This window comes from Neovison vison, chromosome 2, assembly GCF_020171115.1.
Source record: "Neovison vison isolate M4711 chromosome 2, ASM_NN_V1, whole genome shotgun sequence".
Lineage (NCBI taxonomy): Eukaryota > Metazoa > Chordata > Mammalia > Carnivora > Mustelidae > Neogale > Neogale vison.
Window position 1 is genome coordinate 73,295,153 of NC_058092.1, and position 576,716 is coordinate 73,871,868.

The window sequence follows — 576,716 nt, forward strand, 5'->3', positions numbered from 1 at the left end:
CTGCTCACTGACAATGCACTTGATTACCCAAGAGCTCTGATGGAGATGTACAATGAAATTAATGTTGTTTTCATACCTTCCAACACAATATCTGCAGCCCATGGACTGAGAAATCATTTTGACTTTCAAGTATTACTATTTAAGAAATATATATCTTAAGGCTATACCTGCATCTGATGAATCTGGGCAAAGTAAATTGAAAACCTCTGGAGTGGATTCACCATTTTAGATGCCATTAAGAACACTGGTGGAATGCCTGGCTGGCTCAGTACATAGAACATAATCTCAGGATTGTGAGTTTGAGCCCCATGTTGGATGTAGAGTTTAGTAAAAAATAAACAAACAAATGAAAAACACAAAGAAACAAAAAAATTTGCAACTCATGAAAAGTGGTCAAAATATCAACATTCACAGGAATTTGGAAGAAGTGGATTCCAACTCTCATGGATGACTTTGAGGGACTCAAAGTGGAGGAAGTAACTACAGATGTGGTAGAAACAGCAAGAGAACCAGAAGTAGAAGTGGGGCCTGAAGATGTGACTGAACTGTTGCAGTCTTGTGGATTAAGCATTGCTTCTTATGGATAAGCATAGAAAGTGATTTCTTGAGATGGAAACTACTGGTGAACATATTGTAAAGACTGTTGAAATGACAAAAAAGGATTTAGAATATTACATAAACTTAGTTGATAAAATAGAGGCGGGGTTTGAGAGAACTGACTCCAATTTTGAAAGATGCTTTATTGTGGGTAAAATGCTATCCAACAGCATTGCATACCAGAGAGAAATCATTCGTGAAAGGAAGAATGGATCAATGTGTCAAAATTCCTTGTTGTTTTATTTTAAGAAATTATCACAATCACCCCAAATCTTCAGCAACCACCACCCTGATCAATCAATAGCCATTGACATCAAGGCAAGGCCTTCCACCTCAAAAAAGATTACGACTCACTGACAGCTCAGATGATGGTTAGCATTTTTTAGCAATATTTTAAATTAAAGTATGTACATGGTTTTTCAGACATCATTCTATTGCACACTTAACAGACTGTAATATAGTATACACATAACTTTCATATGCCCTGGGAAATCCAAGAATTCATTTGAATTTATTGGGATATTCACTTTATTGCAGTGATCTGGAACTGAACCTGAAATATCTCCAAGGAATGGCTGTAATATGTTTCCCCAGATGAGACTGCTTGTTCTCCCCAGTTATAAAAATCTAGTCTTCTGGATTGGAAAAGAATATTTTAATATGAGAAATATGTGAGACTCTGGTTTTTGCACCGGAATTTTCACCGTTTATTTCTAACAGTCTTCCACAGATGGAGGACTTGACAGATGATGAGTTGGCCTCCTTACCAGGGAAAATTATGTGTCCTCAAAAGTACAGCATAGAAGGGGCGCCTGGGTGGCTCAGTGGGTTGGGCCACTGCCTTCGGCTCAGGTCATGATCTCAGGGTTCTGGGATCGAGTCCCGCATCGGGCTCTCTGCTCAGCAGGGAGCCTGCTTCCTCCTCTCTCTGCCTGCCTCTCTGCCTACTTGTGATCTCTCTCTGCCAAATAAATAAATAAAATCTTTAAAAAAAAAAAAGTACAGCATAGGGCTTGTAAATATTGTTTGGGAAGCAGAACAGGGTTTCTGCTTCGTTCTGACACCTATTAGCTGTGGACTTTGAACAAGGTATTAAGTTTCAATTTCTCATTTTTAAATGAAAAAACATGTATTCATAGGGTTATCATGATTATTAAATAGTTGACAGATTCAAAGAATGTCACATAGTGCTTGGTACATAGTAAATGCTTAGTAAATATTACTTTGAAAAGTTTAGAGGTATGATGCTCTATCATAGGTTCTGTTCACCAGAAAGATCCTGAGACAAGGATTTGGGTACAAGTGATTTACTAAGGAAATTCTTGAAGGAAAAAAAAGTAAGGGAGTAGGAGAAGCAGGACAGGGAAAGAATAAATCAAGCAGCTGTGCTGATTGAAGGTAAAGTCCAGTGGAAGTGGTTTCAGGCTGATCCCACAGGGACCTTTAGTGTATACGTTACACTCTGGAATTTGTTTCAATCTGAAGCAGAGACACTGAGATTTTCATCTCTGCATCTGTTATTCACTGACTAAGGACCACCTGGGAGAATATAAGCTATCTCTGGTTGTCTGCACAAATGGACAAAGCAACTCCAGTAGCCTGATGACCCTTCTCCAGAGAAGAGTTGTCTCAGTGTGGGCAACTGAAAGCAAAAGCATCCTGATGCAGGGGGGAAGGAGTATTCAGGAACAGTAAAAGGAATATGAGGGCATTGGGAGAGAGTCCTGAGTATCTACCACCATACCCCAAGCTGTAACCAACCAGGCAAAATGTCATCACCTCTATGTCTTTCACTCTCCTAGTTATGTAAACGTGGACAATTTATTTAACATCTTCGATCTCTGTTTCACCATTTATAGAAGGAGAATGACAATACTATCTCAAAAGTGATTATGAAAATTATTTCACCAAAAACCATAAGAACCTAGGAATAAACCTAACCAAAGGGGTGGAAAGACCTATACTGTGAAAACTATAAAACACCAATGAAAGCAATTGGAGATGACACAGAGAAATGTGAAAACATTCCATGCTCACGGTTTGGAAGATCAAACATTGTTAAAATGTCTATACTGCCCAAAGCAATCCACATTTAATGTAATCCCTATCAAAATACCAACTGTATTTTTCACAGAGCTAGAACAATACTAAAATGTGTATGAAGCCACATAAAACCTCAAATAGCCAAAGCAAACTTGAAAAAGAAAAGCAAAGCTGGAGGCATTACAGTTTCAGACTTCAAGTTATATTACAAAGCTGTAGTTACTGGCACAAAAATAGACACATAGATCAATAGGACAGAATAGAAAACCCAGAACTGAACCCACAACTATATGGTCAATTAATCTTTGATAAAGCAGGAAAGAACATCCAATTAGAAAAAGACAGTCTCTTCAACAAATGGTGTTGGGAAAACTAGATGGCAACATGTAAGAATGAAGCCGGACCACTTTCTTACACCAAACAGGAAAACAAATTCAAAATGGATTAGAGACCTAAATGTGAGATCTGAAACCATAAAAATCCTAGAGGAGAACACAGGCAAAGAACACTACTTCTTTGACATTAGCCATAACAACTTCTTTCTAGATGTCTCCTGAGGTAAGGAAAACAAAAGCAAAAGTAAACTATTGGGATTTCATCAAAATAAAAACCTTCTGCACAGTGAAGGAAACAATCAGCAAAACTAAAAGGCAGCCTTTGGAATGGGAGAAGATTTTTAAAAATTACATATCAGATAAAGAGCTGGAAGCCAAAATCTATAAAGAACTTATCAAACTCAACACCCAAAAAATAAATAAGCCAGTTAAGAAATGGGCAGAAGGTATGAACAGATATTTGTCCAAAGAAGATAAACAGGTGGCAAATAGACAAATGAAAAAAATCCTCAACATCACCCATCATCATGGAAATACAAATCAAAAGACAGAGATACCACCTCATACCTGTCAGAATAGCTAAAATTAACACAGGAAACAACAGTTGTTGGAGAGGATGTGGAAAAAGGGGAATCCTCCTACACTGTTTCTGGAAGTACAAACTGGTCCAGCCACTCTGGAAAACAGTATGAAAGTTTCTCAAAAAATTAAAAATACAACTACTCACAATCCTGCAGTTGTACTAGTATGTATTTACCCAAAGAATATAAAAATACTAATTCAAAGGGATATATGCACCATGATGTTTATAGCAGCATTATCTACAATAGCCAAATTATGGAAAGAACCCAATGTCTATCAACTGATGAAAGGATAAAGAAAATGTGGTATGTATATACAATGGAATGTTACTGAGCAATAAAAAAGAATGAAATCTTGTCATCTGCAACAACATGGATGGAGCTAGAATGTATTATGTCAAGTGAAGTAAGTTAGAGAAAGATAAATACCATATGATTTCACTCATACATGGAATTTAAGAAACAAAACAAACTAGCAAAGGGGGAAAAAAAAAGCAGAGAGGTAGGCAAACTAAGAAACAGACTCTCAACTATAGAAAACAAATTGATGGCTGCCAAAAGGGAGGTGGGTGAGGAAATGGGTTAAAGAGGTGATGGGGATTAAGGAGTGTATTTGTTGTGATGAACACCAGGATTGCATGGAAGTACTGAATTGCTGTATTGTACACCTGAAACCAATACTACACTGTATGTTAACTGAAATTTTGATAAAAAAAACTTCACAAAATTTAATGTAAATTAATGAAAATCAAATAAAAAATTTTAAATAAACCAATTCTCAAAAAGTAGCGGAGTATCTGAGCTAGAATGGGTACAGAACAAACATTAATTCTCCCTAATCTTAGAGATTCACTCTATATAAGAAGAATGGATTATAAAGATCACTTTGAACACATGAATTTGTAAGTACTTCCTCGTGGCATAAAATTCTCTGGACAAATTTTCTGTTGAAAGCAATTTTGTTCAAAGGACTTTTTCCTTACGGCTGTTTCAATTCTTCTGATTACATGAAGAGAAATTCTTCAATTTAGGATTCTATTTTATAAATATTTCTATAATATTCCACTAACCTTACAACTTCTAAAAAGAAAGGGGTGCCTTGGGCTCAGATTACAGCTAGTTAACAAATAGCAGAAGCAGCAGCCGGGAAGAGTAAGGAGGGGCTGGCTCAGTCTTGGTGAGCAGGGAGACATTAGAAGAGGTCATACTGGGCTAAAAGCTAGATGTCCCTGGTTTGAGCTTTGCCACTTACCTTCCTAGGACATGTGATGTCCTCTAAAACATCAGTGGTTCCACTACATGGTCTGTCATGTATCTTCCAGCACCAAAATTCTAATACATGGATATTCAAATTTCAAGTCCTAAATCCTGAAATCTGGAGGACTTCCTATGTATAAAATGTAGAGAAGTTCAGAGAAGGGAAATGACAGGCTGGATTAAGGTAGTAGAATTCAAGCTAGATATTGAAGAATAAGCAAGAACTAGAAAAATAAGTATAGTTTAGGGCATAATAGTGGAAAGAAAAAATAATTTTTCATAAAATATGAAACCTTTTTGATTAGAGGGAAAGGTTTATTATAGGTAGTATTAGGAAATAAAACTATAAGTTATAAATTGACCAGACTGTGGTATATTCTGAGCAGCAAGGACAGAACTGTGTCAATATAAGATAATGATAAGTTCTTGAAGAATTAGAGAAAGGGGTTCCTGGCTAGCTCAGTTGGTGAAACATGGAGGCTCATGAGTTCAAGCACCATGTTGGCTTGAACTCACATTATTGTTGGCTAAGAAATCTGTAAGAAAGCTTCCAAATTCCCTGGTTATGAGATGAACAATCCTTAAAAATTGAGGTGTTTATACCATTCGATTGATATTGTAAAGCAATCAGTTGAATGGGGCATAGTTCCCAAAAGGGAGAGAAAATGGAATCATCTCCATCTGTACATCCCCATGGAAAGAATGTGTAGGAAAGCAGACTTCCCTTGATTTGTAAGACTATATAGCTGTTTACAACCATAAATACATCTCCTTATGGGTTTGGATATGCACATTTGGGAGTAGGGGCAGGAAGTTTAAGTATCACTTCGTGGAACGGAAAAAAATGTATCTGGAGTTCTAGGAATTTAACAATCCTGGAAGGAAAGAGTGAGAAGCAGAGAGTGATAGAAGGAAAGGGAGAGCTAGGCACTAGTTAGAAAAAACATATGAGATCCCCTTAATGGAGGCGTGTCACCAAAACATAAAAGAACATGTGATTTCACATTGTTCCCCACTTAATGTTTTGGGCTTTAAAGTAAAAAGCAAAAACAAAAAACAGTCATTTCCCTTTCAGAGACTGGAACTGTTTTGGAAATAGACATAGGAGTCAGACAGGTCACCAAAATATTGACTGTATCAGTGGTGAAGTTGGACTAATAAATATGACTTGACCTGAAGCCACAATTGGGATTTCTAATGCTTCTCTCCAAGTCTAGAACTCAGATACTTCCTCTGCCATCCCCCAAAACAGTAGCAAACACAGCCTGCAAAGTTACCTGACTAGGTGTGGAGAGAATCACAAACTCACATAAAATGAACACTTGTCATAAGGCAAGAGACTGGTTTCCAGATCTGGCTCCAGAAGGCAGGAATGAATCCAGACCCATGTGTGCTTAGCACAAAAAATTTAGAATAGAATATATATACTGTGGACTGGCAGATCCAAAGGAGAAGGAGGAAGAAATACCATTCCACCCAGGAAATAAAAAATGAAATCATAGACCATATGCCTGTCTCAATGTAACAATCCAAATCCTCTTCCCATAAGGAAAAAAAATGCTATTATTCTCTTAGGATGTGATTGACTCATAATTTAAATATCCCATATGAAGAAACCTCTGTCACCGTTGTGATCAGAAATCTCTTTCCCTGGATAACTCAGAGTTGTTCAGTGAAATTCCCAGAAAAGAGGAAAATCTAGGATGGGATGTTAAAAAGAAAGAAAGAACATCCAATTAGTATCCCATTTTCTTAACTTGACATTCAACCTGTGAGGAATACAAGGAATTTCTATCATTGACAAATTTAATGTGGGAAAAGAGAAATCTGTTTCTTTTATTGCTTTTTGGAAACAGTGTTACTCATTCAAATGTGAATACACCTTGGCTTAACACAGCCAATAAAATGTGTGTCAGAGATGGAATGAAACTAGGATAGAAAATTATTAACACAGTAAAGGTAAATTCTCCTGAGATCCTAAATGCACAGCCAAACAATTAATACTGCATAACAGAAAATGTTATCCACTGGAATCAATTATTATTCAAATTTCACCAACTATTTTCCTTCTGGGGCTAAGATCTACAAAAACTGTATTTCGAAGTTTAGTATAGGCTTTTTGTATATATTAAATGTTTTATACAGAAACAATGCATAGTAATTATATTTACCAAAAAAATTACCAATTTTGCAGTATTGCTCTATCAACCTAGAGATCTTACAAAAAAGTGAAATAAAAATTAATACCACCAAATCTGAAATTACTATATGATAATTAAGGACATGGGGAAGATTCAAGCAAAAAAGCACCAGCATTATTGGCCCACATATCCCCAATCTGGTGTATAATCAAAGAGGAAATTAAATTTAAAAGCTATGTAATAATAAATGTCAACTATATCAATGAAATAAAATAGGCTATCTACAATGGAGTATGTTATGTTAAAACTGTGGGAAACAAACAAACAAACTTGTGAGACACAGCCAAAATAATATCCAATGTACTTGTTGTAGTATTTATTCGTAAACAACAATAAAATAAAAATAAATTAGCCTACAATCAACATAAGAGGCTAGAAAAATAATTGCATTATAAATCTAAAAATAATGGAAGCAATGACTAATAATAAAAGGAGTTAATGAAATAATGAGCATTATCACCAATAATAATCAAAAACAGCAAAAATAGTTTTGAAATGTATAATTTCTGGGGCTAGCAAAGGTATAGGGAGAAAACTTTGTCTTACGTTATATAATCCCTCAAATAGAAACATAAATATCTCTAACTGTTCACCAATGAGGGAACTCTTAAATGACAGTTAATCCATATTAAAAAATTATATTATTTAAAAGAACAAAAAAATAAAAATGGTAATAGATAATTAAAAGAATGAGCTAATTCTACATGACCTACTATACACTAGGTTTCCTAACTTCATCCATGCACAAATCATCTTTAGGATTGCTGTCATGTTCATATATCCACTCTACAATTTTCTTAACATGTTTAAATATTTCTAAATACATGTTTACATTTCCTAAATATATGTTTAAATCTTAATATATGTTTCTTTTGAAAAAAGAAAAACAACCCTGCTTTTCTAACAGTAGTATCTGTGAAATCATATGTTAGTCAACGGCTACATTTTTTCAAAATTCCTTGTCCCAGCAACAGATAAGCAAACCCAACCCTTTTGAATGCCCTACGTGAGCCTGTCTGCTTGAGCAGGATTTGGTTTAGACCAATTTAGCAAAGTCCTTTCTGATTTGTGACCAGTCAGCTTCTGCAGAATGTCTATTCAGTCTGAGTTGATGGAGACAGTGGCCCTTGAGAGTGGACCAGCCAAATGAAAATCTGTAAGGGCAGACTAGCAATAAGCAGAAACTGCTATGAGACACCAGAGCAGCCCCCTACCTTCCTTTTTATGAAGAGTATTATAAATTCTGTAAGGGATATAGATGGAAAATAAGTCAAGGGCATATATTTATCTCTAATTCCATGGGGGTCCTTTTTCAGGACCCATGAAGCATCATTCCTTTCTGTGCCAGTAGGGACAAGTAGAGGGGGACTGTTACAAATACTCATCTATTTTCATGGAGCTGCATGTGCCCAGGTCTTATAGGGAGATTTTCCCAATTCCTCTGGCAAAGATGAAGCACCTTTCTTTTAATCTAACTCCCATTTTTATTGAGGGAGTAATAGCACCTCCTCAAATATCACACAAATGCCAATGGAGATCTGAGTCCCTCAGGTTTCTCCAACTTTCAAAGGTTTTGGACAAACTTCTGTTTAGCCTTGTGATATGTCATTATTTGGGGTGAAAATGATAACCATTTACTAATTCAGTGAGTCCATCAGTCAATAACAATTTTCTGAGCACAAACTCTACAGGATGGGTGTATACTTTGTTTATTTGAAGCCCCCAAGATAGAATTCAGGGAGAGGTAGAGGGCAATAGAAGAGAGGTCAGCAAGGGAACCAGGACAAGACTGCCTCAGATATATTTCTTAATGCTCAGCCCCTACCAACTCCAAATAATCACATTTCCATGGAGTTGCCAGTATAACAGCTCCATACTGTATCTTGTACAACATATTAGTTTCATAAATGTAAACTTATCTCATAATATTCCTGAGAAAATAGAGTGATGGTGTAGGATACTGCCTAAAAGGACAAAGTCTAGGCACATGTGATAAAATGCCTCTTGTAAGGCTGTTACTTGTTCAGAATGCAACATATTTACCCTCCTCCTGAAACTCTTAATTTAAATATATTTTCTGGTCTTCTATTTCCAGTTCTCTTTGGGTTTCTGATGAGTACTGGTTCTTTTGTTTTAGAATTAGACATTATTTTATCCATCAGTACAGTTCCTAAGCTGACCCCCTTTCTCCCCTTTTTAAAAAAATCTTATATTACTTGTGTTGTGAAACCATATTGCTTTACCATGAAGTAATTAAAACCATGGGCTTCAGGGTAAGAATGCTGCATTCAGATCCTGACTCTGCCATTTACTAGCTAAGTGATCTTGGTAAGTTACTGAAACTGTGTGCCGCAGTTTCCCCACACATAAAATGAAGATAATATTCATACTGGGTGGCTCAGTGGGTTAAAGCCTCTGCCTTCATGATCCCATGGTCCTGGGATTGAGCCCCACATCAGGCTCTCTGCCCAGCAGGGAGCCTGCTTCCTCTTCTCTCTCTGCCTGCCTCTCTGCCTACTTGTGATCTCTCTGTCAAATAAATAAATTTAAAAAAAGATAATATTTATACTTAAGAGAGTTACAGTGAAGATTGAGAGAATCTCTGCCTTAGTAAGCACTAAGTAAATGTTAACTATCAAAATTACTCACTTTGCTTCAATAATAACTAGCATATACCATACTTTTTTTTTAAGTGGGTGCAAGGCAAGATTTATTAAAGGCACTCTCCCTCGAAATTTCAGGGCTCAGGAGAAGGGGAGCCCAGAAAGTTGCGCTGAGTGGAGGTGGGCACCCACAGGCGAAGTTCCTTGACTCCGGAGAGGGAAGTGTGGGAAGTCGCAGTTCCACACTCTTTTGATATACTTGCCTAAAAACACTCTATTCATTCTTTATGAACAGGATTTTTAAAAATTTAATTTAATAACTATCAAATCTTCCTTAATTTGTCAGTCTTTAAATTTTTAAGTTAGGGTGTGCCTGGGTGGCTGAGTTAGTTGGCAACCAACTCTTGATTTTGGCTCAGGTCATGATCTGGAGGGTCCTGGGATTGAGTCCTTCCTTGGGCTCCATGATCAATGGGGAGTCTGCTTGAGGATTCTTTCCCTTCTCCCTCTGGCCTGCTTGCATTCTCTCTCTCCCTCTCTCTCCCCCAGACATCCTTAAATTTTAAAATAAAATAAAATAAAATAAAATAAATTTTAGGTTAGGTTTCAAGGCCACCTTACCTCATTTGGTGTTATTTACACTTAATAATCTTATATTCTCTTCCATTAATTATACCCTTGGTGAATAATCTAAATATTTATTAATTCTCTCTGTAAAATAGAGTAACAACATTCCCATTATTCTTTCTATCCATTTAATTAGAAAATTTTATTGATTTTCACACTGTACTGTATAGAAAATACAGTCTTCCTATATGCAGAAAATGAACCAGAAACAGAAAGTACAGAAAATATGTTTCATGAGGAAAATGGGCAGTTTTTTACAAAAAGATCTGATCTCAGGATGCCTGGGTGGCTCAGCTGGTTAAGCATCTGCCTTTGGCTCAGGTCATGATCCCAGGGTCCTGGGTTCCAGGCAGCCTTGGGCTCCCTTCTCAGCGGGGAGCATGCCTCTCCCTCTGTCTGCTGCTCCCTGTACTTGTGCACACTCACTCTCTCTCTCTCTCTCCGACAAATAAATAAATAAAATCTTTTTAAAAAATCAGATCTCTGCGTTAGGTCACTTTTACAGTAATATGCAATAAAATGACTGTGTAAACTGAAGTCAAACATTTTGCTACATATTATAACATTGGCCTTTACATGAGAGAGAAACAAAGTGAAAGAAAAGCCTTTGAACAAACCAACTTTGGGGCCAGGAACTCCTTGGCAGGAACAATGGGGTTCTTAAGTTTTGTCTTCCTCTTAGTCCTATACCTGCTGCAGGAGTCCAATACTTCCCTCATTCAGCTGAGGGAAGGCTATGAAGGCATTATCTTTGCTACAGACCCTCGAGTGCTGGAAGATGGAAAAATAATTGAACAGATAAAGGTAAGAAAGAAATAGGGTTTCTATTTGAATTGTGGAGAAGGAAAAACGTTGTTAATAATTATGGAAACATCTGAAGGCTGCAAGAAGCTTAAAAGCAGCATGGTACAGTAAAAATAATGTTGGAATGACAGAGGAAATTGGAAGTTCAAGGTCGGGTTCTATCCTGTTTGACAAGGCACAGAGCCTCCCTGATCCTCAGTTTCTTCATCTGTATTCAATGAGCAATTGAATTCATCTGTTCCTTGAACACTGATTTAATGAATACTTAGGACATGGCAGGGAGATGAAAGAGTGACTTAATTCCTTGCCCTAATTAATTATTTGCTCTCATGCAGTACACATTCTTTTTATATAATATAGGTAATAAAAACATGCAAAATATAGCATGTCAGATGGTAGTACGTTGCCATGGAGAAAGTAAATCAGCAAAGGGGAATAGGCAGTGCTGGTGGGGCTGGGTGGGAGGTTAATGTGGGTTACTGTTTCATGTATGGCAGTCAGGAAAGGACTCATTGTTGATGGTGATATCTGAGTGGCAATCTGAGATGAGTAAGGGAAGAACCCACTGAAAACCTGGAAGAAGGAACAGTAGGTGCAGTAAGCATGCTTGATGTGACCAGCAGGAGATGATGGCAAAAAAGAAGGATGGGGAGAGCTGAACATGGGAGACACAGGAGGCCCAGACCACTGGAAAGACTTGGGCTTTTCTTCTTCTGGGTGCCATGAGAATCCATGGAAGGATTCTGGGAAGAGGAGGGGTATGCTCTTTCATGCATTTTCTGGTATTACTCTGACTGCAGTGTTGAAGAAATTCTGTAAAGGGCTTCTACTTATCATTCATCCTGTATGGTTCTATTACAGCACAGAGGTGTGGAGGGACACCAGGTAGGAAGTTACTGTAGGTGAGAAGTGGTGGTGACCAGGAATAGGGATATTGTGCTAGAGATCATTAAAGTGGTATTATTCTGAACATATTCTGAGGGTATATCATAGACAGATTTGCTGATGGTTTAGCAAATGCTGATGGTTTAGCATGGGGGAGAGAAGGGAAAAATAGAACTCAAGGAAGACTTCAAGGGTTTTGGCTTGAACATTAAGAAGGATGGAATTATCATCAGTTGAAAAGGTGAAGACTGTAAATGGGAAAAAAATAGCAGGTGGGAGATCAGGACTTTTATGAAGCATCTTGAATTTGAGATGCTTATTAGACATCCATATAGATGGAGATAGGAATCTGAATTCAAGGGGGAAATGTGGGTGGAGATAAAAATTGGGGGGTCATCAGTGTGTAGAATGAGATTTAAAGCCATGAGACTAAATGAGTACATTAGGAAGTGCAGATGGAGAAGGGAAAGTCTTCAAGACTACACCAAAGAATTTGATTTCTAAAGTTTCTTCTAATTATAGCTTTTCACGTAATAAAGAGATTGGTGTTACAGTCACGCAAATTAGCTCTGCCTGTCCCTAATATCAACAGTTACTAATTCCTTACATTCAATTCCTCCACTAGTGTATCCTTAGGCTCACTGATTTAGCCTTTTGTGTGTGTGTTGCTACCCATCAGAAGCTGATGGGCTTGACCTGGGTCGTGAGCAGGTGACTCTATGGCTGCCACTTATTACTTACTCTGAATAAACTCTTGAAGCATAGTGGTATTCATTTATTGATAACTTCTGAATTCCAGGGAAATATAAAGATTTCTTTACTGAAGAGCACAGGCTTGAATAGCAGTTAATTTAACTGATTCTGAATGATGGCTTCTTAGTATTCAGGAATAATCAGTCAGTTTCAAACTTTTCTGAGCATTGAAATCAGTATTTGAAAGAATTATTTATAGGGAGAAAAAGCTTATTAAAATGTCTTCTACTGAACACCACAAGTAAAAGTTCAATTATTAGTAGTTAGACATGCCTCTGGATTACACAATGTTTCCTGACATTTTTCCCAACCCTCTACAGAGTCTTTGCATTTATATTATGAGGCAACCTTGTGAAAATCTCTCATCCACATTATACAGAAGAGAAAACTGGTAGTTGGAGAAGTAAATAATTTTTCTAAGGTTACATTAAGTAGCACACGATTACATCTGAGATCCAATCCATAGGCTTTGAAGGCTGACCAATCTGGGCTTGAGTTCTGGCTTATATAAGGTAACAAAAACTACTCCTTTTTCTAACTGTGAACCAACTTGAGGACAATAACTTACTTTGGGGATATTATCTGACCATAGTAAGATTCATGCTGAACTTATAACTCATGATCTGAGATGTCAGTTGTCAATTTTCCTTATTCCTTTTATTCATGTGTCTTTTTGGTTTAAAAGTACTTATTTTTTTGAAATATAGTAATATAATAATACTAATGATCTTTGATCTGATTAGGATATTATAGGAATTCTGAGAAGGAATTTTGAAAGAATATTATAGAAATTTTGCTCAGAAAGCCTGTGAGAACAATTATTAGGCACCCTACCATGCCTAAGGGATCATAGTCATCTGACACAGGGGTCTGTAAAATCCCTCAATGACTTGAGAATATACCACTACCCAAGGCAGTTGCACAGAGCTAAGGATACTACAAAGTAAATGTAATCCCTTGGAGTTATGCAATGCACAACCCACACAACTGTATACAGCAACCTACTTTTCCAGTCTGTACCACAACTCAAATCACCATATATATTTTTTATCTCATAGAAGAATAGATAACAATTGCTCCAAGGAAAATGTGACAACTGGCTGATATCTAAATATTCCAAAACAAAAAATGAGGAAAGGCATTCTTAAGGAACAGGTAAAGAATTGATTCATCCACTTTAGGTCAGTGATGAAGTAATTCCCAATCTACTTCAGCAGATCTCTGAAGCCCCTTTCTTTTCTTTTTTTTTTTTTTAAAGATTTTATTTATTTATTTGTCAGAGAGAGAGCGAGCACAGGCAGACAGAGAGGCAGGCAGAGGCAGAGGGAGAAGCAGGCTCCCTGCCGAGCAAGGAGCCTGATGTGGGACTCGATCCCAGGACGCTGGGATCACGACCTGAGCCGAAGGCAGCTGCTCAACCAACTGAGCCACCCAGGCGTCCCTGAAGCCCCTTTCTTAACTCTTAGCTTTCCTAACTCCAATTCTTTGGACCTTTAGTTCTCGGCACTCTGGCTTCTGACTGATCCCATGGCTCTGAACCCAATCAGTTTGCTGATAAATATGAGTCAGCATACTGGACTCTCTTCAAGAGAACAAGACAGAGAGCCCTGGAGTTCCTGAGGAACAATAATTCTACTGTGGGCTTGTGTCAGGTCAGGAAGCATCATGGAGGAGAAGAGCCCATCCTGAAGGAAACAACACTGTTATGGGATATTGCCATCAAGACGAAGAGTTTGATATTGTCATCCAGCACCCTGGATCCCTCTGTTATTTGGTGGTTTTGATTATGTAGAATAGATCACCATTAAGAACATTCATCCATGTATTTCCCCTACTATCTCCCTTATCAATCATTACACTTTGGGGTTCAGGATACTGAAGAGTATAAAGTGATATTTTCAGCTGCTCTAAAAAGCTCTGTATCTCCTATGAATTTTTCTATCACTCTACCCCCCAGCCCCAAATCCAGCTGCCTGTCCTGGAGAGTAAGAGTATAATGAAAAATCTCTTATGTCCCTTCTCTACAGACTGTTTCAGCTTGCATCAGCTAAGGCTGCTCTCTATTAAGACTTATTAATGGTAATGATACCAACCAGTTTTTTGACTGCCTATGTGTAGGGTACTATATAACTCATTTCATGTTATGTTCACGTTAAAGAAAGGTTGTAATAGTCCATTTAAAAGATAAAGAAACTAGCCTCAGAGTGTTAAACTGGCCAAACTCTATTACCCAGGAGTTGCTAATGCCAATATTAGAACCAAATAGATGACTCTATAGTCTAGGCCTTTGTAGGGGTAGTTGGGTGGCTTAGTCAAGTAAGTATCTGACTCCTGATTTTAACTCAGGTCATGATCTCAGGGTGGTGAGGTTGAGCTCTGTGAGGGGGTCCATGCTGGTCATGGAGCCTGCTTAAGATTCTCACTCTCCCTGTCTCTTTGTCCCTCCAACCCCCAATGCTCACACACATGCACTCTCACTCTCTCTAAAAAGGAAAAAAAATTCTATGTCACTTTACATCATTTTTCTTAACATCAAACAAAAGCATTTGCCTTTTGTGAAGGGTTATAGAAAAATCAAAGCCTTTAATGTATAAGATTAAGATGTATTTTTGGACTGACAGTTAACAGAGTGGGAACTGTAGCAGAGATCCTGCTCACTTGTCAGATGCTTTAACTATCCACTCTTAAATTGGGAAATGTCTGTAATAAAGCCCTATTCATTTAATCCACTGTTACTTGGCCATCTCGTGTATTTTTTCCTTTTATAATAGGATATGATGACTACAGCTTCTACCTACCTCTTTGAAGCCACAGAAAAAAGATTTTTTTTCAAAAATGTATCAATACTAATTCCTAACAACTGGAAGGAAAACCCACAATACAAGAAAGAGGCCAAAACATGAAAGCTACAAACACGTAAGAGGCAAAACGCTTCTCTTAAAAAATTATATTTTCTGATGATCCCCAGTTTTGCAGTACGTTGACTGGTTTAGAGTTAAATGTTTTAGAACATTTAACCAAATGTTTCTATTTCTGATGTTTTAAAAATATTTTTAAACATTTTCAGGCTGATGTATTAGTTGCACCACCTACCTTCCCAGGTAGAGATGAACCATATACATCTACTTCACAGCTTGTGAAGAAAAAGGAGAATACATTCATTTCAACCCTGACTTCATCCTTGGGAAAAAAACAAAATGAATATGGACCATCAGGTAGGAATTTGCAAAATACATGCTTTGCAAATGATTCTAACATGCAACTTTGAATCCACGTTAAGCTTACAGGCCTTGGAGTCAGAGTCTCTAGGTTCAAATCCTGACTTATCAATTGTGTGTGACCTTGGGCAAATGACCTATTTTCTCTGTTCTTACCTCCTATAAGACAGTAAATAGAATGTTTCCTGCCTTGTGGAATTGTTGTAAACACTGAGTTAGATGATCTATATAACTGTAGTCAGAACAATGTCTATAGAAATTTGAACACAGGACAACAATACATTTTTTAAGGCTTACTTTTTAGATTTAAATTTTTTAGTTCTCCACAGCTGGATATTAATCAGTCACCAGCTGCTTCCATGGAAGACAAATGTAAGGCGAGCTAGAAAGAGTCAGGATGCCAGTTCTTGGCCAAAAGAAAAGACTCACAGGCTGTTAGTTGCTGATATTATCATTCAGCCTATTTGGTTTAGCCAGATGAACTGTCTGTAAGTGATCACTCTAACCTAGAAAAATGACAATTTCATCTAGTTCAATCTAAAAGTTAAAATTATTGGTTCACATGAGAGACTATAGACTCTGAAAAACAATCTGAGGGGTTTGAAGTGGCGGGGGGGTGGGAGGTTGGGGTACCAGGTGGTGGGTATTATAGAGGGCACAGCTTGCATGGAGCACTGGGTGTGGTGAAAAAATAATGAATACTGTTTTTCTGAAAATAAATAAATTGGAAAAAAAAATTATTGGTTCAAATGCACTAAAGCATATTGATACAAATCATTGTTAAAGGAAGGTTCAACTCACATGTAACATTCAGAGGAAACCTTCCTAAATCCTAAAATCTCCTTCTCCCATTACCTTTCAATGAGCACATAGTAAGTCTCTTGTCTCTGTCAAATGTTCAGCTAGCCCTGGTCCTTACTGTCACCTGGACCTGTTCCCCACCCTAACTTACAAGCTCTATCATCCTATCCCACCTCAATCTTATCTGTCCCTCAAACTTGAGCGTGATCATGTCTGTTCTCCTTGGCACCTCTAATCCTTTGCACCTTTCTAATTTATAGGCTCTTTCCTAGCTGGTATATCCAGCAAAATCAGTCATTTCAACTATAAGTGTAAATACCTCAATTCCCTCACCATTCATATCCTTATGTTTCATTCAACTTGCCAAATCCTCTGTACGGAGTTTCTGGCCAGTTTCCTTTGGCTCCTGTTAATGAATTTCCAAGACTGTGAAAGAAAATTATAAAACTAATGCCATTATTATATAAATAGGTTTTCCAAGCTCAGGGAAGCTCTCAAATCTACCCAACAATATTTGAACTTACTTATTCTTGGGTCCCTTTCTCATTCCCCTTAGCAGCTATTTTCAAACTTCTGTTTTTCTCAAGGTCTATAAGTACTCTTGGGGCGCCTGGTGGCTCAGTCGGTTAAGCCCCTGCCTTCGGCTCAGGTCCTGGTGTCAGGGTCCTGGGATCAAGAAGGGAGCCTTCTTCTCCCTCTTCCTCTGCCTGCCTCTCTGCCTACTTGTGATCTCTCTCTGTGTCAAATAAATAAATAAAATCTTAAAAAAAAAAAAAAGCTCTACAACTACTCTTTCCAATCCCATCGGCAGATGCCTTGATTGAGAAAACAGAGCCCTATAGTCAAGCAAATTAACATATCTCCTCACATAGTTACGTATCTTTTCCATTTTATTTTATCTTATCTTCTTTTATTTTATTTTATGTTTGTGATGAAAGAACCTGAATCTACTCTCTTAATAAACTAAAGTGGGCACAGGAGGCAGGGCAACCTGCCATGCACCAAATCCCTGTTGCAGTCACTGATATGAGGGCTTTCTCCTCCCATACTGAGAGTTACAATTTCAAACTTATTAATCTGGTTCCATTTGCCTAGAAAACCTAAAACCTAAATATAATTTTTTACTGAAAACTTTCTTAAAATATTTGAGGAACAATTTTGTCACTTGAATTATGGTCATTTATTTGAAATGTTTTTCTACAGATAGACTGTCCATGAGTGGGCCCATCTCCACTGGGGAGTGTTTGATGAATACAATGAAGATGCACCTTTCTACAGTGCTAAGTCAAAAAAAAAAAAAAATCGAAGCAACAAGGCATAACCATTTAAATTTTCTTAATTACTTTAAGTTATAACTTCTTAATTTCCTTAGGTTGATTTCTTTTCAATGCCAATCATTCTTTTTTTTAATCCCATTGCAGATAATAGATGTGATGTCACCAAAGAGTGCTTTTCTGGGTTTCCTTCTTCTGTTTTTTTTTTTTCTTTCTTTATTTTTCTCTCCTTCTTTTTTTGAAAATATACCTTACTATAACTACTTATCTATTTAAAATACACATAACTTCAAGAGCCTTTGGTAGCCAATTTGGCATATTTTTATACCTCTCTACCATAGCTGCCAGAACTCATGTATGCTGAAATTGTATTCTGTATAAGGGGTTGTATAGTATATGCCAAGTCAAAATTATTTATACTACATAAGAACAAAAAAATGGCTAATAAATAGTAGTAAATGCACACTAAATTAAAAATCAATCTTCAAAGGGGCAGATAAGGATTTCTTGGGATTTGTAAAGTTCATTTAAAAATACTGATCTAAAAATATCATGGTTAATCATAGATGAGCCTCTTAGCTCTGAGATCAAGAGAGAAAAATGATTTTTGATAGTTGGTTTAAATTAAATACCATCAGCTTAATCAATCTTAGATGCCCTGTTGGGTCTGCGGACTTATCAGAAAAAGTATAAACTGAAAGATACTTGAGTTCATTGAAGGCCATTCATCTGCTCTATTGTTCCACCAGTTTTAGCACATGTATTTAAGAAGTATTACATTGATTACATTTGTTTATATCATATTCCCCCTAAATGTCTAGTCTCTGCTATAGAATAGTCATCATGGTTGTTAACACAGATATCATTATGTTCAATGAGTTCTGGGACAATAGAAGCATACACATATTTAGGAGACTCCCTAAATGACTGAATGAAATCTAGTAATTGCTTCTTAAATTTGAACTGGAAACACATTGAAAAGATGGGATACATTCACATTCCAGCATATATGTCATAAGCACTACAACCTGCGGCCAAATCCATGCAATAGCACTTATGTCAAAAATGTCCCTATCAGTAAAGACTACTGTCTTGGGCAGTACCTCAATCTTTCCTTTAAGCCACATTTCACTTTGGATCAAAATATCCCTGAAAAACCAAAACACTTGTAGCTATGTCATATCATATTCGTTTGGAGATAACTTCTTTGAAAAGAATTCTACAAAGAACTTCAAGCTGAGGTAGTACCAAGAGTAAATGTTTTCACAAGTTGCCCCTTCCAGGTGCCAACAGTGCATTTATCATCACAAGGCCTCCAGAAGAGAAGTTTGGAAAAGGGGAGTCTCCAACCATTATTATTAACAGGACAGCAGCAGCTTTAATCACAACAGGAAACTCAGCCTTTGCATATACTAGACATCCCACTTAAAATTTCTTTCTGCAATTTCCTGAAAAACAGAAAATTGCTCTGGTAGGAACACTTAAGTGTTGCTGTCAAAAATAGGATGTGTATGGTACATAAATAAGAAGAAAGGTCTTGATATACAGGTCATTATTAAAAACCTTGATAGAAAGACTACTTAAGATTTTCAAAAATTTTAATTGTTAGGTTGCCTCAAAGACTGATTGTTATATATTTTCAGATGTTCCACAGGCATTACTGGTATAAACAGAGTTTATAAGTGTCACGGAAACAGTTGTACAATTAGAGCATGCAGGATTGATTCTGAGACAAAACTGTATGAAAAAGATTGTCAATTCTTCCCTGATAAAGAACAAACTGAAAAGGCATCCATAATGTTCATGCAAGGTATTAATTCTGTAAATATGCCAACTGTAATTTAACAGCACATATTTATATTCAAAGGACATGTTATCATCTTTATAAAATATTTGTGCAGGTTACCTGATAAATTAGACATATTAATAATAGAGTTCTTTAAATATTAACTGGCCTATGGAAAGCACAACTACTGTTAGCTAACTAGTGTTAGCTAGCTACTGTTAGTTATTATTACAATTATTCAAAATCTGTTACTATTATATGATTGCTTAAACAAATCTTATTTCATTAAATAAATGATATATTTACCAAACATATTTTTTGTTTTTCAGATTTGTTATTGAATCTTAAATGCATTGTATATAAAAAGTTTCTTTCACTTTATTAACCTTATAGGTTGTTGAATTCTGTAATAAAGAAAACCATAGCAGAGGAGCTCCAAGCCTACAAAACAAAATGTGCAGTTCCAGAAGTACATGGGAGGTGATCAGCAATTGTGAGGTTTTAAAAACACATCATCTTTGGTGGCACCACCCCTCCACCTGTCTTCTCACTGCTGAAGATCAGAGAAAGAATTGTGTGCTTAGAGAGAATTGTGTGTTCTAAGTTGCCTAAGTACTATCACCTCCTACAATGATGATCTCAAGATGGGCAGTGAATATTGTAAATGACGAAGTGTGGCAATAGAGTTAAAAAGTCCTAACCCAAGATCCAGCTCCAGAAAATGGAGAGTTTATTGAGAGGCACTTTTAGACCCTTTAGTGAAGCCTTAGGATCAGAACTAAAGATTTTTAACATGGACATGCTTTCTACTGGAAATACTTAATAGACATGAGGAGAGAGTGTATTAGGGCCCCTGAACTCCATTCCAAGTCAAGGAACAAGATCAACCAGGAGAATTGTTAATATGGCTTTATCCTATTTGCATAATCTATATAAATGACCTCTTTATACCCAAAGACACAGACAAAAAGCATCACTATAATGAAGATACAGTCAGATTCAGCCATTCATTCCTTCTTCTATCATTCAGTGAATGGAAGGCTCTGTGCAGGGGCTCTAGGAATAGAACTCATATCCTTAAAGAGTTCAGAGTTGAAAATTTTCTCTCTCTTCCCCATTATCTGGTTAACTCATACATATTGGGCTCTAGGCTGGACTAATGGTCCTTTTGCCGGTTGCCCACAATGACCTGTGCAAACCTTTATTACCATATATTATATTGAAATTACACATTTCTCTTCCACTAGATTAGGAACTCCTCTAGGACTTGAAGCAAAACCTTTATTCCATATATTATATTGAAATTACACATTTCTCTCCCACTAGATTAGGAACTCCTCTAGGACTTGAAGCAGTGTTCTCTTCATCTTTGCATTCCTTTTGCCTGAAACAGAGTTTATCATGTATAAGCACTCAGTAAATAATTGCTGAAATGGACTACAAATGAGTGGACATATGTGATAAGGTACCCTGAAGGATGGCACATTTGAGGCAGAACAGAGCGTGCTAAGGATCAAGAGAAATGTCTTCTAACAAAAGGGGCCTGGGTGGTTACTGAAAAGCACAGAAGATGATACAGTTTAATGAAATAATCCACAATAGCAGAGTTTCAGAAAGAGCATCAGAATGCTGGGAACCTATCCATAGATTTGTTCTAGGAAGTGTTGCTGGGGAGAGAGGAAGCTCCTTATTGGGAAAAGATGAGCAACCTCCTTCGGACAAGATACGGGTAGAGATAAGTTTAAGGCTAAAACAAAGGGGTAGAGAGAAAGCCCTCAAAGATGGAGATGTAAGAGCAGTTTTTCATGATGACTTTGTTCTAGGTAGTTCAGAGGGAAATTTGGATTGTGTTGGGGGTGGGGGGTACCACAGATCAGTTGGTGATGAGGGACTGAAAAAGACAAACGCATGAAAGGGCTTACATCCTGGGCATTCACCTAGGAAAGAGGGATGTGAGTTTTAAAGAGTTCTTTGGTAATTAATTCCAATTAATTCCATTTAATCCATTGGTAGGGAAGTGGTGAGGAGAGGTTAGGAGCAGAAGAGGAAATGGGGGGAGAGAGGTACTGACACTCTCAGATTGCAGCTGGAGTAAGTTTCATCTTTTGGGAAGTCCCCAAGTGGAAGGGGGATTTCAGTCTCTAGATGGAGTCCTTGATAGTCTGGTTTGATACTGTGGGATCTGGGGAGCGTTTTCATCTTGACACAAATGGAACAGAGGATCCCAGGAGTTATTAGGCAGTCTCTAAGGTGTGAGTCACCACCCCCCAATTCCAACCCAACCCCCCCCATCCTCCACCTCTAATTTGGGTGCTTAGCAGCCAAGAATACCTTAGTTAAAGCCTATGTTCCTTACTATGCCATAAGTGTTCCCTAATATGTATAACTATATTTTTCAGTTTTATCAATTGAAAGAAAATTGTGTTCTTTAATAACACTAATTACTACTGGTAAAAAATTAACAACAAATATTATTCACTCATTTTACATAATCTGCTATTATTTCCCAAATGAAAACGCTTTGGTTGTTTTTCTTGATCTTTTTTATTCAGGGTTTTAATCGCCTGAATCGAATGAATCAAGCAACAAAACATTTCCTGCTGCAGACCATTGAAAATAGATCCTGGGTGGGAATGGTGCACTTTGATAGTACTGCCAACATTAAAAGAAATCTAATCCAAATAATAAGCAGCAAGGAAAGAAACAACTTCTTGGAGAGCTTAACTACAGAAGCTAATGGAGGAACTTCCATCTGTGCTGGAATTAGATCAACATTTCAGGTGCAAACCATATTGCAAATGTAGTTTGTTCTTTTTTTAAAAAATAAGGTTTAGTTTGCATATAATACCTTACTAGTTTCATAGTGATTTGATATTTTTATACATTATAAAATGAAAAGTCTAGTTAACTACTTGTTACTATACAAAATTATTACAGTATTAGTAGCCGTATTCCGTATGCTGTACATTATATCTCCATCACTTATCTATTTTATGACTTAAAGTTTGTACCTCATAATCCATTCACCTAGATTCTTTTTTATTTAAATTCTATTAGCCAGTGTATAATATGTCATTAATTTTTGATATAATGTTCAATGATTCATCAGTTGTATGTAACACCCAGTGCTCATCATATCAAGAACTCTCCTTAATGTCCATCAGCCAGTTACTCCATCCCCCCACCCACCTCCCCTTCCACAACCTTCAGTTTGTTTCCTGGATTCAAGGGTCTCACTGTTTGTTTCCCTCTCTGTTCCCTTCTGCATCCCAATGCTCATAGCAGCAATGTCCATAATAGCCAAACTGTAGTTTCTTCTTTTTTTATGATTAGGACATTTTTATGTTAAACGCTGCCACACGTACATACTGCCTAATTTTAACATGACTAATACAAAGAAGCACAGGACTAAGCTTATAGAAAAAAACTATTGAATGATTTTTTTAATGGATCAGTAAATCAATGAATAAACTGATGGGTAAATAAATGACTATTAAAATGCCACTAGAGTATAAACCAAATCAAGTCAGGGCTTGTTTTGTTACCACAAAGTAGTTGGTATTCAATAAATATTAAATAAATATGTATGTTTGGGCAGCAAAACTTGACAACTCCTAAGACAATGAAGTGAGTTATATGGTATGATTCCACTTTGGGCCAATCTTCATTTCAGTTTCTATGACACTCAGCTGGGGAAAACTGAAGTTTATCAAAGCAGATGTAGCAGGGGCTGTTAGTCATGATTAGGGTCAAGAATACTGGTCAGAACATGAATTTTAACATCAGAGTACTGGCTCTACCACCTACTACTATGTGATCTTAGGCAAAGTTTGCAATCTCTTTGGACTCCCAGTGACTTATCTATAAAATATAAGAAAACACGAATGCCTATTTCATAGTACTATTATGAAGATTAAATAAAATGCTGTATTTATGTATACAGAAAAATATTATATAGTAAATATATGTTTCACAAATGTCATAATAATGACAATGGTCATGTATATTTGGATAAAAATAAGATTCATAATTATATTCATATATATTTATATATATATATTCATTATATATTCATAAATATATATTTCACTCAGACATGTAGGGGAGTGTGATGGGAATGCTGTATAAATGCAATAAATGTATAAAGCATTTTCTATCTTTTAGTCTGATTTTAATGTATGTCAGAGCATATTTCACATATATTACAATATATAAAAGCCATTGTTCACCTAAAAACATGCAAAAATTATGATGAGTCTGGTCACTTTGTTCCCTGACACCAGCTTTATTAGGAATATCTAAATTCACTCTTTTATTTTTTTATTTATTTAAATTCAATTAATTAGCATATAATATATTATTTGTTTCAGAAGTACAGGTCTATGATTCATCAGTTTTATATAATACTCAGTGCTCATTATCCAAACCCTCTTCTGAAAATCTACACACACCTCCACTCCAAGTTCATGAAAGCCACTGATAATCTGTCATTTGTTTATAACCAAGAATAAATTCTTTTTATCCTCTCTTATAGGCACCCAGATTCAGCACTCTGAGTTTCAGACTATTTGGCTTTATAAGAAATGGGTTCAAGCCACAAATAGAACTCAATTTCAATAAATAAAATTAATGTATTCTCTGAGCACCACTAATATTCTTAGTTTTGTGCTCATTACTACTAGAGGTAAAATAAAAGTTATATAACAAGATTCCTAATCTTGACCTGTTTAGAACTTTCCATATCTTTTCTTTATAAACATACTAAAGGTTCCCTAATTTGAAATCATTAACCTTTTTTAAAAGTAGAGCTGGAGGGTATTAAGATGGTGGGTATTGAGGAGGGCACATATTGCATGGAGCACTGGGTGTGGTGCAAAAACAATGAATACTGTTATGCTGAAAAGAAATTTAAAAAAAAAAGTAGAGGTGGAGTTTTAAGGCACCTAGCTGTATATGCAATAAATTTTATACACTAAAGTCTTGTTAGAGTGTAGTCTGGTCAGAGAAAGCAGAGAACTATTTAATGCTACATTCTGCAGTTATATTTTTGGTATCTGATTGACCTGAGTCCTCAGACTGAAATGTCATTGTCATTTAACCTGCACCCACATAACTTCATTTGAGCAAACATCCCCTGCAGCAGACAGACAGAAAATAAAATCATGTTTAAGTTCTCCTAAAAGTTGTTGATTGTAGATTCTATTATTTAAAACAGATGCTATCTCTTCTTTTCTGCACACTTTTATTTTCTCCGCACATTTTTTCTAGTATCCTGTAAGTCTTTTGGTCTAGGAACACCAATAGTTATGCTCTGATTATATCTGCAGGTAATTAGAGAAGTATACCCTCAAATAGATGGATCTGAAATTGTCTTGCTGACTGATGGGGAGGATAACTCTGCAAAGAACTGTACTGATGAAGTGAAACAAAGTGGGGCTATCATTCATTTGATTGCTTTGGGACCATCTGCTGATCAAGCCATCATAGAGATGAGTGCTATAACAGGTGAAATATGACCCATATATATAAGTCCTTTGATAGCAATGCATAAGTGTAAAGGCTTATAATGATTTCTCTCAAGCTCTTGCCCTGTAGGTGCTCTGCAAGACCTTGGAACCAGGGTCAAACCAGACCTGATCTCTGTTCACAAGGTGCTCACAGTCCAGCTGGCTGGAGAGACATATAAAACTACTAATCAAATAGCATAATCAGATAACATTCCTTCATGACAGGAGAAATATATAGAAATAAGGCACTATGTGAGCAGAGGAACCATAAATTCTCCCAGGTTTGTACAGAGAGAAAGAAGGAATGAAAGATGAGGTGACTTCTGAGCTGGGCCTTGAACAAGGTGTTTACTTTTTCTGGAGACAGGAGGAGTGAGAGAAGATGATCAGGTCATGAGCAAAAAAATCATGTTGGGTGATAGTGGAGAGATAGTGGGAAATCCATGAAACCAGGGCATAGGCTTTGGGATGGGGGTAGGGGCCAGATGGAAAAAATCTAAATAACAACAAAATTTCCTGATGAACTGCAGGGTAGATGTTATCTTGGGTACAGAGACTGAATGAAAATGGACCACATGTTTTCAGTGCCTTCTTAAACGTAGTAGAATAAACAAAATTTATAACATTGTGAATATTAATTATTGTTTTGGGTTGACTTTTTTTTTTTAAGATTTTATTTATTTATTTATTTATTTATTCCAATTTATTTATTTTCAGAAAAACATTATTCATTATTTTTTCACCACACCCAGTGCTCCATGCAGTCCGTGCCCTCTATAATACCCACCACCTGGTACCCCAACCTCCCACCCCCCACCACTTCAAACCCCTCAGATTGTTTTTCAGAGTCCATAGTCTCTCATGGTTCACCTCCCCTTCCAATTTACCCAAATTCCCTTCTCCTCTCTAACGCCCATTGTCCTCCATGCTATTTGTTATGCTCCACAAATAAGTGAAACCATATGATAATTGACTCTCTCTGTTTGACTTATTTCACTCAGCATAATCTCTTCCAGTCCCGTCCATGTTGCTACAAAAGTTGGGTATTCGTCCTTTCTGATGGAGGCATAATACTCCATAGTGTATATGGACCACATCTTCCTTATCCATTCATCCGTTGAAGGGCATCTTGGTTCTTTCCATAGTTTGGCGACCATGGCCATTGCTGCTATAAACATTGGGGTACAGATGGCCCTTCTTTTCACGACATCTGTGTCTTTGGGGTAAATACCCAGGAGTGCAATTGCAGGGTCATAGGGAAGCTCTATTTTTAATTTCTTGAGGAATCTCCACACTGTTCTCCAAAGAGGCTGCACCAACTTGCATTCCCACCAACAGTGTAAGAGGGTTCCCCTTTCTCCACATCCTCTCCAACACATGTTGTTTCCTGTTTTGTTAATTTTGGCCATTCTAACTGGTGTAAGGTGATGTCACTAACAATGAAAATACAGAAAGGGAAATTAGAGAATCGATTCCATTTACTATAGCACCAAGAACCATAAGATACCTGGGAATAAACCTAACCAAAGAGGTAAAGGATCTATACTTGAGGAACTACAGAACACTCATGAAAGAAATTGAAGAAGACACAAATAGATGGAAGACCATTCCATGCTCTTGGATCGGAAGAATAAACATTGTTAAAATGTCTATATTGCCTAGAGCAATCTATACTTTTAATGCCATTCCGATCAAAATTCCACCGGCATTCTTCAAAGAGCTGGAGCAAATAATCCTAAAATTTGTATGGAATCAGAAGAGACCCCAAATCGCTAAGGAAATGTTGAAAAACAAAAATAAAGCTGGCGGCATCACGTTACCTGATTTCAAGCTTTATTACAAAGCTGTGATCACCAAGACAGCATGGTACTGGCATAAAAACAGACACATAGACCAGTGGAACAGATTAGAGAGCCCAGATATGGACCCTCAACTCTATGGTCAATTAATCTTCGACAAAACAGGAAAAAATATACAGTGGAAAAAAGACAGTCTCTTCAATAAATGGTGCTGGGAAAACTCGACAGCTATATGTAGAAGAATGAAACTCGACCATTCTCTTACACCATACACAAAGATAAACTCAAAATGGATAAAAGACCTCAACGTGAGAAAGGAATCCATCAGAATCCTAGAGGAGAACATAGGCAGTAATCTCTTTGATATCAGCCACAGCAACTTCTTTCAAGTTCCAAAGGCAAAGGAAACAAAAGCGAAAATAAACTTTTAGGACTTCATCAAAATCAAAAGCTTCTGTACAGCAAAGGAAACAGTCAAAAAAACAAAGAGGCAACCCACGGAATGGGAGAAGATATTTGCAAATGACAGTACAGACAAAAGGTTGATATCCAGGATCTATAATGAACTCCTCAAACTCAACACACACGAAACAGGCAAACACATCAAAAAATGGGCAGAAGATATGAACAGACACTTCTCCAATCAAGACATACAAATGGCTATCAGACACATGAAAAAATGTTCATCATCATTAGCCCTCAGGGAGATTCAAATTAAAACCACATTGAGAGATCACTGACTTTTTATTTTATTCATCTCTCTTCTGAACTCTACTTCTTTTCTCATTTGTGTTTCAACAATACCACCATTTTCTATTTAGATTAAAAAATTTTGACAACTTCCTTCTTCATTCACATCTCATGTAAAATGTCAACACAGCCTGTTTCCTTCAAAATATTTTTATAAAATTATTTCTATCAATATGCATTCCTACCAAGTGTGTATCATGTAATTTCACCTTCCAGTTCACCAAGTCACTTTCCACATTACAACTTGCCAGGATCACCAAAACAAATCTATTTTCCTCTATTCTCCAACAATGAAGAGTAAGAAGGTATAAGATTCAGAGTTAAGACAATATGTACAGATCGGTTTGGAAGTTGGGTTTGCAGCCTCACCCTGGAAGTAGTTTAAAAATTGCTCTGAGATCTAGCTTGGCAGTGTATGGAGAATAAACTGAAAGAGAATAAAGTTCATTTCTGAAGGTTTCAGTCTGGATGACTGAGAAAACACTGATAAAATTGACATGTAAACAGGGAGAAGTGATTTTGAGGCTAATATTTTCGGCTCTATTTTAACCTTGGGTTTTGAGTGGATGGTGGGACATTAAAATGGAATACTCCAAAGGGGTTTTAAAAGTAAGAGCGAAATATGGGATATCATCCAGAAAGGAGGCACATGCATGCAGAATACACTCAAAGTTTCAAGAATGGCTTTCTAAATGATGTGGAAAGGGCAGAAATTTCTGTTCCCCTCACCTGAAACGCCTATAGGTCCTTAAGTAGAGAAATAACAAAAATAAAACAAATTTTTGAAATGTTAACCTGGATTTGTGTAAATGATATATAGGTCTTCGGAGAGAATAGTGAGAATAGTTAGAGGTATGTTGCAATAATCTGAGTAGATGGGAACCTGAATTTGGAAGGTGGCAGCTAAAATATAGAGAAAACGCTGCATATCACTCTTTACTCAGTCATTTCCCCCTAGTACTACCATGTAGCCAAAGCCTTCCAACTTTCTTAGACTTTCCTCATGGGGTACCTGAAAAAGTTACTCAATTCAGATGTAACTTGATAATACTTGGTCCACTCAAACACATGCTCACTTCACATAGGACTGAGATTTTTGTCATTACAATGATGTCTCAGTGGTAGAATTCACTCTCTTCTATCATCACTGGTGTGAAAATATTTTTGTTTAAGACTGGTTTAGAATAGAAAAGACACTTCCCATCATTCCTAAAATGACACACTTAGGGAAAGCACCTTCTTGGTCACTGGACAGACTTGGCTTTCGTTGATGAAGAGCCACCCACAAAGACTTGAAAAACTTTCTTCAAAGCTCCTCTCAGAGAACATCCTATCTTTCACATCTCTTTACAGGATTCCAATCCTCACAGTTTGTCCCCTTTCCACTCTTGTTGGACATGTTTATTGTCTGATGCTACTCATTTCATTCATTTGTGAAAATTATTCAAGATTTCACATCAGGAGAAAAATCCATGATTCCTTGTCTCATTATTTGCTGGTCCTGATTGTCTCTCTTGAGGCCCCTCTCTACTGTATCTTTACTCAAATACTCTAGCCACCACAATAAGTATTTTTTTATAGTTCATCATTTAGATGGATAAAACTGAGGATAAAACACACACACACACACACACACATGCACGCACGCATGTGCACACACCTATACCCTACAGCTAATTCTTCTCTGAGGCTGTAGCACTATTCACTGCTAAAGACTTGAGTGGGTGTTTGCCAAGACAATGCAAAAAAATAATAGGGCCATATCTCCAACTCTAAAACCCATTCTCCTGCTTTAAAGCTTTTTTTATACCCTATCCTTTCCTGAGACTCTGTATTTCACACTATCTGACTGTCACATCCCAGTCAGCTTTCAGAGAGATCACAAGCCTAAAGCAGGATGCACTATATAAGCTTGTTCTCAGGCCAGAAATTAAAAACTTCATGAAAAATGAAAACAGAATAAAATTGCACTCTTCTTCAGTCATTATTTTTTATGAGACTGACGCGCTACCTACTGCGCTAATGAGGCACCTTCAGTCATTAATTTTTAAAATATATTTAAACAGCTTGAAAGTACAGGATTAACACTCAACAATAATCCTTGGATGAATGGCACTGTAATAATTGATAGCACTGTGGGAAAGGACACATTCTCATCACATGGACCAGACAGGCTCCTGTTATTTCTCTCTGGGATCCCAATGGAACACCAATGAGAAATTTCACAGGGGATGCAGTTCCCAAAATGGCCTGTCTCAGTATTCCAGGAATTGCAGAGGTAAGCAGTTAGCTTTTAGGCTTCCTCCCACATTTGTTTTATGGTGAAGATAAATGTTTTATGGTGAAAATAAATATGCTGAAAATACATTGTTTACTATAACAACTATAGGTGTCAATATTTGTATCATCTTCAAAATTATAATAAAATAGAATGTAATTCCTATGCCTATGTGGTCTCCAAAATTATGATAGCAGGAAAAAGGAAGAAAGAATGTATACATTAGGGGAAAACAGAATGAAAACAAATTAGGTAGGCTAAGAACTTTAAAGAGGCAATGAAAGGAGAATCTGTGCAAGTTGGTGTTTAGATAGCTATAGAGTCATTCCTTATTACCATCACCAGATCATAGGATCTATGGACAGTGAGGTCAAAGAATAAGGCCAAGATCAAGGTAAACTTTCCCAAACTTATTTTTCCCAGCTGAGATTTCCCAATGTTTGGACATCATGCATGACAATAGCCAGGATGCCCTGTCAAAACTGCCTCAGTTCTCCTCCTTTACCCTCAAAATTCTCGAAAACCTGTGTATTCAGTAACATGCTTATACAATTTATTTCAGAGTTGGATAGTGAAAACACAGAAAAGCCTGATTTTGACTACTTACTATATTTCTCCTGAATTTTTAGGTGGGTGTTTGGATTTACAGTCTTCAACCCAAAGCATACCCAGAAACATGAGCTATTACAGTAAATTCTCAGGCAGCCAATTCTTCTGTGCCTCCAGTCACAGTGAATGCTAAAATGAACAAAGACACAAACAGTTTTCCCAGCCCAGTGATTGTCTATGCAGAAGTTCTACAAGGGAATGTGCCAGTTCTTGGAGCCAATGTGACTGCTTCTATTGAATCAAATAATGGAAAAACAGAAGTTTTGGAACTTTTGGATAACGGTGCAGGTAATTCACAGTTTTTTATGAATAAGTCTGTAATTTCATAACTCAGGATATGTTATGGGTCCCTGCAGCAGTATGGGGCAGTAGGACAGACACCAGAAGAATTGATGTAAATAATGGATGAACAGGAGGACCAGCAGGAAATTCTGTCCACATAAAACCTATGAAGTACACAGCAAGTGTCCTACATATAGTAAGCACTCAATAAATGTTATTTCTGTCAGTATTATTTTGTCACCTGTACAACCAATGTCTGTTATCAGTCAGGAAGGTCTGATTCAGGAAGTTGAGAACAGCAAGAATTCCGAACAAGAATTTCTTAGGCACAAATCACTAAGAAAGCCCAGGCGGAGTGAGTGAAACACAAGCAAGCAGATGGCGTTAAGTGATAGAACTTGAACCCCTGGCAGAGAAGGGGGAAACAGGTAAGAGTAATTCCCAGCAGCTGGAAAAAAGTACAACATGTAGTCTCGGGAACTTAGGCCCAAGGACAGGTAGAACCACCAAAACAGATGCAGATATCTCTAGAGCATCAGATACCAGGTCCGAAAAGCAGAAAACAAGACACAAAGTTGGCCATGCTCTGTTTCCCTGTTCTGTATAGGTGAACAGTACCTTTTTCCCAGACTCTGGATTGTTCTGGGAACTGATCCTTCTTTTGAGAGGGCAGTGAGCAAGGAAATTACCATACTGATAACCTTCTGAGTTGTCAGAATTTTCTATCAGTATCTTTTGCAATGTAATTAATTCAGTCAATTTATAATCCTATCATCAACTAGCATATGCCCTGTGAAAAATTTAGAATGTAAAAATGTTCTTTGGTGCATCTATGTGCCATCATCTGGGATAATAATATTTTCCTCAACTATTTCCTGAGTTTTCCTCTTTTCCCAACCCCTGACATACTACATTAAAACTTGAGCTGCATCTTGTTTCATTTCTCAAGGTTTCACCAGATGGCTACTGGTATGCCTTTACCTAAGAAAGTGTTGGTGATAAAAAATGACTTGGAGCAGAAGTTCTCAAAGTTTAGCCTGCAAAGGAATCACCTGAAGGGCTTGTTATAACACAGAATGCTATGCCCTTCCCTCGAAGATCTAAGTAATTTGCATTCCTAATATGATCAAGAGGCATGCAGGTAGTGCTTGTCTAAGGATCCCATTTCAAGAACTGCTGTCTTAGAGGGTTGAACCTCCAAGAAAGGTGTTTGCAATTTGATGAATAACTCTACTATTGCTGATACCAAGAAATATACTTATGATACAATATTCCTTAGCTCACCTAAATGTTTATTCTAATAATAAATGGGGGTTTTCCATCACCAGACCAGGGAGTTAATGGATCATAGAGCAAGAGGTAAGGATATAAAAACAAAACAAAACAAAACAAAAAGTAGCTGAAGTCAAAGTAAGTCATTTTGAGGTGACTATGGTAAGAATTATATCCTACGCAGATGCTTTTTCTTAGTGGGGATCCTTTTGATTTGAACAGGAGATGAGATAATTGTGTGTTTAGGTAAGAGCTGCAAGAAAACCATTTGGCTAAAATATGTAAAAAGAGTACTATAATAGTCTGCATAGAAGCTGATAAAGTGAAGGTATTTACTACACATATATAAGTACCTGATTTATATATATATGCATATATACAACAAAAATGTATATCAATTTAATAAGATACTGGTTGGTAAAGCATAATGGAAATATTCCCTAATGAGTCAACCACAAAATAGCCTGATTGAGAGGATGTGCTTATAAAGTCCATATGTTTGGCTTAGAAAATGCACAATTTTTCTTTTTCTTTACAATAGTACTTTATTCCTTCATTTCTATAACAATGTGCCGATTCTTTCAAGAATTATGGGGTGTTCTCCAGATATTTTATAGCTTATTCAGAAAACGGCAGATATAACTTTAAAGTATGGGCTCACAGAGGGACAAATGTGACTGCACAATACTTACGGCATCCACTGACTAGAGCTGCACATATACCAGGTTGGGTAGTGGATGGTAAATAATGATATCTGATATCTGGCTTGAATAATTGTGAGTTAACATGATTAAAGCTTCGAAAATTTTACAACTCAAAGTATAGTTTTTCTCATTTCTGAAATGAAGTTCTCAGTCATACTGTGTTTGCCTCCGAAATAACCTAAGCTTTGGTATAGGGTCTGGCATCTAGCAAACACTCAATAAATGTCAGCCATTATGTATTAGTTTGGAGCACCAAACCAACATCAACAACATATATCAAATTTCTAACTCAAGATGAAGAAAAACAGGTTAATGTGTGTAAAAACAGGTTATGTACCTAAATACACGCTTGTGGCAGAATTTATTTTTCGGGTTACATAGATACCTGATTCAGTTTATAAAGATACTAAATAAGTAAATATTTATTTTGAATGTTTTTAGTAAGTCAAAAGCAAAAATGTGTAGAGTAAGATGATGACTATTTGGATTAAGAATGCATTCTTTGGGGACGCCTGGGTGGCTCAGTTGGTTAAGCAGCTGCCTTTGGCTCAGGTCATGATCCCAGCATCCTGGGATCGAGTCCCGCATCGGGCTCCTTGCTCGGCAGGGAGCCTGCTTTTCCCTCTGCCTCTGCCTGCCACTCTGTCTGCCTGTGCTCACTCTCTCCCCCTCTCTCTCTGACAAACAAATAAATAAAATCTTTAAAAAAAAAAAAAAAAGAATGCATTCTTTGTTAGCTTTCCTTCAGCTTGTCCCTTATCTTATAACCTTTAGGGGTTCTCTGTTGGCAATCGGAATATAACTTGAAGTATTATTCCTTAGACTTGTAGCAGGGAGGAAGAGAGAAGCCTGGCACAAATGGTTTAAAGGGAAACAGTAAAAATTTCCCCAAGTTTACTGCTAGCTTGAAGATAATTTGAGAAATAAAGTAATTGTTTTTTAAAGGACATATATTGAATTATATAACACTATTCCCATTCAGTGCAGCCTTAATTCTTTTTTTTTTATTTTTAAAGATTTTATTTATTTTTCAGAGAGAGAGAGGGAGAGAGAGTGAGCACAGGCAGACAGAAACAGAGGGAGAAGCAGGCTCCCTGCTGAGCAAGGAGCCTGATGCGGGACTCGATCCCAGGACGCTGGGATCATGACCTGAGCTGAAGGCAGCTGCTTAACCAACTGAGCCACCCAGGCGTCCCTCAGTGCAGCCTTAATTCTAAAGTGATTTGTTATCCAATTATATCCCACAATATCCTGGTCAGGATGCTAAAGAAAAAATTCTGCCACCAATTGGATGTTTATGACTCTGTCACCAAACTTAGTAAAATGTGACTGTGTATATTTCATATTTCACTACATATGAAAAAAGGGGAGGAGCCGGGAAATGTAGAATGAGGAATTTAATTCATTTAGTTCTAAAAATACTAGTATAGACTTGCTCATTAAATACTGCAAATTTTTAACACAGGAAAAATTGAAGGGAACCCACCAAGAGTTGAAATTGATGAGGATACTCAAACAGCCGTGGAGAGTTTCACTAGAACAGCATCTGGAGGTGCATTTGTGATTGCAAATGTTTCAAAACTTCCCTTGCCTGACCTGTACCCACCAAGTCAAATCATGGACGTTGAGGCCACCTTTGAGGGGGATGAGATCAGTCTAACATGGACAGCTCCAGGAGATAATTTTGATGTTGGAAAAAGTAAGGATGAAATGACATGTAGTGTTGATTAAGTGAAAGGTGCTCATGGCAAAAGCAAGGGTATAAGCGTAGATGGGAGGAGAAGAATTTTTAATTAACTGCTCAGTGAAGTATTAATTTTATAATCTGATATTTTCAAATCAATCAAACATGACACATTATAAAGTGTCTTCTTTTGAACAAAGAAGATAGCATTTAGGAGTTTAAAAATCAATTAAGCTTTCACTGAAAAATTAGTAAGACTTTGGCCATGAGTATAAGCTTTGCACAGCTAAACATTTTTGAGGAGAATGGATAAAAAAGAATTTAACATGATATTCTCCAGTTTCTAAGCTATACCTAATTTTTTTTTTCTTAGCTGAACAGTGTATCATAAAAATAAGTGGAAGTATCCTGGACCTAAGAGACAATTTTGATAATGCTCTCCAAGTAAACACTACTGATCTGTTACCAAACGAGGCCAACTCCAAAGAAACCTTTGCATTTAAACCAGGAAATATCTCAGAAGAAAATACAACTCACATATTTATTGCCATTCAAAGTGTGGATAAAAGCAATTCGAGATCAAAATTATCCAACATTGCACAAGTAGCTTTACTTATTCCTCAAGCAGAACCTGGTCCTGATGAAAGTCATCCTAATTCCGGAATTAGCATTTCTTCTTTGGTGTTATTAGTGGTTGGATCTGTAGCAGTTGTCAGTATTATTGTAAGTGCCACCATTTGTATCATACACAAGAAAAAATTTTCAAGAAGACCTAGAACAGGATTTTTAAAAATATCAACAAAAAACTGAATTTCTAAGTTCATTCTTGTGACCATGAATTCATAAAAATAATTTTAAGAGTTCTAGAAGGGATACTTTGATTAAATATAAATGTCCAGGGGTACTTGGAAAATTGATAAGTTAATATTAAAGTTCAAACGTTTTATTTATTTATTTGTCATAAAGAATTATGAATAAAGATTTTTTATATTGATATAATATTCATGTTGATTATCTGATACAAAAGTTATCTAGAACAATAATTCAAGAAGAATAAATAAATTCAAGAACAATAAATTCTGTCAAGAAGTTAAAATTATCTATTTCAGAGTCAAAATTCAAGTGTAGGAGAGTAAGTGAATAATACATGAATAATACATGAGAAAAAATAAAGTAAATAATACGTGAGAAAAAATAAATTTGGTCTTGGTACTTTTATGTTTAAACTGATATTATTGCTTTCACCTAAAGTCTCCACTTATATATTAATATATATACAACATGAATAAGTTCATGTTTACTATAATTCATTGACATGGAAAATACTAGTAAATAAAAATCAATAACCATCTGTCAAACCACAGTTTTTCCTGATTTCAGCTCAATACAATCATTCATATATATATATATATATATATATCTTTTCAGTTAAAAAGCCATTCCTCCCTGTGTACTTTTTCTTTTATTATAGGAAAGAATTACTGAAGGTACTATCTTCTGCCCTTGCTTTCAGATAAAGAAAGAAAACTAAAAAATTTAAAATATAACATTTTAATTATTACTCCAATTATAGCCTAAAAGTTACACCAAAGTAATAAATGAGATTAATTAAATTAAATCAATTAAAGAGAGAATGTAGATTGGGAAGAGCATTAAAGTTCACATTATAATCCATGGCCAAATCTGCCAGAGACCATAATGATACAAACAACATGGGACATAAAGCACCTACTCTCTTACATAGGAATTCTTTCAGCACGGTGGAAAGCCATAGTTATAAGCTTTATGGAGAAAAGGTAGGAAAGGGATAAGTATAAGACATCTGGCCTTTTACCAAGCAGGGAATAAAAGCCTAAAATTCTATGTTGGCAATAGAAATAATATGTGACAACCAGACATTCCCTGTGTCCTCTCTACCCACCCCCCTGCTCTAGAACCAAAGCCCACCAACCAGGTTATTATCCTCCCTGATGTTCCAGCATAAAAGCTATGCTTAGGAAGGTCTCAGTAGGGCACTCTCAGGTCAGACTTCCAGGTTAAATCCTAGTTTAGTTTTATTTTCAGATCTATATCAGTCACTAATTGTTGAATTAGTAAGAATCAGACAAATAACTTAATGGTTACATTGTTAGAGTTAGTATAGGCTATATAATTAAAAGGGCCTAATGAAAAAGAGAAAATAAGGGATCCCTGTCAAAATCAAAAAGAATTTCAAGATGGCAATGGCAAAGCATTGAATGAGACCTATTCTCTGTGCAAATGCCCAGGTCTCTTGCCCATGAAGCCAATCCTGGTTGTAGTTTAGAATCAACTGGTGATAGTATATATAACATGGGATCTCTGCATGGGCTTTTTTTTAATGGCCCCATGGCATCATTCATAGTCTAATAGTTGATCTAGTTAATCACCAAAGAAAGTATCAGGTTTGGAAAAGGAACCTCAGGGCTATTGCCTTTCATGGGGAATCTAACTACAGAAAATAAATCTAAATTTTCCTAGTAAATGAAAAGAGACAGTGCTACATGGAGAAGGAAAACCTCTATACCAACCTCAGAGAATCAAGTAACTGTAGGATTCCTGAATGGAAAAAAAGATTCACACCAGGAGCCACCCAACTGGCTGCTGCCCCTAGAGACAGGCAGTGGGCAGTGTCACAAGTTAAATACTGAGGGGTGGTATACATTCACAATCATAGCTGCTCAACCGGGACTGGGAGAAATACCTTCTGATGCACTTGTTCATACTATTTGTGGTGGCCAGTGTTTCAGGCCAAAATGATCTAATAAAGTATGTATACATGGTGGGGCCCAAACACAGTGTGTGATGAACATGTATTGTGACACCAGCATAAAATGGGTCTAGGAAGAGCACAGCTCAAAGTAACAGTGAAGTGAGCCAGGCCTACTGTAGGCCAAACAGAAAAGTTTGTACCTAATCATAAAAATGGTTTCTAAAGATCCACAATTCCTATTATCACCATTGTTATTATCTCCTATTCTTGTTCCTATTCTTATTCTTATACCACAACATGGGCTTAGGTAGTTATCTCCTACTTTGAATCTTGGTTGTCCCAGTGACTTGCTTTAACTAACAGAATATAGCAGAAATGATAAAAGCTTCCGCTTGTGTGTTCCTGGGAACCCTGAGCTTCCATATACAAACTTCAGCTATGGTGATGAAGAGACCACTGAAGAGGTTCTGAGACTATATGGAGAAAGAAGAGGCCAAAATCCCTACTTCCTGGTCTAACCGCAAGATGGTTCAATCTGCATTCACCAGACTAGAAGCATGACCAACAAAGGAAACTCCCTTTTAAACCCAGTCAACAAAAAGACATGGAGAAAATAAAATGGATGTTGTTTTAAGCCACTGAGTTTTCAAATGGTTCAGTGCTATGAGTCAAACCTCTACACAATTCCATCCATAGTCACCAAACTCCAAGTTAAGACCAGCAGAAGAGCCACCTAGCTTAGTCCAGTCAACCCAGAGAAACATGAAAATAGTAAAATGGTTGTTTTAAGCCACTAAGCTTTGGGATAGTTGGTCCACAGTAATAAAAAACTGAAACAATGATGGTATTAAGAGTTCCATCAGGGAAACAGATCCACTATGTATATTACAAAGTAGGAAATTTATTAAAGGAGTCAAGCTGAGGAAGTAAAGAACTGAAAAAGAAGTTGGAGGTTCCAGGAAAAAAAAAAGTTACTGCCAAGCTTCCCTGTAGCACTAGAACTGGAGTAGGACTGTGAATGAGTCTCATATAAGAAAACCATTGTCTCTGCATAGCCACCACCTCTGTGGATTTGCTGCTGAGTGTCTTGTGGTGGTCCTGGCATCACTACAGTCTGCAAGGCCAGGATTCAGGAAGAAGACTTGGAGGATGCCAGCCCACCTCCTTCTTACTGCCTCTTACTGCCTCACATTCAGACAAGTATGGATGGCTGCTGCTTTACTTCTGCCTTCCAAATTTCAAGTGAATGTCCCTTTTGACCAACTTTCACCTCAAATCACGCAGTTTCTAGGAAATGTAATGTAGTTTCTCCAAATTGCCTCAGAAAGACCACATCAAATATGAAGAATGTAACAGTGACAATTGTGGAACAGCAAGGAATTTCCTTATATGGAGGTGTGTGGAACCTCCCCTAGACTAAAAATAAATTATTTACAAATAATTTAGTGGTAAATCTCAGGAAACCACATAAATTAAGAGATGGTAATCCTCTCATATCAGTACTGCTGAACCACTTGATGAGCAGAGCTCTAGATGTTGCTAAGACTAAAGAAATGGGCAAGAAAGAAAATGTAGAAAAGAGAGGTCTTCCAATGGAATTATCTTCATGCACTAAGTATTTCATGCATGTTTGGTATATTAAAGAATGTAGTTTCTTTTTTTTTTTTAAGATTTTATTTCTTTACTTGAGAGAGAAAGAAAGAGAGAGAAAGCACAAGATGTGGGAGAGTCAGAGGGAGAAGCAGATTCCCGCCAAGCAGGGAGTCTGATGTGGGACTTGATTCCAGGACTCCAGGTTCATGACTTGAGCTGAAGGCAGTTGCCCAACCAACTGAGCCACCCAGGCGCCCAAGAATGTAGTTTCTTACTGACTGAGGGGAATTATAGAAGATGACTGGTTTTAATTTATTTGGGATCTCCCATGCCAAAAAATTGCATAGTGAGAAGAGCCTTACACAACCCACCTAAGAACCTGCTAGAGACTGGCTTTTGAGCACCCACTACCCTGAGTGATACCTGAAACCACACAACAGCAGGGCTAACCGCTGTTAGAGACACTAGTTTCTCCTATTCCTCCTCCCCAAGACTCAAGTAGAATGTACCTAGGAAAAGGGAGACACAGTTAATTGAGACTGAGGCCATATACCCCTTTCTCCCACTATTTCAAGTCACTAAAGATAAGTCTGAATTAGAGAAGAGAAAGAAGAGAGCTACAGCTCAAATAAAAGACACAAGTTTTAATATCAACAGGATTTGGGTCTTAACCATAAAACTAGGACTGTCTGAAAACCAAAATTGACAATACTAATAGAATTGGGTTATGATTTCAGTAAGAGAATTTGCTACCCAAAAAGATAGGGGACCTCAGTAAAGCACAGCTCAGTATAGCTACTGGAATACATCATTTTTTTCATGTTTATATTCCAATGAGTTAATATTGCTCAATAAATGGATTTCACAATAATAGACCACATTCAACAATATCGCTAAACAAATTTATGGTGACAAACCAACTGATACATAGAACAATTCCCTAGACACTAAACTCCTACTACCTTTTCACTTTATTCCCTCTTGTAAACAAAAACAAAAACAAACACTTGTGTTTACCTCCCCATCTATTCTTCCTTCTGTAGGTAAAGGTCCAGTCATTTTCCATGCTGGACATCTTGGCAAGTCTTTGTCTTCATCTTTAGTCAGCCCTTTAATTCTGGTGCCCAGCATGGGTCCTTCTTTTGGACTGGTCTCATTTCCCTCAGTTTCTGTTTCTGTTTCCATAGAATCCTAAACCTTATCTAGGACCACCACTTATACAACACTAAAGGGATCCATTTGAATCATACCTTACGTGAATGGCACTTCTGGAGTTTCACAAAACACAGTCTCTATTTCCTTAAGTGGTAATCCTACCTTTAAAGCTGTCATATGAAAAAATAAGTATTCTTTGTAAATAACTTTATATTGTTCCATGAACCAGAAAGTTATCTTAAAGCCTAAGCACCTATAATAACATTCTAATAAAATACCTTTTCAAATGATGACATGAACCTAGAGCCATCACTTATTTCATAATTTGAAGCTCTGGCTAAGCTTGAAACTAACAACTATGAAAATCTTTTGCTTTTCTCTAAATAGGCATGCTGTCTCAAATGGATTTAGAAACTTAATCAGCCAGCTTACTTCACAGAGGAAATCATTGTTTTCCAGATTCCAGAGAGCCTAATGTCAGGGCAGAGTACTATTGAAAAAAATCCCTTTGAGTTTCCTGTTCCTCATCCACTCTCTGTCCCATCACCATGAACATCACAAACAAACACACATACACACACACACACACACACACACACACACACTCAATTCTGAGCCAACCTGAAGAAATTGGGTAGTTTAGGGAATTATTTGGATATAAATTTATCACTTTTGGTCAGGAAACAAAATAAATTCTATAAAACAGAGTTTATTTTCCTCACTCAAACCTCCTTCTAAATTTCTTTTCTCAAGAGAGAAAAATATCTTACTGCCCAGTCATTCATATCAGAGACCAGGAAACCATCTCCTGATCCTCCAGTTTCCTCACACTTTATATCCAGTTAGTCAATGAGTCTGATCAGTGATCTCTCTTTAACTTTAATCTCTCCCTGCATCACCTTCAGTGAGGTGGCCTCAGTTCAGCACCCATCATCATCTCCTGGATAAAGATGGTCCCTACCTGATCTCTCTGTCTTCAATCTACCCACAACACATCTACCACACTGCCCCCAAAGTAATCAGAGAAAGACTATACTAGCTCCTGAACTGCTTTCACAATAAAGCCTAAAAACCATGAAGGCAGAGACTATGTCTATTTATAATCACTCAAAGAGAAAGGACCACTTCCTTTGTGTAATACTCTCCACTCTTCATATAGTATTCTAACTCCCAAATATATTTACTTGGTTACTTAACTGACAGAAGCCCTACTTTAGCCCCCTTAACTATATTGTGAGCTCTCTGAAGAACAGAACAATGTCCTCAGGAGAAGGAATAAAAGAGGAGAGAGGGAAGGATAAAGTGCTGAATATGCAAATGCACATACAAATACAGAAACTTTCCCTTTATTACATTTCATATCCAATCTGTCACCAATTCCCGTCAATTCTGAATATCTCAAAAAGTTGTCCACATGTCTTCATCCCTTAATTCATTCCCCCAGCAGCTGTCACCTGGATTCTTATATAACCCTTTTCTGTTTTGTACGTCCCAAAAGCATTGAGTCATGTTGGTGGTAAGGAAGAAAAGGACAAAATACAGTCCAAACTCAGCTCCCAAGATCAAGTTGAGGGAACACTATTTGATCATTTGCCTGCCAAGAGAGAGCACATTTTTATAATGCATACAAGTTTTTTTTTTCTAATTAACACAAGACATATGTGCTAGGAATGTGGCCCTGTTTCCAACCATTCTTCACCCTACTATCAGAGTCTTTCTAAAGTATAAAATATAAATACTTTCTAAAGTATAAAATCCTGTCACTCTCCTTTGTTCTTGGTGTAAAGTTCAAGCCCAATGATATGACTGAATGCCTTCCATGTTCCACCTTTTGCTCACCACTCCCATCTCAGATCTCACACTTTCTCACATTGTATATACTGGCCTCCATCTATCCTTTCTCTATATATTACAGTATCTATCAACCCCAGGCTATGAAGTCCTTTTCATTCTCCTGTAAAGTCCCCTCTCTACCACCTCTCCAATTCCACATCCTACAGTCACAAGGATAACTCATGGCCATACTTCAGGTCTTAGACCTGGTGTCACTCCCCTTAGAAGCAGTCCCCAACTTCTCTAATCCCCCTTTTGATTGGGTTCAGTTCCCTCACATCACCTTATCCTCACCCTTGGCATAACATTTAACCCTCTGTGTGTTAACTGACAATTTACTTGTCCTTATTTCCCCTCCAGAAGGTGAGCTTCTTGAGGGCAGAAGACAGTCTCTTATCACCATTATATCCCCAATGACTATCACCATGCTCAATAAAAAAAAAGCATAGGGGCATCTGTGCAGCCCAGTTGGCTAAGCATTGAACTCTTGATATCAGCTCAGGTCACGATCTCAGGGTCCTGAGGTTGAGCCCTGCATTGGGCTCTTTACTGAGCATATAGACTGCTTAGGATTCTCCCTCTCCCTCTCCCTTTGCCCCTCCCCACAAACCCCATGCATGCTCACTCTCTCTCTCTCTCTTTCAAAGAAAAAAGAAAGCATAGAATTTGTCTTCTCCAGACTACCAGTAGTAATAAATCCATCTCAGAGCTAACAAAAATACCACTAAAAGAAACCAGTTGCTACCTTATTGTATGGGCTTAAACCATAGGAAGACAACATTATACCCTTAGACAGGAATATTGAGTCACCCAACTAATGACGAAAAACTATCTTGAACTATATCCTTATTGTTACTGCAATAACAAATTTAATTTAACATTTCCTCCTAAGTAATCTTCCATCTAGCCTTCAGCCTCTATTTAGTTTGATTCAAATTTTATGTGAATTTATTTCTGCCTAATCCTCCAATACTAATCCCTTCTGTAACCATGTTTACACTTGTTCAGGGCTTTACTTTAGTCCTTTAAATCTATTTTAAAGATATCAAGGCCAGGCTCATTCAAAAGCAACTAAAAACTGATTTCACACTTGAGAAATGCAAGTCCCTCCTTACTCTGCTGTCAGCCTGTCACTCTGTAGAGATTCCTAGAAAAATAAAAATAGAAATACCATGTGATCCAGTAATTCCATTTCTATGTATCTATGCAAAGAAAACAAAAACTCTAATTTAAAAAGATACATGCACTCCTATATTTATTGTAGCATCATTTACAGTAGCCAAAATATGGAAGCAACCTAAATGTCCACTGATAGATGAATGGATAAAGAAGATGTGATACACTCACACACGTGCACACACATATACACATATATACAATGAAATGTTATTCAGTCATTAAAAATAATGAAATTTTGCCATTTGCAACAACATGGGATGAACCTACAAGATATTATACTAAATGAAATAAGTCAGAATAAGACATATACCATATGGTTTCAGTAATTGTGGAATCAAAACCAAAACAAATGAACAAACAAAAACCCAAAAAGATTCAGAAATACAGGGAACAGACTGGTGGTTCCCAGAGGGAGGACAGGTAGAAGAATGAGAAAAATAGGAAAATAGGAAAAGGTGATTAAGAAGTACAAACTTCCAGTTTTAAAATAAATAATTCAGAGAGATGAAAATTACAACATAGAGAATATAGTTAATAATATTGTAATAATTTTCTATGGTGATAGTAACTACATTTATGGTAACTAGTAAGAATCCAGTAATGCTTATAATGCATATAAATGTTAAATTATCATGTTTTACTCCTGAAACTAATATAATATTGCATGTCAACTATATTTCAAGAAAAACTTTAGCATACACATTTGTAGATATATAAATATAAGTACATATATACATAACTATTTGAATTAGTAGACACAGAATATAGACTAAGAATGCTTAAAATATTTTTTTAAGTTTAAAGAAATAAAAGGGAGACTTAAAACACATCATCAAAAGCAATCGGATTTTTTTTCAAAGATTTTATTTATTTATTTGAGAGAGAGCATGAGGAGGGGGAGAGAGAGAGAGAGAGAAGCAGACTCCCCTCTGAGCAGGGAGCCCAATGCAAAGCTCAATTCCAGGACCCCAGGATCATGACCTGAGCCAAAGGCAAATGCTTAACCAACTGAGCCACCCGGGTGCCCCACAAGCACATTTTTTTAAGTACCAAAGAGTAAGCCTATAAATAATTTTTTAATTGTAACAAAATTTTAAAACTTCAATGAACAGATCTAAACAGTTTCAAACAACAACCAAAATTTTTGGCCTAAAAGTTAAATTAGAAGAAAATATCCAGGTGAGCAGTTCAGGAAGACAAAAGAATGGGGATTTTGAGAAGTTAAAAGACATAGAAGATAGAGGGAATAATACTAAAACACATTTAGGTCCCTCCAGAAGGGGAGTAGAGGGAGATGAAGCAGAAATAAGATGGAAGAAAATAATGAATGCTAAATGTACAGAACTGATTAAAGAGCCAATTGAAATACTGAAGACCTCAACTCCAAAAATCCCAGGCAAGATAATGTTTAAAAGTCTAATCCTAATCACATCACAGTGACAGTGGCAGAACACTGAAGAGAGAGATAGTAGAAGGCTCTCAAAAATAACAATTAGACTGACAGATGACTTCTCAACAGCAAAGATGGAAGCAAGAGGTAAGTTGAACATTTGTTTTCCTTAAGCAGACAGAATTGTCAAGCTGGAATTCTATACACAGGAAGCATACTTTTAAGAATGAGTAAAAAGTAAGGACATTTCAGGTAAATAAGAATTGAGAGAAAGATCATTACTAAGAACATGTCTTAGAGTAAGGAAATAACCCTAGTTAGAAGATCTGAGAGACAAAAAGAAATGAAGAGCAAAGTTAGCCAAAATGTGAGTAAATATAAACAATTACTGATTATTTATAAATAAAAATAAAGTATTGTGGTTTTAAATATATAGAATTAAGATATATGAAAATGATAATATAAATTGGGAGTGGGGTTTGAAATTCAAGTTTTCTAAGGTCCTTGTTTAATTGGAACAAAAGATAATTTTAGTAACTTTAGAGTTTAAGACAAACATTCATGTTAAAATTTCTAGAAAAAAAAATAGAGCATATAACTTCTAAACTATTAGAGGAGAAAAAAATGGCAAGGGAACTGTCTGACAGTCTTGAGCCCAGTAAGGTTCACCACAAGGAATACTGCTTCTGTACGATTTATTTGTATACAGAACAATTGACTTTACAGAGAAAATTTGCTCTATGGCTGACACTTTGGGCCTTAAACTCAAGTAAAATATCTGCTATGCATGGATAATTAAATTATTGAGTAGATATCAGAAAATAACTGTGTTCCAGCACAAATATATCACTACTATGTCAAAAACTACTCAGACCACGTGGCCTCTCAACAGTGAGGTCTCTTCATTAATCAAGAGCTATCCCTAACTTCTTAAACCCACTGTATGTAATAGACTGGTGCTATTGGGAACCCCACTGAATATCCTAAAAAATAATGCTTCCTATTTGAATTGCATGTAGTATATGATCTCATTCAATTTCCATGGAAACTCTTAGAGGTAGATGTTAATTTATGCTATAAATGAGGAGATACATGCTATAGAAGTTGAAACAATTTGTACAGAGTAAACTAGTTGGATATGTAGATTTCAAACACTAGTCTCCTGGCTGCCTATAAAACTCTAAAATATTCCCAAGTCAAGTGGCAAACTTAACTAAATTTCTCCAAAAGTAGTTTAATCACAATGCTTTACAAAATATTTAACTTTCAAGATGCTTATTTTCTATACCATAAATTGTCTTCCTAACCCATCTTGCCTATATTTTACTGTTTGTATTTAATATGTGTTTATGTATACCCTTCAAACTACCCAAATAATTTCATTTCAAGGAAGTAGCAAATATCGACTCCTGACAAATAACTATGAAGAAATGATTCAGTGGTTCAATACTGGGTCCTTCCCTTGGTTATCATCTTCTTTCAAAATTTTTAAACTTCTTTTAAACTTTTTTTAAAACTTCTCCTCATGTCATCCATAAGTATATCCACAAATACAACAACAACAACAAAAAATTTTTTTCCTGGCTTTTAAGGAATGAATGATTAAAATGCAAGCTAAGTGTGGCTTCTTAGAAACTATTTACTATTTGTTAACCTTTTTGAGTAATGAAAAGATAGCACTAAAACAAAATATTTGTTAACTGGTAATTAAATTTTAAGTGATACTGGTTTTACTGAAATTTTAGAAATAAGTAATTTTTAAACCTCCACTGACTTAGAAATCATATCACAAAGCAAGAAACTGATTCTCTGCTAAATAAATATCAATTGGTATATCTTATATTTTGAATGGCATTAGCTCTGCATAATTTTTTAATACCACACATTGGTAATTTGAAAAATATTGGTTCAGTGAGACATACAAATCTTCCAAATGTCGATATATTTTGTTATTCAATACCAAAAACTCACATTAATTAATACCACCACCAAATTCATCAGATAAGTCCTTAAGTATAGAAAAGCGGTCAAATTTGCTATAACACAAGGTTTCTAAAATTCTAATTTTTAAAAGCTTAAACTTTATCATTGGCAACAAATGCTATTGGTTGGTTATCTTCCCCCATGATGACATTTTTTAAAACAGACTGCAAAATATCTAAGTCTGAAAAACCATAGTTCATCAGTTTTGTTTTTTTCAAGTAAAAATGGTTCTTGCAAAAATGACTAGTTCAGCACGTACCTTTCACCCAGGTGTTTTTTCTCAAGTACAAATATCATAATTTGCTATGCAGCAAAAGTGTTATTTCATCACAAAGAATATAAAAAGGATGTGTATTCAGGATTAGAGATTTTAATAAAGTTAATTTTTATTGCTTCATCAATTCCGTTCTTAAGGAAAACAGACATCGTTTTATTTTCATTTATTTTAATTTTGTGGAGGGGTGGGGAAGAAGAAGAGGGAAAGAGAGAATCCCAAGCAGACTTCCCAGTGAACATGCAGCCCCATGACCCCAAGATCATGACCAAAGCTGAAATCAGGAGTCAGATGTCTAATCAACTGAGCCACCAGGTCATTGTTTTATGCTGCAAGTGTTTGGCAGTGAAGAACTCAAATGAGTATAAGTATAGTTTAATCTCACTGTTTACATTTGTGCTAAGGTCCCAACAGTTTTATCCTCTATATGTTTTGCATCACCATTAAATGTGAACACATTGTAAAGTAACAATAACTTCTTACTATCATTATCAAAAGTTTGACCATTCAGATCCTCTGACAGGGTCTTGGAGACATTTAGGGGTCTGTAAACCATACTTGAGAACCATGGATTTAGATCACCCTGAATTTACCCTTCAGGTTGAGATAGGAGTTACCTTTATGTCAGTCACATGAGAGGTGAAGATATCTGAACAAAACTAAAGTTCTATTAGCAAGGAGGAAAGGGTAAATGGATATCAAATCACCCTTCAGGGTATGCTATAGCAATATAGGAGTTAACAAAGTTGATTTATGATAATGTTAAATACAAAAATCACAATAATAAATTGCATAATAATCAGAGTATACTCTGAATTAAAATAATGTTCAATGTTGTAGGAAGAGCAATGAAAAAAATTAATAAAAATAATTACAGTGCCCAGAAGGTTCACTAGATCAGAAACATCTTGAAGATAATATGGATCATAACTCAATCTTATATACCTCTGCCTAGCAGAGAACATGACACATAGCAAATGTCAATTGAGTTTGTTGAATAAATGAATGAATGAGTAAATTAACAAACAGATTAATCAGTTAAAAGAATGAAGAGAATATTCATAAATGCTGAGCATTAATATCAGTAGCAAAGAGAATGATGATCCAAAAGGGATGACATGGAAGAAGGAGGAAAGAAAAAGAGGAACTAAAAAAGAAAATTCTAAGGGAGTACCTACACAGAAATTAAGCTGCAAATTGACTGTATTCTTCTATTTCACATTTGTGTAACAGTTCATTAATCCCAGCATAATCTCTATAGGGATTAACTGTGACATCTAAGAATGACTGTACTGGAGCATGAGTGGTTATATGGGTTAGGATAGTTCAAAAATCTCTGAATTAGTAACTCTAAGTTTTCATGATAAACAGCCAAAAGAAAATTCTATTATTTAATCTAAAATTAAAACAAGATAAAAATTCTATTGATTTATACAAATTAATCATAGCAATTCACATTCTCTTAAATCTTCTACTGTCAATCTCTAGAGTATAATAGAAACAAGAAAACTACTTTCACAATAATTTTCAAGGTTAACACTCACTGACTTACCTTTTTAAGAAGGAGTAAAAGCCATATATATACTTTAAAAACATAGATTCTGAAACTGAATGACCTGAGTTCAAATTCCAAATTTGCTCCTTCCTGGAAGTGTGATCTAGAGAAAACTAATAAATTTCTCCATGCCTTAGTTTCCTGAAGAATGATACACCCTAAAGACTTTTCTGATTTCCCTTCATTGTATAAAATCTATTCCCCAACTTCTGGCTCCCTAGCACTGTATCTGTATCCCTCTTATGGAACTTTACTACCTTGTATTTCAGTCTTTTTTATTCGAATCCAATTCATGCCAATGAGTCTGCAAGTTTTCTGGACATACTGCTTGTGTTTTACTCATTTTGTAGCCTTTAAAGAGCACAGCACTAAGCCTGGCACAAGGAAGCACTCATGTAAGTATTTTTTAATATTAATTTATAGGGACAATGAAAATAAAGGAATATTAATTGAGGGCCTATTTTATACTAGCACCTGTACACATAAGAGCTTTTACACATGTTATTTCATTTACCCTCAAAACATTCCTTCCAGAGAGAGCTATTACTATCTGCATTTTATAATTTAGAGAATTTAGAATGAGAGGAGTTAAACTAACTAACTAAATAAATCTATCTCTTTCCTCCAATGAGGAAATGTATATTGGGAGTTAGGGGAGGTATTCTATGTATACTAATAAAAACAAATGCAATACAGTTTATATAAGTGATTCAAATGAGGACAAAAGGAAGGAGCCTAATGTGGATAATTTAAGATTTTATGGGTGAGACCATACCTAAGTGGGACTAAAAGCAAAGAAAATCATCAATAGTTGGAGATGGCCAAAGAACATTACAATGAGCTCACAGTTTCGCTTCTGACAATTCCTGATCTAGTCTTTTTGCAGTAGGTTCAGAGACTATTCCCAGTTAAACACTGGAAGACTATATTTAAAATTTTACAAAAGAAGCCAATGAAAATATAGAATGGAAAAAATTTATAGCAAGCTTTGTATTCATAATATAATATATAATGTTTAATAATAATGGGTAATACTTAGTGAGTGCTCATCAGGTGCCAGAAGTCTTGTATGAAGTCCTTTCCAAAGAGCCATACACCTGTTATTAAGAATCATGTAACTGTTAGTGACCAAGGCAAGGGTTAGCTTTAGATTCACCTGACTCTAAAGCCAGCTCACAAGGCTATGTGTAGAACTATTTTAAGCTAAGGGACATTGGCAGATTTGTGTTCAGTCCAAAAAAAAAATCTTAATCAAAGCATATTAAGTTTCACCTGGGTGGCTCAGTTGGTTAAGTGTCTTCCCACAGCTTAGGTCATGATGTCAGGGTCCTGGGATTGAGCGCTATTTCGGGCTCCCTGCTCAGGGAGAGTCTGTTTCTCCCTCAGCCTATCTGTCCCCTACCCATTCATGTTCACTCTCTCTCTTAAATAAAAATCTTTTTAAAAATTTTAAAGCATATTTAGTTTTCAAGTAATATAAGATTTATAGTATTTAATGGTATTTGAAAACTGAAATACACAAGTAGTTATCACAAAAGGTAATCAAAAAAACCATTTTCTTCTTTTTTTTTCCAATTTATTTATTTTCAGAAAAACAGTATTCATTATTTTTTCACCACACCCAGTGCTCCATGCAAGCCGTGTCCTCTATAATACCCACCACCTGGTACCCCAACCTCCCACCCCCCCACCACTTCAAACCCCTCAGACTGTTTTTCAGAGTCCATAGTCTCTCATGGTTCACCTCCCCTTCCAATTTACCCAAATTCCCTTCTCCTCTCTAACGCCCCTTGTCCTCCATGCTATTGGTTATGCTCCACAAATAAGTGAAACCATATGATAATTGACTCTCTGCTTGACTTATTTCACTCAGCATAATCTCTTCCAGTCCCGTCCATGTTGCTAAAAAAAGTTGGGTATTCATCCTTTCTTCTTGATCCACAGTTGTCCCTGACGACTATACTTGTATAACTCCCACCTAAAGAAAGTCTTTGACCCTAATTCATTGCCACTCCCAATCCAGTTCCTTCATTTGCCTTTTGTTTTGCTTTGTTTTTTTAAACACACTTGTTTCATCTGCTCTTTCCTAGTGCTTTTTATTTTAGTGCTTCATCCTTCCATAAAATGCTTTTCTATGAAAAGTTCCCAGGACTGGACAATCTCTTGACAGTGATGATGATGACCATTACTAACCACCATGATGAGGATGACAACTACACAATCTAAAGAATTACTCAGCTCAATGAGAACTTAAGACCTCAACTGTCTTAGAAAGTATGATAAATGTGTTCAGCATAATCCCCATTGCTATTTAACAACTTAAATCTTTAGAATAAGGAAGTGAGATAAGGAAGTTCATCAAAATACTTTAGTAATTCATGTTTATTTATGCAAATATTTTAGTTCTGATTCAAATTCCTGAGTTAAGGAGATACATAAATACTCTCCTTGCATTTCTAAAAGGTTTATTGTAATGTGCAATAATGGTACTCACTTTGTATTCTATTCTGTTTCTAGCTTTACATCTCTTGCCTGGAGTGAAAAACTCAATGGTACATTTGAATAACAATGGATATGATGGCATTGTCATTGCAATTAACCCTAGGGTACCAGAAGATGAAAAACTCATTCAAAACATAAAGGTAAGGGAGAAAATTTTATTACGAACTTATTTTTATTCCAATAAGTATTTTCCATCCCTGTTGCCAAGGCACATATACATGCTCATACAGTAACAACTTTCTAGAACTGTTTTTACAGTATTCATCATTTATATAGTATGTATCTAAACTGTAAAGATTAATATCTGCTTAGTTTGATTTCTCATATATTTATAGTAGTAGTCATTCCCCTAATAAATTATTAAGAGGCAAAACTACAATGTTTCTTCGACTTACTAAGCTAACAGAAAGACCTTAGACCTACTGAAGAATTCTTTTTTTTAAGATTTTATTTATTTATTTGAGACAGAGAATGAATGGAAAGAGCACAAGCAGGAGGAGAAGCAGGCAGAGGGAGAGGGAGAAGCAAGCTTTCCACTGAGCAGGGAGCCCAATGCAGGGCTTTATCCCAGGACACTGGGATCCTGACCTGAGTTAAACCTGAGCTAAAGACAGAACTTAACACACGGAGCCACCGAGGCACCCCCTACTGGAGAATTCTTTTCAAATTTACCTTTGTAAAGTTATTTTTGTAATGTTTATATAGCTAACCCATACTTAAGCCTTAGATTTCACTGTACATTTTTTTAGTTGTTCATATTTGTTCAACTCTGAAAAATTAACAACAAGCTCTGATATATTTGATTTTAAAGAAAATATTGCATATTTTTGAAGTTGATTTACTTCTTAATTTTATTTGGGTTAGTCAGAATAACAGAAACACTTTATATATATAGCATTTTAATATATTCTATCTTCTCTGATCTTCTCAATATCTCTATGAGGTAAATTATTACCCTTGTTGCATAAGTGAGAGAAGCTAATAATTTATACAGTCTTAAAATAAGTGGTAAAACTGGAATGTGAAGGCAATGAGACAAACATATTTTTATTTTCATTACTGCTTGGTAAAAATTTGCCTTTTCTGAACATACTCCATATGAAAAAGTAACTCAAACCTAGCAAAGTGGTATTTTTTTCAATTAAAAATATAAAATCTACAAAACTTTAAACTCTCAGCCCATTTATAAACACCTCTGTTTAATTAAACAACTTGCCAACAAACTCCCATTCTTAATTACCTTTATATATCATCCAGAACTCATTCCCCTCTCCAACCCAAAATACTGAATACAGGTCTGGATAGGTTAAAAAAAAAATACGGTTGATTTTTGGGCATATGAAAATGAACAGTTTGCAGACTAAAGAGACAGAGTAAAATTCAACTTATTTTTCAGTTAGGCTTTGCTAAAATATTGGGGGAAAGGGAGCTTAGATATGCTTCTTCTTGTTCACGTGTACAATTTCATGCTCATTTCATCGTGAAATTGTTACCATATTTTGTCAGGAAATGGTAACTGAAGCTTCGACTTACCTGTTTCATGCCACCCAATGAAGAGTTTATTTCAGGAATGTAAGCATTTTAATTCCACTGACCTGGAAGTCAAAATCTGAGTACTTAATGCCAAAACAAGAATCATATGACCAGGTAGGGTATTTTATCTAGCTCCTACACTGCTTTTTTCTTCCTATGCTTCCTAAAAATTAATACTCATAATTTAAAAAAAATTCCTAGCCACTACTTCAGTAATTAAATTGGTAATATTAGTTATCTTAATTTAGATAAAAGAAATCCTTGTTTCCATCACTTGTGATGTTTTGGTTTATTCTTCTGCTTTTTAGGCAGATGTCATAGTTGCCAATCCTTACCTAAAATTTGGAGATGATCCCTATACACTTCAATATGGACAATGTGGGGAAAAGGGACAATATATACATTTTACTCCAAACTTCTTATTGACTAATAATTTGCCCATCTATGGGTCCCGAGGTAGGGATATCTATTTTATACTTCTATTTTTATTTCCATGGAAACAAATATGACACAGTAATTAATAGTATTTTTAATGATTTTTAAGAGAAGTACTGATTAATATCTTTATCTAGAAATATAGTAGTTATGTTCAATATAATTATATTTCTTTGTGTGTTTAATAATAATTTAATAAAAAATAATACGTTAAAAATAAGTAATAAATACTAACCCATTTCAACATTTTTGACCTAATAAAAGATATCAATTTCTAAAGTTCTTTGACTTAATTAAGCTAAGGATCTGGGGCAGGGAGACATAAAATACATGGACACTGTATTAAAATATAGTAAATATAAATTTGTAAGTGGCAGTATTCTCTCATAGGCAGAGTGTTTGTCCATGAGTGGGCCCACCTCCGATGGGGAATATTTGATGAGTATAATGTGGACCGGCCATTCTATATTTCCAGACGGAACACTATCGAAGCAACAAGGTAACATTATATTGAACAAATTTATTTTCAAAAGTTTTCACTTATTATTTTTAAATTTTCACTTATTAATTTTAAATTTTCTATACTAGGCAAACAAAAGCTGTCTTAGTGGTTGAATGTTCAGAGTTAATTGCAATATCTAACCAGACCCACTATGTATATGTCCAAATATTTCTGGGGATGCTACCTTGGAATCAAGATCAACCTGGAACTGGGATTCATTTCAGTATTCATAGGGATTGTACTAAAATATGTTATTCTCAGAGAAGAAAGGAAAAAGCTGTAGCCTAAACCATAAGATACCTGAGAACTGGAATTCATTCCTATCATATCCTTATTTCATTTTATTTATTTAGTTTCCCCAACGTTTTATTCCATTTGATTCCACTTTTTAAGGTGAATCTATTCCAGTGAAATCAATGAAAGTACTAGAGCTCCATGTTAAATATATTTATTCTTCATTTAAGCTTAAGCTTAAAAAAAGTATTTTTCATAAGAATAAGTGAGTAAATGATTTTTGAAATATAAATATTTTATATTATATATTACATATAATATATAAATATTTTATTATTATATTCCTTAAATATGAATATAATTCTGGGTAGATTTAGACATGTCCTATTAATAAATGGGTGATATTTAAATATGGAGTATTTAAAGAGTATTAAAGAAAAATAGAAATCAGTGTAATTGGAAACAGGTCTTTGGGATAAAAAAACATGTTAAAGGGCGCCTGGGTGGCTCAGTGGGTTAGGCCGCTGCCTTCGGCTCAGGTCGTGATCTCAGGGTCCTGGGATCGAGGCCCGCATCGGGCTCTCTGCTCAGCGGGGAGCCTGCTTCCTCCTCTCTCTCTGCCTGCCTCTCTGCCTGCTTGTGATCTCGCTCTGTCAAATAAATAAATAAAATCTTTAAAAAACAAAAACAAAAACAAAACAAAACAAAAAAAAAACATGTTAAAGAGGCGTGAGAGAAATACAGGTCTCCCCATGTTCTCCATGTTGTTTGCTTTTTCCCTACTGAGCTGCTGGAGTATCATGCAGACAGGGCTCTCACCCTGTGCAACTCCTCCCCCACCACCTCCCTTATCCAAATAATGCTTGTTCATTCTTCCAGACTCAGTTTAAATGTTTGGTCCCCAAGTGTCTTTTTCTTCTCCCTCTATTTGGTGTAAGATCTGAGACTGTCCCCAAAGCAATACACATGGCCTTCTCTCACACAGAGCAGTAGTTATCTGTGTAATTTTATTACCCACACTAGACTTTAAGATCCTTGAAGACTTTTTTTTGTTTTTTAATCCCCTAGACTTCAGCCTGGCACAGAGTGAAGTAACAGCTAAACAAAGAATAGATCAAGTAACAAATTTTTGATAAATGAATATGAATATGTTTTCTTATTAATCATAAAAAGAGATATATTGGTAAAAAACAATTATCTAAAATAACATTTAATGATCTCCTACTGTGTGACAGGCACTTTGTTTGAGGCAGTGTAAGTTTAATTTTCAGGCTTTCCCTGGAGCTAACCCTCTTGGAATATATGACTCACTATCTCCTCTAATCCTTTCAATACTAAAAAAATTTAAGTGGGTTAATATCGTGACACTTAATATTAATGCAGAATAAAAGTAAATCCAATAAATAAGAAATCTTTAAAATCTTTTACCCATAACTACAGCCCCCATTCCTTGCCTGGGACTTGACAACTATCTTACTTATACAGACTAAAGAGTTTGTTTGAATGTACAAGCATTTCCATGCAATGTTTATTTTTACTTTGTCCTTTGATCTAGCTCATTGTTTTTTTCAAAATGTAAATTGTAAAATGCTATCAACACAAACCACACATGGTTTTGTATGGATGGTATACACACATATGTGTATATACATTTATATCTACATACCAGTATGTATGTGTTTGTATCACATACACATAAATTTAAGAGGGTTTTAAGCATTATGCTGACTCTCTCATCCCCACTAGGAAGCAATCCTCCATATCTCTTAACTCATTTTATCTTTACAACATCCCTAAACCTTAGGAATTATCTTTAATTCAAGGTCACAAGGATAATAGATTAATTTATTACATTAGTGAGCAATAATGTTAATAACTATAAACTGGCACGATTGTTCTTATTGACATCAACTGTAAATAAAGGCAGGACTGTGACTAATTCTGTCAAAATTAAGTATTTGCCCATGATCTGTAGATCATTAAGGGAAAGATTGTAGAATGTGAGTCTTTTATCACGATTTCTGGTCTTCATAAATAAATATAATTTAATTCTTTCATCATAGATGTTCAACTCATATTACTGGCATTAATGTGGTTTTCAAGGAATGTCAGGGAGGCAGCTGTATAACAAGGCCATGCAGGCGTGACTCACAGACAGGACTGTATGAAGCAAAATGTACATTTATCCCAGAAAAATCCCAGGCTGCAAAGGACTCCATAATGTTTATGCAAAGTCTCAATTCCGTAAGTACCTTCTTTTTCTAGTTTCACAAAGGAACACTTCAGGAAAAATTAATTAGGGAAGCTGTATTTTCTACTATGAAATTATGTATACCAAAGGACATGAAGGAGATTACTCAAACGATTAACTAAAAGCCATTTTCCAGCCTGTGTCAGGGTGTGCCTGGTAAAGTTTCCACCTTTTTTTTATAAACCAGTTTCTTTTCTTCAGAAGTAGAACTGTACCTTTTCACTGATGTCACATAATTTCTTAAAACAACATCTCTTCCCTCATTTGACTTCTGTGGATTTGTGTAGTTCTAAAACTACAACCTTACTTATAATTCTCTCTTCTAAGTGTTAATCATACTACTTTTCCAAAGTAATTCATTCTATAGCTTTGGAAAAGTACTGACATTCTAGACTTTGTAGTACCTTCACACTAAAGTATATCAGGCTATTGCAAAGTGATACTGTGAAAATGTGCATGGCTCTGTTTCTACATAACAAACTTAAGGGAAAAGTTCACAATTACTAGTCTCATCAATTATAAAATAATAACACAATAATTCAAGTTTTAAAGCTAATGTTTGGCCTGAAATATCTGGTTTCAATGTATAAAGTTGAATGATAAGAACAGATGTCTTGGAGTCAGAAGACTTGATCTCAAACCCAGTCTGTCATTTTCAGCTATGTCTTTACAAGCAAACTTGCAAAGTTCTCTTGAAAATTTAGTTATCTCATCCCATAAATGGGACTTATAATACATCACAGGTTATTATTGTTAGGTTCACAAGAGGTAGTATGAGTAAAGCATGATCACAGTGCTTAGCACAAGGTGAGCACAAAGTAAACTTCCAAGTTTTAGTTTTTAAAATGTATAAAATATCTGGATAATAGTTAATTATCTCTTTCCCTGGATAAGCCCAATCTTAATTAATGTAAACATATTGTAATTAGTATATGTGCTGCCGAAGCGAGCACAAACATATTGTAATTAACTAATGAAGGTTTCTAAGCATGCAAAAATATTTTAAATATGAAAGTCATCAGAAAACAATCAAAATAAAGTATACTACCTCTAGATAGTAAGACTAACTTATTTAAAAGAAGCAATATTCCATATACCAAATCACTTAGCAACAAATATTTCTTTGGGTAGAAGTTTATAAATGCCTATTATTTCCAATAAAATTTAAACCTGCTTTAGAACTTAAGGCATTAATGATGAAGAACTTGAATCAAAATATAGACTTAATATTTGCTGAAACTCTTAAAAGAACCTAATTAGATATTTAAGTAGAAGTTGTTTACCAGTCTGAAAAAGGTCCCTTCTAGAAATAGTTGAAACATGAGTCAAGAAAGTTCACTTTAGTTTGAAGTGGCGGGGGGGTGGGAGGTTGGGATACCAGGTGGTGGGTATTATAGAGGGCACGGCTTGCATGGAGCACTGGGTGTGGTGAAAAAATAATGAATAATGTTTTTCTGAAAATAAATAAATTGAAAAAAAAAAAAGAAAGTTCACTTTAACCTGCTAAATCTGGATCAGAATTCAGCATCCAAGTAGGTACCAGATCATGTCACACGAGAGGATAATTGGAATATGTATTGCCTATACCAAGCTATAAGTCCCAAAAGCATCTCACTGTCAGGAAATACCTCATGCTGCCTCCTGAGAGATAAATAATAATGAAGAAGATCACATAACTGAGATATGGATAGAACTAATTACATAAGCCATGTCTCAGAGATAAATACTGAACATCTTGTCCAGAATAACACTAACTTCTAATTATCAAAACACAGATTAAATAAATTGCATAGTATTTGTACTACCAGGGCATCAGCTCACCAAAGGGAGATATGGCCTGAAATACTGAATGTTCAATTCCATAATTTCATTCCCTTCAATTTCATTATTTCCACTTCATGCTCAGCTGGAAATACAGAAATAATTAAAGATAAATGTTCTTGACAGACTCAGTGAGAAAGTGCAGAAATAAGAAAATATATATATGAATTCAAAGTACAAAGAGGTATAAACCAAGTGCTATGGGAGTACAGCAAATATCTCCACCTGGAGGTCAGAAAATTGTTTCTAAAGAGATAAAAAAAATTACATCTGAAAAGGAATGAGTGTGAACTTACCAAAGCAGGAATAGGAAGGGCAATTTTAAGTTAAAAAAAAAAAAGTTTATAAAAACAAAGAGTGGGGAAAGGTGCAGGGATGCCACACACGATTGTACAAGTTGAGCACTGCCCAAATTATCTGCATCATGGTCACTAAAAATTTTAACATTTATTAGAACAACTTTCAGGTAAATAGCAGTAAAAAAAAAAAAAAACAACTTGAGAACAGGTCACCTTTTTCTAATTTGTGCAAGATTTCCTATCTCTTTTTCCATTTGAGTTAGCAAAGACCCTTGTGAAGATTTCTAGCATACTCTAAGAACAAGAAAAAAATCAGTGTGGTATAAGCAGATGATGGTCAGAGCAAGGAGCAGGAAACAAGACTGAAAGAACAAACTTACCTACAAAGCTAAGGTGTTTGGATTTTATCTTAACAGCTTCAGACTGGTGACATGATCAGTTTAATTCTTTCAGGAAGATAACTGTACCAACAGTGAGAAGGATGAAGGAACGAGATGACAGAAAGCAGAGAATCTAGTTAGAAGGCTACAGCAATAGGCAGATCAGAGACCTGAAGTCTCTGAATAAAGGCAGTGGCAGGGGACAAGGGACCAGATTTGATGCATATTTCATATCAGCAAGACTTATCAATCACCACTTTGATCGAAACTGTCTTTTTCTCCCATGCAATGAACCCCTTCTGGGATATGTCAATCGTTCTGAAGTTAATGTAAATCATCCATGTTAGAAGGAAAACAAAATCTTAAAACTTAAATGAAAGGTATTCAAATTTAATAATTTAGTTCTAAATCTGAGCTTACATCTAGAGATTGTACTGGGAGGGCATTTTTAAACATGCAATGCCATTTATAAAAATATTTCTCAGGGTGCCTGGGTGGCTCTGTCAATTAAGCATCCAACTCTTGATTTCAGGTTAGGTCATGATCTCAGAGTCCGAGGAGGGAGCCCCAGCTGGGCTCTGTGCTCAGCAGGGAGTCTGCTTGAGGATTCTCTCTCTCCCTCTGTCACCCCCATCCCCATGCAGATGGGAGCATGCACATGCTCTCTCTCTAATAATAAATAAATCTTTAAAAAAGATTTTTCTAATAAACAGAAGCTTACTGCAAGATGGATTTCTTCTTGAATGCTGTATGAGTTTATGGGAGCATTTTCCCAAGTTACTAAGTTTTCAAAACTTGGAGAATTTTCATGAGTTCTGTAATAAAGAAACATTTGGCAGAATTGCTAGGTACAGCTCACCATTTGCAACTAAAAGAGCACCAACACATTTTCTCATTTTCTCCCTACATTTTCATTACTGTCTCAGGAGTATTATTTTATTTCAGAGTTCACTAGAGCCAAAAATAATCCAGCTTGCTAAAATATCTGTGTTCTGGGGAGCCTGGGTGGCTCAGTAGGTTAAGCATCTGTCTTCAGCTCAGGTCATGGTGTCACCGTCCTGGAATCAAGCTCGCTGTGGGACTGAGCCCACTGCCCTCTGCCTCTCCACCCTATTTGTGTGTGTGCTCTCTCTCTCAAATAATAGATAAATAGATAGATAGATAAACAGATAGATAAAATATCTTTCCTCAATTCTTTGGTCAACTATAAAGATATAAAAAAAAACACTTAGGCAATTAAAGAAGGTCATTTTCTTTATCCCACTTTTTTTTTTTATGGTTCTTTCTAGTTTATTGTGTTTATCCCACTTTTAAAGGACAGCTAGAAACCCAGTCCCTCTTCCACTAAACTTAATTCAAGTTTGAGTCACCCAAGAGTCCAGAAGGGAAAATAAGAAATTAAGTTAAGCAGTTGTACCAGCTACATGCTCCCCCCAACTGCCATGATCTCACTATATCTAAGAGAATCATCAAAAAACTTTCCAGTGGGGCACCTGGGTGGCTCAGTGGGTTAAGCTGCTGCCTTCGGCTCAGGTCATGATCTCAGAGTCCTGGGATCGAGTCCTGCATCAGGCTTTCTGCTCAGCAGGGAACCTGCTTCCCTCTATCTCTCTCTCTGCCTGCCTCTCTGTCTACTTGTGATCTCTTTCTGTCAAATAAATAAATAAAATCTTAAAAAAAAAAAAAAAACTTTCCAGTGATGGTTTCGCCTTGCTTCCTCTCTACTGAGATATATAAAATGGATGTGAGATTGTTACATTATGAAATAATTTTTAATTATCAGGAGATAAAATCTGTGGAGGATGTATGTGGCAGCCAGCTACATATTCGGAAAAGAAAGTAATGCTTACCAATTATTGAAATAGTGTCTTCTAATTGATTTTTTCCAGGTAAAGGAATTTTGTACAGCAAAAACTCACAATACAGAAGCTCCAAACCTACAAAACAAAATGTGTAGTAGCAGAAGTACATGGGATGTAATTATGGACTCTGACGATTTTCAGAATGCATCTCCCATGGAAGGAACAGATCAACCACCCGATCCTACATTTTCATTGTTAAAGGCCAAACAGCGAGTTGTCTGGTACTTGATAAGTCTGGGAGCATGAGTTCGGTAAGACATTTGTTAGCTTCCTTAAATTAAGTAGTTAATTACTAGAAATATAATTTAATCTTGGGTTTAATTCTATTAAGCTAACTAAAACATAAATTTATTACTCTAATAACTTTTAGTACAATGATTCTATATGGACAAATACTGGAAGAAAATACACTAAAAAATAATTGTTATATGAAGATGATTGGACTACGGATTATGTTTATTCTTTAACTTTTAATTCTAACAAATTAAAAATACTATAACTAAACAAAAAAAGTATCCATAATTCCACCATTGAGCATATTATTCCAATCTTTTTTGTGTATTTGTCTTTCCTTCTCAAAAATGTGATTAAATTTTGTATGATACTTTATAGTATTATTTATTTTACTTACCATACCATAAATACTCTCTATGGAAAAAAATGATTTCATGATATAATTTTTAATGATCATATGCACATACCCTAATTTAGTCAGCTTCCTGTTATTGAACATTTTAGAGTTTTCAACTTTTTATAAAAATTATGCTGCAATAAACATTTTTGTATACATTTTAAAATTATTTTCTTAGCAGAAATTCCTGAATATAAAACTGTTCAATAAAAAGGCGTAGATTTTTAAGGCTTTATTAAGTATAACATATAATATAATGTATATTAAGTATATTAAGTATAACATAAAGTATAATGATTTTTCAATTTTTTCTTTAATTTTTTTTAATGAAATAAGGGGGCCAAACTTTTTCCTTCAAATTGTCCATTTAGCCTAATGATATCTATTCTTTTCTTTAAAAAAATTTTTTTTTATTAACATATAATGTATTATTAGCCCCAGGGGTACAGGTCTGTGAATCAACAGGTTTACACACTTCACACCACTCACCATAGCACATACCTTCCCTAGTGTTCATAACCCAACCACCCTCTCCCTACCTACCCCCTTCCCCCCAGGAACCCTCAGTTTGTTTTGTATGATTAAGAGTCTCTTATGGTTTGTCTCCCTCCTGATCCCATCTTGGTTTCATTTATTCTATTCCTACCCCCTAAACCCCCATGTTGCCTCTCAGCTTCCTCGTATCAGGGAGACTATATGATAATTGTCTTTCTCTGATTGACTTATTTCGCTAAGCATAATACCCTCTAGTTCCATCCAAATCATTGCAAACGGCAAGATTTCATTTCTTTTGACGGCTGGATAGTATTCCATTGTGTGTGTGTGTGTGTGTGTGTATCGCACATCTTCTTTATCCATTCATCTGTTGATGTGCATCTAGGTTCTTTCCATAGTTTGGCTATTGTGGACATTGCTGCTATAAACATTCAGGTGCACGTGCCCCTTCGGATCACTACATTTGTATCTTTAGGGTAAATACCCAGTAGTGTGATTTCTGGGTTGTAGGGTAGTTCTATTTTCAACTTTTTGAGGACACTCCATGCTGTTTTCCAGAGTGGTTGCACCAGCTTACATTCCCACCAACAGTGTAGGAGAGTTCAAGGGGGCCAAACTTTAAAATATAGTAATCAATTACTATCAAGATCTCTGGCCCATGAACAACTTTGTTTTTCACCAATCTGTCAAGATTTAAGGAGACTCAGGAAATATTCAGACATCTTTTTCTTACAGGAAGACCGTCTCTTTAGAATGAATCAAGCAGCAGAACTATACTTGATTCAAATTATTGAAAAGGGATCTTTGGTTGGGATGGTCACATTTGAAAGTTTTGCTACAACCCAAAACTACCTAACAGAAATAACTGGTGATAATGCTTATGAAAAGATCACTGCAAACCTGCCTCAAGAAGCTAGTGGTGGAACTTCAATTTGCAGTGGTCTCAGAGCAGGATTCCAGGTAAAATAAAAATTTTTTCTAAATAGCATTTGCCACTTACCATTGCTTTTATTTTTACCCCACTGTCTTTGAACAAGAGTCATGAATTCATAGGTCCGTTATCTAAATAGTATATTTTTTAAAGACTCCCCTACTGTCTGTTGTTTACAGCTGGGTAGTCTCTCTGGGTGTGGTTATTCCACCAATGTGCTCTTGAGGTACTGAGTCGCACTGGAGAATGGTTAAGAAAGGGAAGAAAAATCCAATGTGCACATAATCGCTGCAATTTTATTGAGGAGTTTACCATTTCTTTATCACTCACAACATCTGAACTACTATTAGCAAACAACGATGCTGCTGAGGGGACTGTGGAAGAGGGAAATTATCACTAGTTCTATGTTATAAAGACAACTCTAGTTCATCAAGTTAAATTGACAATTAAAAACCACAAAGATAGGGACGCCTGGGTGGCTCAGTTGGTTAAGCGGCTGCCTTCGGCTCCGGTTGTGATCCCAGCATCCTGGGATCGAGTCCCACATCGGGCTCCATGCTCGGCAGGGAGCCTGCTTCTCCCTCTGTCTCTGCCTGCCATTCTGTCTGCCTATGCTCACTCTCTCTCCCTCTCTCTCTCTGACAAATAAATAAAATCTTTAAAAAAAAAACAAAACAAAAAAACCACAAAGATAGTTCCCTAAGCAGTTTAGTACCAAACCTAAGACACACAGGTAGAAGTTTAATGAAATAAAAATTGTGAAATAAAATATTGGGAGCAACTTTACAGCACTATATTAGTCTGCCTTACAGTATGCAACTGAATTTCTTCCAACCTAAGATAGCCTTTGTTTAAGCCTATTTATTGTCATTAAGTTACAAAAAACAAAAAAACTGCTTTCCTTCACTGACCCTCCCATTGCTCCGGCTAAAAAAGTAGAGATTATTAACTTTTTCCAGGCCACTAATTAATATCATCTCTTAGCTTTCTAGTTGAGTCATTTTTCATAATGCATATTGGTTTAAGGAGGTACACAGGCTCTGGATTCCGGCAAACCTGGGATTCTGGCTCTGTTATTTATTAGTTAAATGACTTTGGGTAAGTTATCAACTCAGGAAGTCTTAGTTTAGCCAACTAAGGGAATGTGGAAAACAACAGTACCTTTCTCATTTAATTATGACAATTATGTAAGATAAGAAAGTGTTCAAAAAGGACTGCTATTATTATAATAAACATAATTCTTATATTATTTTTATTTATGTTTATTATGATTATGTTTATTATTATTATAAACATAATTCTTATACAGGTCTATTCACTTCTAAAATATGATGGTATTATACCTTGGGAATGTGTCTTATTGTTTGAAAATATTGGTTTGTATATTTTTCTTAATATATTTTGATATATACCTATGGATATTTTGACCACAGAGTCTATTATTGAACAGATTATGTTAAGTCACATTCAAGGTTATAAATACCTCTTCACTACTTTTAAAATGAAACCATAGCAATATATAGCATTTTACTTACATAATCATTATAATAGCTAAAATTTATTGATCATATTCTACATTATTGCCTATGTTAAATACATGTATGATCTTACTTATCCTTACCATTACTTTTTTAATAAGGTATTATTATTATGCCCATTTTTCACATAGGGAAACTAAAGTTCAGAGTAATTAAATACCATTCTTAAGATCATATAGTCAGTAACCAGCAAATCTAGGTAGGATTCAAAACCTGGTCTTTCTTATTCCAAAATCCAAAAAGCTAATCACTACACTGTAGTATTTATATAACTCTATTATATATAGTGAGGGTGGGGAACTAAATGCTAGATATTCTGTTTAGCAAATTGTACAGGGAGAATTTATTCTCAATTTGTATGACTAAAGATTTTTAGCCAATAGTCCTGATAGAAGTCAGAAAAAGACAAAAAAATTATAATACTTGATAAATTTATGAAATTCCTACTTTATGGCAGGTCAATGTTTTTTCCAGGAAATCATCAGATTCTTCAGTGATCAAATAGAATACATAAAAAGGCACATCATTTAACTTTGCATACATGCCTTTAGTCATGACTTTGCAAATGTTGTCTAGTATGCTGCCAAAATAGCGTGGGTCAGGGGCGCCTGGATGGCTCAGTGGGTTAAAGCCTCTGCCTTTGGCTCAGGTCATACATAGTCCCAGGGTCCTGGGATGGAGTCCCAGATGGGGCTCTCTGCTCAGCAGCAGGGAGCCTTCTCCCCCCCACCCTTGTCTGCCTCTGCCTACTTATAATCTCTGTCTGTCAAATAAATAAATAAAATCTTAAAAAAAAACAAAAAACAGCCTGGGTCATTTGCTTCTACCTCAAGCATCTCCTGGAATAATAATAATAACTTACACTGAGGCACCTGGGTGGCTCAGTCAGTTAAGCATCTGCCTTCATGATCCTGGAATCCTGGGATCAAGACCTGCATCCGGCTCCCTGCACAGCAGGGAGTCTGTTTCTCCCTCTCCCTCTACTGCTCCTTCTGCTTGTGTTCTCTCTCTCTCTCTCTCTCTCTCTGTCAAATAAATAAATAAAATATTTTTTAAAATAATAATAATAAATAACATTCACTTAGCACTTACTATTTGCTAGGCATTGTTCTAAGAGTTTTATTTTCCTCTCTTGGGTAGCTTGAATATATTTGAAAAGTTTAGAAGCACTGTTTGAAAAACGGTTTTGAAGCACTCTTTGAAAAACTGCAAGACTATTGTACATTACACTCATTTCTATGCCAGCACAGCCTGTAATGACAGTGCAAAGTTTCCTTTTGCTTACTCTGATGCATAGGCCTAAAGACTTCTCCAAGACTAAAGAGTATACTTATTTTTATTTTAAATTTATTGAGATATGATATTCTGTACTAATAATCTGATTTTTCACTACCAGGCAATTATCCACAGCAACCAGAGTACTTCTGGTTCTGAAATCATATTACTAACAGATGGAGAAGATGATGAAATAAGCTCATGCTTTGAGGAGGTAAAGGAAAGTGGTGCAGTCATCCACACCATTGCTCTGGGACCCTCTGCTGCCAAAGAACTAGAGACCCTGTCAAATATGACAGGTAAACCTTTGGAATATAGTTTGAATAGAAAATATATTTTCAGTCTCTCCCATTAACTACATCTCCCATTAACTACCTCTCACATTAAACTACAACACTGCTCATAAATTTCCTATCCTAAAATTTAATTGTTGACCCTTCCTTGTCCTTGCCCTTCAAATTAATCTTTCCTCTTCCCCACCTCCAACTCTCTTCACTTCTATCTATACCAGCTTCTTCTAATATTAGTCAATATTATCTGTCTTCATTCATTTCTCACCACTTTCTACCAATACCGCCAAATTGAAACTTCTTTCTCCATGGCTACCAACGATTTCCTCAACTGCAATTCCAAAGTTCTTGCTCATATTTGTCCTGTTCAGTCCTACAGTCGATATTCAGATAGCCCTAATTCATAGAAGAAAAAATGGAAACCTACAGAGTACAAATGATTTGCCTAAGGCTGTAGTTAAAGTCCTGATTACCAGTTCCTGTCCCCAGCAATCCATCCTTTTCCATTGCTATTTTTTTTTTAAGAGACAGACATCATGTGTGTGCATGTGACCATGAGGTAGGGGGACAGAGAGAGAGGGAGAGAGAGAATCCTAAGCAGGCTCCATGCCCAGCGGCAGAGCCCATGGAGGGGCTGGATCTTACAACCCTGAGATCATGACCTGAGTCAAAATCAAAAGTTAGATGCCTAACTGACTGAGCTACCCAGGCGTCCCCATCCTTTTCCATTCCTTACTCCTGTGTAATTTCTTTGTTAACTCCTATGTTATTTATTTTCTCACTTAATTTTTACTTAATTCTAAACTATTCTCTAAATTCTCTAAATTGTTTTGGTATACCTTAGACAGAACTAAAACTAAGCAACTGGTTCAAAATTGTCTTAAATTTCATTTTTGTAACACCATTTAGTGGTTAGATCAGCTTTACTAATGTGGCAGGCCCTTATTCTAATGACTGATATAAAAACAATAATATTTGGGGGTGCCTGGGTGGCTCAGTGGGTTAAAGCCTCTGCCTTCAGCTCGGGTCATGATCCCGGGGTCCTGGGATCAAGCCCCGCATCAGGCTCTCTGCTCAGCAGGGAGCCTGCTTCCTCCTCTCTCCCTGTCTGCCTCTCTGCCTACTTGTGTTCTCTGTCTTTCAAATAAATAAATAAAATCTTTAAAAAAAAATTAAAAATTAAAAACACAATAATATTTGGCAAGTTCTTTAGATTTCTTCATATTTATATTGATAAAAGCAGAAGAACAAGTATGAGTTTCCAATTAAAATTAGTATTATGAAAGTAAATACAATTCCATTTTAGGAGGACATCGTTTTTATGCCAATAAAGACATAAATGGCCTTACTGATGCTTTCAGTAGAATTTCATCTAGAAGTGGCAGCATCACTCAGCAGGCTATTCAGGTTGGTATCTCAGAAAAATTATTTGCCTTTCACATTTGTAATAAATGTCCATTATCCTAAATAGACATTTCTTTCTCTAACAAATAACTATTTTGCCTGAAAATTATTTCCTACTAAAAGACATTCTTACTGAATTTCCTTTTCTTTGACACTTGTCATCTTTTCTTCTGATTTGTCCACTATTTATATTTATATATTTATAATTATTATATATTCATATATATATATATAATATTTATATATTTATATGTTTATATATAGAAATATATAACATTTATATAACTATAATTATAATTATAATTATTTTATAAATATAAAATATATTTATAATTATATTTATATATTATATTTATATTATAAATATAAATATAATATATAATTATAATTATATAAATATATACTTATATATTACATATATTATAAGTATATATTTATATATTTATAATTATAAATGCTTTTATTTGCAAAATTCTTCAAAATAATTCTTATTTCACTGAAATCTTAGACATAAATTTAGAATTACTCTAAACTGACAAAGCTTTGAAATTTTATTAACTATAATTACAAATTGGTTCTCTCTGTTCTTTTTTTTATTTATGTAACAGTTAGAAAGTAAAGCCTTAAGTATTACAGGAAAGAAATGGATAAATGGTACAGTACCTGTGGATAGTACAATTGGAAATGACACTTTCTTTGTTGTCACATGGACAATACAAAAGCCAGAAATTCTTCTCCAAGATCCAAAAGGAACAAAATATGAAACTTCAGATTTCAAAGTAGATAAACTAAATGTTCGGTCTGCCCGTCTTCAAATACCAGGTATTGCAGAGGTAAGAATATTCTTTTATTTTCTCCATGATTTATTAATCAACTTCGAGGGGAAAAAATGAAGACAACATCCACTACACTGTCAATATTAAAGTGGCAACAATCATCTGTCACAAAAAAGAAGCTAAGAGCTGTCTGAGTGGTGTCAGTTAAATGTCCAACTCTTGGTTTCAGCTCAGGAAGTGATTTTGGGATCCTGAGATGGAGCTCTGTGTCAGGCTTTGTGCTCAGTGTGGAGTCTGTTTAAGACTCTCTCCCTCTGCCTTTCCCTTTGATCCTCCTTGCATTATCATCCCACCCTACTCCACCCCCTCTCTCACTCTCATTCTCTCTCAAAATAAATAAATCTTAAAAAAAAAAAGCCAAGTAGAATAGAAATTTATATCCATATTATTTATTAGCTTATAAAATTTGAGTACTAAAAATCATTACTGGGGCGCCTGGGTGGCTCATCGGGTTAAGGCCTCTGCCTTCGGCTCAGGTCATGATTCCAGGGGTCCTGGGATGGAGCCCCACATCGGGCTCCCCTCAGCAGGAAGCCTGCTTCCTCCTCTGTCTCTGCCTGCCTCTCTGCCTACCTGTGATCTCTGTCAAATAAATTTAAAAAAATTTTTTTAAATAATTAACTATTACTCTGCTTAAATTTCTAAATAATTTTGTATTCCAAACAAGAATAGGAAAGTATTACAAAAACTCTCAAATAGATATGTTGGATTTTCAGACAGGTACTTGGACTTATAGCCTTCTAAATAAACATGCCAACTCTCAAATGCTAACGGTGACAATGACTACTCGAGCAAGAAGTCCCACCACGCTGCCAGTAATTGCAACTGCTCACATGAGCCAAAGTACAACACATTATCCTAGCCCAATGATTGTTTACGCACAAGTCAGTCAAGGGTTTTTGCCTGTTCTGGGAATCAACGTAACAGCCACTATAGAAACTGAAGATGGACACCGAGTAATACTGGAGCTCTGGGACAATGGTGCTGGTAATAAGAATCTGCATCAACTTCCACTGAAGCTAAAATCCTACTACAGTCACATAACTTAGAAATCAATATTTCCTATGTATGAGAATGAATCAATTTTTAAGTAAATGAAATTTGATTTTTATGTTTTTAATACTTTCTACTCTGCTCTCTGAACTACACAAAGATATAAGCACATTTATCTTTAAATTTTACGAGTAATTTTACTTTCCTCATGGAAATTAAATATAATTTTTTCCCATTTTCATTAGTGTAAGTGTTTTGCCTATGCTTCTTCCATTTTGCATATGCTTTTACTTTATTTTGTTAAGATTTCTATATGAAATAATAATAGCTAATGTTAATTGAATGTTTACCAAGAATTACTTTTCCAGGGTAAAAGGTTAGCAAGTAGCCAGGCCAGGCTCTGAACCCAAGCAGTCTGATACCGGGTTTTATGTACTTAAACCACTGTGCTATACTCACTCCCAAAATGATTACCAAAACTAGTGCTCATGAACAGTGCTTAGGACTGTCACTGTTACTCCGCTGAATGGCTAATTATTATGTTATAATATCTAGGTGCTGATACTGTGAAGAATGATGGTGTCTATTCAAGATATTTTACAGAATACCATGGAAATGGTAGATACAGTTTAAAAGTACATGCCCAGGCGAGAAACAATATGGCCAGACTAAGTTTAAAACAACAACAGAACAAAGCTCTGTATATGCCAGGCTATGTTGAAAATGGTAAGTAGCATTAAGATAGAAATGTGTCATCTGTTTACATAAGTTACATGTGGTAAGCACTGAAAATATTATGTATTATGGAAAATGTAAGTATACAGTTGTATACTTATATCTGTTTATTTAAATATCTGTGTATTTGTGTATCTGTGTATTTAAAAGCCATATTCATGTTAAAAGACCTAGCACAGGATGATGCTTCCAACGTGTTTTGTTTACATCTCCCTCAGTTCATTTACACTGAAAAAAAAAATCACTGAGGTGCCTGGAGGCGCTCAGTGGGTTACGCTCAGTCGGTTAAGCATCTGTCTTTGGCTCAGGTCTTGGGTTCTGGGATCAAGCTCCACATCAGGGTCCCTACTTCTCCCTCTCCCTCTTCCTGTCACTCCCCCTGCTTGTGCTCTCTCTCTCTCTCCCTCTGTCAAATGAATAAATAAAATCTTAAAAAAAGAAAATCCTGAGCACCTCTCTATGTGGCAAGCATTGTGCTAGGTGCTATAACTAAAAAAAACAAGACATAGCCTTGTCCTCAAAGAATTTACAGTCAAGTAATAAAGACAGATATGTTAAGAGATAGTTCTAACATCGCATAATGTCTCATCAGTTTTAAAATGATACCAATAAAACAAGCGTTTTTTCTCTAAAAGCTATTTTTCACTGTCTACAATCATTCAATAATAACCCATTTATAGCTGCAAGATGAGATTATAAGATAAAGAATAGACATAGCATTATGAAAAGTCACAGAATTACCTTTTTTATAGGTAAAATTATACTAAACCCACCCAGGCCTGAAGTCAAAGATGATGACATATCAGAAGCTAAAGTAGAAGATTTCAGCAGACTAACCTCTGGAGGATCATTTACTGTATCAGGAGCTCCTCCTGCTGGTAGTCATACTCATGTGTTCCCACCTGGCAAAATCACAGACCTTGAAGCTAAGGTTAAAGAAGATCACATTCAACTTTCATGGACCGCCCCTGGCAATGTCCTTGATAAAGGAAAAGGTAAGTTTTATATTGTGTTTTAAAATATATAAAAAGAGGGGTGCCTGGGTGGCTCAGTCCGTTAAGCGGCTGCCTTTGGCCGGGGTCATGATCCCAGACTCTTGGAATCAAACCCCACATCGGATTCCCTGCTCAGCAGAGAGCCTGCTTCTCACTCTCCTTCTGCCTGCCACTCTGCCTACTTGTGCTATCTGTCTATCTCTCTGTCAAATAAATGAATAAAATCTTTAAAAGAAGAGTGATTTTTAAAATTTTAAATAAGTAAATAATATATATATTCATATATACATACACGCACACACACACATATATATATATAAAAGAAATCCCTTTGGCTTTCATTTGCTAGGAATTGTCTAATGTTCTACTTATAAAAAACACGTATGGAGTGTTTACTCTGAGCCGTTACTCACCTACTTTTAGATGCAGAAATTGAAGTTCCAAGAGATAATGAAAGGCAGATACAGGTAGTCAGACAGGAAAAGAAGGAACAAAATAATGTGTTCAAAGTGAAGAAAGCAAAGTTTCAGAATAAAATATCTAAATTAAAATAAAAGCTAGGTGATAAACAGATAGATATATAGAACCATCTAAATGGAATGCAGGGTGTGTGTGAAGAGTAGTAAAATAGATTGATAAGGCTTATTACTAAAAAACTAAAATGTTAAGGCAGAGGCTCTGAATTTTTTTTTAAAACCACTAAATCAATGTTATTCACCATACACTTAAAACACTTGCAACATTTCATGAAAAAATAGTCTTTACTTCAAAAAAAGACATTTGATGTTTTATTCATGGCATTTCAGAATGTTAGAATATATTTTTATATTGACAGCTCTAGTAGACCTCTAAAAGCATTTTGGAATAAAAAAAATTATGTCAGCATCTCCCTTTCTTTTCTTGACAAAGTAACAGTTATAATAATAACATATTTCAAACATTTAAGTCCCAGACATTCTGCTATAATACTTTTCATGCATTATCATATCTAATTATCACCACTCAAGTAGTAGGCATTCAATAAATATTTGTTGAATGAATTGAATGACTGACTCTCCGTTTTATAGATAAGAAAATTGAAGGTAAAAAGGTGAAACATATTTTTCTTTGTTACACAGCTAGAAAGTGTAGAATTAAGGTACGAATCAAAATCTGCCTAAGTTCTTAAGCACATTTTAATTAGTACACATCTTAACCTCTCTGCTTTCTTTTGCCCTCTGTCCTTATCCCTGTCTCCCACACTACTGATCTCCCACTCCCCACTCCTATTACTCCCTCTCAGCTTAATGAGAAATAATACAGTTGTGGGGAACTGAATGTCTTTCCTATACTTGAATGCTATTATGTTCCTTGTTCTAAAAGTAGATTCAGATTTTTGTATTTCTATTTCTTAAAAAAAAATCTAGATTTCATTTTTTAGTATTGTATGATTTTGAATTAATTTTGTGGTTAGATAACTAGATTAAAAACTACTTATATATTTGTTCTTAAAAGAAAGAAGATGGAATAACCAGATAAAATCTACATCTATGATTTTCATGTCTAAATCCTACTGTGCATTTCTGAAGGGCCCTAAGTGTAAGACAATATAAGACAATATAAGGCATCCTACTGATTTTAATATACATGAAGTATCTATTGTCTTTCAGCCAAGAGCTACATTATAAGAATAAGTATGTGTTTCCTGGATCTCCGAGAAGATTTTGACAATGCTGCTTTAGTAAACACTACTAGTCTGATACCTAAGGAGGCTGGCTCAATAGAAAATTTTGAATTTAAACCAGAACATTTTAAAATAGAAAATGGCACCAAATTCTATATTGCAATTCAAGCCATCCATGGAGCTAACCTAACCTCAGAGGTTTCTAACATTGCACAAGCAACCAAGTTTATTCCTCCGCAGGAATCCAGTGCCCCTGCTCTGGGTACCAAGATTTTTGCAACCAGTTTGGCAATCTGGGGATTAGCTACGATTTTATCTACTTTAAACTAGGAAATATATTAGAAATAATATTTAAAAAAGAAAGAATATTCAATTTATATATACTTGATTAACATTTATTTAGAATTTAACTTGCTACACTTGTCTATATCAAAACATTTGTACATTTGTAAATGTACAAAGTTGTAAATTTCCTAACTACTTGAGTTCATTAGTATTAATTAATGAGCTAATAAGTTGCTAAATGTAAATCATAATGAATATAATATTTCCTATCTTTGAAAAATCCATTTATTAACTCAATAAAAAAAATAATGCATATTTGTACTTGAGGGTGTCTTAAGAAACATTTTCAGAGTGTGCTACAAATTCATTTGGTATATTAAAAAATCAGAATTCATCTAAGCCATTAGAAAAATATTTATATATCCACAACAAACATTTTATGGTAGAATTATTTAGGTTTCATTCTTGCTTATAAATACTTCATGTTTATATAAACTATAACCAGAATGGACAATAAAGATCATTTATCAATGAGAAAGCTCTAAAATAGTAAGGAGGTCAAGTGTGTTTTTTATTTTTGATTAACAGTGGTATATCAAAGTTTTGACCCTGGCTATGAAATGATCATTAGACAGCAAGAATACTTTTTTGTATGTAATGTGAATATCACAATAAAATCCTAATTATAATATGAGACATTATATTATAAGGTCCTAAGAGTATCATCAACATGATGCCCATCGGAGTACAGCTTTTTTTTTTAATTGCTGCATCCTCAGTTTCTAGAATAGTACTTGACACAAGTGGATATCCTATAGATATTTATTAAATTTATTAAATTAATAAAATAGGGAGTACAGGGGAATGGGCAAAATGGATAAAGTGGAGTGGGAGGTACAGGCTTCCAGGTATGGAGTAAGTCACAGGAATAAAAGGCACAGCATAGAGGGGAAAAAAAGAGAAAGATCAATAAATATTTTCAGACCTTCAAAGAAATCCAAATTTGGCCTGTGACTTCAAAAATATCCACAAAGTATGAAGTGCACATGGTATTGTGAGGACTTGATATAATGAAAACTAACGACTTAATAATGGTGATCTGAATCAACATAAAGCCTTTCAGGAACTTTATTACATCAATCAAATTTGTAGCTCTCTAATAAAACAGAAATTCAGCTATTAATATGTAATAGTGTGATTTATTTTTTTCTGAGAAAGACAGAGTATTATACTAGAAGAAAATACTTTGTGGATAGGCAGAAAGGTTTTTTTAAAACTCTTTTTGGTTACGGAAAGTTGAAGGTTACTTTAGGTGTCCATCCCTAAAGGAACAGATAAATACATGTAATGGATACAGAATCTGAAATATTATACAATACTTAAAAATAATATAGTAGATGCACATACAGCAATAAAATAGCTCTTAAACATATAGTGCTGCATGAAAAGAGTTGAAACCATACAATCTATAAGATAATACCATTTTTATAAATAAACACGAAGACATACACAAAAAACATTTTATTTTATCAGGATATATTATAAACACCTTAAAGGAAAAGCCTTTGGGGGTAGGAGAAATGGAATAGGGTTGTGGGTAGTGAAAAAAAATAAGTAAAATGACATAATGGAGGAGCAATTCATCAATGATGATAGGGTATCCTCAATTAAGGAGAATTATTAATTGAATTCTATACTTAAGTTCCAAATGAAATGAAGAAACTCATAATAATAAAATAGTAAAACTCATAATAATAATAACAAAAAAGAAACCTTGTCAAAGAAATTCATCATGTTAATGGATTAAAGGGAAAAAAATTCTGAATATCTCCATAGAAGCAGAAAAGGCATTTGATATATTCCACCACCCATTCATGAGTTTTAAAAAAAACTTAGAGACTCACAGACCAGTAGCATGGGGAAAGGACTTTAGTGCAGCCCCCAGACAGGATTCAGGAGCTGTGGGAGCATGCCATGTGAACCAAGGCCACTCGAGGTTTTAGAAGCACAAAGGGCAGAGACATGTCCTGGCCCTGGGGTCGACCATTAGGAGAGTTGCTGTGGGCGCACGTTACCATGGAAGGCTGTGGTTTTTAGCAGCACAGACAGAAACTAAGACTGTGTATCCTGGAAAGCTCAGTGAAGAGCAGACTAAGTTTCTCTACTCGGGGTCAGAGGTTTGGGTGCAGTCATTTCTGCTCTCTCAGAAGAGATGGAAGTGATGCAGAAAGCCACCAGAGAATAGATACTCAAAAGAACAGCTTCCAGTAAGCCCCCACCTCCCCTCCGACAGAAGGCCTAAGCAGGGTTGCATGATTAACAGTGCAGCAGGCCTCTCCCCTAGAAGATAAGCAGGAAGAACAAGAGGACAAGAACCCAAAGGTCCCTATAAGATGAGTGCATCTTGGGCTTGATCAATACTTTGGACTCTGTACATTCCTCAACCACCCCTCAAAAGAATGACTAAGAGGAGGAATCCCTAACAAAGAAAAAAATCAGAGACTATGGCCTCTGCCACAGACCTAATGGATATGGATATAAACAAGATTTCAGAGATAGACTTCAGAGTAGCAATTATGAAGTCAGTATCTAGGCTTGGGGAAAATATTAGCAATAACATGGAATCTCTAAGGGCAGAAATGAGATCTCATCAGGCCAAATTTTAAATGCTATGAATGAGATGCAGTCTAAACTGGATACCCTGACAGCCAGCGTAAATGAGGCAGAAGGACAAATTTGTGAGTTAGAAGATGACAGAAAAGAAGGAAGCTGAGGAGGCCTGGGATAAACAGCTAGAAGCCCAAGGGATCTGACTGAGAAAGATTAATGATGCCATGAAACATTCCACTATCAAATTACTGGGATCACTGAGGGACTAGTGGGTGGGGGGAGGAATTAGATTTATTTGAGCAAATCATAGCTGAAAACTTTCCTAATCTGGGGAGGAAACAAGCATTTGTGTCCAAGAGGCAGAGAGGCCCCCTCCCAAGATCAACAAGAACAGACCAACCATTAGACTTATAGTAAAACTTGCAAATCTTAGAACCAAGGAAACAATCCTGAAAGTGCCAGGGGAAAGAGATTCCTTACACACAGAGGGCGGAACATCAGAATAATGTCAGACCTGTCCACAGAGACCTGGTAAGACAGAAAGGACTCGCATAATATATTCAGGGTACTAAATGAGAAAAACATGTAGCCAAGGATACTTTATCCAGCAAGGCTGCCATTCAGAATGGATGGAGAGACAAGGAGCTTCCAGAATCATCAGAAACTGAAAGAATATGTGACCACCAAGCTGGCCCTCCAGGAAATATTAAGGGGTTTCTATAAAAGAAGAAAGACCCAAGAGTAATATAGACCAGTAATTTACAGAGACACTCTATAGAAATAGAGGCTTCACAGGCAACATGATGGCACTAAAATCATATCATTCAATAGTCACTCTCAACATCACAGCCTAAATGCTCCATGAAATGGCACAAGGTTGCAGATTGGATAAAAAGATATGACCCATCCACATGCTGTCTACAAGAGACTCATTTTGAACCTAAAGATACATCCAGACTGAAAGTGAGGGGATGGAAAACCATTTTTCATGGCAATGAACCTCAAAAGAAAGCTGGGGTAGCAATCTATCCAATGAGAAGATCTAACAATTATAAATATCTATGCCCCCAACATGGGAACAGCCAACTACATAAGCCAACTGTTAACCAAAATAAAGAATCATATTGACAATAATACTTTAATAGTAGGAGACCTCAATACCCCACTATCAGCAATAGACAGATCATCTAAGCAGAAAATCAATGAAGAAACAAGAGCATTGAATGACACATTGGACCAGATGGGCTTCACAGATATATACAAAACATTCCACCCTAAAACAACAGAATATCATTATTCTTGAATGCACACAGAGCTTTCTCCGGAATAGACCACATACTCAGTCACAAATCAGGTCTCAACCAATACCAAAAGACTGAGATTATTCCCTGCATATTTTTATACCATGATGCTTTGAAATTAAAACTCAATCACAAAAAAAATTTTGGAAGGAATTCAAACACTGGAAGTTAAAGACTATCCTGCTAAATAATGTTTAGGTCAACCAGGAAATTCAAGAAGAACTTAAACAATTCATGGAAACCAATGAGAACAAAAACACATTGATCCAAAACCTATGGGATACTGCAAAGGCAGTTCTAAGGGGGAAATACATAGCCTCTCTCAAAAAAGGCTATGTAGAAAAATCCCGAATGTACAAGCTAACCTTACACCTAAAGGAACTAGAGAAAGAAGTGTAAATTAAACCTAAATGAAGCAGAAGAGAATAATAAAGACCAAAGAAGAGATCAATGAAATAGAAACCAAAAGAACAGTAGAGCAGAGCAATGAAACTAGAAGTTGGTTCTTTGAAAGAATTAGTAAGATCAATAAACCTCTGGCCAGACTAATACAAAAGAAAAGAGAAATGACCCAAATTAATAAAATTAAGAATGAAAGGGGAGAGAACACAACTAACAGCAAGTAAATAGAAACAATTATTAGAAATTATTATCAGCAATTATATGCCAATAAATTAAGCCACCCAGAAGAAATGGATGCCTTCCTAGAAACTTATAAACTACCAAGACTGAAACAGGAAGAAACTGACAATTTGAATATACCAATAAGCAGTAATGAAATTGAAGCAGTAATCAAAAATCTCCCAAAAAACAAGAGTCCAGGGCCCGATGGTTTCCAGGGAATTCTATCAAACATTTAAAGAAGAAATAATACCTATTCTTCAGAAGCTATTTCAAAAAATAGAAACAGAAGGAAAACTTCCAAATTTGTTCTATGAGGCCAGAATTATCTTGATCCCAAAACCAGGCAAAGACCCCATCAAAAAGGAGAGTTACAGACCAATAACCCTGATGAATATAGATGCCAAAATACTCAACCAGATCCTAGTCAGTAGGATCCAACAGCACATTAAAAGGATTTTCCATCATGATCAGGTGGGATTCATTCTGAGATGTAAAGGTGGTTCAACATTCGCAAAACAATCAATGTGATAGAACACATTAATAAGAGAAAAGACAAGAACCATATGATCCTCTCAACTGCTGCAGAAAAACCATTTTCCACAATACAGCATCCTTTCCTGATTAAATCTCTTCAGAGTGTAGGGATAGAGGGAACATTCCTCAATTTCATAAAAACCATCATAAAAGCCCACAGTGAATATCATTCTCAACAGGGAAAAACCGAGAGCTTTCCCTTAAGGTCAGGAACATGACAAGGACGCCCACTGTCTGCTCTTGCCACTATTGTTCAACACAGTACTTGAAGTCCTAACATCAGTAATCAGATAACAAAAAGAAAGAAAATACACTCAGACTGGCAAAGAAGAAGTCAAACTATCTCTCTTCGCAGATAACATGATACTTTATGTGGAAAACCCAAAAGACCCCACCCCCAAATTACTAGAACTCATATAGCAATTCAGTAATGTGGCAGGATACAAAATTAATGCACAGAAATTGTTTTTCTATACACTAACACAGTAACTGTAGAAGGAGAAGTTACAGAATTGATTACATTTATAATAGCACCAAAAACCATAAGATACCTAGGAATAAACTTAACCAAAGAGGTAAAGGATCTATACTCTAGGAACTACAGAACACTTGTGAAAGAAACTGAGGAAGACATAAAAAGATGGAAAAATATTCCATGCTCACGGATTGGAAGAATAAACCCTGTTAAAATATCTATGCTTCCCAGAGCAATCTATACTTTCAACGCCATCCCTATTAAAAGACCATGGCATTTTTCAAAGAGCTGGAACATACAATCCAAAAATTTATATGGAACCAGAAAAGACCCCAAATCACCAAGGAAATGTTGAAAAAAAAAAATCTGGGGGTATCACGTTGCCTGATTTCATGCTATATTACAAAGCTGTGATCATCAAGACAGCATGGTATCGGCACAAAAAGAGACACATAGATCTGTGGAGCAGAACAGAGTTTGCTAGAAATGGACCCTCAACTCTATAGTCAACTAATCTTAGACAAATCAGGAAAAAATGTCCAATGAAAAAAAGACTCTTCAATAAATGGTGCTGGGAAAATTAGACAGTTATATACAAAAGAATGAAACTCAACCATTCTCTTACACCTCAACAAAGAAAAACTCGAATGAAAGACCTCAATGTGAGACAGGAATCCATCAAAATCCTAGAGGAGAACATAGGCAGTAATCTCTTGGACACTGGCCATAGCAACTTCCTTCAAGACATGCCTCAAAGGGAAGGGAAACAAAAGAAAAAATGAACTTGTGGGACTTCATTAAGATCAAAAGCTTCTGCACAGCAAAGGAAACAGTCAATAAAACAAAAAGGCAACCCACAGAATGGGAGAAGATATTTGCAAATGACACTACAGATTAAGGGCTGGTATCCAAGATCTATAAAGAATTGCTCAAATTCAACACCCAAAAAACAAATTATCAAGTCAAAAAATGGGCAGAAGACATGAACAGACATTTCTCCAAAGAAGACATACAAATGGCTAAGAGACTCATAAAAAAATGTTCAACATCATTAGTCATCAGGGAAATTCAAATCAAAACAACATTAAGATACCACCTTACACCAGTTAGAATGACAAAAATTAACAAGGCAAAGGGGCACCTGGGTGGCTCAGTTGTTAAGCATCTGCCTATGGCTCAGGTCATTATCCCAGAGTCCTGGGATCAAGCCCCACATCTGGCTCCCTGCTCAGTGGTAAGCCTGCTTAACAACAAATGTTGGCAAGGATGTGGAAAGAGAGGAACCCTCTTACACTGTTGGTGGAAATGCAAGATGGTACAGCCACTTTGGAAAATCGTATGGAGGTTCCTCGAAAAATTAAAAATAGAGCTACCCTATGATCCAGCAATTGCACTACTGCATATTTACCCAAAAGATACAGATGTAGTGAAAAGAAGGGGCCCATGTACCCCAACATTCATAGCAGCAACGTCCACAACAGCCAAACTGTAGAAGGAGCCGAGATGTCCTTCAATACACGAATGGATAAAGAAGATGTGTCATATATACAGTGTAATATTTTTCAGCCATCACCATTTGCATTGACATGGATGGAACTGGAAGGGATTATGCTAAGTGAAATAAGTCAAGCAGAGAAAGACAATTATCATATGGTTTCAGTCATATGTGGAACATAAGCAATAGCATGGAGGACATTAAGGGAAGGAAGGGAAAACTGAAGCGGGGGAAATCAGAGGGGGGCGGCGATGAACCATGAGAGACTGTGGACTCCAGGAAACAATCTAAGGGTTTCAAAGGGGAGTGGGGGAGGGGGATTTAAAAAAAAAAAAAACTTGAACTGTTTTTTTTGTTGTTGTTTTTTAAGTTATGTTAGTCACCATACAGTACATCATTAGTTTTGATGTAGTGTTCCAGGATTTACTGTTTAGGTATAACAACCAGTGCTCCATGCAATACATGCCCTCCTTTTTTTTTTTTTTTTTTTAATTTATTTATTTATTTGACAGAGAGTGAGAGAGAGCACAAGCAGGCAGAGCAGCAGGCAAAGGGAGAGGGAGAAGCAGGCACCCCGCCAAGCAAGGAGCCCGACATGGGGCTCAATCCCAGGACCCTGGGATCATGACCTGAGCCGAAGGCAGTTGCCCAACCAACTGAGCCACCCAGGCACTCCAATACATGCCCTCCTTAATACCAGTAGGGGACTAGACACCAGGGTCACCCATCGCCCTACTCCCCTCCCCTCTAAAACCCTCAGTTTGTTTCTCAGAGTCTACAGTCTCTCATGGTTTGTCTCCCCCTCCAATTTCCCCTTATGAAAGGAACTTTAAGAAGTATCTAAACAATTCCATACCAAGCATCATGATTTTTAGGAAATAACAAAGGCATTCCTATTAACATCAGGAATGCACCAAGACACCTGCTAGCATTGTTCCTAGTCAATATTATGCTAGAGGAACTAATCAATTTAAAAAGACAATATAATGATTAAGTGTGACAATATAATGATTATTATACATACCATAAGTGACAAAATTGTCATTATTGGAAAACCATAATCCTCTTCATAGAAAATCCTGAGAGATGCAACCCAAACTATATGAATATGAGAATTCAATGTATGAAATTCAATAATGTTCCTATTTTAAGCAAACAAATTGGAAATAGTAATTTTTAAATTCTCATTTACCATATGAACAGAACTACAAAATGCCTAAGGTAAAATAAACTATAAAATGCTTAAGGTAAAAAATCTAACCAAAAATGCAGAAGACTGTTACACAGAAAACTATAACACTTTACTAAAGATAATTTTTAAAGATCAGACTAAATGAAGAGACACATCACATCCATGAAAGAAAATACTCAAGAGTTTAGTTCTTTGTATTTTGATTATATATTAATTTAAGATAGCTTAATTAAAAAAACAACTTAAAGACATCAGAGTTTATGATAGTAGGAAGCAGATATTTTCAGGCTCAAAAAAAGGGGGTGGGGCAGAAAAATATCAACAATTCGACAATTAAAAAATGGCCAAAGGATATGAACAATTAATTCATTGAAAAGGAAAGTTAAAAGGCCAACCTCTGAATCTGGAAGGTAATTAGAGAAGTACAGATTTTAAAAGAACAACAAGATAATACCATTTCCACCCAGTAATATTTTTTGATGAAAATGGGAGGAAATAGAGATTTTTCTGATGACAGCAATCTGGCTATATTTGGTAAAGTTAAAAAAGAAAGTACACACTTACAGGAGATATCCTAAAGAAACTCTTATATTGATGTTCCAGGATACATGAAGACATTCATTACAGCATGGTTTTTAACAGTGAAACCAGGGAACAATCTAAGTGTTCAGCAGTAGGGGACTAGACAATTAAAATGTAGTGTATTCATGAGATGGGCCTATATAACAGCTAAAAAAATAAATTACATCTATTTCTAAATTATACGGGAGAGATTTCAGATATAAAATGAGTAAGGAAAATTGCAAATGATAGGTATAATATGGTATTATATAAATAAATTAAAATCACACAATGTATGCTATATTTGTTGGTAAGCATAGATAAGTAAAAGTATTTTAAAAATTGTTTAGGTAGAAGATACACTGAACTCTTCATAGAGGAAGCTTCAGCAGAATTAGAAAAGTGAATTGAACTGGGGGTGTTAGTTTTAGTTCCCTAAGGCTTAAGCTTAAACAGTAATGTGTTTTAGAAACCCCTTTAAGAAAAATCTAAAATATGATAAAAAATTAATAATGTTTAATTCTACATCAGAGGAATACTATACTCTTTTTTTGTATTTTCCTGAATTTTAAAAATGTTTTAGAGTGTAAAATAAAAATCTATTTCATTCCACCCCCATTAAATAAATTTATGAATATTTTTAAAATACAAAGTTGAATTAAGGACAGGAGTCTGTGTGATGACACACCTTGATCCAGCTCTGGGTATGAGAACATACCATTCAGTAAAAATGAGGGAAACAGTCTACAACATGACAGTCTACAAACCAAGATAGGTATATACTTTCTTTGGTAGAAAATGGAAACTGCAGTGATGCCTGGGTGGCTCAGTCAGTGAAGCCACTGCCTTCAGCTCAGGTCATGATCCCAGCGTCCTGGGATCAAATCCCGTATCAGGCTCCTTGCTCAGCAGAGAGCCTGCTTCTCTCTCTGCCTCTGCCTGCCACTCTGCCCACTAGTGTGCATGCGCTCACTCTCTCTCTCTCTCTCTCTCCATGACAAATAAATAAATAAATAAAATCTTTTTAAAAAAATGGAAACTGCAGATGCTTAATTTGTAATATGGTTTGAGCTGTACTTTTAGGAGTATTCATCTTTCAAACTTGTATAAACGAGGTGAAATGGAAAGATGATTTAGAAAGCTATTAATGAGAAACTTAAGCAAGCAGTAATAAATTAGTATTAATAAATGGTAAGTAGTAATAAACATAGAAAGAAAATAGTGAATCTCATTTCTCCCTCTACTTCTTTTATTATCACATTCAGCCACTAAATGTACTTGAAAAATGTTGACTAACTACAAGATACACATTAAAAAAAAAATCATATATTTGAGAAAGAGAGCATGCACACAAGAGGGGTAGGGAGAGGGAGAGAAAGACTCCCCATTAAGCATGGAGCACAACACAGGACTTGATCTCATGACCCTGAGATCATGACCTGAGCCGAAATCAAGAATTGCCTGGTTAACCAACTGAACCACCCACCAGCCCTGCAAGATATACAATCTTAATTCTTACTCCTCAATGGAAATTATTCTTAATAATTTTGAAAGTTAAATAATTAATCTTTGCATGCAAATTATTAATAAATTTTAAGTAATTTAGGCATAACTTTGATACTGCTATTTTACTAGACATTGCTAACTAAATTCATCTACTTCTATCAAAATATGAGGGATTATTTTTACCCATAATATTCACAAAATTGGGGGCACCCGGGTGGCTCAGTGGGTTAAGCCTCTGCCTTCGGTTCAGGTCATGATCTCAGGGTCCTGGAATCGAGCCCCACATCGGGCCCTCTGCTCGGCAGGGAGCCTGCTTCCCCCTCTCTCTCTGTCTGCCTCTCTGACTACTTGTGATCTCTCTCTCTCTCTCTGTCAAATAAATAAATTAATTAAATCTTTTTAAAAATCCACAAAATTAATATCTATTGTTCTCAGATTGAAATATTTATAACAAAAGTAATTAAAAATTGTAATTTATTGAACTATAACTTATTACATGGCAAATAGTGACACTTTCATATATTTTCCTGTTTACCCTTTACTTTAGCACTGTAAAGCAGGCATTATATTATATCCCCAATTAACTGATAGGGGAACTAAGATTCAAAGATATGAAATAACCTTCCCAAGATTAGACTAAAACTAAATGTTGATACTGAGCTGCAAACCAAGGTGTGTCTAATTTCAAATCTATGCTCTGTCCACTATGTAATCTCTTCCTAATCCTAATCTCTTCCACTAAACAACATTTATTTGTCACATAAACTAAATCTTGAGTTCCAAGTGGCAATGACTGTTGGCAAGTACCCAGTGTTAACACATCTTTATTTTTATAAACAAGTAATGATGATATATTATGCCATCTCTTAGAGTTTTTAAGAACAGCTACTTAACCTATTCAAACTCAAGTTCTTGAAATGGCATTGATAATACTTTTTATATCACAAGATTGGTTTTATTAACCGAAATACTTTTAGTTACTGACCTAAATTGTTAATCAAGATTAAATGAGATAAAACACATAAGTATTTAGTAAAGTATCTGGCATGTAGTTAGTGCTAAATAAATACTATAAGCTACTATTATCTTATTGTTATGTTTTATAAATACTTTACTAATGATAGAGGTCAATCCTTTGATACAGAACCCAAAGTCAGAAGAGGAGCAAGATGGTGGAGAAGTAGGAGACATAAATTTCATCTGGTCCCAGGAATTCAACTAGATTGTTATCAAACTATTCCAAACACCTACAAACGCAACAGATCTAATGAAGAATAGAAGCAATTCTAGGAACAGAAGAGTGACCACTTTCTGGAACATAGGATGTGCAGGGAAGTGAATCCGAGACAATATACAAGAAGATAGACTGGTGGGGAGAGGGGTTGGCTCCCGGCAAGTGGTAGAACAGTGGAGCACAAAATCAGAACTTTTAGAAGTCTACTCCACTGAGGGATGCTGCTCCAGAGGCTAAGTGGGGGTGGAATCATTGCTGGGTCAGTGTGGTTTCAAGACCCTCAGGGGTCACAGAAAGACTGGGTGCCTAAGTGTGGCAGAGCTCTCAGGTATCAGAGCAGGGAAACCAGCTGCAAAGATGGAACTGAAGAGTGCACTCTCAGCTCAGGGTTGCCATAAACAATGATCTGAAGCAAAGTCAGGCCACTACACTTTCAGCACAGACGTCACAAGTGGCAGATCCAGGACACCCCTCCCTCCGCTTCCTCTACTAGGAGGAATGACATGGGAGCATGCTATAGAAATCTGCTGGGTGTGGAGACTCCAAAAGGAGCCCTGTGCCAGAGATAAAAATGCTTGGTCACAGGCAAGGTGAGCTCGGACAGTGGCCAGAGACCAGGGAGACAGGAATAACTGACTGCTTTTCACTGAGGGCTCACTGAAAAAGGGGGCCCCCCTGAGCTCTGGGCTCCTCCAAGGAGGGAGACTAGGAGGCTGCCATCTTCATTTTCATCCTCCAAAGCTGTAGGGAAAGCTTTCAGGGAACAAAAGCTACCAAGGGTAAACCCAAGAAGATTACTTAGCCTAGCCCTGGGCAAGGGCAGTGCAATTCTGCCTCAGGCAAAGATATCTGAGATTCACTGCAACAGACCCCTCCCCTATTATATCAGCCAGAACATCCAGCCAAGAACAAGTTTACTGATCAATGAAACTGCAAAACACCAATTCTAGAGGAATACAGCACATAGAATTCATGGCTTTCCCCCCCATCATTCTTTAGTCTTTCCAAGTTAAATTTTTAAAATTTATATTATTATTTTCTTTTTCTATTTTTAAAATTTTTGCTCCTTCCATTTTAACCCACTTTAACTATTTTATCTTATCAATACCTTTTTTAAAATCCTTTTAAATTTATCTTTAAGTTTATTTGACAGAGGAAGAGAGAGAGATCACAAGCAGGTAGAGAGAGAGAGGGGGAAGCAGGCTCCCCGCGGAGCAGAGAGCCCGATGCGGGGCTCAATCCCAGGACCCTGAGATCATGACCTGAGCCGAAGGCAGAGGTTTAACCCACTGAGCCACCCAGGTGCCCCTTAATTTTCATTTTTATACTCATTTCTATCCCTTCATTGTATTTAACCTTATTTTTTTATATACCTGTGAGATTTTCCTTCTTTAAAATTTTGGGATACAGTTTCTTCAACAGACCAAAATATATCCTAAATTGAGCATATGGTTTTGTTCTAGTCTCCAGCCTGATCTCATTCTGTCCTTTTTTTTTTCTTTTTTCAACCAACTGCTTAACTTATTAATTCCTTTTTTAAAACCTTTTCAATTTTCACCTTTACAGTCATATTCTATCCCTTCATTGTGTTAACCCATATATATATATATATACATATATATATATATATGTTTTCTTTCTTTAAAATTTTGGAAGGCAGTCTCTTTTAACAGACCAAAATACACCCAAAATCAAGTTCATGGATCTGTTCTATTCACCAGCCTAATCATTCCCCCCTGCCCCCAGATTTGGGTCTCTTCTGATTTGGTTAGTGCATATCTTTCCACGGTCATTGTTACCCTTCTAGTATTTTGTTCTCTCATTCTTTTCTTCTTCTCTGGACAAAATGACAAGGCAGACAAATTCACTTTTTAAAAAAAGAACAATAAGCAGTACCAACTGCTAGGGACCTAATCAATATGGACATTAGTAAGATGTCAGAACTAGAGTTCAGAATGACGATTATAAAGATGCTAGCTGGGGCATGAAAAAAGCATAGAAGATACTAGGGAATCCCTTTCTGGAGAAATAAAAGAACTAAAAACCAAGTTGAAATCAAAAAAGCTATTAATGATGTACAATCAAAAATGGAGGCTCATACTGCTAGGATAAATGAGGCAGAAGAGAGAATTATTGATATAGAAGACTAAATGATGGAGAATAAAGAAGCTGAGAAAAAGAGAGATAAATAACTACTGGATCACAAAGGGAGAATTTGAGACATAAGAGATACCATAAGATGAAATAATATTAGAATAATTGGGATCCCTGAAAAGGAAGAAAGAGAGAGAAGGGCAGAATGTATACTGGAGAAAATTATACCAGAGAACTGCCCTAATTTAGGGAAGGAAACAGGCACCAAAATCCAGGAGGCACCAAGAATGCCCCTAAAAATCAATAAAAAGAGTTCAATACCCCATCATCTAATAGTAGAACTTACAAGAGACAAAGAGAAAATCCTGAAAGCACTCAGGAAAAGAGGTCTATAATCTACAATGGTAGAAATACTAGACTGGCAGAAGATCTATCCACAAAGACCTGGCAGGCCAGAAAGAACTGGTATTATATATTCAGAGCACTAAATGAGAAAAATATGCAGCCAAGAATACTATACTCAGCTAGGTTGTCATAGAAAATAGAAGCAGAAATAAAAAGTTTCCAGGACAAACAAAAACTAAAAGAATTTGCAAACACCAAACCAGCCCGACAGGAAATATTGCAAGGAGTCCTCTAAGCAAAGAGGACTCATTTTATGAGGCCAGCATTACCTTGATCCCAAAACCAGACAAAGACCCCATCAAAAAGGAGAATTACAGACCAACATCCTTGATGAACACGAATGCAAAAATTCTCACCAAAGTACTTGCCAATAGGATCCAACAATACATTAAAAGGATTATTCACCATGACCAAGTGGGATCTATTCCTGGGCTGCATGCTTAATTCAACCTCTGCAAATCAATCAATGTGATACAATACATTAATAAAAGAAAGAACAAGAACCATACAATACTCTCAATAGATGCTGAAAAAACATTTGTCAAAGTACAGCATCTTTTCTTGATCAAAAACCCTCACAGTGTGGGGATAGAGGGTACATACCTCAATATCGTCAAAGCCATCTATGAAAAATCCACAGCGAATATCATTCTCAATAGGGAAAAGCTCTCAGCTTTTCCCCATAGTCAGGGTCATGGCAGAGTTGTCCACTATCACTACTGCTATTCAACATAGTACTTGAAGTCCTAACCTCAGCAGTCAGAAAACAAAAAGAAATAAAAGGCATCAGAATCAGCAAAGAAGAAGTCAAACTCTCACTCTTTGTAGATGATATGATACTTTATGTGGAAAACCCAAAAGACTTCACTCCAGAACTGCTAGGACTTATATAGGAATTCAGTAAAGTATCAGGATATAAAATCAATGCACAGAAATCAGTTGCATTTCTATAAACCAACAATATGACAGAAGAAAGAGAAACTAAGGAGTCAATCCCACTTACAATTGCACCCAAAACCATAAGATACCTAGAAATAAACCTAACCAAAGAGGCAAAGAATCTATACTCAGAAAACTATACAGTAGTCATGAAAGAAATTGAGGAAGACACAAAGAAATAGAAAAACGTTCCATGCTCATGGATTGGAAGAACAAATACCATGGAAATGTCTATGCTACCTAGAGCAATCTACACATTTAATGCAATCCCTATCAAAATACCATTAACTTCTTTCAAATATATGGAAAAATAATCTAAAATGTATATGGAACCAGAAAAGACCCCACATAGCCAGAGGAATGTTGAAAAAGAAAACCAAAGTTGGTGGCATCACAATTTCAGATTTCAATTCTATTACAAAGCTGTAATCATAAAGACAGTATGGCACTGGCACAAAAACAGACACATAGATCAATGGAACAGAATAGAGAGTCCAGGAATGGACCTTGAATCTTTGGTCAACTAATCTTTGACAAAGCAGGGAAGAATGTCCAATGGAAAAAAGACAGTCTCTTCAATAAATGGTGTTGGGAAAATTGGACAGCCACATGCAGAAGAATGAAACTGGACCATTTCCTTACACCACACACAAAAACAGACTCAAAGTGGATGAAAGGCCTCAATGTGAGACAGGAATCCATCAAAATCTTTGAGAAGAACAGAGGCAGCAACCTCTTAGATCTCAGCCACAGCTGCTTCTTCCTAGAAACATCACCAAAGGCAAGGGAAACAAGGGCAAAAATGAACTATTGGGACTTCAACAAGATCAAAAGCTTTTGCACGGCAAAGCAAAGAATCAACAAAACCAAAAGACAACTGACAGAATGGGAGAAGATATTCGCATAAGACATATCAGATAAAGGGCTAGTATCCAAGATGTATAAAGAACTTATCAAACTCAACACCCAAATAACAAAGAATCCAATCAAGAAACGGGCAGAAGACATGAACAGACATTTCTGCAAAAACACCAAAATGGCCAAAAGACACATGAAAAAGTGCTCCACGTCACTCAGCATCAGGGAAATACAAATCAAAACTACAGTGAGGGACACTGAGGTGGCTCAGTGGGTTAAGCCTCTGCCTTTGGCTCAGGTCATGATCTCAGGATCCTGGGATCGAGCCCCACATTGGGCTCTCTGCTCAGCAGGGAGCTTGTTTCCCTTCCTCTCTCTCTCTCTGCCTGCCTCTCTGTCTACTTGTGATCTCTGTCTGTCAAATAAATAAATAAAATCTTAAAAAAAAAAAAACCACACAGTGAGATACTACCTCACAACAGTCTGAATGGCTAAAATTAGCAAGTCAGGAAGCAACAGATGCTGGCAAGGATGTGGAGAAAGGGGAACCCTCCTACACTGTTGGTGGGAAGGCAATCTGGTGTGCCACTCTGGAAAACAGTATGGAGGTTCCTCAAAATTTGAAAATAGAGCTACCCTACTACCCGGCAATAGCACTACTGGGTAATTACCCTAAAGATACAAATGTAGTGATCCAAAGGAACACATGCATCCAAATGTTTATATGTTTATAGCTGCAATGTCCACAATAGCCAAACTATGGAAAAACCTAGATGTCCATCAACAGATGAATGGATAAAGAAGAAGTGATGTGTGTATATATATATATATATATACACACACAATGGAATACTGTGCAGCCATCAAAAAAAAAAAAAGAAATCTTGCCATTTGCAACGATGTGGATGGAACTAGAGGGTATTATGCTTAGCTAAATAAGTCAATCAGAGAAAGACAATTATCATATGATCTCCCTGATATGAGGAAGTTGAGAAGCAATGTCGAGGGGGTTGGGGTTAGGAAAGGAAAAAATGAAACAAGATGGGATCGGGAGGGAGACAAACCATAAGAGACTCTTAATTTCACAAAACAAACTGAGAGTTGCTGGGGGCAGGAGGATAGGGAGAGAGTGGTTGGGTTATGGACATTGGGAAGAGTTTGTGCTATGGTGAGTGCTGTGAAGTGTGTAAACCTGTCGATTCACAGACCTGTACCCCTAGGGCTAATATTACATTATATGTTAAAAAAAATTAAAAATTAAAAAAAAAGAAGTGGTATACACACACACACACACACACACACACACACACACACGCGGTGGAATACTATGCAACCATCAAAAATCTCAAAATCTTGCCATTTGCAGTGATGGCAAGATGGAACTAGAGGGTATTATGGAACTAGGGGGTATTATGCTAAGCAATATAAGTCATTCAGAGAAAGATAATTATCATATGATCTCACTGATATGAGGAATTTGATAAACAAAAAAGAGGATCGCAGGGGAAGGGAGGGAAAAATGAAACAAGATGAAACCAGATAGGGAGACAAACCATAAGAGATACCTAATGTCAGGAATCAAACTGAGGTTTGCTGGAGGAGAGAGGGGCGGGAGGGATGGAGTGGCTGGTGATGGACACTGGGGAGGGTATGTGCTATGTTGAGCTCTATGACTTGTGAAAGACTGAAGAATCACAGAACTGTACCCCTGAAACATATAATAAACTATATGTTAATAAAAAAGGGGGGGAAGTACACAAACCTCTATAACCTTCTATAGCATAGGAGAATTACATTCTTGGTACTCAATATACAATCATGGAGCTTTAACAAGCTCAATTTCAAAGGTATCTATAAAAACATTCTCTCTCTTCATTAAATTGAAAATATAGGAATCATCTAACAGCTCAACTGAACACTGGAATCATACATGGTACTTTAATTTTATAGCAATTAATCTTTTAGGCTAGCCTGACATCTGTGGAATGATTGTAGCCATCCCAAATATTTAAAATACATACCTTGAAAAAAAAAAACCTAACAATATTCCTCTAAAGACCAATATGTGATGTAAATAGTTCAAATAAAAAAGGGAAATCAACTTGAGCATTGCCTTATTGCCAGACACTGTTACTAAATGCTGTCTGATATCTTATCTCATTCATTTGTTCAAAACAAGTATTTAGTGCCTGCTACATTCTAGGCATTTATTATACAGAATTTTTTAAAAATTGATATGATCCTTGTCCTTTTGGAATCCATAGGCTAGTCAGGAATAAGATATTAAACAAATCATTATATAAAGCATTAAAATCATAAATTGTGTTTAGAGCTATGATAGACTTCAGAAAAAAATCCTTAACTTAGTAGGAAGTTCAGGAAAGTCCTCTTTGAGGAAATGATATGTAAGCCAACTTCTAAGGTAGCAATGGGGATTTGAGACAGAAATAATATCATGTGTCAAGGTCCTGGGGTAGGAGAAGATATGCTGCCAAATGAGAAAGAAGGGCAGTGTGACTATAGTTGTAAGGGAAAAATATAGTATCAGATCAACTTAGAAAGGTCTATGGGGCCAAAGCAAGCAGGCCTTATGAAAGAGCAGGCCGAGTTAAGGATTCACAATTTATCATTTTATCATATATAATGGAAGCCATCTGAAGTATTTAAAAATAGGGAGCAATATGTGATGAGAAAGGAGGTTTTAAAAAAACACTGGCGGGGGCACCTGGGTGGCTCAGTGGGTTAAGCCGCTGCCTTCGGCTCAGGTCATGATCTCAGGGTCCTGGGATCGAGTCCCGCATCAGGCTCTCTGCTCAGCAGGAAGCCTGCTTCCTCCTCTCTCTCTCTGCCTGCCTCTCTGCCTACTTGTGATCTCTCTGTCAAATAAATAAATAAAATCTTTAAAAAAAAAAAAAAAACACTGGCAGGATGACTGGGTGCTCCGACAATTAAGTGTCCACCTTCAGCTCAGGTCATGATTGCAGGGTCCCAGGATCAAGTCCTGCATCAAGCCCTGCATGGAGCTCCCTCAGGGAGTCTGCTTTTCCCTCTCCCCCATCTCCTCCCTCTCTCCCTTGTGCTCTCTCCCTCTCTCTTGCTCTCTCTTGAAATAAATAAAAAAATAAATAAAATCTTAAAAATAAAACACATTCTGGCTCCAATGGGAAAATGAAATGGAAGGAGATGAATATGAATGTAGGAAGAACAATTAGAACGAACTGGGAGAGAATTTCTTTTTTTTTTTTTTTAAAGATTTTATTTTATTTATTTGAGAGAGAGAGACAGTGAGAGAGAGCATGAGCGAGGAGAAGGTCAGAGGGAGAAGCAGACTCCCCATGGAGCTGGGAGCCTGATGTGGGACTCGATCCCGGGACTCCAGGATCACGCCCTGAGCCGGAGGCAGTCATTTAACCAACTGCGCCACCCAGGCGTCCCTGGGAGAGAATTTCAATAGTCCAAATGATAGATGGTTTGGGCTCAGTCTACAGTGGTTGCTATCAAGATGTATTTTAAAAGTAGATTCAGATCTGGGTGACGAATTGGCAATTGGAAAGGAGCCAGTGGTGAGGAAATACTCCATATTTCCACCTGGAACTATTGAGGAGAGAAACAGCAAAGAAAGAACAGATTTGAGAGTAAGACCAATCCTTTATTACCAAAGAATAACTTAGGGACATTTATCTACAAACAAAAATTTTTTTTTTTTAAAGATTTTTTATTTATTTTATTTGACAGACAGAGATCACAAGTAGACAGAGAGGCAGGCAGAGAGAGAGGGAGGAGGAAGCAGGCTCCTTGCTGAGCAGAGAACCCGATGCGGGGCTCGATCCCAGGACCCTGGGATCATGACCTGGGCCGAAGGCAGAGGCTTTAACCCACTGAGCCACCCAGGCGCCCCTACAAACAAAATTTTTGACATAGAGGGAGACAGTCATTTTATTGTTGTCAAGGAAAAAACAAAGAACCATACTCATGAGGGGGGAAAAACGCAGACAGTTTAGGAAGACCAAGTTTTGTCTGCACATCTTTAGAAGTAAACTAATTAGCTAGCAGCAAGAGATCTGTCTAGGCAGTCTGTGCTTGTGAAGACTGCCCAAGCATAACACAGGAAAGAGTTCCAGTAGTGTTAGATTTTCCCCAAACACTGGGAGTTTGCCGTGGAGCACAAGTGGCAGGTTGTCAGAGGGCAATGTCTGCTAAGGCCCTTCCCCTTGCTTTAGATGAGCTAGGCCTGCACCACCTCCCCCATCAGTATTTCTCAACTCCCTCCTTTTGGTCAAAACAAACTTCAAAAGATGCAAATTTCACCAAGAGGGTTTCAGTTCCTTTTTTGGCTTAATATTATTAGCTGTATGTCAACTCAAGATACTGGATGTGAGGGGAGCCTTGGTGGCTCAGTCGTTAAGCATCCGCCTTTTGGCTCAGGTCATGATCCCAGGGTCCTGGGGTCGAGTCCCTCATCAGGCACCCTGCTCAGTGGGGAGCCTGTTTCTCCCTCTCCCTCTGCTGCTTGTGTTCTCTCTCACTCTAATAAATAAAATCTTTTTTTTTAAAAGATTTTTTTAAATTTATTTATTTGACAGAGAGATCACAAGCAGATGGAGAGGCAGGCAGAGAGGGAGATAGAGGGAAGCAGGCTCCCTGCTGAGCAGAGAGCCCGATGTGGGACTCGATCCCAGGACCCCGAGATCATGACCTGAGCCGAAGGCAGTGGCTTACCCCACTGAGCCACCCAGGCGCCCTAATAAATAAAATCTTAAAAAATATATATATACTGGATATGAAACAACAATTTAGATTTCCAGATTTGACCTTATTGATTTGGCTGAATAGATAAGCCAGGGGAAAAAAATCGTGCAGAATCTATAGGACAGGCTACAGATTTTCTTCTTATTCTAAGACTATTAAGAAACCATTAAAGACTTGCAATCAAGACAAAAGCTCAATTAGAACCTGAATTTTTTAAAAATAGAAAATTTTATGATATTTATAAGATACTTGGAAAGTTGGTCATTGGGTATTTGCTAATATTAAAGAATTATAGTTAGCTTTGTTTTATGTACAATAATGGTTTTATGGTTATGTTTTACCAAAAAAAAAGAGTGATTATCTTTTAAAGATTTACATGTTGATGAACAGATACTGCTCAAAAGAAGACAAATAGCTAACAGACACATGAAAAAATGTTCATCATCATTAGCCATCAGGGAAATCCAAATCAAAACAACACTGAGATACCAACTTACACCAGTTAGAAGGGCAAAAATTAACAAAGCAGGAAACATCAAGGGTTGGAGAGGTTGTGGAGAAAAGGGAACCCTATTAGTGGGAATGCAAGTTGGTGCAGCCACTTTGGAAAATAGTGTGGAGGTTCCTCAAAAAATTAAATATAGAGCTACCCGATGATCCAGCAATTGCACTACTGGATATTTACCCCAAATATACAGATTTAGTGAAAAGAAGGGTCATCTGTACCCCAACGTTCATAGCAGCAACATCCACAATCACTAAACTGTGGAAAGAGCCAAGATGCCCTTCAACAGACAAATGGATAAAGAAGATGTGGTCTGTATACCCAGAATATTACTCATCCATCAGAAAGGATGAAAACCCAACTTTCCCATTAACGTGGATGGGACTGGAGGAGATTATGCTAAGTGAAATAAGTCAAATAGAGAAAGTAAATTATATGGTTTTACTTATTTGTGGAACATAAGCAATAGCATGGAGGACATTAGAAGAGGAAGGGAAAACTGAAGGGGGAGAAATTGGAGTGGGAGATGAACCATGAGAGACTATGGACTCTGGGAAACAAACTGAGGGTTTAAGAGGGGAGGGGGTTAGGGGATGGGTAAATCTAGCGATGGGTATTAAGGAGGGCACGGAATGCACGGAGCACTGTGTGTTATACGCAAGCAATGAATCATGGAACAGTACATCAAAAACTAATGATCTCCTGTATGGTGACTAACATAACATAATAATAAAAATAAATAATAAATTAAAATATTTACATATTAAAATATTAATGGATGAAATGAAAATAAAATTGGGACTCATCTCTGTACAGATTGATATATATGAATGGAGGCAGTTATCTGTGGTATAAAGTGAGAAGAGTAAAGGAATAAGGATGATGACTTCGAGAAACTTCACCTATTAAAAGCCAGAGAGATGAGGATGAGCAAAGAAACTGGAGAGTACCTACTGAAGAAGTAGAAGGGAAATCAGAGGAGTATTAGGTCATGGAAGCCAAAGGAGGAGAGGTTAGAAGAGGCAAATAATGCACATAAAGTGCCTGGAATATGGTAAATACTCACTGAACACTGCATTTATTTTGATGGTGAATGAGAAAGAAGTGGTATGGAATGCTGAGTAATGGTAAAAGAACAAGACAAAGAAATCACTGGTGATCTTTAGGAGAGTAATTCTTGTTGGGTGGTTAGGGAGGAGCTACATTTCGAGAGGTTTCAGAGGTAAATAGGACATACAGATATTGAGACAATAATTGGAGATAATTCTTTTAAGATGTTTAGCAGACATGGAAAGAGATAAATAAGGCAGTGGTTGGAATAACATTCTAAGAGTGAATTAGAGGCCGTATTTGGTTTTGTGGCAATTTGGGAGGAGTTCAAAGATAGGAGAGACTTAAACATGTTTAAATGCTAGTAGGGAACTTGTAGAAAGGGAGAGAGCAAAAATAATATGAAAGACAAGGGATAAACATATGAGTCCTTAAAAGGTAGGAAAGGTGGGATCCAGACACAGAGAGAAAGGACTGATCTTCAGTGGGCAGAAGGACATCTCCTCTATTTTTAACTGGAGAGAAGGAGAAAGGGTAGGAGCAGATGCAGGCAGGCTGGAAAGGATGTCTCCATTCTCCCTTCCCTAGAAAAACAATTCTCTGGAGCATAATCAGTGGCCTCTTAGAACACAAAACTGTGGAATTTCCTGGTCTCATTTTCTGGATATTTGATACTGTATATTTCTGGATATTTGATATTATATATAAAAATATTTTAATATTTGATATTGTAGATCATTCTCTTTCTTAAAACTCTCTCCTGCTTTTTAAAGTATATTTCAAATAGGCCAAAAAAAAGCCTAAAAATAATAAAATGAGGGGTGCCTGGGTGGTTCAGTCAGTTAACTCTTGATTTCGGCTCAGCTCATGATCTCAGGGTCATAAGACTGAGCCCCATTGTTGGGCTCCACACTGCTAAGCCTAAGATTTTCCGTCTCCCTCTGCCCCTACCCCACTCAAGCTGTCTCGCTTTCTCTCTCTCTCTTAAAAAAAACCCCATAGGGGAGCTTGGGTGGCTCAGTGGGTTAAAGCCTCTGCCTTCTGCTCAGGTCATGATCCCAGGATCCTGGGATCGAGTCCTGCATGGGGCTCTCTGCTCGGCAGAGAGCCTCCTTCTCTGTCTCTCTCTGCCTGCCTCTCTGCCTACTTGTGATCTCTGTCAAATAAATAAATAAAATCTTTTTTTAAAAAAACCATAAAACCCCCCACAAAAAAATAATAAGAATGTAATGACTGTCCATATATAGTAGCTTAAGAAATACAAATCAAACTCCCAATTCTATTCTCTTCCCTTTTCCCACAGATAATCACTGTTTTTTTCCAAAGATTTTATTTATTTATTTGAAAGACAGTGCATGCTTGAAAGAGCATTAATGGGGGAGGGGGGCCAAGGGAGAAGGAGAAGCAGGCTCCCCATTTAGCAGAGAGCCTAATGTAGGACTTAATCCCAGAACCCAAGGATCATGACTTGAGCCAAAGGCAGACACCGACCCACCCAGGCACCTCAATATCACTATTTTGATCTAGGTCTTCCTCGCTCCTGTGCTTGTTTTTATGCTTTTACCACTTACTGTCTGCATATGTATCATATGTACACAATATATATGAATACATCTTTAAACAATGTATAGCATTGACATGACTATTTTAGTCTTTCAGTGACAGTCGGGGAGAGGTAAATTTTCTCAGCCTTTGTCTGAGAAGTGTCACTAATTTGACACTTATAAATGATGGTTTAGTTGCATCTCAAATTATAAATTTATCGGTTTTTCCTCAGCTCGTTGAAGATACTGTTTTTTTAAAATTTTATTTATTTATTTTACAGAGAGAGAGAGAGAGAGAGGTCACAAGTAGGCAGAGAGGCAGGCAGAGAGAGAGGGGGAAGCAGGCTTCCCGCCGAGCAGAGAGCCCGACGCGGGGCTCGATCCCAGGACCCTAAGATCATGACCTGAGCTGAAGGCAGAGGCCCAAACCACTGAGCCACCAGGTGCCCCGAAGATACTGTTTAATAAAAAATAAAAACAAAAACAAAAACAAAAAAACAACAAAAAAATGAAGATACAGTTTAATTAACTTCTGGCTTCCACTACTATTCTTGGGAAAATTTGTTGCTGCTCTGTTGCTAATCTAATAGTTATTTTTTCATAGGTAATCTGCCTTTTATATGATTCCTTTCCATGTTTTATCTTTGCTGCACTTCAATTCACTGCAACATGCCTAGGGTGTGCTTCTTTTTATTTATTCAGCTTAAGACTCCTGATTATTGACTTTGAGACATTGTTTCATCAGTTCTGGGAAATTATCAACCATTATTTCATCAAATTTCTCTCTCTCCTTTTTATCTTGCTTTCTGGAAATGTTGTTGGATAATAACTTTCTCACTCCATCTATTAATATCTCTACACCTGTATCCACTAAGCTATTACTCAATTCATAAAATTTTTATTTTAAATGTATTTTAAATTTCTTGATGTTCTATTTTTTTTAAAATCTGTCCTTATTTTCCCACACTCTTACTATTTTCTTTAGGTTTTAATCTTCCTTTCATTCTCGCTCTGGGTATCTCTGGATGGAAACCTTATCTATCACATCTATGCAAATGATTCCAGAGTCTGTATCTTCAACCCAGTGTTCTTTCCCAAGGTTTAATCATATACTTTTAGTATTTCTTTTTTTCTTTCTTTCTTTTTCTTTTCTTTTTTTGTAAGAGAAGAGAAAGAGCACATACAAGCAGGGGGAGCAGTAGGCTGAGGAAGAAGCAGACTCACCACTGAACAAGTCCTATGTGGAACTCAATCCCAGGACCCTAGGATCATGACCTGAGCCAAAGGCAGACACAACTGACTGAGCTACCCAGGTATCCCTAATTACATATTCTAATTGCCTTTTAGACATTATTAGATATCTCATGTCTCACTCATGCTGTGAAATTTACCGGACTACTTCATATGTAGTGAAGTGTCCCTTCTGTGATTTTCCATAGCACTTCTCTGTTCTTTTCAGTTAATACTTGGCAATACACAGCCTCACCATGTAGGTCTTCTTTGTATGTGAATAAAACCAGATCATATGCCTCCAGAGAACAAGGATCATGTCTTGTACTTCTTAGCAAGACTTCTGTAATCCCTAACTCCACTGACCAATTGAATGCCTTCAAAGTCAGACTTTCTTATATTTGACTTTCCATAATATTTTGTGTGGTGTTCTTTGACAAAAGGAACAATATTTTATTGATTGGTATCCACCAAATTTATCATAGGGGTTGTTCATAATAGGTGTTTGCTAGTTCATCTGTTTGGTAAGCAACAGGTGAGTGGGTCCTTTTGAAATTTTCCTTGACAGCTTAAGAATTTAAACTTATACCACTTTGATAATAGTGTCTCCTTCCTCCCATACCTCAAAGCATGAGTTAATAACTGATATGTACCTTTCAGGACAGGAAGTTTATTACTAGTGTGAGTCACATTAACCTAAATTACAATAATGTGGGCCAACTTGTTATTGCACTCTTCCTTTTTTACCTTCATCCCAAGTCATAAAGTAATATCACTAAAGTACAAAATAAAATGAAAATTAGGCCCTATTTTATAATGGAATAAGTATTCAATCCTTCCAACGAAAACATGGGCATAAAGGGCAAGATATTTCTACAAATACTTTGAAAGAAAGTAACATTGCCAGTAACCTAGCACTTTTATTGAGGATTAAAGGGTGTGGTGAACTAAATTATTCCAAGATCCTAAACATAGCAGGAAAGAAATTATGTCATTTTAATATGAGGGAAAGTTTTAGCTTGTTTGCGAATATCTATGGCAAGTCATGTGGACTGCATCAAGATTTTTTGTTTGAAATGTAATGCAGATTTAATTATTATATTAATTCTTAACCATGAAATACCAACAAAATTAACTAGATTCCTTGTTCTCACATAATAAATTTTTTAGAATTGACTAGAATTTTGTTTTTTCTCCCCCCCCAACCTTTTATACAATGAATACCTTTCTGTTGTAAAACACTAGAGCAGTTTTTAAGTATATAAGATTAAAAGTAAAACTACCCCCTTATCCTCCCAGGTGCTTCCCACTCTTTGTCTCTTTTTCTATGTGTACCATTCTCTACATATGTAGGTGTATGAATAAATAAATGGAATCACACTGTAAGTACATTATATGATTTGGGAATTTTCCCGTAAGAATACAGCTCAGAGATTTTTTCCATTTTAGTACACTTGTCTCCATGATTCTTCTAACTGTATAGTGTTCCTCATTATGACACATTACAAGTCATAAAACCAATTCCTTACAGATTAACATTTAAGTTCTTTCCAACTTTTTAGTATTAAAAACAGTATTGCATTATGCTAAGTGAAATAAGTCAGTCAGAGAAAAACAAATATCATATGATTTCACTCATGTGGAATTTAGGGAAAAAAAACAGATGGACATAAAGAAGGGGGAAAAAAGAGAGAAAAGGGAAGCAAATCATAAGATACTCTTAACTATAAAGAACAAACAGGGTCGATGGAGGGAAGGAGGTAGAGGATGGGCTAAATGGATGATGGGTATTAAAGAGGGCACTCGTTATGATGAGCCTTGGTCCTTACATATAAATGATGAATCACTTCATTCTACTCCTGGAACCAATATTACACTATATGTTAACTAACCAGAATTTAAATAAAAATTTGGGGGAAAAAACAGTATTGCAAAATAATATTTGTATGCTTATCTCTGTATAAACATGTCTTTGGATAGATTCCTATTAAGTAGAATTTCTGATTCAAAGTGTTTAATATTGTTAATTTTGAAAAACATGCAAATTACCATTTCAAATTTCTTTATCAGTGTATACTTCCTCCAACAGTATATGAGAGTACTTGTTTTCCTACAATATCCAATAACACTGGACATTAAAGGTGATTCTCTGCTTAACTCCTGGCTGAAAAGTAAAAATAATAAAAGCTATATAAGGTTATAGGGTGACAAAGGAAAAGCAAAAAAAAAAAAAAAATGGGTTCCCATTATCTCACTTTTAATGTAATAATTTAAATTTTAAATTAATTAAATTTAATTAAAATTTAAAATTAAATTTTAATAATTTAAGATAATGTCTAAGGTTGAAACAGATAGTTTTTTTAAAAGAAGGAAAAAAAAGAAAACTCACACAAAATGACTCTAATGACTCCAAGAGGGATCTTTAAGGACCTAATATCTCTCATGTAGAAGAAATAAATGAGGTTTAGCTATTCGTTTTTTTTTTTTACTTTTTATTTATTTGAGAGAGAGAGAGAGAGCCAAACAGAGAGAGTACAAATAGGGTGGGGAGGGAGAGAGAGAAGAAATAGACTCCCCACTGAGCAAGGAGTCCGATGTAGGGCAAGATCCCAGGACCACAGGATCATGACCTGAGCCAAAGGCAGATACTTAACCAACTGAGATATCCAGGTGCCCCTGCCAATGAATATTTCTAATGAGTAGGGATATTTATAAAATCAATAAAATTACTAAAATCAAAAAAGTAGAAATATGAAACATTATACATGCACACACACAGATGCACAGATTGAAAATCCAAGCAGTAAAGAAAGATACAAAATGAAAACCTCAAACCCTTCTCACTCCTTGCCCCACTGTACCTTCCCTACAAAGATAACCACTATAGTCTCTTTATATTTTTATTTAAAAGAAGTTATGCATATACAATGTACTTATATAAAAACAGCACACGTATTCCTTTTTTATTTACACAGAAGGACTCAAATTGTTGTGCACCTTGTTTGTTTGTTTGTTTGTTTGTTTGTTTGTCTTAAACACACCTTGGAGATCTTTCCACAGATACACATGTCCACTGCAGGTCCTTGCTGCCCTACTCACACAGTGTTCTCAATATTCCATGAAGAAAAAATTCCAATAGACCAACCAGAGTAAAAGGCAAGGGTGCATGGAAGCTGCCAACCACTTAAAGTTACTGAAAAGGATGACAAAAGGAAATGGTAATCCATAGTTCCTCTTCCTTTCAGTCTTTCCTCACTCATCAGGAAGCCAAAGATAGAGAGTAATGGTAGAATGTGCATATGTCAAGAAACAAAATTTCAGAAATTAAGTTATATTTGTGCAGCATTCCCATTATTTTGGTAAGAATGAAATACAGTTCATACAGACCAGGAAATACAAATTGTATTTTGTAAATTGTCATTTCTTTAATTATGTATACATATTAAATGCTTTTAAATTTGCATTTTTAAACTGGCATTGCACAATATGAAAATGTAGGGTAAATTCATGCTAACAATTTAAATTTTTAGTTTTTCTTTGTTTAGAATGAAACAAATGAAACTTTTGAAAGTTGAGAAAGAGACCATGGAAGAAAGGAAAAATTTTCTTATTTTAGTACCTTTTAATGGCACGTTCCTCCTGCTTCTTGAACAAGGGGCTTCATAGTTTCATTTTGCACTGAGCTCTTCAAGTTTTGTTGCTGACTCTGTTTATTATTCTAAACTGAAAGGAAGTTGCAGTGTAGTAGAAAGAGCACAAGACACTTTCAGTTCTTGCCCTTCAGTAGCACGGCTGATATTGATAATTGTTTGTTCTATAACTATTCTCACCTTCTTCCTTGCCAAGAGCTTTGCTGTTTTGTTCAGGATAATAATGAACCTTGTTAAATATTAATATTTTTAAATAGGGCACATTACATTTACAAATTCTACTGTAACAAGGAAACAAATGACCCAGGTCTGGCCAATGACATGTAGGTAAAAGTTTACTAGATGGAAGCTTGTGAAAAGGAATTTTCTTGATTTAAAAAAAGAAAGAAAGAAAGAAAGAAAACAAAACAGCCTCACTTGACAAGTACCTTCTGCCTCACCTTTCTTTCCTTTTTCCTGCCTTCAAGATATATGTAATGCCTAGAAATACAGAAGCCAACTCATTAAAAGAGGATGAAAGTTACACGCTAAGAATAGCAAAATAGAAACACAAAAAGCTGCCTGCCCTTCAGCTTCTTAGTAAGTGATAAAATAAATCCCTATTTGGGTAAATCGCTGTACCAGATCTCTGTTAACTGAGCTGATCACAATCAATCTCTAATACCAGCAGACTAGGTAACATGAAAACTCTTCCACTACACATACTGGGTGAAATGAAAAAAAAAATGCTTTTAATACATGCTTGAGCTTACAAAAAATGAAGGGAAATACTTAAGTGGCAGAAATAAAAAAGGAACTGAATACCAGAGCCTGGAGCACACAATATTACCGTGTTTTGAGCAGGGAGAAGATGGGTGAGGAAGGTGCTGGAATATTTAAACCCATATAGTAACCAAAGATAAGATTTTGAGCCATTGCTGAAAGCAGAAATTAGAAACTACAAGCCCTTCTTCCTACTGTCTCACTACATACATAAATTAAGGCCTGGTAAGTTCTGCACCCTCAGTGAAAAAATAAATTAGAAAAAATTCACCCTATAGCAACCCTTAGCAAGAGGACAAAGAAACTTTTCTTTCATGGCATGAACTCTTAAAAGAGTGGAAAATGGTCTCCCAATAGTATTTGTAATCATGATACATGCTTCAGCTGGTTAGCATTTCATTTATTTATTTGAGAGAGAGAGACAGTGAGAGAGAGCATGAGCGAGGAGAAGGTCAGAGAGCGAAGCAGACTCCCCATGGAGCTGGGAGCCTGATGTGGGACTTGATCCCGGGACTCCAGGATCACGCCCTGAGCCGAAGGCAGTCGTCCAACCAACTGAGCCACCCAGGCGTCCCGCTGGTTAGCATTTCAAATTTACAATATCTAAATAATCTTGGAACTTCTAAGTCCAGAAAGAAATTCATATAAAAATTGGTGTCTGGCCAGTGATAACCATAAAGATCTGTCATAGAAACAACATTCTTTTTTTAAAAAAACATTAAAAACAAATGGCCAAACTATGGAAAGAACCAAGATGCCCTTCAACGGACGAATGGATAAGGAAGATGTGGTCCATATACATGATGGAGTATTATGCCTCCATCAGAAAGGATGAATACCCAACTTTTGTAGCAACATGGACGGGACTGGAAGAGATTATGCTGAGTGAAATAGGTCAGGCAGAGAGAGTCAATTATCATATGGTTTCACTTATTTGTGGAGCATAACAAATATCATGGAGGACAAGGGGTGTTAGAGAGGAGAAGGGTGTTGGGGTAAATTGGAAGGGGAGGTGAATCATGAGAGACTATGGACTCTGAAAAACAATCTGAGGGGTTTGAAGTGGCGGTGGGGTGGGGGGTTGGGGTACCAGGTGGTGGGTATTATAGAGGGCACGGATTGCATGGAGCACTGGGTGTGGTGAAAAAATAATGAATACTGTTTTTCTGAAAATAAATAAATTAATTTAAAAAAATTAATTTTTTCAATACAGAAAAGGAATCATCAGTCTAAAAGCAGTGAGGAAACAGACATGACAAAGAACAGTATTAGATTCCTAATCACGAAAGGATGCATCTGTATATCATTTATGTAGTTTAAAATATAAACTAGTATCATTTATTGTTCCATATACAATCAGTGAAAATACAAGACACAATCAATATTAATCAAGCCAACTTAACAGTGATTAACTCTTCAGAAAGAAAGAGGTAGGGATAGAGTGTCAAAGAGAAAAAGAAAAAGATGAAGAACGGATCCAGATTCAAGGAGGATGGAGTACCATGGCAACTGGGTGCAACACCTGATCTTCACTTGGATGTTTTGCTATAAAGACATTATTGGAATAACTGGCAAAGCTTGAAAGAGCTTTCTAGCAAAGGATATACAGAAGTTTTTTGTACTACTCTTGCAATTTTGTATTGGCTTGAAATTGTTTCAATATAAAACAATTATTTTTTAAAAAATAAGAAGATGGGTTTCAGTTCAACATGGTGATGAAGATTCCTAACTCACCTCTTTCCACAATCATACCAAATAATTTCCTCTGAAAAAAACCTAAATGCTGGCTGAGCAACAACTACCCTTTGAGGAAACAAGAAAAAAAGCCACAACAAAGCAGGTAGAAGAGGCTTGTACACAATCTTGCCATAAACTGCCATAAGCCTCAGTTGAAGTGTGGAGACTTATAATCAGGAGGGAATTTCAAAACCTGGAGCTTGTCCTTGAGAAGCAAAGGGTTTAAACCCATATCCAACCTTCCAAGTCTTAAGATCTGCACCTAAGGGATGAGCCCCCAAAACATGCAGCTTTGAAAACCAATGGGGTTCACACTACAAGACTGTAGCAATCTAAGAAACAGCTCTCATAGGGCTCACATGCTTGGACTCACCCACACCAGGGCCCAGCTTAGAAGCAGCTGATAGCTCTTAGACTTTAAGCGAGAAAGGCTCACCTACTTATATGAAAGTATTGGCCCGAGGCGCAGACATCTAATCTGAAACATACATATAAGAGCCTGCTAAAACCTTCTCTGGGGACAGAAACTGGGACTTCATTGTCACATTCTCCCACTGCCTTTCCTAGCCAACAGGCACAATCTCTTTCTTTTTTCTTACTCTGGTAGGTGCCATCTTTATACTCTTTCTCTCGCTTCCTAGAGCTGATAAGCACCATCACATTATCTTGCCATACACCAGCACAGCAGTAACTCCCAAAAGGTAGTTTTTACAGATGTCTAGCACCCTTATTTGTGCAGCTACCAACCCAGGGGATGATCCTTGATTGCCTGGCTCTGGAGCCCAAGGGAGCTTGCATTCATGGCTCTCATGGGACTATAACAATCAGAGAGAGAGTTCTTGGCAGGATACCACCCTAGGGCACTACATATTCAACAGACTGAAGCACATCCCCAGTCTTCCTATGAAAGAGGTTTATTTGCTTATCCTAGAGTTTCAGCCTGAAGGACAGGTATGGCATACACCTAGGGCCTATGGAGCTAATCTCACAGAACAAAGCCAATGGATGCTATCTTTGCACTCTCCCTCTACCTTGCTACAACTTGTCAGCATCTCCGGGTGGGGGAGGGGCAGGGGAGAGACAAACAAAAACAAAACAACAACAAAACCCACCTTATTTTTTTTTTCCTCATTCAAGTTATTTTATTTCTGTCCATGGGAATACCATTCTTCTATACTCTTCGATCCTTTAATCTCTTTATAAAACTATAATCTAAGGCTATTGTTTTCCCCTCCTAGAAGTGCCTTGTGGGTTTGAATTTTCTGCTTCATTCCTACTGCCACAACCTGATACCCCAGCTTACCCTGTCTTCCTGCCCTTTGAATTCTCTTATCCATCCTTCCTGTTCACCACATGGACTGATCTTCCCAAAATAAAATTTTTACCAAGTCTTTCCATTTGAGAAATCCGTGAAAGTACCCCAAGGCCCACAATGTAAAAATCTACCTGGTCTGAAAGGACTCCTTAATCCAACCCCCAGTGACCAACAGTCTCTACTTGTGCCTTCTACTCTCATTAGGCTGTTCCCTTCTTCACTCTTCCCCAGGTCTTCCGGTGACACTCCATCATGGAACATCTGCTCTTCTGTCCACAACCAAACCCTACCCTTCAAGGACTCACTTCTTCTTTGGTCTTGAACCAAGCCCACCCATACAGATTCATGGCTGCTTACAAACAGAAAGGACTACAAAAAGCCTCTGGTCAGGGAGCCTTGGTTCTACTTCTGTTTCTGACATTAACCACTCTGATGACTTAGGGCATGTTTCTTTTTTTTTTCCTTGTAAATTTGTTTTGTTTTGGCTTTTTTTTTTTTATTTCTTTTCAGTGTAACAGAATTCATTGTTTTTGCACCACACCCAGTGCTCCATGCAATACGTGCCCTCCTTAATATCTACCACCTGGCTTCCCCAACCTCCCACCCCCCTCCCCTTCAAAACCCTCAGATTGTTTTTCACAGTCCATAGTCTTTCATGGTAAAACCCACCTTATATACTTGTCTGGAGTGCTGATTTTTGTGACTAATACCCAGAGGACACCTCCAGATGGACTGGCTCTGGTGAACTGCAGGGCTTATGTTTGCAATCCCAAAGGACTTATGTACATGTGTATACTTTAATAGCTGCTGCCAAAAGGTCTATATGCCAATCAGCCTGAACCTAGGTGCCGATTGAGATCCTCCCCTTGGGGACACTGAAAGGTTTTCACAAACCCTCAGCTACTGGAAGGTATTAAAAATATAATGGCTGCTTAGACAATTACAAAGGTTTGAGAGACAACCAAGAGCTAGGGCTAGGTTGAATGACAATGTTCATCTCTTACACAAGGCCACTACTTCAGACTGGGAGAGGTGGATGTTTCATCTAACATGGAGAAACTAAGAGAATCAAGTAAAATGAAGAAATAAAGAGATATATTCCAAACTAAAGAACAAGGTAAAACCTCAGGAAAAAAACCTTAATGAAGCAGGAATAAGTAATTTATCTGACAAAGCATTCAAAGTAATGGTTATAAAGATGATCACCAAACTTGGGAGAATGAATGAACACAGTGAGAACTTCAACAAAGAGACAGAAAGTCCAAACAAAAGTCACAGAGCTTAACACTACAATAACTGAACTGAAAAATAGACTAGTAGGTTTCAAAAGCAGGCTAGATGAAGGAAGAGAAAGGCTCAGTTAATCTAAGGACAGTGGATTTCATCCACCCAGAATAGCACAAAGAAAATATAAGGAAGGAAAAAAAAGGAAGAGAGCTTATGGGGCTTATGGAACAACAACAAATAGACTAACATCCTCATTATAGGGAAGAGAAAAAAGAGAGAAAAGAGTGAAAAATTATTTGAAGAAATAATAACTGAAAACTTCTTCAATCTGGACAACTAATCAGACACCCAGATCCAGGAAGCCCAGAAAGTCCCAAATAAGACAAATCCAGGAGACCCACACTAACAAACATTATAATTAAAATGTCAAAAGTCAAACATAATGAGAGAATCTTAAACCCACAAAAGAAAAACAACTTGTTATGTACAAGAGAACCCCTCATACAACTACAAGCAGATTTTGTTGTTGTTGTTGTTGTTGTTAAAAACTTTGCAGGTCAGAAGGAAGTGACATGATTCAAAGTACTAAAAGGAAAAAACTTCCAACCATGAATACATGAATAGTTATCATTCAGAACTGAAGAAGAGATAAAGAGTTTCCTAGACAAGCAAAAGCTTAAAAAGTTCATCATCATTAAACTGGCTTTACATAAAACGGCAGATGGGCTTCTTCAAGTTGAAAAGAAAAGGTGCTAATTAGTAACAAGAAAACATATGTAAGACTTCATCTCACAGGAAAGGTAAATATATAGTAAAGGTAATAGATTAAATATGTATAAAACTAGTATGAAGGTTAAAAGGGAAAAGTAAAAATAACTATAATTATAATAATTAGTTAAGTGATACACAGGATAAGAAGATGTAAAATGTGGGGCGCCTGGGTGGCTCAGTGGGTTAAGGCCTCTGCCTTCGGCTCAGGTCATGTTCCCAGGGTCCTGGGATTGAGCCCCGCATCAGGTTCTCTGCTCAGCAGGGAGCCTGCTTCCTTCTCTTTCTCTGCCTACTTGTGATCTCTGTCAAATAAATAAATAAAAGTCTTTAAAAAAGAAGATGTAAAATGTGACATCAAATATATAAAACAAGGGGATAGGGAAGTGGAGTAAAAATATAGGGCTTTAGAATGCAATCATACTTAAGTTGTTATCAACTTAAAATAGACTGCTGTAGATACAGGTTGTTATATGTAAGCCTCATGTAATCCCAAAGGAAAATCCTATAATAGATACACAAAAGATAAAGGAATCTAAGCATGCCATCAAACCAGTAAGAGAGCAGCAAGAAAAAAGGAACAGAAGGGAACTACAAAAGAAAACAGTTAACAAATTAAGTACTTATAATAATAAGTCATAAGTCATAAGTACGTAACTATCAATAATTACTTTAAATGTAAATGAACTAAATTCTCCAACTATAAGACATAGAATAAATGGGTGAGAAAACAAGACCCATTTTATATGCTGCCTATAAGACTTCAGATATAAAGACACATACAGATTGGAAGTGAAAGAATGAAAAGGGAATTCTATGCAAATGAAAACCAAAAATCAAACAAAGTGGGATAGCTACATTTATATCAGACAAACTAGATTTGAAAATAAAGACTCTAATACGAGACAAAGGGCATTACATAATGACAAAGGGGTCAATCCAACAAGGGAATTAAATACTTATAAATACTTTATGCATCCTGTATAGGAGCACCTAAATAAATGAACCAAACACTAATAGGCTTAAAAGGAGAAACAGACACCAATACAATATAGTGGGGTTTTATTACCCCCATTTACATCAGTGGATAGATAATCCAAACAGAAAATCAGTAAGAAATATTGGCCTTAAAGGACACATTAGACCAGATGGACTTAACAGATTTATATAGAATATACAAAAGCAACAGAATATATGTACTTCTCAAATAGACATGGAACATTCTCCAGGAAGAATATATATTAGGCCAAAAAATAAGTCTTAGTAAGTTTATGAAGATTGAAATTATATCAAGTATCTTTTCTGAACACGTTCCCTAAAACTAAAAATCATTTACAAAAGAATAGCCAAAGCAACCTTGATAAGGAAGAATAAAGCTTGAGTTATGCTGATTTCAAACTATATTATAAAGCTATAGTACTCAAAACAGTATAGTACTGTCAAAATACAAACACATAGATCAACATAACAGAATAGATGGCTTAGAAATAAACCCACACATATATGGTCTATTAATTTATGACAAAGAAGTCAGGAACAATGGGGAAAGGGTAGTCTTTCCGATAAATGGTGATAGTAAATTTGGACAACCACATACAACAGAATGAAATTGGACCACTATATTACAGCACACACAAAATTAACTCAAGTGGAGTAAAGATTTATATATAAGACCTGAAACCATAAAACTCCTAGAAGAAAACATAGGCAGTAAACTCTTTGACATAGACCTTGGCAATGATTTTTTTTAACCTGACATCAAAAGCAACAAAAGCAAAAATAAACAAGTGGGACTATATCAGACTAAAAGTCTTTTGCATAGCAAGGAAAACATCAACAAAATGTAAAGGCAACCTACTGAATGGGAAAAAATATTTGCAAGTCATATGTCTGATAAGGGGTTAATATCCAAAATATATAAAGAACTCATACAATTCAACAGCAAAAAAAAGAAAAACAAGAAAAAAATCCAATTAAAAAATGGACAGGAAATCTGAGTAGACATTTTTCTAAAGAAAATATCCAGATGGCCAACAAGCACATAAAAAGATGTTCATTAATCATCAGGGAGATGCAAATCAAAACCACTTCACACCTGTTAGAATGGCTATTTTCAGAAGTCAGGAAATAACAAGTGTTGGTGAAGATGTGGAGGAAAGAGAACCATTATGTACTACTGATGCAAATGTAAATTTGTGCAGCTACTCTGGAATACAGTATGGAGATTCTTCAAAAAATTTTTAAAAAACTACTATATGATATAGCAATTTTACCCCTGGGTATCTACCTGAAAAAACTGAAAGCACTAACTCAAAAAGATTTCTGCACCCCCATATTCCTTTATAGTATTATTTACAATAGCCAAGATATGGAAATAACCTAAGTGTCCATTAGTGGATGAGTGAATAAAGAAAATATATGTGGCCCATATACACAGTGGAATATTATTCAGCCATAAAGAGAATCTTGCCATTTGTGACAACATGGATGGACTTAGTATGCTAAATGACATAAGTCAGACAGAGAAAACAAATACCATATGATATCACTTATCTGTGAAATCTAAAACGATAACAACAAACCCAAGTTTACAGATACAGAGAACTGACTGGCAGTTGCCAGAGGGGGCTGGGGGAAGAAATGGGTGAAAGGGGCCAAAAGTTACAACTTCAAGTTATAAAACGAACAAGTAATGGGGATCTAATGTACAACACAGTGACTATAGTCAAAAATACTATATTGCCCATTTGAAAGTTGCAAAGACAATAGATTTTAGAAGTTCACACCACAAGAAAAAAAATTTGTAACCGATTCAACACAGTGAATCATTACGTTGTACACTTAAAACTACTACAATGTGGTATGTCAATTATACCTCAATTAAAAAAAAAGGGAAATAAAGATGAGAAATATTCAGCAAAATAAAATTAGCAGGACTTGATCGATTGCATGTGAGAAATAAGAGTAAATAATCATAAGGGACTCATATTTTTAGCTTAGGTGACTTGGTGCATATAATTCAGTTTACCATTACAGGAAACCCAAGAAGAAAAAAAACTTTTAAGAAACGAGGGGCACATGAGGGGTTCAGTTGGCAAGCATCTGCCTTTGGCTCAGGTCATGACCCTGAGACCCTGGGATCAAGCCCCATGTCAGTACCCTGCTCAGCAGGTGAGCTTGCTTTTCCCTCTCCTGCTGCCCCTGTTCATGCACTCTCTCACTCACTCAAATAAATAAATAAAATCTTAAAAAAAAAAAAAAGACAAAAAGAAAAGCAAACTAAACAGACTCAGCACTGGAAATATTCAATCTGTCATTGCACATTTAGATTGGAGAGGAGGGGCCACAAAAGAACTGTATACATCTGGATTTGATTACTTTATTCATTTAACTAGTTGAGAATCCACTACGTTGCCAGGAATGTAGACCATAAACCTATAAGAATGAATAAGAAATGGCTGCTGCCCTTGAGGGACTCAATCCAGTAAGAGAAAAGGAATCTGCCTACAAGTGTAGGCTAGAAACGAGGGAGGAAGTTTTCAGAGGATGATGGGTTCATTCTCAACCTAGGGCACACATCAGAATCACCTGGAAGGCTTCTAAACATCCCAGTGCCTTGTCCACACTCTGGGCATGGGGTTGAGGCAGGAGTTGTTGCTTAAACTCTCCAGGTGATGCCAATGCACAGCCAAGATTAAGAAAGCAGTACCTTGGCTCAGAAGAGAACACATGGGATACCTCTTCCTTTGAAGCATTTGGCAATAACAATGGGTGTGCAGGGTGGTGGAAAGAACAAAATGTGGGAATAAGGGAATTTGATTAAAGGAGCTCTGGCCAAATAGATATAGATATATATATATATATATATATATATATATATATATATATATGATATATAATTTCTCTGTAAAGAAAAAGTATCAAAGGCTGAAAATAAGATCATATGAGATTAAAGCAGGCATCTTAACAGGAATGGCAAAGTTTTACAGTAGAGTCTGCAGAGAGTATGAAAAGGAATTAGTCAGAAAGAAGTAAAAGCATTTCTAGGCAATTATAAAGGTTCAGTGAAAATGGGCAATCATACATTGGTAGTAGCATCCATTTACAAGGTTGTGCAATTTTCCCTAAAAATGTTTGGCAGTTTGAGAGCATGAACAGAGAAAATATTCATTTGGGAATGTAGGTTGACAGGTCAGAAGGATAGAGGGAACTAAGAGTGCTAGTGAGAGTTAAAAAATCTATAGAACAGAAATGAGGCATGGCCTGCAGACTTTGAGGATGGTAAGAACACTAAATGAACAAAGGAATGAGGGAGATCAAATGAGAAGGAATTTGGGTCAAAATGAGATTTCTAAATTAAGAATTTCAAGATAGCATAGTACAGGTTGAGTTATAGCAACAGAATCTTAATTGGTCTTCCTATCTGTCTTTGCCTTTCCCCAGTTCATTATCCACACTACCCAAAACATGTTCTAAATTAAAAGTCTGATCATCTCTCCCCACCCTCAAACTTCAGTCTTCCAGATGAATTCAATAAAAACCCAGCCAGAAGACTTAATTATCACCTCTATTCTCCTGTTAGCTAATACCCCATTCCTCTCATTCTCCCCAATCTTTTTTAAATTTTTAAAGATTTGTTTATTTGAGAGAGACAGAGAGAGAGAATGATAGTGCACACACATATGAGTAGAGGCAGTAGGAACAGAGGGAGAGAGAATTCTAAGCGAACTCCCCGCTAATGGTGGAGCCTGACACAGGGCAGGGCTTGATCTCAGGACCCGGAGTCAAAACCGTGAGTCCCATGCTCAACCAGCTGAGCCAACCAGGCGCCCCCCTCGCCCAATCTTATACAGACTTTTATGGTTATAGTTTTCACATTGTGTTTTACTTTACAAAAGTGTCTCCCCCACTAGATTCTGAGTTCCTTGAAAGTTGGAACCAAGTTTTCATCATCTTTTAATCCATATTTCAACAGCCTTCCTAATATATTCGACTCTGGCATTTCTTGTTTGCTTACCTTTAATGATGGTTTCTTCGGAGAAACTCTTACCTTTTCAAATTTTTATTTAAATTCTAGTTAGTTAATATATAGTGTAATATTGATTTCAGAAGTAGAATTTAGTGATTCATCATTTACATATAATACCCAGTGTTCATCATAACAAGTGCCCTCCTTAATACTCATCACCCATTTAGCCCATCCCCTACCAACCTCCCCCATCAACTCTCACTTTGGATTCCATCATTAAGAATCTCTTATGGGGGCACCTGGGTGGCTCAGTGGGTTAAAGCCTCTGCCTTCGGCTCAGGTCATGGTCCCAGGGTTCTGGGATCGAGCCCCACATCGGGCTCTCTGTTTGGAGGGGAGCCTGCTTCCTCCCCTCTCTCTCTCTGCCTGCCTCTCTGCCTACTTGTGATCTCTGTCTGTCAAATAAATAAATAAAATATTAAAAAAAAAAAGAATCTCTTATGAATTGCTTCCCTCTCTTTCTTCTTTTTCTTCCCACATGTTCATCTGTTTCTTAAATTCCCCATGTTAAGTTTCTTAAATCCCACATATGGTATTTGTCTTTCTCTGACTGACTTATTTAGCATAGCATAACACACTCTAACTCCATCCACATCATTGCAAATGGCAAGATGTCATTCTTTTGAAGGCTGTGTAATATTCCACCATATATATATGGTAAGATATATATATAAAATCACATCATCTTCATCCATTCATCAGTCAATTGGACATCTGGGCTCTTATCATAGTTTAGTTATTACTGATAATGCTGCTATAAACATCAGGGTGGGAGGCACCTGGGTGGCTCTTGGTTTCAGCTTGGGTCATGATTTCAGGGTTGTGAGACTGAGCCCCACATTGGGCTCAGGGCTCAGTGTGGAGTCTGCTTGTCCCTCTCCCTCCCCCCTTTTCCCCTCCCCCCACCACTGGTGTGCAATCTCTCTCTCTCTCTCTCTCTCCTCTTTGGATAAATAAACAAAATCTTCCCCCCAAAATCAGGGTACATGTACCCCTTCCAATCTGTATTTTTAATCCTTTGGGTAAATACTAGTAGTGCAATTTCTGGGTCATATGGTAGTTTTTAACTTTTTAAGGAACCTCCATACCATTTTCCAGACTGGTTGCACCAGTTTGCATTCCCACCAACAGTACAAGAAGGTGGGGACAACTCTTTGGACTACTTGCCCATTTTTGTGGAGGTTTATTTAGTTAAAACTGGATTGATAATATCATCTACAAATACACTTAACCAGCCACATTCTATTATGTTACCATATGCTGATGCATTAGAGGAAAATTACTAATTTCAACTCTTCCAAGTTGTGAATTCCCATTCTTCCCTTAGGATACCCCATTTATTATCTGTAACATGTGTCTAAATGAAAAATGCAAAGTAAGAACACCAGTGTCAATTCATGTATTTAAAAAAATTAATGAAACAAATTTTTCCTGTTTGTAGATAAAATATAAATTAAATTTCTAATATTTTTCTGCACTCCAGTGGGTCATATTGCACACCAATGAAGTACATCTACCACCACTTTAGGTGTCATTGGTCTAGACATGAGGTAATGAACACCTTGTCAGACACTAGCAAAAAAAAAAATTAAGATGCATATCATACTATCTACAATACTATTTTTATAAAGGTTTTGTTTATTTTTTTAAGCTAAAAATTTGGGGGAAGATTTCAGGTATTCAGCACTTTGTATGATCTTAGAAATACCACTTTCATAATACCTTGTACTGGAATAAGAATTTAGTTTCGGGGACAGAGAAAGAAAGCATTAAAAAGGTGATCTAGAACACTTACAGGAAGATCAAACCTCCAAATTAGAATTCAGGTTACTGGGTACAGGATGGAAGTGAACATTTTAAAGTACTCTGAATTCCTCCTTGATATTTCATCACACTTTACTTTATTCAACTTCTGTCTTACCAGATTAGTTATAAAATCCCATGAGAGCAAGGGCTGTTCTTTTTGCCTGTCATATCCCTAGCCACAAGAATAATACCACGTGGCACACAGTAGATGTCCAAAAAATATTTACTGAATGAATGCATAAAAGAATGAAGTGGTATAATTGAAGTCATGATTAAGAAACTAACTAATAAAAGAAAAGAGAACCCAAAAAAGTGCTAAACATTGAACATAAGGAATACCTACAGTAAAGCCATCAGAAGTACCAGCAGAAGAGAATGGACAAGCCCAAAAGAGGGAAAACCAGGAAATAATAAGGACCTATAAAAGGCTGTGTCTTTGGGAAGGCAGTGAGTGGAGTCACTGTGGAAGTCTGAGAAAAAGCTGATGAGTTTATCAAGAAGTTAACTGGCAACCTCAAGAATGCTATTTAGGTGTAGTTATAGCAATGGAAGTCAACTGCATTGAAACAGGGAGGAGATGGATAATAAGGGAACAGAGGTGATACACGAGTCTTATGAATTGTCAGTGAAACAAGAGAAACAGTATTACAGCTCTAAAGGGCTCAACAGGAAGAAGTTAAGTTTTTTTTTTTCCAAATTAGGAAAATCTACGTTTTTGAGAAAGACGATTTGGAGTTTTTTCTATTAATGGTGGACACAGTTTTGTGATCCTAAAATGGAATGGACATAGATTATGGCAAACACACTTATTGTGAAGACAGATGTCTGGAAAGAGAAAATGCTTTTTTACATGAAAATCTAAAATGAACAATAAATGAAAAACAAGGTTTCTGATTACATATTTCCTGTTTATATATCTCTGGGAAAATAAGTTGAGATGAAAGATACATGGGGTAGTTTTGGTCCTGGAGACTCATTCTTCTGGAGTTACTTTAGAAAGAAGTGATTATTTCTGTCACCATCACAAAAAAAAAAAATTAAAAACACAAACATTTATACATATCTGCTGTTCTTCATGTCTTTAGGAACTAATCTTTCCGTCTTTAACAACAGGTACTGCTTCTGTGACTGCTTCAGTAAAACACTAAAGCACAAACATGAGCTCATTTCATTGCCTGCTGGGCCTGCATTTTCCCAGCCCTAAAATAACAAAAGGACCCAGCGACAAAAAAATAACATGGAGTGTTTTCTTATTCTCGAAATACTGTCTCTCCCTCTGCACTACTGCCCGTTTTAAACTTCATTCAAGCATAGGTTGGTATCATGAAATGTGCTTAGGAAGTTACTTGGAATCATGGGCTCTTGAACAGATTTCACATCATATTCTCATTTGTTACTACAGTTCCCCAGGCTGAGTGTTAAGGGTTAAAGTTATTCTACCTCACTCACCATTTTATACTTGAGTCTTCCACCTGGCACTTTGTGTCCCCCGTCCCTGCACATTTCACAGAGTAGGCGTCTAGTGCTGCTCCCGCAGTCCAGCGTGTGCCCGCTGCCTTAAGACGGTCACGAAGTCCCTGCAGCAGCAAATAGTTAACAGCGCTTCAGGACGGGGTGGAGAAATCCCCGAAGGTTGTCAGACAACCCAACTGAGAGCTCCTTGAGGCCGGGGACCGTCTTGTTCAGCAAGGTATTTCAGCACCTGATTCAGTCCTGGTACACAGAAGATTCTCAATAATGCTGCCGAACACACTCGGTGGGGACTCTAAATTCAACCGTTTTCTAATAGCAAACGTTCGCCGAGGGCCACCAGGCGTGCGGGACCAGCAGGGCGCGGTCGCTAGAAGACGACAGGGTAGCTGTTGGTTCTAATTTCACAGATGGTGTGATTCTATACTACAATTTTCAGATTTCCTCTTAACACAAAAAGGGGGATTTGGGTTGTCTCTGCTTTTAGTTTTCAGGGGCTTAAATGCAAACCGAGATTCCCTTCTCCGGGCTAACAGTACCCTCCCTCTTGTGCGGGCATCGGAGCTTCCGGCGCGCCCCGGCCCGCGACTGCGCCGCGGCGATCCAGAAGGGGTCGCTGTTCCCGCGATAACCTCGGGAAAGGCTCCACCCCGCAGCCAGCGCCGGCTTCCTCCGTCCGAGACCCCGCCCCACACGGCGGATTACCAGTCCGTCAGTGTCCTGCACGCCCATCGTCGCTAGTGCCGGCGCTAACGCCCCACTGCCGGCGGAGCAGGCCCTGCGTCTCGGCCGCCGCCGCCGTCCGGGCGCGCGGCCCGCCCCGAGGCGCTCGTTCTCTCTCATCGCCCCACCCTCTCGCTTCCCCTTCACGGAAACGACAGCTGCGGCGGCGGGGCTGGCGCCGCCTCCCTCCACCTACCACGTCTGCCCCCGCCACTCTCGCCCGGCGCCCCAGCCCGGCCGCGGCGCCTCCCCGCTAGGTCAGCCGGCAGCTCCGCCCGGCTGCCGCCCAGGATGAACATCATGGACTTCAACGTGAAGAAGCTGGCGGCCGACGCGGGCACCTTCCTCAGTCGTGCAGTGCAGGTACCGCGGTGTGGGGGGAAGGGGCGGCGGCGCCCGAGAGCGAGGCCAAGGGGGCCGCCAGAGGCGGCGGCGCTCTCCGCACCCGGCCTCACCGACTGGCTGGCAGGCCTGCGGCAGATGGCCTGGCTGATGGGCGCGGCCTGGTGCCCCTCCGGGTCCGGCGGCCGTTTTCTGCCCCCCTCCGGTTCAACCGCCGTGGCTCCGGAAGCGAGACGGGGTGGAGACGGGGCCGGGACCGTCCCCCGCCCCTGAAGGACATCCAGAGTTCGGCCCCGGGCCGAGACACAGCACCGCCCTCCTTTCTGGCCCCACGACGACGGTGCTGGTGTGGCCGCCCTCCCGGGGCTGGCGAGGGCCCTGAAGACGGACCCTTCGGGCACCACCCCCACCCTTTCCTTTCGTCTCCCTCACTCTCCCCGCCGAGTCCAAGAAGGAAGTTTCCTTTTCCTGCCCCTGAACCCAAAGAGCTGCCAAGACAGTTCCCTCCAGCCCTCTCTCTCCCTGGGGAAGGACGGTCGCTGGGCTTAGGCGGTCCGCGGGTGAAATGGAGATTGCCAGTTGGCGTACGTACTCCGCCAAGGCCTTGGGAAGTCTGGAGTTTGGGGGTTCCCACTCATTCTCAAAATGGGAAGCACCGGCTGTAGGACATGGGGAGGGGGAGGGGGAGACTCGTCTTACGCATGTTAGAGTTTTGTGTTTCAGATACACTTTAAGGGGGGAAATTTGGCGCTCTCGCGGCTTTCCGCAAAGAAGTATCAGTCTAGGGAACTTGGACAGTTTTCCATAGTCATCACCCACATTATGCCAACTCAGTTAAATCTATGAACAGATGTAAATTTCACAACATGAGTTATAAACAATCTGGTGTTTGTTAATGGCATAGTCACGGTAGCAACAACATTCTCTTTTGTAAAGAGAAAACACAAATAGTTTTCTAATATGCATACCATACTGATACTGAAATGTAAATCAGTTGTCCTGCCTTTACTACTTTGTCTCCTTTACCCCAGTTTTACTGATGTGATTGATCTTAACATTGCACTGCTCTTGGCAAAAGAATGGTAGAACTAGTGCAAGGTAATAGCTGCCTATATTGTGAAAAAACTGTCAAACATTTGCAAGGCACTTGACAGATTACCTACTATCCTTTCTGTAATTTTGCCAGATAGATGTTACTAACGCCTTTTATATATGAGGAAGTAGCCTTAGAAAGGTTAAGAAGCTTGATTAACTTGCATGGCTAGTAAATGGCCAAGTGCTCTCTCTAATCTACTAATTCGTTTCAAGTTACTTCTCTCTTCCAGGATAGGCATTGCAGATAGAATGTTACAGGCTAGAGAGACCTTAAAGATCATCTGGTACTACAGTCTGAGCATTTCAACAATACTTAAACAGACAACACTTAAGGCATGGGAAATTCCTTCTGAGTCTTGATTTCTCAGTTCCAAAATCTGCATAGTAATAAGCTAGCTGCCTTAACCCTCAGCTCCCTATTCTCCATGAAATTATAAACTATATTTTAAAGATGAATGAACTATGTAGTTAAAATAATTTCTTGATTTAAATTAACCTACTTTTAATAGCTCAAAGACGGGGAGGTGCTGGGGCGCCTGGGTGGCTCAGTGGGTTAAGCCGCTGCCTTCGGCTCAGGTCATGATCTCAGAGTCCTGGGATCGAGTCCCGCATCGGGCTCTCTGCTCAGCAGGGAGCCTGCTTCCCTCTCTCTCTCTCTGCCTGCCTCTCTGTCTACTTGTGATTTCTCTCTGTCAAATAAATAAATAAAATCTTTAAAAAAAAAAAAAAAAAAGACGGGGAGGTGCAAAAAGAATGAGTGGCTGAAGGTCTGAAATGAATTTGATTTGTGAGACTTAATGTTAACTGAAAAGAGGCCTTTGGTGTTTATTGCTGATTCCTAATGATTTTGTTTGCGGAGTGGAGATTTGACATTATGACACTTTTAAAGACGGGTATGTTTTCAGGTACATAATGCACAGTGCTTAAATGGAACAGACACGTGTCCTGGAATTTGATTTAAATTGTCGATAGACTTGATATAAAAAATCTAGCAAAGTTCTCAAAAGATGTACTTCCTAGGTGAATTTTAATTACTTGTTGGTTCAGATTATTTATTTATTTATTTATTTTAAAGATTTTACTTATTTATTTGACAGATCACAAGTAAGCAGAGAGGCAGGCAGAGGGAGCGAGAGGAGGAAGCAGGCTCCCTGCTGAGCAGAGCCCAATATGGGGCTCCATCCCAGGACCCTGGGATCATGACCTGAGCTGAAGGCAGAGGCTTTAACTCACTGAGCCACCCAGGCGCCCCTGTTTCAAATTTCTTAAAGTCTCTCCTAATGTGTTGAGCTATCAAATGATTTTCAGTATTAAATACTTTCATGCCTACTTCATGTCTGCCTTACACTATTTTGGACACTGGTGACAGAGCAGTGAATAAAATTAACAAAACATCTGCCCTCCTGGAGCTTATAATCTAACAGTAAATATATCAGGTGAAGGAGAGGTGATAAGTTAATGGCGGGGATGGCAGTTTTTGCCATGTTGTATAGGCATAATAATCATGGCAAGCCTTTTCAATAGGATCAAATTCCAAGAGACCTCAAGGAAGTGACAGTTCCAGTTTTTTGGAGGAAAAGCAATTTAGGCAGAAGGAAAAAGTATGAAGACTGAGGTTCTGGGGTACCTGGGACATTGGTTAGGGAGCTATAGCCATAGGATGGGCAAAAAGTGATAAAACTTAGGTGAGGGTGATAGCAGAGAAGGTTCAGAATCTATTCAGTATTCCTTCCCAGATTGGCTCTAGGTTAGAAAGAAAGATGAGTTAAGGGTGTCTATACAGTTTTGGCTTGAGCCATTTACTGAGAAGGAAAAAATTTCAGCAGAAACAGACTCCTCAATATGTCTTTTTGTATTAAATCTGTTAAAAATAGATTCTGAAATATTTATGTATGAACTATATCATGTCTGAAGATTGCTTCAAAATATTCCAGAAGATGGGACGCCTGGGTGGCTCAGTGGGTTAAGCCACTGCCTTTGGCTCAGGTCATGATCTCAGGGTCCTGGGATCGAGTCCCACATCCAGCTCTCTGCTCGGCAGGGAGCCTGCTTCCCTCTCTCTCTCTCTTTGCCTGCCTCTCTGTCTACTTGTGATCTCTCTCTCTGTCAAATAAATAAATAAAATATTTTAAAAATAAATAAATAAATAAATAAATAAAATAAAATATTCCAGAAGAGAGAAAAGTTGAAACATTGACAGAATGTTGACAGTTACAAAGCTAAGTTTTAATATACTATTAAAATTTAGAATGTTTGACATTTTGCACAGTACTTTTTTTTTATTACATAAGGAAAAATATTCATTCGAAAACATAACATGTGAAATTTGGAATGTTGTGTGGTAACTTTCAGCAAAAACACTGCGTTGTCATTTTAGTACTTAGTTGATAACTGAACTCCCAGTCAGATTGCATTGACATCAGTTTAGTGTCAGGTGGCAAGTTTCATGCTAAGAATAGGTAAGAGCTATGCCAGTTACTCATTATAAGCAATAAGAACAGTAGGAATGGAATTCAGCTTTCACATTTCTAAGTAATAATTTCTGTTCAAATTATACCTTAAGGAATAGGCCATTCTTTGAGTGACCAACTGCCATATCTTTTTTCATTTTACTTAAAAATTTTTAGGTTAACAAGTAAACATTCCCTGTTTTAAAAAAAAACTATTAAACATACAAATGGGTTTTACCACTCTACTCTCACTCATAAAATATGTTCATATGTCTTGCAACTTTGAAAGAATGTTGAGGTAAAAATGTATAATCAATAGGAATATTCATTCCTTAACAGTATGTTTGGGTGCTTTTGTTATTCTTAACTCCCTCAAAATAAAAAAATACAAAAGCATCAGGTAATTTGACCTCCAAAAATTGTTACTTTATTAGTATCTTAAAAGCTATTTATTCTTACTGTCTTTTTGGTAGACTCCTTAGTTGAGCAGCCTTCTCTTTTCTCTCACTCATATATAAATACTGTATTCCTATCAAATTATTTTTTAATTCCCCAAATACTTTGTACTTTTCTAACTCTAGACTTTATGTTCATACAGTTAAACTCATTGTGAACACCCTCCACCCCCTCCCTCTTTGTGTATTCTTTCCTTCCCTCAAGATAAATCTTAAAGTCCATCTCAGACCACAAGAGCTTGATGTGAACTCCTGTGTCATTTTTTAATTCTGTACGATCATGTGGCATGATCTAATAAGTGTTATGTAAGGTCCCTTGGAGCTATGAAATTCTGTTACTCTCTGGCTTTCACATCTTTATTAAGTTTGTATGTCCTGAGGAATCAAGTGTTTCTTATTCCCCTCTCACAGTATCCAGCATTGTTTTTTAAAATTTTTTTTATCATTTTAGCCAAGCAGCGTATCCATATGCAAAGTTTACTCTTTGAATCATTTAACATGTTAAATGATCTTGTTATTTTTATTAGTATTTTTCTAACATATCTGCTGAACTTGGAGTTGATTAATGCCAGTCTGAAATATTAAACTGTTTAATTCAGTCTGTATTTATTGAGTACCTCCTAGGTGCTTAGCACTGAAGTACAAAGATGAATGAGATCTATTTGATGCCCTCAAAAACTTCATTGCCCCAGTTGTCATAATTGTTTTTTTCTTTGTAGTAAATATCCATTTTTTGAAGTATTGTTCTGTTACTTCATTTGATAAATGTTCCAAGTGGACACATTTTTATTTCAGAATTGATACTGAAGCAAAACTTTTGCTCACCATCTTTAAAATAAGACCATATACTTCCCTCCCCCCAATATTTTCAATTTTAATTACTTAGAGGAGTTTCATTTTAATTTTCTAACATTTCCTTTGACCTAACTACTGAAGTTATACTATGAACTTCATGAATGCCAGCTATTTTCTGAGGAGGAAAAAAAGTCTTTAAAATTTAGTTGCAAGCTTGGCTTTCATCTCTGATTTAATTTAACAAGTAATGGTGTGTCTAACCTGGAGAGTTAAAGATGAATACAATGCTGTCCTCAACTAACTCCTCTATTAGATCGTATCTGGATGGATTTCCAAATTGCTAAACATTGGTCCAAGCCCTTTTGAAATCCTGTTTCCTTTATGGAATTTAAACTATAACAACTTTACATGTCTCTTAAATTCTAATAAAACTTGACACATTCAAAGTCCATACATTTTCTTGTTATGTAAAAACTTTGCGTATTTGCTGTTACCCAAAACATCATATCCTTTGGTATTATTGGTGTTAATTTAGTGAACTACTAGATAAAAGATGGTTAACCTGATGTTAAAATAATGACCCCTGTGCTTAGAACAGTATTTCCCAGTCTTAACTGCACTTAAAATTACGTGAGGAATCTTTACAGAATACACCCCAGTCTAGTTAAAGTGGAATCCTTGGGATTGGATTTGACATCTTTGTTTTTGAAAGCTTCCCCAGGTAATTCCGAAGAGCAGACAAAAATGAGAATAAGTTGAGAAGGACCTACTTTACAGTTTACTAACACATTATAATTAAAATTCGTGTTATACATTTTTTTCCCCAAGAGGTTTAGATAACTTTTAAAATATTACTTTACCCATGAATTGAGGATAAGAGTTCATACTAAGTAGTTGCCTTTCATCACAAAGCCTTTTTACCTGTTGTCCTTTTCTCTTTGTGGTAAAGCATGGTATGGAATCCAGGCTCCGTGTTTCATACTGTAGGCTATATGGCCATCCTGTAATAAAGGATCACTGTGCTTGGCATAATGTGGCTGACTCATAGTCCTTTCCTTAAAGCAATGTTTACAGAAAATGTATAAAGAGAGGGGATTAAGCTTTCTGTTCTTATGTCATTTTGCTGTATTACTAATGAAATAATTATGAGAGAACTGTACATCAAATAATATCTAGGAGAACATTGGGTTTGGATTTCTGTGATATATTCTGACTTTCATTGTAGGTTGTTTTCACAAAGGTTTTTATTAAAACTACTAAAAATTCATTAAAATGCTTAAAATCAACTATAGTTTTTAACAGCTGGTAGGAGACTACAAATAGTAATGATTTTAGACTTAGATTTTTAGTATTTGGGAAAAGGATTTTTTTTTTTTTTAAGAAAGAACGGGTCTTTTATCTTTCTCAGAAGCAAACTGTTATTATCATTTTATGTTTCTTAAGATCATAAAATCCTTGATGGCAAGAACCATATCATGTGCTGATTATATATCTCACATACAATAGAAGAAAATATATATGCCACAAGTATTTTGATTAACAATATAAACCTAAATTTAGTTGATATAACTCATCATTTTCTATAGTAGATGCTTTCTTAAAATGTATTAGAGGAAAATGTATTAAATGATACTATATTGCTAATATGTCATACTTTCTGGTTAATGATGGAAAAAAATCCTTAAACCCCTACAATAAAATCATGGGAGATAATATGTCTTTTACAAGACATATTGTATATGTCTTTTTACATATTACATATTAACATATTACATTTTTTTACAATTACAAGACATATTGTATATGTCTTGTAATGAATTATTTTAATGTAATTTTTATGAAATTATAAATATATAATATATAAATATATAAAATCTATTTTCATGTAATTAAATACATATTTAATAAAATTTAAATGTATGATTTCAGCTTAAATATATGATAACATTAGTAGTGTTTTTCTGTACCCCTGCCTTTTTTTATTCATTCCAGATAGGATTAAAGTTACCCTTAATTTGATGGTTATTGAATACATGTAGGAAGCCGAGGTGGGCTGTAAGATCCAGCTGACCAGAGCAAAGACACAGGGGGCTAGGAAGAACTGAAATATATTTGTATAATGGTAGTAGAAAATATTAATATCTTAAAATCAGCAAATATTTACTGGAAGTCTTATAGTGTAATGAGACTATGGTTGAATAAACATGTGAAATTAAAACATGACACTGACACCTTAGGCAAAATGTTTATCAATAAAGTTTTGATTCTTACCTATATATTATATTGATTCTTACCTGTATATTAAAAAGGGTTTTTTTGGAATATTTGATATAAAATGTACAGCTTATATATGGCATTTTCTTTTTTTTTTTTTTAAGATTTTGTTTATTTATTTGACAGAGAGAGAGATCACAAGTAGGCAGAGAGAGGTGGGGAGGAAGCAGGCTCCCTGCTGAGCAGAGAGCCTGATGTGGGGCTCGATGCCAGGACCCTGAGATCATGACCTGAGCTGAAGGCAGAGGCTTAACCCACTGAGCCACCTATATGCCCCTATGTGGCATTTTCTAATTTATACTAAGCCCTGACACTGTTAAAAACACAAAGTTTAAAAAAAAAAAAGTCTTTATAAATGATCTTACTGAGAAAAGAAAATGTTAAAGACAAAAGATAAAACAAGAACATATGTAACATACTGGAATTCAAAGCACAGAGTTAGGTAGAGTAAAAGAATAGCAACTGTTTTTACTCCCAGAAAATGCAAGTAAATATCAGACTTTATTACTGGTACTTAACAAACTGCTCACATGGGCTTTCCTACAGAACTGCTATTTTCTAAACTGGTTTTCTATAATCAAACTTTACCTCACTCATACTTAGTCATTCCTTATATTTTTCGGTTTTGTTTTTTACCCTTCTGAGCTAAAATATTAAAAACCTGCTTACCGTGTTTATAGGATCTTACATTCTAAGTCAGTTTACTTTATTTCTTGCTCAGACTCATACAAAAAACTGCTTGTTGCAAATACTGAGCTTTGCAGTTATACTTTCACACTCTGTCTTTTCACTTAAAAAGCAAAGTATTTAATGAAAGATACTGTAAAGTAGTATAATGAGAATCATAAATGAGAAACTAAATAATTAAAGGAATCTTCTGACCTAAAGTTTGAAATATTTTATTTTCCAAATAATTAGCTTTCTAGTTGTTGGTTCTCTGAAATATTATTGGGAGAAAATTTTCCCTGAAACCTAACTTGTGTTAGATAAACTTACTGATGAACTACTGTTTATATATTGCTATTTATACATTTTTAAGTAAGTTCTAGCCTGTACCTCTAATTCCATTGTTTCTAAACGATGTGTTAGATAAAGTTAAACGTGATTTTATGTACTGAAGAAAATAGGCCTGTAAGTTTATATTATTTATATAATAGTTTTCATTTAGCTCTCCTGTAAACAGCAACCATGTCTTCTAGTTCTTAGGAGAGTGCCTTGCACAAAAACTGACCTACCTAATACTGATTTTTAAATTATGAGTCTGTGAATTGTTTTAATTCATTCTTGGTTGTTAAATGTAAGTTAAGGACTTCTATTTAAAAAAAGTAGGATGTATAAAGATGGTGCTAATGATTCTTCTAGAAATGCAACTGGAAGATAAATCATCAGAGAACTTTATGCGCTGCCCTTAGAATCCCTCATTTCTTAGCGTTCACTCTCACGCCAATTGTTACCTGCTCAGAGAAGGTGTCTGTCTAACCACCTACATCTCACACTCAAACTCCTCTTCCCCATGTCTAAGCCAAGATTGCATATCCCTCTCCCCCTGAAGCCTTCACTGATTCTCCTGTTTCCTTCCCTCCCTGCAGATTGAATTCTTCCTTCCTTTATATTCAAAGTCATTAATTCATTCAGTTAATTGTTCAGTCACTCACTCAAGAAATAATAGGACCACCTGTGTCAGTCCTCTGTCCACTGTCTTTTTATCTTTGTATCCTTATTATCAAATTGTTTGTTGTCTGCCCTCCTAAGAGCAGAAACCTGTCTGTTTTTTCTGGCTGCTGAAACCCTTGTGCTTAGAATAATGCCTGGCACACATGAAGATGCTTGATAAATATTTGTTGAAGGAATCAATCAAATAAATAGATATACTTTCTTTTTAAGGTGCTAAGTTAAGAATTTTTTCTACTGGTAGATCATCCTTTATAGGTGATGTTCACCTGGGTAAATTACCCTTTTTTTTTTTCCCCCTTCTGTTCCTTGCTTTATCTGAGAGATAATCTATTTAACCATTAGAGGTAGACTTTGAACATGTGGAATTCTAACCTATCCCTCTGTAGAAGGTCTATAGCCTCAAATCTTCAGGGATCTGTAGAGAATACCATAGTTCTCTCTTAAAAGTGAAATTGCAGGGGCACCTGGGTGGCTCAGTGGGTTCAAGTGAAATTGCAGTAGTTATCCAACTGACCTTGGCATCAGGGTTTTGATCTTTTGCCCAATGCATCTCCTGTTCCTCTCCTTGGTTACAGTACACTGCAAGATTGTGGGCTTAGGCAATAGCTTTGGAAGTGATATTCTCCGTTCCACCCACCGGTTGAGGGCTTGGCTACAGGCCAGTCTTGAAAAGACCTAAGGCTTTACAAAAGCTATTGAAGCATTTATTTCTAGTCCCTGAACAAGACCTTCAATGAGGGCTTGTAACCAGACTCTAAGAATAACATTCTAGAGGACTTTTTAACTAAAAATATTAACTGGTAATCATAAAGTATTAGGCTAATAAGAAGGATGCTGAAAGAAACATAATAAAACTCAGAAAAATGGAGCAGCAGAAGATATTTTATGAAATGAAAGGGGAGAAAAAAACAAGGTATATATTATATTCTTTCAGCCAGAAATGAGTCATGGCTAATGAGTGTAGAATTAGTGTTAGTGATATGCCTCTGTTAAAATGGGAGAAAGCCACCTATTCTAGAGGTATTTAATTAAAAGTCTTCAAAAGTCTCCATAAAATTTACATCGTAGTCTTTTTATCTCTTTGCTTGTGTATGGGCAATGCTGCCTTCCCTCAAAAACCAACACACTCAAGGTAATAAAAATTGATAACGCTGAGTATATTTAACTACGTATTATGATCTTTAAAAAAATGCTCTTCCATAGTAGAAATAGTGTATGTTCCAGAAGTTAGTTTGTGAATCAATTGTTGGAACATATCCTGAAGAAACAATTTGAATGATAGTTTCCCAAAACATCCCATAAAAGCCTATCTAACTAGGTGTGATTAAAGTGCCATTAATATAAAGCCGTATTAAACATAAGCAGCCCTTTTTAAATTCAAAATAATAATTACCAGGCACTGAAGAAAGTGATTTACATACGTACTCTTCCTTAATTCTCAAGGTACTGTACATTATGTATCATCTCTCTTTAATGATAGAAGATACCTAAGGAAAAAATACTCAAAAGCCTGTTTAGGTCACAAAATTAGTAGTGCAGCCAGGATTTGAATTTAGTACTGACTGACTTAAAGTTCTTACTACTTACCACTATACTAACCTACTTTATATGTAAGAAATATTTGTATACTTTATATACCAGGCTGCATATAGATTTTCTAGAGTTTACCCTATCCTTTCTAGCAGATGTAACCTTAAGAGAAGGTCAGGGTAAGTGCTGTAAAAAAGGTACAGATAAATTTGCATAGGGGCAAAAAAAAGCATTCGGTGCAATGGTTTACATTTATTTGTATGTTCAAGACTGTCTGGGTTTGACTTATTAATTATTGATATAGGTTCCTAAAATGTATTTGAGGTATATTTAATTTTTTTTTTTTAATTAATAACAGTTCACAGAAGAAAAGCTTGGCCAGGCAGAGAAGACAGAATTGGATGCTCACTTAGAGAACCTTCTTAGCAAAGCTGAATGTACCAAAATATGGACAGAAAAAATAATGAAACAAACTGAAGTGTTATTGCAGCCAAATCCAAGTAAGAAACTTTTTACCTTTGTCTACCATATTGACTAATCTGATTAAAGGATACCGTTAGGTTTTTTTAATGTTAAAAAAAAAACTAAACAGGTTTTGATGGCTCTTGAAAACAGTCTTTGGTTTATGGCTTTCAGGTGTATGGGTTGTGTGTGTGTGCGCGCACGCGTCCTTTTGGTGAAGAAGAGGGTGATAAACACCTTTGTGTACCCTCTAACAGATTCACTGCTTGGGTTTTCCATGTCTTTATAGAATCTTTTTGAAAATTTAAGGGAATGAATTTTGGTTTTGAGAGAGAGAAAGAGAAATACAAGTACCCCACACACACATACCTTGAGGAAGAGGGAAAGAGAATCCTAAACTCAGTGTGGATCCAAGGTGGGGCTTGATCTCAAAAACTAAGATCATGACATGAGCCAAAGTCGAGGATCAGGAGAGTCAGCATCAGGAGAGTCAGCACCTAATGGACTGAGCCACCCAGGCACCCTAGGAGTGGCTTTTAATTTTAAGAGTCAGGAAGGGCTATGGCAATAAATCAATCTTCCTTTCATAGGGGGGGATAATTGTCCCTAAATAATTAAGGGAAAATTATATGGAAACTTACATAGTTACCAATTATTTATGTTAAGTTTGATGTTTTTACATAAATTATTACATTTGATTTTCAGACAACTGTAAGGTTTTTCAGATCACCCATCTCAATAATTTATCAAATAAGGTACATGATTGTTTATTAATTGCAAATCATAAGTTAGCATTTTATACAGTGTAGAATAGCTAATTAGAAGTGGGAACGGAACTAGAATCTGGTGCATCAAAATCCAGTCTTTTCACTCTGAGCTTTACACATCAAAACTGAAGAACAAGGGCATGCTTTCGTTCCCATTTTCCCCAGTGTTGTGACCATGTTGTGAAATGCCATAAGCTCATTTTTAGATACTAAAGTTCCAAGCTTTAATCTTTGCTGCTATCCTATGAACCTAAACAAAACATGAGTAATTCTGTACCATTTTAATTAAATCATGGTAATCTTTTGAAATAGGCCTTCTACACTTTTGAGTGAGGCCTATTATCTTTGGGCACCATGTGGTATTTCTTACTCATTTAAGGCTGCTTAAATTATGTACCAGAGCACCTTAAAAAAGTAGTAGACATGGAGTGGCGGGGTGGCTCAGTCCTTAAGTGTCTGCCTTCGTCTCAGGTCATGATCCCAGCATCCTGGGATCAAACCCCACATTGGGCTCCCTGCTCTGTGGGAAGCCAGTTTCTCTCTCTCTCACTCCCCTTGTTTGTGTCCCTCTCTCACTGTTTCTCTCTCTCTCTGTCTGTCAAATAAATAAATAATCTAAAAAAAAAAAAGTAGTAGACATTTTTCTGTATGTTCCTTGCTCTGTCCAGAGTTCTTCACATAAGTAGTCTGTTCTACATATTTTTCTGAGTGGCAGACAAACTCATACACAACTGGTAAATGGGAATTTCATTAGTACAAAGTTACAGCAGCTCATATAATACAGTTTTACATTAGTGTTTAAGTCTAAAGTAGTAAACAAATTTAGATTTTTGTTTGTTTGTTTGTTCTCTGATTATAAAGTTACGTAGATTATGATTGGTCAGGCCCAAACCTCTTTTACATGCAAGTCCTGTAATTTTTAGGGTATAATTTTCTACAACCTAGGGTTTTTCAAAAATATCTATCGCATTATAGCAGTATTGCCCACATATTCTTTTAAAATTTATGAATTTTTTAAAATATTTTATTTTAAAATTATGGTCTGTTGATGTCCTATTGAAATGAACATTTACTTAACATATGCCAAATTGTTTTACTAACTGAATGAAGTCAACATAGGATTCAACTTTAAACTTTTGACCAAATAAATAGAAATGCACCAAAGCTACGAATGACTCTCTTAGTCAGAAAATGAAATTCTGAAATGTAGTTAGCATCTTCTAAATGGTTCTGTTTTGAACTGAACCAATTTAGTTTGAACCAATTTAAAGGTTTTTAAAGTCCTGCTTAAGAACTTCTGATGCTGCTCCAGAGTCTACCACAAAAACAAGTATTATTCCAGTAGCCTATTTTATGTATTATAATTAATGCTTATGCTGACTCCTCAAGTGTTTCTATTACTGGTTCAATTCACTTTTTAAGTTTTCGGTGCACTGTGTAAAACTTGCACTTGTGGAGGAATTATCTGAGATGCTTAAAAGGAACCTTTTTTTTTTTTTAGCTTCTCTTTGGATGATAAATTGGATTTATAGTTAATCATTACTTCTGGAAACTGACCTTTTTCTCATTTGTCTCTGTCATACCTATTAGGCAGGTGTGCAGGTGTGAATATTTTGTATATTACACTAACCAAGCATTTATTCAGATTTTACTGATTTTTTTTTCCTTTCCAGGTATACTAGCATTCTGCTATTTCTTTTAACCTATCTCATATTTTGACCTCGTTTTTAATGGCAAAAACTTTTGAGTGAATACATGCTGAGAGATATCTATATATCTTGTACTTTAAATAAAATTAAGCCATGACTTCATATTACTGATGTCGGTCTGTGACTGTTCCAAACCTAGGTTGTTCTATTCCTTAATTTCCCATGCCTATATTTAGACTCTAGGAAGGAGAGAGAGCATGTGAGCAAGCAAAGCATGATAAAGGTATGACTCTTTGGTTCTAATAGACACTTTATATCCAAATTTTCATAGCTAGAAATCCCTGGTTTTGAAATTGAAATGAACATACATTCAAAGTTAAAAATCAGACTGTACAAAGAGGCAAAGGCAACTTCATTAGACATTAGGTGAACAACGCTTTTAGAATCTCATAGAATATTCATCATATGATAGTTTTACTTTAAGTAAATATTTTTGTGCCAAAATACTTTATCAGCTTTCTAAAGTATAAGTTTCATAGAGCTATATAATATTCTAGTATAAAAATTAAAAGTTAATATGAAGATATGTACTTAAAAGTGCTAACGTCATCTTATTTTACAGGGTGATAAATGGTAGTAGGTAAAAAAAATTTTAAATAGTTTTGCTTTTTGAAATCATTGATAATTTTAAACCTTTCTCCTAGATGCCAGGATAGAAGAATTTGTTTATGAGAAACTGGATAGAAAAGCTCCAAGTCGTATAAACAACCCAGAACTTTTGGGACAATATATGATTGATGCAGGGACTGAGTTTGGCCCAGGAACAGCGTATGGTAAGCAAAAGGCAAAAAGATCTGCTAAAAACTAGCTTTACTTATAGATTTTTACTACTTAGAAACATCCTGAACATTTATCTAATATTAGTAGAATCAATTTTAACTTCAAATTCTTTGTTTACATTTTGGATAAAGTGAGAAATACAGGTGCCCAGCAAATATGAATAGTTCAATTTAATATTTAATATATTTAAGTATCTATTACTCTGAGAATTCACGTTTATCACTTTACATCTATAAAGTTAAATGAATTCTTCGCTTGTACTCCCATCGACTCTTGCAACCTCTGTTATAGTACTTCTTTTGATGTATTATAAACTCTGTTTACATATGTCTCCTAGGTGATTTTAAGTTTTCTTGAGGTTTTATTTATTTTTATAATAAAATGTCTGGCACATAGTGTTTGAACACACCACTAGTGCTTTCATTACATGATAATGTCAGTACCACAAACATGTTAACAGTGGTTATCTTTGGATGTTTGGATTATATTTCATTCTATTTTCTTCATGCAGTTCAAATTTTCTATAATCATGTTTTACAGTTATGTTTATTAGTTGCTTTGTTAGTTGCTGTGCTGACTTTTTAAATGTATAACTCTAAAGCTTGTTATCCCTCAAATCTAATTTTCTCAGAATATAAGACTATTTCAAATTTCTATAGCTTCTTTTCCTATTGTTCATGGCAAATAATTCTCTTTATTAAGACTTCTACAGGAAATTGGTCCTTATGTGGGTATGAAATGTAGGTAAATTAAATGATTTTCTACATATTGTACTGATTTATAAAATAGTTCATAAATTCTGGAACAAAATGAACATAAAGTTTTAATAGTTACCTTTATGTCAGAAGGTAATAACCTAAATACTGTAAAATGCATGGCATTAATCCATTGAATAACTGTTAAATGTACAATTGAAACTTTTACATCGTGGCCTTCAAAAGATACTTCTTTGAGAAGTCTGAAAATTCTTAAAATTTCTATAGTTTTATTTCTAAATTTTAACTATTAATTTTAGGAAAATTTTACACATTAAACAGGTTTTTTTGTGCCTGCTGGTACAGAAGCAATTAGATCCTGCAGGTCATAAAGGTACATGAAAGACACCTAGCCCTTTCCTTCACCAAGCTGAAGGCCTAGTGGAGCATGAACATTCAAAAGGCTTCTCAGTTTTTTCCTTTTTTAATATGCTTAATCTGTTTTCACTTGTAGTAATTCTATTGACTATAACTTGATTATTGGAATTAGGCTTTGGGAATCTAATTGTAATTGATAAGAGCTAACAATGGAGTATTTCTGGCATTGGGCTCTACACTATACAGTAAATATATTATTTCTATAAGTCTTCACTTATATCCTGCTTATAATATAAATTGTTATCTCCATTTTTAAGACAAGAAAACCAAGTCTTAGATTACATAATTTATCAGTGATCATCAGCTAGTAATTCAAAGAGAGATCTGTACCCAGACATGGAGCTTTTAATGACTATGTTATTTTATCTTCCTTGCCAATCAGATCTAATCTCATCCTAACATGGAAGATTTAAGATCCACACAATTGAAGCTTTTAGAGGTAGAACTGGAAGTAGAACTTTGGTCTTGTTGTCCCCTTTTTGCTCTATTTTGCATTGAACTTGTCCTATTTAAACTTTAAGGTATATGTGTTGGAAAATATGGATTTTTCTTTAACTTAAGATACAAATATATAATATCATTTAAAGATGCTTGAGACCCATGCATATTATAGAAATAATAGACAAATTTTAACTTGATCTATTAAGGAAAATATTTTTTTTAAGCATAATGCTTTTTTAAATGTGTCTCCACTGTTTGAGCTGTTATCATAAATATTTTAAATGATTTATCCTCTTTTGTTCCATAGGTTGAATTGGTACATTTAACTATGATATGATAAGGACTTCATGAACATCTGTCATTTTCATTTAGATATTTATAATCTTAAATTTACTTTCAAAATAAAACTAGTGACAGCTAGTTCTCTTGGATTTTTTTAAGTAAACAAGTGATAACTAACTTTAAAGCAGATCAGATTGCTGATTTTATTTTCTGAAATTACCAGAAGATGGTAAAAAAACAAAACAAAACACTTTTTTCCTTTGCAGGTAATGCCCTTATTAAATGTGGAGAAACACAAAAACGAATTGGAACAGCAGACAGAGAGCTGATTCAAACATCAGCTTTAAATTTTCTCACTCCTTTAAGAAACTTTATAGAAGGAGATTACAAAACAATTGCTGTGAGTTGGAAAATGTTCCCTTTTTTTGTAGTAAAATAATTTATATATATTACGACAGTTTTAATGAATAATTTGCCCTCCTACTGACTGTGTAGATGTAGCAGATTAGAAAATTTAATTAATCTAGCTAGGTACATATTCAGTGGGATGCAAAGCTAACCAAAATGAACTATTGAAAATATATATGTCATCTTTGTGTCGCTGCAGTGTTACTGAGATTATATCAGCAGTTGTTCATTACCAGCACTAAAATTTGTAGAGAAGTTCCTGGAATGATTATAAAAATATGGCACAAAATATCTCCATAGTATAGCCATGTTGGTTTTTCATTTAAACTGGGAGCCAAAAACCTAGTTACTATACTTCTGGCTGTTGAGCTTTCTGTTGTTTGCATCCCTAGAAGTCTGTTATCTTCTCTTCACACAGCTGTGTGTTATTGCTGAAGAAATAAATAATAGCCTTCCTAAGCCCAATACTACTTTTTGGTTTGTTTTTCCAGCAATGCTAGGTGGATTTTTTTTTTTTCCTAAGATTTTTGCAAGATTGTTCTTTATTGTGAATACTACTTTAAACTTTAATTTGCAGATTCCTTATTATAAAATATTCTAGAAACTCAGTATGTTTACAATGAATTTGTCTCTGGGTATAAAGTATTTTGCCTGAGAACAGAGGAAAAACCACCAAGTTGAAATATGATTTAAAGGATCTTAGATTGTCAGTAGGATGAAATGTGATACATGAAATCTGAGAATTAATAAAGCAAGCAGTGAATTTTTATAAACTTGCCTATTATGTTGAAGTTGCCATGAGGAATTCCAAGATACCTTACTACTGTTTATTCAGTATTCAGTCTATAAATTTGAAATTTCCTTTGGAGTAGCAGAGTTGCTTTCAGTGCTATGGCACATTAAGGGAGCCTGCCCAGTCCTTAATGTAGATCACTTGGGGTGTCAAGGAACTTTAACCTAGGCCCGTACCTCCTTTACCATAGGTACTTCCTAGATAATCTCTTTGAAACAGTTCATCAATCTGGCCATTACTGATATTTTGGGTAGAATAGTTCTTTGTTGTAGGAGCTGTACTGCACTATAGGATATTTAGAAGCATCCTAGCTTCTGCCTAGTAACATCTCCCGCCCCCTAGTTGTGACAACCAAGAAGATAGAGCAAAACATTCCCTAAATGGCAAAACTGCAAAATATTAAAATTGGCATTCCTTTGTGCCATCACCTGCAATCTTTCCCAGATTTCCTGGGCATCTAGAGTGTCTCCATTATTTTAAAATTGAAAACCATAAGAAAAAAGAGTCAAGCGTCACTTCAGAGCCAATTTTGTAATCATTGATCTTTGTTTATCAGATTATTCATGTATTTAATGGAGAATGATACTTTAAATGTACATGCTCGTACTGGATTTTAACATCACTAGCCTTTATTTTTTTCTTTCCTATATTTATAGAAAGAGAGGAAACTATTACAAAATAAAAGACTCGATTTGGATGCTGCAAAAACCAGACTAAAAAAGGCAAAAGCTGCAGAAACTAGAGCTTCAGTAAGTAGTGTTTTTTCATAGAAAAACGTCTTAGGTTGATAAATTTAAAATGTGTAAAATATTTTACTCCTATACCATGCAAACTACGGTCTGTTACTAAGACTATAATATGACTTTAGGGTATTGTTTTGTGTTTAAACAAACTTATCAGAACTTAATACATCCAAATCAGTGCAAAGCAGTCATATCCACAGGCAGTATTGTTTCAGTGATACACCTGTTGCTAAAAAATAAAAGTTATAAGAGCTCCTAAAGCTCTGTCATGTTCTTTAAATATCCTCAGTGATGATGGCAAATACTTTTTTGGAGATAGGTTTATTATATTTGAAATAGAAAAACAGTAATTAAGATGAGAATGAACCAAGTTTGAGATTGCTCATGTGTGACCTAAAAATTAAACTTTACTTCCTTTCCATATGTGAGTCAAACTGACTAAAGGCATTGTCACCAAGAATGGTTCCAAAACAATTCAAATAGTTGCAGCATGGACACATAGGTGACTATTTTGAAGAGAAGGAAACCCATTTGAATACATAACTTCTGGTATATTTTTCATAAAATCAACCTCAGAATAATCTTTTTAAATGGGAGTTGGTTAAATATTAAATATAATAATATAATGATTTACATTTATGTATTTATAAGTTTCTTAAAGGTTTTATTTATAAACTTATTTGATCTGTTATTTATACAGTTTATATTTTCATTTATATTTTCATTCCAAAGATTGAAGACATTGATCAAATAGTACAATATAAACAAGTCTGAATTTATTAGAGGAGGCTAACAAGTTAATTCTTAATTTATACTAAGGGATATATTTTGTCAAGAAGCTTCTTGAATATATTTATTTCTTGATATATTTTTGTCAAGAAGCCTTCTGTTCCCAACTCACTACCACTGTCATCAAGAATCATTGCCTTAAGGAACATACGCCACAGTGCTGGTGGAAGACAACTTTGGCTCCCTTGTTTGGGAAAAGAGAGGTTCAGACTTGTTTCACAGTGAAATTTTAAACTGGTAAAATTGGCATTGGACAGTGATGTCTTGTGAAAGTACCCTAACACTTTATATGAGCAGAATAAATTGCTTATAGAAATATTTTCTTCTAAACAGCCTTTTGGAGATTCTGTATTAGTCACTGCTGGAGGAGAGCTTGCTTTGACAAGACATTAAATCCAAATTCTCTGGCTATTTCACCTCAGGATTTATCATGATGTCATCATCAAGAACACCCTAACTTCCCAAAACACACTTTCCACAGAATCAGAACTTTAAAAATGAACACTATGGGTGGCAAGGTACTCTAAATTAAAATTAGTTTTAGTTGCTAATGGTAGATTTATGTGTAAAATAGAAATTGATTTTTAAGATACTAATTTCATTATCAGGAAAAATGTTAAGATAAATAAGAATCATTTGGAAAAAAGTCAAAATCTCTTCATTCAAAATGCCTGTATGTGCCCAAAAATGACTGTGGAATGAGAATACTGTCATCAAGTATCAGTACAAAATTTTCTTTAACAAGCACTATTACGGAATAATATAATCTTTTTTACCTAGAAAAGTTCCAGAAAATTTATAGATTTAACACCTTATAAGGTCCTTTGGTTATTCTAAATTATTTTACAATTACCATTTACCATTTACCATATGAAAATATGTAAGAATCAGTAGTAGACAAATTTTGAAAGATCCTTTTGATATATCCAGATCTTTTCTTGACAGTTTTTTTGTGCTAAGTATTGTTGAGGACAAATTTTTTCCATGAGAATTTACATTTAAAATAAAAATGAAAGATTATACAAGTGACTTTATTGAACAATTTCATTTATACACAGCTTTTCTAGAATTTATATATTGCATAAAACAAATTTAACTATAGCCAAATATTTAAAATATTAGTTTAGGCAGAAATTCACATTTTCTGATTATAATTGTGTTCTTTACCCCTAAATAACCAACCCATTTTTCTTCAAACTTTATAGCAGTAGGTCTGAAATACTTTAGAAAGGAATAGTTCTCTTATTTTATTATTACATAAAGCCTCGAGACATGCCTATTATTTTGTGACCTTTGGTGGGGGGGGGTTCTGTATTTCTTTTCTGTTTATTTGAAGAATACAGAAAAATAGAAACCACTAGGAGTTGTGTTTGCTTTTTTCTTCTTTGACACATTTCCTCGTTCCTAGTTGGCAGCTTGAAGAGCTTACTCTAGTCTCAGAATTTCTTTGAATTCACTCCATAAATTGTCTTGGATTGTTTAGTGAGTGGTTATTTCTCTGCAAGTAAAGTTTGGGACCTGTGTGTATTGGCACTTTTTTTTTCTTTAACTTGTTTACTAGTTTCTGGTGACTTCTTTAAAGTCTATATTTATCAAATGCTTATTTTGTACAAGGCACTTTGCTGAGAAATTCAGAGATAAATGCAAAATCTCTACTGCCCTCAGTTCACAATCTAGTATACTAGATTGAATTTTTTGATGATTTAACCCTGTCAGTAAAATATTTATGCCTGTATCCAGTATTACTATTTTATTAGCTTGTATTTTATTAGTTAGCATGTTGTAGAATGGTAAGGCAACATCAAAGGCATTTCTCAAAAATATACCAATTGAACAGAAAGAAAACCTACTTGAAAGTTTCACAATGAACGAAAACACAATTTTGAAAATTGTATAAAATTTGTCAAAGAAGCAAAGACAAAATTTCCGCATTTAAATTATGAGGAACTGACATTCATTAACCCTCCTTTAGTCTTATATAAATTTTTAAAAATTATTTTAGACTTTTGTTAATGAGAAGAAAAAAATCATCTGGTTTCCAAGTTCTCTCTCATATTTAGAGGTTTAGACCTCAGTTTTGGGTATACAAATGTGGAAAATACATCTTCACAATACACAGTATTGTGAGTGTCCCTCTGCCCACTTGAGCATTTCCACAGATGTCTAAATATTTAATCTGTAAATTGAGCACCATCATATAACTTAACCTTAATGTACACATACAAGAATTTAAAACTTATTAAAAATACAAGGATTGACATACCTTACATATTTCTTCAGGGTATGCCAAGACCTGGCTGAGAGGCTGATTGAGAGAGAACATGGTTGAAGGCATCATACATTCATAAAATAGAAATGATCTTTGATTAGGGAAGTTGTGGATAGTCAGAAGGGCTTTCATAGGTGAAAATTTAATAAAAATTGTAGGTAACTGGCAGTTTTTAAAGTGATGCATTTTTCCTAAATGATTCTAATTTAAAATAAGCATCAATCAAGCATCATGTTTTTTGTCTTTAAAAATCTGAGTCTTTTGGAAAAGTTGAATAGGCACCACAATGTGAAATACCATAGAACAACATAGTTTTCTTTTTAAGTAGAAAACCATTTTATCAGCTTTCTTAATACTTGTTTGTGTGTTCTTTATTGTGAAGAAGTAACTTGTTTCACGGTGTTCATTGGTATAATGTGTTCTTTGTCTCTTACCTATGCACTTAAGCAACTTAACTCAGCTCGCCTTGAAGGAGATAACAATATGGTAAATTTCTCTTACATGCTCAACTTCCTGCATGTAAAATGGCTGAAGGTTTGTTGGCCTACTGTGTTTTCTACATCTTGAGTAAAGTGCCTTCTCTTGCTATTATCTGCATGTAAAAGTCTAAAGTAGTCAAAGCCATGAATTCCTTAGTCCAACAAAAATTACAGACAATATTAGCTAAAGTAATATTGGAACTTGAAGAAAAGAAATTTAGTGTTCTAATTGCCAACTATGTTAGCTATGCCAAATTCAGATTTTAGAAAATAAATTTATATATAAATAGATAGTGCCTTTTATTCTAGTGAAAGACATTAATTTAACTGGCACTTTGTATTTTCACTTTTGGCAAAGAAAACAAAATTTACTTAGAGAAAAGTGTAAAGTTTATAGATTGACTTTGTTTTTCATTATCTTTGATGTTTACCTTAATATTCACCCAAACTCTACATAGAATTAATTGCTTCTGCAGTTTCATGCCAAGACATACTCACCCCCCATATTGCTGTAGTAGCAAGGCCAGTTCCCTATTTGGTACTAATTTACTTAAGAAAGCTGCAGAACAGTGATAGCTTTGGGCAAGAATCAGAAATGAGAATTGTTCTGTAGTACCCAATATATATATTGAGCTTGATTTGAGGAAGTTTTTGAGATGTTAGCAATTTTTAATTTTTAACAAAATAGAAATATGTAAAATCTGAATATAGCCCAAAAGCTCATAAACATTAGCCAATAAAGATGTATACATGTAGTGTTTGGCATTATACTCCTAGATACATTACATTCATAGAAGTGGTATAGAATCTGCAGTACAGCTATAATAAATTCACAGTTAATTGATTTTATTCCATTAGCATTGAGCTAAAAGGGGGAAAATTCATGTAATAGGAAAGTTTATATACAGAATACTTAAAATGCATTTTTGTTGTTCTAAACTACTCTAATTATTGAAGCGTTGGCTAAATTAAGGCTTTCCTTAGATAGCAAGAGAATGCATTCATTCATTTCCATTGTCCTAGCTGTAGGTGAATGAAAATGTGTGAGCTATTTCAGTCATTGGTAACTTCAAATATAAATCATGTGTTTCATTTTAGGTAAGAATATCCTAAACAATTAACAAGACTTTGGTTCACTTATTAGGCATCTGTTTTGCTACTGATGTCATCTACTTATAATAAGATGTGTTTAATTCTGGTCATTTTAAATTCATTATATCTCAAGTTTATTGTGCCCCTCTGGTGGCTATATTAATGTCTGCTTATCCCTGCTTTATTTTAGTTTGCTAAAATTCTAGAATTTTAGACCTAAATGAGAAATTAAAAATTGTTTAGTCCAAACCTTTCATTTTACAGATGAGAGAACTACAACTAAGATATTCCCAGTTTTAGAAAACTATTACTTAGTAACTTATAAAATTAGTATAAGATTCAAAAACTAATAGTATTGATACATATGAAGGCATACTTTCACAGTACATTAAGCTGTACTGATTTAGTTACTACTATGTTAATGTGATTCTGAAGAAGGAGAGTATACCCTTGAATTTAAAAAATTACATTTTTCTATACTAAGTTGTAGAAAATGTTAAATTCAACTTTCTTTCATGCTCTATTTTTCTCTAATTTTTAATGCTGGCTAGATTTGGGCAGAGGAAGTGACAAAAGTAAGTAAATTATTAAACTACAGAATTATGAAACAGTTGTTGTTCATTCAGTAAATATTTATTGGACAGCAGCCATGGGGCCAGTCATAGTCTTTGCTACTATATCTTATAAAATCTGGAAATTATCATAGAAGAGTCAGAACTGTTTGGCTAATAGTAGCTCCACAAAGCAATGGAACAATGTTACAGAGATGTGTTTTGCACATGCTCTGATACAGTGTTACATTAAGTAGTAATCTTGCCAGGAGACAGTTTAAGTACTTGGTTTACTTACATGACAATTATGTAAAATACAGTTTATACCATGTTATTCAGTGATTGAATATGTATATTCAGTGATTGAATATGTGTATTGTATGTCACACAAATGAATTTCTTAGATAACTAAAGCTTGTTCTCTTCTGTACCACAGCTAAGTCTTCTGTCACTTTAGTTGAAAAGATTTGTAAAATAATATTTTACTGCTCCATTAAATACAGGATAGCATATATTTAATTTTACTTATAGTTAGGGTATGAATGTACATTATTGTACCATGTAACAATTAGATCTGTTGTTTGTTTTTGAAGTATGTTGTCTCCTCCCTCAGTGTTCAGACTGTCACTTAGAAGCTGTCCATGTGGCTGCTACTAGTAGTCCCTCTTTCTGTGTTACCATTTCTAATCTTTCCTAGGATGAGATGTAAAGTAGTTAAGCAAGAATTTAAGGAATAAATTATGACATTAGTGTAGATTTGTTTCAAATGCTATTTGAAGTCTTAAGCATTTTTTTTATTTACTCCTCATGTTTGTGCCTACCAAAATTTGACCTCCAGATGAGGACAGTACTTAAGATTGAGGGCTTAAGATTGAGGACAGTACTTAAGATTGATAATTGTGGACCCTGACTTTTTCTTTCCTTCTCCCCACCCCAATGTTAACTCTTTATTTTCTGATTTTGTAGGATTACCACCTATATGGTCTATTCTGTGCATAGGTTGTGGGGAGTTTGATTCTATGAATTGGAAATCCAGTGTGAAGTAGTTGACTCCCATTCTCATCCCCCTTTGTAGAATCCATTTATCAACTTAGTTATAGTTTTCCCTTGGCCTTTGATTTTTTTCCTGAACCTCTAGCTTGAAAGAGGACAGAGTAGCGTGGAAGAGAATATAGATTGAACAATAAAACCAGGGTCTCTTCCTCTCTGATTAGCATGTAGATACACCAAAACATTTCTGATTCTTCAGTCTCTGTAAGTTCAGGAAATATGTGATATTATGGGAAGAAGCTCATGAAACAAATATTTACATTTTGAATGTAAAACTGAAGAATATATCAAAATAGATTTGGGAAGATTTTTTTCTTCTGTACTTCTCACTTCTGCCATTTTTATAATTTTAAAACTTCATATTCCTTGAATATTTTAAGATTTAGGCCTATAGAAAAAAAAATAGGTGACAGAAAAAGATTGTCACAGCAAATGCCTCAAAAGCATGACCAAAATTTCTAACTTACAGTGACTCAGACCTGATATCACAGATAAACAAATTCTTGCCCTTTTCCCACGTTACAGCTTCAAAGAATTCTTGCTTCCCTAACCCAACTTCTCCTGTCATATACTCTGGCAGGAGAAGGTATCTTTCCTAGAACTCTATGTCTTAACTATAAAATTAAGTCAGGAAATGAGATCTTCTGGAGGACAGAATAAAAATAAAAATTCATTCTTTCTTTAAACCCTTTTTATCTGTCTTCCTAATATGGCTCATTCTCTTCCTAAGTAAATTGACTATGCCAAACCTATTTCAGTTACCTCTGCCTCTCAGATTAGTTATGATCATTATGTGTGTCAAAAGTAGAGATGGTTTGGGAGATTAGACTACGGCCACCCCAGGCATACACTGAAACTTGTTCAGGAAGTGAGATTCATTTCCTTCCTGTCATTTGCCTTTTCTAATACAAAGTATGTTGTGCAAAGGTTGACTTCCTAGGCTTTGTAATACAGTGCCTTTCTTCATAATTAAATTATTTATATTTTGCTCAAACACGGAAGACTGATGCCTTATACTTTCTGAGATCATTTTATAACTTTTTCCACCTCATGCTCAAACTTCCCAGTCACTTAATATGTTACCTAGTTCACTTCCTTATACCTTATACAGAAATAAAGCCATTTCGAAGATTTTTCTGCCATTTCTCCTAATGGTCATTAAATCAAATTGTACTTTCATAGAGACCCAAATGGAACTAGTCTTGTTTACTTTTAAAGTTCATTTATTTTTGGTTTACTATGGTTACTTCTACTAATCAAAACTTTTTCCTATTCAACCAAGCAGAAGAGTAAATAAAGCATATCTAACCCTGAAGTGATTGGTTTTCCTTAACACTTTACTTAGGAAGATCATTGATTCTTTGCTTCTCCTGGGACTTGATTTTCTACTTCGTACTATCTTCTAGATGACGCATACTTCAGCCTTGCATTCTGGTTTCAGTCAAGTAAAATTTAATCTTGAATTGTTGAGTAATTCAAACTTATATTCATAAATCCAATCTAGTGGTCATTTCTAATCACCTCTCCCAGATCTGTTGCCAGTGGGATGAGAATGACTATAGCAACTGATGATTTGTTTTGCTGCTACTTCCTTTTTGACTGCTTCACTAGATTAACTGTTGCCACCAAAAGGTGAAGGAGAGGGAGATGCGGTGTGCAAGGAAAATGCTTAGACCTAATTTTTATACTTACTACAGTCTTAGAAATATTTTAATTACTTGGATGTGGGGGGAGCTATTTATTCTGGAGAGGTAGAAGAAGATATAGCATTATTAATGACATTATCATCAGTGATGATTCCATGTGTGGGATAAGCTATTTTGCACAAGTGTGAGATTTTATTTTTCTCTTCCTCACTTACCACCAACCAAGCTAAAGGTTTAAGATTTTTTTTGCCAGTATCTATCATTTTTAGGTCCCGTTGATTTTTTAGTGAACTATTTTTTCCCAGCACTGAACCTATATCAGAGGGCCAAAGCTAGTGGTAGTGGTGTGCTATTATATACACCTTTTTCCAAACTGAGGTCAATGACTTCACTTGGTAGCTTGAAACGAGCTGTGGTTGGAGTATTTGTACCATGAAAATCAGCACAGTAGAACTTACTCACCCCACTCCCAGCACACCACTGATTAAAGGTGTGCCCCATAACTTGCAGAAAAACCCTAGCATATCTTGTATATAATAATGATACTTAAGGCACATTTTATATAAAGTTTGAAAAGAAAACTGAAAAAGTCATTTATACAAGAAAGAGTCCTTTGAAAGAAGCTTAGAACTGTGTGCCTAGAAGCAATATGTTTGGTAACTAAACAGAAGAGGTTAAAATCCTATGTCTTCACTTTGAAGTTTTTTCATTTGAGATTAAAGACATTTTTAAAAAAAATAAAATTAAATTTTAAAAAAGTATTATATGTTGAATTTGTCTTACGAAGAAGCCAAAAAAATAAAAAGAAATAAAAAAAATAAAGACTATCTTTAACTTCAAAGTAAAGTAGCTCTAGTGATAATTGAGAATTTTTTTTAACAATTTTTTTTAAGGATTTTATTTATTTGAGACAGATACAGAGAAAGCATGAGCAGGGGGAAAGGCAGAGGGAGAGGGAGAAGCACACTCCCTGCTGAGCCAGGAGCCAGACGTGGACTATGCTGGGATCATGACCTGAGTTAAAGGCAGACACTTACTATCTGTGCCACCCAGGAGAATTTTTTAAATATTATTTTATACATATAAACCAAGATTCTTAAAATGTCATGACAGCATATTGACTGTCTCATGGTAGTGTTTCTAGGCTTTTATGTATATGCCATTAAGCTTTGACATTAATAGATTCTTTTGAGTGAAGTACTGGTAGGGAATTGGATAATGTAGAAAAGCTAAGGTATCGAAAACAGGGACATTTAAACACAGCAGAGTCGGGGAATTGCCAGCTTCTCATTTAGGGTTTACTTGGGGGATTTTTAAACTCCCTAAACAAGTGTACATAAAATGGACTAAGTCCTCAAATAAAATTCTAAAACTGTGTTCCAATTTAAGTCTGAACAGGAATTGAGAATAACTCAAAGTGAATTTGATCGTCAAGCAGAGATTACAAGACTTCTGCTAGAGGGAATCAGCAGTACGCATGTGAGTGTTTATTCACTGGGAATTCATTTGAAACAGAAGACTTTGATGGTCCCAAGGCACTGTGAGGGGGGAAAACTGAAGTTCAAAACTTTTTCAGTCATTTATCAAGGAAATTTAAATTGCAGTGCTTTCCAAGATATTTAAAGAAATATTTAAAATTTTTGTTTACACCTCATCACCTAGTTCTCCCACTATCATCAAATCCATTTGTTGAGTTTTGTTAGCGCCATAATTTGTTCTTACACTATTAACTGAGGTCAGCCTTGATAAGCATGGTAGTAAAATGCTAGATACTGGTATTTTCCCTGAGTATGTGTGCTCTCCTTACCCCTTGGAATTTAACACGTTTAAGTAGATTATAGATCTAAGAGGTAACTGTAACTTTCCTTTACAGGCCCATCATCTCCGCTGTCTGAATGACTTTGTGGAAGCCCAGATGACTTACTATGCACAATGTTACCAGTACATGTTAGACCTCCAGAAACAACTGGGAAGGTTGTAATTTCCTTTTCACACATGAAACTCCTGATAAGAAATTCAGATTTTTGTATATGAACTAATAATGGAGGTGAAGAATAGAAGAATTTTTTTTTAAATAGAAGAATTAAAGGCTTTATTAGCTTACTTAAAATCAGTTTTGTTTTATTTTGTTTTAAGGAAAGTAATTGTCAGACTCGTGAGATAACAAAAACATTGTGTGCTCTTCTGGCACCCAAAAACTTAACAGGGATGAGAACATAGTTTAGGTGAATACTTTTTTAGTGCTATGTAGAGAAAACTTAAGTGTTTGAAGTATACTTCTCTCTTAAAATACCTTCCAGTTAGTTGAGGGAGATTACATTGACACTTACTTGCCCTTAGAGATAAACTAATTTATACTTACTCATTATTTACCTGTCCACTATTTAAAAAAAAAAAAAAAGTTTTAGAATAGTCTATAAGACCTCAAGCCCATGATGTAATTACTAAAAATTATATTTTAATATACTTTAAAGCAAAATGATAGCACAAAACACACATAGCTTGGTCAGTCATTCACCAGATGTTTATCGAATACCTGTCATATACCAGGCACTATTCTCTAGGATTACATCAGCAAACAACAGGCAAAATTGCTTTCCATTATGGAGCTCACGTTGTAAGGAGACACTAGAAATAAAGCGATGCATAGGACAAACATGGTCTCTGCTAGGTCTAGATAGAAATACCTCGGTATTTAAAGTCTAGGTAGAAGTAAAAGGCCATTGGCAGATAGGCAGTAAGTGGAAAGTAGAAGTGCAGGTTTCTGTGAAGGACCTCTAGCTGTGACTCAGGTGGGTTTGACAAAATTTCACAGATGAAATTATTCTATTGGGAATAATCTAGATAAAAGTAGCCGGGACACATTTTCCAGACAAAGGAAGAACAACATATATGGAATGGCCAGAGAAAAGAGATAGTGGCAAGTTGAGGGAACTGACGGTAGTTTATTCTGGTTGGAGCATACATAGTGTTTGAGTTAAGAATGGAATGGTTGATAAGGCTACAAGAGTGAAGCAGGGTCATATCACCAATGCTTTGTAAAGTAAGTAGTGATAAGGAGTTTGAGACTTATATAGTGAGGAGCCATTAAGGCAAGGGAGTGATATAATATTTAAGGAGAAATATAAAGAGAAATTATTTTCAAGGAATAAGTTTTTTTAAAAATCACTTTGGTGTTCCTTTCTGCATATTAATCCTTTAAAACTAGACCTAGAACAAAATTAGGCACATCCACAAAACCAATTTTAGACCTAAAGATTAATTGTAGCCAGATACCACTGGTTATTCCAATAAAATTTATAGAAGATTCATACTTCTGTATATTTGAAGTTTGTTAATGGTATTTAGTATCTGAAAGCAGAATACTACTTTATCTCCACTTCATTACAACTATTTTAAGCCCAGGAAAGCTTAGTACTTCCTTTTCACTTTCCTGTTACTTTGGGAGTGCAGCAAAGGGATTGCTGTTGTTACCATTCATACCTGTACTCCATTTAAAGCCACACAAATGCTTGGAAGTCTGCCATTCAAACAAAATGCTAGTATTGCACTTCTGGATAAGCTCAAACATTACAGACTGAAATGGGTACTGTTGTTCTAGGGAAGAAGTCTGGCTTATCTCGCTACCCGCAAAGAATTAGATTACTGGTAAAGACCAATGATAGAGTGTGGGGGGACTTTTTAAATCTTTAATGTTGCAAGTTATGCTTTTTAAGAGAGTATATAGAAATCCTCAAATGCAGTATTGGCCAAATCATCCAGTTACACTCTAATTCAGAAGCTATTTCTGCAGAGTAGAGCCAGGTTGTCATGTTAATGGTTATAGTAGTGTTGGTAGTAGTAGTAGTCGTAACTGGCAGTCACTTCGGAAGGGCTCCAGTTGTCCTCAGGCACTCCTCTGGACACCTCATATGTAATGTGATAGTCCTCATACCAGTAAGGGTAGGTATTGGTATCTGCATTTTACAGATGAGGAAACAGAAGTCACAAAATTTGTAAATGTATTTTATTTTTAAATAATCAGAAGGTTTTAATATATCAAGCTACAGTGGCAAAAAGTCTGTAGTTTTTAAAATATATCAGTAAAAGTTCTTAGAAAGTAAAAATGGTCTTTCAGGGTTTTGTTGTTTGGTTGGGGTTTTTTGTTTTTGTTTTTACCATTAATTCCTCAAAATTGACATAGGTAGACCTCAGTGGTAAACGAAGGCTAATTATACTAGTAAATTTGAAAGTAAAATTCCATGGTTAGAGACTTTCAAAACCCCACATACGTGGGGAATGAGAGCTTATTTTTTTTTTTAATCTTCAGAAATATATATATTTAGTCACAGCTGAGTTCCTCAGTTCACTGAGGAAGATATGCTAGGAAAGGTGTTCCTAACTTCAGAGTAAAATCTGAATTAGAAATTAGGATTTCTTGTCATTAGAACCCTGTTAATTTGACAGAGAAATATTTGCTTTAATTTTTTAAAAATGCATTATTTCAGTCAGGAAGGATACAATGTAAACAAAACAGACTAAATCTCTATCTTCACTGAACCTACATTCTGTTTTGGGGCAGAGGGAAGTAGAAAATCAATAGGTATGTGATTTGCATAGTGTATTAGAAGGTGATAAATACTGTGGAGAAAAATAAGCAGGGAAATACTTCTTGATTACGAGTAGAGGCTTACACTAGTTAGGGAAGACAGACTTGAAAGAGGAAGCAAAGCAGGCAGGCAGGCATCTGAGAGAAAGTGCTCCAGGAGAGTGTATAGTAAGTAGAAAAGCCCTGCAGCAGGAAAATAGCTGTGATGTTCAGGCAGCAGTAAGGAGGGCTTGGCTGGAGATGAATTGAGGAAACAGGAAGCTGGGAGAGAGAAGGCTTTGGCCTTTACTCAGACATGAGGAGCCTTTGGAGAGTTTTACTCTGACCTTTGTTAGGATTGTTCTTGCTCCTCTGTTAAAGGTAAATGTTAGGGGGCATGTGTGGAAGCTAACAGACCTGTTAGAACTTACCATCTAGTCAGGAGATGATGGTGGCTTGGATCAGGGTGATTGTGGTAGATGTGGTAGAAGCAGTCAAACCCTGGGTGTATTTTAAAGGTAGAACCACAGGATTTGCTGAAAGACTTCATTTATATGGGGCTTAGAGAGTCCAGATTACTGCAGGTGCTTGGCCTGAACAACGAAAAGAATGGAGCTGTAGTTCGTTAAAATAGGGAAAGCCACGAGAGGAGCAAGTTGGGGTAGTGTATTACCCCAGGTTTATACCAGAAGCCCAGTTTTAGACATCTGAAATTTGAAATGCCTATCAGACATCTAAGTGGAGATATGGAGATATGGAGATACCCAGTTGTAGGACATACAGCTTTTGAGTTTGGGGGATAAATTAGATAAATTAGAGGTAGAAAGTAGAGAGTGGTCAGCCTATCAAGGGTATTTAAATCTGAGACCAAATGAAAGCCTAGCTCTAAGTATAGGTAGAGAAAAGAAGATGGCTAAGGGTTGAGCCTTGAAGCACTCCCAACACAGCTTAAGGAAGCAGTGGAGTGGAGTAACAGGTAAGATGTAAACCAAGAGTGTGACCTGGAAGAAGGTGGAGGGAAGGGATCCACTCTGATCACTAGATAGGCCAGGTGAAATGAGTTATTAATAGACTGCTGGATTTAGAACAACAAAGTCATTGCTGTCCTCGACAAGAGTAGTTCTAGTGGAACAGTGGAGGCAAAAGCTTGTCTATAATGTAAAAGAACAGGAGAGGGACTGTGATGTTGAATTTAGATAAGTCTTTCAGAGGCATTCTAGTGTAAAGAGGAACAGAAAAATGAAGCAGTAGCTCTAGGAGAAAGTGTGTCTAGCAGATTCTTATTTTTTAAGATAGAAATTAGCATATTTGTAAGCTGATGAGAATGATACAGTACATGGAGAAATAAGATAGCATGGGAAAGAAAAGGAAGATTGCTAGTGTGATGTCCTTGAGAGGAAAAAGAAAGTGAGATTTTTGTGGAGAGGTGAAGAAATTAACCATAGAAGTGTAGACAGCTCATCTATAGTAAGAGGACAGATGATCACAAACGCCTAGATGTTTTGTGATTGTTCTTTTTCTACTCAGTTCAAAAGGAAACAACTCACTGACTGATTATAAAGGTTAGGGGATAATTGCTAGAATTTAACTACTTTCTTTATGCTGCTGGCTGACTGTGATTTCCAGATGGCACAGTGGTCATAAAGAGAAGGAAATTGGATTTTATGGAGAGATAAATTTCACCCACCTTACTTATTAAGATTTAAATATGAATTTTCAACCTTAGAAATGGGTGAGAATGAATATAGGCCAGCCATTTTATGCTGTTTTCCATTTAGTATTGGAGAAACATTGAATGAAATTTTAATTATCTTTAAATTTTAAGATATATTTATAGCACATCAATAACAGAGATTTTACTAATTTCTAATAAAACTTTTATTTTTACCCCCTAAAAAACAGAAGACAGAATGAATTTGTGAAATTTGCCCTATTCTCAATTTGAGTCTTCAATATGATAATTACTAGTCGTAGCATAGTATTTGAATGCCCATGTCGTCACCTGTCTGTATGCCCATTAAGGAATGATATTTTTTCTTCTTAGTATCTTCAGCTTGTGGTAGTGGTTCTGGACATGTGAATGCTCCTTAATATTTGTCATTTGAATAAGTAGAAAAATGTGATTGGATCAGTTTTATAAAAAAGAGTATGGCTGTTGAAATATTTCTCAAAGAATTAACTTGAGAAAAATTTCACTCTTTTGATAGTATCTAATATAGAAGTAGTTTTTCATTGTGTTTAACAACTCTTAAAGTCAGGAAAAGATTAATAAAACATACTAGTGAAAGTTTTTTGGAAGTGTTTTAAGGATAAACAATTTTTTCAGGAAAAAAATGGCATTAAAGAAAACTTTATAATTGTGAAGAGAGCTTTGAAAAAAAAAAAAAAACTTTGAAGGACTTATATTTGGAAAACACCTGAATTTTCTATCGTATAACTGGCCCGAAAGGCATAAGTTAGATAGCAACCTTTGTCATGAAAATATTACTGACATCCGTAAATCTTTATCCAGTGGAAGTTGGTAGAAAATAAACACTGCCACCAAGTGGTGGTATTCAGAAGCTCTAGTAACTGGTCTATTGGACATTTTCTTTTCAACAGTTTTCCATCCAGTTACTGTAACAACAATCAAACTTCTGTGGCACCCGTGCCATCTGCTTCATCAAATGTGATTGGTTCTTCTGCCTTGTCTTCAACAAGTGGCCTAGTAATTGCCTCTCCTACCAACCTCATTGACCTTAAGGAGTGCAGTGGCAGCAGGAAGGCCAGGGTTCTGTATGATTATGATGCTGCAAACAGTAGTGAATTATCACTTCTGGCAGATGAGGTGAGTAATATATGGGTATAGGAAAACCTGTATCATAGATTGACGTATTTTCTAGTATTATAGTAAAGTGTAAATTCCTCATTAATTTTTTGGGAATAGTTTATCATGAAGACTTTCATAGATTTAAGATGGTTATATTAGCATTTTATTAAAAAAATTTACTATTCTTTAACAAAATAGAACATCACAGAAATATTTAAAGCTATTAACTGTTAAGTAACTAGAAGATTTCTAAAACTACCTCTAATAAAATCCTTTATCTTTTACCAAAATTGAGGAAAATGTTTAAAGAACTTTAGTAATGAACAAACAGATTACAAATCTGATTACTCTTCTATTTTCTTATTTTGTAACATAGTTAATAACTGGAAACATTTTATTTTGTAGGTGATCACTGTGTTCAGTGTCGTTGGAATGGATTCAGACTGGCTAATGGGGGAAAGGGGAAATCAGAAGGGCAGGGTGCCAATTACCTACTTAGAACTGCTCAATTAAATAGGTGGACTATGGAAAGATTACCCATCATGACACCAGTATTTATATACAATTAACTCTAAATAAAGCAGGTTTAAGTATCTTCCATGTTAATGTTCTTAGGAGACTGAAAAGAAAATACCAGCCACCAGAAGCCAGCCTTTCTGCCAATAAAATTGCATGGTACATATTTCATTACAGAATTTATGTTAGTGCTTTCATGCCAAGAATGTTTTCTTACAAAATTCTCTTTCTACTGAGGTTTCACTAATAAGCAGCTTCTACTTTTGAGCTCCAACTTAAAGCAGAAGAACTGTTTTCTACTGAATTTTTCATTAATGGCAAGCTTTTTCTTTTATGTAAAATAAATTTATTGTGAATTGATATCAGTGACTCATTTATTAGGTATAATTAATAACCAAAGAATAACACTAAAATTTGTTTTAAGCTGTTGTTTTAAAAAGAGCTCTAGGATATAATCCTCTTTTGTGGAAAATAGATTATTTCTGAATGTTTCCATAAACAGAAATGCAATTATACCGTGTTTACCTTGTTTTCCAACAGAAATTGAATTATTTCAATACTGTATCTCAGTGGTTAGGGGTTTTGGGGGTTTTATTAAACACTACGAAATGATTTCTTCTAAAGTTAAGAAAAACTAGTCCTTGAAAAACATTATTACTCTGGTATATTTTCAGCTAAGGTTCTAAAACATCTGGATCAAGTTCAATTCGCTAAACAATGTTTTTTTAAGATTGTTCAGTTGGAACAATGTAATGCATAATCAGAATCAGATATGTTTAGAACATACTTTAGTAAAGAGAATTTGTTCTTATGGAACAACAGTCCTTATCAAAATATAGATTAGTGCAACTACACCCATCATAGAAAAATTGTATACAAACAATACATTTTTGGTTACTCTAAGCCTACTAATTTCGAATGTTTATTAATGAACTTAGGTTATCTTGATCAGGATCTCTGGTTATGAAACACACTAATGAAATCATTGGTGCCACCCTTGCAGTCAAAAAATTGCTATTTGGACCATAGCTGTTAATCAGATTGTTTCCATGTTAGGACTTCTGCATTCATTTTCATTCATTCATTGTTGAGGGCCAGGCACTATACTGATCTGCTGAGCTGCACAGTCCTTCCCCGGCATACCTTAAAGACCAGTGGAGAATACAGAAAATAAAATAGTAAATAATAAATAATAAACAGTTGCCATATAACAGAATCCATGTCATGATAGAAGAAATACAGGGTACTGTGTTTGGGAACTTTGGGAGTCACCTAAATCAGATTTGGGGAGTAGGAGATGGTTTGGAGAGGAAGTGTTCCAGGCAGAGGGAAAAAGATGTGCAGGGCCTGGAGGAAAGAGAATGTAGCATATTCTGACAATTACAAGTAGTATTTCAGTCTGGCTTACACACGAAGTGCAAAAGTGTAGTTGATTTCCTCAGAGAATGTTAATGTATTGAAATATTTTTTGGTACTTTAAAAAATGATGAACGTTTAACACAAAAAAGGTATTTTTAAATGTGTTTAAGAGCTCCTAGTAAGAGCTTTGTAAACATGTTGATAATAATTTAGTTCACAGTCCAAACTTCAAACAGTAGTTGTTACCCTCTTATTTCTGTGCTGAGACACATTCCTCTGCAATTTTTTAATTGTACAAATACACTTTGATTCACACTGTGAATCACCATACTCAACCCTAAAAGCTGTTCAAGCTGTTTAATTAGCTATAGCTCCAGGTGAGTGAGTGAGCTGCTTATTTTCCTAGAAAGGAAGTTCCAGAGCCAGCCTGGAGTACTGTTTTTCATGTGATATGAGTTCAGGTTTAGGTTTTAAAAGATCATACAAAAAATCCAGGTCAACTCAAACAGCAACTATAAATTAGGCTTATGGGAAGTTGAGTAGTAAAGTAGGGGAAAGTATGGGAACTGGAGTGAAATGGCCACAGGTTCAAATCCAATCTTCCTCACATCCTGTTCTCTTTGAGCTTGGACTCCCAACACTGTATCAACTGTTGTTTCCTCATTAGTAAAATAGGGATAATAATTAATGCCACCTAAGGTTACTATGAGGATTCTGTAGCAAATGTTAACTTGTTTGGTAAGTCATTTTTAGGGAAAGGTTTAACACACAGTAGAAACATTCTGTAAATACCAGTTTCCCTTCATTAACCCCTATAGCTTCCTGGCCTTACTTATGACTGTGTACCAGAGATACCTTTTATACCCACGCTCTATTCTACTCATCGACCCTGTCCTCCACCCCACTTAAAAAGGAGACCTAGATCTAGGTTTAACCTCACTGCAGCCAGCATAAGTTTTTTATCAGAACCTTCTGTTTTCCATCAAATGAATGTTGATTATAACCCTATGTGCAGTAGCCTTCAATAATACTAAGATTCGAATGCTTCTTGTGCCTTTGTCTACCACAAATCCACCATAATACGTGGACTTGTTCTTATGTTTGTTGCTTTTTACTTTAAAGGAGTTTTGTTGGGGGGGGGGTTAGCTTGGTTTTTTTGTGGTTTTTTTTTTTTATTTTAGTTTTGACTTCTGAAGTCATGGATTTAATTTTTACTCAGGTAAAAGCCCATAAAGGTTCTTAGGCATGGAAGAAAAGCTTGGGAAGGCTAGTAACATGGTGCAATTTTAAATGACTTAAATAAGCTCTGTGCCCCTGAGCTTAACCTAAAAGTTTAGTAACATGTGAAGGATGTACAAATGAATGAAATAATAAACTTGGAAATAATTATAGGCACTTTTGTAGACAGACAAAAATGATTGGATTGTTTCTACATTTGTTGTCAAAATAATTTAACATCAGAGGTCATGGTGTTAACTTGTTTTTTATGGTGCTAGTCAGAAAAATTCATATTGTAGGACATTAGGTCCCAGAAATGGGAATGTGCCTCATTCTGAGTAACAGGAGAGCTAAGAGACCTGAGGCTGGGGTCACCAGTGGCTGAGAGGCATCCTCATAGTCTGCCGTTCTCCACCAGAACAAAGGAACAGACTGTGAACGGAGGAGCTGGTGTGGGAGGGCATTTCTGAGATACACTGTGGGAAAGATGACAGAGTGCAGGACAGGAATCAACAGCTTTGTTTACCCAGAGAGGCCCAGCTTACCTCCATGCGTTGACTGGATTCCTCAAAAAATCTCTTCCCTACCTCCCGAGTGCTTGAAATTTTGAAATATCTTTTCTAGTATGTAGCACTTAAGGCCTGAATAAGGAGCTATAATAGCTAGCTAGCTTTGCCTCAACCTCTCCTCCAGATGACTAAGTGGCCCCTACCTTGTGGTGAGACTCTAAAGGGGAGAAGGGAGTTGTGCCCTTTCTCCCACATTATCCTAATTAGAAAGTCTGTTCAGTAGGGCAGTGGTTCTCTGTGTTGAGACCCCAGGAAAGGCAGCATCAACATCACGTAGGGACTTGTTTCAAATGCTAATTCATATTTCCAAGTACTTTCTACCTTTATTTGTACTGAATTTTTTGTCTTAAGGCTATAGAACTAGTCTTAGTTCTTCCATGTAACATTGTAAAAATAGTTAAAGACAAAAACTGTCTTCTGATCTTTACTGTATTCTAACACTGTCATAATTATATAGTTCTATAATTTATTTGATTAGTATGTATCTGTCAGTCTAGAATACAGGCACCCTGAGGTAGAGGTTATAATTTTTTTTATCACAATTAAATTTCCAACTCTTAGTACAAGACTTAGCACATTGTATGTACTCAGTAAATATTTGTCAAATGAAAGGGGAGGAATGCAATTCCTAAGCCTTATCCAAGATCTACTGAATCTGTTTTTACAAGTTTGAGAACCACTTCAGTAGAAAATAAAAACTTGCCTTCCACCTTCAGGTACTACCTGACATCACTGGAGAAATCCTCCCTGGCTTCCTCACCGTCACCCAACACTGCTCTCTCAAGTGTAGAGGCACCTTGCTGGGCTGTATTATGAGTGCTCGTGATGGAATAAGGGTATGCTTAGGGTATGCAAAGGAAATAGTTATTGGAATGCCAGGACTTGGTTGATGTGGTGGGTTTCTTAGGAATGGATTCTGTAGTCTGAAGAAGGGGTAAACACTACGACCATGCACGTCTCCACTTAACACAGTGACAATTTGACATTAAAGCATCCTGGCAAACCATGAATGAGGTTTCAGATTAACGTTTACATCCTTGTGCCTCAGGTTGCTAAGCTCTTTCATTTCTACTTCACAGGAGACTTTTTAAGAATTGTTAAGGCTTTTTTTTTTTTTTTTTAAATAATACAAGTCGTAGATGTGTTGGTAAAAAGGAAAAAAAAATGAAAATTTAATTTAAAGAAAAATCACCTATAATCCCACCATCTGGGAGAACTGTGATTGAGATGTATAGCCTTCCAGAGTCTTCTGTGCATTTATACATTTTTTTAAATGGAATCAAGTTGTACATACTGTTTTGTAACTTTTTTTCACTTGACAATACCACAACTATCCTGCTGTGTCAAATACATTTCTACATCTTTTTTAATGGCTGCATGGTATGCCATCATATGTGCCACATTTTATTAAACTATTGTTGATTTTTAGGTTTCCAGTTTTTCACTAATAAACTGCTTTAAAGAACTTTATGTTGCTAAATCTTTTGTGTGTTCTTAATATTTCCTTAAGATGAATGCTTGGAAATGGAATTGCTAGTGGAGAGGATATGCCAGTTTTTTTAAAAAAGCTTTTGTTATTGAGAGTTTGCCCCCTGGAAAACTTACAGTTTACAATTCTATCAGTAGTATGTTTAAAAAAAAAAAAAATACTGTTTCTTTTTTGAAGGGCTTCCAACCCAACATTCTTAGGGCCTTCAGTTTAAAAATAAAGTGCAAGAGGAAGATAAAGAGATCCTACAAAATTAAAACAAGATCAGTCTTGAGTTATTCCTGCATGACATTTACTGTTCTACCTTATCTTGGGTGTTTTGTGATCCTTTGGGAATGTTTGTCTTGCCAGCTTTCTGACTTTTGCTGAAATGGTAGGAGAACAATCTTAAGTAGACCGGAATCTTGTGATAACTCTGATACATGGTTCTTACTGGTTTTAGAGAGTATGCCATCATAGGGGAAGTAGAAACTTGGGAAGGTAAGCAGAACACTGATCTCCCTCTTGGTTTCCTGGTTCTGTGTCCATTAACCTCTTTGAGCCTGTTCGCTCAACTCTAGGATGAGAATAATACAAACCTCCTTTGTAGGACTGAAAAGATTACCATGTTATGGACAAAGTGGCTGGCACCTAATAGACAATTTATTAGGATTTCTGGTTGAGTGTGTTAGAGCCGTTATTAACCTCTATAGAGTAAATATCACTGCCATTACCAAATCTTCCCGGAATCTGTCATAATAAATGGATTTGGCCTGGTATATCCTACTATACCTTCAAAATCTGGTTCATTAAAGCTGCCTAATTTTTCCACACTCAGGTGTTCAAGTATCTAACCAGATAAAACTCCCAGACAAGGTGTATAACAGTGTATAACAGATTTCAACTGCTGTGCTTTTATGGCCATCTATCAAAGTGGTAATCATATTATTCTAAAGTACTGAGCTGGACATGCCAACCACGCCAAACCTCTCCTTCTACCTGAAACTAACCCACACTTGTCTGTGAGAAGCTGGCACAGAAGGCTCAGCTCAAGAAAAGTAAAGGCAATTAGCGAAGTCCCAATAGCATCTCCAGAACTAGAGACCAGAATTGATCCCTAACGAAAGAACTTTATCTAGACATGTATCTGAACTCTGAAAGTTGCTCAGCAGTATTTCCAAAAGTTAGGTATCTCAGGGTTAACAACTAGTAATAGCAAAGCCCCAGAAACCAACTCGTCACATTTGGACGAACCCCCAGGAAGTTTGAATTAGCCTCTGGCTTGTTGATTATAACTGGGAGCCACTCAGCCAATAAAAAGTGAGTAGTAAGAGAACTGAAGAGGGATGTAAAGAAGGAAGCCTAGGGGCCTAAGGCTTCAGGTTTGTTTGTGAGAACAAAGCAGATATTAAATAATTATGAGGCCAAAGACAATGAGCTATTATTGCAAGCAACTTTTTGGAAGCCTGATGCACCAGGGTACAGTGCAAATGTTTCTGCCTAGTCCCATGTTGTAGTGATGTTATCTGAAACTCAAGCCGTGGTAAGTAGTCCCCAGCAACCACATACCCTGATGGCTGCTTGCCTTCTGTGTGGTTTCCTCCATTCAACCTGTCTGAAGACCCTCATTTGTTAAGAGCAAGTCCAGAGGCTCCCGACTCTACAAAGATATTCTGGACTCCTTTAGGCAGAATTAATTACCCACGTGTATACGTGTGACTCAACTATGGCATTTATTGCTTTGAATTAAAATTACTTGCTAAACTGGCTGAGCTCAAGGACAGGGATTCTGTGTCCCCTAACACCTAGACACCTGAAGCTGAGTTTCAGCAATCCCCATACCTGCTTCCAGTATTCTAGTTTCTACAAAAGATGTACTAATGGTTCAGACTTAGTGCTATTATGTGTGTCTTTGCCCTAAGAAGCATTGCTCCTTTTGCACATCAATATCATAGAAAATGCATGTCTACTTTTCTTTGAGAATAAATTGCAGAACTGATCGTCTTTATTATTTCCAGTTGACTCTAGTTCACTTTATTTTACATTATTTTTTTTAAAGATTTGATTTATTTATTTGACAGAGAGAGACCACAAATAGGCAGAGAGGCAGGCAGAGAAAGAGGGGGAAGCAGGCTCCCGCCGAGCAGAGTCTGATGTGTGGCTTGATCCCAGGACCCTGAGATCATGACCTGAGCCCAAGACAGAGGCTTAACCCACTGAGCCACCCAGGCGCCCCCGGTATTTTTTATTTTTATTTTTATTTTATTTATTTGAGAAAGGGAGAGAGCATAAGCAGGGGTAAGACCAAAGGCAGAGGGAGAAACAGACTCCCCGCTGAGCAGGGAGCCTGTTGCAGGGCTCCTACCTATGACCCCAGGATCATGACTGGAGCTGAAGGCAGACACTTAACTGACTGAACCACCCAGGTGCCCCTGTAGTTCACCTTAAACAACGCTCATCACTAATTTGTATTTTGCAAAACCATAATTTATTAGGGAATGGAGGTATGGCTGGTTAGATCTATACTTGAAGTTAAATTTAGGGTTAGTCATCTCAAGTCAAGATTGAGCTATTTATGTCATTAACTTTTCCATGTAAAAGTTCTTTGTAAAATGGGTTAACTTTCCTTCCTGTCTCTTCTCTTCTACCTCTTTTTAATCCTACCTTTCTTTTTTAATCCTACCTTTCTGTGCATACTCCTCCTTCCTTCTTTCAAAAAGATTAGATGGTTAGGAGAATGTATACCACATAACAGAGAAAAGGTAACGGACAAAAGAAAAATGACTGAATAGGGGCACCTGGGTGGCTCAGTCAGTCAGTTGAGCATCTGACTCTTGATTTCAGCTCTGGTCACGATCTCAGGGTTCTGGGAATCAAGCTCTGTGACTGGCTCCTGCTCAGCACAGAGTCTGCTTGAGAGTCTCTCCTTCTCCCTCTGCAACCCTACTCATGCTCTCTCTCTCTCTCTCTTTTTTTCTCGCTAGCTACAATAAATAATCTTTTAAAAAAGGAAAGAAAAATGATTAAATTTTTTAAAAAGTATGATAGATTATGCTCAATCGCTGTTCCTGAGTGGCAAATCTGACTCAGATTTTAGCAGCCAAGGAAAAGAAGGAAGCAAGATCAAACTTCAAATCGACCATTCACCGATAGAAATACACTGTGCTCAGAAAGCCAACGACGTGACACCAAAGACAACAGAGTTAAATAAAGAGGCCAGAGCTCTTGCCCTGATTCTGGAATTACATGTTATGGGACTGCTATATTGCAGTTTTCATCAACCTGGGAGTAATTTTTAATGAGCACAAAGTGATTCATTTAACTCCCTGAAATGCAACAACTCTGAGCCCTCCCCTGTCAAGGATTCCCCGTCCCTACATATTTCTAGCCCTCTCTAGGGACACTGAATGTCCACAGACTGATCTTCTTTCTAGCTGCTAGTGCAGAAGGGATTCAGGGACCCCCCCACTCCGGCCTCATTCCAGGGTAGCTTGGGCACTCTATGCGCCTCACACCCCATTCCAGTTGCCTCAAAAACTATGGCCGCAGCCAGGGTGGCAGCGGTCTAGCGGGCCATAAATTGGTAAAGCTGGAAGGTCACCATTGGCTTCTGGTGTAACATTCTACAGAATCGAGTAGGGAATGATGTTTTAATTAATTTAATTTCACTGGAGGCAATGAAGTTGTTCGTCATGACGCAAAGTCTTGCTGTTACATGATAGAGCTTTTCCCCTCACCTCTACAGCTCATGGGGGCCCATTACCTCGGCAACACACGGTGACAGGGATCTTACCCAGACACTTGTGCTTCTCGCTAACCCCTAATCCACTCCCTTCTTCAGTGCTATCTACAGTCCCCATACAGTTCCATCTACAGGGAACAGTCCCCTGTTCCCTCAGACAGAGGTAGAAATCAGAGCACAATGGCCTGATAAGCCATCTCTTCCTCCTTATGCTCAGCTGAGGACCTCTCAAAGCAACCTCCCTGAGTTCAAGCATTATTTCAGTTTATACACACAATTCTTTCAGGAGCAAGCCCAGACGAGGATGGTGGAGGAAGACAAATTCCACTACTCTACACTTTGTGGTGTCCACCTGGAATCAAGGGTCCTCTTCACCCATAGCATTTGGATGGTTAGGGGGGGCATGGAGGGGCTGCTCCCCAGTCTACAGGCATACCTTCTTGATACCTTCTTGGGTTGTACTTTGTTTTATTGTTCTTCACAGGTATTGCATTTTTTACAAATTGCAGCTTTGTGGAAATCCTACATCGAACAAATCTGTCCGTGCCAACAGCATTTACTCCCATCTTGTCTCCGCATCATAGTCTGCTAAGTCTTGCAAGAGTTCAAACTTTTTCATTGTTATTGTATTTGTTATGGTGATCTGCAATCAGTGACTTTTTTTTTTTTACTTTTGATAAAATGTTTTTATTTGAGTGTAGTTGACACACAATGTTGTATTAGTTTCAGGTGCACAACATAGTGATGCGGCAAGTATATATGTTATAATGGGCTCACCGCAATGTAGCTGCCCTCTGTCCCCAGACAACACTATTCTGGTAACACTGACTCCATTCCCAAGGCTGTACCTTTTATTCCCGTGGCTTCCTCGTTCCATAACTGGATGCCTGTACCTCCCACTCCCCTTCACCCATTTTGCTTGTCCCACCATCACCTTCTTTGGTAACTGTCAAGTTGTGATCAGTGACCTCTGATGTTACTATTATAACTGTTTTGGGGCACCACAAAGTGCACGATTATAAAATGGGGAACTTAATTAGTAAATGTTGTGTCTGTTCTGACTTCTCTACCAACAAGACATTTTCCTGTCTTTTTCCCTCTCCTCAGACCTCCCTGTTTCCTTGAGACACAACCAGTACTGAAATTAGATCGGTTAATAACCCTACAGAGGCCTCTAAGTGTTCAAGTGAAAGGCAGAGTCTCACTTTAAATCAAAAGCCAGAAATGATCAAGCTTAATGGGGAAGGCATTGGTTGAAACCCAAGGTAGCTTAAAGCTAGGCCTCTTGTGCCAAGCAGCTAGCCAAGTTGTAAATGCAAAGGATAAGTTCTTGAAGGAAATTAAAAGTGCTACTCCAGAGGACACATAAATGTTAAAAAATAAAACAGCCTTCTTGCTAATATGGAGAAAGTTGTAGTGATCTAGAAGGAAGATCAAACCATCCTCTTAAGCCAAAACCTAATCCAGAGAAAAACCCTAAGCCTCTTCAATTCTGTGAAGGCTGAGAGAAGTGGGGAAGCTGCAGGAGAAAAGTTGGAAGCTGGGGCACCTGCGTGGCTCAGCTGGTTAAACGTCTGCCTTTGGCTCAGGTCACAGTTCAGGGTCCTGGGTGGAGCCCTACGTCGAGCCCCATGCCGGGGCTCCATACTCAATGGGTGTCTGCTTCTCCCTTTCTCTCTGCCCCTCCTTCTGCTTGCGCTCACACATACTCTCTCTCAAATAAATAAAAAGAAAGAAAGGTAAGAAAAGTTAGAAGCTCACAGAGGTTGGTTCATGAAGTTGAAGGAAAGCTTTCTCCATAACACAGAGCACTAGGTGAAGGGCAAATGCTGATGTGGAAGCTACTACAAGTTCTCCAGAAGATCCAGCTGCAAGAATTCATGAAGGTGCCTACACTCAACAACAGATTTTCAATGTAGATGAAACTGACTTCTATTGGAAGAAGATGTCGTCTAGGACGTCCTTAGCTAGAGAGGAGAAATCAATGCCTGGGTTTGGAGTTCAAAGACCTGGCTGACTCTGTTGTTAGGGGCTAATGCAGCTGGTGACTTTAAGTTGAAGCCAAGGCTCATTTATCATTCTGAAAATCCTAGGGCCCTTCAGAATTATGCTAAATCTACTCTGCTTGTGTTCTAGAAATGGAACAACAAAGCCTGGATGACAGTACATCTGTTTACCACACAGTCTACTGAATGTTCTGCGCCCACTGTTGAGAACTACTGCTCAGAAAGGGGGAAAAAAAAAAAAAGATTCCTTTCAAGATAGTTCTGCTCATTGACAATGCACCTGGTCATTCAAGAGCTCTGATGCCGATATACAATGAGAGTAATGTTTTCATGCTTGCTAACACAACATCCATTCTGTAACCCATGGGTCAGGGAGTCATTTCAGCTTTCAAGTCTTATCACTTAAGAAATATATTTTATAAGGCCATCCCTGGCACAGATATTGATTCCTCTGATGGATCAGGGAAAACTCCTGGGAAAGATCCACCACTCTAGATACCACTAATAACATTCGTGAATCATGGGGAGAGGTCACAATATCAACATGAACAGGAGTCTGGAAGAAGTTGATATCAGCCCTCCATGGATGACTTGGAGGGCTCAGGAATCCAGCGGAGGCCAGAAGATCAGATGTGGTGGAAATAGCCAGAGGACTAGAAGCAGCAGAGGAGCCTGAACATGTGAGTGGATGGCTACAGTCTTCTCATCAAACTTTCATGAATGAGGGGGTGGCCGGGTGGCTCAGATGGTTAAGCATCTGCCTTCAGCTGAGGTCATGATCCCAGAGTCCTGGAATCGAACCCCACATCGGGCTCCCTGCTCAGTAGAGAGTCTGGTTCTCTCCCTGCCTGCTGCTCCCCCTGCCTGTTCTTAGTTCTCTCTAAAATAAATAAAATCTTAAAAAAAAAAAATTTTTTTTTTCATGGATGAGGAGTTGCTTCATAGGGATGAGCATTGCACCATCTCAGTAGTTTCCCAAGATGGAATCTACTCCTGGTGTAGATGCTGTGAAGATTGTTGACAGCAAAGGATTTTGAATGTTACACTCGTTGATTAAGCAGCAACAGCACTTAAGAGGACAGACTCCAATTTTGAAACAAGTTCTACTGGGTTAAAATGCTATCAAGCTGCACCACATGCCACAGAAAAGTTGTTCTTGAAAAGAGGGGTCAATCAACGTGGCACACTCATTGTTACCTAATTTTAAGAAATTACCCAACCACCCCAACATTCAGCAACTGCCACCCGGATCAGTCAGCAGCCGTCAACAACAAGGCAAGACCAGCAACAAGATTATGACTTATTGAAAGATCAAGTGACGGTTAGCTTTTTTTTAGCAATAAAGGTAATTAATTAAGGTAAGTACATTTTGAAGACATAAGCTATGGCACATTTAATAAGCTACATTATACTGGAAACATAACTTTTACATGCACTGGGAAACTAAACAAAATCATTTAACCAAACCTCCAGTATGTCCAAAGTGTGCCTGTATTTGAACCTCAGTATTGGGAGCAATAGAGTCCTCTCTCTATCCTATTGCTAAGCTATAAAATGTCACTATTACTATTCTTCCCAGACAGTATGTCTTCTTGCAAAAACACCTAGCACAGAAATTAAGACTACATGTAGACTTTGGGATTAAAGAAATAAATTTTCAAATCCCATCCCTGCCAATTATTAGCTGTGAATAGAGCAGGTTAGGTAACCTCAATTCCTGTTTCTCCAGCTGTAAAGTTTGAAGTACCTATGTCGTAGGTGTGTGGCAAGCAGCAGTTCTCAAAACATGGTCCCCAGACCAGGGGCATCTGCATCACTTAGGAATGTATTAGAAATGCAAATTCTCAGACTCCAACTGAATCAGAAACAATTTGTGTTTTAACAAGCCCTCAGGTGATTTAGTGCATGCTGGAGTTGGAGAACCACTAATTATGAGGATTAAAAAAACAGTGCATGAGAAGACTTGACTCAGTAATTGGCACATGGTAAATAACAATTTCTATTATTTTTATAACGGTTATTATGTTATCACTAACAGAATTTCTAAAATAATGAATGAACTACACTCGCTTCAAGCCAAGTTCATATATATTTTTTCATTACCAAGCTTTTCATATGAGTTCAGCTGCTAAACATTTGAAGCTAAGTTCTTGGATGAAAATACGGAGTACATATCCCTATACGTTAACCAATTGTGTAGAAAATGACTTGAGGGGCGTCTGGGTGGCTGTCATTAAGCATCTGCCTTCAACTCAGGTCATAATCTCAGGGTCCTGGGATCGAGCCCCACATCGGGCTCCTGCCTTCAGCTTCTTTCTCCCCCACTCCCCCTATTTGTGTTCCCTCCCTCTTGCTGTCTCTCTCTGTCAAACAAATAAACAAAATCTTAAAAAAAAAAAAAGAAGAAGAAAAGAAAGAAAGAAAAATGAGTTGAATTTTTTGCTACCCAAAATTAACCAACTGGAAGTATAGAAAGTCAGTCTATCTCTGCAAAAAGGATCAGTTGGAGAAAGGGTCAAGATTTTTCTTGGAAAACAGTCCAACGTGTACTTACATAAATAGAAAACAGAGGCACTGAAGCTCCAGTGTTCTTAATCGTAGAATATACCCATAATCATTTTGACCTGAAATTTTTGAAAGCATATGTTGTCAATTGCATGTTGTGGAAATGAAATAATTTCAATGATGCGATCATAAAATGGCTAACTTTATTCCATGTAACATCCTGATGAACGTCTCAAGATACATGTTTCATAATGCAGCCCTGAGAAACTAAATTAATTTACCTTCCACTTAGGGTGTGTGGAGATAAACCAATTACATATTGCAGGAGACTAAAATACTTGTGGTTTTAGAAGAGTTCATCCTAAGTCATTCCTTCTGAGAGCATTTAGATAGCAAGTCCAGTAAAAATTAAATTCGTGGTTATGTACCCTTCAGGCAAATTATTCATTTAACCTGGCAGACCCACAGGTTTCTTATCTGTAAAAGGAAAAGATTGAGCCTGGTGATCTCTATCATCCTTCTAGCTCTTGCGTCCTAAGACGCAAACTTATTCATGTTTTAGTAGTAACTGATGCTAAACTCCAAATTATTAATTAATTTAAACAGAAACTAACTTAAATAGATTGTTCTATGGTAGGTAATCAACGGGAATGTTTTATTTATATTTAAATTTTTTTAAGATTTTCTTTTTTTATTTGACAGAGAGAGACAGTGAGAGAGGGAACAAAAGCCAGGGGACTGGGAGAAGGGGAAGCAGTCTCCTTGCTGAGTAGGGAGCCTGACTCGGGGCTCTATCCCACGATACTGCTCTGGAATCATGACCTGAGCTAAAGGTAGACGCCCAATGACTGAGCCATCCAAAAACTCCTATATTTAGTTTTAGAGAACAAAACTCTTCAGTGTGAATTTTCTAGAAAAGATCGAATGACAATTTGTGAGAGATTCCTTTGGAAATCCCTCTTTACTTGGATTGACAGAGCCTAACCTTCACCTCAGAGGGAAAGAACTCACTTTGTCCTCAGGCTTTCTAAAGTGTTCTTTTCTTTTTTAAGATTTTATTTATTTATTTGACACAGAGAGAAATCCAGACAGAGAGCACAAGCAGTGGGAGCGGCACAGGCAGAGGGAGAAGCAGGCTCTCTGCTGAGCAGGGAGCCCAATACAGGACTCCTTCCCATGACCCTGGGATCATGACCTGAGCTGAAGGCAGATGCTTAATGAATAAGCCACCCAGGCACCCTTATAAAGGGTTTTAATGAGCAAATATGAACAGTGGTACTAACAGTCTTTGTTGGGCATTATTGAGTTTTTACATTGCTTTGAAAAATATTGCTAATATTTACTGAGCAATGTATACACAATGACTTCTTTAAATCTGGCAAGAAAATATTCTTGACTCCATTTTAGACAAGGAAACAAAGTTCAGAGAGACACAGAGTCAGATAGTGACAGAGCTGACCTCATTCCTGTCTGCCACCTGAAAGCCCATATTCTTAATCAGTGTGTAACACGGACACCAGTTTTGTTCTGTTCTTTAAATGTGTCTCAAAAATGGTCAATATCTTATTATTTCCTGCATTACCCCTAGGTTGGTAACTTCTTGGGGGCAGAAAAAAAAAAATGTTCTTAACATGAAGTAGCTATAAATTACTGCTTAAACAACTCAAGAAATACCTACAAAGTTCATTGAGCCAAGTGGGGATCGTTCATTAAACCCCACACCTGAAAGTGCAAAGAAATCAGCCTTGGCTTAAATCAGGGGTTCTCAAAGTGCAGTCCTTGGAATCTGTGGGGGTTGAAATCTAGCCTTCTTGTGTTTGTGTCAACAAGCTCTCCAGGTGTTTCTGATGCACATGTTTAAGAACCACTTATTTAAATAAACCAAAAGGACTAAACCTTCTTTCTGTCTTTTACTTTATTTTTTTAAAAGATTTTATTTATTATTTGACAGACAGAGATCACAAGTAGGCAGAGAGGCAGGCGGGGGGGGCGGTGCGGGGGGAGCAGGCTCCCTGCTGAGCAGAGTGCCCGATGTGGGGCTCGATCCCAGGACCCTGGGATTATGACCTGAGCCAAAGGCAGAGGCTTTAACCCACTGAGCCACCCAAGCACCCCTGTCTTTCACTTTAAAGACCTGAGAAACAATAAAAAGGAGTAATGACAGTCCCCAAAATATTATTCCAAGCAATTAAACTAAGCTGAAATGTAATACCATTTTACTGATTCTACCAATTAAAGAGGCCATTACTAATGAGTAATTTGATGAGGAAGTGAAAACGCTCAGAGCATTATCTTGCCAGGAACAGAGGAAAGAGTCCACAGGTTATGAGTTTATTCCAGGGGGTGCCTGGGTCGGAGCTCAGTTGGTTAAGCATCTGACTCCTGATTTAGGCTCAGGTTATGATCTCAGGGTCTTGAGAACAAGCCCCATGTGGGGCTCTGCGCTGGGTGTGGAGCCTGCTTGAGATCCTCTCTTGCCCTCTGCCCCTCCCCCCACCGCATGTACGTGCATAGTGACAAATCTGTCAAGATAGGGTGTGTGGTAGCAAATCAATATCGTCCTTATTATCGTTTCTAGCCAGAGTCTCAGTTTCCACTGAGGGGTTAGATGCCCTATTTGGCAGGACAAGAGCATACCATTAAAAAAACAAAGAACAAACAAAAAAACAGGTATCATTCATGGGCATTTATAAGACGCCAGTCATGGTATGGTGTGCTTTACACACATCCTCTAATTTCACTCCCGAAACAACACTGTGAGATAGAGATTGTTGCCCTCACGGGGCAGATGAGAGAACCGAAGCTTCGACAGAGAAGGTAAGTGTGACCTTGCTCCGTGGACTTCAACGTCCTGAGTCTACAGAGACCATACGTTCCCTAAGCTGTATCTCCTTCCTCTCTCTCCCTCTCTGACCCTCATCCCTCCCATTCCTTTCCTCCCCAGACTGTCAGGCACCGGAGCCAGTGCTCCAGGTCTTCCTTCTCAGCCCATTTCTACTTTACTCCTCACCCCCAGCATGATGCCTGTTGTGGCCCATTTCTGCAAACCCTAGCCCTCCAGCTCCCAGACAGCTGGCCTGGGAGGCTGCTGAGACTCAGGAGTTCTAAGGAGCTCAGGGGAAAGGAATGCCTCCTGGGAGGGGAGAGGAGGAGGAGAAGGAGGCATGACTGAATAGATTATGGGAAACTGTCAACAGGGATCCCGAATAGAAAGACACTAAGCAACTAGCAAAGGGAACAACTAAAAATATGATTGGTCAATATGGAAATCGTGGAAAATGTCAAAAGTTCAGAAATATCAGGGGTAAAACCAACAAATCACTGAAGCAACAGCAAAAGTTTATCGTGCCCACACAACCAAAAGGCAATTTGCAAACCAGGAGCATACAAACCAAAACGTGAGATGAGGCTGGGACACAGATGATTATAAAGCAGCATGTATAGTGAGAAAGAAGGGACTTCTTTCTTAACAGTGACCAGTTATACTATCAGAATTTTCTTAAATGATAGGGAATTGGCCAGTGGTCTCTCCTCTCTTACTAAGCTTGGACACAATTTAAGTTTTGTTTATGATTTTCAGAGGCATAACCAAGAAAGAACCCAGGTCAAGTTTGTCTTGCAAGTAAACTAAATTAAGCTTTGCTTATAGAACTGAACTGGTTTTGTCTTCTCGGGGAATTTTCAAGGCTGTTTTTCATTTTATTTTCTGGCTTTGGTTTTAATAGAAGATGGTCATTTTATAAGTACCTTACTGTATCTGCTTCACTATAATATAGCAAAACAACTAGTATATGAATTCTTAAATGGGTTATATCAGCTTTGTGTATTGCTTTGCAACACACGTGCAAAACACATTAGGGTTTGCTGAGCACATGGCACAGTAGTCTGCTTACCACCCAAAAGTTAGAGGAGTCACTGGTCATATCCATATTTTCCTAGATTAGAGAACATATATCCACCAACAGTGTGGACATTCAAATGCAATAATGCAAAAAAAAAAAAAATTCCCCTTAGATTAGTAATGGACAAATATTGGTTTTGACCCAGAAACTTGCTAAGCCCTTAGCCAGCCATGTGTTGACCTTAGAAACCCGAGTGGCTGGGGTGGAGAGATCTTCTGCCTGTGATCACTCGCTTCATTTCTGTCAGCTTCACATCACTGATATGATACAGGAACCACAGCCAAGAGCAGGTCGTGGGCAGGGATTCCTTTGCTGGTCTCCACTACCCGCTTCCCAGCTTCTTCTCTCCCAAAAGTCCTATCAACAGAGACCTTGCAACTTAAGAAAAAAGCAAAACAGTAATAGTTGCAATGATTTAAGTGCTTCCTGCATGCCAGGTTCTGTGTTAAAAGTGATTTGCACCCATTATCTCATTCTAACAACCGGTGAGGTAGGTACCACTCTTATCTCTGTTTTACAAAAAGGGAAATAAAGGCTTTTAAATCACCCCGCTGATAGGGTGCCAGAACCTGGGATTTGACCCAAGGCTCCCTAATTCCAAAAGCCTTGCTCTCATTTCTACACTAAGGGTCCCCCCAATGAACTATTACACCATTAAGCCTAAGCAATGTTTAAAATGTTTAAAATGAATAAGCAGACACTTATTCTCTGGCCGAGATAGAGTGCAGCTTCTCAATGCAGCGAAACATACTAGTCAACCGCAGTTTGACGGGGACTGCCCAGTGGGTACTATTCCAGGAAATGATTTTGCTTTCCTCTTGCCTCTGAACCCATTGCCTACTGTTTTAGTACCTCCAGCCGGTTGGGAGAGCTTTAAGATTGCTTAAAGCAATCTGGGACCCTTCCTAGCTTCCTTCATGCCTCTTCTCCAGTCTATTAGCTCATCTCGGTAAGTGAGCTTTCCCAAGGGCCTTTTGAAAGTTGGTTGCTCAAAACTCACAGTGCATTTATATGTAATACATGGTGACAAGTCTCCCAAGTCAGCGCACCAAAATGCATTTAACCTATAACGTGCCTGAAATAGTATTAATATTTAGAGCAGCCCAGAACAATGTAAGTTTGCTGAACACCTCTAAATTCATCTGAGCCCAGGGTTTTTCATGCCTCTTTAGTCTTAGGACAGTGACAACTGTAGTGGGAAATAATAAGAGCTAGCATTTTTTGAGCATTTGTCAACTGCTTGAACCTACAAGCATTTGACCTTCACGTTAGCTCTAGACAGTAAATATGATTATTAGCCTCAAGAAACGGAGGCACAGGGAACCTAAATGACTTCCCAAAGTCACAGAGGGGATAAGCAATAGAGGCAGGAATGGAGCCCAGAAGTCCAGATCTCAAATCGCTGTGACTAACAAGTGTGCTGCATTACCTCAGCAGGGCTTGTTTCTGTGTGAAAGTTGAGGAGGAAGCCCACAGAGGCTCCACCATGCGGGCGGCGGCCATGATGTGGGTGGGATGTTGCACAAGCAAGCGAGTGGGGAGGCCCGGGAAGGGAGCCCTGGGGAATCCTCCACCAAGGGAGGAAGAGTGTTCTATCCACACAGGCTTCCGTCCTTCAGGGACAGGAGGGTGTCCCTGAGGAGAGATGAGGAGCTGGAGAACAGGTTTGTCTTTTCTGCAGCTTCTCTTGCTGCCCTGGGCCACGGTGTTGGGCAAGTTGGCTACTGCTCTGGAAAATAAACACAGTAACAGTTCTCACCTCTAGGGTCTTTGTGGGGATTAAACGGAACAATTCACCAGAAATAACTCTGCGCCCTGCGTGGCACCCACTTAACTGAAAATGTCTTCGTCTAATTATAACTATTATCATCACAGCACCGTGCCATTTGACTCTGAAAAAAGCCAACACCCACTGGAAAGTCCTTCGCAACACACATCGCTGAGACCAGCTTGAAGGGAAGGAGGTTTTGCCTTGAAACTGTGGTGTTGTGCTGACTGGCAGCTCTGGGCCCACCCTCCCTTGCCTCAGTTAATGAGGGCCATAATTCCAGTCTCCTTTCCCAGCAAACCTCTGACCGGCACCACCACCAAGAGGCATAATGAATTGGCATGAGTCCCTCCTCTTTATTTCTGCTTCTGTTGCTCTCAGAGGTTAGGGCTAAGAAGCTGTGAGATGGAGGAGGGCTGGTTGGCAGGAGAAAGAAAGCAGCCAAGCCAAGTGGGCCCGGAATAATCAGGCTTGAGAACAGGCCATAATTTACTCCAGAATGGCCTCTAATGGTGATGGGGGGGTGGGATGAGAACAGAGAAGGGAAAACAGATGCCTCTTGAAGTTTTTCATCAAAAATCTAATGAACCATACTTTATGAATGCAGTGGTGTTTTACGATCTACTCTGCAGTTCTTTCAAATGTCCAGGGCCAGCTCCCTGTGCTTTTTGCATCCACTGCTGAGAGAGCTGTTATCTTTTGCCTCTGCTAGTGGTATTCTTTGATTGGCCAGAAAAAAAAAAAAAAAAGGAAAGAAAAAAGAAAAGCTATGATGACATGATGAATGTGTCCTAAGCTTAACATTTGGTGTTGCCATCTCATTATATATTAGTTGAAGAGGCTTTTGGAAGGCACAACAGAGACATTATATGTAAATCAATAACGGTTTTTTCTTTTGTATTCAAATCATGAATACTGACTAGCTAATTTTCATGGCATCTCTATAAGATAAGTGAGTTTTATTATCCTGTTCCAATTCAATTCTTCTTCAGGGTTTTAATCAGCCTAGGCAATTTTATTTTAATTTATCTACATGAAATGATTTTTGCCAGCACCCTACATTTTCATCAGATCTTCTTGTCATAGACGGATACAGCTGGTACAGACGGTTAAATGCTACAGAATGGGGCAGACTGATGAGGAAGGAAAATCAAACAATGCATCAGCGTGAAGCACCATAAATGTCTGGAGGGGCCAGGAGAGGGGGCATGACCCACCTGGAAGTGTCAGGAAGAAAAGTCTAGTCGGTGTCCATACATGGACAAAGTTATTAGTGTCAATGAAAAGGGGGACCCCAGGCAATAGTCATAATAGGCGAGGAAAAGGACATTTGACAGATGCAGAGGATAGTCTCAAAAAGTGAGTGTACCGCTTTCCCTCTCTTCATGGATGCTCCACTGATGCTGGGCTTGGTCATGTGACCTGCTTTGTTCATTGAGATGTGGAAGGCACATAAATAGCAGCTTGTCATGTCTTTGCCTAGTTGGGCTTGCTTCTTGGGCTTCTGCCAGCACCATGAGAAGACCCTACCCTGCTAGCACTAGTTCATACAGGATGAGAGACCTGTGGAGCAGCCCTGGACCACATGTACAGCTGTAAGCAGGCCCAGGCAAATACATATGTGTTGGGCATATTCTATATAGCATGTCCTTTGGGCTTCAAAACCTTCACTAGTGCTGTCTCCTAAGCCTTACCCTTCACTGTTTCTTCCATTTGAGGGTTATTGCCACTCATCCCCCACCAAGTCTGAACTTAAATGTCACTTTTTCAGAGACCCTGCCCCAACCCTGTTGTCCATCAAAATTATGTCCCTCTGTTAATTCTTTCTAAACACACCTGGTTCTTTTCCTTCATTGACCTTACCACAATTTGTTTAATGCTTGTCCTCCCACTAGATTACACTCCATGAGAGTGAGGAGCATATCTTATACATCTTGTAGTTCTAGCACAGTCCTTAGTGTATAGTAAGTACTTAGTAAATATTTGTAGAATGAAGTGTGCCCAAGCACTTAACTGGGGCACAAAGTTGTAACTACTACAGTGATGGACCCAGAGCCCTTCTTTCAGAGCTAACCATCAGACATTACACAGTAGTAGGCTAGAACTACTTAATCCTTTTCTGCCTCTGGTCTTTACTGACCCGAGAGATTGAGGCAAAATGTCTGATTAGCTATTGCTGTGTAACAAATTATATCAAAATTTAGTGGCTTCAAAGAACAATTATTTAGGGGTGACTGGGTGACTCAGTCAGTTAAATATCTGCATCTGTTGTGATCTCAGGGGCCTGAGATTGAGCCCCACATCTGGCTTTCTGCTCAGTGGGAAGCCTGCTTCTCCCTCTGCCCCACCACACTGTTCATGCTTTCTCTCTCTTTCTCAAATAAATAAAATCTTTTTAAAAAAATAAAATAAAGGGGCGCCTGGGTGTCTCAGTGGGTTAAAGCCTCTGCCTTCGGCTCAGGTCATGATCCCAGGGTCCTGGGATCAAGCCCCGCATCAGGCTCTCTGCTCGGCAGGGAGCCTGCTTCCCTTCTTCTCTCTCTGCCTACTTGTGGTCTCTGCCAAATGAATGAATAAAATCTTTAAAAATAAAAAAATAAATAAAATAAAGTAAAAGAACAATTATTTACTATCTCTCAAGGTTCCTATAGGTCAGGGATTTGGGAAGACCCTGGCTGGGCAGCTCTCATTCAGGGCCTTTCATGGGGCTGCAGTCAGATGGTGGCTGGAGAAGCCAGAACTGGCCAGGTATCTTTCTCTGTTCATGGTCAAGGACCACTTCCTATGGTATGTCTGGACTTCCTCAGAGCATGGTGGCTTCAGAGTAGTTAGACCATTTCCATGGAGGCTCAATACCCTAGTGCAAGTTTTCCAGTAAGCAAGTAGAAGATACATCACATATTTTTTTAGTAGTGGTTTAAAAAAAATGTAAGATTTTCCATGTTAACATTTTTGAATGTACAGTCTAGTAATATATATTCATGTTATTGTTCACCAATCTCTGGAACATTATCATCTTGTAAAACTGAAATTCCACACTCATTAAATAACTCCTTATTTCCCCCCTTCCCTAGCCTCTGGCAACCACTAGTCTACTTTCTATTCCTATGAATTTGACTACTCTAGGAACCCCTTGCAAATGGAATTATAAAGCTTTGTTTGTTGTGATTGGCTTGTTTCACTTAGCATATGTCTTCATATGTTGTAGCATGTGTCAGAATTTCCTTTCTTTTTAAGGCTGACTAATGCTCCATTGTATGTATATGCAACCTTCTGTTGATCTGTTTAGTAGTTGACAGACACTTTGGTTGCTACCACCTCCCGGCTATTGCAGATAATGCTGATATGAACATGAGTGTGCAAATATCTCTTTGAGCCCCTGCTTGCTCCATTACGTTCAGTGGCTTAGCCTCAGAATTTTAATAACATCACTTATTCCAATGTCATAAACCCACCCAGATTCAGAAGAGCATTGTATCCACCTATGATGGGAGGAGTTTAAAAGTCACATTATAAGAAGAACATATAGAACAGGAGATCTTGTTCCAGCCATCTTTGGAAAATACAACCTGTCTTATTAGGCTCCAGCTAGAAATAGAGGGAAGGGGTAGGAAGGACAAGGGAGCAGTCTTCAACTGTGGAAAGAGAAAGGTTGTAAGGGTTGGCCCGCAGACATGTATCACACCAATTAAGGCCATGCTGGCAACTAGCCTTCATCCTATAGAAAATGGTACTCCACCAACTTCTGTCTCCTTAGCCTATTTTTTTTCTTCTTTAGAGCGCCTACCTTCCCCTCAGTACTTAACTGTATAATTGTTTATTATATGTCCTTCTCCAACAAAATGTAAATTTCAAAAGGACAGGGATTTTATCTTTTTTTTTTTTTGCTGATTTACACTAGGTCTAGCATGGTGATTGACACATGACAGACACTCAATAAAATTTTATTGAATGAATGATTGGATTAAAGAAAGAGGAAAATGGAACTGAGTTCTGTATTTTAATGTTGATTCAGGGTTGTCTAGTATAGACATCTAAATTCCAATCTCATTCCATACCACCTGGGTAGCCTTCAAGGAGCTATTTAAGAAAGAGAGGAGATGGATTCTAAGGTGGCCAATACTAAAATTCATAATAAGTATAATCATGGCAAATAGAAGGTTGGGGTCAAATGATAGAATATTGATTAAGGGGCTCCTCAAAACTTGTGTGGTCCACCTCCCACATCCAGCAGAGGAGGAAGTGAGGCCCAGAGATGTGAAGGGTTCTGCCCAAAATCACAGAGTGCCAAGATTAAAACTCTGGAGCCCAGCCCCTTGACTCATCCTAAACTCTAAATAATTAGTCAGAACTCAGTGCTGCAGGTGATGAAAGCCTATCTTCAGAGCAACATATCCTCTAAGCTACAGCTGCAGCAGTCATGGGCAGTTTCACCTCAAGTATATCCGTGCCTTCCTCTGTTCTTCCCTTTCAAGGGTTTCTCTAAAAACACAGGTGCCCACTCAGCCCACACACACAGGTTCTCTAGGAAGAGAGAATAGTTAAAGCCCCCAGAGGCAAATTTCAGCCAAAGGGAAATGGGAGCCATTGGACAGATGCCCCAACCTCCAACCTCCTTTCTGGTGGACAGAAAATTCTGGAAGCCATTCTGTAGTCCTCAGTGATCCCTGCAGAGTTCAGCCTCTGTAGTCAAACCCAGTGACTTTGATAAAGTATTAGATTGACTTTCCTTCTCCCTGTGTACTTTCCATGTTTTTTCAGGGAATTATTTGGAATCATTTCCCAAAAAGCTAGATTCCTATCTAAATTCTTGACTTGGGTTCTGCTTTTGGAGAAACTTAAATTAAGAGATTGAGTATTAGTAATATAGAAAAAAAACTGAATATGCCTTATTTATTCAGAGATTGGTCGTTTAATCTCTACCTGCTGAAGGCAGGGATTAAATGAGATAAAATATAAATAGTGTCTCCCTGAGTCCCTAACCATGGTAGATGCTTCCTCAAGGTTACTATATTTTATCTAGTCTAAGACATACCTTCTCTTTAACATTTAGCATTTCTAAAGACAAAATATTTCTTAAAATCAATGAAATCTTACAGCTATAATTAGGAGCACTTTTTCTTTCTTAGAGCTACATACATATTGGGTTCATCTTGGATTCATCATTTTAAAGACTGTGGAATTTGGTAGTTCTCTCTCGGTTTCTTCTCATGGAATCTGGAAACTAAATGACAAAATGCAAAGAAAGCTCGTGCAGCAGAGCAGGTCAAGAGAGGCATATTCCTCCAACACCCGATGAACCTAAATGCTCACAGCCAAAAGGGAAGGAGACAGGGAGGATCCGAAGGTCTTCCAGATGGATGCTAGAACTTTCAGCTCATAAAATTGGACTACATTTCATTCATCTAAACCCCTGAGCATTTGCTCAAGGTGGAGGCCTGGTAAATATTTATTCATAGAAATAGAGTGGGATGCCAAGGTGACCTCTCCTACCTGTCCTGGAAGCACGCCTAAGAGGGGGTAGGTAGGGCTAAGAGGGGCACCTTTGGAATTTCAGCAACACTAAAGTACTGGTCCAACTGAAGAGGGCGAGCCAGCTCTGCAGAGTGCTTTGTCACACCTGGGAGGGCTCTCCCTTGACTGGGTACACCCTGGGGGCTGCATACCCTCCCCGGGGTAGATAGTTTGTATCTACTTCCTGACCTGCCAACTTGCTTTCACTTCCTGTGGCTGTGCAGCCTCCCGGTACATAGCTCTCACTGCTTTCTCTTTCTCCTCCTGGCAAGCAGGCTTTCCCCCTCAGAGGCCTGACTCCCACAGCACTTCATAACGTGGCCTTTCCCTCCTTTTCTGTCCATCCAAATAGAGCCATCCTGGGTTCCATCTCTTTAGGCTCACACCACTCTCCAACAAACCAGATAGATGCCTTTGGCTTTCGGGGTTGGTAGAATGATTTAAATCTTAGCAGGGACTTTATGTAGTTCAAGTCTACAATGACGAACATGTGCCAAGGACTCCACAATGAACTCACAGGTGTACTGTGGCACATTTTAAATGTTGGAGGGAAACAGAGAGACATTATGCCAGACTCTGCATGAACTAGTACAGATTAAGCTATTTGGTGTTTACTACTTCATAAATAGAACTGTTAGCTATTTCTTTGACCTAGGAGAGCCATGAAAAAAATAAATGTACCATGAACTGAGAAAGTCCAGGAACTTCTGTCCTCGGCTAAAGGAGAAGTTAAGGGTAGCATCTGGAGCTCCTTAGCAAGCTCTGGAGGAAAGTATTGGTGAGGATAAGTATGACTTCAGGAACCCAAAATCACAGCATGTCGATGGGTGCCTACTCTTCTAGTGGCTCAAGGTGCCCAGCCTTGTTGACAGATTCCTGGTCATAACCTAAGTGACATCTGACTCCTGTACTTCAGCCCCCTAAAAGTGCAGCCTAACCATGGCTCCATGGACAAAGAGAATGTGCTTAGGGATTATGAGGTTTAGTGGGCAGAGATGGGAAGAGCCTGCCCTTTTAGCCCTCCTGGTTGGTGGAAATGACAAGAGCAAAAACCAGCTACATCCTGGATCCATTTCCAGATGGGCTGGCTTTCCTATATCGTGTTAAATGTCCTCCCCTTCCCTTCTACTATCCAAATTCCTTCCCCCTTTTTTAAGACCCATGCAGACAGCATGCATATGATTCATACACATATACAGTGTAGGTGTGTGTAAGCTCCATGGAGCTTCATGAAGCAGGGACTTTGTTTAGTTCACTGCTGGATAACAAGTGCTTATTAGAGTACCTAACACATAGTAGACATGCAATAAATATATTGAATAAATGAACTGTGAGTCTATGAGAGAATTATTGCTCCATCATCCACTGTATGAACTAACCTGCCTCCCATGCATCACCAATGGCACTAGCTATGTACTAATCGTAGAATGAGAAAACATTTGCTAAAACAGTCACTCAAATCACTGTGTGCGGTGGTTCAAAAGAGGAACCCTGGTTGAGAAAGGCTGAGTTCATGAGGGAATGAATGGATCAAAAGTCCTACTTCTGCCATGTTACCTTCTTTGGCCATCCCATTTTAGGGCCAATTAATGGTCGGTTAATACAACAAATAGAACTTGATTTCCACACAGATTTGTTGGCTCTCCCTGCAACTATTAAGTACATCTTGGGTTGGAAATGGTTAAAAGTAAAAGGCTCCTGCTTAATGACTGCTATGCACTTAGGAGAGGGATGCTCAGCCATCCCTGTAAGGTGACTTCTGGGACCCTGGAGTTAATGGCTCTGTAAGCATATCCAGCCTTTTAAAGGTTTCACAAAAGGGCACGCACAATTGAGGCTGCAGTTCTGAGTACTGTCTGGTCCTGATAAGGCTGGATGGGAATGCCCTCTTCTATCCTTTCCCCAAATCAAATGCTCTTTGAGAGCTGGCCAAGCATTTGAGACCAACCAAGCAGTACTAAGTGCATTATCTTGTCTAAGCAAAGCATGAGAAATAAATTAAGATCCTTGCTGACCTCACCAGCCTAAAAAAAAAAAAAAGAAGAAGAAGAAGAAGAAATTCTGCTTTTACCTAATGTCTGGTCATTGCCCTAAAGAGAATCTTCTTCCTCCCCTTAAATTGCAGTTAGGCTAAAGAGATTTGGTCTTTTCTGCAGTAAGTCCCACTGTACAAGGACACTTCTGTTTCGCCTTTCTCTGGTCATTTCTCAACCAATCACTAGCAAAGGGAATGGGATTATCATAACTGGCTTAGATCTGAAGGATCTATCCCAGGAGCTGGGGATGCATTCCAGAAGTCAGAGAGGGAAAGAGTAGATACCTGAAAAGCAAATCCACGTTTCCTTTCTGAGTTGCGTACTCAGGAATGGGTACTGAGTATGCAACCTGTAGTGTCCATTGTAAAGGATTTCATAAGTAGGACAGATTTTAGGATAAAAATACTTTAAGTACTAAATAAAGGAAAGAAACAAATTATTTTGCTAGGGTTGCACTTTCAGATGTTCTCGTCAGCTGCAACAATCCAATGGTTAAAGGAAAAAACATTTTTAAACTAGTTATTTCCTTGACGTGTTGCTTTTTAACTACTGCATGTCGCCTGTGTGTGAGGTACATATATCAGATTTCATCTACCTGAGCACATAATGAAAATTCATAACAACTAAGTGATTATGCAGCAAGCCGGAAGTGCACAGTTATGGACAAAGCACAGTACTGGTCAGAAGAGAAAGGACTCCCTTCCAGCTGAAGACTTGGGAGAACTAGCACAGTCCCTGCTACACAGGACTATATGTATTGGGTCTCTTTTCCTATCTTATCCTTTTTCACCTTCCTTTTGGATTTCATTTCTTTATTATTTTATTCATTTTTTAAATGTTTATTAAGATCATATCACTTGAGAGGAGATGTGCTGGGTCCTGGGGTGATAAAGACCTATAAGATATAATCCATGTTACTGAAGAATTCACAGAATAATCATGGAGGAGACCAAAATGTAAACAAACAATTGTCCTCCTGATGGGAGACATCTTACCACAGAAGGAGTGAAATAATTTTATGGGAATCCAGAAGAGCAATATACCCTGCTTAGAAAAGTTAAGGGACTAACATTGAGTAAACCCTGCTTTGTTCATGTGGCATAAAGTCCTTCATGGGGTTTTGAAAACCTTTTCCAACCTGCCCTACTTTTCATTCACCTGTCCAATCTACTCTCTTCTACTCCCCAGCAAGACAGATATTTAATCTTTTCAGGCTGAGACAGGTGGCCCAAGTTTTTGTCCCTGCCATTCCATTGGCTCCTGTCTTAAAGGGACTCTGGTCATATTATCCTCCTGCCACTGGACACATTTGGTACAACCTCAAAGTCCTTGCATGTGCTGTCAGCATTGAACAAATGACCAGATATCATTTTCTGCCTTTCACATGGAGCCATCCTAGTGAACCCCCAACCCAGTCCCACTTCAGCAAAACTGTTCAGATTGTTTCAGCTTGACCTAGACCCTGCTGAATCCCCAGCTGTCTTCAAATTTTCTTGCATCTTCACTTACAAAAGAAATGAACTATGTACACCCTACCTGATTTTGAACTGCCATGGGGAAGTGTTCATCACATGTTTAATTTCCAACGTATTCTATCATATTCTATGATGTCTACGGGCTCTGAATCTGTTTTTTGTCAGAATCTTGGAGCTGCATACTTAATTCATTTAATTTATAGACAACATCTATCATATAAATTAGTAAACCCACTTCTCATTGTCAAATGAATGATCCCAATCAGAACCACTTTCTGTCAGAAAAAGATCTACTTTATTTTGCAGTTCAAATAAGTTCCATGTTGATGCTTACCCCTGTGACAACCATCTCACTTTTGAATTTTAACTAGAAGATGGGTGGATGGTTGGATGGATGGATGGATGGATGGATGGATAGATAAGCAAGCCCTCTGCTTGCGAAGAGTTTGTCTCTTGGATGAAATAAGGGACTTCTTTCTCCCCTCAATATTTCCTGCTGGCACTCACAGGACTCCCCTCAGAAACAAGGTATCCTGAAATTGTCTCCTTGTTTGGTGCCCTGGTGCAATATACATTCATAAGACTTAAGCTGGGTAAGAGATTTGTTTTTCATTTGTAAGAAGGAAATTTAAAATAAGAGGTGACAAGGTGCCTGGGTCGCTCCGTTAGTTAAGCATTGACTCTTGACTTTGGCTCATATCATGATCTCAAGGTTGTGAGATCGAGACCCTCATCAGGCACCCTGCTCAGCAGGGAATCTGCTTCAGATTCTTGGATTCTCTCTCTCCCTCTCCCTCTGCCTCTCTCCACCACTTACTCACACATTCTCTCCCTCTTCTCTCTCAAATAAATAAATAAGTCTAAAAAACATAAAAAATAAAATAAACTAGGAGGGAAGAGGAATCAGCAGAACAATTTCACAGATCAATTTTAGAAAAAAGTTCAGTTGGAAATTGAAGATCCAGAATTGCTTCACTTAAAATTAATTTGAGGGCCCCATGGAAACTCACTCATCCTCATCCCATGGGTGGCATTTCCTGGGCTATACATTGTCATCTTAAAGTCCTATAATGAGACCCAAAACACATGGGCTTTCTTGCATTAGAGAATTAAGCTTGCCAGCTTTCTGATCCACATTTTGGTTTTCAGAAACCCTCTCTGGATCATACACTCAGGCCTCTCAGTTTCCTGTTGCCCATTAACTGGGACTTATTTTCATTTTCTTTCCTGAACAGAGGTCTAAATTTCCTGAATGAAAAACTTATTTTAGCTTCTCTTCTCCTTCTGTCTGAAAAGAAAATCTTGACTGGGACATCTCCTTCTTGGTTGAAAGTTATCGGGGAAATCACATTGGAAATTTAAGGGTGGGTTTGTGAATGTAGAAGTTGAATTTGGAGTCGGGTGGTCTTACTTATGAATGATGGTCAAATAACTCAAGAATTTGAAGTTACTTGCTGCAGCTGTGGAAAAGCTTGAGCAACTTCCCCTGCCCCAACACATGCCACACACCCCTCTGTAGTGACAGGAATATTTATGGGGAAATATGCTTCTTGTCCCAGGGTGATTTTCAGTCTTCCATTTTGTGAAGGTTTCCTACTAGACTTTTTAGAAAGTGGAAAAAGCTATATTCGCTACAGGCAACGATAGTGGGACCGTCCACTGAGTTCAATTCGGTTCAGTTCAGTCACGTTAATTACACTCTGCGCACCTACTAAATTAATGAGAGAGACAGGATTTCTACCCTCAGGGAGCTCAGATTATAGGTGAGGCTGAGGTTCATACATACAATTGCAGTTAACAATGGCTGCTATCCGACCCATCTTCCCAAGGACTGAAAAATTCCCAAAAACATAAAAGTGGTTTTCAGGAGACGTTGGGAGTGGATCACTTGGTGCTTCTCTCTGGATGTTGCCTGGTTGTTGCCAGGCTCTGCCCACCCGAACCAGTGTCTGACTGGACTTCTCCTTTCAAGAACGAATCCCTCTGTGAAGAACATCATGGTTGCCTCTCAGTGTTGCTTCATGCCGTTTTCCTGGCAAACTAATCTCTAAACTAATCTATCCTAATAACAAGGAACTATTTCTTTACCATTCCTTAAACCAAATCCAGATTTTTCATCTTGTTCTACTATATATTGTGAGTTAAGTATTCTATATGAATTCTGAAGCATTTTCTCTTCTGTGAGGGCTTGAGAAAGCAGCTCTGGGATATGGTTCCAGAGATTCTGGGATAAGCAAGCACTCCTGGACCTAGGTTTTGATATAATGACAGTCACTTTGGTTTTCAGTGCCCTGTGAGCTAGCTGATAAGAAGGTTGCTATCTTTCCAACTAGGGACACTTGGCTGTCTTCTGAAGTAGAGGAAGGTTTAAGGAAGTGAAATCCTCTTATTTTAAGAACCTACTCAGGAACTGAATCAAAACACCATTTGGCAATACTTCCATGCATGACTCTCTAACAAAAAAGTTTTGAAGAAAAACAAGTGAATCATTTGTATTTTCCATATAGACAATTTAAAAAAAAAAAAACCTGGAGTCATAGTGCAAAGAGTAGAATACAAGTATTTATGATCCTGGATATCACATATAGAACAAGATTAGTACTGAGGGCAGGAGGGGATATTTCTACCTGGAAGGTCTGAAACATCAAATAAATGAGCCAGAACTTGGGCCTTCATTCTGGCTCCCTTCTCCACCCTCACCCTCTGCCAATGCATCAAATATTTCAGGGTAAATTTGATTTAGTTCAAGCAAAGTGGAAAAAATCAGGGGAAAGATATCTCCTGGCAAAGATCTTAACCTTCTACCAGAAGAACAGTCTGAAAGCAAAAATGGGATTTTCCCTCATTTCTTGAGAATAAACGTGTATCTATGGGAAGAAAAAAATGAAAACGTTCTCTTAACCAGCACAGCAGCTGAGAAAGAGCCAGGTGCAAGCTTTGGCAACAAGACAAGCTCTCTTTCTCTCCTTCTTTACCTCCATCCTTTTCCAGTGCCTGTATCCCATCTTTTACCCAAACGCTTTCCCCCTCTGTCCCCTTAAAAATCACCCAAAACACTGACTTTGCTTAATGCCTAAAGGATAAGAGCAGATGTGTCTTCTTCATACATTTTTGGTTTGGATCAAACTGACTCTTCTGAACTCTCCTTTCTAAAATCCCCCACACTAATCCTTTGCCATCCGTCCCCCTCCTCTCCTTTCTTCCCCGAAGCACGCTAATTAGTCCACCAGTGAAGGAGGATTTGACCTAGCTCTCTCCAACAGATCTCTGACCGTGTTATGCCCCTGCTTCCTGATTGGACATGCCCGCAGAAATCAGTGCAAGGCAACTTCTGTGGGAGCAGCTGCTGAGGCTGTTCCCCTGGCCCCCGTGCCCATCACCCCTCCTCCAAAGAGGGTATTTATCTGTCGTCACATCTTGGGCAATATTTCAGAAGCTTACTCATCCTGCTGCTCAATTCCCCCACCCCTACCCCTTTGCCCCCACACAAGACATTAGGAGAGAAACATGAGATTTTATTTTATCCTAATTGAACAATAACCCTTATTTCATCTCAAGGAAGATAAATGGGCTGTCCAACTTCACTCCTCACTTTATCTGTAATGAGGCTTCTCTCTCAACTGTTTACTAAAGTATTAAAAAGCACTTTGCAGCACCTGCTAGTATATTCCATCAAAGAGGGTCAATGAAACAGATGAAGACATTTGAGAAAGTCAGAGAGATACGGTGTCTTTATGAAACTTCAGATTCCAGACATCTTATAAAGAACTGCTTCCCCCTCATGAATTCAGTGGCCCAAAAAAAAAAAAACCCTTTTCTTCTTGGCAACAAAGTGGTTTCTATCGGGCAGGACAGCACTTGGCAGGTTTTTCCCAGGGTCAGAGCAAGGTGGATAACTGATTGCAGCCATTAATGTCCAGGTGGTAAGAAATTGCCTAAATTTCAAGAGCCTAATAAATCATTAGCTTTTCTATACTGAATGCCCATTTGTGGACCCTTCCCTTACCCACGGTGATAAAACACACGTCTACTCAGGCTCTATCTCCACGTGTTCTTTGAAGAGATGGGCCCTTTCAGGTGTCGATTGCTGGTGAGCATGGGGGATTGGGAGCCCAGAGGACAGAGCCTGCTAGGGTTTTGACGCTGAATTCTGTATGACTTTCCACAAGTAACCAAACTGCCTTGCTCCATAATTTCTTCCCTTACAAAATAAGAGGCAACATGTTCCACTAATAAGTATCCTGGTACAGGTAATGAAAAACCATCTGTTTGAGATTTGGGGGTAAGAATTAAGTGGTGGTATTTGATCGTGTTACAGCCACAGTCCTGTTCGAAGGCGGCGTTCAATAATTTGGGGACCTACTGTGCCTGTATGTGGGGACCTACTGTGCTGTGCATGTATGTAGACATGGAAATGTACAAAGTGGAATAAAAGGCACAGCGGTATCAGTCAAGTGTCTGCTCCTCCTCCAAGACCCACCAATGTCCCTTCCTGACTGCCTCCTCAAGTATCTGACGCAAACTATTGATTCCATAGCAGATCAAGCCTTTGTCGCCTTGTACTGTCATCTGCCTTCGTAGTCTCCCCTGCTAGACCGTTAGCTTCAAAAAGAAAAGACTGTGTCCTATTCATTTCTTTGGCCCGTGTCTCTAGTGTAGCTCCTGCAGGTGCAATGTTTGTGCGTAAGTAAGTGGATGGAGTGAATAAATGGGTATCAAACACAGATCCTAAGTTCTAGAAGAGAAGTTTTGTGCTATGGTGGGGAAAGCCAGAAGGCCAAGGTGCAAATCACCAACCTGTCATTCTATAAAAGTCAGACTTGGGGCTCTCTGAGCCTCAGTGCCCACATCTGAGAAATAGGCATAGGAATACTGAAACAAAACATGGTTATGGTGGGCCTTAAGTGAGATAACAGAGGTAAAACACTACTAAATAGTTTCACTCTCTGATCCTGTGACCCTTTTCTCTAAGCAGTTGGAACACAGCACTGGAGTTCAAAGGAGAGACGTAGATGCAACAGTAATTTCTAGGTGATCGAAGAAGTAAGAGTTTGTAAACCATCCATGTGACAAATTCTCAAGGCATCTTTACCTTTTTTCTCTTTTGGAAGTAGAAAAACGATGTTCCAGTTACCCATCAGGTACAATAAGCCATCATAACTGACCTTTAAATAGGAGTGCAATTCAGATGCGGTTTTCCACAGAGTTGCAATATAGTCACACAGTAATTTAATTTCCATTTTTCAGGTATAAAAACTACTGTGCTACAAAGTCAATATCCAAAATCACCTAATTGGTAAGAAGCCAAGGGACTGACTCTGATCTGTTTGACTCCTGCCACCTTGTTCTTCCCATAACGCTACCCACATTACTATTCACTCAACAAATATTTATTGGGCCCTGATGATGACAGGCCCACGGCTGAGTGCCAGAAATACTAGTGAACAAGCTATAGAGCTTTCACTGAAACAGGGGAGACATACAGTAAACAACTACTTGGAATTGCTCTGTGCGCTAAGAAGAACAATTACTACATAGTAATTAAAAGTTTAGGCTCAGAACCAGATATCTGTGATTGGATTCATCCCAGCCATGTGACCTTAGGGAAGTTAGCTAGCTTTTCATTTTCTTGATTTCTGTATCATAAAATGTGGGGGCACCTGGTTGTCTCAGTGGGTTAAAGCCTCTGCCTTCGGCTCGGGTCATGATCCCCTCTCTCTCTGCCTGCCTCTCTGCCTACTTGTGATCTCTGTCTGTCAAATAAATAAAATCTTTTAAAAAATGCGGATGACAGTATTGCTATCAATGTCAGAGGCTTTGAGGACTAAATGAATTTATACATATTAAGTGCTCATACTTTGTGCCTAATATATATTAGCTGTGATCACAGAGAGCTCTGAAAGAAAGGGGATCTTAGCCTACAGGATGGTGTGGGGTAGGGGTCTGTGAAGATTAAGAAAAATGTCCTCAAATAAATGAAGTTTAATAGGAGGCCCGAAGGATGAGTAGGAGTAAGGCTTGTAGGGCTGAATGACAAGAGAGGGAGAGAGTAGAGTGGGATGAGCAGGGGTCAGGAGAGAGGAGGGCCGACAAAGGGAACAGCGCATACATTGGCTTCATCAGACAGTAACTGAGCCAACAGTTGCCATATCTCATGATTGGCCCCATTCCCAGAACTTACTAAAATATTTGTCAGGGTAAATGGTAGGGAGTTTATTGGGGAAAGAAAATGTAAGGCTTTTAGCTCTTGCCAAATCAGTCAGTCAATTCCTTTCTCTCTCTCTCCGTCTCTCTCTCTACCTATCTCAACAACACATAATGGAATGAGCACCAAACTCCAAAGGAAGCACTGGGCTGATGCTCTGGCTTAACCTCCTACATGTGACTCTGGCCATCCTGCCTCCTCTCAGGGCCTCAGATTTCTTCTCTATGAAAAAGTGGCCACAACAATTCTTATGTCAAGTGCTGTGGATTCATTTTAATACGATATTAAAATTATGTGAACCTACTCAGGTTGAACTCCCAGCTTTTGTATTGTGTGGCATAGAGTAGGCTGCTAATCACTCTGACCTTCAGTTTTCTCATCTGTACAGTGAGGTGGTAAAAATATCTTGATGAAACTGGTTCAGCCACTCTGGAAAACAATATGGAGGTTCCTCAAAGGTTAAAAATGGAACTACCCTATGACCCAGCAGTTGCTCTCCTAGGTATTTACCCAAAGAACATAAAAATACTGATTAGAAAGGATAGAAGCATTATCAATAATAGCCTATATATCAATATATATCACATCTTCTTTATCCATTCATCAGTCGATGGACACTTGTGCTCTTTCCATAGTTTGACTATTGTTGAATAATGGAATATTACTCAGCCATAAAAAAAGAATGAAATCTTGCCATTTGCAATGACATGGATGAAGCTAGGAGCTAGAGAGTATTACACTAAGCAAAATAAGTCGGTCAGAGAAATATAAATACTATGTGATTTCACTCATATGTGGAATTTAAGAAATAAAACAAATGAGCAAAGGGGAAAAGAGAGAGAAACAAACCAAGAAACAGACTCTTAACTATAGAGATCACCCTGATGGTTAGCAGAGGGGAGGAGGGGGGATGGGTGAAGTAGGTGATGGAGATTAAGGAGGGCACTTGTGTGATGAGCACTGGGTAATGCATGGAAGTGCTGAATCACTATATTGTACATCTGAGGCTAATAGAACATGATACGTTAACTAACTGGAATTTAAATAAAAACATTTAAGAAAAGAATATCTTGAGGTTGGTTAAGCATCCAGCTCTTGGTTTCAGCTCAGGTAGTGATCTCATGGTCGTGAGATTGAGCCCTGTGTCAGACCTCATGCTCACCACAGAGTCTACTTGAGATTCTCTCTTCCTCTCCCTCTGTTGCTCCTATCTGCACTCTCTCTCTCTCTCTGAAATAAATAAATAAATCCTTTTAAAAAAAAGCATATCTTGATGAGAGAAAATATGTCTCATAGAGTTTTCAATAAGGTTTTTCTCCTCACTTTTTATTTTGAAAAATAAATCTATGAAAAGTTTCAAGAAAAGCTCGATAACCTTTATATAGATTCATCAACAGTTAACATTTTGTTACATATTTGCTCATTCTGTAGGTGTGTGTACTATAGACATCATGCATTTCCCCCTTAAATATTTAGCATCGCCTAACAAGCATCTCTTTCTACATACCCACCATGTCATTACCAACCTAAGACATTTACTATTGATTTTAAATAAGTAGTACATATCCAAATATCCTCAATTATCCTCAAAATGATTTTTATGACTTTCTTTTAAAAATTCAGAACCTAATCAAGTTTCATGTGTTGTACTATCATATCTGTTGCTGCCCGACCCCCATAAACTAGAATACTCTCTCTGCTTTTTTGAGGGTGGAGGAGAACTTTTATGACATTAACAGTTTTGACATACGCATGCTAGTTGTCTTCAGATTGTTCCTGGATCTGTTTGACTAATTCCTCATGTTTAGACTCAGGGCCAACATTTTTAGCAAAAATACCATGTAGGTTATGGAGTGACATAGCAAGATGGCAGACCTTGTTCCCCTAGAAAGACACTGACATAGGGGCGCCTGAGTGGCTCCATCAGTTAAGTGTCCGCCTTCGGCTCAGGTCATGATCCTAGGGTCCAGGAACCTGCTTCTCCCTCTGTCCCTCCCCCTGCTCTGCTCTCTCTCTCTCATATAAATAAATAAAATCTTTAAAAAAGAGAGAGAGAGAGAGAAACTGGCTTAACAACAACATAATCAAAAAGCCTTATGAGAACTCCAGAAATCAGTTGGGAAGTCATGGTACCCAAGGCAAATTCAAAGCCAAGAACAGATACATTGAAATGAGCAAGAAAGTCTGTTACATTTGAACCAAATCAACAGGTATAGGGATGATGAACTCACTCAACTTTTGTTTATCTGGGGAGCTTCCTTGTATATGATGAGTTGCTTTTTCAAGAAGACAAAACTGTCCTTCAGAAATGAAGGGGAAGGGTGCAGTGGACTGAGCACTCAACTCTTGGTTTTGGTGCAGGTGGTAATCTTGTGAGTCATGGAATCAAGCCTTTGTTGGGCTCTGTGCTGGGGGAGGGGGAGTCTCCTTGAAGATTTTCTCCCTCTGCTGCACCCACAGCTCATGTTCCCCCTTTCTCTCTCTTCCCTCTCAAATAAATGAATAAATCTTTTTTAAAAATGAAGGGAAGGAGTGTCTGGATGGTTCAGTCAGTTAAGCATCTGACTCTTGATTTCAGCTCAGGTCATGAATTCAGGGTCATGAGATGGAACCCTGCCTCGGGCTCTGTGCTGGGCATATAGACTGCCTAGGATTCTCTCTTCCCTCTGCCTCTCTCCCCCACCCCCACAAATGAAGGGGAGATTAAAACTTTCCCAGAGAAAGAAAAGCTGAAGGGATTCATCATCACTAGACTAGCTTCTGCAAGAATTGCTAAAGGGAGTCCTTCAAGTTGCAACACTAATGCATATGAAATTATAAGGACATAAAGCTCTCTATAAAGGTGAATACACAGACAAATAAGGTATATTATAATACCTTAATGGTGGGCCATAAATAATGTGCAATTCAGGTATGGAATCTAAAAGATAAAAGCATGTAAATAACTCTACCTATAAAACTATGTTAATTGATTCAAATTATAAAAAGATGATCAGTTTACGCTATTATTGGTAATTCACTGTTCATTTGTCTTGTGTTGGAGATAAGGTGACTTCATGCACGCAACGAACAGTGCAGCAGCAGCCAAGACTCTATAAAGGACAAATGTTATGATGATAATGATTTGAAGGTGTCCCTTGGTGAAGTTCCTCACTTACTTACTTCCATGAGTATGGTATAGGCTCCTCAGAAGGATTAAGCATGATCTTGCGGTCATATATATCAAAGTCTCTAGTTTTTAGCCTACCCATGACCACTAAGAGGCTCTGAATCATTCTGGTAACCAGAGAGTAAAGATAACTGAGCTATCTTCGGAGCTGGTCTGACCACTTGACTATGGAGATAATTTAACTCGCATGCCTTGGGTTCCTTGGATGCTGACTGAGTTTTTACATGAAGCAATCAGTCTTTCTTAACCATGTAAATTTAGAATCAAAACCTCATCAGGGCTAGGTTAGGAGATTCTTCATCCCCTGTCAGCAAAGGTATATCAAGAACCAGCTAAACACTGGTACTAGGATGACAGTCCCTAACCTCTGGGGCTCCCAGTCTCCTGAGGGAGACAGACTTCTCACAGGGCACTCCCAGTGGAGCAGGAGTGCTAAAGGCAGCTCCCGCACAAGAGAGCAGGGCCTGAGGGACACGGGCAGGGCGCAGGTGCACAAGAACTCACCGCCCCTCCCAGGCTCAGCACTGTGCTCATATTTGTCCTTATACTCCCCCTCTAAGATGATTTCCTTAAGTAGGGAAAAGACTTAAATAAACAAGACACAGATGAAGACCTCTCATGGAGAGAAAAGAGTCCCGTTATGGAAGTGCCCTAAGGAAGTGTCAGTAGAGGATGGGGAAGAAGAGCCCAGACCTTGAAGTCAAAACTCTCTGGTGTCCTTCTCACTTAACCTCCCAGAGCCTCAGCTTCCTCAACGGTAAAGGAGACAGCACCAGGCCCTCCCTCACAGGTGTGTCAGGAGTTTACATGAGATACTGTGAGAAAACTCTAGCAAGCATATGCACTGGCTATTAACCATTATTTTTATTATTGAAGTCTTGGCATGGTCCTTTATCTAAATTGTAAATAATTTAAAATAGTAAGGCTCTGGGGGCACCTAGGTGGCTTCATTGGTTAAGCCTCTGACTTCAGCTTAGGTCATGATCTTGGGGTATTGGGATCAAGCCCCATGTCAGGCTCTATGCTCAGTGGGAAGTCTGCTTCTCCCTCTGTCCCTCCCCCTACTCGTGCTCTCTCTGTCTCTCTCAAATAAATAGGTAAAATCTTAAAAAAAAGTAAGGCTCTGGCTTCCTTTGGAGACATCTAGAGAATTTCTGATGCTAAAATGAACAGTGGGCCAATGTCTGTGTAAAGAGCCATGGCTCATTCCTTCCCCAGTGGTAGATCTGGAATCTTTTTTCTTTCTGATTCATGGGTGATTTGGGCCTAATTTTCTGGCCCTTATTATCCCCTGCAGATGAAGACAAATCTGCTCTTCCCACAGCCCCAGAAACTTAGCTTGGTGGCTTTATCCTTTCTTGGAGCTGTGTTAAGATTGTGCTAAAAATAGCACCACCACACCTTTCTGTTTCAGTCCATGTTTCCTTCCGGTACTGAAATTCTTATTTATCAAATTTCGCTTGAAATAAGTAGTATGCCCTGGAACCTGGATCTTCTGTAGCTATTTGATTGTTTTCATAACGAAACTTGAGCGGAAAGGACTTGCTAGACCACATTTAAAAATCAAGTCATACAAAGTGATGAGAAAAATAATAAGATGAAAAACCAGACTATCTAGTATTTTATCTTATTGTCATCTTACAAAAGGTAATGGGAATAAATGGAAGGTGGTAACTTTCAGGTTAAAGAAAAATATAAAGAAAAAAGGAATGTTTAAGGATACATATTTCATATGTAAGTATGAAATAGACATTAAAGAGTTTGATAAATACGTGGGGTAAAAACAATTAAAACTGCATGGAAGAATATGAGAATATTAGAGAAAAAATAAAAATTTAAGAATATTGGAAAACTAGGTAGATAGTTTTATAAAAATAAATTGTTTTAATCGCTTCTCAGCCTTTTGGCTAAGATCAAGTGTAAAAATAAATTGTTATTAAAACAAAAACTTCCTACATTAAATCTGATACTGAAGAATGACTTCTCTTTAGAGCATTCCAGGAGGAAATAAATAACAAATTATTTTTGAATTAGCAATTGTGGAAGATTGTATTTCTATTTTGGTTTCAAGTATGATGTTTTCAAAATCAGGAAAACAGTCAAAATTTGGATTACTCAGCTAAAAGACTGTGTAATTTTTTTTAAGATTTTATTTATTTATTTGACAGAGAGAAAGAGATCACAAGTAGGCAGAGAGGCAGGAAGAGGGGGTGGGGAAGCAGGCTCCGTGCTGATCAGAGAGCCCAATGTGGAGCTCGATCCCAGGACCCTGAGATCATGACCTGAGCCGAAGGCAGTGACTTAACCCTCTGAGCCACCCAGATGTCCCTAATAGTTTTTTTTTAATCTAAAATTAGGGGGGCACCCAGGTGGCTCAGTGGGTTAAGTATCTGCCTTCTGCTCAGGTTATGATCCCAGGGTCCTGGGATGGAGCCCCACATCATGTTCCTGCTCAGCAGGGAGCTGGCCTCACCCCTTCCCTCTCCCTCTATGTGTACTCTCTCTCTCAAATAAATAAATATTTTAAAAATAAAATAAAACAAAATCTAAAATTAGGAATGAACTCTGAAGACAGAAAAATGTGTTAAACCTAACACCAACTTAAGAAAAATCTCACTACACTAAAAAAGAACAATTAAAAAACTTAATAAAAATCAAGTCATAAATTTGAGAAGGCACTTAAAATTATATCAAGTCCATTACATTACCTATGTAGTGTTCTAACCTTTCAGAAATAATAGCACCAGAAAATTGGGTAAATGGGACTTCATCAAAATTAAGAATTTCTGCTCTAAGAACTGTTGAGAGTGGGAAGACAAGATACAGACTGACAGGAAATATTTGCATAGTAGATCTGATAGAAGACTTATAACCAGAATACATAATTACTTTCTTTTTTTTTTTTAAGACTTTAAGTAATCTCTATACCCAACATGGGGCTTGAACTCACAACCGTGAGATGAAGAGCCCCATGCTCCACCCCCTGAGCCAGCCAAGCACCCTTTTAAAGTACTTTCAAAAAAATAATAAGAAAACAAATATCCTAATCAAAAAATGACAGAAGAGGGCACCTGGGTGGCTCAGTTGGTTGGGCAACTGCCTTCAGCTCAGGTCATGATCCTGGAGTCCTGGGATTGAGTACTGCATCGGGCTCCCGGGTCCATGGGGAGTCTGCTTCTCTCTCTGACCTTCTCCCCTCTCATGCTCTCTCTCTCTCAAATAAATAAATAAAATCTTTTCAAAAAGTGACAAAAGATTTAAACAGACATTTCACCAAAAATATATACAAATAGCAAACACAGGAAAAGATGCCCATCATCACTAGTCACTGGGAAAATGCCAACTCTAACCATAATGTAATACTACTATGTATCTACCAGAATGTTCACCGTTAGAAAGACTGACCATACCAACTATCAGTGAGGGTGTGGAAGAACTGGAGCCCTCAAACACTGCTGGTGGGAAGGTAAAATAATGCAACCCCTTTGGAAAGGAGTCTGGCAGTTTCTTTAAAAGCTAAATGTACTCTTACTATATGAGGGTATTTACTCAAGATAAAGTGTATGTCCATATTCAGACTTGTATGTAAATGTTCATAGTAGCTTTGTTTTTCTAAAAGATTTTATTTTATTTTTTATTTGAGAGAGAGAGAGAGCAGGAGCTAGGGAGGGGGCAGGGGGAAAAGCAGACTCCCTGCTGAGCAGGGAGCCAGACTTGGGACTCTGGGACCGGCGGAAGGCAGACATGTAACTGACTGAGCCACCAGGCATCCCAGTAGCTTTATTTGTAATAATCTGAAACTGGAAACAACCAAATGTCTATCAGTAGACAAACTGACAGATTGTGGTGTAGCCACAAATAGGATACGACTCTACAGAAAAAGGAAGTCCAAAATAATCTTTAGTGACAGAAAGCAGATGAGGTCACCTGGGCGTGGGGAATGGCCAGTCATGGAAAGGAGAGCTTCCAGAGAGGAAAATTCTGGGGGTCATGATCCTGATTGTGGTAATGGATATGCCAAAATTATCAAATTGTACACTTTAACCATGGTCAGTTTATGCCCATTATACCCCAGTAAAGCTGTTCTCTAAAAAGAAAAATTTTCGGAGGGCTTATACTATTTCTATTAAAGAAAGGGCTTCACTGTGTTTTCCTTAATACTCAACCTTTTTACCTAATATATAATGTACTATGCACCTTAAGCAGAAATCAACCACTCCCCTTGTTCTCTTCTTATTGTGCAGATATTGCCGTCCATAGTCAATAACCAGACTGTAGAGATCCGCTGGCTCTGGCTCTCAGAATGTATCTCAACAGCTGCTAGTGGGCGGGGACCACTTAAGCCCTTGGGCAACTGCTCAGACAGCTGAGGGAAGCTGGGGGCTGGGGTTTGGTTCAGGAGTTGGGGAGAATGGGGGACAGGAGAGGGGCACACACCTGCCGCAGGATCCTGGGTCAAAACACAGCCCCCACTTGTGGTCAGATAGAGATGACTTATGCACCTCAGTAAGAAGGCAGAAAACTCATCTTTGATGGCAGTTCAGCTCCTCCTCTTTCCGGTCTGATTGACCTCTTGGACTTTATAACCTTTTTGTGGGAAGCCCTTGTATTTATGTCTGCCATTCTCTCAAACTTACTCACAGACAAGTGCTGGTTAGCAAGCCTGTCCCTTTGTTCCTTCAAGTCAGAGAAAGAGGATCTTTGACCTCTGTTTCTAAGCAGTGTAAACAAAGACCTTCTTGGCTGCCAGTAAGCTCAAAGTGCTCATTAAGCAAGAAGTTTTCTGGCCAGTGGTTGAAATGACATCATGCTTCCTCCTGGAATCCAACTAGAGATAAAAATCAGGTCATTCAATTTACAACGAGAAAATTCTCCCTTCTCCTGCCAGCATTTGGGGGTTGCTGGCTTTTAAAGAGATCAAGGAAGAGAAGAGCCTGTTTGAACTCAGGCTTTGAGAATGTCTCCTGAACTACTTCCACTTAATTCCTGATAATATGCAAAAGTTTTCCACTATAAATTGCCTGGTGTCAGAGAGCAGAGGGTGCTCCTCGTTGATCTTTCCTGAGTTTTCAAATTGAGTGTTTAACCAGACTCGGCGGTGAGCAGGGGGTTTTCATTAGCTGATAATGGGACAATCCTTCAGGGCTCTCTAACAAAGTACAGTGGGAGGCAGAAATTCATTATCTTCACCTTTTTACATCACTGATCGCAATTTGACATGGGGGAGAAGAATACATTGTGATCTTGAAGAAATCCATTCAGATTCCTTTTAAGATTAATCCTAAAAAGTACAATTTTCAGAGGATGCTGATGTATGTCCTGTGATATTTCTTTACTTTTTAGACCACTATGAAGATCTTACTGGCTCTTACTGGATCTATTGAACTTGCGTCCAATCTAGCAGATAGAAATTTAAAAAGATATATGGATCCCCATGTTTATTGCAGCATTACTTAGAACAGCCAAGATACGAAAGCAGCCCAAGTTTCATCTAATGATTCATCACTAGATGAATGGATAAGGAAGATGTGGTATCTGCATATAATGTGATATTACTCGGCCATAAAAAAGAAGTTTATTTGGGCAAAAATGGATTTGCACTGGGCAGCACCAAACCCGAAGTGGTTAGGAGTACTCCACAGATCGGAGCTGGGGGAAAGACTTTTACAGAGAAGAGGTAGAAACTAAGAGAAGGAATTATTTGATTGGCTCTAGCTTAAGTAGTTGCATTATTTGGAAAAGCGTAGTTGGTTATTTGTGATTGGTTGTCTTTAGTTTTGTATCTGAGTTTTGAAGCATTGTAGGCTTAGGTTTTGGTTTGCTTACATGGGCCATTAAAGTGTTAGAACCTCTGTCTAGGGCTACCTGGGTGGCTCAGTTGGTTAAGTGTCTGCCTTTGGTTCAGGTCATGATCCCAGGGTCCTGGAATGGAACCCTATATCATGCTCCCTGCTGTGGGGGATGGTCTGCTTCTTCCTTCTCCCTCTGCCCCTCCTCCCTGTTTTTGTTCTCTCTCTCAAATAAATAAATAAAATCTTAAAAAAATAAAAGGGGGGGGGGGTGCCTGCGTGGCTCAGTGGGTTGGGCCTCTGCCTTTGGCTCCTGTCATGATCTCAGGGTCATTGGATCGAGTCCCGAGTCAGGCTCTCTGCTCACCACGGAGCCTACTTCCCTTCCTCTCTTTCTCTGCCAGCCTCTCTCTGCCTGCTTGTGATCTCTGTCTGTCAAATAAATAAATAAAATCTTAAAAAAAAAAACAAAACCTCAGTCTAATGACCTTCTTGTTTAATTAGAATGAATCATTAACCCTATTATCATTGTGAGTGATGTTGGTGCTTAATCCCATAAGGAAACTGCAAGAAACATTATAAAATACATATGACAGAATTATTCCAACCAAGGAGGGCCAAGCTTGGGTATTTACACACCATTTCCTATCGGTCATTTATTGAGGGCTATTCCTGGGTAGTATTAATTCTCCAGTATGTCCTGCCTCCTAAATGGCAGTTTGCCTCAGTTCTAGAGAAAGTTCTCAGGCATGAAGAGTTAGACAACAGGCAGTTGGAAATCTTGGAGTTCACTGCAGTTGTGGAGACCAAGGCCTTGGGCAGGGCACTGGAGGACTTTTTCCTTTTTTTTTTTTTTTTTTTAAGCATTTCCACTTATCAAAAGAAATAATGTCATCCTCAAGGTAATAGAACATAAGATAAATGCACCAACTTCCTCCTAAAACAAAGGATGGCAAAATATGCCAGATATGGCAAAATATCCAGATTTGAATCTCTTCATCAAAGGAATTTTCCTCAAGATTAGTCACATTCCAAGTATTCAGAGCACAATGCTGTTGATTTTCTAAAAGAAACATCTATTCCCAAACCACTGAGGGTTTTCATGTAGTGCATTTGCCATCAGAAGTAAATTCAACTGCATAAAATGGTAGATGATTTTTTTTGTACCATGAATGGAAATTTCTGATCAAAAATTTCATTATCATTTTTTTACAGAGTATATTCAGCATTTCCCATAATTAAACAAAGACCTTTAGAAAGTATTGTCCCAAGTTACTTTTAAAAATACAGTGTGGCTTTTAAAAAAAATCTAACAAATATCATTCACCTTAAAAAAAAGGCTTCCAATACTACTTCTAGTTTTATAAAAAGAAACCTCCTATCTTCTCTGATTGGTAAAAAAATGCCCTTGTGAGCTTGGAAACTGTACTGTGGTCCTGTTCAGCTGTGCTACTCTGAGGCTTTTGGAAAGTCCACAATGAGGCCAGCTGGCAAGGTAATGTGTCCTATGGACCCAGAGAGTTAGCCAAAATACCCCCCCACTCAAGTGACGTGGAAACAATATTATAAATACTTAAATCCTTGCCCAGTATGTTTTTGTTTCCTTAACACCAGATTGTCTGGTTCAAACACCAGGCCTCCAGCCTATGACTAGAAAATGAGATTTCTTTACAGTTCTGCCAAATTACACAGGCACACAGACAAACAGACACAAACACACACACACACACACACACACACACACACAGAAGCAGGAACTCAGCTCTTCCCCTGAAGTCCCTCCCCTCTCTCCCAGGTATTTCTAAAAGGGGGTCCCACGTGGTCCATGAAACTTTCTATCAGCTGTGTCACCCACAGCAGCCACCATGTGCTTTTCCTGCTTGGATCCCACACTATTTCCTGTGAACAGCTGTCCTCTGGCCTCCATCCCCCTCCCAAGCCTCCCAGAGACTCTCTGGAAAATAATTCTATTTCTTTCAATCAAGAGAGCCCTTGGGAAGGAGATCTCTACCATCCATCCATCTTTCTTCCTCCTTCACTTGCCCCTCTGCCTTCTCCTCCTCCTTATCCTCTTCTCCTCTTCTTCTCATCCAGTTGCCTGGTAACTATTCCAGACCCTTCATCAAAGTTGTAGCCTCCTCAAGGGCAAAGTCTGTTTCATGCATTGTCATCCTATTCCAAGTAGAGCGTTGGATATTTCATAGGTATTCAAAACCTGCTTTTTGAATGATGGTAATAGCTATACTTACTGTACATTGTATACCCTAAGAGATAATTACTGTTTCATGTCCATTTTGGAGAAGAGAAGATTAAGGTGCAGAAAAGTTAAGTTACTAGCCCATGATCACACAGGTAGTAAGCTGGAAGTCAAGTCTATACAATCTGGCTCCAGGGACCATGCTGTCTGTTATTGGGTCCAAGGCCTCACCACAGTTACCAGAAATAAGGCAGGAAGGAGACGGAACACCGCCCCTGTTCTTCAGTAGCTTACAGAATTAATTTCAGTCTTTCTTGTGGTTTTTCATGTTTTGGGTGATATCCACTTCCTACTTTATCTTATACAGTCACATTTAATATCTCTTATATTCCCCTCCAAATCGTTCTGTTTATCCTATAAATATCTCCTCTCCCCAATCATATTGGAAGCTCTATGAGGGCAGGGACTGAGATTTATACTTCTTTTAGTGCCCTGGCTTTGATCAAAACAATTTCATTTACAAATAAGAGGAAACCCAACTAAAACAGGCTACACAAGCAAGGGGTTTCATTGATTCATAACACTGAAGACCCAGAGGTAGGTCTGACTTCAGATAAGTCTTGATTCAAGACAACAATGTCACCAAGGTCCCTGTGTCTTTCCTTTCCCCATGTCTGCCTTTCTTCTTAAAGATGGCTTTTATGATGGTCTCCAATATCTGCCAGTAGCAACTAGGACTTTTTGCTTCCTGAGTCATATGTAGCAGAGAAGAGAAACCATTTCTTTTAAACATCCTAGAAAATTCTTGTCATTTAATATACAGAGACATGCCCAGTAAAGACTGAATTAATCATAGGGGTGTGTGTGTGTGTGTGTGTGTGTGTGTGTGACAGAAAGAGAGAGAGATAAGCTAACTGTTATAGCCCAGTTCTCCCACTGGCTCACACAGAATGGACTCCCAGAATCTTATGGGGTGTCCAAACCACACTCGGGGGTGTTGCGAAGAGAAAGGAAGGGAATGGAGCCGTAGCACTTCGCTCCCTTGCTCTTTACAGAATCTCAAGATTAAAAGGGACTTTGAAAGTTGACCAATACAACCTCAACTATGATGCTTCTACTTCTGAAAATAGTCCTTTTGTTTGACAAGTTGGCCATTTAGAATACAGATATCTGATTCTAGTTGCTGATGGTAGACCTACCCCCTGATCCAAGTTCATTTGGGACAAATCTAATTTCTTTTCTTCATAACAACACTTTTTGCATTTGAAGACTACTATTCTGCTTTCCTTCAGCTGTTCCAGATGGCAAGGTTTTATGTTCCCTCACCACCTGCTTGCTCTGCTCAGAAGTCCTTAAGAAGCCCTGGTGCTAGGAATACAGGACCTTCTATTGGAAGGAGCTTCATCTGCCCTCCCCGCCCCCAGCTCCGGGCCCTGCTCTTGCTGGCAGCAGAGAGAGTTCTTTCTCAATGCTGTGGCCCATGAGATGCTCCCCGGGGTTGCTGATGTCCTGACTAAAACATGTCAGGGCTGTAAGTGTTAAGCTTTCAGAAGTGTATCTGTAGCTATTCTTCGGCTCTAACTCGGGCTTTTTTTTGTTCACTAGAGGCAAGGGAAAATGTGACCGCAGCTCTCTCTTTAGTTGGTGTCTGGAATGAAGAGATATGCCTAGCTGTTAGAAAGAGTACTCAGAGGAAAGAAATCCACTTGTGGCTTCAGGAGCAACTTGCAGAGGGCATGAGGGTAAACACACTGCTTAGGTACGTAAGCCCTACCAGGTCCTCAGTTTTTCTCAAAACTGCTTCCCTCCCATGAGCTTTCCCTTGGCTACGGTCAGAGAGAACGGGGGCAAGTGAACATATAGATATGAGTGAAGGTAGTGCAGGAAAAGTAACAGGTCACCTGGAGAAGGGACAGCTGTGCTTTGTACCTGGGGCTACTGGGACTTGCCAGTGAAATTCTGCTGCTGGATGCTGAAATTCTTTTGGATTCCAAAGTGGGCAAGGAGAGGAGAACGGGGCCTTTATCAGATGAAAGGAGATAGCAGAGAAGGTTTGTTTTGTCTGAAGCATCCTCATTCCTTACTTGCTTTTTAAAAACTGAAATATAACTGTTGAAGACAAGAACCGGGTTCTAGCTTAAAAACTGGGTGACTGGGGTGCATGGGTGGCTCATTCGGTTAAGTGGCTGCCTTCAGCTCAGGTCATGATCCCAGCATCCTGGGATCAAGCCCCGCATCGGGCTCCCTACACAGCAGGAAGCCTGCTTTTCCCTCTCCCTCTGCCTGCCACTCCCCCTGCTTCTGCTCTCTCTCTCTCCCTGTCAAATAAATAAATAAAATATTTTTGTTAAAAAAGGGGGGAACATCCTAGGTGAGATCCCCATTGGAAAAAAAAAATGGTTGACAGCAGGCAGGATTCCTCTCGTTTCACAGCCTGGAAAGCAATGGAATATCGCCTTGCCTCTTGGTGCCAACATAATGTGCTTACACTGGTTTTTTTGGAGGGGACTCTGAAGAATAGTGTACCAGTCAGCCTGCTGTTCGGGACTCAGAGGACTCATAACCCAAACTGATTCATCCTGAAGCAAATGATGACAGGGCTCTGGATGGAGTCCGGCCATCTAGGAAGGACTTGTGCCCAGAGGTAGGCCCCTAATTCTAATTTTCTAATTAGAAAATTTTCTAATTCTCTTTACAAACCCTGTAAGCTGTCTGAAGGGAAGGGGCTAGTAGTTATTGAGCACTCCCTATGGACCAGGCATAGGGCTTGGTACTGTTACGTCCATCATCTCTCTTTGAGAACACCTCTGTGAGATATTTCCTCTTACCCAGTTTCACAGAAGAGAACATTTTAAGTGGTTCACAGGATTTTTACCCAGTCCCCAGGGCCTATGTACTCTACCAGCAGGATGGTCCCATATTTTTAATATTCTCTTCAGCATCTCTTAGGTATGGAGTAATACTCAGTCATTATTTATTAACTACACATGTACCTGCCTATTTGAAAATTCTGAGTTGTAGTTAAGAGTTTTTTATAAATGGAAGATGGTACAAAATAATCTTTGTAATATCTAAGGATGTCTTAGAACTCATTTCACATTATTTCCTTGCCTGTGTAAGTTTTTATTTATATCTGTGAGTTCTACCAACCTAGTCTGTATCCAGTACCATAGAGGAAGATAACAAACCTGGATGACTTCCATCCTCCATCTCTGCATTTTCTTATGCCTTTATTCTAATTGTTCTTTGGAGTAGTAGAAATGGCTCTCAACTATCCTACCCTAAAGATGAAGGATGGACAGTAACTTCACCACAAGGCCAACACACTATAGTAGACTGTGTGTGTGTGTGTGTGTGCGCACACACGCGCGCACGCGCATGCGCACACATATGTGTGCGTACACACGTGTAGGCGCATGTGTGTATATGTAGTGTACAAGTCAGAAAGCAGTTACTATTGGCCATGCTAGGGTTTTCACCTTAACCTTTACCTGTGAGGTAGGTACTGTTGCCCAATGTAACAGTTGTAGAACCCAATGCTCAGAAGATTTTAACTTATTTAAGGTCCCCTAGCTAGGAAGAGGCCATGCTGACTCAGACCCACACCTGCCTGATTGCCAAGGCTTGCTCTTAACCGCTGTTTATATGGCTATCTCATTTCCCACAAGTAGGGGTCATCAGTTCCTCCGGATGAAAGATATTGGGAGGGGGCGCCTGGGTGGCTCAGTGAGTTAAAGCTGCTGCCTTCAGCTCAGGTCATGATCCCAGGGTCCTGGGATCAAGCCCCTCATCGGGCTCTCTGCTCAGCGGGGAACCTGCTTCCCCCTCTCTCTCTGCCTGCCTCTCTGCCTACTTGTGATCTCTGTCTGTCAAATAAATAAATAAAATCTTAAAAAGAAAAAGATATTGGGAGGAGTCAAAGATGTAAGTAAAATACAACAAATAGAAGAGGTTGACAGAGAGCATATTTAAAACTAAGAGTGTAGGAAAACACTTCCCATGTGTAAAACTATAAAATTACCTTCTGAATATTAAGCCTTGTATGAATAGTTTTGTGAAACCAGTGACTGATAGAAAACACATTAACATGGAGAACAGGCAGCAAATTAATAATCTGCATTTTAAAGAGGCACTTTTTTTCTGACGGATCAGAACTGTTTTATAAATTTTTAAGAAATGTTAATAGGTGTCTGACATGAACGATTAAAGGGGAACTATTTAGGATTACAAAATGAATTAAAGCTTTAAAATGTCTCTACACAATTATGAGTAGAAGCAAAACTGCTAAAATTGGAATAATGAATTGGGAAATTGCCACTTCAAAAAAGAAAAAGAAAGATCTGACAGCTCTCTGTCTGCAAATAAAACACTCTTAAGTGGGATGAGCCTGGAAGGTGTGGAGTTTAAACCTTACCAGGAGGCACTGATAGAAAACGGAGCCCAAGCCTCCTAACAGGCACCAGGGCTTGTGCAAAGGATCAGGGAGACAGCACCTTGACCCGCTACTGTGGGCTCCTCTTTCTCCTCTGCTGGGTCCTCAGCCTTTCTCTTCCCTCTAGAAGCGCACTTTCTGTTGAGAGCATTCACTGCTTTTCACAGGCACGATGACGCCATCATATACATAATACTGTTTTCCAGAATTGCCACCTCATAGATGTAGTGCTTGTGGAATCATAGTTCACCTCAGAAAAGTACTCATCGTGGAACTAATCTATAATAACTTCATCTTCAGAGAACATGAAGCGAGCTTGGGAAAATGGTTATAGCACATGGTGTCTCTTCTCTTCATTTTCTTCAACTGTAGGTAACTATACAGTGTAGAAATGTCACTGACACCAGGAACTTCATTCTGCAATGTAGCACAGAAGGGAAAAAAAAAGTCCCAACACTCCATGCTTCTTGGGGAAACATCTTAGAATCGTTTACTTTCTGCCTTTGGAAGGAATACAGGAGTTCACCTGCAGCTCTGAACTCGTGAGGAGGAACAAATATGGCAGCTATTCCTTAAATGCCACTATTTTTCTTTCCCCAAGTGGTTATTTTTCATGGAGGTGAATTTAATAAAATAATTGTTAGAGAAAGAAACTGAGGTACTCACACAACCAACAGTCTTAAGGAGTCTTTGGGAACTGAAGAGTTTTCAATTTCATTCTAGTAAAAGAAATGTGACAATGAAGAGGAGAATGAAAACTCTCTTAACTGATGACCTCTTATTGTCCTTTCCCAGATATGTCTCTAAAGACAGACCTTGTCTGAATTTGGGTGGATAGTTTGATCAAGTATGAGCCATCTATAGACTGCGAAGCCATTAAACATCAAGATGTGGAGCGGTCGTTTTCATGTTTTTTTACAGCAGCTCTGTGTACCCCCCTCAAAATCTCATGCAGAACGCTAAATGATAGTGGAAATTAAAGGGAACAGCACTGGTGTGGCCCAAGTGACAGACCTGGAACACTGTCCATGCGTTCTCTTGGGTGCTGTGAACTAGAGGCATCCATATTCCAAGGAGCTCTCTTGGGCAATTAGACAATCATATTATACATCAAAGTGTGATTAACAGTTATCTAAGGAAAGTGAGATGAAAGGTGATTTCCTTTATTTCATTTTTTTGTGTCTTTTTTTACATTTTCACGAAGTGTAATTTTATTTTAAAAAATAACACTTAATTTTTAAAAATACATGTACAAGGAAAGTATGAAACAAGGTATGAAACAAGGAAGTATAGAACTTGGGGTTTTGACTCTTAGTGGGGGACCAGGAAGTGACAAAATAAAGGTTTCATTTTCATCGCTTTTGGGCCACTTGAGAATGAAGAATGCTAGAGAGAGAGAAGCTTGATCTTCCTGTGTTCAAAGGCTCACGTTTTCTCTTCCTTTATCTGGAGATGTCAGTGGTAAATAGACGTTTACTTTGACTCTGGCCCAGATGCCCTGCCATGACCGCGTCCGCTCTCCTGCTCTTTAACATCCAGGCCTAAGTCTGACTTCATGCTGGGAACACCAGAGATTTCGTTCCTTAGCCTTATAGGCACCAAAGATGTTCATGTTGGGGATTGGGTTGTGAACTGCCAGCAGCTGTGTCCACCTGAAGTCTGTTCTGCCCTTTCTTGGGTTAAGACATAGCCTCTGACACTGTGCCAACCCCTTTGTTCAATCAGAACTGTCTCATCTCTGTGCCCTTTCCTGGGCAGGTTCCCCCTCGTCCTGATTTCCTAGCCACCCCAGCCAGACCACATCTACCGCGTGATGTGATTTAGGTGGACAGTAAGCTCCAAGAATCGGTAGAATGGTGGGGTCATCCCACCAGCATATAACCCAGGACTTCCAAGAGCACCAGCTCTGAGTCAAGCAGTCAGACAAAAAGCCCTGGTCTGCTGTTTCCCTGATGCGTGGCCTCTGCAAAGTGAGCCACACTTTGAATAACAGTGTTCTAGAAACACCAGCGTCTATGGAGATCGCTGATCATTCAGCGTGGACACGTGGGGAGTGATGAAAGCTGACGCCGGAGGGACAGGCAGAAGACGCTGCTAGTCAGGGTGAAGACACTGAAGACAGTGGGCGGCCAAAGAGGAGTCATGGGCCGGGGAGTGGTAAGATCAGAGGAGAATTTCCTCGGGATCAGCCTGGTTTCACTGTAAAGAGCAGATCAGAGGAGGTCAAGCCCAGCAAGGGGAGAGAGAGACCAGCAAGGAGGGTTTCAGCAATCTGACGGAGACAGTGGGGTTCAGGTAGAGCCAGTGGCCAGATGTGGACAGACACCAACACATTTAGGGGAAGGTCTGGGAGGACCTGATGGCTATCTGGGTGTCTTGGGTAGCCGCTAATGCTGGTCCCGAGATTGGAACCACAGAGAAGTGAAACACAGCTGGGCATAGGGCAACGCATAGGGCAACACATCTCCATGGAGATGGTGTCTCTCTCTCTCTTTTTTTTTTTTCCAATTTATTTATTTTCAGAAAAACAGTATTCATTATTTTTGGTGTCTCTCTTTCTGGTGAGTCTGGCTGCCTTGCAAGACTGAGACTAAATAGCTAGATTACACTTTATATGTGTGTGATAGAATTACTGAGGTGGGGAGAAGTATCCCCATCCTATAAGACTGGAAAACCATGAATTAGATCAAATGAAGCAGGGGCACCTGGCTGGCTCAGTCGGTAGAGCCTGTGACTCTCGATCTCAGTGTTATGAGTTCCAGCCCCATGCTGGACATAGAGTCTACTTAAAAAATAAATTAATTAATTTTAAAAAATGAAACAATTTTTGTTACAGAAAACTTCTCAGAATCCTTAATAGTTTAGGGCCCTTGATGCCCTAAACTGAAAATACAGTGTACCGTATTTACCAAATTTATTTGATTCCCTCTCTCACATATGACCTATATCTATAGCTCCTATAATGGTGTTTCTAGAACACTGTTATTCAAAGTGTGGCTCACGCACCAGCCCTAGTTCCCAATGTTAATGTCCATAAGTACGGAAATCAAGACAATTTAGAAACTTAACGGCAATTATTTGACTTTGATCTAATAATTAAAATATCTGGGCTTGTATTTTGTACGTCTGCTTTTTAAATCTCATTTTTCTAGTTATGAGTTTGTTTTTTTAAGAGCCCAACATGGGACTTGAACTCACAGCCCCAAGACTGAGACCTAAGCTGAGATCAAGAGTCAGATGCTTAACTGACTAAGCTACACAGGCACCCCTCTAATGATGCATTTTTATTGTATTTTACAAAATTATCAGCAAAGAATGCAAAGGGGGAAAAAAAACCCTAGCCTTTCGCCACAGACAGTTGAGAAGCACCATATCAGAGGACACTGGGAAACACTCCAGCTCAGTGATGGTCAAACTCAGCTGCCCGTTTTAATCTCCTCAGAAGCTTTAAAAAGATATGGATCCCATCCCAAGAGACTACAGTGTGATTCACCTGGGCACTGGGGGTTTAGAAAGATCCCTAGGTGATTCGAATGTGTGTCAAGGGAGAGAACTACTGTGCAGGGAAAGTGTATGCTCCCTGATGTTTCTGGTTTCATCCTCACACACCTCGACAAGGACGAAGGGTGGGGATGGTGATTCTCAGCGCTGGCTGCACCCAGGAACCGCAGGGCCACTTATGAATGAACTTGGGCCTAAACTCCACCTAAACCAGTTAAATCAGAATTAGTTGCGGTGGTTCCTGGACACTGGGATTTTAATAAAAATGATTCTAGGCCCCCAGAGTTAAGAACCCCTGCGCTAGGAAGTCCGGTTGCAAATGAGACAGTTAAAAGTGGGGAGGTCAGTTCATGGCTTTCCCCAGGGGCTGGGTCAGAGGTAGCCCTCGGGATTTCTAACCCTTTACTTTTCCTGGTCTACACGGCCAGGCAAGCCATACCGTAGCAGGGGACACTTGGAGGGTGGCGGTGGGGTTTACCGCAGAGACCAGGAGAGACTGAGTTTTTGCCCTCAGCTCCCTCCCACTCCTCGCTGATGCGTCTTCTGGGAGACAGCACCGCTTCTGTTCCTTTTCCACTGAAACAGCGTGACCCCTGAGAGGCAGTTTGTCTGAAAGAGGGAAGAAAGTATGTCTCTTTATGCCTAAAGTTGTAGCGCTTTGTGCTGAGCAACAGCTTCCAGCCCTGGCGACAGCTGTGTTTCAGTCTGTTCCCTCCCTTCCTGCCATGCCCGCTGAGAGAGTCCAGCTGTTTCTTTCCATCAGTCACTGAAAAGGACGCCTGTTCTCTGGGGAAGCTCGAATGCATTAGGACTTTGTGGCAGAGAGGAAACAAAGAGCGGAGAAGGGAGGCTCTGTAGAGCTAAGACTGTCTTTGACGTTGACTGGCAGAAGCTGGGGACAAATAATTTACAGTTCTTTATAAAAATGCTTGTAGGAGAATGATGGGACGGGCCAGGCATAAAGGAATGCGCCCAGTGTGTTGGCACAATGCTAGGTATGACAGTAGTTACTTCTCATAACGGAACTCTGGAAGCCTCCATTGTCTTGCCTGCGCTACCAAGAGCAATTCACCAAATGCTGCGTGACAATGATTTTTGAAATTGTCTTAAAATACTACTTTGCACTGAAATACTTGTTTTAAAAAAAATCTTTTTGAAATAACATTAGACTCCAAAACCAAAGAAATGTTTAATAACAATTAAGGCTCAATAAATAATAAAGGTTTCTAGTTAAAAAAGGTCACACATGATTTGGGCTACGTAGACACTGGTAACTGTATGAATGGTGAACCCTTGGCTGCGTTATAAACTGTTCAGTGGTTACAATGTTGCTCTTATTGTTTTCCATGACCTAATCATTTAGTTTAAAATATGTTGAGTGCCTACTATTTGCTAGACCATGTGCTAGGCCTTGGGGATTCAATCCACAGTGAGCAAGGTGCCCATGGCCATTGTCTCCACGGAGTTTAAATTTTAATGGAGAAAATAATGTTAAACAAACAATTACAATAGTGGTAAAGAGGACAAGTCTATTAAAGATGTACATGACTATCTTCTCCTCTTTCCTTTCTTCCCTTAAAAAAAAATTGAGAGGCAGGGTCAGGGGTCTTGGGGGTTAGGGAGGAAAAAAATGAAACAAGATGGGATCGGAAGGGAGATAAACCATAAGAGACTCTTAATCTCAGGAAACAAATTGAGGGTTGCAGAGGTAAGGGGTGGGTAGGGAGAGGGTGGGTGGGTTATGGACATTGGGGAGGGTATGTGCTGTGGTGAGTACTGTGAAGTGTGTAAGCCTGATGACTCACAGACCTGTACCTCTGGGGCCAATAATACACTATATGTTAATTTTTTAAAAAGGAAAAAAAAAATCCTTGCACATGCCTTTCTTTTTTCCTTTCTCCCCCAAAAGGAGATTGGGGAGTTGCAAATAGGGTAGACAGGCCAAACGGCGGAGACAGGCCTGAGCAGGGATGGTGTCTGCACGAAATGGGGAGCACACTCCAGTGGGGTGAGAAGATCCACTACATACAGGAAGATTGAGCAGGAAGGCAGCATAAATATGCAAAGAAGAAAACCTAAAATGAATCCCATGGTGGTAAATTAGAATCGTAGACATCATTGTGAACTCTCGGTTTTTGCTCTATGCAGGTAGATAGAAATAGAGAAATGTAAGCGTGTATTTCCTAGCCCTCCACCTGAAAAAACTTGGAAGCAGTGATAGCCCAGCAACAAGGAGCACACTGCCCTAGCAGTACTGCCCAGATCTTGGTTTCTGAGCATCTCTCCCCACTAGAAGGAATCAGGGCTCCTTAGAGAAATGGCTGATTCCAGAGTAGGAGGAAAGAAATGACAAGAGGAGCTGGGACTATCAGAAAGTTAAGGAAGAGCTCAAAGAATGACAGGGAATGTGAAAAGGACATAAAAGTCAACTTCAAAAGGCTCCCACTGGCCAAATCCGGGATAATTCAAATGTCAGAATAAATACTGATAATAATGGATTCTAATCTATGAAACAAAAGAAGGAACCTAAGAAGTCCACACTGATATAAATATGGAAATGAATGGATAAATCTATGGAGAGAAAAGAAAGCTTCCCCTTACAGTAGAAAGCCAAATAATGTCGAAAGAATGACAGAATGAGAACATCATAGTATCAGTAATAACTATAGTAATAATCAGGCAAGAAACATCAGTGGATGCTAAAACTCCTGGGTGAAAGTGGGATAAGTAACAGAAGTTTCCAGAGTCTCAAAATCTCTCTGCACAAAATATTGATTAATTGCCACCATAGACAGCCTAACAGCCCCTCAAAGACATCCACATATTATCCCAGAACCTGTGAGCACGTTTTCTTACATGGTGGAAGGTACTTAGCAGCTGTGATTAAGTTAATGATCTTGACATGGGGAGTTTAATCCAAGTGGTCCCAATGGAACCACAACTACCCTTATAAGCGAAAGGGAGCTGGAAAAGGGAGGCAGAGAAAGAGATGTAAGAGAAGGAGCAGGGCTTGGAGTCAGAGAAAGATTTGAAGATGGGAGGTAGGCGCATGAGCCAAGGAATGCAGATAGCCTGTAGAAGTTGGAAAAGCAAGGAAACAGATCCTCTCCTCAAGCCTTCATTGGTAATACAGCCCTGCAGATACTCTGATTTTAGATCCGGGAAACCCATCGGACTTGTGACCTCCAGAACGGTAAGATAACAGATTTATGGTAATTTGTTGCAGAAGCAGTAGAATTATAGATTAAAAATGCAATTAGAAATTATAAATACAATTAGAAAAAAGAGTAATTTCACAGTAGAGAAATCTGGCAGATACTCTTTTTTTTTTTTTTAAAGATTTTTATTTATTTATTGGACAGAGAGAGAGATCACAAGTAGGCAGAGAGGCAGGCAGAGAGAGAGGAGGAAGCAGGCTCCTCACTGAGCAGAGGGCCCAATGTGGGGCTCAATCCCAGCACCATGGGATCATGACCTGAGCCGAAGGCAGAGGCTTAACCCACTGAGCCACCCAGGCGCCCCCTGGCAGATACTCTTAATGAAAATGATCGAAATTAACACCATCAGAAACTGACAAATAGGGCGCCTGGGTGGCTCAATGGGTTAAGCCTCTGCCTTCAGCTCAGGTCATGATCTCAGGGTCCTGGGGTCAAGCCCCACATCGGGGCTCTCTGCTCAGGAGGGAGCCTGCTCCCCCCTCCACCGCCTGCCTCTCTGCCTACTTGTGATCTCTCTATCAAATAAGTAAAAATCTTAAAAAAAAAAAAAAAAAGAAAGAAAGAAAGAAAAAGAAACCGACAAATAGACCGTGTGTTCTGACAGTTAAGATACAATGAAAAGGCACATAGCATGTGTGATATTTTAGCCCCAAATCCATAAACCGGGTTTTATCCTGAGACAGCATCAGACAAATGCCAAATTGAAGGACAGTTTGTAAGAATGACTGGCATGTGATTTATTTAAAAATGCCAAGGTTATGGGAGTCCTAATGGACCTTCAAGGAAAAAATGAAGAACTTTCCAGATTGGAGGATACTGGAAAAACATGACAAAGGGAGCAACCTGTGATTCTGGGTTGACTCCATTGCTATAGTTGGGAGTTGGGAAACAGTTAGGAAAACTTGAGTGGGGTCTCTAGGAGAAGGATATAGGGGATGACTTTTACTATCCTGATAACCTTTCCAGTGGAATTGTTGACCGAAAAAAAAATTCATAGATGATTATGTTGGCAATCCAAGTCTTGAGCAAGTCATTCGTATGGATGGAAGAACGTCGTCGGGGAGGTTGGTGGGGGATGGGAGGGCGGGGTAAAGGGAGTGAAACACCTGGCCCCAGACACAATGGCACAGTTGTAGGACTGGAGGAAGATTAGTTTAGGGATAATGATCTGAGCGGTCCTGCCTTCATCTGTGAGATGAAGTGAAAATTCACCTCTGTGTACCTGGGGGGAAATCTGCTGCCAGCCATGTTTGCCTGAGCACTTCAGGGGGAACAGAGGCCTGCTAGGCCTGGTGGATCTGCTCACGCTGTCCCTGGGGCGGCCCCTTGAAGATCCCTTAGGAGGCAGGGCTGTTTGTGCTGAGAAACAGCTGGAGCTTCCTTCAGAAACTCGAAAAACATCAGTGTGATCCTTCTAACTGAATTTGGTCTCTCACTGTCTCTCTCTCTCAAATAAATAAATAAATAAAATTTAAAAAAAAAAAAATCTTGAATTTGGCCAGCAGATGGCAGCAGGCAATTCAGGCAGAAAAAACCAGAGCCCTTTGGAACGCGGAGGTCCGATAGGGCCGGCTTCAAAGTCAGCCAGGAGAGGGCAAAGGCCCGGCTGGCTCATTGAGTTGTTGGCGGTCTTTGAATTAAAGGGCTCCTGCCAGACAAAACCTCAGGCAGTCCAACCTCACTCTCTGGAAATAATGGGGGAAAGAGGAGGAGGACCAGAGAAAGTCTTCATTGTGTTTTTAAAGAAAGAAGCTTTTATTTTTTCCTCATAATGCAAAAGAGAAAAAAGAGAAGCCCTCATTGAACAGACCCTGAATTAGATGCCTTGAGGGTCCCAAACCTTAAAAAGAAAGAGTTGGTCTTACAAGTCTTGGGGCCTACAGCAGCATCACAGATTTAGATAATAATAAAAATAGGGCCGCAATTCATTTATCTGTACAACAGGGAAGGGGGAGAGTTGAGAATTAGGTGAATGAATATATAGAGTGTTTAGAACAGTGATAGATACATGGAAAGCATGCAATAGAAATTAGCCGCAAATATTATTTACTGAGCACTTACTGTGGGTCAGGCATGGAGCTAAGTGTCTTATATGTATCCTTCCTACCTTACATTCCTTCATTCCTTATGTATCGCATCCTCCATTCCTTACAATAGTCTTGTATATTATCTCAATCTTTTTTTTTTTTTTTTTTTTAAATTCAAGCTTAGAAAACTTAAGTCATTTGCTGGTGGCTCAGTTGGTTGAGAGTCAGACTCTTGATTTTTGGCTCAGGTCATGATCTCATGGGTCCTGGGATCGAGCCCTGTGCAGGGAGTCTGCTTGAAGATTCTCTCCCTCTGGCCCTCCCCTCACTTGTACACACATGTTCTCCCTTTCTCTAATAGATAAATAAACTGTTAAAAAAAAAAAAGAGAGAAGAAAAGCAAGCTTAAGTCATTTGCTTAAATTCATTCAAGCATTTACTGACTGCCTCCTAGGGAACGAGGACAGGTGTGGTCCCTGCCGTCCTGGAACTTACCGTATAGCTGGGGTCATGGAGTGACTTCAGGAGCAAAATCAGATTTGAACTTCTGTCTGATTCTAAAGCCTTGCTTCTATGACCCTCTGTAAGAAACAGCTGACATTTACTGAATGCCTGTTCTGTGGCAGGAACGTTCCATGTTCTCATACTGACCCAGGTGGGAATTATGCTCATCAGCATTTTACAAATAAGGAAATATTACATGAGTTGACCAGTGGCCGTGCTGTTAAGGAATAGTCAAGTGCCTTATGTATTTGAAGCCCATGTTCTTCTTTCCTTGGCAACATACTCTAGAGGTTTCCTAGGGTCAGAATGGATCTGTACCAGCATCACCTCATTCTGTCCAAAAGCTACATCAATTACAATAGTGATAGATCATGAGACCAGAGAGATATCTCTACGGTTGAGAATCCTCTGAGATCATCAGACTTAGCACTTTGCACATATTGGTGAGACTGCTTTGTTGTTAGCATAATGGGTTCAGAATCAAAGGTCCAAGATGGAGGTTTTGCTTTCTCTTTCATGAGCTCTATGACTTTAAGCAAGTCATTTAACCTTCCTGGGACTCCCATGTCCTTGTTCATGAATTGTGACTAATGTGTACTGCATTGGTAACTAAAGATGCAATGAGATCATTTGTATGAAAGTGCTTTGTACACCCTGAAGGAAAATCTAAGAATTATGTTTATCCTTGCAAAAATTCTTGCTATGGAATCTGGTCCAAAACCTGGTATTCAAAATCTTTTGTACTCTGGTTTCAAATTATCTTTCCAGTCTTGTCACTTTCCTTTCTTCTACATGTAGACTTAGAAATCCCAAGTAATTAAAAAATAATTAAAAATTTAATGGAAAAAAATCCCAATTAAAACTGGCTTAGGAAATAAAGGGATTCTGTTGATGAATGTAATAATTGATTGGTTAATGGCATAAATAAGGACTACTTCCGCTTCAGCCATACAGTGGAGACCAGTTTGTCTGTCTGTCTAAAAGATGTCTTTCCTCTATCCTGGCTTCCTTCTTAGATTTTCCCCTCAGTGTCACAAACTAGCTACAGTAGCTTCTGCCTCCCCATCCTCTTAACTTCAAATCCAGTGAAAAGAAAACTCTCAGAGTTGAAATCTCACTAGATCTCTGCCACATTCAAATAGAATTCCGGCACCTAATTCTCATTGGTTCAATAATAGGTATGTAAGCTGATTTATACCAATCACTTTTGCTAGTGAGCTGGACGAGCTGATTAACTGAGACCAAGCAAGGCCCACCTTTGAAACTTAAGGTTGTCTGTCTCATATAACCTGTCTCCCATCTAATCAGATAACACCAGAGAGGGTTATTCTCAAAGTACAATATGCAGTATAATTATATACTAAAAGAAGAACCACAACTAGATGAATAGTTGTGGTTGTTGAGTGGTAAAAATAATAGATGTCTCCCACATGGGCATTACAGTCAATAGAACTATTTATAGTGTCTGAAGCACATTCTGTAATTTCCTGCTAGTGAGCTTATGGTCCTGCTCTTTTCTTGATCTGGAACACTTCTCTCCCTCTTTGAATCTCTATCAACCAATCCTCCCTGGTCCTACAATTCAGATACTTTCTCCTTAGTGTTGTCCTTTCTCTGAGCATAATGCTTCTCACAATTCTATTCCTCCCACTGAGCCACCCAGGTCTAAAGATTTTTTAAAAATTTATTTGACAGAGAGCACTAGTAGGCAGAGAGGCAGGCAGAGAAAGGGAGAGAGGGGGAAGCAGACTCCCCGCCGAAGCAGAGAGCCCGATGTAGGACTTGATCCCAGGACCCTGGGATCATGACCTGAGCTGAAGGCAGTGGCTTAACCCACTGAGTCACCCAGGCACCCATATTCCTCCATTATTTTACATTATTTTAAATTCTTTATGTATTTGTCTTAATCCAACTAACCCTAAAATTTTATACTGAATTCCTTACTTAATGAAAAAGGCTCTGATAATCTGCAGAGGAAGGAATTACCATATTTAGAAATTCCAATCAGTTGTGAAGATGAATATTTTAATGAATTAAAATCTAAATCAGTAGAATCAAAATGAATGAGAATTCTTTTTAGAAACCTACTATATTTTAACAGCAAAATTTATTTTCAGAGTAACTAAAGTTATCCAGGCACATTTTCATTGCATTCCTTATTGAAAGATTGATCCTGAGCTGTCTTTGATGCTGCAGGATATCTCTACAAGTCTGAAAGTGAGTCACAAATATGAGAGGTAAATTTTGTCTTTCCCTCTGTAAAATCCTTGACATTTGTGCTGAACCTATATCTCCAGAGCCAATCCAAATGCCTAGAATACAGATACTCCATAATGTTTGTTAAATGGAGGCATAAAGAAATATAAGCAATAACACTTTGGGGAAAGCATGTGGCTACTCTTTTCAATATTTGGAAAGAAATCCCCAGATGTCCATTTTTTTCCCTATCTTTTGCCTAGTTTTGTTTAAAAAAAAAATTCTGGGTCATCTGGGTGGCTCAGTGGGTTAAGCCTCTGCCTTCGGCTCAGGTCATGATCTCAGGGTTCTGCTCAACAGGGAGCCTGCTTTCCCCTCTCTCTGCCTGTCTGCCTACTTGTGATTTCTCTCTCTGTCAAATAAATAAATAAATAAATAAATAAATAAAATCTTTAAAAAAAAATTCTGATAGAGGGGTTTCGAGGCAAAAGCTGATAAAGACTGGTAGAACTAAAAGAACTATTCATTGTCAAGTGTGCCTGGCATTTTAGCAGACATTTAAGTGGTATGGGAATGGATATGGAGTAGGTGAACCTAATTTTACTACGCATAGAATCATGGATTAGCTTATACAGTCAGGGTTCTGATGGCCCATCCAAAATGGACAAAGGAGGAATATTTAAAGAAGGGACTATTTACAAAGTATGGACATAGACACATTTTCATTGCAATTAGGTTCCCAGGGATGGTGATGTACCCCAGAACTAGCAACAACAGTGAGTCATTACCACCTCTAGACTATATGGGGCTTGTGAATGTCGCATTCACCCAAACCTGGAAAGGACCATCCGGCAGGAGCCATACTCGTCAAACTCCGCCTCTGACAATTAACACCCCAACTTCTATCTCCTTCTATCCTTTGTTTTTCTGGCACTTTCTTTCATTGGCCCAACCCAGTAGGAGGGCAGAGGACAGAGAACCTGTTGATGGAGTCTGTACAGGGGAGCCTCCCAGGAGAAAAACAAAGAGGATATTCGCAAGAACAAGCAGAGAATATTGGTAAAGATCTTGGAGCTCTACTGGTCTCACAGTTTGTTTGTTTGTTTGTTTGTTTTCAAAAGAAACCTTTCTTATTTGTGTATTAAACTTAAGAAAAAGCCTGATAGGCAGTAATGGAAATGATGTTATGGAAGGAGGATGGAGGGAGCCATCTGTTGGGTATCCCCTCGCCCACTATGGCATACTCTTAGGCACTGCCAAGCAAGCCCTTCTTCTCTGTAGTCCATAGTTCTATGTAGTTCTAGTAGTTGAAACTATTTATTACAGATGAGAAAACAGAGATCCCCAAACTTTAGTAAGTAACGTGTTAAGTCTCCAAGTGACTTAGTGGCAGAGCTGTACACAAGAATTCAGGCCTCCTGGTCCCCAATTCCATACTCAAGTATTATTTAGGCACTGAGGGTATGGCAGGGGTTTCTCAGAAATGTGAGGCTCTACCAGGCTGGTGAGGGAAGTCAGCACAAGTCAACATCAGAGTTAGAGAAATCTAGATTCCAGTTCTGCTGCTGGGACTTTCAGGACAAGTTGTGATTAAACCTCTTCTCCTTAGTTGTTTCGTTAGTAAAATGGAAATTAAAAAAAAAACCAAACTAATTTTTAGAGCTGTTGGGAAGATAAATGAGATAATGTTTATTAAGTGCTTGAATACTGTTTGGTGCTGGGACGTCATCAGTAACAACTGGTTGTTATTACTGGTAATTTCTTAAGTGTCTATGAAATCATATAAAGGTCTCATTGGCAGGACTTGAGAAATGTCCAAGATCAGAATGCGCCCAACCATGAACTGGACGGAGAAGTTTAGTAATGGGCATTTGTAGGTTTTGCCTTCCTAGCATCCTTTCCCTTGGACAGCCTCTCCCTTGTTTTCAGCCCCTGTGGCTTGCCGTGGATGACCCAACCCCAATACCTAGGCTTCTGGTTGTAACCCAGGCCTAAGCCAATCAGTGTAAATTCATCCTCTTCACCACAGGCATAACCCAAGGGTGGGAAACTCCCCAAGCTGTCAATTGAGAGTAAATTCAAGGACTTTTCCAAGTTACTGGAGTTGTTGGGAACACATATGAAGTCCAAAAGTGAAACCATTTCCAACAACCGTCATAGCCAAGAATCCTAAATGACATGATTTGAGCCCCAAAGCCAGAGGCTGGCAAACTTTTCCTAGAAATGACTACATAGTAAATATGTTAGGTTTTGCAGGCTGTCAGGTCTCTCTTGCAAGTACTCAATGCTGCTGTTGTAGTTTGAAAGCAGCCATAGAAAATATGTCTGAGAACAAGCATGGCTGTATGTTAATACAACTTTACTTACAAAAACAGACAATGGGCTATAGTTCACCAATTCCCGCCCTATGGCCAAGCCTAAAGTTGGATAACACTGGGGCTTCTCAGTTAGGTTAGCCACTAAGTTCCCTTTTTGGCTTAGGCTAGTTTGAGTCAGATCTGTAGCAATCCAAAGGAAAAAGTCCTGATAAAACTTCAATTTGATCAAATATGACCATAATTAACCTTGAACATCACAGATTGATTGCCTCATGGTAGAGAAATAGGTCATTTTTGTCACTGAGAAGAAACTTCTGGGGGGGAAAATTCCCTTTCTAAGTACATTTTGCTGTTGCTAGTGGCTTAGGGCCACATGCATGTCACTGCCTCCAAAGTTGATTTTTTTTTTTTTAGATCTATTTATTTATTTATTTGACTGACAAAGATCACAAATAGGCAGAAAGGCAGGCAGAGAGAAAGGAGGAAGCAGGCTCCTGGCTGAGCAGAGATCCTGATGAGGGGCTTGATCCCAGGACCCTGGGATCATGACCCGAGCTGAAGGCAGAGGCTTTAACCCGCTGAGCCACCCAGGCACCCCCTGAAGTTGAATTTTAACTAGTATTTATCTCCTTGTCCCCAAAGAGGAACAAGTACCCCCTTGTGGCTTTGCCTTAGAGCACGCAGTCCACAAGAGATCAAAATCCTCCTCTGAATGATTCTAGAGGGTATCTGTCTTCCACAAATGCTAGTAACCCCACAGAAGTGTTCTTGGTCTATGTGACACAGAGGTGAGGTGGTGGTGTGTGGTGGGGGACAACTGGATCTTTAGAAAAGACCTAAATGTTCCTGTCAAGGAAATTCCTCGCATGTCCTAGGAAATGACTCTCCTATAAGGAGGATCTTATGTTCTTTGGAACAGGACTGCTTGTTCTGTCCTTTCTGACCAAGTTTCTTGCAGTTGCTCAGACTTTGCTGGAATGAAGCTGACTTCTTGAAAGCTGAACTGCAGTCTTGATCCTCAAATATAAGGAAAGTTCCTCCTGCACGTTACAGGTACTATGAATATCTCCTTACCAAGTTCCAGTGTTCACTGAGCAACCTAATGTGTTAGGAGCAGCAAAAAACATAACAGACCACAGCCTTACCTGAAAACTGAAGGGATATCCCCAGTGTGGGATAGCTTCAAACACTGAATTGTACAGAGCAAACTTGAAATGCCATCCCCCTATAGAGAAGGAGATGGTCTTAGGTCAGCGGGCTGCTATCACAAAATACCATAGACTGGGGGGCTTAATAAATCACACACATGAAATCGTCACCATTCTGGAGGCTGGGAAGTTCAAGACCAAGGCACCAGCAGATTCGGTGTCTGATGAATGCTTGCTTCTTCATTCACAAATAACCATCTTCTTGCCATGTCCTCACAGAGTTGGCTCTATGGGCCCTATGGCCCTTTCATAGGGGCACAAATTTTATTCATGAGGATTCTACTTCTATGACCTAAACATCTCTGGAAGTCTTCATACCTTAATACCATTACACTGAGGGCTAGGATTTTAACATAGGAGATTTTATTTTATTTTATTGTTTATTTTTTAAAAAATATTTTATTTATTTATTTGACAGAGAGAAAGAGGGAAGCAGGCTCCTCGTTGAGCAGAGAGCCCGATGTGGGACTCAATCCCAGGTTCCTGAGATCATGACCTGAGCCGAAAGCAGAGGCTTAACCCACTGAGCCACCCAGGCGCCCCTATTTTATTTTATGTATGTATTTGACAGAGACACAGTGAGAGAGGGAACACAAGCAGGGGAAGGGGGAGAGGGAGAAGCAGGCTTCCTGCTAAGCAGGCAGCCCAATGCCAGGACCCAGAGATCATGATCCAAGCCGAAGGAAGATGCTTAATGACTGAGCCAGCCAGTTGCCCCTAACCTGGGTCCTCTTTTATTTCAAACCAAATTTCACTTATTTGGAAAGTTGAAAAATGAGGACCAGTGTTCTTGAGCCCAACTACACTGGCCTTGCTGAGCTGGTGACAACACCTTGTGGAAAATCCGCAGGATCTTTTTATTCTCTGGTCTGTGGAGTAATTCCTCTGGTGTTCATGCAGCAGCTTCAGCAAACATGAACGCTGGGCGAGACTACGTCATTTCAAGAACTCTTGCAAAATGTTCTATTTTTTCAAATGTCTCGGTGTGTAGGAGAGAAAGCACCTTCGGAGGTAGGATTGTCATTCAGATTCTTCTTTGAAACAAATTTTCTCATAGAAAATTGAACTTAAGGGAACAAAGATGTTAAACACACATTTGTAATGCTAAGCCCAGGGGAATAGAATCTTCTAACACTGCACAGGCAGAGCATAAAAAAACTCCTATTTCTGGGTAGAGAAGGTGAATTCTTTCCTTGTTATGAACGATGATGTTCCTTCCTGAGTTCCGCCCGAGTGACAGATGTAAGTGAACTCTGGGTGGGTGACACAGATGATGGGACCTCAGGGTGCATGGGGTTGACACTTCTATCTTACAGAAATAGAAAGGGCCCTTTGGAAAACCTTTAAGATACAAATAATGTCACTGTCACTTAGTAAAATGTTTGTGTCACGTCAAACAAATTTAAGGGCATCTCTAGGAAAGTCTATTTTATAGATTAAAAGTAAATCCAGTTGGGCAATTTACCCAAAGCCCTTAAACTCAAAGTCCGGAATGATTATTGTTTAATTTTTCAGGGGTTATGGTGTCTACAGAATGCCCTATAAATGGGTCCTTCCCACAGAATACTGGACGGGGAGACTGGGGTCCTGAGAAGAGCTGTCATTAAATAGCTGTACAATCTAATGCAGTCCATGACAGGGTTTTTGGCTAAGATGGTGTTTAAGAAACTTTCAGTTATGGGTGCCCTTCTATGGAGTATGTGTTTTCTCTTGGCCAGAGTTCTTATCCCTCCCTAGTAATTCTATCTGAACTGTGTGTAAGTTTACCTGCCCGGCCTGGCCCCTGCTACCATTTGAATTTTGGACACCAGCCAGAGTGGACAATGGAGGGATATCTGTAGGGTGGGCAGAGGAGAAGAACCAACAAAGGATAGAAGAGAACTAGGAAAAGTGTGCTGATAGCCAAAGGTGTTCCAAGACCGAAGAGAAATTGGCATAGAAAGATCAAGTAGAATGAGAACAGAGATTAGCAATCAGGAATCCTGTGAAAGGTGGGACATAGACTTGGTTAGAATTGGGTTAATCGAGGCATGGAATTGAACTCGTTCTAATAGCTAGTGGAGCTTTGACTAAACACAAATCATGAATCAGACTTGGACTCAGACCTTCTCACTGATAGGCAGCAGTCAGCACCTGGCTTATGGTTTCTAGAAGAAAGTAATTTCTCATCGATGAATCTTAGCTACAATGTCATACTGACTCTGAGGCTGATGGAAGGACCTTAACTAAGGTCACTGGAGAATATAAAAGAGCTGCCAAGTAAAAAACAGGTTAATTTCTTAGCACAAGGAAGCAGAGGTCTTTTAGAAGCCACTAATGCATTTTACATGATTGCTTAATTTCAGGAAATCCTGACTCACTGCCCCTATAGAGTAAATAGCAAAGGCTGGTCTCAATTTACAATTCTATAAACCAGCTTTGAATAGAGCAGAGATTATTCTTGGCAGAAATATGTCTGTTCTGGGCCTATTTTAATTTGAAAATGTTTTGGTATGTGTATGTTTTATTTTCTTTGAGAAAAGGCTTTATTTGGGATGTTCTGGATATAGTTAAGACTCCATGGGCTGGTAAGCCCTCCAGGCGTAACTTCTGAATGGAAAATGGGAATATCATTATCAAATCTATATAATCAGACACATGTGCCCTTGATAAATGGCTCAGGTGAAGTCTGATTAAAGAAAAAGAAGTTAGAACTAGTCAGCTAAACTTGTATTGAGTAATACAAGAAACAATGCTACTAATGTCACTGAAAATTAAACCACGTTCTTATTTAATCTTCATGGTAGTGCAGAATGTTCACAGTAGCTATCCTTAACCCTATTTCACAGAGGAGAATAACATGAAAAATAATTAGATAATGTACCCAAATTTACAGAGGAAGTTAGTGAAGATACATGGTTAGACTCCAAATAGGATGATCAATGTAACTCTAGATATGTCCTCTATCCACTATTTCTTCTACTTTCCTCAGCAACCATTCCAAACCTTTTAAAACATATCCATTGTGTATTTTGGTCTTTCTCAAATCCTGATGAACGTGTTTGGCCTCCCATGTCACTGAGAAAGCAGAGGTCCCTAAACTTTCCATATTGTCTTCCTACCATGTTATCTACGCTCTGGCTTGTTCTTCTCACTTGTCTTCCAGGCTTTCCCTTCTGATTGAAGCCAAACCTTTCCACACGTTCTCTCTTTACCTCTCCTTCACAGGCATATTCCCCTCTGCTTGTAAATGCACTCAGGTTTCTCTCACACTAAAATAGAACACAACAAATCATCCTTGAAGCTCCAATCCAATCTAGTTCTCTCTTGTCTCATTCAAGTTTCTCCCCAAATTTTTCCTCCTTCCCACCTCCCAATTTCTAAATTCCATTCTTTCCTTACCTGCCTGGAAATCAGGTTGTTGGCAGTATTTTGGGCTGAATTGTGTTCTCCCTTCCCAATTTATATGTCGAAGTCTTAATCCTCAGTACCTCAAGATGTCATGAGAGCATGGAAGAGACAAAGTTCTTACGTACCCAGCAATTGAGAAAAGTCAGCATGAGGCCAAATATTAAAAGAGAGGGCAGAGGGACCACTTTCATAATTGACTAGCACCAAGGAATGTGAAACTGAAGCAGATTTGTAGTCCAAGCCAAGGGAAGTCACAGGGAGGGCACACAAAAGTCAAAGACCAATGTGGGGAGGAAAAAAAAGGGAGTAAGGAAATCTCCAGTTGTCTATACTGTTTATTTTAATTTATAAATATATCAACATAAATAAAAATATAAAGTCTTCTTTTTGTTCCCCCCATTGGATATTCTTTCCTGCTTTGTTGAGGACTAGTTGACCATAGAGTTGAAGGTCCATTTCTGGGGTCTCTATTCTGTTTCATTGATCTATGTGTCTGTTTTTGTGCCAGTACCATGCTGTCTTGATGACTACAGCTTTGTAATAGAGTTTGAAGTTGGAATTGTGATGCCTCCAGTTTAGGTTTTCTCTTTCAACATTCCTCTGGCTAGTAGGGGTCTTTTCTGGTTCCATACAAATTTCAGAATTGTTTGTTCCAGCTATGTGAAAAATGCTGGTGTTATTTTGATAGGGATTGCATTGAATGTGTAGATTGCTGTGGGTAGCACAGAAACTTTAACAATATTTGTTTTTCCAATCCATGAGCATGGAATATTTTTCCATTTCTTTGTGTCTTCCTCAATTTCTTTCAGAAGTGTTCAGTAGTTTTCAGAGTACATAACTTTTACTTCTTTGGTTAGGCTTATTACGTAGGTATCTTATGGTTTTTGGTGCAATTGTAAACTGGATTGATTCCTTGGTTTCTCTTTTATGCTATTTCATTGTTAGAGTATAGAACGACCACAGGCATCTGTGCATTGGTTTTATATCCTGTGACTTTGCTGAATTCCTGTATTAGTTCTAGCAATTTTTTGGTGGAGTCTTTTGGGTTTTCTACACGGAGTATCATGTCTGAAGAGTGAAAGCTTGACTTCTTTGCTGATTTGGATGCATTTTACTTCTTTCTGTTGTCTGATTGCTGAGGCTGACTTCTATACTGAACAACAATGACTGTGGATGTCCCTGCCATGTTCCTCACCTTAGGAGAAAAACCCGTTTTTCCCTGTTGAGGATGATATTCACTGCGGGGTTCTTGTATATATGGCTTTGATGATGTTGAGGTATTTTCCCTCTATTCCTACATTGTGAAGGGTCTTAAGAAAGGATACTGTATCTTGTCAAATGCTTTTTCTGCATCTATCGAGAGGATCTTACGGTTCTTATCCTTTCTTTTATTAATCTAATGTATCACACTGATTGCTTTCCGGATGTTGAACCAGCCTGGTAGCCCAGGTGTAAATCCCACTTGGTTGTGGTGAATAATCCTTTAATGTACTGTTGGATTCTGTTAGCTAGTATCTTATTGAGAATATTTGTAACTATGTTCAGCAGGGATATTGATCTGGAATTCTCCTTTTTAGTGGGGTTTTTGTCTGGTTTTGGGATCAAGGTAATGCTGGCCTCATAAAATGAGTTTGGAAGTTTTCCTTCCATTTCTATTTTATTTTGGAATGGTTTCAGAAGAATAAGTATTAATTCTTCTCTAAATGTTTGGTAGAATTCCCCCTGGGAAGGCATCGAGACTTGGGCTCTGGTTTGTTGGGAGATTTTTGATTTCTGCTTTAATTTCTTTGCTAGTTATGGGTCTGTTCAGGTTTTCTATTTCTTCCTATTTCAGTTTTGGTAGTCTGTTTTTAGGAATTTATCTATTTCTTCCAGATTGCCTTAAGTTAGTTGGCATATAATTGCTCCTAATGTTCTTTTATAATTATTTGTATTTCTTTGGTATTGGTTGTGATCTCTCCTTTTTTAATTCATAGTTTTATTTATTTGGGTGCTTTCTCTTTTCTTTTTGGGAAGTCTAGCTAGGGATTTAATCCATCTTGTTAATTCTTTCAAAGTACCAGCTCCTGGTTTTGTTTATCTGTTATTCTGATTTCTGTATCATTGATTTCTGCTCTAATTTTTATTTCTCTTCTCCTGTTGGATTTAGACTTTATTTTTCCAGCTCCTTTAGATGTAAGGTTGGGTTGTGTATTTGGACTTTTTTTGTGTCTTGAGGAAGGCCTGTATTGCTATATATCTCCCTCTTAAGACCACCTTTGCTGCATCCTAAAGGTTCTGAACTGTTGTGTTTTCATTTTCATTTGCTTCCATATATTTTTAAAAATTTTCCTTAATTTCCTGGTTGACCCATTCATTCTTTGGTAGGATATTCTTTAACCTCCATGTATTTGTGGTTCTTCTAATTTTTTTCTTGTGATTGACTTCAAGTGTCAAAGCATTATGGTTTGAAAATATACCTGGTTTGATCTCAATCTTTTTGTCCTGATTTGTGACTCAGTATGCATCTATTTGGAGAGTGTTCCAAGTGCACTCAAATAATGTATACTCTGCTGCATTAGGATGAAATGCTCTGAATATATGGTAAGTCCATCTGTTCTAGTATGTCATTCAAAGCCCTTTATTGATCTTCTGCTTAGGTCATCTGTCCATTGCTGGGAGTGGTGTGTTGAAGTTCCCTACTATTATTGTGTAATCATGAGTTTCTCTAATTTTGTTATTAATTGACATATATCGGCTGCTCCCAAGTTAGGGACATAAATATTTACAATTGTTTGTTAGATCTTCCTGTTAGACCCCCTTTATTATGATATACTGTCTTTCCTCATCTCTTATTACATTCTTTGGTCTTATTACATCCTAGTATCTGATATAAGGATGGCTACTCCAGTTTTCTTTTGATGTCCATTAGCATGATAAATGGTTTTCCACCCCTTCACTTTCAATCTGGAGGTGCCTTTGGGTCTAAAATGAGTCTCCTGTAAGCAGCTTATTGATGGGTCTTACCTTTTTATCCATTATGATACCCTATATCTTTTGACTGGAGCATTTAGTCCATAAATATTCAGAGTAACTATTGAAAGATATGAATTGAGTGCCATTGTGTTAACTATACAAAAATATGTATTATATATAAATATATAATATATATTTTATATAAAAGCTTATATGTACATAAAATTATATATTTAAATGTGTAAATATATAAAATATGAATATATATTTATTCATATATATATTTATAAAATATAATGAAAGAAAACAAAATAAAATATAAAGTATATATAAAAATAACTTAAAAGTGAAAGAGGAATTCAAAAATAAATCACTAAAAACAATAATAATAAGACTAAAGAATAAAAATACCAAGACTGCTATATACGGTTTTCACCATGAGCTCAAGCTTTGCAGAACTCTATGATCAGTAAACATGGTATGAGCGAGTTGTTTGTGCTGGTCATCTGGGGAGGGATCTGTCGTGGTTTCTCAGGTGGAATTGCCCTAGTGGAAATATGGTTCCAGTGCACAGGGGAGGCAGGCCTTGGTGTAAGTGGCTCCAAGCTCCACTAGGTGGTGCTGTTTTGCTCCCTGAAGTCTCCAGCGATGATGGGTGGGCATGGTGGCACCCCACTCTCTCTGTGCTGAAAATTTGTGCCCCTACCCTCCACTCTTCAGCGAGCCCTCACAGATCAATCACTCTTGTCTCTCTGGTTTCTGTCAGAACTCTGTTCACCTTGCCCGTTTCCCAGTGTTTTTATCTAGGGTACATGACTGAGCTTTGTGACTGCTTGACCCCTTGGATATAGTGGAAGTGACACCATGTCATATTTGGGCTCAGGCCCTAAGAAATGGGCAGTTTCCACTTCTGCTTGTTTTTGTGTCCTCAGCACAATGTGAGGAAGCTGAAGCTGCCTAATGGAAAGGAATTGCCAGCCAGGGCCAGTTTCCCAGCTGTATGACTGATCATCTTGGAAGTGGATCCTCTTGTCCCAGATGATGGTGGGTGGAGCAGAAATGAGCTGTCCTCACTGAACCCTACCCAAAGCATATATTTGTGAGCAAATCAGTTATGGTTTTAACCCATTAATTTTTTGGAGTGGTTTGTTATGCAGTAAAAGAAACTAGACTAAGATGTTTGGCTGGGATCTGGACTGGGCTTTTGGGGTAAGATCTAGCTAACACCAGGTGGATAGGCAAGGGGTAGAGATGGACAGATATCATTCCATATGGGAAAGAACGAAGAGTTCTGTATTGTTGGACTAAGATGCAGAGAGAAAATATGTGGATTTAAAGGAGACGAGTTTGTCAGGAAAAGACAAATCAGATCATTAAGTCTGGCATAGCTGTGCCTGGATGGCTCAGTCGGTTAAGCATCTGACTCTTGGTTTTGGCTTGGGTCATGATCTTAGGATCTTGAGACTGAGCTCTATTTCAGGCTCTGCAATAGACATGGAGTCTGTGAAATTCTCCTTCTCCCTCTGCCCCTCCCCCTACTCATGTGCATATGTTCTCTAAATCTTAAAAAAAAAAGAAGTCTGGGCTGTAGATGAGAATCCAGACGTTCAAGCCAGGCAAGAATGGAAACACAATTCAGGCCAAGAGATTTAATTTCAAAATCTTGAATGGCAAACAGAATAGTTAGGCCTTCATGATGTGAAAGATTATGAAACAGGAACCAGGGACTTAGAGGTCAAAGGTCTGCGTATAGGAGGAGGTCAAACCAATCCCACGAACTCTAGTACTAGTTACTATAGAGGTGGTGAAAGAAAAGACCATCTTAGATGTTGAGTCAAACAGTTTCAAGACTGGAGCTCCACCAGCTATCAAAGGAAGTAGAACTGAGATTAGTGTTTAAAGATGGCAAGGAAGAATGCCTGAGTGGGGTGTGAAGAATCACTTTCTGTTAGTTCACATAAGCAGTGAATATTTTAATCCACTTAGCATCTATACAAATGAATATTAGACTCATAAAATTTAACATTTATGCTTAGGCTTGTCTTTTTTTGTCCTAAAAGCAAGTTGAAGAGTAATTTTTTTAAAAAGATTTTATTTATTTATTTGACAGATCACAAGTAGGCAGAGAGGCAGGCAGAGAGGGAGGGAGGCAGGCTCCCCACTGAGCAGAGAGCCCGATGCGGGGCTCGATCCCAGGATGCTGAGATCATAACCTGAGCCGAAGGCAGAGGCCCAATCCACTGAGCCACCCAGGAACCCCAAGTTGAAGAGTAACTTAAAAAAAATTTTTAAGGGGGGGAAGGGGAAGAGAGAGAATCTTAACCATGCTCTCTGCCCAGTGTGGAGCCTGACACAGGGCTTGATTTCACAATCCTGACATCAAGACCTGAGCCAAAATCAAAGAGTAGGACCCTTAACTGACTGAGCCGTCCAGACACTCTGGAGGAATAGTTTTAAAAAGGAAGTAATATACAGAGGTTCCTGAAGAGATTATTAGTACTTAGCGAGAGCACAGATAAGGTATTTGTTTACACAGACATAAATGGATATTGGTTGGTTGTTCATGACCTCTAGAGTTGACCATACTGGATTTTATGTTGCCCCTGCTCAAGGTTTTATTCTAAAAGCAACTTAGAATACAGCTGAATTCTTAGGATGACATGTATTAAATCTTCCCAGCCTACCTTCACAACTTCATTTCCTACTACCCTTTCCCCTGCGTTACTAGTTTCCAGATACACTGGCCTTCTGACAGGTATGTGAAGTTTCTAGACTTCCTTCTAAAGTCAGTATCTTTGCACATGTTCTCCCTTCTTACTGGAAGGCACGTTAATTCACACTTCACCTGGATAGCTTCTGTTCGTATTTTAGGCCTCAGTTTAAATACCATATTCTTCAGAGATCTCTAAATTCATTAGTTCCCTTTGTAATTCCCTTCTAGTAACTTTTTCATAATTTTTACCATAATTGCTCTATTTGTGCTTTAATTGTTGGCTTTCACTAGAATGTGACTTCTATGAGACATGGGGACATTAGGCATATATATATAATTTATTTTTTTAGAGGAGTATGTGTGTGAGATGGAGCAGGATGGGGTAGGGTGGGTTAGGTAGAAGGAGAGGGAGACAATCTTAAGCAGGCTCCACGCTAATGCAGAGCCTGCCTTGGGGCTCAGTCTCATGACTCTGAGATCATGACCTGAGCCGAAATCAAGAGTCCAATGCTTAGGGGCGCCTGGGTAGCTCAGTGGGTTAAAGCCTCTGCCTTTGGCTCAGGTCATGGTCTTGGGGTCCCCTGCTCAGCTGGGGGCCTGCTTCTTCCTCACTCCCTGCTTGCCTCTCTACTTGTCATCTCTATCAAATAAATAAAATCTTCAGTTAAAAAAATAAAAAGTCCGATGCTTAACCAACTGGGTGGGTGCCCTGGGGACATTAGTTTTTTTTTAATAACTGAGATTGGAGAAGAGGAAAAGGAAATCCAGTAAGGTGACTGTAGGCAGAAGAGGCAGGTAAAATGGAGAGAATAAAACAGAGCATATAAAGAATTAAACAATTGCAGTCTGAGGACCAGTTAATGGAGGACAAAGTATTTAACACATTTTTAGTAGCCCGTGATGAGTACTCCTATTAATGAGCTATCAGGAAATTTAGGATGTACAGAAATTGGAATCCTGTACATGACTGGTAATGTAAAATGATGTAGCCATTTTGGAAAAGTTTGGCTGTGCCTCTGTGAGTTAAACATAGATAGTATGACTCAGCATTTCCCTTCCAAGTAACAGATCTTAGAGAAATGAAAATATTTCTACAGTCTTGTACCTGAATATATACAGTTGCATTATCTGCAACAGCCCCAAAGTGGAAACAACCCGAGTGATAGTGATGATGGTTGCAAGGCCCTGAATATACTAAAAACACACTGAATTGCATACTTCACGTGGGTTTTAAATGTGAATTGTATCTCAAAAACAAAAATGTAAAGTTATATAATCCATTCTCAGTGCTCACAGTCATTCTATGAAGTTGCAGCACACTGAACTTACAACAGACCATTGCTCTCAGGGGACATATAGGCAGGGTGAAGTTCCTGGAAGCCTCTGGTCACAAAATTTTCGTCAACCTATCTATAGTCTTGTTTTATGTGTTTCTATTTAAAGACCCTTTAATGCATATTGTTCATTTATAATCACTGAACTCATGGCCCACAAGCCATGCCTCAACAAAACTTCACTAAATGCATTTTTTCTGTAAAGTGCATCCTAGCCTTGTTGCTCTTATTAGGAACACTGGACAGCATTTTAGCTCTATACTTGGGGGTCATTTTAAAAGGCTAAATCACCAACATAAAGCACAAAAATGCAAAAAACTAATTAGACTATGAAAGGATACTTATTTACAGCAGGAGAGCTCAAGCAAGGCAGGGTCCCCATTTGACTTTGAGCTGGGAATGTGCTGCACTGAGCGACTCAAGTGTTTTGTTCTGCGCCCATTCACGAACTTCAAAAGTACCCATCATTACAACTGTGGGGTAATAGATAACTTTAACAAGTAGGTGTATTTGTAAATATGGAATTCATGAATAAGAAGTATAGCTTAGTCCTTCTACCAAAAATTTTTTTTTTTTAGGGCTAAACACTCTCTTCATAATGCTACAGATATAAAAGCTGTAGCTGTAATATTTCAGGAGGGGCTAACAGGGAAGAAATAGTTACAGAGGCTGCAGACAATTATTCTTAATAACTGCCTCTGCATTTCTAAATAACCATGTCTCATGTTACTGATTTCTGACAAAGGGGCAGTTTGAAGGTAAAATGTCTGCCAAAAGTCTACTCTGAATTTCTGATCACAAATGCAGGCCTTTTCCTAGAGCAAATCCTCTGTCACCACAGAATATAATTAAAAGGCATTTTACTTTTCAAGTAAAAAATACTTACCTAGTTGTGCTCGTATCTGGAATCCGTACTCCTCCTTCCCATGTATTTGCTTTCTCATATAAGGGAGGGCCAATTTTAACTTCCAAAGTTTTGCAGTATTTGCTTTCACAAGTGGTTGTGTTTTTTTTTTTTTAAATTTTATTATCTTTATTTTTAGACTGGCTTTTAAGCTTCAAATCCTCTTAAAACAGGAAATGTCAGTATTTGTTCATCGTTCCTTTTAGGAGGCTTCTGCCAAATTCAGGAATTTACAGATAAATTAACTGTTTTAAGTTATAAGTAACATTTTGGCAGGGGGAACAAATTTATAAATATCAAGTATTACATATCCCATATTTGTGAACCAGAGTAAGTTTAATCAAATTTCAGAATTGGCCTACAAAATGGCACTTTCTGGATCAGTATTTCTCTCTCATTTGTCTTTTTTTTTTTTTAAGAGGTTTGAGCTGTTCTTTGATTAGAACTGGTAAAAAATAGTTGGAATTGATGGATTAATCTGAGCCTCCCAATTAAAATAGTAGAGCTTGGTGGATAAATGGTTATTCATCAACTCAAAACTTCAAGCTCTATGATACTATGGGGTTCTTTAGCCTCTTTGCTCTCTCATAATAACTTCAATATAATAACTTGAATAGAGTTTTAAGCTTTTCTTTTTTTTTTTTTTTAAACCAATGCCAGCACTCATTTAACTGGCTCTTCCTGCCCAGACAGCAGTCCAATTAGTTTCCTGTGCCAATCCCAGTTTTGAAGTTTCATCCCTTCTATCCTACTGTTCATCTGTAGGTGGTGGCACCTCCTCCCACTGTTTTTCCTACTGTCCCTGACGGGCTTATCCTCCCTCTTGTTCTTAAGTAATAATGGCCACTGGGGATTAGTGCCTCACCATCCAGGGTCTTGTACTATCAAAATGATGGCTCTCCCATTACTCTAAATGACCAAAAATAGATCCTAGTCTGTTTGCCAGGACTTCTCATTGTATTTTATTTTGATTAACCAACTTGCCTAGGGTTTACTCTCTTCATGGCTTTACAAATGTACTTAATTTAAAATAGGAGATAATACAAAATGCTAGCAATAGTAACCAAACTCTTAAAAATATTCTATAAAAACATTTCATGGTAGCATCTTTAAAGATTTCCAAATATCCTTCATTGACAGCTTAATTCTTACTTTTTTATTTTTAAAGTTTCTAGATTAAAAGAGTTTATCCTGAGATTAAGCTGACGTAAGATTAGACCAATATGATAAGAGGTTTAAATGTCCTAAATTCATTTGGATGAATGTTGTTCTTTGTGAACCACCAGACAAAAGGTCAAGCAAGAAAAATCATTTTTAATAGCTCATAAAAATTCTGCATTTTAAAAGCTATTCCTTAAAGGAGATATCAATAAAAAATGCATTCAGGGATAAAAGCACTTTGAGAAACTGCTAGACAACTATAAAGCAATATTAGTTACAATAAGTTTGAAACACTGTAGCCATCTTAACATTCTGGATAAAACAGGGCTTCTATGAAAAAATAAAAACACACTGAGAAATGCAGCATTTTTAAACATGAGAGGACAAATCAGAATTTCAAACTCGATTTTTTGGGAAACTTTATTTATATTTTGATCTTAAAAGAACATTTTTTATTTTTCTGTAAGAGTGGGAAGCACAAAAATTTGCTAAATATCAGATCCACACAAACCCTCCTGAAGGTTTTCTGTGTAGCCTTCATTAATGCAAATCTCTGAATGTTTCACTCTTACTGTAGATCTTGAATCTGTTTTACAATAATGAAGCCATAAAGTTTTACCGCAGCACATTCATTATGAACTGTAACATTTCTATTAAAAGGACAGCCGGAAGAATGAGAAGCAGGCAATCTGTTGAGGCTCAGTGGCTCTTACTTGCTTTGTAGTTCTTGCTGGTGCTTTCAGAGAGCACACAGCACATGCATGGGGCACAGTAGGCATCTCCCTTATTAACCTCCCTAATCTAAAAATCTGTTGTTCATAAAACTGGACAAATTACAAACTATCATTTGCATAATTAGCCAACTCTGTTATGAAGCATTTTGTCAGTGGTACCAACAAATGTGGAAGGAAGGCAATGTATGAGAACTGGGTTTTGTTAAGTTTGCCGACTCCTCAGATACCGCGGGCTACGCTACCACTTCCACTGTTAATGAGATGTTTAATGCCTCACAGAAAGTGATCAAAGGAAGGAAGCAAAACTAAAATATTCTCTAGGTACTGTAATATTTCATCTGATAAAGTAACAAAAGGATAGGACAAAATTGAAGCAAGATTTATATGCGTTCCAACTTTTCACTCAGGAATTCTTCTACACTGTCTGTGTTCCATTTGAGGATGCTTAATTCTTCAGCAATGTTCCCGTTGTCATCCAAAAGCTTTAATACAGGATCGGAACCACGAACATACTACAAAAAGAAGGACATGATTTTTATCTGCTTAGAAAAGCCTTCTCAGCCTCAAGCAAAAGCCCAACAATTCAATCCAGGTTTAGCCAGTTTAAGAGTAATTTAAAAAAGGCTTCTAGATTATAATAGGTGTTACAGGATTTCAAAAAAGGAGAACTAAGTAATTACATTTACCTCTAAAAAGAAACACCTGTTGGTATCGAGACTGTCTGAAATTTAAGGTGATTGAATGTAAACAAATATTTATTTTATACACAACACTCAAAGTCCACATGAGCTTAAAACCTTGAGAAGACAAGTTTAGGATGAGAATGACTGTGCAAGACCACTGCTGGAATAGGCATGCACCAAATTATCAACATTTATACTGAGTTTTGAATTTTCCTTAAGATACATTTTTTTAATTTGTATTTGTAATTAGTTTGTAAGTAGGTTAGACTCTAAAACTTGAGACCCATTAGTTGACCCTAGTAATATCTGACAGGACTGAGCAATTCTAACAGTGACCAACATGATCACTAACAGTGACAAACACGATCCCAATTCATTAAGAAATCAATCAATCTTCAATGCTAACTTAAGTAGAACCACATAACCCAAAAGGCAGCAGTGATGATGAAGGGAGCTTAGAATTTCTTTCAGCAATTTATGCTTCAGTTCTCTAGTTTGTGAACTCTAGCATTTGGTATACTCTCCACCCATTTGCAATGAATACCATTACTACTTAACTATTTTTGATTAGATTATCTATAAGCTATTTTGAAAGATGTGACTGTTCAAAAACTCATTTTAGTCCACAAAAGATAAAAATTTATGTAGAATGTAGCTGTAAAAATCCTCAACAAAACATTATCAAACCTACTAATGCATGAAGGAATTATATACCATGACTAATTTGGATTTATTCCAGGTCTACAAGCCTGGTATAACATTTAAAAATTAATGAATACATCCCCACCAATAGGCTAAGTAAGAAAAATATTGTATCAACAGATGGAGAAAAAGCATCCTGTCATATGCTTCAAGGTGGCTGAATCATGAGGACATCATACTAAGTGAAATAAAGCAGCCATGATAGGATGAATACTGCATGATTCAACTCCTATGAAGTTCTAAAATAGTGGAAATCACAGAAACAAAGCAAAAGAGCTGGGAGGAGGAGAGGGGGAATTAGTGTTTAATGGGTATAGAGTTTGTTCTGCAAGATGAGGAAATTTCAGATCTGCTGCCCAATGGTGAAAAAAAGAAAAAAATATATATGTATATATATGTAACAGCACTGAACTGTATGTTAAAGAATAGTTTCAAAGGTAAATTTAATATTATCACAATTAAAAATTGAAAAAGTGGGCTAAAGAGCTGAACAGATACCCGAAATAAGATCTACAGATGGCAAACAGGCTTATGAAAAGATGCTCAATTAGGGAATGCAAAATAAAACGATTTAATACCATGTACTTATTACAATGGCTAAAATGCCAAGCACTGAAAATATTTAATGCTAGTTGAGGATGGGGAAGCATAGAAACTCTCGTAACTAGTGGGAATACAACATAATACTGCCAATTTAGAAGACAGTTCGAGAATTTCTTAAAGAGCTAAACAATTTTACTATATGATCTAGCAACTGTGCTTCTGGGTAATGAGTAGGTTGAAACCTTATGCCTACACAAAAATGTGTATGGCAGCTTTACTTATAATTGCCAAAGACTGGAAGTGACCAAGATGTCCTTCCATTGGTGAATATGAAAACCATGGTACAACAGAATATTTGTATTATTTATTTCTTATTTTTATTTTTTTTGAATATTCATATTATTTAGTGTTACCAAGAAATAAGCTAAAAGGAAGATATGGAAAGAACCTTAATTGCATACTGCTAAGTTCAAGAAACCATTTGAAAAGGCTACATGCTGTATGATTTCAACCATATGACCTTCTGCAAAAGGTAAACTACAGGGAGTTAAGATCAGTGGTTGCCAGGGGTTAGGAGGAGTGGGTGAGGCAGGAAGAAGTATGAACAGGTAGAGCACAGGAAATTTTTAGGGCAATGAAACTATTCTGTAAGATACTGTAATGGTATATACACTGTATTATATACATTTGGCAAAACTAGAACTATGCCATACAAAAAATTCCAATGCTAATTATGGAATTTAGTTAAAAATGCATCCATATTGGTTTATCAGTTGTACCACATAAGTTCAAGATGTTAATAAGGGAAATGGAGTGGCAAGATACAATGAGGGAGGGGTATATATGGGAACAGCGTACTTTTGGATCAATTTTTCTGTATACCTAAAGTTACTCTAAGGTATTAAAAAAAATACTGGAAAAAAGGAATTCCAATAAAATCCTCTTACCTTGATTTGTAGTCCTCTGAATAGTTTGGGTTTATCACTCCTGACAAAAGCTTAAGAAAAAATTCCAATTATTCACTTCCAAACTCAAGCTAGCTAAAAGATTAATATAAAATGTACAAATACATTCAATAAAACATCAGATCCTATAATCAAAAAACTAAGGAAATTCAAACATATAAATAAATGGAAAGGCATTTCATACTATTCAATGAGAAGAGTTAAGTATTTTAAGATGTTAATTGTTTCAAACTTAATCCAAATCCCAAATTCTAATGGGATTCTGCGGGCCTGGTAGTAAAGCTCTGTGACAAGAGTAAATAATGTAAGAAGTCTGGGTAGTATTTTAGAAAAAGTGAAATATTGGAGGAGAATTTGTTCCACTGTTAATAGATGATGTGATACTGGAATAGAAAAAACTGGTTAGGAAATCAAGAGAGACTCAGTATCTGTCATTGTTTAATATGGTAAAACTATCAAAGGGAAGAAAAGAATGATGTGTGCGCGTGTGTGTGGGTCTGGGGTGTATGTATGAATTATTTAACACACTGGAGAAAACTTGTCAAACTAGTTGGGAAAAATAGGATACAGGTACCTATTTTTCTATCTTGTATCTAAATGAGTTCCAGATGGATTAAGATTTTCAATTCATTCAACAAATATTTACTGCAGACTGAACCGTATGCCAGACAAGAGAGATAAAACTATACAAAACAAGATTCTTGCTCTTACGAAGCTTACAGTCCCGCGAGGAAGAAAGATACTAAACCAGTAATCACACTAATAATTTCAGCTGTGAGAAGTATTACAGAGAAGGTAACATACACAACTTCAATATGGAATATAAAATTCTTCTTCCTCACTATGACCATAGAGTAAATGCTTTATTGATATGCCTATTCAAAAATGAAAACTTCAGGACAGTTAGACACCACTAGAAACAAAATTAAAAGTAAAAATTAAAAGTATAAATGAGGGACCCCTGGGTGACTCAGTTTGTTAAGCAGCTGCCTTCGACTCAGGTCATGATCCCAGCCTTCTGGGATTGAGTCCCACATCGGGCTCCTTGCTCAGCGGGGAGCCTGCTTCTCCCTCTGCCTCTGCCTGCCACTCTATCTGCCTGTGCTCACTCTGTCAAATAAATAAATAAAATCTTAAAAAAAAAATAAAAGTATAAATGATACACTAGGGAAAGTCTCTAACAATGTCTAACAATGTATCAAAGTGCTCATAAATTATTAAATACACAGTAGGTGGACAAATGGACTAAGGACAGGAGGATGTAATGTACAGATATACAAGTAGTCAATAAACATTTAAAATGTTCATTAAAAACCAAATGTCAAAACAATGAGGTATCCTCACTCAGAGTGCCCAAAATTAAAAAGAATATTTAAGGTTAGAGAGGGGATGGAGAGAGGGATTTTCTTGGGGGTTATTTGCGGGAGAAGTATAGACACATTTCCAGAGAGGTGTTTAGCAAAATGAACCCAAAGTCTTAAAATGTACATATTCTTTAAATCTGAAAGTTCCCTGTTGGGTATTTCTTTATTCTGAGGAAATAACTCTAAAATATAATGCAAAGCTATATAAGGTCCTATTAACCACATCTAGAAATTTGGAAAAAATCTAAGTCTGTAAGAAGCTACAGGTAAAATAAGTTAATGTGAACCACACCACAGAATGCATCTAATCATTACAAATTAACCTGTTGGCCTTTTTCAAAGTGCTGGAACAAACAATCCTAAAATTTTTAGTTTATTTTAAGATTTCATTAAAATTTTATGGAACCAGAAAAGACTGAATTGCCAAGGAAATATTGAAAACAAAACAAAACAAAACAAAACTGGGGGCATCACACTGCCTGATTTCAAGCTTTACTACAAAGCTGTGATCACCAAGACCGCATTGTACTGGCACAAAAACAAACACATAGACCAGTGGAACAGAGTAGAGAGCCCAGATATGGACCCTTAACTCTATGGTCAATTTTAGTATATGTGCTGCCGAAGCGAGCACTAACTCTATGGTCAAATATTCTCCGACAAAGCAGGAAAAAATATCTAGTGGAAAAAAGACAGTTTCTTCAATAAATGGTGCTGGGAAAACTGGACAGCTATGTATAGAAGAATGAAACCTGACCATTCTCTTACACCATACATAAAGACAAACTCAAAATGGATGAAAGATCTCAACATGAAACAGGAATCCATCAAAATCCTGGAGGAGTACATAGGCAGTAACCTCTTCAACACTGGCCACAGCAACTTCCTTCAAGACATGGCTCCAACAGCAAAGGAAACAAAAGCGAAAATGAACTTTTGGGACTTCTTCAAGATAAAAAGCTTCTACACAGCAAAGGAAATAGTCAATGAAACAAAGAGGCAACCCATGGAATGGGAGAAGATATTTGCAAATGACACTACAGACAAAGGGCTGATACCCAAGTCTTTAAAGAACTTCTCAAACTCAACACCCAAAAAACAGATAATCATGTCAAAATATGGGCAGAAGACATGAACAGACACTTCTCCAATGAAGACATGCAAATGGCTAGCAGACACATGAAAAAATGTTCATCATCATTAGCCATCATGGAAATTCAAGTCAAAATCACATTGAGATACCACCTTACACCAGTTAGAATGGCAAAGATTAACAAGGCAGAAAACAACAAATGTTGGAGAGGATGTGGAGAAAAGGGAACCCTCTTAAACTGTTGATGGGAAATGCAAGTTGGTACAACCACTTTGGGCAACAGTGAGGAGATTTCTCAAAAAATTAAAAACAGATCTACCCTGTGACCCAGCAATTGCACTACTGGGTATCTACCCCAAAGATACAGATGTAGTGAAATGAAGGGTCACCTGTACTCCAGTGTTCATATAGCAGCAATATCCACAACAGCTGATCTGTGGAAAGAGCCGAGATGCCCTTCAACAGAGGAAGGGGATAAAGAAGATGTGGTCCATATATACAGTGGAATATTACTCAGCCATCAGAAAGAATGAATAGCCAACTTTTGCATCAACCTGGATGTGACTGGAGGAGATTATGCTGAGTGACATAAATCAAGCAGAGAAAGTGAATTATCATATGGTTTCACTTATTTGTAGAACATAAGGAATAACATGGAGGATAGGAGGAGAAGGAAAGGAAAAGTGGAGGGGGGAAATCGGAGGGGGAGATAAACCACAAGAGCCTGTGGATTGAGAAATAAACAGGGTTTTAGAGGGGAGGGAAGGAGGGGGATGGGTGAGCCTCGTGATGGGCATTAAGGAAGGGACATACTGCATAGAGCACTGGATGTTGGACATAAACAATGAATCTTGGAACACTGCATCAAAAACATGATGTATTTTATGGTGACTAACACAATAAAAAAAATTATCCTATTTAGTGACATAGAAGCAAACTCATATATAAAAAGCAAGTTTCAGGGGCGCCTGGGTGGCTCAGTGGGTTAAGCCGCTGCCTTCGGCTCAGGTCACGATCTCAGGGTACTGGGATGGAGCCCCGCATGGGGCTCTCTGCTCAGCGGGGAGCCTGCTTCCTCCTCTCTCTCTGCCTGCCTCTCTGCTCTCTGCCTGCTTGTGATCTCTGTCAAATAAATAAATAAAATCTTAAAAAAAAAAAAAAAAGCAAGTCTGAGATCAGTTTGTTTCTTCTGCTTGTCACAAAAAAATTTAAACATATTTATTCATAAATCTTAAAAAAATTAGGGACGCCTGGGTGGCGCAGTTGGTTGGACGACTGCCTTCGGCTCAGGGCGTGATCCTGGAGTCCCGGGATCGAGTCCCACATCAGGCTCCCAGCTCCATGGGGAGTCTGCTTCGCTCTCTGACCTTCTCCTCGCTCATGCTCTCTCTCACTGTCTCTCTCAAATAAATAAATAAATAAAATCTTAAAAAAAAAAAAATCTTAAAAAAATTAAACTAGCAAATATAAAATATATGGCACAATACATATAACCTTTAAAAATGTTTATTACTTTAATAGAGGACTATATCTGGAGTGCAGGGTTTGGGGAAGTTTCATTTTTTTAAAAAGTTTTAAAAAGATTTTGTTAGTTTGACAGAGCATAAGCAGGGAGAGCAGGAGAGGGAGAAAGAGAGGGAGAAGTAGGCTCTCTGCTGGGCAGGCAAGCCCGATATGGGGCTTGATCCGAGGACCCAGGGATCATGACCTGAGCTGAAGGCAGATATTTAACTGACTGAGCCACCCACATGCCTCTTGGGAAAGTTTTAAATCAATGTTCTCCCTTTTTTGGACTGTTGATCTATATTTTACCATTCCCCCCCCCCAGCAATGATCACATAAAACTGTTCAAATTAAATCTAGAACACATTTTTCTAAAATACAAGTAGGTTATTTCATATAAATACTTTATACTTCTTAGATTTTATGGTGACATGAGAACTTATTTCTTAAACTTACCATTAACTAGCAATAGCATTATAGATATGTTTCATTATGAAGGTCTCTACTCTTTGTTTTATTGTCCTAAATGCAAGTAGTTTTTCTTTTTAAGAACTTGTTGGAAGAGACTCAGATATCCTATCTATACTTCCCCTATAGAATTTAGTTCAAAATAAAGCTGATTGTTAGTCTGTTTATTAGAATTTCTTCTTTATTAATTCCATCCTTTAGAATTTGTCCAAATACTCTGCAGACTCCTGAATCCCAAAGCAAAAAATGATCTCATGGTATCCTGTTGCATTTTACACCATCCCTTTGGTAAATGATATTATGCACACCTGTGCAAAACACTGGTTAATACTAACTGTGTTGTCTACTGCATAAGAAAAATCTCTAGGGGAAAAGGATTGTTCTTATATCTTTTTTGAATCCATTAATAGAGGCTAGCACATTTAATAATATTCATTCATTTGAAAGATTTTTTAATAGGCTGAAATGAATAAATTTAATATGAGTCACTAATGACTATTTTCATCATTCTTTGCTCTGCTAAGTATAGATCTACAAAGCCTCCTAATCTTGAATGGGGGGGATATCTGCTAAATACCCTGTAGTAGCAAATCACATTTTATAAGTGGTGAATTAATTTTTTAACAGATACTTGGGTGCTTTTATGTACACATGGCAGTAGGATAGGCTATACAAGAATATAACACTTGCAAAAAGATGCACAATAACTCTTCTAGTTTACTTCCTGCTGTTTTAAAAAAGCTCAATAACATCAGTTTGAAGATTCCTAAAGAAATCCATGTCACTGGGACGCCTGGGTGGCTCAGTCCAGTTAAGCATATGTATTCAGCCCAGGTCATGACCCCAGGGTCCTTGGATGGAATCCCAAAAGTGGCGCGGGAGAGCAGTCCCTGCCCAGCAGGGAGCCTGCCTTTCCTTCTGCCAGCCACTCCCCCTGCTCGTGCTATCTCTCTGATAAGTAAATAAATAAAATCTTAAAAAACCAAAAAACAAAACAGCCACTGCATTTCCAGAAAATGTTCTTATGCCAACTTATTTGGTAGTTATAAAGGCAGTTTTGTGAATAGTACTTTAAAGTGATCAAATACACAGAAGTGATTATAAAACACATGAAATGGTTCAGCTTTTCACTCTGGATTCTTTTAAGTAGGTCACTTGCACAGCTCCCTTAGAGATCAGCATAGTTTTGCTATATGTATTACTCAGAAACCTATAGAACTCTTCTAATTCAGACTCTTCAAAGTAACTATAAACAAAAAAAAAAAAAAAAAAAAAAAAGGATCTTCCTAGTTCCAGAAAAAGGGTAAAACTGGGGATGACAAGATAATAGGGAGCATATGGCTTAGGATTAAAGAAAAATGTTTAAATTAATTTATTTTCAAAATAAGTGAAAATATAAATGAAAAAGACAATACACTTGGCTAGATGTAATGATACACCTTTGATCACATCAGGAGTCAGTCATACAATGTATTCCACTGGTTTTAAGACTTAATTTCATTGTAAGGGGTTACAGAATTATGGTTAAGACTGTGAACTATTATATAAAATTATAAAGAATGACAGATGTTTTCCTGTTGATAAAAATAACCATTCGAATCATCACATATTCTAAATAAAAATGTCCTATATCATACCCAGAAACAATACAAAGAGAATGGCCAACAACAGCAGACAACAGAACTGAATTCTCAACTATGCTTAAGCAAGCTTCTGGGTACCTAAGTATCTCTAAAATAAAAAAATTTACTATTATATACACACCATCTAGAGTGTAGCATTATGAGTCATTTGGGTCTTCCCAAGATGACAATTTAAAAGCACTTGAAAACATTCAAGAGAAAAGCAACTTAAATAACTGAAATAATCTGAGGAGACTGGAGGTACAATGAAGACAAATGAAAAATTTAACTTCTTAGTACAGAAAGATAAAGTCAGGAAAAGAATGTTTGAAGACTATATAGGATATATTAACCAATATAAACACAGGCTTTTAGCTGGATTATCCTTGAATTAGATAAATTTTGTAAATCCATTTATCCATTCAATAAATATTTGAATTCCTCTTAATATGAGGTACAGTATTAGATTCTGGGTATATATATATGTGTGTGTGCATATATAGATGTATATATATATATATATATCCCCCCCCCCGTATATTAATGACACAAAAAAATTGTGGAATTTAAGAGTTCCTAGTTTGGAAGAGGAAAAAGACCAATAAAGCAAATAAAAACATTATAATATTATGTGGAGCTGTGGAATATAAAGTGCTAAAGGCCACAAAAAACGTTTAGACTAAATTTTTAAAGAGTAGCAGTTTGCCACATGAACTGGAAGAGGCATAAGCCAGGAGGAACATGCAATATACGCAAAGCCTTAGAGGTCAGAGCTCAGAGACATGCAGATAGTTGTGCATGTGAACTAGAGGTGTGAACAACAATCAAGAAAAGCATGTTGTGCTGGGTCTTGTATCGTGAAGCTACTGAATTTGTCATTTATTCTGTATGTGATGGGGAGGGCCACAAGTACATCTATTAGAAAAGTTCTTTTTGGTAGTTGTGTAGAGGATGCAACAGAAGAAAGAAAAGGGAACAAAGATACCTGGACCAGGTAACAAGTAACTAATCTTTCTGGAGAAAGATGCCAAAGGCTTGATTAAAATCAGAGAAGGCCAAGGGAATAAGATTTGAAAGTTCTTAATAAGGAAGGGAAGAAATACCATTTGGTGACTAACTTGGTACAAAGTGTGAAATAAAGTGCTTGGTCATATTGTCATTTGTGAAAAGAGGAAAGAAGATGGTATTCTTTTGGAAGAGAAGAGTATAAATTCAGTTTTTCGATATGCTGGGTTTAAGGCCTCTCTACCAGAAATGTGGGCCACAGCCTAGAGGATTACGAGAAATGCAGAATCTCAGAATGCACTCCAAGTTTACAGAATTTACAATTAACAAGATTTTCAGATGATTCATATGTACACAGGCTTAAGGTATCTATAAGACCATACAAACAAACATGTCTGCTTACAGTCAGAAATGTGCTTTCTAACAACAGAAAGCTGTGACCTACAGATATTGGTTAAGAGTGTCATCAGGTAAATACTGTAATTGGAACAGAGGGGATGGGACATTCAAGAGAGTAATAAAAGAAGAAAATATAAAGACAGACCCTGACTAAAACTAACATTTGAAAGGTGGGTGGTAGAGGAGATGCCAGGAAAGGAGAATGAAAATCTTGTTAGATGTAGGAAAAACTAGGAGGTAACAAATTCACAGAAGTAAAGGGAAGAGAGTTTCAAATGCTAGAGTTGAGTAAGATTTAACCATCAGGAGGTAAACTGATAGAAACAGGAGCCAAAATATCATAGGTAGAAGAATGGCTGGCAGCAAATAAAATTCTGCTTATTATAAGAAGTCAGGCTGCAGTTCTAACTGATATTCTGATCTGAGCTATTTTTATTTTTTATAGACGGCAGATAAAGGAATGCAGAAATCCCTGATTGTTACTAATGGAAATTTATTACCTAAAGAGAGAGTATGTTACAAAAACAGTACCCTCCAAGTAATACCTCGGTACTAAAATAGTGCTTGACACACAGTAAGCACTCAATAATTCACAGAATTACTGAATGGTTTACTCTGCATTTGTTGGTGCTATGCACATACTAAGTGCTTTAAGTGTGTTATTTAATCCTCAAAACAATCTTATAAGGTGGGTTTTTATTGATTTTAAACCATCTATTACCCATTTTATAAATGAGAAAAACTGATGAAGTGAATACTCATGAATGATACTACTTACAGGAAAACTCATGATCCTAAAGGGATTACTACTGGCATAAGAAGTTGGTATGAGAAGTGAAATCACAGTCGGTATTAAGAAGTAAAAACTGAAAAAAAAAGGTCCTACATTACTTAAAAATTTTTTTCTGCCTTCAAAGGTATATGTTTCTAATAAGGAATTGGCAAAATATAGTCTGAGGTCCATAATCTAGGCTGCTGCTTTGGGAAGTACAGTTTTACTGGAACAAAGCTACACATTTAAATATTGTCTAAGGCTGCTTCTATACTACAGAAGCAGAGTTCAATAGTTGTAGCATAGACCTCTGTTGCCTATCAAGCTGAAAAATTTGATCTAGCATTTCACACAAAGTGTGTGATATTTACATAATTAGGGGGAAAAATTTTTTTGAGACACACACATATACTTAACATTGTAAGACTCATGCTTAAGAAGGAATTGTCATCTATTATTTTTCATGCTACTACAAATGATAAAACATTAGGTCCACAGGGCCACTGAAAGTGACTCCTGGCCTGGAGAAGGGGAAAGATAACCCCTCAACCCAGCATGACTGCAGTTGATGAAGCTGATCTTCTTAGCTGGTTGAACAGGGAGGAAGCCCTGCTCTTCCTTATTCCTGCAGCTGTGGCAGAAAGGCTAAGTGTGGACAACTAGGATGACTGCTGGTCCACCCACCAATGAGCCCACACCAGCCACAGGTGAGCCTCTCAACAGCATGGGGAGCAAACCCGGCCCAGTGTGCCCACAGAAGGTAAAGTGGGTGACTGCAATCAGCTGCACTGAAGGCAATCACAGCTCAACCACAATAGAAGGTCACAACAGCCCATAGAGGGGATACCCCTGGAGCATGCGATGCTGGTGAAAAAAATGAACTATGCTCTAGGGCACCACAAGACCACTTCCTCAGAAGGTAACTGCATTTTTTTTTTTTTTTTAAAGATTTCATTTATTTGTCAGAGAGAAAGAGAGAGAGAGTAGGTGCACACACAAGCAGGGGGAAGGAGAAGCAGGCTCCTCTGTGGAGCAGGGAGCCCAATGTGGGACTCAATCTCAGTACCTGGGATCATGACCTGAGCCAAAGGCAGATGCTTAACTGACCGAGACACCCAGCTGTCCCACAGTGTAACTACTTTCAAGACCAAAAGTTGTAGTTGACGTACTACACACAAACACAGAGTAAGACAAAATGAAGAGCGAGGCATCTGTCCCAGATGAAAGAACATGACAAAAATCACAGTAAAAGAGTTAAATAAAACAGATAAGCAATATGCCTGATGAAACTTTAAACTAACAGTCAAAGATACTCAGTGGATTTGAGAAGAGGAGATGAACACAGTGACAACTTCAACAAAAAGAAAATACAAAGAAGAACCAGTCAGAATTGAAGAGTTCATTAACTAAAATGAAAAATACACTAGAAGGAATCAACAGCAGATGATGGAATGCAGAAGAATGGATCAGCAATCCAGAAGACAAGGTAACAGAAAGTAACCAAGCCAAATGTCAAAGAGAATAAAAAATGAGAATAGGTTATGAAAAATATGGAACATCCTCCACTGTAAAACATTCATATTACGGGGATGCCAGAAAGAGAAGAGGAAAAACAAGGGATCAGAAAACTTATTTTAAAAAAAATGGCTGAAGATTTCCCTAACCCGAGGGAAGGAAACAAACATTCAGATCCAGGAAGCATGCAGAACCCCTAAAAAGATAACTCAAAGGAGGTCCACAACAAGACACATAATTATAATCAATGATTAAAGACAAAAAGAGAATCTTAAAAGCAAAGCAAGAGAAAACAGTTATAATCAGGGAAACCCCATTTTTCACCAGAAACTTTGAGTCCAGAAGGGAGTGGCATGATAAATTCAAAGTGCTACAAGGTAACAACCTTCGAGCAAGAATACTCAAGTGAGGTTATGGTTACGAACAGGAGAAAAAAAAAAAGTTCCAGACAAAAGTTAAAGGAGTTCTTCACCAATTAAGCAGAAAGAAAAGGCCATAATGAGAAGAAAATTAGGAAAAGGAAAAATTCTCAAAGGTAAAGGTGGTAGATTAAGCCAATATGGAGACTGAAACACAAAAAGTAGCAAAATCAATTATACCTACAAAAATGAGTCAAGGGATACACAAAATAAAAAGATGTAAAATATGAAATCATACACATAAAAGTGGCCATCGACTTTATATAGACTGTTATACACACAGAATGTTATATATGAACCAAATAATAACCAAAAAGAAACCTACGATATACACAAAAACTAAAAAGGGATCCAAGAATGTTTAAGAAAGCCATCAAAACGAAAGAGAACAAGACAGAGAACTACAAAAACAACCACAAAGCAATTAACAAAACGACAATAAGGACACACCTACGAATATTTAATTAAATGTAAATGGTATATGGGGCGCCTGGTGCAGTGGGTTAAGTGTCTGTCAGTCTCTCTCTCTTCTTTTTTGCTTTTATTTATTTGAAAAAGAGAGAGAGAGAGAGAGAGAAGTTGAAGTGGAGGGTCAGAGGGAGAAGCAGACTCTCTGCTGAGCAGGGAGCCTGATGTGGGACTCTACCCTGGGACTCCAGGATCATGACCTGAGCCAAAGGGAGTCGCTTAAGCAACTGACCCACCCAGGCGCCCAAGTGTCTGTCTCTTGATTTAGGCTCAGGTCATGATCTCAGAGTCCTGAGATCAAGCCCTGCTTAAATTCTCTTTCTCCCTCTGCCCTCCCTACGTATGCCTGCACTAGCATTCTCTCTTTTTCTCTTAAAAAAAAAAAAAAAAAAAAAAAGGAATGGACCAAATGCTCCAATCAAAAGACAGAGGGTGACTGAATGGGTAAACAACAAAAAGAGACCGATCTGTATCTTGTTTACAAGAGACTTGCTTCAGACTTAGACGCATACAGAGTGAAAAATGAAGGTATGGGTATAGATATTCCTTGCAAATGGAAGAGAAATAAAAAGATTGGTAGGAATACTTTTATCAAAGACTATAGCAAGAGACAAAGAAAGGCATTACAGAATGATAAAGTGGCCACTTCAACAAGAGGATTTAACAATTATAAATATCTCTGTACCCAAAATAGTATCACTTAAATACACATAAAGCAATTATAAAAGGTATAAAGTAAGAAATTAGCAATAATACAATAGTAAGTGACTTAAACACCCCACTTACATCAGTGGATAGACATTGTGGATAGAAAATCAACAAGGAAAAAAGTAGCTTTGAATGACACATTAGAAGAGACAGAACAGGTATAAACAGAATATTCCATCCAAAAACTGCTGAATATACGTTCAAGTGCACATGGTACATTCTCCACGGCAGATCCTATCTTAGACCACAAAAGAAGTCTAAATAATTTTAGAAGTCTGAAATCATGTATCTTTTCTGATCATAAAGGTATGAAACAAAAAATTACAAGAAAAAAACTCGAAAAGCAAAAACACATGAAGGTTAAAAAAACACACTACTGAACACCAATGGGTCAGCAACAACAACCACAAAAATCAAAGAGAAAATAAAAATATATATGAAGAGAAATAAAAATGAAAACACAATGGTCCAAAAATCTTTGGGATGCAGCAAAAGCAGTTCCGAGAGGGAAATTTATTGAGATACATGCCTACCTCAAACAAGAAAAACCTCACCTTACATCTAAAGGAACTAGAGAAAGAACAAACAAAGCCAGTAAAAAAAGAGGGAAATGATAAAGATTAGAGTGGAGGGGCATCTGCATTTGGCTTGGGTCATGATCCTGGCTGAGGTCCTGGGATCAAATCCCACATCGGCCCCTTGCTCAGCAGGGAGTCTGCTTCTCCCTCTCCTTTTGCCCCTCTCCTCTGCTCATGTGCATACTCTCTCTTTTAAATAAATAAATAAAATCTTAAAAAAAAGAGTGGAAATAAATGAAAGAGCAACTAAAAACTAAAATAGCAACAACAACAACAACAAAAAAATAGAGAAGTTCAGTATCAATTTGAATTTCCACCAACATTACTCCAGAGCTGGTACTCTGAAAAGAGGAAGACTCATCAAGAAAAAGAGGGCTCAGTTCAGTATTTGCAAATCATTGTGATACACATTAATAAGAGGAAGCATACAAACCATATCATCATCTCAATGGATGTATAAAAGGCATCTGACAAATTCTACCTTTGCTTATAATACAATCTTAAAATGAGTTTGGGCTAGGAGGGAATACACCTTGACATAATAAAGGCCATATATGAAAAACCCACAGCTAACATCACACTCAATGGTCAAACACTGAAACATTTTCCTCTAGGATCAGGAACAAGATAAGGACGTCCACACTTACTCAACACACTACTGGAAATCCTAGCTGCAGAGGAGTAATCATGACTAAATTTGTAAAGAAGTAAAACTGTTACCATTTGCAGATGACTAGATATTTTATATAGAAAACATTAAAGACCACCAAAACTGATTAGAACAGATACATTCAGCAGTTTCAGATACAAAATTAATACACAGAAATTGGTTTGATTTCTATACACTAATAATGAAGTAGCAGAAAGAGAAATTAAGAGAACAATTCTATTTAAACTGTACCAAAAAGAATAAAATACCTACAAATAATTAAAACACCAGTATTCTGAAAACTATGGGACACTAATGAAAGAAACTGAACATGACAATAACAATGGAAAGATATTCTGTGCTCATGAACCGGAGGAATTACTATTATTTTTAAGATTTTATTTGAGGGGTGGAGAGAGAGAGAGAACATGACTGGAGGGAAGGACAGAGGGACAGTGAGAAGCAGACTCTGTTGAGCAGGGAGCCAGATGCCAGGCTAGATCCCAGGAACCCGAGATCATGATCCCAGTCAAGGAAGATACTTAACTGACTACACCACCCAGGTGCCCTGGAACAATTACTATTGTTAAAAAAGTCCACACTAGGGGCACCTGAGTGGCTCAGTGGGTTAAGCCTCTGCCTTCAGCTCAGGTCATGATCTAAGGGTCCTGGGATGGAGTCCCGCACCAGGCTCTCTGCTCAGCGGGGAGCCTGCTTCCCCCTCTCTCTCTGCCTGCTTCTTTGCCTACCTGTGATCTCTCTCTCTGTGCAATAAATAAATAAAATCTTAAAAAAATAGTCCATACTACCCAAAACAATCTAAAGATTCAGTGAATTTCCTATCAAATACCAATAGCATTTTTCACAGAACAAGAACAGATAATCCAGGGAGGAGTCAAGATGGCGGAGAAGTAGCAGGCTGAGACTACTTCAAGCTAGCAGGAGATCAGCTAGATAGCTTATCTAAAGATTGCAAACAACTCCAAATCCATCAGCAGATCGAAGAGAAGAAGAACAGCAATTATAGAAACAGAAAAACCACCACTTTCTGAAAGGTAGGACCGGCGAAGAAGTGAATCCAAAGCGACGGGAAGATAGACCCTGGGGGGAGGGGCCGGCTCCCGGCAAGCAGCTGAGCAATGGAGCAACGGAGCACAAAATCGGGACTTTTAAAAGTCTGTTCCGCTGAGGGACATCGCTCCAGAGGCTAAACGGGGGTGAAGCCCACATGGGGTCAGCGTGACCTCAGGTCCCACAGGGTCACAGAAGGAACGAGGGTGTCTGAGTGTCGCAGAGCTTACAGGTATTAGAACGGGAGAGCCGGCTACAGAGACAGAGCCGACAGTGAGCTCACAGCTCGGGGTTACCTTGAACCAGGAGGCTCGGTGAGCTCGGAGCACGGCGGATGTCAGGCAGATGGGAGTTACTGGGCGCTGTTCTCTGAGGGCACACTGAGGAGTGGGGGCCCGGGCTCTCGACTCCTCCGGGCCGGAGACCAGGAGGCCGCCATTTGTATTCCCGTCCTCCAGAACTCTGTGGAAAGGGCTCAGGGAACAAAAGCTCCTGAAAGCAAACCCCAGCGGATTACTCAGCCCGGCCCCTGGTAAGGGCGGTGCAATTCCGCCTGGGGCAAAGACACTTGAGAATCACTACAACAGGCCCCTCCCCCAGAAGATCAACAAGAAATCCAGCCAAGACCAAGTTCACCTACTAAGGAGTACAGTTTCAATACCAAGGAAAGCAGCAGAATTCTAGAGGAGGAGAAAGCAAAGCACGGAACTCATGGCTTTCTCCCTATGATTCTGTAGTCTTGCAGTTAATTTAATTTTTTTTCTTTTTCATTTTTTTTCTCTTCTTCTGCTAAAATTTTTTTTTAACTTTCACCCTTTTCTTTTTAAACGTTTTTTAACTAGTTTAACTAATATATATGTTTTTTCTTTTTTATACTTTTCTTTATTCGTTTTCTTTTTTAAATTCTTTTCTTTCTTTTCTTTTCTTTTTTTTCTTCCTTTCTTTCTGAACCTCTTTTTATCCCCTTCCTCCCCACTCATGATTCGGGATCTCTTCTGATGTGGTTAAAGGATATTTTCCTGGGGTTGTTGCCCCCTTTTAGTATTTTACTTGCTCCTTCATATACTCTTATCTGGACAAAATGACAAGGCGGAAAAATTCACCACAAAAAAAAGAACAAGAGGCAGTAACAAAGGCTAGGGACCTAATCAATACAGATATTGGTAATATGTCAGATCTAGAGTTCAGAATGACAATTCTCAAGGTTCTAGTTGGGCTCGAAAAAGGCATGGAAGATATTAGAGAAACCCTCTCGGGATATATAAAAGCCCTTTCTGGAGAAATAAAAGAACTAAAATCTAACCAAGTTGAAATAAAAAAAGCTATTATTGAGGTGCAATCAAAAATGGAGGCTCTCACTGCTAGGATAAATGAGGCAGAAGAAAGAATTAGCGATACAGAAGACCAAATGACAGAGAATAAAGAAGCTGAGCAAAAGAGGGACAAACAGCTACTGGACCACGAGGGGAGAATTCCAGAGATAAGTGACACCATAAGATGAAACAACATTAGAATAATTAGGATTCCAGAAGAAGAAGAGAGAGGGGAGCAGAAGGTATACTGGAGAGAATCATTGGGGAGAATTTCCCCAATATGGCAAAGGGAACAAGCATCAAAATTCAGGAGGTACAGAGAATGCCCCTCAAAATCAATAAGAATAGGCCCACACCCTGTCACCTAATAGTAAAATTTACAAGTCTTAGTGACAAAGAGAAAATCCTGAAAGCAGCCCAGGAAAAGAAGTCTGTAACATACAATGGTAAAAATATTAGATTGGCAGCAGACTTATCCACAGAGACCTGGCAGGCCAGAAAGAGCTGGCATGAAATATTCAGAGCACTAAACAAGAAAAACATGCAGCCAAGAATACTATATCCAGCTAGGCTATCACTGAAAATAGAAGGAGAGATTAAAAGCTTCCAGGACAAACAAAAACTGAAAGAATTTGCAAACACCAAACCAGCTCTACAGGAAATATTGAAAGGGGTCCTCTAAGCAAAGAGAGAGCCTACAAGTGGTAGATCAGAAAGGAACAGAGACAATATACAGTAACAGTCACCTTACAGGCAATACAATGGCACTAAATTCATATCTCTCAATAGTTACTCTGAATGTTAATGGGCTAAATGCCCCAATCAAAAGACACGGGGTATCTATATGTTGCCTACAAGAAACTCATTTTAAGCCCGAAGACACCTCCAGATTTAAAGTGAGGGGGTGGAAAAGAATTTACCATGCTAATGGACATCAGAAGAAAGCATGAGTGGCAATCCTTATATCAGATCAATTAGATTTTAAGCCAAAGACTATAATAAGAGATGAGGAAGGACACTGTATCATACTCAAAGGGTCTGTCCAACAAGAAGATCTAACAATTTTAAATATCTATGCCCCCAACGTGGGAGCAGCCAACTATATAAACCAATTAATAACAAAATCAAAGAAAGACATCAACAATAATATAATAATAGTAGGGGACTTTAACACTCCCCTCACTGAAATGGACAGATCATCCAAGCAAAAGATAAACAAGGAGATAAAGGCCTTAAATGACACAGTGGACCAGATGGACATCACAGATATATTCAGAACATTTCATTCCAAAGCAATAGAATACACATTCTTCTCTAGTGCACATGGAACATTCTCCAGAATAGATCACATCCTCAGTCCTAAATCAGGTCTCAATCGGTATCAAAAGATTCCCTGCATATTTTCAGACCACAGTGCTCTGAAGCTAGAACTCAACCACAAGAGGAAGTTTGGAAAGAACCCAAATACATGGAGACTAAACATCACCCTTCTAAGGAATGAATGGGTCAACCAGGAAATTAAAGAAGAATTGAAAAAAATCATGGAAACAAATGATAATGAAAACACAACGGTTCAAAATCTGTGGGACACAACAAAGGCAGTCCCGAGAGGAAAATATATAGTGGTATAAGCCTTTCTCAAGAAACAGGAAAGGTCTCAGGTATACAACCTAACCCTACACCTAAAGGAACTGGAGAAAGAACAAGAAAGAAACCCTAAACCCAGCAGGAGAAATCATAAAGATCAGAGCAGAAATCAATAAAATAGAAACCAAAAAAACAATAGAATAAATCAAGGAAACTAGGAGCTGGTTCTTTGAAAGAATTAATAAAATTGATAAACCCCTGGCCAGACTTAACAAAAAGAAAAGAGAAAGGACCCAAATAAATAAAATCATGAATGAAAGAGGAGAGATCACAACTAACACCAAAGAAATACAAACAATTATAAGAACATACTATGAGCAACTCTATGCCAACAAATTTGACAATCTGGAAGAAATGGATGCATTCCTAGAAATATATAAACTACCACAACTGAACCAGGAAGAAATAGAAAGCCTGAACAGACCCATAACCAGTAAGGAGATTGAAACAGTCATTAAAAATCTCCAAACAAACAAAAGCCCAGGGCCAGATGGCTTCCCGGGGAAATTCTACCAAACATTTAAAGAAGAACTAATTCCTTTTCTCCTGAAACTGTTCCAAAAAATAGAAATGGAAGGAAAACTTCCAAACTCATTTTATGAGGCCAGCATCACCTTGATCCCAAAACCAGACAAGGATCCCATCAAAAAAGAGAGCTATAGACCAATATTCTTGATAAACACAGATGTGAAAATTCTCACCAAAATACTAGCCAATAGGATTCAACAGTACATTAAAAGGATTATTCACCACGACCAAGTGGGATTTATTCCAGGGCTGCAAGGCTGGTTCAACATCCGCAAATCAATCAATGTGATACAACACATCAATAAAAGAAAGAACAAGAACCATATGATACTCTCAATAGATGCTGAAAAAGCATTTGACAAAGTACAGCATCCCTTCCTGATCAAAACTCTTCAAAGTGTAGGGATAGAGGGCACATACCTCAATATTATCAAAGCCATTTATGAAAAACCCACCGCAAATATCATTCTCAATGGAGAAAAACTGAAAGCTTTTCCGCTAAGGTCAGGAACAACGGCAGGGATGTCCATTATCACCACTGCTATTCAACATCGTACTAGAAGTCCTAGCCTCAGCAATCAGACAACAAAAGGAAATTAAAGGTATCCAAATCGGCAAAGAAGAAGTTAAATTATCACTTTTCGCAGATGATATGATACTATATGTGGAAAACCCAAAAGACTCCACTCCAAAACTGCTAGAACTTGTACAGGAATTCAGTAAAGTGTCAGGATATAAAATCAATGCACAGAAATCAGTTGCATTTCTCTACACCAACAACAAGACAGAAGAAAGAGAAATTAAGGAGTCAATCCCATTTACAATTGCACCCAAAACCATAAGATACCTAGGAATAAACCTAACCAAAGAAGCACAGAATCTATACTCAGAAAACTATAAAGTACTCATGAAAGAAACTGAGGAAGACACAAAGAAATGGAAAAATGTTCCATGCTCCTGGATTGGAAGAATAAATATTGTGAAAATGTCTATGCTACCTAAAGCAATCTACACATTTAATGCAATTCCTATCAAAGTACCATCCATCTTTTTCAAAGAAATGGAACAAATAATCCTAAAATTTATATGGAACCAGAAAAGACCTCGAATAGCCAAAGGAATATTGAAAAAGAAAGCCAAAGTTGGTGGCCATCACAATTCTGAACTTCAAGCTCTATTACAAAGCTGTCATCATCAAGACAGCATGGTACTGGCACAAAAACAGACACATAGATCAATGGAACAGAATAGAAAGCCCAGAAATAGACCCTCAACTCTATGGTCAACTAATCTTCGACAAAGCAGGAAAGAATGTCCAATGGAAAAAGGACATTTATCTTCAATAAATGGTGTTGGGAAAACTGGACAGCAACATGCAGAAAAATGAAATTGGACCATTTCCTTACACCACACACGAAAATAGACTCAAAATGGATTAAGGACCTCAATGTGAGAAAGGAATCCATCAAAATCCTTGAGGAGAACACAGGCAGCAACCTCTTCGACCTCAGCCGCAGCAACATCTTCCTAGCATCATCACCAAAGGCAAGGGAAGCAAGGGCAAAAATGAACTATTGGGATTTTATCAAGATCAAAAGCTTTTGCACAGCAAAGGAAACAGTTACAAAACCAAAAGACAACTGACAGAATGGGAGAAAATATTTGTAAACAACATATCAGATAAAGGACTAGTGTCCAAAATCTATAAAGAACTTAGCAAATTCAACACCCAAAGAACAAATAATCCAATCAAGAAATGGGCAGAGGACATGAACAGACATTTTGGCAAAGAAGACATCCAGATGGCCAACAGACACATGAAAAAGTGCTCCATATCACTCGGCATCAGGGAAATACAAATCAAAACCACAATGAGCTATCACCTCATACCAGTCAGAATGGCTAAAATTAACAAGTCAGGAAATGACAGATGCTGGCGAGGATGCGGAGAAAGGGGAACCCTCCTACACTGTTGGTGGGAATGCAAGCTGGTGCAGCCACTCTGGAAAACAGCATGGAGGTTCCTCAAAATGTCGAAAATAGAACTGCCCTATGACCCAGCAATTGCACTACTGGGTATTTACCCTAAAGATACAAACGTAGTGATCCGAAGGGGCACGTGCATCCGAATGTTTATAGTAGCAATGTCCACAATAGCCAAACTATGGAAAGAACCTAGATGTCCATCAACAGATGAATGCATAAAGATGTGGTATATATACACAATGGAATACTATGCAGCCATCAAAAGAAATGAAATCTTGCCATTTGCGACAACGTGGATAGAACTAGAGCGTATCATGCTTAGCAAAATAAGTCAATCGGAGAAAGACAACTATCATATGATCTCCCTGATATGAGGAAGTGGTGATGCAACATGGGGGCTTAAGGGGGTAGGAGAAGAATAAATGAAACAAGATGGGATTGGGAGGGAGATAAACCATAAGTGACTCTTAATCTCACAAAACAAACTGAGGGTTCCTGGGGGGAGGGGGGTTATGGACATTGGGGAGGGTATGTGCTTTGGTGAAGTCTGTGAAGTGTGTAAACCTGGCAATTCACAGACCTGTACCCCTGGGGATAAAAATATATTATATGTTTATAAAACAAAACAAAACAAAACAAAACAAACAGATAATCCTAAAATTTTTACGGAAATGTAAAAGACCTTCAATATCCAAAGCAATCTTAAGAAAAAGCTAGAGGTAACACAATCCCAGATTTCAAGATATACTACCAAAGCTGCAGTAATCAAAACAGTATTGTATGAGCACAAAAGCAGACACAGAGGTCAGGAATAGGATAGAGCCCAGAAATAAAACCCATGCTTAAATCGTCAATTAATCTATAACACAATATACAAAAGGAAAAAGATAGTAACGTCAATAAATGGTTTTGGGAAAACTGGACAGGCATATGCAAAAGAATTAAGCTGGACCAGTTTCTAACACCATTCACAAAAATAAACTCAAAATGGATTAAAGACCTAAATGTGAGACCTAAAATCATTAAACTCCTAAAAGAAAACACTGGTTATAATCTCTCCATTATTGGCCTTAGCAACATTTTATGGAAATCTCTCCTCAGGTAAAGAAAAAAATATAAACTGTTGGGACTACACCAAAAACAAAAAGCCTCTACACAGTCCAGAAAACCATCAACAAAACAAAAAGGCAACCTCGTGAACAGAAGATATGCAAATAACACACGTGAGAATATACAACTCAACAGCAAAAACCTAACAATCTGGTTAATAACTGGGCAGAGGACCTAAATAGACATTTTTCCAAAGAAGACATATGTGTGGCCAACACACACATGAAAAGATGCTATATCACTGATCACCGGATTAATGCAAATCAAATACACAAAGGGATCACTTCACACCAATCAGAATGACTAATATGAAAAAGACAAAAAATAAAAAGTGTTGGCTATCATGTGAAGAAAAGGAAACCCTCATGTGCTGCTGATGGGAAAACAGTACGGAGGTTCCTCAAAAAAATTAAATAGAAAAACCTTATGATCCACTTATTCCACTACAGAGTTTTCAAAGAAACGAAAACACTAACTTGAAAAGATACACTTACCGTCTATGTTTCCTGAAGCATTACTTACAAAAGCCTAGATGTGGAAGCTACCCAAGTGTCCATCAATAGATGAATGGATATACCATACCAGGAAGGTTCTGGTCCAAGACAGCAACTCAGGAAGACCCTGAACTCACCTTCTCCACAGACACAAACTTAGACCTATTTATGGAGCAAGTCCTCCTGAAGAAATGAGGGCTGAATGAACAGCTTCTTACAACAAAAGAGAGAGAGTGCATAGAGAATGGCAGGAGAGAGACAGTGAGACTGCGGTGGAGAGGGACAGTACTGAAGGTGAGCAGATTCTGTGAGCAGATTTGTCTGTCCTGTGGCAGAGGCTGTTACACTGACCCCTAGCCCACTGAGCCCTGGGTGCTTCTGGGGCACAGAAAAAAAGCTGAGGTTTAAAAGAGCTTATAGGGGGCGCCTGGGTGGCTTAGTGGGTTAAAGCCTCTGTCTTCAGCTCGGTCATGATCTCAGGATCCTGGGATTGAGCCCCACATCGGGCTCTCTGCTCAGCAGGGACCCTGCTTCCCTCTCTCTCTCTGCCTGCTTCTCTACTTGTGATCTCCCCCTGTCAGATAAATAAAAATCTTTAAAAGAGCTTATAGAACACAAAGGAACAAGTCCCAGAACCTTGCCAAATAATGAGGAAGCTGCTGGAACTCTCTCAGTCAAAAGAGCAGGTGAAGGGGTGCCTGGGTGGCTCAGTGGGTTAAGGGTTAAGTGGTTAAGGTGGGTTAAGGCCTCTGCCTTCGGCTTGGGTCATGATCCCAGGGTCCTGGGATTGAGCTCCACATCGGGCTCTCTGCTGAGCAGGAAGCCTGCTTCTTCCTCTCTCTCTCTCTGCCTACTTGTGATCTCTGTCAAATAAATAAAATCTTAAAAAAAAAAAAAGCAGGTGAATACTATGATTTACATTCTCCCTCCACTGTGACAGTATAATCAAGATCAGGGCCCCCAGATCACATTAGCCCCAGACATAGTGGGGCATGGATGGGGTGGGGGGGTGTTTATAAGTTCAAGGAGAATTTAAAGATCCAGCACTAGAACTCTGCTAGATGGGGGGACAGCTGCTGGAACTCTCTCCAGGTTGCAGGGGCTGGTGAGAAACATGGTTCACCACGTTCTCCGTACCTTGATAACATGGATGGGAGGAGGGTCCAGGTACCCTAACCAGCATGTTGCTTCCTGGGTCCCCAGCCCACATCAACCCCAACCACTCCACCAAGCAGTTTCAGCACAGTCCACACCAGGACACCCCCCGGGTCAGATCCAGCAGTTGTGCCAATGTGACATGAACAAAAAGCGCTCTGGAACACTCCAGCTCCACACCTCTTTGGCTCCTAAGAGTTTCCTAGGACACCCCTGGCACAGAGATTACTGGGACCTCCTGGTTCTCACCTGGTTCGGGTCCAGAAACCCCCAGCCCATGCTGGCCCAGTTCTAGTACCCTGCCAGGACACTTGCTGCACTGAGCATTCTGTGATACCCTGACCCCACCCATTTCAGCTTCAGCTGTCCCACCAGGTGCTTTCTGCCTGAAGAGCCCTGGGGCAGCCGCAGCCCATATCTACTGTAGCTTTAGCTGTCCTCTCAGGGCACCCTGGGCACAGAGAGCTCCAGGATCACCTTGGCCCATACCTACTTCAGCTACAGATGTTCTACCAAAATGCCCCCTACAAAGAATACCTTAGGACCTCCCCCAGGCCCATCCCCCACCTTAAATCAAGCTGCCTTGCCAGGGTGCTTTCTGGAGAGCCCCAGGATACCCCAGCACACACTTGATCAGCTTCACAGTCTACCCAGGGGACAATCATACACAAGACCATTCCTCCAAGTTTAGAAGTGGCTGTTCTGCCTAATTCACAGAAACAAGCACTTTAGAAAGTAAAGCAGATTGGAGAGATGGAAGAATATGCTACCAAAGCAAAAATAAGAAAGAACCTCAGGAAAAGAACTAAATGAACATAGATAAGCAATGGTCTGATAAAGAATTGAAAAAAAGTAATGATCATAAAGATGCTTACTGGACTGAAGCAAGTAAAAGAACTAAGGGAGGACTTCAACAAAGAGAAAACATAAAGAACTATTAGAGTTGAAGAATACAAGAAATGAAATGAAAAATAACTGAGGAAATCAACAGTAAGTTAGCAGATGCAGAACAATGGAGCACTGATCTCGAAGACAGGCTATGGAATGCTTACTCGTTAAGCATCTGCCTTCTGCTCAAGTCATGATCTCAGGGTCTTGGTATCGATCCCTGCTTAGCAGGAAGCCCGCTTCTCCCTCTTCCACCCCCTCTGCTTATGTTCCCTCTCTCACTGTGTCTCTGTCAAATAAATAAAATCTTCACGATGGGGTTCCTCGGTGGCTCAGTGGGTTAAAGCCTCTGCCTTTGGCTCAGGTCATGATCCTGGGGTCCTGGGACTGAGCCCCTCATCAGGCTCTCTGCTCAGCAGGGAGCCTGCTTTCCCCCTCTCTGTCTCTGCCTGCCTCTCTGCCTACTTGTGATCTCTGTCAAATAAATAAATAAAATCTTAAAAAAAAAAAAAGGTATGGTTGGGGTGATGGACAAAATGGATGAATGGGAGTGAAAGATAAGGGCTTCTAGTTATGGAATGAGTAAGTCATAGGGAAGGCAGTCAATGGTATTATAATAGCATGTGTGACAACTCACCCATAGTGAATAGAGCATAAAGTACAGACTTGTCCAATTACTACAACTTACACAAATTATACCTGAAATTGATGTAAAATTGTGTGTCAGCTGTATTTTAATAAAAAACAAAGTGTGGAATACACAATGGCATATTACTCAGCTACAGAAAAGAATGAGATCCTTCCATTTATGACAACATGGATGGGTCTAGAGTGATTAAGCTAAGTGAAATAAGCCAGACAGAGAAAGACAAATACCGTATCATTTCACATATATGTGCAATCTAAAAAATAAGTGAAATAACCAAAAAATGAACAGATTCTTAAATACAGAGAACTGGTGATTGCCATAGAGGAAGTGGATGGAGGGGATTGATGATTAAGAGATACCAGTTTCCAGTTATAAAATAAATTCTAAGTCACAAAGATAAAAATAATATAGTCAATAATATTGTAATACCATTGTATAGTATCAGATGATGTTTACACTTAATGTCATTAGCACTGTGATATATATATATATATATATATATATATAAATCAGTATGCTGTACACAGGAAACACTGTATGTCAGTTATTCCTCAATAATTAAAAATACGAAGGATTATAAGAAAGTATTCAGGGGCACCTGGGTGGCTCAGTGGGTTAAAGCCTTTGCCTTCGGCTCAGGTCATGATCCCAGGGTCCTGGGATCGAGTCCTGTGTCGGGCTCTCTGCTCAGCAGGGAGCCTGCTTCCTCCTCTCTCTGCCTGCCTCTCTGCTTACTTGTGATCTCTGTCTGTCAAATAAATAAATAAATCTTAAAAAAAAAAAAAGAAAGTATTCATACTTAACACAACCAAAACATGGAAATTAGAAGAATCTTAGGAGCTAAGCCTAGAATTGGCTTTGGAATATAATCTGGGACTTTTTTTTCCACAAACATTGAGTGTTAAGTTCAATAAAATGTTTCAAAATTTGATTCTCTCTTCTGGTATTATTTAACATTAATTTACTTTTCTGTTTTATGACATGTCTGTTTTAATTAGGTGAATTTTAAAAATTACAATTATTGTTAAGATAAAGTATAATGAAAGTTATGATAATCCCAGAGGCTACTGAATATTGATGACAAAAGACCATAATGCAATGATGACATGAAAATTAGCTTGGTATTTGTAATTACTGTAAAAAGTGACATCTGTCCTTCATGCCCTATTCCAGATTATCTATAAGATAGTGAGTCAGAGGGGAACCTGGGTGGCTCAGCAGGTTAAAGCCTCTGCCTTCGGCTCAGGTCATGATCCCAAGTCCTGGGATCGAGCCCCACAATCGGGCTCTCTGCTCAGCAGGGAGCCTGCTTCCCCCGCCCCCTCTCTCTCTGCCTGCCTCTCTGCCTACTTGTGATCTCTGTCTGGCAAATAAATAAAATCTTAAAAAAAAAAAAAAAAAAAAAAGATAGTGAGTCAGAAAGTGGGAATATAATAATGGTTATACTTAAAATATACCACCATCTCATGGACACTGAAACACTGGAATTATACATAATTGTACTGAATATGGATACACATTACAGAAATAATCACTTCCATTAAAAAAAAACTTGTGTATTAAATATTTATACACAGAATTAAAATCCAACTGCTTTCAAAAGGAAAAGACAGTATGACTACATGTATCCTAAGTATGACAATTTAACTACATATAAGAAATATATAGAATTAAATTCCACTACAAGGATTGATAAACTCCACTCAAGCTTTTAAAGACTGAACTTCTGACTGTAGAAATTACTACCAAAGACATGATAAAATCTGCTATCACAAATAAGGCTAACTGTGGTAGTATCAAAGCTATTCTTAACCTAATGAAAATCTAAGTCACAGAAGATTATTAGTAAAACAAGTCAATAAATGTGAATAATATAATTAAAAAGCAATTTCTACGATGATCAAACTATCATTTAGAGAAGTGATATAAAAACCAAAACCAACTATGGTACAATTCTGAGTGCGCTGAAGGGAAAAAAAAAACCAGCATGAGGAATTTTTCCCTAAGCAGTAGATACATTCTGTCCTATAGGAGAATGTGTTTATTCTGACAAAGAATGCATTTAATTAGATGTGTATCTGCTTTGGGCCTCATATAATATGTCCCCAAGCCAAACTATTATTCTATTACATTTCTGTCCCCAAAAGAGCAATATATTATTATAAAATAATTCTAGGTCAGCAATAAAGGGCATGTGTGAACACAGGTAATTTAAAAGATACTAAGTCCAAAAAATTCCCTTGCCATTAAGTAAACAAGGTGAGAAGCTGTGAGAAAGTGAGCAGAAATAAAAACAAGGTGTATAAACCAAGCACTTACATATTTCAGTTACAAATGAAACAAACAAAGTACTTCATTACCTTTATACAATTTCAGTTTTATAAAACTGATTTTTAAATGACATGCCAGGACAGAATAGAAAATTCTTAGTTCAAGTCTTTCTGGAGATGCAAAGTTCCATTACTATTTGATGTCAACCAAAAGGATACATTTTCACAATTATCCTTTCAAATGTTTTTCCTTAAAATTTCCTGTGAGGATGTACATGGATGACTGCTTTTCTTCTGTACCTCAAGTTCTATGGTAATTCTCTTAACGATTTGTCGCTTTGTACAGGTCTATTCTCACTTACTCCAACTGTTCCTTATGAGCATTTTATATAAATCAACTTACATTTAAGATACATTAGAATGGTATGTTATTTAAAGGGATTACATTTATATCTGGTAAAACAAAGGCTCCTGTAAATTTACACTTAAGTAAAGGAAAGGCTCTCCTAAGAATATAACCACTTCATCATGTGTTGTATCACACATTATGCCTACTTAAAATAACCTTATTTTCAACGATTACTATAAAACTCTACCTCCAGAAAACAGAACGTGGAAAAAATACATATACTGTTGAGAAAGTATAATCCTAAAAATTCTTATTCTTGGGAATATGTAATGAAAGTATTCTTGTAAAATACTGATTTTAAATTAAAGTGAGAATTTACTGGAGAAAATTTTACATACCTTGGACTTGAGGGAACCTCCCCAATTTTCATCCACAGACTTCAAGAATAGCTCCTGCATAAAGCTGCAAAAGGAAAAACAAGAATTTAAAAAACTGGTATAATTTTAAGATTTTATTTTGGGAAGGGTAAAAGAAAGTATGAGTGGGGGCGGGAAGGCAGAGAGGAAGGGTGAGAGTCTTTCAAGCACACTTCACACTGGAAGCCTGATAGCACGGCTCAGTCTCAACAACCCTGAGATCATGACCAGAGCCCAAAATCAAGAGTTGGAAGCTTAAACAACTGAGCCACTCAGGTACCCCTGTTGTAATTTTAAAAATGTAGTTATTTCAGTTAAAATAAATATTAAACAGATAGAATCAAATGTTCAGAGCTGAAGAGAACTATGTAGTTCCATTCTGATAGAAGAGGAAATGAGGCCCATGGATGTTAAATGATTGAGGAATTTAAGCCCTACTTAGTAAGAGACTGAAGGAGATGTCATTAGAAAGAATTTTTGTTAAAGATCTGAGAGAGACAGAGAGGAAGAGAGACTGTGCACACCTCTGTGTAAGTGTGTGTGTGTGTGTGGAGGGCGGGGGAGAGGCCCGAGGTGGGGCTCTATCTCACACACCATGAGATCATGACATCAGGACCTGAGCCACCCACGCACCCCTCATTAGAAAGAATTTCAATGCAAATATTTTCCCTTAATGAATTCACTTAAAGTGAATTAAATGATAAATATTGCTTTTCTAGCTATATAGGACCTGCACAATTTACAGTAAAAGCTCATTATAAAAAAACTATAATGCAAAAATTTTATTACAATGAATTCAGCTGAAATGGATTCAATGGTATACATCACTTTTTTTCAGCTGTAGAGCCTGACCATTCTTTTTGTAGTGACATGGGGATGCTAGGGCTCTAAGAGAAGGCAGGCTATTATAAAAACATACTATATCCATTTTATTTATTGTTAGTCTTTACACTTTTTATTGTGGGTCTAAAAGCTGAAGATGGATTTTACTTTTAAGTTCTAAAATAGCATAAATATCCCATGTATTATGCAGGATGATTATTTTAAATACTTCGGAAAATATAAAAAAGTACAGAGTAGAAATTAGAAATTTACTTTATTTCCATTTATACCCAAGAGATAATTTTTTTAAAAATCAGTTTGGAGATTCTGACCTAGATCAATAGTTCCTAAATTTTTGAGGGCCACTGATACTTTTGAGAATCTGATGAACTTTTGCTTTGAGGCTCTTCACTGACTCTCTGAAACCACTAATGAACTTCAAATTAAGAACTCTGATGATCTCCAAAGATTCTCTGCAGCATTAACAATTTAATATTAGGGGGATCTAATTTTATGCAGTAAGCTGCTTTTTAGTTACTCTTGTTGGACAAGCCCACAGAATATCTTTAAAAAATCAGGTCATATTACCAATAAGATCATGAAAAGATGTTCAACATCACTAATCATTAGGAAAAAAGCAAATCAGAATCACAATGAGCTACCAACCATTTCACACTAGATAGGAGGGCTATGATTAAAAACAACAACACAGAAAACCAGTGGTGGTGAAGATGTGGAAAAATCAAAACCCTTGGGCACTGCTGCTGGTAAGGTAAAATAGTACAGGCACTACAGAAAGTAAAAAGGCGGTTCCTTAAAAAATTAAACATAGAATTATATGATTCAGCAATCCTACTTCTAGCCAGAAATTAGAGGCAACCCAAATATCTATTGGCCAATGAATGGATAAACAAATGTGGTATATACATATAATGAAATATTGTCTTAAAGAGAAAATTATGACACATGCTATAACATGCATGAATCTTGCAGACAGGAAATAAAACAATTACAAAAGGATAAATATTACATGATTCCACTTTTATGAGGTATTTAGAGCAGTCAAGGTGAGAGATAGAAAGTAAAACGGTGGTTGCCAGGGGCTGGGAGAAGGAAGAAGAGGAACATTATATATTGAGAATGGAGTTTCAGTTTAGAAAGATGAAAAAGTTCTGGAAGGCCATGGACACTTAAAAATAGTTAAAATGGTGAATTTATGCTATATATATATTACCAGAATTAAGAAAGTTAAAAAAGCAGTAAGGCCATATTATTAGATTTAGCTTTTATTTGTAAGTCTGTGATCCCCTGGAAACTAAGTGGAGATTCCATGACCTTAGATAACAGCATTTTTCTACAAAACTGTTTCCCAATATTCTCCATAACATGACATGTGGAAAATGGTTAACAACTTTATGAAGCTTAGAACTGGAGATGACTAGCTTGGTGGGCCCTGTGCATCCCAGTCCCTATTTGGCTGTTGCAAGGACTGAAGGAGTCTATATCCCAGCAGACTTCTAAGGCATTCATGGAAAGCACATCTCTGTACAATAAAACAAATGGTTAAAAATACTAGAAACATGGTCAATGAACAGGCAGCTCAGATGTGACTTTGTCCAGAAAAAATTTTGTTGATTTCCTATCCTGCAGGTACTTTCTGCAGAATTCCAGTTTTTTCTTTCTTTCTTCTTAAAGATTTTATTTGACAGAAAGAGCATGCGCACACACTCACAAAAGCAGGGGAAGCAGCACAGGGAGAGGGAGAAGCAGGCTCTCTGCTGAGCACAGCCAGATGTGGGGCTTAATTCCCAGGATCCCTGGATCATGACCTGAGCTGAAGGCAGACACTTAACTGACAGAGCCACCCAGGCACCCCAGAATTCTATTCTTATAATGTGCTGTAAATATTCTGTAACTTAACTATGGAAAGGAAATGTCTTATTTATCATAACTATCCCCAGAACTAGACACAAAGCTTCTCACTGTATGTGTGTTGGAGAGAATTACTCATTTAACAGAATTAAATACCATTTTTTTTAAAAAAAGATTTTATTTATTTATTTGACAGACGGAGATCACAAGCAGGCAGAGAAGCAGGCCCAGAGAGAGGAGGAAGCAGGCTCCCTGCTGAGCAGAGAGCCCGATGTGGTGCTTGATCCCAGGACCCTGGGATCATGACCTGAGCCGAAAGCAGAGGCTTTAACCCACTGAGCCAACCAGGCACACCCGAATACCTCTTTTTTTGTTACATAACTTTAAAAATATTTCAAGTTCCTTTGACATACTTGTAGAGTTCATTGTACTAGTTTCAGTGTAGGGTAAACAAAAAGAAAATTTATCTTAGAGCTGCCTAACATTATTAATAACAAATTCTAAAAGAATTAGTTAATTTTTAAAAATGATTTTATCTATTTAACATAAAGAAAGTAAGCAAGTGAGCACAAGCAGGGGGAGCAACAGGCAGAGGGAGAGGGAAAAGCTCCCTGCTGAACAGAGCCCAACCAGAGAGCCCAACATGGGGCTCAACCCCAGGACTCTGGGATCATGACCCGAGCTGAAGGCAGATGCTCAACTGACTAAGTCATCCAGGTTCCCCTAAAGGTATTAATTTGTGATGACAGTTGGCATTTCACTTATGAATTTGTGGTGTTCATAGAAAAACACTGGTTTTTCATGTTGAGTAAGTAATTTTACTACAAATTCCGATAAATTTTCAGTGACATAATCATAAGCATCTTTGGCATTACACAAATTCAGGTAACTTATAATAGGAATTCTCTAGGGCATAAAGGATTAAAGGATTTAAAAAGGTTAAACTTGTAATTCCTTGACTTTCCCCCTTAGCATTCGGACTTTAAAGTAATATCACTGGCATAGAAAAAATGCTGACCTTCCACATTTGTGGATAGCTACCCAATGAAAGAGAAATAAAAAAAGTGATGTAACTTTTATAGAACAAGCTAATTTTTAAAATACCAAGTTGGTAGGCCTCTTTTTTGTAGGCCTCAAGAAGCTCATTTGTACAATCTATCTCTAGACTCTAGGAGGTACTTATTCCATTATATTATAATAACCCAAATAACTTAAATGAAAATACATGGATAACTTTAGAAAAATATAAAAATGACATGCAAAGCTGCATTTTTCCCTTGGGAGTCCACACCTATTTCCCTATATAAGTTACGATTAATAGGTTTTCATAAACTTTCTAAACAATTCTCCTGATGAGAAGCAAAAATATCAAACTACTTCAGCTCTGTAACTAATCTGCCTTATTAGTAACATGACTTTTGAATCCCCTAATTTCCACCTCATTTAAACTGGTGTTTAAAACTGAAGTATAATTAACATAGTGTTATATCAGTTTCAGGTGTACAGTATAGTGATTCAGTTCTACACATTACTCAATGCTCATCAAGATAAGTGTGTACTTTTTTTTTTTTTAAAGATTTTATTTATTTATTTGTCAGAGAGAGATCACAAGTAGACAGAGAGGCAGGCAGAGAGAGAGAGAGGGAAGCAGGCTCCCCGCTGAGCAGAGAGCCCAATGAGGGACTCGATCCCAGGACCCTGAAGTTATGACCTGAGCTGAAGGCAGCGGCTTAACCCACTGAGCAACCCAGGCGCCTAAGTGTGTACTTTTAATCCCCTTTATTTCAGCCATCCCCCCTACCCACCTCCACCCTCTGACAGCCACCAGTTTATTCTCTGTATTTGAGTCTTTTTGTTGTTGTTGTTCATTTTCTTTCTTAAATTCCATAAGTGAAATAATAGAGTACTTGTCTTTCTCTAACTTATCCCACTTAATATTATATTCTCTAGATCCATCTATGTTGTAGCAAGAGACAAGATTTCATTTTTTATGGTTAATACTCCACTGTATGTGTGTGTGCACTTGTGCATGCGTGTGCATACATACACATCTTTATCCATTCACCTACTGATGGATACTTGGGTTGCTTTCATATCTGAGCTATTGTAGATAATGCTACAATAAACATGGGGTGCATAACTCTCTTTAAGTCAGCATTTTCATTTTCTTTGGGTAAATAACCAGTAGTGGAATTACTGGATCATATAGTAATTTTATTTTTAAAGTTTGGGGAGAGGGGTGTCTGGATGGCTCAGTCGTTAAGCCTCTGCCTTCAGGTCAGGTCATGATCCCAGGGTCCTGGTATCAAGCCCTGCATCAGACTCCCTGATCCGTGGTGAGCCTACTTCTCCCTCTCCCGATCTTGCTGTACTCCTTCTCTTGCTGTCTTTCTGTCAAATAAATAAATAAAATCTTAAAATAAAGTTTGGGGGGAAACGTTATACTGTTTTCCGTGGTGGCTATATCAATTTGTATTTCCACCAACATTTCTTCATATACTTGCCAACACTTGTTATTTCCAACAAGAGGGTATAAAAATTTCAAGTATCTATGTACCCAATACAGGAGCACCCAAGTCCATAAAGCAATTATTAATAGAAGTTTAACATAACAGAAGTTTAACATAAAGAAGTTTACAGTAACACAGTAATAGAAAGGAACTTTAGCACCCCACTTACATCAATGTAGAGATCATCCAGAGAGAAAATCAACAAGGAAACAGTTGCTACAAATGACACATTAGACCACATGGGCCTAACAGATGTATTCGGAACATTCCATCCAAATAGGAATACTTCTTTTTAAAGATTTTATTTGAGAGAGAGTGCATGTACAATGAGGAGGGACAGAGGGAGAAGGAGAGGGAATTCCAAGCAGATTCTTTAACAAGAGCTGAACAATAATATGTGGGGTTGATTCCCACAACCTCAAGATCACTACCTGGGCCAAAATCAAGAGTCAGATGCTTAACCAACAACGGAGCCATCCAGGAGCCAAGTGCACGTGGAACACTCTCCCCAAAAGATCACGTTAGGCCACAAACAAAAAGACTGAAATCATATCATGCACCTTTTCTGACCCACAACTGTATGAAAAACACTCAAGAAAAGATATGGAAAGAACACAAATACACAGAGGCTAAATAACATGCTACTAAACTATGAATGGGTCTACTGAGAAATCAAAGAAGATATCAAAAGATACATGGAGACAAATGAAAACACGATCCAAAATTTGGGGGATATGGCAAAAATTGTTATAAGAGCAAAGACTACAGCAATATAGGCCTACCTCAAGAAACAAGAAAAATCTCAAACAACCTAACCTTAAACCTAAAGGAGACAGAAAAAGAAGAAACAAAGCCCAAAGTCAGTAGGAAGGAAGAAATAATACAGATTAGAGTAGAAATAAATACATGGAGACTAAAAACACAATAGGACAGATCACTGACACCATGAGCTGGTTCTTAGAACAGATGAACAAAGTGGATAATAAATATTTAGCCAGACTCACCCAAAGACAGAGAGAGAGAGAGAGAGGTTTCTCAAAATCAGAAATGAAGGAGAAATAACACAATAGACATACAAAGGTTTATAGAAGATTATTACGAAAAATTGTATAACAAATTGGACAATCAAGAAATGGATAAATTTCTAGAAATATATAATCTTTCAAAACTGAATCAGTAAGAAATACAAAATTTGAACAGCCCAATTACTAGCCATGAAACTGAATCAGTATTCAAAAAATTCCCAATGAACAAGTCCAGGACCAGATGGCTTTACAGATGTATTCTATCAAACATTCAAAGAATTAATACTTGGGGGAGGAGCAAGATGGCAGAATAAGAGACCTAATTATCATAGGGTCCCAGGAGTTCAGCTAGATACTTATCAAACCATTCTGAACACTTACAAACTCAACAGGAGATCGAAGAGAAGAGCAGCAATTCTAGGAACAGAAAATCAACCACTTTCTGGAAGGTAGGACTTTTGGAAAAGTGAATCTGAGGCAATATTCAGGAAGACAGACTGTGAAAGGAGAGGCCAGCTCCCACCAAGCAGTAGAGCAGTGGAGCACAAAATTGAAAATTTTTTTTTTAAAGATTTGATTTATTTATTTGACAGAGATATATCACAAGTAGGCAGAGAGGCAGGCAGAGAGAGAGGGGAGGGGAAGCGGACTCCCCACTGAGCAGCCAGCTTGATGCGGGGTTCAATCCCAGGACCCTGAGATCACGACCTGAGCCAAAGGCAGAGGCTTAATCCACCGAGCCACCCAGGTGCCCCCAAATTTAAACTTTTAAAAGTCTGCTCCACTGAGGGAAGTCACCCTAGAGGCTAAGGAGGGGGTGGAGTCTTCATGGGGACAGTGTTGTCTCAGGACCACAGGGTCACAGAAAGACCAGGGGTGTCTGAGTGTGTCAGAGTTCCCAGGTATCAGAGCGGGGAAGCCGACTACACAGACGGAGCTGAGGAGGGGGCTCTCAGCTTGGGGTCTACCTTAAACCGTGATCCAAGGCAAAGTCGGGCCACTGCTCTTTGAGCAGGGACTCCACAAGTGGCAGTTTGGGGAGAACCCCTCCTTCTACCTCTGGAAGAGCAGTGGGGGAGCCTGCTGCAGAAATCTACTGGGTTTGGAGACTCCAAACAGGGCCGTGCCAGAGACAAAAACTCTTGGTCACAGGCCGGGTGAGCGTGGAGTGCAGCCAGAGACCAGGGAGATAGGAGGGATTGACTGCTTTTCTGAGGGTGCCCTGAGGAGTGGGGCCCTGACTCTTGGCTCCTATGGGGTTGGAGATTGGGAGGGCCACCATTTTCATTCCCGTTCTCCAAAGGCATATGGAAAGCTTTCAGGGAATAAAAGCTCCCGAGAGTGAACCTGAGCATATTACTTAGCCTGGTCCCTAGCAAGGGCGGTCTAATTCCACCTTGGGCAAAAACATTTAGGAATCACTTTAACAGACCCCTCCCCCAGAAGATCAGCAAGAACATCCAGCCAAGACCAAATTCACCAATCAATGAGAACTGCAAAACTTCAGAGCTATGGGAGTATAGCACACAGAATTCATGGCTTTTCTCCCCATGATTCTTTTGTCTTTTAAAGTTAAATTAAAAAACTTTTTTTCTTACTCTATTTAAAAAAATTTTTCCTATTTTAACGTTTTTAAACTACCTTATCAATATCTTTTAAAAAATCTTTTAAAATTTTCATTTTTATAGTCATATTCTATCCCTTCATTGTATTTAACCTTATTTTTTCTATACATATACGTTTACTTTCTTTAAAATTTTGGGATACAGATTTTTTCTAACAGATCAAAATATACCCTAAATCAAGCACATGGTTTTGTTCTAGTTTCTAGCCTGATCACATTCTTTCCTTTTTTTTTTTTTCCTTTATTCAACCAACTTCTTATCAATTCCTTTTTAAGAATCTTTTTAAATTTTCACCTTTACAATGATATTCCATCCCTTCATCATGTTTACCCTTATTTTTGTATATATTTAAGTTTTTCTTTCTTTAAAATTTTGGTCTGTTCTTCTAACAGACCAAAGTACGCCCAAAATCAAGTGTGTGCCTCTATTCACCAGTCTAACATAATATATATATGTGTGTGTGTGTGTGTGTGTGTGTGTGTAAATTCCTCCCTTCTTTCTTCTCTGCCTGGTTTCGGGTATCTTTCCATTTGGTTAGTGTATATTTTTCTGGGGTTGTTGCTACTCTTTTATTATATTCTCTCCTTTATCTATTCTTATCTGGATAAAATGATAAGAAGGAAAAATTCACTACCAAAAAAGAACAAGAGGCAGTACCAATGGCTAGGGACCTAATCAATATGGACATTAGTAAGATGTCAGAACTAGTCAGAATGACGATTACCAAGGTGCTAGCTGGGCTTGAAAAGAGTATAGAAGATACTAGACAATCTCTTTCTGGAGAAATAAAAAAACTAAAATCTAACCAAGTTGAAATAAAAAAAAAGCTATTAATGACGTATAATAAAAAATGGAGGCTCTTACTGCTAGGATAAATGAGACAGAAGAGAGAATTAGTGATATAGAAGACCAAATGACGGAGAATAAAGAAGCCAAGCAAAAGAGAGATAAACAACTACACGACCGTGAGGGGAGAATTTGAGAGATAAGTGATACCATAAGACGAAGCAATATTAGAATAATTGGGATCCTAGAAGAAGAAAGAAAGAGAGAGGGGCAAAAGGTATATTGGAGCAAATTATACTAGAGAATTGCCCTAATATGGCAGAGGGAATCCAGGAGGCACAGAGAACCCCCCTCAGAATCATCAGTAATCAATCATCTAATAGTAAATAGAATCAATAGAATCAATCATCTAATAGTAAAACTTAAAAGACTTAGTGACAAAGAGAAAATCCTGAAAGCAGCCTGGCACAAGAGGTCTGTAACATACAACAGCAGAAATATTTGACTGGCAGTAGACCTATCCACAGAGACCTGGCAGGCCAGAAAGAACTGGCATGATATATTCAGAGCACTAAGTTAGAAAAATATGCAGCCAAGAATACTATATCCTGCTAGGCTGTCATTGAAAATAGAAGGAGAGATAAAAAGCTTCCAGGACAAACAAAAGTTAAAAGAATTTGCAAAGACCAAAAAGCCCTACAGGAAATATTGAAAGGGATCCTCTAAGCAAAGAGAGAGCCTAAAAGTAACATAGACCAAAAAAAAAAAACCAAAGACAATATACAGTAACAGCTAACAGGCAATACAGTGGCACTAAATTCGTATCGTTCAATAGTTACCCTGAATGTAAATGGGCTAAATGCCTCAACCAGAAGACATGGGGTATCAGAATGGATAAAAAAACAAAACCCATCGATATGCTGTCTGCAAGAAACTCATTTTAGACCCAATGACACCTCCAGATTTAAAGTGAGGGGTTGGAAAACTATTTACCATGCCTACGGACATCAAAAGAAGGCTGGGGTAGCAATCCTTGTATCAGATTAAGTAGATTTTAAGCCAAAGACTATAATAAGAGATGAGGAAGGACATTATATCACACTTAAAGGATCTGTCCAACAAGAAGATCTAACAATTTTAAATACCTATGCCCCTAACACGGGAGAAGCCAATTATATAAACCTGTTAATAACAAAATCAAAAAAACACATGGACAATAATACAATAATAGTAGGGAACTTTAACACCCCCCCCAAAGTGGACAGATCAACTAAGCAAAGATCAACAAAGAAATAAAGGCTTTAAATGACACATTGTTCCAGATGGACATCACAGTTATATTCAGAACATTCCATCCCAAAGCAACAGAATACACATTTTTCTCTAGTGCACATGAACCATTCTCCAGAATAGTTCATATCCTGGGTCACAGATCAGGTCTCAACCAGTACCAAAAGACCGGGATCATTCCCTGCATATTTTCAGACCACAATGCTCTGAAATCCAAACTCAACCAAAAGAGAAAAGTTGAAATGAACTCAAATACATAGAACCTGAAGAGCATCCTACCACAGAATGAATGGGTCATCCAAGAAACTAAAGAATTAAAAAAAATTCATAGAAACAAATGAAAATGAGAACACAACTGTTCAAAATCTGTGGGACACAGCAAAGGCAGACCTGAGAGGAAAATATATAGCAATACAAGTCTTTCTCAAGAAACAAGAAAGGTCTCAAATACACAACCTAACTCTACACCTAGTAGAGCTTGAGAAAGAACAGCAAAGATAGCCTAAACCCAGGTGACGAGAAATAATAAAGATCAGAGCAGAAATCAATGAAATAGAAACCAAAAGAACAGGAGAACTGATCAATGAAACTAGGAGCCAGTTCTCTGAAAGAATTAATAAAACTGATAAGCCCCTGGTCAGATTTATCAAAAAGAAAAGAGAAAGGACCCAAATTAGTAAATCATGAATGAAAGAGGAGAGATCACAGCCAACATCAAAGAAATACAAACAATTGTGTGTGTGTGTGTTTTTTTTTTAAAGATCTTATTTATTTATTTGACAGAGATCACAAGTAGGCAGAGAGGCAGGAGAGAGAAGGGGAAAGCAGGCTCCCTACTGAGCAGAGAGCCCAGGACCTCGGGATCATGACCTGGCAGAGGCTTTAATCCACTGAGCCACCCAGGCACCCCTAGTAGTAAAGCTTTTGTCAAGATTTCACTTCCAGTCACTGAAGCAGCAGGTAACTGGTTTATCTGCTGACACCTCCACACACTTTGACTAATGGCATTCTTGCAAAGGCACAATGAATGAACATGGAGGATTAGGGAAATGAGTTCAACTTTACTATTTTAGCAAATGAAGCTGGTAAATATAATTCTCTAATATTATATCCTTGAGATTATAGTATTTTTAGGTACTTTCTAATGAACTCTGAAAAAACAAAGCAATGACTATATCTAAGGAAGCTAAGGATAAAGCTTATTCTACTACACTATAAAATGATATTTATTTTTGTATCTTTAGTTTCTGCCTTAAGATTGAGAAAGCTACAAAACAAGCAAGGAAACATCTACCTTAATTTAAATTAAGTTCTGAGAAAGTAAGAGAACGCTGGGGGAATCTTTCACTAAGATACAATTACTGTTCCATTGAAAAGCTCATTGAAAATGTATTAAAGTACAACAAAATGAAACAAAAACCAAGAAATAAAAAAATTTTTTTTTACATCACTACATTCTAAATTAAATTACACTATTCTAACTACAAAATCTGAGGGAAAACAGGGGTGCCTGGGTGGCTCAGTGGGTTAAAGCCTCTGCCTTCAGCTCAGGTCATGATCCCAGGGTCCTGGGATCGAGCCCCACATCAGGCTCTCTGCTAGGCAGGGAGCCCGCTTCCCTTCCTCTCTCTGCCTCTCTCTGCCTACTTGTGATCTCTCTGTCAAATAAATAAATAAAATCTTTAAAAAAAAATATGAGGGAAAACAGAACAAAGTTTCTTCCAGTATTGTGATGAATAACAGAATTTGTTCACGTACCTGAAACAAAGAGACCTTCATAATCAAGAATTAGGACTATAATGATTAGACTTTCACCTGAAAACAAACACACCCATAGATACACCCCCTTCCCTATTAATAGTTACTGGTATGAATAATCCAGGGTCATCACCTGGGAACAATGCATTTAATTCTACTGATATTTAGGAAATATAATAGAATGAAAAGAAATAACCAGACACAACACCACCACATTTCCTGAGGTCAAAACAGCCACAGAATTGGTAAAAATGATCCTGAGCTTGAGTATCTTTTTTTTTCCTAAAGATTTTTTTCTATTAATCTGACAGAGAAAGAGAGAGAAAGAGAGACATCCCAAGGAAGCACAGTGGCAGGTAAAGGGAGAGGGAAAAGCAGGCTCCCTCCTGAGCAAAGATCCAATGTGGGACTTGACCCCAGAGCCCTAACATAAGGCAGAGGCTGAGCTGACTGAGCCACCTAGGTGCCCCCCTCAGCTTAAATACCTTAGTAAATAGTTTTTTCGTTTGTTTGTTTTTTAAAATTTTACTTATTTATTTGACAGAGAGAGACACATAAGAGAGAGCACAAGGAGGGGGAGTGGGAGAGGAGAAGGAGGCTTCCCACTGAGCAGGGAGCCTAATGTGGGGCTCGATTCTAGGACCCTGGGATCACGACCTGAGCCGAAGGCAGACACTTAACGAATGAGTCACCCAGGCACCCCTAGTTAGTAGTTTTAAAATAAAACCAACTAGCCCCTTGGTAAAAATATTTTAGAAAATGGCAAAGTAGTACTTAATAAAGATTTCATTGTCTTTCTGCTCCTAAATGTTTGAAAAATACAGCCATTTTCCTCTTAACTTGAAGAACTGAGATCCAGACAAAAGTACAGTTCAACACCCAAATATTCAATAGTCTCCAAAAATACCACAGGGATGCTATTATATAGCAGCAAAGGCTGCTTTTTAAAAGAGAATTCAATTGTTAGTGTTATTACCATACCAATATTGAACATCATTATTTGTCACAAAAATGGGCAATTATGATCATCTTTAAGCAATGCTGCAAATATCTGAAATAAAAAACAAAACAACTGGCACAAATTACATTATGGTTGCTCTCTATTAAAACTAAAGGTAATCACCTCATATATACTAAGATACAAAAATAAAATTATAATAACCCAAAAGCCTAAATATCTTAAATACTAAGAGTGCCAATATGAAAGTAGAAGAAAAGACACCAGGCTGTTGCACACATTTTGATTTTTTGCCCACTTTTTTGACAAGCACACTATCAAGTTTAGAACTCATTACAGTACCCACATGAGCTTTTAACACTTTTCTTCAAAAGGAAAACAGAAAACACAGTTTCTACCTATGGGGTATGCTTTTATGAAAAGTTTTCCTCCTTACTGCCCCTTCTCCCATCCCCCACCATTGCACGAAGGGGCTACCTTGTAACTAGTTGAAGTCTACTGTAGCCTTCTTTCATTGAGGCTACCAGTTTCTCAAGGCATCTTTACTCACCCTTCCAACCCAGTTAATCGATAGATCCTGAAGGTTTTATTGCCTAAATCTTTTCAGATCTGTCCCTTCTCCATTTTTACTACCAATATGTTGGCTTAAGCCCTTTATCTTGCCTCTGGAAAACAGCAATGTAGGTTATTTTTCTGGCAACAGTATTCCCCTCTGTCCTACCAACTATCCTTCAAACTGATGACAAAATCCATTGAAATACAAATCTGATGCCAGTTGTTTATAATCTTTTATTTTTGTCCCCTGCCTACAGGATAGAGTCCAAACTTCTTTTCAAGACATACAGGCACTACTCTTCCTAACCAGCATCATCTATCATCATAACCAAGCTATTTGATTTATCTAAGGCGGCCATCTTTTTCACAACTTTGCCTTTTCAGTAAAGTTTCCTTTTGCCAGAGAGGACTTTCTCCTAATAATTTTCCAAGTTAGCATAAACAGCAACTTCTGGATAAGCAAGTGGTGGTATTTACCTCAACTGTCAAAAGGTAGTATGTCCTTCCTTCTGTGTGCTATCATGGCACCTGAGTATATTTTACACCATACTTCTTGCTTAATTCTTTAAAGAAACCAATGCATCTGGAAATAACAAAGAAGCTATACAGAAGGGTACAGAAGTAAAACTTTTCCTCTGCCCCCCACCTGCACTCAGTAACTTTTTAACTATTTTTAGTTCTTCTGTTGGTCACTTTTATAGTGATTAATGTGGTTTTATCTATAGTTCTGAATACATCAACTTTAAGAGAATATATAGACCTTGTCCTCTTTCCAACTTCTATTTATTTTATTTCTAACTCTTTAGATGGGCACCTTCCTAATATTGGATATTATGTTTTAGCCTAATAAAATATCCTGCCAACTGCATTCTACTTCCATGCCTATTTCTTCTACTTGACCCCTTGAGGACAGTGACTACTGTCTTACTTTGACATTCTCCAAGCCTACACCAAGAAGAAATATTTATTTTTTATTATTTTTTGAAGGGCTTTTTTTTTAAAATTATTTATTGAACAGAGAAATAAAGAGCACAAGTAGGCAGAGCGGTGAGCAGAGGGAGAGGGAGAAGCAGGCTCTCTGCTCAGCGGAGAGCCTGATGCGCAGCTCGATCCCAGGACCCTGCAATCATGACCTGAGCCAAAGGCAGCCGCTTAAATGACTGAGCCACCTAGGTGCCCCAAGAAGAAATATTTAGTGTATAAACAAAGTTTATTTTGACTCTGAGATAGGTATGTCTAGGAAATACAATTGTAAGGCAGCCTGGTAACAGAACATGAATTACTTTAATGGTTTATTTCCTTTTAAAATATTGTAATCTGCAAATGTGATTAAAATGTTTTTATATGCTTGACTCTTGATCCTAATTTATAAATACCAAAAAAACTGATTTTTTAAAATTAAAGACAGATGAAATGCTAAAAAATACTAAAATATTAAAAATAATAAAAAAATAAAAAAATACTAAAAAATTACTAAATACTAAAAAATACTAAAATACTAAAAATACTAAAAAATTAAATATTTCAGTTCAATAATTATACAAAATGTTTAAAACTTGTGTTACATAAATATGATACATATATTTATAACCATTTACTAGCTGATGACTTTAGGTAAGATCTCTATGTCTGAGACTCAATTAGAAAATGGGGATAATAATGGTACTTATTGCAGAGTTGTGAAGATTATATAAATTAATTCAGATAACGGACTTGCAACAGCACCCTTCATCTAGTAACAAATGTTAGTGGCTATTATGAAGTAAATATTTGTGTTGGTATGCAAGCCTTAGCAATTCTTTCAGTAAATTAGAACTGCTGCCAAACATTATTCACATCTTTTAAAAAAGCTCGTTAGTGACTAATGTTTTTATATTATAATTAGAATAATCTGTTTAAGATTTATATTTGTTTCCTTTGAAGAAATCAGTTCATGTATTGATGCTACAGACACACTACAAAAATGAAGCTATTTTAAGCAACTGTGAAATTTCTTTAGTGACTACAATTTCACGCACAGTTGGCTTAACCTCCATTTCATCCTTCTATATGTTTCACACACCAGTAGCATCTCTACCCGTAGCAGATAGGTTAAAGCTTAAAACATGCCACTTTCTTGAATAATGTTGCTTAAGCTGTCTTCTAAATTACTCTGAAACTGGCTACAGATTTTCCATGTAAATTGAATAGAACTAAATGTTTTGATGTTCTTTTACCTGAATTATGAAATACTATGTGACTTATTTAAGAATGTCTGCGCCTTAAATAAGCCAAATTTGTTAATATATCCTCAAAAACACCAAGTAATGGGAGTCATTAATGTCTACTGTATACTGAAAAATAAAGATTAAGTAATTTAAAATAAAAACTAGTGATGGAATTGTGTTAACTAGAAATGCAAAAGAGACCTTCGAAAAGCCAGTCTGGTATTTTATATTTAACTCATTCGTTTTCTTCCAGTAAGCCTGTGAAATAGGTATTCACATTTTCAAGATGAGAGACAGAATAGAGGTAAAAACTTGAGACTCTAGAATGCCTGGGTGGCTCAGTTGGTTATGAGTCTGCCTTTGGCTCAGGTCATGATCCCAGGGTGCTGGAACTGAGTCCTGCTTTAGGCTCCCTGCTCAGTATGGGGGCCTGCTTCTTCCTCTCCTTCTGCCCATCCCACCCAATCGTGTTCTATTTCAAATAAATAAAATCTTCAAAAAAATGAAGTAAAAATAAAAACTTGGGAATCTGGAGTCAAAAAGACTTGAGATGAAGCCAGGTTATGGCACCTAATTGCTTAGGTAACTTTGGATAGATAACACCCTAGTTTCCTCTTCTGTTAAACAGGGATAGTAGTATTACATTATAGTTGTTGTAAGGATTAAATAATGTAGGTTAGATACTTTAGCATATAACCAAGGTACGATAAACACTCAAAGGTGAGCCAGTTAATTACTTAACAAAAATGAAGATTCCAAAGTAATTTGCTAACTCAAAGTCACAAAATTAGTAGCTAAGATAATAACTAAACTCTTTCAAAAACTTCAATAAACAGGGAAAAGGGGATAAACTTCTAATAAACTAAACCTATATTAATATTTCCTCTCTACTGTCTCTGGCTTGCTAGGAATGCACGTAAATGTGAAGGAAGAAAACGGGAATGCTACTATATGCTATACAAAGTGGACCAATTAGCATTAGTCTAATTCCAGTCAAGTAATGGAGTGGTAAGTGGAAGGGATCTAACTATAGTCTTAAAATTATTTTATGCACTATTTAGGTCCACTCATTCAAATTTAGTGTAATACAATCATTACCAAAGATAAGTATTTTTTACTTTTTAATATTATCTTAGTATATTTTTAAGTGAAAATAAAAGCACTCTATCAAATGTCTGAGCTGTTGACCTATTTTCCAGAACCAGTAATGGTATAATTTGGTGATCTGTAGTCTAGGCTTCTACTTGTATCCTGTAAATGAGACCAAGATGTTCCAAAATTCAAATAAAAGAAATTTTAAAAGTCACTTTAAAGCTTTTCTCCTCCAAAATTTTCTTAACCTTTGAAATCTTTACCATGTATTAGTTTACAAAGATAAGCAGCAGAGGTATGTTAGTAGGAAAATAACTGCAATTAGTTTGATAACTTGCTTTTTTTCACAAAGTGATCATTTCTATATTACAAATATAATTTGATTTACTTTGTTATTTCTGCTTTCAAAGAATATCATAGCCTTAAACTGATGTGTCATCTGAAACTTTGAAAACCAGTAATATATTTTATTCTAAACTTACTTTATAAATTTATTTTATTTTTTTAAAGGATTTTATTTAATTTGATTTTATTTAAATAGGAATTTAATTTTTAATTGATTTTATTTAAATAGGAATTTAAATTTTCAGGAATTTGACAGAGAGAGAGAGAACAAGCACAAGTAGGGGGAGCAGCAGAGACAGAGGGAGAAGCAGGCTCCCTGTTGAGCACAGAGCCCTATACAGCCCTTGATCCCAGGGTCCTGGGATCATGACCTGAGCCCAAGGCAGATGCTTAAACAACTGAGCAACCCAAGCACCCCCTAAATTGACTTTAAAAAAAGGGTCTCATTCAATTTCTGGAATAGGTTTGTCAGAAGAAAAAACTCCACTTTATCAATTTTTTTGAGAGAGAGAGGGGACATGTGAGTGGGAGTGGGTGGGAAGGGCAGAGGGAGAAAGAATTTTAAACAGGCTCCATGCCCAGCATGAGTTCAATGAGGGGCTCAGTCTCCTGACCCTGAGATCATGACCTGAGCCCAAATCAAGAGTCAGATGCTTAACCGATGAGCCACCCAAGTGCCCTGGTTTTGAAATCTTTTTTTTTTTAGTAAAATCTTTTCTCTCCAAATGCAATTTTCATATGCATTTTAAACTGATCAGAGTGCTACATATTTTTAAAATTCATTTTTGTAGTATTTTTCTTTATAATATGTTAATCAGCAGGACTAAAAAATTTGAAATCAGGGTTATGTCTGGCATAATTTATTTCTGTATTTTGTTCCACATAAACAAGTAGTTGTGAATGGTGAAAAAGTTTTCATACTACTAATTCTGTTACCATATTTCTTCTTGTTCTTGATTCAAAAGAACAGCTCAAAAGTGGAGTAACAGAAAATTTTGTTCCAAATTTTTAAGACGGGGGAGTATAATAGTTCATGTTGTATCTCTTACCTATTTTTTTAAAATCCACTTTGCCAAGAGCAATTATTATTATTATGCTATTCTTGGGTCCTCTAAATTTTTCGTTTTTAATCAGTAAATCAGATACTACCACCAGCCCCAACTATTCACCTAGGATTTATTATACGCCAGGAACTATCTAAGCAGTGTACACACATTAACTCGTTTAATCCTCATAACCACCCTATGAGATGTTAACTTTATTATCTCCAATTTATAAGTAAGGAAAAAGACACAGAGTGATAAAGTAATTTGTCCAAGATTGTCAGCTGAGTAAAGACTATTTTTTAAAAAAAGATTTTATTTATTCATTTGAAAGAGAGCAAGCAAGCACATGAGCAAGGGGGAGAGAGCAGAGGGAGAAGCAGAGTCCCGACTGCGCCTGAAGCCCGACGTGGGGCTATATACCAGGACTATGACCTGAGCCAAAGGAAGCCTCTTAACCATCTGAACCACAGGAGCCCCAAGACTTTCTGAACCTAGTTTGGTTCCAGAGCCAAATAGTTTGGCTCCTAACCACTACTCTAAATTCTCTCCTTACACAATCAAGAATCAATAAACAACAAATTAAGCTGAAATCACTTGCTTTTGGGTTCATATTTTTGACTAATTCAGCTAACTCAATTTTTTTTCTCTCCGAAGGTATGCTGGTTTCAGCATTAGCCAATCTTCAGGAAGATAACTCACAGATAAGGTAGGTGTAAATGCAAAAGAACAGGAAGTACTGAAAACCAACTAAATAACTGATAATTATTTAATTAAATAATAAATTAAAATGTTTCAAAAGAAAAAGGGAAGCAGTGGGACTATAAGGATCTTGATGAACTAAGGTCTTAAAGAGAACAGGTGCCATCTAAGGAAACAGGGACAAACAATGAAGGAAAAATACAAAAATCCTATAATAACTATGTCCAGAAGAAGCTGAAATCATTGAGATATGAAAACCTTAAATGAATGAGAGGAAGAAAGCACAAGTTGCCTTAATCAAGTTCAAATACACAGAACTGCTAAGATTATAAAAAGATGAGAAAAACACCCATCTATTGAAATACTATAATCTTATAAATTTCAGATAACAGAAGTTAAAAAAATTCTTAATAGAAAAAAATTTGATTTATGCTTCTCCTCAGGAAAATTCCAGGAAACTTTTAATCTGATAGTGGTGTACTGTTTGAAAAAATACCTATTAAGGTTATAGCAGTCAGACCTCGATTTCAAAATCTGTGCTAAAAAATTAATTAATGTCTCTTTTTAGATTTGGGATGCTTGCAGTATCTTTATAAATAAAATATACAAATGAGAGATCGACAGTTAGATGAACAGTTATAACAAGGGTTATTCATCAGTAACTGCCAACATAAAGACAAATCTTTTTATATTCAGCATAAGTGAAATATATGGACACATATACATATATATTTTTTAATTACCTTTTCTATGTCTACCAGTAGTTGATCAAGTTACCCTCTGGCCTACAAACTTCCACTGGCTCCCATTCCCTCAAGAGAAAGTCCAGACCTCTTAGCATAGCTTGTAAGATTCACGATGTCCTGGTTCCTGCTTGTATTTCTGGACTCGTCCCTTGCCACTTTGCACTCTTGGTCTATCTCCCATATCCAGAGATGCCATTTCGATTCCCATTTCTTCTACTCACCTGGGTGCATTTTCTATCAATTCTCAACCTAGATCTTACCTCTCCTAAGCTTTGTTCTCTTTACTCCTAGCACACCACACCACACCTATCCCTCTAGCCTTACTTGCTTGCTTACCAGTCTATCTCCCCACTAGACTGACTGTAAGCTCCTTGAGGGTAGGGACTGACCTTCAGTTTTTTTTTTTTTTTTTTGGTTTAAGATAGATAGATTGATTGATTGAGCAGGGGGAGAAGGAGAGAGGGAGAGAGAAAATCTTAAGCCAACTCTGGAATGAGCGTGGAACCCGATTCAGGGCTTGATCTCAAGACCTAGATCATGACCTGAGATAAAATCAAGAGTTGGATGCTTAGCCGACTGAGCCACCCAGGTGCCCGATGCCCTTCAATTTTTGTATCAGCAATGCCTAGGTTGATGCCTGGTATATAAAAAGCACTTGGTAAATGTTTAATGGAAAAAAAAAAATCACCGTTTCCAACTTATTCTTAGTAAAAACAGCCTCACTCAAGGACAAAAACTTATGAAATACTATATGCAAAGGCCAGGGATTCAGAAAGACACCATCCTAGACTTCAAAGAGCATAATTTTATGGAATAAGAAAAAAAAGCAAAATAATAGATACAATATGGTGAAGGTAAGTGCATATCAAGGTCTCTTCAGTGCTTTAAGAATACAGACTTGTAGATAACATAACCTGGGAGTCCTATGGTAAGAGAGGTAAGGGAGCTGAAATTAGGGAAACCTTCCCAAAAGGGTAGACACTTGACACTTGAGCTAAATCTTTAAAAAGACAGATCAAATGGTAGCTATTTACTCTAGTCACAGTAGGGTATGGGTAGGAGGGGAGAGTAACACTTATCTATGGGATTGCTTACCTAGAATCTGCTCTTCAGTGCTTCATCTCTCTGTACGCCAGTGCAACATTGCACATAGCTGCTGTGGCAGCCAATGGGCCTTGTATTATTCTCTATCTTGGCCAACAACTGGTTAGTGATCTAACCTGAGCTAGTAACAATCCCTGCCTAAAATATTTCAAAAATATCAATGAGAAAGAATTAATCCTTTTCTCATGGGAAAAGCTAAAAGATACAACATTTGGGAACTGGCAGTTACTATGTTGTCCCACCACAAGGAAAAAGTCAGTCAGTAGTGGAAAAAAAATTTTCCTTTCCTTTCCATCTTAAGATTTTATATATTAAGCTGAAGTTACTCATGCTATATATATAAAATACTAACTGTATAAAAGTAGTACCAAGATTTTAATATTTAAAGTCAAGTATTTTTTCTTTCATTAGCTTACCTTATTCCTTCCAATTACAAATCAGTACGCTCTTTACAATTAAGCCAATATCCTAATGTATATAAATGGTATCTAGATACATAGTTATGAAGTAGTAAATTAACTTATCAAAAATTCTCATTCTAGCTAGTATTTGTGATGCTTACTAGTAGGTCCTATATGAACAGAATGGGTAGGAGAGAAGGAGACCCAATAAAAATAATGGAGTATGTATTTACGGAATAAGAGATTTAAAAGACATTTTCTGCTCTTAAGATTTTTTTTTAAAGCAAATTTTAAGCTTCTGGCTATCAAAGACTAACTTCAGCCTGTTAAGTGAGTAAGCATTACTAAAAATGATTAGCCTCATCTCTGGAAAAGCTTATAAACTATATCACTAAGAACCAAAGTGAATGATACTGGTTACACTTCTTTTTTTTTAAGATTTTATTTATTTATTTCACAGAAGAGAGATCACAAGTAGGCAGAGAGGCAAGCAGAGAGAGAGGGAGGAAGCAGGCTCCCTGCTGAGCAGAGAGCCTGATGCAGGGCTCGATCCCAGGATCCTGAGATCATGACCTGAGCTGAAGGCAGAGGCTTAACCCACTGAGCCACCCAGGTGCCCCACACTTCTTAATTATATATAAATTGCTAAAAAATTCCTGTATATAAAGTAATTTTCTCTTCTAAAGAATTTATATTTACAATGATTTACACAGACACATACACACAGAGACATGTTTAAGTGCTTTTAATGTTTTTAATGTAAGGTACTAATCTATGCAGATTTTTACTTTTATTAAACTAAGAGTAAATTAAACTATGATTTCAAAATTAAGCCTTAAGTCAGGGTTGAGATAGACAAAAATATTGCATATGTTACATATGCTCATGTACCAGTAGTCTAGACAGCAGTGCTACACACATTAAATCAAGTCTCACTTTTATACTTGAATGTGGTTTGCATCTAAATGGAGGCTTGTCCAACATGCCATACTCTGTATGCCCAGCAATACTTCTAAGGGTTTCTGACATGTTTTGGTTCTACCATTTATTGATTTTGTACAACACTGTGCTAGCAAATGCTTAATGAAAAGTAAGCACATTGTAGAGATGAGAGGAAAGGTGTAAAGAAAAAACAATGGATACAGCATAAAAGTTATGTTAGGATACAGGCTCACTTGTACTTACAATTACTTCAGCTTGTAATTAGTTAGGCATATATTAACTGGTGGAGTATTTGCTGATGATTATTGCCGAGCTGTAAGTGCCAAGGATACCACACAGAGCTCAATTAATAATTAAAAGTGAACGGGAATATAATTTGAGAAGCATGTGATTTAAGATTGGTTGTACTAAAAGTATAACATAAAAATGGTATGCTATGAAGGATTACTGAGAAAGGGTAGGAAGTAAAAAAAAAAGCTTTTATATGCACCTGGTTTATAATTTAGGAGTATTTGATACCACTTAAAGGAGAGAGCTTCTCAATTTAGCCTAATTATAAGACAAGGAGTGTGATAAACACTGTTTATTATTATAAAACTCCCCTTGTTATTAAATTCTTTTAAGTTTGGTGTCTCAGGAAATAATCATTGTTGATTAAGTAGTATGGACCATAGAATAACAGCATTATGATTAGAAGATGACATACAGTGGAGCATAACCAATAGCATGGAGGACAAGGGGCATTAGAGAGGAGTAGGGAATTTGGGTAAATTGGAAGGGGAGGTGAACCATGAGAGACTATGGACTCTGAAAAACAGTCTGAGGGGTTTGAAGTGGCGGGGGGGGGGGGGTGGGAGGTTGGGGTACCAGGTGGTGGGTATTATAGAGGGCACAGCTTGCATGGAGCACTGGGTGTGGTGAAAAAATAATGAATACTGTTTTTCTGAAAATAAATAAATTGGGAAAAAAAAAAAAAGAAGATGACATACAGATTCCTCTGGCAATTTGTCCCACATGAATATGTCTAAATAAATAAATAAATAAATTCATGCCCCGCCCCCGCCAAAATCAAGAGGGAAGGGTCTTACTAAATTAGTTAAGTCATACATCTTAAATCTATTTAAAATCAAGTTTTAAAAACTTGTTTAGATAACCTTACATGCAATGAAGACTAATTCATAGAAATTTTTTTTTAAAAAGATTTATTTCTTTGACAGAGTGCGAGTGAGAGAGCACAAACAGGGGGACTGGGAGAGGGGGAAGCAGGCTCCCCACTGAGTTGGGAGCCCAATGCAGGGCTTGATCCCAAGACCCCAGGATTATGACCTGAGTCAAAGGCAGACGCTTAACTGACTGAGCCACCCAGCCACCCCTAAAAATCTTCTAAATGTGAAAATGTATCAACAGTATATGTGAACCAAGAAAACGAAAAAACACGGAAGACTTAGGAGCCATCCTGGGACAGGAGGAATTTCAGGTTCATAACTGAGGAACTGAATATTAAATTTTGGTTAAATATTAACACTTTTAAAGGTTTGCTTCTTCTTTCTTTTTTTTTTAAAGATTTTATTTATTTATTTGACAGACAGAGATCACAAGTAGGCAGAGGCAGGCAATGAGTGACAGGAGGAATCAGGCTCCCCACTGAGCAGAGAGCCCGATGCGGGACTCAATCCCAGGACCCTGGGACCATGACCTGAGCCGAAGGCAGAGGCTTTAACCCAATGAGTCACCCAGACGGCCCTGCTTACTTTTTTAGAACGGTAAAACGATACTTGGTGTTATAAATAAACCTTACTACCTAGCAAGAATACAATTACAGAAAGCTTTACAGACTGTTAACACCTTGAAACAGAATTCAGTATGTACAAGTGAAAGAGAATGTGAAAAGGAAACCTAACAGAGATGCTAACTCTTTTTCTCATTCCAAACACAGGGGACTCACTGATTCAATTTTATCTGGCTTATATAAATGATCTTTTCAGGCTACTTCTTCATTTTAAAATGTATAGGGGCTTTTATGAAAAAATTTAAGAACTGAGTAAGTTAACTATTAATTTGAACAATGGGACAAAATAGTAGATTTTATTGGATAGTCAGAACTACCTATCCTTAGCTGTTTTCATGTGTTAAAGATGAGATTAGCTGTCTATTAATATTAGTAACAGCCATGTAAGTTAACAGACCATATTCTTTGTTAACTAGATAAAAAGTTTATTTATCACCTAGAATTATGTGCCAGGTAGTAGGTGCTATACTTTCCTTTTTTTTTTAAAAAAGATTTTATTTATTTATCTGGCAGAGAGAGAGAGAGAGAGGGAGAACATGCACGCATGAAAGAGAAAGCACAAGAGGGGTGAGGGGCAAAGGGAGAAGTAGACTCCCCCATGAGGAGGGAGCCTGATGCAGTGCTTGATCCCAGGACCCCTGGGATCATGACCTGAGCTGAAGGCAGATGCTTACCCTACTGAACCACCCAGGCACTGTAGGTGCTACACTTTCATCTCAAATTTCACTGTAAGACTGAGTTCTTATTACAAATGAATAGAAACATCTTCATGTGGCCAGAAGGATCCAAGCATGCTATAGTAATTTTGTAACCCCTCTGCTAAACCATGGTAGAATGGGGTCCTGGTATATAAACCCTAACTTTTCCTAGTTGCTTTAATTGGTCTAGTGGCCCAGAAAGAAATCAGTTGACTTTCTAAAACTACAAAATGCAAAAGCTAGGGATTTTATATTTAAGTTGATTAGGCAATTTAACATTTCACCATATCTTAACCACACCAACTAATGGAAGAGAGATACTAGAAAACAATACCTTTTTAGTTTCAAATTGTGCTTCTTCCTGACAGCATCCTCTACAGTCAGGATCCAACTGAAGCAGGTTAAACTGTCCAAGAAGATCACAAGAGCTGCAGAGCAAGTTGCTGGAGAAGCCCAACTCTCTGCAAGCCTCTGATGAAAACTCTGCCCCAAACGCAGACACCTGAAAATAAACAAAATGAGAAATAAAACATTATTCTATATTTATATTGGAAAACAATAATTCGTACATAAAACAGATTGAGGTAAGATGAATGAAATGACTTATGCAACCAATCAGAACAATCAGCAAAAGCAGGCTTTGAAAAATATCTGTTCTCTTCCCTTATCCATTCTCTCATGCATATCTCAGTGAATACAGTATACCTTCATTTAAGGTCAATCCCTCTACCTGTGGTTTGGAGCTTATCTTCTGCACTTCCATAGGGATTTAATTGGTAAAACTCAATTCTTCAGCCCATTCAAACCTTACGGTTTTAATTGCTCTCTCCACGTTCTGTCATCTCTGGATTGTTACTATAGTCTAGCTTCCGACCCTACCACTCAACTAAACTTGCCAAAAATCACTAAATAAAAAGGTATTCAAAAGGCTCCAGCTGTTCTTCCCATTGCCTGTCCTCCTTCTTAAGTGCTGTTTCCCATTTCTATTTCTGGCTCTCTGTGCTTTACATATTTTCTATAGATGACTGCATCTTCCCCAAGGCTTCAAATACCCACTTACTGAGAACTCCTGAGTCTTTTACTTGAGTGTCAAACTTCCAAAGCCAACAGTCTAACTGACCTCATTTATATTATATGTTCCATTGGCATAGCAAATTCAAGATCTCTGACACTGAAACTTACCTTTTCTGCTTAAATCTATTCCTCCCAATGTACTTAATAACTTAGTAAAATGGCGCTATTTTCCCGGACCATCTAGTTGCCCAGGCCAGCCATCCTAGATTCTATATTTTCTGCCATTCTTATAAACAATTAATTAACAAGCCTTGACAATTCCGTTTCTTAAAGAGCTTTCAAATCATTGCTTGCCTCAGTGGCTTAAAAGGTCATTGCCAGTCCTACCTTTATTTACTTCTCCAATCCCATTCTACTTTTCAACTATAATGAACTCCTGGAAGAATAAAATTCCTATTCATACATTTGCTCATACTTTTCCTACATCTAAGGCTCCTTTTCACCTTCTTAATTTCAACTTATTTCCAAGAACCTGATCAGTATCAGTCTTCAGTAAGCCCTCTGGGGCAGTGGGGGGTGGAGAGTCAGATCCTAATTTTTAGCCATAGTGCTTTTCAGAGAAATAGATTTGTGCACAGTTCTAAGACAGCATCACTCATCACACTACTATGTAAATGTAGAGTTGATTCCCTAGTACTGCGAAATCTTTTGACGCCAAACATTAAACTATTAATTACTCTTTTTTAAAGCATCTGTCCTAATTCTCATGCGTGCTGAACAAATGAACTGGTGAAAACTACAGCCTCAAGTAGGGGGAATTTCAGATTGTTTGAATGGAATTGGCTGATCGTTTAGATCAAACTTTATGTAGAGGGCCAGATAGTAAGTATGCTAGGCTTTGGTGGCTAAATGGTTTTTTGGTTTTTTTTTTTATGCAAACTTTATGTAGAGGGCCAGATAGTAAGTATGCTAGGCTTTGGTGGCTAAATGGTTTTTTGGTTTTTTTTTTTATGCAAACTTTATGTAGAGGGCCAGATAGTAAGTATGCTAGACTTTGGTGGCTAAATGGTTTTTTTTTTTTTTTTTAAATTTTTTTTTTCAGTGTTCCAAAATTCATTGTTTATGCACACACCCAATGCTCCATGCAATACGTGCTCTCCATAATACCCACCACCAGGCTCACCCCACCCCCACCACCCCACCCCCCAAATCCTCAGTTCTGTTGCAAATACTCAACTCAGGTACAAAGCACAAAAGCAGCACAGACAAAAGTAAGGGAGTGGGTGTCTTCCAATAAAACTTCACATAAATAGGGCCAGCTGGACTTGGCCCACCAGTAATAGTTTGTCAAACCTTCTTCAGGATGAACAAGGTAGATAAAAACCCAAGGGCATTTGCCAATGTAAAAAACCAAGGAGTTCTGGCATACTCTCCCAAAATGTTGATTATCCCATTGGTCTTGTGCCAGCCAGTCAATACCCTAATTTGATACCTTACACATCTTTCATTTTACCTCAGTAATAATGTGGAATGTATGTAATATTCAAAATAGATCGCAGCCCTGTGGGAGGCACTGAAGACACATGCTTCTGTACTAGTACTTTGATTAATTTCTTGATTAGTAAAGTGGTATGCTTGACCTATTTCACAGGTTAATTTGTATTTTCCACAGATGGCCACACCAATATATATATATCACCCCACGTGGTGTTCTTACAATGTGACTGGCACTCTTTTTTTTTTTTTTTAAAGATTTTATTTATGTATTTGACAGACAGAGATCACAAGTAGGCAGAGAGGCAAGCAGAGAGAGAGAGGAGAAAGCAGGCTCCCCGCTGAGCAGAGATCCTGATGCGGGGCTCGAACCCAGGACCCCGAGATCATGACCTGAGCCAAGGCAAAGGCTCAACCCACTGAGCCACCCAGGTGCCCCTGACTGGCACTCTTCTACTGAGAAGTTTATTTTCCCTTCCCTTGAATCTGGGCAGGGGCTTGTGACTGATTCTGACCAACAGAGTACAAAAGAAGGAATACTCTGTGGTTTTTGAGGGTAGGTCATAAAAAAAGGAAACAGCCTCTGCGTGGTCAGTACTCCTACACACTGTCTTTGCCTCTCCCAGAATACTCAACTTTGGAATTTAGCCACCATGCTGTAAGGTAACCTAAATCAGAGGGACGACATGGAGAATCCCATGTAGAGAGCAACTGAAGCCCCCAGCTGACAACCATCATTAATTAGACGTATGAATAAAGAACTTCATAATTCAGACCTTTTATCAGAGACGCCATGGAACACATAACTCACCCTGCTGTGACCTGTCTGAATTGCAGACCCACAGAATCTAAAAGCAAAATAATTGTTTTATACCAATAAAGTTTATGGTGATTTGTTTTTCAACCATGGTTAACAAAGGCAATAAAAGTGAAATCATTTTGAAACCATGAACTTGTTAATAAATATAAGAAATTGTTATTGCCAAAGCACATTTTACAAAACAAAAATTTCAAGTGAATGATCATGCAGTCATTTAATTGGTGTTATTATGGCATTTACTGTGCACCTACGGACAGGTGTCATATATATGCAAAATGTGTTTTTGGAGTCTGATGACATCTTGATTCAAATGCTAGCACGCAGCAATCTTACTTCTGAAATTCTGAATAGGAATAACTGTGATTTATCTAGCAGTTTTGAAGATTAAAGGAGAAAAAGTGAATGAAGCATCTAGTTTTCTACCCAGGACATAGTGGGTCCCAGACAGATGTTTGCATTATTCACTTTCTAGTACTCTTAAAAACCCTCTTAAGAAATACAAAACACTACTTATGTTTTAATTATTAGACATGGAATAGAAGAGAAGTGTAGTAGAGATACAAGGTTTACTTGAGTTTCATGAGTGAATTACTTCTTTCTAGCTCTTCTACCATTAGTTTTACAGACTCAAGGCTTTGTTTTTTGGGGGAGAGGAGAGGCAGAGATGGGGTGGCCAGAGAATCTCAAGCAGGCTCGATGCCCAGCACAAGCCCAACATGGGGCTCTATCTCACAACCCTGAAATCATGACCTGAACTGAAATCAAGAGTAAGATGCTTAACCAACTGAGCCACCCAGGTGCCCTGCTCTGAGGGATTTTAGTGAACAAATACGTATGAGGCACAATATGAAAAAAAAGAAACTAAAATAAGGTCTCTGTATTCCCTTTAGCTATATTCTTGGCATAGGAGCAGGGGGAGTGGAGGGATACAAACACACAAGGTATGGTACTGTTAAAATTGTGTATCTGTGTAATAGAGTATAAGAAATGATGACAGAATATGCAAGGGAGAGAGTATATCTGAATCTGCATATCTGGAGATGGTATGTAAATTAAGCTTTGCCTTTTAACTAAACACTTTAGGCCTGGTTGAGGAAGAACATGGTATGTGAGACAGGCTTAAAAAAAAAAAAAAGACCCCAATTCTTCACCTTATCTTTTGGCTCTTACAGCAGCGTTAAGTTCTGGGACTTAAGCCTGGCTCAACAAATAAGTATCAAGTGAAACAGGCCTTGTTAAGGAATGTTTAGGAGAACAGACTTCACCTTAAAATCAACAGGGAACCACTGAAGAATTATAATAAAAGTTTGAAAAAGATGACTGTGGATGCACTGTAGAGCTTGGATTAGAAAGGAAGAAAATGAAATATGGAACCCAGTTTAAGGAAACTGTTGGGGGAATTCCAGGCAAGCAAAAATGGTGGTCAGAATTTAGGTAGTGCCTGTGGATATAGAATTAAGTGGACTGGCTTGGAGATTTTCAAGGGTTTAATGACTAATTGGATTCAGAGAGTGAAAAAGAATTTAAAAAAGACTACTTGCTGGCTTGGGCAACTGGGAAACTTACAAAGCCAACCATTTAAGTTCTGACAGTTAGAAGAGTGAACTAGTAGGCTATTAATGCTAATGAGAGATATTGTGGCCCAAATGAGGGATTAACATTAAGTGCATGGATCTGAGTGATATTTAGGAAGTAAAAGAAAAAGAGTTGGCAATTGCCTGATGTAAGGTATATAAAAAAATGTCAAAGATGATACCCAACTTTTTGACTTATGTGTATGGTCATGGTAGTAGATTATTTAATGGCCATAAATCCCTCCTATCCTGGTATGTAATTTCTTTGCCAAGTTTGTCACTCCTCCTGTGCAAAGATGGAGTCTATTTCTCCATCCCTGAAATCTAGACCAGTCCTATGATTTACTTTGACAAGTATTGTGAGGTGGAAGTAACATATGTGATTTTCAAGGCTAGCCTTCAGGAGGCACTGCAGCCTTTTTGCTTTTCAGGAGCACTATTCTGAGACTGCCATAAAAAGAAGCTGGGCTGGAGGATGAGAGGTCACACAGAGGAGAACCAAGTCACCCTTGCTGACAGCACCAACTAAGAATGAAGCCATCTTGGACCTTTCAGTTCAGCCGTCCTACTAGCTGAACACAACTACATTACACGAGCCAGAGGAAAACAGGAACTCTACGGCAGTCCCACAAAATTATGAGAAATTGTTATTTTAAGCCAACAAAATTTGGGGTGGTTACACAACACTGATAATTAAAGACAGAGAAATCAGAAGTCAACGTGATATGTTATTCCTTACCTTTGCATGGTGGTAGACTCTAATTATCTAAGACTGGCAAAACAAGAACAACAAAAATTCTCCAGTAGAAAGTTTAGAGAAGGGTCTTTTGGTAATTTCCAAGGGGGCACCAAATGCCTGAATAACAAAGTACTATGATGCTAATTAGAGAAGTTAAAAATCCACCTGTAAGGTATGGTTGCAAAACAGGCAGGAACTTCAAACTCTTTGAGGAAAGAAAAGCATGGGCTGTTTATGGAAGTCTTTGGTAGAGGCATTAACTCCCCTAAATTGTGGTGAAGTCAATGAAACCATGTCTCCTAGGAGAAAACTGTTCAGCAGGCTCAGTAACGAAAATACCTGAAGAATTAAGCTGATTAATGAAACGTGTAAAAGCTTCCGCAGTGCCCAGAAAAAAAAGTTACTCACATAGCAAAATACGGATCGCAAGCTTCTTAGGAGACATAAACAAATACTAAGCTGTACATGAATGAACAGAAAAATAAGACAAAATTTGCCCTTCTCCACTCAAAGATTAAGAACGCGTCTGTTGGGTTAATGAAGAACGAGTTTAAAAAGTTGGCTAACACTGCCAGATTTTAAACGATAAGAAGGTTATCGTTTTAGAAAATCGATTTCAAAAATAAATTGTGCTTTAGTATAGAATAGCTCCTTTTATTGCAACAAGGTTGTTTAAAACCACAAACGGTACTGAAATGCATCCAGCAGCACGTGAGTAACAGAGATCGGAGATAAAAAGCTAACAGTGAATTAGAAACCACTGACAACTGAGAGAAAAAAGTTAACAGGAAGTGTTACCCGGGGTACACAGAAATGTACCCTGGACCACAGATATGGGAGCTTTCGTTTAAGATTTAGGGAGAGCCTTATCACGAAGAACGGTGGTCTCTTGTATTCTGCCCATTTAAAAACAATTTTCATTTCTTTCTAAGATTCACTGCTTTCTACCCGCCCCTCACCGTGAGGTTTATAGGTTGTTTTTAACTGAAACTCTGCAAAAGAAGTACAACTCAAGATACTCCGAAGTCAAGAGAAAGAACCGCTAGAAATCCGGGGCGGGAAAGGAAAAGCATCAAATGAGGAAAGATGCCACGTAGCATTCCGGTCGGACCAGTCCCTAAGAAAGTCCAGTCCTCCCACCCTCTCCAAGCGTGGCTACCATGTGTAAGGGTCTGCCCCTCCCAGAGGAACTTGCTTGTGGACCCTGAATGTAAGGGTGGGGCAGACTGAGTGGAGACATCCAATCAGTAGGCCGTATGTATATCCGCTGGGAAGGTTGAAATTCAATTGGCCACCTGTGTAGGGGCGGGGCTCAACCACCCCCATAAAGGTTGCTCTGCCAGGCTGCCAAGGGGGGCTCCTGCAGGAGAGCCCCGGGCTCCTGCAGGAGAGCCGGGGCTCCTGCAGGAGGGCTGGGGGGCTGCTGCAGGAGAGCAGCGGCTGCTACAGGAGAGCGGTGAAGTCGGCGGAGAGCGGTGAAGTCGGCGGAGAGCGGTGAAGTCGGCGGAGAGCGGTGAAGTCGGCGGAGAGCGGTGAAGTCGGCGGAGAGCGGTGAAGTCGGCGGAGAGCGGAGAAGTCGGCGGAGAGCGGTGAAGTGGAGCGGAGAGCGGTGGAAGTCGCAGAAGAGCAGGGGAGTCAACGGTGTATAGAAGAGCTGTAACAGCTCTTGTAAGAGCTATAACCGCGTTTGGCGGTCCAGCCTCCACCCTCCGGCGGCGGCCCCGAGCGCCGCCGCCTGCAGCCTCCGGCGGCGGCCCCGAGCGCCGCCGCCTGCACCCTCCGGCGGCGGCCCCGAGCGCCGCCGCCTGCACCCTCCGGCGGCGGCCCCGAGCGCCGCCGCCTGCAGCCTCCGGCGGCGGCCCCGAGCGCCGCCGCCTGCACCCTCCGGCGGCGGCCCCGAGCGCCGCCGCCTGCAGCCTCCGGCGGCGGCCCCGAGCGCCGCCGCCTGCAGCCTCCGGCGGCGGCCCCGAGCGCCGCCGCCTGCACCCTCCGGCGGCGGCCCCGAGCGCCGCCGCCTGCACCCTCCGGCGGCGGCCCCGAGCGCCGCCGCCTGCAGCTTCCAGCCTCCGGCCCCGAGCCGCCACCTGCAGCTTCCAGCCTCCGGCCTCGAGCGCCGCCACCTGCAGCTTCCAGCCTCCGGCCTCGAGCGCCGCCACCTGCAGCTTCCAGCCTCCGGCCTCGAGCGCCGCCGCCTGCAGCTTCCAGCCTCCGGCCTCGAGCGCCGCCACCTGCAGCTTCCATCCTCCGGCGGCGGCCCCGAGCGCCGCCGCCTGCAGCCCCCGGCGGCGGCCCCGAGCGCCACCGCCTGCAACCCCCGGCGGCGGCCCCGAGCGCCGCCGCCTGCACCCTCCGGCGGCGGCCCCGAGCGCCGCCGCCTGCACCCTCCGGCGGCGGCCCCGAGCGCCGCCGCCTGCAGCTTCCAGCCTCCGGCCCCGAGCCGCCACCTGCAGCTTCCAGCCTCCGGCCTCGAGCGCCGCCGCCTGCAGCTTCCAGCCTCCGGCCCCGAGCGCCGCCGCCTGCAGCTTCCAGCCTCCGGCCCCGAGCCGCCACCTGCAGCTTCCAGCCTCCGGCCTCGAGCGCCGCCGCCTGCAGCTTCCAGCCTCCGGCCTCGAGCGCCGCCGCCTGCAGCTTCCAGCCTCCGGCCCCGAGCGCCGTCGCCTGCAGCTTCCAGCCTCCGGCCCCGAGCGCCGTCGCCTGCAGCTTCCAGCCTCCGGCCTCGAGCGCCGCCGCCTGCAGCTTCCAGCCTCCGGCGGCGGCCCCGAGCACCGCCGCCTGCAGCTTCTAGCCTCCGGCGGCGGCCCCGAGCCATCGCCTGCAGCCTGCAGCCTCCGGCGGCCCAGCAGTCCAGTCGTCTGTGGTCCAGTTGTCAGCGGTCCCTCGACGCCTGCGGTCCTGAGACATCTGCGGTCCAGTTGTCAGCGGTCCCTCGACGCCTGCGGTCCTGAGACGTCTGCGGTCCAGTTGTCAGCGGTCCCTCGACGCCTGCGGTCCTGAGACGTCTGCGGTCCAGTTGTCAGCGTTCCCTCGACGCCTGCGGTCCTGAGACGTCTGCGGTCCAGTTGTCAGCGGTCCCTCGACGCCTGCGGTCCTGAGACATCTGCGGTCCAGTTGTCAGCGGTCCCTCGATGTCTGCGGTCCAGTTGTCAGCGGTCCCTCGATGTCTGCGGTCCAGTTGTCAGCGGTCCCTCGACGCCTGCGGTCCTGAGACATCTGCGGTCCAGTTGTCAGCGGTCCCTCGACGCCTGCGGTCCTGAGACATCTGCGGTCCAGTTGTCAGCGGTCCCTCGACGCCTGCGGTGCCAGCGGCCCTGCCCCGCACTCCAGGACCCTCAGCAGTGACACAGTGAGAAACGACCTAGATGTCAGCAACCTCATTGGGAGTAGGCTCGCCGGGGTCAAAGTTGTCATCTTTTATAAAAGAAAGCCCTGACCGGTCAGTGCGATTCATGATGCTTGGCGCGAAATAAAGCTTTGCTTGACCTTCGCTTTGTATCAGTCTCGTTCCTTTGATCACGGACCCTAACATTTGGGGGCTCGTCCGGGATCAAACGACGAGAACTGAGCCAGCATCAGAATTTTTAAGAAAAGCCTCCGGAGGTATTGGGTTTGGAGGTATTGGGTTTGGAGGTATTGGGTTTCGAGGTATTGGGTTTCGAAGTATTGGGTTCCGAGGTATTGGGATCCTATCCGTCTGTCTGGTTGGAGCTCCAGGGTATAGCCCACCGGGGAGAAGCTGGACGCAGCCATGCTCCCCAGGGCTGGAGTGGATGCGGGGACGCCCCATCCCTCTGCTGATAGATCGACAGGGGGTTCTAGTCCCCCTGGGCGGTCGGGGGGTTCGAGTCCCCCTGCGTGGTCGGGGGTTCGAGTCCCCCTGGGCGGTCGGGGGGTTCGAGTCCCCCTGCGCCGTCGGGGGGGTTCGAGTCCCCCTGCGCCGTCGTGGGGGTTCAAGTCCCCCTGGGCGGTTGGGGGTTCGAGTCCCCTGCCTTCCCTTTGACAGTTGAGGGGTTCAAGTCCCCTTAGACGGTTGGGGATAAAGATAGCCCCCACCAGTGGCAAGCTCTGGGTAAATTAAAAGTGCATAGAAATCAATGCACTCCATAAATTTGGTCAGGAGGACAAAGAGAAAAATCCGATTAGGAAATCCATTGAGCTATACAAAAACAAAAACAACACACCAAAGCTTATGGAATGCCATTAAAACAGTACTTAAAGGGAAATTATAGCAGTAAGCACCTGTTTTAAAGGATGAAGTTAAACTTCTACCTCATACAATATACAAAATTTTAAAAGGATCAGAAACTATACTGTACTCTATAAGGCAACTGATATATGCTATAATATTGATGACCCTTGAAAACATTAGGCCAAATTTAAGAAGCCAGTGATAAAAGACTACATGTATGATCCTGTTTATATGTGAAATGTCCAGAAAACTCAGATCTATAGGAAAAGAAAGTAAATTAATAATTACTTAAGATAGGTTGCCAAGAGATGGGAGTGACCAATGTTTGAATGGGGTTTCATTTAGGATGGTGAAAATGTCCAGAACTTGATTGGACACAATTCATACTTTTAAAGTATACATTTCAATAAACCATTTAAAGGTTATAGGAACTCTAAAGGAACAACAAATAGAAAGGTAAATAACAAGATAATAGGGGAATATGAAAAAGCTCATGGAGCTCAGGAAAGGAAGTCCCCCCCCCCCCTTCCAGCAGCAGGCTCTGGACGAGGGCCACTGGGGTTGTGGTTATTTGTTTGTTTTTGTCTTTTTGTTGTCTATTGTGTTTTGTTATGGTTGAAGGAATGTGGCAAGCAGAGAGTAAGGGGACGCTAGCTTTCATCTCTCTGTTCCTCATAATAGATGTGGGGCTTCTCCCTCACTCATTTTGTGTGTTAAGGGCTATAACGAGCTACCTAGAGTTAGTCAAATGCCGGGTTAAGGTGTCCAATGCTGATGCTCATTAGAGCCGGGCATGGAAAATAAGTGCCTAGTGGGCCACTTTTGGTAAGCAGAACTGGTACTGTGGGATGAACCAACCTCGAGACAGAGACTTTAAGGAATATTCCCAAGCAGCTGCCGAAACTTCTTTTGTTTCGGGGAATTCCTTGCCTTCTCTGGCCCGACGTGGACTGCCTGGCCCCTCCCCCTTGCTGGCAGGGAAAGCATGGCATCTGAAGTGGAATGGGCCCAGGTGGAACATGAGGTCTGTTGGCGAAGGGATGGCTGGGCTGATGGTTAACTGTCTGTTTCAAGGGTTTAATGAGTAATTGTTAAAGTGGCTTCCGAAGTCTTTGATAACCTGAAACTGTGAAGGGTTGCTTGAATGACAAATGGAGTTAAATTTGTTGGACATCTAGATCCTAACCAAATGGGATGAAATGCTAGGGCGCTGTTTGCTGGAACTGGGTTTGTACTTTTGAAATCTGCTGGTGAACACATTCTGTGCTTAACTGATTGATAAATTTGCCATCTAAAGAATTCTGTTGTAACAACTCACCATTGGTTTATATTTAGTCTTAAGTAGAGGGTAAGGTATTTCTAAGAGTACAAAATTCTGTTAAGTGTAATTAAGACTGATGGAAATGAGAAAAGCAACTCTGTATGTAAAAAGTAGGAGATATGTAAAAGAGAGATAAACAGCCCTAAGGCCACTGTCAGAGCTAAATCCATTCGTAAAAGAATGGAAGGGGAGACTGATCACCTCCCATTAGCCAGGGATACCAAAAGGGGAGGATGTCCAACCTGTTTGAATCTGGAAAATGCCTGACTGTGTCTCTATGGCTCCACCGCTTCCACTATGGAGTCTGAATGGACTGCACCCTAAATCTTGCAGGGCTTCATATGGCATAACGGTCATCTACTCCGTGGAGTAGCCCAGTCCAGGGTTTATACAGACAGACCTTAAATAAGACGCTCCTAAGTTCCCACGAGGGACACGAGCAGGACAGCATCCAGGGACAGCCCTGCTCTAATGGCAGAGCAGATCACAGCTGTTCTCTCTGGGCTCCTCCACCCAGAATCTGAGAGATGGAACAGGGGAAATTCTGTGCAATGAATTTGGACTCTGCTTAGCACCTCTGTGTTGGCTCTCAGCCCTAGAAAAACGAGAGCCTGAGGGTCCACTTTGAGTCTAGGAAGCCATCTTCCAAGAGGAAGAAAACTCTCTGAAGCTCCGTGAGCTGCTCGTCCCTCTTCTCTGATGTCTGGACTCGATGGGTCACACAAGGGCCTATGGGAGGAGCTCGGGAGTCAAGGCTTCAAATCTTGGCCATCGGAGACTGCCAGGGACCTGACCCGATTGATACACGTGCAGCTGCTGGCACGTTTCTGAATATGCTGGCTCTCTGCAGCCTCTGCATCTTTGAACAACATGTCCATCTGTCTGAAACATCATTCTGTTCCAAGCACTTAGAAACCCTCCACTACCTCCTCCTTTGTACAGAATGGGTATGACCACAAGGCATCAGTAGCCCAAGAAGGCCAGGGGCCAATGTAACTATGAACGAGAGAGATATGGTAGCTAACCAAGCCTGGACAAATTAAGGTAACAGTAGGGTATGAGAAAGTTCAGCTTCCTCCAGCAAGGGGAGGATGGTTCCATGTTATATAGGGTGTCACGTACACTCATCTGAGAATATCGGGTAAGAACCTTATGATTGTATACGGCCATACCACCCTGAAGGCGCCAGATCTCGTCTGATCTTGGAAGCTAAGAAGGGTCGGGCCTGGTTAGTACTTGGATGGAAGACTGCCAGGGAATACCGGTTGCTTTTGCTTTGCTCTCCAAGAGGGAATTTCTTGGGACGGTGGGCTACTGCAGGCTGTGGATGCTACCTTCACGGAGATGGCACAACCTCTCTACGAACTGGCTAAGGGAGGACTCACTATGGTAGAGTGTGGACAGCTGAGGCAGAAGGAGCATTTCGGGAATTACAAAGAGCCTTACTGTGTGCCCCAGCATTGGTCATCCCAGATGTTACCAAGCCCTTCCACTTGTATGTGAAGGCAGGGCTGACTAAAGAAGTTTTGACTCAGACTCTAGGGTATGGTGAAGGCCAGTGGTCTATCTTAGCAAGAAACTAGATCCAGTAGCAGCTGGGTTCCCCCTTTGCTTCTGCATAATTGCTGCCATGGCCCTCCTAGTCAAGGATGCATGCAAATTGACTCTGGGTCAAAATCTCATATTGACCACCACCCACGTTATCAAGGGCCTTCTCCGGACTCCACCAGACCAATGGATGACGAACGCCCGGGTAACGGGGTATCAGGCCCTTCTCCTCAATGAACCAAAAGTGGCCTTCCGACCCCCAGCAGTGCTAAATCCAGCCACACTGCTGCCAGAAGAGCTAGCTGACCACACGACTGTGGGGAGGTCTTAACCCAAGTCACAGGAATAAGGCCGGATCTCAGAGACACTCCCCTCCCGGATGCGGAAATGACTCTGTTCACAGAAGGGAGTAGTTACATGGTCAGTGGAAAAGAGGTATGCGGGGGCTGCAATGGTTTCTCCTGGGCAGAGACTCTGGATGTCAGCCCTGCCACATAGGATCTCGGTGGAAAAGCAAAGCTGATTGCATTCACCAAGGCACTACAGATGGCCGAGGCCACAGGCACTAACTGGAAACTACAATGTGCCTACTGGCCCCAGAGCTCTGAGCAAGGAGAATGAACCAGACTCTCGAAAAGACCTTGACAAAGTTAATTCTGGAGGCTGGCGGTGGATAGAAAATCTCCTTCATTTTACTCTCAGGGCACGATGTAATAAACAAGGTGACCCCATTTAAAATAATGTTTGGGAGCTCTGTCCTAGGTTACAGGAGGTTGCCCTAGCAGAAATGACTGATCAGTCTATACCCCAGTCACTGCAGGCATTACAGTCTGTCTTAAAAAGAAGGGATCCAAACTGCCTATACTGGAACAGAGACGGTGGAACCACATCCTTACCAACCCGGGGACTTGGTTTGGATACGTCGCTATCAAGTGGGGAATTTGGAGCCTCGTTGGAAGGGACCATTTACTGTTATCCTAACCACCCCCACAGCAGTAAAAGTGGAAGGCATCAGGGCCTGGGTTCATGCGGGTCATGTCAAACGAGCTGAGAGTAAGGATGCCCTCCAGAAATGGGAAATGCAGCCAAAAGACCCTGCTGACCATAGACTAAGACTAAAGAAACTGTGAGTGTATTGTTGCTATACTAAAGAAAATTGGGGCGATAAAATGTTAGTCTTATATGTTCAATATAAGGTAGAACCATCTGAAAAGTCAAGGATTTGACTAATCTCCAAAGAAAAGGGGGGAATGTAAGGGTCTGCCCCTCCCAGAGGAACTTGCTTGTGGACCCTGAATGTAAGGGTGGGGCAGACTGAGTGGAGACATCCAATCAGTAGGCCGTATGTATATCCGCTGGGAAGGTTGAAATTCAATTGGCCACCTGTGTAGGGGCGGGGCTCAACCACCCCCATAAAGGTTGCTCTGCCAGGCTGCCAAGGGGGGCTCCTGCAGGAGAGCCCCGGGCTCCTGCAGGAGAGCCGGGGCTCCTGCAGGAGGGCTGGGGGGCTGCTGCAGGAGAGCAGCGGCTGCTACAGGAGAGCGGTGAAGTCGGCGGAGAGCGGTGAAGTCGGCGGAGAGCGGTGAAGTCGGCGGAGAGCGGTGAAGTCGGCGGAGAGCGGTGAAGTCGGCGGAGAGCGGTGAAGTCGGCGGAGAGCGGAGAAGTCGGCGGAGAGCGGTGAAGTGGAGCGGAGAGCGGTGGAAGTCGCAGAAGAGCAGGGGAGTCAACGGTGTATAGAAGAGCTGTAACAGCTCTTGTAAGAGCTATAACCGCGTTTGGCGGTCCAGCCTCCACCCTCCGGCGGCGGCCCCGAGCGCCGCCGCCTGCAGCCTCCGGCGGCGGCCCCGAGCGCCGCCGCCTGCACCCTCCGGCGGCGGCCCCGAGCGCCGCCGCCTGCACCCTCCGGCGGCGGCCCCGAGCGCCGCCGCCTGCAGCCTCCGGCGGCGGCCCCGAGCGCCGCCGCCTGCACCCTCCGGCGGCGGCCCCGAGCGCCGCCGCCTGCAGCCTCCGGCGGCGGCCCCGAGCGCCGCCGCCTGCAGCCTCCGGCGGCGGCCCCGAGCGCCGCCGCCTGCACCCTCCGGCGGCGGCCCCGAGCGCCGCCGCCTGCACCCTCCGGCGGCGGCCCCGAGCGCCGCCGCCTGCAGCTTCCAGCCTCCGGCCCCGAGCCGCCACCTGCAGCTTCCAGCCTCCGGCCTCGAGCGCCGCCACCTGCAGCTTCCAGCCTCCGGCCTCGAGCGCCGCCACCTGCAGCTTCCAGCCTCCGGCCTCGAGCGCCGCCGCCTGCAGCTTCCAGCCTCCGGCCTCGAGCGCCGCCACCTGCAGCTTCCATCCTCCGGCGGCGGCCCCGAGCGCCGCCGCCTGCAGCCCCCGGCGGCGGCCCCGAGCGCCACCGCCTGCAACCCCCGGCGGCGGCCCCGAGCGCCGCCGCCTGCACCCTCCGGCGGCGGCCCCGAGCGCCGCCGCCTGCACCCTCCGGCGGCGGCCCCGAGCGCCGCCGCCTGCAGCTTCCAGCCTCCGGCCCCGAGCCGCCACCTGCAGCTTCCAGCCTCCGGCCTCGAGCGCCGCCACCTGCAGCTTCCAGCCTCCGGCCTCGAGCGCCGCCACCTGCAGCTTCCAGCCTCCGGCCTCGAGCGCCGCCACCTGCAGCTTCCATCCTCCGGCGGCGGCCCCGAGCGCCGCCGCCTGCAGCCCCCGGCGGCGGCCCCGAGCGCCACCGCCTGCAACCCCCGGCGGCGGCCCCGAGCGCCGCCGCCTGCACCCTCCGGCGGCGGCCCCGAGCGCCGCCGCCTGCAGCCTCCGGCGGCGGCCCCGAGCACCGCCGCCTGCAGCTTCTAGCCTCCGGCGGCGGCCCCGAGCCATCGCCTGCAGCCTGCAGCCTCCGGCGGCCCAGCAGTCCAGTCGTCTGTGGTCCAGTTGTCAGCGGTCCCTCGACGCCTGCGGTCCTGAGACATCTGCGGTCCAGTTGTCAGCGGTCCCTCGACGCCTGCGGTCCTGAGACGTCTGCGGTCCAGTTGTCAGCGGTCCCTCGACGCCTGCGGTCCTGAGACGTCTGCGGTCCAGTTGTCAGCGTTCCCTCGACGCCTGCGGTCCTGAGACGTCTGCGGTCCAGTTGTCAGCGGTCCCTCGACGCCTGCGGTCCTGAGACATCTGCGGTCCAGTTGTCAGCGGTCCCTCGATGTCTGCGGTCCAGTTGTCAGCGGTCCCTCGATGTCTGCGGTCCAGTTGTCAGCGGTCCCTCGACGCCTGCGGTCCTGAGACATCTGCGGTCCAGTTGTCAGCGGTCCCTCGACGCCTGCGGTCCTGAGACATCTGCGGTCCAGTTGTCAGCGGTCCCTCGACGCCTGCGGTGCCAGCGGCCCTGCCCCGCACTCCAGGACCCTCAGCAGTGACACAGTGAGAAACGACCTAGATGTCAGCAACCTCATTGGGAGTAGGCTCGCCGGGGTCAAAGTTGTCATCTTTTATAAAAGAAAGCCCTGACCGGTCAGTGCGATTCATGATGCTTGGCGCGAAATAAAGCTTTGCTTGACCTTCGCTTTGTATCAGTCTCGTTCCTTTGATCACGGACCCTAACACCATGCAGGACCGAATGTTTCGTATTCCTCAGCGCAACATTCCCCACTCGCCCTGGGCTGCTGCGGAGATGATCTCCACTTACCGCTTGAAGCACAGCAGCCAAGAGCAACCGCAGCGCAAACGCCGGCCGGAGCGACCCAACCGACCCAGCCGCCATCGTTACCATCTTCCGTAGGTTTTCCTACTGCCCGGAGGACCTCTCAGCTAGGGGCGTCCACTCCAGAGCCTTATCCAAAACAGTCTGTTAAAGGCCGTTGTTACCCAGTCTCTTACTCTTCAGAGACAGGTATTACCTAGAAGTATACTGAAACTTAAAGATAGTCAAATATCTTTATATTTAATATAAATACAAAGTCGCAGGGTCCTTCCGAAAATCCCTATCAGGCATTTTCCTAAACTCCCCAAACCTGTACGACTCCGAGCGCCTTCCTTTTATTCAGGACAATTCGTCAAGCGGCCAAGAAGCCCCGCCTTCGCCGATTTCAGCCCGCCTCCTTTACCCAATCGAATGCCGCTTTGGTTGACACCCAAGGCAAAGGAAACCAACCATAACACGAACCAAGAGCGAGGCTTCGGGTTTCTTCGGTCCAATAGGCACAACTGAACTCGAGCCGAGGGTGGAGCCTCCGGTTGCCGAGCAGCGTACGTGGATGCGTGCGCGTGGTGGCGGAGGGGGATGGGCGGGGGCGGAGCAGAGGGCGGCGCAGTCGCAGCCGCAGCACTGGCGGAAGAGCGCGCGGCCGCGAGCAAAGGAGGGAGGGAAGGAAGGAAGAGAAGGAGGCGGGCAGGCAGGCGGGCGCGGGGGTCGGGGACTGAGGCAGTAGAGAGGCGAGAGCCCGGCAGCCGCTTCGCGCTGTGTTTGCTGCGCGGGCTTTTGGAGGGGGCGGCCGTTGAGTGGGTCCAGGAGAAGCGGGCACCGGCGGCGTTGGTACTGGCGCCTGGGGGCGGGGGACTGGGGCGGCGAGAAGGGGGGGGTCGCTGCGGTGGTTCTCTTGCTGTCGCGCTCTCCCTGCCTTTCTCCCCGCTCGGTGGGCTGCCCCCCGGCGTGTCACTCGCCTCCGGGGCCCCGCTCCCCGCCCCCCGCGGTATGTCTTGATCCCGAGCAGCGGGTTTCATGGGGCTCCTTAGGATTATGATGCCGCCCAAGTTGCAGCTGCTGGCGGTGGTGGCCTTCGCAGTGGCGATGCTCTTCTTGGAGAACCAAATCCAGAAACTGGAGGAGTCCCGATCAAAGCTAGGTAAGGAGCAGAGCCACTTCGGGGTGAGTGGTGTGCAAGGGGCCGGGCCAGGGAGGCATGTCCAGTTGCTCCGGTCGCAACCTGCGGTCTGGCTGGGGCAAGAGGGTGAAAGAGCTTGCTTGCAACGAGAGCTGGGACTGGGGGCATCGAAAACACAAGCTCCAAGAATGGTGTGAATTAAGCTTGAGTGAGGCGCTGGGCTCGCCAGGTCACGGGGCAGAGGTTGCTAAGGTGAGCTTTCCCGTGCCTAAGGGTTACCAGAAGTAGGCATTTCACGGGGGAGAAGCAAGAGAAGACCGAACTCGGTAGGGAGCGGGAACTGCTGGAGGAGGCAGGAACGCTCAGCCTTCTGTGTTTTTCTGAGTCTACGGAAAGCCCCGGCAGTGCTAGTCGAGGGGTATTCTAATTTGAGGTGTGGGCACCTGGATACAGATCTTTTGTGGACCAGGAGGTTCACCAAAGGATGGATGGCCGGAAATGGAGGGAGATACTGGGAATCATGGTGAGTAAAAGAAATACACTGTAGTGAGTTGCACTCTTGTGCTGGGGGCAGCAAGGGACCACACAACCGACAGGAGAAGTAGGCTGCCAAGGTAGAACCGGAAAGCAAATAAAAAGCTTCAAGCGTGCTACTGAAAGGAGGCACGAGGCTTTTAAGTACTTTTTTTAGTGAGCGAAATTTTATTAATATTTTGGGCTTCAGAATAGGAATGTTTGTGTATGTGGCCCCCAGCGATGTTGATGGAGTGCGTTTAGGAGAGAAGGGAACGCTGAAGGGGAATTATAGTGAGATTTAAGTTGGTGGAAAGAAAAGTAAGATTATGCAATAAATAAACCATATGCTTAAGTACCTTAAGGAGTCAACAGTGCTTACTTTAATGAGAAAAGGGGTCTGAAGTATGTAATGTTGGAGTATGAAGTTATGAAAAACCAGAAAAATTCATAGATAATAGGTACTTTCGGATTAGTAGGAAACTTTGGCATTTGGGAGGAGTTTGGGATGGGGGAGGGAGTGTTAAAAGAATGTGATACATTTTGATTTAAAAATGTATATGGCAGTTTAAAAATCAGCTCAAGAGACTCCAGGTTGAATATGGAAAAGTAATATGTTTTTATGTGTATACTTTCACCTCAGCATTGTTTTAAATACTTTTTGAGAAGCACGCAATAAAACACCAGCAGCAAAATCATTTAGACTGAGTAACAGCTAGATGCTCCTGTGGGTGATAACATTAATGAAAAATGTATTAGTAAATAATTGTAATATTAGAAGTATAGCTGCCTATTTGCAGTTTTGGCAGATTTTGCAAAAAGCCTTGGAAACATTTTAAAGAACAGTCTATCAAAGAGTATCAAATATATCTAATTGAAGTGCAACCAAAGTTGAAGAAGGAGCTCAGATAATTCCATTCCTCAATCTAGGGTAAAACTTACCCTATACAGTTTTGAAGATATATAAAATTTATTTACCATGATTTTATTAATTACGTGTCTTGTGTGATGGAAAAAATTACTCACCTTAAACTTTGAATGTTGGCCAATACACTTTTCCTTTTTGTTTGGGTCCACTTAGCATTTGGGATCATTTTCTGGCCTCTTTGATGTTCCAATTTTACAGAAAAAAATGACTCCATTTATAGAAATTTGGAAGTTATATTAAAATTAAGATTTGTATTTTTTCTTTGTTGAATCACTGTTATTTCTTGAGCACATTACAGTGGCTAGAATAACTTCAATTTTTTATTTTCTTTTTTTGCCTCAGATTTTTTTTCATAACACTTGAAAGTGGTTTCCATAGATACAGCCTAATTGATTTTAAAAAGAGGATTATCTTAACATGTGGAAAGCCACAGGTAGAAAATAAGGTGGTTTTTTTCCCATGATTTTTTACAAGAAACCTTTAAATTCTATCAGAAATAATAAAAAGAGACCAAATAACATACTCAAAAAAGAGCCAAAAAAGGAGCTCGAAACAAAACACTTGAAGGAATGAATAATGCTCTGGAACTGCAAAAATATGGCAGGTGAAATGTATGACTTTATGTCAGCAGTCTTAATTTCTTGAAAAGAAAAGTCTTTACAAAAAACAGTACAAAAACAGATGTTACCAGTTAGTAGGCAGAAGGCATAGTTTGACAATCAGACTCTGTACTAGGCACTTCCATATGTGATATTCTTATGTAATCTTCCAAGAACACCATAGAAAGCTATTTTTACAGATGCAGGAATAGGCTCAAGGGTTATATAACTTGACCACATAACTAATAGTGGCCGAGTCAGGATTGGAACCCAGGTATGTGTGATTCTAAATCAAGTGCTTCTTTAATTATACCAGGTTGCTTGGGACTTTATATTGACATTACACTAAGATTTAGCAGTTTGAATAGAATTTTTAAACAGTAATATCAATGTTTAATTGCATTTATTGCTAAGAATGAATATAATTCTGGAAAAATCTGATTTCTGATGCAAAGAAATTGGTTTAGTGTAATGTTTGCTTGTTTGTATCCAAATAATGAACATAATTATATTACCCAATGAAGCAACTGAAATAAGTTATTTCTGTTGTAGGAGAAAAAAAGTCTGCATTTATTTTCTGTAACTGTTAAGCTTTCTGTAAGCTTATGCATAAGTTAAAAATTTACACAGTCAAATCTATCAATTTGGGCAAGTAGGTTTCTTCTGTTATTTGAGAAGATTGTCTCCAACCAAGATTATATGCATTCTCTGTATTTTGCCATAGTATCTTATAATTTTTATTTTTTACATTTAGTTCATTAAAGCATTCATATATTTATAGAGATTTATTGTCATTTCTTTCAATGAATAGCAACTATGGCAAATAATATACTAATAATTCATTTCCCACTGTATGTTATGGTTTTTTTTTTATAAATTACAATTCCTTTTTTCATATATTAAATTTTCCTATGTTTTTGGATTGATTTTGGACTCCATTTTTTCCGACTAATTACGGATTCTCTAAACTTGCAAGACCTATATATAGGTTTCAAGACATCCATGAATTCCCTGAAATTATATGTGTAGCTTTCATCATATTTGCAAAGGCATATGTGATCCCTTTAATGGTAGGAAACACTGACTTGCAGTAGATTGTTTGTATTTAATGAATACAGTTTTTTTTATTTCTTAGCTTTTTAAAAGTTTTTTTCTATTTCATTGCTTTTCTTTGCCTTTAGTATTAATATATTGTAACATGAAGCTTGTGAGTTACATTTAGGATACAAATACTTTTGTTATGAAAGAAGTTCTGTGGGGTATTATGTTGAAAAATTTCATTTTACTAAAATGTATACTTAATTTTTCTAATGAGATATGGAAGATGACACGGAGTTGATGAAAAGTGTTACTTAGCTTACTACTTAGCTTTCAGAATTGTGTATCAGGATTTGTTGCTTTTACAAAGTAGTTTTTTCGGAATCTCAAGAGACACCTGTTGCTAATGTTGACTGATGGAATAGTGCAATGAAACTTCTGTTACATAAATGTTAGAATTAATATGCTTTATTATTAATTTTCTATAGGGTCTAAGGATTTAAAATAATATTTGCTGTTCAAATGCTTCTAACACCGCTGTGTGAGTTTGTGAATACCTTAGGACATAATCTTTTAAATGAGGACAGTAACTCAGAATGGACTATTTAGTCCTCTTCATTGGTGAAAATTATGTTACTGTCTGTGTTCTTAAAATCCTCCTAAACTAATGAACTAACTCCAGGAGTGAGATTGAGACTGCTCTTTGGAATTTGGTAGTATTTAAAGTGTCTAAAATGATTCAACAGTACCTGTAATGTTGCCAAGAATGATAGATTTCTCTACTTCTGAAATTGTTTGAAAAATTCACAGGAGTTTTGAAGACTTTGGATTAATTGGAATGCAGTTATTCTAAAATTGCTAATTAGTGCCTCACTTATGAGTCCTGGATAGGATATCTAGTGCCATCCATGAGTAATCACTAGAAACAATTGGTCTCAATTAAGGTAATCCCAGGAAGTCGGTCTACCACTCTGTTAAGACTTGGAATAGCTTTTTGGCCCCTAGTGGAATTGAACCAATAATGAATATTCAAACACTGCTCTCCGGAAGTCTGCTTTTGAGGGAAAGCTTATAGATACCTGGACTTGCCAGTCATGGTTCAGTATAGCCTAATTACTTACAATTTTCTACCCACCTACTAGTAACTGTTTATTTACTCCACCTTTCTCCCTGTTAACTAGATTATCTGCCTGTTGGACCACTTGTGCACCTGATCCACTTTCCTAACCTACAAAGCATGATTCCAGAAGTTTTCCTTCATTCTCCTATAATCATTACTTCTCTTTCTGCTTGAGCATTCTCACTAGCATATGGACATGCTATTATTTCTCCCACCCAAAAACCAAAGCAGTAGTGTCTCTTGACTACCCTTTTCTTGGCCAACCTCAGTTCCATATTTTAGCTTCCCTTTGCAGTAAAACTAAAACCTTGTCTCGTCTTACTCTAATTGTCTGACTCAACAGTAATTTCCTTAAGCCCTTGGTCAATTTTTGTTCTTCATTTTATTTGACCTGTCAGTGGGATTTGACACAATTGGTCACTTCATTTTTGGTAAGTTTTCTTTACCTTGCTTCCAAGATACCATACTCTTGGTTTTCTTCCCATCTCATTGGTGGCTGTGTTAGGCTCTCCTTTTCTCCTCAACCTCTTAGCATAAGCACAACCCAGGGCTCAGTTCTAGGAACTCTTCTCAATTTATTCTCCCTTAGTGGGTGACATATGCTGACAACTTCCAAATACATATTTCTAATTCAGGCCTATTTCCTAGGAATTTGGCTGCTCACTTGAGTTTGGCTTTGAGTGATTAAGACCTCTCAAACTCGTGGTGTCCAAAATGGATTTTCTGATAACTCGGTCCACTGCCTCATCCAACCTGAATCTATTTTATCTTTGACCTTCCCTATCTCAGTTGATGGCAGCTCTATCCTTTCGGTTGCCAGGGTTTTACTTGACTTTTCTTTTTTCACATTCTGCATTTAATCTGTCAGAAAAATCCTGTTAGCTTTACCTTCAAATATTTCTAGAATATGACTACTACTCAACACTTGTACTGTTATCGCCCTAATTCAAGATACCGTCATCTTTTCCCTGGATTACTGCCATGTCTTAACTAGTCTGCTGCCACACTTGCCTTTCTACAGGCTTTTTTTTGGTCTCCTTCTACAGACTATTCTTAATATAACAGCTAGAGTGATCCTTTTAAGATGTAAATCAAATCATGTCACTGGGCATAAAACTTTTTGGAAGCTTCCTGTTTAGAGTGATGCTAGCTGCTTTTAAAACAAAGCCCCCAGATTTATTGGCTAAACATGGCAAATGACTTTTTTTTCCATTCACTTACTAGACGATCATTTTGGTGGATGGTTTTCTTCTACATGGGTGATTGATTCAGGGTCTTGGGTACTTCCTGCCATGAAGGGCATGAAAAGGTTAAGGAGGCCCACCCTAAGCTTTTTTGGCCTCTTTTATCCTTAGTTTATTGATAAAGACTGTTCACTGTGTGCAAGGGGTGAGGTTGGGAAATAGGGTTTTTAGCTGGCAGTTACTGATCAGTTATAACTGTGTATTATGGAAGGGGGCAACATACATTTGAATTTCTAGAATCTCTTTGCATAAATCCTAAAATTTATTTAGGTTTGTTTTATGCCTCAGTATATAAACTCTCTTAGTTAAGTGTTCTGTGTGAACATGAAAAATGTATATTGTGTTGTCATAGGGTGGAGTATGCAGTACATGTCAATTAGGTCTAGTTGGTTGGTAAAGGTGTTCTGTCTCCTTGATTTTCTTCCTGCCACTTGTTCCAGCAATTATAGTGAGAGGGATTTTGAAATCTCTGATAATAATTGTGAATTTCTCTATTTTTGCTTGAAGCTCTGTTACTTTTTGCTTCATGTATTTTGAAGTACTATGATTAGGTGCATAAATGTGTAGGAATGTAATGTCTTCTTGACTTAATTAACCCCCTTTTCATTATGAAATGTCCCTTTTTATCCTTGGTAATATTTTTTGCTCTGAAACTTACTTGGTCTGATTAGCCACTTCAGTTTTCTTTTGATTAGTGTTAGCATGATAATCTTTTCCCACTCTTTGATGTTAACCTGTTTGTCTTTTTATTTAAAGTGGATTTCTTGTAGGCAGCATATAGTTGGGGCTTGAATCCGTTTCATAATCCCCCTTGTAAATGGTGGTGTTTAGAACATTTACTATTGTAATTATTGATATGGCTGGGTTTGAATATGTGACTTACTATTTGTTTTCTATTTGTTCCATCTGTTCCTTTTTTCCCTTTTTCTCTTTCTGGCTTCTTTAGGATTAAGTATTTTGTTATTACATTTTATCTCATTTGTTGACTTAGTGGTACACTTTTTTGTGATTTTTTTTTTTTTTGTGATTGCTTTAGGGTTTATGGTATACATTATACTATGTCATGTATAAGAATCTTATACTTCTTTTTCTCTTGCCTGGCTTTTTGCTCTTGTTATTATATGTCTTATTTTTGCAATCAGTTTATTTAAACTTTTTTTTAACTTCTTAAACTTATTTAAACAATCAGTTATCTCTTAAAGAGAGTAAAAATTCCTGTTTTATGTTTACTCATCCATTTTCCATTCCCAGTGCTCTTCATACCTTTGTGTAGAATGCAGGTTTTCATCTGGTACTATTTTCCTTGATCCTGAAGGATTTCTTTTAAAGTTATACTGGGGCGCCTGGGTGCCTCAGCTTTTAAGTGTCCGCCTTCAGCTCAGGTCATGATTCCAGGGTCTTGGGATCAAGCCCTGCATTGGGCTTCCAGCTCAGTGGGGAGCCTGATTCTCCTTCCTCTGCCTTTCCCCACTGCTCATTCTCTCTGTCTCAAATAAATAAAATCATTTAAAAAAGATAGTTACACTGCAAGTCTACTGGTGATGAATTTTTTTTCACTTTTGTATGTCTAAAAAAAGCCCCTAGTTGCCTTAGATATTTTTGCTGGGTATAGAAGTCTACATTAATATATATTTTTTCTTCCAGTACTTTAAAGATGTTGCTCCATTGTCTTGGCTTATGTTTCTTAAGAGGCTGCATCATTATTATCTTTGTTCAGCTGTACATGATATCCTTTTTTCTTTTCACTGCTTTTAAGATTTTCACTAGGTTTTAAGTTTACTAAAATGGGCCTTGCTGTAGTTTTCTTCATGTTTTAGTATGTTATCTTAGTTAATACTGTTGATACAGTGTATGTGTTACTTTGGTTAATAGTAACTCTTAAAAGATAAGAATTTTAAAAATCTAGCTGCACAGTGTAAATATCATAACTGAAATCCTACTGCAAAAATGAATTTTTATTTGGTCTTCCGTAAAGAGTTGTAAACTCGACCCTATTTTTACTCATCAGAAAAGAGCTTAGTGATTAATTAGGGCTGTCTATGGTTTTTTTCAGTTTCTAAGATGTGATGTAAAAGGAAAATATCTTAAGTAGTCAGTGATAAATATAATATTTTGAATGTAGGGAAGAATGTTGGAGCTTTGAGTAAATTGAGTTGAATTAAAATTGATAAAATCCTCCTTCAGCCTTGCATTTAACTTAGTTTTAGCTTTGTCCATATCATACCAAAACTAGTTCAGTTGCTTTAGATGTGGAGATTGTTGATCAAATACAACTGAGAAGTTTGTGATTATTTTGTATTTAGATTTTAGGAAGCTGCTTCTAATTGCCAGCATTTTTTATTTCACTGTAGTATTTTTTTTTAGTAAAATACAAGCATCTCCAGTAAAGTGTTTCATGAGCCCTGTATGTGACACACCTGTGGCAGAAAGCCAGTTTAGCTCAATTGTTTCTTCCATAGAAGAGCTGATTAGAAAAACTGGCTTGACATGGCTTGACATGATCTTAAGGTATATTTCAGTGGACAGCTTCTTCATTTTGTTAAATAGGATAGAAAAAAAAACATTCACCATTGTCCTCTAGAACATAAATTTCTTATCTTCCCTTTATGTTTTGAATATTGAAACAAAATGATATTTTATTGTCTCAAATGATATTTTATTGTCTTAAAGTAGATTTCTGAGCAAAGAAAATTAGGAGTATGTGTAACTTTTGCTCCTGAACCTGGGAATTGTCAGTGAGAGTCTCTCCCTGATTTGGGGTGAATCTATCCAGGAATGTCTGATTGATGAGATACCATTATGCTCTCTTTCTCTTCTGCCCTAGGTTAGAACTCTGACTAATTAAGCTTGTGACTAACAACAACTCGTCTTTCTCATGACCACTCTAACTTCCCTTTGATCTTTTTTTTTTTTTTTTTTTTTTTAATCTCTTCCTTCTTAACTACTGGGCCCCTTTCTTCAGTGGTTTTCTGCTTTTCCCACCACTGGCAAGCCATCATGACCTCTGAACCTTCATCTCTACAGACAGTAACAACTAACACTTGTTGAGTACTTACTGTAAGCTAAGCATATTTTAAATGTTTTATTTGTATAGCTTCATTTAATGTAAATGTTGCTTATTTCTGCTTTCTTTAGAGAGTAGGAAGATAAAATGATCCTCAAATGATGTAATGAACACGAAAATGTTGTAAACTATAAAAACTACAATAGAAAAGTTACAATTATAGGTTGTTATTAATAGTGATGATAATATATTTATCTTCCTTTTGTTGCTGTTGTCTTTTTGGTTTAATGTAGTTTTCAGTTTATGTTTTTTTGCTGCTGTAGGCTTTGCCCAATGTCCTACCTCTTAGGATTACACTTGTCTTATAAATGTTTATATAAATCAAATGATGATGTTACATGAGTTAAAGGTTTGACATTCAGATGAAATATTTCTTTCCTCTCTTAGGAAGGAGTAAAAATCACTGGCAGTTCATATTATTATTTGCTCCTAAAGATAGACATCTATTTACTCTCATAAAAATTACAGAAAAGTCATCTCTTTTTAACATGACTGAAGTTCCTTCATTCTTGACTACTGATCTTTGCCAACTTGGCAGTTTAAGGATAGATTTTTTAAAAATGCACATTAAATTTGATTTGTGACAAGAGAATTTCTCTCTCTGTGTGTGTGTGTAAAATACTTCCTTTGTTTCTAAATGATTTTTTAAGGGGTTGATAGTTAAATTAGTGGAGGAAGAAAGAACCCAAGTCTACTTCTCCATATGGAAAAAGTTTTATGTGATAGTTCCTTTATTGTCAGTTTTCCCAAAGTGATTCATTGTCATTTTCTCAAGTACAGAGGGAAAATGTGTTCTGTATCCTTTATCTTAATTGAGGAATTTAAACTTTCTTACTTATTTATTTGAATATGGAATAGATCGTATTATAGGTTTAATGCTGAAATTATGAGAATCCTAAAGAACAGAATTCTTGAATCTTACACAGCATCAGAGACTTTTCAACTTTCAACTACAGTTAGATATAATGCTTACTTCAGCCTCCGAGGTAAATTTTGGAGAAATAACATCATTGCTGCCTTTTATTTAAGGAGTCAGGGAAACATTACATACTTGCTTTCGGTTTACACAATGAAAGTGAAGTGGAAAGGTCATATTATTTAGTAATAACAAAGATAGTTTGGGAAAATCAGGCATCTAATCATAAGAATTGAGGTTATATAATATTGTAGCATAAATGCTGTGTGATACTGCTCCTACTTTGATGCTACAGGCTCTGACTGTGATTTAAGATTTTCACTATAAAATCCACTAAGGGTAGAACCTTAAGTATTGATTATTAACTGCATTTTGACAGAATTTAAGACCACATTGTTGATTATTTAGAAAAAAAAATGGTATATAAGTAATCTTTCTATTTGGTTTTTAATTTAAGAAAATCTAAAAAAAGTTCATAACTTACTCATATAGCCATGATAACTAAGAAAAATCAGACTAAGTTGACATTGATAAGCTACAGTTTTTCAAATATGATTAAAAGTATTGTTTAATATTAAAGGCTAAAATTGCCAAAGCTTAAAGATAGTTTTGAGGAGAGCTGTTGCCTTAATTTTTCTTTTCTTTATTTTTATTTTTTTAACTATTCCTTTGGTTGTTTGGAGTATAATACACTGGCATTATATACTAATTCATTTTATAGTCTAAGCAGTAGCAACCTAATTATCTTGCCTGGGGTTGAAAATATTCCTGAATAAATAAAGTGATGTACAAAAGTCATATAACGTTTTATTTTAGGCTAGGGTAATGATCAAACATATTAACTTGTGATTTATAAAATTAAAATTACTGATTCAATGAGTAGTAATTCCTAATAGTAATAGTTTGCCTTCTGTATTAGAACAGCATTAATAATGGGAGATAAGTAAGATCTGATTACTAAAAGCACATGCACTATCAGACAAAGAAGTGGGAGCTCTTTCCAAGAGAGGAGGCAGAAGAAGGCAGGAAAAATGTGACAATCTAGATTAAGTTAGTGTGGTGAACCTGTCTTCCTTAAAAGCTTCTGAGCATAGTTCTGAAGAAAGTAATGCAGTTATGATGCTTATAAGATAACAGGATGCACAATGATACTATTTTTCAAAATAGTCACCATGAGAAAGTTATACATTAAAAATAATGTAGTTGCTAAAAATATTTTGGAACTGTGTGGAATTGGTTTTGGAAGTTTTAAAACTATATAAATCATTTTGATTTCTTTATAGACATAGCTTAAAATTATAATTTAAAAATTTAAATTATAAAAGTATAGATTATTTGGAAAAAGGGTAAAGAAAAGGTAATGTTTGTTTCACATACTAACAAGCCCATTATTTTTTGCAAGTTTCTTTCACATAGGTTTCTTAGATAAAACTGATTATAATATTTTATCTTTTCATTTAACATCAAATCATAAACATGTTCCTAGGTTGTTATCACAATAGCTAACATAATAGTGGCATAATATGCCCCCTTTCTGAGGTGGGGACATAGGAATCTTTTGATAGGATTTCAGCCTTTCATTATGGTAAATTATGAAGTAACCACTTGTACTGATTTTGTTTCATTTAGTATAATATTCTAAATATAACATATGAGTTTCAGAATCTCTTTAGCTGGGTTGAAATTTAAAATCCCAAATGCATTTGATTTTATTTCATTTTCCCTTGTAGGTTTCATCTAGAGCTAATCCAGGTGTTATGAGGCCTCTAGCTTTTATAATTTCAGGGCTCCTTTTTAAGAAAAAAAAAAGTACAGAATTATGAATATAAAATCATGCCTACGGCTTTTGGAAGAGGCCTATGCTAAGTGTATGAACCCAAAGTTTAAACTTTATTAGCTTTATAGTGTAAATTCATGTGTAATTCCATCCTTCTGATGCCTCGTGATACTCAAAGTCCAAGAAGGAAAGTGCTCTCTGATATACTAAAGAATTGTTTTTTTTTTTTTTTTTTAACAAATCATGTATCTTTCCATATATGTATTTCCATCTTCATACCTTGTGAATACTTGGTTTGTGAAACATTTATATGAAATTATAAATGTGGTCAATGTGGAGAGAACTGCTTGGGTCTGGGGAGCAGATAATTAATCCACTCCCCCTCCCACTGAAATTTTCTACCGTTTGAGCATACACATAAGAGAATCAGATGGAGATCCGAAATTTACAAGTGCAGATCAGAATTTTGGTTGAATAAAGTTGGATTGGAAGGTTTAGCTTAGATGTGTCACCACAATGGCCTTCTCAGTACTCTTCATCTCTAATTACAATTTATCCAGTAATTTACTGCACTGAACAACTGAAGGCCTCTTGATAGGGGCCAGAATGTAGGCTTTCCTTTAAGTCTACAGCACAGAACAGCAAAAACTGGGTGCATCTTCAGATAAGTACTGGCTCCAAGTGAAAAAGAACTAATGTGACACTGAATAAAGCATGCCCAATTCCATCTCCCAAATTCACCAGAAAGGTCCATCTTTTACTCCCTCCCCACTCTATGAATGCTTTCTTTCTTTCTTTCTTTTTTTTTTAAAGGTATTAAGACTACTAATTTCACAATTTTCCGTAGCTAGTAATTGGCTTTTCAGTTTGGTTCATGGTATTTTTATGTATACCATAGATTTTGATATAATTAAAATTATTCATCCTTTAGGGTTTTTGCCTTTTTAAAAAATATATGTATGTGTGTATATGTATATTTAAATAAAGATGTAGTAAATATAAATACAATTTTTTTGAGTATGTGTTTAATGGTATTCTGGTTTAATCCTCATTTATTTAGGTGTTTTCATTTCTTTATATAAACTTAGTTTCTAACATCTATAATTTTTGTCTCTGAAGCACTTTTAACTTTTCTTATAGGCAAGTCTACTGTTAACAAATTCCCTCAATTTTTGTTTCTCTTAGAAAATCTTGATAATGTCCTCCGCATTTGAAGAATCATTTTGCTGGATGCAGAATTCTAGGTTGATGTGGTTTTCACGTTTTGTTTTGTTTTGTTTTTCCTTTCAACACTTTAAAACATTTTACTTCAGTCTCTTGCTTGCATGGTTTCTGAAGAGAATTCTGGTATAATTCTTGATGTTCCTTTTAGATAAGGTATTATTTCCTCTGGTTTCCTTCAAGATTTTCTCTTTGCTTTTCTGTATTTGAACAAGATATGCCTAAGTGTAGATTTTTTCAGTATTCTGTTTGATGGTCCCTGAGCTTTATGGTGTGTGATTTGGTATCATCTATTTTGAACATTTTCAGCCATTATTCAGATTTCATCTTCTTTTTCCTTCTTTCTTCTGATATTTTTATTGTGTATATGTTACACATTTTGCTGTCGTTCCACAGTTCTTGGATATTGTTTTTGTTTTTGCTTATGATTTTTTCCTCTTAGTTTTTCAGGTTGGGAATTCATATTGATATTTCTTAAAGCTTACTGGTTCTTTTCTTGGCTGTGTCCAGTCTGTTAACCCATTAAAGGCATTCATTTCTGTTAAAGTATTAATTGATTTTTGTCATTTCCTTTTGATTCTAGTGTAGGGTTTCCATATCTCTGCTTACATTGCTTACATTATCCACCTGTTTCTTCATGGTATACACTTTTTCCATCGAAGCCCTCAGTCTTAGTCATAGATATTAAATTCTCAGATGTCATAATTCTAAAACCACCTGTTATATCTGAGTTTGATTCTGATGCTTACTTTGCCTCTTCACATTTTTTTTTTTTTCTTTTAGCGTGTCTTGTGATTTTTCGATAGCTGGGCGTGACATATTGAGTAAAAAGAACTCAGGTAAATAGGACTCAGTGTGAGGTTTTATGCTATCTGTCTAGGAGGCTATATTTACTGATTATTTGAATGGTGGTGTCAGAGGTTAAAAATTTCCTCTAATGTCCTTCCTGTCTTTGGGTTTCTCTAGTAACTCTAAGATATGAGCCTTATTGTTGGTAGGTAAGTATGAGGGGAAAGGAAGTGTTCTATTATCCTATAATTGGGTCTAAGTCTTTTTTTTTTCATAAATTTAGAAATTTATTGTTTAATCCACAAACTTTATATAGCTTTAGTTAAAAACTAGAAGAGTAAAAACAAGACACTGTTTCAAAGTCTGGGCCCTTCCAGCCTTCCAAATATGAGCACTCTGAAAGTTGTATATACCAATTGGAAAAACAAGACAAAATTATGAATGGAGCAATTACATTTCATAAAACAAACTTTTATATAACTGAAGGATCTTTACTGTCTAAGTCGTTGAATGAGCCTGTGCCTCTTGGCACTGACTTTGTGGAGTCTTTCCCTGCCCTTCACTGCTCAACACTTAGGTGACACTAGAAGTCTAGAGAGGATTGAAGTTAGGTATTTCCTTTTGTCGGGGTTGGTTAGGTTTTAGTAAAGTAGTTTCCTTTGATGGCAAAGTAGTTTCTTTTGAGGGCCGGACTTTGTTATGGAGAAGGGAGAGAGCCTTCGGCTATTTCAAATGGCTACTTTCCCCCATCCCTCTCTAGAAGTATGAGGGAGTTTTTCTCAGGTCTTCGTAGTGCGCATCTGGAGGTAACACTTAGAAAAGTCCTCCTCCCAAGTCTGCCCATTTTCTGATTTGTTGTTTTCAAGTTAGTCCACAGGGAACTTTGAATGATTCGTCAATTGTAGTTTCTGTTCCCAGGGATACTGACCCCACCTCTGGGCCTCACAGTTTCTGTAAGCTGTGATTCTCTGTATTCACCTCTCTCTTCAATTTTCAGGGCAGCAGTTTGCCTGGTCCTCGGTTCTCTGATAGACCTAACAAGAGTTGTTGATTTTCAGTTTGTTCAGCTTTTTTCTTACTGTGAGGATGGTAGTAATGACTTCTAAGCTCTTTTCACATCTAACCAGAAACTGACTTCTAAGCTCTTTTCACATCTAACCAGAAACACCCTTAGTGATATTTTGTAAGTAGTCATATAGTTTTATTCTGTTACTTTAATTTTTTGACTTTTATGTTTTTAGTCTATCTAGAATTTAGGTATGTAGGGATATAGGGAATGGGGTGTGTATCTGGGCCATTTGTTGCACTACTTAACAATTCTTGGATGATAGGGTTTTCTGCTTTCAAATCTCATAGCCTAATTATTTTCTTTAGTACCCGGTAGGGGTAATCTTTCCTGCATGATTCTTTGCTTTACTTGTTTGTTATTCCAGTTGAACCTCAGAATCCTTTTGTTAAAAAGAAAAAGAGGCATTAGGATTATTGTGACAGAATTATTTTGTTAAAAAAATGGCATAGGATAATTGAAATGCTTCAGATAAATAATATGATTAGAATGATAGTGTTACATTTGTATTTTCCCATCTGGAAATATTTATCTTTGTTCATTCAGGTTTTCTTTTACATTTGGAAGTTTATAATTTGTTTTCAGATACACAAGTTTCTTGTGAGATGTATTTTGTGCATTTTTAAGACCTTTTTATTTTGAAATAATTTTAGATGCACATGAAAGTTGCACAAGTAGAGTACACAGACTTCCTGTGTACTGTTTCATGTTATCTAGCTCCCCCAATGATGGCATCTTATAAAATTATAATGCAGTTATCAAAGCCAGGGAATTGACACATTGGTATGATAATATTAACTATGGCCTTTTGGATTCCATAATTTTTTACATGCAATATACACACACACACACGTATGTGTATATATATATCTGCTGTTTTTGGACTGATCTTTCACTACACACCTCTTCCCTGCCCTCTCATCCTTCCTCAACACCCCCCCCCCCCCCCCCCGCCAAGAGTGAGAATGATGATAATTTTCAGGAAGCTACTTTGCTAACAGATTTGAATTCTAAAAGCTTTTTGGTTGCTTTCATTGAGGTTTTTAGGAATGTAATCTTCTCATTTGCTAAAGTGTTATTTTTGTTTCTTACTGTATCCAGTCATATTGCACTGGCTGGATTTCTAAGTTACAATTATTTTGTTTTGATTTTTATGTAATTGTCCTTGGGCTTCACATTTAAGAGGAAAATTAGCTATAGATATATATGATTAGTTGATTTCTCTAATATTTGGTATTAAAATTAATCATTAATATGTAATAAGCATTTTGTCATGTTTCTGGAATTCTAATCACATTATTCGAATTATCTCATTTAATCTTCACAACTTCCTAAAACAGGTGTCAATATTGTTTCTTTACAGGGGAGTAGTAAATTGGTTTAGGTTAAAAATTAACTTAAAGTTACATAGTTTGGCTCAAGCTGAAGTTTAAAAAATTTTTATTCATCTTGCATTTAACCATTCTTCTTTGTTATCTCCTATAGCAATATAAAAGATGCATTTTAAGCTAGTCAGATGAATTTGATTTTATTCCATGGAAATGGTATTCTAGAATTAATTACTTTTATAAAATTCAGATTAAACACTATTCCAGTGTTTAATTATACTTAATAAAAAAGTATGTTCTTTGAAGGATAGAAGTCTAAGCCTTTTCCTCCCTCCCTTTCTTCTGCAGGTATTTGTTTAGAGGTATAGCCATTATTGAGTATTTAAATACAGTTAGATGGATATGGAATTAATTGTGGGAGTACAAAGAAATTAATATTTTATACTTAATTATAGAGAGCATTAATTTTTTCAGGAACATCAAATGTTAACTCCCCTGCAGTTTAAGTTTAGTATGCATTCTTATTTCTGATGACTTTAAGATGATGTCAGAGTTTTGCTGTGACTTAGCATTAAGGAATCACAAAATAATGGACTGTTTTATTTCAGATGAGCCTTGAACGACATTTTACTCAGTTTCCTTCTCATTTAAGAATGCTTTCTTCTCTGACTTTTTTAGTATGTTATTTGTGGGAAAAGAGTTAATTTTTTATTCTAGCTTCAGTCTTTAATAATTTTTAAAATCCTCTACGTTTCTTTCTATCTTGTATGTGTATGTCTCTTTCAAATTGAGCTAGTTCTAGTGTACCTATATTGTTTTCTTTGGGCACCTTTATCTTTTGTATTGACATTCATTGGTTCCTCCACTTCCACCTGTCTTATACTTATTTCAGTAACTTAGGTAAAAGCTGGTAAAACATACTTGTGGTTACATATCATAACTGTAATAAATTAATCCTTTAAAATGAATTTTATTTTGTCATTGACTTCAGTTACATGTGTACACAGTAGTTATTCTCTGATATCTAACTAGATCACTTGTTAAATATTTTTAGCTTGCATTCCTTTCACTGAGCTGTTACTGTAACATTAATTTTCTGAACTCCTCTGGAAGGAAAGATAAAGATTGTATGTTGATTTCTTCCAGTCAAAGAAAAGGTGCATTGGTAGAACAGAGTATATAAAATATATTCTGTTTTATGTTTGAAGATGGACTATACAGCTGTCTTTTTTTTTTTTTTTTCAGAAGTTCTTTAGTAAATTAATGAGAAGGTAGGTGGTCTTTTTAGGGATAAACAGCTTGAAATTTTGAAATTAACTTGTACATAGACTTTTCTGTTTGGCATTAGGAGTATTTTCTACCACCATTGCTTAATTTTTTAAATTAGAATCTTCTTTCCCAGTACAGATATCAATCACTTTCAATTAAGTTGCTGTGAACAATTCCTCCTCCCCATTTCTCTTTTAAGCTTTTTCATTCTCTTTCCAGTTGAGTTCTTTATACTCAGTTTTTTTGGACAGTGTGTTTTTTTTTTTTTGGAAGGCAAGGACTCCCTATGTAGCTTTTGTGATAGCCCAGTTAGGAACAACAGTGGGATAAATGTTCACATTACAACTTCCTTTTATTGGCTGAGGTGGTAAGGATTAGTAGAAAAGCAAAAACAAAAATGTGAACCTTGGCAAGTGTTCAGGTATTTCTTCTTTTGTATCATTCACCTTTGGCTCAGATCAGTAAGTGCTTATGAGTAAGTTTTTCTCAGCCATAGAAATAAGGAGTTGGAAAAAAAAATAAGGACTTGAGAATAATGTGTGGTTAACTGATTAGTATCCACCTCAGAGAAATGTTGGGTGGATTAATTGATTTTTAGATATCCTAAGAAACGTTAAAGCAGTAAAATGCAAACTACTATTAGGATACAGTAAAAGCTGTTTTGGAAAAAAAGACAACAGTACATAATTGAGCTGGTAGAAGAATCTTCCTTTAAGGGAGAGATTGGATTTTAGTTTCTCTATGATCTTTCATTCTGAATACTAATTAGTCCTTGAGCATATGTAAAACTGAAGTGTTTTTTTTTTTTTTTTAAGTTGTGAAGTGTTTATGCAAATAGGTTCAATTTAAATTTCTTGCCATATAAAGTGTGTAGGAGGGCTTCTTGAGGTTTACTTTCAGACTGGGTGATTTCTCATCGATAGGGCTAAGCCATTTCATCATTAACCTTTTCGACTTTTATTTTCGTTAAGAACAAGGGCTAAATGTAAGTCCTTAGGAAAGATAAATGTTTCATCTCACACTTATTTTGGGGTACAGACTAATTGCAGTTCTGTACAATAATCAGTTGTAAAAGGTGTTTCCATTCCTCCCGGATCTGTGGGTTATCTCTTACCCATTTGCTGAGTCTGTTTTTGTGATGGAAAAATTAATTTGAGCTGCAGTATGTCAGGATCACTTGGAAAAATGTTACTGGGGGCGCCTGGGTGCCTCAGTTAGTTAAGCAACTGCCTTGGGCTCAGGTCATGATCCCGGAGTCCCAGGATCTAGTCCCGAATGGGGTTCCCAGGTCCATGGGGAGTCTGCTTCTCCCTCTGACCTTCTCCCCTCATGTACTCTCTCTCAAATAAATAAATAAAATCTTAAAAGAAAAAAAAAGTTATTGTATGTTGTACCACAAATAAAGACTACTTAGTTTTTTTTTTACTCCATGTATGTGTTTGCATTTTCTGTTTGTGGAATAGTGAATCAAGTTAACACTGTTAATCCTAGAGTGGTGGTTATCAACGCCAGTCACTTATTGGAGTCACTTCAGAAGCTTAAACAAACAAATGAAGAAACAAACATGGTGCTGGCTGGGTCTCACCCTCCAAAGACTGATTTGTTTGGTTTGGGGAATGGTCTGGGCCTCAGTTACCTGTGAGAATCACATGCAACTAAGGTTGAAAGCTTTTGTTCTAGAGACTCAGACTGAATCAACTCATTTTGAGGACACGCTAATGTATTTTAGAATTAACTCCTAAAAATTCTTCTCATAGTTACAAGACTATTATGAATATTTTAAATTGTGTTTTTGAATTTACTGTGGTTAACTTAAAATAAGCATTGTTGATGCTATCTGTATTTTGAAAGTTTACCAGATTTGGTGAAAAGATTAAAAGGCTTAACAGTTAAACTGCCTTTCATAGTGAGCTATTATTTCCTTCAAAATATAAGAAAAAGAAAAGTAGAGAAATACTGGATTTTTTTGGTTAATTTCAAAACTTACATAATTCAGGGGGATGAATAAAATCCCACTTAGACCATTTCCTGTTAGCAGTATATTTTTACAAGGTGTTTTGTAAATGTGCTATGTGCGTTTTAGTCCTTTTTTCCTCATTTTTCAAAATTGGAACAGATTGTTGAAGTTGTATGTGCAAATGTTATTAAAATAGATGCATCATTCCAATAATAGTTAATTACAGTTTACTAAAGCTTAATGTTTAAGAGCTTGTGTGGGTGACTTCATATAGGTTTCCAAATTCTATAGGCTATGCTAGGAAGGCCAGTTAGATTTAAACTGACATTTAATGTTCTGTTCAGAGTAGCTGATGTCACATGGGGAATGGTGACCATCTTATTTCAGCGTGTTTGGGTGTGGGAGAATTAAACCAGTATTCCCATACAACTTGGGGAAATGATTATTATTATTATTTTTTAAAAAGATTATTTATTTATTTATTTGACAGGCAGAGATTACAAGTAGGCAGAGAGGCAGGCAGAGAGAGGAGGAAGCAGGCTCTCCTCTGAGCAGAGAGCCCGATGCGGGGCTCGATCCCAGGACCCTGGGATCATGACCTGAGCCAAAGGCAGAGGCTTTAACCCACTGAGCCACCCAGGCGCCCCTGGGGAAATGATTGTTAAAAACACATTGGGAGATAGATAAACTGTTCATAGACGAATCAAACATCTGTAATCTATAAAACTGGAAAAATATGATATTAAGGATAATTTTAGAAGCATCTCCATGAATGGTTACAGATCAAGGCTCATTGATTCTTGGCAAAATTATATCATTATTCGTATTTGGTGCTTGCCTGTTTTCTGGAGTCTTTACTACTCATCTCGTGCTGTGACATCATTCTTCTTCTTCTTTTTTTTTTTTTTTAAATATTTTATTGATTTATTTAACAGAGACAGAGATTACAAGTAGACAGAGAGGTAGGCGGAGTGGAGGGGGGGAACAGGCTCCCCACTGAGCAGAAAGCCCGATGTGGGGCTCGATCTGAGGACCCTGAGATCATGACCTGAGCTGAAGGCAGAGGTTTAACCCACTGAGCCACCCAGGTGCCCCTGTGACATCATTCTTCTAAGTTAACTGTCTAGTAACTGTCTAAGTAAACTGTCTAGATTTGTCTTCCTATTAAATGTATAACATTCCCCAAATTTCTTCTTTCCTTTTGACCAGAATTTCTCTTACCCATAGGGTTTTTCCTGGAGTTGGGGGTAGGAATGGTGGGTTGAGAGATAGAGAAGGCAATTCATAAAATTTTCCTCCCGGTCATATGCATACCATATAACCTGGTTACCCACCGTTTGGCTTTATTAAGTATTAAGATATTTCCATATTTATACTAAAACATTACAGATATGTCAAAGCTTCTGGTACTTCTAACTAAACCCATTTCCCTTTTTCCTCTGCACAGGTAACCACTGTGTGGAGTTTATCATTTTCAGAAGTATTTTCATAAACCAAATCAATTTCTTAAGTAATAAATCAAAGTGAGTGAAATTTGGGAGGGAAATTGTTTATGAGCAGAAACTTGAAACCCCACTTAGAAGTTATTAATAGTGATAAAACCAATTCTGCTTGTAGTTTTTTTTCATCCTGAATCTGAATGTTCTATACTGATCGTTTAAAGACTTTCCTGTTAAAAACTTGTAAAAGCTTATGAACCTAGGCTGTAAGGGGACACAAAGGATTAATTCTACTTTGTTAAAATCTTGTAATGTGTGTTGAAATGTGATTATGGCTTGTTGACAAGGAACCATTGGATGAACAGAATTCAGTATTTATGGGACTAGGTTGTTGGCAGGCACAATTAATAGTGCTAGCATCACCAAAACCAGCCAACTCTTTTATCTCTGTCAAATAAGAGATCAATCCCTTTAAATTTTAGATAATGAATAGAATTCATTCAGACTGTAACTTACAGTGCATTTCTGAAATAGGTTATTGTTGATCAGATTATCCTGATTCTTTATGCTGTTCTATTTGGTTCATATGAAAAAGGGTGAAGTAATTCAGAAGAGGGTAAAACAAAGATGATAAACCTTTTTAGAGTTCAGAAGTATAAGTAAAATTATTTCAGAAATAGTGGAAATATTTTGTATTATTTCTAAAAAAAAAAAATCAATTTTTTGGAGGCCTTTTCCTGGCGCACTAATTTAGCTCTTTGTGGGTAATGCAAAAGGATCCATGGATGTGTTAGAGACAGACAGATTTCCTGCTTCAAGCTGAGGCAGTGAATGGCCTCTTCTCCTCTACCCCCTGTCCCCATTCATCTCTCAAAGAAATATACTTCTCTTTATTGATAAGACAAGGTTAGCATCATACTCCGTTTATTTAAAACAACAACTTTTCCTGCATTCCACTCTTCCTGCCCCCAGTTAGTTTCCCTTTTGAACTCTGCTTTGGTGAGTGATTCCTTAATATTTCCATAACTCAGACTTGAAAACCAAGAGTGATCCTTGACTCTCTTCCCCTTTACGTATACCCAATTACCAAACTTCCTGGACTCTATTCTTCTAGGCTTACTGTAAGGTTTTCACTTCATAACAAGCATGAGATGTGTGAGGTTTCTTCTGGCTTTAAAATAATATGATGACTTTTACAATCTAAAATTAAATGTTAGAATGTCATATTAAAGGCTTGTTGAAGGTATATTAATAATACATTTTGAACAAAAAATACTGATTTTAGATTGGATTGATCTAACTAAAAGGATCCTAGAAATTGAGAATAAGACATTTAGAACTTTGTACTTAGTGTGAAGTCTTGGTATTAATATTACAAAAGAATCATTGAATATTAATAAGGCTTAAATGTTTGATACTGACTTTGTATCTAACTTTATGAAGAAAGAACTTTGCGTTCTTATTGAACAAAGAAGAGAAATTTAATCTTGTATTGATCAGCATCTGGGCAAGTGGGAGAATCTGGTCACCAAAGAAAAGTTTTAATTCAGAATTTTTGTTTCTGAAGTCTTCTTACAAAGGATTTCAAAAGTCACTTTGAAAGATTTAGCGTATTGTGCATTTCCTTTGGGGATCATACATTTTGAAAGAGGCTATTGATTGGTTTTATGAAAATACTAAAAAATTATGAAAAAAATTTTTGGTAATGGAGTATGTTTGTGAGAGGGGATAGGAAGCCTAAACAAAGTTTTGAGGACAGGTAGCTGCTTTTGAGGATTTGACTTTTGAGGTAGAATGGGAAGTAAATTTGAGTATAATCAGAAAAGGTTAAGTGTCAGAACTACATAAAATTTTTTGATCTTGGAACTGAAAAAATGAAGCATTAGTAAAAATTGACATTTTTCTCAGTGGTATCTTGATACTTAGGGTTTTTTTGTTTTTTTGTTTTTTTTTTAATGGTGGAAAGCCTATTTGCTTAAAGACTATAATGGCTGTAGTGGGCCTTTTTCTCTAACATAGGTATCCTTATTTATGAATCTGCATAGAAGTGTGAAAAACAAAATTTTTAATTTTCCAGGCCTTTCCTCTTATGTTCATTAACTCAAATAGTCCTGAAGCAACTTCCTGTGTGGGTATTTTGCTATTTTTGCCCCACTTTTGCTGTAAGTTTAACTTCAAAGTGATCCATTCCTTTGGCTTATTTCTCATGTTCAGGCTGCTAGTTTCTTCCTTCTACAAAGCAGCACCTGTTCTCTCTTAGAGCCTTCTAAATTTTCTTGGGGATTAATAATTTGTTTCCTTTTGAGCACCAGCTGCAAGCACCAGCATTCTGACTTACTCTCTGAAAGGAGTAGGTATTTAAAGTTCCTTTGAAGGAGAATGGAGTTTAATCAAGGATTTTAAGAATGGATAAGAATTTGACAGGAAGATTCAGGCAGAGAGTATAACATGATCAAAAGTATGAAAATGGAGGCACATATAGTTTATTCAACATATCAGATGTGATATGTTATGGTAAAAATGTACAGTATTGTTAGGTTATTGGAGGTGATACCATTGGGAAGAGAGGTAAAAGATTGTGGAACTCAGTGAGTTCTGGGTCATTTAGTAGTAGTATCTATCAATTATTGACCACCTACTGTGTATCCAAGTTTTTGTCAAGCCCTTATGAAGTAATCTCATTTAATTTTTACAAATAGCATTCCTATGTAGCTCGTAGTATCCTCTGAAAAACTGGGGCTTAGGTTAAGTAGGTTGATAAGACTCAAAAGAGTTAAGTTGGGATTTGAATACACATCTCTCTTAAGGTATGTGGCTATCACAGGCCTTGCTAGCTAATTAAAATTACTTTGTACTGACCTGTAGATTTTATACAAGAAATCTGTAATGGTCCTGAACTTTGTTCTCATAGACTAGGCAATTACTGTCATACTGGACTGAGTGAGGAGCCATGATTATTAATGTGCCACGCTATGTTCTTCTGAAAGAACTTCGAGTATAAATCCACTAGTACAGGATCATGAACCAATGGCCCCCCAAAGAAGACTGTATTTATTTTGGATAACAAATAACCTCTTGATATATAAGGCTCTTTAAAATAATAGGAGGCCTCTGGGACAGATGTTCCAACCTGTATGTTCACAGAGATGCTCATCACTCTAAGTATTTGACAGTTTAGGTCTGGGCCAGAAGCATCTGGTTTTACTAATAATGTGGCTACGTACTTTCTGGCTCCTTGAATTTAGAAGCTGATTCGTATGTGTTTGTTTTAATTTTTTTCTAACCCTGAAGTGGCATTCTTTATATTTTAAAAGAATGCTAAACAGAAGTATTTTTGTTATTGTTGTAGTAGGTGAATGAATGTCTTCCATTGAACCACAGCAGTTTTAGTAACTGATAGCATGAGAATTAGAGAAATTTGGAGTAAAAAGGATCTTAATAATTGTCCACTAAAGTCTTTTCCATATAGGTGAGGTGGATGAAGCAAGAAATTAGATGATGTGGCTGCAGCTACTTACTTACTTAAGGCTGTTAGAGCTAGAACTTTTTTTTTTTTTTTAAGATTTTATTTATTTATTTGACAGAGAGAGAAATCACAAGTAGGCAGAGAGGCCAGCAGAGAGGGGAAAGCAGGCTTCCTGCTGAGCAGAGAGCCCGATGAGGGGCTCGATCCCAGGACCCTGAGATCATGACCTGAGCCGAAGGCAGAGGCTTAACCAATGAGCCTCCCAAGTGCCCCTAGAGCTAGAACTCTTTCCACCAAACGGCACTACCCTAGTGCAGTTCCCCCGCTTTTGTTTTTTTAAATTTCGAACTATACACTTAACCTCCCCAATGTCCATCACCCTGCCACCCCATTTAATACATGTAGACCACTACCGTAACTGTCAGTCTCTTAATGGTTATGAGGTGGGACTTCTAAAGCGAGGGTCTTAGCTGGATGAGATATATGTGGTTGTATGTTAGAATCTTCTGAGAATCTTTCACAAAATACAGATACTGACCCCTCTTTGAGGAAAATAATGTATACTGACCCTCTTTTGATGAAAAGAGCCCATCACATTGAGAGCATCTTTAATCAGGAAGCATAGGCCCTGTGCCTAGAAAGCATGCAAAAGATTCTTGTGTTTTGAAATAGGTGTCTGAAAACTTGTAGCTTATTTTTTTTTTTAAGATTTTATTTATTTATTTGACAGAGATCACAAGTAGGCAGAGAGGCAGGCAGAGAGAAGGGGGCGGGAAGCAGACTCACCGCTGAGCAGAGAGCCCAATGCAGGGCTTGATCCCAGGACGCTGGGATCATGACCTGAGACGAAGGCAGTCTTTAACCCACTGAGCCACCCAGGCGCCCCTGAAAACACGTAGTTTAATAACCTAATGACTATTGATGATGGATACCATGAAGGTATCCTTTCCAGTGTTCACGAAAGAGACCCATATATGTTCTGAAAAACTGCTAAGTAAGAAAAAAAAATTTGTGAGACCTATGATTCTTCCACATGATTACTTTTCTGGATAGGTAAATTTTGAGATTTTATTTTAAATTGGTCAGTGAGACTACCATAGCTTCCTGGATGCTAGTAAGAAGACTTGAGTATCAGTGTATGAGTGCCACTTAGTGTATGATGGGCTGAGAAGCCCCATGAAGTGGCTTGGATGACAGCTACACACCCAATGAGGTGCATTACTGGAGAGCAGCCCTGGGGTTAGGGAGCCCAAATTCTTGATCCAGAAGGAGACATTATCCCTGTCTTCCAAGGCTGTTGCTTTATAGCTGCCTTTAAAAAAGCCGTCTGGACCAAAGAGCAATCATGTGGCAGCTCAGAGGGTGCGCAGAAATGGGATAGACCAGTGGAAAACTGTCTCCCAACAGGCATCATAGTATCTTAGACAAACTAGGCCATTGTTTAGTCTCAATATGAGCAAAATATGTTCAAAAGTAAACAGGGTGTCAGGAGTATGACCCCTCTGTACTTTTTTATTTCAAGAAAAAAACTTCTGTTTGCATATTACATACCCCTGCGAGTATAGTAATGTGAAAATGAACTTGCTTAGTTTTCTTGAAGGGTGTCCTGTTTAACTGAATTTTCTCTTAAGATATTCAGATTCTTGTATGCTTAAAAAAAAACAACAAAACAACAACAACAACAAACAAAAAAAAGATATTCAGATTCTTGTATGCTGAAAGAACATACCCTATCCCTTTAATTCCCTTCCCTCTTTTCACCCCATACATTTTTCCTTTTCAGCGGATGCTTAGAGTATGCCTGTCATGGACTAGGTACTGTGTGCTAGCTTATGTAGAGATAGGAAAGATTGCCCTTTCTTCAGAGTTGATATATGCCAGACATTTTAATTTTTATTTCATCCCCCACACCCACCTATGTAGATTGAGGGAAGGAGAGAGGGTAGGCTAAAGGTTAAAAGGGTATTCCTGGGCAAGTGAACAGCATATATATAGAGTTTGGAGAAGATGGGATCCCACAGCAAAGGGTGTCCCAAGAAGAAGAGCAGAATATGTTGAAGGTTCAGAAGAGAGAAAGAATGTAGAATTTTGAGTTCTTCATGATACTGATAGAACACTGTTAAGCTCAAGTTCTAAATGTAAACTGTTGAGGTTTTTGCAAATTGTATTATATCAGGGAATGAAATTCTGATTTTATGGATCTCTGTGGTTGTGTTTATCACATATGAAACCTTCCAGGCAGACTTTTCAGATCTCTTTTTTGAGGGGGGAGGAGGATCTCTTATTTGACGGGGAAAATATTTCGCTGTATATCTTACACATATAAAAGGCATCAGTGTTGGAGGGAGACCACTTGTGATCTTGCTGTTTAAAGCATAGTTTCATAGTTTCATTACTCTGTCAGTAATGAAATTTTCAATATAACTTCATTATCCAGACCTCTATATTTGCTTATTGACTGGAATCACGGGTTGTTTTACATTTGAAAAACTTATCACTTCCTCTAGGCACAATATGGTCCATAGTCTTAAGATTTCAATCACATTGGAAATTAAATTCTGGGGCGCCTGGGTGGCTCAGTGGGTTAAGCCGCTGCCTTCGGCTCAGGTCATGATCTCAGGGTCCTGGGATCGAGTCCCGTGTCGGGCTCTCTGCTCAGCAGGAAGCCTGCTTCCTTCTCTCTCTCTCTGCCTGCCTCTCCATCTACTTGTGATTTCTCTCTGTCAAATAAATAAATAAAATCTTTTAAAAAAAAAATTAAACTCTGCCATTTTTTTAAAACATCAGAATAGTAGAGGTGTTGTTAATTTTTTAAAAACTAGCAATTAGAGTTGATTTCCTCCAACTAATCTTTTACTTTTGTATTAAAATTTTTAGCATATTAAAAGACAGATCCAATTAACAGTTTAATGGGCCCTAGACTTTCTAAATGCATTTTGTTCCAGAGAACTACGCTCTAATTACATGGGTAATTTCATTATGAAACAGTTCTCAAAATGGTATACTTTTTTTCCCCCTAAATGATGTACTTTTGATTAGAGGTTCATAGTAAAGATTAAATGAAGAATACCTGTAGAGCACCTTATGTAAAATGTGGCATTTATAAAGTTCTCAAGTGATAATTATTACTTCTTTTACCATCTTATTATTTTTTAAATGTTTTTTTATGTACGTATATTTGCACTTAAGTGGTTAATTTAAATTAAAAATTCTGTTCCTAGGTCCTACCAGCCACATTTCAAGTGCTTGATGGATGCATGTGGCCAGTAGCCACCACTGATGGTGTAGAATGTTTTCATCACTGCAGAAGGTTGAATTGGATAGTGCTATTCTAAGCTAGTGGTTTTTAGTATTTTTCTCCCAATTAGTAGAACCCTTTAATCATGAAATTTTAAACAGAATCCCATATAAAAGATAGTAAGATGCAGAGATGCTCTTCAGGAGACCCCCAAATCGCTTCATTTAATTTTCCCTTGGCTGTCAGAATACCAGACCTTTAGGTCCATAGTTGGATATGGGCCATTGCTCTTTTTTTAAACCAACTACTAACTGTAGAAAGAATTACAGAAATAGAAAATCTGTAAGTGGAATAAGCACCACAGAAACATTTGATTGTGATAAGATGCTGAAATTATTGAATGGAAGGATTAATGGGATAGGGTATGGAGAAATCTTAGTAGTTTTTATGTAGGTGATCAGACAACATTATAAGATGAACTGATATTAAATGTTTGTTGATGTGATGCACCAAGAAGAATGCAACTTCACTTATGTAGTACTCACGCTGTCTTTTTAAAATTATAGTTTAATGGGGGCGCCTGGGTGGCTCAGTGGTTTAAGCCTCTGCCTTCGGCTCAGGTCATGATCCCAGGGTCTTGGGATCGAGCCCCACATTGGGCTCTCTGCTCAGTGGGGGTTCTGCTTCCCACTTTCTCTCTGCCTGCCTCTCTGCCTACTTGTGATCTCTCTCTGTCAAATAAATAATAAAAAAAAAGAAATAAAAAAAGGAATTTAAAATTATAGTTTAATGAAAAAACATCAAGTACAAATAGGAAATCTTTTACAAAAATTTGGCTTACATGCTTCAGAAATATTGGTATCATGAAATACTAAACAAGTAAATTAAAGGAGACTATAGAGACATGGCAGTTAACTGTGTGCTGGATCCTTCATTGTGTCTTGGATTGGAGGGTCAAACAGATATAAAGGCCATTTTTAGAGTGATTAGAGAAATTTGAGAATGGGTAGTAATCATCATCATCATCATCATAGATTTTTCTGGGTGTGATAATTATATTGATTTTAGAAGAAAATATTCACGTTCTGAGGATATTTATTGACATTTTTAAGAATGAAGTTCATTATGCAGCAGGTAACTTTTAAATGGTTCAACCAAAAAAAATGTGTGTGTGTGTGTGTGTGTGTGCGCGCGCGCGTAAGTAAAGAGAAAACAAATTGGCAAAATGTTAATAGCTGGTCAGTCTTGGTTTCACAATCTTCTTGTAATGTCTTAGATTTTTTTTTTATCCTCCTCAAGAACCAGTTTTAAAACCAGTTTTAACCCCTTTAAAACTTAATGATCGGGAGAAGGACATAAGGGTGTTCAGTGTACTTTCTTACAACTTATTTTAAGTTTAAATTTTTTCATAATAATAAGTTGGAGTAAGAGAAAAGTCTTGTTTTGTTTGCTTAGCAGACAATTCCAGGAAATGCCGCCCCCTACCCCATCTTTCCTGCTATGTAATTGCAATGGAATAGATTTGTCAAGTTTGCATAGCCTTTTAAAGAGAAAAGGTACAACATGCAAGTGATAATAGAAGGTGATATTGAGCTGAACCTCTCTCTGTTCAGGAGTTGTAACCTCATGATAGGAAGATAGGCATTTCAGGCAAGGAAACAACACAAGTTAAAGCATTTTTTAATAGTTTATATCTTTTTTCTTTCTTTCTTTCTTTTTTTTTAAAGACTGTATTTTTAATCTTTATATCCAAGGTGGGGCTTGAACCCACAACCCTGAGATCGAGAGTTGCATGCTGCACTGACTGAGCCAGCCAGACACCCCAGGAGTTTATATGTTTCAGTATTTGTTTCAGCTGTAATTTATTCACGGTAGATTATTTAGATTTGTGCTTTCCTTTTTGGCAAATTGGAATGCATTTGAGAAGTACTCACATATAAATTTATCTATCTATCTATCTATCTATCTATCTATTTAGAGGGGCAGAGGGAGGTGGAGGAAGTGAGAGAATCTCAAGCAGACACTGCACTCAGTGCAGAGCCCGAAGTGGGGCTCGATTTCACAACCATCAGATTGTGACCTGATCTGAAACCAAGAGTTGGTCGTTTAATGAACTGAGCCACCCAGGTGCCTTCTGCATATAAATTATCTTAATAGCACTTACTGCTAGCATGCTGTTGGTGTCTCAACTTTTAGCATTGCCCACTTTGATTCAGATATTTATTATAAATAATACCTGCTTGAGATTCTTGAATTTGGATTTTAAGATAAAAAGACTTTTGAGAATAACCTGATATTAATAGATTTAATACATAATGTTAATAGATTTACCAAATTATTTAATTATACACTATTCAACTAGTTATTTTTTTTTTTTTAAAGATTTTATTTATTTATTTGAGAGAGAGAGAGACAGTGAGAGAGAGCACGAGCGAGGAGAAGGTCAGAGAGCGAAGCAGACTCCCCATGGAGCTGGGAGCCCGATGCGGGACTCGATCCCGGGACTCCAGGATCACGCCCTGAGCCGAAGGCAGTCGTCCAACCAACTGAGCCACCCAGGCATCCCTATTCAACTAGTTATAAATAGCCCATATGCTATAAGCAATTGGTATGAATTTTATTCCTCTTCTCTAGGAGATTGATAATTCACTGGTCCAGATTGGCTATGTCACAGCTCTAGTCTGTTCTGTTCTGCTTCCCATGTATGTTGTAGGACTCTTCCAGGTTACCTCTGTATCAAAGGAAAATAAAAGAGATGGAAAAGGAATACATTTTCAGCATCAAGCTTAAGTGTAAATTAGAGTAGAAAGTCGAAACTACAGGAACAATTAGAACACACATGCTGTCTTAGAGTCCGTAATCATTTCTTAGTTTGCCATGAAAAAAAATTTTTTTGAGTTATAATGTATAAATCTAAGTGTACAGCTTGATGAATTTGATCTGAGAATTTGGCTCTGAGAGTTTCCTTCTGTCTGAAGTCAAAAATAAAATAAAATAAAAAATAAAACACACTTGTTCCTTGGAGGGGGCAAAAACTTTCCTAGCGCATATTTCTGAAAGAAGGTTCTTGAATGGGGCTTCATGTAGGGAGTACTGAATGATGTAGTGGGTTTCACAAAGCTGTTTTCTTTCTGTGTCCTAAATGAAAACTGAGGTCATGATGCTGAGGTATAATTTTTACTGGAGGTGGGGGGTAGGGAATCTAAATAAGTAATCTTGATCCAAAAATAAAACCCAGAGTATATCAAGAAGTGGTTAATCTGTATCCTTCAGATAAAAGTTCTCTTTCTGTCCTTCTGTATCTATGTACACACATATTTATAAATTATGTGTAAGTATATGTTTATATACATATTGATGTATAATACATATATATATATATAATTTTCTTTAAATCTCTTTGTTGATAAGAATTGGGCAAGGAAAGAGCTTGAATGACAGTTTGGGTTATCAACTAGGTAATAACACACTAGGTGTGTATTTATTGCTTTAAGGGGTAAACATTCAAGTGATAATTTATGTAAAAGAAAAACTCTCTATTCCACCTTCTGTGTAGAGAAAAAATTCAGTTCTTCCCTACCAGGTCTGCTTTCCCTCTGTCTTCTTTACTACTTACACGGAATTCATATTTTTGGTCACCAAATGTATATAGGTTTTTTTTCCCCACAACAGAAATTTCTCTGTGACACCAGATGGATCTTCTACAATTTAACTCAATTCTGACACTATCTTCCTGGAGATAGCATCAAATCCCACAGGTTAAGGGCAGCTCAGTTAACCTGTATTTTATCCAGCAGCCCACCCACAGCCACCGCATTAGAACAAAAGACACTTTTATCACCCAGGAAATTATAAGGGATTTGGGAGCTCTGTGCCGGGAACGGGGGGGGGGGGGGGCAGAGACCAGTACATATTTTCTATTATCTAACAGTTTCTTTTTCTGAAAATTCAGGATTTAAAAAAATTTCTTTTTGAATTCAAGATTGTCCCACATTCAGAGGAAAGTAGGCCAATAGAGAACCTGCAGGTAAAGCCAAGATTTTTCTGAAGGAATAATTCTATGTCTGATACAGTGCTGAAAAGGAATCAGTCAAGTTCTTAAAATTTTTTAAAACGTAGTGTGGCCTAGATATTTTCAGCTGGAAGATAGTTTCAAAGAGTAAGTTGGCCACTGTGGTTACAGAGAAATATCAGTAGTACTCCCATGAAACTCTGGTTTGGGGCTTTGCAAACCTGACCAAAAGGAACTAATGGTGGAAGGAACTTTTTTTTTTTTCCTTCAGATTATCTCCTTGTGATGTCTTCACTTCACTTTGTAAGATCTGACTTTTTGCTTTGCTGTCTTGACTTGTGATTTTCTTACAGGAAAACCTATAGTCTGTGTGGAAGGATTGGCAGATTCTTTCTATGGTGCCATTAAAAAGATTTCCCCACCAGGAAAAATACCAGCTCACTTTATGGTGCTTGATACATCTCCATTGTAAATTATCCTGCATTTAGAAAGGTTTATATTGCTTCATGATTTTCTGTGTTTGGACTTTGAGTATTGTTGTCTTATTAGTTTCACAGAGAGCCTTGCTAGTTGAATATAAGGAATTAGGGAATATATTCAGAAACTGTAAAATAGGACTCCTCATCCCTGAATTTTTGGACAATAAAAATGTATTTAACATTGAAATGTGTCTAGAAAGTCATCTCAAAACCTATGGTCATCTAGATTTTCTTCTGTGTTTTCTTCTAGGAGTTTTATAGTTTCCTCTGTGTGTGTGTGTGTGTGTGTGTGTGTGTTTAAGTTTTATTTATTCAAATAATGTCTACACCCAAGGTGCGACTTGAACTCATGACCCTGACATCAAGAGTACGTGCTCTTCCGACTGAGCCAGCCAGGCAACCTGAGTTTTGTGGGTTTGTGTTTTACTTTTAGGTCTATGATCAACTTGACGGTAATTTTTGTAAAAGATGTAAGATCTGTGTTTAAATTCTTTTTTTACATGAGAATGTCCTATTGCTCCAGCACCATTTGTTGAAAAGACTGTGCTTTTCCCATTGTGGTTCCTTTATCGAAGATTAGTTGACTATTTATGTGGGTCTATTTCTGGGCTCTTTTGTTTCATTGATCTTGTCTGTTCTTTCACCAACACCACACTGTCTTGATTACTGTAGCTTTATCTGGAAGTTCAGTAATGTCTATCCTCCAATCCCCTTGTAATCTTGAATCTGGTTTTTGTCACCATGGATTTGCCCATACTGAATATGTTATGTGAAGGAATCATGCCATATGTGACCTTTTTGTCTCACTTCTTTCACTTAGCATAATGTTTTTGAGATTCATTCAAGTTGTGTCATGTATCAACACTTCATTCCTTTTTATGACTGAATAATATTCATATATATATATATGTCATGACTTGTTCATTTATTTATTCCTTGAAGAATGTCTGGGTTTCTACCTTTTGGGAATTATCAATAATTCTGCTGTAATTATTCTGTACATTTAGTTTTATGCAGTATAATGTATGTAAGATCTATGTGTAATAATGAAAAAGTAACGAGGAAAAAGATCTTATTGGGACTATATTTACTGTCATCAGTAGCATTGTGCTAAATATTGAGAGGTACAAAGATGAATTAAGCATCATCTTTATTCCCAGGAAATTTAAACAAAATTCAACATGTCATAAAAGTAGTAAATGAACAGTACACATTTTAAAGAGCCACAGCATAGAGTTGAGGCTACACATGAAGTAATTTTAAGATAATAAAGACTGAGTTCATACAATTATAAAATATGAAATTTGCACTCAGATGGTTGGTTAGGCCATGAAGCTCACCTGGATGCAGTGGTCAGCTAAGCGTTTGTGATTACAAGTGAAAATCTGATCATTGATTTTCTTCCAAGGTTCTGATTCTCCTCTGCTCCCCAGCCCCTAGCTAATGATGGCAGTATAGGAACAAGTGGTTTTGCTGTTTTTTTTTTTTTTTTTTGAATCAGGGTAGAGGCTAACGTTTTAGCTTAAATCAAAGAGTCTGAAGAAATTTTGAATGCCTATCTCAGTTTCTGTCAAAAAGTGAGAAAAATTGTCAAAAATTTAAATCTCAAAGCTAAAATACCTTTCAAAATACTCTTCAGTAGTTTTATTTGTATTTTAAAAATAATGAACAGGTAACTGTTGATTCAGTGCCAGTCTTTGGATGTTAAAGGCATAATTCTTTTGTTTAATTTATTGTTTTTAGTAGGCAGGGATATTGGTAGTAATAGATATATTGTGTCTTCATTTATAAAGAATGACAATCCCATATGCTTAGGGCAGTTCTTCTGATCGTCAAGATGGATTTGTACTGGTAAACTCACCTGGACTGCTTGTGAGTGTCATGGATTTGTAGTAGTCTTGATAGGGCTTATAAAGTACTAAGTGATCCAGCAGCAAAGCTTAGATGAGTCTGGTTCACATTTTAATTGATTCCCTTAATCTCAGTCTCACTTCAAAAAAGATTGTATTCATTTTTCACTGATACAGTAAGATAGAGTAAATAGCTAAGGAAATTAGGATGACTAGAAAGTGAACAAAAGGAAGATAATAGTTCTAAGGATAATGTTAATATAAAAAAATGTATGCCATAGCGTGCAACCTTCAAAGACTCAGAAAAAAGGTTCTGAAGAGCTCTGAGTTTCCTAATGGCCATGAAAAGGATTAGTTTTTAAAATGAGAGGGTTTTTTTTCCCCCAAATCTGTATAGGGCATAAATAATTATAGGTGTCTGAATTGGAATGTCAATTTTTTTTTTCAAGCATCCTATGGAAGAGCATATGAAGTTTTAATACTTGTTGCTAAAGGTTCTGTAGTTTCAATTTTAAGATGAGTATATGTTCTTTATTATGGAATACTCCCAACATTTCCTATTAGTCCTTTATATTATGTTGCCTAAAATTTTTTAAAGCTACCTGTTTTATGCTAAAGTTACTCTACTTTTGTGAATTCCAAAGCCACTTGCCAAGAGTCATACTATTTTTCTAGTTCCTCTAGGACTGTTATTGCTGAAGATGGAGGCTTCAAGAAGCTGTTCTAGCCTCTGTCATATTTTGGAGAATTATTTTGTGCTTGCTAGTGAATCTAAACTTTCTCTGTCCATTAGGTGGTCTTTTTTTGTGTCAGGCAACTTCTTTGACATTTCCTGGTTCTCTCTTCTTCCTTCAACTCCTTCTGTTTGCTGGCTTATCTCTTGGTTCCTTACCATTCTTTAGTTCCCAGCTGAGGTGTGACATTTCTCCCAGAGCACTTGAATTTCCATGGGGTCTTCTTTCCCTGAGGACAGCTTCTTACTTACCGTATTTTTCCTAATGGGACTTTCCATGATAGTTCCTTGCTGCCCTCTTCTGGCTATGGTATTAGGGTGCTATTGAGTATATTTTGGTTTTTAATCCTTAGAATTTTAGCAATATCTTGTATGGACTAGTGATTCTCAAGCCTAACTGCACGTTAAAATCACTTTGGGAAGTTTTAAAGGAACTCAGTGTCTGGGGTCCACTTTTGGAGATTCTGATCTAATTGGTCTGGGGGGCTTGGGGGGTGCTGGGAATTTTGTTCTATTTTGTTTTTTAACTCCTTAGGTAATTAAAATATCCAGCCAGTGATTAAAATCTAACTAGTGGAGTAGATGACCCTTGATATACTGTGGGGCTTGAACTACTTAGAAATAATCCTTAGACTTTTAGATATCATAATGAATTTTTAAAAACAGCATTTAAGTGAGGAATATAGGACTATTTTTCTACTTTCTTTAGGAGAACGTGTAGTGTAGACAAGGATATGATATGAATAAGTGGATAAAATGTAAGGTGTGTATGATATCTACTAATACCAAAAGAGAGTTTTGGGTGTATTTTGTGTTATCATTTGCCTTTTAGTTTTTAGATTCATTTCTGAATTTTCACTTACTTTTATCTTGGACTGATCCCATAGACTTCTGCCTGGATGTAGCCACTGGAAGATACTCATACTAATGAGTATGGGGGGAAATTCTTACTAATATTATTTCTCAGTTGGATTAGAAACCTGATGGGAAGTATATCTTTTTAATGGACTTCTTAAATAAAATCTTTTGTTAAATACATTTGTAATCATCTCTTAAGTAATATTTCCTGTCCATTAACTATTTTGTTAACAATGCTGTTGGTACAGCTTTTGTTTTTTACATTTTAACCTGTGGTATAAATAACTCTTACTAAATTTTAATTTGGATTATTTTTAAAATAATGGAATGTATTCCATTCTTTAGGGATTTAAGTTCACTCTAGTGTACAAGAGAATTATTTCAACAAGGACCTTTATTTTCTTTATGAAAGGAAGAGCATAGTAAATTATATTGCCTTAATTTTGAGCATATTACTAGGAATTTAATTGATTCTCTTGATTTTTTTTTAAACTATTAGGGATCTTGGGTACACAATACAAACAAAAGCAGCTAACGCTTGAGATACTTGCTAAGTTTATTAATTATAGTTCTTTATGTAGTCTGTGAACAAATTTTAGGATATGTAGTTTTTTTAAGTGTCCTATTAACTTGTTAACTAATAGGGGACCACTTCACTCTTTCTCTGGAGACTTATTTATTTGGATATACGTTTTGCATGATAGCCAAAGCATATATATATTTGGTACCAATATTCTTGAAGTTCTGGCAAAAACAAATGAATGTGTTTGTGTGGTTTTGGCTTAGGTCACCTTTGAATCACTTATGTCTTTAATCTTTGAAACACAGTGCTTCTTCTAACCTTTATTTCTGTGGACTGTTTAAGTATCTTTGATTTGTTTGAAAAACAAGACTTCATGCTGCTAGGTTTTAAGATTTAAGATGTTAAAAATCTTATATTTGGGAATTTAATTTCAACCCTGTTGAAAATAAGAGTTGTAAACCAATTTTATTCTCTATTATTTATTTTGAGACAGGAATATGAAATCATTAGTACCATTCAACTAAGTAGGGTAGAAAATTGGATTTTTTGCTGAAAGAATGGAATAAAGATACTTTCATCAAATTCTTTGTACTAATTCCATGTAAGTAATATTGTTCCAAACATACGATTTTTTGACATATGTGTATCATTTAGGTAGGAACATGTATTTCTCAATTCTTTTTGGAAAAACCATACAACTTATTTTTTCAGCTTTTCCTCCTCATTTACCCCATGACCTCATCATTTCACTACCCTTCATGATTATAGACTTCTCTTCTCCAACTGCTTAACATTGTCTTACTCCAAAAGCAGGGCAAATACTTTTGGGTACTACCAGAACCTACATAGTCTATACCCGTTCCCTAGACCAGGTGGTAGGGTTTCTGATGCTATATAAGCATGTCTTGGTACCTGGCAACTGAGGAAAAGGTTTTCTGACACTGAAACTCTCAAACATTTTCTCTTAGACTTAAAAAAATAAAATAAAATAAAAAAATAAAAGACTGTGTCATTGTTATTGCAGCCTGTAATTCTTAGGTGAAGTATGTTTTTGTGGAATTGCCTGGGAATCTGATCTCTGTTCATCAGTTATAACTTCTTTGGTAAAATATGTTTTAAGATCTGAATAGCCAAATTTCCAGATGAACTTTTAAAATATTTTCTCTGAAGATGAATTATGTTTGTGTTCAGATTTTTATCAAAAATACTGTGGTGCTAGGGTTGAAGGTGAAGATTTATGAATCATAGATCTCATACCATATCTTGTGTGTTTTGGGGTATTTGGTTTAATTTGGGATTTTTAATTCTTTCTTCTTTCCTGTGTAATTGTCTGGAACTAAGATGATGGGACTTAAGTTTTTTTTCATTTCTGGAATTTATACAGATTTCTCTTCTTACCCCTAATTTCCCATCCCTTCCCCCCCACTTCTTTTCCTCTCTCCCTTTTCTGCATCCCTATACCCCAGCCTGATTTGTTTTCATTCCGTAGATGTCCCAGGACTGTCCATTTATATTTGGTCTTACTTTCTACTTTTACTACTTCTGGGATATTTTTTTTTCTTTTTACTGAAAAAAATCTTTTATTTTTTTCTTAAATGTAGGTCTTTATTTTCCTTTCTATTTATTGGGCTCCTGGGATATGTGGACTGACATACTTTTGGAATATACATAGCCATGATCTCTTCAAATATTGTCTCTGCCACACATTTTCTTTTTATTCCTGTGCATTCCTCTTAAATGTATATTAGAATATCTCATTGTTTTCTCTGCCTTTTCTGTACTTTGTTACTTTCTCATTCTGCTTTCAGCATAGTTTATTTTGATATTTTAGTTCAGTAAAGCTCTTCAGATGTATCTAATTTTCTGTTCATCTCATTGGTTGACTTCTTTAGGTACTCTGTTTTTCCACTATAGAATTTTTGGTTGTTTCTTTTTGAAGTCTGCTTAGGTGTTTGTTTGTTTTTAAGATTTTATTTATTTGAGAGAGAGCGTAAGAGAGAGCGTGAGCAGGGGAGGGAGGGAAGAAACAGAGGGAGAAGCAGACTCCTTGCTGGGCAGGGAGCTGGATGTGGGACTCGATCCCAGTACCTGGGGATCATGGCCTAAGCTGAAGGCAGATACTTAACCAACTGAGCCACCCAGGCATCTCTTTTCTACTCTTTTTAAAAAAACTCCTTGAACAGGAGCACCTGGGTGGTTTGGTTGGACCGCTGCCTTTGGCTTGGGTCATGGTCCTGAGGTCCTGGGATCAGGTCCTGCGTTGGGCTCCTTGCTTGGCAGGGAGCCTGCTTCCCTCTCTGCGTCTGCCTGCCCCTTGGCCTGCTTGTGCGCTTGTGCTCTCGCGCTCTTGCTTTCTCTCTGATGAATAAGTAGATAAATAAAATCTTTGAAAAAAACAATCTCCTGGAACATAAGCCTAATTTGTTCAACATCACTGATAGACAATTCCAATATCTGGAGTCCTCAGAATCCCTGAGAATGGGGCTTTTTTGGTGCTTATTTTCATCCCCTGTTGGGTCTTACAGAGTGGTCTCATCTGCTTTGATTATATGTTGGGCTTTGTAGTTAAGAAATTATTTATAGAGCTAATTTGAAGCCTTGGACGTTATTACTTTCCTCCAGGGAGGATTTTCCTGTGTTTACCTGTGTCAGCTACCTTGGGAGTACTAGCAATTAGAATTCCCTTCAGGTTGGGAACTTGAGATTTTCTGGGCCAGGGAAATGACTTAGAGCCCGTGCTGCAGGCTGCACAAGGACTGGTTCACTGCTGAGTCACATGATTGCTCTTCAGGTGTGGCCCTTTACACCGCCCCCTTTTCTAAGGCTTTCTTTCACATAATTTTTTTTCTTTCACATAATTTAAGTGTTCTGTGTGGGGCTGAAGGGCATTCCGCTCTTACATTCCTACCAGTAATAAGCCAGTACCCCCAGAAGGAATGCTGGTATCTCAGCTTGCTCTTATCCACAGGGTAAAGCATTGATGATTGACTTTAGAAATAGTTACTTCATGGACCTTCCTCCTTTTTCTTCCTTTTAATCTCATGGCCTTGGTTAGTTCCGCACTTGATTCCAGAGGTGTTTTTTTTGTTTGTTTGTTGTTTTTTGGCCAATGTTTCTCTTATTTAATGTTTGCTAATAGTATTCTTGATTGTTGGTAGGAACTGCTGAAAACTCATGTAAATATCTCCTCCCATTAAGACCCTTGCTATTTAAAGCTGTGAATCTCAACCTTGTCTCCAGTAAGAATTACTGAGGAATTAAAAAAAAAAATTATGTCTGAGCCCCATTCTCAGGGATTCTGATTTAATTGGACTATGATAAGGATGAGTCTAAAAGTAGAACTCTGGTGTGGGACCTGGGTATTGGTATGTTTTACAAATGTCCAGATGACTTCTAATATTCATCCAAGATTAAGAGCCATTGATTTGAAGATTGTTAAGCCTTTATGGACCATATCAAAGTTCTCTGAAAAACATTTGTATACTATCTTTCTTTGCTTTGAGTGAACATCCGGAATAGGTGTTGCAAGCAGAGATTAAAAAGAAAACAAAAGCTCTCCACGGGTATAGTTGACCCTTGAGCAACATGGGTTTGAACTTCATGGTTCCACCTACACACAGATATTTTTCTGATAAGTACAGTACTATATATGTATTTTCTCTTCCTTGTGATTTTCTTAATGACATTTTCTTTTCTCTTTATTGTAAGACTACAATATATAACACATATACAAAATATGTGTTGATCAGCTTTTATTATAGATAAGGCTTCTGGTCAACAGTAGGCTATTCGTAGTTAAGTTTTAGGTCGACTTAACTATAGTTAAGTTATATGCAGGTGTTTGTGCGGTGGAGGGGCGGGGGGGGTGCAGGGTAGGTCACCACCCCTAACCCCTGTATTGTTCAAGGATCATCTGTACTGAAGGTATAATATGCCCAATCCAATCAAGATAGTAACCTAAGTTTTTTGCAATGTTACTTTCCTAGCCTATGGTTAAGAGCATTGGTACTGGAACTGCATGGGTTGTCTTGCTTATTTCTCTAGTCATTTGATTTAGGGTAGGTTATTTTATCATTTCATATCTAAAATGGAGAAAATAAAATGATGAACTCATACATGCTAAGCACTGAGAATGGTGCCTGGAACTTAGTAAAGCATTATGAAAATTGTTAGCTGTGGTGGTGATATTCATTTGTGATTATTGATTATTGTGAATATTGACTATAATTTTAACTGGTCCTCTATTAGACATTTGTATTTGTTTTTCAGTTTTTCAGTACTATAAAGTGATGCTATGACAAGCAACCATTTACATAAATTTTTTCAATTGCTAGAATTAGTTTATTGATCTTACTTGAAAAATTTAGGGTGGTAGTAAGTGTTAAAAGGAGTTTCTTAGAACCATGCCTCATGAGAGTTATTTTGTTAGGTTGGTATGGTTAATCCAAGGTTGAGCTCTAAATGGGGACAACTAATTGATCCTTAGAAATATACCACAGCAGTGTCTTTATGTAAAAAAATCTCCCTTACTTTATCTAACAGTTTTTTAAAAATTACTAGCCTATGGGGCACCTGGGTGGCTCAGTGGGTTAAAGCCTCTGCCTTCAGCTCAGGTCATGATCTCAGGGCCTTGGGATCTCGCCCTTCATCGCCCTGCATCGCCCTGCATCGGGCTCTCTGCTCAGCGGGCAGCCCGTTTCCTCCTCTCTCTGCCTGTCTCTCTGCCTACTTGGGATCTCTGTCTCTCAAATAAATAAATTCTTTAAAAAAAAATTACTAGCCTATATTAACATTTAAGTGCTAAATATGGTTCCAAATGTTTTGCGCGTAACATTGCACTGTTATTTACAAACCTATGAGATGTTTACAAATCAGGAAATTGAAACATAGAGAAGTTAAATAATTTACTCTAAGTTATACATCTGATACAAGGTCAGTCAGGATGGAAGGTAATTTGATTTCACATTTTATGGTCCAAAATCCTAAGTATGATTTTCTTACTTGGCTTACAGCAACTTTACTTTGATCTACCTATACAGATTCTTTCTTAAAAGCCCATTCATAAAAAAGTTACATTAATCTTTCAGGTTTAAAATTGCTTTTCAGGTTTAAAATTCTGTTCCCAGTTACAAATACCTAGTTAGTTTCTTCGAAACCTTAGTTAGATTTTCTTTTAAGGATAAATTTGCCTTTGTTGCCTTCTCTTTCTGAAGCAAACATCTTAGTTTGTCTAATGGAGCCCATATCTCTGATTCTAACTTGCTGAAGTAGCTTTATAAACAATTGTGCATGTGTATAAAATACTGAGGGGTGGAGGGGTTGACTTTACAGTTGCAAGGATTTTCTCAGCTAATTTCACATAATTCTTCTCAGTTTGAAGGTTGGAGTGATTTCAATGGTTTTCTTTCCAAAGGCTTGACTTTTATAATAATGTTACATTTTAAAACACATTATAAACAAATAGGCATTTATATATGTATTCTGAAATTTAGAGTTATGATCATATGAAGTGGAGGAGCTAATATTATAAATTTATAAATACAATTTGATAAATTATTCTTTGTTTAGTTGGCTTTTGATTGTGAGTTATAACTGATTAAACCTGTTTACTGACAATACTGACTTACATAAAAATCTTAAAAAAATTTTTTTTAAAATTAAGAGTATTCAATAAAAGAGATAACTTTAACATTTCATAACAGGATGATTAAACCTTGTTTAGGTTATTCATTCTACCAGTGAACATTTTATAGATGATAATGTTAATGTAAATAAACATGGTTAAGATAATTTTCTGTGTTAGTAATCTAACAGTACAGAGAAGAATTTGAAAGAAATACAGATCAGTTATGAATCAAAAACTGAGTGAATAAATCTGCTTAATGAAATTCAGGTTAAAAGATTTTAAGCCTAATTTTAGCATTTATGTTTTTTATTCAGTTTTGCCAGTAGTGGCATGGGTGATTGTCCATGTTTAAAGTTGTTTTGATTTGCACGTTGTTTTTGAGAAAAAGTATAAGAAAATTAAGAAATGATACAAATATGCAGATCTAGAGACCTTTAAACTACATAAAAATGCCTTTCTTTGATGTGATAGAATAATTTACAGGCAATATTTTAATATTAGCCATTAGCATCATTTACAAGTGTCATGTTTATGGAAGAGGCCTCAAAACGGCATCACCTTATCTAGGATCAAGGGGCAAATTCCTGAAATAAACTGGGACAATTGCATTTTCTTACTCAGGAATTACTTTAGCTAATTTTATCAGTTAATTCAGCAAATGTCTATTGAAGGCCTATTATATGATAGACATTGTTTTAATTGCTAGAGATACAGTAGTGGAAAAGACAGATAAAATTCTTGTCCTCCTGAAACAGATTAAATTGTGGCTTAACATAGAGATGGTGGTGTTCAAGAGGAAGGTCCATAAATAAGTACTGTTAAGATCTTTACAGAACTCCCCTGGTTCTGTCATTCTGATGATTTCTTTCTTTAGTTCTGTGAACTTAACCCAGTATCCTTCCAATCTTTCCAATAAAGCGGACTGCTTCCCTCTTATTTATAATTTCTTAAATTTGTTTTAAACCAAAAGAGCTTAACTAAAGTATAATTGGACTGTCATTTTACGAGGGACTCTGTTTAGGTCAGATGTCTACCCCAAGACTGGGTAGACAGCTTGCTGATGAACATGTAGGATTTGTATACAAATGGTAGCATTTTAACAATTTCAGTCTTAAGAATATGGAAATGAGCATTTTACAGCAGAAGTTTGTTTTGTTTTGTTCACTGCAGATGAAACAATGTCCCTGCAGCATATACGTATCATACATTTTGTGTTTTGTTAGGATTTTCAAATTGGATTCTATAGTATCTCATGTTTTTATTAAGAACTTGTAGGAATTTTCTGAAAGTTAGAATCTAATACTTACCTTTAATACTCTATCTGAAGTTCAGTGCTTTACTCTTAAAAGATGAAAAAGACAAAATATTCCAGTCTCAGAAGATATGAAAACTATTACTTTTCAGAGTAAGTGGTTTTGTGTTTTGAACCAATGCTTTCAAGATTTTGACCTTCAACATTTTTATATTTCTCTCTCTCTCTCTCTTTTTTAACAATTTTATTTATTTGAGAGAGAGAGCAGAAATGAGGGGCAGGGACAAGGGAGAGGGAAAAGCAGACTTCCTGCTGAGCAAGGAGCCCAACATGAGGTTCCTTCCCAGGACCTGAGATCATGACCTGAGCCAAAAATGGATGCTTAATTGACTGAGTCATCCATGAGCCCCTCTCATAGCTCACTTATTAAATCAGAAGTGGCTTGAAGGCAGTCACCATGTCACCACATTCTGTACCATCTTACACAGAGATGATGTTCAATAAATGTTGGCATATTTTGAATATAACAAAAATTGACCATACATAGTTTTATTACAGGCTTGGTTTAAATGCATTCATTACTAAAAGATTTTGAAGTATTGGGGCACCTGGGTGACTCAGTGGTTTAAAGCCTCTGCCTTCAGCTCAGGTCAGGATCCCAGGGTCCTGGGATGGAGCCCCGCATCAGGCTCTCTGCTCAGCCGGGAGCCTGCTTCCTCCTCTCTCTCTCTCTCTCTGCTTGCCTCTCTGCCTACTTGTGATCTCTGTCAAACAAATAAATAAAATCTTAAAAAAAAAAAAAAAGAATATAGAAACCAGCACTTACTTGCTTCTCATAGAAACTATGCAGGCTTTACAGGTCAGCCATCTGGGCTAACGGTGAACATTTTTCTGCCTCTGTCCCTCATCAGTTAGACTAAAGCTATACAGGTTTGACAAAAATATCACAAATGATATGGGTTCATGAAGTCAGTATGTTTTATTTACTCATGATGTTGATTTTGTTCACTTGGTTAAGATGGTTTCTGCCAGTTTCTTCATTGTAAAGCTGTATCTTTCCCTTTGTAGTTAATAAATTTCTTGGGGGATACTTTGAGACTTTGCAAATAACAGTCAAGGACCCTTTATCTTGTTTCCCCCTCCCGCTTTCCCAAGACCTACTGATTTATTATTAAAAATTGATCTTTTTTTTCCTTGGTCCCACCCAGTTTCAGGTTAGTTTCCTTAAATTCACTTCTTTGTTTGAAGGGTCAGGTATGTAAAATGCTAGGAATGTAAAAATGAAGAAATGAGCAAAACCCAAATCCTGTAGTATCACTTAATAGTATGCTTTCATGTCAGAGGGGCCTGATTTCAGATCCTCATTTTCAGTCTTGGAATTGTGTGAAATTGTGCAGTTTGCTTAACTTGACTGAGCCAAACATTAATCTCACAGAATTATTAATGAGAAATAAATATGAAATTCTAGAAAAGGCAGAACTAATCTGTAGTAATAGTGCATCATTAGATGCCTGGGGCCAAGGGTGGGAAGTTGAGTTCAAAGGGGGCTGAGGAAGATTTTTCAGATGAAGGAAGTTCCTAAATCTTAATTATTTTTCCAAAACTCATCATACTGTACATTTGAAATTAGCACATTTTATTGTATACAAATCATATGTCACTGAAATTAATTTAAAAACCAAAGTTCTTTTTGAACGTAGTTTTCCATTTAATGATGCAAGATATGATTACTTGGAATCCATAAAAGTCTTTGGTTTTTGAAATCATCTAGCTCTCACCTGGTTCAGAGGGGCCTTGTGACACCTTAGGTATTCACAGGGTGATCAAAGAGTTCATTCAAGTCTGTAGTCTTTATATTTTAGTATGTCTTAGGTCTAAGACTCTTAAGTCATGCTTTCTTAAGTGGATTCCAAACCCCTCTAACCTTTGGTATGCTTAGAATCCAGAGTCTTTAGTCTTCTTATAACTTTTTAAATGAATTATCTGGGAGGGGTTTGGGTTAATCATCCACGAGGTTGAATTAACTAAAATCAACTTCTGGAGACACTTTGAGTACAGAGTTTTGTCTTTCCTTTGCAACTCCAGAACTTGCTGGACCCTGATGAGCCTGTCGGAAGTTCTTACTTGGTAATTTGTAGTTTTTAAGATTCATTTTGTCAGTGTACCCATGTACATATATACATATGAGCCTTACATTCAATTTATTCTTAGACTGCTTAAAAACTTTGGTAGAGAAATAATTTTTATATGTGTATTTTATATTTTTTTAAAGATTTATTTATCTTTTAGAGAGTGCGTGTGCGTGAGTTGGGGGAAGGGACAGAGAAAGAGGGAGAAGAAGAGAGAGAATCTCAAGCAGACTCCCCAGAGTGTAGAGTCTGACACAGAGCTCAATCTCAAGACCCTGAGATAACAACAAGAGCTGAAATCATGAGTCTGACGCTTAACCAGCTGAGCCACCCAGGCACCCCTTACATGTGTATTTTAAAATCTTGTTCCTTTCTGTGTAATTTAAGAGTCATAGTCTATAGAAAGTAGATCAGTGTTTTATAATTCTGGCTTATTTTGATATTAGGCAAAGGAAGAGATGCAGTTGGGATTTGTAGTGTAATTGGCAGCAGCATGTCAGAGGCCTTTAATTTTGTTTTTCTCTGAAGTAAATTCAGTTGGTAGCACTCCCCCTGGAAGGATCAAAGGCCAAGAGAATTAAGTACAAACAATGACATATAGTTTTTTATATAGTAATATATATATATATATATATATATATTTATTTATTTATTTATTTTTAAAAGATTTTATTCATTTATTTGACAGAGAGAGATTACAAGTAGGCAGAGAGGCAGGCAGAGAGAGAGAGGAGGAAGCAGGCTCCCCACTGAGCAGAGAGCCCGATGCGGGACTCGATCCCAGGACCCTGAGATCATGACCTGAGCCGAAGGCAGCGGCTTAACCCACTGAGCCACCCAGGCGCCCCTATATAGTAATATATTTAAATAGAAATTCTGAATTTATAGGGAAGCTACTAAATGATAGACTGTAAAGGCAAGGGCAGAGCTTTTGACTCTTGTAGCTGATGCTTAATACAACTTTGTTAGTGATACCAAGATGACTTTGAACTGTGCTGGATAAATTACAGTTATGTGTTGTTTTTACATCTGAAGTAAATAATCAGTATTGGATTTTTACCTCAAATTTAAGTTCTTTTTTTTTTTTTAAGATTTTATTTATTTGACAGAGAGAGACACACAGCGAGAGAGGGAACAGAAGCAGGGGGAGTAGAGAAGCAGGAGTAGAGAAGCAGTAGGCTTCCTGCAGAGCAGGGAGTCTGATGCTGGGCTTGATCCCAGGACGCTGGGATCAGGACCTGAGCTGAAGGCAGACACTTAACGACTGAGCCACCCGGGCGCCCCAAATTTAGGTTCATTTTAAGATACTGTATATTTTATACCTTCTTCCAAATATTATGTTGTTGCTGTTGTTTTAAAGATTTATGTGTTTATTTGACAGACAGAGATCACAAGTAGGCAGAGAGGCAGGCAGAGAGAGAGAGGAGAGCTCAGGACCCTGAGATCATGACCCGAGCCAAAGGCAGAGGTTTAATCCACTGAACCACCCAGGCGTGCCTAGTATGTTGTTTTAAATGTAACTGATGACATTTATTAATCACTATTCTATTCTGTTCTGTTCTGTTACTGTTATATTCTACTAGCTATTTCTGTTGGCTGTACATTTTGACAAATACTTTGGAAGATTTAAATAGCTCCCATAAGATCCAGCTTTCCAACCCCAAACTTAAAAAAAACATAGCAAATGTGTATTTGGGATGTTTATTTGTCTTAATTCTCTAGAACAAAACCAAAGTACACTTTTATTAAACACATAAGATTAATCTCAGATGCTGCAATTTAGGTATCTATAGCTGAAACATAGTTTGGGATGATACATTTTAAGCTTCTGTATCTGTTCAGTAGTGGATATTGTTACCATCCTAAGTTGGAAACTCTCATGGTAATAGATTTTGATTGAGAACTTGTCAGTCAATGTAGCAGCTGTTTTAGATTGCATTTATATTTAAATAGGAGAAAGTGATCTGTTTAGAATTTTAAAAGTTGTTGCCATGGCAAAGTAACTTGCTATTTCATCTTTTATCTCTGTCATTGAAGTGATCTATCTGGCTGCTTATTCCCGTGAGTAGGAAGGATGAACTGTTCTGTTAGAAAGCTTTCATTGGGACAATGCTGAATACTTCCTAATGAAATGTGAGTCAGAAAGACTAAAGCTTAATAAAACCATTGGCTTTGGTTAGATATAATTAAAATGGATTCTTCTCAGTTAAAAACAGGTAAGGTAAGATAAAGCTGGACATTTTTAAAGAAGAAAGATATAGAAGAAAAATATTTTTAAAAATACAATATTACTTTTGACTAATTCTGTAAAACATATCCAAATTGTATGTAAAGAAAGGGTTTACTTTTAAGTATTATTCCAGACCATGAGAAAGTACAGATTGATCTTTTCTTTATAAAATTGTATATCCATGTTTTTAAAAGAAAGTAACATATCCCAGGATCTCTTGTTCCCTATAGCCCTTCACTTTCCACTTGTTCTTTTGAAAACCATGGCATTAGAATCTGGTTGGTATAAGTGATTTTTGAAGACTAACTGAATATTTTGTTTTACATTACCTTATTTGTAGGAAGAATGCTAGTTCAACTCTTGCCAGATTAATAATTACCTATTTAATGGACATTAACCTCCTTTTTGCTTATGCATTTTTTTGTCATCAGACAGTGTAGAAATGTTGGAGAGAATCTTCTTACTCCATTGTGTGTATCTCAAAAAGTCACGTTCTTTTATTTGGGAGAGAGGCCTTTATTGGCAAATGACTATTTCTATATTAAATATTCAATATTTCTATATTAAATACATATAGAAATATTTTTATATATATTACTGTCAGTTTATGTGATTTTGGTTCTTAATGTACACACCGAGTTATTTTCAGTGTCTCAGTGTATTGTAAGGCTAACAACCATGTCTTTGATTAATTTGATATATTTTGTATCATATAGGCTTGGCAGCTTTAAGACACATTACATATTTGTAATGTCATATCCTGAGATGATGAAGCTATTATGGTAATATTTACTGAGACAGATTATGATTCTTTGGTCATTTGAGCATGTGAAAGACCTTCTAATAAAATACTAGAAATTATGTATTTAAATGAGGATGCCACTTAAATTTAACCTTTCAAATAGGAAAGTCTTTTAATCTGAAGCACAAAAGAAAGCAAGACAGTGTCACCAATTTATTGGAGTCTTGTTTCTCTGTTCTTGCAGCTATTTGGTAATGTTTTTAAGGCTAAGTACTTGAGGGAATGAATGTAATAGCTGAAGGCAACACCTGTTGTTTTTGCTTTTGAGACACGCAGAAATATTGAGATGGACATCATGGAAATTTAAAAGTAAAATGGAAAGTTCAGAACATTGTTTACTGTGCTGTTCAGACAAGTGTAAAATTTAATAAAAATCTTGGAGAACTAAGTATTTTTAAATTTTCGGAGTATTTTAAGAATTTATCAACTATATGTATCTTGACTGTTTTTAGTAAATAAATAACATTGGGCATGGTCAAAGGTGGCACAAATTCATGTATAGCTATACTAGATGTTTTATTCTAAAAGGTAGGAATATATAATATTAAAAGGCGTTTTCTATCCTTTTTTTTTCTGACCTGTTTTTAAGGTGTAGAATATCAATTTTAAAGTCCTTGAGAAGTGTTTTTTTTTTTTTTTTTTAAGATTTTGTTTATTTGACAGAGAGCAAGAGAGAGCACAATCAGAGGGAGCAGCAGAGGGAGAGGGAGAAGCAGGCTCCCCACTGAGCAGGGAGCCTGATGCAGGGCTGGATTCCAGGACTCTAAGATCATGACCTGAGCTGAAGGCAGATGCTTAACCAACTGAGCCACCCAGACACCCCTGAGAAATGTTTTTTTTTCTTGTACCCTATATTCATACGGCCAAGGGGTCAGATTTAATATTTAAATAATAGCATCTAAATCGTCAGATGATATTATAGTTGAATGTTTAATAAATCTCTGGTTGTATAATTTGGCGTGTTACAGAAGATCTGAACATTGAAGATATCTGATTCACCATAATTACATTCTTCATTGAACAATAACACATGCATAATAATAAAGGTGGAATTATTTGTGATTGAGAATATAATATACTGATGATGGTAAAATGGGTATTGAACTATATCTTTGTTCCTTTTGATAGTGTTACCTAAAAGTTGAAATCTTTCAATTGAAAAACACTGATTCCTGGCTTGATTGATTGGTTTGTTTTACTGTGAATTTTTATCTTTATTAGTTCCTGTATTTTATTTTTTATTATGAAATATATTTATAACATAAAAGTTTACAGTTTTAACCATTTTTAAGTGTATACTTCAGTGACATTAAATATATTCACAACTCCTATTGCTGCAACTTTTTCATCATCCCTAATTGAAACTCCACATCCATTATGCAATAACTCCCCATTTCCCTCTCTCTCCAATCCCTGGTAACCACTGTTCTAGTTTTATCTCTGTGAACTTGACATTTCAAGTATTTTATTTAAATGGAATCATGCAGTACTTGCCTTTTTATGCTTAACTTCCCTTAATATAATATTTTCAAGGTTCATACTTCTGTATCAGAATTTCATTGCTTTTTAAGGCTAAGTAATACTCTGCTAGATGTGTATATGACATTTTGTTTATCCATTAATCAGTGGACACTTGAATTGCTTCTACCTTTTGGGTATCATAAATACTGCTGCCAAGAACATGGTGTGCAAATATATCTGTTGGATTCCCTGCTTTCACTTCTTTTGGGTATATACCCATAAGTGCCATTGCTGGATCATATTGTAATTCTGTGTGTAAGTTTTGAAAAATAACCATACCATTTTTCCACACATCATTTTACATCCCACTAGCAGTGCACAAGAGTTGTCGTTTCTACATCCTGCTACTAATACCTGCTGTTTTCTAGTTTTTTGTTTTGTGTTTTGTTTTGTTTGGTAGTAGCCATCCTAGTGTGTGTGAAGTGTATCCTTGTTTTTACTTCGACTTAGGATTATCCCTCTCTTCACTGGATTTATTATGTTTTCCTTAGAAAATTTTGATCAGTGTAAAAGATTACACTGCATAAGCTGTTGCTTTAAGGGCAAAGAGTTATTTCATAGTACGAGAATGGCTAAATATGTTCATTTACTTATTTATTCACAAATATGTGTCATATGCCTACTTCATGCCTGGCACTGTACTGAGCAGGGAGAATGCAGTGATGAATAAGAAAATCACAGCGTCTAACCTATTCAATGAGAGGCAGACAATAAACTAATGAACACAAAAGTAAAACATAATAACTCTTGTGGAATTAATTTATAAAACACTGTGACTTCAAAGATGATGTATATAATATTCAGGGAAAATGGTTAACATATTAAAGCATATGTATTACAGCATTTTATGTTGTATATATTTCAGTTACAACCTCATATTAAAAAAATGAAAAGCATTGTTAGATAATACAAAAAGTGCTAACAGTGGTTTTAGGATGATGAACCGCTGCTTCTTTTTCCCCCCCCCCCCCTAAATTTCCTGAAATTTCTACAGTGTGCACATACTGTTACTTTAGAAATTACAAATAATTACATATACAATAAAGGAAAGGAATTTAGGGATGCTGTTTAATTCTGCTTTCTCTTATGTTGCTCAGTATTAACATTTTGTTTACCTTGAACTCATGCCAAGTAAATCGAGAGTTTATTGTGATTAAAGAAGAATGTTAATTTTAGCTAGGAAGATAGTTTTTAATTTTGGTCAGTTTCTATCCAGCAGTATCTGAATATTATGGCATACATAAGGTGTATTACTTAAAAAAGTGAATCTTTATTAAGGGGAACTTGCCAGTGTAATCAAGAAGAAAAGAAATAGTGGAAAATTCATTATAGTTCTTTGTGGCTAAAAGAGTATCTACTGGTAATATTTAAGATCATAAAATATCACTAAATTTTTAATAACCTTGTTATTCTAAATTGATGTCCATTCTGATTTGAGGAGTACCCCTTAGCATAGCAGGTACAATATATTACGTAGTAATAAAATGTTTTAGAAAGGGGCTCCGGGGAGGAAGCTGTGTGTTGCCATGGCAGAGGAGCAGAGATAGAAGGAAGCTATGGCAGAATTGGAGCTTCAGATGCCTTTGAAGGAAGAAAGAAGAGAGCCCTTCAGCCCTGACCCTTGCGCTCTCACTCCCTTTTATCCTGGACTCTGGTGTTCTGACTGTTGAAGACCACCAGGGCTAGAAAACTCTTCAGTGAACCCTTCCTCTCACCTTTTCCTGACTAGTACAAAAATGCCCCTTCTAAAGAAGTAAATTTCAGCTGAGTAATAGCCACTTACTAGACACCTGATATTCACCAGGTCTTACAGAGCAGGCGGTGTCTCTAACCCTGTAAAGGTAGATATTGTAGAAGAGAAATTTGGGGCCTAGCAGTGTGACTCAGTTTTTCCAGAGTCACAAATTAGTATCGTATATTTCAGGTTTAGAAAAACAGTAACTAAAAAACTAGATAAAATGTCCAATAAGGCCTACAAATGGATATCTTCATAGATTTCTGATGTCTGATTCAAAATTCCTAGCTACATCTTTTAGCTGCCTAGTTTACATGATATCTAGCTTTGAACTCATTTTGTCATCTCAGCTCTCTAGGAAGAAATTTTTCTCAAAAGGGATTGTCTTCTGTTGTCTTTTCCATTCTCTATCCCACCTTGAAATTAGAGTAAGTAGAGGTAAGGTGATTAATTAGGATTTGAAAAGGAAGGAAAATGAGAGATTTAAGATATACTCAGCTTAATCCTATTTTCTTATGGGATTTTTTTCAAAACTGCATTTGCATTGTGTTTAAAAGAAGTAAATTAGGCAACTTCTTACAGATAACAGTGTAATCCAATACAATAAACTATTAAGTATCCTGTTAACATTTGCAAGAAATTACAAGATGCATAAATCCCCCTCAATTCCCTAGATGTTGATATCCATTTATTGTTTTTTTTCCTTAATCACTGATATTCATTAATTACTAGTTAAATATATTTTAGCCTTTTTTTTTTTTTTTGTATGGAGATGCTTATTGAATGACTATTGACAAAAAGGGATAGAGGCTCCTGTGTCTTAGTTTTGTCCATTAATTAATACCATAGATTGGCATTCTGGTTTATAAATCGTCCTTTTTAGTGTGTTTTAGTTCCTCACAGTTATTTATGAATCTGTATAATGCCAGTTCTTGGCTAATTTTAAGCCACTATGTTTAGATCCAGTGTTCTTTAGGTAAAGGTGATGGAAGTTGTTAATTTAAAGCTATTCTATAGTGTGGTTTCTGGAATTTGTGGTTAAATAGTTTTTGGAAGTATATACTTTTTTTTTAAAAGATTTTATTTATTTATTTGGCAGAGAGAGAGAGATCACAAGTAGGCAGAGAGGCAGGCAGAGAGAGAGGGGGAAACAGCCTCGCTGCTGAGTGGAGAACTGGATGCAGGGCTCAATCCCAGCACCCTGTGATCATGACCTGAGCCCAAGACAGAGGCTTAACCCCCTGAGTCACTCAGGCGCCCCATATACCTTTTTTTTAAAAGATTTTATTTATTTGAGAGAGAAAGGATGAGCTAGGGGAGGGTCAGAGGGAGAAGCAGACTCCCTGCTGAGCAGGGAGCCCAATGACGACTGGATCCCAGGACTCCAGGATCATGACCTCAGCGGAAGGCAGTCACCCAATCAACTGAGCAACCCAGGCAGCCTATATATCTTAACAGAATAATACCATTTCCAACATAGTGCACATCACAATTGATTTTTTAAAAGTGTGATAAAATTTCCCCCACCAAAAATCCTACATTGTTTATTTGACAAAAAAATCAGACATCCTAAGTCTTACTAGTTTAGAGAGATTTTATTGTTTAAAAAAAAAGTGTTTTAAAAGACCAGAGCATCTAAATCTTTTTTTACAATATTTTACTGCAGACTTGTCCTTACTTCTACTTTAATTTATACTACTATACTAATTTTTTTTAACATCCTTCACCACACATGACACATTGTTTTTTCTTGTGATAACTTTTAATCTACTCTTTCAGTAACTTTCAGATATAAAATACAGTATTACTATACCCACATGCTGTACATTACATATCCAGGGCTTATTTATTTTATAACTACGAGTTTTTACCTTTAGACTACCTATTTGCTTACCCCCTACCTAATAATTTTGATCTCCAGCAACTATACAAAGGAAATCAACCGTTTCTGTTAACTAGAAGTAGGAATTGGCAGCTGGTTTTTAGAACACAACACAAATTATTTTCCTTTTATAAAATCCTTTTAAGTTTATGGACTTTCTATGTTTATTGTATGTTAAGGTGTTCATTATGTTTGTAATACATTGATGAGCTTGGCTTTATTTCTTCAAAAATTGAAAAAGCCTCCGAGATTTTCAGAATAGTCCTAATTTCATATAGTTAAGGATTATTTTGTCTGATGCATTTGATAAATATTGTTTTACTTCTAAAGTTATTAAACATGATTGATTAGATATGTGAATTAAGGTTTGTATCTTGCAGTGAGTTTTTAAAATAACTTTTAATATAAATATTTATATGTGTAAATCCACAAAGTAAAAACCCTTTCCTGGCCCCTGTGTGTTAGTTACCTTGGCTACATACTTTGTCAACTTCAGGGTTGAATCAGTTCCACTAGATTGGTATCTTACTGCTAAACAATTGTTCTATCCTGAGTGCCATATTACCCAGCCAGACTTTTGATTCTCTTGCCTGTGGTAGATACGATAAAGAGCAATTAAGGTGGCAAATGAAATGAAAGTTGGTATCAGCTGACTTTAAAGATTGTTCCGGATTATCCAGATGTGCCCAGTGTAAGCACAAAGATCCTTAAATGTGGAAGAGGGAAGCAGGAGTGTCAATGTCAGAATGATGCCATGTGAGAAAGAGTTAACTGGTGTTGCTGCCCTGAAGGTGAAAGGGGCATGAGCCAGAAAATGAGGGTTCTAGAAAAGTAGAAAAGGCAAGGAAGCAGATTCTCCCCCAGAGACTCTGAGAAGAAAGGCAGTCCTATTGACCCCTTGAGTTTTGCCTAGTGAGATCCATTTGGGACTTATCTCCAGAATTGTAAGATAACAAATTTGTGTTGTTTTGAGCCACTAAATTTATGGTGTTTTGTTATGGCATCCATAGAAATAATACACTACCTAACTCCCATTACCTTTGCTTTTTATTAGTCACTCTAATGACCCTAATGGTCCTGGGAGGGCTTTTTCCCCTGCTGACTTCAAAGCTACAGCCCTTAGGCTCTCCTTTATCAGGGTTGGCTTTGACAGGATGCTTAGTCACAGATAAAAAATGCATTGTAGCTAAATTTTAACACAGATTTTTTAAAAGGTTTTATAACCTGGGTGATTGTTGGGCTAGTGGAACAGATTGAGCTTCTAGGAAGGGTTCTCAAAACTGTACTACAAAAGTAGATAGAGTAAGTATACTACGAAAGTAGAGTAAGTTGCTACTCCCTTTGCTTTGCTCTGGAAGCCCCTGCATCTGGAGGCCGCTACCACAGCTCTGTGCTCCAGCTGGTTTTGCCTTGGCCATGACCTAAATCGTAGTATGATCCACTTTTCCATTAACTATCTGACCCTACCTTTACCTTTCTGACCGAATCTCCTATTACTTTATCCCCATTCACTTTGGTCTAGGAACATCGTCTTGCTATTTCTAGACTATATCCTGCTTTTGCTACAGGGCATTTGCTTTTGCTGTTCTTTCCACCTGGCACCCTTACCTCTGAGACCTGCATGATTGATTTCCTCACCTTTGGCTTTTCCATTAAATAACACTATTGCAGTAAGACCTTCCCTGCCTATGCTGTTTAAAACTACAGTTCTAACCCATCTCAGTGCATCTAATCCTCATAGCTTTATTTTTCTCCTTACTGTTTATCACCTTTTAATATGCTATGTAGTCTACTCATTTGGTTTTCTAAAAAATTATGTTTCATTCCACTAGAGTAATTATTTTTGTTGATACATCTCTGGTATCTGTAACAGTGCCAAAATATTATGGGTTCCCAATAAGTATTTCTTGAAGAAGTAAATACACATATCTGAAAGTGCTTTTGGTTTTTTAAGAATTGGAAACACTGTATAACCCATTATATATTTTTCAGTCTCTTGAGATTTTTTTTTATTCTAAGTAAGACTTTCTTTGAATGTGGCTTTATTAATCATGATTATTGTGAAATATAAGTACCCTACCAGATTGTTCTGGTAATTCAGAGGAATTACTTTTAGTTTTATTTCTTCTACTATATTTACTGCCATGTGCATGTGTCACACACATCTAAATCTTTAACAGATTAAGGTCACTCACTTTTCAGTCTTTCCTCACAGCTCTTCACTAGTACTGTATAAATTCTAGTGTTTGTCTGTGGTAGAATAAGAAACTTTTTACTGACATGATTTACCCCAAAATAATATGGTAGAGCATTTGAACACATTTCAAAAGATATCCTTATTTTTGATTTTGTAGGGAGATCATTATTATTAGATATATATATTTTTAAATAAATGTTTGCTTGCCCTGGAGGAAAAAATAGACAATGCTGATGCTCATTTCTAAGTAGACATATGAAGTGAACTCACTGTTCATTCAGAGTGGTTATCCGAATTACAGATTTTTTTTAACAGAACCTCTCATTTCTGTTACTTGTCTTTGTATGTTCTTTAATATTTCACAGGTTAGCAGTGAATGGTAGTAAATGTTGAATCAGTCTCACAACTTCTTAGCAACTGAAGAAAAGTTTTTTTTATTATAAAGTTAGAAGATAATGGCCAGAATTAGAAGGTTTTGCTTATCTGTATTTTAATTTTTCAATTATATTATACCCTATTATGGATAACTGTGTAGGTTGTACTTTCTCCTTAGCTCTATATTAAAATTCTCTCAATTCTTTGCCTTTTATATGTTTTCTAGTAGGAGGAACAAGTTTACCAAAACTTTTGTTTTGGTAAAAGTTGCTTGCCCTGTAAGTGAGCTTGATCTGTAAAAACCAGAGGAATTAATAATAAGGAACAGGTTTATTTCAGATATCCCTAAACCATCCTCGTAGATCAAATAATTTTAAGCACTGAACATGAAAAGCTATTATTTTCTAAACTAGTCAGATCACCAACTATTCTTCCCTTGTTTCCATCAGTTTTCCAGGCTAGATAATATCAGTGGTTAACAGAAGTGGCTGATGGTAGATACATGGTCAAGAAAGCTTGCATGTGATTTGACTGTATCAAGGCTCCTGTGAGGGATCGTGGTGGATCTCAGGCATTACTCATACAATAAATATTTAAAATTAAAAGACCTGCTTCACATTACTTGCAGTCCATACTCTGACCATGCCCTCCTTACTTTATTTTCCCAGATATCCTCAAACAGAATTCTGAGAATTCATAGTACAGCTATTATTATTTTTTAGGAACAGGTGTTGTTGACACTTAACTTTCAAGTGTACCTTTTGGCACCTATACATATTCTTTTCTCTTCTCTTCTCTTTTGAGACTGTGTAGGTCATTCTTATTCCCTGGAATACTTCCATGCTACTCAGAACACTCTTCTACTTAAGTCTTTAGATTGTGCTTAAGAGCATATGCACATCTCTGCTGCATAGTAACAACTTATTTGGTCCATGTATAAGAGAAGTTACCCTTAAAAAAAAAAAAAAGAGGGATGTTACCCTTAATCAAGCACACACAGCTTCTTCCTTTAAATTTAGAGCGTTGTTCCTCCGGGTTTGTTAATTTCCACTGTCTCCGTTTTTGCTTTTTGAGTCTGGCCACTGGGTTGCCGTTCTCCCCCTCCCCCTTTACAATTCAGATTTCCAGGATGAGAGACTCACTTCTGCTGATCCAAATTAGAGTTGCTGGTATCTCTCACTTCTGCTTCATTTGCAGTGGAGAGGAAGGTCTGGGTGAAGATCGAAGTCTGTCTGTCCTTTTGAGGTCACATCAAGAAGATGGAAAGTAAGATTTAAAAACGACAACAAAAAAATAGTCTCCTATTTCTTCCAGTGACAAGATTAGAAGCAAAGGTGATGAGGATGGTGGCAGGGTTGGTAAGAGATGTCACTGTGACTGTTCACGACTTTTTCCTGCCTTACCTACACCTGTGGGAAGAGGGAACTGCACGTCACAGTATGACATTGCAGAGCACAAATGCCAACGTAACAGGTCTCAACAGTATTTAGACTCTGCTCCCCTCTCTGTATTGTATTTCCTCTGTAGTATCTCCATTGCCTAAACCTCTGGGGGTGTTTATTACTTCTAGTAAGAGCCTCCCTGTCTTATGGTTTTGTTTTGTTTCCATTCCCAAAGTCTTTTTAAGAAATACAATTCATTTTGCTACTCCTTTGATTTTTTCCATCTCTTTTTGCTTTTATCTCTGAATTTGTTTTCTTCTATCTCTTCACCTCCGTTAACCTAGATATGCATTCTTTATTTTTCATTTTGTTCTTTAAGTCACTTAATAGATGGATCCCAATTCTCTTGGGGTGAGGGATTCAGAAGGACATGGGCCCCATTGTCTTAAAGACATTTGAAGTTTAATTTATATTACAAATATATTTTACCTTTTGTTCACACTAAGAACTGTAAGGAAGTAGTAGAATATTACATACCTCTATTTTCCACATTTTTCAAGATTCTGGGTCTTAGTATATAGTGTGTCTAGCTTTGCTATTGAAGCTGTATTCATGTCAGATTAAAAAAAATAAGGAAGCTCTGTGTATATGCATGTCAGGTAAAAACCATGGTGATAGTTTTTTTTAATTGGGTGAACAACTTATTTTGAAAAGAGTTTGTGTGTGGAGTAAAACCTGCTTAAGGGTAAATTCCTAGCATGCCATTTCCTCTGACAACAAACGTTTCCAAGGCTTTATTTTCTCATCTGCAAAATGGAAATGGTAAGACGTCTCATGGAGCTGTTTTATACATTAAATGAGAAAATATTTAAGAATGGCCAGCATAGTTTGGCCCTTTGATACCCATATTACTGTATTGTAGACCAGGAAAAATAATTTTCCCTCTATCCATGGATGTTCTCAGTTGAGTCCCCTCTAATAAAAGACAGATTAACAAGAGAAAAACAATCTTTATTTACATGTATGCCTCATGTATATATAAGAGATACCTAGGGAAAAAGGAGTAACTTCCTGAAATGGTTTAGACTTAGTTACCATCTTTTTCTTTTTTAAGATTTTATTTATTTATTTATTTGACAGATCGCAAGTAGTCAGAGAGGCAGGGGCTGAGCAGAAAGCCCAATGCAGGGACTCAATCCCAGGACCCTGCGATCTTGACGTGAGCGGAAGACAGAGGCTTTAACCCATTGAGGCACCCAGGCGCCCCCTTAATTACCATCTTAATAGGGGAAGGGACATGGAGGCATTTTAGGGAAGAATAAAGGGTTTTTAGCAAAGGTAAGTGGGTCCTTACAGAATAGATGTGAGATACAGTAACTTGTGACCAAGTTTGTTAGGGTGTGGTGTTGGCTTCTAGTCTCCTCCCTGTGATAGGAGTCAGTGCTCTGGTGGATGAAACTGGGGAGGGAATTTGTGACAGTGGAGTTGCTTTTCGAGGATCTGTCTTTAGGCAGATAAAACGTCTCCCTGCATTTGCCATTTCACAAGTTCTTACAGGTCAAAATCATCAATAACCAAGACAGCATACATTAGGTGGCATGTCCTGAGGTTTTGGTCCTATTTTGTGGTATCATCTTCTGCTAATCTTTTGTATCAAGAGGATAAAGTACATCCAAACACCCTAAGAAGGAAGATACATTTTAGTAACCAAAATTATTAAATATTCCTCGAGCTCAAGGAGATCAGATTGCAGTTATCTGGAAAACCATTCCTTTTGAGTAACTAATACTCTGAAAGTCAGTTGGAGCTTGGTAATACTTTAATTTTCTGTTGCTTTACATGTATTGGCTTTCATTTAAAAAGCTTTTGATTCCTCTGTGATAAAAAATCTTGTTGGTAATCTGTTTAGCCATACTTAGCAGTCTAAAACCTCACAAGGGTATGGGGAGGTGGTGCCCCTAAATCTACACGTTTGTCTGATACTTTAGATCAAAATTGTTTTCTCTTTGCAAAAACACAGCAGTATTTTTGTCTCCTGTTTTCATGTCTGTGAGTACACATTCTGTTTTAAAGTTTTGTTGTCTTGGGGCACCTGGGTGGCTCAGTTGGTTAAGTGTCTGCATTTGGCTCAGGTCGTGATCTTGGGGTCCTGAGGTGTAGAGCCTTGCAACCGGCTCCTGCTCAGCAGGGAGTCTGCATCTCCCTCTCCCTTTGTCTCTCTCCCTGATTGTGCTCTCTCCACCCCCCCAAATAAATGAAATCTATAAAGTTTTATTGTCATTATTTCTAGATAATTTAAAAGCTGATAATATACTATACAACCATATTGATACTTACAGTTTATAAATGTAGTGTTTTAAGAAGTATATTAAAGAGGGACCTTAGCCCCATTTCTATATGAATTCTATTATGTATAAATTATCATTGCACACTTACATAAATTAACATTTGCCAGATTACACCAAGAAGGAAAACTTAATATGATCGTTTCATAATCATATAATCTGTTCAATATGATTGCATTCTCTCTTGATGCAATTTGATAAACTGGTGTTTGTATAGATACAAACTAATGTTCCACAGAACATGCAGTTTTATACAGTTTGCTTTTCACTGCTTTTCAGTGGGTGTATTTATGTGGTGTGTAGATAAATTGGATGGGGTGCTTGTTTTCTCTTCATTATGGACAGCAAAATTGTTTTGTTTCAGTTTACTAGGTCTCGTAGTGAAAACAGTTGACTATTTTATGTCGGCCAAGTCTAGAATACAAAATATTTGTGATAAGAGCTGTAATGTGAGATTGAAATTTTTTTAAAAAAGATTTTTATTTATTTATTTGACAGAGATCACAAGTAGGCAGAGAGGCAGGCAGAGAGAGAGAGAGAGAAAGAGAGAGAGAGGGAGAGGAGGAAGCAGACTCCCCACTGAGCAGAGAACCCGATGCGGGGCTTGATCATGACCCGAGCAGAAGGCAGAGGCTTAACCCACTGAGCCACCCAGGTGCCCCGAGATTAAAACTTTTAACATAAAGATGCCCTCCCCTGCTTTTGGAAGATTCATTTTCTTTAAAAAAAAAAAAAAATAGTGGTGGTTTCAAAAGGAGAATATGAGAATGGCCTGTAATCTTTGGGAGATGTGAGACTTTGTAGGGGGGATTGCAGTGGTTGAACCTAATGCTGGATAAGTTGAAGCTAATGCTTTAGGCTCTGTCTTTTATTCCAAAATGGAAGCTGTATTGTTTCTTGAAGAATTAGTAGACAAAAAAATGCATGCTTTATTGCTTAACATTCTGATTTGCAATATCTTGTTCATGGACCCTCAAAAAACAAAAAGTACATATTTGTGTTAAATAATGAAGTTTTCTGGGGTTCTGTTAACTGAATAAAGGTAGAATAGGAACGTGAATATTTCAGATTTCTAGTTCTTTTCCATTGACAAAACTTTTTTGGTAACATTAGTTATGCTAAGAATAAAGAATAAAGTTGGTTATTGTTTGTTTAAAATATTTTTAACATAAAGGTACTATATATGTTAAAAATTAAAAATTCTCAGGGGCACCTGGGTGGCTCAGTTAGTTTAAACATCCCACTCTTGATTTGGGCTCAGGTCATGCATGCATTGGGCTCTGTGCTTAGTGGGGAGTCTGGGATTTTCTCTCCCTCTCCATTTGCCTCCTCCCCTGCCCCCCATTCACACGTTTGCATTCTCTCTCTCTCTCAAATAAATCTTTAAAAGAAATTATAAAGTTTTAACTTAGGAAGTTTTTCTCCCTTACCTAGTTCTCATCTTATTATTATGCTTTGAGATGAAAGAGTCCAAACCTCTATGGTTATTTAACTGTTGGATTTCTTTTTTCTCAGTTGGGAAATTAAAACAAACATTTACAGTTGGTTTTGTAATTGACCTGTTTGTTTTCAGAAGTATATATTTAAATGTAAAAATTTAAATTTACCCTAAGCATTAACAGCTCTGCGTAAAACTAGCTACTAGCAGTGCATGTATGATGACCTTTGTGTTTGAGAGCTCTGATGAGTATTAATCTGTTTTCCAGGATATGATCCACAGTCATTTTCACAGTCTGATACTTGAAGACTCTTAAAAACACCACTATTATATTTTTCTTTCTCTGTTAGCAGCTCTTGGCAATACAGAGATGTGATGAAGAGTTAGATAGAACGGATTAGATTTGGTCACTTGGGACTGAGCTGTTAGAAACTGTAGGTTTGTCTAAAGAGAGAAATGAAATGAAAGGTGTTCTCCACCCCATTCCCCGCCCCGTCTTCCTTGATCTTACTACTTTATTTGGAAATTTCAGATTTGTAGCCTAGTTTTTTGTTTACTATATTCCTTTAATATGTACTAGAACAATTATATCACATCATTAATTGTGCTAGGTAAATTCTGGGGGTGAGTTGCTATACAAGATACATGATAGACTTTCTGCTTCATTGGAGCTTATATTGTATTCAGGGATAGTAAAAAAATAACAAGATAATTTCATAGAGCGGTAAGTAATATGAAGGGAACAATAGAGGATAGAGTGATAAAGAGTGATTGGGGGAGTTATGTTAGATTCAGTGCTCACGGAAGGTCTTGCTGAAATGGTGATAATTATGATGATGAGATAGTACCAGTGGTGTCTGGTTTCTTAAAATGGTAAGCTAAATTATTCAGATCAGCTTTTTCACTGAGAGTAAATATACTGGATAAAATATATTTTTAAATGCTTTAAAAATACTGAAGCTCTGAAAAAAATAGCCACTTTTTACATAACAGCCTGTAACCAGATAGGAATATTTGAATGCTGAGCAGAATAGAGAATTAAATGGAAAGATATTTTTAAAAGAAATAACTGGGAAGTATGGCCACCAACTGCCTTTCATACATACTTGTGTTGCAGATACATGTAGCCTAACTTGGTTGACAATGGTGTAATCTGGTAGTGTCTCCCAAAAGCCAATGTAAACTTCTGTAGATGAGTCACATTATCCTACAGTGAGCTCTTACAAATATACCTTTGAGCAGGTGGTCAAAGATTACAAGGCAATTGAACTAATCAGAATCAACAGAAATAAACAGAATCAAAACTGCATACACTTCAGATCCTGAAATTATTAGACACAGATTTAAAATAACTGTGCTGGGGCACCTGGGTGGCCCAGTCAGTTGAGCATCTGACTTGTGATTTTGGCTCAGGTCGTGATCTTACGGGTCATGGGTTCTGCCTCCACCTGGAGTCTGCAGGAAGAGTCTGTCCCTCTACCCCTCCCCCTGCTCTCTCTTTCTCTCTCTGATAAATAAATCTTAAAAATAAAAAACAAAAAAAACTGTGCTTACAGATTGTGACACACATGAAAATATCTGTAAGAAAACCATACAAAGCAACATAGATTTGAAAAGAAACCAGACTTAGAAGTGAAAAACACAGTAAGTGGGTGAGCCTTCTGGTTCAGGCTGTGTTGGGTGGCTTGCATCAGATGAATGCTTCTACTGAAACCAATTACAACAGTTGGGCCATGTATACAGAACAACTAGTTGAAGGCCTTGGAGAGCAAGCAGTGTAAGCTAGATTTGAGGGACTACGTTCCTTTGGACAAGGAAGGCTCATGAGTGATCTCCGTCTTTATTCTGGCTTTTCCCTTGAGGAAATTTTCCACTTCTCAATGAGCTCAGGCAGAAAACAATATTTTCACTGGGTGAAGGGCCCAGAGAATTGGAACTGAGGCCAAATCTCTGAGACAAGAAAGTTGTAGGGAACTGAATATTCCACATATATTATCTGCATGTAAACTCTTCTTCAAGTGTGGTGCTTTAATAACTACCAGGCCCAGAATAGGACTTCGAAACGCATCAGACAATGTTGAATGTGAGGATAAAGAGCTGAGCAGAAATTTCAGCCACCTTGGGAATACAGATTAGATTTCAAGTCCATCAAAACTAGTAAGTGGCACACTTAAGCCATTTTCTAAAAATATACACCTGCAGCGATATATTCACCTGTGTATAGTTACTTTGTTTCTGAGACCTAAAGATGAAAGAGAATTTCTTTAAAGAAATATAATAGACCAGACATTGTGATCTTTTGTCTTATAAAATAAGAGAGGAGGCTATGTCCCAAATGCAAATATGCTTGCTTGAGTTTTTAAGAGGTTAAATAAATTGGTATATCTTTGGGTCATAACTGTACATTATCTGAAAAGCAGTATATGATTCTTACTAACTTTTCATTTGTTGTACCTGATTGTTACAGAAGGTAAGTACTTAGAGGTCATGAATATCCTTGTGTTGGTCTGAATGTAATTCTTTAAGTCCTTTTTGTTTGTTTTTATTTTGCTAAAAGTTTTCAATTTGTCTTTGCTGTCATATACAACTGACTTTTAAGTGGTCAGGGAAATTTGATGTAAGCACTAAAATTTGCTCAGGATTGACCAGAACACTTAAGGCATGGCCAATGCATTCAACATCCATGGGAACATACAGCCCTGAGGAACATGGTTTTTTTTACAGGTCAGTGAATTTTCTACAGGGCTGTTTCTGAGAATTATTCTTAAAGTACCTTCTCAAATATGCTTGTCTAAGTCAATAAGTCTAGTGCACTAGAAAGTTTTCGAGCGATATGTAAAGAGAAACACTCAAAAAATTGATGTTCTCTCAAGTGACATAATGTCTCTATTTACTTGATGTTCATAATAGTTCTACTACAAAAGTACAAAACTCATTCCTGTTTTCTCCTTAATTGGAATTATTAATTTTTTTTAAGATTGCTTTTGTTAGGTCTTGAGGAGGTCTTCAGTTTTCTTAGGTTTCTTTTCCTATACATGTGTGCATGCATGTACATACAACACAGCTTTTTAAAAAGTTAGTGTTCTTTTGATCACAATGTATGTTTGTTGTTGCCATGTGTCAAACATCTTCAGCTGAACTTCTCAATAAAATTCACAGATGTGTGAGATACTGTTACTTCTTACCCAAAATCTTATCTCATGACCTGTGTTTAGAAATTCATCTAAAACCTTGCTACTGAGACTTTGTCCTTGGAATGAAATTCTCTGGCCATCACCTGGGAGCTTATTAGAAACACCGAATCTTGGGTCTCATTCCAGATTTATTGACTCATAGTCTGCATTTTATTTTGTTTAAAGATTTTATTTATTTGACACAGAGCATGGGAGGGTGGGGAGGAGCAGAGGGACAGGAAGTAGGTTCCCTGCTGAGGAGGGAGCTGGATGACGCTGATGCTGCAGTGGGACTCGATCCCAGGACTCAGGATCATGACCTGAGCTAAAGGCAGACCCTTGACTGACTGAGCCACCCAGGCATCCCAAGAATCTGCATTTTAATATGCTCCAGTGATTTTTTTATACACATTAAAGTTTGAGGAGCATTGATCCTGTTTCCTAGCGTTTATATTAAATCTATCTAACCCTTAAAAGGAAGGGGCCCTGTATTTTAAAAAAAATATTTGAAGCACAAAGATTAGCATTTTTTAAAAGCTTTCAAGTAGCATCTCAGAGGCTGATATAATCTGTACTTCTAAGAAAATAATATTTTTTCCTATTGGTTTTACCATGCTTTTTGTTATAGCCCCTTCCTGTCTTTTTGCTGATCTAACCCAGTCGCATCTTTAGTTCTCAGGTCTTTGCTGTAGACTTTTTCAGCCATTATCAGCCTTAACTTCTCCATCTTGGTTCTTACATTTCTGACATGCATTGTGACCCAGATAGAATATATTACCATCCTTTTCAAACAGTGCTTTCATTCCTGACTTCCTTTTATTATATATCTGTTTTAGGCTCAGTAAAGCCTCTAAGTCTTTTCACAATTTTTCTTGTATATAGATATTTCCCCTTTCTTTATTTATGTAACCCCCTTTTATCCCTTCTAGAAGATACAGAACTGGAATTCATGTCTTCAACACAACTTCCCATTTTCATATGATGTCTATTAATAAAGTTCCTGAGAGAAAATGGTCTTTTAAATACATCTTCTTAAATTAAAAAATTACTGTAAATCATTAAGTTGAAAATATGCCAGCAAGTACACTTTGCCAGTTGGCTAATTGTGAACATTGATTTTTTTTTTAAGATTTTATTTATTTATTTGACAGAGAGCACAAGTGGGCAGAGAGGCAGGCAGAGAGAGAGAGAGAGAGGAAGGGAGGCAGGCTCCCTGTTAAGCAGAGAGCCCGATGTGGGGCTCTATCCCAGGACCTTGGGATCATGACCTGAGCCGAAGGCAGAGGCTTTAACCCACTGAGCCACCCAGGCGCCCATGAACATTGATTTTTAAGTTTGTGTTTCGCAGTTAAGGAGGTTTTCATGTTAGGCAGTAACCAACCCTTACCAAATTTGACTAGCCCAAAAGCTAAATGAAAATCTCCAACAATGGGATGGTTCTTATAAAGCAAATTGATCAATGCACTCACACTTAGGTACCTAAAAAGAATTAACATTCACATTTGATTGCTAAGTATAAAGTGGATACAAAGTTATTTCTTAAGGGAAATTAAATCATACATATGGAAACTAATACTAACTTAAACACAGTTTTAGAATGGAAGAACATTAAAGATCATAATACCCTTATTTTACAGTAAAAGAAACAGCAGTTAGGTGTTTACTTCTATTTCTTGCCTGAAAAAAAATATGCAGGGCACATCTCTCAGCTTTGATTTTTAGTCTAAAGTCCAGAAGCTTGAAGATGCAAAATTTCTGAATTATGTGTACTTCTAATTTGGAACAAAAGATTAGCACTTGGATTAAATGACAACATTTGGAAACAAGCTGTGCATGTGAGTAGTTTTAAACACAAAAACTTCGTATTCTAAAAAAATGATCTAAAGAGTAGGATGTGCTTTGGTAGTTTGTGGTTAATGGATTGTTGGGGACAATCTACAGTTGTGTGTTTAAAAGTCTATTAAGATTTTGCCAAGTTTCACTCATTGCATTTTTTTTCCAGCTTTTTTTTTTATAAGGCGTGGCAAGCATTTTATAGCTTTTATAGCTTTTGAATATAACTCCCTTGTTTTCTGGGTTATAAGTCCTAAAAGAGTTTTAACAATTTTACTGTCAGTGTTTATTGAAGAATAGTTAAATATTCCTACTATTTTAAAGATATTTAAGATACAAGTCACTCAGAATAACAATTAATGTCTACAGTGTATTGGTTTCCAGAGCTTGTTTCCTTTTTGTTTTGATGAGATGGGCCAGCCTTTATTGGTGAGTGCTTTGATGTGTGGGTTGAGGTTCCCCAGGTGAGCCTGGAACTCAGTGAAGATTAAGAGAAGCCTCATCCCCAGTTGAGGAGGAGTTTTCTGCACTTGCCATGAGTACAGATGTAAATGGGCCTGAGTCACAGTAACTTCTGCTCACTGATGGTTACCCAGACGTACACCCTCTCCCCCAGGCATGGAGAGACCTAGGCAGTGAGAGGCGCCCAGTGAGCAACCACCCAACATCCTAGTCTCAAGTATAATGGAGGAAAATTTTTGTGTTTTTTGCAATGAGCATATCCCGGATAATCTCACTATATTAGTTTGGAGAATTGGAAAAAAGCAGATAGTTGAATACCTAGAGCAAAATATTCCATAAAAATATGTTCCTAAAATGCTAAAATGTTTGGTGGGGATGGCCAGGAGTAGGGAGGCACTGTGGATTTAGTGTATAGGCCGTTTCTCATAATCTGTTATCTTTTTGTACCGAGTTCCTGTCTCTAAAATATATGCGTATAGTTTCTGGGTTAAATTTTATTACTCTCAGGATGTTCAGCTCTTTATTGCTGTTTGAAAAATAAAGTCTGTTTTAATGGTTGTTTTGTAAAGCTGCTTTGCCCCATCCTTTTCTCTAAGGGCTATCTGCAAGAAGGATATTTGAGATCTAAATTTAATGTAGCTTTAAATATTTACTTTTATTAAGTGGTTTTTAAAGGTTCAAAACAGTTATGCTCTGAAATTAAGTGAAGGAGCCTTTTAGAACTTTAGGCCTTAGAATAAAGAACTTTAAGCTATAATTTTAAAAAGACTAAGAGAGGTTTTTATTGTAATAAGTTCCTGTTGTATTTTTTTAGTAACACCTGCTTCTGAGTCTTTGGTAGGTGACAACATTGTATGTAGGTACTATTAATTTAGACTTAACATGGTAAGCCTGTGTATCTTACTTAGTGTAGTTTTTAGATTATTATTATTATATAAAATTCTTACTCTTTTACATGCTTTTTCAACAAAATACCAATTTCTTTTATTTTTCCCACTGAATACTTTGTTTGGTCCACTTTTTGTTCACCAGCAATTCTGAAAATCCTTGTTTTACCCCTGATTGGACCTTTTGGGGCTCTTTGGAGGCCTTTTGGGAATCACTGATCAGTCTAGCCTATAGGCTTGAGCAGTAGCTCCTTAAATTTTTTAGCAGTGGAACTCATTAAAATCCTTCATAGAAGCTTAACATGTATTAACGTATTGTTGTTCTTTTGAAGAGGTAGGTGCAGAGGTGGGGTTTGAACTCCATGTACTGTGTGAGCTAGGGAACCCTGATGGTCCCAGGATCCCAGTCCAGACTAAGAATGGGTCTTTAGTAAGTGATGGGTCAGATGAAGAAGGATCTTTCAAAAGGGAAAGCAAGGCGTGTTGTCTCAAAAGTTTGAGTAATTGTTGGTTGGTTATGGTTGATTTCTTTGAAGTAGGGCATAGGATTAAATCAACAGCTGTTTAAGATGCTTTACATCTGTGTTGTATTAGGTATGATATTAGTCAAGCCTGAGGTTCACAAAAAAAATAATGTTTACACAGCCTTGGGGTTGGGTAGGAACTTATCATAGTATTTGTATTAGATGGGATTTTATGTGCAGTTAAGTGAAGTTAAAAAATAAACTTTAAAAGCATAGTGTTCACATAAAAAGCTGTTGAGGTGCTCTTTTTTTTTTTTCCTCTTTTTGTGAAATGGCATTATAGAGTTAAATGTTTATGTTACCATTGACCCATTTAATCACATGTGCTTAGGGTTGCTTATTCTGGGTTTGTATTAGAACAAAAAGAGTCAATTTTTATAATTTTATGCTCGTCTTGAATTTATAGGCACTGTCAGATACGTAATTTATAGGTTACCTTTATAGGCACTGTCAGATACGTAATTGTGTGGCTATTAGTCTGCAGGTTAGTGTATTGTGGTTTTTAGCAATAGGATTCTTAGTATGTGGCTAATATTATTTAAATAATAAAAGTATTTGGAAACTATGTTTGGTTGTATAGTTTCCAAATACTTTTATTATTTAAATAATAATATTTTACTATTTATTACTTACAATATTGATTACAATATTATTTACAATATTGATTTACAATATTTAACTTCAGGTTCTGACCTATTACTATATGCCATCATTTACTAAGGAGATGCTTCTCTGTCAGAGGAGTGTATCATATAGCAAATATTATTTGTAAGTCTTTATAAAAGGAATATATATGTCTGTATTGAGTCATGTCATGACATGCTGTCATGACCAAATAAAAATTTGTGTACCAATTTGATGTGTTCCCTGAACTCATTGATATGTAATTTGATACAAGAATATAAAAGAAAAATATCCTATCTAAAAAAAGAAAGATGTATCTGGCAGTGGATTCATGGTGAACACTAAGCTGCTAAAGAGCTCATGTGTATCAAATATTAAGCATAGAATGAGAGAAGCTACACAGTTCACTCTCAATCAGTATAGAAATCTCCATATTATTTTTGATAGGCCAGCATAAGTCATCTACTTAAAATTTCTAGAAACAGTAACATTAGTGAAATGGTCAATTTCACTTTTAAGTAGCTGTCATTATTGGGAAATTCCTTACTAGTTAAAGTAGAGGTTCCTCTTATTTTCCATTCTGTAGTGTCAGTTTTGACTTCTGGAGTTAACTTTTTTTTTTTGAGTTAACAATTTAAGCCTAATCACATCTACAGTTCCAAACATGACGGCAGGTGAGCTGTTGAAAGATAGTTATCAAGTTTCTCCAGTAAATTGTTTTTTAAATACCCAGTGTATATCTTTGGCTATTAAAAAAAAAATCCAAATTCAGAAGGATCATTTATTATGTGTAAATTCTCTTTTGCCCACTTATAGGCAGAGTCTCTTCTATGTAAGTTGGCCTTGTCATTTTTCCTGAGCTTTTCATGTTTTATGCCTTGATAGTTTGAGAAACTTTGCAGGGGTGGGGGTTACCTGATCCTGTAATTTTTCTAAATGTTCAGATCAATCCCAGTAACTTTCTAGGCAAAGAAAATATTTTAATATAGTTTCATGTTTTTAAAAAATTGACCCTTAAGAATCGCTGTATTTTTTTAAAGCAATGCCCTTTTTTTTTTTTAAGATTTTTTTTTTTTTTTTTTTAATGTGACAGACAGAGATTACAAGCAGGCAGAGAGAGGGGAAGAAGCAGGCTCCCCGCTGAGCAGAGAGCCTGATGTGGGGCTCGATCCCAGGACCCTGAGATCATGACCTGAGCCGAAGGCAGCGGCTTAACCCACTGAGCCACCCAGGCGCCCCAGAATCGCTGTATTTAATGATACAGTGAATAGTAGTATATAATCTTTAAAAAACTAACTAAAATAAAAGCCAAAACTGAGTAATATTAGAAGTTCTGTGTTTAAATAGATGTCAGTGATTTACACCAGTTGAAAGAATAGTTAACACTTATATATGATCTTGTAAGCAGTCTTGGTTTTAATAATTAAAGGTTAAATGAGTGTGTATTTTAGTTAGCCTCCATTATTGGAGAGAACTAGGGAGAAAATAATTTAGGAAGATGCAGAGTAGCTATAAAGAGAAGAAGCTTAAAAAGATTATAGTAACAAAATCAATTAATGGCAAAATTCTATACATTTGCCTTTAATGTTTTTTTCAGCCCACTCAATCATGGATTGTACAATAGGAATGGGGTAAATATTTTTAAGACTAATTACAAATCATCACTTGTTGGATAGGAGTGTTTAGATTGCTTTTGTGGTGTGTTTAAGAGATTCTCTTTTATTAGAATAACTGAGATTCTTCTAAAATGAAATCAGTGAAAAACATCACACATCAACCTTTGTTCTTCTCTAATTGCATTACCAAAATCTGGTGTATATGGAAGAACTTACTTCTGTGAAATAACTTTTTAGTCCCAATTTTTTTTAGAATGGGTATACTTGCAGAAAAGAGTAGATTTCTATTAGCAGTTTTGCAATCAGTGGGAGATTATGTTACCTTTGCCTCTACTTTCATATAAAGAACATATTGCTAGAGCCATATTATTTTCATATAAAAGTAGGGGTTTTTATAATATTTTAAATACCAGACAGAACAGGAAAAATTCCTTTCTAATTTGTTATGAAAACAAAATTTTGGGTGAATATTTTTATGAAATTCTTAAAACATGCTGGTAAGTTTTGTCATAGGCTATTTAGCCTCCCAGTAAGATTTGAGAAGTACTTACTGTTTTCCTTGTAATGTTTTCCAATACCGTAAAATGCACCACTAATGCCTGGGGACAGTAGTGAATTAATGAAAATTTTAGCATTGACATAACCCACTCAGCTTATTTTTTTGTTGTCGAAATATCCAGGAGAAGACATTAGGTAATGCTATGAGCCCTAGGAATTGCTGAGCTAGTTCACCCTTATAGCACTACCAAAATATGCAGGGAATCCTTAAATTAAGGGTATCAAAGTAAATAATGCACACAGAGCACTTAGCAGTCAGCAGGGGCTGGTTTGCATATATAAGCAATACTTGCCTGCTGATTGATGAGGCCTATTACCATAAGATTGTATTTATTAAGGTAACAATTCAGTAATTCTGTGTACAAATGATTAATAGTCAAACGATTATAGATTTTAATTAATTAAAATGGTCAAGGTGAAAATTCTGATTGGAATACATTGAATCATTTTATTATATTGACTCATTCTACTTGAAATTATTGAAGTTTAAAATTGCTACTTAAAGGTAACTTATGAGTATTCTAAGTAAAGTTTGAGTGATTTTAGTTAATTTTTTCTAATGTTAACATACTATGATTAATCTGAAATGAATCTTCAGATATTTGCTAACAGAAGATGATGGCTTAGTCCCTTTATTAGCAATAATTTTTGTTCACTAGCAGCTGCTAAGTTAGCGTTAAAGACAAGTTCATTATTAACATTCCATTGTATAACTTTTCTAGTCCTTTCTTTATGTAGTTAATAGTATTTTTTTGAAGAATTTTATTTTTTGAAGTAATCTGTGGATCTGATGTGGGGCTCAGACTCACAACCTCCAACTCACAAGAGCCAGCTGTATGTTCCACTGACTGAGCCAGCCAGGTACCCTGATTTTATTTTATTTTTTTAAAGTAATCTGTACACCCAACATTGGGCTCTTAACTCACAATCCTGAGATCAAGAGTTGCATACTCTACCAACTGAACCAGCCAGGTGCCCCTGTGGTTACTAGTTATTTTTTAACCTGAAACTTTTTTCCCTCTCTGCTACATAGATTGATTGAAATAGCAATCTTACAAAAGAAAGAGCATTTTAAAAATGGTGCTTTTTGACTAGGTGGATAAGGATATCCACTGTGTAGTAGGAAGATTAAATTCATTTCTAACAATACCATAAAAGTTTCCGGGTTAACAAATTATCTGTGGACTGATCCTAGATATCCTGTTTCTCTTCTTCAAGCTGATGGCTACCAAGAGCTGATGGATCTCAGCCATTTAGGAACTCCAGTTCATCAGAGTTTATGAAACTATTTGCTATAGCTTACCAAAAAAATGTACTCTCAAATACACTTTCATACATGTTCCCTCACATACATACAGTCATATAAAATCCTAAGTGATGCACATACAGGTACATGCATCTTTCTGTCTCCTTTAGAATTTGTGGTCCTTGGCTTCCTCGCACATGAATGAAAAGATCTACCAAATATTTAATTTGTAGATCCTGCCAAGATTCCCACAATGGCTGGCACAGGCCTCTGGGTATGAGAACACACAGAAGGATGCAAACTGAATGTTTATGAGATAGTTACACTGGTACCCGTGCACTGCAAAGTTGGTTAAAATGTGGTGGAGAAATCACCTCTTTCGTTTTACTTCTCATCTGTTACTCTGCATTCAGAGTTTTGTTTTTGTTTTTCACTTCAAAAGATGTGGCACTCCTCTGACATTTTGAGTGTGATAGCTGATACGGTATTTTTTTTTTAAATTCTGAGCTTACTCCATGATACATGGCTTCTCAGTATTTTTATGTAGCATGTTGCTATCTCTATCACATAAACGCAGTGGCATAGAAATCTCCTTTAAATGCTGTACCTAGGATTTTTTGCCTACTTCTGTTCATCCAGTTTTAAAACGATCATCTCAATTATGTTATCTCTGTTTTCAGTAAAATAAAATGGTACAAATCATTGTCTTCTAACCTTATTTACAAAATTAATCTAAAAGCAAAAACACTTCTTTAAATCATAGCCTATAATGGCTAAAAGAAGTATTCATGCTTCTGAATTGTGGATAAAAGAAAACAATACTGTATCAGAAAAATACTTAAATTGAGCATTCTTGATCACTGCTTTAGGTCTAGGCTTTCTGACAAGTTTAAATCAGATTACTCCTGTATTAAATCTCAGAGTCAACTTATATAAAATCTTCCCTAAATAGTCAATATATATTGGGGAACTGAATAATTATAAGACAAGTTCAACAAGTCTTACAGAGAAATAAAAATGTTCATTTTTCTTTCCACGGCTCATGTTGTCAGAGCAAAATAACGTATGACATGTTGAAGTTTGTATATACCATTGGTTAATGGCTCATATTTGACATTTGATAATTAAATTATATCCAGCACTCAAGCAAAAATGAAGACTGATTGTGCTATGTTTTGACAAAGTATATACTGTGATATTTTGAAATATAATTGCTGAGCAAAAATGACATATGAATGCCTTATTCAGTAGCATTTATTCCACTATCAGTTATCTAAAAGCTTCAACACATTTCTCCAGTGAACTTTCTACACTCAGCAGTATGTAACCTTTTAGCCCAGCACATGAATTCATGTTTTGACAAGCCTTTTAAAATGGCAAGTAGGTGAATTTATTATGAAACAATGCTGAATAGAATTAAAAAGAATTTAAATAGATGTAATGACTGTTTGTATTTGGTTAGCTATATCTTAAGAAGGTTAGGTAAGCCCAATTATACACTTGGGATTATAAAAATCCCTCACACCAATGTTAAATAGCTAATTCTATACCTACCCAAATGCAAAATTGAGAAGGAGTTTGAGATCAGAAAATTCCTCTGTCCATGATTATTAATGTCTAGCTGGCTGCTGCTCCCTCTGTTTTGTCCAATGTGCATTATGTTTTTACCTTTACCCTGTGTGTAATATAGGAAGTGTGATTATTGACCTTCTGTAATCTTTGAAGAGTGGTAGAAAGAAAGGTTAAGCAGGCTCAAATTAAATGCAGTCGCAGACATCTGAGGGACACCCAAGAAAATGGGAACAGCTGGCTTTGTTATGGCAGTCTCCTGACATTTAACTAGGCTTGTACTTAGGAATACAGAAATGGGCTTTATGTTGAATGGTTGTCATGGATATGTACCATTTGATGATTTAGTGTCCATATTTATAATATCGAGTACCTCTCTCACATGCCATAGATAGGGCATATTAGAGACCTTTTGCTATAATGTGATACTACACAACTCTGAAGCTCTGAGGCTTAATTATTCTCATGTTATATATACTTTGTGGATCTGCTGTGGCTCTCTGCAAGATGCCATCCTCATTCTGAGACCTGAAGGAGAAGGAAAAAGTGATGGAAATTTATGATGGGTCTTAAACTGGTGTTTGTCACTTCACATTTCATTGGTAAAAACAGGTCAAACAGAAGCAGGAAATACAACTCTTCTATAGAAATAGACCCAGGAAAGAGGGGCAGTTAATATTAGGATAGTAATAAAATCTATCACATAGGTCTTAAAATTTCTGTCTTCCTACCCTTACCAACCAGCCCTTACCCCTACCGTTTATTATAGAGAAGTATAGACTTTTTTTTTTTTTTAGCTTTTATCTGATTTTGGACTTTTTTTCTTTTTCTTTTTCTTTTTTTTTTTAAAGATTTTATTTATTTATTTTGACAGAGAGAGATCACAAGTAGGCAGAGAGGCAGGCAGAGAGAGAGAGAGGAGGAAGCAGGCTCCCCGCTGAGCAGAGAGCCCGATGCGGGACTCGATCCCAGGACCCTGAGATCATGACCTGAGCCGAAGGCAGCGGCTTAACCCACTGAGCCTCCCAGGCGCCCTGGACTTTTTTTCTTAATTACTGTTTACGAATCATTGAACAGGAATCAGAAAGTAACAGTAAAATCATTGACAACCGTGAGTGCACACAGATTAGTTTACAGAGCATATGATGTCATTCGTATCCATACTGGTGACCTCGTCTGAGTTACTATAAAAAAAAAGTTGATTGTAATAATAGACAAAAGTGATCTCTTCCTCCTCTTACATATTTGATAGAGTATCTTTTACAGGATTAAGGAACCCATAGAGAAATGTAGAACAACAAATTACTTCATATTATATAATTTTATATTTCATATTAGGAATTTTCATAAGTAGACTAAAAGAAGATATTCTTCTCTTGTATTTATATGGATATAAATTTAAAATATTTTGAAGTACAAAGCTTTTAAAGTAAGGTTTCTTATTATTTAAAATTCAATAAAGGCACATAAAATTAACACTTTGATAAAAGCAATATACACTTTCTAATTTTTACTGTTAGGTATTTGTTTATTGTATTGCCTTCTGTAAGCCAACCTGGATTCTTCTTAATGCTTATTTATTACTAAGCATTAGTAATACACTAACATTACTATAGCAATGTTATTGTGGTTAATACGAACTTACTTCTGTGTATTGTGTGCATATCTTAATGAAATATTCTGCCTGGTTCTGCTCAGAAAGAGGGTATATTTACATAATGTTAATCATGTGTTTGTTGTTAGCATTTGGAAAAGAGCAGTACTGAAATTTTAGTGGGTTACAAAGATCTGTCACACAAATTTACAGCCAACTGCTCAAAATACGTATCATTCTGCCCTGGAAATTGTCAAGGTTAATTATAAGTTGTATTGTCTTTTTTACAAAGCTTACTTTTTGGTATATCTTAATATATTTTGGGTCTTACTTCATTTGTAGATTGGGGAATTTTGGTTTTTACTATACTGGAATAGTTCTCCGCCTTCTTTGTTCTGTCATTTGCTGCATCTGACTAGGATACCTTGACTGACTTTATTTATTTTTTTATTTACTTGTTTACTTGTTTTTTACCTTGACTTTATTTTTAATTTAAAAATTATTTTAAAATTTTGTTTGGTTTGTATTTATTTGATTTAAAGCCAACTAGTACATTTTAGAACATAGACCCAAAGTGTCTTAAAAAGCAAAACATTCTTCATTTAGCACACTGTTGACTGATGATTATAATCTGTAGGTCCTGGGTTCTGAAAAAGACTGTTAATAAATATACAATTATAAGTGCTGTAATGGAGGTTTGTCCTGGTAGTTTTATTTTATTTTTAAAATTTAATTTAACTGTTTGAAGTCGCGGGGTGGGGGTGGGAGGTTGCGGTACCAGGTGGTGGGTATTATAGAGGGCACGGCTTGCATGGAGCACTGGGTGTGGTGAAAAAATAATGAATACTGTTTTTCTGAAAATAAATAAATTGGAAAAAAAATATAATTTAACTTCTTAAATTTTATTTAAATTGTCCTCGTGGTTTTATATATTATAAAGCCATGTTCCATTTCATTTATTAAACTATTTGGGGTTTTGGTAATGTTATAATGGTCTCACACTTCTGCATATGCTTCTTATAATCTGCTCCTTAAAACAAACAGTCCACTCCTTAGAGACTGCCTCATGAGAAAACTAACCAACACCATGAACCATGAGAGACTATGGACTCTGAAAAACAGTCTGAGGGGTTTGAAGTGGCGGGGGGGGTGGGAGCTTGGGGTACCAGGTGGTGGGTATTATAGAGGGCACAGCTTGCATGGAGCACTGGGTGTGGTGAAAAAATAATGAATACTGTTTTTCTGAAAATAAATAAATTGGAAAAAAAAAAAAGGAAACTAACCAACACCAGATCTGAAACCGTATTCTCACTACCTTTCAGTATATTTCTCTCCCCACTGTAAATGGAAAAAGTGCTTCTTTTATCCAGTCAGATTAATGGGATTGTTGAGCTCAAGTTCTTCCATCTGAACCAAGCCCAATAAAACCTGAAGGTTACTCCTTCAGTATATAGTGACTGGGACTTAGTAGTATTGATGTATTTCAGATTTTCCAGGACTCCTTTCCTGCCCATCTTTCGTTAAATCGGATTAATAAAACAGTGCTTATGTTTCCTAGTCTTTCAGGCAGCTTCCCCAGATTAGAAAAGAAAATTGGTTTTAAGATGGTGAAGTATAGACAAAGTTAGAGTAGTCAGAATAAACCTTAATATGCCACATTTTAAATAGATAGCTTTTTTTCCCCCTTATCCCCCCATATCCTTGATGGCTTTGGTTAAAAAGTTGTCAACACATTTTCGATGTTATGATTGTAATAATAAATGCTGTGTTTGGTTGCTAGAGTAATTGAAATAGAATTCTTGGTTTACTTGATGCAGTCTTCTCCAAAATTAAATCACTAAATTCTAACTCTAATTCTGTATCACTGCAAAATGCCATCCATTCAACCTAAAATATTTGTGGAAATTAAAAAAAAGTTTCCAAGCAATCGCATTTGTTTTACTTTTAAGTGGCTCAGTGGGTTAAGTCTCTGTCTTTGGCTCCGGTCATGATCTCAGGGTCAGGGATCCAGCACCTCATCAGGCTCTCTGCTCAGTGGGGAGCCTGCTTCCCCCTCCCCCTCTGCCTGCCTCTGTGCCTACTTGTGATCTCTCTCTCTCTCTCTCTCTCTGTCAAATAAATAAAAAATCTTTTTTAAAAAAATGTTATTTTTAAACATTTTTAAAAATAACTTTTATGAATACACAGAGAATTTGAGGCAACTTATGGGGAAGGAAGAGGCAATCTAGACTAGAAAAAGATGAAAGGAAAAGACTAAATCTGTATATAAGCCCTCAAGTCTACACTGTCTATTATAAATAGTTTTTAAGAGAATAAAAAGGAGTCTAGAAATTTTAAAAATGGATTTTGTGTTAACATGTTAAGTATTAATGTATGGTATTGTTAACAGTGCTGGATTTTCTGCTTAGACTTAGGAACATATTAAATGAACATTTTCCACTTAATGCAAGGGACTTTGGATATAGGATATGTTGTTACAAAATGATATGAGATAATGATGGAATTTTTTACTCAGTGCCCATCTAGTGTCATATGCTTAGTGTTAGCAACTTTGTGTGAGGAGGATTTGTATAGAAGATTGGCTGTATAAGGAAAAATAATAAAATGCTAGATAAAATAATATTTTAATAAAAACAAAATGTTAATTCAGCTAGAACATAATATACCAAATACTGGTTAAGTTTTACCTTTATGATTAAGTAAACAGAAAATAACTATAATTGAATTAATATTTTTATGTGATACTAAAGCTATCTAGATGATTGAGATTATCTGTCATAAAATAACTGCACTAGAAATTAGCAATATATAAATATTGCTATGTATTACTAAACTATTAATATGTAACTAAACCTATATAACTATAAATAACATGTCAGACTTTATAGTTTACCATGCATTTCTATATGCATTGTCTTATTTAAGAGAATGTTGGGTTTAAGGTGGGGTTTGATAGTTTCTGTATGGTCCCAAATTATTTTTTTCTTTTAATGAGAACCCATGCCAGTGCTTAAGAGTTGACATCCTCAAGGGCGCCTGGGTGACTCAATGGGTTAAAACCTCTGCCTTCAGCTCAGGTCATGATTCCAGGATCCTGGGATCAAGCCCCGCATTGGGCTCTCTGCTCAGCAGGGAGCCTGCTTCCTCCTCTCCTTCTCTCTCTGCCTGCCTCTCTGCCTACTTGTGAGCTCTGTCTGTTAAATGAATAAATAAAATCTTTAAAAAAAAAAAAAAAGCTGACATCCTCAAGCTTGATATGATAGGTTTCACTGCTCTCAATAAATCAAATTCCTTAGTAATTCTTGGCTTAGAAACTGAAGTAACTTTTTTTCTAAGAATTCCACCGAGGACTTTGACTCGTCTCACTTAAATACCATCCAGAATCTGGGATATCAGTTCTCTTCTGGCTCCCACCCTCCCTTCACCCCCATGTTATGTGTGTGTGCTTGTGCGTGTGTGTGTGTGTGTGTGCGTGTGTGTGTGTTTAAATATTTATTTATTTCAAAGAGGGAGAGAAGGAGGGGGAGAGGGTGAGAAGGCGCACCCACATGGGTAGGATGGGGAGAGAGAGATTCCCAAGCAGACACTGCACTTTTCATGGAGCCAGGTACATGGGGCTTGATCTCACAACCCTGAGATCATGACCTGAGCTGAAACCAAGAGTCAGACCCTCAACCCACTGCACCAGCCAGGCGCCCTGCCCCCCTTTTTTAAAAAATCTGTGGTTACCACACAGTGAAGTGATCCCCAAGCTCCTCTCAAGGGTATAGCCCTATCTGTCAGAATAGTTTCTTTCTGTTCAGATTTTAAGTATGCTTCCTTGTGTTTACATGTCCTAATTTATACTTATTAGTAACCTGACACAGTCTCCATTCTGATTAGTATTGCCACTTTGAAAGTTGCATCTGCTTAAAATTTTTCTCTTTGTAAAATTACGGATTTCAGTCCTAGCAACCTGAACCCCCCTGACTGGCCAACCTGTATAGCATGCTCTTTGCCTGTAGTGTTCCACAAACATGTCATTGACATTGTAGTGTTTTAGTTTTTTGTTTTGTTTGGGTGTTTTTGGTGATAAAAAGCATAAAGACGTAACATGAGAGCTACTCTCTTAATAAACTTTGAAGTGTAAAGTACAGTATTTGTAACTATTAAAGTATAGTTTTGTAGAGCAGATCATTAGAACTTTTTCATCCAGTGTAACTGAAACTGTACCCAGTTGCACAGCAAGTCCTCATTTCCGCCCACCACCCCATCCTCTGGCCACCACCATTCTACTTTCTGATTCTGTGAGTTTGACTACTTTGGATACTTCATAAAAAGTGGAATCCTGCAGCCTTTGACCTTCGGTGACTAACTTATTCAGCCAAATGTCCTCCACATACATGCATTTTGTTGCATATGCCAGGATTGCTTCTTTTTAAAAAGTTTTTATTTTAAAGCTTTTATTTATTTGACACAGTGAGAGAGAGAGCGCATGCACAGGCACAGGGAGCGGGACAGGGAGAAGCAAGCTTCCTGTTGAGCAGGGAGCCTGATGTGGGGCTCGATCCCAGGACCCTGGGATCATGACCGGAGCTGAAGGCAGACGCCTCTCCTTTTTTTTCTTTTAAAGACTAAATAATATTCCATTGTATGTATATACCACATTTTCTTTATTGAGGGACCTTTAAGTTGTTTCCATCTCTTGGCTATTGTGAATCATGCTGTAATGAACATGGGAGTGCAAGTATCTGTTCAAGATCCTGATTTAAATTTTTTGGATAAAAACCCAGAAGTCGAATTGCTAGATCATATGGTATTTCTATATTTAATTTTCTGAGGAACCTTAGTACTGTTTTCCACACAGCATTTTACATTCTTACCACCAGTGTACCAGGATTCCAATTTCTTCATATTTTTGCCAGCATTTGTTAATTTTTTTGTTTTTTTGGATAATAGCCATCCCAACAAGTATGAGGTAGTATCTTCTTGTGGTTTTGATTCGCATTTCCCTGGTGATGAGGGGTGTCTTTTCCAATAATAAATGTATTTTGTATCTCATTTGTATGTCTTTTTTAGAAAACTGTGTATTTAATCAAGTCCTTTGCTCTATTTTTTAATTCAGATTTATTTTCACTATTGAGTTATAGGAGACCCTTATATATTTTGGATATTCATTCTTTATCAGATACATGGTTTGCAAATACTTTCTTCCATTCTGTAAGTTCCCTTTTCATTTTGTTAATTGATTTGTTAACAGGAGGAGTCATTAACAGATTTTAGTTTGATATAGTCCTGCTTGTCTATTTTTGCCTTGTGTTGCCTGTGCTTTTGGTATCTTGTCCAAGAAATCATTTCCAAGACTAGTATCATATAACTTTTCCTCTGTGGTTTTTCTAAGAGTTTTCAAGATTCAGGTCTCATGTTTAAGCCTTTAACCCATTTTCAGTTGATTTTTATGTATGGTGTAAGATAAGGGTCTGGTTTCATTCTTTTGCATGTGGATATTCTGTTTCTCAGCGTGATTTGTTAGAGACCATCCTTTTCCCACTGTATGGTCCTGGCACCTTTGTAGAAGATGATTTGGCTGCATATATGTGGATTTTTTTCTGGGCTCTGTTGTATTTCATTGGTGTATATGTCCATCTTTATGCCAATACCATACTCTTCTAATTACTGTAGCTTTGTAATATGTTTTGAAATTAGGAAGTGTGAGCCCCTCAGCTTGGTTCTTTATCCTCAAGACTGTTTTTGTTCTTTGGGGTCCTTTGTAGTTCCATGTGAATTTTAGGATTTTTTTTTTAATTTCTGGGAAAAAAAATAATTGAGATTATGATAGGGATTACATTGAAATCTACAGAACATTTTTGGTAGTATAGATGTTTTAACAATATTAGGTCTTTTAATTGACGAACTTGGGATGTCTTTCCATTTATTTGTGCTGTATTTAATTTCTTGCAACAGTGGTTTGTAGTTTTTTTTTTAAAGATTTTATTTTTATTTATTTGACAGACAAGAGATCACAAGTAGGCAGAGAGAGAGAGGGGGAACAGGCTCCCCGCTGAGCAGAGAGCCAGATGTGTGGGGCTCGATCCCAGGACCCTGGGATCATGACCTGAGCCAAAGGCAGAGGCTTTCACTCACTGAGCCACCCAGGCACCCCTGGTTTGTAGTTTTCACTGCACAAGTATTTTGTTTCCTTGATTAAGAGCTGAGTGTGACAAAAACTAGTTCCTCAGGTATTCTTTACAAAAATCTAAAATCTTGGATGCAAACTGCATTTTTTCTCTCCCTCCACCACCAGGGAGAAGTTCAAAGCCAGAGCTGTCTCCTGATGCTGGTCTGTCCTGGCTGGGTGGAGGGATTGATGTGGGGATAGTGAGATTTTCTTTTTACCCATTTCAGTGCAGCTCTTTTTGGCCTTGAGCTTGCCTGGGGTACTGTAAGTTTTTAACTGGACTCTAGAAATCTTATAAAGTATTTTGGTCTTTATGTTGTTAAATTGACATTTCCACGGGGAAATAAGGGCTGGGACTTCTTATTCTACGGTCTTGCTAATGTCACTCCAATATGGTACTCTTAATTGCTTGAACAAGGAACACTAATCAAGTACCTACTGTATGCCAGGCTTTGGATGAAACGTTTAAGTTGTAAAGATGAATTAGATGTCTGGGGTGGAAGACAGACCTACAAATAGTGAGTAACTGTAAAATGTGTTCTTGCTGTATTCTAGATGGAAGCAAATTATTGTAACTTCCATGTCTAGAGGCCTTCCTCAGGTGTTTTCAAGAAAAGTAGGATTTTAGCCGGCTTTTTAGGGTGAGTAGGAGGTTTAGAGGGACATCCCAGGGAGAAGGAACAGTACTTAGAGTGAGGGTAACTGTACATTTACCAGAGAATAGGGAGAAATCCACTGTGGAGAAGGAATGGGAATAAAGTGGAAATGGTTGTTTGGGGCTTATTACCACAAGTTTAGTCTGACAACCTAAGGAGTTTGGATTTATGCCATCAAGAATTTTTTTTTTAATTGAAGATTTTTATTTATTTGTTTGACGCAGAGAGAGAGATCACAAGTCGGCAAAGAGACAGCCAGAGAGAGAGGGGGAAGTAGGCTCCCTGTTGAGCAGAGAGCCTGTTGTGGAGCTCGATCCCAGAACCCTGGGATCATGACCTGAGCTGAAGGCAGAGACTTTAACCCACTGAGCCACCCGGTCGCCCCAAGAATTTTTTTTTAAATAGGATAAAATAATAACCACCCTCTAATCATAAAATCCTATCTCCTTTGTAGAACATGAATAATAATGAAGAATTACTGCATTTAGGGGAATCAGTTAATATTCATACTAGAGATTTTAAAAAGTCTAATACAGTGGCCTTGTAGATAGAAAAGATAGGATTTGACAGAGACTTCTAGGATAAAGCCAAGACTTAATAACCAAATAAAAGTAGGAGGTAGGAGAAATGTTAAAGTACCCCGTTAGGGCCACAGGAGTTACTCGAGGCAGGAAAATGGATAAAATAACAAATGGAGATTTTAATATATCAGAGACAGAAACATTAGACAGAGCTCAAATTTGTGTTGTTTACTCTAATTCTTGAGTTTTGTAAAGTCTTCAAAGTAAAACAGTATAAAGGGAGGGCCTGGGTAGCTCAGTGGGTTAAGCCTCTGCCTTCAGCTCAGGTCATGATCTCCAGGTTCAGTTGAGCCCCATGTCGGGGGCAGATAGTCCCTGCTCAGCAGGGAGTCTGCTTCTTCCTCTCCCTCTGTCTCTCTCTCAAATAAATAAATAAAATCTTAACAAAACAAAACAGGATGAGCTATGAATTAGTATTTCAATCAAACTGGATTGAATTATGTGCTTGCTAAGCTCCAAAGCTTGATATTCGGTAATGCCACCCTGCCTGCCTCTGCTCTTCCAGGCTCCTGCCAGCCACCTACCTATGCTTTGCTCCTCACAGTACTGTTGGCTCCGAGCTGCCAGTTGTGATGAAATACAAAAGGAGGTCCCAAGTCACAGAAGAGGTTTTCTTCTGTAACATTCATTCTTTAATGTAATTTAGAATTGGTTTTCTGGTGGAAATTGCATTTAACTAACAATACCAACTCACCTAGAAAACTGTCAGGAAGATGGGAGGGATTGAAACCAGAAACTTTCCTATTCTCTTCTAGGCTTTCAGTCTCAGCTTTGTTCCTCACCAAGCTGTACCATCTTGAACAAGTTCCTAAACCTCTCCATGGTACAACTTCTCATCTTTAAGAATAGTACCTATCTTACAGCATTGTTAAGATTTTTGAGGAAATTTTTAGGCAGCATAGTGTCCTGGTGATAACCAGTGAGATTTAAAAAAAAAAATTATCTTGAATAAAAATACACTAGAATGTGTAAGAATAGTGGCGGTCCCACAACCCAGCTACTTTTGAGACTTCTTCACATCTTTTGTAGAGAAATACTCTTGTTAATGAACAGCAAATCATGCCGAACATCAAATAGGGATTCTGAACTTCGTTTCTACACTGGTTTTATTACATTGTTGTTCTGTAGTTATTAGCGTTTACTTTTTGCCAGAATTGTATTTCCATCTTTCTTCATCTAACGTCCTTCCAAATGAACTATTTCTGCTATTCTCCCCAGTGTTCTTTTTTTTTTTTTTTTAAAGATTTTATCCATTTATTTGACAGACAGATCATAAGTAGGCAGAGATGCACAGAGAGAGAGAGAGGAAGGGAAGCAGGCTCCCTGCCGAGCAGAGAGCCCAATGCTGGGCTCCATCCCAGGACCCTGGGATCATGACCTGAGCCAAAGGCAGAGGCTTGAACTCACTAAGCCACCGAGGCGCCCCTCCCCAGTGTTCTTAATACCATTTGAAAGGTTTAATTCTGTAAACTTACTCTCTTTCCTTTTCATTCCTCAACTTATTCGTTAATAATAGAATTAGGGCATTGTGTGTTGTTATTTTATAGGACAGCCATCTGTCTTACCTAGCAAAATCCACATAATTTAAATCTTAATATCATACTGAGCACCTCTACCAGGGACAAGAATTCTTCTTACTTGGTAGGAGTACACTCCAAAGCTAAAGGTAGTTTGTCAAAATGACAGATTTAGGTCTCAGGTATGTACTTTGAGGAATTGATGCTGTAACTTTCTTCTTTATACATGATTTCGGAGATGGAACTAGCATACGTAGGACATATTAATTTATATATTTTTAGTGGCTGGGAAGATTATCTTGAATTCTTACTCAATTCTTTTCTTTGGATCTGGGTAGTAACATTTATTTAAGTTTTTCTTTAGTATATGAGCAATGCATTTATTCATAACTAATTGATTCACATCTCTCCATAATAATTGTTTGCAGTGCTTTCACAGAATAGAAACTGCCAATAATATTTAGAAGTTGTCCACTGTTTTTTTTTCTTCACCTTCACCCCATCAGTATTTTTACCTTTTTATTGGTACTTGTACCCAAATCATAAATTTCTCTATCACTGTCAACATTCATTGCACAAAGTATAGTTTTAGAATGCCTATATCATATGCCTTTCCTCAGCAGTATGTTTTTTTGGTATCAAGCTTTAGGTTAGGTGTTTTCTAGAAGGGCATTTGGAAGGAAATACCTTAAGTTGGCCTATCGTATTCTAGGTTAAATGTTATGGTTTGGAGTGATACAGTTTTTGATTTATATCAGAGTTGAAAATTACCACCAATGAAAAAATAACTTAATTGTTTTTCTCAAGGAGACTGAAAGTTTTTCTAAGTATTATATCTCATTTAACTCAGATTTTAAAACCAAATGTGTCGGGGTGCCTGGGTGGCTCAGTGGGTTAAGCCTCTGCTTCGGCTCAGGTCATGATCTCTCAGGGTCCTGGGATCGAGCCCCGCATCGGGCTCTCTGCTCAGCAGGGAGCCTGCTTCCTTCTCTCTCTCCCTGCCTTCCTCTCTGCCTACTTGTGATCTCTCTGTCAAATAAATAAATAAAATAAAATCTTTAAAAAAAACCAAATGTGTCAACCCACTCTGCATAGACCCAGTTAAAAACAGAGCGGCATGGCTTCTGGAAATCATAGTGTACCATCAGTGGTATTTAATTTTCAGGTCATTCATTACCTCTTCACCTCTCATTAGAAACCTGGATGGGAGAAGTCGGTTTTAGGAAAGATAATGTAATTCAGTTGTTTTCCAAATTAGTAAATTATTTACTCCCTCTGTTTTACTCCTTTCCTTTTTTTTCTCTGCCCCTCCCATATTTCCCTCTTCCCTCCTTTCAATATAGTTCTTTTTCAAATAAAATGTCAGAGAAACGTAGTACAGTTTGTTCTGTTATTCTTTCATTTGGCTTATACACAGTTGGTAAATAAGGGAATGATGTTAGTGTAATATGGAAGTAGGGTTGGTTTATAGTGGTACTTCTCAGCACCTCCAAGTTGAATGAAACCTTCTTAAACTGAATCCTGAAACTGCCCGTAGCTCATTTACCCCAAATTTTGCCTTTTGATTTTAACTACGTGCTGTAATTTAAAAGATTTCTTCCTGTGCTCTGCAGTTTCATTCATTTTGCCCTTTTTCTCAAAACCCAACTGTTTGTCACACCCTCTTCTGTCACTCTCTTCAATTTTATTTTAAAATAAGGCCCTATATTTACTATAGTAATTATTTATAATTATTCATTAGGTCTTTTTATTTGGAGTATTTTTTTTAAAGGTTTTGTTTTTATTTATTTGACAGAGATCACAAGTAGGCAGGGAGGCAGGCAGACAGGGGGAAGCAGGCTCCCTGCTGAGCAGAGAGCCCCAGTGCGGGGCTCCATCCCAGGACCCTGAGATCATGACCTGAGCTGAAGGCAGAGGCTTTAACCCACTGAGCCACCCTGGCACCCCTTTATTTGAGTATTTTTATTTACCATACCTTTTTGAGTAGTGATTATGTCTTTTAGTTCTCTGGGTCAAATTGCATAGCATTTGAATGGCGTATACAAACTCTGTTTTTCCTCCCAAGGCCAATTATTTATAGTGTGTGGATTTGTAGAAGACAAAATGTTTTTTCCTAGGACTCATATAATACCTTATGGCTTAAATGCTTGTATGTAGACATAGAGGTAGAGCAATAATTTACTAAGGGGATTAGAATCCTACCTTGTTTTCTCTACTTCGTGCTGTAGATCAGCCTGCCCTTTTTGGGATTCCGGGGCCACTACTTGGGATCTAAAGAATAAGATGTGGAAACATTTTGTCCAAAGAACAGGCAGTCCATCCTTTCCTTAGGCACTCTAAATCCTTTCGTTATATCTGTTTGGGTTCCTAGGAGAATATGTACTTGGACCAAATCACCCTGGTTGTTCTGTAAAATTATTTTGCTGTACCTCAGTTTTATACTTTCCCTTTTTTTTGAAGTCTTTGGAAATACCAGCTTTGTGAATTCTCTTTCTTTATTGGAAAACTATTGTTGATGACACTGTTCATTGTATTATGTATTCACACATGACAATTTCCCTTTAAAAAAAAAAAAAAGATTTGGGGCACCTGGGTGGCTCAGTGGGTTAAGCCTCTGCCTTCAGCTCAGGTCATGATCTCAGGGTCCTGGGATTGAGCCCTACATCAGGATCTCTGCTAAGCAGGGAGTCTGCTTCCCCCACTCTCTCTGCCTGCCTCTCTGCCTACTTGTGATCACTCTCTTTGTCAAATAAATAAATAAAACCTTTAAAAAAAAAAAGATTTTATCCATTTATTTGACAGGACACAAGCAGGCTTCCCGCTGTGCAGGGAGCTGGACGTGGAACTCCATCCCAGGACCCTGGAATCATGACCTGAGCCAAAGGTTAACCGATTGAACCGCCAGGCAACCCCCCATGACAAGTTTATAAGAGATTTTATTTTGGGGTAAATCTTATAGTAAATGGCATGTTTCCTTATTTTTAGTAATGAAGATTTCTGTGTAAGATTGAATTTTCTTTTCTGCCTTGAGTGCTTGGAAGCTTCACAGGGCAGATACGTTGACCTTTAAGGGACATAGTTGTTTTCTTTTTTTCTCTTTTTTTCCCCCCTTTTTATTCCTTTGTATCAATCATGATGCAGTTGTTTTTTTAAAATAAGCTTTCTCTTTTGGAAGAGAGCAAGTATCTAAAAACATTCAGTACATAAAAGTAAAGGAGCAGGAGGCAGAGAGAATCACTAATAGACTCTGATAATCTGGGCATGAGATGGTGAGGGTCTGTTTGGGGGCAAAAAATCAAGTAGAGTTGTTATATTTCTATGCCAGTAACCAAGGCGCTCTGGGTATGATCAAGAGGAGTTCTGGGGATGTAATGCATGGCATGGTTACTATAGTTAGCAGTACTGTATTATATATTTGAAAGTTGCTATGACAGTAAATCCTAAATTCTCATCACAAGGAAAAAAAATTTTTAGCTATGTGAGTGATGGATGTATTAACTTAAACTAATTATAGTGAATGAATTGATCCATACATCTACTTAAACTAATACAATGTTGTATGTCTGTCTGTTATATCTCAGTAAAACTGGAAAAAGGCTAAGAAGGATCTTTCCTAGGAATGATAGGATGGTTCATTAATTGGAAAAGCTCAGTATAACTTATGCTATAAATTATAAATTAATAAATTTATTAAAAATTAATAAATTTTAATTAATAGAATAAATTAACAAAAAATTACTGTTTCAGTGCATACCTTGGTTTTTTTTGTGTTTTTTTGTGGGTTTTTTGTTGTTGTTGTTGTTGTTATTTGTTTGTTTTTAAAAGATTTTATTTATTTGACAGAGATGACTAGTAGGCAGAGAGGCAGGGAGAGAGAGAGAGGGGAAAGCAGGCTCCCTGCTGAGCAGAGAGCTCGATCCCAAGACCCTGATCTCATGACCTGAGCTGAAGGCAGAAGCTTAACCCACTGAGGCACCCAGGCACCAGGCATACCTTGGTTTTATCTAAAACAAAAATTGGTAGCTTTAGCTTTAATTGGATTCTTACCCCTGTGTTGTAGGTAATCAGACATTCACATGTAAACTTTATATAGTTCTTTGTGTGCTTTTCTCTCTTCCTCTCTCTTCTTTCATCCGATTCCTCTTGCACCTGATAAGGTGCATGTTTTTGTTTTCTTTTTTTGTTTTTTCACAAGTGTGTTTTTTCCACCTGCCATAGTCTGAGTTTCTGAGAGAAAATAGGTGCCAAATGAGAATCTGGTTCTGTATTTTATCAGTCTTTCCCCCTTGGATGAGTCTTAAATATGAATGATTGTTCTTTCCTCAATAAATTAGGGAAATTGTGATTCGAGGAATGAATTTTATCTAAGATTCTTTTGTCCTTGACTCATTCACTTACATCTTAGTTTTGAAGGTAAAATGTTACAGCAGGTTAGACTTCTAGCTGGGCATCCCACTCATCAGTGTATTACCTCTTCACTCCATATTCACCTTTCACTGGCTGCTCTGGAAAAACGGAGGTGAACCTTTAAATGGTTTTCCTTTCCCAGTTGGCACAGTGTCAAGTTTTGTCAGTGGGGAGGGTGCTGAGCCCAGTCCCAGTGAAGGAGGAAGGCAGCTTCTTTCCTGGTTCTGGCGGGCTTGCAGCTTCTACTGCCCCAGCAGTGCACGGTGGTCAGCAGTCCGAGCAGCCGTTGGCTTCCTCCGTGTGTCCTTCTGCAATCACACACCCATGCAGTTGTGTGGCAAGAGTCCTGATGTCGCCTGTAGCGCCTGCAGCAACAGCGGGGCTTCTGCGTGCTGTCCTGACGGAGGGCTTCTGGTAAGACACCTCCCCAGGAGCGGTTTTCTTTAACATCCTGGAGGATGGATTTCCTGCACGTTTGGTTAGTGTGGTGCCCCTGGTGAACTGTAGCTGTGACGTTTCCAACAGTGTCTGGATCTTAGCCAAGCATGGGACATGGCATTCTCTCTGGGTCGCTCTTTCAGTCCTGTGGGTAGTGAATGCTCCTTACAACTGCTATTTTTCACTCTTCAGAGTTCTCTTCTTGGTATGCAATCTCTTATTACTCCAATATCCTGTTAATAATTCTTTACATTAAATTTTCTCTTGGGGTGCCTGAGTGGCTTGGTCGTTGAAGCGCCCCCTCTCGATTTCAGCTCAGATCTTGATCTCAGAGTGGAGGGTTCAACCCCGCATTGGGCTCTACACTGGGTGTGGAGCCTACTTTAAAACAAAACAAACAAAAACTAAAACACTTGCTCTGTTCAAATTGCTGGGTGGTTTTTAATTCCTAATTGGACCTTGACTGAAATAGCGTATGTTTGTAAAATGCATGAAGTCTAATACATATAAATTTCTCATTAAGATGTCTCTTTAGACTGCTGTTCTTGAGCATGGGAGTGGAATATATTTAATCATAATGTTAATTTTGAGCTCTCTTGATTTTTTTAAGCTGTAAATTCAGAACTCAAAATTTCAGATATATGCATCAGCAATATGACCTTATTTATGTCACATGGTAAATAGATAAGCCATCCATCTACCAAGTTTAAAAAAAAAAACAAAACTCTTTATGCAGTTTGTAGTACACTATATAAATTTATTAGTTTCCTTAGTAATTGTATGAACTAGGTTGCAAGTATCATCATCCCATTTTCCATAAAATTAAATTGATACTCTGAAGTTCAAGGGGTATTCCCTAAAACTCTTGGGTATTTTAACCATCAGATGGTAAATTCACTGGAACATCTTTCTCTTGATCACTTAAAACTAGTATGCACAATGCCAGGCAAGTTTATTGTAGATATCTTACAATTCACCCTTTGCCAGCTCTGTCCCCACACATCATTATCTTGACTAACTTTGTGAGGTATCATTTTAGTATTTTCTTTTCCCTGGATGCTACAGTATATTAAATTGAGGGCATTTCTATTCCTCTGTCACATTAGCATCACTGTAGCTTACGAGATAAAATTTGTTTTTAGTTGATTGCAAATGTTGATTTCTCCTTTTTCAGTTTGCAAAACTATATGACAGGAAATCTGTAGCTAAATGTCACTTTATGATTTCCATCTGTTCAAGTACAATAGTGTTTACGGCATAGTCCAGATTGTAGGGTGATAGAAATGTCCTATTGCAGCAGATAGAATTTAAAATGATCATTGTACATTCTAATGAGAAAACATTTTTAAACATTTTTAAATAAGTACTTCACTTAATTTCAAAGCAGAGTAACTGAATACTACAATTTGATGGCAGCATCTGCTCTAAAGTGTGTGTTTGTGCTGTCAACAATAAAAACTTTTTCTGACTCCCATAGAAACTGATCAGTTTGCTCATATGTATACTAATAATGGAAGCTGGGCAGGCGGGGAGAACAGAGTAAGTCAATTTGAATATCCTTGAAAAATATCTTTTTTCTATTACCATGGAGAATATCTTCCATTATTTTGTGTGGTTTAGCTATAGGAGTGGGTGGGGTGTTGAGTTCTTAATTATGTGACAGTATAATTTTTGCTAAATTTTATTTTGGGAATGTGTTCACATTTACCAAATAAAAACAGTTCCCCTATCATATGGAACTCTAACCATTTCACATCTCTTTGGCTCTATAGTTGAGAGTAGAAAGAAGAAAGGTGATGAAAATAATGGTCTATGGAGTACATAAAGTGTTGAACAATTCCAACTGATTTGAGTTCCCATGGTGTCTGCTGCCTCTCTCACACTACTGCACATGCACCTCTCATTCTGACGTCTGACCAACTGCTCTCTGGTCATTCTTTTATCTGTTTTCTCTGCCAGCAGATGCAGTGCTACAGTAAGGTTATGGGATCATGACCTGAGCTGAAGTCAGACACTTAACCTTAACCGACTGAGCCACCCAGGCACCCTTCCCCTGCACTCTTAATTACCAAGTAGCACTATGTTTCCCGAGTTTTAAACTCATTTTAGTTACTGTTCTTACTTTGGTTAATCGTTTTTGTTGTCCCTTTTCTTTAGGTCTGTATTAGTTAGGGCTGCCATTGTAAATTAGCACAGATTGGGTGGTTTAAACAACATAGTGTATTTTCTTACAGTCCTTTGTGCTAGAAGTGTCAGATCAGGGTGTGTTAACAGGGTTGATTTCTGTGATGCCCCCACCGGCTACTCTTCTTTAGTCAAATACACATAAACAAATCTAATAAAAATTTTAACACAGAGGAAGTGGAGAAGCAACATGGGAGCTTAAGGGGGTAGGAGAAGAATAAATGAAACAAGATGGGATTGGGAGGGAGACAAACCATAAGTGACTCTTAATCTCACAGAACAAACTGAGGGTTGCTGGGGGGAGGGGGTTGGGAGAAGGGGGGTGGGGTTATGGACATTGGGGAGGGTATGTGCTATGGTGAGTGCTGTGAAGTGTGTAAACCTGGCGATTCACAGACCTGTACCCCTGGGGATAAAAATATATGTTTATAAAAAATAAAAAATTAAAAAAAATTTTAACAGAGTTATATGTGTTTAATGGCCTTTTCCCCTGAATAAGACCTGACATTTTCTTGTGGAAGTGGACGTTGGAGGAGTAGCACCTTGTGAGTTATTGTGAAGTGGCAGAAGGTAGGTTATCTGAAATGGATTGGAAACTCGTAATATCAGGTGTGAATGAGTGAGGCTCAAGACACAAGCAGTAGAGACTGATGTAGCTTGTCTATGTTTGAGATATGTGTAGCTTAACGTTTTCCTCTCCTGCTCAGTTCTGTTGGGTGCATTTTTCTGCATTTATCAAGAGCTTCTTAGGGCTCAAATCAGTCCACAAGCAGACACAATCTTTGTGTTGTGCTCACCTTTACCCAGTATATCAGTTGTGTTGGAATAAATGCACATTTCAAAGTGAGAGGGCAGAATTCATGAACTTGGCATAACTTTTATAGATAGTAATTTGGGATTATTTATCAAATTCTAAATGTATATGCTCATTTACCCACAAATTCTCATTATCCTAGAGATAATAAGTACTTATGCAAAGTGATACATTTATAAGTATATTCATTGCTGCAGTTGTTTGTAACGAAAGAGGTTATAAGCATCTTAAATGTCTATTCATAGGTCAGTAGTTAAATAATTTATCTGAGGAGTACTGTGCTCCTGTTAAAGATAACCACTTACACAAACTGGTGTGTAATGTCCCTCAGTATATGTTTAAAAACCAGAGTTTAGAACAGTATGTGTAACATGCTACCACTTACATAGAAAACATTATTTTTTTGTGTGTTTATATGAACAGAACTGAGGCCCATGCTAATATCTTGATAATATCAGACTTTGAGTTCCTTAAGGACAGGAACTATGTTTTATTAATGTTTCTCTCTTCAGCGGGGTGCATAGTACCTAGCTCTTACCAGGCACACAAATAAGGATATGTTGAATGAGAAAATGGACATGTCTCTTAACATTCATATCTGTAAGAAAATTTGATACTCAGAATATGAAATGTAAAACAGACTAACGATGTTTGAGCTACTAAGGTATTCATTCATATTACTGGGTTTTGTTTTGTTTTGTTTTTTGTTTTCAAGCAGCCAAGCTTTCCCTATACCTAGAACATGATTCTGCTATCCAGATTTTGGTTTAAATGTGTCTTTTAGGGTCATGCTACTGCAACATAATCCATTGTAGAGAAACAGTGATGAAGAGCCATTGAAGAAATTGGAGGAGGAGGAAAACGGGATGAAGGGCAGACATGTTAAGTTTTTAATATCTGAAGAGCTGTCATCAGGAGGCATTATTTATGTTCTGTGTTTTCCAAAAGACAAAAACAGGGCTATAATAGATATGGAAGGTACAGGGAGACACATTTCAGCCTAATGTAAGAGCATGCTAACAGCTATTAACAATATAAAGCCTTTTGGTAGCAATTGTTTGTACAGAGATTCCCATCAGGATTAATGGTAAAATGGAGAGATTTGCAGTCCTTTTTTAGAACCAAGCATATTAGGGTTTGAATGCTGTGCCACTTAGGAATTATTGTGACCTTGAACAAGAAACTTAGCTTTTTTAAATTTCTTTAACTATGAGATAAGTACAATAAAATATATCTCATGGGATTGTTGTCAGAATTAGAAAAAGGCAAAGTACCCAAAACTGTGTTATATTATGTCCTCGATAAATGGTAACTATTGCTGTTGAAACAGGAATGCTTTCTGATACAAGGTTATATTATTTGATTTCTAGCGTCCATTCTAAAGCTGATATTTTTATGTTTTATTTTATGTATTGTCTTTGGTTCGATTTGTATGTGTCTTTGATTGAATTGTAACAGTAAAAATAAAATTTTGAAATGGGAGAATTTAGTAAATGTTCTTATAGTATGCTAACCATGCTTAATGTGTATTTTAATAATTGTAAGATATGTTTTGCAGTTAAGGTGACTAGCTAAGGTTACATAGGTACAGGTATCACTGTAGAGACTGTACCAGCCAGGGTTTAAAACAGAAGTGCACTGGGCATTTCCATAAAGGTAATTTAATGTAGGGATCTGGTTAAATAAGTGTTAGAGGATTGAATGAGTGTTAAGTTTGCACATCCCTAACTCCAGGATCACTCAGCAGAGTATAGAAAGGTAAATTTGGAATTAAGAGACAATATTGTTAAGAATGGCTCAGAGAGGGGCTGGGTGGCCCAGTTGGTTAAACGTCTGCCTTCAGCTCGGGTCATGATCCCAGAATCTCGGGATCAAGCCCCACATTGGGCTCCCTGCTGGACAGGGAGTCTGCTTCTCTCTCTGCCCCTCACCCAACCTGTGCTCTCTCTCCCACTCTCAAATAAATAAATAAAATGTTAAAAAAAAAAAAAAAGTGGCTCAGAGACCTCTCAGTGGAATATCCTTGTTACCATGTTTTTAATACCACTTTTATGTATTTTTTCATGTTGAAAATTTGCGTTTTGAAGTCCTTTTTTCTCTAGAAGGGACTTACCTGTACACACACTTTTCATCAGTGGTTTGAAATGTGTTCATTCCAGAAAGGATGACTGAATTCACCAAGAATTCAAACAAATTACTTTCCCCTCTTTGTTAAAAATTTTTATCTAAAATTTCATGAGCCTCTAGAAAACCTTTTTCTTTATTTTATGTGATTCTTCCAGGAGTTAAGATTGCAGACTGTGGGACGCCTGGGTGGCTCAGTTGGTTAAGCAGCTGCCTTCGGCTCAGGTCATGATCCCAGCGCCCTGGGATTGAGTCCCACATTGGGCTCTTTGCTCGGCAGGGAGCCTGCTTCTCCCTCTGCCTGCCATTCTGTCTGCCTGTGCTCGCTCTCTCTCCCTCTCTCTTCGACAAATAAATAAATAAATAAATCTTTAAAAAAAATTGCAGAATGTAACATTAAAATTATAACCTAAAGTATGACTTTTCACACAGATTTTATCATTTGAATAAAATTACTAGTGTGGGTTTTTGGTTTTTGTTTCTTACAGTTAGAGCAGAGTGGACTTACAGGGATAAGGCTGTCTTTATGATTTAAAACATACATTTTTCTTTACAGTAGTAAACCAATAGATGGCAGTTGTATTTTTTATTAAGAATAGTTTGGTATAGGGGCGCCTGGGTGGCTCAGCGGGTTGAAACCTCTGCCTTCAGCTCGGATCATGATTCCAGGTCCTGGGATCGAGCCCCGCATTGGGCTCCCTGCTCAGTGGGGAGTCTGCTTCCTCCTCTCTGCTGCCTCTCTGCCTACCTGTGATGTCTGCCTGTCAAATAAATAAATAAAATCTTAAAAAAAAAAAAAAAAAGAAGAAGAGTTTGGTATTTTTGAAGAAAGTCGTTTTTTCCCCCCAGGTACTAGAATCCATAGCAGATGTGCTGATACAAAACTAGACACGTCCATTGCATTTCAGTTAGTTATACAATCCCGGTGAAGCCACAGTTGTCTGTTGGCCCTTGCTGTTACTGAGATATGTTCGTGTCTTCTAATGCACATCCTCGTAGTTGCTGTTAAGTATGTGTTAGCATGCGTCTCTTGTAAAAATAAGGTATGAGCATCCTTTTGAAACACCTTTTCTTTTGCCTGAGGGAATGCTTTGGATAAATTGTGTGATTTGGTCACACATGGCATTGTAGTGATTTATAGAAGTTTCATAAGTGTTAGTAAATAGTCTTACTGCCTTTAAAGTACCTCAATACCTTTATTTAAGGAAGGTAGGTTTTACAGTATTAAAACAAATACTTGAAGCATTTAACAAAATTATTCAGAATTTATAGTTTGGTTGCAATTGTTAAGTAAAGAATATCTGATTAAGTAAAAAGCAGAAAACAAATTGGCACAGTTTCTTAGAAGTTCTTTTTGATGTTTCCTTTCCATGTCATCAGTTGTGAGCTTTAAATTGTGTGCCTGCTTTAATGGGATTTCAGGGGTGGAGTTTAGGGGATATTTGGCCCCTTTAGATGTATGAAGTCTGTACTTCAGTCTCTGGATGAATGGCAACATAAAACTATGTAAACTCCTCAATTACCGGCTTAGAAGAAAAAAAAAAGATTAGGTACAAAGTTCAGGAAATTCTTGATTAAAGCCAAAATTTAATGGAAACCATTTATTAATATGTTGATTTTAATAGTGAGATTTAAAATCAGTTCGTTTTTCTGATTTGTATTAATCAAAACCCTCCTTCACAGTGCTATGCTGGTAAAGGTCTGAAACAGACTGAAAAGTTTTTACCAGCCCTGAAGATGAGGAAGGTCAGTTAGTTAATACTAGTTAAGGGGTATCTGAGTGATTAACAGTCAGTTACATATGTGATTCTCCGTTTTGACTCAGGTCCAGTCACAGGGTCATAAGATCCAGTCCTGTGCTCGGGTTTCTCTCTCCCTCTCTGTCTGCTCCTCCCACTGCAAGTAAATAAATAGATCTTTTAAAAAAACAAACAAACAAACAAACAAAAAACCACCAGTTGAGAACAGTGCAGATTTTTGGTTATAGAATAACATTAGAATGCCAGTGTCAGTTTTCAGCAGTGTACATAGCTCTGTGTATCTAACCCTTTTTTCTCCAACTGGTATTCTGTCTAACCAGAATTAGTCATGAGCTGCGTCCACATCCTTTCTTCATTGTCCACTTTCTTTGATCAAATAAGGACAATTGCTTAATTAAATTATTGTGGTTTTATGCCCTAAGGTACTCCGTGTCTTAGATATTTGTAAAATAAGCACTGTAATTAAATCACTTTACTACTGATCAGTGGAAGGAAAGCATACAGTAGACAACATGTTTGAAAATTGTAGGAAAGAGACATGATTTTAAAACCTGAATGAGAAGTCAGCATAAAGCTCTTATATCATTCTTTCTCAACTAGACTCGTATCCTAGAGATAGACAGAATAGGTGATGATACTGTTTGAAAGCATATTTAACACAATAGCATAATTTTATGTTGGAAAAATGAAAATTAAGAAGATAGTGTTTTGTAATACAACCCACAGGATTAAAATTCAGTAACTGGTGGGGATGAAAAGTTACAGATCTTCAACTGAGAAGAGTGGAAAAAAAAATTTTTGTTATCAGAATGGGACAGAAGTTTTTTAAAATATTAAGAAATACTGCCTTAGATTATATCTGGCTGTTTTCCGGCATTAACTTACCTCCCTCCTACTTCTGCCAGGTCTAATAAGATTCCTTTCAAGGGTCGAACAATACAGGCTAACACTAGACAATAACCAAAACTTTAAGTAGACCGTTAAGCTATCTCTACCAGTCAGGTGATTTTTAGGTCGGGGAAACTCTCAGCTGAGGTAAATCTGCATGGTGATTTTTAGATCATGTACCCAGTAACCGCAGGGCCCTACAAATGTGCCTCACTGCCAGCTGTGAGAGCCATGCTAGAAGCCTTTCGGGCTTCAAAACACCCTTCAAATCAGAGCACTTCCACGTTTTTATGTTTTTTATTCATTTGGTTTACTTGGAAAAGACTTTCCTAGGGGAAGAAAAAATATGAAAAATAATTTGGATAACCATGAAAGAGCCTTCCCATAAATAACACCATTTGCCCCTTGTGGTTGGCATACTCAGTTTGGCGAATTTTTCTTTTCTTTTTTTATATTTATTTATTTGAGAGGCAGAGAGAGACAGTGAAAGAGAGAGAGCATGAGAGAAGAGAAGTCAGTGGGAGAAGCAGACTTCTGCTGAGCAGGAAGCCCGATGTGGGGCTCGATCCCAGGACTCCAGGATCATGACCTGAGCCGAAGGCAGTCGCTCAACCAACTGAGCCACCCAGGCGCCCCATTGGCGAATTTTTCTAAAGAGATTTTGCTCTCTCTTCTTCCACACAAAACTGAAAACATTGTTTTGTTTGCCATGCTATAAATAAATAATGGAAAGATTTGAGGGTGAATTAAAATTTCTTTTAGATAGTTTTAACAGTGGGAAATATACTATATATTGGATACATATACACACCTTGCAGAGCCTAGTTTTGGGCAACATATTTTAAAGGATTTCCTAAAGAGCATATACTGTATTTGAGTGGAACATCCTACAGACTGAAATGTTATTGCTCTTTCCAAGGCTAAAGGTAATACTGGTCCATCATTTTTAGACTCCATAGTTGAAAAGGATTGCACGAAAATAAAAACTTCTGTAAAAAACAGGAAAGCTTATATTTCTGAAGTTTACTGCCACCATTCTTTCCTATTTTTTCTACTGAAAAATAAAGTTTCAGCTAAAAAGCGTAGTTGGTTTGAGGGGGTGGGGGTTGTTGCTGGGTTACTTTGTTTTGTTTTGTTTTACCTCTACTGAAATCAGAAGCTGTTTTCACAAAGGTAACAAAATTTGCTCTAGTATTCTGTTCCTGGTTGAAATAACTGGACTATCCTCTCTTCAGACATGAGCACTAAACTTTCCCAGGTGTTTTCTTTTTATATTAAATTCATTGTGATGGTGGGAAGTAGAAGTGGGTACAAGGGGTAGTTGGTGGTTTTTTCATTTTGTGTTGATGGTGATAGGATGAGGATGATGATGTTTGAGAGAAGTCAGTCAAAAACAATGATTGTGAAACAATAAAGTATCCAAGGAGTCCATATCCAGATTTTCAACTTTGAGGTTGTTCTATAATTTCCTTAATATCTGGTACAAAATTACAGGTTACAGTGTGGTTTACATCTCAGTTCATACCTATCCCTAGGCCATCGCAACTCCTGAGTCTCTAGGGCCCCTGTACTGGGTTAACTATGGGCACATGTTGGTTTAAAGTTGTTTGGGGGGTATATTTTAATATATTAAAATTTTAATATATTTTAATTTTAATATATTTTGGGGGGTATATTATAACTCTTACTGCAAGCCAAGCTTCAGTTTTGCCATTGCTAGTCTTAAAGAGTGTTTTCCTTTTGTCACTGCTTTGCTCTGTAATATTTGGTGTCTCCTCATTTCTAGCACAAATCTTTAACTTTCTAGATCTTCCATAATCTGATCCCATTCTTTATATCCCTTGAATTTCTTGGAATTTCTCGTATTCTAAGGATTATTAGTTGTGAAAAATCAGGTCTCTGCCTCATTCCATTAACATGCTGTATTCATTATCGCCTCAGTGCTTTCACTAATGTCATTCTTCTCTGATGGGATACTCTGCTGTGGACTGACTTGTGTGCCTCCAAAATTCATGTTTTGAAGCCCTAACCCCCAGTGGATTATATTTATATGAAAGGTCCTTTGGGAGATGATAGTTTTATGTGAGGTCATGAGTACAGGCCCTCATGATAGGATTTAGTGCTCTCTTAAAAATAGAAAAACACACCAGAGAACTCTTTCCACCAGAAAGAAGATGGCTGTTTTCAAGCCAGAAAAAGAGCTCTCACTAGGAACCAAATTAGCGGTACCTTGAACTTGGACTTCCCAGCCTCCAGAACCATGAGAAATAAATGTATATTGTATACTGTATAAATGTATACATGTATAATTGTATAAGTGTATATTGTTATACATTTGGATAATGTATATTGTTGAAGCCACACAGTCTGGTATTTTGTTATAGCAGCCCTAGCAGGCAGTACACCCTGCTTCATAGTTTTCCTCCATCCTAAAATTCTACCTGCTTTTCAAAGCCCAGATCAGAACCCATCTCATGTACAAAGAAGTCCTAGTTCTTGTTTGTCCCCGTTTCTTCCAAAATGTATGACTTTTACTCTTTGAACCATACAGTTGAATACTTGCTTATATGCTATCTTATATTCTTCAATGGTTCCTTGTAGACTCATTAGAATGAGATAGCTCTCTACATATTGGAGGGTAAACTAAAAAGGAAAGAGGTATCCAATTCATCTAGGCCACAAAGATGATGTTAGCATAAGTGGCTAGAAGATATATCCAGATTTAGGAAACTGAAGCTCTGAAAGGTGAAGAAACATTTTTGAAGGACACAGATAGATAGATAAAGACCAGGTTTAAATATACCGATATTATAAGTAGAATTCTGTTTCACTTACAATATATACACTACTTTTTGGTTTCATGCCCTAGAAAAAAATTAGTTCAGTAAAAATGAAAACAAATCAGCATACAGTTTTATTTTCAAATACAGAGTAAGCAAAGCATTCCAGCCATTACAAATGTTTGTTCTAGCTTGCTCCCATCGATGCTTTTGCTGGTTTATAAACCTTTATAGAAAGAGTTACAAAGCCCTAGAATCCTTATTTTAAAACATCCTCATCAGTGACCAGGATGAGCTGGTTGGCTGTTTTCACAGTGAGCATTAAATCAGGAGAAAAAGAAAAAAAAAGTCCATTTGCCTTTGATGCTCATAGGATCTTTTCAAATTAGAAAGAAATTTATGTCTTTCCACTTGACATTAAAACAAGTTAATTTGCTAGTAGCTTGTTCAAGAATTAATAAAGTCAGTATTTTAAAGAAAAGCCTGGAGTATTTAACTTATTATTATCATCCCCTTTTGGATTTTTCCTCTGGTAACAGAAATTTATTTGTATCTTAAGGTAGATATTCCAAATTTAACTTAAATTTAGGTAGCCTAAATTTAACCACATCATGCTTCCCTTATACTTTATTATCCCTTATTTCATTAGTAAGAAACAAATTCATAAACGTTACCATTCTTACAGTATCCTGAAAGTAAAATGGTGCTATAATAATTGTAACTAATCTTATGTTTGGGGTGTAATGGAAAGTATTTTGTAATGGATGAATGTTCTTTGATTCTCAGGTCTCATAAATTGGGAGTAAGTGGTTTGGTTCTCTAAGCCTCAGTGTTTTCATGTACAGAATGGGAGAGCCTAGATCAGCAAAAATACTTACACCTCAGCCAATACCAATTAAATCTGAATCTCTGCAACAAAGCCCAGATATTCATATTTTCTAGCACTTTCTGGTTGATTCTTATGTGGGTTCAAGATCAAGAACCACTGAACTAGATGATCTGTAAGTCATGCACCTAGGCGTGGTCCAAGGATTGCCTGCCAGTTTACAGATGTTCAGCACCAGTCCATGAGGACATGGGGAGCTTGTGCCAGAATGTAAATCAGCTCGAGCACTAGTGCAGTATTGAATTAGGCTAAAAAAATTTTTTGATAGCGAGAGTTTATTGATTAGGTAGTGAATTTAATTTATACTCAGGCACAGGGTCCTTATCTGCTCTCTGATGAGCGTTTCAAGTAGCACTTTCTCCTCGGTCTTTCCTAGTTGTTAAATTGTGGCTGAATATTCACTATATAGTTGTCTAAAATTTGCTGATTAAATTACTATTACAATATTAAATCATAATAAAGAATGCTATTTAGATAATGGAAATGGTAAAATTTGAAAGGTTAAACATATTGGGTAACAATTTTTTAAAGGACAAATGAAAAAGTTTAGGTGTCAGTCCTCTAAAATGGAAAATGTTCCACTCTGCAACCATGATATTATAATTCTAATGTTTTTTGGCATAATTTACTGCTTCAGTGCACCATTCTTTCTTCGTTGTCACAAGAGATAATTGAATTACACATGGTTAATTATTAAAAATGATTGCAGGTCAGTTTTAAAATGTAAAATATTCTGTGATCTTATTGAATAGGACTCCAGTAGTAATAGCTGAAGACAATTAAGAAAATAGTTACTCTTAAATGTATCAGTTAATCAATAAACATTATTTTGCAAATACCTCATAACCAAAAGGACTGTTCATGAGTGGACTGAGAATACCAGGCTCATGAGAAAGTTATATTACAGAAAAACTAAAACTGGTTATATGACATGAAACTTACAAATTTATATACTTCTTTATATTTGAAGAAGATATTACTACTATAAACAGTATTGGAAGAAAATTCATCTATTTTAGAGTAACTGTGGTATGTCCATTGTCTTTCCCAGCTCTGTGTAATTTTATATATTAAAGGTCAAAAATGGAGCTGAACATTAAAATGCTAATTTAATTGAAGCTCTAATTTGAACTAGCTTTTTTAAAAGATTTTATTTATTTGATAGAGAGGGTGTGAGCAAGCATAGGCAGGAGAAGTGGCAGGCAGAGGGAGAGAGATGTGGGGCTTGATCCCAGAACTCTGGGATCACGACCTGAGCTGAAGGCAGACTCTTAATGGACTGAGCCACCAAGGTGCCCCTGAACTACTGACTTTTAAGACATAGAGTTAAGGTCATCTGTGTTTCTGTTACTGATATATTTGAAACTTTGTTACTTTGATTCATTTGTAGATGTTTATGGGAAATTATTTACTTTATCTCAGAACAAATATAGATTGTCTTAGGTTCTCTAGATTGGCTAGGGAAGCTATTTACTATCAGGGATTAATTTCCAAAGTAGTCAGGATTCTTTTTCTTTATGGTCCTGCTAACTGTTCATCTATTCTGAGTTCTTATTTTGAATAAGAATGTATTTTCCTTTTCCTTTCTTTTTGTTGCTGTTTTTTCCCAATTATTTAATAACAAAGATAGTCCCAATAGTACATATTCTTGGTCTAAAAAGCTATAAAATACATATTTTGGGAGACCAATGTAATTAAAAGTTTTGATTAGGCTCCAGATTAACTCCCACAGATTTTATGGATGAACAGCTGGTTCCATTTGACCATCTGTGGTGACTGCCCTTTATAAAAATAATTTTCTCCCTTTCATCTGACTCATTTTCAGTCTTTGGTTTTCCTAATCCATTTAGTGTGTTGTAAACCCAGTCTTCTAATTATGATGAGGCTCTAGATTGAAAAATAATAATGATAAATGCCATTGTTTAAATGTTTTAATAAATTATGAAAACTGAGATTTTATGTATTTGTGAATCATTTTCAAGATGCATAACTAAAATAGTAAAATGAATCCCTGTTTACTTATCACTAAGCCACAGCAATATGAACTCACATACAATCCTATTTCATTTATACCTCCCCCTGTAGCATATCTGAGACATCATATCATTTTATTTATAAGTACTCTTCAAGGGCATTATTGACACATATTTGGGAAACCAAAATGAATGAACTACAAGAACCCTGTAAAGTTTTCAGAAGTAGTAAGTCATGAAGAATCTTTGCTGGGGGGAGTATGAATTTTGTCCTGGAGTTAAATGGCTGGGTCACATGGTAACTAGATTACTAAGACCTGCAGTTTGAGTATGAAGTGCCCTTATGTACTCATTGTCTTATTGTCAGGTTTTTTCTGGTTGTTTTCATAGTTCTCCATTTCTTTTTTTCCTCTCTTGCTCTCCTCCCCTGGGATTTGGTGCCTTTCCTTAGGGTGTTATGTTTGTATTCCATTCTCTTTATTTTTTGTGCATCTATTATAGGTATTTGATTTGTGGTTACAAAGAGGTTTATAGACAATATCCTGTGTATATAGCAGTACATTTTAAGTTGGTAGTCTCTTAATTTCAAGTGCATTCTCAAAGAACTACATTTTTACTTCCCTTCCCTTACATTTTCTGTTTTTGATATATTTTACATCTTATTTTCTGTATTCCTCAACTAATTGTAGATCTAGATATTTTTACTACTTTTGTCTTATAACTTCCCTACCAGTTGTATATGTGGTTGATCTCCCTTTCCTATTTGTTTACCTTTGTCAGTGAGATATTTTCTTTAATAATTTTCTTACTCTTATTTATGGTCTTCTCTGCCCACCCCACCCCCCATTTTAAAAAGTCCCTTTAATATTTCTTGTAAGGCTGGCTGTGAATGTGTTACTCTCAGCTTTTCTTCGGGAAACTTCTTATCTCTCCTTCAATTCTGAGTGATAACGTTGCTGGGTCCAGTATTGTTTGGTTGTGTTTTTCTTTTAGCATTTTGAATATATTTTGCCACTCCCTCTGGCCTATAAAGTTTCTGTGGTAAGATCAGCTAGTAGTCTTATGGGAATTTCCTTGTTCACAGCTAGTTGTTTTTCTCTTGCCCCTTTTAAGAGGGGAGTAGTTCTTAATCTTGACTAAATCTAAAAAAAGAGTAGACTACCTACCTTTTAATTTACTTTAAGGTGTTAAAACAAAAATGTGATTTGTTGTAAGAATGACTTAATGAGATACTAGTGAAGACAGTCATAGTAAGTTACTATTCCATCACAAATGAAAATGTAAGCTCTTTGAGATTGGAAATATTAGTATTACAGGAAAATTAACCAGTATATATTGTATGCTTGGAAAATCATTATTCTAGTTAGGGTTATTTTCTTTCCTTTAATTTCTGTAATCTGTGGCTTCCAGGGTAACTATTATGTATGGTTTTCTCAGATTTGAAAGGGGAGAAAATTAATAATGGATTGATAATTTTATTCTTCAAGCAATTGTAACTCTTTTCGTTATGGGATTTTTAATTATTCACTAAAATTATCCTCAAGTTGTAAATGTGCTAATAAGTGTGACCACTTAATGAACTACATTTTCAAAAATGCATTTTTGAATTTTTAAAAACTACATTTTCAGAAAGTTTCAGGCTAGTAGAGTAAGGCTTTAAGAAATCAGAATGTTTTGCAAGAATCTTGAACTTTCAAAAACCTTTCACATTCTATCAGTTGAGAAACTATGACAGTTTTACCAAGTATTTGTAGTAAGCTTTTTCCTTTTTAAAAGATTATTTTAAAATTGGATCAAAGAATTAAAGTGTCAGTAATCTTTATAAAAATAAATAAAGATATCCATTGTGGTAGGTCCAATAATAGGCTCCAGAACCTGTGAATGTGTTACTTTACATGACAAAAGAGATTTACAGGGATGATTAAATGAAGCATTTTGCTATCTGGAGGTTATCCTGGATTATCTAGGTAATCTCAGTGTAATTTAAGGATCCTTTTAAGAATGAGGCAGGAGTGTCATAGAAAAGGAGATGAGAAGATAGAATCAAGGATCATAATCAGATATTTGAAGATGCTCTGGTGCTAGCTAGCTTGGAGGGTAGAGGCAGAGGCCATGAGTCTAGCAATGAATGGAGAGAGCTCTTAGAAGCTAGAAGAAGGTTCTAGGGAATGAATGTTACCCTAGAGCCTCCAGAAGGAATATAACCTTGCTAACACTTTGATTTTAGGACTTCTAAAGTCCAGAATTATAATAAATTTCTATTCTGAGCCACTAAATTTGTGGTAATTTATTACAGCAGCAATAGGAATAATTTTCAACAGTGGCACCTATTTTTACTTTAAGCATTACCTAAACTTTTTTTTTTAAGATTTTTATTTATTTATTTGACAGACAGAGATCACAAGTAGGCAGAGAGGCAGGCAGAGAAAGAGGGGGGAAGCAGGCTCTCTGTGGAGCAGAGAGCCCGATGCGGGGCTCAATCCCAGGACCCTGGGATCATGACCTGAGCTGAAGGCAGAGGCTTTAACTCACCGAGCCACCCAGGCGCCCTTACCTCAACATTTTTTAAAAATGTTTTTTCTTGAAAAACATATTTTCCTTTAAAATTCAGACTTTCCACATAGTTAGATAAATGAGTGAGCCCCTGTTGCATATTACTTTTTTTCTGTTAGACATATCACATAGTTGCATTCCATGGCCCAGATTTTCTAATGGTCCTACATGCCAGTGAAAGAATGATACTGTCATGATAAATTGGCAAGTAGCTTCTCAACTTGGTTTTCCATTTGTAGTGTAGATTATATTTATCAATTTTTCATGTATTATATAACCACCATTGCTTTAGAGACTACACACACACACACACACACACACACACACACACAAGTTCTATAATAACTTTGCAAGTTTGGCATTATATATATTTTATAAGTGAGGATCCTGAGTGTGATCCAGTGACTGATTAGCTTGAAATAAATTAATATTTGTTGTGTAAATCTTTTTTTCCCAGAAGGATTTAAAATTCAACCGCCCAGGGCACTTGGGTGGCCAGGTTGGTTAAGTGTATAACTCTTGATTTTGGTTCCGGTCATGATCTCAGAGTTGTGAGATGGAACCCTGCATTTGGCTTGCGCTGGGGTATGGAGCCTGCTTAAGATTCTCCTTCTCTCTCTCCATCCTCTCCCTCTCTCCCTCTTATCTTCTCCCCCTCTCCTTCCTTCCCTCTAAAAAAATAAATAATAAATACAATTCAACTTCCAGTACTGTAGTTTAGGAAATAAAATGAGTTGTTGAGGAAAGTGACTATCTTAGATATTTAGCACTGTTGATTTAATTGGGAAAATAAGAAATACCATTTGTAGTATAGTTGGAATTTGGCCAGAAGATTTATTTAAGGAAAGAGTAGAGTACTGAGATGAAGTGAAAGTGCTTAAAAATTTCTATTTTTTAGAATTTTATTTTATTTAATGAAGTTGATCAGTAGTAAAATTACCTTAATAAGACTATTTAACATCAAGATTAGGGTATCTAGATTGCAAGCTCTATGAAGACATATCTAATTTGTTAAATGAATGAATGAGTGAATTAATGCTGACTTGTAGTTTTCAAGGAAAACCTTGAAGTGTAAGGTGGAGGTGTTTTAAACCACAGGGACTTAACGTAATTTTTGAGGGACTTTCATCAGAATACTTAAATGGAAATGTTCTGATTTTAAAAGGATGAGTTCTAGTTATCTAGAAAATTCACTTGTGTATGTCACATCATTTCCCAGCAATATCTGTTAAATGACATGTTATATATTTTGGTAATTGAAGTGGTTTTTTTTTCCTCTTTTCTAATGAAATGAATAATATAAATTGATTTATTTCTTTATTATTTAATTTATCACATTCGCAGATACTGACATTTTCTTTATGTGTTCACAACTTCTGCTTTGTCATTTGAAATATGCTTATTTCCTGGTAAAAGAGGCACTTGAATGTTTACTAATTATATAATATTTTGAATACTGACTATCATGGTGATAGTTTGCTTTTGGTCCAAAAGTGAAAGATGTCTCCCTGTGATGTGAGATGGCCATTGGAGGTAACTAAGGTGGTTTGTGAGATGGATAAGTGTTGTGATTATTCAACATACCTTGCTGTTGAAAAGCCCAAATTAAATGTTTTCTGTTTATTCTGCATGTTTGTAATGGTAAAATAAATTCTCTGGTCTAATAAATCTGTATCTAAATTGTACTCTATATTTTCCTTATAAAATTTTTTTTAGAGAATACAGAAAAGTGTGAATTAATAAGTTACTTCTATTCTCTCAGAATTATGAAATGTTAACGCTTTGGCATACTTACTTCTAGACTTTTAACCACAGTACATTTTAAAAATTTCATCAATTATTTCCTAAGTATAGAAATTTCAAATAAAGCTAAAGTTTCTTTTGATGACAATCTCTAATTCTGATCCCTGTTTCTTTTTTTTTTTTTTTAAGAAGTAATTATATGTTGGATGTGTATTTATTTATCTACTATTTTTTGGTAAATATTTTCTCTCACATGTGTATAACCATAGAAAAAATGTTTTTATTTGCAGAGATGTTTATCATCCTGTATGCATCATTTGGTATACAGCTTGCATTTTCACTCAATTCTGATGGCTAGCCATGTTATTTCTAAATTTAGTTCTGTTAGCTATGATGTAGCTTGTATGTACTGTGTTTCATTTATTCTCCTGCTGATTGACTTTTAGGTTATATCTTTGTTTTTTTTTTAAACCAATTATAAGCAGTTAGCTGTCAGCATTGTTGTTCATGTTTCTTTGTACACATGAGCAAATGCTTTTCTAGAAGGTGCCTGGAAATAAAATTGCTTGGCACAGAATGTACATTTTTATATTGCAAAGTTGCCCACAGTGTGATTTGTACCAGTTTATACTCACAACATATTGTGCATGTATTTGTATGTGTATAAAAATTGAGATTCTTCTGTCTGTATATTTTTGTGGCCTCTTTTCTCATTTTATTGGGATCTTGTTTCTTGGTCAGTGTTCAGTTCATCTAGTAGAATTTGATTTTAGATGCTTTTATGGGAGAAGAATGATAGGCAAAAGCTTTAGCATTGTGAGCAATATACTTTATTTTAACCAATGGTGTTTTAGTTCTAAATAGACATAAAATTTATTGTCCCTTAATACTGCAATTTAAAAAGTTATCAAATTATGTTTGATTTTGCCATGATCATTCTTTTGATCAGGGTGTCTTTGGTCTGTTCTATGACAATATGCTGTGCTGTTAACACCCAGCAGTTACCTTGTAATGATTCTTTTATGACTAAGGTAAATACTGAAATACATTGAATACACAGATGTGTATATCCATCACACCTATTGAAATAATTATCTTAAGAACATACCATAATTAGCAGTCCATGCATTTTATTTTGGGCTTGGGTGTGCCATTCTGGAAACTTCAGTCTATGTGTAAGTAATTAAACTACTCTTGTAAGGCTATTGTCATGAGAAAATTCAAAATTAAGTGTCAAATAAAAACACAAGGTCAAGAAAATTAATTGAAGTTTGTAAAACTAAAGCTAACATTACTGTAGTGGCAGATGTTACAGAAATTCTGGTAAAAATTATAGACCATAGAGCTATCATCCAGCCCAGCCCTCCATTTTATAGATGAGGGAAAAATTCACTGAATTGTTGTCAGCCAGACCTGCTGAAAAAAAGGTTTCTTATCCAAAGCTTTCAGCACGCTTACTATTGTTCTTAAGGATCTGAAAAGTTCCATAACTTGATGTATAGACCTGATTATAGCAAGATATTTTTATTATGACTAAAGAACTGAAACCAGCCAAATACCCATCAGTAGGATTGATTGAATAAATAATGGTACATCTACACACTGAAGTTCGTGCTGCTTTACAGAGGAAAAGAAAGGAACAAGGAGGGTCTTTATGTTTTGATATGGAAAGATCCTTAAGATATATTTAAGTTAAAAAGGAATAAAGGCAAGGTGTAAAATTATATATTATCCTAATATTTGTGTCAAAAAGAGGTGTTTTTGCTCATATTTGTATAAAATGATTTCTGAAGGGATAACTAATCAGAGTGCTTACATATTAGGAAGAATGGAAATTGGGTAGATGGAACAAGACCTCTCAAGACTTTTTGTTGCATATCCTTTAAAAAATACTTCTTAATATTTGAACCATTCAAATAAATGGCTTTTCCCCTTGTCAAAGTAATCTATAATTTAATAAAATTCCTATTATGTATAATTATAAATTGTTTTTAGATTTCTAATGGAAAATGTAAATTGGCAGAAATAATCATGAGCATTTTTTTAACCCTCATAACAATTTTTGTGTGTATAGTACATTATTGTTAACTATAAGCATGATTATTGTATACCTGATCTCTTGAACTTTTTTTATCTTGCATAACTGAGACTATGTACCCTCTGAACAAAAATGACCCATTTTCCCATCTCCCAGCCCCTGGTGGCCACCATTCTACTTTCTGTTTTTGTCAGTTTGACCACTTCAGATACTTCATATAAGTGGGAATCATGTAGTATTTGTCCTTCTGTGACAGGTTCATTTCATGTGGCATGGCATCCCCCAGGGTCATCCATATTGTTGTGTGTGACAGGATTTCCTTCTTTTATCAAGACTAAATAGTATTCCATTGTGTATATATACCACATTTTCTTTATCCATTCATCCACTGATAGATATTTAGGTTGTTTCTACCTCTTGGCTGTTATGAATCATGCTATAGTGAACATGTGAGTACAAATACTTCTTCAAGAGCCTGATTGCAGTTCTTTTGGATAAATACTCCAAAGTACAATTGCTGGATCATGTGGTATTTCTCTGTTTAATTTTCTGAGGAACCTCAGTACTGTTTTCCATAGTGGTACACCATTATGTATTCCCATGAACAGTGTACAAGAATTTCAGTTTCTCTAGATTCTCTTTAACACTTACAATTTTCCACTTTTTAAAAATTATGTTCACCCTAACAGGTGTGAGGTGATATGTCTTTGTGGTTTGCATTTCCCTGATGCTGAGTGGTGCTGAGCATCTTTTCATGTACCTCTGGTCCTTTTGTATGTGTTTAGAAAAGTGTTTATTCAAGTCTTTTGTCCATTTTTTAATTGGGCTTTTGCATTTTTGCTACTGAGTTATAGGAGTTCCTTGAGATAGTTTGCCAAGTAATTTCTTCCATTCCATAGGTTGCTTTTTCACTCTGTTAATTATTTCCTTTGCTGTGCAGTAGATTTTTAGTTTGATGTAGTCTGGCTTATCTATTTTTGCTTATATTCTTAACAGAAGGAGAGCACAGGCATGCATGTGTGTGAGCGGTGCGAGGAGGGGCAGAGGGAGAAGGAGAGAGAGAATATCAAGCAGGCTCCATGCCCATCACTGAGCCCAATGTGGGGCTCAGTCTCACAACTCTGAAATCACAACCTGAGCTTAAATCAAGAGTCGGACACTTAACTGACTCGGCCACCAAGGCACCTCTCCATTTTTGCTTTTGTTGCCTGTGCTTTTGATACTGTAGTTAAGGAATCATTGCCAAGACCAGTGTCATGAAGTTTTTTTCCTGTGTTTTCTTTTGGAGTCTTATAGTTTGAAGTCTTATATTTAAGTCTTTAATCTATTTTGAGTTGCATTTGCTTTTTATAGCAGTTATTATTTTTAAAATAAAAATGAAAAGCCCATTTTCTTTTTATCCATGCCTCCTTTTAGTATTTTTGGACAGATAGGCATTGGCTGTGTTAAAGAAAAAGTGCTCTCTTGCATTTCTCACCAAACATGCCTAAACATGTAAGCCTTTTTCCTTCAAATCAAATTAACTTCCTGATGAAGAGAACTTGTGTTATTACTTAGATCTTCTAGACCATCAAGTTGGAGATTATGTATTTCCATAGTCATCATTGAACAGATTATAATTGGCTATATTTTATAATACTGTATGTTAGGGAATATGTTAAATGAAGTACTATGTAAAAAAGTCTATGATTCATGGGAATTTCCTTTCCAGACTTTTTTTTCCAGCTTTATACCAAATGAAAAAATTAAGTGAGTGCATCCTTGCTAGCTTCAAGATTAGATTTTGCCCATGGAAAGCAACATGTTTGTGTAAGAGGGTGCATAAAACAAATATTTCTGTATAGATAACAGTTCTGTTAATTGTGCCTTCTAACTCAAAAAATGCTGCAAGGCAAAGAAGTAATCCTAGGGAGGATCTTCATGATGATTTAAACACTGTTTTGTATGGAGCGGGACTGACGGGAAGGGATAGTAACCTAGTTCTGTAACCTAAGAAATAATCCTATTTCTGGGTACAGTTTTAAAAATTCTGTAAATTAGGGACGCCTGGGTGGCTCAGTTGGTTGGACGACTGCCTCCGGCTCAGGGCGTGATCCTGGAGTCCCGGGATCGAGTCCCACATCAGGCTCCCAGCTCCATGGGGAGTCTGCTTCGCTCTCTGACCTTCTCCTCGCTCATGCTCTCTCTCACTGTCTCTCTCTCTCAAATAAATAAATAAAATCTTTAAATAAATAAATAAAAATTCTGTAAATTCAAGAACTGTTAAACTTTCAAGATGAGCATTCTGAAGACTAGTCTTTAGTGTTACTTTAAATGTGGCTTTAAGTTAAGCCTTTAGATTGGATCATTTTACAGATAAGTAAACCTCTTTAAAGTGCCTTTTACTTTAAGTAACTGATTTAGTAATCAACAACAAAAAAATTTATTCTAAATTTATTGTAAAGCAAAACAGTTACTGGGTTCTTTCTCCCTTTCTTAAACAAGTGATGGAGAGTTGTTTATTCCATCCTAATGTAGTCAGAAGTGAAAGTAAAGATTTTATTGTTACAGTCCTGCCTCAAATTCTGCGTGATTAGTCTGTGCCCTGCTGTAAGTGGGGGTCATTTGGAACTAAAAGACATCTTTCTTACTGAGAATGTGGATGTTTATGTTCTGAAGTCCATAAAAATGCTTCTAAAATAGGACTTTACTGCGCCTGGGTGGCTCAGTGGGTTAAAATAGGACTTTACTAAATGCACCATCTCTGATTCTAAGTATCGGCTTTAGTGTTTATCAACAAAAGGGTATATGTAGCCACAAAATGCATGTATAGAAATAGAAAGTAGTCTGTATCTTAGCTGAGTGACCGTATTTGTGCCATAATACATTCTTTGAGAATAAATTTTCTTTGGTTTCTGAAAGTAATGCTTACTTTAGACAGTTTGGGAAATAACTGGAAAATACCCTTCCTTGTATTTTAAGTCTCAGAAGTTAAACTTTGAAATATATGTAGAATCATGGAAGTTGAGCTTAGAACACATTTTTGGTAATCAACAGGCTAAGCCAGTTGAGAGGAGAAGGGTTTTGTGTGTATTGAATGCTAGTATTGTTCAGTCATATACTTTTGAAATGTGCTGTTACTCTTGTTACATGGAACTGGAATATAAGAAAATAAAGGCCATTAAATAAACAGCAATTTAAAAAAATAAACAGCAGTTATAGGCAGTATGCACATTTTTGGGACATTTCATCTGTACCTGTTCTTAGCTTCCTAGTTGACATCATTAACCATTTGTATCGTCTTTATCATATTTGTTTCATTGATTCCCTGGAATTCAAACATAGGAAAGTGGCAGTTAGACGTCAGGCATGAGATTTAAGAATATATTTCTGTCTTGACACATAAGTGAGGGTGTTCAGAAAGTCCACATAGGTAATTATTTTTACTGTTCTCTTGTGAAGTGGGAAGTGCTTTGATAATGCCACAGGTTGTTATTTGAGAGAGCAACAATTTCCTGGTTGTTACAGACTTTCTGAGAAACTGCTTTTATAGATTGAAATAAACTGAGATGATAAATGAGAATAAAGGGAAGAAGTAATTGGGTAGGCCTTATTGTTAAAGTAGCAATTTATTGCCTAGGATGTCTCTTTCAGGAATCTAGTTTTTTAGCTGTTCTTAATCCATATTATCTTTAATTTCTGATTTTCAGTGCAGAAAGAGAAATGAATGACTCTTAGAACCTCAACATAGATAGACATTAGTATGTACATATATGGCTTCTATAAATTTAAAAGCCTGGGCTAAATCCAAGGTTTTGAAATAGACAATTTTTTCAGTGATATGGGAGAACTACCATGTTTGTAAAGTTAAGGGGAAGAGGCAGGTACAAAAGTGTTTATATGTTATGATTACTATTTAATAAAAGCATAGGGAAAAAGGAAACAGTGAAGAAATGATCCTAGGTGTTTACAAGTGTTGTATTTGGATGGCGAGCTTGTGTATTATTTTCTTTTTTTCTGGTTTTGTGAATCCATTTTTTTATCAGCTTTTACAGTTGGAAGGAAGTAAACTCAAAAGACCCTAGAAACTCTTCTAATTTAGCAAGGCTAAGCCCCTATTTTGTTGTTTGATGCATGTGGGAATTATACCTTAATATTTTAAGTCAGAATACATGAGTACATTCATTCATGCACGTATCAGAAATATAAAAGAAATTTTTTTCTTTGACTTTGAATCTACTTAGGGGAGTTTCACATTAGTTTTGTTTTATAAAGCACACTTACAAAACTTGGTCTGTATTTTCCACTTTGGGCTTCTTTTAATATGTAACCGAAAAACCCTAATACCTTTGGGAAGCAGCCTAGATCTCCAAATTTTTTTTTCTGAAGATTTTTTTGCAATTGTCTAGTCGATATCTGATTCAAGAGCAGCTTTTACTTGGTCTTCCCAGAGTATCCAATTTGATTTTCATGGAAGCAACAGCCCTCTTACTTTTTACACTCATGTATCATTGATTTATACAATTACAATATTAAATATAACTGGCTATAAACTAGTTTGTGGATGAACAGTTGACCAAAAGGTGAATGTTATGAAACTAGTAACTTTGTTCTTTGTTACTGTATATATTGTATAGTATGTATTCTTCTGAAGGGAAGCAGTGATCTGTCTTCTTTAACTTGCCATAATATTTTGAGGTTCATTCATGATGCATATATCAATAGGTCTTTTCTTTTAATGAATAGTAATTCATTGTATAGATATACTACCATTTGTTTAGTCATTTATTTGATGAACATATTCATGTTTTTTGTTTGCAACTATTAAAAATAAAGGTGAGAAAAAAATAAAAGTGAACATTTGGTCACAAGACTTTGGATATATGTTTTCATTTTTTCTTGAGTAAATACGTAGTCATGGAATGGCTGGGTTCTGTGGTCAGATGTATGACTTTTTAAGAACTCCGAAACTGTTTTCCAGAGTAGTTGTCTAATTTTATATTCCCACCACCTGTTCATGAGAATTCCAGTTTCTCCACAATTCTTGTGAAGTCTTAGTATGGTATGGTCATTCTTTAAGTTTTAGCCATTTTAATAAGTAATGTGTGGTATCTCCTTGTGTTTTTAATTTTCTTTCTCTAATGAGTAAGAATTTTGAACATCTCTTCACATTCTTTTTTTTTTTTTTAAGATTTTACTTATTTATTTGACAGAGATCACAAGTAGGCAGAGAGAGAGAGAGAGAGAGGAGCTCCCTGCTGAGCAGAGAGCCTGGGACTCGATCCCAGGACCCTGAGATCATGACCTGAGCTGAAGGCAGAGGCTTAACCCACTGAGCCACCCAGGCACCCCATCTCTTCACATTGTTACCTGTTATTGGTATCTCCTTTTGAGAAGTATCCAAATCTTTGTCCATTCAGAAAACTTAGGTTAGTTGTTTTCTGCATATACTGCATGCAAATCTTTTGGTAGCTGTATATTTTGCTAATATTACCTCCTCCTCTAGGGCTTTCCTTTTAAATTTCATGTATTTTGATTTCAATGAAGTTGAACCTATTGATTTTTGTTTTTGTATTTCCTGCTTATGATAAATTTAAGAAATACTTGCAAACCCAAAGTTACTAGGATTGTATTTTTTCTAGAAGTGTTGTAATTTTAATTTCTGTGTTTAGGTCTATGATCCATTCTGATTTTGCTTTTCCATGTAGTGTGAAGCAAGAATTCTAAGTAGCGTGAAGTATGTTTTAAGCATATGACTGTCCAGTTGTTCCTATACCATTTACTGAAAAAATGATCAGTTTTCTCATTGAATTCCCTTGCTAACTTTGTCAAAAATCAGTTGATATGTATGTATGATTATATTTTAAGATTTTTTTTTATTTAAGATTTTATTTATTTGACAGAGATCACAAGTAGGCAGAGAAGCAGGCAGAGAGAGAGGAGGAAGCAGGCTCCCTGCTGAGCAGAGAGACTGATGTGGGGCTCGTTCCCAGGACCCCAGGATCATGACCTGAGCCGAAGGCAGAGGCTTTAACCCACTAAGCCACCCAGGCACCCCGATTATATTTTTAGATTAACTGTTCTGTTTCTTTGATCTCGATGTCTGTCATTAAACCAATACCACACTGTCTTCATTACTGTAACTTGATAATATTCTTACAACAAACTAGTATAAGTTCACTAATTCTCACCTTTTTCAAAATTGTTTTTAGCTATTCTAGACTTTGCATTTCCATGTAAGGTTTAGAATTGTACTACACCAAAAAACCTGCTAGAGTTTTGATTAGAAGTATAAATTTGTATAATTTATACTCTGTATAAATTTGCAAGAGAATTGACATCTTAACAGTAGTCTTTTCAACCATGAACATGGTATATCTCTCTATTTAGGTTTTTCTTACTTTTTTTCAGTGTTTTTTTTTTCAATTTATTTATTTTCAGAAAAACAGTATTCATTATTTTTTTTTCAGTGTTTTGTAATTTTCTTTTCCTTTTTATTTTTTTAAATTATCATATAATGTATTATTTGCCGCAGAAATACAGGTCTGTGAATCATCAGGTCTACACAGTTCAAAGCACTCACCATAGCACATACCCTCCTCAATGTCCATACCCAGCCACCGTATCCCCACCCCCTACCCCCCAGCAGCCCTCAGTTTGTTTTGTGAGATTAAGAGACTCTTACCATTTGTCTCCCTCCCAAACACATCTTGTTTCACTTTTTTCCCCTTTCCTACCCCCTACAACCCCCGTCCTACCTCTCAAATTCCTCTTTATCAGAAAGATCATATGATAATTATCTTTCTCTGATTGACTTACTTCGTTTAGCGTAGTATCTGCTAGTTCCATACACATCACTGCAAATGGCAGGATTTCGTTTCTTTTGAGGGCTGCATAGTATTCCATTGTATGTGTGTGTGTGTGTGTGTGTGTGTGTACATGTACACCACATCTTCATATCCATTCGTCTGTTGATGGACATCTAGGTTCTTTCCATAATTTGGCTGTTGCAGACATTGCTACTATAAACATTCGGGTGCATTTGTGCCTTCGAATCACTATATTTGTATCTGTAGGGTAGATCCCCAGTAGTGAGATTGCTGGGTCATGGTGTAGCTCTATTTTCACCTTTTTGAGAAACCTCCAAACTGTTTTCCAGGGTGGCTGCACCAGCTTACATTCCTAGTAACAGCGTAGGAGGGTTCCCCTTTTCTCCGCATCCTCGCCAATATCTGTCATTCCCTGACTTGTTAATTTTAGCCGTTCTGACTGGTGTGAGGTGGTATCTCATTGTGGTTTTGAATTGTATTTCCCTGATGTCGAGCACTTTTTCATGTGTCTGTTGGCCATCTGGATGTCTTCTTTGCAGAAATGTCTGCTTATGTCTTCAGCCCATTTCTTGATCGGATTTTTTGTTCTTTGGGTGTTGGTTTAATAAGTTCTTTATAGATTTAGATACTAGCCCTTTATCTAATATGTCGTTTGCAAATATCTTCTCCCATTCTGTCAGTCGTCTTTTGGTTTTGTTGACTGTTTCCTTTGCTCTGCAGAAGCTTTTGATCTTGATGACATCCCAATTCATTTTTGCCATTGCTTCCCTGGCCTTTGGCGATGTTTCTAGGAAGAAGTTGCTGTGGCTTAGGTTGAAGAGGTTGATGCCTGTGTTCTCCTCAAAATTTTTGGTGGATTCCTGACTCACATTGAGGTCTTTCATCCACTTTGAGTCTGTTTTTGTGTGTGGTATAAGGAAATGGTCCAGTTTCATTCTTTTGCATGTGGCTGCCCAATTTTCCCAACACCATTTGTTGAAGAGACTGTCTTTTTTCCATTGGACATTCTTTCCTGCTTTGTCAAAGATTAGTTGACCACAGAGTTGAGGATCCATTTCTGGGCTCTCTCTTCGTTCCATTGATCTATGTGTCTGTTTTTGTGCCAGTACCATACTCTCTTGATGATTACAGCTTTGTAAGAGAATTGAAGTCTGGAACTGTGATGCTACCAACTTTGGTTTTCTTTTTCAACATTTCTCGGGCTATTCGGGGTCTTTTCTGCTTCCATATAAATTTTAGGATAATTTGTTCCATTTCTATGAAAAAAATTGATGGTATTTTGATAGGGATTATGTTAAATGTTTAGATTGCTTTAGGTAGCATAGACATTTTCACAATGCATAGAACGTTTTTCCATCTCTTTGTGTCTTCCTCAATTTCTTTCATGAGTACTTTATAGTTTTCTGAGTACAGATTCTTTGTCTCTTTGGTTAGGATTATTCCTAGGTATCCTATGGTTTGGGTGCAATGGTAAATGAAATAAACTCCTTAATTTTTCTTTCTTCTGTCTTGCTGTTTGTGTATAGAAATGCATCTGATTTCAATGCGTTGATTTTATATCCTGACAGGTTACTGAGGTCTAGCAGTTTTGGAGTGGAGTCTTTTGGGTTTTCCACATAAAGTATCATACCATCTGCAAAGAGTGAGAGTTTGACATCTCTGTTGCCAGTTTGGATGTCTTTAATTTCTTTTTGTTGTGTGATTGCTAAGGCTAGGACTTCTAGTATTATGTTGAATAGCAGTGGTGATAGTGGACAGCCCTGCCGTGTTCTGACCTCAGGGGAAAGCTCTCAGTTTTTCCCCATTAAGGGTGATATTCACTGTGGGTTTTTCATAGATGGCTTTGATAATATTGAGGTATGTATCCTCTATCCCTACCCTTTGAAGAATTTTGATCAAGAAAGGATACTGTACTTTTGTCAAATGCTTTTTCAGCATCTGCTGAGAGTATCATATGGTTTTTGTTCTTTCTTTTATTAATGTATTATATCACATTGATTGATTTGTGGCTGTTGAATCAACCTTGCAGCCCAGGAATAAATCCCACTGGATTATGGTGAATAATCCTTTTAATGTACTGTTGGATCCTATTGGTGAGTATTTTGCTGAGAATTTTTGCATCCATGTTCATCAAGGATATTGGTCTGTAATTCTCCTTTTTGAAGGGGTCTTTGTCTGATTTTGGGAACAGGGTCATGTTGGCCTCATAAAATGAGTTTGGAAGTTTTCCTTCCATTTCTATTTTTTGAAACAGTTTCAGGAGAATAGGTATTAATTCTATTTTAAATGTTTGGTAGAATTCTCTTGGGAATCCACCTTGCCCTGGCTCTTGTTTGTTGGAAGATTTTTTGATGACTTCTTCAATCTCCTTACTGGTTATGGGTGTGTTCAGGTTTTCTATTTTTTCCTGGTTCAGCTTTGGTAGTTTATAGGTCTCTAGGAATGCATCCATTTCTTCCATATCGTCAGATTTGCTGGTGTATAGTTGCTCATGATATGTTCTTAAAATTGTTTGTATTTCCTCGGTGTTGGTTGTGATCTCTTCTCTTTCATTCATGATTTTATTAATTTGGGTCCTTTCTCTTTTCCTTTTCATAAGCCTGGCCAGGACTTTATCAATCTTCTTAATTCTTTCAAAGAACGAGCTTCTGCTTTCATTGATTTGTTCTACTGTTCTTTTGGTTTCTATTTCAATAATGATTTCTGCATTATTTCTCTTCTGCCAGGTTTAGACTTTATTTTCTGTTCTTTCTCCAGCTCCTTAGGTTGTGTATTTGAGACTTTCCTTGTTTCTTCAGAAAGGCTTGTATTGCTATATACTTTCTTCTCAGGACAACCTTCGCTGTGTTCCACAGATATTGAACAGTTGTGTTTTCATTTTCATTTGTTTCCATGAATTTTTTCAATTCTTCTTTAGTGTCTTGGTTGATCCATTCATTCTTTAGTAGGATGCTCTTTAGCCTCCATGTATTTGAGTTCTTTCAACTTTCCTCTTGTGATTGAGCTCTAGTTTTAGAGCATTGTGGTCTGAAAATATGCAGGGAATGATGCCGGTCTTTTGGGACCAGTGGAGACCTGATTTGTGACCCAGAATGTGATCTGTTCTGGAGAGAATGTTCCATGTGCACTAGAGAAGAATGTGTATTCTGTTGCCTTGGGATGGAATGTTCTGAATATGTCTGTGATGTCCCTCTAGTCTAGTGTGTCACTTAAAGCCTTTATTTCTTTGTTGATCTTTTGCTTAGAATGATCTGTCCATTTCTGTTGGGGGCGGGTGTTAAAGTCTCCTACTATTACTGTATTGTTGTCAATATGTTCTTTTGAGTTTTTTATTAATTGGTTTATATAATTGGCTTCTGCCCATGCTAGGGGCATAGACATTTAAAATGGTTAGATCTTCTTATTGGACAGACCCTTTAAGTATGATGCAGCATCCTTCCTCATCTCTTATTATAGTCTTTGGCTTAAAATCTAATTTATCTGATATATGGATTGCCACCTTGGCTTTCTTTTGATGTCCATTAGCATGGTAAATGGTTTTCCATCTGCTCACTTTAAATCTGTAGGTGTCTTTAGGTCTAAAATGACTTTCTTGCAGACAGCATATCGGTGGGTCCTGTTTTTTTCTTCCATTCTGATACCCTGTGTCTTTAGATTAGGGCATTTAGCCCATTTACATTCAGGGTCACTATTGAAAGTTACAAATTTAGTGCCATTGTATTGCCTGTAAGGTGACTGTTAATGCATATTGTCTCTGTTGCTTTCTGGTCTGTTACTTTTAGGCTCTCTCTTTGCTTAGAGGACCCCTTTCAATATTTTCTGTAGATCTGGTTTGGTGTTTACAAACTCTTTTAGTTTTTGTTTGTCCTGGAAGCTTTTTATCTCTCCTTCTATTTTTAATGATAACCTAGCTGGATATAGTGTTCTTGGCTGCATGTTTTCCTCATTTAGTGCTCTGAATATATCATGCCAGTTCTTTCTGGCCTGCCAGGTCTCTGTGGATAAGTCTGCTGCCAATCCAATATTTTTACCATTGTATATTACAGACTTCTTGTCCTGAGCTGCTTTCAGGATTTTCTCTTTGTCACTAAGACTTGTAAATTTTACTCTTAGGTGACGAGGTGTGGACCTATTCTTATTGATTTTGAGGGGGATTCTCTGCACCTCCTGAATTTTGATGCTTATTCCCTTTGCCATATGAGGGAAGTTCTCTACAATAATTTGCTCCAGTATACCTTCTGCCTCCCTCTCTCTTTCTTCTTCTTCTGGAATCCCAATTATTCTATTACTGTTTTGTCTTATGGTATCACTTATCTCTCGAATTCTTGCCTTGTTGTCCAGTTGTTGTCTCTCTTTTGCTCAGCTTCTTTATTCTCCATCATTTGGTCTTCTGAGTCAGTAATTCTCTCTTCTGCATCATTTATCGTAGCAGTAAGAGCATCCATTTTTTATTATACCTCATTAATAGCTTTTTAAATTTCAGCTTGGTTAGATTTTATTTCTTTCATCTGTCTAGAAAGGGATTCTCTAATATCTTCCATGCTTTTCTCAAGCCCAGATAGCATGTTGATAATCATCATTCTGAACTCTTGTTTTGACCTATTACTAATGTCCATATTAATTAGGTCCCTAGCCATTGGTACTGCCTTTTGTGTGTGTGTGTGTGTGTGGTGTGTGTGTGTGTGATGTGAGTTTTTCCACATTGTCATTTTATCCAGATAAGAGTAGATAGATAAGAGAACAAATACTAAAGAGGTGGCAATGACCCCAGAAAAGTATACACTAACCAAATCTGAATAGACCCAAAACAGGGGGGAGAAGTAAGGGGGACAAAAATTAAAATAAAAAATAAGAAAATATTATACTGGTGAATTGAACAGAGCTACCCACTTGATTTTGGCTGTATTCTGGTCTCTTAAAAGAAACTACCTCCCAAAATTTTAAAGAATAAAAACTTAGATATATATACACAAAAATAAGGGTGAACACGTTGAAGGGATGGAATATGACTGTAAAAATGAAAATTTTAAAAGATTCTTAAAAAGAAATTGATAAGAAGTTGGTTGAAAAAAGAAAAAAGTTATCAGGGTGGAGAATAGAACAAACCCATGCCCTAGATTTAGGGTATATTTTGATATATTAGAAGAAATTGTATGCCCAAATTTAATAAAAATCTGTATGTATACAAAAAATAAGGTTAAACAGAATAAAGGAATAAAATATGAGTATAACAATGAAAATTTAAAATGACTTTTTAAGGGGCACCTGGCTGGCTCAGTGGTTTGGGCTTCTGCTTTCGGTTCAGGTCATGGTCTTGAGGTCCTGGAATCGAGCCCCGCATTGGGGTCTCTGCTCGGTGGGGAGCCTGCTTCCCCCCGCCCCTGCGTGCCTCTCTGCCTAGCCTACTTGTGATCATGCTGTCAAATAAATAAGTAAAATCTTTTTAAAAATGATGTTTTAAAGGTATTGAGAAGAAAACATGGTTTAAGAACATTAAAATAGGAATGAGGAAAAGTTAAAAAATAGAATAAGAAAAAAATAAAATTTAAAGATTTTAACTTTGAAAGACTGAAGTATCATGGATAAAAAGCCATTAATTCTATGTGTTGTTTTCCCCTAGCTCTGGAGTTCCGCAGTTCTCACTGATTGGTGAACTTGGTCTTGGCGGGATATTCTTGCTGATCTTTTGGGGGAGGGGCCTGTTGCATTCATTCTCAGATGTCTTTGCCTGAGGTTTGTTCTCGGTTGCTTTTGTTCCCTGAATGCTTTCTGTACAGCTTTGGAGGACAGGAATGAAGATGGTGGCCTCCTAATCTTCAGTCTGTATGAGCTGAGAGCTTGGGGCCTTACTCCTCAGTGAGCCCTCAGAGAAAACCAGTCAATTCCTCATGTCTCCCTGGTCTCCATCTGCACTCGGAGCTCACCTGGCCTGAGACCGAGCATTTCTATCTCTGGCGTACAGCTTTGGAGTCTCCAAACCCAGCAGATTCCTGCAGCATGCTTCTGTGCTGCTCCTCCTGGATGATGGAGGGGTTCTCTCCGGATCTGCCACTTGTGGGGTCCCTGCTATAAGGGCAGTGGTCTGACTGTGACTTGGATCACTGTTTAAGGTAGCCCAGAGCTGAGAGCACACTCCTCAGCTCCATCTCTGCTGCTGGCTTCCCCACTGCCATACCTGGGAGCTCTGCCACACTCAGGCACCTCTGGTATTTCTGTGACTCCTTGGGTCCTGAGACCCCAGTGTCCCTGCGAGGTCTCTGCCCCTCCACTTAGCCTCTGGAGGGACATCCCTCAGTGGAGCAGACTTTTAAATGTTTCAATTTTGTGCGCTGCTGCTCTCCTCCTTGCTGGGAGCTGGCCCCCCCTGCCCTGTCTATCTTCCCATGGCTTTGGATTCACTTCTCCACATATCCTACCTTCCAGAAAGTGGTCGATTTTCTGTTCCTACAATTGCTGCTCTTCTCTTCTATCTCTTCTTGAGTTTGTAGGTGTTCAGAATGGTTTGGTAACTATCTAGCTGAACTCCTGGGACCTGATGATAATTCGGTTTCCTACTCCTCCGCCATCTTAGGGTAACTCTGTTTTGTGATTTTTACTGTATGTCTTGTATATCTTTTTGAAAAGTTATCCACATTCTTGTGTTATTTTAAATGGTAGTTTTGAAATCTTTACTGTTTGATTGTTATTGTTATACAGAAATAAATTGATAATGTTTTTCTGATTTTTGTATCCCATAACCCTTGTTATACTCATTAATTCTCCTAGGTCTTTTGTAGATTCCTTAGGAATTTCTGCTGAGACAACTATGCTTCCTGCAACAAAATGCAGTTTTAGTTTTTGCTCTTTAATTTGTGTGCCTTGATTTTATTTTCTTACCTTACTGCATTGGCTAGAGCCTCCAGGATAGTGTTGCATAAAAGTGGTGAGAATGGACATTCTTGCTATATATTACTAATCTTAGGGTAAAAACATCCAGTATTTTAATAATGATGTTAGCTATAGAGTTCTCAAAGGTATCTTTTTATCATTTTGAGGAAATTATCCTCTATTCCTACTATGCTTATATTTTTATCGTGAATGGATGTTGGATTTTGTCAAAATGCTTTCTCTGTATTAAGATGATCATGCGGTTTTTCTTTTTTAGCTTGTTAATATGAATTTTGAATGTTAAACCAACGTTGAATTCCCACATGGGTTTAATGTTTATCCTTTTATGTATTGTACTCATTTAACTTAATTTGTTAATTTTTGCCTCTGTGTTTCTATGGGATTTGGTCCGTAATGGATTTTTTTTGGTGGAGAGGGGGCATATGATCTGTATTGAGCTTATCCACTGGAATGGAAGTAATGTCTGTTTGGAACCAAACATTTCTTACTATAATTTATGCCCCACAATTAAAATCCAAACAATTTTTAAAAAACAGTCAACTCAGGGGGCGCCTGGGTGGCTCAGTGGGTTAAAGCCTCTGCCTTCAGCTCAGGTCATGATCTCAGGGTCCTGGGATTGAGCCCCACATTAGGCTCCCTGCTCACTGGGGAGCCTGCTTCCCCCGCCTGCCTCTCTGCCTACTTGTGATCTCTGTCAAATAAATAAATAAAATCTAAAAAAAATAAAAACAGTCAACTCAGTCAAAATATACTACTTAAGAATCAATAGCTTCTTTTTTTTTTTTTTTTGAAGCCATAGTAACACTGGAACATGGTTGAGGCATGAATGCAGAAGTTTGATTTGTTGGAAAGCTAATTAAACTTCTAACATGCTCAAGAAGAATTACAAAAAGGCCAAATTGTGTTTTTCATGGAGATACAGTCCCCTGGAATCACAACACTGGACAGCTGTTAAGAGTATTTAGAGTCCTGAGATAAGAAGGAATCTAGGCATCCTTACAGCAGTCTTCAGTTGTCCTTTCCGCCAAAACGGAGATTTGTGGGTGTGTGGGATGACACCCCACTAGCCACTGTAGCCTTGATTGGAGAATCCAACTCCATCTCCAAGAACTGCAAGTTGCAAACAGGGATAATACACTTTACCTTTAGCTCTTTCGATGTTGTCCTGCCAAAGCCAGTAGGTACCTCTGCGGTGAGATGCTCCAGGATGGGTGCACTGTCTACCATGGCAGGTTTTGATGAGTATACCCACTGGCAGCTGGAAGCCAGCTCTCTGTGAGTAAAAACTGCCTTTTTCTTGGCCTCTCCAGAGTCACCCCAGCCTTTCTGCCAGCAATTTCAAATTCTCCTGAAACTCAAGGCAGAACAAGGACTAGTGAGATCCTGCCATCTAGTCCTTTGTTATAACATGCTCCAGCTGTGTAGTGTCCTATAATATCTGTGTAGAATGACTTGGGAAGTGTTCTGTCTTCAGTTTTAAGTTTGTGTTGAATTGGTATTTTTCTTAAATGTTTGGTAGAATTTCCTAGTAAAGCTATCTGAGCCTGTTGTTTTAACTGTAGGAAGGTCTGGTTTTTTGTGTTTTTTCGGGTTTGTGGGGGGGGGGTTTCATCTACAAATTTAACTTCTTTAGTGGGTAAAGGTTGTTCCGTTTAGTTACCTATATTTGAATGAACTTTGTTAATTTTTTTTTCCAAAGAATTTGGCCATTTCTTCTAAGTTGTTGGATACATTGGCATTGTTCCTTTACTTTCAGTAGTGACTTTTCCTTGTTCCTGCTGTTGATAATTTTGTCTTTTCTTCTTATTATTAGTCTGGCTACAGACTTATCAGCTGTTATTGATTTTTTCTGTATTTTTTTCTGTTTTGTTGATTTCTGCTTTTATTTACTCTTTCTAGTTTCTTTAGGCAAAGGTTATTAGTTATTAATATTAGACCTTCTTTTTAAATATGGTCTTGTAGTACTATTAAGTTTCCCTGGAGGCACTTCTTTAGCTACATCCTAGAAATTTCAGTATATTTCAGTTTTATTAGGTTCAGAATGCTTTTTTAGTTGCCTTTTGGTGTTTTCTTTGTATTTGGGGTTACTCGAAGCATGTTCTTTTTTTTTTTTTTTTTAAAGATTTTATTTATTTATTTGACAGAGAGAAATCACAAGTAGACAGAGAGGCAAGCAGAGAGAGAGGAAGGGAAGCAGGCTCCCCGCTGAGCAGAGAGCCCGATGCGGGACTCGATCCCAGGACCCTGAGATCATGACCTGAGCCGAAGGCAGCAGCTTAACCCACTGAGCCACCCAGGCGCCCCTCGAAGCATGTTCTTTAGTTCAAATATTTGTAGACTTCTCAAATACCTTTTCTGTTGTTGGTTGTTAATTTAATTCCATTGTAGTCAGAGAACATACTTTGTGTGATTTGAATTCTTTCATATTTATCAACCCTTGTTTTATGACTCAGAATATTGTCTGTCTTGTTAAATGTTCCAGGTGTGCTTGAAAAGAATATGTCTGTGTTCTGGTTGGACTGTTCTGCAAATGCCAGTTGGGCAGTTAGTTAATAACATTGTTCAAGTTTTCTATATCTTTACTGGCTTTCTGTCTAACAATTTACTGGCTTTGTGTCTACTTTTCTAATAATTCTGTCGATTATTGAAAGCATTATGGTGAAATCACTAGTTATACTTGTGGATTTGTCTATTATTTATTTATTTATTTTTAGTTTTTTACTTGTGTATTTTGAAACCTGAAGGTGCACAGGTTTTTAAGGTCATTATGTCTGCTTGATAAAATGACTCCTTTATTATTACAGAATAACCTTTTTTCTTAGCAATATTCTTTTTTCTGAAGTCCATGTTGTTAATGTTGCAGGATTTCTTTTTCTTTAGTGCTCACATTTCTTGGTCATGCAACTTTGAAGAATGAATGAAGAGGTAGGCCAGACGAAGAATGGTGGGCAGCAAGGCAAAGTTTATTGAGCTATAGTAAAGCAAAGTTTATTGAACCACAGTACAAAGCTCCTGAAGAGGGAGGGGACCCGAGAGGGTTGCCACCGGAGTTTCTAAGTCTAGGGGTTTTTATGGGCTTACTGGTGGGCTGTTTTGCTCTGATAACTGCTCCATGCGCCTGTCACCCACCCAGATTTTTGTCCACTTGTTCATCTCTATATCAGATAGTTCTGTGGGAAAGGGTGAAGGGCTCCTTCCAGGGTGGTGTAAAATCCTTTTAAGGGTGGTTTCCTCTTAGGGCAGGGTCCCTGCCTGCCTCTCTTCCTACTATCCTTAATTATTAATATGACCACTCAGCTTTCTTTTGATTTATGTTAACATGATAAATGTTTCATTCCATCCTTTTCCTTTTAAATCATTTCTTTCTTTTACTTAAGGTACGGGTTACTTTTAGGCAGGATATAGTTGGGTCTTCCATTTTTTAATCCAGTTTGACAATTTCTTCCTTTTCATTGCAGTTTATGTATTATTAACTCTTAATATATAGATATCAACTTTCCAAACTATAAAGTATAAAAATTAATATCCAAACTCTTTGTTATTAAAATTCAAAAAGTAATAACCATAGGTAATATCTAGTTTATGTGTAAGGCTGGAGACTGTAATCTGATCAGAATTTCTTCATATATAGGGACACCCAGATGGCTCAGTCAGTTAAGCATCTGCCTTCAGCTCAGGTCCTGATCTCAGGGGCCTGGGATCCAGCCCTGTGTTTGGGCTTCCTGCTCAATGGGGAGCTTGCTTCTCCCTTTCCCTTTGACCTCCCCCCACCCCGGCTTGTGTGTGTGTGCATTCTTTCAAGAGGGTGTGCACTGGAACACCCTTTCAACTAGTTTATACCATGAAGTTGAAGAGTGTTATTTTTTACAGATCTAAACTGTTGCAAAAATTATTGTAAATTCCAAATTAATTGGGATAGCAATGAAGTATTTACATAGAAACAATTCTATAACTGTGTTCTTAATAAACCAAAAGAAATACTGTATAGAACTTGAATTCTTAGCTCGTGGACAATCATATTAGCATCACCTTGGAATTTGATAGAAATGTAAATTCCTTGGGCCCTGAATTAGTTAACTGAAGAATGTGGGAAGCAGGAATCTATACTTTAAAAATCCTGCAAGTCATTCTGTTACATGCCCAAGTTGAAAAGCATTGCTTTACAGAATGATATATATCAGGCTCTCATGAAATAATGGCAAGTTTTCAGCACCACAAATTCTAATTCTCAAACAGCTATTGAATTAGGTTTTAGTTAGTGATCTCCAAACCTGGAGTTGAGTCCTAGTTACTCCTTCTTTTTACTTACTAGTCAGTGGAGCATAGGTGCAGTTGTTGAACTTGAAAGTAATTCAGCTTTGTAGACAGTATTGGTATTTCTTTCTTGATTTAGAAAATGCTTTAATTTTCTTGGTATGCTATTTATTTCAGTAATCAAAGCACATCTATTTTTGATGGCAGTTTGGACTAATGCTAAAATTTAAGGACATTTCTGAATCTTTCTGCCGTTATAATGTCAATATTTTAGCTGGATTACAATGTTTACATATAATTGAGTCCCTCCTATTGTATTTTTTCCTCCAGCATTTACATTTATGCTTTAGGAAAAATTTTTGTCTTCCCTGAACTTATTTTTTCTACCTTCAAATCTTATCATACCTTTATTTTAGTTTTTAAAAGATTACTAGCAGAGATTTATTTTAATAAAGTGCATTCTGTGGCAAAAATTGACAAAGCAAAAAACAAGTGTTAGAGAAGTTGTGGAGAAAGGGGAACACTCTTACACTGTTGGTGGAATGCAAGTTGGTGCAACCACTTTGGAAAACAGTGTGGAGTTTCCTCAAAAAATTAAAAATAGAGTTACCCTATGACCCTGCAATTGCAGTACTGGGTATTTACCCAAGAGATGCAGATGTAGTGGAAAGAAGGACCATATGCACCCCAGTGTTCATAGCAGCAGTTTCCACAGTAGCCAAACTCTGAAAAGAGCCAAGATGCTCTACAACAGATGAATGGATAAAGATGATGTGGTCGGGATACACAATGGAATACTACTCATCCTTCAGAAAGGATAAATACCCAACTTTTCCATCAATGTGGATGGGCCTGAAGGAGATTATGCTAAGTGAAGTAAGTCAAACAAAGTCAATCATTATATGGTTTCCCTTATTTGTGGAACATAAGTAGCGTGAAGAACATTAGGAGAAGGAAGGGAAAAATGAAGGGGGAGAAATTGAAGTGGGAGGTGAACCATGAGAGACTATGGACTCCAAGAAACAAACTAAGGATTTTAGAAGGGAGGGGAGTATGGGAATGGGTGACCCTGGTGAAGGGTATTAAGAAGGTGAAGGGTATCTTCGCATAGAGCCCTGGGTGTTAAATGCAAACGATGAATCATGGAACACTACATCAAAAACTAATGATGTACTGTATGGTGACTAACATAATACAATAAAAAATAGGGGGAAAAAAGGACACTCAGCAGTGTATAAAACACTCATTTATTTTTAATTTAACAAATACTGCCTCTACATGCAGTAACTTCTCCTAGGCCTTGTAATACATGTTTTACATATACATTATGCTTGTGCATTAATCGTCCATTAATTCTTAACATTAATGAAAATACATTATAAAAATCAAATTTCTTTCCAAACTTCATCTCACTGATGAACTGCCACTAAAAATATATTGGTTAATGCTCTTGACATGATTAGGTAAGAACATTAAAGTAGCTGTTAAATGTCTCATCAATCCAGTGACCACCAGTATAATTCTTTTTGTTGTTAGGTTACTGAGTTAAAGAATATGAATTGTATTTTACTTAATATACTTACTAAGCTTGTAAAGCATTTTTGCAGTTCCTTACAGTTATAACAGTTATTACACAAATTAAAAATGTGAAATTCTTCAAAGTTACAACCTTCTTTTATTATCAATCTAAGAAACACTAATAATCTATATAAAATAGTAATATTGGTAGTAGCTAACATGGAGTTATCACTATGTATTTTAAGTTTATATGTATCATTTTTTATATGCATGCTCTATGGTAAGTTTTTATATATATTCTCATGTTTTGATTTTTTAAAACAGCCCAAAGAGGCACCATTATCATCGCCATCTAGATGAGGAAACTGAGTGTCAAAGAAGAGATCCCCACCTGAATACTGATGTCCGGATACTGTTGTCATGTTAATCTGACTCCAGAGCCTGTGCTTCGCATTTAACTGGTTGTCTAAGATTTAGTCTGTTTGTATATTAGAATGGAGTTGAACCACATAGTTAAATACAGAATGATGATATTATAGAAGTACTTTTTCAGGTACCTATTTTTTAAATATAAAATATTACAGTTAAAAATCATAGGTAGACCAACTTTAAGACTTCATTCTTTGTGCATCTCAATCACTTGAATACTTTGATAGAAGATGGGGACTCAAGCAATCTATTCCTATTTTCACTTTACATCAGTGAACAGAAAGAAAGAGCAATTAAAATTATAGTCAGGGGTGAAAAGAAAAACTAGTGAGGAAAGGGACCAGAGCCTTAGGAACTCTATAGGACATGGTCAAGTGGACCAACATACACTGTTAATCTTATTGCAGATCCTTTGTTAATAAGTGGCTTTTTTCTTGCTGTTTTCAAGATACTCACATTGGCCTTGGCTTTTAGCAGTTTGATTTAATTTGTCACTGTGGATCTCTTTCAGTTTATCCTTCTTGTAGTCCATTGAGCTTGAATGTGTAGATTCATGTCTTGTAACAAGTTTTAGAGGTTTGCAACCTTTTTTCTGCATGTAAGTCCTGTATATGTTTTGTTAGATTTACAACAGGGTATTTTGTTTGTTTGTTTGTTTGTTTTTGGTGTGATTGTAGATGATATTAAATTGTCATTTTTATGTCTTTATGTTTAGCATAGAAATACAGTTGTATTCTGTATTTTAAAAATTATTATTATTATTTTTATTTTATTTATTTATTTTTTTTTTGGAGAGAGAGAATGTGTGTTGGGTGGTGTGGAGAGGGAGAGAATCTCAAGCAGGCTGCATGCCCAGCATGGAGCCTGACACAAGACTTGATGGCATGACCCTGAGATCATGACCTGAGCCAAAATTAATAGTTGAACACTTAGCCTACTGAGTCACCCAGGCACCCCTCGATTTTGTATTTTTATTTTATATTCTGGAACTTTGCTGAACTGACTTATTCTAGGATTCTGTTGTTTCTGTAGATTCCTTGTGAGTTTCTTCATAGAAAATTCTATCATTTTTAAATAGGGCTGGTTTTGTTTCTTCTTTTTCTATCTGTATGCTGCTGTTTGTATTATTATTTTGCTTTAATGCACTGGCTAGAACTTCCAGCACTAGGTTAAGTAAGAGTAATGAAACTCTACTGTAGGCCTTCTTCCTGATATTAGAAGGAAAGCATTCAATTTCAGTTTTTCATTCTTAGGGTAGCTATAGGATTTTGTAGAGGAACTTTTTCTATATTCCTATTTTTCTGAGAGTTTTTATCATGAACAGAAATTCAGTTTTGCCAGATCCCTGGTATTTCATTCTTTAGGAGTTTCAAAGTTATGAATTTAATTTCCTTAATAGTTATAGAGAAGTTCAGATTACAAATTTCACATTGAATGTGTTCTCAGAGTTTGATTTTCAAGGAAGTTGTCCATTTTATCAGGCTGTCAGATTTATATGTGTGAAATTGTTTGTAGTATACTCTTCTATCCTTTTGATGTCTGCAGAATAGCTAGTTATGCCTTGTTTGTTCCTAATATTAAAATTTGTCTTGGGGGCATTTGGCTGGCTCAATGGGTTAAGCCTCTGCCTTCAGCTCAGATCATGATCCCAGGGTTCTGGGATTGAGCCCCACATCGGGCTCTCTGCTCAGCAGGGAGCCTGCTTCCCTTCCTCTCTCTCTGCTTGCCTTTCTGCCTACTCGTGATCTCTGCCTGCCAAATAAATAAATAAAATCTTAAAAAAATAAAATAAAATAAAATAAAATTTGTCTTTGCCTTTATTAGTCTTGCTAAAATTTTATCAATTTAACTGATTTTTTTCAAAGAACCAGCTATTTGTTTTATTCATTTTCCCCCCCATATTGTTGTTTTGTTTTCAGTTTTATTGGTTTTTGTTCTTTATTATTCCGTTCCTTCTTGCTTTGAGTTTATCTTGCTCTTTTTCTGGTTTTTGAGGTAGGAGCTTAGATGATTGGTTGGAAGCTATTCTTTCTTGATGTATACATGTAGTGTTGTAAATTTCCCTCTCAGTCCTGCATGAGCTATATCCCACAAGTTTTCTTTTAATTTGCTTCAATGTCTTTTAAAAATGTCTCTTGATACTTTTATTTTTTGTTTGTTCTCTCTGGTTTTGTTGTTTCTGTTTTCTTCTTTCTGCATTCCTGTAGGTTTTATATTTTTTTACAATTGTGATTTATATACTGTATTTGAGTTTAAAGTCTTCATATAGCTTTTTTCATGGTTGCTTTATCTATTTATATAAATATCACTTCTCAAAGGATGCCTGGGTGGCTCAGTTAGTTAAGTGACTGCCTTCAGCTCAGGTCATGATCCCAGCCAGGGTCCTGGGATCAGGTTCTTGCATCTGGCTTTTTACTCAGTGGGGAGCCTGCTGCTCTTCTGGCTTCTGTGCTCTCTTTTCTCTCTCTTTCACTGACAAATAAATAAAATCTTTTAAAAAAAATCACTTGTTACAGTCTACTGGTATCATAATTTTACCAATCCAAGTAAAGTATGGAAAGCTTAACACCAATAACATCCCTTTTCTATCTACCATTTACAATATAATTGTCTTTAATACTTCCTCTGTATATATTTAGAACCACATCACACAATGTTTAGATGACTGTCATTAGCTAATCTTTAAGGTAGATCTGCTGGTGGTAAATTTGCTTAGTTTTCTTTCAGATGAGAATATCTCATTTATATTTTCATTCCTGAAGATTATTTTCTCTGGGTATAGGATTTTTTTGTTTTAGCACTTGAGAAACATTGTGCCATTTCTGTTATTCTACTGTTATTCCAGTTTTCTCCTATAGTTAAGGCTTCATACTCTGGCTACTTTCAAGATTTTTTTCTCTTTGTTTTTTCAGAAGTTTAATTATGATGTGTCCTATTTTGTATCTCTTTGGTTTACTTTGTTTGGAGTTTGTTCAGTATTTTGAATCTTCCTGCTTAGGTCTCTTGTCAGAATGTCATGTTTTCAGTTATGAATTCTTTCAGTACCCTTATTGCCCTGCCTTCTTTCTCCTGTCAAGACTCTGTGACAGAGGGTTGCTTGGGTGGCTCAGTTGGTTAAGTATTCAACTCTTGGTTTCTGCTCAGGTCATGAGCTTAGGGTTGTGACATTGTGCTCCGTATTGGGCTCTGTGCTCAGGGTCACGTCTGCTTGGGATTCTCCCTTTCCCTCTGCTCCTTCCTCCCACTTGTGTGCACTTGCGTGCGCTCTCTCTCTCTCTCTCTCAAATATATAGATCTTTTGTTATATCCCCCAGTTCCCTGAGGCTCTGTTGTTATTGTTTGCAGTGTATTTTCTCATGGTTACTGCTGTTGGGTAATTTCTTTTTGTTCTGTCTTATAATTTACTAAACTTTTCTCCTTTCCTACCTACCATTCTGCTATTGAATCTACTCACAGTATTTTGTTTTGATTATTTTGAGTTCTGAAGCTTCCATTTCAGTCTTTTTAAAATATATTTTTTTGTCACTCAGCCGATTTGCTGAGGCTTTCTGTTTATTCATTTGGTTCAGGCTTATTCAAGCTTGTTCATAATTATTCATGAAAGCATTTTTTATCATGACCACTTTAAATCTTTAATAATTCTAACATCTCTGTCATCTGGATGTTGTTGTTTGGATTGTCTCTGTTGATTGGGTTTGAGATCTTCCTGGTTCTTGATATGTTGAATAGTATTCAATTGAAACTTGGACATGTTTCTATTCTGATGTGCGACTCTGAATCCTATTTTAATCTGTTTCATTTGGCTTTTTCTGACGCTGCTCTGGTAAGGGAAGGGCAGATCCTTTTTTAGTTCCAAGTGGAAGTAGAAGTCCAGTTCCTCTCTCAGCCACTGCCAACAGCTGGTGGGCTCATGCATGCTGCAGGGCAAGTGGAAGTGGCTTTATCACACTGGAGGAGGGCACAAGTCCTGATTCCCCACTCTGTCTTCCCTAACACTATCAAGAAGGGGAAGGGAAGGGTCCCTCATCACTGCCATGTGGAAGTATGTTTGCCTGGTCTCCTGACACTGTAGAGGTGGCTTGATACCTTCTGCCTGGGGTGAAAGTCCTGGATCCCTGCTTGGTCTTCTCTGACACCACTCTCTCAGGGACATTGAGTACCTCATTACAGCCTTGTGAGGGTAGAAGTCTGGGCTGCCTACCTGCCCTGTGAGGGTGGAGATGGGACCAGTTTTTTCTATAGGGTTTGACTAAGGTAAGTCGTCATGTCTGAGAGTTTTCAGTCTTGCTTTGCCGTCCCTCCCTTGGTCCTTTGGCTAGAGAGAATAGGCTTTTGTTTGGTTCTTTCTGTGTGTGCCCATTTCTGGACAGCCAGCCTCTATTGCTCCAAAGCTGGGATATGCGAAGGGAACTTGCCACTTGGTCATTCCTGAGTCCCAAGAACTCTAACTAGTTGGCTGGCTGCCTTCTCTCTCTACCTTTTAGAGACTTATACATAATGTCCAGGGTTTTTAGTTGTCCATAGTGGTAAGAAGAGCAAAGCATTCATTGGTCTACTCCAGCTCCTTTAAAGTGAAAGGTGCTATCAGCTCTTTTTTTTTTTTATCTTTTTTTTTTTTTATAAACATATAATGTATTTTTATCCCCAGGGGTACAGGTCTGTGAGTCGCCAGGTTTACACACTTCACAGCACTCACCATAGCACATACCCTCCCCAGTGTCCATAACCCCACCCCCCTCTCCTGACCCCCCTCCCCCCAGCAACCCTCAGTTTGTTTTGTGAGATTAAGAGTCACTTATGGTTTGTCTCCCTCCCGATCCCATCTTGTTTCATTTATTCTTCTCCTACCCCTCTAACCCGCCACGTTGCATCTCCACTTCCTCATATCAGGGAGATCATATGATAGTTGTCTTTCTCCAATTGACTTATTTCACTAAGCATGATACCCTCTAGTTCCATCCACGTCGTCGCAAATGGCATAATTTCATTTCTTTTGATGGCTGCATAGTATTCCATTGTATATATATACTACATCTTCTTTATCCATTCATCTGTTGATGGACATCTAGGTTCTTTCCATAGTTTGGCTATTATAGACGTTTTTGCTATAAACATTCGGGTGCACGTGCCCCTTCGGATCACTACGTTTGTATCTTTAGGATAAATACCCAATAGTGCAATTGGGTCATAGGTTCTATTTTCAACATTTTGAGGAACCTCCATGCTGTTTTCCAGAGTGGTTGCACCAGCTTGCATTCCCACCAATATTGTAGGAGGGTTCCCCTTTCTCCGCATCCTTGCCAGCATCTGTCATTTCCTGACTTGTTAATTTTAGCCACTCTGACTGGTGTGAGGGGGTATCTCATTGTGGTCTTGATTTGTATTTCCCTGATGTATCACCTCTTTTTTCACAGGGTGATCCACTTACACGTATAATTTTTAGTGATAGCTCAACCACCCCTTGTTGACTGCCTGGAAACCACACAGGAAAGTACTGGCCAGTGTTCAGCGTCCAGCCTTCAGCCTTCCATGTAGAAATTTATTTTGTCAGTCCCCATGGTGATTGAGTTCAAGGAGACCGATCCATATGAAAAGTATTCTTAAAACAAATGATATATTATTTAATTTATAATCATTGCTAAGTACTGCATCCATGAGGATCAGGTGGTGTTTGGTTAGATGGTACATTCACAGTGAGTGGTGCTGAAGAAAGAATTCATTAAATAGCTTCATAATAACTTACTTTTGGTGCAGCTTTTTCTCTTCCTAGTTTACATAGTATACACATATTTTGGGGAATAAATTACACTTCATAATATGGTTGGGGATTTACACAATTCTAGGTTTATCCCTAGAGAATGCTGAGGATCCCCTTTAATTCAGATATGATGGCACCAAGCTATTAGAGCCCAGTTTAGCTAGCTATGCAACAGGCATACTTGCCTGGGGTCTGGATGGGTCAAGTTTTGTGCCAAGGCATCTTTACCTATAGACAATTCTCAGATGGACACTGCCAGTTTCCTCAGTGATTTTTCTTTACCTACAGTCCTTACTTATGAATAACCTACTTTTTTTTTTCTATATATACACTATTGCCTTAAGGCAGTTTACTATTATACTTAATATTACACTATTAGGCTTGCTGTCCTGGAGGGTTTTTTGGGGGGGGGGGTGTTTGTTTTTTTAAGTAGTTAATCTGGGGTCATAGAGCCCCTTTCCTGAAGTGCACAAGTCAGTCTTTCTGGAGAGAGTCCATAGTTTTCATCATATTTTAAAGGATTCCATGGCCCAAAAAGTCATAAGGCCACAAATACTTTTGCTTTGCACTGTCATGCATATATGGTTTAAACCTCTTATAAACCATCTTAGCTTATTATCACCTGAGATATTAATGGTGCCATTGCTCATTTCTTTGTTTTATTTTCTTAAAATTGTAAATATTAAAATTTGGTAAGTTTTTAGTATTCTTTGCCTTTTATTTATTACTTATTTACCTGTATTCTAACTATAAGTTTTGTACTTTAACATGCATAAGTTTCTGTATTTGAAGACAAGCCAACGTATTGCTCTTTCCTTATGTTATTTATTTTGTCCCTTAAGTCCTAATCTGTTATCCACAATAGAAAGATACTACACATTTTGGACATTTGTGAAGTTTTTCTGCTGAGACCATTTTAAAATTGACTGTAGTGGGGGAGAGAGTTATATATGCATGGGTTCTCTAATTTGTATTAAACACAAAACTAATTTCTCTTTCTCTATAAATGTATAAGTTGTTTAGTACATTTAACATTTAGTAACATGTTCAAAGGGAAAAGTTATTCCCTAAAACAATAATCGTAATGTTAAAAAAAATGATTATCATTTAAAGATGTGATTTTAAAAAAATATTTTCTTCACTTCTGTTTCCTTTCATTTTTCTGTGGTCTGATACATACATCTTTGTGACTTTGATGCTGTGTAGATCTGGTTTGGTGTATTTAGTGCCATGTTTTATATTTAGATTGATCATTATGTTCTTGCACGAAATAAGGTCTTTTATGCCTTGCCAATGCAGAAGTAGGTAATCACTGCTGTTATAAATCGTCTTTTAAGAGTTGAGTTTGGGGGTGCCTGGGTGGCTCAGTGGGTTGGGCCTCTGCCTTCAGCTCAGGTCCTGATATTGGGGTCCTGGGATCAAGCCCCACGTTGGGCTCTCTGCTCAGCGGGGAGCCTGCTTCCCTCTCTCTCTGCCTGTCTCTCTGCCTATTTGTGATATCTCTCTCTGTTAAATAAATACAATCTTTAAAAAAACAAAAGAGTTGAGTTTGTTGATAATCTGCCACAGGGAAAAATGTTCTTTGAGCTGAGAGATAACATGCCACCTTGCACAGGAGTCTAGAACTAGAACCCCATGGAGTTCCAGTTCTGTCCTCAGTGGTGGATGCATTAGTGCCAGCTGCCGGTGGTGCCTGGCCAGGCTGTAATTTCATGACTCTCAGATTGCACCCCCATGTTGTTTGTAGGCTGTACATTTTCTGGGGGTTCTGAATAGCTTGCATAGCAGATTCTTTACAATTCATTACTCAAACATGAAAAAAAATTACTTCAGAAAGCATCATGAGTATTTTAAATTACTGCCTACAGTCTCTAAGTGCACTACAAATGTGCTGTAACTAATAAAGCTTTCCCGTAGATTGAAGAGAGAGTCTTAGAGGAACTGTAGTAACTGGATGCAGAGCATCTTTGATAAAGAGAATTGGAACTGTCAAATACCTAGGAAGTAAAGAATGTGGCTGGACTGGACTTACTGACTTTACATTTGTCAAAGGTGGAAATAGATACTAGGATTTTACCATCAACAGTTATTACTAGTAATCAAGTAAGTGAGATTTGATTAAAAAAAAGATTCATATACTTTAGAGGAAGAGAAAGCATGAACAGGGGTAGGGGCAGAGGGGAGGATCTTAAGCAGACTCCCTGTTGAGCATGGAGCCCAACTTGGGGCTCTACCACATTAGGACCCTGAGATCATGACCTGAGCCGAAAGCAGGAGTTGGATGCTTAACTGACTGAGCCACCTAGACACCCTGAGATTTGATTTTACAAACAAATACTACTAACGAAAATGTTCTTGATGTTCCACACTATTTTCTACTATTTTTTATGTAGTTTAGGCACTATGTTAATAATTATGCTATTTATTAAAGCAAAGTAAAAACACTTGAAAAATTGAAAATGCATATAAATATGTTATTTGACTGAGGAAAGTAGTGACTCCCGTATTTGTACCTTGCATAGATGTCTTTTTAAATTGTGTTAATATGCAGTACATGTAACTTAATACACATAATGAACCAAGACCTATGATTAATTTTTACATGTGACATCTGGCTAGAGTTTTATCATTTAAAAAAAAAATTGCATCCACAGACTAAATGATCGCTTCTTTTTAAAAATATTTTTAAGGGACGTCTGAGTGGCTCAGTTGGTTAAGCATCTGCCTTCAGTTCAGATCATGATCCCAGGGTCCTGGGATCAAGGCAGGCATCATGTTCCCTCCCTGCTCAGTGGAGAGTCCGCTTCTCCCTCTCCCTCCTTCTGCCGCTCCCCCTGCTTGTTCTCTTTCTTTCTGTCAAGTAAATCTTCAAAAAGTAAAATAAAATATTTTTTTAATTTAGTAGCTAATTTTCCCAACAGTTATTGGGCATGTAAAATCTTATTAACTAGATGGAGTAATTATAAAAACTATTAATATTGCAGGGTTTCTTTTCTTTTCTTTTCTCATTCTCTCTCAAATAAATTATCTATTTATTTGAGAGAGAATGAGAAAGACAGCGCACAAGTAGGGCGAAGGGCAGAGAGCGAGAAGCAGACTCCTGGCTGAGCAGGGAGCCTGATGTGGGGCTTCATCCCAGGACCCAGGGATAATGACCTGAGCCAAAGGCAGAGATGCCCAACTGACTGAGCCACCCAGGTGCCCACAAATTTTGTTTAGTCATTGAGTATTCTGTAGGTAAAATGGTACCCATATATGAAAGAACACATAAAGTCTTTTCCAAGTACTTGATTTCAGAAAAATCATTTAAGGTAAATCCAGCATCGTTGCTTGTATGTGAATCTTTTAAAGGCAATTTCATGCATGTCTGGGCTGCTTGAGGAGACCTCTCACACTTCCGTCAGCACTTGAATGACAGCAGCACTGCTTTATTTCCCTTTGTGGAAAGAGGACAGCATGTATATGTAACAATATCATAATAATTTGGGATCTGATGATAGTTTGAGGTTGTTTGGGAGATAAGAGTCCTTAAAAATTATTGAATATAATAATATGTGTAGGTTCTTAATAAATACTGTTTGAATTTAACCTGAGATAGCTTCCCAGTCTTATGTAGATGCTTATAGCCTCATATATTACCTTGATTTATAGGTCCATTTGTAAAGCATTGTCAATTTGAAAAGTAATATGCTATCATGTGGCATGTGATTCTTGAAAGTCTGCCATGCTTCCTTTTTCTTTCTTTCTTTCTTCTTAGCTTCCTTCTACAGATTGTCTCTACTTGCTCCTTAAATGGTGGTATTTCCTAAGATTCTGTCCCAGAGTCTCTTTCCCATGCTACATATTCTAGATTATGTAGGCAGTTGCATTCATGTCCATGAATTTTCATTTCCATGAAACCATTTCCATGGTTTTCCCAGATGTCTTCTACTTGAATGTTTATTCTCAACTCTTGACCTATGTGCCCAATTACCTACATAACATCTCCTGGATATCCCAGGCAATCCAGCAGTGTGCTTAGCATTAAGCTCATTTCCTTCTCTGCACATTTCCTTCCAGCTCTCCCAATGGGAAGGGAAAAAAAGGAAACATACATGCATTTACATGTAGAACATATGCACTTCTCATCCTGTTTTGGAAAGCCCACAGCTAGTAAGTAGCAGGCCTAGAACTCTTATTCAAGTCTTGTGAATGTGAATTTTCAGCTCAGAGTATATTTTCTATGATGTGGTGACCATATATTCTAAACCAAAATATAAAATGCATGGTTTGACAGTATTTGAAGCCTGTGCTTGTTAATCTAATTGTACCTCATTGCTTTTTCATGTCATTGTATTAAGTCATGCCTTATAGTAGACAGATACCAATAACACATACAATATTTTTTAAATTGCTATTATGAAACATGTGGTATGTGAGACATATGTATGCATTATGTGTATGATTGTACCTAGTTAGGGAGATTGGAAAATGCTTCCCCTTTGAGCAATGATGACATTCCATGTGGAGGTTCATGAGTTCACAAGGCAGCGTTATGGTACAGGGAAAATAGTAGAGTGTTCAAAGCAGGTGAAACAGCTTACAAAAAGATCTAGTGGTAGGAGGGTGCATGGTATGTGTGGGCAGCTGTCTCTGTGCAAGGTAACTTGTAATCTTGTTACAGATTTTTATATCCTGATACCTCTCTTTCCCTGTGCTGGCTTCCTTATTCTAAAAAACATTCAAAGCTGAAGTTTATATTAAACAAAGAATAATAGTAAGCATCTGCCTTCGGCTCAGGTCAGGATCCTGGGGTCCGGGGATTGAGCCCCACGTTGGGCATTCTGCTCCTCAGGAAGCCTGCTTCTCCCTCTCCCTCTGCCTCTCCCTCTGCTTATAGGCGCTCTTTCTCTCTCTCTCTCTCTCTCTCTCTCTCATAAATAAAATCTTCAAACAAACAAACAAACAAAGATAGCCCAAACTTAGAATGTAGTACAACACCAAAAAGAAAAAGGATTTATATTGGTATAGTTTCTACTCTTGTTACCTAATATCACTCCAGCATTTATAACCATTGCCCTGCTACCTTTTGATAAATGCGGAAATAATTAAATCCTAAGTATAAATTTCAAAATCTTTTCTTAAATTCCAAGTGACTTATTTTCTAAGTGCATTTCTTACTCTGAAGCTTAGTATCCATGCAATCTGTCTTTGTGTGTTTAAGAGTTAATTCAGGCTGTAAAATTCTATTCTATTAGAATGTAGTGTGGGGCACCTTGGATGGCTCAGTCGGTTAAGTGTCTGGCTTTGGCTCAGGTCATGATCCCAGGGTCTTGGGATGGAGCCCTGCATCAGGCTCTCTGTTCCTCAGGAAGCCTGCTTCTCCTTCTACCTCTGCCTGTCACTCCCCCTGCTTCTGCACGTGCGTGCACTCTCTCTCAAATAAACAATAAAATATATTTTTTTTAAATCTAAAAAAAAGAAAATGAACTGTGACTTTTGAACTATACCAGTCTCCGGTCTGTGGTATTCTAAACTTGATTTGATGACTGTTTGTTCTGTTTTTCTGTATATGCATGTGTATTATCCTTCAGAGAGTAATTCTGAATGTTTGGTCTTCAAAACATTTCTTCAGGTACTCTTACTCATTTCTAAATTGGAGAATTATGTTTGAAGAATGGGAAATTATTTTCATTGTTTTTAAAAAGTGAGCTCACAACTGTTTTTCTTGCAGAAAGGGCAATTGCAAGACATGAAGTTCGAGAAATTGAGCAGCGACATACGATGGATGGCCCTCGGCAGGAGGCCACGCTGGATGAGGAAGAGGACATGGTGATCATTTATAACAGAGTCCCCAAAACTGCAAGCACCTCATTTACCAATATTGCCTATGATCTGTGTGCAAAGAATAAGTATCATGTTCTTCACATCAACACTACCAAAAATAATCCAGTGATGTCACTACAAGACCAGGTAAACACGTAGGAGATAAGTGAATGTTTTCTGACACTTCCTCATTCATATTTTGTATCTCAAGAGGCAAAAGCATTTTAAGGGATATGTGTACTGACCCCAATGAATTTTAAGTCTCTTGGGGAACAGGAACAAACAAACATTTTTTTTTTTTAAGATTTTATTTATTTGAGAGAGAGAGTGTGTGCGTGAGTTGGGGTTGGGGGGCAGGCACAGAGGGAGAAGGAGAAGCAGGCCTCCCTGCTGAGCAGGGAGCCAGATGTGGAGCTCCATTCCAGGACTGTGGAATCACGACCTGAGTCTATGGCAGGCATTTAATGGACTGAGTCACCCAGGTGGCCCTGCTAAACAAACTTTTCTATAATTTTACATTTTTCACAATATTTGGTATATTTCCTTGCATATTATATGTATTTAAATATTTATAAAGTTAATGAACTTATTAAAAGCTTGAATTTTTTAAAAGAAAATGATGCTCTTTATTATGGTATCCTTTAAAAAATAGGAAATACTTTCAGCAAGATACCTTGCTGAAATCATTCAGTTGTCTCATTTTATGATAGAGAAATCTTTATTTAATGAATACCTGTGTTCAGTTTTGTGACAAGCCTCCTAAACTTCATCTTTACTAGTAATTTATGTAATATTAACTACAAACTCCTAGAGAACGGAAATTGTGGCTTATATTTTTAACATAACCTTGCCTTTTAAGTTGTCAAGAAACTTTAGATAAACAAATGGATAGATATGAAATAGTCTTAAGAAAAGTGGAGGAAATTATCTCATGAAGTAAAATCACTTATCTCTTTAGCAATAGTAGCACACAGTTTCTCCACAACTGGAGTTCTGACTATAATTATAAATTAATAGAATTCTCTATAAATATTGAAGGGAATGGGAATTGGGCCCTATGAGGAGAAAAGATAATATTTGGAAATACTGTCTAAGATTAAATATGTTAAGGTAGCATAATTAGAAAGGTTTTGTGATAGTCATACAGTTATGAATGTATCTGAAAACAGCTGAACTTATTTACTACAAAGCTGACTCTTATCCTACTCTGAAACAAGAGAGTAACACTGATACATAAGGTTAAGGTTTGCTTTCTTTGAGAGCTGTTAGTAAAGTCTAATAGTATATGGCATACCATCTGCCCATATAATTCTTGGCTCTCTGCAGTATCCTCAATTACTCTTTTTCATAAAACCAAAAATCTACATCCATCAGCCAAACTAAATAACTCTTCTGTAAATGAGAAGAAACATGAGCTTATTTAGCTAAGTGGGTCATAAAAACTATTCATTATGTAATATTGAATACCAAGGGCAAGTATCCTAAATAATCCATTTTTATACAGTGTGTGGTAGATGTTAAATTTCTTTGCTTGATTGCTTTTCAAAATACATCTTGGCTTAAAGGAACATCTCTTAATACTCCCATAGTAATTTTAGACTTACTCGGTAGTATTTTTTAGAAAAATAGTTACCTTGCTTATTTTGTGTCCAGCATTACAAAGTTGTATGACAGCTATATAAGATGTCTGACAGTGATACTAACCATTTTTTTTTCATGAAATAAGAATCTCTGGAAGCTGCCCACATATGACATTTACAGGCATCATGTGTGATAGATTTTCCCAGTTGCATTTGGATGAGATAAAGCTGTTTTTCTTTCAATAGCTTGTTAGTTATATATAGGAAAAAAAAATCAGAAGAGAAGCATAAACACTATCTTAAAAGCAGTGAGATTACATAATGAGCAGCAGCATTTAAAATATGTTTGTGTGGGGCAAAGTAGAGAAATACTCTTTAGCTCCAGCTCTTTCTTGGATGTATTTCATATATACTGTACAAGGCACTGTGCTAAACTGTTCACATACTTAATTATTTCTCAAATTTTAGAGGCAAGGTCCAAATATGTTGAGTCAGGTATGAAACTGTTGAGCAGGTAATAGCTATCTCTGCATATTCTGCCATCCTTTAAAACAGTTGTCCACTCTGATCTCAAGGTTTCATTTATTTATTGAGTATGTAATACATACAGGGATTGTCTATATTCCTAAAGAAATAAAAAGCAAGGCCACATCTTTCAGAAGGCTTATTTGTAATTTACATAGAACGTAAAGCCTAGATGTAGAAATGATAAAGATTAAAGAAAACATCATTTTATGGTATTTTCACCAAATTATTTATTTATTTATTTATTTATTTAAAATATAAAATATTTTATTTATATAAAATATATAAAATATAAATAAATAAATAAATAATTTGGTGAAAATATTTATATTTTTAATTTTTTAAATATTTAATTTTTTAAAGATTTTATTTATTTATTTGACAGAGAGAGGAGACACAGCCAGAGGGAACACAAGCTGTGGGTGTGAGAGAGGTAGAAGCAGGCTTCCCATTGAGCAGGGAGCCCAATGTGGGATCTGGTCCCAGGACTCTGGGATCATGACCGGAGCAGAAGGCAGATGCTTAACAACTAAGCCACCCCAGCATCCCTTTCACCAAATTATTAAACCCAAAATGTTTCTCACCAGAATGTTTAATCCAGACAATCTTGAACGAACAGGAAAATCCATCTTGTTAGAACATTCTCCAGAATAATTACCCTGAACTTTTTTTTTTTTTTTAAAGATTTTATTTATTTATTTGAGAGAGAGATAGTGAGAGAGAACATGAGGGAGGAGAAGGTCAGAGAGAGACGCAGACTCCCCGTGGAGCTGGGAGCCCGATGCGGGACTTGATCCCGGTACTCCGGGATCATGATCCGAGCCGAAGGCAGTCGTCCAACCAACTGAGCCACCCAGGCGTCCCTACCTTGAACTTTTGTAAAGTATCAACATTGTGACAATCAAACAAGGTGTGTTTGGGGAAGAGGCCAGGCATCCTCTCTAGAGGTGAGGAGACTAAGAGATCTTAAATCCTATGTGTGATTAGTAACTGGATCCTTGATCAAAATGTCTGCTCTTTGTTTTCAGATGGTTCAGAAAAAATTAAGCATGTGTGTGCATATGGAAAAAACAGAGGCAAAAATGGGAAGTTAGTGAATCTTAGTGAATGAGTATACAGATGTTGACTGTATTCTTTCAACTTTTCTGTAGTTCAGGGATCTTTCACAATTAATAAATTGGAATAAATTAAGAGGGAGAGTTCGAACAAGCGAATGAAAAGATAAACATTTGAGAATATGAGGCTTGGGAAGAGTAAGCCATGAGAGGGAGACATACTCAGTCATGGGAATTCTATCTTTGAGGCATGCTTTACTCAGTGAATTAGTAGGGATTGGTAGGAGACCAGTGATTCATTAGCTCTTGTAGTTAGAAAATGAAGTTTACTCTGCTATCATGAAATATCTCTGCTCTAGAGAACATCTTGTCTTTAAAGGAACTGTCAATAAATAAATAAATAAATAAAGTAACTGTCAGGTATTAAGTGGCAGTGTCTTTTAGGATCTTTCATAATTCTTTTCTACTCCTCTGTTTAGGTTTGTGATCATATTTAACTCCTTTCTACACATCGGAAATATCTAGAATTTGCATTCTCTCTAGGACAACTTAGTAATTTTTTTCTTTTAATTCGCTATTAGGGCACCTTCTGGTCTTTTGCGTGACTTGATCTGTGTTGAAGATTCTGATTTTTCAGACCACACCTAAGATGAGTGCTTCCTAACTTGTAATGTGTATATCAATCGCCAGTTAAAAATACAGATTCCAATTCAAAGGACTAAGATGGAACCTGAGGCCAAAACTGATTCTTATGGTTCTTGAACCACAGTTTGAGTACCAAACATCTAGAACATTGTTCTCAGTGGGTTATGTGAAATTGTGTATTATAGACTTCCCAGGATGGTGAAGTACTTTGCTTTAAATTCATATTCTAACCTCCCCATCAAAATCCAAATTCCTTACCTTGGCCAACAGGCCCTTTTAAATCTAGCCTATGTCCAATACTTCATCTTCTTGTTTACTAGCCACACTGACCTTTGGTTCATTGAATGTCCCAAACCTTTCCCATTTCAAGGCCTTTGCACGTAGCAGTCTATCTTAGACTGGTCTCTCACCATTGACTTCATGTTATCCTTTTAACATCCTTGAGATGACAGCCTCTCAGAAAAACCTCACTTGGCTATCCTATATATTAAATACTTCTTCCAAGTTGTACACCATCATCATTCCTTATGTAACTTTCCTATTACTTACTGATTTATTTGTTTTCTATTTGTTTGGTCTTTTCCTCTGTATAAGCTCCTAAAAGGCAGGAACCTTGTTCATCATATTATTCACCATTGTATTCTTGTGTTTAGAATGGTGTCTGAGACACAGTACATATGCTCCATAAATTTTTTGTTGAATGAATGAATGAAAGAGAGAACAAATGAATGGACTTAGGTTCTAAAAGTAGCTCTTAGTTGAGCACAATGCCAGTGATGATGATTACTGGCAGAATGAGCCCCTCTGGTTGATGTAATATGTTCTCCCCTTCGCTAAGGTTATTTGGGACACACCCACCCTTCTCCTGCAGAAAGGACTGAACAGAAATTTCTGGACTTCAGTGAAATATTATGTTATGTTGCTGCTGAATGTTTTTTTATATTTTATCCAATTGTTATTCACTTTTCCTTTTTGTGTAGAAAACTTCCTCTCTAGTTTAGTGTCATAAAACTACCCACAGCTGTACAATGAATGTTTATTTAAGTATAGGCATGAGTAGGAGTTTGGTATATAGTAATTACCCAAGTTAATAGTAGTATTCATTTACCATGTAGTAATTACAAAGTTGGAATTTGGCCAAGATTGTCAGGATGACATTCCTACTCACAGATAGTGAAAACAGGTTTTTTCAGATAATTAATGTTGAGATGAATCTTATTAAGAATGTATGTCTAGGTACACTCTTAAGAGATGGTACTTTCTTAGCTTTTTCTGCCACACTGGTTCAGGTCTGAGTCCACTAGCAGATAAATCACAGCACTACTCCCTACATCGCTTGTGTTTTCCCTAAAGGTCTCTTCTGAAGACTTGCTAGCCTAACTCTGCTTGAGTTATAAAACCTGACAGAAATCACAGTTTCGGATCTGCTCTAGGCTAGCTATAAAAACATCTCTTTTCATGTAGTATATCTAACAACTACTTCTGAAACATCCTTCTTGATAGCCTGTTTCAATCAGAGTATGGAAATACTCTTTGAATAAATTCACTGTGGTGACTTTATTTCTTCTCCCTGAGCCACTGTGTTCAGTCTCTTCCGTCTTCAGTCTTCTTAAGTCCATTCGCCATGATTATGCTTTGCTCCTTTCACCTACTCACCTTCCCTTTCACTAGTGCCAAGTGTCGTCAGTGAGTCCAGACAGCGAACGGCGTGCCGGTTTGCTCACCTGATCTCCACTTCCACTCCTACCTATTCCAGAGCCTTATCTCGAGGTCTTGAGCAGGATGTCCCACTGCAGAGGAGAACCAGAAGAAAAACTGAAAGACTAGGCGAGTGGTGCAGGAGAGGTGAGAGGGCAGAAAATGGTGGAGGGGAACTGCAGTGAGGCTGACAGATGAAAGGGTGAGAGTGGGGATGGAGGGAGGAAGAGGGAGGAAATTCTGCAGGGGGCACTTTGGGGAGAACCAGCTAACTTGGTAAAAGGAGAAGTGGCTAAATTCAGACTTTGAAAAGGAAACTTTTTTTTTTTTTTGGAGATTTACTTATTTTAATGGAGTGTGCCAGAGGGACAGGGAGAGGACACAGACTGCCTGCTGAGCATAGAGCCAGACCCAGAGATCATGAGCCTGAGATTGTGACCTGAGCTGAAATCAAGAGTCAGCTGCCTAACCAACTGAACAACTGAGGTGCCCTGAAAAGGAAACTTTTTAAAAAGGTTGCTCTTCAAAGGGGGTCAAAGGATGGTCATAGAATTTCAGCAGTATATAAGTGACTCTTCTAAATGCTCTGCCTATTCTCCAGATTAGTCTGAACAACCACTTGAACCTTACTGACATCATTTGTTTGCTTGGCACTTTTTTTCTTTTTTGTAAAGGGAAGGTCAGTCTCAGCTCAGCATCTTCTGATTTATTGCAAATTGTAAATCAGCCATAGCTTTATTAATGAGACTTTAACACATTACTTTAAGTGTCGATGAGATGAAAGAAAAAAACATATGCACATATATATTAAATATGGAGCCTTCAGTATTCTCATAGTTGCGAGATTAGAGAAAGATTCTGTATGTTTTGACAGACTTTAACATAATAGTATAGAGAATTTAAAAACAATAATAACCCACGTGAATTTACCTCAGAATGAATTTAGAAAATAAAATGCAAGGTCTTATATAAACATTTAAACCAGGTCTCTTACTTTTGACTAGCAGTGTTCAGCAGTCCCTGTGGTTACCCAGGATAATAAAAAGGCAAGAATAAGTCAGTGGTCATAATTGCAAAAATGGTTGTGCAGTACAAGAATAGTGGACAGCGTGGATTGGACGTGGAGGTTATAATGAATGTGATGAAGAAGATGAACAATTTCGAGAGCCGTATCAACAGAGCTTTGAAAGCTTGTGGGATGAGGAGTTTTGAGTGACTGGACCTGAGGGGTTTTCTTAGCAGTGGATAAGACTTGAAATTCTCAATGCCCAAGTTTGTTGATCAAAATAATGATACAAATGCTACTCTCCCTTCTTTTCACATCCTTTTGGGTTTTTTCCTCTTTGCTTAAATTGAACAATAAGAAATTAAGAAAATTAGCTTGTGATATAGAAGGATGATTGGGCCAAATCTAAGGTATGTGGGTTTTGAGCTTCAGTGTTCTAATCTATAAAATAAAAAGGACAGGATATCCCAAGTCCCTTCAACCTCTAAAATGCTGATTCTGTAAACAAGAGACTTTGAGTTGATGACAACAGTGGAAGATTCATGCCTTGTTCTGTTCTCCACCATCCCTCAACTCTTCCCTCAGTCCCGACTGGAAACACAACCCTTTTTTCCAATTCATTCATTTTTAGACTGTGTTTCTTGGAATGCTTTGGTTTCAGAATGCTTCAGGCGTCACTGTTTGCGGGTAGAAGCAGACGGAGTAGGCAGGGTTCATTCTGCTCCTGTCCTTACTTCTGTTTTATGTATTGCAGTGGCTTACAAGGTAATCTTTAAAAATCTGTTCTATTTCAGTACATTTTTTTTCCTTATCATAAAAGCAGCAAATATGAGAGTGTATCTTTGCCAAAGAGCTTTTACAGACCTCAGGGCCCCTTTGGCAAAGCAGTACAAAAACAAGCTTCGTGTAAATAAAGCCAAGCGGTAACTCCTGGGCCTACTTATGCTCAAGCCTTGCTCCTCCGTGTGAGCCACTGACCTGCCATCCTGTTGAGACTTGTTAGAAGTGCAGAGTCTTGGGCCCCACTCCAGACCTACAGAATCAAAATCTGCATTTTGACCAGAATCCCAGATGATTCATTTGCACCTTGAGTTTGAGAAGCCCTGCAGCAGTCCAGGCATTATCTAGCTTCCTGAGCTCTACACTGGCCGGTGAAGGACACATTGAACAAGGAAGTGTGTCCTTAAGAGGGTTCAGTTTAACCCTGACTGTCCTTAAGAAAGGTGGTAGAGGGGCGCCTGGGTGGTTCAGTGGGTTAAGCCGCTGCCTTCGGCTCAGGTCATAATCTCAGGGTCTTGGGATCGAGTCCCGCATCGGGCTTTCTGCTCAGCAGGGAGCCTGCTTCCCTCTCTCTCTCTGCCTGCCTCTCCATCTACTTGTGATTTCTCTCTGTCAAATAAATAAATAAAATCTTTAAAAAAAAAAAAGGAAAGAAAGAAAGGTGGAAGAAAGAAGGATCCTTGAAGTTTATATTTATAGCTAACTCTTATTTCCACCTGAGTCTTTTACTGTAGTGCACTTTGAAGTTGGTACTGTTGATCCTTTCTAACATGTGGCTTCTAGAACACCATTTTCCCAGATTTCAACCTGCCACCTCCTTTCATTTCTCTCCCACACCATCACATCCACATTAAATCTGGGCTTCTGGAAAATAGAGCTGAATCGCTAAATATGCCTTAAGTATCCTTAAACCACCACCTCCCATTCCTATTCTCTTTTCCTTCTACTTCCCTCTCATTTTTGGCTGAAATAATGGAACTGATTTTCACAGAACCAAAGGCTTTTATGAAATAATTTACCAGTAAGTGGCAGTTTATAAGGACTTTTCATATTCAATGTGTGAATTTTTCTTAAGGATTCAGTTTTTAGGTTATCTAATTTTAATTTTGTTTCTTTTCATTTGCCATTTGATATTTTCATTCTCTTTGGAACCTTAAAAGATAGGAAGGAACATGAGAACCTCAAATCACACATTTTCTTGTTTTTTTTTCCCCCCAGTGGGGAAAAATCATAAATATCTGCTGAAATATAATTGTGTGTTTTAAAATGCAACATAATTTTAGCTACGTTCAATTTTCAGATTTAAGAGTATGTGTGGGTACGTATAAGATAATAAGATAAGGTTTCTATAACTTCCCTTCTATTATTTCCCTTAATATGAGGGGTTTTTTTTTTCCCCTAAGATTGATTGATTGATTTGTCAGAGATGAAGAGTGCACAAGAAGGGGGAGCGGCAGGCAGAGAGAAAAGCAGGCTGCCAGCAGGACCCTGGGACTGTGACTTAAGCTGAAGGCAGCAGCCCAAGCGACTGAGCTACCCAGGCACCCCAGTATATGAGTTATTAATGCCTCCCCTAAAAAATAAATTTCCCCAGAACTTTCTGTTTTTCCCTAGCTCACTTCTCTGACATGTGGCTGCTTCTGCACTGTTTTGTGCTCTGCACTACTAATAGGCCTTTTCTGGGAGGCATCCATCATCACTCATTGCCATTAATATATTGACTAATCTGGTAGAAGTGGTCCAGTATATCTCCATGTGACTAACTCTTCTAAAATGTAAATGCAAGATTGATAAGGTGTCAGAAATATGCAGTTGCTCCAGGCTGAGGTCACAGCTTGCAGAAGATTTCAGTGCAGTTTAGGATGGTGGGCTCCCGACCTTTCCACTTTCACCAACACACTGTACCTAGTACGTAGTAGACATTCTGAACTGTTTGCTGCTTATCATGCAGAAATTTGCATATCAAAAATACATGCCATTTTTCTTTAAGAAATAGTGTATCACTGCTTTGTAGCTAGTGATACTTAGGCTTATCAAGCTCTATATTAATCAGCTCTTAAAATTTTTTTCAGCAGGGGCGCCTGGGTGGCTCAGTGGGTTAAGCCTCTGCCTTCAGCTCAGGTCATGATCTCAGGGTCCTGGGATCAAGCTCCGCATTGGGCTGTCTGCTCAGCAGGGATCCTGCTCCCCCAGCACGCCCCCGCCCCGCCTTCTGCCTGCCTCTGCCTGCTTGTGATCTGTCAAATAAATAAAATCTTTAAGAAAAAATTTTTTCAGCATATTTACACTTTTTTTTTAATCAATGAGCTAATGATATCTGCTCTTTATTCTTTAAAGTCCTCTGAAAATCATCATCTTTTCTTTAATCATTTTGGTTTGAGGATTACTTTTTGTTTTTATTTGTTGAGCCGTTAATAAGTATGAGTTTTTATGAATAATAAGTCTCTGGGAGTAAAAAACAGACTTGGGCATGTGTTGGTACCCACCCTCCCCTCACCCATGTGAATTACTCACTGTGCAGCATTGTAATGATTGCACTGTGTGGGTTTTTTCTTTCAGGATTCTTTCTCACTCCTCTGAGTGTGGTGATAATAGCTCCCTCTGTGATGAATTGGTAATTACAGATCACACTGTGCTCTCCTTAGTTGAAACCTGTGTTTCAAGCTTTGTAATTGTCAAACTGGTGTGATTTGTTTTAAATGTCTAAATGGAAAGTATTTTGCTATCATCAGATTTCATTTTGTTTTATATTGAACTTCAGTAATGAGTGTGTTCTCCTTCTTTAGGTACGCTTTGTAAAGAATATAACTTCCTGGAAAGAGATGAAACCAGGGTTTTATCATGGACATGTTTCTTATTTGGATTTTGCAAAGTAAGTTGTACCAAAATGACATGCTAAAAAATGCTTTATACTTTAGCAACCTAAAAAGAAACATATTTATTAAATTGTTATGATTCTGATTAAGAAAAAAAAAAAGGTACTGGCTTGCCTTTGCCACATTTAGAGATGTAATTTAAGTACACCGTCTGGTGTTTTACTGCCCTCTAGTGTTCATAAGTTGATTATTGTCACAGTAATTTTAGAAATTCGAAGTAGACTAAATATAGGGATACTCTAAAGTTATTTATCATTATTCTGTCTATGTGTCTTGTATAAGCAAGTGACTTATTTTAGGAGAGCAAGAGGAATATTCTAAACATGGGTTATTTTGTGAATCCATTTGAATGTTTTTTTGTAGCGTTATGGTAAAACTTCAAATCCAGATCTTTTCCCCAACAGCCTTACTAACTTAAAAGACATATTTAAAATGTATTTTTAAAATGATTTAAGCTCAGACATATTCCCTCAGTCATTTCATTAGTAGTCATAATTTCACAGTAATATGCTCTCATGTATTTGTCAACTCTAGAGTATTCTGTGTCAAATTTGAAAATTAAGTTGATATCCCAGTTATTTTAACTTACTAAATTTGAAAAGAAAAAGAGTTGAATGAATTATTACTGATTTAGGTACTAACCCATAACTTTTTGAAGAGCATGTAATTAAAAGGGACTCTCCCAGATATTACATACATGAAACAATGTATTTTTATTTCTAGTTCCACAGTACTCAAGATATTTCAGTAAAATGGTAGCTTTAAAATTAGATGTACAGTTTTCTGTAAATAATTCATACTGCAATATTGAAAACATTTTATAGGTAGCTTTAAAATAAATTAATTATTTTTTCTTTGCAGAGGCACTGAACCAATTTCATAAACTCCATTCATATGCATATTTTCCCTCAGGGCTGCATTATCCTTCAATTGAATGTTTGTTACCCTTCCACCTAAATGATTTATTTTTTCCACACAGAGCTTGGTTTCTAATACTTGAGGTTTCCATTATTAAAATAATATATTGAGTGCTTTTGCTTTTGGCAAGAGTCTTTTACTTGAAGCTCTGGTGTATGCTGGGGTTCTTGCAGTTGAAAAGTATAAAGTTTCTTGAAAAGATTAATCTCATTTATTAAATACTAACATGAATGTTTAAGGTTTTGAATATTTTCATAATTGGTCTCATGTTTTTGGAAGTGAAAAGTATTGTGAAAAATTTCCGTAGACTTTTGCAAGATTTTAAACGAACACCTGAAAGAAATCACCTGGTGAGAATGTATTTTGATGTATATAGTCAAGAACTACTGTAGATGTAACTAGTATCTTTTAAAGTAAATTTTAGTTTGACAGACCTAATAACTGTGAAGAGTAAGGAAGAGGAAAGAAACATCACCTTACCAATTTTTAGAATACTTTTATTCTTCAAAACATATTCTTGACTGCCATAGTACTTTGTGGAATCCATTAAAATACTTGCCTTCAGGAGAGAACAGTCAAATTTGGTGAAAGAAATATTTAATCACTTAGCTTTTCAGTTGCCTTAAAAGAGTCCCTTAAAGCATATAAACTCAGTATATCCCAAGAAACCCAGGAAGCAGGTAAAGACAATAAAAAATGAAAAGTGATTTCTGGTTTAGTGATCACTAAGAAGTACACACTTTATTCGTAAACCTATATGTGTTCAAGCCATGTTTTGGCTGTAGTTTTCTGGTTTTATTCAGAACTGTAGCATAATAACAGAAACCTCTCCTTGTTCCAAGTTCGTACTCCTGTTCTGTCTTGCTTTTTGTACTTAGTCTTGTTCCCGATTTTTTTTAAAGCACATTTCGTCGTTCCTTTTCCATTTTTCTCTTTAGTGTTCAATTACCTTTGTTTTCATTTCAGTTGGTGGACAGCACAGTTTTTCAAATGATACATTAATGTCATAAATTTAGAAATTTTTCACTAAAAAATTTGTGTAGATTGGACATTTTCAAAATGTCGTAGAGTACAGGTAATATAAAGTTGAATAAATAAGTTGTAGTTCTTATCCTCAGTTCAGTGAAGCCCCATTTTTTTCTGTATTAGTTCATTATATTTCATTATAAACAGTGAAAATATTACAGATCATCCTCCCTTTTACATTCATACTCCTTACCAGCAGCATCTATTACCTCAACTTTGATTTCAAATTTTACAAAATAAAAACATTGGAAAACCTCTTTCATTTATTTCAGTCATATTTTCCTTTATAGTGAGTAGTATTCAGCTGAAAGAAAACTTCGTGAATGCTGGTTTCCGTCAGTCTGCTGAGATTTTCTGTGATCTAGCTACCTATGGGTGACATGTCAGCATCTGTCTTAGATATTTGAAATTTTTTTAAAAAAAATTTTTATAAACATATAACGTGTATTTTTAGCCCCAGGGGTACAGGTCTGTGAATCGCCAGGTTTACACACTTCACAGCACTCACCATAGCACATACCCTCCCCAGTGTCCATAACCCCACCACCCTCTCCAGGCCCCCCACCCCCAGTGAAAATTATTTTTGATACAACAGTCTTATTCAGGTGCATGTCAGGTGTGTACCTTTGTGGTTATCCCCAGAAATGAATATGGGTGTTTACCACTGGCATTCTGGTTTCTCCATACCACCCCTGTTGTCTTTCTCAGAACAACTGAGGTGAGTCAGTAAAGAGCAGATATGTCAGGGCAAGAAACACATAACTGAATGCTTCACTAGGTCTGAAATACCCTAGAGAGTATTAAAACGACAATATTTTAGGCCTAATAAAGTTTGTGTTTGCACCATTTTTTCTCACTTTCAGCAAATATGTCACAACATTACAGGAACATTTCTTAAGTTATTGTAATCATTACAGGCAATATGCAAGAGTTGCCTTTTTATTGACCTTGGACCAGTTCTTTCTACAGCACTGACGCTACAGATGGCTTAGGGGCAGTCTCTCAAGGCTGGAGATCATGGAGATATGCCATTAAATCCTCCCATTTCTTACTGGCTCTGGGGTTTCAGGCGCATCACTGCAGATCTGCCTTTTCCCCATTTGTGAAGTGAAGATAATTAAAGTAACTACTTCCTGGTGGTTGTGAGGATTAAATATGATAATGTATGTGAAGCAGTAGGTTTCATGTCTCACACAAAGCAGTGTTATGTTCTTTTATAATTCTGTCTTCTCTCAGTTACCACGTTGTCTTTCTGGTGTTTTCTTCTCCCTGTCTGAATCCATGCTGGCCCTTCTTATTCTCAACTCTTAATAAGGCATTGTTCAGGACTCTGTCTTTGCCCCCATTATTCCCTTTGGGGAAGTTTGCCCATTTTTCTTTACCAAGACATCAAAGCCACAGGGCACCTGGGTGGCTCAGTCGGTTAGGCGTCTGCCTTCGGCTCAGGTCATGATCCCAGGGTTCTGGGATGGAGTCCAGCATTAGGGAGCCTGCTTCTTCCTCTCCCTCTGCTGCTCCCCCTGCTGGTGTGCTCTTGCTCGCTTGCTCTCTCTCTCTCCGTCAAATAAATAAATAAAATCTTAAGGAAAAAAAAAGATATCAAAGCCAGAAACTAGCGTCATCTTGGATAACCCCTTTCTTCACCACATACATGGGTCAGTCACCAGGTCTTTTGAGTTGGGCTTCTTTCACTTAGCATAAGGCTTTTGACATTTGTCCAATGTACGCATCTATCAGTGGTTAGTTCTTGGAGGAACAGTATTCCATTGTGTGGATACACCACAGTCTTCATCCATCCACCAATTTCTGGGTACTCAGATTGTTTCCAGCTTTTGGTGCTGATGAGTACAGCTGCTGCAACATTTGCACGTAGATCTTTTGTGGACCTATGTCTTCATTTCTCTTTGGTGTATAGAATGTGGGATTGCTGGGTTGTAGAGTAACTCTATAAGATACTGCAAAACTGTTTTTTCGTGTGGCTGTGCTATTTGCAATCTCACCAGCAGTGTAGGAGAGTTCCGGGTGCCATGCATTCTTGCCAGAATTTGGTATTGTTAGGGCTTTTTTTTTTCTTCTTTTTTTAAAGTTTGGGCAATTCTAACACATGCATCATAGATGAATTCCCTTTTTAAGAGGTAAATAACTACTGCAAAAATCACGACATCACCAGTGGGACCAACAAATACCAACAGGTCATTCTCTGTTTTTGAAATAAGATCATGGAAACCTGCCACATGGGGAAGGATTTGACAGTTTCTCTGAACCCTTTAGGGCTAAGACAGTCCAGAATAAATATATATAAGATATCAGTGTCCCCAGTGAGACCGCTGCTTTCCTAGAGAGGTTAAATCTAGGGTGAAGCAGAAATCACAAAGCATTGTGCTTCCCAAAGGTTAGTCAGTCCTCTTGCAGCTTCGTCACGTTCTGTGTAGGCTTTGTCCAGTCAGACGACCAGGTCCCATTCAAATGTTCTGAGTATGCACTCTTGTTCTTTTAACCATTCTCAACGTTTACTTGTTTATCCCAACTGTGTAGAGTGTAGGTGTAAAGACATGAGCCTAGATCAGGTTCCATGTTTTGCCGTATCCCATATGCTGATGTGGCAAGAATAAGGTCTCTAAAATATCTTCTTACAAACCTGCTGTTAAGATTGTATTTTTTGCCTTTTGATCTTTATAGAACATCGCAGATTCCTACCAAATGTGTTGTTCTCTTCCTAGGAAGATCATGTTCTAACAGGTCAATAATAGTTTATATCTCTGGAATGAAGATGGATTGTCTTTTCTTTACCTGAGCCCTCCCGAGGAACAGCTCAGATGCCCAGCCAGGGTTAAATGTGGAGTTCACAACCATAGAGAACATTTTCTCCTTGTGCAAAACTACCTGGTTGGCAGAAGAATTAAACCCACAAACCTAAAAGGATGCTTGTTTCCTAAGAAGCCGAGTTGAATGACCCAGATGCTCTTTTTGTCATGCCTGTTTTCTGTTAGAATCTCTTGCCTCCATGTTTATATAACCGTACCCTAATATATAAATAAGACTCTTAACCATCTTCAGAATGAGTTCATACATGTTATCTCATTCAAATCATACTTCATACATGTAAATGCCACCAGAGCCATGCCCCAGAAAGTCGTTTCCAGACAGCAAGATGAATTTTGTAAAGTGCCATATCCTTTTCAGTGCCACTTGGTAAGAATTGCTGTCTGTCCCACATGTCAGGGACTTGGGAGGGTGGGGAGGAAAAAAGAGGAAGCAGTGGTGGGAGATTATATGGGAAGGAGGTAATTCCCAAGAGAATGACTCGCGGTGGTCACTAGCTAATGGAGATGGTAAAGGGGTTCCCAGGCAGTCCCACAGTTTTAAGGTTGGAGTCATTGCCCCATCATCCTGTGCTTTCCCCTCCTTGTAACTACCTAGTATTAAGACTCTCCACTCTCTCAGTTAAGGTAGCAAATATGTTTTTGTTTTTGTTTTTCTTCTCTTTTTCTCTTCTCATCTCTTCTCAAGACTGATTGATTTGAGAGAGAGAAAGAGCATGAGTGGGAAGGGCAGAAGGAGAGGGAGACAGAGAATCTGAAGCAGATGCCACACTGAGCATGGTGCCTTACTCGGGGCTTGATGTCACGACCCCGAGATCACGACCCAAGTTGAAACCAAGAGTCCAGAGCTCAAGCAACTGAGCCACCCAGGTGCCCCTCAACTGTATATTTCTGATGTCTCCCCCCTGTCCCCCCAACCCTGGCTCTTCTTGCTGCTGAGTACTCTGTCTTACAGAAAGCTGCCTAAGTGGTTACTTCCCAGCAGTCTATTCAACTCATTCTGTGATATTTGACACCTGTGTGTCTGGCACTGTGCTGGACACTAATGATAAAGCCATGAGTAAGAGGGAAGCAGTCCCTGCCCTCATGGAGCTTCTCCTGTAATGTCTAACGTGGCAGTGCCATATATTTGGCAATGATACTGCTTCCTCTCTTAAAAACTTGTGAGAAAATTGTTTACTCCATTATTGGTTTTATGAGTTGAGTGAAAAAAAATGCATACCTATTCTGATCAACCAACTCACAGCTTTAATACGATGTTGTTTGACAAGGGGACTTTCTGTAGTTTGCAGTATTTCATTATATACACAGAATTTTAGTGACTTGGAGTCACTTAGTGGTGAGAAAAGAACTAGAAGACCGCTGACCCCTTCTCACACACAAATGGTTCGTATAGAATATAACGTATTTGTAAATTAGGAATTTCCCGGTTCATTAATTTTCAGTAATTCAGAGGCTGAAAGAATCGGGTTATCCAGGCACCTTTCTTTTCCTCTTCTATACTCTCTTTTCACTGCTCATTTGCTTAAGAACCAAGTAGAAAACATTTATAGAGTGCCTGCTGAGTATAAGACATTGATTGCAGTGGGCAGAAGTAATGGGGAAATGTGAAATTGGTTAGTTTAGCTATATGTTTTTTAGTGCCTTTGGAAAAAGATTTTAGTAAGAAAGGAAATTTAAGTTTATAAGCTGTGAGCTAAAATTGAAGGTTTCTGTGAACAGATGAATGAACATATCAAGAGTGGTTAAAAGAATAAGCAACTTTAACTGTCTCTTATCAGAGTCACACAACTGAAGCTTAGGTCTCTCATTTCTTATCGTGATTCCTATTATAGGAGAGATTGCTAATTTTTTTTTAATCTTTCAAATTGGTACTAATCAGCGGGCAAGTATTTATGTATACTCGGCCCTATGAAATACATATAAGAAGTATACAGTACTATGCCTGTTCTCAGATGGCTTGTAAGACTTACAAGAGAAACACTAGTAGGACAAGCCATGAATGGAATCGCCTGAGAGCAGTATCTCCTGGGTGCAGGTGTCCGTGAAAGCAGATAGCACTTGAGCCCTAGGCTTCCTAGGCTTTACAAGACTTCTTTATTGCCCCTCTGCATTGTGTTCCCAAACAGCAGCCAATGGTTTTTTTCTCTCCTGCTTTATTGAGATGTATTGACATATACATCGGGTGAGTTTGAGGTGTACAGTGTGATGATTTGATACACATGTATTTATTTACGGTGTTTAGCACCGTAAGGTTAGTTAACACATCCTTCATGTCCCACAGTTACCATCCTGTTGCTGTCCTTAAGCTGGGAACGGTCGAAGTCTACTCTCCATAGCAACTTCAGGTTTACAGTACACTGTGGGTAACTATAGTTACCACCTCGTACATTACAGCCCATATCGTGACACTTCTCTGCTGACTCTGGCTTCCCTCCTGATGCTTGTAAACCTCTGATCTGTACTTGTTCCACCCCAACCCCTTCTCCCTACTCACTTTCTGATTCTGCTGCTGCAGCCAGGCTCGTCTCCTTGCTATTCTTGAAAGTGCCTGGCAGTTAGCAGCTTGCAAGGGGTGGGGCCTCATACTCCTGGAGTTTCATCTCCAGGAACATTCTCTTCCAGAGGCCTGCCTGGAAATCCCTATTTCGAATTGTACTCTCCCCACTTCTGGCAGTCCCTATTCCCTTTCACTGCATCATTTTTTTTCCTTAGTACTTTTTACCATCTCACATATTTACTTATTTTTTATGTTCTGTCTCCCCCAAATAGAATGTTGGCTCCACTAGGGCAAGGAGTTTTGTCTTTTTTTTTCTTACCACTGTACTCCTAGTATGGGAATAGTGCTGGCATGTACTGGGTACACCAAAAAAGTATTTTTCAAATGAATTAATGTAATAGAAAGAATAGAACAGTGAGAATGACATTCTAGTTAAGGAAGACAGAATAAGCAGAGTCATGTAAGGAGAAATAAGATTGTGTTATATGCTGGGAGAGGTAGAAGGGGTGGGCCTAACTCTAACAGATGGTTTCTTCTTTGAGGACAGTTAAAAATAAATTAAGGTCAATAAGATGGTACCTGAGACATAGGCCAGCAGGCAACCAAAGGAGTTTGGGTTTGATGTCAACATAAACAGTTGAGTTATTCCAAGTTCCTAAGAAGAATGATCTAATAAATGTTGTTTTAGTAATATCAGTTGGGGATTGGTCTGGAAGGTAGATTGAAAAGGAGAGACATCGCTGCAAGAAAACCAATGAGGTTATTGCAGTGATGCCAACAAGACACCTTGGGAGAGGGCGGTGGTGGAAAAGAAGGGAGTGATGAGGACAGGTCAGATCTGTGGGGAAGTCTGACCGCAGAAAACTCTAAACGATTGGTCACTGTACTAAATGAAGAATAAAGGAAAGTAGAGGTGAAGATAACACGCAAAGTTTCAAGACTGGGACAAGTGAGGATATTAGAACAGGCGGCAGCTGGACGATTCTGAGGGTTGCATGGGTTGCTAAAGTAAAAGCCTTCTCTGTCTCCTCTGTTGCTTCACTTCTTTCTCATTCCCCAAGGAAACAGTGCTGAAAACCAAATGTCTTTTGCTCTTGTCTTTAAAATCAGCAATAGCAGAAGGTAGACTCCAGTGGTCACACTTGTGTGGATTTAACGTATCTATTGATAGCAGGTGCCTGGTTTGTTGGGTGAGAAATGAAAAATTATTGCTACATAAAATTAAAATATTTTATGTAATTCTTGCCAGTAAAATTTAAAATTGTTTTTCATTCAAATTTCCCTTCTCTTCTTTATCTTCAGCAGTAATTTTTAAATTCTTATTTCCTGTTTCACTGTATTGTAACATAAATAATCATAAACAATTTCCTTATCTCCACATATTCTAGTTTATTTAAAGAAATTCATGTTCTTCTTTCCTTATAGAATTTATACCTCAAACTTTTAATTTCAGGATACCCCAAAACAGAATGAAAATAGAGATTTCACCTTTTACATTTCGCTCTGTTTCAGATTTGGTGTGAAGAAGAAGCCAATTTACATTAATGTCATAAGGGATCCTATCGAGAGGCTAGTTTCTTACTATTACTTTCTGAGATTTGGAGATGATTATAGACCAGGGTTAAGAAGACGAAAACAAGGAGACAAAAAGGTAATATTTTAGTTTTAGGATGTTTACAAAGATAATTGTTTATCAACTGCAATGAACAGTGTGTTTTTAAAAACTTTTTTTTATTATTGATGTACTACTTGCTTATTGTGGAAATTTTGAAAAGAACCCAAAAGTATAAAGAAGCAAAAGTAAAACTTATAGTTTATATTTTGGTGTACACATAATTTTTTGTTCTTTCAAAAAGTTACTTTACTTTAGTTCCAGGGCTGAATATTTCTCTTACTATAGTCCTAACGATTTTCTGTGAGACTGTTGTAATTCTTCATTCATATCAGGAATTTTGTGTATTGTACTTTGGTTCTTTTAGTCTCGATGGTGGCAGTTTATATTGATTTGTGATTTGTGCTCATCGATTTGGGAACACCGTTTTGCTGAAGCAGCTGGTTTTTTTGTTTTTTTTTTTGTTTTTTTCAGATGAGATGAGAATAGTCCTAGAGTTTGTTCTTATTAGCAGGTTCAGAATTGGGTTGTCTTCTCTTTAAGTGCATCCCCCAGAGTAGCACCAGTTTTATTTTCCTGAGAAACCAAACTGATGTGTCACTTTACTTGTGGGACACCTTTACTGGGACCCCGTTGCTCACAAGTTGGCTCAAAGCACAAGAGACACAGTCTGACATAATCTGAGACTGACTTCTCCTGCTGCCTTTTCCCTCAGACGCCCAGTGCTTCAGCCACAAGAAGTGTTGCTGTCCTCCATGCTTACTGTCACCATGTACTTTGGGCACATGTGCTGTTCCCCATATTTAGAATGTTTCTCCTTCACTCTGGAAAATTGTCCACTTTTCAGGGCCAGCTCAGATGTTAACTCTTCGGTGAAGTCTTTTCTGGTGCCCCAGAGGCAGTTAGTCATACTTTTAAGGCTCCTGGAGCACTCCATTCAAACCCCCTTTTTAAAGCATTTATTTGTGGTATTTGAGTTATTTGTTTCCATATGTCTTCTCCAGGAGGTTCTGAACTTCCTGAAGCGGGGGCTAGATTTCATTCTTCCTTGTTTCCCTAGTGTTTAGCACAGTGCCTACTAGTTCATCTGGTAAGTGCTTAGCAAATGAGTTGAATGAGTGAATTCTGCACCTTTTGAACCTAAAGTGTTGTGTAATCATGATGTGAGATACCTGATATAATAATTAACATCCAGCAATTTTTTACTTAAGTTTTATGTGCCTTGTGTGTCACATGAGGAGGTGATTTATTTTGTTTTATTTACTTTTTTCTCTTTTCTAGAAATTGCTGTTCCTTTCCTTAGTCTTAAAGCTTTAGGCACAAGGTACTGATCCAAACACAGATAATTGACCAGACCTTTTGTGTTTTTTGGTGGGAGGCATCCACTGATCTCTTAGTATTAGTTAATCTTCTAAAATGTATATATATACTTAGGTTATTATGGTGATTCAACAACATTTTATAAAATGGAATAATACAACTCTTGTGATCTAGTACTTTAGAATTTGTTGATAGTTATTTCTAAATTCACTACAACAGTTCTTCCCTTTCTTCCCTTCCTCCCTCCTTCTTGCTTCTTTCCGTCCTTCCTTCCTTCCTTTTTTTTTTTTTAAATTTTAGCCCTTTGATTTACAGTGTTTTTACTCGATAGATGTTAATATCCATCTCTCTCCTTTGACCAAAGGAGTATTAGTGTGGGTAAAGAGAAGATTTGCAGTTCCATTGGTTCCTACGTGCACCATCTGTCAGTCCTGGATACTATGGTTTAGTGGTGGCTGACCTATATAGTTTGGGAAATTGGGTAATAGTAACACTTAATATAACACTATTAGTTCACATCTATAACAAGCACTGTTTTATATGTGTTTTTTCAGGTAACCTGTACAATGGTTCTGTGAGGTAGCTGCTGTTATTGTCTTTATTTTACAGATAAGGAAACTGAGGCACAGAAAGGTTAAGTACCTTGTACAGCATTGTACTACCAGTAAATGGTAGAGCTGGAATTTAAACCCAGGTACTCTAATTCCAGAGCTCACTGTCTTAAGCACTCTGTTCCCTTTAAAAAGGAGGTAGGGAATACAATATTCTACCCAACATTTGTGTATGAGAGGTGTTCCCAAGTTGCATTCTCAGTACCCACAGAAAAATTCAGGCAAATACTTTAACATCATTTTCCTTTCATATTTGAAAGATTTAGGTAGATATGCCCTCCGAGCCTGGAGACTTAACCATTCTTCACCCTGATAATGATAGGGTTTGGTTTGTTTTTGGTTTTGTCTTTGGTTTTATGTCATTATAAAATAGATATTAATATACCTGTTTATTTAGATGTAATATTAGTAAATCAGCAAAATACTTTTGTATTACATTAATTCTCATGAAGACAGGGCCATCTACAAATGCTTTATTAAAGAGAACAATTACTTTGCTTTATGATAGGCAAAATGGACCTTTTGGTCTTGAAATGTATTGAAACATACACATTTTTAATAATTTGTCTTGTTTCTCGTGATACAAGTGTTGGCAACATTCTGGGACCTCGTTAGTTAAATAATGTTGTTTTATTGCAAATAACTCCGTATCTTTAACTGGAAAGAGCTTTCATTCATTAATAAACTCATATATAGAGAGTTGATAAGACTGATGGGCATATAACATTTTTTAAATGGCAGCATATTTGAAGATAAGAGCGATTAAAAGGTGGCTGTGATGACGTAGGAAGTACCTGGCAAAGGCTGGAAATACTTCCTTGCATTGGCTTCATTTCCATTAAATTGCATTAAGTGATACTTGGAAGTATATTAGGCAGTATTCAGCTCAGCACTCATGGCAACTACTGTGTTTTAAACTGCAGTACCTAATAATCTAAACTGCTTCTTCCTTTCACTGTCAAACAGTAATTTCAAACACATTTCAGGGACATGTATACTTATGATAGCTTTCAGCTGATCTTGTAAGGAACAGAAGATTTGTTTTATTTGGGCGATTTCAAATACTCTGTTCTTTGTATTTGTGACTGGAGGTTTACTTAATATAATGTCCAGGACCTGGAAAAGAGGTATATTAAATAATACAGAGGCAAGCATTAAAGAACTATATAGAGAAATCAGTGATTCTCAGACTTTGTAGTCTTAGAACTCCGTTTACTGTTAAATTATTGGGAACCCCCAAAGAGCTTTTGTTTATGTGACATTTGCCAATATCAATAAATACACCAGTTTACTGGGAAATTTTAAAAATACTAATTTGAAAGTAACAGTAGGAAGCCCATCATATAGTAACATAAATAATGTATTTTAATGCAAATAACCCTTTTTCCAAAAAGTATAGAGTTGTATTTTACATTTTTGCAACTTTTTAAAAATATCTGGCTTAATGTAGACAGTTGGATTTTCATATCTGCTATTGAATCCATCTGTTGAATATGTTCTTTTGGTTGAATGTATAAAGAAAATCCAGGTTTACACAGATATGTAATTTGAAAACGGAGGATTTTAAGAGCCTTTTTTAGAAGACTGTGGGTGTTCTTCTTTAATACTACACTAATAAGAAATCTGAAACCACAGCAGTGAACTTTTTATGTTCTGCTACATTAAAATCCATTTATATATTTTAAAACACTTTGAATGGATTTTTTTAACTGAGCATAATTGTATATCATCATGCATTGGCCATTGGAAATATATTCATCACTAAGGTATGTGGACCTTCCAGATGTTGACACATTTTATTATACAATATCAGAAATTGACATTCATTAATATCACTACTGATCTCATCAGAGAAGTCTTTACATATTGGGAAACTGTCAGACTTATGGGGGCAGATTGAATTTTCCAAAATTTTTTATTTTTGCTTGAAAGCTTAACTTTTGTCACCAGCTGCCACAGGATTTCTCAGCCTCGACACTGTTGTTGTTTTGGGCCAGACAACTCGTCATAAGAGGCTGCTTGTACACGTAGGATGTTAACCAGTATCTCTGACCTCTAACTAGTAGCATCCCCCCACACACCCCAGTGGTGAGAACTGAAAAATGTGTGCAGACCTTGCCAGATGTCACCTGCTGGGTCAAAACAGCTCCATTTGGGGACCGCTGGGCTACTAGCACTGTCAGTTGTTTTCTGCCAAGGGGCAGGTACACTTTGTTCATTTTGAGAAGATACCGGCCACATACCCAAGTTTGAATAACTTCAGTTCTTTGTTCGATGTAGGACTAATTATGGCTTCTGAGGAATATTAACTGTGCCTATAATTCTCATCACTCACATTTTCTTAATTTTATAAATATTTTGGTTTTGAACTGCCCTATAGATTATTAAATATTTTTTACTAACTGTTGTTTTGTTAGTGGAACACCAAGGGGAGAGGGTCATATTTCTAGAAAGAGTTAAGTAGTTGCATGCTCTAAATAACAATCTAAAGGAGAATCAGTTTATGTTTATTAAGAAGTACATGGGGTGGGTGGGTGGCTCAGTGGGTTAAAGCCTCTGCCATTGGCTGGGGTTATGATCTCAGGGTCCTGGGATCAAACATCACGTTGGGCTTTCTGCTCAGCAGGGAGCCTGCTTCCCCCTCCCTCTCTGCCTGCCTCTCTGCCTACTTGTGATCTCTCTCTGTCAAATAAGTAAATAAAGTCTTTAAAAAAAAGAAAGGACTCATTGCTGTTGGGATTACAGTTCCTATTCCAATTTGTATTTTTTTTAATTTCTTAATCTAAATTAACTAGACAGCTATAAGTATTATAGTGAATTTAGAATATTCTACCTAAAAGTATGTATTAGTTTATAAAAGGTAGTAATGAGGTTGGAAGAAATCCATACTTAGTGCTGCCTGATTTTCTCATTAACTTACACAATTCTGCCTCCTCCGTTCTTACCAATTCACAGTCCCCTGACCCTTGTTTGTTTATGGAACATGAATTTTACAATTGTGTCTCACAAAGACATGTAAAAAAGTTATTATTTGGATAGTTAGTATTTTATATGTAAAAAGCATCACAGGAAAGCAATATAATTCTTTACAGCTCATTTTTATTTGAAAGCTTCAGATAGACCAGTATTCTCTATCTCAGTAAAAGGTGCACAACCCAGGGTCAGCCTTCACTTGTCTTCTTTCCCGGTTTCTGATGGGACCATAGGTGTTTCCTTTCATCAAAAGAGAGCAAACTGAAGGGTCAGTTATCATGGAGTTCAAGAAAGAGATAATGAGTTCAAATTGGACCTTATTTCTTAGTCATGTGTAAGTAAGTGGAGGTATCCACTAAAAATTGTATTTGTATCTCAAAAAATAGGTCTGAACTAAATTATAGATTTGGGAGTCATCAGCATTAGGTGAGAATTGAAACAAGAGATCGAATGAAATTGCACTCGGAAGACCTAGAATATGAAAAGAAGACCAAATGAAAAAGAAGGGGAGCCAATATGTAGCTCTGGGGCATGCTAACCTTTAAGGAGTAGGCAGAGAGTGAGGAGCGTGACAAGGAGCCTGCGGTAAAAGAATCAGAAGGCAAACCGATGAGTCCAAGTAGATGGGAAAATAATTTCACTTGTGAAGAAGTTAGCAATTTGAGGATTTAAAACTGTCCCTTAGATTTGTCACTGGGGAGGTCATTAGGGATGTTTGAGAAAGTAATGTAAATAGAATCCAAAGGGTCGGGGAGTAACTGAGACATGAAGTGAAGACCTAGAGGAAAGACCACTCTTGAGATAGAAGTTTGGCTTTAGAAGAAACAAAAAGCATCAGGAAATGTTTCTTTAAGATGACAGACACTTGGGCATATTATATATCTAAAGAGAGCAGGGGTGATGGCTAATACAATAGACTAGAGAAAAATTGTTGGAGCAGGGTCTCAGAAGGCGGTGAGGATGGTGTTCAAAGATAGGAGAAGGAAATACCTCTTTAAAGATGAGGGCAGCAGGGGGCTAGGGATGCAGATTAGCTTTTGTCCAAGCAGGAAATCCAGGGAGCTTACTCTTAGCTTCAGTTTTCTGTATAAAGTGTAAAGCCAGATCCTTTGCAGAAAAGGATTTCAATATAAATATAATTGCCATCACTGTCAAGCATCACATTTTGATTACATTTTTTTAACTTCAGTTTTAAGAGTTAAATATTTAAACTAATAATCTAAAGAACATTTTGATATACATGCTTTTAAAAACATCTGGATCTCTTGCTCACAATGAATTGTTCTTTCTAAACATAGATGGTTTTTAAGTGAAAAAACTGATCATAATTTTTTGTTTCTGTGGTGTACTGAACTGGGTTTTGTGGGAGGGGAAGAGAGTCTGGAGTATTTTTATTTCTGCCTTTTATTTGAAGGACTTCAGATTTTAGAAGAGAGAAATATTTATGTATAGAAAATCCTATTTCTGAGATATGACCAAAATGTAAGAGAAGGCTAATAGGAAGATTCTGATGGTCATGGATTTGAGTGACAGCCTTAAGTGTTATGGGTATGGAAGCCCAAGTGCTGATGTCAGTGCAGCATCTCATCTTGGTCATCTTAGTGGACTGAATCATCAAGTTGTGGGTGATAAAGATGGGATTGAGTTGTCTTCATCTGGCTTCTCTCACTAGGAAATACTTGGTTGACTTTATTCATCAAACATACATAGAAAATCTGGCACACGTGTATGTTCACCAGTTTTTGCTTTTTCATGGTCTCTTCTTTTCTCCATGTCTTCCTTGCTACTGGCTGCATTTGGATTGTTTCTTTTAGTTGATAGGAGCAAAATTCCTCCCCCAAAGATAAAAGAAGCAAACCCCAATCTATTTTTCTACTTTTATATTGTCTAAGAAAATATTTGTTAGGTGAATTAAAGTAGATACTAAGCTTCTAAAAGAAGCCCAAATAATTTAAGTAAGATTATTTATTTTATTTATTTAAGGATTTTATTTATTTGAGAGAGAGAGAGCATGAGCAGGGAGAAAGGGGCAGAAGGAAAGGGAGAGGGAGAAGCAGACTCCCTGCTGAGCATGGAGCATAAGGGACACAGGGCTCCACATGGGGCTCCATCCCAGAACCCTGAGCTCATGACCTGAGCTGAAGTCAGAAGCTTTACCTACTGAGCTACCCAAGTGCCCCTAAATTAGATCATTTTTATCATACTTAAAAGCCTAAAAGGGAGGGGTCCAGACTCTTAGAGCAATTTCCACTCCACACTGTTATTCAGGGACCTACTTTCCTTCCATATTGTTATTCCGCCGTTCTTTAGGAAGTTGCCCTTAAGTGCTTGGTTGAATTAGGGTCACCACTACTTCTGCCTTCCAGCCTGTTGGGAAGGAAGGAAGTGGAGGGCAAGCAATTTCTTTTAACCAAGAGGCCCAGAACCTACTCATATCACTTCTGCCTTAAGTCCACTGACAAGGACTTAGTAACATGCCTGTACCTAACTGCAAGGCTAAAACTCCATGACTGGAAAGAATGGAAGAGTGACTTTTAGAGACTGCCCGAGTGGGCTAGCAGATTTAAAACTACTAGCCAGAAATATACTTAAAGATTATGTACACATTGTTTTATTTTGAAATACTAAAACACTTCAAGAGCACAGGAATTAGGAGTTGGCTAACTAGAGAATTCAATGCATGCTTATTCATTAATCAGTTTTTATTCCAGTAGTGGATGTGTAAATTCCCAAAGTTGAGTAATTCTATGGAAATTTTTAATACTACATCATTTTAATATCCTAGTTTCTTACATTTAAGCAAAATCTTTTCAATGTCTTTGAATCTTACGTACACGAAATGGTAGCAGAGGTTGTGCGTTCACCCACAATCACTTCAATAATTTGTTTATTTTCTGTCGGGAACTCTAATCAGATAGAGGTGTAGGGAAGCAGAGCACTTCCTCTGAGCTCCTTAGGTACCTCACTGTGACCTCAGATCTTCTTTAAATTGGGTCAGCATGGAATCAGAAACCTAGTATATCATCACTCAGGTCATTGAGCCTGAGATTTCTTGGAAATTTAAACATGGTAGAGATAGATAAATACATCAGGGTTTTTTTTTATTGTTATGAGCTACAAGTTGGCATAAATGATAATAAAACTACTTTTTATAAAGTGAATTAGGCCAGTGCATCGAAGTCGGACCATCTTGTAAAATTCAGAAGTAATTTTAGGGCCTTTTAGGGCCACTGAAATGGGGTTTATTGAGTCTTAAGAGTAAACTGAGGTGTTTTCACTGTGTGTGTGTGTGTGTGTGTGTATGTATCTATAATTTGGTATATGTATCTAGCTAGCTACAGAGAGATCCTAAGAGAATTTGAGAGAACTCTAAGGACTGTCAGAATGCTTCATGAAAAAATGTTCCTACCTCTATCTTCATCCTCACTAGAACTGTGCCTTTAATATTTATGAAAATCCCTGAAAATGGTGTCTTTGCAATCATTTGTAACTACCAATTGCACAATTTGTATGGCAATAGATAATGTGCTGTGGAGGACACAAATGCATACTGCTTGATCCTTCAAAGAGTTGAGAGAGAACATAATACACATTAAAAAAATACATGAAGCAAGTTCTTCAGATAAAGATGTATATGTAGAGCACCTGGGTGGCTCAGTGGGTTAAAGCCTCTTCCTTTAGCTCAGGTCATGATCTCAGGGTCCTGGGATCCAGCCCTGCATCGGGCTCTCTGCTCAACAGGGAGCCTGCTTCGCCCCCCACCCTCTGCCTGCGTCTCTGCCTACTTGTGATCTCTGTATGTCAAATAAATAAAATCTTAAAAAAAAGAAAAGACGTATATGTAGATATACATAACTGCATCCTAAGAGCTGGCTGTTACAAGGTAGTATAGTTCATTTATACCAGTCCAAAGGAGGTAAGAGTAACTTTGGACCAGAATCATTGGAAAGATAGTCTTCTTGTAAACCAGATTGGTGAAGGAAGGCACTTTTAGAGGAAGAAAATGTAATCAGCAAAGGTATTTAGATTTAAGGTATATATCACATGCTTGAGAAACTACAAAACAGGCTAATCTGGTAAACATGGAAGTTACACATAGAGATAAGATAACTAGCGTTTTGAGGTCAGAGTATGAAGCATTTCTTAAAGCCAGGATAAAAAGTTTGGATTTTTTTTTGGTTGAGACATTGGAAACCATTGAAGGTTTCTGGGTAGAGGATGTTAGAAGTGACTCCTTACACTAATCTGGTAACTGTACAGAGCAGGTTGAAGGAATTGAAGGAAGGACGGCAGGGAGCCCATTAAAAAGTGATTATAAGAACAGATACATGGCATTGTGGGACCCTGATAGAAGCAAGACTGACGAAAGATGGATTGGAAAGATGTTACCTCATCTGATGTTAAGTGAGAGAGAAGAAAGATTCGGAAATGTTCTGAGATCTTTGGTCTGAATTACACGGACAGCATAATCCTTTTGCCGAAGTATTGAGCATGAAGTAATATTGGAAATTCAAATGAAAATGCATCCTAGGTATTAGAAGATGAGAAGTGATGGATCTGGATGGAGGTAGAGATTTAGACGTCTTTTGCTTAGAAATTATAGAGGAAGCCAATGAAGAAGGAAGTGTGAATAAGCTAAGGAAAGCAATGGGCAAGGAGAAGATCACGGAGATGAATTTCCATACCTGGTGGAAGGACCAAAACATGCCTTCAAAGAAGATAATGATAGTATATTCACAAAGGCACAGAGAACTAACAAAGCCAGAACAGAGAGTGTCCAAAGATATAGATAAGGATCCAGTAGGGGCAGAGATACCAAGAGATTTGCAGAAAGAGGAGGGTGGTCAGATGCCATGGAGGTCAAGGAGAACAAGAAACAACAAAACATTGTACTTGACTATTAGGGAGGTGGGTTGGGAAGAGAGACCCACACAGACATAGACACATTCCCCTTATCAAATGCCTGCAGTGGACAGTCAACTATGGTAGATTCTCTTACGTTTGTGATTTTATTTCCTCCTCAAAGTAAGATCATGTCCTCCTTTCTTAGGGAAGGAAACAAACACAAAATTTCATTCTGGGTTCAGAATTTAAACCCAGGTTACAAACCTTTTTGTTATATCATGGGGAAGGTCGTTTATAAAAGGAATGGGCAAATTATGGGCCGTGGTCTGCTGTTGTCTTTTGAATATTGCCAAAATAAAGAGAATCATTCTACTGTAGCTCCACCCAGCACCAGGTGTAAGGATTTTCTGGTCCTATTTTCATAGATTTTTGGTTTAAAGGGCCCTTTGAGTGTATCTAATTGTATAGATTAGAAATTGAGGTTTGGAGTCCTTAAAGACTTACTTGAAATAAAGTTCAACCTGGTTCCTGAAACTCCAGAGCTTTTACTCAGCTCTTGCGCTCTTACTACTCTTCCACACCTTCTCTTCTCAGAAGTAACAGGTGACATTTGTAGACGTCTCACTGGGAGACAATGAGAGCTCCCAAGTTTGTTCTCTGGCATCTCAGGATCATTTCAAATAGATAAGGCCTACTGTTAAAATGCCTGTGACAGACTGTACGTACTTGAGGAAGTGAAGCTGATTAATTTTAGATTCATAGCCTGTGAGTCTCTTTCCCTTTTAATTAATTCAGTCAGATGCCCTGGACAGGAGGGCACACAAGTTTTCAGTATCTGAGGTCGTTTCTGCGTGGTACAATGAGTTTTGTTTGTTTTATCGAGAAAAGGAGGGAAGACTTCAGTGTATTCCTCCTTTATATTCTTCTCAAATGATTATTTCCTGTAGAATATCTTTAGCCTTGTTTTTATTTAATTTCCTTTGGAAGGGGCCTAAAAAGTACAAATACACAAATTCAACATAAACCAGTACTTATCCTCAAGGACAAATTGTTATCTGAGTGGGGGAGGGTTTAATTCGTACACTAAAGCAAACCAAACTCCCGTATACATTAGCATTAAAAAAGATGGGCAGAAAAAAAAAAATCAATCTAACTTTCCTTAATGTCTCAAGTATGTTTTTGTAACCCGCCTATCTCTTTAATTTACTAGCTTATCCCACCCACTGCTGCCAGTGTATTTAATAACTTAACCTGTTAAGGTATTTGATAGGTGAGACCTACGTTTATGCCTCATGTGTGCTGTTTTGTGTCTGTTCCAGACCTTTGATGAATGTGTGGCTGAGGGCGGCTCAGACTGTGCTCCGGAGAAGCTCTGGCTTCAAATCCCGTTCTTCTGTGGCCACAGCTCGGAATGCTGGTAGGGACATAAAGTTAGCTTAAGTTGATAATCTTTTTTATTGTCTCTATAATCTGTGTTTCACAAGTGTGAACATACCAGTCAAGGGCTAGGTATAGGGAAATTAGTGAAAGACCAGACTAAAAATAACATGTAATTAAGTAATAATCTAGTTTTATAGTTACCTTTAAGTGCATTGAAAAGATTCTTCATACATCATATCCTTGGCAGTGTTTTCTCAGATGCTGGTTTTTAATTTTGGGGTTTTTTGTTTTTGTTTTTGTTTTTTTCAGTTTTTGTTATTTTATTTTATTGTTTGAGAGAGAGTTGAGAGTACAAGCAGGGGGAGGGGCAGAGGGAGAAGCAGGCTTCCTGCTGAGCAGGGCCTGACTCTGGATTCATCCCAGACACTGAGATCATGACCTGAGCCTAAAGCAGACTCTTAACCAACTGAGCCATCCAGGTGCCTCATAGTTTTTTGGTTTTGATATTAACATATTTTGCTGTATTCTGGCAAATTTCCTAATTAGAGACCAGGGATAATTTCATAAAGCTCATTTTCTCCTAAGCTTGTTGTTTTGGCCATTCCTTTTATTTTATTTTTTGAGATTTTATTTATTTATTTAACAGACAGAGATCACAAGTAGGCAGAGAGAGAGGAGGAAGCAGGCTCCCTGCTGAGAGCCCCATGTGGGGCTCCATCCCAAGATTCTGGGATCATGACCTGAGCTGAAGTCAGAGGCTTTATTTAACCCACTGAGCCACCCAGGAGCCCCTTAGCCATTTATTTTAGATCAAGAAAAGACTTAGTGGGTAAATTAGTTACCTAGTTTTACTGTTAACTAATTTTTTTACTTTGAGAAAAGCCAGGGTTATGGTTATGGTTGTGGTTTGGTCTGCTAATAAATATGAGGTGGAAAATAAATGTTTTTATAAATCTTTAAAAAAAAGTTCATTTCCTCAGACTGTGCAGAATTTTCAGTTTTTTTTAAATGGTATATTTTTATACATATTTATTTGTTCTAATCGTTTTAATAGGAAAAGTAGAAATAGGAACACCTTCAAAGTTAGTGTCTTCCTTAAAACCATGATGAGAAATGCAAGGAATGCCTTTATTCTTTTGCTCATTATGTGAGACATATTACTGGATCACTGTGGACCTTAAGGGTCCTACTCAGTAGATTATATCAAAGCATAATAACAGCACAAGAAGAACTGGAAGTATAGGAAGAACATCTTCTCAATTTTTAATCATATCTTTAGAGCAGGAATTGACAGATTACCATCTAGAGACCAAATTTGGCCTATCATCTGTTTGGTTTTTTTTTAAAGATTTTTATTTATTGGGGGCGCATGGGTGGCTCAGTGGGTTAAGCCTCTGCCTTCGGCTCAGGTCATGATCTCAGAGTTCTGGGATGGAGTCCTGCATCAGGCTCTCTGCTCAACAGGGAGCCTGCTTCCTCCTCTCTCTCTCTCTCTCTCTCTCTCTGCCTACTTGTGATCTCTCTCTGTCAAATAAATAAAATCTTTAAAAAAAAAAAAAGATTTTTATTTATTTATTGAGAGAGAGGCAGTGAGAGAGAGCATGAGCAAGGAGAAGGTCAGAGGGAGAAGCAGACTCCCCGTGGAGCTGGGAGCCCCATGCGGGACTCTATCCCAGGACTCCAGGATCATGACCTGAGCTGAAGGCAGTCGGCCAACCAACTGAGCCACCCAGGCGTCCTTATCATCTGTTTTTATAAATAAAGTTTTATTGGAACACAGTCATTTCCATGTATTTACTTATTGTCTATGACTATTTTAACAGTGCAAGAGCAAAGTTAAGTATTTGTAACCAAGAACATATGGCCTGCAAAGCCTAAGATATTTACTTTCTAGCACTTTACAGAAAAAGTTTGCCAACCCCTGCCTTAGAGCAATAAAAGGGTATTGTCTTTTGGACTTTAGTGAGGAGATTTTAATTTAACTTCTTTAGTATGTTTCATAGATTTGTAGAACTGGGATGGACCTTCAAAATCAAGTAATTTACTCCCCTGCTCCCAAGACATTAATAAAAGGGCATTAAGGTTTTGGATGGACATTTGTTTATTTTCTCCATAATCTGTAGTGTCAGAGGCATTAAAAAAATACGTAGCAGATTTCACAGCCAGGTTTCTAATTCCTTTTCTTTGGATTTAGGAATGTGGGAAGCAGGTGGGCTATGGATCAAGCCAAGTATAACCTAATTAATGAATACTTTCTGGTGGGAGTCACTGAAGAACTTGAAGATTTTATCATGTTGCTGGAGGCAGCTTTGCCCCGGTTTTTCAGGGGCGCTACAGAACTCTACCGGACAGGTATATAAAGGACGGGTTTCTTTTTAAAGCTGTCCTTATCTTTGTTCGCAACTTGAAAAATATGTGTGATTTGACATTTCTTGAGTAAAGCCCAAGAAATAATTCCAGAAAGACAGGTATATTATATTGCCTGTTTCTTTTTAGCATTTTCTTTTTCTTTTTTTTTAAGATTTTATTTATTTATTTGACAAAGATCAGAAGCAGGCAGAGAGGGAGGGGAAAGCAGACTCCCTGTCGAGCAGAGCAGGGGGGGGTGTTGCTGATGTGGGGCTCCATCCCAGGGTCCTGGGATCATGACCCGAGCCAGAGGCAGAGGCTTAACCCACTGAGCCACCCAGGCACCCCCCCTTTCTTAGCATTTTCAATACAAAACAGGGCCTGGCACACAGCTGGTGTTCGTTCAATATTTTTTGAGCAAATAAAACATGCATTAGATGATAATTAGAAGGCATTGTAGGACTAGTGGAAAGATACAAGCTGCAGAACCAGCCTTTGTTAGAAATGTGTCATACTAACTCATGCCACATACCAAACATTATGACCATATTGCACCTGAGACCTGTTTAGACCTAATGCTGTTTAGAGTAAGGGTGGGATGGTAAAACTGAGTCCCGCCATGATAATCAGCAGGTGCTGGGTCTGCCAGGGTAAAGTGTGCTTCAGGGGCCTTGACTGTATGACATAGGTGAGTGACAAGGCTCTGGTCCAATCTAAATATGGGATTTTCCCCTGTTCTTTGGTAAGACCCAATATAGCAACTCTTCCCAGAGTATGCATATGCCCTAACTTCTCACACATGGAGAATGTAGGTTATGGTAAATTAGTATTAAGATTGAAAAGAGATATTTTATCATATTTAAAAAATAAACTGGTCAGAGCACCAAGCATTTGATATTAGAACAGCATGTAAGGCGACAGCCTACACTTTACTGAGTGGGGATCCTTACTTTTCTTATTTGACATCTCATTAAGTCTCTAACAGGTTAAGGATTTACATTATAAAGGAATAAATCACAGTTCTAGTATGATTAGGGCACCAGTCTTGCCTGAATGATATTAATGCAAAACAGTTATGTTACCGTCCTTCAATGTGCCACATTAACTTAATCCATCTCTCCACATAAAGAAGCATCGCTCTTTTGTGTGTTCTCAGAATTATTTACCTTTTCTTTTTTTTCCTTCGTAAGTAGGAAAGAAATCTCATCTTAGGAAAACCACGGAGAAGAAACTCCCAACTAAACAAACCATTGCAAAACTGCAGCAATCTGACATTTGGAAAATGGAGAACGAGTTCTATGAATTTGCCCTGGAGCAGTTCCAGTTCATCAGAGCCCACGCTGTACGGGAAAAAGACGGAGACCTCTACATCCTTGCACAAAACTTTTTCTATGAAAAGATTTACCCTAAGTCGAACTGAGTACAAGGTGTGACTGTTAGGTTCTTGAACTAAAACTTCAACCTTGTCTTCACCTCAGCCCCACAAGTCGGGTTGCTGATGGGTGTGAGAGACAGTGTGTGTTGAGCCGAGTTAGGGAGCAGTTAACACCCGGGAAGTAGATGCTGGCTGGTAGGTTTCAGTGGCCTCAGAGGTTTCCGTTTCAGCCTTTTTTTCTTTTTCTTCCTCTTTTTTCTTCTTCTTTTTTCCTGGTTAAATTTTGGTGGGAGTTATAACCTCCTGCCTAGAAAAAGCCTACACATCATCTAAAACTAACACATAGTGGGTCTAATTGGAGGCTAAATACAATTTCAAACATAAGTTCTGATAGTGTCTTTTGGACAAAACATTTTTTTCCCAGCTAACCATGAATGAAGATTAATCCATTTGCTGCTTCCGCCTTCACCTGGAGGTTTTGGGTCATACACCTCTACTGAATAGTGTTACTGTTTGGCAGTGTGTGCTTTGTTTTTGTGAATCATGTCTCATGAAACTTATTGGAGTGTTTGATCCTATTTGCTAAGAATGTTTCTGCCGTAGTTGGAATTGCCCACATTTATGTAGGTCGTTTTAATATTCTTTGAAAAAACCGATCATTAGTGTTAAAAGCCAATTTTAAAAGAATCAAAGCAGTATTTCTGATTCGTGTCTTTCTAGTATCTAAGACTGGGGAGACACTTCAAGGAATGTTGACATTGTCTGGAGTTTTAGTTAAGGCTTCCACACATTGATGTCAGAAAAGTAAGTTTAGTATTTGTTCCTCCATGGGTTATTTGTAGAGCATATACTTACATATTGGTGATTCCATATTATAACTCCATTAGTGAGCTGTGGTATGGGTAGGATTTTCCTACTTCTTCTGTACTTTTACTTGTAGACTATTTTTACTAAGGTGCTTTATAATGTGTTTTAAAGCATTGCATTTACAAAAAAAAAAAAAAGAAAAGAAAGGAAAATGCTGTAAATACTGCATATTTTATGTATTTGGACCAAATGGTTATAAGTTAATTAGGTAAAAGTGGTTTTGCACCAGTTTTATTATGTCAAGTAAAATCATCAGACCTACTGTTCTTGTAGTTCTCAATTAACTTAACTGTTAGACATCACTGAAATGGACTTCGGTAACCTTTCAGTTTTGATACACAGAACATTATTCATAATTGGGGGCAGTAATTCAAGTGGGAAGAGTACTGGCCAAGGAGTCAGAAAATCTGATTTCTGGTCCTGGCTCTGCCACTTATCAGCTGTGTGATCTTGGGCAAGTCACTTAACCTCTCTTTGCCTCAATTTCCTCATCTTGAAATGAGGAGACTAATATCTGCTGTACCTACCTCACAGGGGTGTTGTGAGGAATAAATGAGACGGCACATGAAAGCACTTTGGAATCTGCTAATGCGCTGTAGAAACGTAAGGGTCTGATGGAAACATCGATCACGTACAGTTCCGTACCGTTCATTTTTTAACAAAGTAAGGGAAAAATCCACTTCTACTTGTGGGAAAAAATGGTTAATTTTGGTATAAATTTGTGTTTGATAAATACCTTCTCTGTTTTATCTTCCCTGTTTCAACAACTATGGAAATACGAAACACCTGTGAACTCTTAAAGATTCATGAACAGCTGCTTGAGTTCAGGAGGTTCCCTGTTTGAAAAAGACTTCATTAGCTGACTCAGGGCAGGGGAAAATATGCTCTTCAAATTTGAGAGATTGGTCTGTTTTTATTTTACGTTACCGTTCAGAAATGGTAGCTATTTTGTACCTCTGGTTTTTAAGGTATATTTTGCAAAGTTTAATTCCCCTGTACCATCTTACCCTTCTTAAAGTAACAGATAAAGTATTTTAGGAATATTTTCTAAAAGAATAATCTTTACAATGTTTAGTTTAAATAAATACTTCTCCTGAACAAGACCTCATCAAACTAGGTAAATAAATATTTTTAGGTAGGCTGCTTTAATTGTATGGGAGGTGAGGAGGGAGCATGATTTACCAAAAAAAAAAAAACCCCACCAAATTTAAAGAAAAGCTGAAGGAAGTTGGCAGAAAGAATCGTTTTAGTACCCACCCCACCCCACCCCTGTAACAGGAAAACATTAAGAGAACATCGACAGGCATACTTTTCTTATTTGGCTTTCTTCCGTGTGTGTGTGTGTGTGTGTGTGTGTATTTATTAACTTTTACGGATATTTATTGAAAATCTGTACAAATTATTCCCTCACCCCAAAAGGCAAGCACCACTTCAAGGGTGGGGTGTTTGACATTTAATCTGCTAAGGAGCCCCCAGTATGCAGCTTATTCTTGGAGGACATGCTAAAATCTTGAGGTGCATTAATTCTTAGGAAACTAGAGTACACGTGGTGCCCTACATCATGGGTTCAGTAAACTCTTCCTACAAAGGTCCAGAGGGTAACTCTTCTAGGCGTTGCTGTCTATACAGTCTCTTTCAAACTACTCATCTCTGTCATTTGAACACAAAAGCAGCTATAGACAACACATACATGAGTGAGCATGGCTGGTTTCCAATAATACTTTATTACCAAGACAGGTTTGACATGCCAGATAGGGACCATGGGTTGTAGTTTACCAACCCCTGTAATAGATCAGTGTATATGGAGACATCATTTTTTAAGTCTGTATTCTAGTGACCTAAAAGAGTTTATATACTTCCAGAAGCTCCTAACTTCTATCCAAAGAATAGCTTTCTCATTCAGGCGGTCTCTCCCACAGATTCATGAACTTTTATGACTTAGATTGCTTCCAGGTGGGCATGTTTTCTTTCCCAGTTTAACAGTTCATAAGAGAGGCATGTATTCTATCATCTTGTAAGATGGGTTAGGGAGTATCCTTCCTGGAGATGGAGAAGGGGTTAGATTGAATTCTGTCTGGCCCAGTACAGTCCTGGGAGTCACGAGTGCAGAGTCCTCATGATACCTAACTTTATAATTTAAGAAAAAAAAAAAAAAAACCCACTGAGACAATAATGTATTTTTTAAAAGTGGCAAATGTGGTTTTCTTTTTTCAGCTTTTGCGCTTTTTCAGTATTTTGACCATAGGGATTTTTTTATATATATATATATAATACAAAAGCAAATTAACCACTCTGAATTTTAAAAGATGACGTTATGTGTGTGTGTGTGTGTATATATATATACATATGTTTATTTCCTAAAAGAGGAAAAAGTACTTTTTTGTTCACCTTGTATCAGCTCCTGTTTTCTAATTGCTGTGAAATGGCAACTGTTGATAAATTATTGTGACTGTTTTAAAGTGTAATCAGGAGGATATATTTTGATTTTACAGAGCTTTAATCTGTAAAGTATCACTTAAATATATCAGATAGCAACACTTAAAACATTGCATGGGGCTTACTTTTCTATCATCTGTACCCATTTGTGCAACTTTGAACATATTGGGTGCTCCTGAATCCTTGATGATTGGGCTTAAATTATTGAAAGTCAGAGAACTTAAACTTACTGACTTTTAGACTTTAAATTTTATGTTCTGTTCTTAAAATTCAGTTAATGCCTATAATTTGAAATCTGTTGTTGGTCTTTCTCAATACTCTGTCCTATCAAATTCCTAAAATTGTTAGTGCCATCGGTAATTTACAAACAGTATTTTGATATTGCAGATGATTTGCTCATTGTATTTGCATAGTTAGAAAGAAAATAGTTTGTAGACAATGATTCTCTTTTTCTAATAAAATGAAATAAAAATGATTAAAAGCACTAGAGAATTTAAAGGCTGGTTCCCAAGTGCATAAGCTGGTATTTTAATTTATATTCAAATTCCACACAGAGAACATCTGTGTAAGCCATCTCTCTGGGTTTTCCCATTGATCATTCTCAAACACATCTATGGTCCTAGAAGCCTTTATTGTGAGACGTAGCATGCTGTATAGTACTGTAACCTTGTATGAAGTTGGTCTGTAAGAGGCCCAGGTGCTTCTACTTTATGATTTGAAAATTTGCTCTCCATAAATTAGTGCTATTTACTTTGAGAGGATGCAGGGCAATTTCTGCGAAATGTCTGCATCCATTTACCCTATGCAGAATTGCTGTACCCTGCCAACCAGACTGCTGCTCAGGCAGCCTTTTGAAGGAAGAGCATCCCTGTTTCAAATGCACTGCCAATTCAGCTCCTCTGGAGTGGAGCTTACTTTCTGATTTCCCGCAGTGGGAATTTTGGAGATTGAAATAGGCTATCAGTTAGTCAGATTTATCCTCTAATTTAAGTTCATGCAGCTTTGTGACCTTTGCAGTACTATTTATAGAAGGACCCCGATGGTGACGATCTCTTTAAAACACATTACTGGTGAGCCTGTGATTTAGACCCACTGGTGCCGTCTATCTGATTTTTTAGACAGCTTCCCCAGCTTTCTGTTGAGAGTCAGTTACATGAGCAGCTCTAAAGCAATGTTGGATGTAATTTTGAGAAACATGGGTTGTCTATTTTGACTTTTATTTTATGAATACTACAGACAGCTACACAGTGCCTTCCCCCGCCACAGTCCATGTTGGAAGATGCTCACTCCTTCCTCTGTCTCAGCTCTCCCTCTCTTTTCCCTCCTCCCCCATTCACTTGATTCATTTATGCAATCCAACTTGAAACCATTTTGTCACATCTGTTGGAGAGATAATCACTCCTTTTCCTTAACATTCTGCCAGCTTTCTGTTGTTGAAGTGTTTCAGTTGATTACCTGATGCAAATGCTATAAAATAAACACTCAGTGGGAAGGGGAAAAATGGTTTGGTGTCCTGTTTTAATATTTTCTTCCGTAGCCTTGGCACTGATGGACGTTTTCCAAGTGGACTCTGTGTTGAACGTCTCAACTATCACTGCCACCAGAAACGTATGCATCATCATTGGTCTGTAGTGGTTTTCTGGCTTATTTGTGACATGCAGACAGACTGACATGCCCCTGCCACTTTTTGTTTGGTACTTCATAATTAGTATTGAAATTTCACATAGAAAATTTACAAAGTATACTTAGGATATATACTTAACTAGAAGAATAAAGGAAGTAAGAAAAGGACTATCAATTTAGAATAAAAAAGAAATGGGGGGTAGTTAACCCGATTAACATTTATTACACAGTGCAGACATGCTCGTAATGTTTTTACAGAATACACATTTTTAATGATTGGGTTTTTTTTTTTTTCACCACTAACGGAGAAACTCTCAATTGCATACATTGCCACTTCCCAACTCACTGTTCCTAGCAAATAATTGATTCTTTTTATATTGTATAGTATTGTGACGAATAATGTATCAGTCCCTGGTGAACTTTCTTAACAGGATTTGGTCTGTACCCGCATAGCATGGATTTGAGAGTCAGAAGGGCCTACATTTAGCAGTGTGACTTTCGTAAATGGAGAGCACAGTGTTGTGAAGGTTGGACATCATGGATACAAAATGCTGTCCTGGGGCAGACTAATAACTAGCAGCTTTTATACACTTTTATACAGCTTTTAGAATATTGTTAGGAAGCTAGCCTGCCCTTCTGACCCTGCAAAGCACTAGTCGTGTCACTTTATAGAAGATCTTTTTATAAATATTTTCAAATGCCACTGAATTTTTACTTCTCACCAACAAGTTGTTACTGCAATGCCTCCTTGTGTGCCTAGAACGCAGATAATCTTGCTTCTGATACCTCCTCTTGTCTCTATCTACAGATTTCCTATGAGAAAGGCAGGAGATGGGAGGTGCTAATTGTGCTAAAGGAGACCAGACTTGTATATTCCAGAAAGCGTCTGTGTCCACATTCTCTGTTTGAACAGTGTACCCTGCCGAGAAGTACTTGTGTAAAGCTCAGGAAACCTGGACTAAAATGATTGGCCCTCTTTCAATGGGGGGGAGGGGGCTATACTCTGAAAAACAATCTTAATATGCAGTGATTATCGCCTAAACCTTCACCATTCTCCCTGTGAGATCCTTCACATTCTCATGTTCTCACTGTACTCTGATCATTCCTATTTTTTTTTAATAAAACAAGCTAGTGAGTTTTTTTTGTTGTTGTTGTTTTTTAAAGTAATCTCTGTGCCCAATGTGGGGCTTGAACTCACGACCCCAAGGTCAAGAGTCACATGCTCTGCCAACTGAGCCAGGCACCCTGTCACTATTTTTTAAAGCGGCAGTTAAGCTCTTGGAGCCTTCTCTCAAGGAACAAATACAGAAATGCACATCCCAGATCACTGTCCATTTGTTTTCTCCGAAAGCATCTCCCCACCGACTGCTTTTCCTTGTCTTCTTTACAGCCCTGTCTCAGCTTTGTTAGCACAGAGCACAGGTGTGCCCTGTGCAAGCAATAGCAGCAGCACCAACAAAGGAGACTTCAGTGTGCAAGTTTTCCCCCTTTCTACTCCAGGAATGAGCAAGCAAGGAAAAATTAAAGGCTGTTCTCTTTACGGTTTGCTCTGTTTCTTCTAGTAGCATGAAACTAAACACAGCTTTAAAAATATTCCAAGGGGATAGATGATGTATAATGGACTTTTCGATGATGTAGTTACCACTTACAGGAAAAATGTTGAGTTTGTTGTTGCTGCTGCCTTTGACCTGTGTCACTTTATGAGAAAGAATAAAATCCCTTGAATAGATGGCTTTTTGGTTTGAAAACAAGGACTGTGGGATTCACAAGAAAATGACCCCTAAGGGTTATTCCTTCCTTCCCACCTTTTGGCCCTGTGTTTATTCACATGACCAGCTTGGTCAGACTACATGCACTTTTTTGGGAAAAACTTGATGTCCTTACTATTCACCTTGAAGAGAGGTCTCAGACTTCACTTGATCTCTCGTGTTCTGGTAAGACCCAGTGCCTCCCTCCTCTTCCCCACAGCCTTTCACCAAATCTCCATGCATGTGTGTTGCTTCTGCAGACTCTTGGAGCAGGACAACCAAAAGTCACGTTTGAAAGCTGCAGCTATGAAATAGTTCTCTGGCTGTGAAAAAGAGCTAGTTTTTTTAGGAGTTAGAAAATGGGCTCTGAGGCACCCCCACTTCCTAGCTATCCAACCTTGGACAAATCAACGTCTCTGAGGCCGAGTTTCCTCATCTGTAAAACAGTTTTGTGTATGCACTTAACTTAGTACTTACTTAGTTCCCGTTACAGTAAGCACGGAAGAAGTGCTCATGTTATCTCCGGTGGTGAAGATGGAAGAAAAAAGTGAGCACTCATTTATTTGGACACACTGTGTGGAGGCGTTTATGCGCCCATTCATTAACGTGCTGGATGTGAGGAATAGGAAAGACAGACAAAAGAGACTGGGTCTCTTTTTTTGTTGAGAAGAAAGGAGGCCAAGAAGCAATGAAGAGCAGTGACCAAAAATCTTTCCTACCTTCCTGGTAAACCGCCTATTTTTTTTATTGCTAAAGATTTTTTTTTTTAAGATTTTATTTATTTATTTGACAGAGAGAGACCACAAGTAGGCAGAGAGGCAGGCAGAGAGAGAGGAGAAAGCAGTCTCCCCACTGAGTGAAGAGCCCGATGCGGGGCTCAATCCCAGGATCATGACCTGAGCTGAAGGCAGAGGCTTTAGCCCACTGAGCCACCCAGGTGCCCCTATTGTTAAAGATTTTTTTTTTTTAAAGATTTTTATTTATCTATTTATTTATTTATTTGTTTGTTTGAGAGAGAGGCAGTGAGAGAGAGCATGAGCGAGGAGAACGTCAAAGGGAGAAGCAGACTCCCCATGGAGCTGGGAGCCTAATGTGGGACTCGATCCCGGGACTCTGGGATCATGACCTGGGCCGAAGGCAGTCGTCCAACCAACTGAGCCACCCAGGCATCCCCTTGTTAAAGATTCTTAACCCCACCTCTCAGACCTTTTAATTTAATACACCTAACTGTTCATCTCTTAGTTTTAACCTTGCAATAGCAGAAACACCAACCTAGCTGGGGTAATCAAGTTCTAGATGCCTGGGACCCATTAATTTGCCCCAAAATGTAAACCTCCATACTCGTCCATTGATAGGCTTAATTTCATGACAAATGAATCCTCTAGACATCTAATTGGGCTCATAGGTTAAAATGATAAGCTTTTTACTGTGAGAGGCAATGCTAACATTCAGATATAATTTTCAATATATTTTAACTCCAAAATCAGTAAAACAATAAATACAAAGCAATACACTTCATCCGAATCTTATAACTGGATTGTGTTCTCAGAATTCATGATAAACTGGTTGTTTGAAACCCATGTAGAACCAATATACATGTGGGCCCAACCCATGAAAGTTGGTTTAAGCATTCAGAGACATACTAGGGCAGAGGACGCTAAGAGCTCTGCCCTTCCGGTTTTTCTGCTGTTTCCCCCAAGGAGACTTTTTTTAGTATTGAATCCTAGAGCTAAGCAGTTTATATTTTAACCCGTGGGTGGTGGGCATTGTAAGGAGAGGATCATCACGTTTGAGTTTTCAAAAGCTACGTGCAGTGATGTAGAGAATGGGCTCCCGGGCTGAAAGGTGGGAGACAAAAACCTCTGAGGAGGCTTCTGCAGTCGACAGGGAAGCGGTTATATCTCAGGGTCAGAAACCCCAATGTTTGGTGACAGATGGGAAGTGACATTTGGGTTTGCAAAGCACTGCATCTGTACAAATGCCTGACTTGCCTTTGCCCCAGTTAAGCAATGATGACTATTTTCCAAGTGAACTTTGTATAACAGGCTAGTGTTCGCCCGAAACACTAGGATCACAGAGACAGAACTCACTGTCTTGCCATCAAATATTTGATTCCCATGCCTGTTTTTGCTCACCTTGACCTGGGTGAGAGTGTGGCCAAGAACCAACCCCAAAACTTTGCTAATGCCCTATGGCATCTGGTGCAACACACAGATTGACTTTAGCCTTGGCCTTATCTCTGTGATCTTCCTCAACCCAAAGCCTCAAAATTATTACAGTCATGCCTGGAAACATTTCTTTCCCATCATTAGTACTGAGAAGTTAAAGGGAAAGAGAAGAAGCAAAGTTGGATCAATTTTCGTTTTAGAGTTGCAGTCAAACTTCGGGCACCTGGATGACTAGAGCTGTCTGCCTGTCAGTGACACTGGGGAAGAACACTGGGCGCTCTGGGGCAGTAACTGACCTGGCGCTAAGGTCTTACTGCTAAACGCTCCCTGTCCTCCCAGCAAACCGGCTACATACAAGAAGTATTGGGACTGTAAGAATGTTACAAAATTTCTGGCAGTCATTCCCTGGGGCTCTGCAATCCTCTGTGAGGCTGGGAGTCAGGCAGATCCAAGGGTGATTATCACAGTTTGGTTCCTTCTTTCTCCTCCTCCCTCTCTTCCTTCTTTCCAAGGTAATTTTCAATCTCTTAGTAGAACCTTAACACTAAAGAAATTGGCATTTGGTCACCTAATTTGATTTTTTTTTTTAAGATTGTGCCTTCTTAAAATAGCAAATTAAAGCTTTCTCCTGTATCTAATTGAGTGTTAAAATCTGGCATGTGTAGACCTCCAGTCCCCAAGTGATCTGGCTTCTGAACTTTGGTTCTCCCAAATGTGAACCATTTTGACCGAAATCGGAGATTTATTTAAAGTGCAGCAGTAACATTTAATTTGCAGCCCTTTTACTGATTCTGGGGGTCCCCTTAATAACACAGCTGGGTTGAGAGGTGAAAACCTTGTAGAGTCTTTTCAGAGTGTTGTGTGTTAGAAACTATTGTTTTTAAGCTTCTCTCAAAACTGATTGTCTGAAGTTGAACACCGTTTCTAAGGAACAGCTCCCCAGCAATGCCATTTGAAGTAGCCAGTGCCTCTCTGAAAATGGCTGACTGGAAATGAGTGACATTTTATTCCACCAAGAGTATTCAGAGACTCCCCAGCCCCACCTTTAAAAGCAATTTAAATTCTCCGGTGGATCTGTAATTAGGTCTCTTGGCACAGCATGGTTATCTGATCAGACTGTCATGCCCATAAACAGTAAAAATTCAGGATGTTGATTCATATGTGTTTTTAGAGGAGGCGGGGGCTCAAAACTTTCTTCTTGCTCTTTCTCACTTGTACTGTTTGCCCCCGTCTTTGTCTCATATGGGGGCTTTTCAAATAAAACCTTCAACATGAACAATGTTTAAAAAGTGGGCCAGTTATATTTTGCTTCTCTATTTCTACCCTGCTAATGGCTCCCTTCTTGATCATTTAAACACTGATCCAAACCCAGATGGAATTAGATACCCCATCCTGCAGTCAGACAGTCTGTAATGTTTGATACGGATCTTCTGAGTGGACAAGATGCGGTTAGATTGGCCTCTCTGGGAGCCAACGCTATTCATCCTGTAAGAAAGTTATCCTGGAGGCCTGAGGACTGCCAAGAGCAAAGTGGAAACAGAGCCCAGCCTTTTCTTCTTATCAAGATCCGCAGTTGGTTCCACATTAAGCAGTGGAGTGCTGGATGGTAAAAGGATTTGAATAATGAATCTGATCAGAGGCCAAGAAGGAGGTCCCTGCCACCCACGATTGAAATATGAATTTCATGTGTTGTAACTTTATTACCATATTTTTTGTTTTAATATATGACAGAGACAAAAATCACTGGCGTCCAGTCAGTGGCTATTTTTAGACGTTTTTTTCAATCTAATTAATATTTAATGAGCCGTGCTATGTACCAAGCGCTCCACATCAAACCTCCCTCTGCACTATAAACTTTAACCCTTAGCATAATCCCCATACTGAATCCTTTACAATTGTATAGGATGTGATACTTTGCAAGGCACTGTCACATTTATCTCCTCATACTGTCCCCTGAAAGGTGGCTGGCCTTAGCCTCATTTACAGTTGAGGAAACAGAACAGCTCGGAAGATGGGAGGTTGGCTAGGCTGGCCCTCAGGATTCCAGGCCCACCAAACAGCGAAGCTCCTCTCACTGTGTGACCGTCTCTCTGTGAACAAAGGCTCCTTTACACATTCACTGTCACAGTGGTTCTCTAAGTGCAGTCCCGTCCGTGGGTCAACAGCATCAGCATCAGCTGGGAAATTGTTGAAAAGCAATTTCTCAGGCCCCAGACCTTCTGAGTAGAGCCAGCAAGCTCTGTGTTAACGAGCCCTCCATGAGGTTCTGACACAGACAAGTTCATGAGCCACGAGGCTGGAGCGCCAGTCTAGGGAGACGATGACAGAGCCCTCTTGTGACAAGGAAGCTATGAGCTAGGATTCGAACCCAGGTCCGTCCAGCCCCACCGTCATGTGTGTTCTGTGTGGGATCCTTACCATCATCTCTCTTAGATTTTCCACTTAGGTAGATTCCTTTCTGAACTATTCCTTGGGGGAGAGGAGAAAAGTTCAAAAGAAAAACACACCTCTGTATATAAGGCACAAATTCTGCCCCATCTAATGAGGTTCTGCGTTCTAGGTGAGCTGAACATGGGGCCCCAGGGTGTGGGCCTCAAAATTACCACTAGACTTCCTGAGGCCAGGAAATCCAACAGGATACCAGGGGTCCCAAATTGCTACCCAGAAAAAGCACATTTCTCCCAGAGCCTTCTGGGTCCAATGTTCTTGTTACTCCTAATACTACTGTGATGGATTTAATGGCAAGAGGGCTCCTTGCTCCCTGCCTGGCATTGTCTGTGGAGGAGTGGGCAGAGGCTATGTGGGAAACCCCTGATGGTATCTTCTTCACTGGCAGTATTTTCCCAGCAGAGGGCCATAGCCTGTGGTCACATGTGGACCCCATCAGCTGTGTGGCTTCAATAAAAGTGCCCACCTAGTTCTCATGAATTTCACCTGCATTTTATTTCTCCTTGAAGCAAGAGCCCAAACCGAGACTTAGTCCATAGCTCAAAACGTTTCCAGGGAAACCAGAACTGACCACCCCCCCCAATCCTGCCCCGTCCCTGCATGGCAAGGCCTTTCTCCCACGGGCTCTAAAGATCAGCAAAGAAGAGGCCTGAGCCTTTCTCTTTGAAAGAGGAAAACTTTTGCCCATACAGAGAGCCCCTGTAAGGTGCTTTGTCTCTGTTATCTCATTCTTTTAATGCTCTGAGGAAGGTGCTACCATTAGCCCCATTTTACAGATGAGGATAATGAGGCTCACAGAGGTCCAGGTACTTCCCTACAATCAGGCAGATAGGAAGTGGTGGAGACAGGATTCAAATCCACATCTGACTGCAAATTTCCGGCTGTTTCCCATGGGATGACATAGACTGGGAGAGCTGTGGCAGGCTGGGGGGAGGTTTTGTCCTCACAGTCTTGTCACTGGGCCCCACAGGGCTTGGCAGCAGGAGACATGGGCCCCTGGGCCCCCGGATCTGTGGCACTGGCCCCTGTGGGCTACAGCTATGGTTGGAACTCAGCGAAGGCCTCCCATAGGATGGCCGGCAGCTGGGAGCTGGGAACCGTGTGCTTAGGCCATTTTGCTTTTGGAACTGCCTCCCTCTAGTCTGTCTGTCTTCCTGTGTCATTCCCAGGTCAATAAATGGCAGTTTGTTGTTACTGTCTAAAGGGTAACCAGATTTCCAGATTTGCAACCTTGGGTCTGCAGCTCAATGTGCCAGGGAGGGAGTGTTGGCTGAGGCTGAGTCCTTGATCCCCTGAGGCCAGCTGGGGCATCTTGTAAGTTCTGCCAGGGCTCTCTGGTTCTAGCAGCGTATCCAGATGCAAACCTCACCTTTGCACGATGGCCACCATGGCAGGAGATAGTCCAGGCTGCTAAACGCAGAGGAGGTGGAAGGTGCTAAGCCTTCCCCCCACCCCAGAGGTGCTGCACAGAGCAGACTTGGCCCAGATCCAACTTTGGGACCCATCAAAGCCTGGTTGTCTCCTGGTGGCCCTGCCCCCTCCCAGTCATCCTCTCCCTCTCCTCTGCAGCTTTCTGTTCCCACACTCCCCCGCTTTATGCAGCCGAGGACTTTCTGCAAGGTGGGGTTTGGAGATACCAGTGCCTCATTGGTCTAAGCTTGCCAGGGTGGGAAGGCAGAACTGAAATTTTACAGTGTTTACAAAGGTTGACACCAGGGGCATGATCTCTCTGCCTTCTGGAAGTTCAGGATCCTTAAGCAAGGAGGAGTGGCCCAGTAGCAAGTGAGTAGGAGGGCCTCCCACCTCCCAGAGATTTCATTTCATGGGTGGCACCTGCTCTGAGCTCTCCCCAGCCCCCCAAATCTGCTTATACCCACCGTTACTGCCTCTTTCCCTCTCCTCTGTGTAACTCCCTGCACCCCAGCCCCACCATTCCCTCTGTCTCCGGGAGGTTTCCCAGCACCAGCCTGGCTGACAGATCAGACCCATCTGAGTCACACTGAGCCTCTCATTTCGTCACTTAGGCCTCTGGTATCCGGGTGGCCCAGGCCTCTTGCCAAACCCACCACTAATAGCAATACGATCTTAATCACTTTTATACTTAAATTTCCTTTCTTCCAGGAGCCTCAATTTCTTTAATAAATGCAAGACTTAGGCTGCAGGACAAAAACCAGAAACTGAGGGGAAATAGTCACTGTCTTCCAATTCTTCTCCTCCTCCATGGCCTGGCACAGTTGCACTGGAAGGTGGATGTTAGAGGTTTGTAAACTGTGGTGGGTGGTTTGGATCTGCAAAGGCAACCTGAGGCTTCATGCTGTCGCGTGCCCCCACAGCTTCCACCACCTTCTCTCTTGGTTTTGCAGTTCAAAGACCTTGGAACTGCATTTAGATGAATCTAATAAGCTTCCATTTTAGAAGAGATAAAATTCAGTGTGATTATTACATTTGCCTCTTGAGTACCTGGAGATGCTCACCAGGCCTAGCTTCTTGTTTCGTGCCTTAGGACAGATGCCTTGAAGGAGTGAGTCAGCCTCACGGGCAAGAGTCAGATTTTGGCCCCACATCCCCATCCTTCGCACCCGTGAGGATCTCTGAGGGGGCAGAGATGTAGAGACCCTGGCCTCCTCTGAGCCTGCCCCACTGGGGGCACAGAGAAGGGAAGTAAGCCCATGGTGGCTTTGGCCAATACCTGCCTTGTCCTTCTTTCTTTATTCAAAGGTCCAGCCATTTCATTTGATAAGAGGAAAAAAGGATTAACTGTCTAACTTTATCAAGATTGGATCTTCTGGCTCCAACTCCTTCTTCATACTGGTGACAAAATTGTTTCCAAGAGAATTTGCTTCCTTTCTTGATAAGTCCCACCACCGTGAGAAAGGAGTTTCAGCTCCTTTAATAAAGCATTAAAGACCTTCTGTGATATGTCCCTTATTCCCCTTTTAAGCTTGTTTACCTCTGTAGCCCCCTCTTATAACCAGGGCACATCAGACCACTCATGTATACTTTCATGCCTTTGACCATTTTTCTTTTCTCCATTCTCTGCGGAAATCCTTCTTAACCATTCAAGGCCTGGTTCAGATAGTATCTTTCTGGGATGGTATCTTTGGTTCTGAGAGTCAGAATCTATTGTTCCTGCCACTACACCCACAAAGCCCATGGCATGTGTCTGTGCTGAGTAGTAGGGACACATGAATCACATGCTTTTGGAATGAAACAAACTTGGGTTTCAGTGCTGGCTCTGTCACTTATCCACCATGTGACTTTTGGAAAATCACGAATCTCTAAGTTTCTGTGTGCTACAAAAAGTAAAACTGAAGCTATCTTACCTAACTTTGAGAGAATTGAATGAGTTCATGTCTCTAAAATCCTTGAGAGAAGAAAATTGGGGATGAGCTCAAGGTGTCTGTGTTTCCTAATGTTGCATTCTAGGTGGCCAGCTCTAGGTCAGGGCCACACTGGCCATCTAGACACATGCCCATTCCCTGCCCCCCAACTCTGACACCACACCTCACATACAGTGGGCATTCAGTAAACATTTCAGACGCCTGCAGGCACTTAGTTTCTCTTCTTCGGTTTCTCTCTCTGGACAGTAGTAACAAAGAGGAGCCAAAAAGAACATTTTGGGGTCTAAAGAAAACCTTCCCAAGCGCTCCTCCCAGGACAGGGCCCATTGTTAATTGGAAAATCAATAGCTCTCAGTGGAGCATGCCTTCCTCTTTCATGGGGCCCCCTGCAAGCAGTGGCTGTTGGGGAGACAGTTACACCTCCTTTGAGGATAATAATGACTGCCCCAAACTCCTCTGGAAGAATGTTGAGAAGATAAATGAGATAATCCACCTGACAGCTCTTTGAGCTCTTATGCAAAAGATACCCTTGAAATATAGGATACAGGTGTGCCTTGTTTTGGTTTGTGAATTTGGGGGGATTTTATGAAAAGCTGCGCCTACAAAACAGACAAATTAAGGGGTGAAAATTAGCAGCACAAACAGCCTCTTGGCTTGACAAAAAGATTCACAGCAGGATGCCTTTAAATAGCCAGCTCCCCTAGTGCCTTTAAAATATGACTCAATTTATAAAGAATTTGATTTACATACACCCGGTCAGGAACACGTCTACTACAGGAGGGGAGGCGCATATGTTTTTTATAATAAAGATTGATAACTGGGGGGGTTTAAAAATATAAAATATCTCTCTCTTCTCATGATCTTTAATCACGCAGTTAACACTTCCACTGCTGGGAAGCAGCTCTGCCAGGGCGCAGATGTGGCAGCGGGGGCCGGGCCGGACCCTCTGGAATGCCTCGTGGAGTGTGCAGGCAGGAAAGAGCTCTGCTTGGCGGAAGCCCGAGGGGGAGAAATAAATAACTGGCTCGAGATCCCATCCACATGCAGCACGCTGTTCCTAATTGGGTGAAAGCATTTCTAACTTAATAGAAGATTAAGAATCAGCAAGCAGTGAATCTCTCATGTCTTGAAAAAGTCAAAATCGGCCTCATGTAGAAGAGGGACCGTATATAGCAGAGGAGAAGCCACTAGATACGAGGGAGGTGGTTCAGATTTACTCTTTGGGAGACTTTAGGTATATTGCGCGCATGCGTGCGTGCCTGCGCGTGTGCGTGTGTGCGCGCATGCGCACGCCGGCCGATGCGCGTCAGAGTTCAGGGGAGTGTGTCGGTCAGAATAGTGACCTCCTGAAGATGTGCACGTCCTAATTCCCAGAACCTGTGAACGTGGTATTTTACGTAGCCGGGGAGAATTAAGGAGGCAGATGGGATCAAGGGTGCTAGGCAGCTGCCCTTACGATAGGCAGGGCATCCCGGTTGCGTTATCCAGGTGGATCCTATGTCCTCTCACGGGCTCTTTGACGTTGAAGAGGAAGAAAAATAAGTGACGGGGCATGTGAGGCGAAAGGACTCAACTGGTCATCGCTGGTGGGGAAGACGGAAGGGGACCGAGAGCCAAGCAATAGGAGCAGCCTCGAGAAGAGGAAAAAGGCGAGAAAACAGATTCCAGAAAGGAACCCAGCTCTGATGACACCTTAATTTTAGCCTAGTGAGACCCGTTTTGGTCTTCTGACATTAAGAAGTGTAAGAGAATAAATCTGGATTTTTCTGCATTGCTAAGTTGGCAGTGATTTGTGGCCGCAGCCGTCTCCAGCTAATAAAAAGGGGGCGGTGGGCTGGCTCTTGCAGCTTTGCTGGGTAGTTCGTGCTGGTGAGGCCTGAGGAAGATCTCTGGTGCTTCTGTGAATGCAGACGCAACCTCAAGTTGAACTGCGACAAGCCTCATATGTCTGTCTGGTGCCCCATTCTGAGCAGGAGGCTACAAGCCGGGCGGAATGGGAACACTGTGGGCTGGACTTTGAACCATCCTTGGTGCCCCCTAAGTCAGGGAAAGACCTGGAATTGCCTCTAGGACAATGAGTCCTTTCTTTGGGACTCAATTGTACACATATTGTGGCCTTTTGAGGGCCACAATTGTCTGAACAATTTTAAGTTGTTCCCTTCCCCAAAGTTGCCTTTGAGGCCCCGCAGCCCTCAGCAACTTCCTCTTCAGGCAGAGCCCTGGTTCTGCAGTAGGTGGATGGGGCAAGTTGGTCTGACGTGGAACATGATTTTATTTGGAGGGGCCTTGGAACACCATGCTCCCTTTGAGGGCTCAAGTGAGCCCCAGGGGATTTGGGGTCCATCTTTCCCTTCTCTGTGCGCCTCCCCTCTGGCTAGTGCACTTGGGCAAGCTCTGCTCCTGGCCAGGTGGGTGTGAGTGGCAGTGAGGGGAAGGTCAACTCAGGAGAAATCAATCATAGGACGTCTTGTTTGGTTGGAAGTACAGCTGTATCTCCAACTCAAATTTTCCCAGCAGTAGAGCTCATTAAAGAGGGGTGAGATTAGTTCACCCCAGCAGTTCTCATGCACAGAATTGAAGTTCTGAATTCCCAAATCCTCTACCATGAGAGAAATAGAAGTGTGAAACTGTGCCTTTCATCAACTCTGATTTGCAGTGAACGAACTTCTTCAAACCTCAGTAAGGTTACCAATTATGTTGTTATTGTCGACCACCTCACTACTTTTTATTTCTGACTTTGTGGACACCCAAGCAAATGAACACCTGCTCTAACGAGAGCTTTGGTCAACCACCCCTGTTCAGCTTCCTGCTCTGGTGAACTGCTGGGGTCTTCATGCACACCCCGGGAGCTGTGCTGAACCACCAATTTAAGGCCTAGCCGAAAGGCTAGAGTTGCTGTATGTCTTCCTCAAAGAAGACCAAGAAGGGAAGGAGCGAGAAAAAGGAAGAGTTAAATCCAGAAAAGAATAGGTTTCCCGTGGACATGTACTGCTTCTCCCCTATTTTCATAAACAGAATCACAGAGGTTATTCAAGTATTCATCACTGGAGTCCCCGTAGCTACAAGGCTGCATGGGGAGATGGAAGTCATTATATTTGCTCGTGAACACACGCCCTCTCTACTCTCTCCACTCTCTCCACTCTCCTGCCCAGCTACCAGCTACCTTCTTGATCTGACTCCTGAGGACTGGGGGATATTACACATATCAGAGAGGGTGGTGCCAGCGACACAAATCCATTTCAAAGTCAAGTTTCGAATCTTGTAAGAGATAGGAGATTTCATGGTGTTAAGGAGAATGGAGTTGGAAAATTGCTCAAATCCTAGAAAGCTGTCAAAAATAAGGGTATGGTGGAGGTGGGCCAGTTAGCCACAAGAAAACCAAACCGGCAGAGACAGTGACCCCAGGGCCACTTTAAAGAGAAAAGTGTATGGATAAACAACCAGGAGAAGTCCTTGGGGGAAATTCATAAAGCTCCTGCATACTTTTGTAAAAATGTCTCTTCATGTGATTGGCTATAAAACATGAGGCAAAGGATTTAGTGCTATTGTACAAATATTCTGAAAATTTTTTCTTAAAAAATAATTTTTTGTTCAGTAAGAGTTAATGCATATTTGTAATATAAGTTGTGTTAGATATGATTTTTAAATAATTAAAATTAAATAGTTTTGTGTTTTTTCAAGTTCAAGCTCCAATCCTACCTACTATACTACTTACCAATAAGTAATCCAACACTACTTACCCCTCCTACTTACTATAAAATACTTACCCCTCCTACTTACTATAAAATTGTCTGTCTCAAGTAGTTTCTTTTTAGGTGGTTGTTCCCCAATCCTGAAGACCTTCTGCTCCTCAGCCCCCAATATAGACTACATTAGTTGCATCTGGAGAGCTTCACCAGGTTTGGGACTAAAAGAGGGACTTGTCTGACTTCTGGGTGACTCAGAGAGTCACCAGAGGGAACCCCCAGAAGGAAGAAAGCCTCTGCCCTGAAGACATATTCCAACTTCTAAACCTTAGGGACAGAGGAAGCCATTTCTCTTCTTCTGTGGCCAGTTTATCCCTACTGTCAATACCAACCAACATGTAGATCTTTCAAAACCCCACCTCAAAGGTTCCCACTAGAGGGTCAGGAATTTTTTAAGTGAGAAAAATAATTTTTGAATATTCTCCGTAATTTTTATTACTGTTATTTGTATTTTCTCAGTGTGGAAACCAGCTCTCTGTCCTGTTCGGAGAAGTACCAGGTACTGTCTTCCCTCCTGGAGGCCCCTGCCTGGCCTCCTCGCTCCCCAGGCTCTGTGCCCCTGCCCAGTCTTAGCCCTGAGGGCCTTTGCAGGCAGGAGGAGGATTCCAACCCCAATGGAGTGGTTAACAAGAGAGGCTCTGCTTCTCAGTGAGGCCTGATTTACTGTGGAATGTTCTCTGGGGTTTTCTGGGCCTTCTCTTGGTGGTGGAGGATGGCAAGAGGTCATCTGTGGACCCCACCTCCCTAATCAGCCCCTTGGAGGTTTGTAAGTCCATGAGGAAAAAAATGAAAGGGGGGTTGTTCACCTGCTCCAGGTCCCTTCACGATCCCTTTGTGGGAGAGATACCCTCTCCCACCCCCTCCTACTGCCTCAGCCCTTCCCTGAGGACCCAGATCAAGTCTCCTTTCTTCCTTGGGCTGGAGTGAGGTGTGGGAAGTTGTGACCACCTCTTCGAGGTCATTGTTCTAAAGGGCTTGCTACATCTGACCAACTCTGTGACCTCATCCATGGGAGAAGGAGGCAAAAATCTCTGACCACAGCTCAAGGGTGAAGGACGGTTCCTTTTTGTTTCCCTCAGTGTCCTTTCCATTTCAAATCCCCATTCTGCTGGGTGGCTGGTTATTCCAGTCACCGCTGATGGGTAGCCCTTCTGTCCGTGGGGATCGTGACCCCATCAGGCTCATGATTGCCGCCACAGCATGGAGAACGGGGTGGTGGGGAATGGAACTGACCCAGGTCCTCTGTCCATGGCCAGTCTCCTAGGGCTGTCCCAGCCCGTTCCACCCTTGGTCATACACCCTAATGACTTTCATGCCCCCTCTGAAGAGGGCCTGCAGGAAATTCTGCTGCCCTCCCACACCTGCTCCTGGACTAAGGAAACTCTGTGGCTGTCTGAGGCCTCTCCACCTGGGCACACACCAGTGCCATCTGGCTCTCACCACACAGAAAGAAGGGCACAGGAGACCTTTCTTTTTCAACTCTCCTAGCCCTCTCCTTCCCTCTCATCCTCCTGGGCCCTGCAGAGTGGGGCTTTATCCAGGATCCCAACTCACAGTCTTCTCTTTCCCTTCTGCTTTCACTTTCTCCAAGCCAGTGTGGGGCGTTGACCTCCTCCCAGGTAAGCTCTGCCATATCTTTTGTCTTCCCTTTAGAGCTTTAACACCTAAACACATGGGTGACGGACAGGTGCCCTGTTGCCACCAGATAAACTCCAGGTGAGCAAGAAATGGTCATAGCCTCCTGCCACATGTGGGAGAGTCACGGTGCTCAGAGACTCTCAGGAATGAAGCAATATGTTGTCCCCACCCTGGGACCCATAGGTCGTGCCGGGACCTAAAGCACAGCCTGGGCTCCGTGCATATGCAATTATAGGCTTCAAAGCTGAAAATATTCCATTCTGCTGCAAGTTCAAACATATAGGTATATCTCCTTGGCCCAACTCAAAAGGTAGATGTTTTCTCCCTTCTGTTAGTGCAGACACTTGGCAGTTTCCGCTTCCTCTGAGCCTTCGTCTGGAAAGGAATCTCAGCTTGTTGTGAGTAGTTAAGTTTATTCAACATACAAAGCTCTTAAAACCCATGCACTTAAATGCTTGTGGTTGTGTGGGGTATTATCAGTGTCAGGGATGGGCAAAGTGGAAGGCATTTTGGGTCAGTCTACTTTCTTTAAATCTTCTCCAAACATTTTAGGTTTGGCAAAACCTGAATTGTATTTTGCCAAACCCCTGTGTCTGTAATTTGTAAACCCCTGTGTATTTTCAGGGAAATGTAGTCCATATGTTTCTGATTGATTTACACTTAACTCATCTAAACGTTGTTTTGCTAGTGTTATTTGATGTCCAAAGGGCCTCGGAGCCTGTTTACGTCTGTCTAAGCTGCTCTCCCCCGCCGCCCACAGCACCCCAGACTTGGCAAGATCCGGTTTAACAAGAGTAGACTAAGTTGAACACTGCACCCCCCTCCTTGCCCCCACTTCCCACGTTTGGAGCAGACTTGGGTTGAGTCTGAACTAAAGCGCCAAGGAAGTTGCGTGGGGCTTTGAAGTTGAGCAAATACTCTAGACCGCCACACTTCACTAATAGAAACCAGCCCAAAGCCTTCCCACTGGAGACTGTGACCAGTAACACTCACACAGAGACCAGCCCCTAGGCCAGGCCAGCTTTCTTGCCTGGACTTGTCCATAATCGCACTGGCACTCAGCTGCCATGAGCCAACAGCCCTACCTCGACAGTCCCTTCTATTAGGACGTGTTCATCCAAGCTTATGAAGAGGAGTAGCACAGACTTTGAATAAAAGCAATCAGCCCTCTTGCTAGGGCTGGGATAATGATCTTATAGAGCAAGACTGTGGTTTTAGAACAAAACAAACAAATGAAATCCTCTGCTAGGGCCCCACATCACTGAACCTTAATTTTAGATGGTCTGCATTTGCCTTGCAAATGAGTCCAAAAATTACCAACCCACAAACATTTAAAGCAATCCTACCCACTGCCAGAAGGAGTACGCCGGGCAGAAGGAATTGAGCCCAGCCCCCTTCTGCTCTGCTCAGTGGAAGTGGGATAAGGGTGTTGTTGGAACCTAGATGGTGCCCCGCAATTTTGGAAACGTGATAACTAGAAATGGAGATGTGCTCATTGCAATTTTATGAGTCATCCTTGAGAGGAATGGAGAAGCTTTATTTTGGAGGAAACATTTTAATGGGCACTTGGTCACATTCAGGTAAAGTCTACTTGGAATACAGATACTTGAGACAAAGAACAGTTAGGGCGGCTTATAAAACAAGGTGATGGGTTGTCTTCCCTGTATGCTGAGCTGTGTTGACTTGGAGACCAGCCTAAGATGTTTCTGTCTCTTCTTGGACTCTGCAAGGAACAGACAGCCTAGGTTCTAGCAAAGGGACACAGTCAAAAGCACTTAATTGGGGGAAAGAAGGCTGGTCCCTGAAATAGGAGGCAGGTTAGAGGCTACAAACAAAGATACTCGAACTCCCCGTCTCCAGGCTTTAAACTTTTTGTCTCTATGTCGTAATTCCCTTCTGCTGTCTTTAAGCTTTCAGAAAATCTTGATGCTATAGGTTGGCTTTGATTATGTTGTGTGGGGGTAGGAACTATGGGGGAGACAGAGGAGACTGAGACAGAGTGGAGCAATGTGAAACGTGACAGACAGGCCATGGAAGACTGGCTTTCCTGAAGGCTCCAGGTGTGAGAGATGAGTCAAGGAAAAGGTTTTAGCCTCGAGGGCTGGAACACTTCCAGACTACAGCATCATATCGATGTGGACTTTGGTGGGTGGTCAAGTCCACCCTGGGTACCAACAGTGCTGTCACAAGCTCCCCCACACCTGGGCCTGGGCACACTGCTGTTCTAAGGCCACAAAAGCAGTCATCCCCCTGCCTCCCTGGGCCATCAGTGTGCCTTGCTGCCTGCAGGCTCTCCTCCTTGTCCCACCTTTTACACAGTTTCACTGAACTGCATTTGAGCGTCAAGTCATCAGCTGCACTGAGGGCTGAGAAATGCATGTACCGTAAGCATATTGTGAGGCCCTAATTTACAACTTGGCGAAGTTTCCTGGGTACGCTTGAAGGAGAAACCCATCCCTGCTGCTCAGCGACAGTGTGGCTTTGGGCCAGTCATTTCACTTCTCAGAGATGCCCTCTCCTCTTGTGAAAGCCAGGGATGATAATCCTTTTCTTTCTGGACTGGTGTCCGAGTAAGGGAGTGACCACACACTTACTCACATGTTGTTAATGCAGCAACTCTTTTTTAAGATTTTTATTTATTTATTTGTCAGAGACAGAGGGAGAGAAAGCGAGTGAGCACAGGCAGACAAAGAGGCAGGCAGAGGCAGAGGGAGAAGCAGGCTCCCTGCCGAGCAAGGAGCCCGATGTGGGACTCGATCCCAGGACCCTGGGATCATGACCTGAGCCGAAGGCAGCTGCTTAACCAACTGAGCCACCCAGGCGTCCCTAGTGCAGCCACTCTTACGGAGAACAACTGATGATGATATGCTATCATCCAAATCCATGGCCGGTGCCCAGTTCTTCTGTGCCAACTTCCTCTCTTGCCCTAATTTGTTAAATCTGAGAGTTAGGGCTGATTTTTGAAAGGTCATCTGGAGGGGCACCTGGGTGGCTCAGTGGGTTAAGCCTCTGCCTTCGGCTCAGGTCATGATCTCAGGGTCCTGGGATCAAGCCCTGCATCGGGCTCTCTGCTCTGCAGGGAGCCCGCTCCCCCGCAACTCCACCTGCCTCTCTGCCTACTTGTGATCTCTATCAAATAAATAAATAAGATCTTTAAAAAATAAAAAAAGAAAAGTTCATCTGGACCCCCAGTTCTCAAACCTGGCTACATGTGAGTCACCCACAGAGTGTTATGGGGGCATTTAAAGTGGATGCGGAGGAATCTGTAGTTCTAAGTTGCTTTCCTGATGGTTTGGCTTGGTCCACAGACAGGGGATTGGGTTACCCCTTGCTTAGATCCTTTCTCTGTCACTAGGCAAGAATTCCTTTCTGCTACTCCAGGCAGGTGGAAACCTACCTGGTATTGGACTTTACCAAACAGGGCTCCATTCCCCACCCCCACCCATCCTGGGGAGCCCTTCCAGGGTCTGATAACTTTTCATGGCACCATTTTTCCTGTGGCATTCTCTGCTTATTCCTCCAAAGATCTTGAATAGCTTGTGGTTACCATCCATTCCTTGTCTTTGTCTACCAATCTGGTTACTCTCCCTGTTCCCTCCTTGGGGAGGCAGATTCAGACATGTGTCTCTTTCCTCGTTATTTTCTGAGGCTAGAGTTTTGTTAGACCCTTGGCTCAAGCTCTTCGTTCCTTCCCCACACTTTCTCCCGTCTGGAGTTTGGGTTTATTTTTCTTCCTGCCTAACTACTTCTAATATACTAAGTCAATAAACAGATTCTCTGTGGTTACATATGGCAAACAGCTGAAATTTACAGTTGAGAATAAAATTTCCTCATTTGGGAAAAAAAAAATCATTTCACAGATTTAGAAAGTGGTCATTCTGATCTCCAGGGCAAATAAAAGTGTTTTATAACCTTCCACAAAAGCTTATGCCTTGATTAAATTTTATTATGAATTATTAATTAAACCAAGAAAACACAGAGGCCTAAACCTTTGCTTAAATTTGCTCCAGATTGAGACACAAACCAAAGGCAACAAGAAACCCTGAAGGGGTGGTTTAATGATGAGCAACGTGTATAAAGCTATCTGCACACTTTCATCTGCCAAAGGCTCCAAACCAGCCATGCAAATGAGCCCCAGTGCCCAGGCCGGAATGGAACCCAGCAATGAACCTGCAAGAAATGGGACTTCTTCAGCCCCTCTCTCTCTTGGGTCCCGTGGCTTGGGTTTCATGGGCCATTATGACTTTGGAGACACATCTGCTATGTACTTCATGAGCGACTGTGGTTGGGTGGGGCGTGGTAGGAAGTAGGGTGGGAAAGCAGCCTGATGTCTCAGAAGCTGAACCAGAGGTCAGGAGAAAATGGGCCACCATGGTCATGACCAAGTGACTGACTCAATCTGGGCCACCCAGAACACTTGTGCAGGTTGCTGGAGGCCGGGGCAAGTGAGTACAGAAACCTAGCTCATGTACTCTGGCTGAGCCTTGCTGCTTGCTGTGGGGCTGCAGAGGAAATGGGCCTGCATGCTTCCAGAAGGAACATCTTTTTCTTAGAATACAGAGAGGTTGTTTGGGCAAGCGGTAGCCTAGATTTCAATTTCATAGCAAATATGAAAAACACCCTGCCTTCAAAGAGCTCCTAGTAGCTTGGGGAAGCAGACAAACCAGCAGAGAATTACACCGCAGTGGTGACAAATGAGATACGAGCTGTCTGTGCATCCGGGTGCCCACCCAGATGGAATGGGACAGGAGAGAAGCAGGGATGCATTCTTGAGGATGATGGCTGCATGAGCATGAGGAGTGGAGGGGGGTTGGGAATGAGGGTGTGGAGAGTGGGAAGGTTCTGACAGCCAAGGGAACTGAATGATCAAGTAATGAGAGACGATCTACCTAACCAGAAGAAAGATGGTGTTTTAGAGAAGACATGGAAACCCTCTGAGGGCTCCCTGCCATGTCTGGTTGTGGTTGCCGTTGCCAAATATGTGCATTTATTCAGACATAAAAGAAGAGATGATGACCACTCCCTGTCCCCACTGGCCAAGATTGGAGGGCTTGAGCCCTCACCGACTTCCCAACACAATGCTTGGCACTGGACATGCTCCACCACTAGTTTCTTCTCCTTTCCCACTTCTCCTGCTCATTCATTCTCAATATGAAAGCAGGGATGAGAGACATATACCTGTACATCTTTTACAACATCCAAAAAAAGAACGAACAAAAATATGAAGGGAAGGGTAGGGACTTGGCTCTTTGGCCATGGGGAGCACCCAGGACTTTGTGTCCCCACTTCTGAGTTGGTTCTAAGAGCATAGTGTAGCTGTCCTCCAGCAGGAAGCTGGCTTCCCTGGAGTAATCACAGGAGAAGAGGGAAGGGGAGCTCTGCAGCTGTCCAGTAAGTGAAGTTTCTGCTATCTGGTTATCTTTAGGGGGTCACCACCTCTCTCTGTGGACATCCAGGCTCCCAGTCCCGCCTAGAGAAGATTCTGTGTGGAGACAGCAGGGCATTTATTTGGCTCTCATTTGTATTGAGCTCAGGGCTCTTGGAAAGTGGAATGTTGACAACACTGCTTCCTAGCATGACATCACAGAAAGAAGTCTGAAGATACTGCTTAATAAGAATCCTGTAAAGATAAAAGAAATGGTAGGAAGAATTGAGGACGCTGTTTCCTCCCTAATAACTGCCATGAATCATTGCTCAGAGGGTAGGCAGAGAACAGAGGTACCCAGGGACAGCACTCTGGCAGGGCAGCTCTCACCTTTCTCCCTTGTTTTGGTGTGAGGCCGGCCAAGGCTGTAGGGCTGTCTGATGAGCGCGAGGGAATGGTTAGCCTTTGTTGGCATCTACTTTTGTCATCTACTCTGCTGAAGAAATCCATCAAACATGGCCTCCCCCCAATTACCCAGCACCTAGTAAAATCTTCCGGTGGGGGCACTTCTGAAAGAAGTAGACTATTCTGTCTTCACAAAGGATTTACCGCAGCCCTCAGGGACTTCTCTTTCCAGAAAAAGGCAGTATTCTTTCCCTGCCCTCTTCTACAGCCAAAAGGAAAATAAGGTGTAAGATTCTTTTTTGAGTTAATTTTGAGTTTCTTGAGGGACAAAAGGTTCTTGGAAAAGCAATGCTTTATTCCTTTCTTTAAAAAATTCTTTTCTGGGGGCACCTGGGTGGCTCAGTGGGTTAGGCCTCTGCCTTCGGCTCAGGTCATGATCTCAGGGTTCTGCGATTGAGCCCCGCATCGGGCTCTCTGCTCAGCGGGGAGCCTGCTTCCTCCTCTCTCTCTGCCTGCCTCTCTGACGGCCTCTCTGCCTACTTGTGATCTCTATCTGTCAAATAAATAAATAAAATCTTAAAAAAAAAAATTCTTTCCTGGAATACAACTCAATGATGAGTTCCCCAAAGGCCCCTGAAGTGTTTATTTTGTTGTTGTTGTTGTTGTTGTTGTTTAAAAAAAAAAAAGAGAGAAAGAGAGAGAGAGAGAGAGAGAGAGAGAGAGATGGTGTCAGGCCAGGTCTTTAGAGCATCTGAAGAAGACTTCTGGTTGCTGCCCTGCTGAGCCCATGGCTCTCCTCATGGAGCTCTTCTCCAGGGCTGGAGCATGAAGGCGGCTTGCGGCTGGGGAGAGGCTGGCTCAGTGGCTGACCCCACGTGATCTTGCTTAAAGAACGTGTCCTGCTGTCCCCCATCAGAATATGATGGAAGCCGAAGGATCGGCCTGTTGGAAGGCAGAAGAGTGGGAGCAGGGAGCAGACAATAGGGGGCTTCGCTTCTTGATAATGAATGGAAAAGAAAAGCTGTGTCCGCACTCCAGGTGAAGTGCTTAGAGGTCCTTCCCGGAGGGCTGCTTTCTGAGGCGATGCTCTTCCAGGTTTGCTTGGCCACCTGGTAGAGCCACCTGCTAACTGACAGAAGGAGTCTGAGGATGGAGGGAAGTGACCAGGCAATGGTATGCCCCCTCGGGAAGGACAGGAGCTTAGGCTGGGAAGGGGATGGAGGAAGAATGCAAGTCAGGGAGATGGTACTTGAGTGAAACTGGTGGCCTCATTGAAACCCCAAAGGGTACCTGCTTTTTTGATTCATGTCCATGACATGGCTCAGTGGGGTCTCAAAGATTACTTAGCTTCAACCCCTGAGTTTAGAGTTGAGGAAACTGAGGTCCAGGGGAGCTTTAATTAGCCTTTGGTCACAAGGTGAGTGTGTGGCTCAGCAGGGTCCAAGATCTGAGCTGCAGTTCTGGGTCTTATCTCTGCTGGTGACAGTTGGGGTTCCTTTAGCTTGCCCCTCTGAGATAGAGGAATAACCATGAGAAAACCATTGACCTTGGCGTCAGGTGACCTTGGCTTTGGGGTCTAATTGCCCAGTTCCCAATTTGACAACACACTTCCCCGAGTTTTCCAGATGAGGAACTCTGAGGTTCAGAGTACCACCCCTTTGCTTTCAAGCTGGTGACCTGTAAAGATGAGCAGGAAGAGAAGGCCCAAGGCTGATCTGGAGCCCTTTGGTGCATCTCCAGCCCTTCCTACTCTTTGACGTGGCAGTTACTGGGCAACATGACCCTTGAGGAGGAGATAAACTGCTTCAGATAGGAAGAGTTTATCTTTGAGGTTATTGCAAATGGGCCTGACTTCTTAATCTAGTTCTGCCCAGATCTGAACTGGTAGCCAGATAAACTGCTGGCTGCCTGATTTTTTGTATTTATCAAGTCTAAACAATTATCAGAAGGCAATTATCCCCTGGGAGGCCAGTGGCTCAAGAGATAAGCAGTGCCCTGCAGGCCTGGTTTCTGCCCTGGATCCATAAGCCGTCACTCAAATGCCCTGTGGGGATTTTCTCCACTTTCCCACAGCCCTATATTTTAAGGGAGACTTGATGTTCCAGCACGTCCGTTTTGGTGTTTTCTTGCCCATAGCGGAAATGAAACCCAGTGGTTCTTTTAGGTGGGTAAATCTTTTTAAAAGGCCCTTTTGTTATCACTGTGGGGTCTGTGAGCACTAGACGTGGGGCGGGGGGGGGGGGTGTCAGGGACCAGTGAGACCTTAGATCAGAGTTTGCTACACCCGGAAGTATAGCAAATGCTTCTGGCCACATGCCCTTCAGATTGTAGGTGAGGAAGCCAGAACACAGAGGGATCTGATACGTTGTGAAAGGAGCGTGCTCTTTCGAGTTAAGCAGAGGTAGGTCTGAAGCTTGCTTGCCTTTGGCATTGGTCAGCTGTCTGACCTTGGGTAACCTCCCGGAGCCCCTCTTTCCTCATCTATCATGTGGAAATGATAATCTCAACCTCACAGCATTGTTGTGAGAGGTAAAATCTATTTGCCTCCGATCAAGGTCACACATATAATTGGAGGCAGAGCCAACGTCAGAGCCCTAGTATCCTGGCTCCCGGATCTCTATTCTTTCCATTACACGGTGGAATCTTCTTCTCTGGAGGTCTGCAATTTACCATGAAATAAAAAGTAAAGCTTCTGCTTTGTCCCACCCAAAATCCGAATTCAGTGTTTCTCAGAACGCTCCTCCAGATGGTCTGAGGCTCAGTTCTGCTTAGGACTCATGTTTACACGATGACAGCATCTATATTTTTTCTGGATGAATTAATAATCGACTTGCCATTGTATTTAGGAAAAACCAGACATCACCTCATGGATGTCTCATTGAAAGGGAGCGTCATTTATTCCACTTATCCTGGCAGATTTTCTATTTAGGCTTGGTGGCAGCAAGAACAGGGGTCTTGTGCAGCCGAAGGGTGTTTACTGGTCCAAGGGATGACGGGCCCCGTCCAAGGTCGAGTGGGGCCCCAGTCTGAGGTCCTTGCCTCTCTCGCCTGGGCGTTGTCTGCACTTCGGACACTAGGTGGCGCCACAGGAACATCCTCGCGGCCCGAGGCGCGGTCGCAGGCAGGGAGGACTCGCTGTGAGCAGCAAATTCTCGGGCTTTCCACGCAGGGCTAGGGTTCCGGCTAGCCACTTCTCGCCGCCCTGTCCACCCACCAAAAGCACGGCTTCTCTCCGGGGGAAGCCCTGGTGGTGTCCTGCCCGGAGATGGGAGTTCTACGTATCCTATTTGGTTTTAGGATTCACCAGTTCAGCATTTTAAACCCCGAAGGACTAAGCGTGTTTGTTCCTCATCGGTCGCCCCCGCCCCCTGTGTCCGTAAGGATTCATTTGCTTTGAGTGGCATCGTTACAAGGGTTTAGGGTGCTAAATATAGGTCCCTTTCCCCCTCTTTTGAAAGGCTGCAGACGTGATACACTTCTGCTTGCCTGGTGGACGATTCCGAGCGGGCCTAGAGCGGTTGCCGTGGGGGCTGTGGGGGTTGCGGGGGCTGCGGGGCCCAAGGGCGTTTAGGTGCCCGGCTCAGATGTAGCCGCGCTGTACGGTTCGACTCCAAGGGGCGGCTGTTCCGGCCCTTGGGCGCGAGCGCCCCCTGGAGGCGGGCCGGGAAGCGGGGCACGGAGTGCCGCCGGCTGCACGGAGGTCGCCGCCCCTTTTCGGTTCCTCTCAGGTTCCCGCGGAGATGCCCAGCTGCCTCTCCAGTCGCAATCGAGTTTCCCTACTTCAAAGTCAGTTGCTGTTCTCTCACACCTGCATCACCAGTTACATTTTCCTCTGTCCCCATCCAGACAAATGGCTTCTGTCGGCCCCATGGGTTGTCCGTCTCGCTCCACCGTTCGTGCGCCATGGACGCTCATTCTGAGGTCTCCGTCGGTCCGGACCCTCGGGCTCTGGTTTAGGCGGGATCCGGGGTTCGTCCCCACACCAGGGCTTCCCGCCACGTCCCCATTCTGGAGAGTCACGAATGAAGCCAAGTTTGGCCCCTTTCCTTCGCACGCTTCGGGTGCTCTTCCTTGCCTGTTGACCAGGGCTGTCAGATCTGGAAGTGGTTTGTGAAGAAGGCAGCTTCTTTTTCTGCCCTAGAAGCTGCCTTTTGACTAGGAAGTACCGTGTCTTAGGAGTGCAGGCCCGGGAAGTTCAACTACGTTAGCCTCAGCTGTGGGGACAAAGAGACACCGACAGAGTGATCTAGAGACAACCGTCAGGGGAAGGAGAAGGGAGAGGGGAGGGCCAGGAAGGGTCCCGAGAATGAGGGGCCCCATGACTGCAGGCCTGTGGGGTTTGAATCCTGCCTCTGACCTCTGTGAGCTCTGGGTCTGTGAGCTGGTCCCTTCACGGCTTGAGCCTCAGTCCCCTGCTAATAGGAATACTACTACCTACCTCAAAGGGTTGTGGTGAAGATGATTTTTTTTTTTTAAATTCACTGGTGAATTTCTTTTTTTTTTTTTTTAGATTTTATTTATTTATTTGACAGACGGAGATCACAAGTAGGGAGAGAAGCAGGCAGAGAGAGAGGAGGAAGCAGGCTCCCGGGTGCAGGACCCTGGGATCATGACCTGAGCTGAAGGCAGAGGCCTCAACCCACTGAGCCACCCAGGCGCCCTGTGGTGAAGATGATTAACTAGTATTTTATGAGGTGTCCTCTTGCAATATATGGCCAATATGTGATAGGGGTTTGATGATTCAGTCTAAGCCACTGCTACAGTCTTTCACTATGCTGATTATACGGACATCTTAAAGTACCAGCTTTTTTCACCATGTTTGGGATTGGGAGAAAGGTTCCCCGAGATACCAGTGTTTTCCCTCATTTTTTAAAAAAGATTTTATTTATTTTTCGGAGAGAGAGCACAAGTGGGGGATGGGAGGGGCAAGAGGAAGAGGAAGAGAGAGAAGCAGACTCCAACTGAGCAGGGAGCCCACGGTTGGGCTTGGCCCCAGCACCCTGAGCTCATGACCTAAACTGAAGGCAGATGCTTAACTGACTGAGCAACCCAGGGGCCCCTGTTTTCCCTCATGGGTTACAATGCCCTCTCCTCTCCTTAGTAGAAAGGAAGAGAAGGTAAATGACTTATTTTCTTCTCCAGGGACTCTTGAAGAGAGAGATTCATGATGCAGCCATGCCACTCGGTCTAAACACTGTAATGTGGGGGGACTGGGGGTCAGCTCCCTCCCCCACTCAAGGGGAATTTCACACAGGCCCCTTCACTTCGAGAAATATTGCTATACCATCTTGTTGGAATGGTCCTCTACTTGGCAGCTTGTCCATCTGTTTAGTTTTGGTGGAAGTCAGTAGGTTTGTAAAGATTTCTTAACCATCCCTTTAACTAAAAACCAAGCCAGATATTCCTTTGCCTCTAAATACTTCTTGCTACCAAAAATATAAAGAAAAGTCTTCTCTCAGTGTCTGGTTTTGTTGTGTAGAAATCATCATGTACTGCTAAGGAATGACAACCTTTATTTTTTTCTTCTAGTTTTATTGAGATATATTGACACACAACATTGTTTAGTTGAAGGCATGTACTACCCTCATTTTAAGAGTTTGAAATATTAACACCGTCGACACCACACATTTCAATAATGCTGTCTGTGTTTTAATGTTATTGATATTAGGAGGTTGACAAGCACACATCTTTCACTCTGTAGGTGAAACTGGGGCACTTTTTAAAAGCAGAGTATTTATTTATTTGAGAGCGAGAGCAAGCATGAACAGCAGGGAGGAACAGAGGCAGAGGGAAAAGCGGGCTTCCAACTGAGCAGGGAGACCGATGAGGGGCTGGATCCCAGGGTCCCAAGATCATGACCTGAGCCCAAAGCAGATGATCAACTGACTAAGCTACCCAGGTGCCCCTGAAACTGGACCACTTCTGATCATCCATGTCTCTTGTTCCCAGTCCTGGTCTAGTGTGCCCATAGGTGATACAGGGATCTCTGAAGGTCCCACCAGCCTCTGTAGTGGGTCACCTGCCCTTCCATGGACAGAACAAATGGACTGGGATTCCTGCTGTGACCCTGTCTGAAAGGAGGCAGACCCTTCTCCCAGCTCAGGACCATCAGTGCCCTGCAGCTCTGAGGACTGTTTGAGACAGTACAGGAAAGACCTTGACTCGCTGCTCTTGCCTCACTGCCCCAGCCCTGTGGTCCTGGGCCCACGGCGGCAAACTGAGTTCGTTAGTTAGTAAATACTATGAATTGACTGATAGAGCTCGCTGTCGTCTAGTACAAATGACTCAGTTTATTAATGCTCTGCAAAAGATGGCTCCTTCACTGGCCAGCAGCCTTAAGCAATATTTCATTAAAACTGGCTTAATTATTTTTAAAAGACAGCCCAATTAAAATCTATACATACTTTCTATGTGTGTGTTTATATATAGAGCTGTATATATAATATATATTCCTAACTGTGTATATGTGATACACACACACACACACACACACACACACTTAGCAATTTAATTATATGGTATGAATTGTTGGAAGAATACCCAGGAGCTGGCCCCCTTTCTGTCGCTGGATTCAGACTGGAGGCCACCCTGTAAGGGGGTGGCGTTGGTGGATTCTCAGTGACTTCACGATGGAAGTCCCAGCTGCACAGAACCCTGCCCCACTGTCAGGGCCCAGCTGCTCTGGGAGACATAGGTTCTGCTCCTCCCCTGTCCTGGCAGTGTCAAGGTGCTTGAGCTGGGGAAGGTTGGGGGAGGGTGTCCTCGCCAAAAGAGACATGGACTTTGGGCTTTTGTTTCTGGAGCTGACTGTCAGAGCTTTCCTAATGAGCAAATATGTTCTCTTTAAGGAAACAAACAAACAAAGCAAAACCACTAATTCATCTGGGTTTTATTCATTTGTTTTAAATACAAACAAACAAAAGGAGAGGGGAGAAGTGGTTATTTCTGCACCAAGTATTTCAAATGCAAGTTCCTCCACTGCTCGGGGTGTTTGGATGGTGCTTGTCACCATAGGACCCACAGGGCTAGTTCCAACCGTTATTTGGTAAGGCTTTTTTTCTTTCCAAAATTCCCAGCGTTCCTTTAAGGCCCATTTAGCTGCGGGTTTTGTTTATTCTCCCGGCAATCAGCATTTAAAATAAGACAAACAAGCATTTTTCCTGGTCTGTGAATCCCCGCTGGCCAGCCTCCACCTGCACACCTGAAGCCAACGTGTCCAATTGAATTTCTTTGTAACCCAACTCCCCTTCAGAGACCTGCCCCTCCGTATATACCAACCTGGAAAGAGAGAACTTAAGCAGGGCAAATGTAATTTTAAGAATTGCTAATGATGCTAGAAATCTGCAATGCAATTAGCATCATTGGATTTGGCGCTTCTCCGCTCCTCCAAAGGCACGGAGCTCCGCGTCGGACTGCAGTGGCAGCAGCGACAAGCTCCCCCACGCACGCCTGGGTGCCCCGGGTAGGCTGGCGGAGCGCGGCACCAACATATGAGCCTTGCGTTAGGCTTCCTCTCTTTCTCTCCTTCAGCAACTGACTTCTTTGTCTCTTTTCCTGGTTGCGGGGTTGGGGGAAGGGTGGGGTGGATTTTTTCCACTTGGTTCTGTCCTTAGCATTCAATCCTCTAGTGGGGTCACTCTGTTTTCCATAAGGGACCTCCACTTTGTGACCTCATTTTGCCCTCTTGGATTTTAGTGCTTCCCTTTACCCATGTTCCTCCCTCTCCAGGAACCCCAGGAATTCTTGGTGCCTCAGCAATTGTGAAAGTGCCCACCCCATTACCCTCCGTAAGATAGACGTTCCTTTCTCCCTCTTTTTCTTTTTTTCTTCCCTAACTTCCATTTCCTTGCCACTCTCTATGGCTCAGAAGTAGTATGAAGAGTTAAAAATAGGGAGATGGAAGGAGCCAGAGTGGGGGAGAGAGAGAGAGAGAGAGTGAGGAAGCAGAAAAGAGAAAATGAATTATTGGATTCAAAATAAACCTTTACTTTTTCATAGGAGAATTATTTTTACTCTCTGAAAAAAATAGCCTGGGCCAGGCACGGAAAACCATGTTAGCTGGCTAAGAGGTTACAAAATCCAGAAGATGATCTTGACATGTCTGCTCAATTTAGCGAAGGCTTCTACTCTGGGGATCCTCTCTCAGATACAGAGGCCCAAATCAGAAGCTTGTAGAGGGGAGCTATTCTTCCAATATTCCAGATGTGTCTGTGAGACAACACGTTATGGGGCAAATTGATTTCACCCTTGGGAAACTGGAGATTTTTCAAAGTTATGTCTGCAAAGCCGGCTAATGCATTTCCCCATTAGTGCATTAAAGTGTGCCCTTATTAATTCAAACATAAAGGCAACAAAATAAGCTGTTAAATTTAAAATATAATACATATATAATGAGGAGAATGTGTGAAAGCCTTATTCAAATGAAAATACAGGAGTGTTTGAACTACTGAGGTATCTTTTGTATTGAATTATGAGCATATGTAATAGATTTAATTATTAATTTCCCCATTGTTCTATGCACACAGACAGGGTTCAAGGCACAGTCATTCTCTGGCTTTCATAGATCTAATTTGTATAATTATTGCCTGAATAAAGAATTGCTCCAATTCCTAGCTCTCTTTCTTTTTTTCCCCCTTCTAAATACTATTTCAATGCTGCATTCCAAAAGGGGAACACCTGCCACTTCTTCAAAGTCAGCTGATCATTTGGAATGATGGACGGTGCTGCTGCCGATGACGTCCCCTTTCAAGTCTCTTTGTCTAAGTGAATTATCGTGCATCCTTTTAATTTTATTGAACAAATTACATTTGTCAAGGTCTATCTTTGTAAATAAATGATAACTAGAGACACATGGATGCGTATTTCTTCTGTTCAAGGGCTCTTGTTCCATTTCTGGAAGCCAGATGAACATGGAACAAAGGAGAAACTTTCCTCTAAAAGCAATTATCTTTCTGCATTCCCATCAGTATAATTATATTGCAGGGAATTTTAAGAAGCTGTAGAAGTAGAATTGAATGCTTAAAACTGTGTTTGCTGAATTGCTATGCAAAAGTTGAGCAGGCTGTATTGCATCACACTAAAGAGTCTAACGCTCTCCTGGCCGCATCTCTCTGAGCTCAGAGCATGCCTGCAGGATGGAGACAGTGTGGGAGGGGTAGGGCAGAGGAGGGCCACATTTAGCGGTTCCTGTGTTGCCTGAAAGGAATATTTGATGACATTTCTGAAGCCCGAGGCTGTTAGCAAGGCGACTAGGGCTGTGTACAACTAAGCTACCCATTTCCAGACTGTTTGGGAAGCTTCTGAGTTGCACAGTACTCTCTGCCTGGAACAGAAATTTATTAGCTTATTAACTAATCCATGAATGGTGGTGGAATAAGGAAGGTGTCGTCCATGAAATCATGGTGGCTGCAACTGCCCTGCTCCCAAAAGCAAGTAGGCAGCTGGTTTAGGGAGATAATGAGTGTGGTTTGTGTGGCTACTGTGTCAATATTGCGTGTCAACAGGGGTCATTTCTTTATCATCGGTTCTCCCCCACTTTAGTGAAGTAAACTATATTGCCTCATCATGGATGACTAGCCATAGTCTCATCCTTCCTTCTTTCCAGTTTTTACAAAACCACCTGAGGGACATTTGGGAGAGGGGGGAGGAAAGCACCGGTGAGAAATGACAATAGAAAATGCCAGAATCCTGGTTCATTTAGTACTGGCTGGGGGGTTTTGACTTATTAGACGGTTGATGGGATTACACTATGGTCTAGAGATCCTGAGAACAAGAAACTCAGAAGCAAGATGACTTTATATCTTCAAAGGGAGATGGGCAAAGAGCGCATTAAAAGCCAAGAAATAACATTCCTGGTTTACAAGAGCCCATATGGAGCAGTGGAGGGAGCAAAGGCCCGGGGGTCGGAATCAGGGATAGCCACTTGGCCTCCTGCAACTATCAAATGAAGACCAGATGATCAAAAAGCTTATGTTACGATTCTGGGTCCAAGATCACGATTCCTAGTATATGGAGCATTAATCTCCCATAGGAAAGTGGTAGAGGGGGGATCCAACATCTGGGGTTGAGTTGCTAGAGCTTTATGAATGTGCTGAAGAGAGAAAAATGATTTTCTCTCATAAGAAAATGAGTCCAGTGCTTTCTATTTCCAATTTCTGTGGCTGAGGCTCGGTAATAAGGAAGGGCTAAGACCCAAGGGGTCATTGAAGTTTGCCAGGCCAGAAAGGGGTAGGTCTATAAAATAAGTTTAAAATGGTACCTTGGGCACCTTTGTTACTGAAAAGACTCCTCTCTCTGGAAAAAAGAGGCTGCTGTGATTTGTTTGATTCTGATCTTCTCACTCAGTAGGCAGCGAAGGGAATGAGCAGAGAGGGCCGTATGTCTAGCTTAGTCCTGAATTTAGTCCTGTCAGCAACCCCCCTCCCCACCTCCACAGTGGCAGCACCATGCCTGATGCTAGGAATAGAAATTCACGTAAGACATGATCCCTGTTAACAGGACTAAGGTGTATGAGTCTGGGGGAGAGGCCAGGTAGGAACTTCGGGGATTATAGGACAGAGTGATAAGGGTCATGATGAGGTTCTTCTGGGAGCGGAGAGGGTTGGTGCGAGAGCAAACAAGGAGCCCATGACTCAACCCAGGGCCCAGTCAGGGAAGGCCATGGGAGGAAGTGAGGCTTAAATGGAAATAGATAAAAGTGGGGGTGGGGAATGGTAACAGGCGAGAGTATGTGAGGACCACTGACAAGCACGTTCAGGAAGCTTCTAATATTTCAAGATGGCCAAGGAGAAGGGCAGGCATGGATGAGCGGAACGGAATGAGGAGGTTATCATGTGGCAGACAAGGAGGGGTCTGAGAGCCTAGCCAGGAAGCTTGAACTTTATGGCCCACGTTATGGATAAGTAATGAAGGAGTCTCACAGGTGAGTGACATATTCAGGGGCAAACTTTACAAGGATCACACTGGGAGCCAGGATCAGTGACTGGGAGCCAGGATCAGTACAGAATAAAATGTGGAGCCCCCTATTTAAAAACAAGAAAAAATTACTGTTAATGCTACTAAAATAAAGAGCTTTTTTCCATTTGTTCCATAGTCTCTCAAGCTGTCATGGTGTTTTTTACATTTGCTATTTAATGTTACCTCTGTTAGCCATAGGGATACCCATGGGGCAAGTAGAGACACTCAGAATCCTGGGGCCCTCCCCCAAAACTTGGGACATGTGTGCCCCACTAGCTGCTGCTTCTCACTCTTTGTATCTGCTGGACTAAGGGGCTGTGCCTCAGCTCCGGGTGGAACCAGGCATCTCCACTTCCCAGAGGCCTGATGCCTCCACCCTTGGCAGGCAGATGCTCCCACAAGGGTATTACAATCTCTGTGTAGGATGCCGTGGGTGTCTGGGACTGGGGTGGTCGCAAGGTTTGCCTGCACAAAGTCACCTGCCAAGTACATGGTGACACTGCCAACTTAGGGTGGAGAGAGCCATCACCATGTCCATCCCCCTCAGACATCGTGCGGGATGCTTGCCCAACTGTGAACCTCTCACACATGTGCCCCCTCACCAGCCCCTGCTGCTGCTGGAGTTGGTAGTGGTCACTGGAAGGGATTAGGGAGAAGGGGCCTGGGCAGGGCCTATGGTGCCAGAACACAGGTAAGTGAATTGCTGAGAAGCTGTCCCAGGAGGTAGGAGGTGGTGGAAGGCATGGTACACAGGAGCCAAGGCTCTAAGTCTCCAGTGTGTAGTTCATTGTCTCATGGACTTTACTTCCCAAAACACTAAATCATTAAAAATTTCAAGATGGCAACCACAATGCACTAAACCCCAAGGACGGGGTCCTTGTGAGTATGGGGGACCATGCAGTTGCACGGGTCACTTACCCGTGAAGATTATTGGCAGCAGGAAGCTGTAGAGGAGTCAGGCTCAAGGCAGGGAATCCATTAGGAAGGGGCAAGAGCTATCTGAGTGATGAATCATGTAGCTAAGGCAGTGATATGGGGATGGGGAGGAAGTGGAGATGGCAGACATTTGGAGCAGGGGAGTAAGTGGGCCAGTGGTATATAAGGGAGCTTCCAAAGTGCTAGTGTGGGCAACTGTTACTTTATGAAATACCTTCACAAGAATTTTATCATTCATTCTGCAGAATAGCCTTGTGGAATATACATTTTGTTACTTCCATTTTATGGTGAGGAAATGGCTCCGAGAAGTAAGGTCATTTATTCAAGTTCATTCAGTCAGAAGACTTGGGACTCAACCCAAGGCGTTTGTTTCAATTGCCTATTCTATGCACTGTGACATTTGGCCCCTCTGCTGCTCTCGATGACTGTGGTCTGCTTCATTCATTCATTCACTGCGTCACTGAGCAGATACCTGTTACGTGGTCACAATGGGCCAGGTGCTCATGTAAGTGCTGGCAATACTTCTGTAAGCAAGCCAGACAAGGCCTCTGCTCTCGGGGAGTGTGCATTCTAGCACAGCCCAGGTGCCACATTGAATCAGAGATTCCCATAGGGCTTTGAGGGCTGGTAGAGGCCATTATTTATTTTTCTCTTTTGTTTCTCATCCCGGTTTGTAATGAATTAGAGTTTGATTAGCTGCGTCAGAGCAATCATGACTACAGGGAGGGAAATAAAGTGTCCTTTTGACCAACCCTATCCAAAAGCTGTGTGTAATTAAAAAATCAGACCCTAATTCTCATCATCTCTACCTGAGCTGGCAGAGGTCTGTTTATTCTGTAGATAAATAATTATGTTATTTTGTTCTTACATTTAAAAAAATATATATATATTTGAACATATATATATATATATATATATATATATATATATATACACACATATATATCTGTTCAAACAATGTTATGAATCTCAGGCTAAGAGACTGGGTCCTTCTGATGAAGGATGCATTTCAGAGTATTAAGTTGTTGCTGAGCCAACAGCAACGGTTCTGAATATTGTTCAGATGACTCAACAGTGTGGGTCAGGAGGCACTTGGCTGGTTGATGACTCAGCCCCTCCTGGTGTCTTGTACTGTAGAAGGCCGTCAGGAAGGCATGTGTCAAATGGTATTAGGATGAACCAGTTTTCCCCCTTGATGCACAGCCCCCGGACTAGAATGGCTGCCAGATGGCATGGGTGCTAGAACATGAGCATTCGGGGTATGAGGCAATCACAGAAGTTGGGAGGCTGCAATCCTTTTAAAGGCAATGAATGCTATGTTAGATAGGAAACAGCATCATAAAAAGACTAATCACCAAGTGAGTAGACACAGAGAACTCAAATCATCATTCTTGTGGGAGAACCTGCTGGACCTGGTGGTGCTTCTGTGGCCTGGCCTGTGTCCGAGGCTCTGGAGGAGTGAAACATGAAAACGTGTGATTCCAGTGGGCCCCAACCAGACCATATATGTCAACACAGTCCTCGACTTCTGAGCAAATGGCCAAGAGGGGATTGGGAGAATCAGTACAGGTCCTGGAGGTCTGGTTCATAGAAGGCCTGGGCACAGTAGTGACTCAAGGAGCCTGATTCAAACCAAGGGGCTTCATGGGATTGGGAGACCATCCTGGTACCACTCGTGCCCCCCTTGGGGACATCAACATCATTCTGGGCCCTGTGCGGCTGCCCGTTGTGTACTGGAGGCCCTCTTGTCCTGTGTTTGCTGTGTGAGGCATGACTCCTCCGGATGGCCTTCCCTTCCTGGCCCCATGGCATTGCATTGCCCTGTTCTCACAGTCCCTCTCCATAGTAACAGACACTTCCACTGAGTTAACACCTCAACCCATTAAGCTTAAGTGCTTTTCAAAACATTTTATTATTGGCTGAGTGTTTGTGAAGCAGCTTACCTTGAACTCCCATCGGCTTCAAGAGGTTTTGTGCCTGTCTTGTATCCCAGAGAACTGTGTCATAAACCCAGCACATTCTGGCGTGTGTGATTGCACCCTTCCCTTCTCTGTCTCTCCAGAGAGCATGATGGCGCTCATGGGAAGGCTATGAAGAATTCTGATTTCGTCCTTTATACCACTGCCTGGCCAATTTAAAAGGGGACGTCATCCCCTTTTAAACATGTTTAAATTATATGTTACATGGATGGAATCTGCCCCCCAGACTCAGGCAGTGAGCACATGACTAGCTGAGTGGAACTTTCCATGCTGTTCCATTGAGTGAGAGACCTAATGGGCCATGTTCTGGGTCTTTTCTGAGACCCTTCCTGGTATCAAATTCTTTCATCTCCGTTGGCAGCCGGGCATCTCTGTCTGTTGCCATCATGATGTGATATTTGGCTGTCCCAAGGAAATGATGTTCATTTGTTAACATCTTGGTAAAATTTCTTATGTAGACACACCAGTGTTTAATACTAAGTAGTATCTTGTAAGAGCCATGAATCTTGAGCTAAGTTGATCCATTCATGAGGCATCTCCAGAGACCCATTTTGATTTGTGTGCATGTGGAAGGGGCAGGGGTAATAAACACCGGAAGGTCATGACCAGCAGTAGAGACAACCAAGAAGGTACTGATTGTAGCAGAACCACAACACGGTCTATGGTGGTTCTCTTTCTGCACCTAACATAGGATTTACAATATAATTTGCATGTCATAAATTAGATAGGCAGATGAAGCAAAGACATGAAAAAAGAGCTCTCTGATAAGAAGCCACAGTACATATTCAGAGATAAATTCCATTCATGAGGAGATTTTGATTTCAGGCCCTTAGAAGAGGGTTGTAAGATAGGCACAGCATCTAATCTTGAGGCAGGTAGATAGTGGTGAGATGGCTAATCACAAGTAATTTTAAAAGCAATCTGTGGCTAAGTGCGGTGAGCTGCAAATCACCTCTTGGGTTTGGGCTGCAGGGATTGGGGAGTGGAAGCCATCTTGGCGACCTAGAGTAGAAAACAGAAGAAGCAAAAAGTTCTCCACATTCCTTCCTCCCATCCCAGAATGGGATGCTCTTCAATTGCTCTGAGACCTAAGATGCCTTTTCTGGATGTTTCGTGGAGTCACAGAGAGCCCCACATACTCCCTGAGCTGAGGACGCCCTTCTCACCTGGCAGGTAGGAAGCCGTCCCTTTGCTTACTGCTGGAGCAGGGTAGCAAATCCGGAAGGAGGCTGCTTGCTGCCCTCCTAGACATTCCTGTGGCTGTGCGGTCCAGTGACAGTGACACCTGGCAAGAGGGCCATTGCTGTCTTGGCTGCTGGGCTTCCACGAGAACCGCGACTTTGGAGAGAACCACAACTTTGGAGACACCGCAGCAAAGAGAGATTGGCCACCCTAGGTTTCTGGAGGAGCCTTGAACTGGAGCACGAGGGGAAAACCCAGGTCAGGAAGAGCTGTCAAGGAGGGAAGAGTGTGCCGGCCATGGCGTTCGAGGAGGGGTGCTGGGCCTCTGAAGTGTTTCCATCTGATTGGTGTTTGGGGTTTGTGCTGGGAGCCGGTGGGCTGGGCAGTGTTCATATTTTGCAAATCAGATACTCTTCTGAAAACCGTCCTCCCGTAACCCTCTACCCTCTAGTGTGGTCTTGACTGTGTGAACCTAAAATAATCCAACAGCACGTTAAGGATGGTTAAATTGTCATGGCACGGTTTCTTGTTTATTTTGAGTGCTGCCTTTCAGCCACCCCGCAGATTCCCTGTAATTGCCGCATGATGCTTTCCTGCGAGCACAGGGCCTCGTGCCTGTTTTCACGCTCAGGTCTTCTTTGTGTCATGTCTTTACTCACAGGCCATGTTGATGATGATGGCGATGGCATTGATACAATGCTAGGAGCTTCTCAAAATTCACTTGTTTAGTCTTCATGAAACCCCTCTGAGGTAGGTACTATTATTATTATTCCCATTTTACAGATGAGCAAAAAGAGGCACAAAAGTTAAGTCACATGAGATCACGTTCTGGTAAGTGGTGGAGCCAGGATTCACGTCCATTCTGTCTGGCTTTGCCGTCTGTGCCCTTAACCGGTTGGCAAATGTTCCACCATCTGCCTCTTCAATGGTGTAGGAGCATGAGTCAACACTATCATTTAGAGTGTCCAGAGGTTATAGAGGTGTGTGTCAGCCATAAAATATTCCCATCCTTGCACGGATGGATGCATTCACACATTTATTGACCTCTTACCCCCTGCCAGAGCACCATGCTGAGAAGAAGACCCAGACTGACATGAGCTTACAGTCTTTTGGAAAAGTCAACAAATTAAACAAGAATCACAGTGATAGGTAATGAAGCTTATGCTTGATGAAGTTTAAAATAATAGTAGCAAATATTTACTGAGCATTTTGCTATGTTTTGCTAAGCCCTGTGTTCAGGGCTTTTTATGGGTTCTCTCATTTAATCCTGACTGTGACCCTATGAGGTAAGTGCTATTTTATCCCCATTTTACAGATGAGGAAATGCAGGTGAAGTGAGGTTGTGTAATTGCTGAGTGATACAGCTACTTAATGGTAGAGCCAAGACCATGGGGGAACACATCTCGAAGGTAAACCTAGCTTATGATTTAGGGAGTCTAGTTCCAGTCAACTGAAAAGCAGTGCTCATTGAGATAAACAAATATGGGAGAGTCTTCCTTCATTTAGTCATTCAAAAGCATTTATCAAGCATCTTGGACACGTAATGTGTCAAGGGAGGGGGTGGTGGTCTGTGGTGGGTGGATACAGATATGGATAACGTAGAGTGTTTGCACTTGCAATTAAGAAAATGTGATTCGGTAGCCAATACTATGTTAAGTATTTAAGGATATAAAGATAAGAGTTGCTCCTTGGTCTCAAATTGATTAGCATTCTAGCAGAGTGGGGACAGATAGGTTGGCTTATGCTTACACAGCCGGATGGAATGAGGAATGTGGACTTCAGAAGGGAGGAATCTGCATCTGTGGTCCAGATTTTAGTACTGGAACTCCAATTCTGTGACTTTAAGCAAGCTGCCAACTTCTAGAACATTAGAAACACAGGCCCGGAACCCTCACATTACAGATGAAAGTTGTCAGGAGCTAGAGAAATGTTTGAAAAACTGACAAATTCTGCTTCAGGCGTCCCTTCCAGCCCTGAAATTGTATGAATCTTAACCTGTAAATAATTGTTGAGTTTTTCAATCACACACAGTGCACACATCAAGGCTTTGGCAATCCACAGTTTTGGGAATATAGTACTAGGAAGTCCTCGTGGAGTCAGAGAGAGGAACTTCAGAGGAAAATGGAAAGCACAGAAAACATGAAGGAGATGCTCCCAGCACTTGCGGGTATCAGGCAGGAGCTTGGAGGTGACGGGAAGGAGAGTGGTGGGGCCGCCAGAAGCCGCTGCTGGCCGGAATGAAGGAAGGAAGCAAGAAATAGTGTAGGGCCAAATGTGGCATTTGGAAGTCAGGGAAAGAAGAAAAGGAGGAACAGGAAGAATGTTTCCCCAGGTTTAAACTGCTTTCCTATTCATTAACATAATGCCTATGTCAATTATCTGCGTAAGTGTGCCTTGGGCATTCTGTACTATGCTTGGTTGCTTTGGGTAAATGGATGGGGAGAGTCTAATACCAACTTGCAGAAACCAAGGTAGAGGACAAGGGCTCCAAATCCTTCTACACGGAGCAGAATTTTTATAATCTACTTGTGCAACTAAACTTTCACATTCATCTGGAGTCTTTATTTCTTCCACAAGGACCCCTTTATGCTGGGCCCTGCTCACAAGCTGGAGCTTGGGGCAAGGATGCAGACAAGAGTGAGTTTCCTATTTTCTTTAGACAGTGACTATAAGCTGAGCATCATCAGTGGTGGAGATGGGAAAACAGAGGAAGAAGTGGGAAGGAAGGCAATTCCTTTGGGCTGTGTCCCTGGTTGACGCTGCTTTAAAAGCCACGTGGGTTCATTATCACGGTCCTTTTGTCTGTCCTTCAAGTCTTTACATGACTTGTAAGCTTATATTCTTCTTTTGCCACAAAAGCAACCATGGCTCTGATTCCAAGCACAGTCACCAAGCAGCCTCCAAGGGGGTGGGCAGGGAGTGTTTTTGAAATCATCTGTCTTAAAGATGTCATTTTGGCAACACTGTCCTGTCTGTGCCAGCCAGGGAGGAGAAAAAGCAGATGACCCATCATATACACTTAGATCTAGACACATTCTGAGGGAAGTTAGGAGAAGCTGGGCTCTTCTGGAGAACTTTGCCTCAAGCCCTGAATACATTCTCTCAAGAGCAGAACACGGATATTTCCTCAGACCGCCAGAACATTTTTTGTGTTAGCTTAATAGTACATAAAAGCTATTTGCTGTAATAAAAAATTATACCAGGCTTGGAATCTGAAGACTCAGGTCTGAGATCTGGCTCTTTTACTTCCTAGCTACGGCCGCGTTGACTCCTTCATAGCACAGTAATGAAGGGCAAATGAGAAACGTTATGACAACACATTGTAAACTGTAAAGTTGTGCAAATATTAGTTAGTTTGTTATTGTTACCTAGCAATACTCAGGGATTGTCCTTGTCTCGGTTCCAGTTAAGTAGCTAGGGTCTGCGTAACTGAGGGCTTGGCAGGTTCAATTACAAGGGAAGGTTGAAATTAGATGAGAGAGACTAATGAGGGTTTCATTTTGAAGACCTAGAAGAACGCTACAGGTTCACCCCATGCCAGGTGAACCTCCAACCCTGGTTTTGGAGGGGTGACTACTAATCTCTTCTCACTGGGGATTAGGGGAGAGGATTGTATTTAATAGCAGGGATTGTACTGAACTTCCACAGGCCCCTACCCCAGCATTTTGTCTTGGGTGTTCTCGAAACCTTGGCATCCTTACCAGCTCCTTCTCCTCCCACGGGCTTGGCCGCAGCTGCTTCTAGAGCTCTCTCCTCCTTAGAGATCTTTCTTATGCCTCTCTTCCAAACCAGGTCGCACGGTCTGCCTGGGCTCAGTGCTGACCTTTTGCTTCCATTCCAGTTCTCGTTCTCTTTCTCCTCCCTTGGACATGATGCTTGAGGGTCACTCTTGCTTTCCGGGGCCCTCTCCCCTCACATTTTCATCACCTGGGAGGGAGGATACTCGGGTCCCATACTCCCATCTGGGAGCAGGCTGCATTCTGTCAGAGGATGTATTTAGACATGTTCAGACCAAAGGGTCTTTTTATGCTCCCTAGCATTTACCAGAGTGCACCCCTGATGTACAGGTGTTTGGAGTGCTCCTTTATGTGGCTGTTCTCCTGCTCCCTCGACTTTTGCAGTTTGCCGGGCAGTCTCTTGGAAGCTCCCATAATTATGCATTATGCTCTGTACAGAAAGTTGCTTCTTTCTGTCTGGGAGGACACCTCTGAGTCTTGGGTAGCCCCGGGGAGCTTTTCCTACGCTGCACTCATGGCCAGGCCCTGCTAACCTCTATTTCTTACTGGTGATTTTTTACATCTTCCCTGGACAGATTTTCCTATGACCACGTGTGCCTAAGCTTCTAGATACCCCCAGCAACTCATCTTGGCCTCAAGGATAACTTTCTTACATGCTGGCTACATCAACTTCCTGGTCTTGCCTCCATTTTGATAGCTTTGGTGTCTGCTGAGGTTTGGGGTGAATGGCTCCTGTGTCAGGGCTTTCCTCACAGAGCCGACAATCCCCTCCCTCCCAGCACCGGGACTGGTCTGCTTATCCTGTCTCCAGTCCCCACCGCTGGAGCTGTGAAGAAAGAGCTTCTGGGCAAGATGCCACTAGCAAGCCTGTCTCCCTCAGAACAGACCCCTTTTCTCTCTAGTAGAAACCTACTCCTTCTCTCACAGCTGTGTGAAAAGAAGCCAAATGCCCATTCTTAATGTGTAACAACTGAGGCTCACAAGCAAACTGCTGTTATCTCAGCAGGAGAGCAATTTGCAACCATTTAAAATCCTTTCACTCTTCCCTTCTCTTCAGTGTATGGTTATACACACACCAGTCCATATTTATTAGTGCAGATGGTGAGAAACTCGTCATTGAAAGGGCTTAGAGCACAGAAGGAAATGGATTTTTGGCCTCACTCTGGCCTTACAAACAAGAAGGCTTGAATGATTTTAGGTTCCTGATTCTCGCCTTCGAAGAGCACAGTTTGCTTCTCTCCAAACACAAGAGGTTGTAAATTGGTAATTCATCTCAACCAAAGGCCACATGATGAGCAATTGTAGGAGTATTTTTTTCCTTGTTGTGAAAAGGAGGAACCCGACATCTGAGTATGGGTTCCAGCTGGTATTTGCCTTTTCACCATTTGCAGCCCAGAGGCACGATCTTGGCCAGCCCTGGGCTCACAGTATACACCTCCTGCCTTTTACCTGCCTCAAGGCCAAGGCCATCAGGGCCATCTCTGGGGAGAAGTCAGCTCAGCATTTCCATGTGGTTTCTTCTTCTTCTTCTCCACCCCCCCCCTTTTTTCTTTTTGCAGCTAAAAAATAAATCAGTTCTAATAAAAACATTTATACTATATTCTTTATTGTCAGCTAATCCTGCCTGAACTCATTAAATGGCAGTGTGTGGGTTATTTGCTGTCAGTGAAATTATCAAAGGCATTTTTCAGCTGGGGCACCAGGAAAACATATGCTTCAATGCCAACTAAAACAATAATGAGGAAATGTTATGATCAGTCTTGACCAGATGACCCTGCCCATTTTAGATTAGTTCTTAATTTCAGCACAAGGGTCATCCTGTGAATTCTTACAATAAGTCAACTGCTCACCACTCACATGAAAAAGATGTGACTTATTAGAAAACTCACTGTACTCATTGCAGTTAATGAGATGTGGAAAGCTTTGTAATTTGATTTGCTGGGCCATATGCTGTAAAGGGATACTGCTGATTTCATTCCTCCGTATTTAATTTAAGCAGTATGCAATACCTTCTTCATATGGCTACTTATATAATAAAAATTAACTTGGGGTATAAAAAATACACCATTGTGGGGTTTATTACTTGGTGTGGTTCAGTTTCAAGTGTTTTTCATGGAAACATCTGTAAGTAATGTGTGTGGGTCTAATTTTAAATCCCGCCAAATATTTTCCATTTAACATTTGGTTTAACTGACAAGCTTGCAGAGGTGGTTTTCAGAGTTGTTGGTAACAGATATGTACAGTATTCCCTAGGCAATAGCCTTTGTGTGTGTGTGTTTTAATGGCAGACAGATAACAGTAATGCCAAACTTGGTTTTTGACCTTTTTGACATTTCGCTGGATATGAACAGCAGTTCAGAGTGTAGGCACTTCTATCTCTTAAAGACCCAGCTGCGGTTTAATCTGGTACCCCCTTAAAATTAGTTACCCTGGTTATGACTTTTGTTTCAACATCTGTGGGTGAGGACACCAGTTGCAGATTCTCTGGAAGGCTAACTGTAGGAAAGGGACCTCCTTGAGGATAGGGGCCTGCCTCCCCTCTGGAGAGATGGGGAGGGGAGGGGAGGAGAGGAGGAACAGGGCTAACAGACTGAGAAATGGGCCAGTGCCCAAGGAGGTCTGATCCTCAGGAGAGGCTGACAGAACCATCGTCTCTCTATTTTCCTACTGTTGAAAGAATATATTTATAATGAAGAGTATAAATACAGATATATGTGTATATATGCTTGACTAACTCTTGCCTAACTCTCACGGGGCATCCAGGATCCAAGGGTCAGGTCAGCATTTTAGTCTGTAAAACCACAAAACGAGGAGCTGAGGCTGCCCGATAAAATAGAGGGCCCCCAGCTGAAGTTGAACTTCAGATAAACAACATACGTTTTCATTATAACGGCGACCTGCGGCGTGCTGCACTTTTGCTTGCGCAGTTGGGCACCCCTACCACTGGCCGGCCCGTGGGGCTGACTCTGTTCCATGCCCCGCCACCCTCAAGCCTGATCCAGGTGATGGGATGCCGGCGGCCGGCGGGCGGGAGCCACTAGCGCCCCCTCCGGGCTGGGGGTGGTGGTGCCCGCGCCGCACTCCGCTCGGAAATGCGCCGGGTCCCACCAGGGCGTCGCGGAAACGCCGACTCAGCATAGCACCGGGGCGGGCACGAGGCGGGGACCCCCAGAAACATACCGAAACCGTCTCCATGGCGGCGTCTGTAGGAGAGCGGTGTGTGTGGGAAGAGAAACTCGAGGGGGAAGTTCAACAACCAACGCAGAGGTGTGGAGTGAAACCTCAGGGAAAACTGTCGGTTTTGCTTCAAGGGAATTGAATTGTGAAACTCGCGTTGCGCAACTCCACGCGGTCGGATTCTGTGAGAACCGGAGTTCGTTTTAATTGTCAATTAAAGCGAACGGGGCCCGGGTGCCCGGGATCCGCGGGAGTGGGAACCGGCGCGGGTCGGAGGACAGGGCCGGCCACTGGGGGTCAGGATACGCTCGCCGAGCGTCCCCGCCGCGGGAGGAGAGCGCCGGCCGCCCCGGGAAACCGGGGCCCGCCCGAGAAGTTGATGAAAGATGCACCTTAGGTGTCCCCGGGGCCGCCCGTCCTCCCTGGGGTTGCCCCGGCAGCCCTGATTTGCGAGGCAAATCTAGGCCCGCGCTCGTCAGGTGCTAAATTGCCTTTATGAGAGCCAAGCAGGCTCGCCGAGGACAACACTCTGATAACAAAAGAAGTGTGGCCTTGTCGAAGATTTTATGTAGAAGGAAACGGTTCATTTGGATTCAGAGGGAATACTAAAGCCGGGCAGGGAGATCCAAGCCTTGCATTTTCTGCCTGATGACTTGCTTCTTAGAACTCGTTTAAGAAAAAAGGCGGGGGGGGGGATGAAAAGGAAACACCCCCCCGCCCCCCCAAATATCCAGCCACGGTTTATTTTTTGTTTGCTGCTGCTGTTTTATTCAGAGCGAGGTTGCCTCCGTGTTCACCCTGGACCGCCGCGGCAGAACAAGAGATTCCCCTCACAGAGGGATTAAGCCGAGAGAAGAGTTAAGGGATGGGGAAGGCTTGCGAGACTGGGAATCAGCGAGTTTGAAATGTTCGAAGGAAAAAAAGAATCTTCGTTGGTTTAAGAGCTTCACTAAGACGCTTAAAAACAAAAAAACAAAAACAAAAACAAAAAAGAAGCAAAATTGGTCCTTACTGAAGAGCGTTGGAAATCCAAACACAAGTTCCCTTTCTCTCACCAAGAAGGCCACTTACTCATTCTATGTGTCTTTGATGCTTAACAGAAATGCCGGGATTCCTGTTCAGACACCCAGCAGGAGTCTTACATCAACTTCGTGATTTTTTTGCAAAAACTGATTTTTCGTTCAAGCTTCATCATTCTATTCCTTTCCGTGATGGTCCATTGAAGAAAGGACGGGCGCCTTTCTGAAGACCCGAAGGAGAGTGAGAAATGTGTCACGTCTTTCGACTGGGCCCACATGTTTTTCAGTGGCGGAGCTGCTTGGTCTGGGAGTGAGGTTAAGGGACTCTGAGGAACTGCCGCTTGGCTTAGAGATGTTCTATTTTGCACATTCATTCATTCGCGTATCCAAAGGGCATTTACTGAGGCTCAGTGTCTGGGGCAGCGCTGGGTGCGAGGGATACCGTGTCTATACTTCTTCCAGGAGCTTGGGGTCTGGTGGGAAAGCGGACAATGTGGAGAGAGACCGAGGTGATTCTACCGTGTTTGAAAAGGCACCCGTCTTGTCCTCTTGGCCATCCGAAAGAGGAGAAAAACCTAGGTGGCTCCGAATGGTTAAAGAAACAAACGGTATATCAGCGATAACAACCTAGGTCTGGCGTACCTGACAATGGCAGGTACCCATCCTCGCTGTCCCACCCGGTCCTTTCTGTGGGGTCCATCTTCTCACCCAGTGGCCAGAAGTGCCCTGTGAAGCCACACCCCCTGCCTGCAAACCAATAGGAGGAAATGGGGATGGGGGCGGGGAGCAAGCCGATCACTTACTTGTACTGTCTGACTTTATAACCAGCTGTTGAATGGCTTGACGTGGTACTACTGTGAGAATGGGGAAACCGTTCTTTTCCTTCTGCAAGGAGGAGAAGCCCGAAGTTTATTTAATCTTTTCTAGGCAACTTATTTTATTGCATTTTTAATTTCCTCTCTTGCATTAACATGACCCTTTTCACTGGCTTCCCACGCCTGGTGCTTAATTACTTATCATTAGCAATGTACACGGGGGCCTTGCTGCATATTTATAAATGTGATCATTAGTACATGGAAAGACAAAGGCTTCTTTAAGACTGTCATTAGTTATTCTGTTTTCATGGAAATGTTCATTAGGAGAAACTACCCACCTGGTTAAATAATTATAATTAAGAATTGGTAATCTCCTTTGCATTTTTAACTTGATCTTCCGTCTGTTTGTATAAAACTAAACAAGCCTTATTTGGCCAGTATTCTGTCTTTCCTTTTCACAAGAATTGCCAACAAATACAGACTCTTTGTCTTTAACCTATAGGTGGTGACTGATGTGCCTGATAGAGCAAATTTTGGTAACATAGTCGGCTGTTCTCTCCAGACCCATTAGCCAGCTGTGGGATGGTGAGTCAGGGAACAGCGTGAAGGACCTCCACTTGCTTTTCTTTTCTGGACTTCTGTCAGTGGTGCAAACCGAACTCCAGGCTTCCAACCAAACATCGCCAGAGGGTCTCCTTTAGCTCCTCCACCACAGAGACACCAGGCTGGGTGGCCACTGGCCACGCTCTTCCTTTGGGTGTGCCAGCCAAGACAAGTGGCAGTTGAATGGCGGGCGTGTTGGTGTGTCAGCTTCCAACTCTTTCTGTGTTTGTGATTAGGGGTAACCACAGCAGCCTTCTGGCCGAGCCCCTGCCAACGCCCAGGAGAAGGGAATCCACAAGGAGTCCTTGGATTGCTAGCGAGTGGCCCGGAGGCCCATCCATGGTTACGTGTCAGCTGAGCTCAAACAAATGAGGTGACAGAAGCACAAGGAGAGGAAGCGTAGTTAGTTATGCTTCTGCCCGTTCCCCTCTGCCCGGACTGGTCCTCGGCGAGCTGCCACCCTGGACTGACGCGACTACGCCAGTGACAAACCACAACTGTGGGAAACACGGGGTGGGGGCATAAATATCATCTGTAAACAATTAGGCAGCCACTGTTCATTCAGTGCCGTTTTGAGAAGCTAAGGAAGTCTGCAATCAGTTATATCTCCAATTACCATAAAAATATATTAGCCATTCATTCATTTATTAATGATTCATCAGTTAACCACACATAATGAGCAAATAATTAGCAGTGCTGTACGGTTGCCAAAATTGAAGAAGTGTTGGCATTTTAAAGATGAAAGGTTGCATTTATGCAAAAGTCTGGTGATGATAAAGTTAATATGGAAGATAATTATAAAAGTGGCTGTCCCACATTACAGACTGAGGTACCACAAAACTTGCCTAATTGAACTGAAATTAATATTCTTCCAAAGTCTGCGTGTTGCCACACACAAACTGCTGAATTTCTCCCGAAGATCTCCCTTCAGTAAGGTGCACTGCACAATACAAGTTAATAAAATGCCAGACAGCTAGACTGTGTTCTTTGTTTGCTTGGTTCAGGGCCTCGTGGAAAACAATAAATTGCATTCATGTCAGCTGAGGCCCATCCCTTTGCTAATTACCGTTTGGTGCTGAAATGACTTCTGTGAAATTGGGAGCATGAGGAAACATACAGCCATACAAGGGAGGCTTTTCAGAGTTTTGCAGTAAATGTGAGATAGGCCTCAGGCACACAGATGTTAAAACAGTGAATTCCCCCACAGATTACACTAATGGAAACCCTGTCAGGGTAAGTCAAATCCGGGTCTGTGGTCAAAATCTAATTAAGGTTTCTGTACTTAAAAAGAATATGAATGCCTAGGGGTGGCGATGAATGTGTAAGAAACTCACTTGTTTGTAAAACTGTTAGCATGAATAGGAAGTACCGCGGGGCTGCTACCTGCGATGTAACACCTGTTTTCCGAGGCGCTCTCTGCCTTGCTGCCGGTGTCAGGGCGGGTTATTTCGGAGGTCGGCGAGCTCGGCTCAGGCCAGCGTGGCCTCCCGTCTTTAGGGCCTGGGACGGGCCATGATTTGAGGTCACGGATGAAAACGGATCCTTAGAAGTCTCTCTGGAATCCCAGAGGATGCTTTGCTTTGCCACATGAAAACCACCCCAGATGATTCTGCCCAACTGCCTGGCGCCACTGAGGAAATAGTTGTTGCCGAGGGCGTGGGGCCGGCCAGATCTCCCCTCGTGGGGAAACAAAGGGTCGTCTGCTCTGCGGCGCGCCCTCCAGCCTGGCGGGCCGACCTCCCCGAACAGCTGCAGCGTGCAGGCGCGGCCCGGCTTCTAATAGAGGAAATGAATTTATAATGCTGCAGTCTCTTCATTTTCACCACGCACAAATTTCCCCTTAAATACTTAAAAACAACACCCAGAGCTGGATATACCTTAAATTTCGAATAAATGAAATCTTAATCCAGTCTGTTGCTGAGTCTGAGTTGTTATTAAAGAAATAAATTTGAAACAGCAAGTGGTTTGAGAATTTTTGAATTTAATTATTTAAATCTACTTAGGGTAACTCTCATGCGCTATTTCAGTTTCCCATTGAGAGCATGAATTCTGGGAAAGGTATTCCACGCAGGGCCCTGGAAATATTAACTTGCCTGTACAACTGTGGGCTCAGCGGTCGACAGACTGTGGCACCATACCTTCCCCCCATCCCAACAGCTGAACAAGGAGAAGAAAGAATCTTGGAGATTCTTTTTTTCTATGTAAATTTCAGCAAAGCCATACAGGACAGGTTTTTCAAAGAACGGGATAAGCAAGGCCTCTTCTTTCCACTTCTCCGGCCCTCTTCAGATGTACTCTATTTACATGCAATCATCTGACCGTTTTTTAGAGAGCCAAGGGTGTATACCATCTTTTGCTGAGCAAAGTCAGGAGGCTAAAGGTAACAGGAAGCGATAGCCTGGGTCACTGAAACCACCAGTACTTATCTAGGATGTATTTTGGCCTAGGATGTATCCGGGGCCTGACTTTTGACATTCCCGAAAAGGTGCCTTTTGCTGTGACTGTCCTTGGGGCAATAGCTCCAGGCTTGGGGTGGGACAAATTGACCCTTGGGTGACACTTGGCTCCTCAGGCTTGGAGAGATTCTGTTTCATTCTTAGGTTCTGTGGCACTGTTACCTGGCACAAGGTAACAGTGGAGGACTCAGATGGCAGAAGGGAATGTGCTGGTGGGCAAAGGTATTGGGCATTTGAGAGCGAAGGCTACCTCCTGCTATGAGAAGTTTTGTGAGGCCTTCTACATTAGGATGGAAGCAGGGGAGGGCAAGAATTGGGTACAAATCTGTGACTTTACCTTTCTCTCCATTTCACCAGGATTTGGGTATGGAGCACCATAGGTTTGTTTTGGACCCAGTGAGCAGGCATTAAGTTTATCAAACACCTTGTAAAGACTCTTGCTGGAGATTCAGTCCTGAGTCAGAGAGAAGCCCAGTGTCCAAATTATTCCTGTTTTCTGCTGGCCGTTTGATAGTTCTTCGGGACCTCGTTATTAATCAGAACTGCCAGATGGAACTTCCCCACCCTCAACCCGAACTAACCAGAGGATATTGACTTGGAGTGATTTCTAGATCCAGAATTCTATTTTTCCACTCGGTATAAAAATCTTCAGAGAAGCCAAAATCTTTCAGAAAAAAAAAAGTGAATCTCAGCGTGGGGCCGCCTTAGCCTCAACCTCTTCCCCAGTAAATGCAAAGGGCTACAGAAATTACATGTTTCACAATGTTCCGGCGAATGTTTTACCATAAGAGCCGGAGAGCACTAGATGAGGGGTTTCTACAGGAAGTAAGGTCCAGTGGCCAGCAATGGCTCAGAGGCCAAACGTTTCTGGGTTTATGTTTTTAATAACAGTAGCATAGACTTATTGCTAATTTCAGGTGTTTAATTTTTAAAAAATCTATCTATGTTTATGAAATGACTCCTTTTCCAGGTGCAGTGCTGCCCTAGGAATACACAGAGGAAACTTCATGGATCCTGCTCTTGGGAGGAATCTGCCTGCTCAGGGAGCAGACACTCAAACTTCTTGTAGCCAAATTTCTGCATCATTACAGTGCCTAGCAGGTAGGAGCCCAATAAATGTTTGTTGAATGAATGGATCTTTTAAAAGGGGAGTGTCGTGTTTCCTGTCTCTCTAAGGACTTATTGTGTGAGCTGGAGTTAACATTTATAACTCATCTTATGCCCCTGCATGCTTTATAAGTACGAATTATTAAATATCATCATAATAAACTAGGGTCCTAAACAGCCAGTTACATTTTCTTATGAAGTGAGTGACATTTAGATTCTTTGTTGGACAGATGGTGTTATATTGCACCTGTTGGAAAAGTAGGCATTTTGGGAAGGGACATTAATTTAGAACTATTTATAATATAGCCAAAACACTGGGCCTTTTAATAAGTGTATTTGTGTCTTTTCCCAAGGAAGTAACACAGCTAGCCTAGCTCTAAATTTTTATTGTGATTTTTGTTTTTTGTCTCAATACCAGTTCCTTGTATTGGAGCTTCTGAAATCAGAAGACTACCATTTCTTAAAGTGCTAGTCCACATTTCTTCATTTCTGGTTTTCTCTTTCCCTCTCTGGGTTGGCTTTTAATCCCCATTTGTTCTCGGCCTTCTCTCTCTTTGGCATATTTTTCTGCTTTGTGTCTGTCTCTCCTTGCTTGTCCTTTTCTCTTCCCGGTCTCCAGTCTCCTCCCTTCCCCTCTCCTGCCAAGATGTGTCATTCCTCAGGGATGGATGCCCCTCATTGTGGCCAACTGCACTGTGGTCTGTTGGGGTCCCCAGAGCAGCTGTTTCTGCCTGGATATCTAAGCTTCCATAACCCACCCTCCTCTCTGCCGGCGTCTGTAGCAGCCAGGACGACTTCCTGGCTGCCTTGCAGATGCCATGTTTGCCTCTTGGCCCTTGGCTCTTATTGGTATGTTACCAGGAAGCAGTCCCCTTCTAAATGTCATGTATCTGTTCACCATGTCCTCTTTGAAACTGTTTTTTGTTCCCTTGATCCTCACCCCTTCTGAGGGCCCACTGACCACTGTTTGTACCTCTTTCTGTTGTAGCCTGTAGTTTGGTCTTTACTTTCCCATATAAACCCCAAGCTTTTTATAGCTACAAAAAGACAGAGTGCTGACTATGTACCAGGCTGTGTGTGAAGGTGCGTCACATTATTATTTCATTTCATCTTCATGATGACCCTCTGACGTAGGCATTTTTGTTATTTCTACTTTACAGATCAGGAGACTAAGGCCCAGAGGGCATGGCTAACTTACTCAAGGTCATACCGTTAATAAGAGATAGAACTGCTGTACCCCCATGTCTCCCTTAGCAGTGAAGGACTTACTCGTCCAGCTGCTAGGTGTGCTGCTGCCTGATAGCCCTCAGCTGTTAGCTCTCTCTTTGCTAATTGCTCTGCATAAGTGAGCCTGTTCACCCAAGTCATGCCTCTTCGTCGGGGCAGCCCGTTCCAAAGATTGGCTTTCAAGGGAACAAAGGTCTATGTACATCACCCCAACCTGGGACAACTTCCACGTGCAAACCAACTTCAGAGTACTCCGTGAGGTTGGCTGAGGCCTTTGTTGTGACTACAGCATCACCTAATTTCTCCCTTGGCTCAACTCTCTTTCCTTCCCTTTGCTTTTCCTTCTACAAATGGTGATCTCCTAGAGTGTGCACTAGTAAATTTTCTGTAAGTAATTTTTTTGATTCAAAGTCTAATTCTCAGAGAACCCAGCCTAAACAATTCATACCAACAGTGGTCTGAGGAAGGAGATGCTAAGATGGGATTTGGGAATTTGACTACCTGATAGCCACTGGTAAGGAGGACTTTCCTCTCTAGGGGTAGGTAGAACAGTGATGGATCCTGGTACAAGGTAGCAATGGGGGACTCAGATGTTGGAAGGGAGTGTGCTAGTGGGCGAAGGTATCAGGCATTTGAGAAATATGGGGAACTAGTCATTATAAAGACAGTGGTATGGATGGCTATATTGCTGGGGTCAATTAACGCTCTGGAAACAGAGTATTAGCTAGCAATTAAAGGCTCAGTGTGAAAGCCACAAGACTTTACAGATTGGATATAAAGTGAGCCTCATCTCTTGTAGTTAGAGGGCAGAAAAAGTTGAAAATTGGGGCCAGAACTTTATCACAAGATTAGTGGAGTTCCAGGGAAGGTGGAATGTTCAGCTTAGGTAGGTGTGCTGTGCCAGGCCAGGGTTCTGATTGGGAAAGAGCAAGACCTTGAGATAAGAGTTGATGCATTTGAACATCTGGAGTCTCCAGATACCCCTAAACCCTCTGGGCCTAAGAAGTGGCCTACTCCTCTAGTAGGCTAGTCCTTTAAGGCTAGTCCTTAAAGACTAGCACTATACTCCTCTCTTGCTTGATGGAGATGTAGAGGCCTCAGTCTTGCAAGACAAAGGTGTCCTCTTCCCTTCGAGATCTGTCTCCACAACCCCTCTCTTGGTAAATAGGATTAAGTCACAACATTGCCCAGCTGGAGAAATGTTAATTCTGCTATGGGAGGAAAGGTACTATGCCTTGAAGGAACTGCGGGATCTGGCCAACAAGTATGGACAGGATCTAGGACGTTATTTGAGGGACTAGGTTCTGGGAGTCCTGGAACTAGGTGGGTGGAATATAAAATTATATAAGGGAGAATTTATTGATATGGGAACATTCTCCTAGGATATAGGATGTCTGGTAAGGATCCTATAATGCTGCTAATATTCTGTTAGGATGGCTCTCAGAAGCTTGGAGAAAGTAGTAGTGCACATAAAATGAAATAGAAATGAATTACCATGACAGTTGGTGGGAGAAAGGATGAAAAGGCTCAGAGAAATGGGTACAGCAGAGAGGAGATACCACCTAAGGCCAGAAATCTCACCAGATGACTAAGTTCAGTGGGAGAGCCCAGACAACAGACTGTACACATTATGAAATGCAGCCCCTAGTCTACTTTGGGATTCTGTCTATTAGTCACCAGTCGCCACAGGGTTATAAGTCTAGAACTATCCATCATAAACTGTTTTTTTGTCAGACCCAATAGTTCCTAACATTAAGGGGCTGAATCCAGAAGTAATCCATTGCAAGATGGAAGGGGTACACTTGGGATTGGATGTATGCAGGGCCAGAGGGCACAGGAAAGTATGTGCTCAGACCCCGTGTCCTCCTCCACCACCATTGCACTGCCTCTCTCTCAGTGCATACCGGTGGCCACATGGGAGTCTCTTATGCCCAGCTGATGGAGAATATGAAGGGCCTGGTTTGGTTTATAAATATGTTGGCTTGATACGTGGCTGCAAATCAAAAGTGGGGATTGCCATGCCCTACAGCCTACTCAAGGGTGACCTTGAAGTCACCCATTAGTAAAAATCCTCCCTATGAGCATAGCTTCAAATAGGGTACTGCTCATCTATGTTGTGGGAAAAGAGAATATATATATAAACTTATGAGCAATGGCAAATGGCTTGACTGCATGGTCAGGAGCCAGAAGGAAAAAGATTGGAAGACAAGGAGTTCTGGGATAGAGGCCTTCTTGTGGGAATGGGCATGAAGTGTGAAGATCTTAGTATCACGGTTAACATCCACCAGAGAGCATCCAACACCAGAAGAGGCATTAAACAAACAAGAATACAGATTGACTAGGCCAGCTGACATCAACTAGCCACTGCCATCGATTGGCATAGTGCTGGCACAATGAGCGCATAGGAGCAGTAGCCACGGTGGAGATTGGAGACTAGACCTGGGTCCCACTCACCAAACTAAGATAGCTCTTGCTGCTACCAATTGTTCAATCTGTCAGCAACAGAAAACCATCCTGTATATGGTATTATCCTTTGAGATTGCCAACCATCCACATGGTTGCACGTTAGCTGCATTGTAGAGGCGCAAAAATACATTTTAACTCTGAAAAACTTATATTCCAGGGTTTACCTTTTTGCTTGCTTAGTCTCAGCTAGCACCACCATCTGCATCTGAGGCCTTAGAGTGATTGCTCTATCAATAGGGATCCTGCATCAGATCATGTCACACAGGGGTCCTCCTTTATGGCAAGGGAGTACAGAATATACCAGAGGGGACACGGCAGTGGGGTATACTTACCCTATGTCATATAGCACTACCCAGATGAAGCTGGTCTGCCAGAGTGTTGGAATGGCCTGTTGAAGGTACAGGCTGAGGGGATAGTACCTTTGCTTATCAATACCTGCAGTTAACCCACTTGAAGACTTTGTACTTTCCTTCTCCACAACTCTGGACTCTGCGGGCTTAGAGGTCTTGATTTCCAAAAGCAGAAAGCTTCTATCAGGGGACATAGCCAGTGTCTCATTGTACTCTAAATTATAGCTACTGGCAGGACCCTTCAGACTCCATGTGCTAAGGGACCACCATCTTAGCAGCAGGGTTTGACCCTGACGAAGAAGAATTAGGTTTCCTCTTCCACAACAGGGACAGGGAGACCCATGTTTACCACCCAGATGAACCACTTAGACATCCTTAGGTATTCTTTTACCCAGTATTGATGGTAAATGGAAAATATGCCAACCTAAGTGGCCTAAGTAGAGACTCAGGGGCTCTGACCCCTCAAGGATGAGAATTTGGAACACTCCACTAGGTAAGCCACCCAGACCAGAAGAGGAGCTAGCTGAGGATGAAGGGAGTCTAAAATAGTCATTAGAAGAGGGAGATAAGGGTATCAGTTGCAACTGAAACCAACTGTTGTTGTAGTAAGCCCCAGATAGAGCAGTGCAGGCTGTGTCTTCAGGGCTGGGGTCAGTGGGGACAGACACTGCTGCTCCTATGGGCTCAGCTTCTTTATCTTTCAGGCTGCCTGACCATTTGGCTCAAAGTTAGTGCTTCCATTTCTGATCACCAGGTGAGGCTTCTGGATGGGCTTTATCTTCTCTCCATAGCCTTTTCCTATTATTTGAAGCCTATTATTCATCCATTGAACATTTATTACACTTCTACTATGTCTTAGGGTTTGTTCTTGGAACAGGGAATGAGAAAATGAATAAAAAAAAATAAGACATGGCTCTTACTTTGAGAAAATCACAGTCAGATGGAGGAAAAAGATACTTAACTATTATAAGTACTATAAGTAAATGGAGTGGTAGAGATGCGTATAGAAGAAGGATGCCTTATCCCATCTGCTGGTCAGCAAGAAAAGATGGTAATGCAGTTTCCGGGAGGAGTTGATGCCTGAGCTTAGTCCTATTGAATAAGGGGGAAAAAAAAGACTAGGGTGCAGTGGAAGAATATTCCAGACAGACCAAAGGTACAGTTTGAGGTCAGGGAAAGCAGCGCTCAAAAAATGAAGTCTCTTATATTCTATGCGGAGGAATATCAGGTTTATCCTGCGGATGATGTGGGGCCCATGGACAGTGGGGAACGGGATTCTAAAGCATCTGTCTGTCTTCTCTTGTTGGTCTCCTGCTGGCAGCTGCCTCTCAGTTCACTGAAGTGCAGCTGCTTGAGTGTCTTTTGGTCACCATATATGATGATATGTTACAAAAGCGTCTTACGCCAACAGAAGGTCTCAGTTCTGGCAGATACTAGTGAAGCTGGCTGCTAAAAAGACATCTTTGAGGTCACTACCTGTCGGTAGGGTTTGTAACACTGAGGTTGCTGGTGCCTTTTCAGCCTTTCCTTATTGCAGAAAATTGCCTCCTTCCCTGCTGGCCTTCAGCTGTTTAAATGGCAGGAGCCAAAAACGTGGCGGTACAAGTCAGTGACTGATAATGGGCCAGAGTTCCAGGAGAACATCGGTTCTTTGAGAAGGCCATCCAAAAGCTCCCGCACCTTCTTGGTGCTTGGAGAGTCCACACTGGTATGGCCTACTTTGTTGAGTTGTTTAAACTCACTGGTGATCATTCCGAAGACAGAATCCACATGAGACTATCACTCAATTCAAGTCCTCAAACCCAAGATTTTGGCATCCCAAGGGAGCTTACAGAAAGCAGTGAATTTTCATGATCAGACAAGACTGCATCCAGTGATGAACTGATGGGCAAAGAAGGAAAAATGTCAAGACAGCTCATCATCATGCATTAGGAAACAAGGAGACATATGAATGACTGCCAAAAAGCTCCGGACTAAGTTAAAAGTCAACACTGAATTCCAGGTAGAATTCAGTGTTCTGTGTCCACGAACTCAATGTGGGGTAAAGGTCATCTTTAGCTTCTTGGTTGCTTTCTTCACTAGTAACCATACAGAACACAAAATGATGAAATCATCAACAAGGAGATTAAGAGCTAAAGCCAGTGCACCCAGCAGGAAAATGCTCCTATTTGCAGAAGTGTGAAAAATTATGTCACCAAGATGTCCCACTTGAGCCAGCTGTTCCAAATGAGGGATCCATGAAAATCTCTAAGAACTGAACAGTTTGTATCCTGGGTCAGCACTTGGTCTTTCCTCATTTCCCATGCAGTCTACATAGATCAAATGCTAAATGTACCCTAGCATAGCCCAAAGTATCACCTACATACTACACACGGACACTCGGGGCCGAGTGGCTATGATGGTCTGCTAGGGAAAATCAGGCTTGAAATCAGCCATCCTAACTGAGAGATACAGGGTACCTTGGGAAACTAGACCAACGCTTAATACAGCTAAGACTGTACATAAGACAGTAATAATCAACAGTGTGGGATCATCCTTTTGTGAATAACTTTTTTGTAAGCAAAACACCTGGTGGAGATTGAATGTAGCAGAAGCTTTAAAAACTGGTTTCTTTTCAACCAATTAAAACTACTATTAAATTTACTTCAAATGTAGATCTGCATAGAAAGGGCCAGATTTCCAAATGTTTGGAGGAACTGAGAGCCGAAAAGTCCTCTGTGTTTCTAATCTTGTCTCTGTCCCCACCCTCATCCCATTGCTGCCCTCTTCCCTGTAAAAAGCCCCTTTCAGGCCCTACTAAATTGGACCCTTGAAGCCCAGAATAATTGCCATCCTGTTTCCATTAGAAGCTGGGTGGTTCCCACAGTGATTCACTCAGTCGCCCTGCCCAGAAGGGACTGAAGTACAGACATTAGCTGCCATTGACTCTTGTTGAGCTGGGCTCAGATTCGGACCCGAAAGGGAAGGGAGTGCCGGGTCGTTCCCAGAAGATGTTAGAATGAAAGAAACCCTGCCTGCCTTCCTGGGGGTAAAGAAGGGCGCTTGAAACAAAGTGATCACGTTAGACACACGGAGACTTTTAGGCCCCACATCTGATGGATCTGTTTTATCTATTCTGAGTTATGGATAAAGGAGAGGTGTGGCATTTCCAGGCCCAGTGCTGTTACCAACTTTAGGACCTGAATTTCCTTACCTCAAGTGTGGTAAGACGAGGTCATGATCTCTGCCTTCCCTTTTACCTTGAAAATTTCATGAAAAGGAATCACATATGGCCACCCTGGGTGGCAATATTGCTACTGTATGTTTTCTTTAAACTGAGTCTCAAATCCATTCAATATGAAGTAGATTAGTAATGGGAACCAGAAACTCTGAAGAGGCCACCCTCATATACAGGGAATTTACTGTCTTGCCCGGAGTATTTGTGTTTATTTCTGTTGACTTCCAGGTGGGGGTTGATTGTAGGGAAGTAACATTTATATGAGTCCAAGTGGAGGGAGAAGTTTTCTCCCTCACCTCCCCTTCCCAAACAATCCAGCTTAGTTCATCATCTTGTGTTGACATTACTTACGAGTGCTAATGAGCTCATAAATGCTAATTAATAAGTCCATGTGCTTCTATTTACTGGCAAATATAGGGATCCAGGTGCGGTGTAGACCTGGCCCCGAACACAGTACATCTCTCCATCTCTGAGCCGAGAACATGGGTGGGATGGCTCTTGTAGTCCTGCCAAAGTCGGGGGCCTTACACTCCTTTTAATATACACAGGAGCTATAATTAAACTCTTAAAAAGCACCCTCTTCTGATTGCCCACTGAGAAGAGAAACCAGGGTAAAATCCGGCAAGTAGCTAGGTTAGGTTGAACGACTTGCAGTCTTTAGGGGAAGGGCCGTGGTGGGCAGGGAACCCTCCCCAGCCTGGCCTGGAGACATTGTTGCCTTGGCCCAGAGCGGGGCAGGCCCCTCAAAGAGGCAGTGTGGAGAACTCTGCAAGTCTGGATGGGAAGGTCAATGGGGCTTCGAGAAGAGTGGCACCCCAGCACCTCTCTTTACCCTCGCTATACCCACAGGTATAGCGGCCCCTGCCTCCTCTACCTGGTGGTGAGCTCTATCGGGCCAGGAGCTCAGGCTGCCTGAAGCCAGGCCTCTCGAGAAGTGCGCTACATTGATGCTGTTGGTTGTACTTGTGCTTGTCTTCGGGCGGCCCTGAACTTTCATCAGCAAACAAGATGAGGTCCACCTTGGGTCTAATGATGCTGTTGTCTGGAAGCTTATCAAACGCTTACTATGCAGCAGGCTTTCACACTGAATTTCTCCTCACAACCCTACTGTGTAGTTGCTATTTATTACTGCCCCCATTTGAGCATTTGGTAAGCTGAGGTAGAAGGGTTCTATAACTTGGCCATGGTGATACAGCTAAGAATGTAGCCAAGCTGGGATCTGCACCGTTTGTCACCCCGAATGACGCCCCTCTCTGGACTGCTGACTCGGGTGTACCTCCCAAGCTCCTGTAGACCCTGGCCCAGGGCGATCCTGCTCAGGGGTCTATGTGATGTTGGCAGCCTTGCTCCCTAGGTCTCCTCCATCCCCTATATTTTCAGGACCATTTTCCTCCTGGTCTAGAGAGCTGAGGCTTGGATCCAAATCCTCTTCCCAGCTGCAATTACCTCCAAGCCCCCAGAGTCCTTCCTGACTTGAAATCCACCTTTCCCCCATCAGGGCTTTCCATTCTTCCCCACGGCTCCTCCCAGGGCCGGACTCCATCCCTTAGAAGCACCAGCCTGGCCCTGTTTTGAAAGTCACTGTTAAATCAACTTAGGCTTGCTCCCGTCCGCAAGAGAACTGTGGTTCCAGGGGTGCGGAGCTGAAGGTGAACACTCCCATCTTGTGTTAGACCCAGGCTGGGGAGCGGTGCAGACTATTGCTTTTGGATGAGCTTTCCAGGAGTGGAGGGACTTTTCTTTGTAAAGAAGGAGGAGCCTTATTAATGCCGTGCTCTTTTCAAAGAGGCTTTATGGGTGGCAAGGCACAGCACTGTGCTGAGGATAAAGCTGGAGAGGCAGAAAGGGAGTTACTCACTATCTGCCAGTGCAAGATGCTTTCTAAGGGTGGGGTGTGGGAGGCAGGAGGGGAGATCCCCCTCAGTCCCCATCTCCTTGGGTGCAAGGAACACATGGGCCTTTGATACCTCTGCTGCTACTCTCTTGCGCAGCCTGACTCTCTCTATCCGGCTCTTTGCCCCGGGGGGGCGGTGCTGGAGAGAGAAGGGGCCCAGGGCGGTGTCTGGCAGCCCCACGCTAGCAGCCGCACAGTCCTGGGCTAATTGCTTCTATCCGTTTCTTCTCTTTTCCAGGCCTGGGAGAGTGTTCCAGGAATGGACTTTGCACAGTGCGATAACCTGCAAAGGCGGGCCTTCCATTTACATTGCAGACTCCAAGTCAGCTGTGTCAAAGTTTGAACCAGGGCTGAGGAGGATAATGGGTCAAAGGCAATTAGCAGCCCAGAGAGCTGCACGTTGCAGTCTGATTTATTTTTTTGCCCATCAGATTCCAAGAATCCTAGTGCTTAAAAGCAACTAAACAATCGCTCTATTGTACTGAAATAAAGCTCAGTTAATTCAAAAATCAATTGCACCACCAGGTGGGGCACACTCAGGCCCCAAACAGATGGGGTTGAAAACTCCCCCAAAATGCGGTCTTGTTAAATTAAAAACTTGATCCAGGAGTGGAACAAATAGGGAGCCGTGAATGGAATGGAGTCAGGTCCACTCAGACAAATTCTTTCTTCTCCCACTCTTTCTCCTTCCTTTAAAAAGAAAAATTCTCCATGCTGCTTTCATCCGTGTTAGTGTCTACGCAGAGGCCGCTGCACACCCTTCACAGTTCCGTGTGTTACTTTAATTAGTTTGAAAATTAAAGGGCAACTCTGGGCCAGTGTGAGTGATTTTGAAAATACATGTGCATCCCATGCAATCCTCTCATTTAATTAATAGTCTTATAAACTATATGGCTCACTTAAAGGCGGTCTAGAGGTATAACAAGTCCATTTAAATATCCACTTAATACTTAACAGGATGTGAGGGACACGCTAGAGCATACGGGCCCTTCTCAAGTTTCACTGTCTGAAATTTTTCAAAGCTGACCCAAGTCAACCCGAAAAATGTTTAACACCCTGGGCTTGAACACAAGAAACTCTGTGATGAACAGACATTCAATTACATTTTTTAAAAGTGAGAAGCATTTTCGTAAAATAGCGACTCTGGAAACTAATTGGCAGCCGCGAAACTTGTGAGCGAAGGCCAAATCTTGTGGGGAACTTTTACTACAGTAACACGACTCAAAGAGAATGTGAATAAAAGACATCTTTGTTTCCCAGTCAAATTAGCTGATTAAGAAATAAAGCATCTTAACGTGTTTTTAAATGTAGAATTAATTATTTATATGAAAAAAAATTGAAGCCCGGCTGTGTGAATTCTGCTCTGTGTGTGAATTGAAGGGGGCAGAAATAGGGATCCTTGTGGATCCATGACTTAGGTCATTAAGCAAAACTAACTATTAAGAACTCTAGTTATTGGGGGGAAAAAATTGCATTCAGATCACATGTCATGCTTCCCATTTTGATTTGCAAAGGCCAGATTAGTTATGGTACACATGAAAAATGTGATTCAGAACAAGAAAACTGCTTTGTCTAAGCTGAGTACTGACAGTTTGGGGGAAGAAGGAAACATGGCCCGTACAAAGAGCAAAGCCAACCCCTGGGAGAACACAGGCCTTTTGCTCCTTAGGAACCCAGGAAAGATCCACAGAAAGAATCTGAACAGACTGCTCTTTATTTTGCTAATGGGTGAGCGTGGAACTCAGGAAAACAAGAAAAGCAAAGTTACTCCTCAGACTCACAAGAGGAGTGGGCCGGTGACCTTTGACATCTCGGACCCCCCTGTGTCAGCCCAGGCCCTTTGCCCCTGACCTCTTAACATTCCAGGGTCCTGAAGCCAGGCCCTGCCTGAGCCAAGGCTGTAGATTATCTTCGAGATGCGGATCAGTGCTTTCCAAGGTGAGGCCCAGAGATCTCCTGCACGAGGATTACTTGGAGAGCTTTCAAAAATACAGATTCCTGGGGCCAGGGATTACTGGGCCCGATAAGGATGGATTCTGCAAGGACACTGAAATTCAAGAGTCACCTGTACCAGCGTCCCCTTAACAGGCCGCTGGAGTAGCTTTACTAAATGTCTTTAATGGGTTCCCTTCAGTGAAAGGCATTTCCGAAAATGTGGGAAGCCTGTCCACAAATCCTCCCTGAAACAAAGAAAGTCCTCCAGACGTTTTCTTCATTTCTCATGGCACCTCTTCACAGAGGGAGTATAGGCAGGCTTTGTCCTTTGAAATAAGTTCAGTGAGTACTTGAAAAGTCATTTGGCAAGCGATGAGGGATGAGACAAAGGGGGAAGATTAATGACGAACAGAATCAGAGTCCTTGCTAAAATAAAAATGGATTCACACCCAACTTCTTATGAAGGGTAAGACATATGGCAGCTCATGTGGGAAGCGAGCGTGTTTAGTAGAAAGAGGTCCCGCTGCAGAGCTGTGTGATATAGGGGACAGCTTTCTCAGCCAAAAACAGAACATCACATGCTCTGGGAGATGTACCATCTCTCCGAGGTGACGAGAGGCTGATTTTCCAATACTTGAGCGAACGCTGTCCGAACGGCTTTTGTTAAGTTCAGTGAGTTTCTCAGAGTTAGGATCGCCAGGTTTGGGGGTTTGGGTCTTGGCTTCACTGTTATCTCTGGGTGTGGCCTGATAGCCCATCATTTTCTGTGACTGTTTATGGGAGCTACTGATAGTTTCAGGTTCCTCATTTGTGAAATGGAAGCTACAGCCCTCCATCATTTCTCAGAACCGAGGGGAGGAAGGTGCCGGCTGCTGGAAATTGTGTCTGTGTTTTAGCTACAAACTACAAATGGGTGCATGATTCTTCTACACCCTCTTTTGGGTTTTTTAGAATTTTCACCAGGAAAATGCCAAATGATTTTGTCTTGTTTTGTTTAGAGAAGAAGGGCAATCAGTTTTACTTTGGCGAGTTGTGTACCAACCTTGAGGTAGAAAGTGCCCAGTAGACGTCAGGATTCCATTCTAGGGCTCAATCAAAGTTATAGATGCATAGATACACAGAGGGTATTTGCAAATGTGGCTCTTATTATGCTTACGGTAGCAGCAACAAGAGTTCAGTGTTAGTCCGTGGAAAATTGCTGCTTAATAAGGACTTTCCCAAACCCATGTCCCTTTGAGATAAAAATTTCCACCCGAAGTTTCATCGCCCTACTAGAATTTCCTCTGGAATGTTTGTGCTAAATTCCTTTCTCCCTGATTGAAGTATACAACACAAAATCTAGCTTCAGGACTGAAAAAGTCATGCACTGAAAGGCACAGACATGTGGGGTAACTTTGGGAGAGACAGCAGGCAGGGGAGAGGCAGAGGAGAGTTGGGGCAATGAATTAAACACACCAATAATTAAGAAGTGATTTACTTGGCACATTCAGAATTTGGACTGCTTGAATAGTAGGGCAGTGTACAACTTCACTGTATGCCATGGGCAACACCAGCAACTCAGTTTTATTGCAAGAATGCTTTGTCTTTCTTCCTTCCCCTCTCTTTCTTTCTTCCTTTCTCTCTCTCTTTCTTTCTCTGTCTCTTTCTTTTCTTTCTCTCTCTCCCTTTTCTTTCTTTCTACTCCTTTCTCCTCCTCCTCTCCCCCCCCCCTTTCCTCCTCCTTCTCCCTCTTTGGGTATTTCCTGACTTGGTATGTACAGTTGTGAATTTAATTAACACACTAGTGATTCTGTACCCTCAGGGAAAATGGTCAATTTTATAAAATGTAAATAGACAGAAAAAAATTAAGTTCTGTTCCTTCCTGTTCATAGCAGTCTTTATTTCCTCTCTTGTGTTACGCATCAGGAGGACACAAAAACCACATGAAGCTTTACAGAGCCCAGCCCTCAGACCCCACTAAGGCACAATACCCAGGGGCTCCTCTAAATCACTCTTGTATCTTACAGACCATCCTAACTGATTTTATGTGAGAGAGAGAGCAAGGTTAATAGGTAGCAAAAGTTAGCCCTTTAGATGATAGCATTACATCTTATGTACCTTTTTAAAAATGATATTGCTCTCATTTGGAAGTAGCTTGAACAATTCCCTTTTGAATCAAGCCTATAAATTTGATCAATATCATTATTTTCATGAGGCAAGTTTAAACCAATAAAGTTGTCTTGCTTCGTCCCTCTTCTCTCTCACCCACCTTCTTAAAAAAACTAAGGAGAGTCACAACTTTAGCGTGTAGCTTGAGCGTGAAGCTCTGGTATGGAAAAGTCTATGAAAAGATGACATTTATAGATGGGTACATATATATTTAATTTCTTGCGTGTCAGTGTGCCTGTATATATATTTCTGCTTCTGTTCGTCAAGGCTACAACATCAGAAGTAAGGACATTCTACTTTATCCAATGAAGAGTTTTTTTCAGTTCTCTTTAATTGGTAATTTAATTACAGAGCTAATTAGGAACAGAGTGGGTGTTGGGATTACAATGATTGTCTTTAACTGGAAATTCTTACCACTTTCCAAGCAAGGAAGTTTTTAAATTATGGAACACTTAAATAATGGATTAATAGTCGGTGACTACAACTGAATAAAGGTAGATCATTGACCCACATGCCCTTCCATGGGTGAAACGTAATTGTCTCATCTGATCCACCAAATAATTCTCACTCTGTATTTCCAGCCTCCTGGGGGGTCTTTGCCATGGCGTGGCCCTGGGGAATTTCTGTGGTGAACTCCAGGGCTGGAATTCCTGGGCCAGAGCTTCAGCAGGAGCTGGAGCAGCTAAAAGCTGTCTAGGACAGAGAATGGTCGGACACTTAGAGCAAAGGAGAATTCTGTGACTAGCCACTGCCGCTCACTGATACATGGAGGAAGCACAGGAAGAGTTTCTGTCTCTGCCTTGGTTTCTGCACACCCCTCCCCACTGCAACTGACACCCGTCCTGGGGGGTGGGGTGAGGTGGGGGGAATGGGAGGAGACAAAGTACCAATTGCAGGTGGTGGAAGGATGGCCTTAGGCACAGGTGTCTTTAGCATGCTGTGGGGCCCTTTGGGCCTTGGGTTCACTAGACAGGGACGGCTCCATCCCCTGTGTGTCCCACCCATGGAAAGAGGGCCCCCCAGGGGCTAAGCTTGGGCTGCTGGTGGGGGTTGGAAACTAATCACTGTACTGGAACATAGCACTGGTGTGTGTGTGTGTGTGTGTGTGTGTGTGTTTAGCATTTTATTTATTTATTATATATAGAGAGAGTGAGTGAGAGAGCTTGAGAGGGGAGAGGGTCAGAGGGAGAAGCAGACTTCCCACTGAGCAGGGAACCTGATGTGGGACTCAATCCCGGGACTCAGGGACCATGACCTGAGCAGAAGGCAGTCGCCCAACTGAGCCACCCAGGCATCCAGCTCTGGTTTTTTGAGATGACTTGTAACTGATCTCTTTAGGGAGCACCATCATTTTTCTTTCATTCACCAAACATTGAGGAGTAGGTGTGGGGGGCAGGGGATGTCATGGGTAATATGCTCACAAAGTCTAAAAACACTTAATGAAAATAGGTTGTCCCTTTGAATACCAACTACAGACAATTCCCTAGAGATGGAGTTTCACAAGGGCCTATAAAAGGCCTAGAGCACAATTCCGTCTCCTGGGTCTCTTTCTCAGGAAGGAGTCCCCTGGAAAGGTGAGGCCTCAGAAAGGCCACCAGTCTGTAATGAGAAATGCTCAAGGCCATCTGGTCCCAAAAGATAAATTTGGGGAAGTGTAAATTCTCAGTTCTCCATGGTGACTGCAGGGGGAGGTGAGGGGGGAAAGAATATGTAACTGGGGTGAAATGAAATCCAGGGTAGTTCTTCAAGCCTAATTTTAGGTAGAAGACTTACTTAAGCCCATTCTCCCTCAAACCTAGCACTGTAATGACTGTCCATGAGCCGAACTGACTCGAACTTCGCCAGTTTCCTTTGCTGTCCCTTAGTGTGATTGAAAAAAGCCTCAGTGGCCTGGGCTGGGGATAGGCACACACACCAAGCTAAGGGTTCTGACTGGTTTACAAACCAGGAGTGACCCCTGCTCTGGCCCCCAAAAAGACCAGCTTGAAAATGAGGCAGAAAGGAATGGTTAGCTACCAACAGAGAGTTACTCATTGAAGGAGTCCTTTTATAAGCCCAAGGGCTTAGAATCAGTTTCTCCTCACTCACCAAAAGAAAGAATTTCCTGATTTTTTTTATACTCTCACCCTAAATAACTCATTCCCCCCCTAAATAACTCATTTTGTGCTAATGCTTCCACATCTTGAGAATGATAGATTCCTTATATTTTATTTTATTTATTTGTTTGTTCTCTGCCTTGCTTCAAAAATGACTTGAGCTGCCATCCCTCCTACTACATCCACTTCAAAGGAAAGGAGATTGTGATCCCCTGAATGGGCGGGGCTTGAAAGAAATCAATGAAAAAAAAATTCTGCCCATAGATACTGTCTTTTCATTATAGAAGTCACAGTTCCATGAGAACATTCTTTCATTTATTTAATAAATCCACGGATACCTGTTGAGGGCTTATGATGGGTAAGGGGTGTATCATGTGAATCTATACCCTGCCCTCTATGAGCTTCTAGTTAGATTGAAGAGATGGTGTGTGTGCAAATACTATGTTACCTGTGTGAATGCAGAGTCAGAAGAAAGAAAGCCATCTTGCTGCTGGGCTAATTGGGGAAGGCTTCACGGAAGGGGAGGATCCAGCTGGGGCTTTGGTTGGGGAGCCGTTTCACAGGCGTGCTAGGGGCAGAGCAGCCAGGGGCAGGGGGCTTATATTCACTGAAAGCTTCTTGCCGAGAGCTGTTGCAAGCACTTTATACACATCCAACTCATTTAATTTTCACCAGGCCCCTACGAGGAGTGATTTTTTTCCCCAAAGTACAAACCATAACAGTAAGTAACCTTTTAAGCATTTACTGTGTATCAGGTACTGTCCTAAACGCTTTACATGAGTTAAGTCTCTTTAATTGTCCAAGCAACTCTGAGGAAGGTGCTATTATTATTATCATTCCCATTTTACAGGTGAGGAAACCAAGGCACGGAGAAGCATATAACTTTCTCCAAGTTTACCTGGAAAGTCAGGGGCAGAGCTGGGATTAGAACCCAGAACTCTTACTACTCCACTTTTAATTCCGTTCTGCCTCCCACGGCAAAAGCTGCAGAAGCCAGAAGGACCGGTGAACATGTCTCCAAACACACTACTGACCTTCCTTCGGAATGTATTTGCAAAGGTCACGCAAATCGGAACATTTTTAATAACGACCGACCTAAGAAAATGTGTAAATTTTATGTTTAATAAGTGGTGTTATGACAGAGGTGAAAAGATCATTTTTAACTCATACGTTCTCATCTCTACTGCCTTTCAGAGCTGGGGGGCTGGGAGGGGGTACATAGACTTGGGGGGGGTGCGCAGGCTCCGGGGGAGGTGAGAAGGATTTCTTGTGGGGGAGGTGTTCGAGCAACGCCTGCCTAGCAATGGCTCACGTAATTGTCTTTCCCCAGAGAACAAACCTCTTTCAGGCCAGGAGGGTGGGAGTGGATTATTTAAGGAAGTCATTTTGTTGAATTTAGTGATGCAGAAGAAGTGGAACTAGATATTCTGCAGAGCGTGTCTGGGCCTGGCTCCTCCAGCATGGAGCTTGTGGTGTCCAAGGCCATTTGGGTGCAAGCACCCAGGCAGCGCGTCTGAGGAGAGGTGCCAGGCTCAGGTAATGAGAAACTGTCAGTCCGCTGCTCAGTTTTCAGTGGTGTAAGAATGACCCTGATAGATGGTTTGGTCTAAGTCCTTTGAGCAGTGAAGGGTTCAAACAGCACCGGGAAAGGGTAAATGTAATTTGGTCTTCCAGTCCTCCTCTGGTTTTCTACGGTTTTTACAGTAGTTTCCCTGGTGTTCTGTCCCTGGGTCCCAGAGGTTCCGCAGGGAGAGCCGGGCATTGTACAGATAAGGAAATGCGGCTAGAAGGGTCTAAGGCACTGGCCTAAAGACACAAGTTTCAGGATTAGGCCTGGCACTACGCCTGCTGGGACCTGCTCCGTCTGTGACGCTGCCGCACTGCGTTGACAGACACCCTTTCCTGGCTTCTGACAAGCAGGGCTTGGGTGCCCGAGAAGGGGGCGCATGGGGGAGTTTGCACTTGATAGTGTCCGAGCCTCTCGAGGAGACAGATGACTAGCTTCCTCCAGGCAGAGCTGGAGAGCTGTTCAGAGAGAAGAGAATTCAGAGAGAGAGGTACAGGCTTCATTTTTAAATCTGGAAATATTATACTCAAATCCTGGAAATAAAAGCCTCAAGACAGAATCCCTGAAGAGAAGATCTTAACCACCCGTGAGGGAAGGAATCTAAGAGGGAAACAACAAACCTTTACCAAGCACCTACTCTGCCCCTGGCACTGGGGACATCAAGAGCAGTTGAGGTCTTAGTCCTTCTAGAACTTTGGTAAGTGTGGGAGTGGGTAGAGAGACAAGTCGATGAGGGCTAAGACAGTGAGCTGGAGGAATGCTGTGAGTGTGCTCTGGGAGCACAGAGGAAGAGAACCAAATACTCAAATGGGCCAACTCTGTGCCAGAACTTTCTAGAGGCCTTCGTGTATGATCTTCAGAGCAGTCTCACATCACGGGATGTAGACATCATCATCTAATTTTCGGAAGGGAAAAATGAGGCTCCATGAGGCTGAGAAACTCATTCAGGGTGACATGGTTTTAGGAGGTAGGAAAAAGATTGGAGCACACACGTGCTTTGCTCCAAAGCTGATGCTGTTTGAGGTATCCGCATTCTGAGTGGCCGGGGACATGCCCACTTTTTCTGTCCCACATGTGAGGACTATACCCTGTTTTCTCCCTTGGATGGGGGAAAGCCGGAAGGGGAGAGAGGGGTGGGCTCTGGGTGAAAGATGAACAGACGCTGTGCAGAATGGAGTTGACCCTGCATTCTGACAACGAGTGAACTTGACTGATCCTTGAGCCTGCATCTCTGAGTGGCAAGTAAAGCATCCCAGAGAAGAAAGCTTACTGGCTGGTGTGTGCTGACTTATGGCACTGATCACATGATCTGAGGTTTTACGTGCATTCCCCGTGACCTTAGGCTTAGGAAGAAACCGAGAACTGAAGGCACAGATTCTGAAGTTCATTAGGTCTGTCACGCCTGTCCCTGTCTCCCCTCTTAACAACTCCTTGAAGGGGGTCTGTTGGCTTGAATATATTCAGAAAAAAAAGGAGCTCGTTGGTTCAGCAAACTTCACGGACAAGATGTGAGCAGGTGCAGCCCAGCTGTTTTCTGGGGAGGAGGCCTGTGTTGGACAAGTCGCCCGTTTTCTTGTCTCAGCCCTGCCCTCAGTGTCTTGAGGCCCCTGGCTGGGGCAGAGGTGTGCAGAACCGTAGCTGATGGACACCGGGCCACCCGAGCGGGGGCACTCTGGGGGTTAACTCCAAAATAGTTTCCCACCCTTGGATCATTATTTCGTCGGAAATGAAACCTCTGGTGTTCCCTGGCCTCATTTTGATACCTGCCATCCTTCCTTTGCCTCTTTGGAGTCCTATAGTAATGTCATTAAAGTCCCTGGAAAACGTCAGCCGAAACCTAGGTTTCTGTCGGTTATAACCTATGAAAAATGTATTGGATTTAATATGTTTGGTTTGGGAAATCAGTTTTTGTCCACTATAACCAATTGTCCATAATAACCATGTCTGTTGTAAGTGTTGTGCACTGTAATAACCCTCATATAAAGGGTAAAATGAAAGACAAACCATTTCAGAGGGTAGCTGGAGCCGTATCAATATAGATCACTGGCTACGTATATCAAATGATTGATGGCCATTTTTAAGGCTTTTTCAATTCAGTGCCGTGCCGTCTAACGGCAGTAAAGTGCACAGTATTTGCTGATACCCTTCCTGATAAACCGTCTGGTTGCAAGTGAGAACAGCTTAAGGAATGAAAAGGCACCAGGAGCCATTTCTTTCAAATGATCCATCCCTAGTGTCCTGGTGGGAGGACAGTCCTTGTTACAGGAAAGGGGAACACTCTGAAAGCAGGCTGTGGATCTAGGCAGGCTATGCCACCCCCCCCACCAGATGGGGATTGGGGGTGACTTGGAGCAGGTGCAGGGCCCCCGGGCTCACCACCACTGGTCGGTGGACTTGGAGGGAGAGAGGATCCTGGCGTCCGACTCATACTGACAGTGAATTCTCGTATTTGTTAATTCACGTAATCCTCAGAGGAACCCCATGAGGTCTGTATTCTTCTTGGTCCCATTTTTCCATTTGGAAAAGTGCAGCCACAGAGAGGCTAGGGAACTTGCACAAAATCACAATTCGTGAGGGCCCCCACGAGGGATTGCACCAGACACTCTGGCTCTAGAGTCTGAGCCTCGAGCTTCTAGATTATTCTATCTCGAGGCTCAGGGAAGTGTGTTTGATGTCACTTACAGGTGGAGTCTCCAACAGCCCAGCTCACAGAAGCAAAAAGTGGAATGGCGGTTGCCATGGCCTGGGGGGAGGTGGAAATCAGGAGCAGATGGTCAGCGGGTACTGAGTTTGGGTTATGTGAGATGACTAAGTTCTGGACTCTAACGGCACGGCAGAGAACACCGCCGTCCTGTAACGCTGCAGCCTTGCTGAGAGGGGAGATCTTACATTAGGTGTTCTTGCCACGCCCACACAAGGTAATAATAATGACAGGGCAGGGAAGGAAGCTTTGGGAGGTAATGGGTATGTCTGTGGCCTTATTGGTGGTGATGGCTTCACGGGAGAAATCTTTTCCTGAAACTCATCATGTTGTATTCATATGTAGAGCTCATATGTAGAGCTCTTTACATGTCAATGAAGTGTTTTTTTGTTTTGTTTTATTTTGTTTTGTCTTGTTGTAAAGAGCATGGTTATTTAACTGTGATTTTTGGCTGTTTCTTGCTGACATCCACACCCACAAGCACCTGCTAATAGCCTTGGCTTGGGGAGGATGCCTTCATTTTTATTCCAAGCCCTGACTCATCACCATGATGCCAACCGAGCATCCCGCCCTTCCCCCAGGAACATGCACCGAGATGTGGCCATTTGGAACAGGCTGGTTTTCCTCGCACACATTCACACAGGCCCCTCTACCTCTGTGGCACAGAGCATTCACCATTCACTTTAAACAATTATTTGCATAATTATTTTCCAATATAAGTTCCTCAGACTAGACTGTAAGCTCCTAGGGGCAGAGGTCATTTGTCTTAGTCATTGCCTCTCCCCTTTCCCCCCACCCCTACCCCGTGACTGCCCTACAACGAGGCTGGAACACAGTGTGGTTCAAGAATTGTTAAAGAATAAGTAAAATGAATGCAATTTTTCAATACTGAAAGGAAAGAAGGTATTTTATCTGTCCTTCCTGGCCTTTATCCAGGATGAGAAATGTGATAAATCCTTTTCAAAAGGATTACTTTCCTTAAAATATCCATGTCACTGTTAAGGAAATGAAATTTCACAAAAGCCAGGACCCTTCAATATGAAGCCAGTGTAACTTTCAAATTGCACTCGACTCCAGACCCACTTGCACACGCATGTACACATACTGCACCCCCGGCGTGCACCCCATTAAACCCACCGTGTCCACACCGCTCTTCTCGCGTCCTCTGAGAGGCTTCCTTCCTCCCGGGGAGCATGCATCAAAGGGGTGAGCTCACTGTCTCGGTGGAACCCTCCCGATGCTCACTTGCTCTGGGAACACATGCAGATACTCACAGTTTAGCACATGGGCCCTGCCTTTTCAGCTGTCTTTTAATCTTTGGTAAATTGAACAAGCGTGGAGAACTTGCAGGTGACAACCAGCTCGGCTGAGACACAGGGATGAAAACCATGTCAGTGGAGTCCCTAAAAGTCCTCCAATGTGCTTGAAGCATATAAAGAAAACCCTTGATCCCGGCTATCAAAGGGTGCAGAAAGATCAAGAAGAATTAAAACTGATGGTGTGCCAGAAACCACCTGCAACAGAAGGTCATTACTTCCCCTCGTTAAAACAGCCTCAGTTCTGGGGCCTGATCTGAAGCTTAATTGAAATGTTTCAAACAGTGGATTATAACGAAGATGAGACGTCCCCTGTCCATTTCATGACCTTTGCTAAGAAAGGCAGATTGGTAATAAGGTAAAAAAAAAGAAAAAGAAAAAAAAAAGAAAAAGAAAATCTGAGAGATTGCCTGAAGACAGCCGAGCCTCTTAATGATATGAGCCGGTACACCTTTCTTGGCCAGGAGGCCTCTCCAGGCTGCCGCAGGGATAGGAAGGCTCCGTATGAAGGCGAGAGGACCTGGATCCCAGCCACTCCCCCAGAACCCACTTCTCCATCGCTTTATCTATGACCTTTCCTTCTCTAACCAGGAGTGGAGGGACACCAGATGCAACATGACCTCTGGGATCATAACTGTCCGTTGTTCCAAACGTTACTCTTGTGGTGCAAAGGGGCCCATCTCCCTATCAGGCTTCTTTTGCAATCTTTCTATCTAGCTTGTGTAATCCCACATGACCCCCTTGATAGCTGAGGATGATGAGTAAGGTCCCCAGGTCTGCAGTGGATGGGATAGCACCAGGAGGGGACCCTGGCAGGAGATAGCTCAACTCTGATGTTATCGATTCCTCTGTATCCTGAAAAAAAATCACAATGCTACTGCCACGTATGCTTTTCACATGATAATAAATTGCAAGTCATATTTGCCCAGAGATTTGAATGCCTTCTGGCTCTCTTCCCCTTTTTGCTATGATTATCTGCCCTGGCAATAAAGTCCATGTCTGAAGTCCTGTGATTATCTCAACCTCCAGCTGGCACATTGTGAAAGTCACTGTTTTGGGGATAATGTTGCAGCCTCTGATATGAAGACTTTATAAAAGTTCTTATGTCTTATGGTCATTTCTGCTCTGGACTCCCCTGATCTAACCTGATGTATTATTTTAGGTTTCTTACATGGCTTAGAGGCTTGTCTTTGGGAACCCTCTATGACCTCCCTTTGCAAAGTCTGGTCTACAGCCTCAAGGTCTTGGGGACCATTGTGAGAAATACAGAGGCTCAGGCCCTTCTCCAAACACACTGATCAGCTCTAGAGGTTAAGGACACCCCCAAGTGAGCCACACGCACAATAAAGTTTGAGAAGGACGTTAAGAGGAGGGAACTCTCTTGCCTGGCGGTGGGTTTGAGGAGACATCCTGATCATTTCTGGGTGCAGAACACCTTTCTAGGATTGGATTCAGTTGACCCAGCGCTGAATGGGTCCAGATGGATGCTCTGTTTCTCTCGCACTGTTCTAATGAGAAAGGGTTAATAAGTCCTTCAGCAGCTGGAGTGATTTTGCAATCAAGGACCAACATAAAAAGACAGCAGGCCAGGCACCAAGGCCAGCCTGCCAGAGCTGTTGGATTAGAGCTCCTAAGACAGCCTGCGAGAAAGTACTAGTCGTTCCTTCTGACTTTATTAAACTTTTGTGTGGTGGCAAAGTTTGTTTGAACTTCACTAAATCCCCCAAATAAAAGACTAGCTTGGACCATCTGGTTCTCAAGGATGAAATAATTTAATTCAGGACAAGCAATTATCAATAATTGTTTTGGGATAGTTAAGAATGGAAACTTAGTCCCACCTGCTGTTCTCTCCTGAAAGTATTTTTTTTCACTAAACCTTTTGAGTGGAAAGTTGAACTAGGAAAATTGGTTTTATTTTTAACATCTTGCTTTGGGTATCTCTGATCCTATCTCATTTAATGCTAGTATAACTTTTTCTTCAAAATTCAATATTTGCTCTCTTTGAACAAATATACACACCTCTATCTCCTTTTTTTTTTTAAACTTTGCTTTCATTATTATCTACATTTCTACTGTCTTTGTATTTGTTCTTCTTTCTTTCTGAGTTTCAGCTCAGAGGATATTTTGGGGTTCTCTTCGTCCTATTTAATCCTTTTCCCAAAGCATTTCCCCATTTTCCTTTCCCATTAGTCCTTTTAGCAGAGATATAACTAAAGAAGAAAAGAAAACAACCCAAACATTTATTGAAATGTCCCAAAGTACTCTTCTATTGCAGTATGTCCTGATGCAGTTTAAAATAATTCTGTACCTATACTCAAGCCACTCAATTTGGGGGTTGCTTTCTCAAGCATGTCCTTTGTTAGGGCTTCCTATGGCTATGAGTGATAACTGATGGCAGCCATGGGACTTTGGGGCTCTGTATCCAGAATTCCCAGAAGATCTCAGGAGCAAGTTTCTAATTCTGTCAAGTGCCTCATTTTTCTGACCTGAAAAGTGAAGCAAGTACCGTCTCTTCATCCTCAGGAAAGGGAGAGGGCCAAGGGAGTCTCCTAGCCTGTGAGAGCCCAGCCCCGAACCCAACACTTGTCATATTGAATGCCATGTTGCCCTCATGGTCTCTCTATTCCTGTCTCATTGCCTCATTCCCTCATGGAACCAGGTGCTTCTGCAAAAATGACCCTTCATAACTCCCCAAACATACCAGACTCTTCCATCCTCTCCTGTTTGCCTGTGCTCTTCCTTCTGTGCGATACACTTTCTCCTTCTCTGCACTAGTCATCCTTCAAGATTTCCTATCAACCTCACCTTCTTTGGGCAGCCTTCCTGGTTTCCCCAGGTCACATTCACTGCCCTTTCCTTTGAATCCCCAGTATTCACGATACATTCCTTCACTGACGAATCCATACCCACATTGTGTATTTGCCTACATGGTGGTTTGCTTTTTCAAATGTATTTCTCTGCCTTCCCAATGGAACATGAGATTTTTGGATGTGACTAATTCATGTCTGTGTTTTTAGGGTCTGGTTTAGAAATGATTATGGAATCAATGAATGCATGGCCTTCTAGATGAAACTGCATTTGATTGTTTTAAAGAGTGTTTGGATAGGGCTCTTTGCTTGCAAGCAACAGGAACAAACTTGAGCTTGATTCTTCAAAAAAGGAGAGATTTTGTTGTAAGAGTCCGGGATGTCTCATGGAACCCAAGGGTCGGAATGCAGGCAGACTCTAGGACCAGAATGGAACTAGGGACTTAAAAGAAATCAGGAATCTCTTAATTTCTCATTTTGGCTGTTTATTCATCTGCTCCTTCTCTTCCTTCTCTCTCTCTTCCTCCTCCCTCCACCCACTCCTCCCTGTGGGTTTCTGTGTTTCTCAGATCACATGAAGAGACACTGTGTTGTATGTCCAGGCATCCATAGAGTCTGATAAAGGTTCCCTTGATTTAACTCCAAATCTTCAGTAGAGAATCTGATTGGCTCAGCTGGGGTCAAATATCCTCTTCTAGACCAATCATCTCTAGTCAGAGTGAATAGCAGAAAGTCTCAGAGGATGGGGCAAGAACAGAACCTCCAAATGTGGGATGATAATTACATAATCAGAGAGTATTTTTAAATTGCAAACTGGAAATAAGCTTAAATGGTCAAATTATAGGTATTAAACCCTATTTTTAAAAAATTATTTATTTATTTATTCATTGGAGAGAGCATGAATGGGGTGGGGGTGGGGTGGGGTAAGGGACCTGGGATCATGACTTGAGTCAAAGGCGGACACTTAACTGACTGAGCCACCGAGGCGCCCCTATTAAGCTCTATTTTTAAATGACTTTTTAACCACATGCCACAATAGATTTTAATAAAACACATGCCTCTAAAATTAATTTTCAGAGTCTTTTGGGGTCCTTATAATTTTAATGTGGCTCTTTGTGTTGCTATTTAAGTCCTTGATAATCACCTCTTAATATTTCTCTAGAAAAATATGAAGCGATATGCCACTTAGGGCATATATTGCTTGGTAGTTTTTATGAAGTGTGTAACTGCGGGTATCTGATATTCCTAGAGCTTTTTCTTTTCTTGCTTAAAGATCCATGCAAAGCCCTCAGTCAAGTCAGGTTCGGTGGGAGATATTAGTTGTGATGGAATAAAACGTAAAGTCTTTATTGACACACTGAATTCCAATGCTTGTTTCTAAAGGGGAAAAATTGTGTTTTGATTTTCTTCCCAAATCTGTTATTCTATGGGCTTCCACAAAATGTAATCTGTCTAAAAGTTGGCTGTCTTAATCTTTATTCTCTGGAGGTTGGGGGAATAAGGGTAGATCACCAATTGCAGATAGGATATCACAAAGCTTCTGACTCTGGGACATCAGATAGCAGTGTGCTTAGAATTGGGTTGGATGATCTCTCAGCTAGTGACAATTACAGTTTCAACAAGAGAAGGCCTGTAATTAAAAGGGAGGAGGGAATTGTAGGTAATAGAAAAGTCATGTATAGAAAATGGGTAATGGGAATTCTGCAGAGGGAAAATAATATGGAAGGATGAATTGTTTTGCAACGGTACATGGAGTGGCTCACAGACTGGGAAGAGAAGGTGCAAGAAGACCCATTGGAAGCCTGTCAAAATCTTCCCACATCTAATCCACCATTACATCCTGTTGGTTCAGCTTATCCAATGCCTCAAGGATATGCTGATTTCGCTCAATCTCTACTACCGCTCCAGCTCCACTGGTCTTCTCTCACCTGGACACTGAAATAGCTTCCTAACCTGTCCGTTTGCCTCCACTCTTGCCCTTCCCCATCCACCTTTCAGACTCTGCAGCCAGAATGATCTTTGCAATATTAAAATTTTACAGACCTTATTGGAGTGGATTTGGTCTATCTCTCTAGCAAAATTTTGAATCACTTTGCCCCTCCCTCTCCTAGTTTTCCCTGCAGTGGTCTTCTCTGAGTCTTTTAAATAGGCCATGCTGCCTTCTAACCCAGGGCCTTTGCGTATGCTGTTCATTGTGTCTGGCAAACTCTTCTCACCATACTTCATCCTTTGGGACTCACTCAATAGTCACTTCCTCGGGGAAGCATTCACTGATTTCTCTAATTTAGGCCAAATCTTGTTATTACATGTTTTCAGATCCTAAATGCATCTTGTTTCCATGGTTTTAATCTAACGTTCATTTCCATGATTATCTAACTCATGTCTGCCTTTCTTACTGGACTATGAACTCCACGAGGGAAGAAATGTATGTTTTTATGCTCACCATTGTATTATTCTCAGTGAGTATTTGTTGAATGAGTAAAGAAATGATTAAATGAACCAGGGTCTGAACAGTGATACAGCACAAGGAATGGGAACCCCAGGACAAGGCACACAGCTTCAGGAAGAGAAGCAGCACTGTGCATTGAGAAGAACATGGTTTTGGTGTCAGAAAACCAAGGTTTGAGTCCTGACTTTTCTACCAATTGGCATAAGTTATTTTGGGCCATTTCCTTAGCTGTTTTTGGTCTCTACTTCCTAACTTTAAAATGGGAAACAATACCACCTGTCCCCAAAGGGTAGTGAAGAACGGATGAGAAATGTACACAAAAGTGCTTTATTAAATAGAAAGCACCTTATGAAGGTATCAGTTTTATAGCCGGAAATGATCTTAGAGAGAATCCTCCCAGCTCTGGCTCTAAGGATAAGGAAAAAGAGACCAAGAGAAGTTACATGACTTTTTCAAAATCAGTTTTCTGCTTAGTAAAAATACTAATAGTGGTAATGCTTTTGATATTGACACTTTTTGGGGATGTATCATGTACTAACCATGAAATCAGCATGTTTCTTTCTTACCTTATCTTTGCAACAACCTACCAAACAAAGATTATTTTTACTTTAAATTAAGGAAACTTGCTAAAGAATCAGAGAAGCATACAGTTGGAATGAGAATTTAGTGGTCTTGGCTTGCCAAGTAGCAATGGATTGTTTGATTATTTCATTGCAGGGAGGTGAGGGAAGAGTCAGACACATCTCCACAGTTTTGAACTTGAGCTGGTCACTGTTAATCAGTTAGATGAGGAACTCAAAGTAGAAGGAATGAGTTGCATTGTTGTGAAGATAAAACTGTGATTTTTAAAAAATATTTTATTTATTTATTTGAGAAAGAGACAATGAGAGAGAGCCTGAGCGAGGAGAAGGTCAGAGGGAGAAGCAGACTCCCTGTGCAGCTGGGAGCCTGATGCGGGACTCAATCCAAGAACTCCGGGATCATGACCTGAGCTGAAGGCAGTCGTCCAACCAACTGAGCCACCCAGGCCTCCCAAGACTGTGATATTTTAATAGGACTAATTTTTGATGAAATTACTGAGGTTTCCAGAGGAAGAAACAAAAGCCTTGAGAATCTCTTAAGCGACATTTCTCATTCTTGTGAAGGTTTTATTTCCACTTAGGGAAGAGAAGAAATGCTTATTATTGTGAAGTTCTTATACCAAGACATTCTAAAATGTGAAAGTTATCATTTTGTTGCCATTTTCAGTATAAAATGCAAGTAAGTTTTGATTGTGAGTTAAGCAAAGAACAGGATGTTATTTCAGCCCCCACTTTTTTTTTTTAAAGACTTTATTTATTTATCAGAGAGCGAGAGGGAGAGAGCGAGCACAGGCAGACAGAATGGCAGGCAGAGGTAGAGGGAGAAGCAGGCTCCCCGCCGAGCAAGGAGCCCGATGTGGGACTCGATCCCAGGACACTGGGATCATGACCTGAGCCGAAGGCAGCTGCTTAACCAACTGAGCCACCCAGGCGTCCCTCAGCCCCCACTTTTTATCAAAATACTACAATTATTGTCGCTAGGCTCCTTGGAGTTCAGGAAGGTGTGCTCCATCCCTCTCCTCTTTCTATTCCCTTCTTCCTTTTTCCTTCCATTCCTTCTTTCTGTATCTTATCCAGCAAGATCTTATTCACCAAACTATGTGCAAGGTCACTGTAAGAAGTAGCCAAGAACATTTCACTCGTATGGTGGTTGCTTGGCAGCAGGTGTTCTCAAGAATTAGTAGCCTGGGAGTTTAGTCACCCAATGATAATTTATTGAGTGAACTTACTTTTTTCTTTATTGAAATATAATTGACATACAGTATCCTATTAGTCTCAGGTTATATCATAGTAAGCTGGTATTTTTACTTATTTATTTATTTTAAAAGATTTTATTTGTTTATTTTTAGAGAGAGTGCATGAGGGGGTGGGGGGGGGGCGTCAAAAGGAAACCAAGAGTTGGCTGCTTAACTGACTGAGCCACCCAGGTGCCCTGTGAATCGGTATTTTTACATAATACAAAATGATCCCCATGGTAACTCTAGTTATCATTTGTCACCATACAAAATTAAATAATATTGGCTGTATTTCCTATGCTGTATATTATATCCCCATTATTATTTATTTTATAACTAGAAGTTTGTATCTCTCTGTCCCTTTTACCTATTTTACTTGCCTCCTGACCCCTCCCTTCTCTGGTAGCCAACAATTTGTTTCCTTTTATCTATGTGTGTTTCTGTTTTGTTCCTTCATTTGTTTTGTTTTTTTTTTTAGATTCCACATATCAGTGACATCATACAATATTTGTGTTTCTCTGTCTGACTTATTTCACATATCAATACTTTCTAGGTCCACCCTGTTGCAAATGGCAAGAGCTCATTTTTTTAATGGCTGAGCAATATTCCAATATATTGGAATAGCTAAATGAATAAAGATGAGCTAAATAAATAAATCTATTATATAGATATCTATATATATAGATATATATATATAGATATATAGATATATAGATATATATATATCTATTTATCTATATATCTATCTCACATCTTTATTCATTTAGCTATTGATGGACACTTGGGTTCATTCCATATCTGCTATTGTAGATAATGCCTCAGTGAAAATAAGAGTACATATTATCTCTTTGAATTGGGATTTTTGTTTTCTTTGAATAAATACTCAAAAGTGGGATTGCTAGATTCTATGGTAGCTCTATTTTTAATTTTTTGAGGAAACTCCATACTGTTTTCCACTGTGGCTGCACTAGCTTGCCTTCCCACCAACAGTGCACACGTGTTCCTTTTTTTTTTTTTTTTAACATGCTTGCCACCCCTTGTTGCTCCTTGTATTTTTTTTTTCCTAACTAATCAATTCATTTATTTTTCTTGTGCTTTTGACTTTAGCTGTTCTGACAGGTGTGAGGAGATATGTCACTGTGGTTTTGATTTGGATTTCCCTGATGATGAGTGATGTTGAGCATCTTTCCATGTGCCTATTACCAATCTGTATGTCTTCTTTGGAGAAATATCTCTTAAGTCATCTGCCCATTTTTAAATCAGGTTGTGTGTTTTTCTGATAATAAGTTGTGTACGTTCCTTATATATTTTGGGTATTTGCCCCTTATCAGATATATGATTTCTAAATATCTTCTCCCATCCCGTAGGTTGTCTTTTTGTTTTCTTGATGGATTCCTTCAAGATATAAAACCTATTTAGTTTTATGTAGTCCCATATGTTTATTTTGCCTTTTGTAGCCCTTGTCTGGGGAGACTGGTCCACCCAAGAGACTGACAAGACCAATGCCAAAGAGCTTACTGCCTATGTTTTCTTTTAGGAGTTTTGTTTTCAGGTCTTATATCCAAGCCTTTAATCCATAATGAATTAATGTTTGTATATGGGATAAGATAGTGGTCCAGTTTTATTTTTTTGTGTGTGGTTGTCCAATTTTCTCAAAACCCTTTACTGAAGACCATGTCTTTTCCCTGTTGTATATTCTTCTCCCCTTCGTCATAGAGTAATTGACCAGATAAGTGTGAGTTTATTCCCGGGCTCTCTATTCTGTTCCATTGATCCATCTGTCTGTTTTTGTGCCAGTGCCATCCTGTTTTGATTATCAAAGTTTGGTATTCAGTTTGAAATCAGGACAATGATACCTCCAGCTTTGTCCTTCTTTCTCAAGATTGCTTTGATTATTTAGGTTCTTTTTTGCTTTTTTGCTAAAATTTGCTACAAATTTTAGGATTTTTTTCTTCAAGTTGTATGAAAAATGCTATTGGTACTTTGATAGGAAATGCACTGAATACATAGACTGTTTGGGTAGTATGGACATTTTAATAATATTAGTTCTTTCAATCACTGATCATAGAATATCTTTTCATATTTTGGTGTCATCTTCAATTTCTTTCATTAGTGTCTTGCAATTTTCAGAGTTCAGGCCTTTTGCCTACTTTGTTAAATTTATTCCTAGGTGTTTTCTTCTTTTCGATGCAATTGTAAATGGGATTTTTTCTTAATTCCTCTTTCTGATAGCTCGTTATTAGTGTATAGCAAGACGACTGATTTTTGTATGTTAGTTTTGTATCCTGTGACTTTACTGAATTCATCTACTGGTTCTAACTGAATTCTCAAAATGGCTTTAATCATGACTCCCATTATGACTCTACATTGACAACTTTAGTAAATTTCTCAGTCCATGAGGAAACGGAGGTATGGAAATATTAAGCAATTTGCCTAAGATGGCTCAGTTGACAAGTGGTGGAGGAGAGAGAGCTGAACCCTGGCGACGTGACTCCTGGGCCCAGGCTTGTAATAACACTCCATGCTTCCCCGGAGTACAAACCACATCCCTGACCCTTGAGACTTTCCTCGTTCTTTTTCAGAGGGAATCTGAGGAATACAGGAGAGATGGGGAGGCCAAATCTTGTTGGAATAAAGCTATTCCTATTCCTAACCTAGCTCTAGTTTTTGAAGTGACTATCATTCTAAGAAGCTCTCCCTACCCAGGCTTTGAGATGGTCTGTCACGAGCCACCCGTACCTCTGACCCGGAAATGGGCACGTTCATTGTTCACCCAGTCCTTGATTGAGGAGAATAATGTGCAGGGGTGGGTGTTGGGTGGCTTCCACCTGCCAGATTCTCTGGCTATATTTATAGTCATGTTTGTGCATTAATATTTTATACTTAGCTAAATTGCACGCATTGCATTTAAGGCCAGGTTTGCCTTGTTTAAAAACATCCAAATTGGGATTAAGTATTCAAACTGTAATCTCTTTAGTGGGCGTCTGTCCACTGGATTTGTATGACATAAAGAGGGTTATTGAAATACTGTAACTTTAATATTTTTTATCCACTATACAGAAATCACTCTTAAGTGAATTTATAAACGAGGAGAGGCATTGGACAGATACCAAAGAACAAAGGAGCTCTTATTATTTTTCAGGCCAGTTATAGCAGAGCCCGCATCTGTGGAAGCTTCGCCATCCAGTTTCTTCCTCATAAGCAGTAATATGCTATGCTCCTCGGTGCCGCAGAGTAAATTCCCTGGGGGCTTCTAATTTCTTCCCTCTCCCTGTTTGTAATGGTGTTGTTCTAAGTTGATACGGTTTCCCTTACTCTTTACCCTGGAGCTGCGAGAGAATTTGGTTTTGTTCAAATCTGGAATATTTCTAGGAAGGCGGCCAGGGGTAGAGTGGGCTGGGGGTTAGGATGAGTGACTTGAAATCTACACATTTGTATTAATTGAAGAGAGAGCAGCCCTAGTTAGTATTCCACAAATATTGAATATGAATAATCAGATAAGACACTTACTAGTATAAAGAAACCAATAAATTTTATTTTTGCGGTACATTAAAATAAAATTCAGATAAAAATTTAAAATCATAGCATATCCAGAATAACCATTTGATAGCTATATATAAATCTATTTTAGAGATGTGCAAGCACAAATTATGGAATGCCAGAGCAAGTTGATTTAGGCTGCTTTTTCTCTAATATAAATAATGCAGAGTGCCGCAAATATTCAAGTACACTTAACTGAACATAATTAAAATATTGGAATATATTTTAAAAATAAATAATTAAGGAGTTAGAAGTATCTGCAATACTAATTCAAAGTGATAGTCATATGGTGATTATATTAGGCAGTTTACCCAGTACTTTTGCTTTAAAGTGCAATAATAAAATTTGCATTTAATAAAAATTATGATTCTGTAATATTTGAGGATATGGGCACATTCTATTTCCAGTACAAAACACAACCCTTGTCTCTCTGATCCATCAACAGATGGACTGAGAACAGACATTTTCAGCTCAGTTGAGCAGCTCATCTGCTGAGACACTGCATACACCCATCCTCATGTTTCTAAATGCCGTGTCAGGAGTTTTCTTCGCCTGTTGCCTCCCCACCAGGAACTTCTGGAGTGTCAGCTCCTTGAGGGTAGCGACCTATGCATCTTTGTACACTTGGTGCTGAGTGAAATGCTGGTTTGCGTACGTATTTAATAAATACGGTTGAATTAATGAATCAAAGAACGAATGTTTCTATCCTTGCTGCCTGTCCTCAGCACAGTAGTAGGCCAGGCATGGCTCCTTCAGGGATTTGCTTCTGCCCGCCCCTCCCCTGCCCCCACTCGCTAATCTGGGATGCTCATCTCTCAGATATAAGCAGAACTCACTTCTTTACCTTCTTCCTGTCTTTGTTCAAATGTCACTTTCTCTGAGGCCTCCTCTGACTTCTTTGTTTTGCGTAAAACTCCACCTACCCCCACCCCAGGGCAGTCTCTAGCTTCATTTGTATCTCTCTCTGAAATAGTACATCATTTACTTGTTTATTTTGTGCAGGATCCTTTTGCTTTCACTAAAAACTGTAATCTCTGTGGAGGTCAGGATTTTGTGTTTTATTCACCGCTGTATCCCCAGCCCACAGAACAGTGTTTGACTCGTAGTGGATGATCATACTAATTTGTTGTGTGAATGAATAAGTGAGTGTGTTGGAGATGGACCAAAGGATTGTCCTGAAGATATAAGGCAAATGTGTGTGATTGTAGGATGCGTTCAGTGTTTCGGGGCCCACAGAATAGGATCAGACCCATTTGCCTGCTTTTCCGCCTCACCTGCCATTGATGGTTCCTCAGGTGGAGATGGAGACTAGACATTATCATTTACTGAAAATGATTGCCCAATTGGTTCTACAATCTTCTCTGGAGATCTGCGTCTGCTCTGAAGACTTGGACCAGGTGGCTAACACTTTACTCATCAATCCAGGCCAGAAGAGGTTTTTAGCCTTAGATTAGGGTGCTGTTCCTCTCTCAGCTATTCATCATTGTCCTTGTCTGTGTCCGTCCCCACCTTCCAACTCCTTTACCGCCCTGAGTCCTCAGCACAGCACTAACCCCATCCCACACCTGACAGTCCAGGAGCACCAAGGCTGGTCACATATTCTGGGTCTGCCGCCCCTGTGTGACCTTGCACAGTATGGTAGATTAAAGATGGTTGCAAATGCCCTGTCATCCTCTTCTTTGAGAGGTGATGCTGTATCTAGGCTGGTTTTGTGACTGACTTTGACCAATAGAAGATGGCAGATGTGTTCGGGTGCCACTGCTGAGCCTAGCCTTTAAGAAAACTGGCAGCTTCCGCATCGTCTTCTTTGAAGACTTGTGCTATCATGTAAGAAGTCTGGTTTTCCCTCTGGAGAGATCACACAAAGGGAGACAGGCCCTAAAATTCCTCGGCAAGAGGGAGACATGGTCTTCCCAGCATCTTGCTGCCCCTGTCCTTGTGGCCATTCCCAGCAAGGCACTAGTCATGGAAGGGAGGCATTTGGATGTTCCAGCCTTATCTGCCATTTGAGACCCAAGTGAGACCATCAGAACAACTGCCTAGCTGAGCCCTAGTCAGCCCACAAAATTGTGAGAAATAATAAATTCTTGCTTTAAGCCACTAAATGTTAGGGTCTTCTGTGACACTATAATAAATAATTGAAATAGGTAGGATATAAACCATCTTTGAGCCTTTCTTTTCTTTTTTTTTTTTTTTAGGATTTTATTTATTTATTTGACAGACATCACAAGTAGTCAGAGAGGCAGGCAGAGAGAGAGAGGAGGAAGCAGGCTCCCCGCTGAGCAGAGAGCCCAATGTGGGGCTCGATTCCAGGACCCTGAGTCCATGACCTGAGCCGAAGGCAGAGGCTTTAACCCACTGAGCCACCCAGGTGCCCCTGAGCCTTTCTTACCTGGAAAATGGAACCCATAATCTCTGCTCCTGGGGCTGCTGGGAGGCTCTATGTGAAGTACCTCACGTGATGCCTGGGAGATGTAATTACCCAGTAAATGTCAGTCTCCTTCCACCTCCCTTCCCTGGCCAGGTCCTTCAGTTCCGGGCATGGACCTCCAATTTCATCAGTCACCAAACTTTCCCTCTCCCTGTCCAACCCATTTCCTTTTACAATTTATTTTAGAGAAGACAACCTGAGAAGCTCATTGCAGATGCTGTGGACACCAGGCTCAGTTGTTCAGGCTTCAGGGCTATCTGCATTTAGAAGGCGCCTCCAGTAAAGCACAAATCTCCTTCCTGAGGATTGAAATTTCAGGTTCAGCAATGGAGGAGGAGCGCTGGACTATGAGAAGAGAGCTCTGGGGGGAAAGAACACGCCTTCTTAGAGCTCCTTGGCTTTCTTGTTTGTAAGCCCTTAGCCTTACTCAAGACTCAGCCATGCTCAAGCCGAGGGAAACTTACCCTTCCTTCCCCCCTGCACCCATGTCAGCTTTGCCATTAGGCATCTCAGCTGCTCCTATTGTCCCCTTAGCTTTAAACCCTGCATAGTCTGTTTCATTTTGCCAAGTGGTGCAGAACTGCAAAGGAAGGCAGAGTCCATTTCACAGTGACCCCTCGAGTATTCCACTACGGGATTGGGTCAGAAATGACCCACCCAGCCCTGACTGATTAGTTTACTTTTAGTTTATTATTAGTAAATGCATTCACTTTTTGATAAATCTTATCTATCTATTCAGCCACTGCAGACTTTTTCTTTGTTTGTTCAGAGAGACCAGTTCTTAGAGAATATATGTACTACCTTTCCATTTTTACTACCGTTTTTACTATGAATCCTTTATAATAATAATAAGGGAAACATTCTCTCACTCAAAAAAGAGAAAAAAGTTCCCTTGGTAAGGATCTAGATTTATTTTCAAGTTAAGTTAATTCTACTCAAATTTGATATGAGTGTGAATGGGATAGGATAGACTATTTCCAACGTTGATCCTTTCTTTTGTTGTTGTGGGGGGGATGCCTAACATAGGGACATGAAATTCCCAGAAAATGCCATAAACTTAGTGAAATTTTTTCAGTCAAAAAATTTAATGGGACAAACGGTAATGATTGTGGTAAGCAGGAATGGTGAAAGGGTAATAAACCAAGAATACAATTAAACACATTAAATAAAACAACAAATTTCCAAAGGTCTGGGTAATGCACCAACTGCATAATTGGTCAATGAATAATTATAAACTGCTTAAGTCTAAAAATGGGTTTTCATTCCAGCATACAATAAAGGGTGTCATAGATACTTTGTCTGAGGTCACTTTAAATTATAGAAAAGTGGTCTGTTTTTTTAAATCATTGTTGAGATCAAGCTCTTAGGCTGAGAAAGGGGATGGTTTTGCTGTTCCCTTTCAAATTTTGGTGAATTTAATTTATAATGGTTTGGAGATGCATGGGTGGTGGAGGTTGATGGTTTTCTCATTGACTTCACTGTCATCCAGTAATTTGATGCTGTAGCCTTTTCATTTCCTTGCCTTGAGCCCTGGAAAAATCCTTTCCTTCCCTCTGAGAGATGGCGAAGGAGTGTGATGGAGTAAGGGAACCGGGCTTTAAGTCTTGGACAAGTCTCTTAATTTCTCAGAACCCCTATCTGGTCCTCTGCAACGTAGGGATAATAATCTTGTCCCTATACATCCCAGTGTGATAATGCCTTCACAACAGGAATGCAACACCCTTCAGATGGGGCAGTGTCACCAGGAGAATTGTCCTGTGGCTGGTGATTGTCCCGGTCACTACATTAATATGGAAGGGTGGTAGACATAAATTGGCTACAGAAAGGGATCTGGGCCATCTAAATGCTTTCATTCTGCCACACAGCCCACTGAGAGCGGGCTGCCCAGGCAGTGATGAGTTTTCCTAATAGCCCAGTGAATAATTCCAGTTTGATGGATGGAATAATCTTTGTCAAAACACTATTTCAAAAGAGATACTTTTTTTTTGGTCTCCATGGATTGTGAAGGACACATATTCAAAGCTTTTAAACTAGTTAATTTAAATTAGAAAAGTAATACAAACACATGTAAAGAATAGTAAAAAGTGGAGTAATATAATACAAGTCACTCTTAGGTAATCGCTGTTAAAAGTTTCTGTCTTTAACCCAAATCACAGCCACCGTTATAACTTTAAATGGTGTACTTCCTATTGATTGATGACTGTGGGTGCCATCTATTGACTCCTTGACATGGAACATGAAGTATTTAGGGCAATTGCAACATTACTCATTTCCTCTCCTCCACTTCATTCTCAGATTTTGTTAGTTATATTTGGTTATTACAAAGAATATCTTTGTAATTTTAATTAATATGTATTCACACCTCTACCTCTTGATTTATTGAAATTAGACTTCTATTTATTAGCTGTTATGAAAAATTAGATTAGTTTACTTATAGTCTCTCGAAGCTCTTCTTTTTTCTCCCAATTTTAATTAATTATGTCATTTTCACTTCGTTAAATTTATATTTGCATTTTGTTTTGTGATTATAATGTGTTCTGCACTTAGTTTGTAATTTGATTAAAAAATTAAAAACCAACAAAAATAGTCCTATGACTGTGCAAATATTATTCACTGCAATCCAAGAAGTCTGTGGCTGGACCTAAAGAGAAACGAACCAGCTCTGGGTCCCCAGCCTGTTTCACTCAAAAGAATTTTCTGAGTGTCTTAAGGTCAAATGGATTCTTTCAAAGTGTCTTTTTAGCTTTATTCATCTCTTCTAGGTCAGCTGCACTCTTTCTTTTATCTCTTGGAGCCTTCTATTTTGACTCTTTTTTGTTTGTTTTTCTTGAGTACTTATTTTTCATGTAGAATTCATGGTGACAAACTTGTGGCCTCTCCATTTCTGCAAATCTTTATTTTGTCCCCATTCTACATTTGTAGTTTGCTTGGTGATGGAACTCTAGGTTTGAAATAATTTTTCTTTGAACTTTGAAGGTATCACTGCCTTTGAAGTCATTTACTTTCTAGCATCAAATGTTTTTGATGAGAAATATCATGTCAATCTAATCTTTATTCTGTTGTGAGTAGTCCATTTTTTTCTCTCTTGAAATCTGATATTCTTTTTCTCGATCCTTGGAATTCTGAAATTTCCTTAGGATGTATCTTAAAATGGGTTTTTCTTTTTTTCATTCAATTGCTCAGCGTTTAGTAGGTCGTTTGAATCTAAGGACTCATGTCTTTTCTTCATTTTGGAAAATCTATCTTGTATTATGTCTTTGGTTATTTCTTCCCTCTGTAGTCTCTGTCTACTGCTTCTAGAATTCCCATTAGCCAGTTACTGATCTCTTAAATTTCTTCCCTTTCCTCATATTTTCTATATTGTCTTTTTGTGCCATATTTTGAGAGATTTTCTGGAGTTTGCCAGATCTTCATTTATCATCTATAACACATTCAGTTAGAAAGATTACCCACTGAATTTCTGGTTCAGACATTATGTGTTTCTTTTTTAAGAATTCTTATTTTGCTCTCTGAGCACTTTAAGAAAAACAGCACCTTGCTTTTGATTTTTGGATCCATTGTCCTCTTGAAGTTATTCTGAAAGTAATTGAATTTTTATACAAAGTGATCTTCTATTTTCTGCATAATTGCTATTCCCCGAGAGGTAAATTGCTCCCTCTCTCTCTCTTTTTTTATAATTTTCTTAAATATTTAATAATCCTTAGAATGTGTCTCCATATATACATTCTCAGAAGTCCATGAGTCCTTTAAGACAATTTTCTAATTTGGTTTTCATTTGAATGATAATCTTTTAAAATATCAGTTGCTGACTCTGGAATATCTAGTGTGGCAGGCAAAGTCAGAACCCACATTTGCACTTTTTTTTTTTTTTAACAGATGTTATTTACTTATTTGTCAGAGAGAGAGAGAGAGAGAGAGAGAGCATAAGCAGGGGGGAGCAGCAGCCAAAGGGAGAAGAAGACTCCCCATTGAGCAAGGACCCTGATGTGGAACTTGATCCCAGAACCCTGGGATCATGACCTGAGTCAAAGGCAGACACTTAACTGACTGAGCCACCCAGGTTTCCCTGAACTTGTGTTTATACTATGACATTCATGTCTTGTGTTGCCCAAATGACATCAGAGCCCTCTGCACAGATGATGATTCGCATAGGCGGACCAGTCTGGGGACTGACTTCTTGCCTGGTTCCTGGGCTCTGGTTTGAGAAACATGGCTTCAGTGTATTCCGCTCATGGATAAGATGACTATATAATTTATTACTCAAACCGAGTAATGACTGAGACATTTGACAAACTTGGCTGTCTGTCCCTAGCCATCATGGGCAGTGGAGGAATGGCTGCCCAGCCACTGGATGACGAGGTCCTGTAACTGGTGACACTCACAGATGTGGCTGTGAACTTCACCCAGGAGGAGCAGCAGCAGTTGGACCTGGCTCTGAGGGGCCCCAGTGAGGATGCGATGCTGTAGAACATCTGGAACCAGGACTCTCTGGATCTCTCAGGACTGTGAGCAGGGCAAGCTAAGGACCTTGTATCCAGCCTTTTCCTGATTTGTGGATCACATCATACCTGAATGAGAATAAAACCTACGTTTTAAACCAATCTCCTGGACCAGGCTTCGCTTTCAGCTGGGGTCTGCAGAAAATCCCACACTGGTCATCATACGCTCTCAGTTTCTTCCCCTTGACCCTGTCCCTGGCCACTCTCTCCTTCAAATCTGGGTCTTTTCCCTCCCCACTTCCTCTGAGACTTGACATTCATGCCTCCTGTTCTCTTCCATGGGTCTAAAGTTCTGTTTTCTAGTTCACCTCCCTCACCTTGTAAATAAAACAAACCTTTCCCTGCAACAAACAAACAAACATCCACCAATGACGAAACACTGAGACTTTTTGAGCATACAAGGAAACTGCTGATTAATGACTATGTGGGGATTATAACCTAAACTGGAACATGCTGGGCAACCTGGGATGACTGGTCATTCTACTCAAGGCAGAGCAGGTTTGCTTTTCAGTTTTTTTCCCTGGCAGCTGTTACAGAAGTTCGGAATTGTCTCTGGCTCTGCTCTGCTTCTACCTCAGTGCCCAGCCCCAATAAAGGACCCTGCTCTAGGCAGATCACTCCCCTTCTCTAGGGAACAATTCTCTTGGCTTCCCCCAGAAGGCAAAAGCTATTAATTGTTAGCTGATCTGCAAGCACAGGGTGTGGGGAGTGCTTTGCCTCATTGGTTCAGCTGTTCCAAATGTAGTTCTTTTAATTAATTGCTCTTATGATTTCTCACTCTCCACCCGCCACCTCCCCCTCCCCCTCCAGCTCTGCATGTGTTGTCTCTGAACTTGGAACTTGTCCAGGACTTTCTTGCAGTTTTCTTCACTTTTCATTTCTCTGCCACCCTAGTCCCATGTGCTGTCTTCCACGAATTCCTCCATTTCTAGCTCATTGATGCAGCATTCCACTCTTCCTGAATGGGGTTGGTTTCATTATTTCAAACCCTTTCTTTTCTGTCATTTCCCTAGGTTCTTAGGAGGAAGGGGAGGCTGATATCGTGCTCAGGACGCCATCATGAACCAGAGCTCCCTGTTCAAGAGCTTGATGCTTTTGAATTTGAATCTGAATATGGATTCATATCTTCTCTCCTGGGTATAAAGCCACCTCAAAGTAAATCATGAAATAACACTGAAAGATCCATTTAGGAGACTACTGCCTTTTCTATTCTGTCCTCTCCTTTCCTAAATAAACTTAGAACCCAATGCTCTATGAAGGAAGCCATTCTCAGGAGAGAAATTTCTTAACTAAAACTCCGCTCTAGTCCACTGTCTTCATAGCTCATGCCTATCCTGAATTACACAGGAAAGAGTGAAGTGGTTTAAAATAGTGGACTGTTTCTTCTAATGTTCTTTGGACATGTGAGAAAACCATCAGAAATTTAAAAAAAAATTAAATATATGTTGAAAAACTGCTGCAGTCTTGGGCTAAGTGGTGTAGGGAATGCAAACAAATAGAAGATTCCTTTTTTCAATATACTGTTTACCCAGCAAGATTGAAAAGATATGCAGAAAAAGTTAGGGGCAACAAAGAGGAGGTCACATGTCCATACTTAAGTGTCAAAGCTGAGGTGTGTGCCAGGATCCTGATTTCATAGCGCAGGGACTCTCTGTAGGCCTGGGGTGCTCACAGAAGGCAGCTCAGAACTGTCAAACATATAGTAGCCTCCCCTTAACCGGGGGTTCACTTCCCACGGTTTCAGTTAGCCAAGGCCAACCACTGTCCGCAAATCGATGACCCTCCTTAGGTCACCAGTAACCTGATGCTGTGTCACATGCCTATGCCATCCCCTTCACTTCATCTCATCATGTGGGCATTTAATCATCTCACGTCATGGCAAGAAGTGTGAGTACAATACATAAGATACTTTGAGACCATATTCACAAATTTTTTATACAGTATATTGTATAATTGTTCTATTTTATTTTTAGCTAGTGTTGTTCATCTCTTATGGTGCCTAAATCATCAATTAACTTCCATCCGAGGTATGTATGTATAGGAAAAAAAACAGTGCATATCGGGTTTGGTAGCATCTGTGGTTTCAGGCATCCACTGGGAGTCTTGGTATATATCTCGCTGGCAGATAAGGGGGCTATCGTACTCTGACTTCTGAAGAAAGAATAGGAGTTAGACTGATGGAGAAGAGAGGCTAAGAGGAGGGAGGTCGCAGTTGCAGTGTTTGGTGGATGGGTAGGCGAGGTAAGCACAGAATGTCCGTGTTGTATCAGGGAGGAAAAGGTCTGTTAGCTACAGGGATAGAACCTTGCAAAAGTTCTAGAATATCAGCTAAGGTATTTGAATTTTGCGCAGTCCGAAGATTCTGAGGAGGAGTACATGATTAAGGTTGTGCTTGAGAAGGCTACAATGTGCTTAAGATGTGTGTATGAATTATAGTTGTGAAACATGGGGAGGAATAATGTGAAGACCAGACAGAAATATAGCCAATAGCTAATTATATTGATGGTATTAATAAAAAAAATAAAGTTAACATTTTAGGAGTGCCTGACAGGCTCAGTTGGTGGATCATGTGATTTTTTTTGAATTTGAACCCTACATTGGGTATAGAGATTACTTAAAAATAAAATATCTTTAGAAGTTACCATTTTAGGTTATAATGTTAACAGAGATTTTGGAGAGTAAAATAGATGACAATATCAGCAATTATTTAACAGCAAGTTTTACTTACTGGTAAGGCAAAAATTTTAATGAATTTAGGAATTAAACTTTAAACTTTATCCCAAAATTCCTTGTGAGTATTCTAAGACTAAAAATATGGCCTTTAAAAAAAATCATATCCAGTAGGGATTCTGAAGGAACTTATTTTTCAAAAATGTGTGTGTGTGTGTGTGTGTGCGCACGCACGCACGTGCACATGTGCTTGACCAAAATTATTTAGTGACTCGCCATTGGGTATGATCCCGCAATTGCTATATTATGACATTTAATATATCTGCAGGCTTTTGGTAGATGACAGAAAAATGGGTAAGACCCACATTTTAAAATAGATTATAAAAGCCTGTGTGTTTACCTTAATTATAGAACTTATAAGGAGATAAAAGAACTTCAGCATTATAAATGGAGTTCTTTTGGAAGCAATGAATCAGTCAAGATGGTTGTTCTGTCTCTGAAAGTCAATGTCTCTTCAGATCTAGGTTTGTAAAATTAGGTTTGTAAAAACTCCAGATGGGTAGTTTAGTTCCTGCTTTCTCTTTGTGAGTCTTTTTTGTTCCAGTCACTGTGGGGATTACGTAGAGATAAAGACAAGGTTCTTCTCCTTGAAAAGTTTGCCATCTAGCAGGGATATACAACACATATTATAATCATGGAATTATTCTTACATGGTATGCCTATGCTTAACAGGATGGTCAAATAAAGCAATTCACTTACTAGCTCTCTTTATTCCCATCTGATGAGAAGTGAAGAAGTCTTCTTGATTTTCCTGAAGCGTCTCCCCAGCTATCTTCTTCCGCGATAACATGCTGCTCTGGATATTTGTACAGTCACAGTATTGAATAAGTCTGGTATAAGAAGGTAGGTGGCTGACCTTCGGTTCATATCCTACTAGCTCTAAGCTAAGCTTGGAGTCCTTCTTTGGACACTTTGTGAATTTGTTGAGCAGCCAACATAGAGCCCCCAAGAACCCATTTGCAACCACTGATGCATTGGCTGAGAGAGCAAAGCAGCAGCCAATGGCCACCATATGCAGAGCTAAGCTTTTTGAAATGACACTGTTTCCTTATCCAGAACTCAAGGTATTGGACACTCAGAACATTCGTTCATTCATGCATTTATCAAATACTGTTGAGTATGTCCACATGCCAGATACCAAGGATGGCTAGTAGCTAAGGCACAGTAACATCCTAAGGGAGCTTTTAATAGATTGAGGAGGCAGACAGGTGCTATGTTGTGACATAGATCATTTTGGTCTATCCAATATCCCTCCCTTCCTTTTATCCTGGCAACACTCTTCTCCTTCCCGTGGGGGAAGTTCTCTTTTCCAGTTTCAAGGGCTGTGTGGGGAGCACCAATCAGAGCTGTTCTTCTCCACCCTATGACACCATAGGAAGCTGGGAGGCAGGTGATATGTGCCTGTGGCCATAGTGATCATTCAGGGAATAAACATGTAAACCCAAGCCAGGCCAATGGGAGTAATTCCCTGGGGTTTAACATGTGGCTGCCAGGAGAAAGCAGCTCTGCTTCCTCTGAGGTCATTGGGATGATGTAAACCCAATAGCCTCCACAGTCAGGCTCTCCCTCACTCCACTCACCCCCCCATCTTCTGTTGCATAGAGGATGAGGCCCACACAGGGTGAAGCAGAGCCAGTAGATAGAGAAAAAGAGAAAGAGCATAAGGAGAGGCCCAGAGAGCATGTAAACTGACCATATACTTTGAGTCTAGCTCTACCCGGCCATTGCAGTTATCCAGGATGATAAATTCCCTTTTCCCCTGCCTAGTTTGAGTTGGCTTTCCATTATATATACCCAGAGTCCTAGGTCCCATGACAACCTGACTGGAGTTAACACAGCTGTTGGGTGAGCCAGGCCTCACCTGGTCTTGCAGGATGAGGGATGACTTTCTAGAAGCAGAGACATCTGAGGTGAGGCCATGATTTTCCAGGAAAAATGGAGCTGGAGGAAGGGACAGCATGGGTGGTTGGGAGTTCCAGGCAGAAGGAACATCTCATATAAGTACCTGGAAATAAGAGGAAAAATGGCTCATTTGGGGAATTATAAGGACTCTGATATGCCTGGGAGAGAGTGTACAGACAGCAAAAATGGCTAAATGGTACTGGAACCATCACTGAAACACTGACCTCCTAGTTCCTCCTGGAGCAGAGGTAGAAGAGAAAGATGGTCTCTGCTGCCAAGGAGCCTATCCTCTCATCAGCGATGTTGGACACAAATACCCACAAAGTTAAACCAAAATGTATGGCCCTGGTAAGATGTTCCAAATCAGTGACTGTAAGGCAGACAGGAAGTGCATGAGATTCTGAGAAATGTCACTGGGGATTTCAGACAGCAGGAAGCACGAGAACTTGGCCTTGAAGAAAAGGCAATGTGTGAGTGGATGGACAGAAGGCCCGCACAGGGGATCCGGGAGGAGACAACTGAGTGGTTCAGCGGGCTGAGTTCGGGAATAGTGGAAGACCCGTTGGTGAAGGGCTTGAATGTTTATTGACTTTAGATTTTATTCTGAAAGTCTATTTGTGGGAGCCGCAAATAGTTGTTGGGTGTAGGGAGGGGTGAGGCAGTAAACAAGCCATGTGGAGGACTAATTTGGATGGAGACGAGCTGCAGCGAGAAGGCCTGAGGGTTCTTGATCAAGGCCTGGGCTAGGGCAGTGGCAGGGACAACAAGAAGGGATGGAAGGGGGACCCTTTACGAAGACATAGTGGGCGGGCTCCAACTCCTGGATGTGGAGAAGGAAGGAGAAGGGTGAGCAGGGCTGGCCGCCTGTCAGACAGAAGGAACTTGCTCTCCCAGAGCGAGTGCGCTCTCCCGTCCCAGCCCTTGCACCCCGAGGGTTCAGCCACATGCTCTCCAGGGACGAGTGCATCTATGCCACAGTGGCTGAGGCAGCACTGTTGATGGAGGGGGACAACGGTGGGTGACAGAAGTGATTATGCAGTGATGCATAACAATGGAATCCTTCTAAGTTAAACCTCCCGGGTTCTTATGCAGAACTGGTTTGACTGAATTCAGTGAAGAGAACACCTGAGTTCCAGAAGACAACCCATGTTCTGGTGGGTCAACACAACACCGAGGACCCTGCTTCACCACTTCTACCTTCTTTTTTCAGAGAAAAAAACAAAAAAGAGCTTTATTGTCACACACGCAAATCAGAACAGTCAACTGGTTGAGTGGCGGGTGAATAAGGCCAGTTTACTCTGGCTCCCCCATCCAGGTCAGTGAGATCTCCATACACATCCCACAGGGGTGTTTAGCTCAACAAGAGTGTGTCCCATGTCTATACCATGCTGGGGATACTGCGATGGGTAGAGCCAGAGTGTGGAAACCAGGGGGTACGAGAATGAACTCGCGGTGGGGGGCGGAAATCAAATCCCAGCTCTGCCATTTGCTCATTGTGAGACTTTAATCTCATAGACCTCAGGTTTCCTACCTCTAAAATGGGGATAATAGTACTTTGGGCACTTGTAAGGATGAAAAGAGATAGTTAGATATGAAGGACTTGGCACAGGGATTGGTATATAGTAAGTGTTCAATAAATGATGCTGCTTATTACACAACAAGATTGCTGGAAGATGCTGAGGAAGAACAGAAGGAAGACAATTGGCCCACTTGCGGGAATTCAAGGAAGGCTGCCTGGAGGAGAGGAAGCTTGAGCTAAATGTTGGCAGTGGAAAAGGAGTGAGGAAGACAGGGGGAGCGCAGGATTCCAGGTAGAAGGGCCAGCACATGTGGGTAACACATGCATGACCAGCCCAGGGCCAGTTTACTGCAAGGCTGGGAGGGCAGCTCCAGTCATGCTTCTTGCTGACAGTGAGTCTGCCTTTGACCCAGGATTCTGGAACCCACTGAGCGCAGCCTGCTGTGTGTTATAAGATCGCTTGTACTTAGTAAAGGAAGCAGCTCTGTGCGAGATCTCATTCTTCCCCAAACCACACACTAGCCTGTTCTGTCTTTCTTACTCATTCTCATCAAACACGGTACTGATTCCTGAGGGCAGGAGGAAGCCCGCGAGAACTGTCCTAAGGAATGTCCCCCAGCTGCCTGACGTGGTTTTAGAAACCGGAAATAGGGCAATTAGTAAAATGTCCTGGTGCTTGGAGGGCAAGGCTTTCTCGAGGCCCTGAAAGCATTTCCCCTCTTTCATGTATTGCTACTGATGCCTGGTAGGTTTCTTTGGGACTGCATTGTTATGCCGAGTTCCAGATGGGGCAATTAAATAAGGACAGTCGGACTATTATTTTAGTTGCCTTTGGAAATAGAATTTACAGTGCTCACTTGTCCTTTTCAATTTTCCCCCAGTGGAGCTGTTCCCCCTTCACCTTGGAGGAGACGGAGCCTTGGTGGTGGAGGGAGCCGCTCGCTGGGCCGGCTTCTGCAGGGGCCATGGCGTCCCTCCGGATGAAAGGCTCAGCGGAACTTGAAGTCATTATCGTGATCAAGGACGCAGGGAACCGTTTCGGCGTGTAAATGCAGATGCTCTCTTGGTTTCTGTGATAGATGTGTTCCCAGTGCCAATGCAGCAGTGTGTTGAATTCTTTTTAAAATCTGAAAGACCTGCAGGCTCTTCTCTCCTTTTCTTAAATCCATTTCCCTGTTGAGATGAAAAATGTAATACTTTTCAGCTTACTTTAGACTTTCTTCAAAAGTATTTCTGGAAAAGGATCCTTCATGTGGAGCATATAAAAACTGTCAGAGGATAGGAGAGAGCGAGGTTTTGAAAACACACTAATGGACAGCCATTATGCCGTAGGGAGTTCCCCCGGAGAGCAGAAAAATACGGGCTGGGGAAATCGGGGGAAACAGAGCACAGAGGCTGTGGATTAAGAGACGAAGAGAGTCCAGAGATACTAAAAAAAAATAAAATAAAAAAAATAAAAAACATCACACACACCCACCTACCCACACACACACACACAAAACACTGGATACATAATGAGATGGGAAAAGAATACTGGCTAAGATGAATAAGACTGCCGAGTGCTAAGACTGCCGAGGAGAGTGCTGGAAAATATAAGTTTTGGAGTCTGACAGACCGAGTTCCAATGTTGACTTTTCCACTCCCTAGCAGTGGCGCCGGGCAAGTTAATTTTTATATGACTCCGCTTTCTCACCTATAAAATGGCCCTAGAAATGGCTTCCATGAGGATTATGGTGCAGATTGAATGAGAGAATGGATGTAGAGTATCTGCCTTATTCTCTGGTTATACAGTGTTTTATAAATGCTGTCTTTTATTATTATTATTATTACTACCACTCTTCCTGTGATTATCCCTGACAGCTGGGGCACCACGAGCCTGTAGACCTCTTTGAGGCAGTGGCCAGCCCTCGTCCCCACTTGAGTGTCCGTGTGTCCACGTTTTGTCAGACATGCTAGCACCTTCTCTCTCCATGGCAGCGGATCGGCACATTGAATCCCATCGCTGAGCCTTCCTTGCGCACATCCCAGGTTCCTCTGCAAAGCCTTTGCCATGGCATCGAGCCGCTCGTGGAGTGCTCTTCTGTACAAGGGGCTGTGTGCCGTTCGCAACACGGGCTCCACGAAGGAGGTCCCGTGATTCATTTTCATCTCATCGCCAGTCACCTTGCCCCTATGCCAGGGCTGGGAAGCCACGAGCTGGAGGTCTGTGCCATGAGTGGGTCTGAGTCACGGGAGAGAATACGAAGGAAAATGAGCAGCTTAAAAATACTGCATAGGAAAGAAATGGTAAGCAACGTGGTTTCTTTTGAACTTTCCCAATTCAGCCTCTAGGAGAGGTGTCGTAAACCTCTGCAGGAGTGACTAAGAGCTGGGACAGAGGCGAGTTTGTTACAGACGTGCCCGTAACTCCAGGAGCAAATCTCTTTTTTCCCCTCCTAAATAACTCCAGAACATTACATGGCATTAACAAGTTTCCCAGGACAGGAACTTCTAGTTTATTACTTGCACACATTGTCATCAGAAATTAATTTTGTCCCTGAAAGACAAATTGGCTGGTAGCTTATGAAGTTAAATGGAAAGAACAAGTGCGCATCTGTTTCTTCTGCATTTTGTCTCCTTGGTGTCTTACATATAAATGAATCAGAGTGTTCAAACTTAAATTAAGATCTTTGGCTAGATAAACAGTTAAAACTGGTTCCCATAGCTACCTCTCACACATAGCTGTGATTGCATTATAATCCCCTAGTAATCAGCTCTAAATGAAAGAAAGATGATAAGGGTGCTCTTTTCAGTTTTCAGTACTGATTTTTATTAGCTCTCAATCAGTCCGGGACTGCTCTGTCTTTCATCACATTGTGGTAGTGTTTGTAGAATCATTAGAGTAATAAAGTGTAAATCTTACTGAGGTGCATTTTTCTCGAGGTGTTTTATATAAGGAAAACTCTGAAGATTACACTGGCTGGTACAAGAAAGATTTGTTTCGGAGACGAAAGTAAGAATGTAATGTACGCTATACTCATTTATTCTTTACCCGAGTCAAAACCCAATGAATTATCCAGCCTAGGTGAACCAACCACCACATAAAACCTCTTGGACTTAGGCGGCCAAGTATTACCATAATATAGATTTGCATGCATTTAGCCACTTCCTAATTTGCCTTGTTATCCTTCTCCAACACTCTTCCAGTGCAAAGCCTTCACATTACAAATGTATTACCCACAAAACCGCAAGCTTTGCTATTCCCAGCGTGATTTCTTTAGCAAACCAGTGTAATCCAATAAAACATCATGTCTCACCAACATTGAGGTATTTATGGCGGAATAAATTTCAGCTTAAAAAAGTGCCCTTGCCCCCCACTTTCTTCTCGCCTATCCCAGACTGACCGGTCTTTTCGGCTTCATTTGGGCCGGAGACCGCAAGTGGGGCAAAGTGGCAACTGGAGACAAGGCAAAGTGGCGACTCTGATGCGGCCCTGCATTTGTTCTGGATTCTTCTAGGCCCTTCCAGGAGATGGTAGCAGGGAAAGGAACTTACACTGACTTTCTCCAAGTGTTGTAGGATTTTTCACAGACTTCGCAGGTGTGCTACACATTTGCAATTAACAGAATACTTAATCCTGATGTGCCTTTTCTTTCCCATAGGCTTTATTATAGCTGGAATATGTTACAATGCATCATACTCTACGATGCCTATAAAAATGCCTGCTTGTTTTAAATGTTGGATTTTATGCATTTTATGTTTATATTAGGCCGAAAGTGTCCCTATATTTTAGTGATAGACATTTACGCTCATCCACAGGGTAAGAAACAATATAATATAGCAGTATGTTGTCTCTGAAAGAGTTTATAGAAGTGGGGTAGTTTCGTATTTAATTTTAAGTTACTAATTTTTAAGGAAAGGGTTTGCTTGAGATAGTTATTACAGTTTCCAGGGCCCCACATGGTGAGAATATGCATCTTTGCAACCAGCAGAGAGTTCGTAAGATTCAGGTACCCAGAGTCAGGCGGTGGCATTGGGAAGATTTTTTTCCTCTATGCATCTTTTTGGCTTAGATCATTACCTGTAAAGATGTGTGTAGGATTTGACCTGCAGATAGAATTTTTAGAGAACAAGGAGGAGAAATCCCTTGATGGAAGTGGTTCTAGATGGTAAAAGAAATCTTGTTTTCTGAGCTTTCTCTCTCTTTTTTTTTTTTAACCCTCGGATAGTCTTGAGAGAAACCTCATACTTTATTTACTATTTATGTTTAAAAATATAAAAGCCCGATTTCAAGCATGGGTTGTCTCTCTCTCTCTCATTTTTTCTTTTTTAAAAGAAAGCAAATAAAATATTTTGCTGATGGTGGCGTTTTTCGTATGTGTTCGCATGTTGGTACTTAAATGCAATATGTCTGGGAGATGTTGCTATTTTACACTACACGCACAAGAAAGAGTAAATTGTAGGTCCTGATTATCAACAGATAACAAGACATACTGTATATAAATAAATGCTCGGCATCAAAACCCATTATTGGATTAGCTATATAATCATGTCTCAGGCTGTAAGTCTGTGCTGACAAATGAACACTTTTCATTTGGCTCAAGGTCCTCATCAGCAACGGAACTAATTTTACATTCTCACCCATTAAGTGAATAAGATGTGGAAAAAGCTGTCTGCTTTTTGAAGTGTAAATTTGCTGCTACAGGCTGTGCAGACCAAAGCGCTTTTGAAGCAGGCAAATGAGATCATCTCTAGGGACATGTGAACCGCACGAAGTTTAGGTCATTTCTGTGGAAGGGACGGTGTGTGTGTTTGCATGCTCCCCAATGTTCGGACGATTTGGGTGGACGTGTACATTGGGCCAGGTGGGTGTTCTTTGGTGTAGAGGATGAACGTTTTGTTTAAGCCTGAGAAAACTGGGAGCACAGTCTTCGACTTCTCCAGAAACCAAGGATCCACAGGATGTGTGTAGAGACGGAGGTAGAACAATCAGGGGTTGGCATGTGAGACAGGATTCTTAGCCCTCTGTGGCCCTCAAAAAGGGGCAACGATGCCTCTGAGTCTATAATTCAGAAACCCCTGGTAGGCCGGGGCAGCTCCACAGAAACACCAAGATAAAAGACTACAGGTAATGCAGGGGTTGCTGGGAACAAGATGTGCTGGGAGAGGGGAACTCCTTCCTTCAACCATCTTGAGTGATCTTAAATACTCTGTGTGCTGACGACTCCACATTTTTACGTCGAGCCTGGATTTCTCCTTTGAGTCTTATATACAGCTGCCTGTGTGGTCTACTTGGATGGTTCTTACATACCTCAGCTTAATGCCTCTAAAATGAAACTGTGGGGCTCGACCCTAAAACACGTCTCTCCCCCAATTCTTCCTCCTCTTACATATTGTATCCCCATCTTCCTTCTTACTGAAGCGGGAAACTTAAGAGTCATCCTTTAAAAAAAAGAAAGAAAGAAAAAAAAAGAGTCACTCTTGATTCATCCCTTTCCCTCACCAATGAAATACGATCTATCAGCCGTCATGCTAGTTTTATCAACAAAATATATCTTAAATCTCCTTGCACATCTGGACCCGGCAAACATCACCTCTCACCTTGGTGACAGTGACAGCAGCTTCCCAGCTTGCTGCTCTACTTCTACCCTAACTCCATCTTCCGCCCATTCATAACAGGCAGAACAGAAAACTTAAAAAGTTCCTCTTATGGTTTGAGTTCTGTCCCATTCATATGCTGAAGTTTTAACCCAGGGCTTCAGAATGTGGCCTTATTTGGAAATGGAGTCATTGCAGTCCTAGTTAGTTAAGATGAGGTCATTCCTGTTGGAGGAGAGTGGACGCCTAGCCTATACAACAGGAGTCCTTGTAGAAATGATGCTGCGTGGAGAGGGCGAGATGCAGCCGGAGTGAAGACAGTGTGAAAACACAGGGAGAGGGCAGGGCCATCTCTATTCCTATAACGAACGCTAAAGATTTCCAACAAAGCGCCAGAAGCTTGCAGAGAGGCCTTGAACAGATTTGGCCAAACAGCTCTCAGCAGGAACCAGCCCACTGATATCTGACGTCAGACTTCCAGCCTCTGGAGCTGAGAGACAACACATTTCTGTTGTCTGAGCCACGCAGTCTATGGGACTTTGAGATGGTAGCTGTAGCCTGCTAATGCAGTGTGCAGTCCTGTCCCTTTATGCCTTAAATCCCCAATTGGCTTCTTGTTTTATTCAGATTCAAACTCCAAGTCCACATCCAGACCTATAAAACTCTTGGTGATCTGGCCCCGCCCCTACTCCAGTCTCCTCTCCCCACAACGCTTCATTTTCAGCCACACCAGTTTCTTTTCTGTTCCTCTGCCATGCCAGGCTGTTGTCCTTTCTACGGCCTTTGCCCAACCTGTGCTTTGTGGTGGGAGTTCTTGCCTTCTCCTCCTCCCTCTTTTGCATGGCTGTACCTTATCCTCCAGGTTTTAATTTACCTGTCACCCTCCCTCCTCTGCTGTTATTCTCTGCCTTTGCCCCATGTTTTCTTTTATAATTACTTACCATAGTATGCATTTCCTTTATATTTCTATGAACATTCTTCTTTTGCTCTAGACTATAGGGTCCAGCAGATCATGCCAGTCTCATTCCTCAGGGTAGGACCTGCCAGTCCTAACATAGTGCCTGATACACACACTGGGTGTTCAATAAAGGAGTGAATGAAAGATGTTCAGAGAAGCACCTCTTCCCGAAGTCTCACGTCTGCTGAAATGTGTTTCACGTAAGACTTGTTACTGCTTGGAAAAGGATGATTCTCTCATGGGGAGGCTCTATTGGCTTTTACCTAAGTTGGAAATGTCTAGATCATTTCATAGTCTCAAGATTATGTCTAGGATTGGAGAACCTGATTGAAAATTGAGATGGAGGGATAGCACAGACAAAATGGGCAGTCAGGTCTCTGCCCAGTAATTGTGCTCTAAGA

General features: G+C 39.0%; 4 protein-coding genes and 2 pseudogenes across 7 annotated transcripts; 5 read left to right on the forward strand and 1 right to left on the reverse strand.

Annotated features, from left to right (window-relative positions):
- The first annotated feature begins 10,895 nt into the window (after nt 1–10,895).
- LOC122899140 lies at nt 10,896–35,460 on the forward strand (annotated as a pseudogene).
- Nucleotides 35,461–50,826: 15,366 nt separating this feature from the next.
- On the forward strand, nt 50,827–72,341 carry LOC122900156 (calcium-activated chloride channel regulator 1-like). Its single transcript, XM_044238627.1, is given in 15 exon segments — nt 50,827–50,985; nt 52,352–52,492; nt 52,687–52,834; nt 53,204–53,312; nt 55,613–55,793; nt 60,190–60,373; nt 60,376–60,413; nt 62,024–62,248; nt 65,154–65,331; nt 66,629–66,729; nt 67,335–67,559; nt 68,279–68,549; nt 69,111–69,281; nt 70,043–70,285; nt 71,935–72,341. Coding segments are annotated over 15 exon segments (2,718 nt in total). The 3' UTR covers nt 72,279–72,341.
- Nucleotides 72,342–115,703: 43,362 nt separating this feature from the next.
- SH3GLB1 (SH3 domain containing GRB2 like, endophilin B1) lies at nt 115,704–149,887 on the forward strand. Of its 2 annotated transcripts, XM_044238629.1 has the most exons (10): nt 115,704–115,989; nt 126,600–126,741; nt 129,824–129,952; nt 132,082–132,215; nt 133,673–133,765; nt 137,265–137,351; nt 143,025–143,114; nt 143,509–143,609; nt 148,804–149,029; nt 149,417–149,887. In XM_044238629.1, the coding sequence occupies exons 1-10, from the start codon at nt 115,918–115,920 to the stop codon at nt 149,522–149,524; spliced, it is 1,182 nt and encodes a 393-aa protein (XP_044094564.1). In that variant the 5' UTR covers nt 115,704–115,917; the 3' UTR covers nt 149,525–149,887. The 2 variants fall into 2 exon arrangements, with proteins under 2 accessions (XP_044094564.1, XP_044094563.1); XM_044238628.1 differs by lacking the exon at nt 137,265–137,351 and having other exon boundaries at nt 115,708–115,989.
- Nucleotides 149,888–226,712: 76,825 nt separating this feature from the next.
- SELENOF (selenoprotein F) lies at nt 226,713–297,341 on the reverse strand. Its single transcript, XM_044238630.1, has 5 exons — nt 297,001–297,341; nt 280,981–281,148; nt 256,359–256,422; nt 229,920–229,969; nt 226,713–227,556 (listed from the first exon to the last, which is right to left on the reverse strand). Exons 1-5 carry the CDS (start codon nt 297,082–297,084, stop codon nt 227,425–227,427), a joined length of 498 nt encoding a protein of 165 aa, XP_044094565.1. The 5' UTR covers nt 297,085–297,341; the 3' UTR covers nt 226,713–227,424.
- LOC122901326 lies at nt 292,953–293,070 on the forward strand (annotated as a pseudogene).
- Nucleotides 297,342–297,735: 394 nt separating the features above from the next.
- Nucleotides 297,736–472,858, forward strand: HS2ST1 (heparan sulfate 2-O-sulfotransferase 1). Of its 3 annotated transcripts, none has more exons than XM_044238631.1 (7): nt 297,736–298,156; nt 437,431–437,669; nt 447,598–447,683; nt 456,466–456,604; nt 467,634–467,731; nt 469,889–470,046; nt 471,234–472,858. In XM_044238631.1, exons 1-7 carry the CDS (start codon nt 298,033–298,035, stop codon nt 471,461–471,463), a joined length of 1,074 nt encoding a protein of 357 aa, XP_044094566.1. In that variant the 5' UTR covers nt 297,736–298,032; the 3' UTR covers nt 471,464–472,858. The 3 variants fall into 3 exon arrangements, with proteins under 3 accessions (XP_044094566.1, XP_044094567.1, XP_044094568.1); XM_044238632.1 differs by having other exon boundaries at nt 297,738–298,156; nt 471,237–472,858; XM_044238633.1 differs by lacking the exon at nt 297,736–298,156 and adding an exon at nt 298,391–298,658.
- The last annotated feature ends 103,858 nt before the right edge of the window (nt 472,859–576,716 follow it).

Coding starts and splice junctions, on each gene's coding strand:
- SH3GLB1 (XM_044238629.1), top strand. CDS start 115,918: ATGAACATCATGGACTTCAACGTGAAGAAGCTGGCGGCCGACGCGGGC. Junction 115,990..126,599: donor TCCTCAGTCGTGCAGTGCAG/GTACCGCGGTGT, acceptor AATTAATAACAG/TTCACAGAAGAAAAGCTTGG. Junction 137,352..143,024: donor TGCATGTAAAATGGCTGAAG/GTTTGTTGGCCT, acceptor TTCCAATTTAAG/TCTGAACAGGAATTGAGAAT.
- HS2ST1 (XM_044238631.1), top strand. CDS start 298,033: ATGGGGCTCCTTAGGATTATGATGCCGCCCAAGTTGCAGCTGCTGGCG. Junction 298,157..437,430: donor GGAGTCCCGATCAAAGCTAG/GTAAGGAGCAGA, acceptor TTTTTCTTGCAG/AAAGGGCAATTGCAAGACAT. Junction 467,732..469,888: donor GGCCACAGCTCGGAATGCTG/GTAGGGACATAA, acceptor CTTTGGATTTAG/GAATGTGGGAAGCAGGTGGG.